General features: G+C 37.2%; 3 protein-coding genes across 17 annotated transcripts; 2 read left to right on the top strand and 1 right to left on the bottom strand.

The window, feature by feature from the left end:
- The first annotated feature begins 16468 nt into the window (after positions 1-16468).
- RanBPM (Ran-binding protein M) lies at positions 16469-52245 on the top strand. Of its 5 annotated transcripts, none has more exons than XM_067776216.1 (13): positions 16469-16665; positions 24005-25716; positions 35826-35996; positions 36068-36258; positions 36329-36516; positions 39186-39298; positions 39356-39507; positions 39687-39913; positions 39984-40096; positions 42135-42197; positions 42258-42394; positions 50054-50165; positions 51605-52245. In XM_067776216.1, the coding sequence occupies exons 2-13, from the start codon at positions 24039-24041 to the stop codon at positions 51739-51741; spliced, it is 3282 nt and encodes a 1093-aa protein (XP_067632317.1). In that variant the 5' UTR covers positions 16469-16665; positions 24005-24038; the 3' UTR covers positions 51742-52245. The 5 variants fall into 5 exon arrangements, with proteins under 5 accessions (XP_067632317.1, XP_067632319.1, XP_067632318.1 ...); XM_067776218.1 differs by having other exon boundaries at positions 39738-39913; XM_067776217.1 differs by lacking the exon at positions 16469-16665 and adding an exon at positions 21529-21636.
- Positions 52246-64667: 12422 nt separating this feature from the next.
- On the top strand, positions 64668-315736 carry Galphao (G protein alpha o subunit). Of its 10 annotated transcripts, none has more exons than XM_067776224.1 (8): positions 64668-64843; positions 87654-88198; positions 193039-193223; positions 203650-203810; positions 309868-309996; positions 310075-310204; positions 310309-310462; positions 311473-315736. In XM_067776224.1, exons 2-8 carry the CDS (start codon positions 88081-88083, stop codon positions 311658-311660), a joined length of 1065 nt encoding a protein of 354 aa, XP_067632325.1. In that variant the 5' UTR covers positions 64668-64843; positions 87654-88080; the 3' UTR covers positions 311661-315736. The 10 variants fall into 10 exon arrangements, with proteins under 10 accessions (XP_067632325.1, XP_067632329.1, XP_067632332.1 ...); XM_067776228.1 differs by having other exon boundaries at positions 87745-88198; XM_067776231.1 differs by having other exon boundaries at positions 87822-88198.
- Cyp49a1 (Cytochrome P450 49a1) lies at positions 205384-284579 on the bottom strand. 2 transcript variants are annotated; one of them, XM_067776221.1, is made up of 15 exons: positions 284483-284579; positions 284020-284149; positions 264432-264677; positions 263817-263908; positions 263578-263743; positions 247700-247780; positions 247427-247543; positions 242350-242426; positions 242032-242227; positions 241727-241901; positions 238825-238994; positions 238681-238759; positions 234547-234649; positions 234162-234289; positions 205384-205868 (listed from the first exon to the last, which is right to left on the bottom strand). In XM_067776221.1, exons 3-15 carry the CDS (start codon positions 264629-264631, stop codon positions 205755-205757), a joined length of 1698 nt encoding a protein of 565 aa, XP_067632322.1. In that variant the 5' UTR covers positions 264632-264677; positions 284020-284149; positions 284483-284579; the 3' UTR covers positions 205384-205754. The 2 variants fall into 2 exon arrangements, with proteins under 2 accessions (XP_067632322.1, XP_067632323.1); XM_067776222.1 differs by having other exon boundaries at positions 284020-284116; positions 284483-284548.
- Positions 315737-502013: the final 186277 nt, after the last annotated feature.

Here is a 502013-nt window from a genome sequence, read left to right on the forward strand (position 1 = left end):
CAAAAGAAGTTGACGAAGACGACCTTCTTGAAGAAGAAGAGGAACTTCTTGATTATGAAGAGGAAGAGGCATATCCTCTTAGTGTCATACCAGCGTTAGGCAATTTTTCCCCACTCACATTAGAAGATGAGGAAGAAGTTATTCCAGGGGAAATTCAAGTTCAGAGGTACTACACAGGATATACCATTTGTAATACTTTATTTAACAAACTGAATTGCGATAATTGTTCCAAAGCTACGGTAAAACCATATTGCGACTTGAACTCCGATTCGGAAGCCCTTATTCGGTCAAAAAATTATAAAGGGAATGAGAGATTATTGTTAGTGAACCCAAGCGATGATGTATTCGAAGTATGTCATCGCCAAATGTTCTGGTATAAACAAATATTTAGCCAGAGATCTCATTACCCTGGTTTAAAAGAAAATATAATTGACATTTTGACCACTTTGACCGAACATGAGTTTCCAAATTGGTTTTCGGAAGCTGGGCCTTGTTTGGAACACCGTAAGCAACTATTAGATTCATTAGTTGTTGTTTTATTATTTAAAAATGCGAGATGGATGGCTAGAGATGACTTGATTACCACTCGAGAGCGCCATAAAAGCAATAAATTAAAACGACTAAATGCTCAACCTAGGAAAATTTAGCTCATCCATAGCCAAGCGTAATTGACAGTAGTAGTTGCTAGGGACAATCGGATAGTAAGTAAAATGTATATTTAAATGTTTAATGGAAATACTGATACATTTTTTTTCTTTTCTTTTCAGATTATTTTCTTAACACGTATATTTCGTAGATGTAGATTTAAATAAATTTCGTAAATTTAGATGTAAATATATTTCGTAGATGTAGATTTAAATAAATTTCGTAGATGTAGATTTAATAATTTTTATTTATTTCATTTGTGATAATAAAATCAATTTTAAAAACATTTATTAATATTATGAATTATTTTCTTTTTTCAGCTAACACGAGCCTAGACGAGTTGGTGTCAGGTGAAAATGATGTATTATTCATTGATGCATCGTGTGAGAGTTCGCTTTTAAGTGTTAGGCGAACTCGCAAATCGTGTTTACCTTTAACAAATCTAAACATTTGACACACGAGCCTAGGTTTTCAAAATCGATTATATTACTCGTTTTTGTAAACCAGGTGAAAAAATCAGAGAATATGCACTTTTGCTTCTCTGAGAAATGATTTAATCTTAATTGATTATATCCTGAGAGAATTCGCCATTAAGAGTCTGGCGAATTCGTAAATCGTGTCTATTTATACCAATTCTCATTCAAGTGATTAAATGTTTTTAATTAATTTTTCCTTTTTTCTTTTCAGATTTTTAATAATTTTTGTTTTCTCTTCAGCTGTTTTATCACTTATTCTTGTTTTCCTTTCAGTTTTTTAAATAATTATTATTAAATCCCCTTTTCTAATTGTTTTGTATCTTATTTTCTCTTTTCGTGTTTCAGGCTTCTTTAAATTATTTGTGTTAAGCATATGTAAATAAAATAAAAATATAAATAAAAATATAAATGTATGAAAAAATTTAGTTTTGTTAATTATATTTATTAAGTTTGAATTTTTTTCTGTAATTTGAAATAATATTTCAAGTATACAGTTTTATATCCCTTTTAATTCTACCCTACCAAAGTGCAAATGTCAAGTTCATAGAAAATTCCGCCGATTTTTGGCAATTTTTTCCCTTTTTGACTATTTTGCGTTTAAAATCTTTGATTACCTCTTATTTTCAGCTTATTAATTCTCTGTTCGGACCTTATCAACTGACCAGGCATAATTTCAAATACATTGCGCTTGCAAGTGCGAACGACTTCAAAATTTCGCTTTTGTTATTTTGTTTGTAGGTCAGGTGAAGGCGGTGAAGAAAAAGAAGATATTTCTCCTCATTAGAAACTTCGAAATATCAGAAAAGAAATGGAAATATGAAGTTTTGTGTGGTATAGTCTCATGCGTAAAAGGAATGGCATGTGTGCTTACGAAAGCCAAAATACTATTTTCATACATTTCACACACGCGCCAATTTTTATGAGTGCCTGGTAATATAAAAATGTTTCTTGTCCAATATTCTTCTTTCTTTATTACTCTTCTTACACTTTGAAGACAAGCAAGATTTTTGGATTTTTACAATGTCTTTGAAAGAATAAATTTCTATAAGTTTGCTTTTGGGCAAGGTGCAGTAGGCGGGAATGGAAGTTTTTCTCTTAGGGTGTAGTAGTTTTGGCCTATATGTACGAGGCCACACAGAAACTTTGAATGTGTTAGTAAGCGGAATCAAGTCGAAATAAAAATGTTGTCTGACTTCGATTTTTTGTTCTTCCTCTTATGTTTGTGATTTTGTGGATGGGACGGAGGAGGGAATGTAAGATTTCCTCACCAAAATCTAATGTTGTGTTAGTTTTGGCCTATATGTACGCGGCTGGACGAAATGTTTGAATGTGTTGGTAATAAGAATCGACACAAAATCAAAATGTAAGATTTTGTGTCTGGTTTGAGTTTTGTGCTTGTTGATGAAGCGAAGGCGGGTATGAAAGTTAGGAAAAATGCTTGCATATTTTAGCGACATTTGCTATTTTATATGTTCGCCTATTACCATGCCAGCTTTCTATAGTCTTGAATGCCCTTTTTAGCTTTGAGAACAATTTCTAACAATTGAAAGTAATTCAACAATTGTTTGAATTTGGTTAGCTTTTGATTTTGTCAAATGGTTTTAGCACATTATTATATCATGCAAAAAATTTTGCTTTGATATTGCATTGTAAGAAAACGCGCTTATCGGCAAAATTTTGCTATTTTGGCGCAATATCAGAATTTTTCTAATTTCAGCAAAAAAAAAAAAATAAAGACAACTGGAGCGGGATTCGAACCCACGAAAGCGCATAACAATGTAGTTGCCTACACAGCAGTGCCACAATAGCCTGTGACGTTTGATGGCCTAACAGGCTGTTATAAGAATGAGTTTCAAAGTAGTGAGTGCTGAGTGGTGAGTGAATGCGTGGGACATATATATAATTAACGGTAATTTCTAACTTGGAAACATATTTACATGTTGCACAAAGGAGATAGCTCTATTATCCTCTATGATTCGTATAGTACTTTTTACTTCGCAGCATTCATTAGAGATGCCAAATGCATGAGTTTCAATCAAGTGATGGTGAGTGAATGCGTGGAAGATATATGTATATAACTAACGTTAATTTCTGGATTGGCAACATGTTTATAGGTTGTACAAAGGAGATAGCCCTAGTACTTTTTACTTAGCAGCATTCATTAGAGATGCCAAATGCAATTTATATTATCCAGTAACCCTACACATTTTTATGATGGCCTGGTGAATCGGGCTCTTTTTCAAATTTTCTGCCTTCTTATACTTTATTGATTTTTGATTGATTTTTGCACCACCAAAGCAGAAAAAATACAAAAATAAATAAAATCATGGAGTCGACGCGGTAGTCGAACTCAGAGTTTATAAAAGTTGTGCGCTCAGCATAAGGCACTTAACCACATACCATATGATTTCAATAATATGCTGAAGGGGCGTTAGGGAGGAAGAGGGAAAAATCAAATTGATTGCCGATGAGGAAGATGGCAAGACAATATGGAAATGAGTAAATTCGATATTTATAAAATTGTATCAGACTGTATGTAAAGGAGTAAGAGGGTAACATGAATTGTCTGTAGGTGAGGAAGATGACACCATGGAAATTCGATATTCGAAAGTTAGTTGAAGGTGGGGAATTTGTGGTAATATTATTCGAGCAGATATGTTGTTCCCTTTTTCTGATGGCCTGGTAAAATCGGCTGTTTTGGGAAAAATGGGCACCTTTCCTCCCACATTCATGTAAGGTAATGAATGAATGGATGGGACCAATATATAAATAATAAAACAACGAGCGGCATTGAACCACAAGTTGAAAAAAGACCTGCGCCAAACACCCTATTAAATAATTGGCTCCCAAGACCTTACTCAATTTACAATGAATCATCATAATTTATTTACAAAAAATCAGAGAATTCAAATTTCCAATATATTTGCTCTGATCAGAGATTTTTTGGTAACAGACGAACAGAGAAAATCGTTAAGAGAATTTTCTGTTACGTCTTGCACCCTGTTAAGTTAACATGAATTTGGGGAATAGTGGTGAAGTGCAAGACGTGTCACATGCAAATGGATCGTAAGCAGTGGATGCCAAAATAACGCCTTCTCGTTGTGTTTAAATTCTCTGGTAAAAGCATTAAAAGCCCCGTATAACGGTCGCAGGCAAACGTTCAAAAAATACTTGCTGTTTTATTTTGGTAAAAGCAGAGAATTTAAACACAACGAGAAGGCGTTATTTTGGCATCCACTGCTTACGATCCATTTGCATGTGACACGTCTTGCACTTCACCACTATTCCCCAAATTCATGTTAACTTAACAGGGTGCAAGACGTAACAGAAAATTCTCTTAACGATTTTCTCTGTTCGTCTGTTACCAAAAAATCTCTGATCAGAGCAAATATATTGGAAATTTGAATTCTCTGATTTTTTGTAAATAAATTATGATGATTCATTGTAAATTGAGTAAGGTCTTGGGAGCCAATTATTTAATAGGGTGTTTGGCGCAGGTCTTTTTTCAACTTGTGGTTCAATGCCGCTCGTTGTTTTATTATTTATATATTGGTCCCATCCATTCATTCATTACCTTACATGAATGTGGGAGGAAAGGTGCCCATTTTTCCCAAAACAGCCGATTTTACCAGGCCATCAGAAAAAGGGAACAACATATCTGCTCGAATAATATTACCACAAATTCCCCACCTTCAACTAACTTTCGAATATCGAATTTCCATGGTGTCATCTTCCTCACCTACAGACAATTCATGTTACCCTCTTACTCCTTTACATACAGTCTGATACAATTTTATAAATATCGAATTTACTCATTTCCATATTGTCTTGCCATCTTCCTCATCGGCAATCAATTTGATTTTTCCCTCTTCCTCCCTAACGCCCCTTCAGCATATTATTGAAATCATATGGTATGTGGTTAAGTGCCTTATGCTGAGCGCACAACTTTTATAAACTCTGAGTTCGACTACCGCGTCGACTCCATGATTTTATTTATTTTTGTATTTTTTCTGCTTTGGTGGTGCAAAAATCAATCAAAAATCAATAAAGTATAAGAAGGCAGAAAATTTGAAAAAGAGCCCGATTCACCAGGCCATCATAAAAATGTGTAGGGTTACTGGATAATATAAATTGCATTTGGCATCTCTAATGAATGCTGCTAAGTAAAAAGTACTAGGGCTATCTCCTTTGTACAACCTATAAACATGTTGCCAATCCAGAAATTAACGTTAGTTATATACATATATCTTCCACGCATTCACTCACCATCACTTGATTGAAACTCATGCATTTGGCATCTCTAATGAATGCTGCGAAGTAAAAAGTACTATACGAATCATAGAGGATAATAGAGCTATCTCCTTTGTGCAACATGTAAATATGTTTCCAAGTTAGAAATTACCGTTAATTATATATATGTCCCACGCATTCACTCACCACTCAGCACTCACTACTTTGAAACTCATTCTTATAACAGCCTGTTAGGCCATCAAACGTCACAGGCTATTGTGGCACTGCTGTGTAGGCAACTACATTGTTATGCGCTTTCGTGGGTTCGAATCCCGCTCCAGTTGTCTTTATTTTTTTTTTTTTGCTGAAATTAGAAAAATTCTGATATTGCGCCAAAATAGCAAAATTTTGCCGATAAGCGCGTTTTCTTACAATGCAATATCAAAGCAAAATTTTTTGCATGATATAATAATGTGCTAAAACCATTTGACAAAATCAAAAGCTAACCAAATTCAAACAATTGTTGAATTACTTTCAATTGTTAGAAATTGTTCTCAAAGCTAAAAAGGGCATTCAAGACTATAGAAAGCTGGCATGGTAATAGGCGAACATATAAAATAGCAAATGTCGCTAAAATATGCAAGCATTTTTCCTAACTTTCATACCCGCCTTCGCTTCATCAACAAGCACAAAACTCAAACCAGACACAAAATCTTACATTTTGATTTTGTGTCGATTCTTATTACCAACACATTCAAACATTTCGTCCAGCCGCGTACATATAGGCCAAAACTAACACAACATTAGATTTTGGTGAGGAAATCTTACATTCCCTCCTCCGTCCCATCCACAAAATCACAAACATAAGAGGAAGAACAAAAAATCGAAGTCAGACAACATTTTTATTTCGACTTGATTCCGCTTACTAACACATTCAAAGTTTCTGTGTGGCCTCGTACATATAGGCCAAAACTACTACACCCTAAGAGAAAAACTTCCATTCCCGCCTACTGCACCTTGCCCAAAAGCAAACTTATAGAAATTTATTCTTTCAAAGACATTGTAAAAATCCAAAAATCTTGCTTGTCTTCAAAGTGTAAGAAGAGTAATAAAGAAAGAAGAATATTGGACAAGAAACATTTTTATATTACCAGGCACTCATAAAAATTGGCGCGTGTGTGAAATGTATGAAAATAGTATTTTGGCTTTCGTAAGCACACATGCCATTCCTTTTACGCATGAGACTATACCACACAAAACTTCATATTTCCATTTCTTTTCTGATATTTCGAAGTTTCTAATGAGGAGAAATATCTTCTTTTTCTTCACCGCCTTCACCTGACCTACAAACAAAATAACAAAAGCGAAATTTTGAAGTCGTTCGCACTTGCAAGCGCAATGTATTTGAAATTATGCCTGGTCAGTTGATAAGGTCCGAACAGAGAATTAATAAGCTGAAAATAAGAGGTAATCAAAGATTTTAAACGCAAAATAGTCAAAAAGGGAAAAAATTGCCAAAAATCGGCGGAATTTTCTATGAACTTGACATTTGCACTTTGGTAGGGTAGAATTAAAAGGGATATAAAACTGTATACTTGAAATATTATTTCAAATTACAGAAAAAAATTCAAACTTAATAAATATAATTAACAAAACTAAATTTTTTCATACATTTATATTTTTATTTATATTTTTATTTTATTTACATATGCTTAACACAAATAATTTAAAGAAGCCTGAAACACGAAAAGAGAAAATAAGATACAAAACAATTAGAAAAGGGGATTTAATAATAATTATTTAAAAAACTGAAAGGAAAACAAGAATAAGTGATAAAACAGCTGAAGAGAAAACAAAAATTATTAAAAATCTGAAAAGAAAAAAGGAAAAATTAATTAAAAACATTTAATCACTTGAATGAGAATTGGTATAAATAGACACGATTTACGAATTCGCCAGACTCTTAATGGCGAATTCTCTCAGGATATAATCAATTAAGATTAAATCATTTCTCAGAGAAGCAAAAGTGCATATTCTCTGATTTTTTCACCTGGTTTACAAAAACGAGTAATATAATCGATTTTGAAAACCTAGGCTCGTGTGTCAAATGTTTAGATTTGTTAAAGGTAAACACGATTTGCGAGTTCGCCTAACACTTAAAAGCGAACTCTCACACGATGCATCAATGAATAATACATCATTTTCACCTGACACCAACTCGTCTAGGCTCGTGTTAGCTGAAAAAAGAAAATAATTCATAATATTAATAAATGTTTTTAAAATTGATTTTATTATCACAAATGAAATAAATAAAAATTATTAAATCTACATCTACGAAATTTATTTAAATCTACATCTACGAAATATATTTACATCTAAATTTACGAAATTTATTTAAATCTACATCTACGAAATATACGTGTTAAGAAAATAATCTGAAAAGAAAAGAAAAAAAATGTATCAGTATTTCCATTAAACATTTAAATATACATTTTACTTACTATCCGATTGTCCCTAGCAACTACTACTGTCAATTACGCTTGGCTATGGATGAGCTAAATTTTCCTAGGTTGAGCATTTAGTCGTTTTAATTTATTGCTTTTATGGCGCTCTCGAGTGGTAATCAAGTCATCTCTAGCCATCCATCTCGCATTTTTAAATAATAAAACAACAACTAATGAATCTAATAGTTGCTTACGGTGTTCCAAACAAGGCCCAGCTTCCGAAAACCAATTTGGAAACTCATGTTCGGTCAAAGTGGTCAAAATGTCAATTATATTTTCTTTTAAACCAGGGTAATGAGATCTCTGGCTAAATATTTGTTTATACCAGAACATTTGGCGATGACATACTTCGAATACATCATCGCTTGGGTTCACTAACAATAATCTCTCATTCCCTTTATAATTTTTTGACCGAATAAGGGCTTCCGAATCGGAGTTCAAGTCGCAATATGGTTTTACCGTAGCTTTGGAACAATTATCGCAATTCAGTTTGTTAAATAAAGTATTACAAATGGTATATCCTGTGTAGTACCTCTGAACTTGAATTTCCCCTGGAATAACTTCTTCCTCATCTTCTAATGTGAGTGGGGAAAAATTGCCTAACGCTGGTATGACACTAAGAGGATATGCCTCTTCCTCTTCATAATCAAGAAGTTCCTCTTCTTCTTCAAGAAGGTCGTCTTCGTCAACTTCTTTTGATTCATCAGCTTGATCCGTTGGATCAGCGACCTCGGTCAAAACAACTTGTTCATTTACCTGGAATAGTTCATCACCAGCGTCTTCTTGAAGTGTATTCCATTCTAAATCCAAGTCTTCATCGTCTTCACAGTTATTACCTTTGTTTTTGTTATCAAATCTATATCTTAAAATGCGCATTGTAACCAAACGAGCAACTATATATTGGATATCATGCGCAGATGGATGGGTATTGATGCCTTGACTAGCTCGAATTTTATAAAAAATGTTTTCAAGCGCATCTTGATTCAATTTACCCAATAATATATATTCGACCTTCGGGTAATCTTCAAAAATATCGCTAGATAAACTTATCATAGCTTTAATGGTTAAAATTAATCCCTCGAAGCATGTCACTTTATCATTGGGATTTACAATTGCCTCAAGATATTCGACGTGATCCATCAATCTTTTAACTTTCAAATTATTTTTCCTATTCATAGGCCATTTAATCGGGTTATTACTTGAAATTTTTTTGCAATTAAGCTCATCGAAAATGTCGTTCATTCGTTTTACGAAAATCTGAGTTGGAATGGCATGATTTAAAACGAAAGAATCATCCGAAAAAAGGCCCTTCTTCCATGCCATGTCAATGCCAGCTGCCACGGAATTGCTAAGGACTTGTGTCGCCCGAGACACACTCATCTTTTCAAAACAATTCGGATCTATATGGGTAGAAGTTAGTTTTGGGCATATTTTAAAATTTGGATTTTTTTTGTCTACCTCATATAACTTCCGAATGACAGCGAAGCTGGCTAATCCGTTTCCAGTAACGAGATTGTACTTATGTAAATTATTTCGTACAGATTTTATCAGATGATAATAGTCATACATGAAATAAATTTTTTTTCCTTTTACAAAAATAAACGGATGATCCTTTGTGACATTCAGACCTTGGTACATTGAAACATTCGTCTTTGCCTGGTCACAAATTACTGCTTTAAGAGATAGACCTACATCCTCAACCGCTTGAATATTTTCAAATAAAATTTCACGCAATTCTTCTGCCTTTAGACCATTTTTGACAGTGTAATATGATAAAACATATTTCCAATGAGAAGTTATGCCTTTGACCATGAAGAAGCAGCACTTGTCTGCAACTTGCTGCTTTCTTCTATTATTGCCAAGGTCAACAAAGCCATCAATTAGATCTCTATCTTTTGTTCTGTTGTATACGAGATCCTTTTTGATCGAAATTTCGTCAAAAAGTATTTCACAAACTTTTTCATCTGCAGACATCCCGCGTACAACAGTCTTCAAATTGGAAATAATGTTACTATCAATGCCTGGTACTACATATTTTATTGGTCGCCACGACAGAAGAGTTTTTTTGTGAGGCAATGCAAAATTTAAGTCATCGCGGAGGAAGTTGTAGGCCTTTGTGGACATATAATTAATATTTTGTGCCAAGGTCTTACTTTCTGCATTTGGATATGAAAACGTAGTGTCGAATATCATTCTTGCGAATGTAATAGCGTCAGCACTAGCGTTTTCTGAAGGTATAATAGCCGTTTCAAGTACTTTTTTCAAATCCTGAACTTCTTTTTCTAACTCTAAAATGCGTTTGTAACGTTGTACGTCTTTTTTCAGATACATCTGAAAAACTTTCGCCATAAGTTCAGGATGTTGAAAAATGTCTATGTCATCTCCTACCAACTCAGACGAATGCCCGTGCCCGCGCTTGGCCCAGAGGTCAGAAAATTTTTCGAACTCCTGAAGGGTAATGTGCCTTCAGGCATTTCATTTGGATTTTCGCAATTCTCCGAAATGCCTGAACAGCTACTAAAATCATTTGCTTCCAAATGATATTTGGGAAAAGCACCCTTCAGGACTCTATTCTTTGCAAGATATTTGCTGTCAAAGTGACGTTCGCAAATGCTCAACGTTTTTCTGTTTTTAAAAGGGACATTTAAGCAACATGCCGTCGCCCACGAATTGAAAGCAGCCTCGTCGCTAGGGAACGAATAAAGGACACAGCTTTCGTCCTTTGCGCAGGACCCTATGCAGCATTTTCTGGCACGTTTTCGTGGCTCCGCAATTGGAGTTGAAGAAACGGGCGCAGAAAAAGTGGTTGCATAGCACATCGGCTCCTCATCGCCGACCTCGGCAATCGGGGCAGCAACCGTAGCATCTATATAGAAAATGCCATAATTTAGTTGCTTTTCCCAATTAAAAATTGTATAAAAAAATCAATAAATTTAACAAAAAAAAAAAAAAAATGCCGCTCAAAATATTTGATAAAAAAAACTTTAGAAAATAGAATAATAAAAAATAATTTTATAAAAAACCAATAAATTTAACAAAATAATGCCGCTAGAAAATAGAATAATAAAAAATAATTTTATAAAAAACCAATAAATTTAACAAATAATGCCGCTCAAAATCTTTGATAAAAAAAAAACTATAGAAAATAAAAATTAAAAACAGAAAAACATGTTAGTAAAATAAATGAAAATAAAAGTATAATAAAACATAAAACAACATAAGCAAATAAACCAAAGATTTAATAAAAGGAATTAGAAAAAAATTATAATAAAATAAATTTAAAAAAACTTGAATATAAAAGGATACAATATAATAAAACAAAATAGCAGACATAAAATAAACCAAAAAAGAATAATAATTAAATTTATTTCAAAAATATATTTATTTATATAAAAATATTTTTAAAAAGTAAGTTTACAGAAATAGATATTAAGCTTATAAAACGCTGATTTCGTTAGAAGCTGAAAAATGTAAGCTTACATACAATTTTAAAAGAAAGCAATACATTTAATTTTTTTTTGTAAAACTAAATCATTAACAAACATTCGGTCTCAACGCTTACAAAAGAAAATTTAAATTTATTTACTATTGAAAGCATTTATACTTCGCCTATTTTGTAAACTTACTTAAAGGTATTTCCAATAACATTTACAGAATTTTCTGTTGGGTATAGAAAATACACACATCACACGCACATACATATTTTTTTAACTCCTTTACACCACTTTCACACAATTAAACCATTATTTTTACTTACCAATGTATGGCACAGCATCCTCCCTCAGGCGGTTGCCTTTATGATGAAGGTCCCGGTCTGTAAAGTGTGCCCGGCACACATAATAATTCCATTTAGGAATATGGGCGTCAAGGGCAATGCCCAAAGCCGCCCTCCACTTCTTGTCTTGAGAAGGCTTTACCGGCCAACGGAAGACCGGCAAAACCTTCTCGGTGTTCAAACACCCACGAGCAACACATTTTCGAACGCGCGACATCGCAATTTATTTTTTTAATTATATTCAAACCCGCGTAACTTTAATCGCGTCAACCGCACTTTCAAGAAAACTTTTTGGAATGAGCAAAATAACATCGGCTTTTGCTTATCGAAAATTCATAATTCGATATGTTAATGGGATTTTTCAGCAATAAAAAAAAAAGAAAACAAGCTGTATTGAGGTTCGAACCTGAAACACCTATAACCTTAAACTAGTGCCTAACAGGTGCGCCAAACGTACTATAAGTTTCACATTGTCTTATCTGTTACTTAGACCGTATATACTTATTTGCAACGTCATAAGGCTATTTTCAATCCTCCATTTACCATTGAAATTAAGCTTATTTTACCTTTTTCAAGATTTCTAAATTATATTAATTAAATTCAAATTCATATTAAATTATAAAACAAGCAAATATATTGCTAAAAGTAATAAAATTTAAATTTAATTAATCCTACTAAATACCTATATTCCTACAAAGAAATCATATTAAGAGAAAATCCAGAGAATTTAACACTAGCTGAAACTGTTGACAGAGAATTTTCTTCTGTTAACTGGTTAACATTGAAATTGGATTGTGTGTGGTGAAGTGCAAGACGTGTTCACATGCAAAAAAGTTGGAATCTAGCAAAAACGCCTTCTCATTGTGTTTAAATTCTCTGCTTTTACAACGCCAACTTCAAATTGTCAAAATCTGTATATGGGTGTTAGTGCGAATGGTATGGAATGGAAACATAAAACTTAGGAGTTTTTGTATGTGTAAGAAAATGTTGCCAATGTGTTGGTTTAATTTTGAGTTTGCCATCTCCTTTTGACAATCCCATCGACCATGCAATGAAATAAAAAAAAATCAGCTGATGAGATGAGCCAACCATATAATTGAGCCATGATGCTGTCGTATAGAATTACCTTAAGTCCGCGCAAACCCCCTTTCCATTGAATTTGTTTGCCTGAGAACAACAAAATTTCAACAATCAAGTTTGGTTTACGAAGGGGAAAAAAAAAATAGTGTTTTCTTGTAATCTGGATACAGAGCTTAGACTTTGTTTACATATAAAGATCATCTTCTTTTTTGTAATTAACTCCTAATCCTTAGTTAAGTAACTAGAATCCCTTATAAATTTTTTCTTTCGATAATCGGTAATTAAGAACAAATTTCGGAGATGCCGACTGTCTTTTATAGAAAAGTAGAGGGCTTTCCCCCTGCTCGCTACGCTCGCCAACGCCCTCCCCATCTTCCGATAGCTTCGCTATCTCCAGTGGGGCCCCCACATTATATTCTTTATCGATGTTATTCTTTTGGATTTCATAAAGATTTCTGTATTGTTCAGCATACGGATTTTTATTTAGAATTGGTTGAAGTATTTGAAAAACATCATCTCTTTTTACTCTTTTGGCTCTTTCAAACATAAAGGAAGCAAAGGCGAATAAATTGTTGTACACTCTAATATTTTCTCGGAAAGGTTTATATATTTCATTGCTTTCGTACAACAATTTCTTTAGTATTTCGGGGTACTCGTCGTTATTTGGTAGTACAATTTTACCCTGGTGACATCATGAATGTTTGGAACGCGACATTTCATTTTTGAACGTGAGAGCGTGACAATGTTCGCATTCTGTTTCTAAATCTCCCATATCCAAATATTCAATCTTTGACTCCGCATCATATAACCCTAACATCAATTTGCTTTTCTTTGCTTTTGCCTTACGGTAATTTTCTCGTGCTGATTTACGCTTTCCGGCTTTCCTCTCCTCATATTTTTCTGCACGGTTATTCAAAATTTTTGATTTGTTTTTCTCAACAAACCGTTTCTTAGTATTGCGACGTTGAAAACGTTTTCTCTCCGCCAACTCAACTTCGGTTAAATTTAACTTCTTTCTACCCATTGTAAAATACTTTATTTTATATATAGTAAAATTTTACCCTGGTGACAACATAAATGTCTGGAACGCGACATTTCATTTTTGAAAATGTAATATTTCACATCGAAATGTAATATTCTCACTTTGTCTTTCTCAACAAACATTTTCTTAGCATTGCGACGTTGTATACGTTTTCTCTCCGCCAACTCAGCTTCGACTAAATTTAACTTCTTTCTATAAATTAAAAAAAAAAACAGTAAATACTACAGAAAGATCATACCACTGAAATAAAACATTCCCGGAAGAAAAAAACTTTTTTTATATAATAGAAGGAAATACCACCTAGAGTGTAATTCGAAGCGCTAAATTAAAGAGAAACGTGAAAATTCTGGAGATAATAATCTAGTTCCTAGGCATGGAATATATGTGAACGCGTAGATTATCTATTGAAGATTTATTGAAGATGACTACATATCGCTCATTTACTTCAATAGTGTCATAACTCAAAAAACACGACTTTTGAGTTAATAACATATAAACGTACCCAATATCATGATCTATGTTGTATAAAAAAATCTTTGTGATCAGTTAAAAATTTACCACGTGCTCTAAAAATGAAAATGTGCCTTTATATGCGCAAAATATGGCAGTTAAAATCTTTTTATTATTTTTATCATTATTATTTTATTTATTACGGCCAAAAAAGCCTAATTCATTGTATAGTACAATTTACAAAATTCATAATTGTTTCTTAAGACTATTTCATTAAAAAGAAATGAGTAAATTTATTGTTTAACTAGTATTAAATATTAAAATTTTTACAATATAGAAATAGTTTTTCTTTAAACTTAACAACGTTTTCACAGTCTTTTATCTCTGCTGGTAGTTCATTATACATTTTATAGCCTACGTATTCTAAGGTCTTTTTTGCGAACTCGGTTCTTACTTTGGGCAGTCTTAAATTTCTGCTACTCCTAGTTCCATAGTTATGGATCTCATAATTATACTGTATCCTATCACTCAGATAATTTGGTAACATTCCCTGTGTTATGTAATGTATAAACTTCAAAGAGTAATAACAGATTAATTGCTTAATACTAAGCCAATTTAACATAGGAAGCATAATACTTTTTGATGTTCTATAAGAGCATTTTAGTATCAAAGGCATTGCTTTGTTTTGCTGTATTTGGAGCTTATTAATTAACGTATCATTTGTTACTAGTAGTATTGATGGGCAGTAAATAAAATGTGGTTCTACAATTGATCTATATACTAATATTTTATGATGTTGGATAATATGCTTACATGTTCGATACATAAATCCTATTTTTTATGCAATTTTCTTCTCTAAATGATTCATGTGTTCTGTGAAACTTAGTTTCTCATCAATTATTACACCTAGGTACTTCATTTGACCTACTCTTTCAATTGCATTGGTTTTTATTTTCAGACTAGACTGGATTAAGTTATTATGGTTCTTGTTAATGGCTCTCCTGAAAAATTGTGTTTTTTGAGTTTAACACTATTGAAGCAGGGATGCACCTTAACGTTAAGCTAATCGTTTATAAAAAAATTTCCACCGTTTCCGTTGAAACACTTCGAAATATTATCGATAAAGAAATTATCAAGATAAATTGTATCTCGTTTTTAACCGAAACGAAAAGCTTTCGTTAACGTTAAAAACGTTAACAAAAACGTGATACTTTATGTTTGAATTGTGCTGGCAATGCTATAGCCATGGTGAAGCCGTAAGGTGGTAACAACGAGCGCACATACACACACAAACTCCATATAATTTGTTTGTGTAATTCGTTGGTGGTAATGTCAAAAACACTCTGAGAAATGTTCGTACTGTCAAAATTCATGAGAAAAGTTGCAATCAGCTTGGCTATTGCTTTCACCTTTAATGACTCCGCCATCAATCAGCTTTGCCAGCATAGTTTGAAATTAATAATGAACATAAACGATTTGATTCCGTTTTGATATGGCAGAAAACGAAACGAAATCATTTCGTTAATTTGACGTTTTTAACGTTAATAAACGAAACGAAATGACTTTGTTTCGTTTATTAACGGTAATTATCGTAACGAAATGATATCGGTTCGTTGGTTAAGCATGCCTGTATTGAAGTAAATCAGTGATATGTTAATGTGGTGTTAGGTAAATCGTTTTATGTAGGTCCGGCATTATGTCCTTCAAGGCCTTTAAGCTGGAGACATTGGTGCTTTATCGGTAACCGTATCGGTAACCTTTTAACAGCTGATTCGACCAACCTTATGAGAATCAATGCAATCGATTATTGTTGCCGCTAAGGTCGTAACCGTATCGTAGCCAACCAATTGGGTTTTGGTTTACCGTCCTAACGATAAACAGCTGATTACGTTAGGGATACGGATACAGCGATACGACATACGGCACCAATGACTCCAGCTTTAAGCTGGAGACATTGGTGCTTTATCGGTAACCGTATCGGTAACCTTTTAACAGCTGATTCGACCAACCTTATGAGAATCAATGCAATCGATTATTGGTGCCGCTAAGGTCGTAACCGTATCGTAGCCAACCAATTGGGTTTTGGTTTACCGTCGTAACGATAAACAGCTGATTACGTTAGGGATACGGATACAGCGATACGACATACGGCACCAATGACTCCGGCTTTAAGCACAAGTTTAGAAAAACAAGCAAGGTGGCAAGTAAGCCATAAATCGATAGCAAACTGCAAGTCGATAAAAACCTTAATTTCACACTGGCAACACTGTACGTGTTCCTGTGGAAAGTCGACGTCGAATTTTGTGATTTCTAAAGAAAAGATATAAATAAATAGAGAAAACTCTAAAGATTTATTTAAAAAATAAAATTTTGACTTTATAGAAAACAAGTGGAAAAAATTTATCAGCTTGAGCTGTGGATAAGTGAAGAAAACTAGTGTTGCGCGTTTATTGTTGAACCAAGGTGAATGAAGTGCCTAGAAAAAATCACAAATCTTGTAGCAGTAAAAAGAGTTGAACCACGATCCCAGAAATTGGGATACAAAAGATTTAGAGCATTTTGGTGCATAGATAAAAATCTTGAAAAATTGGCCAACTCGGGAAAAATTTAACAGATGATTTAGCAAAAACTCCATTGTTCCAATAGTTTTACTTCGCATTTTTTCTCTGCTAATTTTCCTTGTATGTGTGTATGGGTGAGTGCTTGATTTGTTGTTGGACGTGAGCCATAGCGAATTTTATGAACAAAGCGCAGAATACAAGAAAAACACCACAGTGCGGATACAGTGGAAAGGAGGATAAAAAAAGTTCATTGGGGCTGCCACGCGGGTTTTTTTTTGGTACCATACTTTAGCGTATAAAAGGACGTTTTTCTAATTTCATTGACAAAAAATTGCGTAACTTGAGTATAAGCCTATTATACAAGAGGGTGTTTGCGCGTGGGACGAATGTATACGCGTGTAAAAAACGCCGGTAATTTACTAGATGACGCTGCACTGCCTAATTGTAGTCAAAATTTGATAATGGGGGTATCAAAAGACGCGTTTTGACCTCCGTATTAATAATCCGAAAGCGGAAATTAAGTTTTTTTTATTTCTGTCAAAAGATATAAGCAAAAAATCGGATCAAATTTTCATATGGTTGTTGTTTTGGAACAAGTGAAGAATACATACATTTGTCAAAAAAAAATAAAAAATCGGACTTTATAGAGTTTTTTATGCTGATTCCAACGGTATATTCACCCGTCTGCGCAGAAGAAGGCCGAAGGACGCCAACTCAGAAAGGTGATCTGTACAAAAAAGCTATAGATCGGGCCCCCTATTTCGGACCCTCTCGGGGCCATTTTACGGTTTTTTGTTGTAATAGTCTAGTTGAGGGGTCGACTGCTAATACGCTACCAAAAATATCAAGGGAGGTGTCAAACGACGCGTAAAAAAAAAAAAAGAAAAATTTTATCTCTGTCCGGAGATATTTGCATTTGAAGTTGGCGATTTCCATGTGGTTGTTGTTGTGTTTGTACCCCAAAAAAAAATTGTGCATCACCGTGGCGGTAGCCACGGTTAGACCACACACCCGGACTTGGCATGGCGTAGCCCAGGGTTATTTTTTATAATCGCGGCCGAAGGCCGCCAACGCAGAAAGGTTTTCTGCGCAAAAATACTATGGATCCGACCCCCGGTTTCGAAGGTACCCGCGGGTCTTTTTTCGGTTTTTCCGCCTTCGGATTATTAATACTGATGTCAAGACGCGTCGTTTGACACCTCTCTCGATATTTTTGGTAGCGTATTAGCAGTCGACCCCTCAACTAGACTATTACCTTTTTTGTAAATAACTTTCACCAGAAATTAATTTTTTGATTTCCGCTTTCGGATTCTTAAAACGGGGGCCGAGACGCGTCTTTTGATACCACAACCGAAAATATTGGCCCGAAATTAGGTGGTGCACCGCCATCTAGTATGTTCCCAAAACGCCTATCCCCGCTTAGATAATGCTTAGGAGATGCCTCTAGGGGCAGTGGTTAAACAACTAGCTACAGCACAGTGTGTGCCGAAAAGCGGAGACACATCCCTCTGTTGTATTTCTGTGTATAACATAGAGCTGAATCAGTTTTAATAAATAGTGGACGCGCATAAAATACATAGAATTAGTGCAGAGGGTGAAAAATAGACGTATATTTCAGTTACACCTGAGTATAATGCGTATTGAAAATTAGTAGTACTAATTTTATGCGTAGCAATTTTAGAAGTGTATTTAAAGTTTGTCGCTTAGCAGCGCATATAGTGTTTATGCGTAAACGTATTTAGATGTGAAAAAACACAGCTATTATTGACGCTAGAAAACTTAAATTTCTCAACTGGCGGATACATATATAAGTTTTTTCCATAATTTTATACGACAGTACGACACTCTTATGGCCTCCCCAGAATGGATTTATTTCGTTCAAGCACATAACTTGAGACATATGGCTTCGTTAGAATGGATTTTCTCATGTTCCTGATTTTTGATGCAGACGCGAACATCGTAGACTTAACAGTTGAAACTTACCTTCAAGCCACGTGCAGCAGTTTTGCCTGCAGCTCTGCTAGTTTTGCTGCTCCTCGATTATTTCGTAGACACATGTGCAGCACATGCCAGCTAAATAGGCAGATCGATGCAGTTGCTAATTCAAAATAAATTTTAAAATACAAAAAAAGGTAAAAGTCTAGTTGGGGAGTCTACTGCTAATACGCCACCAAAAATATTGAGAGAGGTGTCAAACGACTCGTCTTGACATCAGTATTAATAATCCGAAAGCGGATAATAAAAATTTTAAATCGTTCAAAAGACTTTAACGAAAAACCGAAAAATGACCCGCGGATCCCTCCGAAACCGGGGGTGGGATCCATAGTATCTTTGCGCAGAACACCTTTCTGCATTGGCGGCCTTTGTCCGCGCTTATAAAAAATTACCCTGGGTGGGTCCAACACCGGTTTGTAGACCAAAAGTATATCCGCGCAAAACACTTTTACCCAAATTTTTTTGTGGGTACAACAACATTACAACAACCACATGAAAATCACCAACTTCAACTGCAAATATCTCAGGATAGAGCATGCATGCTTAACCCAGGCATGCTTAACCAACGAAACGATATCATTTCGTTACGATAATCAACGTTAATAAACGAAACGAAGTCATTTCGTTTCGTTTATTAACGTTAAGATCGTCAAATTAACGAAATGATTTCGTTTCGTTTTCTGCCATATCAAAACGAAATCAAATCGTTTATGTTGATTATTAATTTCAAACTATGCTGGCAAAGCTGATTGATGGCGGAGTCATTAAAGGTGAAAGCATTATCCAAGCTGATTGCAACTTTTCTCATGAATTTTGACAGTACGAACATTTCTCAGAGTATTTTTGACATTACCACCAACGAATTACACAAACAAATTACATAGAGTTTGTGTGTGTATGTGCGCTCGTTGTTGCCACCTTACGGCTTCACCATGGCTATAGCATTGCCAGCATAATTCAAACATAAAGTATCACGTTTTCGTTAACGTTTTTAACGTTAACGAAAGCTTTTCGTTTCGGTTAAAAACGAGATACAATTTATCTTGATAATTTCTTTATCGATAATATTTCGAAGTGTTTCAACGGAAACGGTGGAAATTTTTTGATAAACGATTAGCTTAACGTTAAGGTGCATCCCTGGCTTAACCAATGAACCGATATCATTTTGTTACGATAATTAACGTTAATAAACGAAACAAAGTCATTTCGTTTAGTTTATTAACGTTAAGAACGTCAAATTAACGTTAATAATTAACGTTAATAAACGAAGCGAATTGACTTTGTTTCGTTTATTAACGTTAATTATCGTAACGAAATGATATCAGTTCGTTGGTTAAGCATGCCTGGGATAGAGATACAATTTTTCTTTTCCGACTTCGGATTATTGTTTTCGAGGTCAATACGCGTCTTTTGCCACGTCTCTCGATATTTTTGGTAGCGTATTAGCAGTCGACCCCTCAACTAGACTTTTACCCGAAAAAACTGTTTTGAATATAAATTTTAGATTTTACTTGACGTAAAAAAATTTTGTTTATTTAGAATTTTTGTTTGAGCTTGTTCGTGATTGTTTGGGTTTTTGTTACGCAAAACTGATTCTATGCAGCTAATTTGGTTTGAGCAGGTCAAGCAGAGAGCTACTTAGCAAGAGGCGACAAATGAGTTTTGCGTAGTGTAAACCAGTGTATTTAAAATCTAGCTGGGTAGCGATTCTGCACTTATGTTTTGGGCATTAATTCGTTTTGGCAATTCACATGCAAAATTACTTGAAGCCCTTTTATAAGCAATGCTGTATCAATAATATGGTAATCCTATACAACAGCATGAAGCTCTTACAGCTGAATTCAGTAAGCCGTCTCTACTCACTATTAGAGACTATTTGGGGTGAAAATCACTTTTGATACAATTTGCCATTCTGTAAGCTCTCTCGCGTCTCCAGCCTCACAAAAGCAATCACTTATTTGTGAGCTGGGTCGGGGGCAGATCAGAAACATGAAAATTTCAGAAAAAGTATGAAAATTATTTGCGAAAAAAGCTTTAAGTATATTGTTTTATTCCTCAAATTAAAATAAGCACAGAAAAAAAAAAACAGAAAATACTTAAAACATCGAACTCTATGTGGCGCTGCTGAGATTCGAACCTACACACTTTGGGATTTTCTATACAAAATTGTGAACGGCGTCTTTGCAAGCTCGGCCACAATACCACCCAACGTTATGCTTACAAAATGCAATGCTATATTATTTGTTCAAAGTATGGTTAAATTGTTTTTTTGCTGAATTTCGTTGAAATGGTGAATTGTTTTTGTGAGTTTCCTTTACTGAATACCAAATCATCTAAAGTCACAAAACTTGTCTCTAAAGGAAAATCTCAATTTTAGAGACTTAAGATGAGACTGAATTACAATATTCAGCCGTTAATACATGTCCAAAAATATAAAGAGATATCAAAAGACGCGTTTTAGATCAAAGATCGCGAATCCGAAAGAGGAGGTCAAAAATTTTGGATCTGGACGTGTATTAAGAGTGTCATGCTGTCGTATAGAATTACCAAAATGTTATGTGTCGTGCTTATAAGGTGCAGTAGTGCTTTCTCAACAGTTTTTTGGGTCACAAACAATAAAAACGGACCACCTAAGCAAACATATACAAAATCCACTGTTCTGTTAAAAAAAAAATTACTAATGTGGCAACCGTGAAGAGGAGCTTTGACTGTATGTGTGTGCTGGTGTGTTTTTATTTGATTGACAGTTCTTTTCTTTTGCTCATTTTAGAAAGGAAAACAAAGAAAATCTGTGAAACGTAAAAAGTGGAAAACTTTATAAATTAATTGGACTAATTTTAAAACTAAAAAAAAGAACCCAAAGCTATCTAAATAAAAAGTAAATATAGTTGATTGTATATTTCTGCATAATATTAGTTTGTGGAAATGTACGTATAATATTTCCATATCGATTTTATACATGTAAAATTGACATTTTTGTTGTCTTCACTCGTCATCCAGCCAGTCACAGCAGCTGGTGGTTTACCCAAAAAAGGGCAAAGATGAAGTGTGCGCATTGCTACGCAATAAGCAGCAGGAAGAGTTAGCACCTACGATCTCTACACCAGATAGACTTGCGTGCTTGCACAAACTCATTGCAATACATAAAAAGTTGTTTTCTTTGGTAGAAGATTGACTGCGCTTTGTATGCATAATAAAATGTATACATAATTTATTACACTGAGGAGTGGGTGTAATTTCCGAACAAGCATTGAATGGGCTTAGATTTATTAGATATTCAGTTTACTATTATTAAATGCGTTGTATATACGTTTTTATGCAGTTAATTGGCTTTTGATGTTGTTTTTATGTCAACCGATATAGTGCAATTGAAAAACTTGAACAACCAGGGTCATTTTCTCTATTTAGGTCAGTGTGGCCTTGACTTCCTAGTTTTACAGGTGAAAGAAATTAAAAGTGGCCCATATAAAATGCCTAAACTTGAAAAGAAAGAATCAACTTTAATTTTCCACCTCTTATTCAATAATAAGTATTTCCATGTTAGAACTCGAAAACTTTTTCTTAAACATTTACTGCCTAATTGTTACACATGTACAATTTCGAAGTTAAAGCATCCATTTAGTGCTAGCTCCATTAAAGTGCTAGCTCGACCATCTCGGGAACGATTTATGTGGCCACATTAAACCTTCAGGCCATCCCTCCCTCCCCACCGCGAAGTTCCAAGAGTTTGGGGTCGCCAGGGCCTCGTCTGTTAGTGAAACAGGATTCGCCGCGGATAGGTGAGGTTGACAATTGGGCTTGGAGAAGCTATATGTTGCGCTGGTAACCTGAAAAGGTTGCGATACACAACCCCTTGAATCTGGTATTTTAGTCGCCTCTTACGACAGGCATATCTATCGCGGGTATATTCCAACCCCCTAACCTGCTTGGGGTAAGTTAAAGCAGAACTTAGTTCCTTAAGCTGCTTGATAATAGTAGCTTAGTGAGTGCATGCTCGGTGAGTGCATTAATCGTTACAACAACAATATATATCAGAATAACTCGCCTTCAACACGACTACTGGTAGTTATTTCAGTGTAACCCAGAACGTAGGTAAAATACGATCATAAGTTCAGTTCATTGTACATCGTTTTACGACTGGTTGCATCTAATAGTTTTCATCGATATTAAGCCTTAGAAAACATGTGACACAAATCTCAAAACTGATGATTTAACACTTTTGCTTCGGAGTTTCACCTTTACCCTTCTTCTAGTTTTCTGATATTTATCCCTAAAGTTTGAGAATAATTGTGCAATTCACAAGTGTCGTATTCATAATAAGGGCCTCATTCTCTATTACGAAACGGAACGTATGTTTCACCTCAGAAACCAATCGCATTTACGCGAATTAGCAATTTCTAAGATGAGCCCTCAAGTTGTACGCCGCAACAAGTTTATCGGAGTGTAACAAATGTGCGAGCCCGACTGCAGCGAGACCGAATTTTTCGATCCCTGAACCTTCGGTCGGTCGGTGGGTTTAGCCGCTTCACAGGACAGACCTGGCATAGTGGCCTTTAAACTTTCGACGAGTGCTACTAAGACCACGGAATTGATGGGGATTGATCTTTTTTTCTTGCAGCGATAAGAAGACCCCGGTGGTTTTAGAGTTTTATCGATGTTGATGGCCTTGGCCTGATATTCATTCGGTACGTTTTGAAAAATGGTGCCATTAAGGTACTAGCTTGGCCATCTTAGGAACGATTTTAAATGACCACATTGACCCTTATAGGTCATCCATCTCACTCGTCCTTGAAGAACTTGGAGTTACCAAAGTCTCGTCTGCAAAATAAATAGTATTTACCAAAGGTACACGTGACTGTTATTTGGTTTGAAGAAGCTAGGAATTGCGGGAGGGTTGCCATATACAACCCAATGAATTTCCAGGGATTGAATATCATATACTCCTATAAGCTGTTTGTAGTTCTAAAAATTTGAAGTGGGAATACTTTTTCTTTTATCTATTATTTGTATTTACTTTTTTATGCAATTTAATTTTTATTTCTTTTAATTAATGAAAAACAAGCTTTCTTATACTTTTAAGCTCTTTTTACTATTGATGTTACGACGATGATGTTGATGATGATAATGAAATTCCAGTTACGGCATAATTTATTTAAACTCTACGAACTTTTCCTTCCTTTTAAAACACCCCCAGCACACATTTTGTTGAAATGATACTAAAATGTGTGTACCAACCATATTTTCAGTTTGAAACAAAAAATAATAATAACAAAATTAAAAATGGACACCGATAATGATAATGAACCGCAATTAAATTTGTCGTCGACGACGAACAGCAGCCAAAGCAGCAGCAACAATAGTAGTAGAAGCAATCTGCTCGCCAATTTGCCAATACTACCATTATCTGATAATAATGAAATGAACAATGAACTGCCACATCTCCCAGAGCATGCTGAAGAGCCATTGCAACTGGCATTCGAGGCCGAGGGGCACAATGGTGCAGCGGTTATGCCCCAACCACTACCACCTCCACCGCCATTGGCCTCACAACCAGCGGCAGTAGAAGTAGCATCTCAATCGTTGTCCGATAATTCAATTTTCTTGACACCACTTTTATTCAATAATAATTCCACTCCACCTCCTTCATCCTCTCAATCATCATCATCAACATCGCCGTCATCATCGTCACATAATTTAATTCAATTTTATCATAATCAACAACAACAAGATCAATTACACTCTGTACATACGCATCACTTTCAACATTCTCCCTCTCCTTCCATCCAGCAACACGCACTTCTACCACTACCGTCGCTTTCACTACCAATCGTACCAGAACAAGCACAACAGCAGCAGCACGATCACGCACACAGGCAGCAAGAGGAAACATCGTCAGCAACATCGAGCTCAGGTGTTCAAATAGAACAACAAACTTTGTTGGTGCAACAGCTAGAAGAGAACGACAATAACATTATTGCTCGTACAATTGATGCAGTGGTTTCAAATGCCATAACGGTTGGTGCATCTAATGAACTGATTGCTGATATCGCAACAACCAGTCAACAGCCACAACAACAAAATCTGCAACAACAGGAATCGTATGCAGAAGGCCGATCTCAATCTGTATTATCAGCAAATTTAAGCAATGCTCAACGCTCAGAGGGTGTAATTGGTGTACTTCCAGAAGTGGGAAGTAGCGCGACAAGCCAACGTAACCGAACACCTCCCACATCACTGCCATTATTGTTGCAGCAGGAGGACGAAGAGAATATTAACGCTGATATAGATCAAGATCCAGGTGACGAATTGAACGTAAGCGCTAGCGGCGCACAACAAGTTGAAGCACCAAAATCATCATCAGCTGCACACTCTTCTTACGCTCCTCCACACTTTACACATCATCCATTCACGCATCCACTACAACAACAACAACACCACCACCACCATCATCATTATTATCCCAATTTCGGTGCCTGTAGTAGCAGCGGCAGTACAAACAATTCACCGTTCGCATTTGATATACCAGCTTTTTCGGGCAGCGACAGCGACGTGTACGGCGGCGGCATCGCAGGGAGCAGCAATAGCGGCGTCGGTGGGATCGGTCTCAATTTTTTAAGTGATTTGAATTCTAGTAACGTCGCCAATACAACAAACAACCTTATACAATCGGTGAATATGCTTGGGAGTAGTAGCAATAGCAGTAACCCGTCTGGTAGTGGTGGACCGGGAACTACCATGCCGGGTGCCATCACTGGTGGTGGTGGCGTCGGCGGTAGCGGTATTAGCAGTCATCATCATCATCACCATCACCATTCCCATCAGCAAGTGACTGATCGTTTAAAAATGCTCTATCCTAATGTTAATGAAGCTGAAACTCCACTGCCACGCTGCTGGAGTCCACATGATAAATGTCTATCTATTGGACTATCACAGAATAATTTACGTGTACACTATAAAGGTGAGTACCCAGTCCAATTTCCTTTTTTTTCATACTTACATATGTAACACCCGAAAAGACCATGTTGACGTAGACTGCCACGACTAAAGGACCTTTATGCCAGGAATTGCCCGGTGAATCCAGTACTCAAAGAACAGTACCCAAAACTTGTGGAAGAGGAACCCATACTCCCCAGGGAAACGCGAGTCACTCTAGCTCAACTTCGATCTGGATACTGTAACAGGTTAAACTCTTACCTATCCAGAATCAACTCCGACATACAAAATATATGCCCCGCTTGCAATGTGTCCCCACATGACACCAACCATCTCTTTAATTGTAATGTGGAACCAACGCCTCTAACATCCCTCCCATTATGGTCCATCCCTATTGAAATTGCAAGTTTCTTTGGACTCCCGTTAGAGGACATTGATGACAATTTGTGATTGGTCGCACCTATAGGATGGGGCGTAGCACTGCTACAACAACACCTAATGGCTTGACGGTATAGTTCTGTCAATAATACTCTCATGGTGTAAATATTGTGCAAAAAAATTAAAATCGTTCAACGAAAGCCCCAAGCTATAATAATTAAGATCTTAATCTTCGTTTGCACGAAAAATTACCCAGAAGATGGCGTAACGCCGAAACTGCTATACCTCCCAACCCAAATTTTAAAAGGCTCAAGAAAAACTGTTCCACCATTCATCAATTATCCACTCTGTCGGAAAACGTGAAGGATGGCGAGAGGTGCGGAAGAGTAGAGGTATAGAGAGTGGTATCAGAATAGCAGGAGGGAAAGTGAAAAGGAGCCAAAGTGGGAAATAATAGAGAGGAAGAGTTAATGGGAGGGAAGTGGAAGAAGAGAGGGAGAGAGATGAGGAAGAAATTCATGAAATTCTTTCAAAGTTATGTAAGTAAATCAAATATATAAAATCTGGGCTGATCTTTCGAAAAAAACTTATTTATTCAGCGATGTCTGTGAGGTAGATAGAAAGAGAGAATCGAGATAGATATAGACTTCCATATATCAATATCGAAAAAAAATTCGATTGGCCCATGTCCGTCCGTCTGTCCGTTAACACGATAACTTGAGTAAATATTGAGATATCTTCACCAAATTTGGTACCCGAGCTTATCTGGACCCAGAATAGATTGGTATTAAAAACACAAAAACCATGATTATTTAGTAAATAATACACCTAGAATGTTGAAATTTGACGTGTGGACTGATATTGAGGCTCTTGATACAAATTTGAAAAAAAAAAAAAATTAAATGGGCGTGGCATCGCCCACTTGTGATAAAACCAATCTTACAAATATATTAATCAAAAATCGCTAAATCTATCGTAACAAAATTCGGCAAGGTTGCCTTTGAAATGCTTTGAAAAAAAATTTACGAAATTGGTTGAGGACCACGCCCACTTTTATATAAAAGATTTTTAAAAGGGTCGTGGACGAATAAAATAAGCTATATCTTTGCCAAAAAGAGTTTTATCTCAATGGTATTTCATTTTCAAAGTGGATTTATAACAATAAATAGGAAAAAAATTCAAATTGAAAAAAAATGGGCGTGGCACCGCCCCTTTTATGACTTAGCAATTTTCTATGTTTCGGGAGCCATAACTCGAAGAAAAACGGAATGTGATAAAATTGGGTACACAAATTTTCCCTATAGCAGAAAATATTTCTAGTAAAAATGGACGGCATCGGTTAAAGACCACGGCAACTTAGATACAAAACAAGTCTAAAAGGTTTAAAAGGGTCGTAGACTAGAATAATAAGCTATAACTTAGCAAAAAATAGTTTTGAATCAATGATATTTCACTTATCAAGTTTTATTGTAAGAGGAAATGGGGAGACATTTTTTTTTAAACGGGCGATGTCACGTGTTATGTAGAAAAGTAATTTATCTGAAATGAAATGTACAATTGAAGCTCACGCTGAGTATATAATGTTCTGTTACACCCGAACTTAGACACCTTTACTTGTTGTTTTGGTATTCAATAATTGAATGTACCTAAATTCAAATTTGCTTGTCACACTTATGCTGGCACAATCACAAAAAGTTAGGCCTTGTCAATGATAGCAGAGCTAACTATTTTAGTTATGAACCTATTTCAACGGCACTCGCAGAGTTTAACAAGATTTCCTCTACTCTTGATCTAGACTTCGCACTTCCTAGATCATGTTTTGGTACTAAAGTTGAATCATATTATACTTAATCTGCATATGTTGGAATATATTTCTTTGTAAACATTAATTTAGGATTGCTGTAAGATGTATGTAATCATAGACTTAATAAAGTGAATTAAATTGAATTGAAACATTTTGTGCAAGACTAAAACCGGTGCCGTTTGTCGTATCGGTGTAGTGGTATCCCTAACGTAACCCTATACGATACATTGTTATCAATTAATGGTGCCTTAACCTAAAAATCGTGAAAATTTCATAAAAATGAAGAAAACGCAAAAAATTACAAACATATTTCACAAAAAATAAGTCTCCTAGTAATAACGTATCCAAAACAATGAATAAAATCTACAAAAAGTTATTAAATTCACCAACTCAAATATTTTTAGGTTATGGATACGGCGAAAAACCAAAAACCAATTGGTTGGCTGCGATACGGTTACGTCCTTAGCGTTACGATACGGCACCAATAATCGATTATTTTGATTCCCATACCGTTGATCGAATCAGCTGTTATAAGGTTACCGATACGGTTACTGATAACGCACCAATGTATGCAGCTTAAAACTCCAGCTATTACGACTGGAAATGCTATCAGATCTAGAAGTAGCAAGTAGCATAAGTCCTAGAAAGTATCTAATATTTGCCCAGAGGAGGGAGCTGTTCTGTAGCATAGGTCTTGGTTTTTGATAGGGATTTTCAGTATAGTCGTTGAGCAAGCTTCAGGTAATACTATGGACTCATTTCGTCTATGTGAGGTCCACGCGGACCAGCCAGTTTAACCTAACCACTCCCACAGTCTTTTTCTTTATATCTAAGGTCGATTATATTAACTCAATTTTGTAGTTACTCGCTAGACTTCCCCATTCCATGAGCAAAGGTTAAAAATTATATTATTCAATAACAGGAGCAATCCATTTCTGTGGATGGTTTTTCGCTTGAAACCTGGTACATCAATCATCAACTTCATTTCACTACAGTTATTTTTGTTATTATTACCTTCGTCATCATTTTCCATTCCCATTTCTATTGCTTGTTGTCATTTTCGTCTATTTCTAGTTCGTTACTTTTATTGAAAACGGTGGTGTACCAATTTCTGCCATTTTATGATGAACTTCAAAGAAAAGGGAAAAAACTCAATAACCATAACAGTGATTGAACAGAATGGAAAATAAGTACGAAGCTGCACAATATGAAAAACCCACAACTCAATCATTCGTGCTTGGTCTCTATATGTCATTGGTCTGGAGTATTTCTGTACTTCTATTTTTTAACGCACAGTCCTTACTTTTGTTTGCCCTCCACTATTCTGTCTTGACATTAACCTACGTATGTACATATGTTGTGCGTAATTGTTGTTTGTCTTGTTATGGCAGCAACTACCTTACTATTGTTGGTGGTGTAATGATAATGGCATCAGCTGATAAAGGTTTATTTATTGCGTTGATTTGTATTTGATTGACAATTGATTATTACAAACTGAAAAGTACAAATACTGCGTTAAGTCCATTAAACCTCCACGTGGATGGTGATCTTCCATCCATATTTATTTTCTCTCGACGACAATAAATAATTTTAACGGGAAAGTCATAAGTATCGAGTACTAGTGAAGATTAATGTTAAACTTGTGCTTATACGGCTCGGTAACTATTTCTTTTAAATTACAGAAGTTATGCTTTTTCTATATGCAGTACCTGGGCGACCGAGCTTTGCTCGGCAATCTTCGAGTATGGCGCATTACATACTTTGTTTTACATGTCATCATTAATCAAACTACTTTTTTTATATGTACATATATTATATATTTTTACTTACCAATATTTGATTTCCTTAAAAATAGATTTCAAAAACATATCAAACAATAACCGCAAAATGAACTGGGATGAAAAGTTTGAAATGGGTAATTCCAGCCTATAGTATAAGGGATTGTTATGATAATTAGTGAAATCCAGATCTAAGTTATTTAGGTCGAGTACCTTCATACGCCGAATTATTAATTTCAAAAATTTTTTTAGTTATACACTATGAAAGTCACAATTTTACTACATTCCAGAAACTTGTAAATTTTACGAATGACAACTATCAGTTAGTTTAATTAAATGTCAACTTACTTCCCTAAGCGCCATCTGTTGGTAAGTAGTTAAATGGTTAGATGTCGTTTTCAAATTGAACATATGCCTCTAGTGTTCAACGGCAGCAAATTACCATGGTGAGATATATTTTTGCTATGGTGAGAAATCTTTCTAATAGTAATCTGTGAGAAATTGCAATTATTCATTTCATATTTGCCAAAAATATGCATTTAAATATATTTTGCTAGAAATTAAGAAAATTAAGTCGAATCATGTGTAAGATTTTTTACGAAGATTTTTAATTTTAATGTTCTCCTTTAAAGCTTTAATAGAATACGATTAAGTAGAGTACTATTTCGTCTAACTACCCCAACCCTAAATGGCAACCCTACTCAAAAGTGTCCCTATTGTAATGCGGAGTGAATACCTTTCGTTTGATATCCATATCGGCATACATCATGCAATGTTTTTTTATTTCAAATAGGTGGCAACCCTAAATGGCAACCCTACTCAAAAATGTCCCTATTGTAATGTGGAGTGAAATACCTTTCGTTTGATACCCATATCGGCATATCTCATGCAATTTTTTTTTTTTTTTTCGAATAGGTGGCAATCTCGTGAAACATTCTGAGTGGCAACACCTAGGTAAAAAGTCTAGGAAGGTGATACATTATCTCGTGCCAAATTTCATTTAAATCGGTTGAGCCGTTCCCGAGATCTTTCGGCTATACAAATATACAAGAATTGCTCGTTTAAAGTTATAAGATAAGATAAGATATCGCTCGTTTACTTCAATAGTGTCACAACTCAAAAAACGTGAATTTTGAGTTAATAACATATAAACGTACCCAATAACATGATCTATGTTTTATAAAAAAATCTTTGTGATCCGTTACAAATTTACGACGTACTATACTAATGAAAATATGCCTTTATATGCGCAACATATGGCAGTTAAAATCTTTGAATGACTCTCCTGGAAAATTGTGTTTTTTGAGTTATGACACTATTGAAGTAAATTAGCGATATGTATTTATGTACATACATACAAAGATGTGCTAAAAGTTAACATATGAAATTATTGATCAATGTTGTTCTATATTTATGCGAATTTATAGAGACAAAAGGATTAGAAATTAACAAGTAAGGGTGTCTAAGTTCGGGTGTAACCGAACATTAGATACTCAGCGTGAGTTTCAATGGTACAGTTTATTTGACATAAATTACTTTTATAATCATACTAAGACGTATTTTAAACACAAACTATTCCCAAGGGATCCTAAGTCCGGTTGTATTTGTTGTTTATTTTACATATTTATTTACATATCTGCCATTTAAAGAAAAATACCCAAAACATGAAGCTTTCGATATGTTTCAATATTATGAACTTTGGTAACATAGCGGTTGATTGTAACGGCATAAACAAATCGAGATAAATATAGACTTTCGTATATCAAAATGCTCAAGATGAAAAAAGGATTGATTTAGTCATGTCTCGCCATTGGCAATCATCTCCCATTTAAACTCAGCCAAATTGGATGATAACCACGCCCACTTTTTATATATATAACATTTTGGAAAACACAGAAACCCTGATTATTTAGTAAATAATACACCTAGAATGTTGAAATTTGACGTGCGGACTGATATTTTTTAAAATGGGCGTTGCACCGCCCATTGATGATAAAATCAATTTTACATATATTAATCATAAATCAAAAATCATTAAACCTATCGTAACAAAATGCGGCAGAGAGGTTGCATTTACTATAAGGAATGCTTTAGAAAAAAATTTGCGAAATCGGTTAAGGACCACGCCTACTTTTATATAAAAGATTTTCAAAAGGGTCGTGGACGAATAAAATAAGCTACATCTTTGCAAAAAATAGCATTATATCAGTGGCATTTCATTCCCCAAGTGGATTTATAACAATAAATAGGAACAGCTTCAAATTTTTAAAAATGGACGTGGCATCGCCTCTTTTATGACTAAGCAATTTTCTATGTTTCGGGAGCCATAACTCGAAAAAAAATTAACGGATCGTAATAAAATTGGGTACACAGATTTTCCCTATAGAAAGGAAATATTTCTAGCAAAAATGGACGAGATCGGTTAAAGACCACGCACACTTTTATATAAAAGATTTTTAAAAGGGTCGTAGGCGAAAATAATAAGCTGTATCTTAGCGAAAAATAGTTTTGAATCAATGATATTTCACTTATCAAGTTTTATTGTAAGAGGAAATGGCGAGATATTTTTCTTTTAATCGTGTATGTAGAAAAGTAATTTATCTGAAATTAAATATACAATTGAAGCTTACGCTGAGTATATAATGCTCGGTTACACCCGAACTTAGACACCTTTACTTGTTTTCTTTTAAGGCTTTATTTTTTCCAATTTCTTACAATAAAACTTGACAAGTGAAATATCATTGATTCAAAACTATTTTTTTTTTTGCTAAGTTATAGCTTATTATTCTAGTCTACGACCCTTTTAAACTTGTTTTGTATCTAAGTTGCCGTGGTCTTCAACCGATCCCGTCCATTTTTACTAGAAATATTTCCTGCTATAAAGAAAGTATGTATTCTTTCTTGTTATAATTCCACTTGGAAAAGAAATACTACTGATAAAAAAAGCACAGCTTATTTTATTCGTCTATGACCCTTTTAAAAATCTTTTATATAAAAGTCGGCGTGGTCCTTAATTATTCTTCGAAGCATTCCTTATAGTAAAGAGAATTTCTCGGCCGAATTTTGGTATGATAGGTTTAGCGGGGTTTGATTTATGATTAATAATATTTGTAAAATTGATTTTATCAGAAGTGGGAGGTGCCACGCCCATTTTCAAAAACCAAGATTGTAACATCAGTCCACACATCAAATTTCAACATTCTAGGTGTATTATTCACTAAATAATCGGGTTTTTTTGCTTTTCAATACGTTATATGTATAGAAATGGGCTTATTTTAAAAAGCGATGGGACATGAGTACCAAAAACCCATATACCAAATTTCAATAAGATATCTCAATACTTAAGCTATCGTAGGCGCAGACGGACGGACATGGCTAAACCAATTCTGATATATGGAAGTCTATATTTATTTCCATTCGTTTATGCCGTTACGATCAACCGTTATGTTACCAAAATTAATATAATTTTCAGGAAAAATTTAAAATTGGAAGGGAAGCACGGCCTGAATCTCCTCGGAGGTAAATCGCGTTTTGTGCACTGAAAGAAATGGTGCTAGTAAAATCAACAAATCGATTCTGTTGTTCTTGACTTAACGGAGATTCGGTGAAATTGATCGAATTGCGGTTAATTCGACCGAGTTCTTTGTCAAACGAACAAATTAGTTTAGTCATTTCAACAGAAGAGAAGTTGTCGCTCTTAAGTTAACAAAATTCTGTAAAATTGACAGATTCCTGGTCAATCTAACTGATTTTTCTGTTAACACAACTGATCTCACTGGGCATTTCAACAGCGATCAACAGTCAATACATGAGCAAATTTCAAAGAGAATTTTACGCTCACTGCGCTCTCTACTTTGTACTTATGACGATGGTGCCACTTGTTTAAAAAAATACCAAAATAAGAAAACCACCAAATCGAAAAAACACACAAAATGGGAAAACAACAAAAAACTAGTTTTTCAGTTATCAATACAAAACGAAAAACCCTTTTTTGAATTTACTGTGCTAAAAATTATGAATACCGGGACACCTATTTATCGGGTACAATTTTGCAACTTCTCTTCCAAGCGAAATGGAAAATTGCGCCCTCTTATTGCAAAAGTTTTGTTTGAACGAACAGGATTTTTCCAAAGTTAGTAACATTTTGTTCAAGTTTTTACAAATTTTCGCTCACACGAACGAATTTAATAAGATAATAAAAAATATCCTTTTTTAGTGTTGATGTTTCCGACAACATAAAAGTTTGAGTTGTTTTGAAATCGTTTCAACTTAAAGTGTTACGAAAATTAAACTTGCCGAATTACATGTAAAGTTACTCCAGTGGTGAATTACCTTCCTGCGATTTAATTCTTTACTTTTCTATAGCTTGCAGGTTCTCTATTTAAAATGTTATGTCAAACATTTATACTAAAAGTTTTGTTCGAAACAATCAAGTGTGACAACTACATGCGAGAGAAGAAATTGAGAATGAGCTGAGCTGCAACTGAAAGAATTGAGAAACAGTTTTGTGACTACTATTTTCATTTCTATTTGCAAAGCGAAGTTCAAAACTATAAATTAAATAAATTATAAAATATAAAATTTAGTGAAAGTGTATTTAATAAAACAAAATAATAAAGTGTATAAAGTTTAATGTGTGCCAGCATATTTGATGTACGCACAATTGAAGTTCGGTTAGTAAGTGCCACCGTGGTGTGATGGTAGCGTTCTCCGCCTGCCACACCGTATGCCCTGGGTTCGCACCCCGGGCAAAGCAACATCAAAATTTTAGAAATAAGGTTTTTCAATTAGAAGAAAATTTTTCTAAGTGGGGTCGCACCTCGGCAGTGTTTGGCAAGCGCTCCGGGTGTATTTCTGCCATGAAAAGCTCTCAGTGAAAACTCATCTGCCTTGCAGATGCCGTTCGGAGTCGGCATAAAACATGTAGGTCCCGTCCGGCCAATTTGTAGGGAAAATCAAGAGGAGCACGACGCAAATTGGAAGAGAAGCTCGGCCTTAGATCTCTTCGGAGGTTATCGCGCCTTACATTTATTTTTTTTTATTTTTAAGTTATTTTGGTGCCATCGTAATATAGGAAATAATCAAAAGTAGCATTCGCAAATGAAGAGAATCTCATTTTAAATTTTCTCGTAGATGTATCGCGCCAACCTTTTATTTTTATGTTAAAATAATATTGTAATATAGCATACCCTGCCATTGCTCACAAAAAAAAGTCACAGACATACTTATCTAAGCTTCTTTATCTTACCTCTTCTCTTCTCTCTTATTTCCTCTGCTCTTTTCTCTTATTTCCTCTTCTCTTCTCGTTTTTTCTAACGTTCGCTGTACTACAAAAAAGAAAGAGTCAGTTAGACTAGATTGGTATAATAACCTGTCTATCTATCTTTTCTTGCCTGAATTTATTAGGTCATGCTGTGAGGATTTCTGTAAAGTTAACGATACATGTGTAATAGTTGGTTGGAACCTTTTAGACTCGTTTAAATCAACTAAGACGCAGGTTCTTCTTTTAAGCGAAGATTCAAAGTTGTTGAATTCACTGAATTTAAAATATCAATAAGGCTCGTCTTGTACTTCAATAATGTTAGATTACCCAATTCCCTGGGGCAATGTGTTAGAGAATTAGAATGTGTACTGCCAGGTTGAGGAGACACACCACGTTTTGGAAATTATTTAAACTTTATAGGCACCATTCCAGGGCATCTTGGAGGAAACACCAAAGCGACTAGTTCTGCTTGCATCTTCGAGGCCTCAAAGCAGAACTGCACCGTTTACGAATAAATTTGAGAAAAGGAAATTTAAAAAATTACAAATATATATAAGAAAAGGTCAAATGAATTTGAGAAAAGGGTAAATGTATATCAATGCAGCTATTCTCAATATACTACCTTTGATTTATTCTCAAAACCAGTCCGAAAAGCAATACTCTGGAGTTCGATTTACCACATATGATGCATCACGTGGCAGCATGTACCCTTAACCACCTCACCTTAAACTCCTTTCCTTTGGTTCGACATATTTTCAAGCTTGAAATTTACTACATACGCCTTCCTTTAAACCTTACTGAAGGTTTTATTACGGACTGACTCAAGGACTGCTACTAAAAAATTACTTTTAAGTTTCTGATTACAACAACAAAAAGTTTAGAATTCATATATAACTCCATTTTCTTTCCAGGCATTGGCAATAAACATAACGACGCCGCCTCCGTGCGCACAGCTCACCCAATTCCACCTGCCTGTGGTCTTTACTATTTTGAAGTGAAAATTATATCAAAGGGTAAAAATGGTTATATGGGTATTGGATTGACTGCTCAACAATTTCGCATGAATCGCTTACCAGGTAAAGGCAGCGCGAACTTTTTAAGCAACAAATGCAAATAATTTTTTTTGGTTTCCCTACGAATTTCTTCTTTTCAGGTTGGGACAAACAATCGTATGGTTATCATGGTGATGATGGCAATTCATTTTCCTCTTCTGGTAATGGGCAATCGTATGGACCGACTTTCACTACAGGCGACATAATTGGTTGTTGTGTTAATTTTGTGGACAATACATGTTTTTACACGAAAAACGGCATCGATTTAGGTATAGCATTCAGAGATTTGCCGGTGAGTGTGAAAAATATTTAAATTTTTTAGCGAAATATTTGTAATTAAAATAAATAAAATAATTTTACAGAGTAAACTTTATCCAACGGTTGGCCTACAAACACCCGGTGAGGAAGTGGATGCAAATTTTGGTCAAGAACCATTCAAATTTGATCAAATCGAAGATATGATGAAACAAATGCGGGCCCAAATGAAAACAGCAATTTATGATTTTCCTATGGCAACCGATCAGGGTGATCCAACAACGCTTTTACACAAGTATGCAGCAAATTTGATCAAAAATTGGTTATTATTATATAAAAAAAATAAAATAAAAACATTTTAAGCACTTCCTTTATATAAATGGACACAAACCAGCGAAAAATGTATCCTTATATAAAGACATATTCTTGCTAAACTTTGATTTTTAAATTTTGAAATGGAAATTGCAAAAATATTTATGAAAAGTAAAAATATAAAAGAGGAGCGCACGTTACTTCGATTGGAAAGTTGTTCCCTACTTCAAAGCAAATTTGCAGCTAGCCTGTTATCAGCATGGCTTTAGAAAACTCCATAGCACCACCACCGCGCTAAATGCCATTAGCACCCAGATAAATTGTGGTTTAAATCAGAAGCCCCACCATAGAACAGTACTCGTAGCGCTAGACCTATCAAAAGCTTTTGATACGGTCAACCATGGCACGTTACTGCAAGACTTGGAAGGGTCTACCCTTCCCCCATGTCTTAAAAGGTGGACCGCAAATTATCTGGGTGGTCGACAGGCATCGGTGCAATTTAGAAACGAAACATCAAAGCCAAGAAGAATTAAACAAGGGGTGCCACAGGGTGGTGTCCTATCCCCATTTTTGTTTAATTTTTACATATCAAAACTACCTTCGCCACCGGAAGGAGTTACTATCATTTCTTACGTCGAAGACTGCACAATAATGGCCACAGGCCCGGGCCCACAGATCGATGAGCTTTGCAACAGAATAAACGGCTACCTCCCTGATCTCTTCAGTTTTTTCGCCTTGCGAAACATGGCCTTATCACCGATTAAATCCTCAAATCCCTTGCTGGCAGTACTTGGGGAAAAAACAAAGAAACGCCCATTACCACATACAAAGCAATTGGCCAGCCGTTTGCGTGATACGCGTCCCCTATATGGTCGCCAAGCCTAAAAACTACCCACTGGTAGAAGCTACAGGCCTGCCAAAATACTGCACTCAGAACCGCCACGGGCTGTCTTCTTATGTCCCCAGAACACCATCTACATAATGAGGCGAGAAAACTCCCCATCAGGGAGAGAAATGAGATGCTAACCAAACAGTTCCTGTTGAATACCCAGAAACCTGGGCATCCCAACAGACATCTGATTGATGAGCCAACACTGCCTAGGGACTTAAGGAGTCATCTTCGTAAGCATTTTGAGGAAATACCTGAGAACTCAGCCGTATGAAGCAAAAAAACACAAACACGTCCTTGGTGAACTCCAAAACAGGCGTCGGACCTTTATGCCGGGAATTGCCCGGTGAATCCAGTACTCAGGGAACAGTACCCAAAACTTGCGGAAGAGGAACGCATACTCCCCAGGGAAACGCGAGTCACTCTGGCTCAACTTCGTTCTGGATACTGTAACAGGTTAAACTCTTACATATCCAGAATCAACCCAGACATACAAAATGTATGCCCCGCTTGCAATGTGCCCCCACATGACACCAACCATCTTTTTAATTGTAATGTGGAACCAACGCCTCTAACACCCCTTTCTCCCGTTAGAGGATATTGATGACAATTTTTGATCGGTCGCAGCTATTAGGTGGGGCGAAACATTGCTACAACAATAACAACATTGGAAAGTTGGTAGGAAAGGAGATTTTATTAGTCAATCAATTGCGCTCCACCTTTATAGTTTTACTTCTCATAAATATTTTTACAATTTCTATGTAAAAATTTAAAAATCAAAGTTTAGCAAGAATATGTCTTTATATAAGGAGACATTTTTCGCTGATTTTTGTCCATTTATATAAAGGAAGTGCATACAATTTTTTTATTTTATTTTTTTTCTCCTTTTCTTACATTTTCTCGGTGTCCTAACCTATCTGCGTTTTACGCTTGTTCCTCAATAAGAACTTACATAAAAATCAATCAGAAAATTCCCTCCGTTCCGTTTGATTTTTCTAAATATCTGGGTCCGTGCGCCTCCTAGCGAAACTTTTTGTATTGTGTCATCGACCTTTGAATTAAGCTCTAAATTTTTAGCCTCTAGCTCAGCGAGAAGTTACTTAAAATCCGGTTTCAAATTTGCAAATTGTTATCTAATTTTTTCGATCCATGCGGCACCTAACGGAATTTTTTTATCCTTTTGTTCTTTTGTCACGGTGTCTTAACCTGTAGTGGTTTCATGTTTGTAGCTCAATGTGAGGTTACTTTAAAATCGATCTAAAACACCAAATTTCCAAATTCTTATCTAAATATTTCGATCCGTGCGCCACCTAACGGATTTTTTTCTTAAATTTTCTCGGCGTCTTATCCTATCTGTGAAATTTTACAGTTATAGCTCAATAAGAACTTACATAAAAATCAATCCCAAATTCCCTCCGTTTCGTACGATTTTTCTAAATATCTCATCCCGTGCGCCCCCTAGCGAATCTTTTTGTATCATGTCATCGGCTGTCATCGACCTCTGAATTAAGTTTGAAATTTCAAGTCTAGCTCATTGAGAAGTTACTTAAAAGCTGGTTTGAAAATATTCAAATTCTTATCTAATTATTTCGATCCCTGCGCCTCCTAACGGATTTGTTTTCTTCCTTTTTTTGCATTGTCACGGTGTTCCAATCTATGTGTAAAGTTTCACGTTTGTAGCTCAATGAGAAGTTACTTAAAAATCGATTGCAAGATTTGTATAAAAAGCGGAAGTAAAAATGTTTTTTGTTTTGTTATTTAAGAATGGTATCATCATATCTACTACACAACGGCTATAGTCAAACTGCTGAAGCTTTCGCCAGAAGTACTGGGCAAACGTTTCAAGAAGATATGTCATCGATACGCAATCGTCAGAGTATGTCAATGCATTAAAATCTCAAAAGGAATGAATAAACTTTTTCTATATTTGTAGAAATTTTAAAACTGGTTCTATCTGGGAAAATGGGCCATGCAATTGAGCTAACGTTACGCTCGTATCCGGGTCTATTGGAAAATAACTCAAATCTTTGGTTCATGTTAAAATGTAGACAATTCGTAGAAATGGTGAATGGATCTGATATTGAGGTAAAATGGCAAAATAATGAAAACTGCATAACAAATAATAACCGATTTGTGATAAATAAATATATATCTGCTTTTTAATGTGCATGTAATAATTTGTTGTTTCTTTTTTTTTGTGTCTTTATTTTTTATGTTTTTTGGCCGTCTTGGTTTTTTTTTTAATGATATTTTATTTAATTCAGTATTGCCCTACTAATTATAAATTAACAAATTCGATCACAAAACAAACGCAGACAACGCCACCGAATCAAACATCGGTTATACAGTCAACTAAATCGTATCAAAATGGCAAGAGCACAACAGCAAACAATAATGCACAGACTATGGTGACAACAGCAACAACAACAACAAACTCAACTGTGATAAATGCCGATAATCATGCGCATCAACAGGATATGAAAAACGCATCGTAAGATTGGAAATATTATCAATTGCATATTCACATTATCATATTAACTTTAAATGTTTTCCTTAAACAGTGTTACGGATGAGAACTGCTCTGGTGATGCGATTTCAATAAGTAATAAAAATAATACTAATATCGATTATATGAACGACGTGGAAATGGAAATGAATGTACACACAACAAATGGTAACACGTTTATTAATTTAAGTGTTTTACGATCTAAGTCCGTTCTAAGGTGGTGTTTGTTACATTTAAGGCTGAATTCTTAAACTGCTACTGTTCGATGCAGTAGATCGCTGAATTAGAACACTAAAACTGATAGAAGCACTGCACAAACACATGGAGCAGGTTAAACTCTTACCTATCCAGAATCAACCCCGACATACAAAACATATGTCCTGCTTGTAACGCGTCCCCACATGACACCAACCATCTCTTTAATTGTAATTTAGAACCAACGCCTCTAAAACCCCTCTAATTATGGTCCACTCCTGTTGAAACAGCAAGTTTCCTTGTACTCCCGTTAGAGGATATTGATGACAATTTGTGATCGGTCGCACCTATTGGATGGGGCGAAGCACTGCTACAACAACAACAACAGACTGATGTAGTTTTAGCCAGTGGAAAAACATAATTCGTGAATATTACACACGATATGAGTCCATCTTTATAAAGATTCCATATTACCTTCCTATCCATCTCTCTCAGCTCTCTGATTTGACAAACCCGGTATTCTCAATGAGTGCTATGCACTGATCTTCCATGTCGAACTTTTATGATGACACCGACGAAACGGCTCTGGTGTGGTGCTAGCATCTTTCAGTCTTGTTTAGACAACTGCTGTCGATCCATCTATGTGCCGTAGAACATCTTGTCTGTTGTTTTTCCCGTTTCAGATTGCGAAGGTCAATGTACTCCAGATCCTGGGTGTTGACTTTTGGTACTGTCTGACTTTCTGGGACTGTGATGTCGTATATTTCATCCCATTTTCTTGTTTCTGGAATTTTCTAATCCGCCTGCTATCTCCTTGCCTGTGTCGTTTCTTCGGCGTTTCTTCACTCATATCTTAGCTCTTCAGCAGATTCGGGCACGGTCTTGCGTTAGTAGATGGGCCCAGAAATGTATACGGGCTGGTTGTCGTATACTATGCTGAGTTGCTTAGGTCTAGAGTAGATGTCTGGCGCTCATTTGACGGCTAGCTAAGGCAATGCTGAGAAGTAAGAAAAATAGGTTAGAGTGCTGGCTTCCTAGGCTAAATCTTTTTCTTGTAGCAATAAAGAAAATGTTGCTGTTGTTGTAGCAGTGCTTCTCCCCATCCAACAGGTGCGACCGATCACAAATTGTCATCAAAATCCTCTAACGGGAGTCCAAGGGAACTTGCTGTTTCAACAGGGGTGGACCATAATGAGAGGGGTGTTAGAGGCGTTGGTTCCACATTAGAATTAAAGAGATGGTTGGTGTCATGTGGGGACACATTGGAAGCAGGACATACATTTTGTATGTAACCCCATTTAATTTATTGCGTCCCTCCACAAATTGTCATCCTCCCAGCAGCTCCTTTCAGCGGGAATGCTCCATATTCTCTTGCTCCGGAAAGGTATCGAACCCAATCCGGGTCCGTCTGCTGCCCCCGGTCCAGACAAATGGTTTTGCTGCGTCTGCCGGAAAATAATCTTTTTAGGGCGGTCTTACTCTTGTCAGCGTGTCTCGTGCAAGGAATGGTTGCATCGGACAGGTTGTTATGGGCTAGATCCCAAAACCCGACGTCCTCCTAACTTTTATAAACCCCAATAAAGACGCTCACCGAAGGTTTTTGAGGAATTTTATCAATGCTTATTGTCCTTTCCCGATTCTTGGTCTGTTACATTCCGGAAAATAGCACCACTAAGGTGCTAGCGCTATCATCTCGGGAAGGATTTGATATGACCACGTTGAACCTTCTAGGTCAGGGTAGGTGAGGTTGATAATCGGGTTTGAGCAGCTATGAATTGTACTGGCAATAAGAAATATACGAATGAAGATGAAATCTATTACAGGCACTCTTCTTAGCTCACAATCTTGTCCTACCAAAACGGCATAAGGTTTACGAAACCAAAGGGTCTTCGAATTAATGCTGCTAGTTTCAGTCCCATATAGCTTAGAGAACAAGACTATTTTTTATTTTAACAATACAATAACAATTTAATCACTATTACTAACTTACAAAATTATATCTAATCTAAAGGCAATACATGTAAAAACGGCACCTCAAACTTCAATAGTTCAATGGATGCTGATGAGGAAATGGGTTTGTATATTTGTATTTAGGTACAAATTTGTAATTAAAATCCTTTGTAAATTTTTATAGATATTGATGTTCCCTCCACACAAAAATATAGTCACGGCATCGAAAGAATATTGGAGTTCGGCAAAGAGCTCTCTCAAATGGGTCAGCAATTGGAAAAGGAAAATAAAATGAATGATGAAGATAGACAAATGTTGGAAGTAAGTATAACATATTCATTATCTTGGTTTGAAAAATATATACCAAAAGGGCTCGTAAAATCTATCAAGAGCTCTGCCTTTTTTACGTCTATAGTACCTGGGCGGCCGAGCTTTGCTCGGCAACGTTTCATTATTCTGGCAACGTTTCTCAAGTATCTTCATGCGCCGAATTATTAATTTCAAACATTTTTTTATTTATTTTTTTTTCTTTATTGATGGCGTATTTATAAAATAATACAGAGGTTTTCTCGAAAATATGCATTTTGTGTGAGAAGAAAGCTTAACGTTGTAAGTCATAGTTGCTTACTACGCTGTCAACTGCGTTAGTTACATATATCAAATTCACATTTAGAATAATTTAAAAATAAGTATACATGGTTTTACAATTTTTTTAATTTACGTATAAAAGTAAAGTTTGATTTCACGTAAGTATTTTTTGAGTACTTACTTATTAAAGTGATAATTGTGATAAATTTTACTGTTAATGTTTTATTATATGGCTTACAGATCAAAATTATAATTGTGTAGTAGGAGAATTTTAACTTGCCTCTTGAAGTCGATCATATTAACACATATCTTAACATTATCGGGCAGTTTATTAAACAATCTTACACCATAACTACGTATAGAATTTGTGCTTCTTTGCGTGCGGAAATAGCAACTCCTTATATTCAATGTGTTTCTGAATTGATATGTTGGATTCTCTGTGACGTTTAAGTCAAGATTATGTTTTATTAGATTATTTTTGATTTTGAAAACAAGTATCAAGGTTTGCAAGATGCTATGCTTTTTGATATCTAGCCTATCTTCATATAAACTAATTGTAGGAGTAATTTTTGGCAGGAATAGAATATTTTTAATTATTTTATTTTGTAATATTTGTAGCTCGCTTATTTTGTTATCTGCACACCGGCTGCAAATTGGGTTTAAATATGCTATTTGAGACATGAAATATGCATCGTAAAGTAGCCAGAGTTGCTTTCTGGGTATATTATTTCTATTTCGATATATGTCGAAGTTTAATGGTATCAACTTAAGTTTAAGTTTACTTGTATGTTCGTTCCAATTTAAGTTTGAGTCGAATCATACTCCTAGATATTTAAACTTATCAACCCTTTTAATGGAAGTGTTTTCAAAGTCGAAACTAGGAAAATCACTAATGGTTGAAATCGGTTTATAGTTATTAAAAATAATGAAATTAGTTTTTGCTAAATTAATTTTTAGCAAATTATAATGAGACCACTTTTTTATCTTATCCAAGTCCATCTTAATTATATACTTTACTTATTTATACACTTAACATTCCAAAAATTTGTAAATTTCACGAATGACAACTATCAGTTAGTCTAATTAAATGTCAGCGCCATCTGTTGGTAAGTAGTTAAATGGTTAGATGTCGTTTTCAAATTGAACATATGCCTATAGTGTTCAACGGTAGCAAATTACCATGGTAAGAAATCTTTCTAATAGTAATCTGTGAGCAATTGCAATTATTCATTTCATATTTGCCAAATATATGCATTTAAATATACTTTGCTAGAATTTGCCTCGGTGCCTTGATATTGCATTTCAATTGTATTAACGTGTGTGAAATTAGGAAAATTAAGTCGAATCAAGTGTAAGATTTTTTTACGAAGATTTTCAATATAATGTAGAATGTTTTTGGCCGTTAATATAAAATATTTTAAAATTTTATTGAGCTCAAGGCCGGTTTTAAATAAAACAAATAAATATGTTTTTGTTTTAATTTATTTTCACTCAATATTTCGAATTCAGTCTGAATTCATCATCAGGAGCTAGAAATACACAAAACGAAAAAAGCCCTTTTTTATACACAAAAAAAAATATTTTAAAACAAAACATCACTACTTACTTCTTCAACTGTGATTAGAAGACTAAAGCCGGAGTCATTGTTGCCGTATGTCGTATCGCTGTATCCGTATCCCTAACGTAATCAGCTGTTTATCGTTACGACGGTAAACCAAAACCCAATTGGTTGGCTACGATACGGTTACGACCTTAGCGGCACCAATAATCGATTGCATTGATTCTCATAAGGTTGGTCGAATCAGCCGTTATAAGGTTACCGATAGGTTACCGATAAAGCACCACCCTTCAAAAAACGCAAGTACTCCATAAATAATGTAAGGAATACTCCTTTGGGAGTATAGGAGTATTCCAAAACTAATCTGTATTCATACAAAAAATGTGCTCCAATTAACATTGCGATGTCCTGGGAGAGGAGTAGGTGATCCCACTCTCGCTTTGTTTGTGAGTATTCCATAGAGTACATACGTGAGAGTACTTTCCAAAGTACTTTCACTGTAGTACTCCATGGAGCACCCACAGAGGATCATATGCCAAAGTACTAAAGAGAAATGGTGGCGGAAAGAATTATCGAAGTGAATTTAATTTAAAACAAGTAAGGAAGGCTAAGTTCGGGTGTAGCCGAACATTACATACTCAGTTGAGAGCTATGGAGACAAAATAAGGGAAAATCACCATGTAGGAAAATGAACCTAGGGTAACCCTGGAATGTGTTGTTTGTACGATATGGGTATCAAATGAAAGGTGTTAATGAATATTTTAAAAGGGCGTGGGCCTTAGTTCTATAGGTGGACGCCTTTTCAAGATATCGCCATAAAGGTGGACCAGGGGTGACTCTATAATTTGTTTGTACGATATGGGTATCAAATGAAAGGTGTTAATGAATATTTTAAAAGGGCGTGGGCCTTAGTTCTATAGGTGGACGCCTTTTCAAGATATCGCCATAAAGGTGGACCAGGGGTGACTCTATAATTTGTTTGTACGATATGGGTATCAAAAGAAAGGTGTTAATGAGTATTTTAAAAGGGAGTGGGCCTTAGTTCTATGGGTGGACGCCTTTTCGAAATATCGATATAAAGGTGGACAGGGGTGACTCTAGAATTTGTTTGTACGATATGGGTATCAAATAAAAGGTGTTAATGAGTATTTTAAAAGGGAGAGGGCCTTAGTTCTATGGGTGGACGCCTTTTCGAAATATCGATATAAAGGTGGACCAGGGGTGACTTTAGAATTTGTTTATGATATGGGTATCAAATGAAAGGTGTTAATGAGTATTTTAAAATGGAGTGGACCTTAGTTTTTTGGGTGGACGCCTTTTCGAAATATCGATATAAAGATGAACCAGGGGTGACTCTAGAATTTGTTTGTACGATATGGGTATAAAATGAAAGGTGTTAATGAGTATTTTAAAAGGGAGTGGGCCTTAGTTCTATAGGTGGACGCCTTTTCGAGATATCGCCATAGAGGTGGACCAGGAATGACTCTAAAATGCGTTTATACAATATGGGTATCAAACGAAAGGTGTTAATGAGTATTTTAAAAGGGAGTGGGACTTAGTTTTATAGGTGGACGCCTTTTCGAGATATCGCCATAAAGGTGGACCAGGGATGACTCTAGAATGCGTTTATACAATATGGGTATCAAACGAAAGGTGTTAATGAGTATTTTAAAAGGGAGTGGGCCTTAGTTTTATGGGTGGACGCCTTTTCGAAATATCGATATAAAGGTGGACCAGGGGTGACTCTAGAATTTGTTTGTACGATATGGGTATCAAATGAAAGGTGTTAATGAGTATTTTAAAAGGGAGTGGGCCTTAGTTCTATAGGTGGACGCCTTTTCGATATATCGCCATAAAGGTGGGCCAGGGGTGACTTTAGAATTTGTTTACAATATGGGTATCAAATGAAAGGTGTTAATGAGTATTTCAAAATGGAGTGCGCCTTAGTTTTTTGGTTGGACGCCTTTTCGAAATATCGATATAAAGGTGGACCAGGGGTGACTCTAGAATTTGTTTGTACGATATGGGTATCAAATGAAAGGTGTTAATGAGTATTTTAAAAGGGATGCTTTGTATCGCCCCGTGTTTTAAATACATCATAAACTAAATGCATAAAGGTGTACCGATGCTTTGCATCGTCCGGTGTTTTAAATACACCATAAACTAAATGAACATAAAATACAGTCCATTAAACTAATAATTTATAAAATAATAATTTTAAAAAATGGTTGGTCGCAGTGGGCTTTGAACCCGCAACACCAAACATTTGAGTCGGGTACGTCATTCACTGTGCCACGACTCATACGCCTACAAGCACATCAAATTACTCCCTTATAACTCACATTAAACTGCTCGCCCTCAACTGCCCCACGCTTAGCTACCCTGTATCTCTACAATGTGATGTTAAAGCTGTTTTGTTTTCCGAAAAATTATTCCTTAATTTTATATTTGATTTGTGAGCGGATATCCTTGTCTTAAGTTTAGATTTTGTAGTCCCTACATATACTTTCTGGCATAAGTTAGACCCGTCGCCATTACAAGGAATCTTGTATACCACATCGGACTTGTCATACTTGGATATTTTATCCTTAACATTGCTGAAAATGCACCGGAGCGTATTGTCATACGTAAAGGCTAGTCGTACGTTTTCCTTATCATATAAGTTCGAATATTTTATCCTTATAGCCCAGCGACATATGTTGCAGATTTGTATATTTTATCCTGCGGTGTTTCTCTCACATGTTCACCACTGGGTCGAGAATAGTGGTTATAAATCAGTTTTTTTATTAATTTGATGGGGAAGTTGTTGTCCTCTAACGTCTTTAATGTATCCGTATAGCTCTATGGTATCCGTTAGAAGGCCCAGCATTACTTCCATGTCTTCCGTTCTGACTATGGCGAATAAGTCGTCGACGTATTTTGTGAGCAATCATGGTTTGTTGACCGAATCCTCCTCGAATCTGGTAAGCAGCTCCTCCATCAGGATATCTGCTATAACGGGCGAAGCTGGCGAACCCATGGGCATCCCTGAACGTTGCTCATATATCTTTTCATTGTATTTGAAATACCTGTTCTCTTTTATGCAGAACTTCACCACTGTCAGAAAAAGCTCTTTGGCCATGGACGTGTACTCTTTTATTTTAATCCATTTTGACTCTATTATCTCGAGGGCTAAATCTACAGGGATACTGGGGAACAACGAGACGACATCGAATGACTCTAAACTCTCATCATCGTTAACATATGTGTTTTTGATTTTGTTCTTAAATTCTATTGCGTCTTTAACGTTGTAATTAGATGAGGTGGTAAGATTTTGAAGAATTTGAACGATAAATATACATAGATTATATGACGGAGAGTTGATGGACGAACAGATGGGCCTAAGAGGAATACCTTCTTTATGGATTTTGGGTAGACCATAAATACGTGGGTGGTTGGCTGTTTTACAATTAAGGCGAAACTTTTCTTTCAAATCGATAACTTTGTTACTGTACATTTTTTCCACTATTTCATTGTTTTTCTCCTGTATCCTATTGGTAGGGTCCCGCTTTAACACTTTGTACGTGGAAATATCGTTCACTATACTCTGTAATTTCTTGTCATACTCTAACTTGTCCATCAACACGGTAACGTTGCCTTTATCGGCATTGAGGACTAGGATTTCTTTGTGTTCCTTTAAAAAATGTTTGGTGGAAAGCAGGTTGTTTTGTATAAAGTTGTCCCGAGTCGAAGTTTTTACCTTTTTTAGGTGATCTTTTATAAGCGTCGTTAAATTGTTCCTTTCAACCTCTTGTTTCTCTTTATCCTTAATTGTTTGAATATAATTTTCTCCATCAGCTATAGTTTTGAAAAGTGGGAATTTATTAATATCTGTGCGAAGTGCGTACTTAGGGCCTAGGGAAAGAAGCCATTGAATATTGGTGGGTACTTTTATATTTGTTGTGTTGCATATCCATTTTGGTACCACCCTAATGTTCAGGAGTTGTATTTGTTTATGACTTTCGTATTTATTCACTTGTGTGTTTTTGATGGTCGTTTTAAGTTTGTTTGTCAAGAGTTCTTCGCTATTGAAGAGGGCAGTGGAGTCGTCTGAGTTCAGTTGATGTTGTATGTATGTCTTTAGTTTATTTACCTCGGTTCCTTTTTGCCGAAGAGATACATGTTGGATGGTGATCAGGAGATTCAAAAGCTTCATCTTAGTTTCTTCCATATATGTATTTACCATGTTCACAACTTTTGTTGGCAGTTTCATGTTATAGGTGTTGTTGTTGATGATGTACAAAATGTTTTTAGTTACATTATTGATGAAATTAGGCGTTACTTCATTTCTTCTACATCTCTCCAGAAACTTAATCGATTCTGAAATTCTCGTAATCTGATGCGTAGTTGCTTGGTATTGTTTTATGTGCTTTTTGGTTTTGATGTTATAACCCTTTTTGATATTTTTGTAGACGTTTAAAGTGTCTAAGACTTCTCGGTGTGCCCTCCGTTTTAACATAATGTAGAATGTTTTTGGCCGGTAATATAAAATATTTTAAAGTTTTATTGAGCTCAAGGCCGGTTTTAAATAAAACAAATAAATATGTTTTTGTTTTAATTTATTTTCACTCAATATTTCGAATTCAGTCTGAATTCATCATCAGGAGCTAGAAATACACAAAACGAAAAAACCCTTTTTTATACACAAACAAAAAATTTTTAAAACAAAACATCACTACTTCTTCAACTGTGATTAGAAGACTAAATCGTTTAACACTAATTATATGTAACAAAGGTGTTGAACATAATAAAACAGAAAATATAAACAAACTATTAGAAGAGAATTAGAAGATATTTAACTTTAATGTTCTCCTTTAAAGCTTTAATAGAATATGAGAAAGTAGACTACTATTTCGTCTAACTACCCCAACCCTATATGGCAACCCTACTAAAAAATGTCCCTATTGTAATGCGGAGTGAAATACCTTTTGCTTGATACCCATATCGGCATATCTCAAGCAATTTTTTTAATTTCAAATAGGTGGCAACCCTACTTAAAAATGTCCCTATTGTAATGCGGAGTGAAATATCTTTCGTTTGATACCCATATCGGCATATCTCATGCAATTTTTTTTAATTTCGAATAGGTGGCTACCCTGAATGGCAACCCTGCGCCAAAATATTCCGGGGGGCGGGGTGAAATACCTTTCGTTTGATACCCATATCGGCATATCTCATGCAATTTTTTTTTTAATTTCGAATAGGTGGCAACCTTGTGAAACATTCTGAGTGGCAACAACTAAGTAGAAAGTCTTAGAAGGTGATACATTATCTCTGTGCCAAATTTCATTTAAATCGGTTGAGCCGTTCCCGAGATCGTTCGGCCATACAAATATACAGGAATTGCTCGTTTAAAGTTATATAAGATTCTTGAAAGGTTGGGGACTTAATAGTTCCAATAAGTAATCTGTAACATAGTACAAGTAATCAGTACTCCGTGGACTCGCGAATTCATACGCCTCCGGCCCGGAAGTTATACTTATCGACACGTAAGGTTGGCAGTGAAGGAGGGAAGACCTTCACTGAATTAGAAAAATCAGGCGGTGTAAGAGTAAATCTCCATTTAGTTATCACTACACAATGGCCACAATAGTCTAGCCGATTATGCGCCAATCAATGATAATGAATATCTGTAGTACTACGACTTACTGCAGTCGATGGAGAGTCGCCATCAATTAACTGTTTAGGTCTAAGCTATATATATATTAAATTATCTATATATTTGTATTTTATTTAAGAAGACACAAATCAGTAGGCCGATATAACAACAAAAATTGTATTTTATTTATTTTCAGGATGCATTTAGTTTAATTGCTTATTCAAATCCCTGGTCCAGTCCTTTGGGTTGGCAACTATGCCCCTCGAAAAGAGAAAACGTTTGCACATCACTCAATTCCGCCATTTTAGGTAAGTTCATTGATTCACAAATTTATATGGAAACTGTATATTTCATTAGGCCAAGGCAGTGGATGAATCTAATTTTTTTCCAAAACCCAGGCATGTTTCTTTACTTAATTTAATTTATCTTGCATATACCCACAATTGTAAGCCGGCTTGTGAAATATTCTAAGCTATAACTTCGAAAGCAAAATCCCAACGCACCAGTTCAATACATGCAAGTTATGCAATATTCTCTGTAAAATCCGAAATGCTGCTGTTGTTGTTATAGCTATAAAGATTCTCCCCGGAGGTTTTGTAGAGGAGAGTGGTATCGATGTTGATGGTCCTTTGCCGAATATAGATCTCGTACGTTCCGGTAACAAGCGCTAACAAGCTAATTAGCCTGACTATATCGGGAACGATTTAATATGACCACATTGAACCTTCTAGGCCATCACGCCCTCCACCCCCTAATTCCATGAAGAACTTGGGGTTGCCGGAGCCTCGATTGCTAAATATATTCAGATTTGTAACAGGATTCGCCTCGTATAGGTGAGATTGACAATTGGGTTGAGGCGGCTGTGCGCTTTTCAACCCCTCGAATCCCCCGAAAAGCCATCTCAGTTAGCGCTACTTAAGTTGACATAGATACAAGTTCTATCTAGTTGAATATACGAAGATGATCCAATATAAAACCTAGCATCGGTCGCTGAAGTGTAGATTGGTATGAGATTGCTTCGGCAACCAGTGGTAATCAGCCTGTCGAAACCTCAACGTAGCGATAAAGATACTCGCCGAAGGCCTTGGGGAGTGTTATCGATGTTGATTGTCCTTTGCCGGATGCAGATCCGGTACGTTGCGGTACCAAACCCGACCATCTCGGGAACAATTGTTATGACCACATGTGACCTTCTAGGCCATGCCGCTCTCCCACCCCCTAGATCCATGAGGAGCTCGGGGTCGCCAGAGCCTCGGCTGTTAATGAAAGAGGATTCGCCACGGATAGGTGAGGTTGGCAATTGGGTTTGTGGAAGCTATATATTGCGCTGGCAACATGAAAGGGTTGCGCTACACAACCCCTTGAATATATTTGGTATTTTTGTCCCCTCTTATGACAGGCGTACTTACGCGGGTATATTCTAACCCACTACCTCTGCAATCTTCGGCATCAATGTAGCAATACAAGGCGACCATGCGTACGTGTCCACCACACAAACTAACGAAATGTATCTCAGCCCCAACAATATTCGCTCTCTCAACTTCATTTTATACCACCACCCCTTGTTTTTAATGCCACTGTTGGCCTTAATGGTCTTTGGACGTGGGGCATACAGTGATTGTTCTTTAAAGTTTTATGAGCCCTTTCGCCATTTAGAAGCTGCTGCGCTATACCGTATCGGCATGGCACTGCAGCATTAATACAATCACAATATTACGAACTAATACCTCTTACCTTTCATTTGCAGAATCAATGAATTATCCGCGTCGTCCACCACTTGATGTATGCGTAGCGCATGCTTCCGAATTACTTAAAGTGATGGCTCATTCGTCACTTGGTGCTTGTGCGTTCGTTAATATCGAAGATATCTTTCCACAAAATTGACACAGTCTACGCTTTAAGATGTTTGAAATGTCTAGCTATAGTCGTGGCCGTTATCGTTAACGCGTCCAGCAGCAAGAGCTTCATCATCAACATCATTGTAATCATCGTCGTTGTGAGATTCAAATGGTTCCACGCCTCGATCTGATCATCGCCCAAATGCGCTTCGATTATACTCCCTTATGCACTTGATTTAGATTCATTTTTATGATTATCGTAATTAAAAAGAACAACCACAATAACAAAAACAAATTATTCAATTATATATATTCAACTCTATATTGTTTCTCTGCTGTTATTTGAAACGCAATCAACGATCATTATTAATTATAAAATTTCAAAAAAAAAAAAAAATAGAAAAAGTAAACCGCGATATTGTATATAAAGGTGGTTTATCCATAGCAGTAATAGTAGTTACATTAGGGTTATTTGTTTTCATGTGTCAAGAATATCTCAATTCAAATGGTCGCTAAAGAAAAAATGTATTGAGCATTAACATTTATTGTAGACCGCTTCGGAATTATTTTTTTCCCTAAACAGGTTCAGATGTACCTTTTGGTGTAAAAAGAAAAGGGTGTAAAGTCCGTTTCACTAAAATATAATTTGAACTTTGTATTATTTTTGTATCAAAATGATATTCGTTTTTGTGCCTCTATTCGAGCTGTAAGGGCAATTAGGCAAAAAACAAAGTTCTTTCTTCTTTCTCCTACGTGTTTCGGTTTTCATTCAGCATCTTCTTCAGGGAGCAGCGGTTTTTTGTTTCTAGAGTTGGGATAATCAACTGTCGTCGATTTGAAAAACATTATTGTTAACATACAGCTAGCCTGCTTGTTGTTGGGTTTACACGGTTCCGCCCCATTCAATAGGTACCACCACACACAAATTGTCATCAAAGTCCTCCAACGAGCGTCTAAGGAAACTAGCAGTTTCAACAGGGTATTGAAAAAAGTATTTCAAAACTGTCATTCCCATTTTTTTAACCTGTACCGAGAAAAATAGTATAATTGAAACTTACTAATTTCAAAACATTGTACGGTGCTGCTGTTGAATTTCGCAACAATAAGATTCCAAAACGTTTTTTGAAAGTTGTCAGATTTTGAGATGAATTTTACAAAAACAGAGTTAAATTAGGTTTTCAAAAATCAAGATTATTAAACAAAAAAGCGACCCTTTTAGCGTCGAATTTTTTTAAAAACTTTGTGATGGCTAAATTAATTTTCCCAAAAAAAGGTTATGAAATAGTTTTGAAAAATGTAATTTTTCCCTTTTTAACCTATTTTTAATTTTCAATAGAACAAATACTATCAAAACCTTAAAATCTGTTACTTCGAAAGATTTTCAAAAAAGGGTATTAGAAAACGTTCTGGAAAACTAATTTCTCAATTTTTGAGATTTATTATTGTTAAACAGAAACTATCTTTACGTTAAAATCTCTTATTTTAAGGATTTCGAGATGCTAGAAGTAATGTATTCAAATGTTTTATCTCTATTATTGGGTTGTTGCAATTTTAAAGATAAAAAACACTTTTTTTAACTGAAAATCCCTTTTTCTAGAAGTTTTTGAGATGGAGAAGATGAGTTCGAAATTAGGGGTACTCTTTCCGTCTAGAAACCATAGGAAACGTGGAATTTCGAATAACGTCCTATTTCGGAATTTTTTTCAAAAACGCCCTAGATCTCAAGATTTTGTTTCATAAAAGCTTTATTTTGATGTTAGCTGTTTTTTCGTTTTCTGACTTTTGAAGAAAAAGAACACAACTTTTACACGAAGTTCCCTGTAGATTTCGAAAGATTTTTGCGATACTCAAGTTAAATTTTGTGCAAATATGGAGGTTAAACAAAGTTTAAATTTTTTTTTTAAGATTTCGATTAATGAAAATAGTAATTTTTTTACCTTAAAGTCGATATTTTTTTTAAATGTCGTTTCTCTTTTACTGTTTTTAATTTTAATAAGGACAAACACTGATTTAACGTTAAAATTTAAGTTTTTTAAGAGGTTTTGAGATTTTGAAGTTCAGTATTTTAAAGATGCGAATTGAAAAACGTTTTTGAAAAATGTAATTTCACCTTTTTTTGGCTGCTTTTAGTTTTAAAGAAAAAACATTTGAATAGCCTTTTTTAAAAAAAGGTTTTTAAAAACTTATTTTTCAATTAAGAAAAAATTTATCATAACAATTAATAGTGATAAAAAAATTATTGTTAGGCCTTGAGGGCGACGCCTATAAATTTCGAAACTATTTAACATTTTTTTGAAAACTGAACTACCTTTTTTTATTTAAAAAAGAAGATTTGAAAATCAATTTTCAAAAGTATTTGAAATTTTCGAATTTTTAAAAGTGTGCAAAAATTCAACAAAATACCTATCAAAGCTATTTAAACAATTTTCTATAACTCTTTTGAATATGCGCACATTACTACAATTTCTATCGAAACGAGCAAAGTTCATGTGACCCTCCCTAATAACAATATTGTGAACTCATATTTACACCGAAACGAAATTTTTGAATTTGCTTCTAAGAAAAAAATTAAAAATTTTTTAAATGGTCTTAAGAGCATATAGATTTGTACTAGAAACTAAAGATAATACTGGTTTATCTGAGGGTATTGAAATTTTAGTGTGATATTCTGGTACTCTATACTTTTTCTTGCACAAACATACATGCCTACATACATTACACATGAACAGATACATAATTGCCTTCAATATTTAGCCAAAATCGTATTTTAATTTTTTCTTTTTATGCTCGGTTTACAATATTCAATAATCATCGATTAAGTTAAAAATAATAATAAACGCATGCAAAAAAAAAAAAAATACAAACAAACGAAAACAAAATTTTAATTAAAGAAAAAATTTAAGCAACGTTTAGCGTTGCTTTCTAACATTTAAGCGATATACATAGAAGAGATTTAATTGCAGTTCTTACCCCTCAATTCGTAACTCTACAATGTTAGCTATAATTATCGATTAGTATTTAATTTAAGTGAATTGCGTTTTGTTTTTGGATATTATGCTTCCAATCCTTAATTAAGCAAGTTTTATTCTTACAAAATAAAAAAAAAACACTAAAAAAATTACAATTAATAATAATTCTCTTGAGACGGATGCTGAAGGATTAATCTTATCTTAATAAAAATTAATTAATAAATATATACAAATATATTGTTGTTTTTGTTTTTTTTTTCTTAGAACTCCAGCGTATAAAAACCAAGTAAGTATTTAAAAAGTAAAGTGCTCTCTTGAAGAACAAAAATCAAGCTCACTAAGGGTAGGGGGAGAGATTTATATATCTGTGCGGATATATGGCTCGGAACTACAAACGATATCAAAAGAAGATGGGATGGTCCTGGGCGCATTTGGCAGAAAAGTTTTCCGAGGTAGGTAGGTTGAACTGGCCGGTCCATGAGGACCTCACATAGACTGATTGAGTCCGTAGTGTTACCAGAAGTTTTTTTAACGACCAAACTGAAAAACCCTATCAAAAACCGGGACCTATGTTATAAAATAACTCCGTCCTCTTGGCAAATACTAGAAGCTTCCTAGGACTTAAGCCACTTGCTGCTTCTAGATCTGACAGCTGTATCACTCCTAATAGCTGGAGTCTTAGCCTGGCAAGTGCAGGGCACGAGCACAGAACGTGCTCGATCGTTTCCTCCTCCAACCCGAACTTCCTACATCTGCTATCACTGACCAAGCCTAGTTTAAAGGCATGTGACGCCAGAAGGCAGTGTCCAGTCAGAATACCCGTCATGAGTCTACAGTCCTCTCTTTTTAATGATAGGAGCAACTGTGTTAGTCTAAGGTTGTAAGACCTACACATAATCTTCGACATTTTACAGCCCCGCGCTTGAACCCACGCCTTTCCCGCTTGGTCGATCATGTGCACCTCTCGCCTTCGCTTAATCTCGCCCAATCTAATTGGGACATCTACGGAGCAAGCTTCAAGGGATGCGCCCTTTTTAGCTAGTTCGTCCGCTTTTTCATTCCCATCTATTCCCATATGCCCTAGGACCCAATATAGATGTATGCTTCTTCCTGTCCCGATTCTCTCCAGAGACTGCTTACACTCTAACACGCATTTAGATGCTGTGCTATTTGAGATTATTGCCTTAATTGCTGCTTGACTGTCAATATAAAAGTTAACACGGTTGCAGCCTAAGCTATTCTCTTCCAGGGTTTCTACTGCTTATTTCCGGATCAGCGCAGTATACCGCAGACCCTACTCCTTCCACTACTTTGGAACCATCGGTGTACACATGTATCACCTCGTCCACCATTTGCGCACCCTTGCGCCAACCGTCCACCTCTATTGTGGCCTTGAGATCTCCCTCGAAGCGCAGATAGGGAATCATGTAGTCTGTTCGTCTTGTGATTGATGACGCTATACTACTATGGCCATATGGTCGGCGCTCAAGCTGCCCCGAAGCACCGAGCCTGGTTGCGGTCGTTAACGCTTTGTTCTTTGCTACCAGGTCTACAGGTGGGATGTGCAAAATGGCATACAGTGCAGCCGTTGGGGTTGTTTTCAGGGCTCCCGTAATGCTAAGCATCGATAGTCTGCATACCCCCTCTAATTTTTTGAGGTACGTTGTTTTTTGTGTGGCTTTCCACCAAACAAGAACTCCATAGTATAGAATAGGGCTTACAATCGCTGTAAAAACCCAATGAGAAAGAGAGGGCGATAGGCCCCACGTATACCCCAGCATTCTTTTACATGCGTAGAGTGCCGTTGAGGCCTTCTTGACCCTCTCCTCCACGTTGAGCTTCCATGACAGCTTACTGTCTAGGATGATTCCTAAATATTTTGTGCAAGGTTTCTCCTGTAAGGTCACCCCTCCTAACTTAGGCCTGGTCCAATTTGGGACCTTGTACCTCTTTGTAAGCAAGACCATATCCGTCTTCTCCGCATTGACTTTCAACCCGACATTAGATGCCCAGGTATGAATATCGCGAAGCGCCCGATCCATCAAAGAACTAATCGTTGGAAGGCACTTTCCACTTATGACAATTGCAACGTCATCTGCGTAAGCCGTAAGTTTTACGGGTCCCTCATCGAATTGCCTCAGCAGTTGGTTGATGACCAGCGTCCAGCCCCGGCAATGTCCAAGAAGACTCCTAGAGCATACTCCTTATATTCCAGGGATTTCTCTATGCTTATTACCACCCTATGCAATGCGGTGTCTACCGACTTGCCTTTGGTGTACGCATGCTGTGTTGTGGAGAGCAGCTTTTCATCCACGTTGGACTTTCTGTACACATCTATCAGCCTCTCAAAGGTTTTGAGCAGAAATGATGTTAAGCTAATGGGTCTATAGTCTTTGGAATACATGTGACCGATCTTCCCCGCCTTTGGTAGAAAAGCTACACGAGCAGTTCTCCAAGAGTGCGGTACATGATTCAGTCGTATGCACCCATCGAATATTATTTTAAGCCATTCCACGACCGCCCTGTTGTTGTTGTTGTTGTTGTTGTTGTAGCGATAAGGTTGCTCCCCGAAGGCTTTGGGGAGTGTTATCGATGTGATGGTCCTTTGCCGGATAAAGATCCGGTACGCTCCGGTACCCCAGCACCATTAAGGTGCTAGCCCGACCATCTCGGGAACGATTTATGTGGCCACATTGAACCTTCAGGCCATTCCCCCCTCCCCACCCCCAAGTTCCATGAGGAGCTTGTGGTCGCCAGAGCCTCGTCTGTTAGTGAAACAGGATTCGCCGCGGATAGGTGAGGTTGACAATTTGGTTCGGAGAAGCTATATATTGCGCTGGCAACCTGAAGGGTTGCGTTACACAACCCCTTGAATCTGGTATTTTAGTCGCCTCTTACGACAGGCATATCTACCGCGGGTATATTCTGATCCCCTAACCCGATGGGGCACCACGACCGCCCTACTTGAGACTTGTAGCATGGCCGGGAATATACCATCTGGGCCCGGCGATTTAAACTTAGAAAACGTCTTCACTGCCCACTCGATCTTGGTATCGGTCACCAAGCCCGGCACTACAAGCTCCGTGATCGAAGTGTGAGTGATGTCTGTTGGCTCCTCTAAACCGTCTCCCGATGGGAAATGTGTATCGAGAAGCACCTCAAGGGATTCCTCACTATTAAGGGACCATTCCCCGTTCTCTTTCTTTATTAGTCCCTGGACTATGTTTCCCTTTGCTAGGACTTTTTTCAACCGTGCTGTTTCGCTGGAGCACTCTATTTCCGTACAGAAACTTTTCCATGAGTTTCTCTTCGCCCTGGTAATTTCACGCTTGTAGATCCTCAGTAGATCCCTGTACTCGTCTCGACACGCTTCGCTTTCCGCGGTCTTTGCGAGCTTAAACATTTCTTTTACCTGTCTTCTTAGACGACTTAGCTCATTGCTCCACCATGGTGGCTTTGCTTTTCCTCTGAATCTTCTTAGAGGGCAAGCTTTGTTATACGCAGTCATAAGCGTCCTTGTTAGGAATTCATTCGACTCCTCCAGTTCCTCTACATTAGCAACCTCTTTGGGTTGTCCCAGTTTTGTTTCTACATGTTTCTGGAATTTAGTCCAGTTCGTTGACCTAGGGTTTCTAAAGGTTCCTCTCTTCTCTACCCTCTTTAGGGGGATGTTGAAGCTGATATACGAATGGTCGGAGAAGGATGGTCTATCAAGAACTATCCAATCATACCTTGATATATCACGCTCGGAGCTCAATGTAATATCCAGAACATTGCTGGATGTTGGACCAATGTATGTAGGGACATTTCCCCTGTTGGCTATCTGCAAATTGGTTTGCAGGATGTAACAAAACAGAGATTCGCCTCTCTCGTTCGTTTCTGCTCTTCCCCACGCATTGTGGTGCGCATTTGCATCTGCGCCTATGACCAACCGCCCTTTGCGCCCTTCCTCCTGTACTAGCCTTTTGCACTCCATCGGTGGGACCTCCGCAGCATGGGCCATGTAGCAGGACGCCAGGATAAATGTCTGCTTATTCTTTTGCTCAACGGCCACCGCTACGAGATCCTCAGTGGTGTAATTAGGCAGCATATATGAATGCAGCTGTTTCCTTACCATTACTACCACCCGTCCTTCCGTTTGCGCGTAGTAAACGCCAAACCCGCGCCAACCCCTCCCGATGAGAGCCACGGCTCCTGGATCAGCGCCACGTCAAACGAACCCTCCTCAAGGGTTAGGAGGAGTTCGCTCGACGCCACTTTACTGTGTTGGAGGTTTATCTGTAGGACTCGCAGCACCATTGGGCTGTTTGTCCCCCTCCAGCACCTTCGTCTTGACGTCGTCGTCCTCCCCTTGCCCTTTTGGTTTAGAGTATTCGAGGCCCCCTTCAGCCTCTCGTGACTGTTGTGCAGGGTGCTCCTGTGTGCGAGTCACAGCACCATTTAGCGATTGGTCCTCTTCTAGCACGTTCGTGGTGACGTCGGGGACCTCTACCTGTCTTTTTCCCTAAGGCTTTTGAGGTCCTTTTCGACTTCGCCCACCTCCAGCGTGTTAGGGTTTTTATCCTCGGGACTTCTTTTCCTGAGTCGCATGTAAATTTTGCCAGTGCCAAAGGACATTTTACCAAGCTGCGTGTACAAAATATCCTCCGCCTACTTGTTTATTTGGAAGATGTAGAACTGACCATCCTCGGTAGGCCGAGATACAGTAAGTACCTTGATATCCTGTGTCAGTATGTTCGGATTCTGATTCTGCAGAAGTCGCAGTGTATGCTCCGACTTCATCACGCATGGTATCCATACCTTAACTTTTGGTACCGTGGGGATTTGCGCTTTATCCACCACCTCAAACCGCGCGTTCGTGCCTTGCCTTTGGAGATTTGGAACCACTTCCTCCAGCCAATGCAAGCTCGCAATGTTGTCGCACGCTATCATCTTCACACCGTTATACCATCCCCCCGAATCAAAGGTTGGAAAGGGCTTACTTGGTTGTTCCCGCATCGTCTTAAGTATTAAGCTAATAAGCTCCCTTTCCACAGATCTCCACCTTTCAGTAGTCATTTGTTCGAAAGGACTGCTACAATCAACCAGCGCCACAGTCAGTGACTGCTTTGCCACATCACTCATCTTCTCGGGAAAAGCAGGAGTCTTAGTGTTATCTCCCTTTGGCACCTCCGAGAAAGCCGGAGTCTTAGCGTTAACTCCCTTTATCGCCTCCGAGAAAGCCGGAGTCTTAGCGTTATCTCCCTTTGGCTTATCTCCTACTTCCTTAATTGGAACTTCCCTCTGACTAGCAGCTTTCGAGGTAGTTGCTACTTCGCTATTGGAGCCCATCTGTCTTACAGCTTTGGGCCTACTTGTCTTGTCTATGCGACTGCCATGCCTCGCGGCTCTAGGACTGGGTCCTTTCTGCCTCTTGAAAGCAGGCTTGTCGCCTTCCGCCGAACGTTGCCTCTTCATTCTGCCATTTGACGCTTCTTCCTCCTCGTACCGGTTGCAGAACCGAGGGTTTCTCGCAGCAAAATTTTTGAACCATGATGCCAACTTCAGCTTAGAAAATATTCCTATCAACACCCGAATTCGGCAGCATAGGAAGGAGGACATCTTCACTGAGCTACCTTAAAAGGTGGAGGACTCTGATGCCGCTTCATGTGGCAATGATTCGTCCCATGTAATAGGCGCGATCACTCACAAATTATCATCAATATCTTCTTACGAAAGTCCAAGGAAATTGACGTTTTCAGTAGGGCTGGACCAAAGAAACAGGCATAGTGTTGATTCCACATTACAATAGAAAGAAAAAAAGGTTTTTTTAAGGATTTACTCAACATACGTTGAGGGTGGTTGGCTTCGACCATGGTACAACATGGTAATTGCATCATAGCATGGCGCAACGATACAAGGTGGCAGCATGGAACAGCTGATTATAAACTTTTTTTATTGGATTTGCAACATCAACTTCCGGTGCCGTACGATTTTGACATTTGTCCATCGAATTTACAAAAACAAAGTACATCGAATTTTTATTTATGTTTGTAGGTATGTCACCATGCTGCCACCTTGTATCATTCCGCTATGTATCATAGCTTCGACTAAACCGATAATGCCAGATCAAAATGTATATGAATTAATATTGGTTATTAAATTGGCACCACGCCAGTTTTTAAATCTCAATTCGAGAATTTTCTTTTATCTAATTATGTGTTGTATCAATATATAGCTCGTCGCCACGTTTTTCACTATTCCGTTATGTATATAACCAAAAAATAGTATGGTTTTTAATTGGCACCACGCCAGTTCTTAAATCTCAATATTCCTCCGTTATTCACAGTCGCTCCGTTATTCAATGATATTTAAACTGTTATTTCTCATAAAAAGTTGATTTTTTTGGTTGTTTATATGGCATCACGCCAGTTCTCTGCTGTTTTAAACAAAAGCTCCGTTATTCACAGTAGCTCCGTTCAACACACTCAAACTGCGTTATTTCTCATAAAAAAGTTAAATTCTGGTTTTTTTTTATTCTTGGCACCACGCCAGGCACAAAATCAAAGCAATTAGGTTTTTTCTTGGCACCACACCAGCCACAAAGTCCACAATAATTCAGTTTTTATTAATCAGTAATATATATTCCAAAAAAACATGTCACTTCATTTTAGGAGGACAGAAGCTATCCTCAAGACAGGCGCAAGGACGCTCTGCCCATCCCAACCTCACACGTTCACGATTAACGAAGGAATGTAAAAAAAAAGTTTGGTCTCATGTGGGGACACGTTACATGTAGGTCATATATTACGTATGTGAGAGTTGGTTCTAGATAAGTAAGATTTTAACCTATGCCATTCACCCCTATTATGGTTGTCAATGTCAACCATCACTTCGTATCGTCGTCGACATCACGAAGTTGTGCCGACGGAAGTCTGATTTCATGTACTGCGAGTTTCGAATATTGGCTATGGCAGAGGACTTTGCCGACTCTTTGTGGATGATGCTAAGGGCTTTTTATGCTCTTCTGGTTCAAACGGTCAGTAAGTTGTGTATTAGAATGTCCAGGATTATGGAAATTTAACAGAAACTATTTGTTGTGCGTTTCAGTTCTTTCCTTTATGCGTGTACTTATTACTCATGCTCCTAATTTGATCGATATGAATGAGGAACGAGCGTGCCTTGGACCTTTGTCGGATATTGATCCGGCGCGTTCCGAAATTTAGCACCATTAAGATATTATCCCGGCCATTTATGGAACGATTTGATATGGCTACGTCGCACCTTCTAGGTCTGTAGGTTCGAGTCACCACGACAGGCCTACTAAAGGCGGAAGTTTTCCAATGCCCCTTAAACCCTCATCATTACCGATTATGCTCCTACAAACCATGGGGTAGTGTCGCTATCGTTGCAAGAAGGAAAAGAAGGGTGATTTGCTACCAGACAGCCTAAATTGACTATGCCATTGAATTTAATGAGTGGATAATACTTTTTCATCGTTCGTATCGTGTCTATTCCAACGTATTATGACAGTTCTTAATACCGTGACCGGCTAATTACGGAACATGTGTCTCGAAATGTTTTTTTTTTAGAATAGGAACCTGGTTCGTTGCGGTACTTACATGCGACTGTCTATGGTATGATCCTAAGTTTTTAACCGTAAATGCCTTCGCCATATAGGAAAATTACCAGTAATGACACAAGAATATACCCACTTGACAAATGGTACCATATTTAAATGTAGCTTAACTGTTAAAACGGGTTTGGCCGTCCAGACCATGGAGAACATGACACCTCAGAGAAAACTGTTTGCTCATCTGCACTGAGTCTCGCTATATAATTGTGTTTGCGAAGTGCTGCTAGATAGAATCTTCAATCCCATCGCCCTCTCCCCTCCTATTTTTCCCCTTCATTGGGATATTTTTCCTGTACCCTGAAGAGATACAACCAAAATAGAATCCCAAAGGCTGCGCTGGCTGGGTTATGTTATGCGAATGGACGAAAATGCTCTGGTCAAGAAAGTATTTCTATCGACACCCGTATTTGGAAACGAAGGATGAGAAAGGCCTTCACTGAGTCGGGAGAGGCTGACGGAACAATACTTGATCTCCGGTAAGACGAACGGGGTGAGGTGGTTATCGTGGGGATGCGATGTAGACATGATGATATTTCCAATTCCACAGGACATGACGCAGTCATTCAACTATTTTGAGGAGATTCTTCAACCCTAAGTTCCCTAAGCCTTAATTCTAAAAAGAAGCATGACCTCGCGAATGTTTGTTAAAGCTATATACCAAGCCCCAACGTGCAGAATGCCATGCAATGCTGCTCTAGTAATGATTCCGTTATTGCTTCTTTTAATGAATTTCAAGGGATCTCAAATCGTTCTCTACTTGATCCTTCCCATGTTTAATTTCGAAATTGTCCGAGGGGTTTTTCCCAACTCTGTATGATCGGCGGTTTTAATATCTTAAAGAACTATTTTTTTAGTGGTGGATTTGGGCTATACTTTTATATAGATTTCATTTTGCCAATAGCCAACAGCTCTTCCACCTCACACCCTTCTTCCTGTACTTTTTTTCAGAAAAGGCGTTTCGTTCATGGTATCGTGGATTAAAGACAGCGTCATTTCTTTCGTAGAAATAACGAGCTGTGACCAATGATCTTGTCCCGAAAACCCGTTCCCGAATCCCGGGATTCCCGAGCAATTTTGTCATCCCATAATCCCGGGATTACATTTATAAAAATTCCGGTATTTCGAGATTTCATATTGCAAATTTAAGTAACTTTAATTAGTGAATGGTGTTCCGTTTTTTTGTTTGTAAATGTCAACGGCCACCGTGGTGTGATGGTAGCGTGCTCCGCTTACACCACCGTATGCCCTGGGTTCACACCCCTGGCAAAGCAACATCAAAATTTTAGAAATAAGGTTTTTCAATTAGAAGAAAATTTTTCTAAGCGGGGTCGCCCTCGGCAGTGTTTGGAAAGCGCTCCGGGTGTATTTCTGCCATGAAAAGCTCTCAGTGAAAACTCGTTCGAAGTCGGCATAAAACATGTAGATCCCGTCAGGCCAATTTGTAGGGAAAAACAAGAGGAGCACGACGCAAATTGAAAGAGAAGCCTTAGATCTCTTCGGAGGTTATCGCGCCATACATTTATTTTTATTTTTATTTAAATATCAATTTCAATTCACGGGAAGTCCTCTTTTCCTGGTAAAATACAACTTCTGTAGACGTTACACCAATTTGGAAATTGAGTATAATTACAACAACCTCTAAGATATTACTTCAGATGATGAAGGATATTTTCTTTAGAATAAGAAAGTATTTGTAATTGGCTGAATTTTCTTATGTAATAGTTTCATATGGAACTAATTTTTTATTTCATAACAAAATTTGTTTTGAATTCGTTTTAAAACATAGGACTGAAATAAACTATTTTTGGTAAACTACTCATATTTGTATAAATTACATAATTATTTCTGAACCAAAATACAAAGGTAACCATCTCTGAACAATACCGAAAAATCCCGGGATCCTGGAATTTTTAATATCAAATGCCAGAATCCCGGGTATGGAAAAGATCTTCAGGATTCGATGCCTTACTTCCAATTAGGCCGAGGTTTTCAGTGCGAGTTAAAACTCCAGTTAAATTTGACTAGAGTTTAACCCTGTCACTTCGGCCGCTTAAGCTGAGATGAGCAGCAAAATTGTATGTTATCGAACAAAGTGGCAAGGTTAAACTCTAGTCAACTTTAACTAGGGTTTAAACTTATACTTGTACTGAAAAAGAGGCCTAAGGAATAAATCAACAACATAACCGTTTTCAGTGTAGCAAACAAATTTTAGTATGGCAGCTCGAATTGCACCCAAATCTGGCAGCGCCCAATTGCTTTTACAGCAAAAATCGAATATCGATTTCGAAATGAACGAGCACCAACTGTCAAATGTAATGTCAGGGAGAAAAAGAGAGCGCCCAATAATAAGGAAATAATAAAAAAGTGAGAAAAAATACGCTATACGAGAGAGTGCGCGCCCAACCACACAAAGGAGCAATTTGCAGCAGCAGAATTGAAAAAGTTCGGGCGGGTTAGACAAAAATATCGTGTGCTCAAATAAATTTGTGAATAACTCCAGCGAATCGAATTTAACCAATTGAAATTTATCAGTAGAAATTGGTAAAACGTGCAAGTGTATAACGGTAATAGAAGCAAATGTTATTATTGCAGTAAAATGTGTGAAAAAAATAAAAGAAGAGTGAACGGCGTTGTGTAGCTACCAGCCGCAAAATCGTGCACCCACCAACCATACATACCACACACACAATTACATATACGCTAGGCGCAACATTCTGGGTGAGGTGGAAACGCCAGATGTGTATTCAGTGAAAATCGCATACGCGTTTTCCAATATAACAACACGAAAAAATAAATAAAATTGCATCTCTCGTTTAATGTTAAACAAATTGCAAAATTGTGAAAAAAGAAAATTAAACAACTTATTTGAAAAGAAGCAAAGTGTTAGTGATGTACATATCAAATGTAGATATGTTTGTATGCATAGCAAATTGTACCGCAGTAGCACCAACACGTTTGGGATACATAGCTGCTGAATTTGAACATATATGGGGCGGTACCGGGCGACGGTAGAATTACTACAACGGCTGGTAGCAGTGCGGTTACAATCGCAAACTTTATTCTTTAATGCGCAACGACGGGCGGGGCCGTGCCAATGCAAAAAAAAAAAAAAAATTTATAAAAAACGGCACCCTTTTGTACTAGAGTGGTGTAAAATAGGATTAGCGAATAAACTGAAATATGAAGAAGGAAACATACATGCAAACATATTTTCCTAAAAATATGCAAATTAAATTTTTGCTTTTGCTAGTTTTCGTTTTTTATTAAAATTACTACTTCACAATTGTGTGTGCGCTTAAGCAGAGCAAGTGATTTGCTATGCAAAATAGATGGCGTGTGGGTGGCAGCGGGTGCAAATGAGTTCTTAACACATCCATATAAGTATATACATAAACACAGGGGTGGATCTACAACAGTTACTACTGGGGGAAATACTCATAATCCATAAAGGGCGGGGTAGTATCAGTATATTTGTTTATCTATATTGACGAAGTGTGAAATATTGGCCTTTTTTATAAGAACGAAACAGTTGTTTTTGCTTTTTTGAAATTCTGATATATGTACATATGTACGTATTTATTTGCATGGGCAAATATACAAAGTTTTAGTAAACGGCTTAGAATTTTAAGGAAAAGCAATTGCTTAGTATTTATAGATATGACCCATTGTGTGCAATGTGTACAAAAAAAAAAAAAAAAAAAAAAATACAGAAAATGAAATTAAAAAACAAGTCAAGGTGTCGAAGTTCGGGTGTAACTGAACATTATATAATCAGCGTGAGCTTAAATTGTAAATTTCATTTCAGATAAATTACTTTTCAACATTACACGTGGCACCGCCCGTTTTTGTTAAGTTATAGCTTATTATTCTAGTCTACGACCCTTTTACACTTGTTTTGTATCTAAGTTGCCATGGTCTTTAACCGATCCCGTCCATTTTTACTAGAAATATTTTCTGCTATAAGGAAAATATGTGTACACAATTTCATTACGATCCGTTCATTTTTCTTCCCGTTATGGCTCCCGAAACATAGAAAATTGCTTAGTCATAAAAGGGGCGGTGCCACACCCATTTTCAAAAATTTTAGTCTTCCAATTTAATGTTATAATTCAATTTAGAAAGTAAATTTCTATTGATACAAAGCTCTTTTTCGCTAAGATATAGCTTACTAGCAGACCAGGCAGACGTGGTTCTGCCCTAAATTTGGTCTATCTGCATCCATCTTAATAAGCTCTTTCCGTCTAACTCTGCCTCCCCCCTCTTATATTTTTCTTAATCTTTTATTCACTCCTCCCTCCGTCTTTTTTGATTAATCTATCTCTATTTCGTCTCACTCTATCTCTTTCTCAGTCTCCTTCTCCTACCCTCTTTTCCCTTCTCTCAAGTTCTTCTCATTCTCCTTCATCTCTTATTGCCAGTCCCAGAGGGTGGTCCTAATCCCAGTCCCAGCCGTCTCTGGGCTAGTTCCCGGAAAAAAGGATCGTAAATACTAATACAGGCAAATCGAATAGGACGTACATAGGTACATATGTATATAGGTATGTGGGTATTTTTAATTCATGTCTTTATTTCGGCTTCGCATGCTTATTTATCAGTTTTGCCAGGTTGATGATACTAAATCGAATATTACAATGGAAATTACTTTAAAGCTCTCAGTAATAGCTTTCATTTGATATCCATAATACACACACATTGTACAGGTATCCGGGTCGACGTTTTGGCCTATATCTCAAGACACTTGTAACTCAGCGATATAAAAATTACTCTGCACTAAAGCACACATCAACAGCTTCAATTTGATACCCATAATGTAAAAACACATCCTAGTATTACCCTGATCCACATTTTGGCCTTTATCTCAAGACCCTAGTCACCCAGGGATATGAAAATTACCCTGTACTAAAGCACACATCAACAGCTTTCACTTGCTATCCATGTTACACACACCTTCTAGTGGTATCCGGATCCACGTTTTGGCCTATATCTCGAGACCCTAGTCACACAGCGATATAAAAATTACTCTGCACTAAAGCACACATCAACAGCTTCAATTTGATACCCATAATGTAAAAACACATCCTAGTATTACCCTGATCCACATTTTGGCCTTTATCTCGAGACCCTAGTCACCCAGGGATATGAAAATTACCCTGTACTAAAGCACTCATCAACAGCTTTCATTTGATATCCATTTTGTATAAACACATTTTAGGGGTGCCCAGGTCCACGTTTTGGCCTATATCTCGAGACTCTAGTCACCAATAGTTATGAAAACTACACTGAACTAAAGCACTCATCAACAGCTTTCATTTGATATCCATATTATATAAACACATTCTCGGGGTGCCCGGGTCCACGTTTTGGCCTATATCTCCAGACCCTAGTCACCAATAGGTATGACAACTACCCTGTAGTAAAGCACTCAGCAACAGCTTTCATTTGATATCCATATTGTATAAACACATTCTAGGGGTGCCCGGGTCCACGTTTTGGCCTATATCTCGAGACCCGAGTCACCCAGGGATACGAAAAATACTCAGTAACAAAGTACTCATAAACAGATTCCATTTGATACCCATATTGTACAAACACATCCCAGGATTACCCAGGTCCACGTTTTGATCTCAAGATCCTAGCCAGAACGGGATAAAAAGTATCGTATGTCCGTTCCCTGGTTATAACCTATCTCTCCACCAATTTTCAGCCAAATTGGTTCATCCGTTCTTGAGTTATGCGTAGTGTAACTAACACGACTTTCTTTTATATAGTATTTTTCTAAAAAAAATCATAACTCAAGAATGGCTAAACCGATTTGGGATTTACAAATCAACTAACCATCATCTCTCCTTCCTGTATCTTTCCTAAAAATTTCATGGCAATCTTTCTATCCGTTCTCGAGTTATGGAGTGACAATCAAAATGTACACTTTTTATATATATAGATTATTTTCGTCTACGACCCTTTCAAAAAATTTTTATATAAAAGTGGGCGTGGTCTTTAACCGATCTCGTCCATTTTTTTTTTTTTTTTGAAATATTTCCAGCTATAGGGAAAATTTGTGTACCCAATTTTATTACGATCCGTTAATTTTTCTTGGAGTTATGGCTGCCGAAACATAGAAAATTTGCTTAGTCATAAAAGGGGCAGTGCCACGCCCATATTTTAAAATTTGAAGTTTTTCCTATTTATTGTCATAAATCCACTTGAGAAATGAAATACCATTGATATAAAGCTCTTTTTTGCAAAGGTATGGCTTATTTTATTCGTCCACGACCCTTTTAAAAATCTTTTATATAAAAGTGGGCGTGGTCTTTAACCGATCTCGTCCATTTTTTCTAAAGCATGCCTCATAGTAAATGCAACCTCTCTGCCGCATTTTGTTGCGATAGGTTTAACGATTTTTGATTTATGATTAATAATATTTGTAAAATTGATTTTATCACAAGTGGGCGATCCCACGCCCATTTAAAAAAATTTGTATCAGAGTCTCAATAACAGTCCGCACGTCAAATTTCAACATTCTAGGTGTATTATTTACTAAACAATCAGTTTTTTTGTGTGGTGATCATCCGGTTTCGCTCATTTTCAATATTCTGGGTCCAAATAAGCTCGTGTACCAAATTTGGTGAAGATATCTCAATATTTACTCAATTTATCGAACATACGGGCGGACATGGCTCAATCAAATTTTTTTCGAGACTGATGATTTTGATATATGGAAGTCTATATCTATCTCGATTCCTTTATACCTGTACAACCAACCGTTATCCAATCAAAGTTAATATACTCTGTGTGCAAAGCATGTTGAATATAAAAATATTGGTATTAAAGTAAAGATTTAAATTATTTTCAGAAATTAAAGAAAAAGCTAATAATTAAAACAAACGATCGTTGGGCTTTAATAGTGGACTAGACTTGTTTTATTCACACTGAAAAAAAGTATTACCGTAATCTTATATATTATTTCTAATTGCTGTTTTTATGTACGTGTCCCTTTTTTGCTCTTATTTGGAATCCAAATCTATAAATAAAGTTTTGGTTGTAAAGATGGAAATTCGGGCTATTAGCGAGCTTTGGGCATTAATAGTCGTAGTGTTTTTGTTTAGCAATATTTTATTAATAGAATTTGTTAAAAATAAACGATTCTGAGCACACAGAGAAATTTGTACTATGGCATTATTGTGAATATTTGATTAGAACTAACACTGCATTACCGGCAGTTGCTAGCATTCGCCAGATGGCAGCGTAAGCGTATGTAAATTTATAGATGTTTCATTGACTTAGCAGTTTTTGTGTGTTGTAAGAAATTATTGTCAATGTGTTGGTTTCATTTTGAGCTTGTTATATCCTTTTGACAATCCCTACTCCAGTGAAATGAATAAAATTAATCAGCTGATGAAATGAGCCAACCATATAGTTGAGCCATGAATTAGAATAGACGAAAGAAAAACAACTGCCAAATAAAAAAAATTGTTTAAATTAGAATAGACGAAAGAATTTTTTTGTTTGGCAGTTGCTTAAACAATTGTTTCATTTAAGAAAAAATATATCATAAACTAATTATTGTTAGGCCTTGAGCTCGACTCGAACCCGCGATCTTTAAGAAGTTAGTTTTAATATGATTTACAATATGCGGCCTCTGGTGATGTAGGAACGTATATACTAGAGGACTAATTTTGCTTTCGCACTAAAAAAAAACAACTAGTCAAGAAGACTTCAATTTTAAAATATTCACCAAAATTAGAATGGTAGCATAAATATATATCTAAAGAACTGCCGACTACAATGTATTCTACCGGAGATTTAGTTCAAAAACTTAGCCCTTATATTAAAAACGACTGGCAAAAAGCATTTTTTTTAAATATTACCCAAATCACCATAATAACATATATCTCGGAGGGATACTGACTACCTACCCATCAACAAGACGTAGATTTAATTAAGAAACTTTCCAAGAATGCCAAGCGAAACGTCGGGTTGTCTAAACAGCGTATGCTTCTTTTATTTGCACTGATAACGATCTTTTCAACTTTAAAATAGAACGACCAAACAGGTTTTTCTATATTAATATAAATTTACTGACAAATATAGCTAAACAATTATTACATCTAAAAAAAAAAAAAAACGATGGATACGCGAGGCGAAAAAAAAAACCAAATTGCATCACGAAGGCATAACGTATGCCCCTATTACCGTTTACAACTCAACTCTGGTTGGGCTGAAATTTCGCAATTTGGTATTACAGATTACAACTCAACCTGTCAAAAAAAATGTCGGTTGAATTGTCTAGTCTAACAACTTTTTGTGGCATTACCGTTTACAACCTTGTGTTAGTGTAGTTGTCAAAGACGTCAAAATCTTACAACTGATTACTAGCAGTTGTCTCATGCAATTTTGCAGTTGTTTTGAAAAAATGTAACATTTTACAAGACGGTTCACCACCTAATTTTTAACAAAAATTTTCAAAGTTGGTATCAAAAGCCACGTTTCGACCTCCGATTTAAGAATCCGAAAACAAAAATTAAAAATTTAATTTCTGTCATCATTTCGGTTCAAATTTTCATGTCGTTGTTGTATTTTGCCGGATTTTTTGTACACATTAATGCAGAAAGGCATTCGACCCACCCAAAGTTATTTTTACAAATCGCGGCCAAAGGCCGCCAACGCAAAAGATGTTTTGTGCAAATAAAACTGTGGATCGGACCTCATATTTCGGACCCTCTCGGGCCATTTTGTGAGTTTTTGTAAATATTTTTCGACAGAAATAAAATTTTTAATTTCCGCTTTCGAATCCTAAAAGCAGAGATCGAAACGCGTCTTATGATACGACCTTTGAGAAGAGTAAGAGAAGTGAACCATGCAGGGGATTATAAAACGTTATCAAAAAAAAAAAAAGTTTAAAACTGCTAGTTAAACCTTTTTTAATCAAACAATAATCAATTTTGTACACATTTATAGAAAAAACAAAGTCTAAAGAAGGATTACATTGAATAACTTTTTGACTTTATGGAGCGACATTCCGAAATTGGACGAGGCTGGCCGCAGTTCGGATGCAACCAAAATAAGTGAAATTATGCGAACGTCAGTCCCATTGATACCAATCAGTACTGGGAATCCTGTTTTAGAGTAAAATAAAATTTTTGCTGTTTGGGTTTTAAGCCACTACGCACAAATATGCTCCTCAATAATATCTAAAGCCAGTCCACACCAAAATCATTTTGACAGCATTTTTGATAGCTGCCGTCAGCAAGGAATCGGAGTGTAGCGCATACTTTTAGAATGTACCCCTTCCCTCGAAAGCGTTTGCGGAAATGGTCCTTAATTTTGTTTAGTAATGACCAAAACGATTCCTTTAAAATCTGCAAAATAACTTCATTTGAAGCTCATCATTTGTCACTTAAACATTTTCTTACTTGGTGCTTGGTAGTTCTAAGGGATTGGAATGATCATGCGAATGTTTTCCGTATTCGCGACATGTCAATCACCAAGATTTTCGCCATTATAAAATAGATTTCATATCATATAATATCTTGTAATAACAAAACCACTTTTCCAAATGCTTAAATTTCCGCCACAAATTGATCAGCTGTTCATTTATCTGTCAAATCATTACTTTCTGAAGTTGGCAACTCAATTCAACTTCAACTGAAATAAGTTGTAATTCGTAATACCAAACAGGAGTTAAGCTGGAGTCATTGGTGCCGTATGTCGTATCGCTGTATCCGTATCCCTAACGTAATCAGCTGTTTATCGTTACGACGGTAAACCAAAACCCAATTGGTTGGCTACGATACGGTTACGACCTTAGCGGCACCAATAATCGATTGCATTGATTCTCATAAGGTTGGTCGAATCAGCTGTAAAAAGGTTACCGATACGGTTACCGATAAAGCACCAATGTCTCCAGCTTTAAGTTGTCTGAAAGTTGAGTTGTTTTAATTACAACCCAACTAAGTTGAGTTGTATACCGGAATAGGGGCAGTAATGTCGTTTGGGTCTCATTTTGGTTTTTTGCCCACGGTGGATTAAAAACGGAATGTTTTAAATAAAATGGGAACTATTTGAGATCTACTTTTATTGACGTAATGTTCAAAATTTTAATCGCTCATATCCTTGGTACAAATAGATGCATGAGATTTATTCTTCAGAAACCTAGAGATGCACGAACGGCTGACATGTTGAAGACTTTAGACTGGTTAAGTGTGAAACAAAAGATTTTTTTCCACTCCATGAAATTCATATTTAATATCAAACATGGAAATGTACCTGAGTATTTAAATAAAAATATAGCATTAGTTGAGCAGACTCACAACATAAATGCGAGGAGCAAACGTAATTTCAAATTGCCGTTTTTTTAGAACTGCAATTGATCAACAGAACATTTTCTACAAGGGTCTGAAAAGCTACAATGATCTGCCTATGGATATAAAAAGTTGTAACCAAATAACAGTATTTAAAACAAAATTATATGAATATTGTAAAACCTTAGCTATAAGATAAAAAACTGTAATATTTTCAAATTTACGAATTAGGCTTCTGGCCGTAATAAATAAATAATCTAATCTAATCTAATAGCGAAGGAAGCAAGTCGTTTCTGTAAAAAATAATAAAAATAAAGTTAAAATGGCAAATGAAGTACTTGATGATATTAGATTGGATGTTCAAAATATTAGGGCAATTCCCTCAGTCAGGTAAGCGTAGTAAACGAAGAACATATTCCACGTTTTTTAGGCCAAATATACAACACTCAGGGAACGTACCAGTTACGCGAGGACTATCCATCCGTTTTGCAATGGGTCCGAAGTGGTGAATCGAATAAATTATATATGTGAACTTGGTGCAACGCGTACTCACTAGATCCTTAATATGCTATCCGAATAGAAAGATCGTAACTTAAAAGTTTTGTTAAAAAGGACGTATTTAAGACATTCTGTTAATAGGGACGTATCTGAGCGAAATCGTTAATAAAGTCGTATCTCTGGAGACCAGTTAAAAAAGCTATAATTGAAATTTAAAAAAATTTGACAGAAGAGATATGAACTAAATTTAGTTTAATTTCTTTTCACAATCCGTTATCTACTTAACTAATCTAAACTATACTATAGAATAAACATACATATTATATCTAATTGCTGTTTTATGTACGGGTCCCTTTTTCGCTCTTATTTGGAATCCAAATCTATAAATAAAGTTTTGGTTGTAAAGATGGGGATTCGTGCTATTAGCGAGCTTTGGGCAATTTTGGTCGTAGTGCTTTTGTTTAGCTATATTTTATTAAAATAATTTGTTAAAAATAAACGATTGTGAGCACACAAAGAAATCTACTTGTACTATGGCACTATTGTGAATATTTGCACTGCATTACCGGCAGTTGCTTCCATTCGCCAGATGGCAGTGCAAGCAAGTTTATAGATGTTTGATTGATAGAACAGCTGATTTCTGTTGATATTTGATAAGAGACTTTTATATTGGTTGCGCGAGATGCGCACGGGTCTGGCTCGTTTATCTATATCCTGGTTTACCAATTGACTATGTCTTTTGCGAATTGTGAAAAAGCAATAAATTAAGTTATGGGTTTGAGTATTAAGTAAATGCAGAAACCATAGAAAATTTTTCACAAATGTATTTTGTTGTTGCATGTTGAAAACTTTTGACGGTAAAATGGAAAACTTTTGCATATTTTATGAATTCTAGACAGAGAGAATACCTCTGTTGAGACATTATTATAACGAGTATTTACTAAGAAAAGAGAGCGGAACAGGCTATACAGAAAATGGAGGATACTAGATAGGCAAAGCATGGTCGATGTCACGTTTGAAGGCACCTCTTTTACTAGGATAGCGAATGTACTGTGCCAAAAAGTTAAATCAACCGCTTCCATATGAATATTTACGCGGTAACTTGAAGAGATTGAGCTTCCATGGAAAGCTGAAAAATTATTGTCAGATTTACTCTTCGACTCTAAACGACTATTTTAGAGGCTTGAGTATAAGCCAGAACGGAGCAGTATCCCACAGCTTAGAAAGAACGCACTTTCAATATGATGTTAAGTTAACATTACAAACACATAGTATTGCTGGAAATTTAATTTATCACCAGTAATTAGAAATCATGTCCTTTAAATTCATGCTGAGATTTGCTAAACAGACCGGTCAATTCATACAGATTTAAACATAAAAGGATCAAACAGCTGAAAACGATGCAGAAGCATGCCCGCTTTGGGAGTATTTTACAGACAACATCTTCGAAAGATTTGTGGATTTCTATGCTGCATTCAACAACACGATCCAGAGAATAAGCACACTGCGTTTATTCTGGTTGGGTCATATTATACAAAAATGCTTCGTCCCATAATATTTTCTCAGCTGTGCCCGCCTATTTATTTATTTATTTATTAGTCTACAAATTTGACAATTAATCAGACTAAATATAGTTACGGATTACAAATCAATTACAGAAGCATACAAATTGAACAAATTTATATTATAAAATTTGTATATATATTATTAAATCAGTTGTCGGGATGGACTGTGATGCCGAGCAACGGGAATTGATTATTAATGCTGTCGGAATGGACGGATTTCGAGCAGCTGATGTATATTTGACACACAACAAATAGGACTGCGATGTGTGGGAGGTTGGAAAGGGCGTGATTCCAAGCCACCCGCCCAAAGTTACTGGAGCTGGTGATAAGACGTGATTTCTAGCAGCTGATGTATATTTGACACACAAGAAGTAGGGCTGCGATATATGGGAGGTTGGAACGGACGTGATTCCCAGCCACCCGCCCAAAGTTACTGGAGCTGGTGATAAGAGTGGATGGTTGGAAAGTACGTGATTCCAAGGCACCCACCCAAATCATTGCGTATTTATGGTAGTCAGCAGATATTTTTTTATTACGTGGAGTGAGTCACACGTATTAATGTTTTTGCAGTGCTAATTGAAGTCAGTACACAGACAACGAAGAGGTTCGTGCATTTCAAAATTCGATCTGCATATGCTTATATGAAGCGGTTGAAAATGTCTAGATGGTCTATAGAGAGCATTAAATAAAATTTCACCAAGCAGAAAAGGGCTATTTACCATTCCTTTAATAAGTTTTACTACAATAACATGAAAACATAGGGAGGATTCCAAAGAAAACTTGGGTGTGTTCGAGCTAAAGTTGTTGTAGCAGCGTTACTTTTTATGACAATCTATTGAGCATTACATGCAAATCAAACGCAACATAAAAAATTTTCACAGCGCTATTGCAGCATATTGTCAGCTTGAGTATCAGCCACATTCCATCAATCAATTAGAATTTTAGCAATACTGCTGTTATTATGTGGTGACTGGAACACATCCTTTTCTTATCGCAGCAGAAAAGAAAAAATCTTCAACACAATCGTTCGTGACTGGCAAAGTATGATTGGTAGATCTGCGACAGCTTTTATTTGAAAGAAGCATCTTGGAAAAACTTTTATTAACAAATTGGCAACCTGAAAGTTCTAAAAAGTATCCCCAACTGCTGTCGCACTTATATTGCCAGACGGTGATTCAATGGCATGCATAATTCGTGCTATCTCTACCCATCGATCGATCTGCACGTTTATTTTGAGATAAGATAGTAAAATTTGGTCGCATATTTTATAAGCTTACTCATTGGTACATTTCGCAATAAACTCGAAGTCGCACCGATTGCAAGCATATCTGTAAGCATATTTACATATGTATTTCATAAATGTTTTAATAATAATAAATGTTCGCTGAATTCGTCTCATGCCACACAATCATCCTTGAGATGGACGTAGTGTACCGTGGCTCACGGTACTAGTTTCAAAACATCGAGCACAGATGGTATTGTGAAGGCTTTTGGAGAAAACGTTTTTTCACAAAGCTATCAATTTAATTCGGAAATTAAAAAAAAACATCTTATTTTGGTATGTGAAGTTAGAAAACTTTAAACTAATGCTGAGACTAAAACCTATGTAAACCTTACATAGTGGAAGACCTTGTCACCCACTGATCCTGCTGTTAAAGTTATAAAAAGGTCTGGATCCACTGGTTAAGGACTTTTAAATTTAATATTAAGAAGGATAATTTCAGTAAAAAAAACAATTGCAATAACCAACTCGACTGAAAAGCAGAAACAGTCGATAAGCTTGTCGCCTCCATTTAAATGGAATTTTATGTTGATAGTGACATTCTTGCAGTCATTGTAAGCATGTGTGGGTAGGTAGCAAATATCGAAATAACAATAATAAATAAATTTTTTGCAAAAATGGTGATGCCATGAGTTTGATGTTGTAATACACATAGATATGCAGCTCGTGAAAGTAGAGAGTTTGTAATTTCCTCTAATTTCTACAAGAAAGTAGCCCAGTGCTAAAATCCTTTAAAATCGTCTGTGATTGCAATATATATATTTTAGGTACGACTCATAATATCATTCATATATATTCTTTCCAATTGCTGTTTTTATGTACGGATCCCTTTTTCGCTCTTATTTGGAATCCAAATCTATAAATAAAGTTTTGGTTGTAAAGATGTAGATACGGGCTATTAGCGAGCTTTGGGCAATTGTGGTTGTTGTTGTAGCGATAAGGTTGCTCCCCGAAGGCTTTGGGAGTGTTATCGATGTGATGGTCCTTTGCCGGATACAGATCCCGTACGCTCCGGTAACACTACACCATTAAGGTGCTAGCCCGACCATCTCGGGAACGATTTATATGGCCACAGTAAACCTTCAGGCCATCCCTCCCTCACCATCCCAAGTGCCATGAGGAGCTTGGGGTCGCCAGAGCCTCGTCTGTTAGTGAAACAGGATTCGCCGCGGATAGGTGAGGTTGACAATTGGGTTTGGAGAAGCTGTATATTGCGCTGGCAACCTGAAGGGTTGCGCTACACAGCCCCGTGAATCTGGTATTTTAGTCGCCTCTTACGACAGGCATACCTACCGCGGCTATATTCTGACCCTTAACCCGCTGGGGGAGGCAATTGTGGTCGTAGTGCTTTTTGTTTAGCTATATTTTATTAAAATAATTTGTTAAAAATAAACGATTGTGAGCACACAAAGAAAGCTATTGTACTATGGCACTATTGTGAATATTTGCACTGCATTACTGGTAGTTGCTATCATACGCTAGATGGCAGCGCAAGCTGTAAGTTTTAATTGATTGATGGAACAGCTGATATTTGATAAGAGACTTTTATATTGGTTGCGCAAGATGTTAGAAAAAGCTTTCTTCAACTGAATTCCGAAGGAAAACTCACTCCAGAAATAACAGGGGATAGCAGAAATGTTGAGGGTAGAAGTACTTCAAACAATATCCGCAATCCGTCGTTCCTTAAAAGCTTCCTGAGTTAAGGACACATGGGTTTTTTCTTCTGCGTCTAAGAATGATATGTACTACTGCTTCCCTCAAAAGACCTCAAAGCCGATATGCAACGAGTGATCATATGTTTAATTCTATGTCTATGTTTGTGAAAATAGCTCGGGTACACTCCTAAAAATACCGATAACTTGTTTCATGGTTTCAAGATATATTAAGAGAGTGCAACAAGAGTGTCTGTCGCCTTCATTCCCGACGTTGGGCGCCTACAAAACATGCTAAATATTTCTCTTGCAATGAAGAAAACCTTTAATACATCGTTTGTCTTCGCCTACATAATGGTAAGGAAGAAACTCGACGCGGATAAGTACTGCTATAATAAATTATGAAAGGTATACAATTTCTGCCCTCGTCATGATATCAAAATCTTGTTTGGCGTCTTTAACGCCAGGTTGCGGAAGGTCGTTGGTCCTAAAATAATAATAGCTTGGCGTGATATACCACCGAGGAGATTAAAGCTGAGCTTCTCTTCCAATTTGCCTCGAGCTACTTTCTAAATTTTTTTCCTATAAATTGGTGGGACAGGTTCTTATTGGAAGTGTGAAGCTAAGAGAAGTGAGTGTGAGGAGTTCAAGATATGGATGATAGGAAAATTACTGCAAAATTCAGCTAGTAATAGAAGGTTACAGGCAGGGCAATTTTCTGTAGGCACCAAATTGGCTACCTGATATCACACTTAAGTTATGAAGGAAATAGTTCGACCCAGTTCTAAACACTTAGGGAGAAGATGTTCTCAGCACTCTTCACCGGGTTAAAGGGCTTAGAATATTCTTGCGGTATGGATGCCGCTTGTAAGAGGTAAATAAAATCCACAAACTTAGAATGCTTGATGTAGTCATAGCACATGGTTCCCGAGATGGTCGTGCCTATTATATTATGTTCAAACAGAAAAATAAATTGAGGAAATTTCGATTTGAATTGAGTGCTGTTCATACAACTCGATTTAGCTTACACATTAGTAATTTGATAGCTGGTTGGCTCATCTCTACAGCAAGAACATACCTTTGTTCAGACTGTCAAAATGAACACGCACATTATTAGGCGAATGAAATGGAATGAAAACATAAAACTTTGAAATTTTTGTGTGTTGTAAGAAAATGTGTTCAATGTTTTGGTTTCATTTTGAGTTTGCCATCTTCTTTTGACAATCCCTACTACAGTGAAAAGAAAGACATAAAATGAGATGAGCCAACCACATAGTTCAGCCATGCGTAACTGACGTTAAAATATACTCAATAAACACACTTTACAATGTTGCATTTGCAGTTTGAAACAATTTATTACGCAATTTTTTTTAAATTGGCAATTTATTATTACAATTTATTATATGACAAATTGCGTAATAAATTGCCCAAATAGTATAAATTGCCAATTTTGTGTGTGTTTGAACATAGTATTACCTTAAGCGTGGGGCGTATCGGATCAATATCCGGTAAAGAACAATCACATCGATAACATTCGCTACAAGAATTATATGGCGGCCACCGTGGTGTGATGGTAGCGTGCTCCGCCTACCACACCTTTTGCCCTGGGTTCACACCCCGGGCAAAGCAACATCAAAATTTTAGAAATAAGGTTTTTCAATTTGAAGAAAATTTTTCTAAGCGGGGTCGCCCCTCGGCATTGTTTGGCAAGCGCTCCGGGTGTATTTCTGCCATGAAAAGCTCTCAGTGAAAACTCATCTGCCTTGCAGATGCCGTTCACAGTCGGCACAAAACATGTAGGTCCCGTCCGGCTAATCAAGAGGATAATCAAGAGGAGCACGACGCGAATTGGAAGAGAAGCTCGGCCTTAGATCTCTTCGGAGGTTATCGCCATTACATTTATTTTTATTTAAACCCAGTACCCCAACCACGCACAATACAGCCTGCCATCTATGGAGGCTCAGAAATAATAAAGGCGGTCTACACGCCACTTTTTTTGTATATGGATGTGTTCGAATAGATAAAGGTCTGCATGAACTCGTAGGCAAAACGTTCTCGCATGACCGCATACCTTCTGACTGGGACTTAAGCGTTTTACTATACCGACTGCCGCGTAAACTATTTTGTTCATCGCTCAAACCATGTCTTTGGATTTCAGTTGCCTAGTGCGACGAATATATTTGCCCGCATTTTAAGCCCCTTAATCTGCTGGAGTTAACGACATAACGAAATACATGCTGTGGTCAAAGAAAATTCGGCTCAATTGCGCTTTAGCTTCCAAGTCCTGGTTGAGAGAAATTAGTTCGAAATTGTGCAGGAACTCGATGAGAAAAATTTTACTACTCTTTTAGGGATCTTCATTGGAGGACTGCAATATAGGTACATACTGAGCAGGTTCCTACCATGGTTTTATCGATTTTTGTACATACATATTTACGTTTCTCCCAAATGCCAGACAAACGATTTGTTATTAACTAAAAACATCAGACAATACGGTATCGGAAATGCTAGGAATGTCGAGACTACTATCGTTGACTATTATTATTGTTTGGCATTTTAAATTGCTTTGTTTGTAATTGCAATCGATTTTAGGCTTTGAATTGTATCGCAGGTGCATTGAGCTTACAACCCAACCAAATCACACACACAAACTTTCAAATCAAGCAATCTGTCTCAGAGAGGGCGGTAGGCGTGCTCGTTGCCACAACCGCACCCAAAAACCCGAGTAACAGTCTATTAATTAATCATTCTCGTGCGCATATTCAATAACAATGCGGAGTAACAGATGAAAGTGTCGTCATTTTTAATTACCTCTCAATGTGCGATCGCAAGCGCAAAGTAAATACCGGTAGAACAAAAAGAACACGCTGCGAAGTGACTCATTTCGGTTTTAACTGTTTATGCGCTCTGAATACAATACTTCAATAAGTCGATCAACAAGCCGGTGTGTCGCGATCAAAGGCTTTCCGCGCTTCAAACGCTTGAATACGTTCTTTAGTACGATTTGTGTAGAATAAATTTAACTAAAATTGAAAGTGTGTAATAAATATGTATATTTATTGTGAAACTGTGTGAGATTGTGAGAAAATGCGTAAATATTAATTTAATGTATGAACATTAGACTGGTCTAAAAAAAGAATGGTGTGTGGGACCTTCGGTGTGGTAGGCGGAGCCTGCTACCACCCATGGTAAAACCATATACATGTGACGGCCGGAAATAAGCTGATTGGTACTTTTTTAATATGAATTTGACACTTAAATTTCCGGAGCAGTATACTTTTGAAATTAATCCATCGAATTATAAAAATAAAGTACATGGAATATTTATTTATATTTGTGTGTATGTAGCCGTGTTGCCACCTTTTATGGTTCCACCATTCCACGGCACAATAAACTGCTGTTGAGTTTTCTTGTTCTTGTTGTAGTGATAAAGACAGTCCGAAGGTTTTGTGAAGTGTTATCGATGTTGACCACATTGAACCTTCTAGGCAAGGCGAATTCATTACCAGGTGTTATCCCAACAGCTGATTGCTTCTTCTTGATTATTTGCCATACAACGCCATGTACTACAACATTTCAGTTAATCGGAATCAATGAACATTTTATTTTGACTTGACATTCCTCTGCACGGCGAATTGGTTGAATTCGCTTTGCCACCACCTGGTATGGATTCGCCTTGCTTCTGGCTATTCATATTTGTACGAGGATTCGTCTCGCGTAGGTGAGGTTGTTAATTAGGTTGCGGAAGCTGTGCATTGCGCTTATCAACCCCTTAAATCCACAATGACTTTTGCTTTGCTACCTGGTAGAAAATTTTTATTTTGAAATTCGCCTCAACTTGATATAAAATTTTGGATATCTATTGGATAAATAAGTTGGACACAAGGCCTATATATTAGACTCGATCGATTTATTAAACGATATCGAGACATCGATTTTTCGATAGGAATTGGGCTGAGGAAAAAAAGTTCCACTACGCATACCCAAAAAAATTATTTTGGAGCCTGAGAAATTTCATTTTTTTGACCTTTTTACGACTTTTATTTTTAAGGTTTTTTTCATGATTGTAAAATTTTCATGTATACCCTGTCCGACCCAAAAATGTCCGCTAAAAACATATAATAATTTTCTTTTCAAAAAACTGTTATCGGCAACGTTTTTAGCGGACATTTTTGGGTCGGACAGGGTATACATGAAATTTTTACAATAAAATTAAAAATTTGTTAAGTAGGTCATGAAAAAAACCTTTAAAAAAAGTCAAAAAAATTAAATTTCGCAGGCTAGAAAATTATTTTTTTGGGTATGCGTGGTGGAACTTTTTTTCCTCAGCCCAAATCCTATCGAAAAATCGATGGCACGATATCGGTTAACTTTCGTGCATACAAATCGACCCACCCTACTATATATATTTTTTAAAATGTATCAAAGGTTGGAGAATTACTAGAGAATGATGTTGAATTTAAAAATTTCTCGGAGGTTGTAGAAATATCTATGTTTGCTGGGTAGACAATACACCTTACTCTGAGCGTTGGATATAAAGGCGGATTAACATAAACACTTTGTTAGCTTCAAAGCGAAGAAGGCGTTTTATTGTTATCTTATGGAGTTGTCAATCACTGATTAGGACTAATTTGAAAGCATGTGTCGCGAGAAGGCAGTGTATAATCAGAATACCCCCTCTTTTCAATGTATAAAGTTACTTTGTTAGTCCAAGGTTGTAAGAACTGCACATGATCTTCGACACTTCAGCCACGCACTTCGTTCCATGTCTTTCCTTCTCGCCGAATCTGATTGCTTGCACTCTAATAGATTTTTAGATGCTGCGCTATGAGAGATAATTGCCTTCATTTTTGATTGGCTGTCAATGAGAAAACGATGAAACACGTTTTGTGCTAGTGCCCTACGCTCGCCAGGCTAAGAATTCAGCCATAAGAAGTAGCACACCTATCAGATCCAACAACAAGTTGCATAATGGCTTAAGCGGATACAATCCGTCACCGTCGCGACGCACGTAATTTTTCACTGACAGCACACGTACATGGCGTAAAGTGGCACACATAACGACTGATCTAAATAATTTTATTTAACAATTGTAAATTTCATTATCAAAATAATAATAGTTGGCCAACTAAAATCATCCCATAACTTTAAACACCAATTTTACACAGACGCGTACTATTAATGGCAAAAATTAAAGTGCTACCTATGTGAGCTGAAGTATGTCAAAAGTAGAAAATTGGCAAAGTATAAAGAATGCGGCGACTGATACGTTGCCTATCTGGCGTTTACCATTAAAATTAGCACAACCAACTCTGCTGTCAGTTTACTCCTTGTACGCCAAGTAAGTGAAGTGCTGTATCTTTTTAAGCCACAAGTCCCACAAAGCTTCTGGTATTTGTCAAGAGGTTCGAGTTATTTTATAGCATAGGTCGTAGTTTCTAATTGGGGTTTTCAGCTTCATCGTTGAGCAAACTGCTCGTAACACTACGAACTCACTCAGTCTATGTAAGATCCTTACGAACCGGCCAGTTCAAATTAACCGAACATATGGAAATATTAAAACAAAGCTGAGCATTTATGTAAATCCGCTTTAAGCTTTGCTTCTTTTTTTCCATCGGAATTCACATTTTGAGCCTGCTCGAAGGAAAGAAACAATTTTTTCACCAGTCTAATGTACATATTTTAAATTACCATATAAAGAGAACTTTGAACATTTTGCATTCATTCTGATGGATTTGTGACAATTGGTTCTCTATGGATATCAGCGCCATTAAAACAAAACACATGCTGCCCACTCTGTATTTGTTTTTGTTTTTTTATGTTTCGTTTGCATTACTTTTATACTCAGCGTGCTTTGCACACAGAGTATATTAACTTTGATTGGTTAACGGTTGGTTGTACAGGTATAAAGGAATCGAGATAGATATAGACTTCCATATATCAAAATCATAAGGGTCGAAAAAAAATTTGATTGAGCCATGTCCGTCCGTCTGTCCGTCAGTCCGTTAACACGATAACTTGAGTAAGTACTGAGGTATTTTCACCAAATTTGGTACACGAGCTTATCTGGACCCAGAAGAGATTGGTATTAGGTTAGGTTAGCTGGTAGCTGCCCTGATAATGATAGCTCACTTGGACAACATGAAGGTCCGTTGTGATATCACATACACCAAAAATAACTGTGACTTAGATCTAGCTACTTAGAGAATCGTTGGGTAGCAACGATAAAGCTCCTAATGATACCGATCTCAACTTTGGATAAATCCTCGGGAGATCCAAGTGAGTCGCGACCGAAGTACTTTCAACTAGTTCTGGCAAAAGCTGGGCAATCAAGCATAAAGTGATTTGGGTGATTTGGTGATTCCACCTCATCATCCTCCATACAGCTGCAGCAGGATGGAGTTTCTAGTATATTGAGACGTACCGCATGGATACCCATGCCCTGTCAATACCCCAATGACCATTGATAGGTTAGCCTTAGTGAACCCAATTATTTCAGCAGACCTCCTGCCATCCACTTTCGGCCAGAAAGATCTTGCTATTCTGCAAGACGTGGTGTCCGCCCAACGTTTGCTGAGCTGACTCGAGGCCCAGCTATGGAGGAGCAATCCACAGGTAGCCAGCGGAATCCCGAAATCCCTACAACCATCTTCATCCGGTTCAGATGTACCGATGCGATCCGCAGTTACCCGGGATATCAGTATGGCCCGGAACCCAGATAATCTTAATTGTAAAATAATTCGATGCAATCGCAAGCGAGGTCAGGCACTCCCAGACCACCCTCGATTGCACTGTAGTTGAGCTCAAGGCCTTGATAACCGCTTGGCTATCAGAGTAGACGTTAAATTCCCTAACCGTAGTAGCACTGGCTAGCATTTCATCCACCGCAACCTTAATCGCAGCAACTTCCGCTTGGAATACACTGCAGTGATCAGTCAACTTAAACATGCGGCTTACATTTAGCTCTTGACAAAAGACCCCGCACCAACCTTTCCGTCCAGCTTCGACCCATCCGTGAACAAGTTAACCGGTCCCATGCCCCAGAAAATTCCTCTTCCCCACTCCTCTCTCGGTGGAATGACTGGGGTGAAGGTTGTATAGCAGGTGTAGCAGTTATCGGCATACAATAGTCCGTTCTGTCCGGGATAAAGTCTAAACTGGTAAGAAGGCTAGAGTGTGCGAAGTCAGAAAGCCCATAGCCCATATCACGAAGCCTGACCAACGATCTTGACGCGGCCAAGGTATTGAAAATGAGCGAAATCGGATGATAACCACGCCCAATTTTTATATATATAACATTTTTGAAAACACAAAAAACGTGATTATTTAGTAAATAATACACTTACACTGAAAGAAATGGTGCTAGTAAAATCAACAAATCGGTTCTGTTGTTCTTGACTTAACGGAGATTCGGTGAAATTGATCGAATTATGGTTAATTCGACCGAGTTCTTTGTCAAACGAACAAATTAATTTGATCATTTCAACAGAAGAGAAATTGTCGCTTTTAAGTTAACAAAATTCTGTAAAATTGACAGATTCCTGGTCAGTCTAACTGATTTTTCTGTTAACACAATTGATCTTACAGGTCATTTCAACGACGATCAACTGTCAATACATGAGCAAATTTCAAAGAGAACTTTACGCTCACTGCGCTCTCTTCTTTGTACTTATGACGATGGTGCCATTTGTTAAAAAAAAACACCAAAATAAGAAAACAAGTTGATGTTTCCGACAACATAAAAGTTTGAGTTGTTTTGGAATCGTTTCAACTTAAAGTGTTACGAAAATTAAACTTGCCGAATTACATGTAAAGTTACTCCAGTGGTGAATTACCTTCCTGCGATTTGATTCTTTACTTTTCTATAACTTACAAGCTCTCTTTTTAAAATGTTACGTCAAACATTTATACTACAAGTTTTGTTCGAAACAATCAAGTGTGACAACTACATGCGAGAGAAGAAATCGAGAATGAGTTGAGCTGCAACTGAAAGAATTGAGAATCAGTTTTGTGACTACTATTTTCATTTCTATTTGCAAAGCGAAGTTCAAAACTATAAATTAAATAAATTATAAAATATAAAATTTGGTTAAAGTGCGTTTAATAAAACAAAATAATAAAGTGTATAATGTTTAATGTGTGCCAACATATTTGATGTAGCCCAATTGACGTTCGGTTAGTAAGTGCCACCGTGATGTGATGGTAGTGTGCTCCGCCTGCCACACCGTATGCCCTGGGTTCGCACCCCGTGAAAAGCAACAGCAAGCGCTCCGATTGTACTTCTGCCATGAAAAGCCCTCATCTGCCTTGCAGATGCCGTTCGGAGTCGGCATAAAACATGTAGGTCCCTTCCGGCCAATTTGTAAGGAAAATCAAGAGGAGCACGACGCAAATTGGAAGAGAAGCTGGGCTTAAAAGCTCTTCGGAGGTTATTGCGCCTTACATTTATTTACAACTTTTTTGTTCATTTGACTACTAAAACGGTCAATTACACAGGCCGACAAAATGAGACCGATTGTTTTGACCATAAACCAGACCATACTTTCCTAAAGGTTTTCGATGCGCTGGATTCAAATCTGGACGCAGAATTACTCTATCACGTCAGGATTTTGAGATATCCTAACCTTAATATGCAAAAAACACCGCTTTTGCCTATTTTTGAGGTTATATATAAACGACAGATTTTTTTTTTTAAAAGCACACATAGCATCTTAAAGAAGAACACTTTCTCTTACGAATGGCGTTGAGTTTGCTCAAATTATCGTAAGACTTATCGTAAGAGGTATGTGTTCTACTGCATCATACCTACGTTAATTCAGTGGTTATTCAGCTATAGGAAAATTAGCAAATTTATAAACTTTAAATTGCTCTATCTTAGCGAAAAAAAAAAGATATTAGAGCAAACTCAACGCCATTCGTAAGAGAAAGACTTCTTCTTTAAGATGCTATGTGTGCTTTAAAAAAAATCTGTCGTTTATATATAACCGCAAAAATAGGCAAAGACGGTGTTTTTTGCACAATTTAGGTTAGGATATCTCAAAATCCAGATTTGAATTCAGCGCATTGAAAACCTTTAGGAAAGTATGGTCTGGTTTATGGTCAAATTTCTTGTCGGCCTGTGTTATGATTCAACGATTTGTGCGCAGTTGATTCAACATCTCGTTGCGATGGATAAAAATTGACAGAAATTTCGGTTGAATTGACCCGTATTTCGGTTGATTTTACCAGTCTTTTTCTTTTCTGTAGAATTTTGAAATTTGATGTGTGGACTGATATTGAGACTCTTGATAAAAATTTTTTTAAATGGGCGTGGGATCGCCCACTTGTGATAAAATCAATTTTACAAATATTATTAATCATAAATCAAAAATCGTTAAAGCTATCGCAACAAAATGCGGCAGAGAGGTTGCATTTACTATAAAGCATGCTTTAGAAAAAATGGACGAGATCGGTTAAAGACCACGCCCACTTTTATATAAAAGATTTTTAAAAGGGTCGTGGACGAATAACATAAGCTATATCTTTGCAAACAAGAGCTTTATATCAGGGGTATTTCATTTCCCAAGTGGATTTATAACAATATATAGGAAAAACTTCAAATTTTAAAAAATGGGTGTGTCACCGCCCCTTTTATGACTAAGCAATTTTCTATGTTTCGGGAGACATTACTCGAAGAAAAATTAATGGATCGTAATAAAATTGGGTACACACATTTTCCCTATAGCAGAAAATATTTCTAGTAAAAATGGACGGAATCGGTTAAAGACCACGGCAACTTAGATATAAAACAAGTTTAAAAGGATCGTAGACTAGAATAATAAGCTATAACTTAGAAAAAAATAATTTTGAATCAATGATATTTCACTTATCAAGTTTTATTGTAAGAGGAAATGGGGAGGCATTTTTTAAACGGGCGGTGCCACGTGTTATGTAGAAAAGTAATTTATCTGAAATGAAATGTGCAATTGATGCTCACGCTGAGTATATAATGTTCGGTTACACCCGAACTTAGACACCTTTACTTGTTTTATATTAAATTTTATATATGTAATCATTGTTTACTCATTTTCGCAAAGTGAATTAATGAACTGTCCATGAAACGACCCAACGAGATTTGAATGTATGTATTAATGCACATGTATATGTATGTCTGTATGTGGAGTGAAGTAAAAATAAAATAAGGAAGAAGAAGAAGCACATGTATGTATAAAATAAGTAAGAAAATTAAACAATAACATCGTAAGGAAAAACACGCTAATTCAAATTCAAAATAAAAAATTTATTGAAAAGAAAGCACAACTGAAGCATAATTCTTAAAAGCGCAACGACAACAACAATTTAAGAAATATCAACTTCGAAAGTTGCATCAAATTAACAACAAACAACATTCTTACAACTTGTGTTCAAAAGCGACAAAACCTGTGTTTCACCCCCCCGCTGTAGCGATTGCATTGCAGTAAAACGTTTTAATTGAGCTAAACACTTGAAAACAAACACGAAACAATGGGCTGCACCACATCAGCTGAAGAGCGTGCTGCCATACAACGTTCAAAGCAAATCGAAAAGAATTTGAAGGAGGACGGCATACAGGCAGCGAAAGATATCAAACTATTACTGCTGGGTAAGTTTGTGATTTATTATTGTTTTATATAGCGCAAACATTATACCTTCCATGCCACGAATCTCACAATTGTAAGTCCTTAAAGGAAAATAGATAGCCCCACCAATAAATATACCGAAATGATCAGGATGAAGAGCTGAGCTGATTTAGCCATGTCCGTCTCTCCGTGTGTCTGTTTGTATGCAAACTAGTCCCTCAGTTTTCGAGATATCTTGATAAACTTTGGTGAGCGCTTATATTTATGTGTCCGATTAGACATTTGTCGGAACCGGCCGGATCGAACCACAATAGCATATACATATATCCTCTGCAGTCGGAATTTAGATCAAAGCATGTATACTCAACTGCAATGGTTAAAATCATGGACGCCTTGAGAATTTGCTTTGACAAGTGTGAATTATCTCTCTTATGTTTGCTCGATTTTTCAAAAGCATTTGACTCAGTTGACCATCCTCTGCTTTGCTCCAAGCTCAAATCTTATTTCGGGTTTGGTGAATCAGCTTTAATGTATTTAAAGGACTATTTATCCGGTCGTTTTCAAAAGGTAAAAATCGGATCAGTAGCCTCGCAACTCAAACCCCTGAAGTGTGGTGTTCCCCAGGGCTCTATTTTGGGTCCCTTGATATTTAGTATATTTGTTAATGACATTTATACTCAGCTGAGCAGAGCTCACAGAGTATATTAACTTTGTTCGCATAACGGTAATCCGTAACGGCATAAACTAATCGAGATATATAGAATAGACTTCTATATATCAAAATGATCTGGGTGAAAAAAGAAATTCATTTAGCCATGTCCGTCCGTCCGTCCATCCGTCCGTCTGTCCGTCCGTCTGTAAACACGATAACTTGAGTAAATTTTGAGGTATCTTGATGAAATTTGGTATGTAGGTTCCTGGGCGCTCATCTCAGATCGCTATTTAAAATGAACGAAATCGGACTACAACCACGCCCACTTTTTCGAAATCGAAAATTTCGAAAAACCAAAAAAAGTGCGATAATTCATTACCAAAGACGAATAAAGCTATGAAACTTGGTAGGTGCGTTGACCTTATGACGCAAAATAGAAAATTAGAAAAATTTTGGACAATGGGCGTGGCACCGCCCACTTTTAAAAGAAGGTAATTTAAAAGTTTTGCAAGCTGTAATTTGGCAGTAGTTGAAGATATCATGATGCAATTTGGTAGGCACGTTACTCCTATTACTATATGTGTGCTAAATAAAAATTAGCGAAATAGGATGGCGAACACGCCCACTTTAAAAAAAAAAATTTTTTTTTAAGTCAAATTTTAACAAAACATTCGACTCCAGTAATGATATGGTGCAACAAAAAACAAAGATAAAAGAAACTTTCAAAATGGGCGTAACTCCGCCCTTTTTCATTTAATTCGTCTAGAATACTTTTAATGCCATAAGTCGAACAAAAATTTACCAATCCTTGTGAAATTTGGTAGGGACATAGATTCTATGACGATAACTGTTTTCTGTGAAAATGAGCGAAATCAGTTGAAGCCACGCCCAGTTTTTATACAAAGTCGACCGTCTGTCCTTCCGCTCGACCGTTAACACGATAACTTGCGCAAAAAACGATATATCTTAACTTAACTCAGTTCACGTACTTATCTAAAGTCACTTTATCTTGGTATAAAATATGGCCGAAATCCGACTATGACCACGCCCACTTTTCCGATATCGAAAATTCCGAAAAATGAAAAAAATGCCATAATTCTGTACCAAATATGAAAAAAGAGATGAAACATGGTAATTGGATTGGTTTATTGACGCAAAATATAACTTTAGAAAAAACTTTGTAAAATGGGTGTGACACCTACCATATTAAATAGAAGAAAATGAAAAAGTTCTGCAGGGCGAAATCAAAAGCCCTTGGAATCTTGGCAGGAATACTGTTCCTGGTATGACATATATAAATAAATTAGCGGTACCCGACAGAAGATGTTCTGGGTCACCCTGGTCCACATTTTGGTCGATATCTCGAAAACGCCTTCACATATACATCTAAGGGCTACTCCCTTTTAAAACCCTCATTAATACTTTTAATTTGATACCCATATCGTACAAACACATTCTAGAGTCACCCTTGGTCCACCCACGATAACTCCAAAAAGGCGTCCACCTATAGAACTAAGGCCCACTACGTTTTAAATAATCATTAACACCTTTCATTTGATACACATGTCATACAAACACATTCCAGCGTTACCCTAGGTTCATTTTGCTAAATGGTGATTTTCCCTTATTTTGTCTCCAAAGCTCTCAGCTGAGTATGTAATGTTCGGTTACACCCGAACTTAGCAGCCTTCCTTACTTGTTTTGACTTGCAAATACGCTACCATGCATGCGTATGCTGACGATATTCAGCTGTATCTTCCAGGTCCCCTTGTTAATGTTAGTGTGGTTGTTGAAAATCTAAACAAAGATATAGACTCCATTTCTCGCTGCGCCACTGAGAATTATCTTAGCGTAAATGCACCAAAATCCTATGTCCTGCCCATACATAGCCGGAAAGTGATGGTTAAAGACATTCCAGCTGTTACTCTGAAAAATTATGCACTAAAGCTGGGCAGCAAAGTTACCAACTTGGGATTCGTAATCAACTCTTCTCTTAGCTGCATAGATCATATCACCTCGACCATGCGCAAAGTTTATGCCACTCTGAGGAACCTGAGACTATCTGCACATTTCACCCCGCTTACTATTAGGCGTAATCTTGCGCTACAGTTGATTTAACCTATTATTACATATTCTGAGTTAGTATATAGTAGACTTGGTTCTAGTTGTTCTCATAAAATAGACGTTCTATTTAACCACGTTTCCCGATATGTTTATGAATTGCGTAAATTTTACCATATTTCTGCGTGGATAACCTCTCTTCTGGGATGTGAGATTTCCAGAAACTGTATTTTCTTATATCGGCTTATTCACTGCAAAACACCTCGGTATCTATATGATAAACTCACATTCCCTAGATCGGAGCGCCCCTTGCAGTTAATACTTCCCACATTTAAATTAAAAAAAGTCGGAAAGGCTGTTTTTCATTAATGCCGTTCGTCTTTGGAATTCAATTCCTTATTCTGTAAAAAGCCAGTTTAACAAAGGCAACTTCAGAAAACTGATCTACAGTCACTTCTCCGCTTGTCAATGAATCATTATATTTTTAAGAGTGACTTAATTTCAATCTGTAATGTTTGTCCTACATATTTTAATCTTAACATAATTATAATTATTTTATTTTATGAAATTTTATTTTTAATTATTTATTTTATCGGCCCTAGCAAGGCAAGATTAGTGGGGTTGCTGATTTGCATTACTTTTAAGATATGATGTATCTGATATCTCTATTTTATTGTTTCCCCAAGCATTTATATTTGTGATAATTTTGCTGTTGTACTATAAAATACGTAAGTCTTATTGTACTAATGTTTAATTACTAAATAAATACCAATACAAATACAAATATCCCCCAGAAAAGAGAATTTTTGTCATATCTTCCTCATTGTATCAGACTGAAGCTTCAAACTTCACCGAATGCTTACGTATATTGCACATATTGTTGTCTGAAAAAAAGAATGAGATCGGTCATATATATAGCATATATCCCCACAACCGATTGTTCAGATATGAAGCTAATTGCGAAAAGCTAATTGCGAAAAGCTGCCCCATTTTAACAGCTAGAGGCTTCAAATTTCACCAAATGTTTACGTATACACTGAAAGAAAAATACTGGTAAAATCAACCGAAATACGGGTCAATTCAACCGAAATTTCTGTCAATTTTATCCATCGCAACAAGATGTTGAATCAACTGCGCACAAATCGTTGATTCGTAATTGGCCGTTTTAGTAGTCAAATGAACAAAAAAAGTTGCTGCGACAGCTTTGTACGAAAGCATCTATGTTGCGGCATTTGCAAGGCAGATAAGTTTTCACTGATATCTTTTCATGTCAGAAATACACTCGGAGTGCTTGCCGAACAGTGCCGAGGGGCGACCCCGCTTAGGAAAATTTTCTTCTAATTGAAAAACTTTATTTCAAAAATGTTTATGTTTTGCTTTTGCTTTGCCCGAGGTGTTAACCCAGGGTCTTCGGTGTGGTAGGCGAAGCACGCTATCATCACACTACGGCGGCCGTCATATACATACGTAAATATGTGCATACATATAGTACACAGCATACATAAGTACAAAGTAGAGAGCGAAGTGAGCGTAAAATTCTCTTTGAAATTTGCTCATGTGTTGACTGTTGATCGCTGTTGAAATGACCAGTAAGATCAGTTGTGTTAACAAAAAAAGCAGTTAGATTGCTTAGGAATCTGTAAATTTTACAGAATTTTTGGTTTGCTAAAATGAGCATTTGTGGCCATAAATTGAAACAGGGTATATTTGTTGTTCCCGACGCGTTGCGACGTTTACCTTACGTCTTCTTCTTTGAGGATCTATTTAATGTTAAATATATAAAATTAAATACATTAAACATTATACATTAGATTATCTAACAATAAACATGAAACTGACACATCATTTATCACTTATTTTGCTACTTACATTTATATTAACATTAATAATTATTTGATTCAAGTACTAATACAATTTGTTTCACAACATTATTCACACATTAAATGACATTTGTTTATTTTTTTAACATTCTGTTGCATCTCTGTACAACAGCTGAGTAGACGCTGCTTATATTGTCAAAATCTTTTTTGAAGTTCATCGCGTTTTGTAATTGTTGTTGAATGCGTATACTTTCCAGCGTCAGCCTCGTTTTCTCTCTCCGTTCAATATCTAAAATTTTAACATTTGAGAAATCCGCTACGTGATTGCTCTTTGTTAGATGTTGTGCTAGCCCGGTCGACGTTTCTTTGTTTTCTGCATCTTTCTTATGTTCATTAATTCTTATACCTAGTTGCCGTTTTGTTGTACCGATGTAACATTTGTTACATTTTTCATTTTCGTTACCATTGCAACTTATTTCGTAAACAACATCGGTTTGTTGTTCTTTCTTAATTGGGTCTTTTGTTCTAGTGAAAATTTTTTTGAGCGTGTTGTTAGGTTTATGCGCGTAATTAATGTTTTTGTTATTTATTGTTTTATGTAATATTTCATTATCTGTAGGGCCCGGGATGTAAGTAAGTATTATCTTGTTGTGTGTTATTATCTTTTTGGTGAACTCTGTTTACAGTATTTTGGATTAGTATATCCGTAAGAGAACTTGGATAGCTTTTGTTATATAGAATTTCCTTTATCTTTTTAATGTTATCCGTCCAGAAATCTTTATTGCTAAGTAATATTACTTTTCTTATAAAATTCGTTGTTGTGTTGATTTTTTGTTTCCATGGATGGTTTGAGTGGTAATTTATTAATCGTCCCGAGGCAACGGATTTTGTGTACCAATTCATTAGTAGATTTTTATTTTTACTACTTACTTCTACATCTAAGAAGACTAATTTATTGTCTTTTTCCATTTCAATCGTGGATTTTATACTAGTGAGTTGAGAATATAATGTGTTTAATATTTCTTTCGCGTCTGTAGATTTAATTATTGCGAATACATCATCTACATACTTGTTGATGTATTTGATGTATATGTCCTTTTTCTTTAATTCAGCTATGCTGTCGTCAAGGATTTTGTCTAGTACTATATCTGCTATAGTCGGAGATAGTGGATTTCCCATTGGCATCCCGTAGGTTTGTTGATACAATTTTGAATTGTACATGAAATAATTGTTTTCTCGCAGGCAAAATTCTAGTATGGTTTGGAATTGTTTCTTTGAAATATTTGTATGTCTTTCCAACTGCGTCCATTTTTTCATTATCGTCTGTATTGCTATGTGTGTGGGAATGTTTGTAAAAAGTGAAATTACGTCAAATGATATAAGTATTTCGTCATCATCAATATTAATATTTTTCAATCTTTCTTTTAATTGGAACGCATTTTCATAATCATCAGATATTATGTTTTTCAGTATGGCACCGTTATGTTTAGCTAACCTATAGCAAGGTACTTTCGTAGATGATGATATTGGCCTCAGTGGCATGTTCTCCTTGTGGATTTTCGGTAGACCGTATAATCTGGGCGCGACAGCCGCAGTGCATGATAATTGAAATTTTTCTCTTGCATTAATTTTATTTTGTTTGTATAGCTCGTTAACGATGGTATTGTTGCGTTGGATCTTTCCTAATTATTTTGTAGACTTTCCTGTCGCTTAGTAAGTCTGCCATTTTTTCCTCGTACTCGGTTTTATTTATTAATACCGTTTTGTTACCTTTATCCGCCCGTGTTAATATTATTTTGTCCTTGTGTTGACGTAAAAACTTCTTTGTGTCTTCGAAAGTTCTCATAATTAGCTTATCTTTGGGGTTCTGGTTGATTCGTCTTTGGTAGCTAGTGATTTTTTTTTACAGAATTTTGTTAACTTAAGAGCGACAACTTCTCTTCTGTTGAAATGACTAAACTAATTTGTTCGCTTGACAAAGAACTCTGTCGAATTAACCATAATTCGATCAATTTCACCGAATCTCCGTTAAGTCAAGAACAACAGAACCGATTTGTTGATTTTACTAGCACTATTTCTTTCAGTGTAGAGCATTCATTGTTGCCTGAAAAAATTTTATAGATCGGTGGTATACATATATGTATAGTACATATCCCATACAACCGATTGTTCATATAAGAAACTCTTCGTGATTTTTGCCCCTTTTAACAGCTAGAACCTTCGAATTTCACCATATGCTTTCGTATATTGCACATATTGTTGTCTGAAAAAATCATAGAGATCGGTGGTATATATAGTATATACCCCATATAAAATGTCATTTCTGTCCCCTTTTTAACGGCTAGAAGCTTCAAATTTTATCAAATACTTACGTTTACGTCATATATTGTTGAGATAAGTCATTCATGGTCATAGCTATTTCATGCAGACCACAAAAAACGTGAAGCCTAGCATCCTCACACAAGTACCTACCTATTTTTTATTTTTTATTTATCTTAAAAATTGCTTAGGTATGTACATCAGTTATAAGGAATCTCCGAATTCAGTATTCTCCTTAATCGAACTCATTATCATGCTACATGCAACAACTTTCCGTCATACCTTGGCAATAGTGATGGAACTTCGAGAAAAAATATCGATACCGGTACTCATATAGAATTCTCTGATCAATGAATAACTCAGTAAAAGGTATCGAGTATACACGATCCAAGTGAGTACTACGGAATTTTTAGAAAAGTGAAGAAACTTGTTTTTAAAATGAGATCGTAAGTTTTGAGTTTAATAGAAAACAAGTAAGGAAATTTAAGTTTGGACGAAACCCAGCATTATATACCCATTTGTGTGCTCTTACATATATTTTAAGGATACATTTAAAGAGAAACGTGAGGAACATTAAATGATTTAAAAGATTTTTGATCGACTTATGACGTTTAAAAAAATTATAATTTTTTTCAGTTAGAAAATTTTTTCTAAACGGGGTCGTAAGCATTTCTGCCATAAAATGATTCCCAGTGAAAATTCAGGTGCCTTGCAGATGCCGTTTGAAATTGCCATAAAATATGCAGCATGACGCAAATTGCAAGAGAAGCTAGGTTAAATCTCTTCGGAGGTAAATTGCGTCAAGTATTTTTTTTATGGCACTAAACGTTTTGTGGAGAGATTAACTAAAAAGAACTTTAAATAGAACTTATGTACTTTGCACTGCCATATCTCTACTGGTTGTTGTTGTTGTAACAGTGTTTCGCTCCATCCAATAGGTGCGACCACTCACAAATTGTCATAAATATCCTCTAACGGGAGTTCAAGGAAACCTGCAGTTTCAACAGCGGTGGAACACAAAGTAAGTGGTGTTAGAGACGTTGGTTCCAAATTGCAAGTGAAAAGATGGTTGGTGTCATATGGGGACACGTCGCAAGCAGGAATACATTATGTACGTCGGGGCTGATTCTGGATAGGTAAGGGTTTTACCTATTACAGTATCCAGATCGAAGTTGAGCTAGAGTTACATGTATCTCTCTTGGAAGATTGCTTTCCTCTTCTGCGAGTTCAGGGTACTTAACTTTAAGAACAGGGTTCGCCGAGCAACTCCTGGCATAAAGGTCCGCCGCCTTTTTTAATGCTTGCGGAGATGACTTCTTAAGACGCTGGGAGGCGGGGTCCCTTTATTTAGATTCAGCAGAAACTGTTTGTGCATCATTTCATTCCTCTGTCTAAAGGTGAGTACTCTTGCCTCACTATGTAGGTGGTGGGGACATAAGAAGACAGCCGGTATCGGTTCTGAGAGCAGTGTTTTGATAGGCCTGTATTTTCTTTCAGTGAGTAACCTTTAGGCTCGGCGACCATATCGGGGACACAACGCATGCAAGCGGCCGGCCTATTGCTTTGTAAGTGGTAATGAGCGTCTCTTTATCTTTACCCCAAGTGCTGCCGGAAAGAGATTTGAGGATTTTGTTACGGCTTTGGATTCAAGGTACAATTGCGGATGCACGCTCGCCAACATTTAAATCCTAATCGAATGGCATACCCAGTATTTTTGGTAGTCGGTGACGTAATGCCTTCGACGTGGATGTCCAATATGATCGTCATTTGTTTTGTGTATGTTTGTAAATAAGGCCGCCTATGATTTAATAATAAAAATAAATGTAAGGCGCGATAATCTTCTAAGCGATTTTAGGCCAAGCTTCCCTTCCAATTTACGTCGTGCTTTTTTTGAATTTCTCTTACAAATTGGCTGAACGAGACCTACATGTTTTATGCCGACTTCGAATGGCATCTGCAAGGCAGATGAGTTTTCACCGAAAGCTTTTCATGGCAGCAATAAACTCGGAGTGCTTGCCAAACACTGCCGAGGGGCGACCCCGCGTAGAAAACTCATGACGCTGTCATAGCACCCTGCTTGGCAGTCTTAGGTAGTCTACCTCTTCATTATCTCCATGTCCCTGATGTCCACGAACCCATCCTAACGAAACTTTTGCCATATCATTTAGGATTCCAATGCAATCATATCATAGAAGTAGCTGCGCAAGACTGCAAGGTACGCAAGGCTGCCTGGCTGTCTAAATGAGGATACACCTCTCCGTAGACATTCTCTACCGCAAACTTCTGTTGCATTGGTGTCGATTTCTTGTAATGCGGCCGATAGATACCAGCTCCGGTTTTCCGCCATCAAATTTTGATTCATCCATGAACCAGACCTCTGTGCCAGGATCAGTATATGGGTATCCTGTTATCATTCCCTGTTGCCATTGCATCACATAGTTGCAATAGGGATTTGCTAGCGCATATGACAGGCTTTCCACTTAACATGAACCATTGATCCCTCGTTCTCCTCATTGGTATGGTTATATGAATTTCAAGTTCATGTCGAGGTGTTTTTAAGTGCGATGTTATAATCACAAAACGTTTTCTATGAGAGCAATTACACAGTCTCCTGACACAGTCTCCCGGTAAATGGTAAAATAATAAATTAACGCCCTAAAATTGGTAAGACAAACTCGACCTACTTTCAGCTTTCGTCGAAAAGTACGATTAACGCATCAATATAGTTCAATAAATATGTTCCAATATCCATAAAATGCTATCGCATTGTATATAAAGTTTTACAAAAAGATGCGAATTGTTTTCTAGTTGTTAGTGTTTTTCGAGTTTCTATTGTTTCGTTGTTCATTACGTCGTGTTTATGTTTAAAAGGATCATGTAATTGCTATAGAAGCATGCCATGTAAACTTGTTAATGTTGTTGTTTGAACTTTGCCATTGTCATTTGCATTTTTGTTGTTACTTTAACTGTTGTTGTTTTTACGGCTTAGTAGTTTTCCACTATTAAAACGTTTTTTATCCTCGGGACTCGACTCATCAGCTGTGAATGTCATTTCAGAAGCACACGAAAGTGTATGTAGGTATGTATGTAGTGATTTGGTATATGCACTAAAGTAAAACAACAAGGTAGACAAGAAAAATACTACTTTACATTCAGAGCTTTAGTACCTGAATCTGAAAAGTTAGTAAAATATTGTGACGAATATTAGCATCACTAAGCTGATACTACCATCACTAAGCAGATACTAAGCAGCCATTCGTATGTACGTAAACAAATCAATCATCATTTATATACATACATACAAGGCAACGAAGAGATACTCACAAACACATCATCAGCCGAAGCTGGTTCTCACACATGCACACGTACTATATATGTTGCTCAATTACCAAGCAGGAGATACAGCAGAAGGCGGAACGTCTATAAAAGCAGCGCAAGCTGAGAAGTCAGTAAGCAGTTTGAGTTAAGCACGCTATTAGTTGCGAAATGAAGTATAATTGTAGTACTCCCGAAGTAGGCAAATAAAGCCCATATCGCAATACTGAATATTGGAGTGATTTATTCAACAGTTCGGCGATTCGAACGTTAGCAGAAGGTTTGAAATAAGCTGAATTTCCCGAAATTCGTTACAATTAAATTCTTTACAATATCAAATTTGTAACATCTACCGATTCAAAGTTTTGCAGAAGAAAGCCGACGAAATTAGCAGTATTCATAGTTGTAAGACGCACGTCGACGGCCGTCCAACAACGCGCCAGTTGCTCCTTATCTGCCAACCGGCGCCCATTGGTCACACCAAGGGAGCTTAAATCGTTTTCCACCTGGTCCTTCCAACGGAGTGGGGCCGCCCTCTACCTCTGCTTCCATAGGCGGGTTCCCATAGAAACACTTTCTTGGCCGGAGCGTCATCTTTCATTCGCATAACATGGCCTAGCCAGCGTAGCCGCTGCGTTTTAATTCGCTGGACTATGTTGATGTCTGCGTATAGCTCGTACAGCTCATCGTTGAATATTCTTCGGTACTGCTGGTTAAGTGTCTTATAATATTCCACATGTAGGCATGTCTGTCGTAAAAAACTACTAAATTCCACAATCCCTAGAGTTCGAGGGATACAAATCAAATCGTTCCCGAAGCGGTCGGGCTGGCACCAGAAGGCGCTAAGTAGTACCGGAGCGTAACTTATTATATTTTGGTAAAGGCTGCCAGAATCCCCACCTTCGGAGAGTGTTTTTCTGTGACAAAAACAACTGTGCGAGTATCAAGAATCAGAACAATATCGATAATTTTCTTCTGGTATCATCATCTTGCCGAGTCCTGGTAGACTATGCCCAACGGCATTGAAATCAACTTACCAATATTAGATGTTGTGTATTAAAGTAGGCCGTCCGACCATATTATGCTTAGACTTGATGCATGCCTCGGTGTTTGTACAGATTGACGGATAGTACATAGATTCCCATCAAAAAATCTCATTTTAAGCCATCCTATTCGTCTCAGGCGGGGAGTATTGGTACCGATGTCTGCCGGGATATTAAGAATAATTGTTTTCTTAGCATGAAATTTCGTTATCCGCCACATTGCTTAGTAGATTTGTTGGAAATTATTTCGATCAGTTGGCATATACAGCCTCACACTCCTTCTTCTCAGTAAACTTCTCTCTTTCCTTTTCGCTTCATTATAACGTTCACTTTTATTTGCAGCTTGACTGTGTGGGCAGCGTAATTCTTTTCGGGGGAGGCGCGACATGACTTTCGTTTCATGTTTTCCAGACTCGATGGAACCTTATTATGTCCTCAAAGTATGTTTTAGTGTACAAGAAGTTTGCTCACACTCACTGCTCGGTTACATCGTTGGCTCGTAGACTGGTCTGCGAGAGCAGGTGTCAAAGTATCGTTAAGAAACCTTAAGCATTGTGTGCCGTGAGCAGCATCTCGACGGCAAACTTTCTTTGCCTTAGTACGCGCCCTATATTCGTCCCGCAGATGCATGTGCCACAAGGAAGATAATGTTTCGAGTCGTTATTTGGTCATCGTAGAATGGCCACAGCCAGAACCCTAGAACTATTCCTGTCCGAAATCCTCTTTAAATTAAAAAATGCTAGTTAAATGACTGGTTGACTTCTGTATTTGTATTCCATACTATGTATGCAGTTGTGAGCTAGTATACGCCTAGTTCGTCTGATTATGGTGTAAATGGTAACGTATGTAATATTGGAATGCAAGTTCACACTATACCCTAAACTTTTGCTACAACAGCTTACTATCTACCAACACAATTTCATGCTATTGAACTTTGGATGGCAACAGTGTTGGCAAAATCATTGTCTGGCGCTCGATTGAATTTTCCAAAGTCGTTGCGGCAAAGCGCATACATACATTCACAGTCACATATTCTCAAAAAGGGATATTTCTGTCACTTGTCTGATTGCTATGCAATACAGTCCTGTCTACTCATGCTAGACTTTAGTTAAAACCTTACCTTCATACAATGCAATATTCTTCAACTTCCTTTTTAGCTACAAGAAGTCGTTGCTCACAGCAAACCATCATTCCTTGTTGTGTCTTACTGTATATGCGCTTTCGTTACGGTTGCGACCCAGTTGGAATAGTTTAGCTATCAAGTTTTGATGAGGTATTTTTTCAGAATATAATTTAACTAAGCTTCAACGAACGAAAAATACTCAATTACTAACTCGCTTATCGTTATCGTTGCTAATTTGTTGAGAGATTGAAATGAGTTCGATGTAGCATCAATCGCTATTATGTGTCCTAAATGTGCATGTGTGAGTCTCCGAACGAAGTGAACCACCAACTGAGCTTCATGAAGCCTACTCTTCTTATTCTACCCTATAAAATGTCATCTGATACGAGTGTCCTTTGATGAACTCTATGCCGATTTTTCGCTGGACATGCTGGTTAGCAAAAGTAAAGACTTCAACAACAACAATCACAACTCTTGAGAGTGAACCTGTGACTTAGCACAAAATGTCACTTGACTCTGGTGACTTAGAGCTCTAGCACACCACTTGGTAGCAATGCCAACATCCTGTAGCTTCTAGAATTTGACAAAATAATTCGTTTAGGAAAGGTCCGAAAAGCATCGAAATTTGCCGCTCTTGGCTAGGTGTTTTTTTTTGTGCTTCGTTAAGTTCACGTGGAGTTGCCGAACCATTCTCCTGATTTACACTCCACTAATCGAAATGTGACTTAGCTAGTATTTTGCCGCTAATTAGCCGCCAATTAGGTGCGAAAAGGAAAATTGTTTTGACTAATTTTTTCTTGATGCTTTATGAAAATAAACCCATTTAAGAGTAAACTGATCGAAATGCGATTCAGTGGGCCAACTGTTACGTTAAAAAGCTCAACTTTCTGGATTATATTTTCATTACTCGATTTATTTCCTATAGGTCCGTTTAACATATGTCCAATCTCATTTTTGCAGTTGGATTTTTATCTTATAGTCTCATAAGACGTTGACTAGCAAAGCTGCACCTGATTGCTCGTCAAGTGCACAGTATCAGGTCTTTATTTTCTTGTAAGCCATTAACATGGCTGTCGTTATGACTTTCAAATCTTTAAGGATCATTTGATTATTCAAAGATTTGCCTATTCAAACATTTATTATTCATACAAACACTTGCGCCGTTTAAATGTGCATAGTCCCTCGTGTTAGGCATTAATATGCAAATCACTGTAAAAAAGGTTAAATTCACAATTGCCAGAAGCGACGTCTTAATGTAGAGTATTGAGCAACAGCAACAAAATAACAACAGCAACAATCAGTGTAAAGAACAACAACCTCTTAACGGGGTTCATGCGCGAGCTCGTGTTGGCGCTGTAGTTATCCTTTCGAGTGGGTGGCACTGGTTGCTTCTCTATACAAGGTGTATATACATATATGCATATTTGAGTACGTATTAGTCTGCCTCATCTTTTCTTCTTATATCTAACCTGTAATGATTTTTATTCGCTCCAATGCTGCCATTGAATGATTTTGGCTGCATCTCAAACAGATTTGCGCTGCCTGCAGTCTCTGTTTGTTGTTGGTGACAGTGAAATAAAAAAACAACAGCAATAAGAATCAGTACTGTGCGGCTCCGAGTATTTGAAGGACTGGGTCTTCTGAGTCCGTTTGCAAGTATTTATCTCAAAGAGCATTTGTTAGGCGGAAGTCCTTTGGACTTTTGGTAGCTGCTTAAATGATGGTAGTTTTGCAAAAGCACTTAGAAAAGAGCGGCAAATTTTGTCTTTTAGCAACTTATTAGAGTCTAATTAGCGGCAAAATACGAAGTTAATAAGTTTTTGATTCACCGACGGTGCTGCGCTAACTTCATGTTCATGTCTACCCTGTTAACGCTGTCTCGAATTACTTTAGGTTGGAGTTACATATTTAGCAGCTTAAAAGAAACCGTAGTTTAGCCGATTTCTTCGCTTGAGCATTTGTCGCACCGGGCTCCAGCGTGAGCATTTTAAGAACTTGTGTTCAGCATAGCAGTAGTGCACTTTTGACCTTCGAAATGTTTCGTTTTATATAAGTATTTTTGAAGCATTCGTCACCAAGTATCATTTGGGGAATGGAGTACATTTGTAGATTAATAAATAAAATAAATAGATATGTTTTGTATAAGACGATGGGGGTTGTTCCGGTTATAACCCATATGGTTGATAATTGAAAGCAACTCTTAAAACTACGGTTCGTTTAACAGATATTGTGAATTTACAACTGTTCTTCATCTTAAGGGTGTTAATAGAGTAAATATGATACTATTTATGATAGCTTTCCTTTTGGCCAAATATTCAACACTGCCCTCTCAGGTTTTGCATATCTTTTAAAATCAAAAGCTGGTAGCATGGGATTTGGAAACTTTGCGCTACGACGGTCAGGGTAAGCGCACGCCCGAAAATCTTCGACGAGTAGAAGAGGAAGATGAGGAGGGTTTTCCTTTCATTTCAGCTCTTTTTATCAATTTACACTAGACCCCCAGCGGGTTAAATACTCCCGCTGTAGGTATGCCTGTTGTAGGAGACCACTAAAATCAATGATCGGGCTAGTATCTTAGTCGTCCTCACTTCCGGCAAAGGACCATCATCAACAATTATTCTCCCCAAAATTTCCGGAGAGTGCTTTAACGCTTCGTTCAAACGAAAAGTCCGCATATGTAGTTAATTATTGGTTTGCCGTTCCAATAAGTGGTTACAGTTTCTAACTGGCTACCAACCAAAGCATATAAGCCGAAGAAAAACTCCTCCTGAACGGTATCTCTATTAACCGGTCTATTGATCGTTAAGTCTCCTGCTCTGTTAAGAATGTCATCAATGCATAGTTTTGGAGCTCTAATGATCTATTGATCGCAGAAGCCAAATAATACAATGCAGTTTTCATAGTGCTGGTCTTACTAAAGGAGTGAAAGAAGCTCTGGGTATGTCGTCCGGTAAATAGAAGAAACTCAATTGAGCAGAATAGATAAGATAGAAAAGACTGGCATCGAACAAATAGTACAAGTTCTACGAAAATCCATAGAAACTGAGACCAACCTTGTAAGTATGCTTGCTCATCAGTAAGTCAACTCATATTTTAAAAAATTGCTGAATGCATATGGTTACGGTCTTTTGACTGAAATGGCCATAAGGTCAAACGGAAATTTCCTAAATTGCCTTAAAGTTAAATTTTAAAAGGACAGCTGGTTTTATAACGGATCTTATGACTATTTGAAGTGCTCGTAAGGCCAATTGATCCAATCGACCTTTGAAGAGGTCATAGGGTAAATTGACCTTATGGCCATTGACCTAATAACACCCCACCGCCATGTGCAGATGGACAACAAAACTTCGAATTCCTTATAGTCCGATTCATAGGCATAGTCGGTGCAGGTTCCATCTGATTCTTGCACGTAGGGGGAGATTTCCTCAGAAGAAAAACGCTGCTTTATATTTCTTTTGCAGTCGATTTCGGTTTCATAGTTGAATCGCTTCCATGTCTCTGAGCATCACTATTCGACTTATGACAAGTAAAGATGACATACGATAAGCACGTTGTTGTTTTTATCACATGTACAAACACATAACTTGTTCTTGCCATTACTAAAATGTTGGCCCCGTAGCATCTTAGGCGCACTTCACACCGTATGTATCATATGAAAGCAATTATCGATTAATTGTGACAGCTTTAGCTTTACTATAAATAACGAGTAAGGAAGGCTAAGTTCGGGTGTAACCGAACATTACATACTCAGTTGTGAGCTATGGAGACAAAATAAGGGAAAATCACCTCGTAGTAAAATGAACATAGGGTAACCCTGGAATGTGTTTGTATGACATGTGTATCAAAGGTATTAAAGAGTATTTTAAGAGGGAGTGGGCCATAGTTCTATAGATGGACGCCATTTAGGGATATCGCCATAACGGTGGACCAGGGCTGACTCTAGAATTTGTTTGTACGACATGGGTATCAAATGAAAGTGTTAATGAGTATTTTAAAAGGGAGTGGGCCTAATTTCTATAGGAGGACTCCTTTTCGAGATATCGCCATAAAGGTGGACCAGGGGTGACTCTAGAATTTGTTTGTACAATATGGGTATCAAATGAAAGGTGTTAATGAGTATTTTAAAAGGGAGTGGGTCTTAGTTCTATAGGTGGACGCCTTTTCGAGATATCGCCATAAAGGTGGACCAGGGGTGACTCTAGAATTTGTTTGTACAATATGGGTATCAAACGAAAGGTGTTAATGAGTATTTTAAAAGGGAGTGGGTCTTAGTTCTATAGGTGGACGCCTTTTCGAGATATCGCCATAAAGGTGGACCAGGGGTGACTCTAGAATTTGTTTGTACAATATGGGTATCAAATGAAAGGTGTTAATGAGTATTTTAAAAGGGAGTGGGTCTTAGTTCTATAGGTGGACGCCTTTTCGAGATATCGCCATAAAGGTGGACCAGGGTGACTCTAGAATTTGTTTGTACAATATGGGTATCAAACGAAAGGTGTTAATGAGTATTTTAAAAGGGAGTGGGCCTTAGTTCTATGGGTGGACGCCTTTTCGAGATATCGCCATAAAGGTGGACCAGGGGTGACTCTAGAATTTGTTTGTACGATATGGGTATCAAATGAAAGGTGTTAAATAGTATTTTAAAAGGGAGTGGGCCTTAGTTCTATGGGTGGACGCCTTTTCGAGATATCGCCATAAAGGTGGACCAGGGGTGACTCTAGAATTCGTTTGTACGATATGGGTATCAAATGAAAGGTGTTAATGAGTATTTTAAAAGGGAGTGGGCCTTAGTTCTATGGGCGGACGCCTTTTCGAGATATCGCCATAAAGGTGGACCAGGTGTGACTCTAGAATTTGTTTGTACAATATGGGTATCAAATGAAAGGTGTTAATGAGTATTTTAAAAGGGAGTGGGCCTTAGTTCTATGGGTGGACGCCTTTTCGAGATATCGCCATAAAGGTGGACCAGGGGTGACTCTAGAATTTGTTTGTACGATATGGGTATCAAACGAAAGGTGATAATGAGTATTTTAAAAGGGAGTGGGCCTTAGTTCTATAGGTGGACGCCTTTTCGAGATATCGCCATAAAGGTGGACCAGGGCTGACTCTAGAATTCGTTTGTACGATATGGGTATCAAACGAAAGGTGATGAGTATTTTAAAAGGGAGTGGACCTTAGTTCTATAGGTGGACGCCTTTTCGAGATATCGCCATAAAGGTGGACCAGGAGTGACTCTATAATGTGTTTGTACGATATGGGTATAAAATTAAAGGTATTAATGAGGGTTTTAAAAGGGAGTGGTTGTAGTTGTATATGTGAAGGCGTTTTCGAAATATCGACCAAAATGTGGACCAGGGTGACCCAGAACATCATCTGTCGGGTACCGCTAATTTATTTATATATGTAATAACACGAACAGTTATCCTTCCAAGATTCCAAGGGCTTTTGATTTCGCCCTGCAAAACTTTTTCATTTTCTTCTACTTAATATGGTAGGTGTCACACCCATTTTCCAAAGTTTTTTTCTAAAGTTATATTTTGCGTCAATAGACCAATCCAATTACCATGTTTCATCCCTTTTTTCGTATTTGGTATATTATTATGGCATTTTTTTCATTTTTCGTAATTTTCGATATCGAAAAAGTGGGCGTGGTCATAGTCGGATTTCGGCCATTTTTTACACCAATATAAAGTGAGTTCAGATAAGTATGTGAACTGAGTTTAGTAAAGATATATCGATTTTTGCTCAAGTTATCGTGTTAGCGGCCGAGCGGAAGGACATACGGTCGACTGTGTATAAAAACTGGGCGTGGCTTCAACCGATTTCGCCCTTTTTCACAGAAAACAATTTTCGTCCTAGAATCTAAGCCTCTGCCAAATTTCGCAAGGATTGGTAATGTTTTGTTCGACATATGGCATTAAAAGTATCCTAGACAATTTAAATGAAAAAGGGCGGAGCCACGCCCATTTTGAAATTTTCTTTTATCTTTGTATTTTGTTGCACCATATCATTACTGGAGTTGAATGTTGACATAATTTACTTATATACTGTAAAGATATTAATTTTTCTTTTAAAATTTGACTTTAAAAAGTGGGCGTGGTCGTTCTCCGATTTTGCTAATTTTTATTAAGCATACATATAGTAATAAGAGTAACGTTCCTGCCAAATTTCATCATGATATCTTCAACGACTGCCAAATTACAGCTTGCAGAACTTCTACTACTTTAGTAGTTTTATATTCTGCGTCATAAGTTCAACGCACCTACCAAGTTTCATCGCTTTATCCGTATTTGGTAATGAATTATCGCACTTTTTCGATTTTTCGAAATTTTCGATATAATTTTCGGACCGACGGACGGACATGGCTCAATCGAATTTTTTTTCGATACTGATGATTTTGATATACGGAAGTCTATATCTATCTCGATTCCTTTATACCTGTACAACCAACCGTTATCCAATCAAAGTTAATATACTCTGTGAGCTCTGCTCAACTGAGTATAAAAATACTTTCATCATATGATGCACATACATACATACATGTATGTATACAATATATATTTTTTGTGTGGATTTGCTTACAGCAGACGGTTGAAGACGCGTATGATAATGAAAAAAATAAAACCTATTCTTTCTTCAATTAATCAATAAATTAAGTTATATTGCGCCATTGATGGGTAATTCGCTCAGCATGGAACATGGAAAAGCTTTATATTATTGAGAAGCTTTTCATGGCAGAAATATGTACACTACGTGTGTGTTTTCCAAATCACTGACGAGTAGCGGGACTTGAACCGGAATCTATGGTGTGGTAGGCGCAGCACACTACCACAACACCACGGCGGCCGCCAACCTTAGGTTGGGGTACCTAATAGTGTCTAGGCCTTGGATGCCCACTCAATGGCACTTTAAGGGCCACAACAGCATCTCTTTAGCTCCTAACAACAAACACATGGATTTGGGTTGAATAACACCTTAAACTGGCGCAAAGTGCTTTGAGCTGTAGACCTCGCATACATTGAGTATGTCGGAGTTGATTCTGATTAAGTTAGAGTTTAACCTATTACAATATACAGATCGAAGTTAAGCTAGAGAGACGCGCCTCTCCCTGGGGAGTTCGCTTTTCTCAACTGCGAGGTTAGGGTAGGTATTTGACGGCTTTTTGTTGATGTCACCGAGGGCTGTTTTGGGCTTCCTTTCAGGTTTCTGGGTTTTCAGTTTATTCATTTCTCTCCTTGATGGAGAGTATTCTCGCCTCACTGTGCTAATGCTATACTGGAAACATAAGAAGACATCCAGTGGCACTTCTGAGCGCCGTGTTTCTCTTCGGCTCGGCTATGAGTGTTTCTTGAGGATTTGAAGATTTTGTTACGGCGCCGAACGTTTGATACAATTCCGGTTGTATGCTCGCCAAAATGTAAGGGCTGATCGAACGTTAAACCCAGTGTGTTTTGGGTGCAGGACAGTCGGGAGCGTAATGCCATCGACGTGGACGTACAATATTGCCGACATTTGCCACGTCCACGTTGTAAGTAAGGATTTGGTCGGTGACGGTGCCAAATTTTGCGAGGTGAAGAAACTGGAAAGACTAGGGAGATAGTCGAATATTTAGGATAGCTCATCAATGGATATGCCAGGACATGTTGCCGTCATCGTGCAGTCATCGGCGTAAGACACAATGGTAAGTCCTTCTGGTGGGGAAGCGAGCTTCGATATATGAGACTTAAACAAAACTGGGAATCGGACACCACCCTGTGGCACACCCTGTTGAAATCTTATGGGTTTTGATGTTACGATTCTAGACTGCACCCATGCCTGCCGACTACGCAGATAATTTGCAATCCACATTTTGAGACTTAGAGGAAGCGTAGACCCTTTCAAGTCTTGCAGTAGCGTACGATGAATATTTAGTCATTGTGCCTAGTCGGGTTTGGAAGGACCTTACTGTTGACCATAGCTTACCTTCATCGGCAGAAAGGTCATTGTTCTTTAGATGTTCCTTTAATTTCGTCCGCCTGTATTTGTTTACTGAACACTGGGGGTCGTCCCTTGATGGACAACAACCGGAGTTGGGAGGGCAGCGAAAATATTATCTGCGTATGCTTTAAATTAGTCCCACTTTCCTCTTTTTTTAAGCTGAACGTGCGTTTCTCAGATATTATGAATGCAGCTGATCGCTCAAGCGAGAGGAGTATGAATAGGTGGTCGGATGCCAATGTTACCATCGGCTGCCAGTTGACTCAGTTTACAAGCCCTGATATCACGGCAATATCCAATAGGGCAGCAGGTCACAGGTGGGATGTAGATGTGAATGATTTCTAAATACGCATCGCCTGACGGACTGTCCCTGGGTCCGATGTCGGGAACGGATAGATTATACAGCACAGGTCAAAATTCGTGGTCTTGGAACAGCTCCACAATCTCTTGGCACAATCTCCAATTTTAATTCAGAAAGTTGCAAAACATTTTCCGAAAAATAATAAAGTTAAGTTCAGAATTTCCAACTTATATTCAGAAAACTGCAATTCCTATTCAGGAAGTTATAATATATATTATTTCTATTTGCTGTTTTTATGTACGGGTCCCTTTTTCGCTCCTATTTGGAATCCAAATCTATAAATAAAGTTTTGGTTGTAAAGATGGAAATTTGGTCTATTAGCGAGCTTTGGGCAATTTCGGTCGTAGTGCTTTTGTTTAGCTACATTTTATTAAAATAATTTGTTAAAAATAAACGATTGTGAGCACACAAAAAAATCTATTTGTACTATGGCACTATTGTGAATATTTTACACTGCATTACCGGCAGTTGCTATTATACGCTAGATGGCGGCGCTAGCTGTAATTTTTAATTGATTGATAGAACAGCTGATTTGTGTTGATATTTGATAAGATACTTTTATATTGGGTGCGCAAGATGTCCGGCTCGTAATTATACCTTTCATGAACATGAAATGGTATATTAACTTTGGTCCGATGTTTGTAACGTTGAGAAATATAGAAGATAGACTCACTATTAAGTATACCGAATTGATCAGGGCGACGAACTGAGTTAATATAGCCATGTCTGTCTGTCCGTCCGTCTGTCTGTTTGAACGCAAACTAGTCCCTCAAATTTTGAGATATCTCAATGAAATTTGGCACAAGGATGTATTTTTGTATTATATTAGACATTTGTCGGATCCGGTAGGATCGGACCACTATAACATATATCTCCCATACAACCGATCGTTCAGATAAGACGATTTTGGTAATTCCTGCCGCAATTTAGAAAGTATAAACGTGAAACTCGGTGATATAAATTCTAATATATCATAGAAGATATCCTGGAAAAATCACTTTGATCGGAGCTATATATAGTATATATCCCATACAACCGATCGTTCAGATAGAAAGATTTTTGACCATTTCTCCCTTAATTTCCAATATAAAAACGTTACACTTGGTGATATTTGTTCTAATATATCATAGAAGATTTCATGAAAAAATAGTTTCGATCAGAGCTATATATAATATATGTATATCCCATACAACGGATCATTCAGATAAGGGGTTTTTTGCCATTTTTTATTTTATATTTATCTTAAAAATCGTTTAGGTATGTACATCTGTTCACTATATATTTCTTATCTTGAAATGAAAGGTATGAAGTCACATAGCTGAAGACAGTCCCGTCCTTACTTGTTCAAATTCAGAAAGTTACAATTCATGTTTAGAATTTCTAAACTAAATTCAGATAGTTGTAACTCAAATTCAGAAAATTGAAATTCAAGCTTAGAATTTCTAGGTTAGGCTTACATTTTATATTAAGGAATTGCAACTGAAATACAAAAAACTATTGCCCCTATTGCCGTTTAAAACTCTTAGTTGGGTTGTAATTAAAACAACTCAACTTTAAGACAACTCACCTCCTGTTTGGTATTACGAATTACAACTTATTTCAGTTGAAGTTGAATTGGTGTTGCCAACCTCAGAAAGTAATGATTTAACAGAAAATGAACAGCTGATCAGTTTGTGTCGGAAATTTAAACATTTGCAAAAGTGATTTTGTTATTACAAGATATTATATGATATGAAATCTATTTTATAATGGCGAAAATGTTGGTGATTGACATGTCGCGAATACGGAAAACATTCGCGTGATCATTCCAATCCTTTGGAACTACCAAGCACCAAGTAAGAAAATGTTTAGGTGACAAATGATGACCTTTTAATGAAGTTATTTTTGCAGATTTGAAAGGAAGCATTTTGCTCATTACTAAACAAAATTAAGGACCATTTCCGCATACGCGTTCGTATTTTAAAATTATGCGCCACACTCCGATTCCCTGCTGACGGCAGCTATCAAATATGCTGTGGAAATGATTTTGGTGTTTTACTGGTTTTAGATATTATTGAGGAGCATATTTGTGCGAAGTGGATTTAAACCCAAACAGCAAAAATTGTATTTTACTCTAAAACAGAATTCCCAGGAGTAGTTATTAGTATCAATGGCACTCACGTTCGCATAATTTCACCTCTTTTGGCTGCATCCGAACTGCGGCCAGCCCCGTCCAACTTCGGAATGTCGCTCCATAAAGTCAAAAAGTTATTCAATGTAATCCTTCGTTTAAAAGAAGTTTTTTTCTATAATTTTTTTGTTTTTTTTTTTTTGGTAACGTTTTATGAGCCCATGCATCATCTAACTCTTATCAAAGGTGCTATCAAAAGACGCGTTTCGATCTCCGTTTGTAGGATTCGAAAGCGGAAATTAAAAATTTTATTTCTGTCGAAAAATATTTACAAAAATCCACAAAATGGCCCAGAGAGGGTCCGAAATATGAGGCCCGATGCACAGTTTTTTTGCACAGAAGATCTTTTTGCGTTGGCGGCCTTTGGCCGCGATTTGTAAAAATAACTTTGGGTGGGTCCAATGCCTTTCTGCATTAGTGTGTACAAAGCAAAATACAACAACCACATGCAAATTTGAACCGAAATGATATGACAGAAATTAAATTTTTAATTTTTGTTTTCGGATTCCTAAATCGGAGGTCGAAACGTGTCTTTTGATACCAACTTTAAAAATTTTTGTTAAAAATTAGGTGGTGAACCGTCTTGTAAAACGTTACATTTTGTCAAAACAACTGCAAAATTGTATGAGACAACTGCTAGTAATCAGTTATAAGATTTTGACGTCTTTGACAAATACACCAACACAAGGTTGTAAACGGTAATGCCACAAAAAGTTGTTAGACTAGACAATTCAACCGACATTTTTTTTTACAGGTTGAGTTATAATCCGTAATACCAAATTGCGAAATTTCAACCCAACCAGAGTTGAGTTGTAAACGGTAATAGGGGCATATAATTCAAGCTAAGGATTTCCACTTTAAATTCAGATAATTCAATTTATATTCAGAAAATTATAACCCAAGTACGGAATTTCTAATTTAATTTGGTCCAATATAATTTTTCCATAGAATTTTATATAGAATCCGAATCTCCTAGGCACCATCCTGTTTTATGTAATTTATACATATATGTATGTATGTATGTCACTAACGCACTTGGCAGCAAGTATCCAAAAGCAAATCCTTATGAAGTATCAAACTAAATCATGTGTGGCATTGCCAACACAAAATAATCCTTTCAATAATTAGAAAAGTTTATTTTCTATTTTCTCTTCCTCTACTGTCAAACACTCTCTCACAAATGCTCTTTATATATTTTTATTTACCATTTATATATTCCAATCTAGTTCACCATCGTCACCTTACGTATGCATGTAGGAAGGTTTATTGGAAAATTATTTAATTTAGGTTTGCTTTTTTTTTTGCACAAAACAGCTCTTACGCTTGTACATATATACGTATGTACATACCTAATCATCTAGTTTAATACGTCTGTTTGTCATGCGAGCGAAAAATCGGTTAACTGTGTGTTTGCAGGTGTATGAGTGAGATTAGTCGAATTACCGGAAATACATTTGATATGGACATAGATTGATGTGGATTTTATTAGCATAGTTTTTGGCGCAGTGCACGATTGTTATTGCTATTCACTGACATAATTGAATGAATTTTACGCAAATATTCCACACTAAACCCAACATACTAAACCATGAAATTCAACTTCTAAACAAAAGGAAATCTGCCATAAAAAGGAAATCGGGCTCTGTGCCAGGTAAAAGAACTTGCAGAATAACTGACCTAAGGAAGGTTGGAAATTTCTGTTTAGTGACGGATCCAAACAAAATGTAGGCGTCTCATTTTCTGTGACGGACAGCGACTTACTACCACAGTATGCAACAATATTTGATGCTGAACTACAGGCATTGCTTTTGGCACTACAACTAGCCAAAGAAACAAACAAAAACAAGTAAGCAAGGCTAAGTTCAGAGGTTACCGAACATTTCATACTCAGCTGCCAAATCACAGCTAGCAAAACTTTTAAATTACCTTCTTTTAAAAGTAGGTGCCACGCCCATTGTTCAAATTTTCTATTCTGCGTCATAAGGTCAACCCACCTACCAAGTTTCATCGTTTTATCCGTCTTTGGTAATGAATTATCGCACTTTTTCGGTTTTTAGAAATTTTCGATATCGAAAAAGTGGGCGTGGTTATAGTCCGATTTCGTTCATTTTAAATAGCGATCTGAGATGAGTGCCCATGAATTTACATACCAAATTTCATACCTAAAAATTTACTCAAGTTATCGTCTTTACGGACAGACGGACGGACATGGCTAATTTTCGAGCAGATCATTTTGATATATAGAAGTCTATATCTATCTCGATTAGTGAGCTCTGCTCAGCTGAGTATAAAAATATATGATATGCACGGATAGTAAATCAGTATTTACAGCTACGAAAAAGTTCCAATTAAGGAAAGGCCCGCTTAATTCAATCCAAGAGCTACTTATGAGTATGCCACCGAAAATAAAATTGTTGTGGATCCCATCTCACGCAGGTATCCCGTGAAATGAACAAGCGGACGAAGTTGCGAAATCGGTGTTTCAAGGCTGTCTTCATTTCCACATGCCATTTAGTGTAAAATCAATAAAAAACTACTTTTCTAAGACTAGGCCATAAACTTATAACTTATGAACACCTTCTTCAATCAACATCTCAGCCCATATGCATTTATTGTAACAACAACAACCTAACTATTCAACATATTCTAGTAGATTACCCAGCTCTGCACGGCCATCGCATTTAATCGTTTCAAGGACAAAATCCACTCCAACTTTTCGTCCCGAATCCTTCAGAAACAAATGTAAATTATTGAAAGCTGACACTTTTTTTGGGCGATAGATGTTGTTATAGCTGCAGGATTTAAACACATTCACCTAACACGGCCATTACTTTTAAGTTGTTATAGAGATTATCGAAACTGAATTTTCCAACAACAAAACGTAGCACAGTGGTTCCATAGGCCAAAAATAAAAAAATCAAAGTAAAAAGTTTGGCACCAAATGTGTCGATAGTATCTTATTAGAACAGAATTTTAAAAGGTATATTTCGTTTTTTTGTATTCGAACTGTAATCTTTAAGAATAGTGCAACGAATTTACTTGCAAATCCTCTTATTTGCCCTTCTGCTAAGTTCGAAACACTAAACTTTTGAATAATAACTCCAATATATAATAATGCAAAATGGCCTTTATTAAAGTACTTCACAATAACACTCAAACTGTGCAACGAATAGCTGGCTTAATAACCACACTGATTGATAGCTCAATGAAACTCTACTATTCAAAATAATACTGCTCTTGCTCGCTAGATAGCGTCTTAATCGAAATCTCAAATCAAACTGAATTCCAGTGCCTCTACAATTGCCGCCTTTTATACTCTTTGATTATTGATGTGAATTCGCGTCACTGCTTAGCATCGGCTTAGAGATAGCAGCACCCCTTAGTTTTGCTAATATTCGTAACAATAGCTTCAAAATTGAGGTTGGTTTCTGCAGTGTGATCAAGTTAAAAATACAGTGCAAGTTTAAGCTATTTAAAAATATGTACATAAAATGTCATTGTATTGAAATAAATAATAATGAATATTGAAGTCAAAGGTATTTACTTCATTTTGAAATAATTTTAGTGTCTTTAGCTTGTTGTGTTTTTTTTTGTTATTTAAAATTTCACCAGTGCCTTTATTAGTGTTTATTTGCACAAATATCTCAATTACAGCTAAAGTTTTAGTTGGGTTCCTCACTGGTCCTCACGTAGGGACCTATATCTTATTATTAGTCATATTTTTAAGATTCTAAAGTGTTAATATCAGCTGCCACTTTCTGCCACTAACTATGTTTTGCGACAGTTTTCTGACAGCGTCACCCTGATAAATTTTTGTCGTATATATATATATATGTGCTCACATGTAACATATGACATTCTTTTATCCAGTCGACGATATGTGTGTGTTTGTGGTTTTGTTATTGTTATTATGCAAGATCTTTTAATAACTTCTATTTCTTTATTTAATCCTATTTAACATTGTATTTGCGATTGACACAGCTTACCACAAATTGGCAGGACGGGACCTGCGTGTTTTACGCCGACTCCGAGCGGAATCTTCACCACAGATGAGTTTTCACTGAGAAGCTTCTCATGGCAGAAATTTACTCCTAGTTTTTGCCAAATCACTGCTTAGAAAAAAATGCTTCTAATTGATTTAAAACAACTTTTCAAATTGCTTTACCTGGGGCGAGAACCCATTATCTTCGGTGTGGTAGGCGGAGCACGCTACCACCAGACCACGGCGGCCACTGGTAGCGTTATTATCTCATAGCAACCGATTTTTATAGACACTTGCTGTACTTTTTTTCTGCTTAATATGAACACTGCCTCTGTTTTTTTTTGCTCCGAAACCTGTAATCTGTGTTGAATGAGCCAAGTTTGGTTATGCTGGTGTTAGATTTGCTGCTTATTTCGCTCAGGTGCTACGCGGTGGCTACCAATGCTATATCATCCGCGCATTTACTCCACTCGGCATTCTGATCCATAATATTCCACAATGTTTTACAGCAGTAGACCGAGAAGGGAACCCTGTGAAATTCGCCTTTGCCTTGTGTATTCAATCCCGTGTTGTCTGATCTGTTTTGTTTCCCAGCTACTTATGGTTTCCCTGGTGTGCGCCTTTATAAGTCTAAAGACCCTAGAATGCTGTTTTGGCAACCTGGCTGGCTAGGTAGTCTGCTTGTTCATTAGTTTCATGAGCCTGTTGCCTCGGATAAGCCTTGTTTTGCCCCAGATCATTTAGGACTCACTTAGGACTCCAATTCATTCACTAGCTTAGAAGTAGTTGTGTAAAACTGCAAGACACGCAAGGCTTCCTGGTTGTCTGACATATTGAGCACATTCCTCGAGGAACAGCATATCTGTAGACATTCTCTACATGAATTTTGCCTGAAAAATCGTGGACTTTTTGAAGTTCGACCCATAGATAGCGACTCCCGTTTTTGCGTCATCAAATTTTGATCCATCCGACAACCAAACCTCTGAGTCAGGTTCAGAAAATGGATTCCCTGCTTCCCAAAGAGCTCTGTCCATGAAGGAGACCTCAAAATTCCGTGAGATTCTCAGCGTATAGGCCATTGCAACGCGAGTTGGAAGCGATTTCCATGAATTTTCTTATTAGTTTCATATGCCTTGTCATGTTTCCGATCTTTAGCTCAGAAATATTTTGAAGTTTTAGTGCAGGGAGGTGCATCCCCAGGGGAGGTTCTTATTGCACCCGTTATGCCAATACAAACTAGTCGATGCGCGTGTCTTACTAACTTGTTTAATTGACGGTGAACCTATAAAACTATTTTGGTCTTCCGATAAATCACTCTTGAGTCACCTCTTCGTTGAGTTACCTACGCGTCGTGTAATGGAACACAATTACATTTTCACCTGGTCGTTCCAACGGAGGTGTTAGATTTCTGTCAGCCGTCGGTATGTAAAAATGTCGGGGAGGAGTTCGATAAGGCCGCTGATTAATCCGTTGGCCAAGTATTGGTTGGAACAGGTTTTTACCTCGTCACTTCGTATGCCTTAACCTCGTTGGGTTTTATTTAATTATCTGGGTATACTGTCTTCGAATTTCTACCTCCGGTGCTATCAGGTTTTGTACATTTGGAGCTGCGGTTTAGCCTAGATATTACCTTTGGAAGTTTGGATATTTACAGAGTTCGCAAGGCGATTCTATTTCGCCATGACTTTTCTAAGATCTAACTGCAACATTTAGCCTCTATGCCACAGTTACTGCGACAAAAACTTTAATTGAATAATTTAACAAGCCAAAGATCAACTAAATAAAAACAATGTCTGACCGATCAAAAAAAGTTAATTTATAAATGAATGATTGTATGTAGATACGAACATACTTGAACATTCTAAATAGCCACATACATGTGCGTTTACAGACAGGTGCAAGCGGGGAAGTTGTTCTACCATATTCTGGACAAATATTGATGTGGCGCCGATTAAAACAGTCACACTGCCTAGCTTCATAGGGGAACATATGGACATCTGCTTTAGATGGTCGTGGGGCGCTGGCTCCACTGGTTTAAGCCCATACAGATAAGGAGTGAAATTGACAGATTCCATTGATATAGGATTGCTTTAACCCGGACAAATAAACACTTCCTCAAATAAACTATGGCAGAAATATCAAGCAACAAAATATATTGTAACGAATTTTGGGAAATTCCGCTTTTTTAAACCTTCTGCTAACGTTCGAATCGCTAAACTGTTGAATAAATCACTCCAATATTCAGTATTGCCAACTGATCTTTATTTATATTACTTTGGGAGTAGTAATTCACAATTATAATCCACAACCAATAGCGTGCTTAAATCAAAACTGACTCGTTATTGCTCAGCATGCGCTGCTTTTAGACTCTCGTTTTCCTCGTTCACCCATTTCTCCTAAGGTCTAGTAATTTCGCGAACAGTTGTAGCTCATGCGTGGTTAGTTCCAGCTATGTACATGTTTATCTGTAGTCCACGCCTCTCCCATAGCCATATGAGTGTGTATGTGTGAGTAACTACTTCAGCTGATGACTACATATTTGTACGTGTGAGATATCTCTTCGGCGCCTGGCTGCTTTATTGTTGTTGTGCATTTATTTAGTAGCAGCTTAGTGATGCTAATATTCGTCACAATATTTAAAAAAATAACAACTGGGCAATCCGAACAAATTTTTTTACATCCTTGATATTAGGCCGATTATGGCTACTGGGAGGAAATTTCTTGATCATAAAGAAAGCAAGTAAAGATGGCTAAGTTCGGGTGTAACCGAACATTTCATACTCAGCTGAAAGCTTTGGAGACAAAATAAGAGAAAATCACCATGTAGGAATATGAAACTAGGGTAACCCTGGAATGTGTTTGTATGACATGGGTATCAAATGGAAGGTATTAAGGTGTATTTGAAAAGGGAGTGGGTCATAGTTCTATAGCCTTTTCAAGATGTCGCCATAAAGGTGGACCAGGGGTGACTCTAGAATGTGTTTTACGATATGGGTATCAAATTAAAGGTATTAAAGAGTATTTTAAAAGGGAGTAGGCCATAGTTCAATAGGTGGACGCCATTTCGGGAAATCGCCATAAAGGTGGACCAGGGGTGACTCTAGAATGCGTTTGTACGATATGGGTATGAAATCAACAGTGTTAATGAGTATTTTAAAAGGGAGTGGGCCTTAGTTCTACAGGTGGACGTCTTTTCGAGATATCGCCATAATGGTGGACCAGGGGTGACTCTAGAATGTGTTTGTACGATGTGGGTATGAAACGAATGGTGTTAATGAGTATTTTAAAAGGGAGTGGGCCTTAGTTCTATAGGTGGACGCCTTTTCAAGATATCGCCATAATGGTGGACCAGGGGTGACTCTAGAATTTGTTTGTACGATATGATCAAATGAAAGGCGTTAATGAGTATTTTAAAAGGGAGTGGGCCTTAGTTCTACAGGTGGACGTCTTTTCGAGATATCGCTATAATGGTGGACCAGGGGTGACTCTAGAATGTGTTTTACGATATGGGTATCAAATTAAAGGTATTAAAGAGTATTTTAAAAGAGAGTAGGCCATAGTTCAATAGGTGGACGCCATTTCGGGAAATCGCCATAAAGGTGGACCAGGGGTGACTCTAGAATGTGTTTGTACGATATGGGTATAAAATGAATGATGTTAATGAGTATTTTAAAAGGGAGTGGGCGTTAGTTCTAAAGGTGGACGTCTTTTCGAGATATCGCCAAAATGGTGGACCAGGGGTGACTCTAGAATGTGTTTGTACGATGTGGGTATGAAACGAATGATGTTAATGAGTACTTTAAAAGGGAGTGGGCCTTAGTTCTATAGGTGAACGTCTTTTCGAGATATCGCCATAATGGTGGACCAGGGGTGACTCTAGAATTTGTTTGTACGATATGGGTATGAAATGAACAGTGTTAATGAGTATTTTAAAAGGGAGTGGGCCTTAGTTCTACAGGTGGACGTCTTTTCAAGATATCGCCATAATGGTGGACCAGGGGTGACTCTAGAATTTGTTTGTACGATATGATCAAATGAAAGGCGTTAATGAGTATTTTAAAAGGGAGTGGGCCTTAGTTCTACAGGTGGACGCCATTTCGGAATATCGCCATAAAGGTGGACCAGGGGTGACTCTAGAATGTGTTTGTACGATATGGGTATCAAATGAAAGGTGTTAATGAGTATTTTAAAAGGGAGTGGGTCTTAGTTCTTTAGGTGGACGCCATTTCGAGATATCGCCATAATGGTGGACCAGGGGTGACTCTAGAATTTGTTTGTACGATATGGGTATCAAATGAAAGGTGGTAATGAGTATTTTAAAAGGGAGTGGGCCTTATTTCTATAGGTGGACGCCTTTTCGAGATATCGCCATAAAGGTGGACCAGGGGTGACTCTAGAATTTGTTTGTACGATATGGGTATCAAATGAAAGGTGTTAATGAGTATTTTAAAAGGGAGTGGGCATTAGTTCTAGAGATGGACGCCTTTTCGAGATATCGCCATAAAGGTGAACCAGGGGTGACTCTAGAATGTGTTTGTACGATATGGGTCTGAAACGAATGGTATTAATGAGTATTTCAAAAGGGAGTGGGCCTTAGTTCTATAGGTGGGTGCCTTTTCGAGATATCTATTTTACAAAGTTGTTTCTAAAGTTATATCTTGCGTCAATAAACCAATACAATTACCATGTTTCATCCCTTTTTTCGTTATTTTCGATATCGAAAAAGTGGGTGTGGTCATAGTCGATTTTCGGCCATTTTTTATGCCAAGATAAAGTGAACTCAGATAAGTACGTGAACTAAGTTTAGTAAAGATATGTCGATTTTTGCTCAAGTTATCGTGTTAATGGCCGAGCGGAAGGACAGACGGTCGACTGTGTATAAAAACTTGGCGTGGCTTCAACTGATTTCGCCCATTTTCACAGAAAACAGTTATCGTCATAGAATCTCTGCCACTACCAAATTTTGCAAGGATTGGTAAATTATTGTTCGACTTCTGGCATTAAAAGCATTCTAGACACATTAAATGAAAAAGGGCGGAGCCACGCCCATTTTGAAATTTTCTTTTATTTTTGTATTTTGTCGCACCATATCATTACTGGAGTTGAATGTTGACATAATTTACTTATATAATGTAAAGATATTAAATTTTTTGTTAAAATTTGACTTAAAATTTTTTTTTAAGTGGGCGTGTTCTTCATCCGATTTTGCTAATTTTTATTTAGCACATACATAGTAATAGTAGTAACATTCCTGCCAAAGTTCTTCATGATATCTTCACCGACTGCCAAATTACAGCTTGCAAAACTTTTAAATTAGTCCTTTTAAAAGTAGGCGGTGCCACGCCCATTGTCCAAAATTTTACAAATTTTCTATTCTGCTTCATAAGATCAACCCACCTACCAAGTTTCATCGCTTTATCCGTCTTTGGTAATGAATTACCACATTTATTCGTTTTTTCGAAATTCTCGATATCGAAAAAGTGGGCGTGGTTATACTCCGATATCGTTCATTTTAAATAGCGATCTGAGATGAGTGCCCAGGAACCAAATTTCATCAAGATACCTCAAAATTTACTCAAGTTATCGTGTTAACGGACTGACGGACGGACGGACATGGCTCAATCAAATTTTTTTCGATACTGATGATTTTGATATATGGAAGTCTATATCTATCTCGATTCCTTTATACCTGTACAACGAACCGTTATCCAATCCAAAGTAATATACTCTGTGTGCAAAGCACGCTGAGCATAAAAATTATTTGTTAATAAGCAATATTCAAGAAAAAAATTTCAAAATGGAGCAGAGATCGAGATATTTAGATAGATTTTTAAGTATTTTCTCTCTGAGCTAGACACTATGGACAGATTCAGCCTATGCTAGGTCTTTATTAATTCGCTAGTTCATTCTCGTCGAGCTAGAAACCTGAAACCAAGCACTTAGTTCAGGACATCGAGATCATGCCTAAATCGCTAGGTGGCGCTCTGGTCAGATAATTGGAAAATTCATTCAAGATTAGGAATCCTGTCATTGGTTTTTAAGTAACTTCACCGTAAGTTAAGGAATTGAAACTACGAACATAGCTTAGAGCACGATCGATTTTCAAGTAATTTTTCATTGATCTAGAAATTTGAAACCTGACCTTACCTTATAGTTCAGGACAAGCAGAAATTTCAACGGAAAGAGAAAAATGTTCGCTATGTGGCACACGGAGTAAGATAGTTAGAAAATTCATAAGGGATTTGAAATCCTCCGATCGGTTTTTAAGAAACTTCTCAATGAGCTAGAGACTTAAAATTTGAAACGTCGTTCAGAGTTAAATAGTAGGTAAACGTGACAAAAAGTTTTGCTTTTCTAGAGACTTCCCATTGAGTTACAAACTTAACACCTCATAGGTAGTTGGAAAACCGATGACGATGCATTAAATAAGGGTACAAATTACGATAGGTGGCACACGAGGAGAGATATGTGACCCGGTCTATGAAAAGGTGGATTATGACTCAAAAAAGAAATTGCGAGAAACAGCTGTTAAAGATAAACAATGCATTTCTTCAGTTTCTTAGTAATTTTTCTTTTGCATTATGAACAATCATTCCCAAAAGGCAAAGCACAAACCAGTTTCTGACCGATATTTTGGCTCCATTGCCATCGAAAAAAATGCTATCACAAAAATCTGAGGATGCTTCACCAGCCACCAAAGTGGCATCGAAGGAACCAAAGGCTTCATCGTCTTTCATTTGTGCTCTTCTTTCTCTACATTTTTAGTACACTTCTAAGCAAGTTAGGACTTTCTAGTTTTCACCACGTAAAAGAGCGTCTCAAAAACTATCGAAACCAGAAAACAAGTGGAAAAATTTTGTTTGAGTCACAAAGCCACCTTTCCATAGACCGGGTCACATACTTAGAATTTTCGTACTAAACATGCATCCTCACACATAACTCAGTCGACCAAGGCAATACGGTTGACGGATATAAACTCAAGACTGTGAAGGACTTTGTCTTTGTGGAAACTAGCATTAAAAGCGAAAATATTGTCAGCTTAGAAATAAAATGGAAGATAAGTCTTGCAAACAAGTGCTACTTTGAACTGAGTAGACAGTTGAAAAGTTAAGGCCTCTCTCAACGATCAAATATTTACCATCTACAAGTCGCTCATCACAACTGCTTTGATGTATGGCGGTGTCGAGAGACGATAACATGGCTCTTGGAAAGATTTATAGTCCTATCCGTGATGCCGACGGCGAGTAGCGAAGGAGGTATAATGATGAGCTGTATGAACTTTACGCAGATATGAAGATAGTGCAGCTAATAAAAGCCCAAAGGCTGGCTAGGTGATGTTATGCTAATGAATGAAAGCGCTCCGACCAAGAAAATACTTCAGTCGACACCGCACTTTGGAATCAGTGGAAGACAATGACCTCCACTGAGTTGGGAGACGCCTGTGGAGGAAGACTTGACCTCTCTTTATGTTCTCAAATAGCGTCAGGTATCGCGAAACAGGGATAGCTTCGCCTACAACACCGAAGATCCCGGATTGACGCCCCAGGCAGATCAACATCAAAAATTTAGATACACGTTTTTTTTCAATTAAAATATGTTTTTTAAGCGAAGTCGCTCTTCGGCAGTGACTTGGCAAAAACATCGGTTTTATTTCTGACATGAAAAGCTTCGCAGTGAAAAGTCATCTGCCTTGCAAATGCCGTTCGTAGTCGGCGTAAAACAGGTAGCTTCCATCCCGTCAATGCGTAGGAAAATTTAAAAGAAACACGGCGCCAATTTTAAGAAAAGCTCAGCCTAAAATCTCTTCAGAGGCTATCGCGCCTTCCATTTGTTTATTTTTATACTCAGTTGAGCAGAGCTCACAGAGTATATTAAGTTTGATTGGATAACGGTTGGTTGTACAGGTATAAAGGAATCGAGATAGATATAGACTTCCATATATCGAAATCATCAGGATCGAAAAAAAATTTGATTGACCCATGTCCGTCCGTCCGTCCGTTAACACGATAACTTGAGTAAATTTTGAGGTATCTTGATGAAATTTGGTATGTAGGTTCCTGAGTACTCATCTCAGATCGCTATTTAAAATGAACGATATCGGACTATAACCACGCCCACTTTTTCGATATCGAAAATTTCGAAAAACCGAAAAAGTTCGATAATTCATTACCAAAGACAGATAAAGCGATGAAACTTGGTAGGTGGGTTGAACTTATGACGCAGAATAGAAAATTAGTAAAATTTTGGCCAATAGGCGTGGCATCGCCCACTTTTAGAAGAAGGTAATTTAGAAGTTTTGCAAGCTGTAATTTGGCAGTCGTTGAAGATATCATGATGAAATTTGGCAGGAACGTTACCCTTATTACTATATGTCTTCTTAATAAAAATTAGCAAAATCGGAGAAGGACCACGCCCACTTTTAAAAAAAAATTTTTTTAAAGTAAAATTTTAACAGAAAATGTAATATCTTTACAGTATATAAGTAAATTATGTCACCATTCAACTCCAGTAATGATATGGTGCAACAAAATACAAAAATAAAAGAAAATTTCAAAATGGGCGTAGCTCCGCCCTTTTTCATTTAATTTGTCTAGGATACTTTTAATGCCATAAGTCGAACAAAAATTTACCAATCCTTTTGAAATTTGGTAGGGGCATAGATTTGATGACGCTAACTGTTTTCTGTGAAAATGTGCGAAATCGGTTGAAGCCACGCCCAGTTTTTATACACAGTCGTCCGTCTGTCCTTCCGCTCGGCCGTTAACACGATAGCTTGAGCAAAAATCGACATATCTTTACTGATCGTACTTACCTGAACTCACTTTATCTTGGTATAAAAAAATGAACGAAATCCGACTATGACCACGCCCACTTTCTCGATATCGAAAATTACGAAAAATGAAAAAAATGCCATAATTCTATACCAAATACGAAAAAGGGATGAAACATGGTAATTGGATTGGTTTATTGACGCGAAATATAACTTTAGAAAAAACTTTGTAAAATGGTTGTGACACCTACCATATTAAGTAAAAGGAAATGAAAAAGTTCTGCAGTGCGAAATAAAAAACCCTTGAAATCTTGGCAGGTATTACATATATAAATAAATTAGCGGTATCCAACAGATGATGTTCTGGGTCACCCTGGTCCACATTTTGGTAGATATCTGGAAAACGCCTTCACATATACAACTACCACCACTCCCTTTTAAAACTCTCATTAATACCTTTAATTTGATACCAATATCCTATAAACACATTCTAGAGTCACTCCTGGTCCACCTTTATGGCGATATCTCGAAAAGGCGTCCACAACTAGAACTAAGCCCCACGCCCGTTTAAAATACTCATTAACACCTTTCATTTGATACCCATATCTTACAAACATATTCTAGAGTCACCCCTGGTCCACCTTTATGGCGATATCTCGAAAAGGCGTCCACAAATAGAACTAAGCCCCACGCCCTTTTAAAATACTCATTAACACCTTTCATTTGATACCCATATCTTACAAACATATTCTAGAGTCACCCCTGGTCCACCTTTATGGCGATATCTCGAAAAGGCGACCACCTATACAACTACCACCACTCCCTTTTAAAACCCTCATTAATACCTTTAATTTTATACCCATATCGTACAAACACATTCTAGAGTCACCCCTGGTCCACCTTTATGGCGATATTTCGCAACGGCTTCCACCTATAGAACTAAGGCCCACTCCCTTTTAAAATACTCATTAACACCTTTCGTTTGATACCCATATTGTACAAACGCATTCTAGAGTCGCCCCTGGTCGACCTTTATGGCGATATCTCGAAAAGGCGTCCACCTATAGAACTAAGCCCCATGCCCTTTTAAAATACTCATTAACACCTTTCATTTGATACCCATATCGTACAAACATATTCTAGAGTCACCCCTGGTCCACCTTTATGGCGATATCTCGAAAATGCGTCCACAAATAGAACTAAGCCCCACGCCCTTTTAAAATACTCATTAACACCTTTCATTTGATACCCATATCTTACAAACATATTCTAGAGTCACCCCTGGTCCACCTTTCTGGCGATATCTCGAAAAGGCGACCACCTATACAACTACCACCACTCCCTTTTAAAACCCTCATTAATACCTTTAATTTGATACGCATATCGTACAAACAAATTCTAGGGTCACCCCTGGTCCACCTTTCTGGCGATATATCTGAAAAGGCGACCACCTACACAACTACCACCACTCCCTTTTAAAACCCTCATTAATACCTTTAATTTTATACCCATATCGTACAAACACATTCTAGAGTCACCCCTGTCCACCTTTATGGCGATATCTCGAAACGGCGTCCACCTATGGAACTAAGGATTACTCCATTTAAAAATACTCATTAACACCTTTCATTTGATACCCATATCATACAAAAAAATTTTAGAGTAAACCCTGATCCACCTTTATGGCAATATCCCTAAATGGCGTCCACCTATAGAACTATGGCCCACTCCCTCATAAAAGACTCGTTAGTGCCTTTCATTTGATAGACTTGTCATACAAACACATTCCAAGGTTTCCCTCGGTTCATATTCCTACATGGTTATTTTCCCTTATGTTGTCACCATAGCTCTCAACTGAGTATGTAATGTTCGGTTACACCCGAACTTAACCTTCCTTACTTGTTTATTGATGGGTCTATCTGTTCGTCTTCTTCTGGTAATTAAAAACATCATATCAAAGTTAATATACCCTTTTATGTTCGTGAAAGGTATAAAAATGAAATTAATTTAAAAAGTCAAGTAGATACTAGGCCTCGGTTATGCCATCAATTGTACGCACAACTCGCAAATGCATAAATAAATTTCCAACCCTTTACACTTGACCCTCGAACAAATTCTCCAGCCGCATCCATACATACATACTGAATACATGCATACAATAAATAACACTCCCTCGTGTATGTGAACTCTTGCCGAAGTCTGCTAAACGTTGGTGGCACTGAGATGTCAATTCTGTATATGATTCACGGTTACCACTTTGGGTCCATTTGGACCAAATTTGGTCCGCTCCAACACCGTTTGGTCCGCTGGTCCTTTTTTTTTCAATTTTGGTCCTTTTTGGGCGAGCCGTCATGATTTCGGTACTTTGATTTGAATTTTTTTAATTTTTTTATAACAATACTCAACACTGATAAAAAATTTGTATTGCACGATCAGTAAAATGCGGCTGAACACAGGCAAGTCAGGTAGCAGAAAGCTTAGGTAAGGAGACGTTGAACAGAACAGTGTCGGATCTTAGGGCAAACAAATTTTCGTGGATTCTATATATCAGACAATAAAGAATATTTTTCTAATGCACGGTGTGCCAATAAGTAATATGATAGGGCTCGCCACTTATGGAGCCAATACGATGGCCGGGGAATTGAATGGACTTAAAACCAAATTAAAGAGTGATACTCTGTCACTCACTACATTTATGTTCAAGCTATCCGTGCCAGTCAATACCGGCAGAAATTGAGAGTTTGTATAGGAATATATACACATTTTTTTCACACAGCCCAAAGCGAATTAGTGAGTTTTAAGAATTTCAGGACTATTGTGTTAAGCCACACAAAATACTTGGTATTAGTTTTACTCGTTGGCTCGCTCTGGAGAGTGTGATAGTTCGGATAAATGAATAATGGGAGGCACTGCGTCTTTGTTTTTTACCTTCGTGTCTCGAGGTAAGTGGCGTTAGAGCAATATAATTAGCAAATTTAATGTCAGATCCCGAAATAATAGGGTATATGCTGTTTCTCGCCTATATTCTTAAAATTATAAATACCTTAAATAAAGAGTTCCAATCAGAAAAGATTCGTCTGCCATTCCTATACCATCAAATTGAAGCACACTTCAAGCTTATCTTCAACAACTTCATGCATAATATTACATAAAAAATATTGCATGCTTAAAAAATTTTGATTTAAGTGATAAAACTTACTACCTTGAATTGAAAAATATTTTTGTTGGAAGTAATGCTGAAGTATTTCTTGAAAGCGATAACTTTACAGATGTATAACGACTTGCGGTAAAAAAATATTTTAGATTTTTATATTGAACTCTTAAAGCAAATGCAAAAACGCTTTGATTTTTCTAGATGTGTGTACAAGTTTTATGTACAGTTACTCCCGACAAGGTATTAGCAGAAACCGAAACTTCTATAATACCGTTAATAAATAACTTTTCGTACTTGATAAAGTGCGATCAAGATACCATTGTTACACAATGGAAGCTTTTAAGACTGTTAAATTGCGATTTTAAGCCTGATATAGACGTTTTAGCTTTTTGAGAAAAAGTAAGCTTTTATAGAAATGGTATGAACGAAAAGTGTTTTGGAGAATTGCTTGGTTTTGAATATGATTTGCTAAGTCTGCCACATAGTTCAGCGGCCTTAGAGCGAAAATTTTTTGAATTGTCTCTTATTAAAACCAAATTACGCAATAAATTGGAGTTTATTTCAATCTCTTTTCAATCAATTTTCTCCACATTTTCTCCATAATAAACTTTGTACCCAAAACACAGGTCCTCATTACGTTTGGTGGGTGAAAGACATAGGCTGCTCCTAGAAAAGTTATACAATGAACGATATAAAACTGTTTTTATTATACGTTTTTTTTCGATGTAGCCCAGAATATAGTATAAACATACTAGCATACCCGGCAGACGTTGTTCTGCCCTTAATTTGGGCTATCTGCATTCATTTTATTAAGCTTTTTCCGTCTAACCCTGCCCTCGCCCCTCCACACGTTTTCCTAATCTTTGGATTCACTCCTCCCTCCGTATTTTTCGCTTCATCTATCTCCATCTTCGTCTCATTCTATCTCTTTCTCAGTCTCTTTCTCCTTCTCTGTTGTCTCTTCTCTCAAGTTTTTCTCATTCTTCTTCATATCTTATTGCCAGCCCCAGAGGGTGGTATGTATTTTGTTCAAGTCCCATTCCGAGTCTCAGTCCCAGTCCCACTCCGAGTCTCAGTCTCAGTCTCAGTCCCAGTCCTAATCCCAGTCCCAGTCCGTCTCTGGTCTACTTCCCGGAAAAAAGCATCGTAAATACTAATATAGGCAAATTTATATACCAAATTCCAGGCAAATCGAATAGGACGTACATATGTATATAGGTATGCGGGTATTATTAATTCATGTCTTTATTTCCGCTTCGCATGCATATTTATCAGTTTTGCCAGGTTGATGCGACTAAATACAATATCACAATGAAAATTACTTTAAAGCTCTCAGCAACAGCTTTCATTTGATATCCATAATACGCACTTGTACTTTTTAAGTTGTTGATTATTACATTGTTTGTATACCAATAAATGAAAACAAATTTTGGTCCTTTTTTTGAAATTTGGTCCTTTTTTTCGACGAATTTTGGTCCCAAATGAAAACAGGCTGTGGCAACCGTGATATGATTACATTACTGTTTTTGTTCTCTTATTGTTGTTTTTATTGTTGTCAGTCATCATCACCATCGACAGCTTTGGCCGTCGACTGACTTTTGTTTTTCGCTAAATCAATTTAGTAAGAAATTAAAAAAAAAAGAAAATGAAAAACTCGAAGCGCTCGTTATAAAATTAGTTTGCAGGAATGAAGATGACATTTGAAATAAGTCAATTGAATGCAGTAGCAAAATTTGCAAATTCAATTCAATTCAAACTTCAAAGTTTGAAAAGATGTACAGATAAAATTTTGTTTGTCATAGTTTAACGGTATTTATTTATAAGAGTCGTGCAGTACTTACTAGTGTGGAATCGGAAAATGCTTTATGGAGTCTATTTTTAGTATTACACCTAAGTACACCTGAGTACCAATTGATAGCTAACGATAATGGGGTATCATTGTAGACCGAGAAAAGGTGAAAAAAACCGAAAACAGACTAGTTAAGGAAATGGTATGGAATTCATGCAGATAGAAATCGAAATAAGATACTTATATGTTAATACAATTGAGATCATTTACCGAAACGGCGCAAAACATTCTGTTTTGACACGATGGCACAGAAGGAGACAAAGTTCCTTAAGACGTATGTTTAGCGGCTGTACGACTCGTAACGCATGTCCGGAGCTAATCAGGATAACATGTTGAGTCTGGCAGAGTTTCTAGAGCGCTGTGCCACATTAGGTAAGGCGAAGTTAAGACGGGACAGCTTTTATAGCAGCATTTTCATGAGCTCCGACGTTTCCTCCTTTTACATATGCAAGAAGCTGAAGCGGATGGCTCCTTTCGGTAGAAGTTGTATCATGTAGTCCATTAGTAACTGATTGTGGACAGACATTGTAAAACGCTTCCTTTTTATCGCAATACTTTTTCCTTTATCTGTGGTGATAACGTAATATATCCATGGGATAGGTTTTTGAGAAAGCTCTTGCGAAAACTAAACCTTTCCCAGTTTAAGTTCAGAAATTTACAATTCAAGTTCAGAAAATTACAATTCATGATCAGAATTTCCAATTCAAGTTCAGAAAATTCCAATTTAAATTCAGAAAAATACAATTCAAATTCATAAATTTAATTTCAAGTTCAGAATATTACAATTCAAGTTCATAAAATTACAATTCAAGTTCAGAAAATTATAAGTAGGGTCTATTTTTCAAAAGTTATTCCAATTCATACTACGTAATGCTTCGTTGTCGAGAACAGAAAATGGCGGTCGTCGAAGTGGACGAGAATATTGGCAACGCCCTACTCAAAAAAGGTAAAATTCCTATCGGATGGATACAGTGCCGAATCAGACAGCGAGCAGAAGTACAACGCTGCTTTAGGTGTCTCGGCTACGGACACCGGAAGGCAGAATGCAAGGGTCCAGACAGGAGTAACGCCTGCTGGAAGTGTGGGCAAAACGGCCACAAAGCTTCGGCCTGTACCGCAGCTCCAAAATGTTACCTGTGTAATACACAGAAGCTCGATCATGTCCCTGGATCTGGAGAATGCAGCATCTTCAGAGCGGCACTCGCTGTTGCAAAGGCCAAAGTCTCAATCCAATAGTGATTAGTTTTATCTAAGGCAACCTAAACCGGAGCAGACTTGCTGATGAGCTACTACAACAGTTGGTCTTAGATCATAAAGCTAACAGCGTTATCATCAGCGAACCCTATAGAGCCCGAAATGATTGGCATATAGACAACACCGGCACCGCCGCAATCTGGATGACAGATGCAAACGCCAATATTGTGAACCGTGTTGCCGGACAAGGCTACGTCCGCCTAACTACGAATAATACCACAATAGTAAGCTGCTACTTGTCCCCGAATGATCCCATTCAAACGTTCAGGGACAAGCTTGAACTTATTGAAGACGACCTGAGGGACTTAACTAGTAACCTGGTTGTGGCGGGAGACTTTAACGCAAGAGCCGTCGAATGGGGAATGCCGCAGACTAACACCCGTGGAAGGTTAGTCCTTGAGATGGCAGCCAGGCTCGGTGTGAACGTGCTTAACACTGGTACGACCCCTAAATACCGACGGCCAGGCTTTGGATACTCGATCCCCGATGTAACACTAGTGTCAGAAAGCCTGCTGCTGACCGCTGCTGGATGGAGAGTCATAGAGGATCTGACTGGCAGCGATCACAACTATATCACTTTCCACCTAAACGATCCCGGTCAGAGGCAGATTCCGAACGGGCCACGCAGAACAAAAGCATGGGACGCATCCAAGGTCGACTCTGCCACGTTCTCCGCATCAGTACTGGGGTATGCACGACGGATAATCAACAACTCCAGTCCGACGGAAGAGACGGTTGAAAAGACAATGAGCTGTATTCGCCACGCTTGCAACCTCTCTATGCCACGGAGGGGAGTGTGGAGGGGTAAAAGGCAGGTATACTGGTGGAATAGCGAAATCGCGGAGCTGCGGAAAATATGCCACAGGATGCGAAGGCTAGCAACTCGCGCGCGCGGCAGGCCTGAGGCTCTAGAAAAGTCGGAAGCGTACAAAGGAGCGAAGAAAGCTCTTAGTGCTGCCATTAAGCAAAGCAAGCTTAAGTGCTGGAAAGCGCTTTGCGAGGAAGTGGATCGAGACCCATGGAGGCAGGGATATAAGATAGTAATGAAGAAGTTCCGTCCGCCAAACCAGCTGATGGACGAGAACCAAATAAGGAACATTGTGGATGGCCTGTTTCCCACCCAACTGCCTAGGGAGGGCGGGTACGTTACCCGTGAAGATCGCAACGTGGAACCATTCCAAGAAGAAGAGCTTAAAACTGCCGTGCGAACTATGAAACCTAAGAAAGCATCTGGGCCCGACGGAATACCCGCGGAGGCAATTAGACTCGCTGCAAACGGCTGCCCAGAACTTATGTTGCACATGTACAACAAATGTCTCGAAGAAAGAACTTTCCCCACCATATGGAAGACAGCACGACTGGTTCTCATTCCAAAAGGGAAAGGAGATCCCAACTCTCCATCATCCTACAGTCCCCTATGTATGTTGGACACAGCAGGGAAATTGATGGAGAGTCTCCTGAAGCAACGCCTCACCAGAGCGTTACAGGACGCCGGAGGACTGTCGCCCAGACAGCATGGTTTTCGGAGGGGGCACTCCACAATCGATGCCATAGCAGAAGTTATAGACGCAGTCAAGAAAGCCGAGACAGCGTGCCACAGAGCAAGACCTATAGTGTTGCTGGCCACGCTGGACGTCAAAAACGCTTTTAACTCAGCTAGGTGGGAGGAGATGCTTGAGGCACTAGAAAGCACTTTCAAAGTACCGCAATATTTATTAGAAATTTTAAGGGACTACCTAAGAGAGAGGTATCTAATATATGAAAGTACTCACGGTCAAAAAAAGGTAAAAATAACAGGTGGAGCAGCCCAGGGTTCGGTACTAGGTCCCGATCTCTGGAATATAACTTACGACAGTCTTCTTCGATTAGACATGCCAGAAAGCACCTTCCTCGTTGCCTTTGCAGACGACGTGGCAGCTGTGATAACAGCACCAAGCTACGAGCTGGCACAGCTAAAATTAAACCAGGTCATGCGTAATGTAAATAGGTGGATGGCTGAGCACGGTCTCCAGTTAGCAACAGCCAAAACGGAGATCGTCATCCTCACAAAGAGACGTATTCCCACTACCAGGAACATGATGGTTGGGGACCAGCCAATAGAAACACTCGCTTCAACGAAATATTTGGGAGTGAGATTAGACAGCAAACTCAACTTCTCGGATCACATACGAGGGGCCTGCGAATGAGCTGCGCGCATAATAGCGCAGTTGAGTAGATTAATGGCAAACACAGGTGGCCCAAAGCCATGCACAAGGAAGTTGCTTGCATCAGCCTCGGATTCTATACTCTTATATGGTGCAGAAATCTGGGCGAACGCAATGAAATACCGGAAGAACCGAGTCGCCCTCACCTCGGTCCAACGCAGAGTGGCGCTGCGAATATCTTCGGCTTACCGCACGGCATCAGCTGAAGCTGTCCTGGTCGTTGCGGGAACCATACCGATATATCTTCTCGTTGAGGAAAGAAAAACAATATATGACAACGGATCGCAAGCAAGTAGAGCTGCTGTTGCCATGCAGGCGCGAGAAGAATCGATCCGACGTTGGCAAGATCAGTGGAGCAACAGCATCGTAGGAAAGTGGACTAGGGAACTAATCCCTGAACTGAATCCATGGTTGAAGCGACCGCACGGAGAGGTAGACTTTTACCTGACCCAGTTTCTAACGGGACATGGTTACTTCCGCAAATACCTACACAGAATGGGTAAGGTTGATAGCCCGAGCTGCCTGTACTGTGGGGAAATAGACGATGTACGCCACACCTTCTTCGAATGTAGGCACTTCTCCCATCAGCGAAGGAGGGTAGAAGATGTACTTGGCGACCTATCCCCGGGCAGTGTCATTAATAACATGACCTGTCGAAGAGACAGATGGGATACGGTCAGCACATATGTGAGGCATATACTTACCAGTAAACGAGAAGACGGATGCCTAGCCCATTAGCGTGAGAGTAGCCACAGAGCTCACGTAGCGCGCACCCGTACCCGAAGTAATGCTAAACGCGGTCCCAGATACGGGGAATAGCGCGGGCCGTGGGAGGTTAGGTTTTAGTGGGTAGGCCTTCATGGAAGAAGGGAGTCCTACACTCGGAGAGTCTCGCAGTGAGGCTTAAATATCCCGGTCAGTGCATAAAGCATTTCCTCCTTCCACGAAACACAAAACAAAAAAAAAAAAAAAATGCTTCGTTGTTGATGCTTCGTTGACAATGGTGGCTTGGATATACTGTACCCCATGTTTTCTCCAAGGCGTGTACATCCCGAGCTAAGAAATCAAACGGATAATAACTCTTTGCAACAAGTGCATGAGAACGCTCCGGCCATGAAAGAACTTGGAAAGTAAGTAAGTGGACCTCTACAGAAATGCGAGAGGCAGGTGGATGAAGACTTGATCTGTGCACACAGTACTTATACGTTACTTGCGGGATTGTGGACGCCCCGTTGATTTCGTCATGACCACGGTCATACTTAATGCAGATAAATGCTTTTGACCTTTAGACCCTCTTATAAGAGGGGGAGAGAGAAGAGAGGAAAGGGTTTTTTCTTAGCTATCCCCTTCATGTGAGCAAAATTGATTTAAATGAGTAAAGAAGTCCAATGTTCCCTAACAGATGGTAGGCCTTCATATCCTTGTATCAAATTATTAGCGCTAACATTTACCATCTTACATACTTTAATTTCAATTGCATTAAAGAAAAATTACTGACAAACTTTCTGAACTTGAATTGTAATTTTCTGAACTTGAATTGTAATTTTCTGAACTTGAAATATAGTTTTCTGAACTTGAAATATAGTTTTCTGAACTTGAATTGTAATTTTCTGAACTTAAATTTGAATTTCTGAACTTGGATTGTGACTTTCCGAATTTGAATTGTAAATTTCTGAACTTCAATTGTAAATTTCTGAACTTGAATTGTAATTTTATTTATTTATTTATTTATTTATTTAATTCATTCAGTCTAAAAGTACATGCTTTCTTACAGACTAGTTTAAAATAGAAAACAATTCAAGCTTAAACTTATATAAGCTGTTATTAAAATTAAGAACATTACTGAATCGATTTGCTAGATGTATAGTCCTAGTTATAGGTTCATTCATAGCATAATTCGTTTTATGAGTTATTTCGATAAATAATCTATTATGCCAAATTAGATAAATCGAAGCAATTTATGCTCAAATTTATTACATTATAGGCAAGCATGAGTAAGATACAAGTTCTTCTGTCGTGCAAAGCCTGAAGACCAATCAATTTGCGCCTGCTGGTATACGATGGGAGGCCGTCTGGCCAATGAAGCATCCGTAAAGCAATTTTCGTAAAAACTTTTTGAACTCTTTCAATTTTATAGGAGTTAGACTCATAAAAAGGATTCCATATTATTGAACAATATTCAAGGCGACTTCTGACCAAGGAGATATAAAGTGCTTTCAACGTCATAGGGTCCTTAAAGTCACTGGTGTTTCGTCTAATGACTTTGCAACAATGAAGTCAATATGACTGGAAAAAGAGGGTTTGGAGTCAAAAATGACACCCATATCTTTAATCTCTTGACGACGATTAAGAGATTTAGCATTTAGTTAAAATATGTCGCAGTTGTATTTTTGGAATAAGACACAACACAGCATTTGTTTGTATTTAAAAATAAATTATTGTCTGCCCACCAACCGGCAAAAGACTCCAGATCAGATTGCAAGTTAGTGCAGTCAGAGCTATTACGGATCGTCAGAAATAGTTTGACATCGTCCGCAAACATCAAATATTTTGCGAATTTGAATTGCTGGGACAAATCATTTATGAAAATTAAGAATAATAGAGGGCCACAATGGGTACCCTGCGGAATACCGGCATAAAACATGTAGGTCCTGTCCGGCCAGTTTGTAGGGAAAATCAAGAGGAGCACGACACAAATTGGAAGAGAAGCTCGGCCTTAGATCTCTTCGGAGGTTATTTTTTATTTTTTTTATGACTTGTCGGCTCCAATTGCCACATAGAGCTTTCTGTTCGATAGAAAACTCGTGAAGATTTCCAACAAGTTTCCGTTGATTCCATACTTGGCACGCAAGTTATGAATAGTATGATCAACCTTGTCGATTGCTTTCGAGAAGTCAGTGTATATGACGTCAAGTTGCTCAGAGTTCTCTAAAGCACCCACAATTTGATTCGTAACTAAAGCTAAATTTGTGGAAGTAGACCTACCTGGGAAAAATCCATGCTGACACTGCACTATAGCCTTGCCTACGTAATCGAATAATTTACGTTGAAGTACGTGGTCGAATATTTTTGCTAGAGTACTCTGTTTAACAATCGGTCTGTAGTTGCAAATGTCATTGCGGTTACCAGACTTAAATATGAGATTTATGGAGCATAATTTCCGCGAGTCCAAAAAAATTCCGCTGTTCAAGCAATTTTGAAAGAGATGAGCTAAGGTTTCTGCAATGGGGTTCAAATTCAAATTCAAATTTATTAGTTGAACAAAGTGGTTGTGACAGTAAGACGGAGTCTTTTATAGCACATCGTCCGTTTTATAAATACAATATAATTACCATAAAACTAAATTCGAGTTTAAGATTAACAATAAAACGATTTTCTTATAGTTTGCGCATATTTTGAAAAATATCGGAGAAAACCCCTCAGTATCGGATTTTGCACTACTTGTCATTTTAGAGATTGACAGAAGTACATAATCTGCGGTAACAACGAAATTAGAAATTTGGCATTGGTACCCAGAGTGAAATATAGGATAAGGTGAAGAGGTAAACTTTGAATAAACTTTTTGGAATGGTTTAGCAAATAAGTTGCAGGCATCCTGTGTATTACTGGACTCTTCGCCGTCATACTGCATGGTCGTTGGAAAGCCATTGGTTTTTCTTTTGGAGTTAATAACCGACCAGAAACTGGACGGCTTTGACTTTAGTTTTACTTCGAGTTTAAGCATATATTGCTTAAAAAGACACTTATTAAGGCAATCGAATTGCTTTTTAAGTCTTATATAGCTAAGACAATCAATTTCTTTACAGCTCTTCCTATGTTTTTTAAAAGCTTTATTTTTTCTATTTTTAAGATTATTTAGTTTTAGATTAAACCAGGGTGGCCTGTTCAATAAGACCTTACTTTTTAGAGGTACGAAACTCGAAAGGGCTAGTAAAAGCCTTCTCCTAAAAATTTCATAGAGGGCCTCCGGGTTTCCGGAGAAGTTAAGAAAGGTTCAATCAGTAGCTAAGAAGAACTCGTTTATCGCCACACGATCGGCCTTGAAATAATTATATTCCAATGTAGATTCGGCGGGTTTTTTATAAAAATCATAAAAATCAAAATTTATAGCCAAAGCACTATGGTGAAAACTATTTTCCAAATTGGAAATGGACACTCAAGGCATGATATTTTAAATCAGCGGATCCAAAAACTAGATCTAAGAACCTACCATTCTTATTTGGTTGAGAGTTATATTGTTTCAGACCGTATGAAAATAAGGTGCTAACAACTAGCATATCGATGTCGGATTTTATATTTGAAGGTAAAGTATTACAATTATTAGACCAAGATATATTACTTAAATTGAAATCGCCTAAATATATAATTTCATCAGACGGATTAGCATTATAGAATATAGGACAATAGAAAAATTATTTTTTTATTACTAGTAAACGTAACGCATATACAAATTTGTTCCACGTCACCGTTATTATAATCAATATTAATTTGTCTACTACATAGATCAGATCTAACCGCAATTAGGACACCACCACCCCTTTCAAGCCCGGTGGCGTTAGAGCAACGATCATTACGATATACATAATAATATTTATCGAAAAACTCATTAGATGACAAATTTTCAGTCAACCACGTCTCCGTCATATTCATGTGAAATGACATTACTATATAATTGCGATGACTTCGTACGCATTCTACTTACATTTTGATAATAAAGCGTATATTTAGATTTTGACTCAACAGGTCTAAGAATACCCACGTTAAATTCAATGGTCACGATTTCCGAAGAATCGGTTTTTGGGCACACCAGCAGGCCAAAGCTCAGGTTTGAGCATACTGTTGAACCAGGATTCGGGAACACCTAGTTTAAAGGTGATTCGTTTTAGTGATTCCACGGCAGTGCCATTCCTAATAAGCCTGAGGCATGAAAGCAACTCTTTCTGTATCCCAGAATGTTTGGAAACATATTCAATTATATCATTTTCCGTAACTGATGGCGAAAAAGAAGCAATGTACAGCCACTTAGTTTTGGTGGCAACACAAAGTTCAGAGTTTGCATTTGAGCCAACAATGCGAACATGTTTATCGTAAGATTTATTTTTTGCAGCAGCTGAATTTAAATTGGAAATTCAGAACTTGAATTGTAATTTGCTAAACTTAAACTGAAAAAGGTGTAGAGTGGGTATTTAATTAAATGTCATTGTTAAAAAATATCTCCATTAGGATTTCGTAGGCTTTTCAGATTAGTGAACTCATCGGTCAATGTATGTCACCAGCCACTTGAGGTCGCAGGATTTGATAACACATTCCAACTTATTAGAGTTCATTATAAGCCGCAGTGGTACGAAACTGTGAGAGAGATAACTTGGACGTGTATGCTGAAAATAACTAACCAGAGATATCAGTTTTTCGTGTAGTATCTGTTAGTTGTTTCTGGACGCACCTTCGAAGATGAACTAGATCTTCTGACATTTCGTCGAAAGGGAACGCAACATAGGCTTTACATAGATGTAAAAGTTTCTTTTTATACTGTCTCTTAAGAACTTTTAAAATTTAAATAAGATCTTCTTGACTGTCTTTAGAAGCTTTAGAAATACCTGTAAGTTTTTCTTCCAGCTATTTTTTATCGGCAACACTCCCCAAGAACTGGCGAGGGCGCGTCTGTCGCTAGCCGGTGCAGCAGCTGTATGTTTTTTTTTCGCTACGCTATATGTGGCCAACTCATCTATGCTATCATAGTCGATGACATGTATGACATGTATTAACACGGATAATAGATTAGTTGAGTTCGCTGTCCGTTCGTCAAAATATGTCTGTGCTTTTCTGTTGTAAACTGAGTTCAAAATGGAAGATTTGCTCTGTTAACCCCTGCGGCGGATTATGGGGTTAGAATATAGCCGCGGTAGGTATGCCTGTCGTAAGAGGCGACTAAAATACCAAATAGATTCAAGGGGTTGTGTAGCGCAACCCTTTCAGGTTGCCAGCGCAATATATAGCTTCTCCAAACCCAATTGTCAACCTCACCTATCCGTGGCCAATCCAGTTTCATTAACAGCCGAGGCTCTGGCGACCCTGAACTCCTCATAGTTCTAGGGGGTGGGAGGGCGGTATGGCCAAAAATTATGTGGTCATAACAAATCATTCCCGAGATAGTCGTGCTTGGTACCGGAACGTACCGGATCTCCATCCGGCAAAGGACCATCAACATTCGATAACACTCCCCAAGGCCTTCGGGGAGTGTCCTTATCGCTACAACAACAACAACAGTACTTGGTAAAACTGCCTTTTTATTTTCGTACTTTGCCTCACCATATTACAACTGGTAACATTACGCACCATAAACATAACTGTGTTTTGTTTTACATGTATATACATATGCACTTAAACTTAATATGGGCTGCTAAGTGCACTTATGAAGTTGTTGCGAATAAAATTAGTACTAAGAAGTGTGTGTCTCCACTATTCTCCACTTTCAATTTTGGTATGCCTTATACACTATGACAGAAAAGGTTTGTGTCTCCGCTGTATCTCCGTACACTACTACTATGTGTAATTGTCAATGAGCTTTGTTTTTAGATGAAAATGTAGATATATATATATGCATGTAAAAAAACACGGCTTATATTTTTTTAAATAAGTTACTTTATTTTAAAAAAAGTGGGCGCGGTCGTCAACCGGTATGCCGGATGCCAAGAACAAAAATTTTAAGTTGCAAAATGATTTCAACATCTTTTGGTTTACTGCTTTCGAAAGTTTTACATTTTCTATTACTAAATGTGGCCAGTGCTCAGGCTATGTTCTGGTAACACTACGCACTCATTCAGTCTATGTGGGAGCCCTATGGACCGGCCAGTTCAACCTAACCTAACCTCAGCCTATTTTGCTTTTAACTTTAACTAAACCTTTACGATTAAGTCAAAACGTTAATCTACCCAGAGTGTCATCACTTTATCAGTATTTTATAATGCATTGTTACAGTTTTTCCATAATTAGAAATTTTCGATACTAATTTACGCTGGGTGGAGATAAGATAGAGAGTTACCCCCTGCGGGTTAGGGGGCTTAGAATATATCCGCGGTAGGTATGCCTGTCGTAAGAGGCGACTAAAATACCAAATTAATTCAAGGGGTTGCCGACGCTAAATGTAGCTTCTCCAACCCAATTGTCAACCTCACCTACCCGTGGCGAATCATGTTTCTTTAACAGCCGAGGCTTTGACGACCCCGAACTTCTGATGGATATAGCGGGTGAGAGGGCGAGATGGCCTAGAAGGTTTCATTTGGTCATACCAAATCGTTCCCGAGATGTTCGGGCTAGTACCTTTATGTGCTTGTTACCGGAACATACCGGATCTGTATTCGGCATCAACATCGATAGCACTTCCCAAGGCCTTCGGGGAGTATCCTTATGGCTATAACAACAACAAAATAAGCTAGAGTACGCAATTTCGTTGAGATATCTTAATATTTACTTAAGTTGCTCATTATGATTAGACGTACGGACATGACCCAATCACAGCCTTTTTCGATGCTGATAATTTTGATATCAGGAAGTCTTAATCTATCTCCTTTCTGTGATTACCTACAACCGTTATCTAATCAAAGTTATTATACTCTTGTGTACAAGTAAACGCTGTGTATAAAAATTGTCTAGACCCCGACCTAAATATAATTTATATAGGCCAATATACCTAGAGTTACTAATAATTAGAAAGTCATTATTATCGTGAGTAGGGTCTCTACACTATCTTGCAAAAACATTGAAAAATTTAAATTTATTTTAAGAAGATTATGGGTAGTGGGTAGTAAGGATCTTTTATTTGAAGCAATGTAAAAACAATTTCTACATTCCTTTAGAAGCCGTCTAAAACTCATTAAATTTTACGATTATGTGTAAGATGTACAGACATTTAGCATTGCAGGGGTTGATAAGCGCAATACAAAGCTTTGAAGCTTCCACAACCTAATTGTCAGCCTCACATACGCGAGGGAAATCCTGTTACAAATATGAGTGTATCATACACATATTTAGCAGGCGAGGCTCTGGCGACCGCAAGATCCTCATGGAACTAGGGCGTGGGGAGGGTGGAATGGCCTAGAAGGTTTAATGTGGTCATATTAATCGTTCCCGAGATGGTCCGGCTAGTCCTTAATGATGATTTCTTACCGGAACATACCGGATCTATATCCGGCAAAGGACCACCAACATCGATAACACTCCACAAAGCTTTCGGGGAGTGTCTTTATCGTTAAAACAACAACAACAACATGAACACACATTTAAATTCATTACAAACTAAGGCCTCATTAACACTTAAAACAAGTTCTTGATTATGTCATCCCACTTAAGTTCATGCAGTGTTGTTACTCAAAACTCTGGTTATGTGGCAGTATACGATAGAAGATATTAGCAGCTTGGAAACAGATGAAACTAATTTAAATATAAAGCTAATATAATAAGAAATTTCTATATAAATGTCATTTTAAAAAGCTGTATAAATATGTTGTATTTGTTATCATTAAGGACATTGCAATTTTAATTAGGCACTTCTAACCAAAAATTTACTCAAGGTTAAATGGGTTGAGTGAAAAAAAATAATAAAAATTTTCCATTTTGTAAATTGCATTAATTCAAATGTAGAAGTGTTTTTACTTCCTTTATATTAGGTCGGTTGAATGTTTGTCCGCTTTTCATACAAATCTTGTAATCGATTTTTAAGTAACTTCTCATTGAGCTACAAACGTTAAACTGTACACATACGTTAGAACACCGTGGCAATGCAACAAAAAGAAAAAAGTCCAAATTTTCAAACCAGCTTTTAAGTATATAAATTCCGTTAGGTGGCGCACGGATCGAAATATTTAGATAAGAATTCGGGAATTTGGTGTTTTGAGATCGATTTTAAAGTAACTTCTCATTGAGCTACAAACATGAAACCTCAGAGGCAGGTTAAAACACCGTAACAAAAGAACAAAAGGAGAAACAAATTCCGTTAGGTGGCGCAAGGATCGAAAAATTAGATAATAATTTGGAAATTTGAAACCGGGTTTTAAGTAACTTCTCGATGAGCTCAAGTAAAAAAAAAAAACAAAAAATGTAAGGCGCGATAACCTCCGAAGAGATCTAAGGCCGAGCTTCTCTTCCAATTTGCGTCGTGCTCCTATTTTTTTCCTACAAATTGGCGGGATGGGACCTACTTGTTTTAAGCCGACTCCGAACGGCATCTGCAAGGCAGATGAGTTTTCACTGAGAGCTTTTCATGGCAGAAATACACTCGCAGTGCTTGCCAAACACTGCCGAGGGGCGACCCCGCTTAGAAAAATTTTCTTCTAATTGAAAAAAACTGTTTCAAAAGTTTTTGACGTTGCTTTTTCCGGGGCGTGAACCCAGGATCTTCGGTGTGATAGGCGGAGAACGCTACCATCACACCACGGCGGCCGCCAATCGGCCTCGATGAGCTAGAGGCTAAAAATTTAGAGCTTAATTCAGAGGTCGATGACGGCCGACAACACAATACAAAAAGTTTCGCTAGGGGGCGCACGGACTGATATATTTAGAAAAATCAAACGGAACGGAGGGAATTTTGGGATTGATTTTTGTGTAAGTTGCCATTGAGCTACAATCGTAAAACTTAACAGATAGTTTAAGACACCGAGAAAATGTAAGAAAAGGAGAAAAATATAAATAAAATAAAAAACATTTTAAGAACTTCCTTTATATAAATGGACAAAAATCAGCGAAAAATTTCTCCTTATATAAAGACATATTCTTGCTAAACTTTGATTTTTAAATTTTGACATAGAAATTGCAAATATATTTATGAGAAGTAAAAACATAAAGGTTGAGCGCACATTATTTGGATTCGAAAGTTGGCAGGAAAGGAGTGACCTTATCAATGTATAGTCAACTAATTGCGCTAAACCTTTATATTTTTAATTCTTATTAATATTTTAAAAATTTCTATGTCAAAATTTAAAAATCAAAGTTCAGCCAGAATATGTCTTTATATAAGGAGACATTTTTCGCAAATTTTTGTCCATTTATATAAAGGAAGTGCTTACAATTTTTTTATTTTATTTTTTATTGTTCAAATTCCTGGAATCTAGAAGTACACGTAAATGTTTGTTTTTCATTCTCACGACCCAATTATGTATAAATAGCGGGCACAAAATTTTAACTTCTTCATTTTATACTTAAAGAGCGGTAGAAATAGTCTTAAACTAAAAAATGAATTCACACAATCATTTCACGCTAGTGTTTGTCGTAGTTAGCTGTCTTTTATTGACTTATACTAATTCGGAATTTCGTATTATAAATGGTGTTGATCGGGATATAGCGCTCAGTCCACATTTGGTATCAGTAAATTATTCCGGTGCCGCTTATTGTGTTGGCACATTACTCACTATGCAGAGGGTGGTAACAACTGCGCATTGCGTGATCGATCATAATGTAAACCTCTTCACTATTATAGCTGGTGTCACCGATATTCGTTATTTAGGCGTAACTGGACAAAGTCGTGTTGTGGAGAAGATATTTCATCCAAGTGACTTTAATTTCCAAACAGGAACTATGGATATAGCTGTAATTAAAGTGAGTCAACTCTTTAACCCGAGTCATACAGTAAAAACAATTGCATTTTGCGATACTATCTTAACCCGGGGCACACAAATGCGAGTTAGTGGATGGGGTTGGACAACAGAGTATGGAAATCCTTCGCCTACACTCAAAAGTACTGTCTTACGTGTAACATCATACGACCAATGTTATGCACGTTATTATTGGTTAGGGAGAATTTTAACACACACAATGATTTGTGCTGCACGTCAGGGAACTGATACATGCCATGGAGATTCTGGGGCACCGGGCGTTGTGCGTGGAAGACTTTGTGCGGTGGCATCATACAATGCGGAATGTAACAACCCCAATTATCCGTGTATATTTACAATTATAAATAATCCAGATGTTCTACACTTTTTAAACTTAGGGATGACAACAGATTAATTGAAGGGTGTTATTTGAAATCAACTGCTGAGTGGGAAGTCACCCAAACTCGACTAAACGCCGCATTTCGGAACTTTTTCATAAACGCCCCACCTCACGTCAAAACAATTTATGCTAAGATAGTGTATTTTCGAAACGGCAGCTGAGATATGGTGATATTTCAATCAGCAGTCGAAATGGCGATATTTGTTTTTGTGTTATCTACAAATAAATGTTTATAATTGCGTTTTAATAAAATTTTTGGTTGTTTACAATTAATGTGTGACGCATGGAAATGCCTTAGGTTGTGAGATCAAACTTTAATCATAGGTTTATAGCGGGTCGTGGTATATCGGCGAACTGGGTTTACCAAAAATGTTGCAATGTTTAAAAGCATAGTTGACAACTAAGGCCTGGTGTTTCAGTACAAGTTCAACTCAGTTCGTTAGTTAGGTTAGGTTAAGTTAGGTGGTAGCTGCCCTGATAAGGATAGCTCACTTGGACAACACGAAGGTCCGTTGTGATGCCACATACACCAAAAATAACGGTGACTTAGATCTAGCTACTTAGAGAATCGTTGGGTAGCAACGATAAGGCTCCGAATGATACCGATCTCAACTTTGGATAAATCCTCGGGAGATCCAAGTGAGTCGCGACCGAAATACTTTCGCCTAGTTCTGGCAAAAGCTGGGCAATCAAGCATAAAGTGATTTGGTGATTCCACCTCATCATCCTCCATACAGCTGCAGCAGGATGGAGTTTCCAGTATATTGAGACGTACCGCATGTATACGCATGGGACAGTGCCCTGTCAAAACCCCAATGACCATTGATAGGTGAGCCTTAGTGAACCCAATTATTTCAGCAGACCTCCTGCCATCCACTTTCGGCCAGAAAGATCTTGCTTCCCTGCAAGACGTGGTGTCCGCCCAACGTTTGCTGAGTTGACTCGAGGCCCAGCTATGGAGGAGCAATCCACAGGTGGCCAGCGGAATCACGAAATCTCTACAGCCATCTTCATCCGGTTCAGTTATACCGATGCGGGCTAAGAGATCCGCTTGACAGTTACCCGGGATATCACTATGGCCCGGGACCCAGATAATCCTTTCCGTAAAATAATTCGATGCAATCGCAATCGAGGTCAGGCACTCCCAAACCACCCTCGATCGCACTGTAGTTGAGCTCAACGCCTTGATAGACGCTTGGCTATCAGAGTAGATGTAAAATTCCCTAACCGTATTAGCACTGGATAGCATTTCATCCACCGCATCCTTAATTGCAGCAACTTCCGCTTGGTATACACTGCAGTGATCAGCCAAGTTAAACTTGCGGCTTACATTTAGCTCTTGGCAAAAGCCAGTTTGGAGCCGTCACTATAAATCTGCAGCCTATCGGCCAGGTCCGGCGGCTCCTTGGACCAATATTTGAAAAAAGTTAATTAACAACTTGTGGTTCTTTAATTGGACTCAAATGTAAAATTCCATACTACAGTATTTGCACGAAAATAAAAGTAAAATCAACCAGGTGTTCATTTCTCACAATAAACAGCTGTTGGTTTTGGTGGTACCACCTTGGAGATGTTTTTTCAGCTCTACCTCAACGCGATATCCAGTGTAGGATATCAACTGGAGAAACGTGTTGATTATTCATTTGAGAACTGTACATTTCTCAAAATCTCCCGAAGGTTGGATAATAATTTGAAAATATTAATGACGTTGGAGATCAACCCGAAAACTCTCAATATTACACAGTTTCTCAAAGGTTGGTAGTGATTGGAGAATGAAGTTGGATATCAGCTAGAGAACTATGTATATGGTTTAAAAATAATTAAATAATGATGTTGGATATCTCCTCTGGAACAAGATATATATTTCGTTGGAGACATTTTTTTTCAGGTTTGTTGTGTAAACAAAATCCAGCTGTTGTCGTATCTATAAATTATCTAGATTATAAAAAACCAATGTTGCCGACCAAAAAGCCAACCCCAAAAGCGGCCTCAAACTGGCACTGAGAAACTGCTCAGTAGTTTAACTGGAATTTAAATTTGACTAGAGGTTAAGCAAGCTTAGTTTAAGCTTAGCTTAACCATCTACTGAAACACCGGGCCCAAGAAAACGATTTTGTATAGCTGCAAGCCAAGATACAAACTCTAACTCATGTTGTGCGTTTTAATTCGCTGGAATATGTTCATCAGTGTTGCCATTCTAGCTTTTTTCAAATTAGATTTAGCTTTTTGTCCGTTTAGCTTGAAAAATTGTCTAGCTTTAAGCTTTTTTTTTTGGTTTTAGCTTTTTTTCAGAAATTTGTATCTCTTTTTACCTTTTTTGTAAAATCTAGATTCACAGTTTGGTGTAGATTAATTTTAACAACATCGAATGCATTTTAGCTGAATGTTAAATATTTGACGGGCTTAAGAATAGATAACGCTAGCGTTATGGTAAGCAGAAATCGAAATCGTAGTAATTTATTAAAGCAACATCAGCCTAATAACGTTTTTGTTCCGGGTGTTTGCCATTCGATTCGATTGGGTGTTTCATCTGCTTCTGGAACTTTGATCGAGCGAAATTGAATTTTTGATTTTAGAAACATATAACTACAGATTCTATAATTGAATTTTGGGGACAGGTTCGAGCGCATAAAAACACATTTGATAAAAATCCATTTGCTAGTCTTTCCAGGTTTGTTTTCGAATTTTTAGTTTTGCCAGCAGTGAAGCGAGTTTTAAGTACTACGAATAACAGAATACGAAGCAGCGAAATAAAATTAATTTAAAATTCAATATTGTAACGAATTTTGGGAAATTCCTTCTACTAACATTCGAATCACTAAACTGTTGAATAAATAACTCCACTATTCAATAATGCAAAATGGCCTTTATTAAAGTACTTCACAATAACACTTCTACTTCTCGACAGATAGCGTGCTTAAATCAAACTGAATCCATGCCTCAGCTGGCGCTGCTTTTATACTATTCGGTTTCCTAGTTTGCATATTTCTAGGCGTTTCTAGAATTTACTATTTGTTTACCAGCTATAAACTCACCAGCTATAACTCAGATGCACGTTATAGCTTCTCCTATGCGCGTGTATATGTGAGTGATACTTCCACAGATGATTGCCTACCTTTGGGAGTATCTCAGATATATGCATGTGTTTGTGCTCTCCGCTGCTTGTATGGACATATGTATAGACATAATGATTGACTTGTTGATGTGTGTGTCACTGCTTAGTATTGATTTAGAGATGATAGTATCCCTTAGCGTTGCTTATATTCGTCACAATATTGTATGCAAGGTACAGACTAAATAAGAAAAGAAGTGCTGCCATGACTTTGTTATAACAAACGATCCCGTTCAAGTAATGAAGAATTCAAATATTTGTCTTCATTCATCAGATGATGAAGAACACTGTAATAATGGCGGCCGACGACTTGTGCCACACCGAAGGTCCTGAGTTCAAATTCCGCGAAAAGTAACATAAAAAATTTAGAAACAAGTTTTTTCAGTTCGAAACAAGTTTTTCTAATCGCGGTCCCCCTCGGAAGTAATTTGTCAAAAACTGCGAGTGTATTTCTTCCATGAAAAGCTTCTCAGTAAAAATTCATTTGCCTTGCAGATGCCGTTCGGAGTAGGCATAAAATATGTAAGTACCATTCCGCCAATTTGTAGTAAAATTAAAAAGAGTACGACGCAGATCGGAAGAGAAGATCAGCCTTAATCTTCTCGGAGGTAAATCGTGCAAAGTATTTATTCTTATTTTTTTATTTATATACTAGCAGACCCGGCAGACGTTTTTCTGCCCTAAATTTAGTCTATCTGCATACATTTTAATAAGCTTTTTCCGTCTAACTCTGTCCTGCCCCCTCTTCACTTTTTTTTAATCCTTTTATTCGCTCCTCCCTCCGCCTTTTTCGCTTAATCTATCTCTATCTTCGTCTCACTCTATCTCTTTCTCAGTCTACTTCTCCTTCCCTCTTTTCTCTTCTCTGAAGTTTTTCTCATTCTTCTTAATCACTTATTGCCAGTCCCATAGGGTGGTACATATGTATTTGGTTCCAGTCCCATTCCGATTTCATGCATTTGGTTCCAGTCCCAGTCCCATTCCGATTTAAATTTTTAAAGATCATGCGGGTAATATTTCTAGAACCTAGTGAAGATAATTTTTGGATAATTTCAAGGCTTTTTTGTGGTAATGTTGGGATTAATTCGGGACTATTTTCAGATCATTTTGTGATTATTTTGGATTTTTTGGGGATTTTTGAGGTATTTTCTGGTGAATTTAGGAGGGCGTTTGCGAACATTTCGCGATTATTTTGGGATTATGTAGGGACTCCTTTGATATCGTTATGAGATCATTCCGGAGCAATTTCGAGATAGTTTCGGGATTAAGTCAACAAATGTTTCGGGACCATTTCTATTGATATTTTGCAATATTTAGCAGGCTTCGGAAAAATCCATTTATCAATACGAAAAGTTATAAATGGGGCTTTTATTAATATCGACGTGTTATCGACATGGTAAAGATAAGCACTCTTATCAAGAAGTTATCGGTGTATCTTTGGTAACTATTAACCGAATAAATATCACCCTATCTCACCTGCCTTTTCAGAAATTTTTTTGAAAAACTGCCTATTTCGAAATTTGATAAAAGAACACCCTACTTCAGAACTTTATTCTAAACCACTCTATCAGTATATGTTTTAAAAACGTCCTATCTGAGACGTCCTAACTTTGAAACAAATCCTGAGGTAGGACGTTTTCGAACTGAAATCCGATATAGGGTGGTATTTCACTCAGCCATCGAAATGCGCTTTATGTTTGCGTATACTATGGAATTAGAGGGCACTCTTTTTTGAAAAAAACGGCTAGGTTGACGGTGGCGTTTCTAGATAAATATTTGAAATGTAATGGGCAAATTGTCTGCAATTCAATTCAAAGTAATCAGATGACATTTCCGAATTTGAGTCGAAGTTCCGTGAAAAACCTAGTATGGCCACACTACTAACTACAAACGCCATATTTACTAGCGATGTCACGGAGCCTCGATTCTGAAATGTCGGAGTTCTTAATTAATTTAGACTTCTGATTATTATTTCGGCTCCGGATCTTTGTAATAGGAGTAATATCTGAAATCGAAATAGTCTGTTTAGTATCAGAAAAGGCGGCCTCCGTGTTATGACGATAGTGTGTCCACATACTACACCGAAGGTCTTGGGCTCGAGTCCCGGGTCAACAATTTTGAAAACAAGGGTTTTCAATTAGAAAATAGTTTTCATAAGCGGGGTCGACGCTCGGCAGTGGTTATGCCAAGGATTTATGTCATGAAAAGCTTCTCAGTGAAAATCTGCAGTTCGGAGTCGGCATACAATCAGTTTGTGGGAACAGTTAAAAGGGACGGGAAGGAATCAAAACGGCATATCGAAAAAGGGTGCACGTTTGTCGAATAAAATGATACCCCAATGGCGTATTGACGGGTTTGTATGGTTATATTTTTTGTTTAGGGTACAAAAACTAGCATTTAAGTTTTTAATCGAATAACTACATAACCAGAGTCGTGTATAACCCAAACTGTATTATTTAATACGACAATGTTGCACCCTATCCGACTACCGTTAAATTAAATTGAAACAAGTAAGGAAGGTTAAGTTCGGGTGTAACCGAACATTACATACTCAGTTGAGAGCTATGGTGACAACATAAGGGAAAATAACCATGTAGGAATATGAACCGAGGGAAACCCTGGAATGTGTTTGTATGACATGTGTATCAAATGAAAGGCATTAAAGAGTATTTTATGAGGGAGTGGGCCATAGTTCTATAGGTGGACGCCATTTAGGGATATAGCTATAAAGGTGGATCAGGGTTGACTCTAGAATGCCTTTGTAGGATATGGGTATCAAATGCAAGGTGTTAATGAATATTTTAAAAGGGAGTAATCCTTAGTTCCATAGGTGGACGCCGTTTCGAGATATCGCCACAAAGGTGGACCAGGGGTGACCCTAGAATTTGTTTGTACAATATGGGCATCAAACGAATGGTGTTAATGAGTATTTTAAAAGGGAGTGGGCCTTAGTTCTATAGGTGGATGCCGTTTCGAAATATCGCCATAAAGGTGGACCAGGGGTGACTCTAGAGTGAGTTTGTACGATATGGGTATCAAATTAAAGGTATTAATGAGAGTTTTAAAAGGGAGTGGTGGTAGTTGTATATGTGAAGGCGTTTTCCAGATATCGACCAAAATGTGGACCAGGGTGACCCAGAACATCATCTGTTGGATACCGCTAATTTATTCATATATGTAATACCTGCCAAGATTTTAAGGGTTTTTTATTTCGCCCTGCAGAACTTTTTCATTTTCTTCTACTTAATATGGTAGGTGTCACAACCATTTTATAAAGTTTTTTCGAAAGTTATATTTCGCGTCAATAAAACAATCCAATTACCTTACCATGTTTCATCCCTTTTTTCGTATTTGGTATAGAATTATGGCATTTTTTCATTTTTCGTAATTTTCTATATCGAAAAAGTGGTCGTGGTCATAGTCGGATTTCGTTCATACCAAGATAAAGTGAGTTCAAGTAAGCACGTGAACTAAGTTCATTACAGATATGTCGATTTTTGCTCAAGTTATCGTGTTAACGGCCATGCGGAAGGACAGACGGACGACTGTGTATAAAAACTGGGCGTGGCATCAACCGATTTCGCCCATTTTCACAGAAAACAGTTAACGTCATAAAATCTATGCCCCTACCAAATTTCAAAAGGATTGGTTAATTTTTGTTCGACTTATGGCGTTAAAAGTATCCTAAACAAATTAAATGAAAAAGGGCGGAGCCACGCCCATTTTGAAATTTTCTTTTATTTTTGTATTTTGTTGCACCATATCATTACTGGAGTTGAATGTTGACATAATTTACTTATATATTGTAAAGATATTAAATTTTTTGTTAAAATATTACTTTAAAAAAATTTTTTTTTAAAAGTGGGCGTGGTCCTTCTCCGATTTTGCTAATTTTTATTAAGCGTACATATAGTAATAGGAGTAACGTTCCTGCCAAATTTCATCATGATATCTTCAACGACTGCCAAATTACAGCTTGCAAAAATTTTAAATTACCTTCTTTTAAAAGTGGGCGGTGCCACGCCCGTTGTCCAAAATTTTACTAATTTTCTATTCTGCGTCATAAGTTCAACTCATCTACCAAGTTTCGTCGCTTTATCTGTCTTTTGTAATGAATTATCGCACTTTCGGTTTTTCGAAATTTTCAATATCGAAAAAGTGGGCGTGGTTATAGTCCGATATCGTTCATTTTAAATAGCGATCTGAGATGAGTGCTCAGGAACCTACATACCAAATTTCATCAAGATACCTCAAAATTTACTCAAGTTATCGTGTTAACGGACGGACGGACGGACGGACATGGCTCAATCAAATTTTTTTTCGATCCTGATTATTTTGATATATGGAAGTCTATATCTATCTCGATTCCTTTATATATGTACAACCAACCGTTATCCAATCAAACTTAATATACTCTGTGAGCTCTGCTCAACTGAGTATAAAAATCCGGTACCGGTTACGCTAAACTCACTTTCATTACATGTCTAATATATAAACACAAATCTTGCTCCGAAAATCCAGCATCGACAATTCCAATTAGGAGTGTTTATCGCACATGCGCTTTGAAGTAGAGAGGAGCGCTTTCGCTCAATAGCCAACTCTTAGCATCGGCTGCAATTCGTAGTGTAAATTTTTCAACAATAAACACCCTTCAACCTTTTAGGGATGCCAATGATAAATAATGAAATATTATTGTCTTTGTATTTTGTGTGAACCAGAGGAGAGTGAAATTTCTTAAAAGGCTTGCCCATGGGTATATCTTCTAGGTGGGATTTCGAATGAGTGCAAACGCCGTACTTCTTACTTTTTTCTCAATTATCTGGTTGGCCTGAAACGCTGTTTTGATACCGCAGTTCGCGAAGTAAATGTGCCGCTGTTTTCAAAAGTCCACTGCCCAGTGAAAAATGAGCCACCAATCTGGATATATCGTCCTTCGATTTATCTTAATAAAGATGAGGATCGTACTTCTGTACGTGAAAACCACATACTACTAGAAATTTTGCAGGACTGCAATTGTTTATATTTATCATTTGAATTCGCCATAAGCTTTATACTAGAAATTCTTGATGCTTTCAACTCTTTGATTTCGCCTTTAGGCCTGAGCTGAAAGAAACGAACCGTAAACAAGATCCAGGCTTGCAAGAACCTTTTCCGCTCATTGTCGCATTCTTCGATTTAAAGCGGCCAACCTATTTATGTAAATCCGCCTTTCCCGCTCCTGCGATATAACATGCTTAACCACACAAAGATCTTCCATCGCAATTTTTTGTAGGGTTCGAGTTTCAAACTTGATGTTATTGTTGCTGGTCCGAGAGCACGAAGTTTAGGTTGGTCATCTGAGTAGAAGAATCCGCATAAATATGTACATTTCCAGAGTGTTTGCAAAGTTATCCGCTTTAAGTCTACTACAGGTAGTTTGGGATCAATCCATGAAAGCTGAAATGTCGAATTCCGAGGGCGAGCTTATTCTTTTGATATTTTTAAATCAAAGCGGCACTGTAGGCACTTCGGGCGAGAACAATGTTTTCACATCTCTCCTAGCAATGCTTATATATTGGGTATGAGCTAACCCAACAGAGAGACAATGAAGATGTTTGCCTCTCTGTGGCCTATTTGATATCTGATCAATTATTCCAGGCTGGTCTGTAAACTAATGGAATGGCATGGGATGCTGGTAGACTGGGAAACCTATGTTGATTAGACCAAGCTCACTAAAGAGCATCATGCTTGCTCGGTCAAGAAGAAATTCTTTCCGTCCTCCCTGCCTTGTCCAAGAGACAAAGGAGTCCGTAGAGTACCACCGCCACCCTCATGGAGTTTCGGTGTACTTTACATGATCAGACACAGGCAAATTAGGGAATAAATAAAAGAGTTCTCAAGCATCTTAAATCTAAATCTTTCTGATAGGACGTAACACATAGGAGCTCTTCTAGAATGCTAAATACAGAGTTAATAGCGAAACGGGCCTATGAGAGTAAGTATGCCTGCAAAAGTATAAGAAGTGAAATGTGGCTTTCATGGCGAGAATTGACGGAATGCATGTATAAGGACATATTTAAACTCTTTGATACAAATTAAAGAATCCTGTTTGCTACGCGGAGCGATTGGAAAGATGAGGAGCTTACCCAGAGATGTGAAATATCCCAGTCACTTATATATCTATGCGTTTCCCGGACTCATCGGGCGTATTTAGCTCCGAATTCATAGCTATCCAGTACGCATATAAAGCAGAACTGGATACAAATATTACCGATAGTAGGATGAACTTTCTCTGTGATTGCTAATCGACTCTTCTCGGGCTCTATGGTCAGTAATGATAACATCAAGTCTGATTAGACAGTGCAGAAAGTGAGCTGTGACCTGACGAGTCGGAATAGGCGTCAGGAGGATGGGTTGTCCTTGCGCACTTGGCACTATTCAAGCGTCGTATCTCCAAGTATTGGTTCAGCAATAATTTAAAAAATAAAAAAAATAAATGTAAGGCGCGATAACCTGCGAAGAGATCTAAGGCCGAGCTTCTCTTCCAATTTGCGTCGTGCTCCTCTTGATTTGGCCTACAAATCGGCCGGACGGGACCTACATGTTTTAAGCCGACTCCGAACGGCATCTGCAAGGCAGATGAGTTTTCACTGAGAGCTTTTCATGGCAGAAATACACCCGGAGGGCTTGCCAAACACGGCCGAGGGGCGACCCCGCTTAGAAAAATTTTCTTCTAATTGAAAAACCTTATTTCTAAAAATTTGATGTTGCTTTGCCCGGGGTGCGAACCCAGGGCATACGGTGTGGTAGGCGGAGCACGCTACCATCACACCACGGTGGCCGAGTCCAAATAAATAATTCGTTATGCAGTCATGCTTGAATAGAGGAGAGACATTTATATTAGTTGTCATTTCGCACTGGATTATTGGAGTTCAAGCGGCACTGATGCGATTGGAGCTCAATACATCTTTTCGCAACTGCAGTCTAGCCAGAGTGAAGAGAACGGTGAAGCACTTATTAAGGGACTGAACAGCGCAATTATGCGAAATATAATGAACTTGATTGCGAAACCCTTTGTCGAGAGCCACCCAGAGCATAGTGAGACCGAACTCCCACTGAGGTTTTCAAACATCTTTCAATCATATGAAGGATATGTCAATTAATTAATTATTAAAAATTAATTCACAATCTTTGGTATCGAAACGTTGCATTGACGATAATAGGAAAGAGCTCACAACACGAATCCACTAACCAGCTTTCGAATACAAAACTTTTTGACTCATCGGATGCTAAAAAATTTATCCTACCGATACTCTCCAATTGAAGGGTCTTCAAGTCACCCTGTAGTTATCAGTAATCTTAAATTTTTAGATTCTAGCTTCTAGTTTCCACCCAGTCATGAACAGGTTTCGTTGGTGGGACACAGTCAACTATTGGCACAGTACGGCATGAGTTGAGATGATAATCGATATCACACAACTCATTTACGGAAATCTAAGCCTATACTACCAGGATAAAGAAGTGATGCAGCAGCTTCTTAGCAAAATATGGGCGGACGAGTGCATGACCGGCGATTGGAATCTAAGTGTTCTTTGCCCAGTCCACAAGAAGAGGGATACTGCAAAATGCACCAACTATCGTGGAATCAGCCTTCTCAATATCGCATATAAGGTCCTTTCAAGTGTATTGTGCGAAAGATTGAAGCCCACCGTGAACCGGCTGATTGGACCTTATCAGTGCGGCTTCAGACCTGGTAAATCTACCATCGGCCAGATTTTCACAATGCGCCAAATCTTGGAAAAAACCCGTGAAAAAAGAATCGACACACATGACCTCTTCGTCGACTTTAAAGCCGCCTTCGACAGCACGAAAAGGAGCTGCCTATATGCCGCTATGTCTGAATTTGGTTTCCCCGCAAAACTTATACGGCTGTGCAAAATAACGTTGAGCAACACCATCAGCTCAGTCAGAATTGGGAAGGACCTCTCCGAGCCGTTCGAAACTAAACGAGGTTTCAGACAGGGTGACCCCCTATCGTCCGATTTCTTTAATTTGATGCTGGAGAAAATTATACTAGCTGCAGAACTTAACCGCACTGGAACAATATACTATAAAAGCGTGCAATTACTGGCATATGCTGATGACATTGATATCATCGGCCTAAACACCCGCGCTGTTAGTTCTGCTTACTCCAAACTGGAAAAAGAAGCGGTAAAGATGGGTTTGATGGTGAATGAGGACAAAACGAAGTACCTGCTGTCACCGGTCAAAGAGTCAGCGCATACGCGCCTTGGCAATCACGCTACTGTTGGCAGCCATAATTTCGAAATAGTAAAAGACTTCGTTTATTTGGGAACCAGCATCAACACTAGCAACAACATCAGCACTGAAATGCAGCGAAGAATCAATTTTGCCAATAAATTCTACTTTGGACTAAGTAGGCAATTGAAAAGTAAAGTCCTCTCTCGGCGAACGAAAATCATACTCTACAAGTCACTTGTCGTACCCGTACTGCTATATGGGGCAGAAGCATGGACCATGACAACAGCAGATGAAGCGGCTTTGGGAGTGTTCGAGAGAAAAGTTCTTCGAAAGATTTATGGACCTCTACGCGTTGGCGATGGCGAGTACCGAAGAAGATTTAATGATGAGCTGTACGAGCTATACGCAGACATCAGCATAGTCCAGCTAATTAAAACGCAGCGACTGCGCTAGCTAGGCCATGTTATGCGAATGAAAGATGAGGCTCCGGCCAAAAAACCCGCCTATGGAAGCAGAGGTAGAGGGCGGCCCCCTCTCCGTTGGAAGGACCAGGTGGAAAACGATTTAAACTCCCTTGGTGTGACCAATTGGCGCCGGTTGGCGGAGTGAAGGAGCGACTGGCGCGCCCTGTTGGACGGCCATAACCGTTTAGATGGTTAAGCGCCAATTAAGTAAAGTAAGAGTGCTCTTAGTAAGTACAGGGTGGCGGCAAATTCGTTTAGCCCCATTACCTCCTAGTGGTCCCCAACGAACCACTTGCTTTCCTGATGAACCCAAGAAGAAGCGAGACGTCCACCTTGCCAACCTCTGCGAGGCTGTCGAAGAAGCGTGAGCCCAGAAATCTGACCCTCTTCTTTGAAGCGCCGGACATCGGCAGAGAAAGTGGTAGATCGACTCGTCTTCCTCCTCATCCTGACAGCTTCTGCAGCGGGAGGTTGTTGGTATTCGCCACCGTCGGAGCATTGGTGCGATAGCACAATGACCTGTGATGACACCCGTAAGTACCCTCACTGCAGATTTGTTCAGTTTGGGAGGGATGCTGGTGCCTTTCCTATCCTAGCATGGCCATAAGGAATTTGAAACTTCGAAGTCAACCCTATTAGTCCATAGCAAGTAGAAGTACATACTCTACTAATGATTAAAACAAAAAATAAATTAAAGAAAAAAGCCAAGAACTACCACTTGCGCTTTCAACTGTAGCGCTATTTTGTTGCTCTTTCTCAACGTCATACGATGGATGTTGCCTCTGCAAGTTATTCAAACGATGTGTTTTTATTTGTGTGTAGTAGTGATTTTCCATTGAGTAATCTGAAAATGTGAAAATCTGAATTATGTATTGTGTATATTTGTTTATAACAAATTCGCAGCTCATCGTTTTGTTAACCTGAAATGTCTTCGGTGCTTTCGTATTTTCCTGCCTGAGTAACTACAAATCGTGCATGCGCTCTTGTATCGGTATTTGTGTTGTTGTATCGCGTATACGCACTGTTTAACCAAACAGTCAGGCTGTCAATTTATCCGTCCTCCTGTCTGCCTGCCTGCCTGCTTGCTGGCCTTCATCATAGAGTATTTTGGAATTTTACTGCTCGTTTTTGTTGTCTCACTTGATTGTGAAGTGTTGTCTGAGCGTTCGTTGAATAGGGCGGCACCGCACAAGTGCTAGTACTGTTAAACGTTGCGACGTCACTGTCATTGTTGCCACGGCTGTTGTTTTATGAAGAATTTTTATCACATTTGGTACCTTTTTTTTCGTTTGGGGTTTCGTGTAAGATGTTTTGAAATATGTTTTTTTTTTTTAAATCTGCTAACTCAAAAGTAATTATATGGTTAACAATTTGAGCCTAAATCTTGAACCATTCATCGGTTTCAGACTTTCTGAAAACTTGTTGAAATAAATTGGAAACCACTCACAGAGAAAATTTGTCTAAGCGGGGTCGCTCCTCGGCAGTGTTTGGCAAGCGCTCCGGGTGTATTTCTGCCATGAAAAGCTCGCAGTGAAAACTCATCTGCCTTGCAGATGCCGTTCGGAGTCGGCATAAAACATGTAGGTCCCGTCCGGCCAATGTGTAGGGAAAATCAAGAGGAGCACGACGCAAATTGGAAGAGAAACTCGGCCTTACATCTCTTCGGAGGTTATCGCGCCTTATATTTATTTATTTATTCTTTTTTTTTTAATTTTACTCGGTTAGAAACTTAAATGAGCAATAAGTCTAAAATTTAAACATTCTTTTTAAACAAAACCAAAAAAATTTCCAAAAATGTGTATTGTAGACTTTTCTGGACTTAAAACAAAACCCTAAAGTTTGAACTTGTTTGCTGAAAATTTAAAAAAAAAAATTTCATTTGTGAAGAGTGCTGCATGCGGGAGGTAGACCATGGACCGACCTTCTCTCTAAAATCAGTTTTATTGTGAGATTTGCTTAAAATTTGGCACAGGGGTACCTCTTTCACTATTTTAATATTTGAGAAATTTTTCACTCCGGGAAGTGGACCAGGGGCTGACCTGTTCTAAAAATCGTATTTTTGGTGTGATTTTCTTAAATATCGGCATTGACTGGCTTTTTATTTGAGAAACTTTTTCCGGAAAGTGGACCAAGGACTGACCTATTCCCAAAAAATTTAATTTACAGTGCAATTTGCTTGAAACTCGGTACAGAGGTTTATCCAGCTTAATATTTGAGAAACTTTTTAATCCAGGAAGTGGGCCAGGAGCCGACCTAATCTAAAAAAAACGTGTTTGTAATGCGATTTGCTTGGAATTTGGCCTTGACCGGCTTTTTGTGAAATAAAGTATAGGGATTATACTACGACAAGCTTAATATACGGGACCTTTTCTCTCCGGCTAGTGGACAAGGATGGTGTGATTTGTTTGAAATTCATTATTAGGACAGCATTTCGAGTAGGCTAATCTTATAAATAAAAGCATATGCAAAATCTGTTGGTAACTTTTTAGCTCAAATTGGGATGAACCACTTTTAAAAATCATAGCTGCGTTTGTTTCGTAAATGGTTTGTAGATGGTTTGTAAGTGGGTTTTTGTTCCATAAGTGGACCAGGGTGTTGCGAAAATGTGTATACAATATGGGTATCAAATGGGTTGTGTTAATAGGGGTTTCAAAAAAGAGTAGTGGATTGCATCTAAATTATTTCATTAGCTTTCCAAATCCATTTTTTAAGCGTCATTTCGCAATAAATTTTAATTTCCGGCCTATTTTCACAACGATTAGGGGAACAGTTTGGGACTAATTTCGTGATGTGTTTGCTTTTTTTCTAAAAGTTGACAACAACTATATTTTTAAGCTGGGTTCAAACATGATGGATGAAAGCTTCCAAAGAACTTGTTTTCAAAACAGAAGATGTTTTTTTTTTGAAAATCATTTTTATACTTGATTTTACTTGCCTGGGACTTGCACCTGCGATATTCTGATAAGATCAAATTAAATCAGGACGAACTTTTCATTAAGTACCTAACGCCTAAGGAGTTCAAATGCGCGCTTTAACTGTGAATTGGTTTCGTTTTAATTTGGTAACTTCAATGAATTTTTTTTAATAATTTGTGAAAACGTGACATCAGGACGAATATGGTGACAGCTGTTTCGATTATACCTTGTAAATTTCTTAAAAGCCGTTGCTCCCGGGAGCCCTTGTTGTTGTGCAAATTTTCCCAACTGCCTTCGTTGCATAGATTTATTCTTTGAAATACATTTTATTTGGATTTGCTACTCTCTTTGGTACCAGCAGCATTATGTTATATATGGCAACCATGGTTATACCACTGCGTCGCGTCGTGGCTGCTGCTTTCGTTTAACGAAACATACAAATTTTCATTACTCGTTCTCGGTCAATCGCTCGCTGTCAATTAACGATAAAGCGTGTGTGTTGATATGGAAAATTATCTGTAACAAAGCCAATAAAGTGAAAATTTTGCTTGTAAATTTTGAAAAAAAAAAAAAAAGAAATAATAAGGAAGGAAAAAGGTGTGCGGTTTGTTTAAATTTTAAATTTCGCTTACTTTCTGTAATACATATAAGAAAAATCGAAAAATCACAAAGCGTAATGTGAATGTGAACGCGAGTGTGTGGGTAGAACTTTTGTACTGCCGTGTCCTTTGGTGTTAAGCCTTTACGATTAATCTTAACTTTGTGCGTGATGCTGAAAGGAAAATTTAATATAAACAAAGTGAATGAAAAAAAAAACGAACAAAACAATTGCCTAAATTCACAGTGAAAATATGCGAAAGAAAACAATATACAGCTTACAACAATTTTTTCCATACAAATTTCTCTACACGCATTATATATTCTTTTTACGAGTGATTCATTATTTGTAGAAATTATACAGTACCAGCCACTCAATGCTGGAGCTACTGCTGCTGCAGCACAAAAGTGCTGCTGTGCACTTCATTAGTGATGGAGCGCCACTCAAAACCAAACGCCCAACTCGCGTCAGCCTCTTGATTCTCTTGGAAATATAAAGCATACTCATTTTACTCATAGCTTTAGTACTTCGTCACTCATACCTCCATTCATGCCTTCGTGTACTTCGAAATTCCTGGTTTTTACTCGCTCTCTCTCCCTCTTTTCCACACTGAGTATATTCCTTACATTCCTTGAACTTTAGCCCTCACTTATCAGTCAGTCATCTCACCACACCGTCCTTATTCAGGCGCAGCGTAACATATGTTTATGTAGAAGTATGTTCTCCATATGTGAGGACTATTGACTTGTTCAAGCGGAGAGTATTTTCAATGGGAGTATTTTCATAAGGAGCGGAAATTTCATATCATTTCTAGTATTTGCCAAAAAGCTGAGTTGTTTTCTAACATACGTCCTAGTTTGATAGGGTTTTAAAGTTTTGTCGTTAAACAAACTTCTGGTAACACTATGAACTCATTCCGTCTATGTGAGGTTAACACGGCCCGGCCAGTTAAACCTTACCTTGCCTAGGTTATACAATAACTCTATTCTCTTCGCATATACTAAATATTGTCACGAGATCTTATAAGGCCAAATTTATAAGTATTTGAAGCAAAAGGGAGCTACCCTGCTAGTACGCCAATCATAAGCCCCAAGATTTTACTCTGTATAAATAGGAGCAACTTTGTTAGTCTAATATGGTAAAGATCTTCAAGATTTTGCCCCAAACGGATAGAGACGTCTGCTGCACCTTCCCTTGCCAACCTATTGTCGGAAAACTAGTATATATGTACGCCCCGGCTTGAGCGAATTATCTCTAAAGCTTGCCATAGCCGACCGACCGTTTTAAAAGCAAATTTCCTTAACATTCTGTGCGGTAATGCACGTGGGGTGTTGCCTGATCAGATCGCCCTTCATGTGTATATACACAAGTGCAGTTTCGTAATATTGCATTCATAGATAGAGATAGGGATAGTGATAGAGCTAGCGATATGAATAATGATAAGGATAGGGATAAGGGTAAGAATGGAAATAGGGATAGGGATAAGGAAACTAATAGGGGTATGGATATGGACAGGGGTAAGGAGAGGAATACGAACTGAGTTTCTAGTGAACTACTATTGATATCCTCAATGGTCACTTGCATATAGCTCCGACGTCATTCTTATGTCTCTGCGGCATTAGTTGTTTTTTGATACTGTGGACGGACTGAAAGCCTCCGTACTATATCTATACCACTACCTTCTTATATTCGACCTCCTTTGACCTGAGTAATATGGTTGGTTCCTTATATGCACATATGATCATGTACTGTATGGAATACCTCTGATTCTGTCCCTTCAGGTGGCCTCTATTCGTCAGTGCCATTGTGATTATAGTCGCCGCTATGAAACTAAATACGTCAGAGAGTCCTTAGTATCAAATTCAGTCTTGTTGTAGACGCAATAAAGGCACTCCGCAAATATTTTGTGTTAATCGGATGAGCTGCGGAGCTCGGGCCTTTAAGTATGGGTCCCACTATCACAGGAACGATTTAGCAAGACCAGATCAACACCGTTCATATATTTAAGTGACTCGCAGCTATCTGCATTCCGTCTGTGGCTTTCAACATTCCAGACGTCAGTTTTGAGCATTTACAATAACAAAAATCGTGGCATAGTATTCGTTTCTGTGAATGCTGTTCGCCAACACATTGTTCGGTCGAATATGCACCGTTACCACAGTGTACTCTCGACTGCACGGCGACTTGTCGAACAAGTGAGTGCTCTGGATATAAAAAGCAACCCTGTGTTTGTAACTGTGCCTGGAGCAACTTTCATATTTAAAGTGGCACCATAGCGGAACGATACAAGGTGGCAGCATGGTGACATACCTACAAACATAAATAAAAATCCCATGTACTTTGTTTTTGTAAATTCGATGGACAAATATCAAAATCTACTGCGCCGGAAGTTGATATATCAAATCAAATAAAAAAAGTTTATAATCAGCTGTTCCATGCTGCCACCTTTTATCGTTCCGCCATGAGTGGCACTATTTAAAATCGGCTGCAGTTTGTGGCAGTTCTACTGAATTTTTCGATTTTGCCACATTGAGAAAGCTGCTGGTTTGCAAGCTGAAGCCATTGTTCAAATTTAAAAAGCAAAGCCGAAGAAACTTAAAAGAATGGGTAAACTTTTTTTTTTGATAAAAAATCATCCATTAACTGGTAACTGCTGTTCAACACTTTATCGCGCTCTCTTAATATTCCAGAACTTCAAAGTTCGTGCTCGTTTTTTTGCTCTCAATTTTCGCAATGGGCTGGCTCATTCACTTTCCAACACACTCTCATACACACACACATACGCACATTCACCTGCAAATTATGTTCCCGTATACTCCAACGCTATCATGTTTCTCTCCGTCAATCGCGGATTCATCTTTTTCGATTTCGAACTTTTCGAGTAAAAACTTCCTGTCTGCTTTCGTTGAAAAAATATGAATTTCTGCATATTCGAGCGGCTTCGTGCTGTCCGCTCGTCACAAAAATTTTGGTCCAGCATATAGAGCCACATATTGAAAATATATTTATTTGTCAATATGCAGCACTGGAAACGATAACAATGTAAAGATAATATGCTATCAGCAAATTGATTATAAATAAAAAAAATAATATAAAATATGAAACAAATAAACTGAATTTGAACTAAAAATTATTTGTGCTCATGAAAAAAATTTGTGTGAGCGCAAATCAAATTTATCTCATTCAAATGTGCTTATCATTGTCGCCTACTCCCACATCTACCAACAACAAATACGAGTAAAATGCAAACATATTGAGTAAAGAAGAAGAAGAAGAAACATAAAACGATACACAGAAAAGTGAAAACGTTAATATTTTAAGCAAATTAAAAGTGTAGTGTGCTTTCAGGCACTTCCTGACACAAACACACACTCAATCAAACATAATCTTTTCAAAGCTAAATAACTGTGCAATTAATTTTGCATTTGTATTTTGAAAAAAATTTCCTGTTATATTGTGTATTCGGCCGTTCACGGCCGATATAAACGACCTTCAAAACGTTTTGCGTTGAAGCAATACGCACCATGGGCTGCGCACAGTCTGCCGAGGAGAGGGCTGCAGCCGCCAGAAGTCGCCTTATTGAAAGGAATCTCAAAGAGGATGGGATACAGGCTGCGAAGGATATAAAATTGTTACTGCTTGGTAAGTTCTATAAATGACATACACACATATGTACGCACATATGTATGTATAAAATAAAAGGAAATTTTAGAGGAAACCCATTTGTAGATAATGGATTATATTTTAAAACGCATTAGCGTATCAAAACAAGCTTTGGGAGTAAACAAATTTGCTAGGATATCATTAAGATTGAGAGCGCATAGATGAGACTATAGGAATATGTGTGTGCATGATTTTTTGATGTGTAAACATCTTTACTCGCGGTATGGGAGAATCCAGAAGAGTATGTCAGGATAGGTTGAACTGGCCGGTAAAATAAGGACAATATACCCCAATAATATACCAGAACTTACATATGTTATAGCATAAATCCGTCTTCTTTACCACTCCTAGAACTTTTTTAGGACATAGCTTAATGGCTGCCCGAGATCTGGTAGTACCTGTAGCCTTGTACCTTGCGAGCGCAGAGCACGAGTACAGGACGTGCTCAACTGTTTCTTCCTGCAGCTCGCACTTCCTATATGTGCTTTTACTCCCCCGTGCGGGTAAGAAGTTTTCCTGAGTGGTCCTAACTCGAAATGGGGCAATATCGACACGTGTATCACTTGCGCGACCCTATCACGGTTGATAAAACTTTGTCGTAGGGAGCAGGAAAAGACATTTGTCTCCTGTTTGTAACGTATCGCTTGATACTTGTTTAGAGGTCTCATGTCCCGTTCTAGGAATCGGCCCCCTTGTGGGAGATTCACGGTACTCTGTGGTTGCATTTCGCATGGCTGGTTTTTACTTTTTCCCTTTGGGGAAGTTGACAATGAAGCATACTTAACGAAGCTATGCAAGCTTCTCCGCTGCAGTTGAAAATAAAGAACTCACTTCGGATTAACGTGGTCTTCTTCGTTGGAAAGTTGGTAGTAAAGTTTTCCCTTAGTTCGCAGCATCTTTACCTATTCGAACCTAAGCATACATTTTTCAAAGATTCTTCTGCGGGAGGTCAAGGAAGAGGTTGAGATGTGCATCCCTAAATTGTGCTGTGTGAATTTTATTGAAACTTTGCTGGGAAATGGAGATAGACAGATGCCTATCGTTTGTGGATAACAATTGATAAGCGTGATTTTGTGCTCACTCTTCTTTTGAAATGTTTTGAGACTGCTTTAGGCTATGCTAACCGGTGGCATCGGGTCTAGAGTAATTGCAAGGGGATAATTCTACAGTGAAAAGACATTTCATATCAATGTGACCGAAAAGTTGCAATCACATCGCTTAGTTGTGATGCAGGTCATCCTGTTGCTAAGAAACGGTTGTTCGCATCGCTTAATACTTTATTAAAAATTGTGGAATTAAATCATGTATCTGGCAGTGTCCCATGCGTCGAAACTGATGCAACGATTTAATTATGCTTGGAATAGAATGGAACTCAAGGTGTAACCGGTTGCCATTATCCGCAAAATGGTAAGAAACTTATATAGACTCTTACCACGATAAGTTCTTGTGATTGTTCACCCGTTTACAAGCTAATGTGGTACCAGTGATTCGGCTACGAAGTGTTTGGGCAGGGAACATGGGGCCGATAGTTGGGTCACTGTTCATGCCATTAGGTCCGTTGTGTTTTGACACCGTGAGGTTGAGCGTAAAGAGGCAGTTACTATAAAAGCAAATATATATATAAACTACTGTTACTGACGAGGTCTAACTTATGTTCTGGATACATAGGAACAACATCATCTCCAGAAAATAATATACACAGTGAGGCGAGAATACTCCCCATTAAGGAGAGAAATGAAGAGAATGCTGAACAGTTTTTTTTTTAACCGAGAAACCTGAACATTCCAACAGACATCTAATTGAAAAGGCCACGCTTCCCACGAACTTAAGAAGTCGACTTCGTAAGTACTATGATGAAAGAAGTCAGCCATATGAAGAAAAGACACACAAAAAGGCCCTCAGAGACCTCCACAAAAAGTCGTCAAATTGCCATGCCAATAATTGCCCGGTGATCCCGTGGCTAAACTCGAAGTTCAGGAAAGCTACCTCTCAGGTAGACGCTCTTAACTCTAATAGGTTAAAGTGTTACTTATCCAGAATCAAAGCCGACAGGCGCAATGTTAGTCCAGCTTGTAACGTGTCCCCACATGACAGCAGCCATCTTTTCAATTGCAATGTGGCACCAAAATTCCATACCTACCACACCGCAGATACTGGGTTGAAAACCTGGTAAAAGCAGCATCATGGTGTTTAAGACACAAGTTTTTATAGCAAGGGTCGCCGCAGTATTTGCCAGACCACTCCTAGTGTAATTTCTGGCATGAAAAGCTTCTCAGCAAAACTTCACCTGCCTTGGAAATGTCGTTCGAGCGCGGCATAAAACATGTAGGACCCGTCTGTCAATTTGTGCCTAAATCTCCTCGGAGGTATAACGCGTATAAGTAATATGATAACTTCGTCTAGAACCTACCTTATTTGCTGATTCTATATTTGATAGCTGTGTCGCTTTTAAGAGCTATAGTCTTAATGTGGTGAGTGAAGGACCCGAACACAGAAAGTGCATAATCGTTTCCTCCTACAACCCACTCTTCCGACATCTGATTTGTATGGCTGCTGTACCAAGCTCGAGGGTTGAGCTCCCTTTAGTTAGCTTATCGGCTTTTCATTACCCTTTATTTCTACATGACCGTGGACCCAAATTAAATGTTACTTTCTCCCTATTCTAATCTTGTCTAACGAATATTAGTGTACATTAGCCAAATCAGAACAGAAAAGTCAAAGAATTAGAAGAACTAGTAAAATAGAGGAGAAAACTGAAAAGGACGATATAGGAGAAAAGGTTGCCACCGCACCTTAATTATGCCGAGAATATGTTTTAGCGGCCACCGTGGTGTGATGGTAGCGTGCTCCGCCTACCACACCGTATGCCCTGAATTCACACCCCAGGCAAAGCAACATCAAAATTTTAGAAATAAGGTTCTTCAATTAGAAGAAAATTTTTCTAAGCGGGGTCGCCCCTCCGCAGTGTTTGGCAAGCGCTCCGGGTGTATTTCTGCCATGAAAAGCTCTCAGTGAAAACTCATCTGCCTTGCAGATGCCGTTCGGAGTCGGCATAAAGCATGTAGGTCGCGTCCACCCAATTTGTAGGGAAAATCAAGAGGAGCGCGACGCAAATTGGAAGATAAGCTCGGCCTTAGATCTCTTCGGAGGTTATCGCGCCTTACATTTATTTTTTTTTATATGTTTTAATATTCATCCGGCTAGTCAAGCGGTGAGCTCTGTCAGGTTAAGGCTGCCAGAGATAGTATGTGCACGCTCACGGTTGCATTCAAATTAGTTGGGAAGCAAGGCAAATTGAATTTCCTAGATCTAGCAGCCACTTACGAAATAAACATGGCTGCCAGTAGGCACCTTGGCATACTGTTTGACACTTGTGTTCTACTTGTGCATGGGTAGACCAGACTCAATTAAGATGCAAACGTTGAGCTGACACCAGTTTTAGCCATTTGTCGAGTTTTTTTGGCAGCTCTTACGCAATGAAATTTTATGCGGTGCTCTTTAATATTTTGACCTGGAAGGTTCGACGTGATCATACTAAATATTTCCCGCAATAGTAGTGCTAATACTTAAAGGTGATAGGTCCGAAGGATGACGGATCCATATCCTGCATATGGTTTGCAACATATGTAGATAACACTTTTTAAAGTCTTCAGAGAGGCATTCCGCCTTTATCGCTAAACCAACAACAACAGCGATCTGGGACAGCGGCCACCTAACTGAACCTAAGATAAATCAGCGATGATGGAAAGGATAACCATCCATGCATTACTTCTCCTTCTCTCTCTGGCTACTCCCTAACTCGCATGCTCGTCATTTTTTCGGTAATCATATAACAAAAACAACCTAACATTCGAGCCAAATCGTGCGTTTAATGGTGATATATGGCCATAAAAAAGAAAGATTCGAACATCGAAAATTGTATCGTTAATAGTTTGGAAAGAAAATTTAATTGAATGAAATATAAACAAAAGAGCTATGAATTCAAGCGTAGATGTAAAGCAACACAAAACAAGAGAGTCCGACAAGGTGTAAAACACAAAAACAACTTTGTGAACTTTAACCAGAAAAATGAATAATCTAATACATAAGAACAAAGGAAAACGAAATCAAAAGTACAGGTAAAGCAAGGTGATGGTAGGCGCTACGATCTCCGAGCAGATTAAGTGGGGTAAACGCGTTACTGCAGCCTGCAGCGTTGTGTGATGACGCATAGAGATTAAATACATCTTAATATGTATGTATATTAGGGTGGGGCGATTTGTATGGACGAAAGTTAACCGATATCGCGCCATCGATTTTTCGATAGGATTTGGGCTCATGAAAAAAAGCTACACTACGCATACCCAAAAAAATAATTTTCGAGCCTGCGAAATTTAATTTTTTTTTTACTTTTTCTCGACTTTGATTTTTAAGTTTTTTTCATGACCTACTAAAAAAAATTTTCATATGTATACCCTTTTATATATTTTTTTTTTAAAACTGTTATCGCCAACGTTTTTAGCGAATTACATTAGGCCGGGTCGATTTGTGGGGAGGCAAAAAAATCGCCCATTGTTCTGTGAAAATCATATTCTAGGGATCAAAATAAGAAACTTTGCCGAAGGAACCATACCTCTAAAACGAATTCTGGTGTCCCCCAATTTGGGTCGAACTTTTGGGTAGTGGCAAATTTTGAAAAATCCCACTTTGACCCATTTAGAGTGCTTCAATCGAGTCCAAATGTATGACCGACCCCCACTAACTTTTGAGGCCCGACCCACCGATGCCAGTGGCACACCCCTTGGAACCCCCCTGGGGGTTCACCATACAAACATTTCAAAAAATCGCCGGTTTTGCACTTTACATGAAAAAATCAGCGAAATGCCTATGTTTTTTCTTTTTGGAGTTTATTTTTCTCTTTAGAAATTTATTTAGTCAGAACATATATAAATGAAAAAATGAATTTAACTTAGTAATAGAAAAGAAAATAAAAAAAATTATTAGAAATTAGCGTTTTTACAACCTTTTAAAACCAAGGCATCACTGTGATGCATTTGCATGTCGTAAACATAGTTGTGTGGGTTTTTTATTCAACCGTTTTAAAAAATGAAGGTATCACTGGGACACAATTGCAGATCGTAAAATTGCTTGTGTTGTTTTTTTTAAGCCACCACAAGACACAGCAGGTAGAATTGAAATTACCATTTCATTCTTATTACCTCGTCTCGTAGACCATATATAACGCAACAGTTTTTGTGAATGCATTATGTCGTTGTGAAGAACTCAAAGTGTGAAGTGCTAATTTCAGATAAAATATTTCAAAAAAATTATAAGTGAAGTGACCATTCCAAATCAAAAAGTTTACAATGAATCCACTATCCTCTACACCGCAAGATGAAGCAACTACATCAACAACTATCGAAAACCCAATGAGTCATATACACAAGCATGATGTTACTGTTTTTGGTGTGTCTACTGATTTAACTGATCTTAATTTACCAACCCATCTGGATTTGTTGAGATATTATTTTTACTTAAGCGAACGTGCTAAAACAGAACAAAAAAAGTTTTCCCATAAATCATTCACTATTCAAGTACAAGATAAGTTGATTGGAATTTGGGAAAAACTTGGTATGGAAATAATGCTGAAAAAAAGTGTATTTAATAAATTGAATAAATTTCTTGACAAGTATCAAGAGCAAATCAAGAGAAGAAACAACACCCAACAATTTACAGAGTATGTAAAATCTCTGGAAACAATTTTTTACACTGGAACATGTAAATACGATTTGAAGGCAGCTCCATGTGCATGTGGCTGGGTTTCCGAACGCCTCAAAGAGTTCATGCACGATCAATATAATCAGAGAAGACTAACAATTGATGCATTTATGATGGAAACTGAAGAGCAAGGAGCAACGTCTATATCATCAATGCCAACATACCAAGATCCCGATGATTCAACATACGCACCGCCACCGGTTCAAGAAGATATGGATAGAAGCACAAGTTCACAATACACAGAGAGATACGATTGATTTAACTTTGCCTTGGTATGTGACAGATTTGGTGTGCCTGACAGAGTAGCATCAGCATTGGGAACCGCTCTTGTGCAAGATTTTAAAATTAAAGATAAGCATGGGAAACTCATGGATAAATCGAAAGTTCGCAGAGAAAAAGAGAAATGCAGACAAAAAGTGCTTCGCAAACGGTTAGATGATACCAATTTGTTAGCGTTTTCATTCGATGGCAGAAAAGATGATACTTTAACGATAGATAAAATTGATGAGAAGTATCATACTAGGATGGTAAAAGAACCTCATGTTGTTATTTTGAGAGAACCCAATTCTGAATTGATTGGTTACGTAAGACTGGAACATGAAACCGCTGAATACAAAACAACCAAATTAATTGGAATATGCACTGACGGTGAGCCAACAAACACTGGCCCACACGGTGGAATTATACGACGATTCGAATTGCTGTTAAAAAGACCATTGCATTGGTTCGTTTGCCTTCTACACTTCAACGAACTTCCGTTTCGGCATTTGTTTGAAGCTTTGGATAAATCAACCAGCACTGGACCAAGATCGGCAACCGGATAACTGAGCCGTCAAATCGAAACTTGTGAGACTCATCCGGTAAGTTATTGCTATCACTCATTTATTATAATTGTCAACCATTTTTAATTATTTTATTATTATATATTTTCAGATGGTGGACGGCTTCCAGAAAATTGAGTTGCAAAATATGCCCCCTTCTCCAGAAAAAATTGAATTTTCCACCGATTCGAAGTACTTATACGACATGGCCCATGCAATTTCTAGCGGCGTGGTTCCGGTGGATCTGGCTAACATCAAACCAGGGAAAATTGTATATTCTCGGTGGCTCACCAAGGCCGCTAGATTATTGCGATTATATGTGACAACGGAAAATCCAGATGCAAATTTAAGAATTCTGGTTGAATTTATAATTAAATGTTATGTGCCAATGTACTTCAATATCAAGTATTACAGCTCTGTCGTGTACGGCAGTGCATTATTTTTCAAGTTCATTGGTTGGTCACGATTTCTAGAACCTCGTTTGCGCAAAATTGTCAATCAAGTAATTAAAGATAATTCATATTATGCGCATTCGGAAAATATCTTGTTATCAATGTTGTTTGATGATAGCAAAGAAAAGCGCGACTGTGCGATCAAGAAAATTCTACGCTATCGAACCGATGTTGACTAGCCAATGGAACTTAGAGTTTATAAAAAACCAGATATAAACTTTAATTGCACAAGTTATACGGAAATGATCAATTTGAATGATATAAATATCGTATTTGAACCACCATTCACGCGAAGCATTCCGTACGATACATTGAAAGAATATTTAAATCAAGATGATCCACCGTTTAATGATCCAAAAATTCCATCACACATACAAGAAACGGAACGACATGTTCAATTGCTAGCTGGCGTTTCCAAACGGGATATACCGGAAAATGTAGAGGCTGTTATGGCGACGACATTAGAGAGCCGTGCGAAATTGCCCAGACTTGAAAGTTAAAAAGACTTCAAACAATAATTTTTTTTAGTTTCTTTTCTATAACTCACTTAAATTAATTTTTTCATTTACATATGTTCTGACTAAATAAATTTCTTAAGAGAAAAAATAGATATTATTATAAATAAATAATAAATATTATTATAAATAAATAAATAAAAATAAAGAAAAAACATAGCCATTTAGCTGATTTTTTCATGTTAAGTGCAAAACCGACGATTTTTGAAATGTTTGTATCGTGAACCCCCAGGGGGGTTCCAGGGGGTGTGCCACTGGCATCGGTGGGTCGGGCCTCCAAAGTTAGTGGGGGTCGGTCATACATTTGGACTCTATTGGAGCACTCTAAATGGGTCAAAGTGGGATTTTTCAAAATTTGCCCCTATCCAAAAGTTCGACCCAAATTGGGGGACACCAGAATCCGTTTTAGGGGTTCCTTCGGCAAAGTTTCTTATTTTCATCCCTAGAATACGATTTTCACAGAGCAATGAGCGATTTTTAAATCGACCCGCCCTAGTACACATGAAAATTTTACAATCAAATGAAATTTTTTTTAGTAGGTCATGAAAAGAACCTTAGAAATCAAAGTCGAGAAAAAGTCAAAAAAATGAAATTTCGTAGCCTCGAAAATTATTTTTTTGGTATGCGTAGTGGAACTTTTTTTCCTGAGCCCAAATCCTATCGCAACATCGATGGCGCCATATCGGTTAACTTTCGTCCATACAAATCGCCCCACCCTAATATACATACATATTAAGATGTACTTATGGCGCGATATCAACACAGTCTAATGTATATATTTCCTCTGTACGTTTATTTGTGACTGAACTCCATACAGCAAAAAATACGATTAGTCTAGGATGAATCCGAGATAAGTCGCAAAGAATATGCGAATATAGCCAGTTTTCATCTATGTATATACGTTGGAGTGATCCCTTTTGTTTGAGCATGTCATATGGTGCAACAAGTGTTCCTGTTTATACCCCTACTGGTACTGTTGGATAGATCATTTTACTGCTTTCCTTTATACCCTTATGAGTACTGTTCGATACGTCTTCTTTGTACCCCTACTGGTAATGTCGGAGATACATACATATCCTCTTTGTTCGCCTATGGGCATAGTCGGACAAGTCTTTATTCTATCCATCTGGGAATTCTTACCGATTTCATCATTTTAAATACTACGATGTTGGAACACATGGCCCTTTTTAGGATGAGTATAGGGCTCCGCATTTTTAATAGATAATTCGTTTCAATACCATAAAGTTTTTTTTATTTAACACATTTCCTGTTTTATTGTTTCTTAAAACTGGCTACATAAATTTCAAAATAACTATTCCCAACTGAATTCAAAAGGGGCTAGAGGGGGTTCAATTATGCCCCAATGTACACAAAAGAGATCAACCGCAGACCACTCTCTTTAGGGATTAATCACACGATATTTTGCAGGGCTCTAAACCGACAGTACCGATTTTGATGAAATATTATGGGGACTCATTTAACCTTATAAATGCCTTATAAAGTGTGTAAACGTATAAATTTATCGAGTGCGTAAACGAACTGTCAAATTTTGTAGGAAAAATCATTTACACAATTTGTATAAATTTACGCGCACATTTCATGGTGTCAACGCGATAAATAGGAATGCAACCTTGCAAACATAACAGCCGTCATTTTCATCAGAAATCTCAAACATCAGCAAGTCATTTACATGAATATCTTAGTAAAGACATTTTAGTTTTGATTTTTTCACTTAATCAAGCCATTTTTTTAATTTGTATAACAATCGAAAACTTTTTTTTGGCAATAATACAGCTGATCGACAATTAAATTAATCAATAATATTACTAGGTGTGTTCATATAACAGCGTGTGTACATGGATATAATTTTACACCTTATAAATTTATATGCTTTAATGAGTCCCCCTATTGTGTGTGTGTTCAGGAGGATTCGAGGGCGCTTTAGATTTACAATTTGGTCCGTTTTCTTTCTTATTTTTACGGAGAGTGTACCACGGGCTGAGCTGTTCGAAAAAAAAGAAGTAGGGAAGTCTAAGTTCGGGTGAAACCGAACATTACATACCCAGCTGTACACTTGAAATGCTGTTATTGTTTGTTTTGTGTGCTTAATAGTGTTACAAGGCTGCGCAATAATACATATACATATGGTTCTATTTGAAAAAATTTTTCTTCGAGTTATGGCTCCCGAAACATAGAAAATTACTTAGTCATAAAAGGGGCGGTGCCACGCCCTTTTTTTAAATTTTAAGTTTTTCATATTTATTGTTATAAATCCACTTGGGAAAGGAAATACCATTGATATAAAGCTCTTTTTTGCAAAGATATAGCTTATTTTATGCGTCCACGATCCTTTTAAAAATCTTTTATACAAAATTGGGCGTTGCCTTAACCGATTTCGTTAATTCAAATCATTCCTTATAGTAAAGGCAACCTGCCGAATTTTGTTACGAGAGGTTTAAAGATTTTTGATTTATGATTAATTATATTTGTAAAATTGATTTTATCACAAGTGGGCGGTGGCACGCCCATTTTAAAAAAATTGCAAATTTTTACCAAGAGTCTCAATATCAGTACACACGTCAAATTTCAACATTCTAGGTGTATTATTTGCTAAATAATCAGGTTTTTGTGTTTTCCAAAATGTTATTTATATAAAAAGTGGGCGTGGTTATCATCCGATTTCGCTCATTTTCAATACCAAACTATTCTGGGTCCAGATAAGCTCGTGTACCAAATTTGGACAGACGGACGGACGGACGGACATGGCTCAATCAATTTTTTTTCGATACTGATGATTTTGATATATATCTATATCTATCTCAATTCCTTTATAGCTGTACAACCAACCGTTATCCAATTAAAGTTTAATATCCTGTGTACAAGTAGAAATGGGTATAATAATTTATGGTGCGATGTTCTTGAAATTTTGAACAGTAGTACCCCCTTGACTGGATTACTATTTGATACACGTTTCTTTCCGGAAAGAGGACCAGGGGCCTGCTTATTACAAAAAATCTAATTTATGATGCGAATTTCTAGAGATAAGGTACAGGACTGAGTACCTAGTGAACCAGTAGTCGAACTATTCGAAAAAATTATATTCACGGATTGATTTGTTTGAAATTTAGTACAGGGTTTTTTTTTCGAATAGTTTAATCTTATATGTAAAAGAGAATACAAAATTTGTTGGTAACGTCATAACTCAAGATCACACGAACCAATTTTGAAAATCATAGCCCCGTTACTTTCGCAAAGATTCGTAGATGGCTTGTAAGTGAGTTTTAGTTCCATATGTGGCTCCATTTCTCAGATATAGACCAAAATATGGACCAGAGTGGGTATCAAATAGAATATGCTAATGAGAGTTTTAACAAGGATTGATGGCAGGGAGGGTATATAAAAATGCATAGGCCGAAAAAGAGAATATGGATTTTAAAAGATAGGAGCGGGAACTGTAGACTATGAGAAAGAGAAGGATGAGAGGAGGAAAAATATAGAGAGCGCGAGGAGTAAGAAAGAAAGTGGGAGTAACAAATAGATATATAAATGGAGAAAGTGTGAGGGGAAGATAAGAATTAGAGAAACCTTGAGAACGGAAGCAGATAAAGAAAAATAAACGGAGGTTGATGGCGAAGAATTAAGTGGGAGTAGGATAGAGAAAAAGAAGAAAGTGAAAGGGGAGAGATACCAAGGAGAGATTGTGATCGAACATTTAGCCAACCTTTTTTTTTTGCACAAGCTACAATAAAGACAAACGCCTCTATTTACTGGGAGAGTATATATGTATGTACATAGCTGGGAGGTATATTATAAGGCAAGAGAACATCTAAATTATCTATCTAAATCTTATACGTAAAAATGAATACAATTTTAAAAATTATACTTGCTTTGGGTTCATGTAGTTTCGCAGTGGTTTATAAAAACAAAGGTATTGGAATCGGCCATGGTGTGTTGGTAGCGTGCTCCGCCTATCACAACGAAGATCCTGGGTTCACGCCTCGGGCAAAGCAACATTGAAAATTTAGGAAAAAGTGTTTTCAATTAGAAAACGGTTTTTCTGAGCGGGGTGGCCCCTCGGCAGTGATTTGGCAAATATTTCGAGTGTATTTCTGATATGAAAAGCTTCTCAGTGAAAATGCATCTGCCTTGCAGTTGCCGTTTGGAGATGGCATAAAACATGTAGGTCCCGTCTCGCAAATTGGAAAGAAGATCGGCCTCAAATCTCTTCCGAGTTTATTGCGCCTTACATTTATTTATTTATTTATTGAAATAGGCCGGTCAGGTGAAACAAGTATGTCATAGATTCATATATGGAGAAATTGGGGTGAGAGAGGTAGAAGGAATGGGAGTCGAAGTAGAACTGGGAGTGGGAGTTGGAGTAGAACTGGGAGTGTGGGAGTAGGACTGGGAGTGGGACAGGGATTAGTAGCTGAGCTGGGAGTGGGAGTGGGAATGGGCGTGAGAGTGTATGTTGGCGTAGAAGTGGGAGGAGAGGCGGAAAGCGACTGGAAGTGGGAGTTGGAATTCCTAGCGAATTGGCTCGTAAGTTGGAGGAAGAAATATGGAATAAGAAGAAAAATGAAAGATAAAGTAGAAGAGAATGAAATAGACAGTGAAGAGGGGAAGCGAAGCCCACATCTGAAATGTACGCAAACCAATTTTCGGGCAGAACATAGTTTGCTGGGTACTCTAGTACATACATACGAGTATGAATGGTAGGTGCTTATGTTCCCAAAAAGTACCCACTTTTGTCGAGTTTTCTTCTCTGTTTATCTTTCAACGTCAAGAACAATGAACGCAGCAAGTCAAGCTAAATTTAGATAGCGTATAAATATATGGGAATCGATATGTACGTGCACTGGGATGTATACGAGTGAGTGTGTGCGTTCTGTTTTATTGTACATAAATGAATTGCTTTTCCAGCGCAAAATTTAAAAGTGCCAGTAGTCAGCTCATCAAAATCCGTTAGCTAGACATAACATCTCCGCGACGTAGAAAAAATTAGATAAAACAGAAAAATTAAAATTAAAACAAGTAAGGAAGGCTAAGTTCGGGTGTAACCAAACATTACATACTCAGTTGAGAGCTGTGGAGACAAAGTAAGGGAAAATCACCATGTAGGAAAATGAACCTAGGGTAACCCTGGAATGTGTTTGTATGACATGGGTATCAAATGGAAGGTATTAAGGTGTATTTGAAAAGGGAGTGGGTCATAGTTCTATAGCCTTTTCAAGATGTCGCCATAAAGGTGGACCAGGGGTGACTCTAGAATGTGTTTTACGATATGGGTATCAAATTAAAGGTATTAAAGAGTATTTTAAGAGGAAGTGGGCAATAGTTCTATAGATGGACGCCATTTAGGGATATCGCCATAAAGGTGGACCAGGCCTGACTCTAGAATTTGTTTGTACGATATGGGTATCAAATGAAATGTGTTAATGAGTATTTTTAGAGGGCGTGGGCCTTAGTTCTATATGTGGACGCCTTTTCGAGATATCACCATAAAGATAGACCAGGGGTGACTCTAGAATTTGTTTGTACGATATGAGTATCAAATGAAAGGTGTTAATGAGTATTTTAAGAGGGCGTGGGCCTTAGTTCTATATGTGGACGCCTTTTCGAGATATCGTCATAAAGGTGGACCAGGGGTGACTCTAGAATTTGTTTGTACTATATGGGTATCAAATGAAAGGTGTTAATGAGTATTTTAAAAGGGAGTGGGCCTAAGTTCTATAGGTGGACGCCTTTTCGAGATATCGCCATAAAGATATACCAGGGGTGACTCTAGAATTTGTTTGTACGATATGAGTATCAAATGAAATGTGTTAATGAGTATTTTAAGAGGGCGCGGGCTTAGTTCTATATGTGGATGCCTTTTCGAGATATCGCCATAAAGATGGACCAGGGGTGACTCTAGAATTTGTTTGTACGATATGAGTATCAAATGAAAGGTGTTAATGAGTATTTTAAGAGGGCGTGGCCCTTAGTTCTATATGTGGACGCCTTTTCGGAATATCGTTATAAAAGTGGACCAGGGTTGACTCTAGAATGCGTTTGTACAATATGGGTATCCAACGAAAGGTGTTAATGAGTATTTTAAGACGGCGTGGGCCTTAGTTCTATATGTGGACGCCTTTTCGAGATATCGCCATAAAGGTGGACCAGGGGTGACTCTAGAATTTGTTTGTACTATATGGGTATCAAATGAAAGGTGTTAATGAGTATTTTAAAAGGGAGTGGGCCTTAGTTCTATAGGTGGACGCCTTTTCGGAATATCGTTATAAAAGTGGACCAGGGTTGACTCTAGAATGCGTTTGTACAATATGGGTATCAAACGAAAGGTGTTAATAAGTATTTTAAAAGGGAGTGGGCCTTAGTTCTATGGGTGGACGCCTTTTCGGGATATCGCCATAAACGTGGACCAGGGGTGACTCTAGAATGCGTTTGTACAATATGGGTATCAAATGAAAGGTGTTAATGAGTATTTTAAAAGGGCGTGGGCCTTAGTTCTATAGGTGGACGCCTTTTCGAGATATCGCCATAAAGGTGGACCAGGGGTGACTCTAGAATTTGTTTGTACTATATGGGTATCAAATGAAAGGTGTTAATGAGTATTTTAAAAGGGCGTGGGCCTTAGTTCTATAGGTGGACGCCTTTTCGAGATATCGCCATAAAGGTGGACCAGGGGTGACTAGAATTTGTTTGTACTATATGGGTATCAAATGAAAGGTGTTAATGAGTATTTTAAAAGGGCGTGGGCCTTAGTTCTATAGGTGGACGCCTTTTCGAGATATCGCCATAAAGGTGGACCAGGGGTGACTCTAGAATTTGTTTGTACTATATGGGTATCAAATGAAAGGTGTTAATGAGTATTTTAAAAGGGCGTGGTCCTTAGTTCTATAGGTGGACGCCTTTTCGAGATATCGCCATAAAGGTGGACCAGGGGTGACTCTAGAATTTGTTTGTACGATATGGGTACCAATGAAAGGTGTTAATGAGTATTTTAAAAGGGTTTTTAAAGGGAATGACCCCTAGTTGTATATGTGAAGGCGTTTTCGAGATATCGATCAAAATGTGGACCAGGGTGATCCAGAACATCATCTGTCGGGTACCGCTAATTTATTTATATATGTAATACCACGAACAGTATTCCTTCCAAGATTCCAAGGGCTTTTGATTTCGCCCTGCAAAACTTTTTCATTTTCTTCTACTTAATATGGTAAGTGTCACACCCATTTTACCAAGTTTTTTTCTAAAGTTATATTTTGCGTCCATAGACCAATACAATTACCATGTTTCATCCCTTTTTTCGTATTTGGTATATAATTATGGCATTTTTTTCGTTTTTCGTAATTTTCGATATCGGAAAAGTGGGCGTGGTCATAGTCGGATTTCGGCCATTTTTTACACCAATACAAAGTGAGTTCAGATAAGTACGTGAACTGAGTTTAGTAAAGATCGATTTTTGTTCAAGTTATCGTGTTAACGGCTGAGCGGAAGGACAGACGATCGACTGTGTATAAAAACTGGGCGTGGCTTCAACCGATTCCGCCCTTTTTCACAGAAAACAGTTACCGTCCTAGAATCTAAGCCTCTACCAAATTTCACAAGGATTGGTAAATTTTTGTTCGACTTATGGCATTAAAAGTATCCTAGACAAATTAAATGAAAAAGGGCGGAATCACGCCCATTTTGAAATTTTCTTTTATTTTTGTATTTTGTTGCACCATATCATTACTGGAGTTGAACGTTGACATAATTTACTTATATACTGTAAAGATATTAACTTTTCTTTTAAAATTTGAATTAAAAAAAAAAATTTTTTAAAAAGTGGGCGTGGTCGTTCTCCGATTTTGCAAATTTTTATTAAGCAGACATATAGTAATAAGAGTAACGTTCCTGCCAAATTTCATCATGATATCTTCAACGACTGCCAAATTACAGCTTGCAAAACTTCTAAATTACCTTCTTTTAAAAGTGGGCGGTGCCACGCCCATTGTCCAAAATTTTACTAATTTTCTATTCTGCGTCATAAGTTCAACTCACCTACCAAGTTTCATCGCTTAACCCGTATTTGGTAATGAATTATCGAACTTTTTCGATTTTTCGAAATTTTCGATATCGAAAAAGTGGGCGTGGTTATTGTCCGATATCGTTCATTTTAAATAGCGATCTGAGATGAGTGCCCAGGAACCAAATTTCATCAAGATACCTCAAAAATTTACTCAAGTTATCGTGTTAACGGACAGACGGACGGACGGACATGGCTCAATCGAATTTTTTTTCGATACTGATGATTTTGATATATGGAAGTCTATATCTATCTCGATTCCTTTATACCTGTACAACCAACCGTTATCCAATCAAAGTTAATATACTCTGGGAGCTCTGCTCAACTGAGTATAATAAGTTCAGCGTGCGTGGGTATATTTGGATAAGGAACAAACGTTCAATTTATTGCTGGTAAATATAAACAAAACGTTTACTTAATTTACGTTCCAAACGTCCGTGGATATGAAAAATTGTATGTTGAAAATTTTTAATCGAATTGTTTGGGAAATTATGTATACATATGTACATATATTTATTTGCATGCCTAAATGAAAAGTCGAATTTGAAATTTGGAAAACATGTCCAATACGTACAAATAAAGCTTGGAGCTGACCATTACGGAGCTGAAAAGGTTAGCGCGCTGGAGAGGCCTCTTCATCATGGCTCGGCTAGGCCTATAGGTAATCCGCGCCTGCTGTTTGTATTTGTTTTTTTGAATGTGTAAATGTATGTATATATATATGAAAGAGTGCAATATAAATTGTCAAACTCAGTAATATGGTTGAAAGCGAAGGATTGTTTGACCTGGATTATGAAATATAATTTTAGAGATTTCCTCTTCCTATTGCCATTAAGAAATAGAATAAGCGAAAGCTGTATTACAGCAATCTAGCTCGCCCTTTCCAGAGGTTGAGGTAGAAACAGGCGTTGTTGTTGTTGTATCGATAAAGACATTCCCCGAAGATTTTAGGGTTTGTTATCGATGTTCATGATCCTTTGCCGGATATAGGTCCGGTACATTCCAGTACCAATCACAATTAAAGTACAAGTCCGACCATCTCGGGAATGACTTGATATGACCACATTGAACCCTCTAGTTCACCACGCCCCCACGCCCCCACGATCTAGTCCCATGAGGAATTTGGGAACGCCATAGCATCTGTTGCTTTACAATCAGGATTCGCCACGGGTAGGTGCGGTTGACAATTGATGACGTGCAATAGTGTCAATGGAACTAACGTAAATTTTCATTAATGCGCTTTTGAAAGAGAATTAATGTCAATGAGACTAATTCCAAATCCGAAAGATAACTAATGACAATTGACTTAAGTACGCTTTGGGACTATTTAACGTCGCCCACTCAAAAAGGAGCTAGGAATAATTTAAATTTTTTTTATTGGCTCGAAGGTTGGGCTAGCTTAAACTTACATACATACAACTTAACTTTTACACGAAGCGCGAAAGGTTTTTAAAAAATAAACCGTCTTGCTTGGTGGTTCAAATCAAATATAATCTAATCCTTATTGATCTTCTCTTATTTATAACTTATTTACTTACCACTAAATACAATTGCTTTGTGCTTAAGTTCTAAACAATGTGAAGTTTAAATGTTTACTTAAAACCAATTTCATCATTCGATGAAATAGGTTTAGCCTTGAAATGGCTTGCCCTTGAAAAATCAATAAAAATAGCCAACTGAATATTTGAGATATTATTTACTTTAGCTTTTTCTGTTTAGATTAAAAATGCAGAGCTTAGGATATTTGAGATATTATCCACTTTAGCTCTTCCTGTTTAGAATTAAAATATGTGGTTACTAATTGCCAGTGTAGCAAAGACATATTTGAATCATATGCCTAAGTTCAATGAAGCTATATTTGTGTACTTAGCGGGTAAGTGCTAGGGGTGGATGGTGGCGTTAACTTACATACATATGTACATACATATTTAAAAAAAACAAGTGTAATAAAATTTATTTTTTTATTTTTTTTTTTATTTGATTGGGCTAGCTTAAGAGACCTTAACAATTAAGTTACTCGCGTAATTGATTGACTAACTGGACTGCGCTACTTTTATACTCTCAGTGCGCCTCGTTCACCTATTTCTTCCAAAGTCTAGACCCTTCGCGAACAGCCGTCTCGAATGGTTTCTTATTTATTTCTCGTTTCTGTATCTCATATTGGCTGTGGCTGCATACATGTATATCAAGAGATCATATGCGATTTTTATTGCTGTGTGAAATATTCTCTTTGTTCTTAGCTGCTGTTTACATGTGTGTGAAATATTCTCTGCTTGCTTTTACGGATTTAAATGCATTTTTTGACTCCATTTATTGGAATTTAATTTTTGAGCAATTAGACTTATCAAATATGTATATGAAGCTCAATAGCGTAGTAGAAAAAAGCCTTAACTTATACGTCCCAGCCCACAGAAAAAAGAGATATTTCAATCTCCTATGGTACACAAAAGAACTTTTGAGGTTGAAAAACCAACGAAACAAAGCGCATACAAGATTTAAGAAAACTGGCCTCTGACTACGAAACAAAATTTGCTGAGTGCAGAAAGAAATTTGAATGCCTATCGAAGTTTCTACATGATAAATATATTAATCGCTTGAGACTAACATAAAAGCCAACCCTAAATCTTTCTGGGTTTTTGTTAACTCAAAAAGAAAATATAACGGTTTGCCGAAATCACTGGAGTTTGGAGGCAAAGTTGCTTCCTCAACTCAGGAAGAATGAGCTCTTTGCTGACTTCTTCGGGTCGGTATTTAACAGGTTCCGAACAGTTAGTACGTCACATTCTGCCACAATCTGCCATAGTGGAGTGTGTAAATATTGGTCAGTTCACGGTTACAGAGGAAGGGCTCCTGGAGTCCCTCATGAACCTTGATCTATCTAAGGGAGCTGGATACGATCTTCTGCCACCCTTTTTCTTAAGGAACTGTGCGGTTTCACTTTATACGCCTCTTACAAAAATCTTTAACAAGTCCCTTCAATGTGGTAATTTCCTTGACGAATGGAAAGTGGCATTCGTATCGCCAATTTATAAGTCTGGTCCTCGAAACAAGGTAGACAACTATCGAACCATTGCTAAGCTATCCATCATCCCAAAGCTGCTGGAGAAAATTGTAAATGACCAGCTACTTGCAGCTTTTAAAAACTATATTGTCCCTCAACAGCATGGTTTTTATCCAGAGAGATCTACCAGCACAAATCTCGCCATATTTGTGAATTTTGTGGCTAATGCGATTGAGGACGGCGAACAAGTGGACACTCTGTACACTGACTTCGTAAAAGCTTTCGACATTCTCAATCATATTTTATTACTTAATAAACTTGAGAAACTCGGAATCCACTCCAACGTTTTAAGTTGGCTTGAATCGTATCTTGAATCGGATGTCCAGAGAGTGCTTAGATTATGGAGGGAACACTTCTCTGCTCTCCTAAATGGAGGCAGCAATTCACCGCGCAGAGATGAAGAACCCGATCCCGCAATCGATGATGATGGAATATATGTCCCCCCGCCCGATTATGACGAAGTTAGGATAGCAATAACCAGATTGAAAAACAACAAGGCCGTGGGCGCTGATGGATTGCCTGCGGAGCTATTCAAGTTCGGCGGCGAGGAGTTGGTAAGGCGCATGCAGCAGCTTCTTAGCAAAATATGGGCGGACGAAAGCATGCCCGACGGTTGGAATCTAAGTGTTCTTTGCCCAGTCCACAAGTACACCCCCACAATATGCACCAACTATCGTGGAATCAGCCTTCTTAATATCGCATATAAGGTCCTTTCAAGTGTATTGTGGGAAAGATTGAAGCCCACCGTGAACCGGCTGATTGGACCTTATCAGTGCGGCTTCAGACCTGGTAAATCTACCATCGACCAGATTTTCACAATGCGCCAAATCTTGGAAAAAATCCGTGAAAAGAGAATCGACACACATCACCTCTTCCTCGACTTTAAAGCCGCCTTCGACAGCACGAAAAGGAGCTGCCTATATGCCGCTATGTCTGAATTTGGTTTCCCCGCAAAACTTATACGGCTGTGCAAAATGACGTTGAGCAACACCATCAGCTCAGTCAGAATTGGGAAGGACCTCTCCGAGCCGTTCGAAACTAAACGAGGTTTCAGACAGGGTGACCCCCTATCGTGCGATTTCTTTAATTTGATGCTGGAGAAAATTATACTAGCTGCAGAACTTAACCGCACTGGAACAATATACTATAAAAGCGTGCAATTACTGGCATATGCTGATGACATTGATATCATCGGCCTAAACACCCGCGCTGTTAGTTCTGCTTACTCCAAGCTGGAAAAAGAAGTGGTAAAGATGGGTTTGATGGTGAATGAGGACAAAACGAAGTACCTGCTGTCATCGAGCAAAGAGTCAGCGCATTTGCGCCTTGGCAACCACGCTACTGTTGGCAGCCATAATTTCGAAATAGTAAAAGACTTCGTTTATTTGGGAACCAGCATCAACACTAGCAACAACATCAGCACTGAAATCCAGCGAAGAATCAATCTTGCCAATACATGCTACTTTGGACTAGGTAGGCAATTGAAAAGTAAAGTCCTCTCTCGGCGAACGAAAATCATACTCTACAAGTCACTTATCGTACCCGTCCTGCTATATGGGGCAGAAGCATGGACCATGACAACAGCAGATGAAGCGGCTTTGGGAGTGTTCGAGAGAAAAGTTCTTCGAAAGATTTATGGACCTCTACGCGTTGGCGATGGCGAGTACCGAAGAAGATTTAATGATGAGCTGTACGAGCTATACGCAGACATCAACATAGTCCAGCGAATTAAAACGCAGCGGCTGCGCTGGCTAGGCCATGTTATGCGAATGAAAGATGATGCTCCGGCCAAGAAAGTGTTTCTATCGGAACCCGCCTATGGAAGCAGAGGTAGAGGGCGGCCCCCACTCCGTTGGAAGGACCAGGTGGAAAACGATTTAAACTCCCTTGGTGTGACCAATTGGCGCCGGTTGGCGGAGCGAAGGAGCGACTGGCGCGCCTTGTTGGACGGCCATAACCGTTTAGACGGTTAAGCGCCAATTAAGTAAGTAAGTAAGTCAGAATCGTATCTCCAAAACAGGAAATTAATAGTATAGATTCGCAGCGATCTCTCCAAGCCTATAATGGTTAAATCAGGGGTCCCACAAGGTATTCATCTGGGCCCTTTACTTTTTTCTTTATTTATAAATGACATCAGTCAATGTTTTAAATTTTGTAGTTGCTTGATGTACGCCGATGATCTAAAACTTTATTACAGAATTAAACACATTAGCGACTGCATAGAGCTACAGAAAGACTTCATGGAATTGATAAAATGGTGTAATAGTAACGGTCTTTTCTTGAACTTCTCCAAGTGTAATATTATCACGTTCACTCGGAGAAACGCATGCATAATGAACAGCTATTACTTTAAAGATAACGACTCATTCAATCGTACAACTAGTGTCAAGGATTTAGGAGTATACTTAGACTCGAAGCTTAGGTTCGACTTTCATAGGGAGTACAAAACCAGTGCTGCTAATTCTAAACTCGGCTTTCTCAAACGTAATTCCAAAGACTTTTTTGATCCGCTAACGTTGAAAAGTCTTTACATTAGCCTTGTAAGATCCATTTTGGAATATGCCTGCATCATATGGGGCTCAGACTTCGCCACACATTCCAGCCGATTGGAAAGTGTTCAAAGGAGATGCACTAGTTTCGCCCTTAGACGAATGTTCACTTTTTAATTGATGCCATCTTATGAACTAAGATGTAGAATTTTAAATATTCAGTGCCTTAATAGTCGAAGGAAAATGTGTGGTATTCTCTTTATCAAAGACATTTACGACAACAAAATCGATTCTCCGGAACTACTTTTTCTTCTCCCTTTCTATGCACCTGAAAGGTGTCTTAAGGGACGTTCAAACGCGTAGAACGAATTTTACAAATAATAACCCTATTCACAGAATGATTTCCTTATGTAACTCTGTTTGCAATCATGCCTATTTTAGCTCATGTAAAGAACATTTTGAAGCTGATCTTGTCGATTACCTTCTTTTCAATTAATATGTTCCGGTATTCCTATTAATATATAAATGTTTGTACATACATATGAGGCATTCCATATGAAAATATAGGTCGACCTCCCCGATTTTCTTCAAATTCGGAAGACATGTAGTATTTGACGTCTAGAATAGTGTGTGAAAATATTTTTTTTAAATTTTGAATATTTTGGAATTTATTGACAGTTGAAAATTTTTGAAAGCTTTTCTTTGAGTTAAAATATCTTTTAAACTATTAATTTTATAAAAAATCTTTTACTACAAAAAATCTTTAAAATTATTGAAGTTTATAAAAAAAGTTTTATGTTCTCAAAATTTTGAAAAATAATATGATTGAAAAATAAAAAAAAATTTTTTTGCAGTGTAAAGTAATGAAGGATAGCACCAATTCTCTTTAAAAAAATCTGAAAGAAACTTGAATATGTTCTTCACCTACCCTTCAAATTTAAAAGAATGGTTTTTTTTTTGTCTTCGAGAAAAAAAATTAGAAAATTTTATGTTGAATAAATCTATGATTTTAACGCACAGTAAGTTTGTCACGGTCAACCGTGGTGTGATGGTAGCGTGCTTCGCCTATCACACCGTATGCCCTGGGTTCAACTCCCGGGCAAAGCAACATCAAAATTTTAGAAATAAGATTTTTGAATTAGAAGAAAATTTTTCTAAGCGGGGTCGCCCCTCGGCAGTGTCTGGCAAGCGCTCCGATTGTATTTCTGCCATGAAAAGCTCTCAGTGAAAACTCATCTGCCTTGCAGATGCCGTTCGGAGTCGGCATAAAACATGTAGGTCCCGTCCGGCCAATTTGTAGGGAAAAATCAAGAGGAGCACGACGCAAATTGGAAGAGAAGCTCGGCCTTAGATCTCTTCGGAGGTTATCGCGCCTTACATTTATTTATTTTTAAGTTTGTCATACAAAAATTTTTACACTATATAACACTTCGAAATGGCATAAATATTATGAAAATGTAGTTTTATATTTTAAATTAGGCCATTTTTTTTATTACTTTAAAAATTTTACAATCGCTCTCATTACAAGTCGATACAACTTTACATTTAATTTCGTTGCTTGAAAAGGGTATAAAGCTGTGGAATGACCGTGTGCCATTGATTCGAACAGCTGTAGCGAAACGATCCTTTAGGAAATCTTTTTCTTTTTGGTAATCACCTTTGGAACAGAAACCAAATTGCATTGTTTTAAATTCATTTTTGACAGTATTAAAAAATTCAATTGGGGTAGTAATTGGTGTGGAGTCGGGACGGCGTAAACTTTCTCGTCGAACAAATCTTTTAACAGTACCACCGATTCCATCACACGCGTTTTTACCATGCGATGTGGCAAAAAAGTGCCATTCCGCTTTTATATTAAAATCCTGAAAGTGATACATTAAATTAATAAAATTGTATTTATTTTTATATTGCGAAACTGCGCCATCTGAAAAGTAGTAAATTTTTTTAACATTGTCGTTATTATATTTTGATACAAGCCAATTAATCATTTTCTTTTGAAATAAATAAACAGCAGTGGTATCATGGATATTACACTCTGAGATGAGTACAAAGCTCTCAAATGTGAAGCTCTTATTCTTATCCTTTTCTGCGCGATAAACAACAAAGGGGTGAACTGTAACCTTATTGCTATTCCAGTGGTAATCCTGAATGGCGTTCTGTACCAGAAAAGTGAAATTTTCAGAGAAGTCACCAACTACTATAAATTCGCCTTCCTTTAATTGAAGTTTCAGTGCTTTGAAGAACTTGTTTTGGCTCTTGGCTATAAAATTGTGTGTTAAAAGTACTGATGCATCGGCTTTCAGCATTTCAATAAACGTATGAGTGAGTATCTTTCTTCACTGTTTCTCTAGGAGAACGGTCTGTATTGGTCCATTGTAAAAATTCCAAACTTTTTATATTATTTACTTCAAATGCTTTTCCAAGTTCAATACTTATTCCTTCAAAACCTGGACAAGAATTACACTTTCTAAGTTGACAATTATGTTCGAATTTCTCACAAGTCATCTCACGTAAGACATCTTCGTATGTTTGAATAGAAATTTGGTTGGAGATATCTTTTAAAGCATCCATCATTAATTTGAAATTTTTAACGAATTTTACAAACACATACTGTGTGAGTTCCAGCAGCATCGGCCAAAATACATTCCCTAGGACGTAGTTCGGAAAATTTACTGAATTCAACTTTTAAATCAGGATACATATTTTTAAATTCGACATAAGCTTCTTTCAGATTGCACAAGACCAAACGTTTCTGAATTTTTGACTTTTTTCCATCCGTTTGTCTTACAGATACGCAATCGTTCTGCCTAGGCATAAGTCGACCAATATCATCTGACCTATAAAAATTTTGGACTACGGATTATCATTTTCGGAAATCTTCCTTCCTTATGTTTTTTGAGTTGGGTGGGAACCAAATCCAAACATATTTTAGGTTTTTTTCGCATGAGAAGCTAACTCATAAGTTGTATAAAATTCTTTTTGGAGTTTGTATGCTGTCCAACTTGGTGGAGAAATTGTCAACCAAAAAATCTTTTCTGAATAATTCGAAATGGTTTGAAACTTTTTCTTTACAGATAAAAGTATTTCCAAGCCGTCATCTCCTCCTGTATACACTTCACTGTCTTCATCAGAACTTATATTTGGTGATGGATTTACTTCGGAACCTGTTTTTACATTGGACAATTTAGTTTCATTCAATGGACTTTTAATAATACTATTGCTAACCTCTTTAGATGGTACAGCATCTTTTAGAATTTTAATCCTGCAGCAAACGCAGACATATTCCCCCAAATTGGGTAGTTTTTTAATAGTTCTGGCGGGGATTTACCTACATTTTTTTAACCCAGTTGTGATTAGGCAAATCAAATGGATTATAACAAAATTTTTTATTAGGCATTTTTGGGAATCAGAATATGTATATATGTACGATAGTTTGAAAGAAATACAGCGAACAGCTTTGGAGAAGAACCTTTTCTTGTATGAATCAAATAGCAAATGACTATGAAATGCAAACAATTTTCATAAGGTAATAAATAAAAGAAGCTCACAAAATCAATGACTACTGCGATAGAATAAAAAAAAAATAACTGTAGTGCATGTTCCCGTTATTAATAAGTGGAATTCATTACAGATGGCGTTATTAAACAGCTGATTTGTTCATTTTTTTATTTACATTAGTTATAAAATGTGATGTTTGTCAAACTGCGGAGAATTTTAAACGCGTGTGTATGCATGTGTGTTGTAATTTTGATAGAATTACCCCGACTTCGCATTATACATATATTAATTAACGGACTTATTCATAGAAAATAAAATAGGTTTGACCAATCTTTTTTATTTTCTATGAATAAGAAGGTAAATATATATGTAGAAAACATCTGTTAACAATATGGATGCCATTTCGAAGTATTATATAGTGTAAAAATTTTTGTATCACAAACTTACTGTGCGTAAAAATCATAGATTTATTCAACATAAAATTAAAAAATTTTTTTTTCTGGATACCAAAAAAAAACCAATCTTTTAAATTTGGAGGGTAGGTTAAGAACATATTCAAGTTTCTTTCAGATTTTTTTAAAGAGAATCGGTGCTATCCTTCATTACTTTACACTGAAAAAAAATGTTATTTTATTTTTCAATCATATTATTTTTCAAAATCTTGAGAACATAAAATTTTTTTATAATCTTCAATAATTTTAAAGACTTTTTGTAGTAAAAGATTTTTTCTAAAATTAATAGTTTAAAAGATATTTTAACTCAAAGAAAAGCTTTCAAAAATTTTCAACTGTCAATAAATTCCAAAATATTCAAAATTTAAAAAAAATATTTTCACACACTATTCTAGGCGTCAAATAATACATGTCTTCCGAATTTGAAGAAAATCGGAGAGGTCGACCTATCTTTTCATATGGAATGCCTCATATGTAAGCCTTAGCGAATTATTTATAAAAATGTTTGTTATTATGTCATTGTAATTTTAAATTGTTACCATATATTTTTCTATTTCATTAATTTTTATCTAAGTTGTTACATATCTGTGAGGACTATGTCCTGTAGATAAATAAATAAATTAATATGTTGGCGGCCACCGTGGTGTGATGGTAGCGTGCTCCGCCTATCACACCGTATGCCCTGGGTTCAACTCCCGGGCAAAGCAACATCAAAATTTTAGAAATAAGATTTTTCAATTAGAAGAAAATTTTTCTAAGCGGGGTCGTCCCTCGGCAGTGTCTGGCAAGCGCTCCGATTGTATTTCTGCCATGAAAAGCTCTCAGTGAAAACTCATCTGCCTTGCAGATGCCGTTCGTAGTCGGCATAAAACATGTAGGTCCCGTCCGGCCAATTTGTAGGGAAAAATCAAGAGGAGCACGACGCAAATTGGAAGAGAAGCTCGGCCTTAGATCTCTTCGGAGGCTATCGCGCCTTACATTTATTTTTTTTTAATATGATAGCGTGGCGGTTTTCGAAATGGTATCAATTTTTCCCTAATAAACGGTATAAGGCTCATGAAATCTTAACAGTCTATTAAAATTAGGTGCTCTGAGGCCCTATTCATCAACTATGAGTTTTGAAATGTACATTTTTCTTTCATACAAATTATATGAAGAAAAAGTGTACATTTTAAAACTCACAGTTACTGAATAGGGCCCCTGAGTAGGAGTAAAGTGATCCCATTTCACGACCCTGTTTTTCGGAAAAACTGCTTTACATCCCACAATCTGAACTACCAACGTCTTTAATTGCCAACGTCATAATCAAAATCTTCATGCCTTATTATTTCAACAATGAACATATGTATGAAAGTATCATCATTTTTTTCTCAAATACCCCCGTTGCGCCACATACCCCTATAAATATAAATGTAAAAGCGTGCTTATTCATGCATAATCATTATAGACATCAACGTTACTAATTACTAGCATCTTCAAGATTTGAATTTGTTCTTGTCATTAGCACAACCCACACACTGGCGATGGTGCAGAGAATGCCACAAGCCATGAGTCTTTAATAATACATGTCAACAATTAATCCATTGTTTAGATAGTTTTTTCTTTCGCATGCTTTCGATTAGTTTTACAACACTTTTAGTATTTGTTATGTTTACAAATACACCCACTCAATTAAGAACTTGAAAAACACAAAAACATGTAAATAACTACGTACGAGGGTAGTACAAAATGTACTACCATTATACCTTGTGAGTGGTCGCACCCACTGAATGTAGCAAAGCACTGTCAACACAAAAGCAACAAACAAATGTACTTAATTTTATTTAAAAATGTGGAAAGTAAAAAAAAAAAGATGTTATTATACAACAACCTGAAATGAAATTGAGACCTATTTGAAAAAAATTACAGCCCTAGAGCTAGCATTTCTTATAGTTAGGAAAGTGGTAATTAAACACACTTCAAAGTACTGATAATAGATAATCGGATACCAGTACTAAGCATTGGAACCGTTTGAGCTCTAACCAAAGCAACGCTGCCCAAGAACGGTCCGCATTAAGAACTAGTTGACAACGAGTTCCGATGGAAATGCACTGGCACCGCCGGGTTAAGTGGAGATTGGTTGGTCACAGAGCGAGAACCAGCACTCTCGTCAATTGGTATAGCACAACATTAGTTCTGGACTAGTGAAATTTTCTGCAGGGTAACCATAACATACACCGTACCATATTCTTAGCCGCTTGATAACCGTGAATACCGTAATACGACACCATAACAACCATCGATTATTATTTATCGAACAGATATCGGGTTGTTATAAAAAAGTATCGATTTTTATCGAAAATCTATTGATTTGTTATCGAAAATTAATCGATTTACTATCTATTTTTTTTACAAAAACATGTATTCTTTATAAATAGCTTATCGATATGTTATCTACGAGTTATCAATTTGGTATGAAAAGGCTATCAATTTATTATGAAAAATTTATCGATTTCTTATCAAACTGGTATCGATTTGCTAATGGCCTGTTATCGATTTGTAACCTACTAACCTACTAATCGGCTGGTTTTGAAACGGGTACCAAAAAATCTGCAACCCTTCCATAACTAGCCGATAACTCGACGATAACAACTGGTTATCGAAAACAAGCTAATTATAAAGCAACAACTTATCGATATCGGTAAATACAGAGAAAAGCCTACTAGTCTCTTCTCAGAAGGCCTCAGAAGGGTTATTTGCTTCTTGCGAAGTTGCCTTAGGTGTGGTCTAACTTCAACCCCTCGCTCTAGTTAATTTAAAATCATTAGTTTTTTAGACGTATACAGGAATGTTTACACATCAACCTTTTTTTCATTTCACTACTTCACATAACAAAAGTTTGCTCCACCGTTCAGAGTCAGATTAGGAGGCCTACGAGGAAAAAACTCTTTTTCCAATTCAAAAAACTTGTTTCTAACCTTTTGATGTTGCTTTGTTCGGCACTTGAACCCAAGATATTCGGTGCGGTAGGTGGAGCATGCCACCATCACACCACTGCGGTCGCCATGTTCTTATGAATCTAGAAGAGCATGCTAAATACTTTATAGGAATACAACCTGAAAGCGAATAGAAGTGGAGATGTGGAGTCGAAGTTTGTCTAAAAGATATCCTAGCTGTACTAATCGCATTCACTATCTATTGTCCCTTGCTTAAGAGCCGGTTTTGCTGTTTCGTATTCTTAATCGGGATTAAGAATCTGTCTAGAAGCATTAATCAGCTATATACACATCGATTTATTTTTAGCTAAACCCAATTTTTGAGAATGTTACAACCCGCCCTGATTTTTAATATGAAAAATACGAGAAGCCCTTCACTCTTCTTCGATCTTAAAAGACGCGAAATATATCTCATTGTTAAGAGTTTTAAGAGTAGGTGCGACAAGCTTCTGATGCCAAGCTTCAAATGCAAGTACTGACTTTTTTATTGAGGAGGCATCGTTCTTAAGTTTAATTTTGTGACCATTGCCTCCAATATTCCATCCGTTGGAAGGTGGCTCAGATTCACAGTTCTTAAGGAATACAATCACCTTCAATGCAATCCATGCATTCCCATTCCTGGATTGTAGCCTTTATTTTGAAATGATGAATACATTTTTTTTGTTATTATTTCGGACTAATTATTCCTTTTTGCATTCCGCAAGTGAACAAAAAATAATTGCGAAATGTATTCCTCCGAGTATTGCAGTCCAATGAATGCAATCCATGGAATAAAAAAAGAAGAATAAAAAAGGATTAATGACTTAAATTTTTTATTAATTATTCCCGACAAGCAAAAAAGTATTGCAATCCTCTGGGACTGCAATCAAAGGAATAATTATTCGAAATGGAATGCATTCCTTAACAACTCTGCTCAGATTTAATATATGTATGTATGTCTGTGTGTCTTTACAAACTTTTTTATGATAAGGTAATGTTTTTTTATTATTGTACTAATGGCAAAAGATTTTTCGAGATTTTTGTATTTATATTAGTACCACATTATCAAAAAAATCTAGCTCATTCAAAATTTGTAAGTGTAATTCATTCATGATTGCTGAGTAAATTCATCACGAGGAAATGCTTTTGGCCTTTTTCGCTCAACTCTTTTAATTTATTTTACAACTTTCTTTATTTTTGTATATTTTAGGACTACCCTCGTATGAATAAGATATATCCATTAAATTTTATTGATTGTAATGTCTTCGTGGTTTTATTTCTTACACTTTTCCAGCAGAGGTGCTCTAACTCTGTGCCCATCTGGCTCCTGTATTTTAAGAACACGCCTTCATACATTTTAAATGCGATATTAATCAACTACACTAACTCAAGTGCTGTTTATACTTGATGGTATTTAAGTGGGACTTGGCATTTTGTGTGGTGGCTGAACTTTATAATCAATGTCCAATTAGTGTCTTTTGAGCATCATTAAAAAGGTTGATGAGATGAATATGAGTGATGGTATGTTAATTTTTCTTTAAGAAAGTACGAGCCGGACCCGTGCGCATTTTGCGCAACCAATATAAAAGTCTCTTATCAACATAAATCAGCTGCTCTATCAATCAGTTAAAATGTACAGCTTGCGCTGCCATCTGGAGCAACTACCGGTAATGCAGTGCAAATATTCACAATAGTGCCATAGTACAAATAAATTTCTTTGTGTGCTCACAATCGTTTATTTTTAATAAATTATTTTAATAAAATATAGCTAAACAAAAGCAATACGAGCAAAATTGCCCAAAGCTCGCTAATAGCCCGAATCTCCATCTTTACAACCAAAACTTTATTTATAGATTTGAATTTCAAATATGAGCGAAAAAAGGACCTGTACATAAAAACAGCAATTAGAAGTAATAGCCGTGTTTTTTTTACACGCGTATACGTTTCGTTTTTGCGTGAAAAAAAACGCCTATCCTCGCTTAGATAATGCTTAGGAGACCCATCTAGCGGCTGTGGTTAAACAACTAGCTACAGCAACAGGGTGTACCGAAAAGCGGAGACACAACGCTCTGATGGCCATAGGGCATAACATATAGCTGAATCAGTTGCGATGAATTGTGGACACACATAGAATACAAACCCTGCAAAAGTCGTTGGACCATGTGGTCCACTGGAGTACTTACCATTCTACTCCACTGTAATGCAGCGATGGACCAACTCATGTTCTACACGAACATGTTGTAAGCCGATCATTGCTCGTTTTTAACGATTGTAATCACTACACGATGTTTATTGGCTGTGTGTACTCCATGGATTACTCTGATGTAATGCGGAGCTGGAGTATATGGTCCGGTCCTAGAACATCGCAATGTTAATTGGACCATATTTTTTGTATGAATTGTGGTTAATTTTGGAGCACTCGCTTGGTCCATAGCGAGTACTCCAACCATGCATGCATGGTGTACTCGCGATTTTTGCAGGGAAGAATTAGTGTAGAGGGTGAACCAAAGACACATATTTCAGTTACATCTGAGTATAATGCGCATTGAAATTTAGTAGGACAAAATTTATGCGCAGCAATTTCAGAGGTGTATTTAAATTTTGTCGCTTAGCAGTCCATATAAAGTTTAAGCGTAAACGGATATACGCGTGTTAAAAAACACGGCTAATATATATGATTCTTAAGCTGACTTCAGATTAAGTAAAACCTCCTTCAAGAAAAACCCGTTCTTATTTTTATTTTTTCCTTTTTCATTTCAGGTGCTGGCGAATCGGGTAAAAGCACAATAGTTAAACAAATGAAAATTATCCACGAAAGCGGGTTTACCCCAGAGGATTTTAAACAATATCGGCCGGTTGTCTACAGCAACACAATACAATCATTAGTTGCAATACTTAGAGCAATGCCAAACCTTAGTATTCAGTATAGCAATAATGAGCGAGAGGTAAGCGTGAAAATTATTTACTGATAATATATAAAGCATTCACTAGGACAAGTACTTGAAGTATATATGTAGTTATAAAAGCCAAATCAGTGAGCTTGGGTGGTATTGTGCTTAATGTGCACATTAAGGTGGGGTTTAACAAATGTTCGATATGCGGATGAAAAATCGAAATGGAGACGAGAAAATTTAATAAACTCAACAGATGTCATCAGCCCAGGATACTTATTTGTATGGGTCCTCAATCGATACTTCGCTACACGAAATAGTTAACATGGTGGATACAATTCTAGAGTGCCTACAGTTTTATTTAGACCAGGGACCTGTCAACCTTACGGTATACGCAGATGATTTTGCAGTTGTCATAAGTGGAAAGTGCCTTTTAGCAATTAGGTATTTGATAGATAAGGCGTTTCGGGATAATATACATGTCCGTGAATCTAACCGCCAACGCTTAGAAGACGAATATGGTCTTGTTTACTAAGAGGTATAAGGTCTCAATTCAGAGGGTTTACCCTGGAGGAGAACCTTGTACAAAATATGTAGGAATAAATCTAGATAGTTAGCTTTCGTGGAAAATCCAAGTGGTGGAGAAAGTGAAAAAGGCCTCGATGGCATTTTATGCGTGTAAAAGAATGCTGGGGTGTACGTGGTGTCTATGGTCCTGTCCCTCTCTCATTAGGTATTTACAGCGATTGTAAAGCGTACTCTATACTATGAACTCTTTGCTTGGTGGACAGCCACACAAAAAATAACCTACCTCAAAAAATTAGAGGAGTAAAGCAGGCTATCAATGCTTATCATTACGTCAGCTCTGTAAACAACTCCGGCGGCTGCACTGTGTGCCATTCTGCACATTCACCTGTAGACCTGGTGGAAACAACATAGCGTTAACAACTACAAGCAGGCTCTATGACTCAAGGCAGCATGAGCGCAGAACATACGGTCATAGTATGGCGTTAGCAAATACTGGATGAATAGACTAATTAATTTCGTAACTGCGTTAGGGCCACAATAGAGGTGGATAGTTGGCGTAAGGGTGCCCAAATGGCAGATGAGGTGAACCACATAACACCGATGGCTCCAAAATAGTAGTAGGATCTGTGGCGTAGTGTGCTGAACTGGGAAACAAACAGATCCTACAGGCTGTCAGTAGTATTTATCAGGCCATAAAAATACTTGCAGAGAGTAGCTTAAACTGCAGCCGCGTCTAATTTTATTTTGACAGCCAAGCAGAAATTTAGGCAATAATCCCGCGTAGCACAACATTTAAATGGCTGTTAAGAGTGTAAGCAATCCCTGGAAATAATCGAGATAGCCCGAAGCATACGTCTATATTGGGTCCTATGACATATAGGTATAAATGGGATTTAAAGCGCTGATGAGCTACTTAAAAATGGGCGCATCCCGCGAAGCTTGCATCGTAGACGTCCCAATAGGATTTGGCGACATTAAGAGAAAGCGAGGGTTGCTGTGATCGACCAAACAGGTTGGGGGGGTGGAATCAAGCGCGGGGCTGCAAATTGTCATGTGCAGGTCTTACAACCTAAAAAGTTACTCTTATCATTTAAAAGTGATGACTCTAAGCTCATGACGAGTATTCTAAGTGGACATCGCACTATGGCGTCACATACTTGCAAATTAGGCCTAGGGAGTGATGGCAGATGTAAGAATTGCGGGTGAGAGGAGGAAACGGTCAAGCAATTTTTGTGCTAGTGCCCTGCGCTAGCCGGGTTAGGATTCCACCTGTCAGGAGTGGCACAGCTATAAGATCTCGAAGCAGCAAGTGGCATAGTTCCCAGAAAGCATCTAGTATATGCCAAGAGGACGGAGTTACTTTATTACATAAGGCCTAGTTTTGATATGTCTTTTCAGTTTGGTTTGAGCAAACTTCTGGTAACACTATGGACTCATTCAGCCAATGTGAGGTCCTCAGGATCCGGCCAGTTCAACCTAACCTAATTTTGCCTAAGTTATTTAGCTAAATTTTGAAATGTGGATGAGAACTTTAATAATGGGAGGCGAGCTAGGAGCTATTGAGACTACAGACCAATTCTGAAGTGGTCTCCATAAAGCGTTATTCTGTCAACTCAACAGACATTAACTCAACTTGAACTTTCATCTGAGCAAAACGTGAACATTAGTACAAGACTTAGGTAAAGTGAGCTTACCTCGCTCTATATCGAATGGCATAGTCATCTTCTCAAGCAGTCAGGCAACTCGTGAGGAACTTGAGAAGTTGGGCATTCACACACCGAAGGATTTGAAACATAAATTTCACACCGCAGCCACAATATTCCTTGGCGGAAGAGATGATGAGCCACCGTCTGTGGAGTTACCGACTTTGCTGACCTACAATGAAATTCCGTTGCTTGCGAGCCTCTCAAAAGTCAGAGACCTACGTAACTTCCATTCACCATTTTCCGATATTTTTCTCTGTTAACACATCTTGACCAGCCTTCGCCATTGCTCATAAATCTAAATAGCAGTAGCGCTCGTTACTGTACAGCAACTTTCTGGGGTTTGACAAAACTGTGTAGAAAATATTTCACAAGTTTCCCAATGAGCTCGCGAGTTCCTTTAACTGATTTAAATGGCACTAAACCTTTTGGGCATTCAACATATCGCATCCGACGCTTCCTTACAGCTCATGTCGTTAAATATTCTTCGGTACGCGCCGCGATGCGCCGTCACCAACATGAACAAATTTTCTCTCAATACTCCCAAAACCGCTTCTTCCGATGTTGTCAGAGTCCATGCTTCTGCAGCAAATGGAAGGACGGATACGATAAAAGATATCCAGAGCTTGATTTTCGTTTGCCGTGAGAGGACTTTACTTCTTCCTACTTATTTCAATTCCCCGCTTGATTTCTAGATTGACATTGGTGTTAGTGTTATGGCTGGTTCCCAGATAAACGAAATCTTTCGTAATGCGTACAAGCGTGTCCAAATCTGATATCGCTTCAGTCTCAACTGATTTACAACTTTCATGAAGTTTTCTATAGACTGACTGTGGCTGAATGTTGCATTGGTTAAACGCACCCTTAAACCCGCCCTTGATAGCGTTTTTTCTTCGTTTTTATACTCAGCTGAGTAGAGCTCACAAAGTATATTAACTTTGTTCGCATAACGGTAATCCGTAACGGCATAAACTAATCGAGATAGATATATACTTCTATATATCAAAATTATCTGGGTGAAAAAAGAAATTCATTTAGCCATGTCCGTCCGTCCGTCTGTCCGTCTGTCCGTCCGTCTGTAAACACGATATCTTGAGTAAATTTTGAGGTATCTTGATGAAATTTGATAGGTAGGTTCCTGGGTGCTCATCTCAGATCGCTATTTAAAATGAACGAAATCGGACTGCAACCACGCCCACTCTTTCGATATCGAAAATTTCGAAAAACCGAAAAAGTGCGATAGTTCATTACCAAAGACGGATAAAGCGATGAAAGTTTGTATTTTTGGACAATGGGCGTGGCACCACCCACTTTTAAAAGAAGGTAATTTAAAAGTTTTGCAAGCTGTAATTTCGCAGTCGTTGAAGATATCATGACGAAATTTGGCAGGCAAGTTACTCCTATTACTGTATGTGTGCTAAATAAAAATTAGCAAAATCGGATAACGAACACGCCCACTTTAAAAAAAAAAATTTTTTAATGTCAAATTTTAACAAAAAATTTAAAATCTTTACAGTGTATAAGTAAATTATGCCAACACTCAACTCCAGTAATGATATGATGCAACAAAATACAAAAATAAAAGAAAATTTCAAAGTGGGCGTGGCTCCGCCCTTTTTCATTTAATTCGTCTAGAATACTTTTAAGGACATAAGTCGAACGAAAATTTACGAATCCTTGTGAAATTTGGTAGGTTCATAGATTCTATGACGATAACTGTTTTATGTGAAAATGGGCAAAATCGGTTGAAGCCACACCCAGTTTTTATACACAGTCGACCGTCTGTCCTTCCGCTGGGCCGTTAACACGATAACTTAAACAAAAATCGATATATCTTAACTAAACTTTATCTTGGTATAAAATATGACCGAAATCCGACTATGCCCATGCCCACGCCCACTCTTCCGAAATTGAAAATTACGAAAAATGAAAAAATGCCATAATTCTATACTAAATGTGAAAAAAGTAATGAAACATTGTAATTGGATTGGTTTATTGACGCAAAATATAACTTTAGAAAAAACTTTGTAAAATGGGTGTGACACCTACCATATTAAGTAGAATACCCATATCGTACAACAAACATCCTAGAGTCACCCCTGGTCCATCTTTATGGCGATATCCTGAATTTGCGTCCACCTATAGAACTAAGGCCCACTCCCTTTTAAAATACTCTTTAATACCTTTCATTTGAAACCTATGTCATACAAACACATTCCAGGGTTACCCTAGGTTCATTTTGCTAAATGGTGATTTTCTCTTATTTTGTTTCCAAAACTCTCAGCTGAGTATGTAATGTTCGGTTACACCCGAACTTAGCATTCCTTACTTGTTTTTGCTATATTTTAGTCTCCGATGTATGGTAACGCTTGCATATTTTTGTTGTAGCGATAACGACACTCCCCCGAAGCTTTTGGGGATCGTTATCGATGTTGGTGGTCCTTCGTCGGTTATAGATCCGGTACGTTTTGGTAACAAGCACCATTAAGGTGCAAGCCGACCATCTCGTGAACGATTTAATATGACCACATTGAACCTACTATGCCATCCCGCCCCCACCCACTAGTTCCATGAAGGGGTTGCGCTACAAAACCTCTTGAATCCTTTCGATATTTTAGTCGCCTCTTACGACAAGCATACTGCAAGTGAGCTGTCATCTGTAGTAATTTGGTACGGTCGGTAGTAGTTCGCTTAGTGCTTGAAGATATTTCCCGATTACAGTTAAAGCTACTTCATCGATGTAGGCGATAACTTGATAGCCAGACCTTTCCACTCTTAGCAGGAAGATGTTGACCGATAGCTGCCGCAGCAAAGGGGATCACTGGTGCGTTCTGTAGTACTATGGATGAATCTCCCAAATTTTATTGCATGTTATTCCCTTTCTAGAAGGGACTGAATTGGGCGTTTTGAAAAGATGTCCCCTTGAAAAAATAGCTACATAGGGGTTAAGCTGGACCAACCACTTTAAAAGTTAAAAAAAAGCCCTTAAAAGTGTTTCGAAAAAAATTCTTCCGGAAACCATTGAACACATTTGTAAATAGCACATGATTCCGCACATATCCAATTTCAATTTTGTCGTCTGCTGTCGTCTGTCGAATTCCACTACAGCGGTCACGCTTTTGTGCGGTTTTGATAGGCGATGCTATTGTAAGAATTCTCTGTCGGTGGTCTCCAAATCATCCATTACGATATCCAAATTGGTTGGTAAGGATTCCTGCGGACGATGCACCGAAAGTGGTTCTCGCTCTCTCCTGGCAGAATGCTAAGGAAAATGTATCTGGAATTCTGCTGAGACTTGATATAAAAGTATTGAGAAGTCTTGCCAGTTGTATAAATATCTCCTGGTTGAGGCGATCTACGATCTACAAAAAAAAAATTACGCACCTTCTTTGGGCCCTTTGCAATCACATTTATTAAGTGTGTCTTTGCTTATGTATATTTCAATATGTTAAAGAGCTTTAGCGTCTAAGTGTAAATGTGGTTTAAGATTCTTTTGTGTATTGTGGGTTGCGGATTGCGGATTATGCGACACACCTTGACTAACGTTAAACGCCAGTACATAGCAACTGCTGATATAAACCCATTCAAGCACAAAGGTAAACCCCACTAATATGCGCAAAGTTTAACAATGTACAAACATACACATGCATACCTTTTGTGCCCTAGCAACATTGAATGTAAGACATGCACGTATATTAGGGTGGGTCAATTTATTAAATAATAAAATTATATAAAATTTCCGCTAAAAACGTTGGCGATAACAGTTTTTTTTTGTTTTTTAGGGAACATTTTTGGGTCGGACAGGATATACATGAAAATTTTTTAGTAGGTCATGAAAAAACCTTAAAAATCAACGTCAAAAATAAAGTCAAAAAAATTAAATTTCACAGGCTCGAAAATTATTTTTTTGGGTATGAGTAGTGGAATTTTTTTTCCTGAGCCCAAATCCTATCGAAAAATCGATGGCGCGATATCGGTTAACTTTCTTCTATGCAAATCGACCCACCCTAACGTATATAGTATGTATATGTAGGTAGTATATGTAAGTATGCGTACATTCGCAAGTTTGAGTTCGCTTTGTGAAACTATAGTGAAAACTTACGTGGACGTATGAATACATGTACCTACAAATGTATATTGGGATAACCTCCTTAACAATATTTCTTGAAGTGTGAGTCGCCCTAATTAGATAGATCGATAGATTGTTGTAAGATTATGCCGTGCGATCTGTAGGTCTATTGTGCGCTTATTCTCTTCAGAGTATCTAAATCTAAGTTATCTGACAATGTCCAGAATGGTGCTCGACTTAGATAGTGTATGTGCCTACTTTCCAGCTGCAACGATCCAAGCAGCCTTAGTCTTCTTCTCTAGACCGCATCGCATTCAAAAAGAAAGTTGCTCATCCCATTAGCCCTATTTGCAAAAAGTTGAAATTTCATATTCCACTTAAAATGCAGAAACAATGTTAGAAGACGTCAAAAGAACATACATGTAGGAAGTTATTACTTTTTCGGTACAACTTTCTCCCGATCACATATACCCCATATAACTATTAGATTGCCTAAAGTTTAAGTTTTTTCGACCAGCTCCCACCTTGGTTTAACTGCAGCTCTGACCACTGTAGCAGCTGAGATATGTCTATGCCTCTGTGACTACTATTCGAGCTGTGCACCCGCCCTTTTCATTCAGGCAATGTGGGATACGAACTTCTACAAATTTGCTGATTACTTACAATGAGGTTCGTATCCCTAGATTGTTAAATATTAACATTCGCATACCATTCATTGCTATGATTGCTCACACAATTACGCACTGCTTTTGTAGACTAGCAGCACAAAAGTGTTCCCTCGTGTCTATTACCTCTTTGTCTGCTCACTATTTCCATCTTCGTCTCCTCCCAATCTTCGTAGTAGCTATAGTTATCTAAACGCCCCATCTGAGCCTACAGTTTAATATATTAGCAGCTCCACTCTTTCTTCCTGCGACGGGAGTTAGACAGAACTAGTGACGACATTCGTGATTGTTTAGTGATTATTTTTAAGCGATTCATGTATCGAGTACGGTTGATACTCACCTATCCAACCAGATATGTGTCCTTATGGTATTCCCTTCAAAAACAACTAACTGTATTCATATGGGTGTTTCCATGCAGCCGTATGCGACGTTCATACGCTTTTGGAGTAATATAAATCTCACATAAATCGAGTTTTCGGGAAAACAAAAATGCAGTTACGTTGCAATTAAAAAGAAGTATGTTTGAAAAAAAAAATGGGTGGCCTGAAAGCTTTGGTGTTTAAAATATCCGCTCAAAATGAGGTGATAACGTACGCGACAAAAACGGAAGTGCTTATATGGCGCACATACATATATGCGAAAGTCTGCGAATCAAGCCAATTCTTATTTTCTTTGAAAATTCGTAACCTAAGCTAAATAATGCACCTTTACAATTCTTTCATATTTAAAGAGAAATTATCTCTGGATATTTTTATTAAAAAAAAAAAAAAAACTAAATAAAGTACGCGACATAACTTACGCGACAATTTTTCTCGTATATAAGTAATAATATGTATTTTGTTTGAAATTTACACTTTAATTAGGAGGCAATATAAAAATGTATTCTTATTAAAAAAACTATATGATAATGAAAATAAAATCTAATTCATAAGATATTTGTTGATTTAAATACATTATATATTTACATAAACTCTAATATTTTCTCGTAAAGAGTATGCCGTTCGAGCAGCATTTATATGTTGACTGTCGACGAATGAAAAAAAAAGTTTCTTTTTTATTTGTGGAACAGGTTGAATATTTTTCCATTTTTCATTCATGCAAGTAGAAACATCTTCAATTTCTTCCGCGCATACATACAATAAATGAATGCCCTCGATATATTTACAAGCGCATTTATAAAATGAAAAAAAATTATTATTATATTATTGGCTTTTACTATTTGCCACACCTTTCTCTTTATAACAGCACCTATTCCATCCACTGCGCCTTTCCCATGCGAGGTGGCAAAGAAATTCCATTCAAAATATTTGCAGCTAAATTTACTTACAAAATAAGGAATACTTGTTAAAATAAACTTGCACTGCACTGCGCACTGCTCCCATCAGAGAATAAAAATACGCTGGTAATGCCTTTTTTTGACTTAGTATTTGAACCACAATTTTTGTAATGAAACAACAAACATCAAACTTATTATGGCTCAACTTGTCGCTAATAATAGAAAACGACTTTGTTTCTTCAAAAAGCCATGCAATGCATGTGAAAATGGTAACCTGATGATAGGAAAAGTGAGCATCTTGAATCTCATTCTGATTAATTAACCTGTAGTTTTCTGCGAAATCTATTTGCAAAATCAATTCAGAAGCCGTAATGTTTTTCTTTTTTTCATTGAAATATCGTTGTTGACATTGTTTAATAAAGCTATGCACCTTAAAAACCGGCAGTTGAGCTTCTATTTCATGAATCAGATCAGCCAATGCAGCAGTGGTGTAGTTTAACGTTAAATGGTTATCAACTTTCCTCCAATGTTTCCACTTCACATTTTCATGCATGTTGGTACGAAAACACACAGGAACTAAATCTTGCTCTACATCTCGCACGCAGTTTTCGCACTCATTGGTCATACAATTTTCATCCAACACATTACAGCAAGAGGATTTCAAAAATGTTTCAAACGTTTTTGGGAATGATGGTATGACTTTTGCACATGCTTCCAATAAAAAAGCAAAGTTTGCGTGGTACTTACACATGTTGTGTGGAGTTTTATCTATCAATTTTACATAGCTGGGTCGGTACTGATAAAAAAGTGATTTATCCACATATCCCGAAGTAACCTCACGGTCAAGAGCAGGAAGCGCTTGGCGACGATTTTCCCATTATAAATTACCGTATCTTTACGGCCTGGAGCTTGCACACTAACTCCCTCTCGCAAGTAAAAATCTTGAATTAAGTTAAAACTTTCAACCGAACCCATGTGTGTTTCCTGTTCATTATTGGCCTGTGGTACATACTTCATGTAAAGAGCTTCAAGTACTTCCACTTTCTTATTTATGTCCATTGGCAACATCTTTTCTACCTTTCGTACTGCTTTCCCCAAAGTTTGTTTGCAACTATATGATGAACCAGCACCCACGTTGCTGACATTTTCATTTTTTTCTCTCAATTTTCGCTGCCGAATTCGATCTTTTGCCCTTTTTTCTTGGAGTAATTTTGCATCTTCTTTTGCTGCATCTGCCTTTCCTTTCCGATAGGCCCGTTGCCTTTCAGCTTCTTTTTTCTGGTACTCTTTTAGCTTTGCTTCGTCTTTTTTTAACTCTTCGCGCCACCGTTTCATGGTTTTTCAACTATGTATTCTGGATAATATATATAAAAAAATTGCTTTTAACGTCGATTTTAAAGTATTTAAATAAAATATTCATACTTACAATAACGTATGCGACAAACTTTAAAGGGTAATACAATTTTTATTACTTCGATTGAAAAGAAAATTTCAGCGAATATATTTAACCAGAAGATTTCTTGATTTGGAGTTGTAATCTCTATTACCTGCGACTGTCAGTACACAAATGACATAGACAAAGAATGTTTTTGCATAACGTACGCGACGTAAGTATACTATCAAAAGTAAATAAAAAAAATACCGTTATTCGAGTTCAAACTTCTCTTTTTCTCATTTTTTTAGGTAGTTGTTATTGTTAATTTAATTTTAAAATGTATTTGCACTACTTCAAATCTCTTAGTTTAGTTAATAGGGAAGAGAAAATAGTTGATTCAATTTGCGAAAACTGAGTTAAAGAGACCCCCAGTTTTGCTCTTGCGTTTATGAGTTTTAAAATAGCAACAAGCTGCAAATGCTTCCATATAATAAAAATTCAAGCAATTTTCCATTAATAATTCATCCTAAAACCAATTTTCTAAGAATTTAATTTTTTCAGTCGTGGTTGACCTTCTCATGGAAGCACCCATATGTGACCTTAATCATAGATCGTCTTAATTTTTTTTGTTTCTTTAATTTAAAATGTCGGTTGAAATTCGTCGGGACCTACAATTTCCTGCTTTATGAGAGATTGGACAGAAACCAACTATTTTATAAGCCCACACCCTTTCTCTTTTTTAATAAGAATGATCAATGACTACTTACTAGTTACTATGACGCATTTAGGACGCACCCTTATAAACTTACTTACAAACTACTAAACTCAACTTTTATGTTTGTGCCTTTCCTTTATTACTTTCAGAACGATGCAAAAATGGTATTTGATGTTTGTCAACGCATGCACGATACGGAACCATTCTCAGAGGAGCTTTTGGCAGCCATGAAACGATTATGGCAAGATGCTGGTGTTCAAGAGTGCTTCTCACGTAGCAACGAATATCAATTGAATGATTCCGCTAAATAGTAAGTACATGCTTTACTTATATTTTTATGACCCTTTTGTGTATGTATTTAATACATTGGAAGAAATACATATTTTATTTAGTAATATTTATTAGATTAACGGTGAAATGAGACACATTTTTTTAAATTTTGTCTCACTCATAAAAGCATCGGCATGTCTGAGTCCAAAACGTAATCCCCTCTCTCAAAACGCAATCCTTAAATAAAATTCATCGTTCGGGAGAACTGTCAGGTGCAAAAGAGATACTTCATATTTTCCTCATATTCCTCGATTTTCCTCAGGAGATAGCCCAGCGGTGGTCGTACGGTGCTGTCCGCCATGTCTAAGTCCATTTCGTAACCTTTCCTGCCTACCTCATCTGCAAATTCATTCCCTTCTATATTTCTATGCCCTCTCGAACCCAGAAAATGGAGTAGAGTGAGGCACGACACCTCCGCACTATATCCGACTTTATGACGTTGGATTTAAGTAAAAACCGCCGTCTAAGGATGTCTGCAACTATTACCATGCTAACACATTTCGTAGATAACTCAGAACAGCTTTATCATGTTGTTGTTGTTGTAGCGTTAAAGACAGTCCCCGAGAGAGTGTGGTCGATGTTGATGGTCCTTTGCCGGATATAGATCCGGTACGTTCCGGTAACAATCACCATTAAGGTTCTAGCCCGACCATCTCGGAAACGATTTAATATGACCACATTGAACCTTTTAGGACATCTTATTTGTTTGTTTTTGGTACAGTTACCTTTGTTGTGGTTCCACTTCAACTGCTGGGCGAGATCTTATATTCATACAAAAAAGAGCTTAATATCAATGGTGTTTTACATTCTAAATGCAAATATTAAAATTAGAACATATTAAAATTTTTGAAAATGGGCGTGGCACTTCCCTTTTTATACCTTTCTTGATGGAATTGTCTGAAAGAATGCATGATATCGGTCGTATATATAGCATATATCCCCCACAACCTATTGTTCAGATAACAAGCTTTTCGTAAAAACTGCCTCTTTTTAACAGCTAGAGGCTTCAAATTTCAGCAAATACTTACGTTTACGTTATATATTGTTAAGATAAGTGATTCATTCAAATATTGCACATACGTGATTCCATCAAAGGTATGAAGTCTTCGGCACAGCCAGACAGTCCCGTCCTTAATTGTTTTGAAAAGTAATTTTCTATGTTTTGGGAGCCATAAAATTGGGAATACATACTTTCCTTATAGCAGGAAATATTTCTAGTAAACTTCTATATAAAAGATGTTTAAAAGGATCATAGGCTGCGAAAAATAGTTTTGTATCAATGCTGTTTCACTTACCAAGTTTTGTTGTAAGAGGGAATTGGTTGACATTTTTTTTAATGGACTGTGCCACGCCCCTATTCTGTTCAAGCATTACACAACATTTGTAGAGCCTCAAAAAAAAAATAAATCCCTCGTAACAAATTTCGAAAAAGTAATTTATCTGAAATGAACTGTACAAATGAAACTCAAGCTGATTATATAATGTTCGGTTACACCCGAACTTAGACACCCTTACTTGTGCTTATTTAAGACGATCAAAATCATGATTTAAAATTTATTAATACATTTACAAAATATTAGCATAATTTGTCTATATTTACATTGAACAAACATTAGAAAAAAGCACGTATAAAAATTTATTTTGGCGAGACTAAATTACAAAATTAAACAACAACAACAAGCATAGACTTACAACAAATATGTACCTACTGTTTATGCAGTTAATAAAGATTTGCGTTTGGGGTACTCGAATATTTGTAATGCTTTTTCTTGCTTTTGATGTACAAAATTTTTTCACGCAAAATGAAATGAGCAAATATTCATGTTGGATTGGTTTGTTGACCAGGGCCCTCCATGGTCACACTGCTGTCTGTCTGTCAGCTCAAACATTAAACTCATTTGTTCGTTCACACATTCACTATGCACTACTCAACCCTTAGTGTCAATTTAAAATTAAGTGGTGATTCTGGTATGTAGGTTGAATTTACTTTATACATTAATTCACCGGAATTATATTCCACTTTGTATTTTCGAAATATCTGCAATGAAATGAAATGACACATTGACCGTCACGAGTGCACAACAACAATTGTATATATATTAAAAAGTGCATATGGGGTATTCCATCCCATTTCGATCAATTTTGAACCCGACCCCTTTAGAATTGGCTGAAAGTTTTTCTTCTTTTTCTAGCTTACGAAAGACGTTTTTCAGAAGTTTTTCAAATTTTTTCATCCAACTCAAAAAAAGTTATGAATTTAAAAAAAAACACCGTTTTTGTTTTCAAAATGCTATAACTTTTTCAAAAATTGACCGTCTGGGATATTTTTTTTTTTTTAAATTTGTTTTTAAATGTACTTTTCGGAAAAAATTCAAACAAATTTTTAAAGTTTGTTTTTGTAATTTTTCAGTTTTTCGAAATTTTTCGAATTTCGCCCTTTTTTTTCTCATAAAAAACTTCAATCAATTCGGCAATCATCCCCACTAATCCCGGAGTGGGCCGAGAATTTTTTTTTTTTGTTTTTTATTTAATTGAAAAAAACTTTAAATTTTTTTTGTATTTAAAAAAAAAAAAATGATCCCAAACGGTAAATTTTTGAAAAAGTCATAGCATTTTGAAAAAAAACACCGTTTTCCAACTCAAAATAAGTTTTAAATATTGTTGAACATTGAAACTCTGTACTTTGAATCTTTGAACATCGTGAACCCTGTTTTAAATGTCATTCATAATATGTAAAATGAAACTATTTTCTTACTTCTTAATAAACCACTGAATTGAACGGTATTATAAATTTGCGCAGTTTTCATTAGGTTATGGGCCCAGAAGTTTCCATATAAAAAATTGTGTAATATAAAATGGCATCATCATCACTTTATGCTATTGAAAAACTGGATGTGTCCAGCTATGAAACATGGATTGTACAGATGAGAAGTGTGCTAATCCATGGTGGTTTGTGGAAAGTGGTAAATGAAGCGAAACCTACAAATGCAGACGAATTGGCATTATGGACAGTAAATGACGAAAAAGCTTTGGCAACGATTCTACTCAGTGTGAAGTCAAATCAACTTATTTATATCAAGAACTGCAAGTCATCAGCAGAAGCATGGCAGAAATTAAAGGAGGTGCATAAGCCTCAGGGTCCAGTACAAAAAGGGTCCTATTAAGGTGGCAGACACACTATAGCAAACAACAATATTATATATTAAATAATTTATACCTCATTTATTGGCAATTTAATACCGCAAAAAAAAATTTAAAGCTGCGTCCGGTTCCGAGAAACGGGAGTGTCTGCTAGCTTAAGACTCAAGCCAGCAGACACTTCGTGAAAACACGACCTACGACTTCCGAACGACTTGGATAATTGATATTACATTTATTGGCAATTTAGTACCGCAAAAAAAATTTAAAGCTGCGTCCGGTTCCGAGAAACGGGAGTGTCTGCTAGCTTAAGACTCAAGCCAGCAGACACTTCGTGAAAACACGACTACGACTTCTGAACGACTTGGATAATTGATATTACATTTATTGGCAATTTAGTACCGCAAAAAAAAATTTAAAGCTGCGTCCGGTTCCGAGAAACGGGAGTGTCTGCTAGCTTAAGACTCAAGCCAGCAGACACTTCGTGAAAACACGACCTACGACTTCCGAACGACTTGGATAATTGATATTACATTTATTGGCAATTTAGTACCGCAAAAAAAAATTTAAAGCTGCGTCCAGTTCCGAGAAACGGGAGTGTCTGCTAGCTTAAGACTCAAGCCAGCAGACACTTCGTGAAAACACGACCTACGACTTCCGAACGACTTGGATAATTGATATTACATTTATTGGCAATTTAGTACCGCAAAAAAAATTTAAATCTGCGTCCGGTTCCGAGAAACGGGAGTGTCTGCTAGCTTAAGACTCAAGCCAGCAGACACTTTGTGAAAACACGACCTACGACTTCCGAACGACTTGGATAATTGATATTACATTTATTGGCAATTTAGTACCGCAAAAAAAATTTAAAGCTGCGTCCGGTTCCGCGAAACGGGAGTGTCTGCTAGCTTAAGACTCAAGCCAGCAGACACTTCGTGAAAACACGACCTACGACTGCCGAACGACTTGGATAATTGATATTACATTTATTGGCAATTTAGTACTGCAAAAAAAATTTAAAGCTGCGTCCGGTTCCGCGAAACGGGAGTGTCTGCTAGCTTAAGACTCAAGCCAGCAGACACTTCGTGAAAACACGACCTACGACTTCCGAACGACTTGGATAATTGATATTACATTTATTGGCAATTTAGTACCGCAAAAAAAAAATTTAAAGCTGCGTCCGGTTCCGAGAAACGGGAGTGTCTGCTAGCTTAAGACTCAAGCCAGCAGACACTTCGTGAAAACACGACCTACGACTTCCGAACGACTTGGATAATTGATATTACATTTATTGGCAATTTAGTACCGTAAAAAAAATTTAAAGCTGCGTCCGGTTCCGAGAAACGGGAGTGTCTGCTAGCTTAAGACTCAAGCCAGCAGACACTTCGTGAAAACACGACCTACGACTTCCGAACGACTTGGATAATTGATATTACATTTATTGGCAATTTAGTACCGCAAACAAAAATTTAAAGCTGCGTCCGGTTCCGAGAAACGGGAGTGTCTGCTAGCTTAAGACTCAAGCCAGCAGACACTTCTTGACAACACGACGTACAGCTCCCTAACGACTACAATAATTTATACCTTATTGATTGCCTAAATGTTTCGTTGTCCTGAAAAATTTTTCACTATACCAAAAGGAAAAATTTAATTTTATATTTTGCCGACCCTAATAAATATAAATTATAACTTTCGAAAATCAGTGAGTTGCATGTTACTGATTACTGAAAACTTAGCAACACTTAACTTGACTTAGAAGTCTGTTGAATTTTGATTTTCTATGTAAGTTCTAAGTGACGTTTACATTTTGAGATGCCATTTATTTGTTTCCATTTCATTTTGACATACAGATTAACACTTATTGATTATGATGCCAGAGTGTATGCGCTAAGTGGAGTATAATCGGTGCTAAATTGCCAAGTTTACGCCAAGTCAAGTCTATGCTAAGTATCAGTAATGGGCCCTTAAGTCTGAAGCCAGCAGACGCTTCGCGAAAACACGTATGAACATACATGCATACATACATATGTACACATGTACACATGTACAATATACATGTTACCGCGCATACAATGATTTAAGTAATGCGTAAATTTAGTTGCATCAATATGTTGATTGTTTTTGTGTTGGTGATGGTCGCAACTATAACGGTTTATGAAATACATGTCGGTCTTCTTTCTTTCGAAAATCAGAGAAAAGTTTGTGCATATTTCGTATTTGTATTTTCCCGCTTGCGCGCAGGATTTCTGATAACGGGTACATATGTATGTATATATGTGCTTTAGGGTGTGCCGAGAAAAACAACTTTTCAATTTCCATCCTCTCAAATATTTCTATTTTATTAAAAAAAAAAACCCTCACCAAAGATGGGTCCTATAACTCCACTCTACAGGGTACGATATTTTTATTTTATTTTCCCATTTCGTTAACATGGTAACAACTATTTTTTGTCCAAACTTGAATTTACTCAACTTTTTACGAAAATCTTTTATGTGGCGTTTTGCCTAGTTTTGAGGTCTTGTACAGGTTACAAAAAGTTTTTATGATTTTTTTCTAATCATATCATTTGAAAACACTCTTAATGTATTGCGACCTTAATTACGAATTTATGTTATTATTATATTGTTTTAGTTATGGCTATGTGAATTTATGCTTTATCATTTCAATACACTTTTTAAGTGTGAAATAACTGTTTACACAATTTCGTCAAAGAACACAACTTCAAATGGCCACGACTTTTGGACAAAAATCGTAATTAAGATCTCAATATATTAAAGAGTGTTTATAAATGATATGATTAGAGAAAAAAATCATACAAATTGTTTGAAGCCTGTACAAGACCTTAAAACCCGGCGGGAAATCCGTTTTTCGGGTACCACTTAGGGTGGAGTAATAGGACCAAACTTTGGTGAGGGTTTTATTTTTACATCAAATTGAAACATTTCAGAGGATAGAATTTGGACAAAATTTTTTTTCGAACCACCCTAATATGAACTTTTTCATATGTACCCATTAGCGCAGAAATCCTGCGCGCATACCATTTGAAACATATCGAAATACAAACTTTTCTCTGATTTTCGAAAAATAGTAGAGCGAGATGTATTTTAGAAACCGTTATAGTAGCAAACATATCAGTTTGTGCTAACACATACACAATCAACATATTCATGCAACTAAATTTACTCATTACTCAAATCATTTGTAGTAAGTATGCTCGCTACCTTGAATGTATGTTCCAGCGTTGCCACTCGCGCAATTTTTTTTGTTCCTAAAGTGTATCATTCCTGAAAAAATGTATCAATTCGTTTTAATAGATTGATACATAGTTTTTGAGTCATTTCGTCTGAATTTTATATAATGTGTGAAACAAAATTCTGAAATTAATAATATTTAAAACAAAACATCACCGCACTATTTTGGCTAAACGGATCACACAACTGAATTTTATAAAATTTTACCAACGCTCAGTTTTAAATAAATGTCGCTGTTATAAAGGTTTTTCTATTTAACATATCGAAACGCGTTTATTTAAACGGAATTATTGTTTATACGTTTTTTAACAAACACTACTTATTTTAAACAAAACTAATACCAACAAAATAATTATGTAGAAGAAATACGGTTTATCTATATATATAATATAGATATAAAGGAAAAAATAAATATCATTCTAAAATTTGATTTACTCTAAAACTGCATATTCAAACATTTTTTAGAAATCTTACTGATAATTTGTAGTTCCCATGACAGGGACAGAGCTTCAATCTTCCAAAATAAAATGTATACATTTTAAATTTTTTGTATATTTGTATCCACTCATTAACCCTTTCACTACCGTACTATAAGCAGAGTTCTTAGAAAAATATTGCTTATATTTTTGGATAGATATGAAATCCTATAAACCAAAAAAAATTTCAAAAAAAATCTAATGCCCTTCTGAAGGATGTTATGTCCTGGGATTATATGTCCCATTGGTATATAAACGAAACATAAATTGGGACTAAATATCCCATTGGTAGTATTTTTTCAAAACCATCAAACAAGAGTATCCTCTTAAATTTAATTTATTTCTTCTTTTGGTACATTTTTAGACATATTTTTTATTTATTTTACTTATGGAAATTACCAAAACATTCAATACAAAGTGGTTCTTTACACATTGAGCATACATACTGCGTGCGTTTTTCTTTATTCATAGAGCTGCACAATACACAGCGTCTCCGCTGGTTTTCTTTCATCGGCAAATGATCTCCAATATTTAACATCTTTTTAGCTCTTTTTGATCTCGGGCCTTTTGTGGTAGAGATTTTTTTTGCCTTGGTCTTTGCTCTGCCTTGCGAAATAAGTTGAAAAATACTTTGCGCCACCATTTCGTCGATTTTCTATTAACATCATAAGTTTTAACTTTTTGATCGGATATACCAACTCCCCCCATGTTCTGATTATAGAAGACCAAGGCTTCCGGACAGTCAATAGAAATCCTAGAACCATCTTTTTGAGTTCGCAAAACTGTAGACGATGTAGGGCTGTGACAATTGCTCATAATAATTACTTCGCGGGAGTCGTGCCATTTTGCTACCATTATACCTTGATCACTTATCCGAAAAACAGAGTCTCCTCTCTTCAGCGGTTCGTTCAAGACAGGTAAATTCTTTCTATTTTGAACACAAGTTCCGACACAAGCAAAAGGTAAAGTTTTCATCAAATTAAATGGGCTAAAAAAGCGATCAAATATCAAAACCGTATTGGGATTACGCACAGTCTCACACAATTTAGTAACGAACCTCTCTCCTAAAGTTCCTGATGGGGCTGGGCTGCTGTCTTTTCCAGCATATATATTGAAGTCATACGTATATCCGGTTCTGGAGTCACATCTTTGCCATATTTTGATGCCACGTTTAATCGGCTTCAATGGTAAATACTGCTTTAGGGAGGATCTGCCTTTAAACTTAGCCATTGATTCGTCAATGCTCTGACGTGAGCTATCCGTGCGTGATTTTATAAATGCATGTTTCAAACAATTGACAACTTCCTCTATGTAATAAAGTTTGGATGCCGAATCTGGTTTCTTAGGAAAATTAAAATACATTTTTGAGATAAGAGTTTGGTAGCGATTTCGCGACATTGCTGTTTTTATAAAATTGTTGCCCATGGATTCATTTTGAGACCAGTAATCAGAAATCTCAGGCAATTTATTATAGCCCATTACAAGTGAAATTCCAAGCAATATTTTGATTTCGTCTGCATCAGTCGGTGCCGTACTACGTTTTTTGTTTGTATTCAATATGTCTAATCTCTCATTTGTGCATTGCGCAATAAATATAAATAAGGATTCTGGAAATACATACTTAAATATTTCAAGCTCAGTGGATCTTCTTGAAATTGGAGCCAATATGACGGGATCAAGCTCTTCACTAATAGAAAATCGAGGACGAAATAAATCCGAAGGGTCTCCCCATACTACAAGGTTACTTGACGTGTTATTAGCCACATCCTGTGCGTCGTTTTCACATTCCACATCTGAACTTTTGTCTGAATCTTGCCTGGAATTTCTCGAAAGACCATCAGTTTCTTCATCGAAATCTGGCACATATTCCGATCCGGACGCACTGAAATCGCTTACATCTGAATCGCTGTTGTTTAGCATCGCGGTCACTTCGTCTTCCGTCAACTTCCCACCTTGGATCTTTCGATTCATTCTACAAACCATTAAACGCAAAAATTTTTTCCACATTTTCATAACATAAATTAAGCCCAATGGGATAATATATCCCATTTTTATTGTTTGGACACTACTGTTGGGATATATTATCCCACAAGCACAAAAATACAGATTTCACCATATATTGTATGCCCATTGTTTCTTACTTACCTGAATGTTATTTATAACGTTATTATAAGTATTTTAAACAACTTTAACTTATGGTATTCAGTTGTTTTCCCCACAAAATATATGAATTTTATAAAATCACGTGCACTCTTCACGAAACAAGTTGCATACTAATGGCTACTAAACACAGCGCCCATAATAAACATACCCAAATTAGCTGACGACAGAAAGAGAACACTTTGAAGTACCAATGGGACGAATTCTTCCTTAAATTAAGTGAATATTGGATTTTTGTCGATTTTTTGAATTTGCTCTGGGATGTATTATCCCCATGGTAGTGAAAGGGTTAAAAATGTATTCAAATGTATGCAATTGTATCCAAATGGCAACCCTGGCATGCACATTTTTTCATATGTACGCACTAGGGTAGATCTCCTGCGATCTCATGCTATTAGAAAATATTGTTTAGGACAACGAAAAATTTAGCCTGTCAAAATTGCAGGTTTTAATTTTAATGTTAAGAGGTGCATCATGCGAATCTAGTTTTCTCTTACAAATTACATGGGGAATTTTTATTCGATGTGTACCTACGCTTTAATGACGTTTACTTAATGATCCGGTCTTATAGCGTTTTCTTTTCTGGCAAAAGTGTTATGATTTTTGTACGCGGCGCAAGAGTTGTAAATATATTTTGTTCTATTCTAAAAAGCAGGTAACGCCTTCACGGGGTATTTCGTTCTTTTGTGTAATTGTTGCAGGCTCACAACGCAAAAGCGTTACACTTTTACCCTGCAAAAAATGGCGGTGTGGCAGAACAACTCTGCTAAACCACCTGATCGTGTCAATTTATTTTCATAACTTCACAAATTTTTAGCGACGAAAATTTAAATGAAGGAAATAATTCTGTGTGCGTTTTTGAAAATCGGCTAATACACGGGGTAGCCATTTATGTTCTTTGCATGCACTATAAATGTTGCAAATTTTCTGGGGTAGGAGTAACTCTATTAAGGCTTTACCATTTACTTAGGAAAACTTTTATTTCAGAAAAGAAAACTCTATTATTCTCCTGGCAAAAGTGCGTAAGTTAGTCTTAACATTTTTTTTTTAAATCAACACGGCTTCTCAGCTGCTTGAAACTCACACTTTTTTATACGAATGGGTATTGCTCATCATTAAAGACCCAGCGCAGGTACACTTCAAATAAAAAATCAAAACCTTCCCATATAATTTTGTATGGAGAAACTAAAATCGCGATGAGGCACTTCTTAACATAAAAATTAAAAGCTGCAATTTTTAAGGACAATCTTTTTCGTTGTTCTCAACAACATTTTTACTATACCAAAAGAAAAAATTTTACTTTTTATATCTGGCCCATCCTAAAGAACATAAATTATGAAATACATCTTGCTCTTCTTTACTCTTCATATACATCTACATTTGTGGTTAAAAAAACGCTTAGATAATGTTTAGGAGGTCTATCTAGCGGCAATTATTGAAGACTCGCAGCAGTGGTAAATAACTTGCTACCAAACGGGTTGTTCTGAATAGCGGAGGCACGCACCTCTGTTGGTCATAGAGTATAACCTATAGCTGAATCGGTTACAATTAATAGTGGACACACACCCTTTTTCGGTCATAGAAGTGGAGAATGACGCAGAGATAAAACGGAGAGACACATTTCAGTTGCCAATGAGTATAATGCATACCGCAATTTAGCAGGACTAATTTTAAGCGCAAAAATTTCATAATAGATAAAATTACACCTTAAGCAGTCCATATAATGTTTGAGTGCATATGTATGTATAAAAACACAGCTATAATGTGAAAATCATACCATTTAGAATTTCACTGCTATTTTCGTGTTCACAACTGTACATACATACATGTTAGCGCGCATAGATGCTAGACTACTGTTGCCAATTTGGTCCGTTGGTTCCTTTTTTAAATTTTGGTCCTTTTTAGAAAGTAGCCACGATTTTGGTACTTTCCTTTCCTTTTCACTGAGGGAAAAATTCAAAATACTGCTCACAAAATTTGCCACACACTCGTTAACTCACATATAATTTTCAATTTACTTCAATGTAATTCTTAATATAAAAATTGCTCAGTCAACAAAATGTAACAGAACAATGACATTTCACCAACGAGATAATTTAGGCGAGGCATTAAAAAGAGATGTGTTGGATCCTTGGGCAAGCACATTGTCATTAAATTTGGTGAAAGACATAGGCTTATCCTAGAAATGTGGAAATGTTATACCTAAATAATTAACGTAGTATTTGTATACTTTTAATATTTCTTTCCTATTTATTAATTTAAACTCAGCTGATGGTATCTATTTTTTGTAGGAAACCAAGGAAAAATCTTAAATTTTTTATATTTCACAACGAAACGACACTCTAGTAAATTGACGAATTGTTTGTATAACAATAAACTAAAAGAAAAATTTGACCCTTTTTTGAGATTTGGTCCTTTTTCGATGAATTTTGGTCCCAAATGAAAACATGATGTGGCAACCGTGCTTACTACAAATGATTTAAGTAATGCGTAAATTTAGTTGCATAAATATGTTGATTGTATATACCTATGTTAACAAAAAAGGAAACGTTTGCTACTATAACGGTTTATAAAATGCATCTCGCTCTTCTTTCTTTCGAAAATCAGAGAAAAGTTTGTATTTCGATAAGCTTCAAATGGCATGCGCGCAGGACTCCTGCGCTAACGGGTACACGTGGGGTATGCATATTTTTGTATGTAATTATCATTTAGTAAAATTTTTTGATGGTTTCAACTTCTTTGTTACCGAATTCGATGTTTTATTGTTTCGCGATTTGTTAACTAAAGAGGTTGCTCTGAGGAATTTCTTCAGTTGCAAATAAGAAATAGATTCAAAAAGTTGTGCGTCCTAAATAAATGTGATAAAATATTCAGCCCAATTCTAAACGAAAATTCCGTGCGAGTTTTTTTCCCTTCTCCCATTCCTCGTATTCTAAATAAAAATTCCTTGAGAGTTTTTTCACTTCTCCCTTTCCTCCTATTCTGACCAATGTTCGAAAAAGAGGAAACCGGTTATGGGAGAAAAGTAGGTATTATGAATGTGAGGGAGAGGGAGATTTCTTTGCCATTTCATAGGAGTTTTTTCACTAGTTAAATTGAAGGGAATGCATCAAAATAGTTAAAGGAAATTGGTTCTTTTAAGAAAGAACACTTATTTGTACAAATTTGCGCTAAAATATGTATTTACATTCTACCACAATATTCTCACTGTTAATACAACAACAACAGCAACAATATTCTTTATTTTAAGTCGAAAAGTATATCATAAGCAACGGAAGAGCTCTTTGTATATTTGATGCATCCATCCAGAAATTGCGCAAGGATTTTTAAAGAATGCTTAATTAGATTTTGGCATATGGCGAAAGGCGAACTCAACTCGACGTGGCCGCCAGAAAATTGCTTTGCAGAATGAAAGCAGGTAACTCCGGCGGATTTGTGTTAACCCACCGTCTTCTTCTTATGCTCCTCTGTTGATGTCGCTGTGGCACCAATTCATTACTCATTTCAGTGAATACCACATGAAATGCAATAATGTGCATTGTTTATTCCTTATTTCTTAATTTCAAACAAATTCGCAACAATAATTAAGCTTTTCAATTTTTTAAACAAAATAAGAAATGCGCAACGAAATTTCAATTGACAAAACAGCTGACTTCGAAAATTCGAAATTCCTATTCCCCAATTTTTCTTCTCCCTAGGAGAAAAGAATTGGAGGAATTTTTCCGCGGGAATAAAAAAATCCGCGAGAACAAAATTCCGCGAGAATATTTAGAATTGGTCTGATTATTTATTAATAGAGTGAATTTTGTGTTATTTTTATACGAATTTAGTCGACATTTCTTTAAATCGCGAGCGTGAAAAAGTGTATCAAGAAGTAAGTATTTTTTTAATTCATATCGCAACATTTAATTAGAGCACAATGCACTAAACTCTTGTTTTCATCAACATTTTAAGTTGGGTGGTAGTGGTAATAATTTCTAATTTTACAAAAATTTATTGAAAACTATGAAAAAGATTATTATCTTCCTTCCGCTTACACACATGTTCCTTGCTTGATGTATAACTAGGAATTTTTCACACGCTGCATGTTGTCGTAGGCAGGAACAATGCAAATGCATTTACTTTAAATTCAATCATTACCTTACCATTTAATAATGTACATAACTGTCGCATTGACATTTCAATATTAGAGCATGAACTCATAATACAAACAGACATGTGTGTACCCACATAATTAATAGCTGTGTTTTTTTTTAGTTCTATATATGTATGTACGTTTACGCGAAATTGCTGCGCATAAAATTTGTCCTATTAAATTTCAATACGCATTATACTCAGATGTAACTGAAATATGTGTTTTTGTTTCACCCTCTAGACTAATTCTATGTAACCCTCTAGACTAATTCTAACAAACGCATGTATGTATACCTACATATGCAGCTACACTGAAACAATAGCCGTGTTTTTTTATACTCGCGTATACGTTTCGTTTGCGCGTGAAAAAACGCCTATCTTTTCTTAGATAATGCTTAGGAGACCCATCTAGCGGCAGTGGTTAAATAACTAACATAACATCACAGGGTGTACCGAAAAGCGGAGACACAACCCTCTGATGGCCATAGGGTATATATAGCTGAATCGGTTGCGATGAATTGTGGACACACATAGAATACATAGAATTAGTGTAGAGGGTGAAACAAAGACACATATTTCAGTTACATTTGAGTATAATGCGTATTGCAATTTAGTAGGACAAAATTTATGCGCAGCAATTTCAGAGGTGTATTTATAGTTTGTCTCTTAGCAGTCAATATAAAGTTTAAGCGTAAACGGATATACGCGTGTTAAAAAACACGGCTATTATCAAATACACCAGTATGCCCGTCTCGCACAAACACTAAAACAAAGCCTGTAAAAAAAGCGGCAGCTAACAGAAAATTCAAATTTCTAGGGTTGCTGGAAAAAAGAGTATTTACGTAAAAGCGTTTTGTTGGTCTCACAGACCAACGCGCGGGTATAGGAAGGTTAAAAGATACCAGATTTCCTGGAATCTTTTCACAATTTAAGTCAATACCTAAATACATATGTATGTATATCAAGACTTCCTTCAAAAAAAGTTTATTTCAAAGATCTGCATGTGTTCAGATTCCATGGTTAAGCAAACTTGCCCACATTCAAAATTCTATATATTTGGTTCCACTCGTCGTTTTTGTTTTATTTTGAAGGTAACGACATTTACTTTATAACTGCGTTAAAGAATATATATATAAAATCGAAATAGTAAATAAATAATAAAATTATTATTTTATAAAATCGAAATAGTACATAAAAGTTATACTTTTTAAACAAATATTACATACTTTATTCCCCTTTTTATTTTATTTTGTTAGTTCAAAAAATATTAACTAATTTCTCACGTTACTACGACCAACTTGCCTACATTTACTTACAGCAAGCAATAGGTGGCATTAATTTTATACAGCTAACGCGTGCCTACATATATATGTATATACATATGTACGTATGTATGCATGGTCAACTTAACAACAACAACATACACACACACACACATATATATATATATATATATATATGCAATCATTATTGTAGTACAAAGGACAATAGGATACAAATAAAAAAATAATTTCTACTCCTTTAGTTATTTTATAAATTTTATTTTCATCCACAACGCACATTTCAAAACCTTCGTAAGAAAATATATGTGTACACTAGGGTGGGTCGATTTGTATGGACGAAAGTTAACCGATATCGGGCCATCGATTTTTCGATAGTATTTGGGCTCAGGAAAAAAAGTTCCACTACGCATACCCAAAGAAATAATTTTCGAGCCCGTGAAATGTCATTTTTTTGACTTTTTTCGATTTTGATTTTTAAGGTTTTTTTTCATGACCTACTAAAAAAATTTTCATATGTATACCCTGTCCTACCCAAAAATATCCGCTAAACGTTGTCGATAACAGTTTTTGAAAAAAAAGAATATTTTTTTTAGCGAACATTTTTTGGTCGGACAGGGTATACATGAAAATTTTACAATCAGATGAAGATTTTTTAGTAGGTCATGAAAAAAAACTTAAAAATCAAAGTCGAAAAAAAGTAAAAAAAAATTATAATTTTCACAGGCTCGAAAATTATTTTTTTTGGGCATGTGTAGTGGAACTTTGTTTTCCTGAGCCCAAATCCTATCGAAAAACGATATCTCGCTATCGGTTAATAAATCGACCCAGTATAGTGTACACGTTTAGATACCTCATGTAATAATATAAAAAATTTCCTTTTCGAAAATAGAATTTAATAATTTCTATTAATAAATTATAATTTATATTAATTATTTTTGTAAAATTAATATTTTACAAGTTATTATTAAATTTTGTTATTTTATTGTGTTTTTGGTATGGTTGTATATTTGATACTTTGTTCCGCCCTTTGAACTCATTGAGCTGGGTTAGAAATATTTAAATATCGATGTTCCAAACAAGAACTATTGCTTTCAAAATTTTTGCATAGAATTTTTTTGTCAAAAATTTTTAAGGTGTTACTTTTGTTTGGCACGTTGTCCTTTTCAAACTCTCAATATCTCTCGGTATGCTTGGCCATGAATTAGGTAAGTGGCAATAATATAAAATAACCTAGTTTCCCCATGCAATTTTAACAGGCTAAATTTTTCGTTGTCCTAAACAATATTTTCTAATATATGAGATCGCAGGAGATCTACCCTAGTGCGTACATATGAAAACAGATATGTACAATGTGCATGCCAGGGTTGACATTTGGATACAATTGTATACATTTGAATACATTTTTAATGAGTGGATACAAATATACAAAAAATCTAAAATGTATACATTTTATTTTGGAAGATTGAAGTTCTGTCCCTGTCATGGGAACTACAAATTATCAGTAAGATTTCTAAAAAATGTTTGAATATGCAGTTTTAGAGTAAATCAAATTTTAGAATGATATTTATTTTTTCCTTTATATCTATATTATATATATAGATAAACCGTATTTCTTCTACATAATTATTTTGTTGGTATTAGTTTTGTTTAAAATAAGTAGTGTTTGTTAAAAAACGTATAAACAATAATTCCGTTTAAATAAACGCGTTTCGATATGTTAAATAGAAAAAACTTTATAACAGCGACATTTATTTAAAACTGAGCGTTGGTAAAATTTTATAAAATTCAGTTGTGTGATCCGTTTAGCCAAAATAGTGCGGTGATGTTTTGTTTTAAATATTATTAATTTCAGAATTTTTTTTCACACATGATATAAAATTCAGACGAAATGACTCAAAAACTATGTATCAATCTATTAAAACGAATTGATACATTTTTTCAGGAATGATACACTTTAGGAACAAAAAAAATTGCGCGAGTGGCAACGCTGGAACATACATTCAAGGTAGCGAGCATACTTACTACAAATGATTTGAGTAATGAGTAAATTTAGTTGCATGAATATGTTGATTGTGTATGTGTTAGCACAAACTGATATGTTTGCTACTGTAACGGTTTCTAAAATACATCTCGCTCTACTATTTTTCGAAAATCAGAGAAAAGTTTGTATTTCGATATGTTTCAAATGGCATGCGCGCAGGATTTCTGCGCTAATGGGTACATATGAAAAAGTTCATATTAGGGTGGTTCGAAAAAAAATTTTGTCCAAATTCTATCCTCTGAAATGTTTCAATTTGATGTAAAAATAAAACCCTCACCAAAGTTTGGTCCTATTACTCCACCCTAAGTGGTACCCGAAAAACGGATTTCCCGCCGGGTTTTAAGGTCTTGTACAGGCTTCAAACAATTTGTATGATTTTTTTCTCTAATCATATCATTTATAAACACTCTTTAATATATTGAGATCTTATTTACGATTTTTGTCCAAAAGTCGTGGCCATTTGAAGTTGTGTTCTTTGACGAAATTGTGTAAACAGTTATTTCACACTTAAAAAGTGTATTGAAATGATAAAGCATAAATTCACATAGCCATAACTAAAACAATATAATAATAACATAAATTCGTAATTAAGGTCGCAATACATTAAGAGTGTTTTCAAATGATATGATTAGAAAAAAATCATAAAAACTTTTTGTAACCTGTACAAGACCTCAAAACTAGGCAAAACGGCACATAAAAGATTTTCGTAAAAAGTTGAGTAAATTCAAGTTTGGACAAAAAATAGTTGTTACCATGTTAACGAAATGGGAAAATAAAATAAAAATATCGTACCCTGTAGAGTGGAGTTATAGGACCCATCTTTGGTGAGGGTTTTTTTTTTTAATAAAATAGAAATATTTGAGAGGATGGAAATTGAAAAGTTGTTTTTCTCGGCACACCCTAAAGCACATATATACATACATATGTACCCGTTATCAGAAATCCTGCGCGCAAGCGGGAAAATACAAATACGAAATATGCACAAACTTTTCTCTGATTTTCGAAAGAAAGAAGACCGACATGTATTTCATAAACCGTTATAGTTGCGACCATCACCAACACAAAAACAATCAACATATTGATGCAACTAAATTTACGCATTACTTAAATCATTGTATGCGCGGTAACATGTATATTGTACATGTGTACATGTGTACATATGTATGTATGCATGTATGTTCATACGTGTTTTCGCGAAGCGTGGCTTCAGACTTAAGGGCCCATTACTGATACTTAGCATAGACTTGACTTGGCATAAACTTGGCAATTTAGCACCGATTATACTCCACTTAGCGCATACACTCTGGCATCATAATCAATAAGTGTCAATCTGTATGTCAAAATGAAATGGAAACAAATAAATGGCATCTCAAAATGTAAACGTCACTTAGAACTTACATAGAAAATCAAAATTCAACAGACTTCTAAGTCAAGTTAAGTGTTGCTAAGTTTTCAGTAATCAGTAACATGCAACTCACTGATTTTCGAAAGTTATAATTTATATTTATTAGGGTCGGCAAAATATAAAATTTAATTTTTCCTTTTGGTATAGTGAAAATATTTTTCAGGACAACGAAACATTTAGGCAATCAATAAGGTATAAATTATTGTAGTCGTTAGGGAGCTGTACGTCGTGTTGTCAAGAAGTGTCTGCTGGCTTGAGTCTTAAGCTAGCAGACACTCCCGTTTCTCGGAACCGGACGCAGCTTTAATTTTTTTTTGCGGTATTAAATTGCCAATAAATGTAATATAAATTATGCAAGTCGTTCGGAAGTCGTAGGTCGTGTTTTCACGAAGTGTCTGCTGGCTTGAGTCTTAAGCTAGCAGACACTCCCGTTTCTCGGAACCGGACGCAGCTTTAAATTTTTTTTTGCGGTACTAAATTGCCAAAAAATGTAATATAAATTATGCAAGTCGTTCGGAAGTCGTAGGTCGTGTTTTCACGAAGTGTCTGCTGGCTTGAGCCTTAAGCTAGCAGACACTCCCGTTTCTCGGAACCGGACGCAGCTTTAAATTTTTTTTTGCGGTACTAAATTGCCAATAAATGTAATATCAATTATCCAAGTCGTTCGGAAGTGGTAGATCGTGTTTTCACGAAGTGTCTGCTGGCTTGAGTCTTAAGCTAGCAGACACTCCCGTTTCTCGGAACCGGACGCAGCTTTAAATTTTTTTTTGCGGTACTAAATTGCCAATAAATGTAATATCAATTATCCAAGTCGTTCGGAAGTCGTAGGTCGTGTTTTCACGAAATGTCTGCTGGCTTGAGTCTTAAGCTAGCAGACACTCCCGTTTCGCGGAACCGGACGCAGTTTTAAATTTTTTTTGCGGTACTAAATTGCCAATAAATGTAATATCAATTATCCAAGTCGTTCGGAAGTCGTAGGTCGTGTTTTCACGAAGTGTCTGCTGGCTTGAGTCTTAAGCTAGCAGACACTCCCGTTTCTGGGAACCGGACGCAGCTTTAAATTTTTTTTTGCGGTACTAAATTGCCAATAAATGTAATATCAATTATCCAAGTCGTTCGGAAGTGGTAGGTCGTCTTTTCACGAAGTGTCTGCTGGCTTGAGTCTTAAGCTACCAGACACTCCCGTTTGTCGGAACCGGACGCAGCTTTAAATTTTTTTTTGCGGTACTAAATTGCCAATAAATGTAATATCAATTATCCAAGTCGTTCGGAAGTCGTAGGTCGTGTTTTCACGAAGTGTCTGCTGGCTTGAGTCTTAAGCTAGCAAACACTCCCGTTTCTCAGAACCGGACGCAGCTTTAAATTTTTTTTTGCGGTACTAAATTGCCAATAAATGTAATATCAATTATCCAAGTCGTTCGGAAGTCGTAGGTCGTGTTTTCACGAAGTGTCTGCTGGCTTGAGTCTTAAGCTAGCAGACACTCCCGTTTCTCGGAACCGGACGCAGCTTTAAATTTTTTTTACGGTACTAAATTGCCAATAAATGTAATATCAATTATCCAAGTCGTTCGGAAGTCGTAGGTCGTGTTTTCCCGAAGTGTCTGCTGGCTTGAGTCTTAAGCTAGCAGACACTCCCGTTTCTCGGAACCGGACGCAGCTTTAAATTTTTTTTTGCGGTACTAAATTGCCAATAAATGTAATATCAATTATCCAAGTCGTTCGGAAGTCGTAGGTCGTGTTTTCACGAAATGTCTGCTGGCTTGAGTCTTAAGCTAGCAGACACTCCCGTTTCTCGGAACCGGACGCAGCTTTAAATTTTTTTTTGCGGTACTAAATTGCCAATAAATGTAATATCAATTATCCAAGTCGTTCGGAAGTCGTAGGTCGTGTTTTCACGAAATGTCTGCTGGCTTGAGTCTTAAGCTAGCAGACACTCCCGTTTCGCGGAACCGGACGCAGTTTTAAATTTTTTTTTGCGGTACTAAATTGCCAATAAATGTAATATCAATTATCCAAGTCGTTCGGAAGTCGTAGGTCGTGTTTTCACGAAGTGTCTGCTGGCTTGAGTCTTAAGCTAGCAGACACTCCCGTTTCTCGGAACCGGACGCAGCTTTAAATTTTTTTTTGCGGTACTAAATTGCCAATAAATGTAATATCAATTATCCAAGTCGTTCGGAAGTCCTAGGTCGTGTTTTCACGAAGTGTCTGCTGGCTTGAGTCTTAAGCTAGCAGACACTCCCGTTTCTCGGAACCGGACGCAGCTTTAAATTTTTTTTGCGGTACTAAATTGCCAATAAATGCAATATCGATTATCCAAGTCGTTCGGAAGTCGTAGGTCGTGTTTTCACGAAGTGTCTACTGGCTTGAGTCTTAAGCTAGCAGACACTCCCGTTTCTCGGAACCGGACGCAGCTTTAAATTTTTTTTTGCGGTACTAAATTGCCAATAAATGTAATATCAATTATCCAAATCGTTCGGAAGTCCTAGGTCGTGTTTTCACGAAGTGTCTGCTGGCTTGAGTCTTAAGCTAGCAGACACTCCCGTTTCTCGGAACCGGACGCAGCTTTAAATTTTTTTTTGCGGTACTAAATTGCCAATAAATGTAATATCAATTATCCAAGTCGTTCGGAAGTCGTAGGTCGTGTTTTCACGAAGTGTCTGCTGGCTTGAGTCTTAAGCTAGCAGACACTCCCGTTTCTCGGAACCGGACGCAGCTTTAAATTTTTTTTTGCGGTACTAAATTGCCAATAAATGTAATATCAATTATCCAAGTCGTTCGGAAGTCGTAGGTCGTGTTTTCACGAAGTGTCTGCTGGCTTGAGTCTTAAGCTAGCAGACACTCCCGTTTCTCGGAACCGGACGCAGCTTTAAATTTTTTTTGCGGTACTAAATTGCCAATAAATGCAATATCGATTATCCAAGTCGTTCGGAAGTCGTAGGTCGTGTTTTCACGAAGTGTCTGCTGGCTTGAGTCTTAAGCTAGCAGACACTCCCGTTTCTCGGAACCGGACGCAGCTTTAAATTTTTTTTGCGGTACTAAATTGCCAATAAATGCAATATCGATTATCCAAGTCGTTCGGAAGTCGTAGGTCGTGTTTTCACGAAGTGTCTGCTGGCTTGAGTCTTAAGCTAGCAGACACTCCCGTTTCTCGGAACCGGACGCAGCTTTAAATTTTTTTTTGCGGTACTAAATTGCCAATAAATGTAATATCAATTATCCAAGTCGTTCGGAAGTCGTAGGTCGTGTTTTCACGAAGTGTCTGCTGGCTTGAGTCTTAAGCTAGCAGACACTCCCGTTTCTCGGAACCGGACGCAGCTTTAAATTTTTTTTTGCGGTACTAAATTGCCAATAAATGTAATATCAATTATCCAAATCGTTCGGAAGTCCTAGGTCGTGTTTTCACGAAGTGTCTGCTGGCTTGAGTCTTAAGCTAGCAGACACTCCCGTTTCTCGGAACCGGACGCAGCTTTAAATTTTTTTTTGCGGTACTAAATTGCCAATAAATGTAATATCAATTATCCAAGTCGTTCGGAAGTCGTAGGTCGTGTTTTCACGAAGTGTCTGCTGGCTTGAGTCTTAAGCTAGCAGACACTCCCGTTTCTCGGAACCGGACGCAGCTTTAAATTTTTTTTTGCGGTACTAAATTGCCAATAAATGTAATATCAATTATCCAAGTCGTTCGGAAGTCGTAGGTCGTGTTTTCACGAAGTGTCTGCTGGCTTGAGTCTTAAGCTAGCAGACACTCCCGTTTCTCGGAACCGGACGCAGCTTTAAATTTTTTTTGCGGTACTAAATTGCCAATAAATGCAATATCGATTATCCAAGTCGTTCGGAAGTCGTAGGTCGTGTTTTCACGAAGTGTCTGCTGGCTTGAGTCTTAAGCTAGCAGACACTCCCGTTTCTCGGAACCGGACGCAGCTTTAAATTTTTTTTTGCGGTACTAAATTGCCAATAAATGTAATATCAATTATCCAAGTCGCTCGGAAGTCGTAGGTAGTGTTTTCACGAAGTGTCTGCTGGCTTGAGTCTTAAGCTAGCAGACACTCCCGTTTCTCGGAACCGGACGCAGCTTTAAATTTTTTTTTGCGGTACTAAATTGCCAATAAATGTAATATCAATTATCCAAGTCGTTCGGAAGTCGTAGGTCGTGTTTTCACGAAGTGTCTGCTGGCTTGAGCCTTAAGATAGCAGACACTCCCGTTTCTCGGAACCGGACGCAGCTTTAAATTTTTTTTTGCGGTATTAAATTGCCAATAAATGAGGTATAAATTATTTAATATATAATATTGTTGTTTGCTATAGTGTGTCTGCCACCTTAATAGGACCTACAAAAAGTTTCATTGTACAAGCAGCTGTTAAGCAAGCAAATGGGCGAGGAGGAGAATGTACAAATATTTCTGAATTCTTTTACTGAAGTGGCTGATAAGTTGGCGGAGACTGGTATTTCAATACAAGATGAATTGTTAAGTATAATTCTGTTATCCAGCTTACCTAAATCGTACGAGAATTTTGTAATAGCGATGGAGACGCGCGATGATCTACCAAATTTTAATGCATTAAAGTTAAAGTTTTTAGAAGAGGGAGAACGGCGTAAAAGGCAGGTCATAGCATCGGAAATTGGTGGACAGCAAGCATTCGTAGCTCGTGAAAATGTCAATAAGAGAACGCAGCAGAAGTTTAATGGTAAATGTTTTGTATGCGGTAAGAAAGGTCATTATGCAAGTAAGTGCAACAACAAAGAAAAGAAAAATGTTAGCGAAGCTGCTATGAATGTTATTGCAATGACAAAAACGCCCAGAACATTCGACGAAACATGTTGGTATATAGACAGCGGGGCAACATCTCACATGTGTAACAACAAGGCAATGTTCGTGAATTATGAAGAGGTAAGAGAGAATATTTGGCTAGCATCAAACACATCAATAGTAGCATTTGGAAAAGGTGATGTATTGTTGAAAACAAAACAACGAAATGTTCGGTTGCACAATGTATTGTACTCGCCGAATTTGAAGGCGAATTTCATTTCTATAAGCAAAGCAGTAGAGCGCGGTATGACAGTCAAGTTTAAAGACGAGTATGCATATATAAACGACAAGTATGGTGAAGTTGTATTGAGAGCGATCAAACAGCACAACCTGTATGTAGTAGAATTGAATCGAGAAGGCTTGTTTACTATGATTAGTAATGAAGTTTGGCACAACAGGTATGGCCATGTTAATTATCAAAGCCTACGTGATTTAAATAAAAATGATATGGTGCGAGGCATGAATTTACATCAGAAAGAAGATAAAATATGTTGTAATACTTGTATGATAAGTAAAATACATACGTTACCATTCCCTAAGCAATCTGAGAGAAAATCAGAAATGTTATTAGAACTAATGCGGCAGTTACCCACCGACGTGTGCCGTACGTAAGGACGTTTGTCGTACGAAGCACGTTTGACCGAACTCTCAAGCCCGTAGGAATCAATGTGTGCGTCTGTGTACATGTACATAACATATTTGTGTGTGTATTGTTTACAGATAAGCACTGTCGCCATTGACCATTTTGCATGTATGCTTATGGAAACATCAACTTTTTCCAATTTAATTTTTGATATTGTAAAAGGCCGGAATACATATTAAATAAGTATAAATAGATTAAATATTTATAATCAGCACTTTTACATAATTATTTCGAATTATTTCCACAATTTTTCAAACTTTAATTAGGCGTTTTTGCATAAAATTGCAAACGGTCAAAAATTAGCGCACAAAAGTTTACTAGGCAACTCTGTCTAGTGAGAGAGCGATCAGCTGACACGTTCTTACGGAAAAAATCAAAATTGTTTTGATTTCTACGTTCCGGGCTACGTACGTACGGGCGTTGCACGCCGGTGAGTTTTCGTTTACATTGCACACTCATAAGATAGGTCGTGTCAGCTGACACGTTTTTTCTACGTACGTTCGTGGGTAACTGCCGCATAATACATTCAGATGTATGTGGCCCGATAAATATACAATCAGTAGGGGGTTCGCGTTATTTTTTGACACTAATTGATGATAAATCAAGGTTTATTAGTATTTATTTTCTAAAAACGAAGAACGAAGTTTTAGATAAATTTAAAACATACAAGGCGTATGTAGAACGTGAAACAAACTGCAAAATAAAAGCATTAAGAAGCGACAATGGCAAAGAATATGTCAATAGTGAGTTCGATTCGTTTTTGAAAAAACATGGTATACGTCACGAATTAACTATGCCTTATACACCACAACAGAATGGTGTAGCAGAAAGGGCGAATCGCACACTTGTGGAAATGGCACGATGTATGCTTTTACATGCTAAGGTTCAGAAAAATTTATGGGCTGAAGCTATATCAACGGCAGCTTATTTGAGAAATAGGTGTCCAACAAAATGTCTTGTTAACAAAACCCCGTATGAAATGTGGTTTAATAAAAAACCAATAGTCGCACACTTAAAAACGTTTGGCGCTAAAGCAGTAGGGCTAGATAAAACACAGCACGGCAAATTCGAAGCTAAGGGAAAACAATTTATAATGGTTGGATACTCACTTGAAAGCAAAGCATATCGTTTGTACGACAAAGAATGTAATCAGATTATTATAAAAAGAGATGTTGTTTTCAATGAGGCAAATGTTGATGACAACTTTGCGTCTAGTGACAGCATAACAAATGTAGATACAGTAGATTTACAATTCATTGTCGAGGAGGAGAGTAATAGAAATATTGTTTTGCCAACAGCTGACACAGAGGAAATTCATAGCGATAGTTCAGTGTATGATAGTGCGGATGAGCCGAGTTCAAGTTCAAGCTATTCTGAGGAAAATAGCAACCAGGAGGAGACTAGTGAGAACGTTAATAAAATTGGTAGGGGTAGACCCAGGTTGGTGCGAACAGGATTGCGTGGACGTCCTAAAAAGCAGTACCATGTTATCAATAATGTAACAAGTGTGAGCATTCCACTTACTGTCACTGAAGCGCTATCGAGTGAGAGTCACGAATACTGGAAGAAAGCAATGCAAGATGAATTCGATGCATTGATGAAAAATGAAACTTGGATTTATGTAGATTTACCACCGGGTAAAAAGGCTATTAAAAATAAATGGGTTTTTACATTGAAACGTAATAGCAGTGGTGAAATTGAGCGATACAAGGCAAGGCTTGTAGCTAAAGGATGTGAGCAGCGTTTTGGTATAGATTACAGTGAAACGTTTTCTCCTGTTGTTCGCTACGCTACCATTCGCATGTTATTGGCAATAGCTGTAGAAAACAAAATGCATTTACATCAGTTAGACGTTAGTACTGCATACTTAAATGGCGATTTGATAGACGAAATATACATGCAGCAACCTGAATATTTTATTTGCAAGAAAGAACCCAAAAAAGTTCTTAAGTTGAAGAAATCACTTTATGGGTTGAAACAATCTGGCAGGCAATGGAATGTTAAGTTAGATGAAGTACTTAAGCAAATTGGGTTTGACGCTTGTGAGAATGAGCCATGTTTATATAAAATGAAGTTCGAGAACGAGTTTGTTCTTATCGCAGTATATGTAGATGACATGATCATAGCATGCAAATGTAAATCGAAATTGCTAACAATTAAAGCACTGATATCTAAAAAATTCGAAGTAGTAGATAAAGGTGAACTCCAACATTTTCTTGGAATAAAAATCCATCGAAAAGACGAGGTGGGTCATATTACTTTGAGTCACGAACAATATATTAAAGATTTGTTAAATGAGTATGGCATGAATGAATGTAAACCAACGGCTGTTCCATTAGAAGCTGGATATCAAGTTGCATGTAACGAAAACTGTAACAAAGCAGATATTAAGCAATATCAATCGTTGATAGGGGCTCTTATGCATTTGGGCATAACAACCCGACCAGATATTTTACACTCTGTTTCAAAATTATCGCAGAGAAACAATGATCCACATGTTGAGCATATGACTGCTGCGAAACATATTTTAAGGTATTTGAAAGCTACCATTGACTTAAAACTTACGTACAAGGCGGGTAGTAAACATGTTGAAGGTTTTGTCGATGCTGATTGGGGAAGTGATTCCCATGACCGAAAATCATATACGGGATTCGTATTCTTTTACGGAAACAGCGCTATATCTTGGGAGTCCAAGAAGCAAGCCACCATAGCGTTAAGCAGCACAGAAGCTGAATATATGGCAGCATCAAATGCCGCCAAAGAAGCAGTTTACTTACAACGTTTACTAACAGAGATAGGTTTCTGGAATGGTGATCCGATCACTCTAAACATCGATAATCAAGGTGCACAAAAGCTGGCAAGTAATACTGTGTACCATAATAGAACCAAGCACATCGACGTTCGATATCACCATATACGCGAACTGGTAAATGCTAAAAAGATCGTTTTATCGTATTGTCCAACGGATCAGATGACAGCTGATGTATTCACGAAAAGCCTTCCGAAAGTCAAACATATGAAATTTACAAATGATATGAATATTTTGTAATTATTTTTTAATGTAAAACAGCATTCACGTTGAGAAGGAGTGTTGAACATTGAAACTCTGTACTTTGAATCTTTGAACATCGTGAACCCTGTTTTAAATGTCATTCATAATATGTAAAATGAAACTATTTTCTTACTTCTTAATAAACCACTGAATTGAACGGTATTATAAATTTGCGCAGTTTTCATTAAATATTTTGAAAAAAAAACGGTGTTTTTCGAAATGCTATAACTTTTTCAAAAATTGACCGTAAAAATTGACAAAAAAAAATTTAAAGTTTTTTTTTTCAATTAAATAAAAAAAAAAAAATTCTCGGCCCACTCCGGGATTAGTGGGGATGATTGCAGAATTGATTGAAGTTTTTTATGAGAAAAAAAGGGCGAAATTCGAAAAACTGAAAAATTACAAAAAAAAAAACTAAATTTTTTTTTGAATTTTTTCCGAAAAGTACATTTAAAAACAAATTTAAAAAAAAAAAGATCCCAAACGGTCAATTTTTGAAAAAGTTATAGCATTTTGAAAACAAAAACGGTGTTTTTTTAAAAATTCATATCTTTTTTTGAGTTGGATGAAAAAATTTGAAAAACTTCTGAAAAACGTCTTTCGTAAGCTAGAAAAAGAAGAAAAACTTTCAGCCAATTCTAAAGGGGTCGGGTTCAAAATTGGTCGAAATGGGATGGAATACCCCATATACTATGTGTGTACATTAGGGTGGGTCGATTTGTATGGACGAAAGTTAACCGATATCGCGCCATCGAAATTTCGATAGGATTTGGGTTCAGGAAATAAAAGTTCCACTACGCATACCTAAAAAAATAATTTTCGAGCCCGCGAAATTTAATTTTTTTGACTTTTTTTCGACTCTGATTTTTAAGGTTTTTTTCATGACCTATTACAAAATTTTTAATTTGATTGTAAAATTTTCATATCTACCCTCCGACCCAAAAATGTTCGCTAAAAACGTTGGCTACAACAGTTTTCTGAAAAAAAAAAAAATAAAATATTTTAAAATATATATATGAATTTTCTTTTAGTAGGTCCTGAAAAAACTTAAAAATTAAAGTCGAAAAAAAATCAAAAAAATTAAATTTCGCAGGCTCGAAAATTATTTTTTTGAGTATGCGTAGCAGAACTTTTTTTCCTGAGCCCAAATCCTATCGAAAAATCGATGGGGCGATATCTTTTAACTTTCATCCATACGAATCGACCCACCCTAATGTATGTGTACGTGCGCGTAAAATTTGGCAAAATTTGCAATTAATTTCAATCGATTATTTTCCCGTGCATTAAAAAAAAACAGCTTAAAAGCCTAAAGCTGAATTTTGCCCTGAATGACATAAAAGGTCGGTAGCTGCAATTGGCCGTCACAATTTATAGGAAAGGTTGATAAAACTTTCGCGGTAATTATTTACGATATGGTAATATTCTTATTGGTTTGCTGTAATCAAAATTGGTATTTTTAGTTAAATAACGTGATAGCATGACGCCTGAAATATTTTTGGGCTGGATGAGGCAGATTTTAAAATCATTTTCTACTCTAACAGTCAGCCGAGTACCTACTTCAACCACTTTACTTAACTTAAGCATCTTTCCTCTGTTGCTACTAACATATCAAAGTTTCTCTTTTTTAAGACGTATTTGTTCTTTACTAAAAAAACAGAAAGCAGCCATTCAAGCAGAGTTAAACCAACCAATATTCCTCCCTTCGTTAGTAGACGAGTGATGTTAAGCATACTACCTAAAAGAGCTAGCTGAAGGAGGCGTACCAAAAGGAAAAGCGCTATCAATATTTATCCCGAGAATCTGCAAAGAGTATCCTTATGTCTATCACTAAAACAACGAAACTACCAGTAGAGTGTGTTCTCCTTCCCTCCTGCATCACGTATCTGCAGGTAGCTAGTTATTTGCAGTATCAAAGCCCGAAATTCTAAATCTGGATAGATTTGTGCACGTTACAAAAACCAACCCGGTGCGGTTGTCGTGACACTCAAGTTGTAAAGCTTCGATACGCTCAATCAAGCAAGGCTCCTCAAACAACTAAAAGAAACTTCGCTTTCCACAAGCCTAGAGATATGAATAAATTATCTAATTTGTCGATATCTCTGGAATTCAGAGACGAAAGATTTAAATCGTTAAAGATTGAAAATGGGTCTCCAAAGTGTTGTGTTCTGTAACCACAACTGTTGCATTTCCGAAGGAGTTCTCATAGTTTCTTACGCACTGACTGTTGGATAGCGGCAGCCAGCTCGTTTCAGCTGTTTTACTTCGCGTGGTTTGATATTATCACCGACTTGATCCACCCCATATTGTTTTCGATTTAGGCCGTGCAGTTGGGTATATCATTAAATATTCAATGCGATGACAGTACTCTTCCGATTGTCAGCCTTTCTAAAATGTTGAATGTAACATTTGATTTATTTGCGGTTACGATCAGACTCGAGGAGTCCAGAAGTTAAATTTTCAGATATATTCGCATATCCAGCATTTTCATCGTATGACTTATCTTAGTACAGCAAGCACTTGGACCTTGGACTGTCATTCCCCAAAACTGAATCAAGTAAAGTAGTAAGTGGCAGCTGATTGATTCGTAATTCGGACTTATAATTTCCGTATATATTTTATAAGGAAATGAGATGCCTCGACTGGTAGCATAAGTTATAATATAAATGCTGCAAGACGACTACGTAGATAAAAAGGTGGCTTCCGCACCGGGTCTCAGAACTTGTATATTTAAAAAGTAGTGCCAAGTCCCCAATATTACCTTGAGCTCTACTTGACGATAAGCTCTGTTTTGAGCTGGGCGAATTTACATAAGTAAACGGTCATAGTTTCGTGCCTTGACCGATACGAACTTTTTAGGCGAAGTTGGACGCATTATTACACAAGAAAGAAAAAAGTTATTTTTAATACGGCGCTGCCAGTCCGGAGATATTTTCTGTAAAACCTAGAAACAACAGCATCGTAAAAGAGTAGTCTTGAGATACTAAGCTAATCAGTCCCTCTGTTTTCCTTTCGAACTTGTTTTGTAAATTCAGTGTCGTATTTGTCTGAACTTCAAGAGGAGTACCCCAAGCAGTAACAGTCCGTCAGTGCTCCCAAAAATCTTTGGGAATTCTTCTGCCAATACAATAATCGCAATATGCTTTATCATCCACTGCTTTAAACGTCCTTTCACTAAGTAAACTTCTCGATTTATTATTTTTTGCCAAAAGACGTCGTTGATTCGCGTCAAATTTCTGGGAATGACTTCAAAACGATTGATAAGGAGTCACTTAACCACTGTTGTGACAAACTTTAATCTTGCAAATGGCATTTTTGAGTGCAACATGGCCTGAGAGCGTGGTGAAGCTAGACCATGTGACTATCTCCGCTGTGACAACGTTTACGCTACGATGCCAAAAGACTTCTAATTTAAATCTTTCCAAAGACTATTTCACGTGCAGACACCCCCAAACCCTTCATGGTCCATACATCAATAATGAAAAACCCTATTTCTTTTCAACGCCATTCCATCTGGCGCCAGAGTTTTCCACTAACGAAGTGGAAAACTACTTCGCACGTCCCTACTGTGAGTGCGATATATTAATACGAAGAGGTAAGAGATACTGTAAAAATTGCGACCAGTCGGCATTCAGCGCAGGCGAACGGCTTTGAATGGACGAAATTTCTTCATTTCGAGAGAAAAAATACCAACGCAATTCAAAATTTGAATTTCAAAGCATACTGCGATTGTTTTTGTGTTATTCTACAGAAATCGATTTGGTTGTTGTTGAGAGCCATACGGAGCCATTGCGCTATAATCAGTGCTAAATAAAAACATCTCACCAATTTCACTGAGCTCTTGTACCTCCCAACTTTAGTTTGAATGCATAAACTAGAACGTCCAAAAAACAGCACACATACGCACAAAAATCATACATACATGTAACCATCAACCTTCACTCACCTTTGCCAACAGCATATTCAATTCGATTTCGGCAAAACGTCGACCCACACACATGCGACGCCCATAGCCAAATGGCAAACTCACAAAAGGATGGATTTTTCGTCCAGCATATGGACATTGTTGCGCACCTACGGAATGTAATTAAAATGTATGCGTGTAAGTACATATGTATGTATGTCATGAATAAATTACACCAAAGGTATTACTGCATCTCTGCACGCACACCCAACCACCTCACATGCAGTAGCTTTTTGTTTATTTTCAACGCGAAATTCGGAACTTTTTCATTCGTAATTTTTTTGTTTGCTTTCCCCTCTTTTTTTCTTGTGCCAATTTCAAGCATGATATGAAATAAAACTGTAACTAAAATTGTGTGGCAACTCACTTGTTTCGCTCTGCTTCAACCAACGTTCAGGCAGAAAACATTTCGGTTCCGGAAAATATGTGGGATCATTGGAAACAACCAGATGTGGGAATATGACATGTGTCTGTAAAATTTACAAAAAAAGAAATAAAATTATTAAAGTGTTAATTTATTAATGTGTTTATAGGCATTTGTCACACCATCAATACTACAACGTTGGTATATGGTATAATCGAGAGTGAAACAACTAATAGAAGACATTAGAATGGACCAGACCCAATTTTTATACTCAGCATGCTTTGCATACAGTGTATATTAACTTTGATTGGATAACGGTTCGTTGTACAGATATGAAGGAATCGAGATAGATATAGACTTCCATATATCAAAATCATCAGAATCAAAAAACAATTTGATTGAGCCATGTCCGTCCGTCCGTCTGTCCGTAAACACGATAACTTGAGTAAATGTTGAGGTATCTTAATGAAATTTGGTATGCAAGTTCCTGGGCACTATCTCAGATCGCTATTAAAAATGAACGATATCGGACTATAACCACGCTCACTTTTTCGACATCGAAAATTTCGAAAAACTGAAAAAATGCGATAATTCATTACGAAAGACGGATAAAGCGATGAAACTTGGTAGGTGGGTTGACCTTATGATGCAGAATAGAAAATTAGTAAAATTTTGGACAATGGGCGTGGCACCGCCCACTTTTAAAAGAAGGTAATTTAAAAGGTTTGCAAGCTGTAATTTGACAATCGTTGAAGATATCATGATGAAATTTGGCAGGAATGTTACTCCTATTGCTATATGTGTACTAAATAAAAATTAGCAAAATCGGATGACGAACACGCCCATTTAAAAAAAAAAAAATTAAAAGTCAAATTTTAACAAGAAATTTAATATCTTTACAGTATATACATAAGTAAATTATGTCAACTTTCAACTGCAGTAATGATATGGTGCAACAATATACAAAAAAAAGAAAATTTCAAAATGGGCGTCGCTCCGCCCAATCCTTGTGAAATTTGGTAAGGGAATAGCTTCTATGCCGGTAACTGTTTTCTGTGAAAATGGGCGAAATCGGTTGAAGCCACGCCCAGTTTTTATACACAGTCGACCGTCTGTCCTTCCGCTCGGCTGTTAACACCATAACTTGAGCAAAACTACTAAACTTAGTTCACGTACTTATCTGAGCTCACTTTGTATTGGTATAAAAAATGGCCGGAATCCGACTATGACCACGCCCACTTTTTCGATATCGAAAATTATGAAAAATGAAAAATTGCCATAATTCTATACCAAATACGAAAAAAGGGATGAAACATGGTAATTGGATTGGTTTTTTGACGCAAAATATAACTTTAGAAAAAACTTTGTAAAATGGGTGTGACACCTACCCTATTAAGTAGAAGAAAATGAAAAAGTTCTGTAGGGCGAAATCAAAAGCCCTTGAAATTTTGGCAGGAATACTGTTCGTGGTATTACATATATAAATAAATTAGCGGTACCCGACAGATGATGTCCTGGACCAAACTGATCCACATTTTGGTCGATATCTCGAAAACACCTTCACATATACAACTAAGGGCCACTCCTTAATGGTAATTTCCGATCAGTTTGATTAATTTGTAAGTATTTTTTCAGCTTACTGATCTATTAGGGTCAAGTGCAAATAAAATACGATTTATTCCACCATTTAGCCCAACGTTTCGATAAATATCCTTATCTTCTTCAGGGGCGGCCTATATTTGTTTATAACAGAGTGCAAAAAACAAAAACAACATTAGAAATAAAATTACACGATTTAAAATACGTGGTTACAAACAAAATATTGCACAATTATAAATTAAAGTTTTACATGAAATATTACACCACAAACAATTATTTATATTAACTCCCATTGGTATTTAAATACGATTTTATTATTATTTTACTAAAACATTATAATGCTACCATCACTGTATGGTAAACTTGTCAAACTAAAAACTAATTATCTGTATCATAGGCACTCCTTTTTAAAACCCTCATTAACACCTTTCGTTTGATACCCATATCGTACAAACACATTATAGAATCACCCCTGGTCCACCTCTATGGCGATATCTCGAAAAGGCGTCCACCTATAGAACTATGACTCACTCCCTTCTAAAATACTGTTTAATACCTTCCATTTGATACGCATGTCATACAAATACATTCCAGAGTTACCCTAGGTTAATTTTCCTACAGCTGAGTATGTAATGTTCGGTTTCACCCGAACTTAGACTTCCTTACTTGGACAGGGTATACATGAAAATTTTTTTAGCAGGTCATGAAAAAAACCTTAAAAATCAAAAGTCGAAAAAAAGTATAAAACATTAAATTTCGCAGGCTCGAAAATTATTTTTTTGGGTATGCGTAGTGGAACTTTTTTCCTGAGCCCAAATCCTATCGAAAAATCGATGGTGCGATATCGGTTAATAAATCGTAGGGAAATGCAAAAGAAAGTCAATTAATGGAGCGGAAAGGAAAGAAAAGGAAAGGAAAGAGGAAAAGGAGGGAAGAGGAAACAAAATATTATAAGTCAGAACGAATCCGGAACCGAAACGGTGTGTTATCAATTTGTGCCAGTGCGCGTTATCCATTTCATCATATACGAGTTATCCGATTACGGCACAGAGTGTGTGATTGGCGAGGGAAAGATGGTTTTATAAACTTACTATCGATAACAAATGCTATCAATGAGTTAACCGACGAGTTAGCGGTTTGTTATCGAAACGTTGATTAATTATCGAAAAATTAACGACTTATCGAAAAGTTATTTATTATCGAAAAGCTATCGATTTTTAATCAAAAAGTTATAGATGGTTTAAAAAGTTATCCATTATTTATCGATATGCTATCAAAAAAGAATCGATTTGCTATCAAACACTTATCGATTTATTATTTGCGTGTTATGAACGAGTCGTCGGCTCGCTATGAAACAAATACAGATGAAACTTTAATATAAAATCTACAACCCTACCATAACACGCCGTTAAGAAACCAAGAAGAAAGCAATGACCTGGCGATAGGAAGCAGATAACAAACCGATAACATGAAGATAGTAATTCGCTATCGGTAACAAGCTAATAATAGAACAAGCTGTCGGTATCGAAAATCACTTTTTAGAAGGGATAATCTTCCCTATCCCTTTACCATTTTTCTTCTCCCCCTCTCGTTTCTTTTGACTTTCCATGTTCCCCTGCCATTTTCCTTTTCGGTTTTCAATTTCATTTTCCTCTTCTTTTCCCTTTCCATTCTTTTTCTTATCACTTTGTCAGTCCATTTCTATCCCCATTCTTTTCACCCTCCCTTTAACTTTATCTCACATTCATCTTTTTCCTCTCTTTATCTTTTATCCTTGCAATATTTCCATCGTTTCCCTCCCCTTCTAAACTTCTTTTTCCTTGCTCACTTCTGACCAACCCACAGCGTTGTGGCGAAGACCTGAAGAAATTTTCATACTGAAATCAGCAAAATTACTACTGTGCAGGGTAAAGCCCCTGCAGACCAATTACTCTAAACTTGTTTGTTAGGTGAACAGCTCAAATCAAAGCTCTATGCACCCAGCCAGCATGTTCACAATTCGGAAAGGTCGATATGCACAGCCTGGTACCAGTTGACTACAGAAATTCAGAGTCCCTGCGAATACGCTAGCAAACTGGTTGTTGTTGTTGTATCAGTGACTAGGTCAGTTCTATGTGATGACGTTATGCAAATGAGGATCACAAGAGGAAGTCCGCTGATAGAGGAATTTAAAATTTTCTTGGCTACAGTGTTCCTTACCATAGAAACGATACCAAAAAGTCTTAGGGCTGATTTAAGCCAATCTAAAACCGTGAAGGGAAATTACGAGTACAATCAATTGAAGACAATTAAGAACCTATCCAGCTTTTTCAAACGGCCTGAAGATACTGCAGAATACGTTCTGGAGTGCGGAGCTGGTCGTGAAGACAGGGGATCCTCGGCATACTGAGATTGCAGTCGCTTTTTTGAAGGTTAGCTTAGATGAGCTGCTGCCAGGAGAGGGAAACACAATAGGTCTATAGGTCGTAGTGCATCACCTTGCTCTATAAACCTCTTTCCAAAAATTTTATCCATCGTGAATCCGGGGCATATACTTACCCCTTTGGGAATGTGGTAACCCGCGATTACAGCATCACTTTGCAAGCTTCTACCATTCGCAATAACAACCGGATACATTCTGTAATCACAAATAAAACCTTAAGTACCAGTACCTTTACGATTTTATAAATATGTATCGCTTACCTTAATGTCTCCTTAATGCAAGCCCTCAAATAAGGAATACGCTCCAAAGCATTTTGATCGACTTCAGCTTCTGTCGTTGGGAAGACATTTTGCAATTCTTCGAAGAGCTTTTGCTGTTTTTCGGGATTTCTCGCCAATTGATATATTGTCGAGGAGATAGCAACTGACGTCTATGAGAAGAAAAGAAAAATATTTAAATGAGTTATGTCAAAACGAGGTCATGGGGAATAATTGCATATTTATGTATATCGAAAACAAAAAACAAATTTCACTCGTGTTACTTTTTTACAATTCTTAACTACTTTATGAGTCTAAGCAAATAAGGTTATTTGAGTAACATCAATCCCGAAGATCGGATCGTGAGCTGAGTTTGGAACCCGCCACGGAAAACTCACTTCACAAAAATACAAAAACTAGGAGCCTTGTCTGCGTTTTGTATCTCGAGCTGTATTCAAGATTTCTTGTGTCACGCTGAAGTCCTCAATAGAAATGAAATTTAAATAAAATAAATACCTAGCGTGATTTACCCCCAAGGAGAAAAAGGCCGAGCTTCTTTTCCACTTTGCGTCATGCTCCATTTAAATTTTTCCTACAAATTGGCGGGATGTCACTTGCATGTTTTATGTCGACTCCGAACGGAAGCTACAAGGCGGATGAATTCTAAATGAGAAACATCCTCGGAATGTTTGTCAAACCATTGCCGAGGGGCAACTCCGCTTAGAAATTATTTTTTCTAATTGAAACACTTTTTTCTACATTTTTTAATGTTGAACCCAGGACCTTCCGTGTGGTATGCAGACCACCACACCGCCGTGACCTCCAATTTATTTAAAAGGGGGCCCGAAATGATCTAACATTTATTTATGCTGCCTTGTGTTATATTAACCTATAATATACCCTTTTTGGGTAAGTTAGTCAGAGAGATAGCCAGAGGGAGGAGAACGCGATCGAGAAAGAGAGAAGGATATAAAGATTACGAAGAAAAATGAGAAGAACAAAGAGAGCGAAATGTTGCAGACCAGGTGAAAATTTTTATTTTGGTCTGATGTCTATAGTCCCGATTTTGGATGCATCCAAATGCATGGTAAAACGACCCTTGCTCTGCCTCTCATTACTATAGTAAACACCAAAACTTCCCAACAAACACCAGTAAGAAGTTGTAAAGCTACTTGGGCTCGCTTGTCTCTTTGTGAAGGCTTTGTTAAACCTTTCTCCCTCGGAAAAAGTACCAAAGCTTTCTGTTTTGCATCTTATTATGCCATGATGTATCGGTCGCATCTCAGCCATCGTTTGGCAGCCACTTAAAGTTTTTTTCGGCCATGCAAATCTTTCCTAGCAAGAAATTCATCCGTACGGAAAAGTTAAAAATGTCACCTAAAGGATTCGAGCCCACGTTTAGCTAATAGACGAAGGCGCCTCGTCCTGTTTTTGACAGCAGAAGAAGGAGGAGATCACAACTGAGCTGTGAGTGAGAGGTGAGCGAAGACGAGGAGTCAATTATCTTGAAGCGGGGAGACGGGCGTGACTTCCTAGGCGCTAATTAGTGATGATCATATGACTAAAATTGTCTCTGTCTGTGTCTCTAGGACTCTTTATGGTTGATCTATCTACTTATTTAGTCGGAAGCATCCATCACAATTAGATTAGGCCTTCACCCTGTCCCACAGTTTCACGCAATCTGTACCGCATTTCTTCTTGCTTGGCAGATCTGTTTCCGGGATTCTTTTTAGGTGATATTTTTATTGATTCGACCTCGATTTCGAACTACCTAATGTGGCGTCCTTTATCTGAAATTCAATAGAAAGAGATTTAGTGATTCAAATACCTTCAAAATGAGATTGTTTATATATTGGTTTCTATGTTTGGGTAATACAGGCTACAGCTCACGTCTGAGTTGCTCGTGTAGCTAGACCTCGCACACATTCAGCCCGATTCTAAACGAAAATTCCGTGCGAGTTTTTTCCCTTCTCCCATTCCTCGTATTCTAAATAAAAATTCCTTGTGGGTTTTTTCACTTCTCCCTTTCCTCCTATTCTGAACAATGTTCGAAAAAGCGGAAACCGGTTATGGGAGAAAAGTAGGTATTATGAATGTGAGGGAGAGGGAGATTTCTCTGCAATTTCATAGCAGTTTTTTCACTAGTTAAATTAAAGGGAATGCATCAAAATAGTTAAAGGAAATTCGTTCTTTTAAAAAAGAACACTTATTTGTACAAATTTGTGCTAAAATATGTATTTACATTCTACCACAATATTCTCACTGTTAATACAACAACAAAAACCACAATATTCTTTATTTTAAGTCGAAAAGTATATCATAAGCAATGGAAGAGCTCTTCGTATATTTGATGCATCCATCCAGAAATTGCGCAAGGATTTTTTAAGAAGGCTTAAATAGGTTTTGGCATATGGCGAAAGGCGAACTCAACTCGACTTGGCCGCCAGAAAATTGCTTTGCAGAATGAATACATGCAACTCCGGCGGATTTGTGTTATCACGCCGTCTTCTTCTTTTTATGCTCTTCTGTTGATGTTGCTGTGGCACCAATTCATTACTTATTCCAGTACATACCACATGAAATGCAATAATGTGCATTGTTTATACCTTATTTCTTAATTTCAAACAAATTCGCAACAATAATTAAACGTTTCAATGTTTTAAACAAAATAAGAAATGCGCAACGAAATTTCAAGTGACAAAACAGCTGACTTCGAAAATTCGAAATTCCTATTCCCCAATTATTCTTCTCCCTAGGAGAAAAGAATTGGAGGAATTTTTCCTCGGGAATACAAAATCCGCGAGAATATTTAGAATTGGTCTGATTATATAAGCAGCGTATAATAAGCAACGCAATTTTATTCACCTCCCCCAAAGCTCACATATTTTCCATTCTTATCACTCACCGTATCCACGCCCACCAAAAATAAATCCAACGCTAAAACTGCTGCCAATTTACGATTTCCCGTTTTACGTACAATACGTCCCACTATCGAATCGGCTGTAGCATTGTGTGTAGTAGTCGTTAGAGCTTCAGCATCTGCGCGATCCATTGCGCGGCTTATGTTTCGCATGCAAATTCTAAATACATATGTATGAAAGTAAAAAAAACAAAATAAAATTTCTAACAAAACATATTTTTCAAAGTTATCTTCTAATCCATCATCGTCATCATTAGCATACATACTTATCGCTTACTGTGCAAACTTACTCTGTAAACTGATCCAAAGCTTTGACAAAACTGCGATATGCTTTCGTTGGATAGAAACGCCACAACGGCATACGAAGCTCCAATTGCGGCACAGCCCAAAAGAAAGTATTTATGGCGTTTATAATTTGTTGTGATTCTTCACTGCCATCAACTGATAGACATCCGAGACGAGTATCTAATGCCACGCGTCCTACGGCTAAAGGATAATATTTGTATTATACTGCAATTCACACACACACACACACACACTCGCGCTTAGTGTCCCTTTCCAACGACATACATATATTACTTTAATTATTATCATTTATTTATACTCACATTCCAATGCCCAATTGTGTAGTTCGTGTAGAAAATTTTCTGGAAGCTCATCTTTTTCATTTCGCATTTCATGTATTCTGTTATTTATATGTAAGTAAATACAAAAACAACATATGAGGTATATTACTATTAACTAATATACAAAATAATACACAGTAGTGATGTATACTTTATTATAGTATTCAAATACACCGCTCCAAAGGGTCCTATTCCAATCGTATTCAGGTGAGATCAGTTCCGGCTCTGATTATCATCATTATTAATAGGCGCTTAACCGCCCAAGCGATTTTGTCCGTTTCGTTACAAGTCACGCCCGCTATCCCTGTTCTGCAATGAATGCCACGAATTGGAAGCATCAATGGAGGTCAAGTCTTCCTCCACCTGCCTCTCTCAACTCAGTGGTGGTCTCGCCCCTTGCTTTGCTTCCAAACTGCGGTGTCGACTGAAATACTTTCACGGCCGGAGCATTTTCGTCCATTCTCATAAGATGACCTATCCAGCGAATAAATAAATGTAAGGCGCAATAACCTCCGAAGAGATTTAGGACGAGCTTCTCTTCAAATTAACGTCGTGCTCCTTTTAGTTTTCCTACAAATTGGCGGGGAGGGACCTACTTGTTTTATGCCGACTCCTAACGGCACTTGTGAAGGTTTTCATGGCAGAAATCCTTCGGATGCTTGCCAAAAACTGACGAGGGGCGAACCGCTTAGAAAAAATGTCTTCTAATTGAAAAAACTTGTTTCTAAAATTTTGATGCTACTTTGCCCGGGACATGAACCCACGATCTTCGGTGTAGTAGGCGGAGCACGCTACCATCACACCACGGCGGCCACTAGCCAGCGAAGCCTTTTGGGTTTTGTTCGTTGCACTATCGTCATGTCTGCGTAAAGCTCATATATATATGTAGCTCATCCTTATAACTCCTTCCATACTCGCCGTCGACATCAGGGATAGATCCTTACGTCTTCCGGAGGAGAACTTTTCTCTCGAACATTCCAAGGGTTATCTCATCTTCTCTCGACACCGTCCCTGATTCCGAGCCAATGATCTACATTTTGGTGAGCATGCAGCCGCAATTGTACCGAAAATCCAGACTCGTAATAAAATCCTCAAATCTCTTGCTGGCAGTACTTGGGGAAAAGACAAAGAAACGTTCATTACCACTTACAAAGCAATTAGCCAGCCGGTTGCATGATACGCGTCCCTTATGGTCGCAAGTCCTAAAAACTACTCACTGGAAGAAGATACATGCCTGCCAAAATACTGCTCTCATAACCGCCACGGGCTGTCTTCTTATGTCACCAGAACATCATCTACATAATGAGGCGAGAATACTCTCCATCAACCTGGGCATCCCATCCGACATCTGATGAGCCAACACTGCCCAGGGGCTTAAGGAGTCATCTCCGTAAGCATTATAAGGAAATACGGCACCAGAGAACTCAGTCATATGAAGGCAAAAAACACAAGCAGGTCCTCAGTGAACTCCAGAAACAGGGGCGAACCTTTATGCCAGGAATTTCCCGGTGAATCCAGTACTCAAAGAACAATACCCAAAACTTGCGGAAGAGGAACGCACACTCTCCAGGGAAACGCGAGTCACTCTAGCTCAACTTCGATCTGTATACTGTAACAGGTTAAACTCTTACCTATCCAGAATCAACCCCGACATACCAAATGTATGCCCTGCTTGCAATGTGTCCCCACATCACACCAACCATCTCTTTAATTGTAATGTGGAGCCAACGCCCCTAAGACCCCTCTCATTATGGTCCAACCCTGTTGAAACAGCAAGTTTCCTTGGACTCCCGTTAGAGGATATTGATGACAATTAGTGATCGGTCGCACCCATTGGATGGTGCGAAGCACTGCTACAACAACAACATTCCGAGCCATACATCAGGACAGGTCTGATGAGCGACTTGTGGAGCGTTATTTTTGTACGTCGCTTTACTTTCAAATTGCCTGCTCAGTCAGCACTTCTTAGCAAGAGTTATTTTCTGTTTCATTTCTAAGCTGGCATTGTTTTTGTTGTTAATGCTAGCTTCCAAATATACGGAATCGTTCACAGCCTTTTGTTTATATCCGTCAACAGTGGCGTAGCTGCCAAGGCGCGAATGTGCCGATTCTTTCTTGGAAAGAAAGTACTTCGTCTATTCCTCATTTACCGTAAGATCCACTTATTTTGTCTCTTTGCTTAATCTAGAGAAGGCAGAACTCACAATGTGTATGACGGTCCGGACTGATCACCGTGGTATTCAAAAAGAATTCCCGATGTAATAAACGAGCGTTTCTCTTCGAGTCTTATGAGACGTGAACATAGTGTTTCTGAGGGTTGAAGGAAGCATCTATGACTACTCCTTACTGGCTCTCTCAGGTGTTCTACACACTTTTTCCATTTCGGTTCGCTAACCATTTGCTGAGCGCTTGCTTAGTAGGTTGCGCTCCTTAACTCGTGCAGTTGTTTCAGTAACAAAGAGAGCTCAAATCAAAAGGCGCCTTTCAGCTTTAAACTACAATGAATACGACACGATAGTGACTATCGTCCTCAAAAACTGTGCTTTGATAGCGTAGAACGGTTAGGGAGAGTTCGAAATCTGCTATGTTGGAATAAGTGTGCTTCATCCTTTTCTTACATGAACGCCTTGATCACGTTGCTTTGATGATTCCATAAGATAACAATGAAACGCCTTGTAGCTTTGAAGCAACCAAAGAGTTTATGTAAATCTGTTTAAAGTATTTAGTGTGCAACTTAGATGTTCTCTCGACGTAGATTACAAGTTCGTCATTATTGTTCCTGCAGAAAATTTCCCTAACTTCTTTCTGTCCTGCGCAAATTTTAAAGTATAATTTCCCCGACAACAACCTATCAGTTCTCTCGTCTCATTTTTTAACCCTAAAGAAATTATCTCCCCTTACAGCGCATGATAACATTCCAACACCACCCCATTTTGTCGGCTCCTTCCCTTAGGAAGCACTGTGACTTTGCTCATTGTACATTATTTTTGTACTGTTATTCGAAGTCCAAAATTTACACAGTGAAGAACATTTTAGATTGTTTTTGCATGAGCAGCTTATCCATTCGTGTGAGTTGGAGTGGGAGTGGCTGTGAGAGTTCGATTAAGAGCGGGGGTGGCAGTGAAGGTTTCAGTGAGAATGCGAGTTTAACTGGGAATGGAATCCAGAGTTGGGATTGGGAGTGGTAGTCAGATTGCGAGTGGCAGTGGCAGTGGAAGTGAAAGTAGGAATTGTAGTGGGAGTGAGAGTAGGGGAGGGAGACGGAGGGAGATAAATGGGAAAAGGGGTGGACAAGAATAACAAGAAACAAGTAAGGAAGGCTAAGTTCGGGTGTAACCGAACATTACATACTCAGCCGAGAGCTTTGGAGACAAAATAAGGGAAAATCGTCATGTAGGAAAATGAACCTAGGGTGACTCTAGAATGTGTTTGTGCGATTTGGGTATCAACTGAAATGTGTTAATAAGTATTTTAAAAGGGAGTGGCCCCTAGTCGTATATGTGAAGACGTTTTCGAGATATCGATCAAAATGTGGACCACGGTGACCCAGAACATCAACTCTCGGGTACCGCTAATTTATTTATATATGCAATATTACGAACAGTATTCCTGCCATGATCCCAAGGGCTTTTGATTTCGCCCTGCAGAACATTTTCATTTCCTTCTACTTAATATACCTATCATACCCACTTTACAAAGTTTTTTCTAAAGCTATATTTTCCAATCACCATGCTTCATCTCTTTTTTCATATTTGGTACAGAATTATGGCATTTTTTCATTTTTCGAAATTTTCGATATCGAAAAAGCGGGCGTGGTCATAGTCGGATTTTGCCCATTTTTAATACCAAGATAAAGTGAGTTCAGAAAAGTACGTGAACTAAGTTTAGAAAGATATATCGATTTTTGTTCAAGTTACGGTCAACTGTGTATAAAAACTGGGCGTGGCTTCAACCGATTTCGGCAATTTTCAAAGAAAACAGTTATCATCATAGAAGCAATGCCCTTACCAAATTTCACATGGATTGGTAAATTTTTGTTCGACTTATGGCATTAAAAGTATTCTAGACAAGTTAAATGAAAAAAGGCGGAGCGCCGCTCATTTTGAAATTTTCTTTTATTTTTGGTATTTTGTTGCACCATATCATTACTGGAGTTGAATTTTGACACAATTTACTTATATACTGTAAAGATATTAAATTTTTTGTTAAAATTTGACTTTTAAAATTTTTTTGTTTAAAAAGTGGGCGTGTTCGTCATCCGATTTCTGGCACACATATAGTAATAGTGGTAACGTTCCTGCTAAATTTCATCATGATATCTTTAACGACTGCCAAATTACAGCTTGCAAAACTTTTAAATTACCCTCTTTTAAAAGTGGGCGGTGCCACGCCCATTGCCCAAAATTTTACTAATTTTCTATTCTGCGTCATAAGGTCAACCCACCCACCAAGTTTCATCGCTCTATCAGTCTTTGGTAATGAATTATCACACTTTTTCGGTTTGTCGAAATTTTCGATATCGAAAAAGTGGGCGCGGTTATAGTCCGATATCATTCATTCTAAATAGCGATCTGAGATGAGTGCCCAGGAACCCACATACCAAATTTTATCAAAATAACTCAAAATTTACTCAAGTTATCGTGTTCACGGACAGACAGACGGACGGACGGACGGACATGGCTAAATGGATTTCTTTTTTCGCCCAGATCATTTTGATATATAGGAGTCTATATCTATCTCGATTAGTATATGCTGTTACGGGGTGCCGTTATGCGAACAAAATTAATATACTCTGTGAGCTCTGCTCAGCTGAGTATAAAAAGGAGGATAAAGTAGACGAGAATGGTATAGATAGAATAGATGGGAAGCGAAGCTCAAAGTGGAGTATATGGGCAAACCACTTTTCCAGCAGGACAAAGTCTGCCCGGTACACTAGTTAGTAAATAAATTCTCAATATAATGAACGATGATACATGACTTAATAAACTGTCTTTAGTACCTACGTACTACGAAAACAAATATCAATTTATACATGTTTTTCGGTGTTAAAAATTTGTACCTTTGCATAAATTCGCCAGCAATTTCATTCAACGATGGTATATATTGTTTCGCTGTCTGTGGTTGTAATAATATTTGTTGTACCTCTTGACGGAACAGTGCCCAGTTTTTGCCATGTCTACACAAAAATAACAAATGTATTACATTATATTGTAATTACTCTTCATTACAACGTAACAAATGACTTTAAGAAATATTTATCTGCATACGCCCGAATGTGTTTACAGTTATATAAAATGTTGGGATCTTTATTTATTTACTTTCGTATACTTACACACCAATGAGCCCGGCGATGTCACCAAAGAAATCATGTCGCAATTTTCCTTTGTAATGCTTGAGTGACGGCATTGAAGGTCTGTAATAATAAGAAGAAAAAGTCTAATTAATTTTAAGTTTTTGCAATGATTACTTCCGGAATGTACGTGCTTACTTATAGAAGATAAAATATTTGCGTAAAAATGCCTTAGACGGTACCTAGGAAGTTTTTGCGTACTATACCACTCCGACTATATCAAGAGATAGTATTTACTTCAAGGTGTGGAGGCTCTGCGCATTTACAATCCCGATAGAACTAAGTACATTACAGTAATAAGCAAGAAGGGTTGTGTTATCATGTAACCTGATGACAGTTATGTCTTATACCATGTGAAGTGACCTGTCATCAACTCCCACATGTCTACAGACCCCTTTGCTCAATGAGAACAAATGTCCAGCCAAACCTTCTGAGATTGAGGGCATTATGAGTTTGCTGCCCCTGAATATTCACAAAATTTCTGCACGTGTATGCAATGACCGAACCAGTTTTGAAGTGGTTAGAGGCCTAGCCAACGCCCTTAGTGCAGTTTGTCAATTAAATCAGCAAACGAGTATACTCCACTCCCTCTATCTATTCTCCAATACATCGTCCGTGGCCTTAAGGATTGCGAAAAAGTCATCCTAAAACAAGTAAAGGTGTCTAGGTTCGGGTGTAACTGAACATTATATACTCAGCGTGAACTTTAATTGCACATTTCGTTTCAGATAAATTACTTTTCTACATAACACGTGGCACCGCCCGTTAAAAAAAATGTCTCCCCATTTCCTCTTATAATAAAACTTGATAAGTGAAATATCATTGATTCAAAACTATTTTTCGTTAAGATATAGTTTATTATTCTAGTCTACGACCCTTTTAAACTTGTTTTATATCTAAGTTGCCGTGGTCTTTAACCGATCCCGTCCATTTTTACTAGAAATATTTTATGCTATAAGGAAAGAAAATATGTGTACACAATTTCATTACGATATGTTAATTTTTGTTCGAGTTATAGCTCCCGAAATATAGAAAATTGCATAGTCATAAAAGGGGCGGTGCCACACCCATTTTCAAAAACTATAGCGTTTTCCAATTTAATGTTATAATTCAATTTAGAAAGTAAAATTTTATTGATACAAAGCTCTTTTTCGCTAAGATATAGCTTATTATTTTCGTCTACGACCCTTTTAAAAATCTTTTATATAAAAGTGGGCGTGGTCTTTAACCGATCTCGTCCATTTTTTCTAGAAATATTTCCTTGTTATAGGGAAAATTTGTGTGCCCAATTTTATTACGATCCGTTAATTTTTCTTCGAGTTGTGGTTATCGAAACATAGACAATTGTTTAGTCGTAAATGGGGCGGTGCCACGCCCATTTTTTTAAATTTATTGTTACAAATCCACTTGGGGAAAAGAAATACCATTGATGTAAAGCTCTTTTTGCAAAGATGTAGCTTATTTTATTCGTCCACGACCCTTTTAAAAATCTTTTATATAAAAGTGGGCGTGGTCTTTAACCGATCTCGTCCATTTTTTCTAGAAATATTTCCTTGTTATAGGGAAAATTTGTGTGCCCAATTTTATTACGATCCGTTAATTTTTCTTCGAGTTGTGGTTATCGAAACATAGACAATTGTTTAGTCATAAAAGGGACGGTGCCACGCCCTTTTTTTTAAATTTGAAGTTTTTCCTATTTATTGTTATAAATCCACTTTGGGGAAATGAAATACCGTTGATGTAAAGCTCTTTTTGCAAAGACATAGCTCATTTTATTCGTCCACGATCCTTTTAAAAATCCTTTATATAAAAGTGGGCGTGGTCCTTAACAGATTTCGTCAATTCAAAGCATCCCTTATAGTAAAGGCAACCTGCCGAATTTTGTTACGAGAGGTTTAACGATTTTTGATTTATGATTAATAATCTTTGTAAAATTGATTTTATCACAAGTGGGCGGTGCCACGCCCATTTAAAAAAAAATTTCACATTTTTTATCAAGAGTCTCAATAACAGTCCACATTGTCAAATTTGAACATTCTAGATGTATTTATTACTAAATAATCAAGTTTTTTGTGTTTTCCAAAATGTTATATATGTAAAAAGTGGGCGTGGTTATCATTCGATTTCGCTTAATTTTCAATACCAATCTATTCTGGGTCCAGATAAGCTCGTGTACCAAATTTGGTGAAGATATCTCAATATTTACTCAAGTTATCGTGTTAACGGACAGACGGTCGGACGAACATGGCTCAATAAAATTTTTTTTCGATTCCGATGATTTTGATATATGGAAGTCTATATCTATCTCGATTCCTTTATACAACCAACCCTTATCCAATCAAAGTTAATATACTCTTTATGCAAAGCACGCTGAATATGAAAAGTAGCGTTCTCCTCAAAAGAAAAGTGAAAATGGTCACCATTGCCTTCAATAAACACCCAAGCGCCAGACCCGGAGCCAGTTTTTGAGCAGTCACTTAATAAAACTTTTCCACCAAACCTAAAACTCCGTCTTTGCCAACACTTTCGGGCAAAATGTCCCTTGATGGAAATACAACTTTTAACTTTACTTTTGGATTATTGATAAAGAGGTAAATCCGCGTCTCCCATATCTCTCTCGATATTTTTGGATGTGTTTTAACGGTCGATCAAAAGTAGCAAACACGGAGTTTGGGTTTGGTGGAAACATAATATAAGATTGTCCTCCCCATGTATAAATACCGAAAGGGACGGTAGCTTCACCGTATCCAGACGTTGTAGAGAAAGCTGTCGTTTAGCTCAAATTTGGTCAACTTCCAACTCAAAAGCATGTCTGATAATTAACGGCTTGCAGAACTTTTTTTAAATTTACTTTCATTAAATGTGGGTAGTGCCATGCCCATTTTACAAAATTTTACGAACATTTAGTTTACGTCATGAAGTCAATCCACTTATCAAGTTTTTTCGCTTCATCAATATATGATAATGAGTTATTGAAAGTCGATATCGGAAAAGTGGGCGTGGTTATCGGCCGATTTCGCCCTAATTTAATGCCAATATATTATGGAATCAATTAAGAACATCTTTTGCTCAAGTAATCATGTTAACGATCGGGCATAATACTGAGTATAAAATGTGGGCGTGTCCTCCAAACCAATTTCGTCATCAAACAGTTATTGTCATAAAAACAACGCTCTTACAAATTTTTTTTAGATTGGCCAACTCTTGATACTATATATACAGACTTTGTTCTGCCCAAACTCTGGCTTTGAATTTTTACTGACTCTCACTCCTACTCGCACCCTCATTACGGTTGCTACGATCACTCACAACCGTTATCAACCCAATTCTCACTACCCTCCCACTACCGTTCACAAATCCATTTCCACTCCACTTCCGCTCCAAAACCTCAAACCAATCTTCAATTTCGTACGAAACCTTAGTGATCTAGCATAAGTACTTCGAGAGATATGCAGTATGAAAAATACTATTTGTATGGGAGGTGCCACGATCTGTATATAAAACACTCTTTATTAACAGCACTACTATGATAGTAGATCTTCACAATTTATAGTATTTTCGCACTTCGATTATAGCATATTAAAATCAAACTGATTACCCATCACTTGAACTGCGCCGCTTTTATACTCTCAGTTGCCTCGTTCGCCTATTTCTTCCGGGGTCAAGACTTTTCGCCAACAGCCTTCTCGATTTACTTCTCTCATCTGCTGCATATCATATTCGCTCTTATCTTCTATATGGGGTATTCCATCCCATTTCGACCAATTTTGAACCCGACCCCTTTAGAATTGGCTGAAAGTTTTTCTTCTTTTTCTAGCTTATGAAAGACGTTTTTCAGAAGTTTTTCAAATTTTTTCATCCAACTCAAAAAAAGTTATGAATTTTTAAAAAAACACCGTTTTTGTTTTCAAAATGCTATAACTTTTGAAAAATTGACCGTTTGGGATCTTTTTTTTTTTTAAAAAATTTGTTTTTAAATGTACTTTTCGGAAAAAGACAAACAATTTTTTAAAGTTTTTTTTGTAATGTTACAGTTTTTCGAGATTTTTCGAATTTCGCCTTTTTTTTCTCATAAAAAACTTCAATCAATTCTGCAATCATCCCCACTAATCCCGGAGTGGGCCGAGAAAAAAAGGTGTTTTTTTCAAAATGATATAACTTTTTCAAAAATTGACCGTTTGGGATCATTTTTTTTTTTTTAATATGTTTTTAAATGTACTTTTCGGAAAAAATAAAAAAAAAATTTAAAATTTCAATTAAATAAAAAAAAAAAATTCTCGGCCCACTCCGGGATTAGTGGGGATGATTGCAGAATTGATTGAAGTTTTTTATGAGAAAAAAAAGGGCGAAATTCGAAAAATCTCGAAGAACTGAAAAATTACAAAAAAAGAACTTAAAAAATTTTTTTGTATTTTTTCCGAAAAGTACATTTAAAAACAAACATTAAAAAAAAAAGATCCCAAACGGTCAATTTTTGAAAAAGTTATAGCATTTTGAAAACAAAAACGGTGTTTTTTTAAAAATTCATATTTTTTTTTTGAGTTGGATGAAAAAATTTGAAAAACTTCTGAAAAACGTCTTTCGTAAGCTAGAAAAAGAAGAAAAACTTTCAGCCAATTCTAAAAGGGTCGGGTTCAAAATTGGTCGAAATGGGATGAAATACCCCATATATAGGTGTGAGCAATATAATCTGCTCTCTTTCTTACTCTCTATATGTGTGAGTAATGTTGTCTACGCTCTTAGCTGCCGTGTTAATGTGTGCGTAGCTATCTCTTCTGCTTGCATTGCTGTTGTGCAGCATTTATTTACTATCGGTACAGTGACGTGTCGAAACTGCTAATATCCGGCACGATATATATGTATATATATATCTATCTGGATTCCTTTATACCAGGCATCAGCGTTTCATACATCTTAAGATGGTGAGCAGCTCACACAGATAGCCTGCGCTCTTTGTTTAGTGAATAGTTCAGTCTGCAATGAGCAGTTGGCGTGTCAACATCGAGTGTTGGTATCGCTAGTTGCGCAGCGAAAAATGTATGCACGTATTTACGTAAATACAAATTATTAATATGAATTAATTTAACTAATTTAATATGAAAAAATGCAACTCTCCTCAAAAAGTTTTAATTTTTTTGTTGCATTCAACTTATTTAAGTTTTTATGCGAACCTTCAAAATGTCGTTTGATGTTATTTACATACGTCGCTGGAAATGTTTTGTAGCATAACCATCGAATTTGCCCAAAGGCGTTGTTCAACATAAAATATTCGCTTGCCATTGTGCGCATCAATAATTTATTATTTATTGCGTGCTTAGCCGTTGCAGTTTTACAAGCGAATGGTCAGTGAATCAATTGGTTCGTACGATCAAAGCGCTCTCACTAATACAACCACACAACATTTTTGCCGACACTTGCTTTATACCATTGCAACCAACTGTTATCCAACACAATTACAACTGGGTATAAAAAAATTGCGCTCGGAGAACTTCAAACAAAACAGAAAATTAAAGAAATCTACAATGTACGTATGTATGCAATAAAAAACTTTCAAATGAAGTCACAAGTGTGAACTCGCGCCCAATTCACTGCGGTCTAATCATTAAAATCAACACTAAAAAGTTTGCCGACATTCAAAATTTTTCCTAATAAAAGAAGTGTTAAATATTTATGTACGCACTTTTGTAATTGTCGCTCGTAAACAGCTGATTTATTTCGTCATCAAACTTGCGCTTGAAAAAGTTTGAGCGGTGATTGCTTAAAGCGGAATAAGGAATTGTATTGATAGTCGCGATGGCATAATTTAAATTGCCATAAAAAAGAAGAAGAAAAAATGTTATTAAATCAACAAAATAGTTAGCCAACTTCATAATGAAGTGTTAGGCCGGCAACACAACCAACCAAAACGAGGTCACTGTCAGCCTCAACATAATATTTGACAAACTGCGGAAAATTTTTTTTTTTTAATGAAAGAATGCTTAATTTGTAAATCGCGTTTTTGTGCTTATTTTATACTCAGCTGAGCAGAGCTTACAAAGTATATTAATTTTGTTCGCATAACGGTACCCTGTAACGACATAAAGTAATCGCGATAGATATAGACTTCTATATATCAAAATGATCTGGGCGAAAAAAGAAATTCATTTAGCCATGTCCGTCCGTAAATACGATAACTTAAGTAAATTTTGAGGTATCTTGATGAAATTTGGTATGTACGTTCCTGGGCACTCATCTCAGATCGCTATTTAAAATGAACGAAATCGGACTATAACCACGCCGACTTTTTCGATATCGAAAATTTCGAAAAACCGAAAAACTGCGATAATTCATTACCAAGGACGGATAAAGCGATGAAACTTGGTAGATGGGTTGACCCTATGACGCAGCATAGAAAATTAGTATAATTTTGGACAATGGGCGTGGCACCGCCCACTTTTAAAATAAGGTAATTTAAAAGTTTTGCAAGCTGTAATTTGGCAGTCGTTTAAGACATCATAATGAAATTTGGCATGAACGTTACTCATATTACTATATGTGTTCTAAATAAGAATTAGCAAAATGGGATGACGAACACGCCCACTCTTTAAAAAAAATGTTTACGTCAAATTTTAACAAAAATTTAATATCTTTACAGTATATTAGTAAATTATGTCAACATTCAACTCCAGTAATGATATGGTGCAACAAAATACAAATATGAAAGAAAATTCCAAAATGGGCGTGGCTACACAGTCGACCGTCTGTCCTTCCGCTCGGCCGTTAACACGATAACTTGAGCAAAAATCGATATATCTTTACTAAACTTAGTTCATGTACTTATCTGAACTCACTTTATCTTGGTATAAAAATGGCAGAAATCCGACTATGACCACGCCCACTTTTTCTATATCGAAAATTACGAAAAATTAAAAAAATGCCATAATTCTATACCAAATACGAAAAAAGGGATGAAACATGGTGATTGGATTGGTTTTTTGATTCAAAATAACTTTAGAAAAAACTTTGTAAAATGGGTGTGACACCTACCATATTAATTAGAAGAAAATGAAAAAGTTCTGCAGGGCGAAATCAAAAGCCCTTGGTATCATGGCACGAATACTGTTCATGGTATAAATAAATTAGCGGTACCCGACAGATGATGTTCTGGGTCACCCTGGTCCACATTTTGGTCGATATCTCGAAAAGGCGTCCACCTGTAGAACTATGGTCCGCTCCCTTTTAAAGTACTATTTATTACCTTGCATTTGATACTAATGTCATACAAACACATTCCAGGGTTACCCTAGGTTCATTTTTCTACATGGTGATTTTCTCTTATTTTGTCTCCAAAGCTCTCAGCTGAGTATGTAATGTTCGGTTACACCCGAACTTAGCGCTCCTTACTTGTTTGTTTACTTTTTAGTTGTTTAAATGATCATGCAAAAAGCAAAATCATTTAAGGTCTATAAATAAGCATTATTTTTGCCTCTCTCAAACGCCTTCGCCTAATCCAAGTGCCAATGCTCCCTCGGCTTATGAAATTCCAAAGCCATGAATGTGGATTGCGCGCATGCGTGCAACCTATTTAGGCTATTATAAGCGACTGATCTGCCTTATGTTATTTCATAAAAGCGCGAACCGCTCCTCAATCTCTGAAGATTCATGTTTCTGAAAAATATATCTTAGCGTTGATACTTTTGCACCATCTATTAGAGTAAAAAGTAAATTACGCACAACCAGCGTGATGCATCGCTTGCTAATATATATTTGAATACACTAAATAATAAAAATTTGAAATTCACACAGTGGGATTTTGCGAGAAAAAAGCCGAAAATTACTTTAGCACATATGGGAGAGGCAGTCATGTTTACACGTTTTCCCCAACAATGTATTTTTTGAGTTCATAGACGTTTAGATGTGGTTGTCCGTTTTGTTTGTATGTTTGGCGTGAACGTAATTATTAACCCTTTTTTTGTTATTTTTTTTCCTTTTTTGAAACACACTTTTATTTTAGTAACCTTTTATTGTGGCAATTTTCTTGCTTCTCCTTCACTCACTGCATCACGCATGGCCGATTTCCTCTTTTCATACACGCAATACACAGTTTGTCCCATTTCCATTTCCTTGCATGAATCGCTTGCTGAATGCGGCAATGGAAACTTAAACTTTAAATGGCTGTGCCGTTAACTGACGCCAATTGGTCACACCAAGTGTACTTAAACCGTTTTCCACCTGGTTCTTCAAGCGGAGTGGGGCGCACCCTCTTCATTTACTTTTATAGGCGGTTTCCGACAAAAATACTTTCTAAGCCGGAGCATCACCTTTCACTTGCATAACATGGCCCAGCCAGCTTAGGCGCTGCGTTTTAATTCGCTGGACTATGTTGATGGCGTAAAGCTCGTACCGAAGAAGATGGTACTTGCCGTCCACAACGCGTTAGAAACTTTTCTCTCGAACACACTTCTAGAGCCGTTTCATCAGATGCTGTCATGGTCCATGTTTCTCCACCATATGGCAAGACAGGTACGATAAATGCCTTGTCGAGTATGATTTTCGTTTGCCGAGAGAAGGCTTTACTTCTCAATTGCCTACATAGCCCAAAGTAGCATTTATTGGCAAGAGTGATTCTTCGCTGGATTGCAGAGTAGATGTTGTTGTTTGTGTTAATGCTGCTTCCAAAATAAACGAAGTCTTACTATTTCGAGAGTATAGCTGTTGCCAGTGGCGAAGTTGCCAAGGCGCAAATGCGCTGAATCTTTGCTTGATGACAGCAGGTACTTCGTTTTGTCCTCATTCGCCATCAAATTCATCGTTTCCGCTGCTTTTCCAGTTTGGAGTAAGCAGAAGTTATGGCGCGGGTGCTCAAACCGATGATATCAATGTGATTGGCATATGGCAGTAATTGCACGCTTTTACGCCGTCTAAAACACCATTTAGTTTTGAACGGTTCGGAGAGGTCCTTCTCAATTCTGGCTGAGCTGGTGGTGTTGCCCATCGTCATTTTGCACAGCCGTATAAGTTTTGCGGGGAAACCAGATTCAGAAAAGACGGCATATAGGCAGCTCATTTTCGTGCTGTCTGAGATGACTCTAAAAGACGAAGAGATGATGTGTGTCAATTCAATGTGGTCGATGATAGATTTACCGTGTCTGAAGCCGCACTGATAATGTCCAATCAGCCAATTCACGACTTCAATCTTTCGCACAGTATGCTTAAAATTAACTGAATACGATCCTGAAGTGTTCTAAAGATAATCCTGAAATTATTTTCAAGACAATCCCGAAACTATCTCGAGCATAACTATCCCGAAAGTATTTCCCAAAAAAAAAAAGGCCGAAGTTTACCCCTAAAGCATACCATGAAGTGATTCAGAAATTATCTTCTCATATTCGTGAAAACAATATCGAAATAGTTCCGATTTGATCTTGAAAGCTATCACATTTGATCCCGAAATTATTAGTTGATTTTTAGCTTTGATCTAGCTTTACGGCCAAAAAATTAGAAGATTCAGCTCACAGCAGAGCTCACAGAGTATATAAATTTTGTTGGCATAACGGTATTCCGTAACGGTATAAACTAATCGAGATAGATATAGACTTCTATATATCAAAATAATCTGGGCGCAAAAAGAAATTAATTTAGCCATGTCCGTCCATCCGTCCGTACACACGATAACTTGAATAAATTTTGAGGTATCTTAATGAAATTTGGTATGTATGTAAGTTCCTGAGCACTCATCTCAGATTGGTATTTAAAATGAACGATATCGGACTATAACCACGTCCACCTTTTCGATATCGAAAATTTCGAAAAACCGAAAAAGTACGATAATTCATTAGACGGATAAAGCGATGAAACTTGATAGGTGGGTTGACTTTATGTCGCAGAATAGAAAATTAGTAAAATTTTAGACAATGTTTTAAAAGTCCAATTTAAAAAAAAAAATTTAATATCTTTACAGTATATGAGTAAATTATGCCAACATTCAACTTCAGTAATGATATCGTGCAACAAAATACAAAAATAAAAGACAATTTTAAAATGGGCGTGGCTCCGCCCTTTTTCATTTAATTTGTCTAGAATACTTTTAATGCCATAAGTCGAACAAAAATTTACCAATTCTTGTGAAACTTGGTAAGGGCATAGCTTCTATTGCGATAACAGTTTTCTGTGAAAATCGGCGAAATCGGTTGAAGCCACGCCCAGTTTTTATACACAGTCGTCCGTCTGCCCTTCCGCTCGGCCGTTAACACGATAACTTGAGCAAAAATCGATATATCTTTACTAAACTCAGTTCACGTACTTATCTGAACTCACTTTGTATTGGTATAAAAAATGGCCGAAATCCGACAATGACCACGCCTGCTTTTTCGATATAGAAAATTTCGAAAAATGAAAAAAATGCCATAATTCTGTACCAAATACGAAAAAAGGGATGAAACATGGTAATTGGATTGGTTTATTGACGCGAAATATAACTTTGGAAAAAACTTTGTAAAATGAGTGTGACACATACCATATTAAGTAGAAGAAAATGAAAAAGTTCTGCAGGGCGAAATAAAAAACCCTTGAAATCTTTGCAGGTATTACATATATAAATAAATTAGCGGTATCCAACAGATGATGAATTGATACCCATTTTATACAAACACATTCCAGGGTTACCCTAGGTTCATTTTCCTACATGGTGATTTTCCCTTATTTGACAAAGGATGAAGGAAAATCGTTCGAAAAAACGTCACCCTTGGTCTACAATTTGGTCGATATTTCCCAAACGTATGTGATATGGAATTAAAAAACACTTATAAACTATCTACGAAACCAACGCAGCTAAGCTCTCAATTGAGTATGTAATGTTCGGTTACACCTGAACTTAGCCTTCCTTACTTGTTCCTCCTACGCTTTTCGACGCTCTCATGTCTTCCTCAGGGATTATTATTCTATTGAATAAATTGTATTTAATTTTTCTGGAATTTCCATAAATACCAGTATCCCAAGAAGAGACGAAAGAACGCAAAGAGAGATATACATAGTATTTATTAGTCCTTTAAATTGGGGATCTTTCTTACTTTTAAGCTTCAATGTGATTTAGGTGAATATGAATGAGACACTCAATATTTACTATAAAGGAGCAAACTGAAATGAAAACAACTAAGGACGGGCCTGTCTCCGACTGTGCCGAAAACTTCATACCTTTCATGAATGAGGCTGAACAATAATCTTATCCCGTTCGTAATCTCCAAATAATCGGATGTATAAGATAAGAAATATATAGTGAACAGATGTACATACCTAAACGATTTTTAAGATAAATATAAAATAAAAATGGCAAAAACCCCCTTATCTGAACAATCGGTTGTATGGGATATATATTAAATATAGCTCCGATCGAAATGATTTTTACAGGAAATCTTCTATGATATATTAGAATAAATATCAACAAGTTTCATGTTTTTATATTGAAAACTAAGGGAGAAATGGCCAAAAATCTTTCTATCTGAACGATCGGTTGTATGGGATATATACTATATATAGATCCGATCAAAGTGATTTTTTCAGAAAATCTTCTATGATATATTAAAATATATATCACCGAGTTTCACGTTTATATTTTCTAAATTAAGGGAGAAATGGCCAAAAATCTTTCTATCTGAACGATGGGTTATATGGGATATAACTATATATAGCTCCGATCAAAGTGATTTTTTAAGGATATCTTCTATGATATATTAGAATATATATCACCGAGTTTCACGGTTATACTCTCTAAATTGCGGCGGGAATGACCAAAATCGTCTTATCTGAACGATCGGTTGTATGGGAGATATATGTTATAGTGGTCCGATCCTGCCGGATCCGACAAATATCTAATATAATACAAAAATACATCCTTGTGCCAAATTGAGATATCTCAAAATTTGAGGGACTAGTTTGCGTTCAAACAGACAGACGGACGGACAGACGGACATGGTTATATCAACTCAGTTCGTCGCCCTGATCAATTCGGTATACTTAATGGTGAGTCTATCTTCTATATTTCTCAACGTTACAAACATCGGACCAAAGTTAATATACCATTTCATGTTCATGAAAGGTATAAAAATGAAATATCAGTTCGGCAGCCACGAATCTCAAAGACTTGAAAAATGAAAATGTATCTCTTCTTCTCATTATTAAATACCTTTGATCCTTTAGGTTTTTTCAAATTTTTCACCTCTTAAGTACAAAATATTTCATATTACAAATTTTCTTCTTTTCATATACCCTCAGAAATGTTGTTTATTTAATAAGTACTACTAAATAGGCTCTTAGGGAATAAATAAGGACATGGATACACATAATTCTTATATATTTATACTAGCCTTTACCCTTGTAATTGAGTAAAAAAAAGAACTAAATGAGCTGATAACCTGATAGGATCCCAAATGAACTCGAAATTATCCAGAAAAAGCTACGAAATGACCCCCACGCTATCGCGGACGGATCCCGAAAACCATCTAGAAATGATGCCGGAAGGGTCCCCAAATGATCGCGAAATAATCCCAAAATGATTCCGGAATAGTCCCGAAAATGTCCCAAAATAACCCCGACGGGATCCCGGACGGATCCCGAAAACTATACAGAAATGATCCCGGAAGGGTCCCAAAATTATCCCGAAATAGTCCCGAAAAAGTCCCGAAATTACCCCGGCGGGATCCCGGACCGATCCCGAAAACCATCCAGAAATGATCCCGGAAGGGTCTCCATATGACCCTTACGGGATTACAAATAAGGTGAAGCTAATTATAAAACCGTGTTAATAAGGCAGCAGGCACGTTGGAGCGAATGAAGAGTTACATAGAAACATACAGGTAAAGCTAATAAAAGCGTGCTAATAAAAGCAATTGGTGGAGGGCGGATATCAGGAGGAGAAGGAGAGGATCACTGATCGTTTTCCAAAATTGTCTAGATCTCGATCTGTATGTGCCAGATACCAAAAACTACTGATTTAGGAGAAAATTTATATTAAGTTATAACAATTTATAGATTTTACACCAGAGGGTGAGATAAAGGGGGGACGGAGGGTGTCACTGCTCACTTTGCAAGCGCTCGACTTATTTGACCCCTTGAGTCTGTGATATTGGTGAAGGCCAGTATACGTAAAGTTATAATGTGTAAAAATTACTAAAAAGTAATTGCTCGAAGGGGTCGTGGGACCCCCACCCCTCTTTCCATGTTCGAAAAAAATTTCGCTAGTAGACTACTGTCTGTGTCCCAAATTTCATCAAAATCCGTGTAGCCATGCCGGCGTGTTTCAGTCGCAAAGACGACAAAATATAATAAATAAATTATAACTGTTCCTAGGGGGCGGGGACCACGCCCCTTTTGAAAATATATAGCTATAAGATCCTTCTAGGCTATTGGCTATATGTGTGCAAAATTTCATCCAAATCGGTCCATCCGTTCTTGCGTGATTGAGTCACAAAGGCAAACGTCTGGACAAACATCCAAACATCCAAACATCTAAACATCCAAACATCCAAACTTTGCCTTTTATAATATATATTAGATATTAGATAAGTATATCTATTTCTAGTTTACTTGAGATTGTAGTTCGATGAGCCCAATGCAATTTACGGCAATGAGTTTTTAATTAAATACTTAATTTATGCACAAACAAAACAACAAAGAAGAAGCAACAGGACGAAGATAGCATTAAATTGCAACGGTGAGACTCATGTTGGACGTGTCAATACAGCAATGATCAGAAAATTAGACAATTTATTTATCGGCATATACATTAATGCTAAAATATGCTAAAAAAAAACCTGACATGATGTAAGGATATTTTGGAAATTATCCCCAACGGTACCTCCCAATCGCACCTAAAGAAATTCTATTATAGTCCCGATATAGTCCCTGACACAATTACGAAATGATTTAGAAATCATTCCGAAGCAGTCCCAACATTTTCCGAAAGCAATCCCGCAATTTTACACAGATAATCTCGATTTGATTCGAAAATAGTCCCGAAACGTATCACAATTGATTCCAAAATAAATACCCAAATATACCGGAGATACATAGTTTTGCAACAACTTTGAAAACAGTCCAATATATATTTAAAAAAAAAAACAACAAAAAGAATTGTGAAATGATCCCGGACATAGTTCTTAAAATAAGGCAATCCCCAAGGTTTTTTTAATTACAAACAAAATTTTCTAAGCAGGGTCGGCCCTCTGCAGTGATTTGGCAACACTCCGAATGCATTTGTGCCATGAAAAGCTTCGCAGTGAAAACTCATCTGGCTTGCAGATGGCGTTCGGATTTGGCGTAAAACATATAGGTCCTCTCCCGCAAATTTGTAGAAAAAATTAAAAGGCGCACGACGCAAATTGGAAGAGGAGCTAGGTCTAAATCTCTTCCGAGGTATATCGCGCCTTGTTTTTATTTACTATGTTTGTACTATTATTTCGAAACTAATCCCAAATACGTCGAATACAGTCATGAAGGGATCCTAAAGTGGTCCCAAATCTGCGCGATCTGGCTCACTTTTCCAGACTTGTGTAGACCTCGATCTTCATAGTATATGTGAAGTGAATTATTTAAAAATTTTAGACCTCATTTTGTAAGCCATTTGATCGAATTATTTGAAGCTTATATAAGGTCAGAATATTTCCGTTATGTTAGCTAAATACATGCATGTGTATATTTAACTGTCTTATGTGTTGACAGCGATTCATAAATACAAAAGCCTCTCTGAAAATGCATTTAACAATATAAAGTATACATTAGGTTAGGCTAAGAGAGCGTGCGTGGTTATTTTCTTCTCTGACGAACTTAAGTCGAACTAAATGATCCACCTCCCCAATCTCTGCCAGATTGTTGGAAAACAGTGTGCTCCGAAATCTGAGTTTTCTTGTTTGCATTCACATAAATAATGAATCGACTTCTCTTCCTCGTCATCCAGACAGCTTCTGCAGAGGGAGCTTGTTGGTATACGCCTCCGTCGGAGCATTGGCTTATCTTGGCAAACTTGTTTAGCTTGCGAGAGAAGCTAGTTTATTTTCTATCCAAACATGTTCATAAGAGCCTTGATGCCTCGCAATCATTCCTTTTTGCTCCGAGTCCGTTGTCCTAATCGCATATTCCTCGATTTCCCTCAAGAGATAACCAAGCGTACGGCGCTGTCCGCCTCGCTTAGGTCCAGTTCGGAACCTTCCCTGGCCACATCTTCTATAAATTCATTCCTTCGATAATCGCTGTGTCCCGGGACCCAACAAAACGAGACCATTAACTGCTTTATGGACGCGAGTGAGGTCCGACACCTAAGCACGATATCCGAATTTATGATGCCGTCTAAGGATGTCTGCAACCATTACCATGCAAACAATTTTATCATCATCATCATCACTAATTGACACTGAACCGACCAGGTGATCTGCACTGTAGTGTAGCAAGGCACGCCATTCATGACTCGCTCAGTACTACAAATGACGCTAATTGAGAGAACCATAGAAAATCAAGTATTCATTCACCTGTCTCTCCCATCTCAGTGGAGCTCTACCTCTTCCTCTGCTACTAAAATCGGCGGCCAAGAGATGCGCTTTCCTAGCTGGAGCGTCTTTCTTCATTCGCATGTTATGAGCTGACCAACGAAAGCTTTAGGATTTTCTTTGTTGTTTAAGCGTTCCATGGAAAGTTGCTAAGATAGCGTTTATAGAAGGAGCCTTCTTGTATGGCAAGAAGTTGCCGGTACCTCTACTCATAAATTCACCTTTTCCTTTGCCTCTCCTTTCACTACTAATTCCACCTTTAGACGTAGAAGGTCTAATTGATTATCTACATAGCTATATAGATGATGTAGCAAAAACAATAACTAAACTAAGCGACTATTTTACCTGTGTGGCATGATTTCTTCTTTTTTGAAAATATTTCTAATCTCATCACCATCGAATATAAACAACAAGTCTGGATGTCCTATGAGGCCGCCAACTTTCACAATTTTGCCATAATTGATATGGAGCTCCTTCATAACTTTATCCAAGTCCTGTATGCGATATTGACCTAAGACCAAGAAAAAAGAAATATTAAATTCTTGTCTATGAGATATGTTTCTTTGTGCGCTCAATCCACATACCGACTAATGGTGCAAAACGCCATGAATTGCCCAATACAGGCATGCCCCAAGGACCTGGTACAGCTGAATAAGGACGTGCATGTGTGGGTATACTGAAAAGAAGAAATATATTATTAATGCAAAATAAAACTAAAATTTCTAGTTGCTCTGGTTCTTGTGTCTGCCAAATTTTTGTATGCACATTAGGGTGGGTCGATTTGTATGGACGAAAGTTAACCGATATCGCGCAATCGATTTTTCGATAGGATTTGGGCTTAGGAAAAAAGTTCCACTACGGATACCCAAAAAAATAATTTTGGAGCCTGCGAAAAAGAAACTTATCGCCAACGTTTTTAGCGGACATTTTTGGGTCGGACAGGGTATACATGAAAATTTTACAATCAAATGAAAAAATTTTTAGTAGGTCATGAAAAAAACCTTAAAAATTAAAGTCGAAAAAAAGTTAAAAAATTAAATTTTGCAGGCTCGAAAATTAGTTTTTTTGGGTATGCGTAGTGGAACTTTTTTCCTGAGCCCAAATCCTATCGCAAAATCGATGGCGCGATATCGGTTAATTAATCGACCCACCCTAATGTACATATGTTCTTGGCTATAGTTACATTGTGTAGTACATACCTGTTGGCTATCTCTTCGTGCACGTGTACCTCTGCCGCGTCTACTGCTGTCCCTGCTGCCTTTGATGTTCGCTTACTCGTCCTTGGTGACTCATGTGTTATCGCCTCTGGCGAGGTTAGTTCGCTTGGTACGGCTGTCACAGCAGCCGAGAAAGATGTTCGCTTTAAAAGCTCTGTTGTAGTTCTTCGTAAATGTGACATGTCACCTTCTAAAGCGTAATTGTGTTTTTTGGTTTCTTATTTTGTACTAAAAGTTGGAAATCAAAGTAAAAGAACGTTTTCAACTAATTTGCATTAGAAGCAACAAAAAATAAAAGAAATATGATGAGTTCCCAAGAAAATAAAATAAAAATGGGTATTAAAGACAAAGCAAGAATGTCGACCAACACCAGTAATCAGCTCTAAAAGGTTGGAGAAGTAGCTTGATATTGATGTCATTGGCCTTAATAAACCCGTTATAAGTTATAGTTTCTCTGACCTGGATAAGTAGCCACAAAACTGGGTCTGGTGGTGATCGAGAAGAAGACGTAGTACTTGCTGAATTCGAAACTGTGAAGGCCTTCACTATTTATGGCAACGAGTCTAGAAATCCAACAAAGAATCATCACTTTTGTCAGCTAGTGCCAATTTGGGCTGAGTGGGCAAACGAAAAGTACAGACTTCTCATCGCATTTTACCAATCATTATGTGTGGCTCTGAATCATGGACTGTGTTTAGAGAAGATGAAATGGCTTCTTGGAGTATTCGAGAAAAATGTGCTCCGGAAAATTCAACGTCCATCTCCTTATGTCAACAACTTGTACCGAAGGAGATCCTTTGATGAGATGTATTAGCTTTACGTGCTCATGAGCTAAGTCATGTGATGCGAAAAAATTTCAGGCCTAAAAAGTATTTCTATCGGCTGAAAATGGCAGAAGTCCACTGAGTTGTTAAAAGCAATCAAGAATGACTGTATCTCAGTTGATGCTCCCAATCGAGCCCTTTGAGGCATAAAAATAATTAAGAAAACATACTAAATTTGATCTTAGTCCTTAGTTTTCGCCATATCTTTTCTAACAGCCGTCCAAAGCCAGTTTGAGACCATAAGCTAAGAAACCGACTATCACTAAAGCACCTTACAGCCTTTCTACTAGTGTCAAATAGTCCGTCGAGTGACAGTATTCTTCATGGTAACTTGACGAAGTTAGCACTTTTTTGTATGAAAAAATTAACTTTCCTTAAAGTTTTTTTTTTCAACCAGCAAATAAAACGTGACTTGCATTCATTAGGATCTCCAAGAAGATCGGTTGCAAAGACAAAACTAAACCCCATTTTTGTACTTCTCGCTGCTTATGAAATTTCAGTTTAATTTTCCTTTCTGAGACTTGGCGACTAATACGCAACCAAATACTCATGTCGCGACTGCGACTAAGGCTAAGCGAAAGGGTTTGCGTTAAACATTCAACACTTTATTGTAGCTGTGTGATTGGTTTATTCTGAAAGAATTCATTAATTATGTACAAATGTATTTCATAAAAAGGACTATAATTATCTTACCGCAGTTTTGCACCCTTTCTTTGGCGATCAAAGTTCAATAATAAAATGGATGTTTCGAGCTTTGACAAATGTCAACGTGAATAGAGAGAACGAATAAATAGCGATGAAAGAATGAGTGCAAAACATTGGCTTATAACTCAAGGTTGTACCAAAGGGTACTTAGATTAAATAAAACAAAACTTTAAGTGACATTTTCCAACACCCCCACCCCCGTGGAGCGATCAGCTTCACTACTTTCCACATCCAAAACCGCCAGTTTAGATACCGCGCGCTGCAAAGGTCCGCCTATTGTTCGCACGTCAGCACGCCGGGCCACACCATCCTTACCAGTGTACAAACGGTCAACAATTCCGCGTCGCCACTGATTTCTTGGCATGTTTGGGTCACAAATATATACTGCATCCCCTTCCCTAAGGGGAGCCGTTCGTTGGCACCATTTGACTCTTCGCGTTAAAGTTGGCAGATACTCCAGTATCCATCGTTTCCAGAAAGCGTCCCTTAGACTGCGTGCAACTCGCCACTGCTTGCGTAGGCTATGTACATTAATATCAGGAGCATTGAGCGCTGGAGTGTTAGGAGCATTTCCTTGGCCAATCAGGAAATGGTTAGGTGTGATTGGCTCTTCTTCGTTGGCGGAGACGGGAAAGTGCGTCAAAGGGCGCGAATTTATTATACTCTCTGCTTCTATCAATAGGCTTTGTAAAACGTGTTCCCTTGGTGCTACTTCTTTCAACGTATGTCGAAGGACCCTTTTTACGCTTTGCACCATCCTTTCCCAGGCTCCACCTTCGGATGGATTGGCGGGGCAGTTGAAGAACCACTCAACACCTTTAGTTGACAATTCGTTTTGAACGCGCTCCGTGTCGAACACTTCAGAGAAACGTTTAGCCTCTTCGTTAGCTCCTATAAAGTTTTTACCATTGTCGGATCGAAGACGCGCTGGAACCCCTCTCCTGTTCATGAAGTTGCGCACTGCAATTATGCATGAGTCCGTCGACAAATCATGGGCTATTTCTAAGTGGATCGCTCGGACGGTGAGACACGTAAATAGAGCAACCCAACGTTTTTCAGTTCGCCGTCCGATCGTGACACAAATTGGTCCGAAATAATCGAGCCCTGTATATGTGAAGGGCCTTACATGAGGCTGGAGACGGCCTTCTGGTAGGAGGCCCATTTTTGGCGTTCGAGGTTGCACTCTGTTTATAGAACATATTTTGCATTCGTATACTATACTCCGTAGTAACTGCCTTATTCTGGGAATCCAATATTTCTGACGAATATTGGCTATAGTTGTCTCATGGTTTTGGTGTTTCATCTGGCAGTGATGATAACGGATGACAAGTCGCGTAAAAATATGTCCATTCGGTAGTATAATCGGCCTTCTGGTATTATACGGCAAGTAGCTAGCTGCATCTATACGTCCTTGCACCCTTAACAGTCCGTCCTCGTCAATGTATGGCGAAAGCTGTCTTATTGGACTGTCGCTGAGTAAATCTTGACCATTTTCGATGCGATTGCGTTCTAAAGGGAAGGCTTCCTTTTGGACAAATAGACATAAAATGCGTTCGGCGGCTTCAATCTCTGATGCAGTGAGTCCATATTCTTTATACTGCAGCTCTCGTTTACGGCAACAGTTAATGAAGCGAAGCATCCACGCCACAGTTCTCTTTAGCCTAATGAGGCTTGAAAATCGACTATAGTTAATCAAGGTGTTATTGCTAGCAACCAAAACAAATTTGGATCGAAGTTCTTCATCTACGTCAACAGCGTTTCTGGTATCAGTATCTTCAGTAGGCCAGGTGTCTTCGGAACGTCGCAAGAAATTCGGTCCGTGTAGCCAACGAGATTTATGTGAAAGATCAATGCTTCCGTTACTTCTCGTCGCATCGTCAGCAACATTATCCTGGGTTGGCACCCATCGCCATTCGTGAACTTCACTCCCACTCAGAATCTCCGCGACGCGGTGTGCCACGTATGGTTTGTAGCGTCGGTGTTCACTCCCGATCCATTTCAAAACGGTTCTGGAGTCGCTCCATAGGAAACATCGCTGGGGGTTAATTTGGTGATTATCCAATACTAACTTACGCAGGCGTACACCAAGCATGGCGGCTTGCAACTCTAATCGTGGAATGGTTACAGGTTTTAGCGGAGCACATTTCGTTTTCCCGGCAATTAATGACACTTCGATACCACCGTTCGACTGCATTGTCCTCCAGTAAGCAACTGCAGCAAATGCCTCCTCGCTTGCATCAACAAACACGTGGAGCTCCAAGTTTTGAGGCTTACCCCGATCGAAGTAGAATCGCGGCACACGAAATTCCGCTACCTTGTGAAACTGTCGCCTCCATTTGTCCCACGATACGTTCACGTCATTGGGAATGGGCTCGTCCCAACGAACTTCACGACGCCAAACTTCTCGCATGAGGGCTTTGGCGGCAACGGTGTAATGGCTTTAGAATCCAAGCGGATCAAAGGTTGACATAATAATGCTGAGGAGTTCCCTTTTCGTAGGGCATCTTTCACCTTTAATTACTGCCTGGTCAATACGATGAAATTTCAAACTAAACTTAAAGTTATCGCTTCCTGGCTCCCATAATAGTCCAAGAACTTTCTCTGTACTCTCATCTGCTGCGATTTGTTTCGGGTTCGTAGTGCCATCTAATTCTCTAACCACTTCCTCAGAATTGGAAACGAACCGGCGTAATTCGAACCCGCCATCGCTGTGAATGCTCCTTACCATCTTTGTTACGTCTACCGCTTCTTGGATCGTCTCAAAACTGTCAACGAAATCGTCCACGTAATGGTGCTCAACAATAGCCTCAACAGTGCGAGGATTACTTTCATAATGCTCTCTGGCATTCTGTCTCATGACATATTGTGCCGAGCAAGGCGAGCATACGGCACCGAAAATCATAACTCGCATTTCATATTCCTTGGGCTGCGTATTACTCCTCCCATTACGCCAAAGAAAACGTTGTGCACACCTGTCAGATGGTTGAATAACCACTTGGTGAAACATTTCTTTTATGTCTCCACAGACAGCAAGTGCACGTGTTCGAAAATTAAATAAAATGGAAGGAAGAGACGTGTACAGCTGTGGCCCTTTTAATAAATTAGAGTTTAAAGACGACCCTTCAAATTGGGAGGCAGCGTCAAAAACAAGACGTAATTTTTGCGGTTTATTCGGGTTCACGACGCCAAAGTGTGGTAAGTACCACTTCCTAGGTGAAACGACACAATCTTCCTCCTGATTAATTTCTCGCGCATAGCCCTTTTCTAGATACCCTGCGATGACATCTTTGTACGCGGTTGCAAACGCTGAATCACGTTGCATTTTTCTTTCTATGCCCTCTAACCTGTGCAAAGCGGAAATGTAATTAATGGGTAGTTGTATGTTGTTGGCTTTCCATAACAGACCCGTTTGATAACGGCCTTCCACTCGCTTAGTTGTACTTTCAAGTAGCTGTTTGGCTCTGACGTCATCGTTGCTTTCAATAGGCGTCGAAGTTCGGACACCAAGATTCTCGATGTTGAAATAGTCGGACACTAGACGATGTATATCTTCCTCCTCGTTTCGGGCGCGTACAAATAAGCAGGATTGAGTTGTAAGGGATGATCGGCTGCTTGGTCCGAAAACTACCCATCCCAGTTCAGTATTGCAAGCGTACGGACCTTTATCACTGATCCTTTTAATGTCAGTCGGCAAGCCTAGGTGCGCATGATCGATTCCAATTAGCAGTTGGGGTACAGCATCGCAATATGGATGCAGGGGGAGGCACGAAGCAAATTGGTTGGCACCCTTTAAGTCATCGCGGCATAGGCTCTGCATCGGTAAATCAAGATTGGCTACTGCATACACGTTGCGCAGAAGATGACGTTAATTTTTACCAGCTCCGCTTATTTCAATATTAAATACCTCTACAGGCTCTTGCACTGCTCTTCCCCCGAACCATTGTATATCTAGGCAATGTTGCCGACCGCGTATTCCTAACTGTTTGGCAAGTTTGCTATCAAGCATCGTAATTGAGGAACCCTCGTCAAGTAAAGCATATGTGTCGATGCGTTTGTTTTCACCATATAAAGTGACAGGCAGAACACGAAATAGCAGTTTCGGCTTAGAAGCGTCAGTGGTCGCGCAGCTCAATACGCTTCCTCGTAACTCTCCTCCTTCCTCCCTTAAGACACTGGAGTTCGGAGCTTTCACGATGGCTTCGTGCAGTAGGCTATGGTGTCTGCGTTGGCAACCTTCTGCAGAGCAAAATTTGTTACGGCGACAGTTACGTGTATTATGGCCCACGTTTAGGCAGGAAAAACAGACGCGATATTTCTTCACTATATCCCACCTATCAGAGACCATGGCATTAAGGAAACGACGACAATCTTGGAGTTTATGTTGCCCTTGGCAAAGGGGGCACTTAAGGGGACTCATAGCCGAGGGGTTTGGGGACGGTTTTTCGGATGTGTGTAGCACCACACGTCGCTTACCCTCTTTATTGTCAACACCTTGTATGGTACATATTAAATTAGCAAGTTCACTTACCCAGTCGCTAAAGTGTAGGATCGTAGGATATGGCAGTATCGACGCGGCGGTCCTTGCCCATTCCAGCCGCTTGCTCATTGGGAGCTTTGATAACAACTCCTCCAATAGCGTAGGATTTGCCAAGTGTTGTTGGCCATTCACTGATTGCAGAAACGTTGCTAAATTTTTCACTTTGGTAGCAAATGGCACTAACTTCGACAAGGCATTCTCCGCAATATTTGGCAAATCCCTCGCTTGCCGTAGCTGGCTTTGAATCAGGGATGCACCTTAACGTTAAGCTAATCGTTTATCAAAAAATTTCCACCGTTTCCGTTGAAACACTTCGAAATATTATCGATAAAGAAATTATCAAAATAAATTGTATCTCGTTTTTAACCTAAACGAAAAGCTTTCGTTAACGTTAAAACCGTTAACAAAAACGTGATACTTTATGTTTGAATTGTGCTGGCAATGCTACAGCCATGGTGAAGCCGTAAGGTGGCAACAACGAGCGCACATACACACACAAACTCTATGTAATTTGTTTGTGTAATTCGTTGGTGGTAATGTCAAAAATACTCTGAGAAATGTTTGTACTGTCAAAATTCATGAGAAAAGTTGCAATCAGCTTGGCTAATGCTTTCACCTTTAATGACTCCGCCATCAATCAGCTTTGCCAGCATAGTTTGAAATTAATAATCAACATAAACGATTTGATTTCGTTTTGATATGGCAGAAAACGAAACGAAATCATTTCGTTAATTTGACGATCTTAACGTTAATAAACGAAACGAAATGACTTCGTTTCGTTTATTAACGTTGATTATCGTAACGAAATGATGTCGTTTCGTTGGTTAAGCATGCCTGCTTTGAATTAATTGTTCAGGGCGACCGAAACGAAAGCGTAGCTGCTCGATAGCAGCGGCAACGTTATCAGGGTGAATTAAAAGTGATTTAATTACCTCACGAGCTTCTCCTTTAACAGCTTTCTGCAACCGCTGGTTGTTTTCTAAATTGGTGTAGTTATACACCGATGTGGACTGGACATAATTTGCATAAAAAATTGGCCAGTCTTCTGGCTCGCCACTAAAATCGGGCAAATCTTGTAATTTTCGCAGAAATCTTGTGGAATTGGTCAAAGTAGAGAGGTTGTTCAAGTCATTCAGTGGCATAGACGTTTGCATATACTGATTAATATTATTAAATAGCGTGGGTGTATATATCGAGGACGATGTACATGGCATGCTAAAGTGACTCTGTGTAGAGTGCAATTGACTTGTAGTTAAATATGTTGGCGCAGCGGCAGCAGACATAGTGTACGTCGGCAGCGATGAAATTATGCCAGCGTTCTCGGCTGGCAGAGTAGCAGCGCCGCTCGCGATTGGCGACGTAGCGGAGTGCACATAACTGTTTGCAGTAAATGGTCCGATATTATTTGAGGTTGCAGCAGCTGACAAATGCTGCACATGGGACGTAGTTTGCAAATTTGTGAGGTTAAGTTCTGCAGCACCGGCTGATGGTGCGAAATTCGTAGCAACGGCAGGCACTGTAGTTGGGGCGACTGTAAAGGGTACAGTATTTGCCATATCTACTGTATTTCGCAGCGCTTTTTCCAGCCTTTGGCAAATACGACTTTGTTCATTAAACCTTACCTTAGATTCCTGTAATTGTTTTTGAAGAGTGGCGATTTGCTTTTGCATTTCCAAAGTTGAGGTGACTGCTAAACTGGCTGTGGTTGCGACGTTTGAACTGGCAGTGGCGGTGGCGGTGACGGCGGTCGTATCATCGTTCGCTTTGGTGGTGGGCGGTGCAGGCGGCATTTCTTCTGATACCACCTCTACTTTGTGGAGCCGAGGACTGCGTCGTTTCTCAAGATTTTCTTCTGGTTCTTTCATAAGTGAATTCTCACTTCACGGCCGTGGAAGTAATCATTAAATGAAAACTGCGAATAAAAATGTCGCGACTGCGACTAAGGCTAAGCGAAAGGGTTTGCGTTAAACATTCAACACTTTATTGTAGCTGTGTGATTGGTTTATTCTGAAAGAATTCATTAATTATGTACAAATGTATTTCATAAAAAAGACTATAATTATCTTACCGCAGTTTTGCACCCTTTCTTTGGCGATCAAAGTTCAATAATAAAATGGATGTTTCGAGCTTTGACAAATGTCAACGTGAATAGAGAGAACGAATAAATAGCGATGAAAGAATGAGTGCAAAACATTGGCTTATAACTCAAGGTTGTACCAAAGGGTACTTAGATTAAATAAAACAAAACTTTAAGTGACATTTTCCAACAACTCATTTTATCGCATTTCAATTTATGAAGGCTAAAGCACTGCTAACGTCACGTCTATTTAGCGATGCACCCAAAACAGGCATATATAAAAAGAGACAACACTTTTCTTTTCGCAACTAATTAGCGACTAATACACAACAAATAATCTACAAAGTCGCATTTCAATCATTGAAATATATGCCAATTTTCACGAGCGTGCTACGCTAACGTAACGTGACCTTAGCGAAGCACCCAAAAAAATAGCATTTAGAAAAGGGCGACAGTTATGTATTTTCTTTTGATCACTAATTAGCTAATAATTTGCGACAAAATACCGACCTATTAATTTTTTTATCCACTGGAAGTGCTTCGCTAACTTCACGTGCATAGATTTACAGAACTTAGATCACAAAATTCCTTCAATGTCTTCGAAAGTCCTGAAATAAGACCAAATACCGACGTATTCGAAAAATATTGGGGGTAGTGTAACGGGGAGTGGTAGTTGTAGTGGGAGCGGAATTCATATATATAAAGATAAATTTTTCTTATTTATTCGATACATTTTTGAAACAGCATCGATAACTTTTCGATAACACTCCGATAAGATTTTAATAACATACCCATAATTTTTCGATGAAAAATGTTAATATAATCTTCATAACAAACGGATAACTTGTCGACTAAAAATCGAGTTAATTTAATTTAATTTACTTTTAATTTATTTATTCGAACACGCGATTTTATCTTATTTTACTATTAAAACCCAGAAAAGAAAAACCTGTCATGATGTAAGGATATTTTGGAAATTATCAAAAACGGTACCTCCCAATCGCACCTAAAGAAATTCTATTATAGTCCCGATATAGTCCCTGACACAATTACGAAATGATTTAGAAATCATTCCGAAGCAGTCCCAACATTTTCCGAAAGCAATCCCGCAATTTTACACAGATAATCTCGATTTGATTCGAAAATAGTCCCGAAACGTATCCCAATTGATTCCAAAATCAATACCCAAATATACCGGAGATACATAGTTTTGCAACAACTTTGAAAACAGTCCAATATATATCTAAAAAAAACAAGAAAAGGAATTGTGAAATGATCCCGGACATAGTTCTTAAAATAATCCTTAAATGGTCCGGAAATGAACCCGAAATAGTCGCTGATAGCTCACATATGATCCCGATGCAATACCCAAGGTTTTTTTAATTACAAACAAAAGCGGGGTCGGCCCTCTGCAGTGATTTGGCAACACTCCGAATGCATTTGTGCCATGAAAAGCTTCGCAGTGAAAACTCATCTGGCTTGCAGATGGCGTAAAACATATAGGTCCTCTCCCGCAAATGTGTAGAAAAAATTAAAAGGTTCACGACGCAAATTGGAAGAGGAGCTCGGTCTAAATCTCTTCCGAGGTATATCGCGCCTTGTTTTTATTTATTATGTTTGTACTATTATTTCGAAACTAATCCCAAATACGTCGAATACAGTCATGAAAGGATCCTAAAGTGGTCCCAAATCTGCGCGATCTGGCTCACTTTTCCAGACTTGTGTAGACCTCGATCTTCATAGTATATGTGAAGTGAATTATTTAAAAATTTTAGACCTCATTTTGTAAGCCATTTGATCGAATTATTTGAAGCTTATATAAGGTCAGAATATTTCCGTTATGTTAGCTAAATGCATGCATGTGTATATTTAACTGTCATGAATGTGTCTATGTCTATTCCTTAAGGTATGTAGACGCTTATGTCTGATTTGTCTTATGTGTTGACAGCGATTCATAAATACAAAAGCCTCTCTGAAAATGCATTTAACAATATAAAGTATACATTAGGCTAGCCTAAGAGAGCGTGCGTGATTATTTTCTTCTCTGACGAACTTAAGTCGAACTAAATGATCCACCTTCCCAATCTCTGCCAGATTGTTGAAAAACCGTGTGCTCCGAAATCTGAGTTTTCTTAATACCTAAGCACGTGCTTTGTAAACAGTTTGTGTATCAGTAACAAGACGCAGTTACTTATATCTCTGAGTTTTTATTTCCAACAAAACAGGGGTGACTTTCTGTAATTCGATATCGATCAAGAACGAGTATAAAATAATAGTTTTTGCTTTCCGTAACACAAATTGTCAACGCGTCGTATCGAACGTTCGATACCAAATTAGGTGTCGAATTAATTGCCTTTTTGAAAGTTATAATTTTATGTTTTGGTGATTATTTAGGGAATGATGTTTTCTTCAAAGATTAAGAAACAAACGCTATTTATGAAAGAAAATATTTTGGTAACGAAAGAGATCATACCAAGATACGGGAACTAAAATGGCATCATCGAGCGTCCGATATCGACTTGAAGTATCGAATCAACGTGTGTCGACTATCGAATTACGGAAAGCAACCACAGTAGTGTATACATTTTTTCGTGCACTTGCATGTATAAAAATTGTGTATACGCTCAGAGGCTTTCATTTATATGTAGGCGATTGGATGTGATGATGCCTTGAGTTGCTGTGTAATTGCCATCTTTTAAACTGTACTAAGTACCTTTTTCCCGCATTACGCTACATTATAGTGACTACACTTCGGCTTACAATTTCCAGCTCTTCATTTCTGCATTTACATTCTACATTTATCCTCCATATAGCGTACAGCTTACAAAAAGTATGCTTATGCTTACGGTTGGTGTGCTGTTTCACTAAAAAAAAACCATACTTAAGATTACTCGATTTTCGGTTCTTTTAGATATGCTCTTGGCTTATATTTTGTGTTCTACGCATCGCTATCAGGCAATGTAATGTGCTAATTGCTTTTGCCATTTCTATTGATGTTCTTATTACAGAATTTAATGTTGATACAAAAAATAATATGTTCATATTTTATGTGCAGTAACAATTAAGTGTATATTTATTACTGCAAACTTGTATACTTCAATCCCGATCATAATATACGAGCATACATACATTAGGGCTCATAAAATATGCAATTCATGTCATGGCAGTCTGTATAAAGATTGAGAACTACACAAATAGTCAATTTGGTGTATGAGCTGTGTAAATTAAATCGATAATAAGATTTGACATTCAAAAACGCCCGAATCCCGCATGCGGACTGCTGGTTAGTTTTCACCATTTTATGTCATCATCTACATAATTGTGCATCAACAAAAGCATAGGATTGGCTGAATGTGTTTGCAAAAGTTCAACCAGAAGTGCCCCTCTCCCAATCCCGGGAGAAAAGGCTTTGAAGAGGTTTACTAGGTATAATTCAAACAGCTGTCGCCTTGAACGTCGTGATGTAGCGTGGTTTCATTTTTTCCCAAATTATTAAAAAAAAATGTTACAATAAAATTTTGATTTGTTTAGTTTTTGTTCAGGGATGGTTTAGAGACAATTTTTGGGAAAATTAGACGAAGCCATCCCCCTATTACGAAAATTTTAAATTCGCTATATCTCCGCAATTATTTAAATATGGTTTCGAAAATTTATTAGAGAGATTCCATATATGAGTGGGGTGCAGTGGGAGTGAGAGTTGGATTGGTGGTGAAAGTTTGGTTGGAAGTGGGAGTTGGAATGGGAATGGGAGTGAGAGTTCGAGTGGGAGGGAGATAAATGAAACAGGGACGGACAAAATTAAGAGGAATAAAAAAATTTTAAGTTAAATGGTTTTATTGAAAACAATTCTTACATTAAGTAATAATAACACTAAAGGCTAGAAAATAATTAAGTAGGTCCTAGGTACTAGTAATCACACGCCTCATTAATCTAAGACATTGATGAGGCAAATAAATAAAAGCGTTTGACGCATCAAATTTCTATTGATAGTCATAAGTAAGACCAACTGAGCCTTAATAAGGTTATGCTACGCCTTTTTTATTTATTTGTCTGATCAACGCCCTAGATTGATGAGGAGTGTGATGACTAGTACCTAGGACCTACCTAATTATTTTCTAGCTTTTAATGTTATTATTACCTCATATAAGTATTGTTTTCAATAAAACCGTTTAACTAAAAAATTTTTTTAAATTATTTTATTTATAAAAAAGAAACATTTTTTTGGGGCTGCTGACAAATGTTCGCTTAATGAAGCAAAAGGCCCTGTATGAAAAGGGAAACTTAATTATTTCATTAAATAGTATTGTGATTCGACTAAGTTTCTGTGTGAAAACGGTATAACAATAATTATTTTATTATTGTTATGATAATTTTCTTCTTAAATGAAAATTTTTTTTTAAATAAGAATGGAAGAGAGAAAAAATTTAGACAACTGCCAAAGTTGTATAGATCCATTTCGGGAACTGCTAAATTCCTTCATTTAAGAAAATATTTTTTTAAAATAATTATTAAGCTCGATTCGAACCCGCGAATGGTTTAGAGTGAGAAGAAAAAAGCGAGGCTCACTTCTTCAATGTAGGCAAACCAATTTCCGGACAGGACAAAGTCTGGGGGGTACATTAGTTTATATTTATGTAACTTATCAATAGCGCAAATTCAAAAATTTCAGTAAATAATATTAGTGAATTTAAAATTAAGTGATTAATCGTTTTTTTTTTTTTTTTGGTTTAATAGTTATTAATCATTACGTACTGATATTTAAACACCAAAACCCCAAAATAAACAATTCATCATATTAATCCAGCAGTTTTTAAAATATTTTTTTTTAACAATTTTTAAATGAAATAAAAACAAATAAGGAAGTCTAAGTTCAGGTGAAACCGAACATTACATACCCAGCTGTACACTTGAAATGCTGTTGTTGTTTGTTTTGTGTGCTTAATAGTGTTACAAGGCTGCGCAATAATACATATACATATGGTTCTATTCTGAACTAATTTTTCTTCGAGTTATGGCTCCCGAAACATAGAAAATTGCTTAGTTATAAAAGGGCCGGTCTCACGCCCACTTTTTAAAATTTGAAGTTTTTCCAAATTATTGTTATATATCCACTTGGGAAATAAAAAATACCATTGATATAAAGCTCTTAGTTTGCAAAGATGTAGCTTATTTTATTCGTCCACGATCCTTTTAAAATATTTTATATAAAAGTGGGCGTGGTCCTTAACCGATGACGTTAGTTTTTCTTCAAAGCATTCCTTACAGTAAAGGCAACCTCTCTGCCGAGTTTTGTTAGGATAGGTTTAACGATTTTTGATTTATGATTAATAATATTTGATGTTATCACAAGTGGGCGGTGCCACGCCCATTTTAAAAATTTTTATCAAGAGTCTCAATATCAGTCAACATTCTAAATGTATTATTTACTAAATAATCAGGTTTTTTGTGTTTTCCAAAATGTTATATATATAAAGTGGGCGCGGTTATCATCCGATTTCGCTCATTTTCAATACCAATCTATTCTGGGTCCAGATAAGCTCGTGTACCAAATTTGGTGAAGATATCTCAATATTTACTCAAGTTATCGTGTTAACAGACGGACGGACGGACGGACATGGCTCAATCAAATTTTTTTTTTCGATACTGATGATTTTAATATATGGAAGTCTATATCTATCTCGATTCCTTTATACCTGTACAACCAACCGTTATCCAATCAAAGTGCAAAGCACGCTGAGTATAAAAATAAAAATTTTCCATTGTATAAATTGCTTTAATTCAAATGTAGAAGAAGTGTTTTTATTGTTCAAAATCCTGGAATCTAGAAGTACACGTAATTGTTTGTTTTTCATTCACACAACCCAATTAGGTATAAATAGCGTCCACAAAATTTATCTTGGTATACTTTATACTTAAATAACGGTGGAAATAGTCGTAAACTAGAATGCATTCACGCATGGATTTCGCGCTCTTGGTTGTTATACTCAGCTGCCTTTTGGCTCAAACGAATTCCGAATATCGCATAATAGGTGGCACTAATTGGATGATAGAGAGCAGCCCATATGTGGTATCTATACATTATAACGGCGAAAATCATTGCGTGGGTTCATTGGCCACTATGCAGAAGGCGATTACAGCTGCAAATTGCGTGGCATATTTAGATGTGGACTGCTTCACTGTTATAGCTGGTGTAAGTGATTTAAGTTGTGGGCACCAAAATGAACAAAGTCACGGTGTGGAGCGTGTATTTTATCCACGTAATTATAATTCCAATACAAATCATATGGATATTGCTGTGATGAAAGTGCGTGGATTCTTTAAAGAGGGTCCAACAGTAGGAACAATACCGTATTTGGGTTGTTCATTTCGAAGCCCCGTACCAATGCTAGTTACTGGATGGGGTTGGACAACTGCAAAAAATGGGGCGCATTCGGATATACTCCAATCTACCTTCTTGTTTTCATTATCATTTCCTGTGTGTATGGGTCGTTATCGGGCAGCAGGGCGAATTCTTACACCATCAATGATTTGTGCTGCTCATCCTACAGCTGATGTGTGCGTTCAAGATAATGGAGCACCGGGCGTTGCGAATGGACAACTTTGTGCGGTGGTATCATTTAATCAGGGTTGTGCGGTTCCCCAATATCCGAGTGTTTTTACAGTCTTAAATAATCAAGATGTTCAAGCCTTTTTATTTGAAGCGATATATGAAAAATCATTCCTACTCACCTATTTTTCTTCGTAAACGCTCCATCTGACGTCAAAACATATAGAATTTATGCTAAGATAGCTTTTTAGAAACTGTAGCTGAGAGACATATGGTGATATTTCAATCAGCAGTCGAAATTACGATATTTCTTGTTGTGTTATCTACATATAAATAAATGTTTATAATTGCAATTTAAAAAAATATTTTTCATAGTTTTTTGCTGTTATGTCTGCCTACTGAATTGTAAGATCGCGGATTCGAATCGAGCTCAAGGCCTAACAATAATTGTCTTATTATTGTTATGATACATGTTTTCGTAAATGAAGAAAAAAGTTTAAATTATAATAGAAGAAATAAAAACTTTAGAGAACTGCCAAAGCTCGTTGACATAAATGGTATGTTTGACGATCTGGAACAATATCATAAAGTTGTGGAAGAGTATCTGGGAGGCTTGTAAAACGAAAATTTAAAAAAAATAATAATTTGATATGTTTTGTTTATATGTATTTAAGGAAATCTACGTATGAGTAGCTCCTTTCGGAGGGTGGGATAAATGCTTAAAATGATCACAATTTTGTAGCGTAGTTTCACCGAAGGAGATGTTCTGGGCTAACTCTAATACTCGTCATCTGCATGATTTCTTTAAATCATTTGTGACTCATGCTGGTCACACACAAAGCTGACTTACGGTTCATTATCAACGGTATCAATCGGTATCAATTATCTACTAATAGCCATGACTCTCGTGGCACAGTTTTAACGATTAGCATCAGTGCTGGCTTATTGTTGATCGCGCCAGAGGGAGCCTTAAGTTTTTTCAGCTGTTTCTAAGAGCTACATTTCCCGACGTGCGAACAGTAGCAATCCCGACCACAGGGGTAGAAGGGGTTGTGTAGCGCAATATATAGCTTCTCCAACCCAATTGGTAACCTCAACTTCGAGCAGCGAATCCCGTTTTACTAACAGAAGAGGCTCTGACGACTCCAAGCTCCTTATGGAACTTGGTGGTGGGGTAGGGAGAGATGGCCTGAAGGTTTAATGTCGCCATACAAATCGTTCCCGATATGGTAGGGCTAGTACTTTAAAAGTGCTGTGTTACCGGAGCGCACCGGATCCGTATCCGGCAAAGGACCATCACATCGATAACACTCCCGAAAGCCTTCGGGGAGTAACCTTATCGCTACAACAACAACAACCAAAAGTCCCTACCATGCATCCTGGCCCTTATAACATATGCCAGCACGGAAGCTATAGGACTACGACTTCGAACTCACACTTTCGTCGACGTCACTTTCCCAGAAGCTCTATTTGTAGCTCCGAAAACTTTCTGACGGATGGTTTTGTCGCGCTAGGCTGCCGAGCTACATAAAATATACACTTCGAAATGTTAGGGAGTAACTAGTTCTAGTGTAACGTGTAGATGATATTTAAACACGGTTGGTAGGCTATATCCAATGTGATTAACTCCAAGGGAGTAGTTGGGAATAGAGTCACCAACTTTAGGAAATCTCAAACCGGGAGACCTGGGTGTTGAATGATGAAGTGTGAAAATCAAAATTAGCATATAACAAGTAAGGAAGGTTAAGTTCGGGTGTAACTGAACATTATATACTCAGTTGAGAGCTATGGTGGCAACATAAGGAAAAATAACCATGTAGGAAAATGAACCGAGGGTAACCCTGGAATGTGTTTGTATGACATGTGTATCAAATGAAAGGTATTAAAGAGTATTTTAAGAAGGAGTGGGCCATAGTTCTATAGGTGGACGCCATTTAGGGATATCGCCATAAAGTTGGATCAGGGTTGACTCTAGAATTTGTTTGTACGATATGGGTATCAAATGAAAGGTGTTAATGAGTATTTTAAAAGGGTGTGATCCTTATTTCCACAGGTGGATGCCTTTTCGAGATAGCGCCATAAAGGTGGACCAGGGGTGACTCTAGAATGTGTTTGTACGATATGGGTATCAAATTAAAGGTATTAATGAAGGTTTTAAAAGGGAGTGGTGGTAGTTGTATAGGTGGTCGCCTTTTCGAGATATCGCCATAAAGGTGGACCAGGGGTGACTCTAGAATGCGTTTGTACAATATGGGTATCAAACGAAAGGTGTTAATGAGTATTTTAAAAGGGCGTGGGGCTTAATTCTATAGGTGGACGCCTTTTCGAGATATCGCCATAAAGGTGGACCAGGGGTGACTCTAGAATATGTTTGTACGATATGGGTATCAAATGAAAGGTGTTAATGAGTATTTTGAAAGGGCGTGGGGCTTAGTTCTATAGGTGGACGCCTTTTCGAGATATCGCCATAAAGGTGGATTAGGGGTGACTCTAGAATGTGTTTGTACGATATAGGTATCAAATTAAAGGTATTAATGAGGCTTTTAAAAGGGAGTGGTGGTAGTTGTTGTATATGTGAAGGCGTTTTCCAGATATCGACCAAAATGTGGACCAGGGTGACCCAGAACATCATCTGTTGGATACCGCTAATTTATTTATATATATAATACCACGAACAGTATTCCTGCCAAGATTTCAAGGGTTTTTTATTTCGCCCTGCAGAACTTTTTCATTTCATTCGACTTAATATGGTAGGTGTCACACCCATTTTACAAAGTTTTTTTCTGAAGTTATATTTTGCGTCAATAAACTAATCCAAATACCATGTTTCATCCCTTTTTTTGTATTTGGTTTAGAATTATGGAATTTTTTGTGGGCGTGGTCATGGTCCGATTTCGGCCATTTTTTATACCAATATAATGCGAGTTCAGATAAGTACGTGAACTGAGATTAGTAAAGATATACCAATTTTTGCTCAAGTTATTGTGTTAACGGCCGAGCGGAAGGACAGACGGTCGAATGTGTATACAAACTGTGCGTGGCTTCAACCGATTTCGCCCTTTTTCACAGAAATAAGTTATCGTCCCAGAATCTAAGCCGCTATCAAAGTTCACAAGGATTGGTAAATTTTTGTTCGACTTATGGCATTAAAAGTATCCTAGACAAATTAAATGAAAAAGGGCGGAGCCACGCGCATTTTGAAATTTTCTTTTATTTTTACATTTTGTTTCACCATGTCATTATTTGAGTTGAATGTTGACATAATTTACTTATATACTGTAAAGATATTAAATTTTTTGTTAAAATTTGACTTTAAAAAATTTTTTTTCTAAAAGTGGGCGTGGTCGTTCTCCGATTTTGCTAATTTTTATTAGGCATACATATAGTAATAGGAGTAACGTTCCTGCCAAATTTCATCATGATATCTTCAACGACTGCCAAATTACAGCTTGTAAAACTTTTAAATTACCTTCTTTTAAAAGTGGGCGGTACCACGCCCATTGTCCAAAATTTTACTAATTTTCTATTCTGCGTCATAAGTTCAACCCACCTACCAAGTTTCATCGCTTTATCTGTCTTTGGTAATGAATTATTGCACTTTTTCGGTTTTTCGAAATTTTCGATATCGAAAAAGTGGGCGTGGTTATAGTCCGATATCGATTGTGTACCCGATTTGTGTACCCAATTTTATTACGATCCGTTAAGTTTTCTTCGAGTTATGGCTCCCGAAACATAGAAAATTGCTTAGTCATAAAAGGGGCCGTGCCACGCTCATTTCTTTAAATTTGAAGTTTTTCCTATTTATTGTTATAAATCCACTTGTGAAATGAATACCATTGATATAAAGCTCTTTTTTGCAAAGATATAGCTTGTTTTATTCGTCCACGACCCTTTTAAATTCTTTTATATAAAAGTGGGCGTGGTCCTTAACCGATTTCCTTAATTTTTCTTCAAAGCATTCCTCCAAGCCAAACTCTCTGCCGAATTTAATTACGATAGGTTTAACGATTTTTGATTTATGATTAATAATATTTGTAAAATTTATTTTAACACAAGTGGGCGGTGCCACGCCCATTTAAATTTTATTTTTTTTTTTTCAAATGTTTATCAAGAGTCTCAATAACAGTCCACACGTCAAATTTTAACAATCTAGGTTTATTATTTACTAAATAATCAAGTTTTTTGTGTGTTCCAAAATGATATATATATAAAAAGTGGGCGTGGTTATCATCCGATTTCGCTAATTTTCAATACTAGGCTATTCTGGGCCCAGATAAGAAGATATCTCAATATTTACTGAAGTTATCGTGTTAACGTACAGACGGACGGACGGACGGACGGACATGGCTGAATCAAATTTTTTTCGATCCTGATTATTTTGATATATGGAAGTCTATATCTATCTCGATTCCTTTATACCTGTAATACCCTGTGTAAAAGTACAGCTGGGTATAATTAATTGATTAATCTTATATCCTGCCAGTTCAAACTAACCTAACAAGTTCGCTATTGAGTAAACAATTTTTTTTTGTTATACAGTTTCAATGTTAAATATTTCAGTCATCCTTGAAAATACTTAATTTTTCTCTTGGCTATTTTAACTTTAGAGCCAAATATAGTTTGAAAAATGAATTATCCCTAAATGGTCACTTAGCCAATTCCACACAAGTTTGCATACTTTTGGATAAATTTCAAGGCACTCGACATTCTTATTTTGTTTTAGTCTTAAACTTTGCGCAACTTAAGTTTATTTGGCAAAGATTATATACCACATATGCAAGCTCATATGTACATCTGCTTGTACGAAATATAATCGTCATGTTGTAGGACACTTACATAAATCTTAAGACAGTTGCAACAATTGCCGCTCGAATACTTACCTTTTTTGGCCGTGACACGAAGAGTAATTCAAAAATTTACTTTTAGTTACTCCTTTCCCGCCTCGTCTCTCTTCAATTTTATTGTATGCACAAGCAACTAGTGTAATTTTCAAGTATATATACTAGATATCTAATGAATTATAAAAGAACTTAACTCACACTAGTATCAAGAAAGAATAACAACAATAACACAAAAACTGTTGCAACTGTTTTTCACACTTGAATGAACCGACGATGACGAAGGCATTCAATTGGAAAAAATGCATATTTGTAGTTTCTATTGTAAAGTTGGCTCTATTTCTAATTTGGCACTGTGCAATAAAACAAACAACAACAACACAACAAGTACAATAAATTCTTTAATAGTTTTTGGTTAATCACACTTTGAATGATTGCATTCATAAAACGAAATTTGTTTTTTTTTTTTTCGTTTTTCATTTCACAATGTATCAAGTCAAATTACTTCTTAAAAATGCAAAAACGAACACTGTACACGCCACAGTTAGTTGCACGTTTCGAAAACTTTTTATTGTAGCTCAGCTAACTCAATTCAAAAACACTTTATACATGAAACTCGCGCTCCAAACTAAACTTTGCCACAGGTTTACGTGCCATCTTATATGATACTTCGAAAAACTTAAATGCAGAGCAAACCAAAATACTCACTTGCAATAGCCAATCTTAGATAGTCATCTTTGCTCGCAATTTAGTAGCTTAACCAAGCTAAGCTCAGCTTGCTAAAGGTGTTCCAGTTATGGTTGTCTCTATGTTTTAGTTGTTGTTATTGTTGTAAGAGTTACTAATACGCGATTTGTAAACGATGAACAGCGCAAATTCAGAAATGTGTTGGTTGTTGTGTTCATGCGTTTTTGCGAAGATGAGCCATTCATGCGAGTGTCTTCGTTTTGTTAGAGACCCTGCTTCGTATAAAAATATCACACATTTTCCGTTTCCTCTTCACAACTACATACATACTAAACCTACACATATTTTCTTACTTTAAAGCTTATAGCGTTATATAAGACCACGTAGACATGATTCACATACAAGTATTTAATGCATTCTGACTTAATAAAAATAAGTTTTTCACCTTGTAATAAATAACGCACTACTCTCTTCCATCTAGAGCTAAAACGTAAAATATAAAAAAATGTTAACACTTCCTTTATATAAATGGACAAAAATCAGAAACAACTGTGTCCTTATACAAAGACATATTCTTGCTGAATTTTGATTTTAAAATTTTGACATAGAAATTGTAAAAATATTTATGATAAATAAAAATGTAAAAGTGGAGCGCATATTTCTTGGATTGGAAAGTTGGCAGGAAATGAGTCAACTTACGGTTACGCAAATCTCTTCAGATGGTATTGAAGAGTGTACAGCAAGCAGAACTCCACCTCCAACCCTGTTCAGGCGGTCATTTCGATATATTTGGTAGTCATTACAGAGGATCTCTGAGTTAAAAACATGAGGTTTCAGCCAGGTTTCGGTTAAAGCAATTATATCGTAGCTTGAGTTAAATGATTTTAAAAACAGTTCTGTTAACTTGGTGTTTAAGCCTCTAACATTTTGGTAAAGTATATCTAAAGCAGATTTTTCGTTCAGTTTTTTGACTCAGTGTTATTAACAGGGATCTTTGCTAAGTTTGGTACACTCTTTTCCGCCTATATTCAAATTCCCGCACAAGTGCCCCAGAGGGCCAAAAATCGTTACTCAAGATAGTGTCAAAATGGTCAATAGGTACATCTAATCTAAAGGAAGATACGTTTCTTTCATAACTAAAATTAAATTTCCGAATTGTTACGTCATGGGTTTTCCTTTTTGAGAAGATATACGATATCAGATCCTCCTCAGTAGTATCCCTCTCGAATCTTGACACGAATATCGATTTTTTAGGAGGGACTACAACCAACTTCCTAGTTCCAGGCTCAGTCGCCTGAGAACAGTTTGCAGGTTTAATATTTTTTCTAGCTGCTAGTTTTGTTGGAGGTGCCTTTGATGTTGAAGGCTCTACTGTAAGAGGACTTGGAGATGCTAAGTTTATTAATTCTATCGTGCTAGGTGTAGGAACGATTGGGTTCTGGATGTTTTGAACGGGGTCTAGGGTCAGTACGCCAGCCGAGACATCAGTTCGTTTTCGTTTGCTGTCACGACTGTCGCTGTTAGCATTAGCAGCTGAATCGGTAATACATTTGAAAGTTTTAAATAAGTTTTCATAATACTTGAATTTATCCCCTAATGTAGAAAGTTCCTTACCGATTTCGGAGAATGCGTTTCGGGTATGTTTGAAAAGCTTAAAAAGATCCACGGAAGTGCATTTCAAGCACGACCAACGCACACCCTTGTTCTCGTTGATCGCATCACACACCCTTGCTGTCAAACTAGCGCACTTCATATGAGCAAGCTCATCACAAAGCCAGTACGACACGAAACGCTCGGTATCACCTTTCAATTGGCATTTAACAAAATTGCAAGACATTATAAGTTAAAGTAAAATTGATTAAACAGACGGAGGCAGTGAAAATAGTTTGGAGATCACAGTAAGAAAATCACTGTTTGAGCAGTTTGAAGATCACTGTATGAGCAGTTTAAGATCGCTATTAACTGACGCTTAACAACACACAATGCAAACAGCTGTGGCAGTGAAAAGAAAATGAAGTAAATGTGCACGAGCAAATAACAATTGAAAACTGAAAATAAATAAATGCCAATCAAATGCAACAACAAATATGCAAAGTGACTCGGGAAATATGTATGTATGTATGGATATACACACTTTATCAATTATTTTTAAGATACAATTTATTTTAGTAAAGAAAAGCAGAACTTTAAATTGCTGAATGCAGTACACAACGTGTTTACACGTGTTTTTAGCACAATAATTATTTAAACAAACAAATTTATTGATTTAAGACAAAATAAGGCACAGTAGAAATCAAAACACAAATTTACCAATCCTTTTGGAATTTGGTAGGGGCATAGATTTTATGACGTTAACTGCTTTCTGTGAAAATGGGCGAAATCGGTTGAAGCCACGCCCAGTTTTTATACACGGTCATCCGTCTGTCCTTCCGCATGGCCGTTAACACGATAACTACAGCAAAAATCGACATATCTTTACAGAACTTAGTTCACGTACTTATCTGAACGCACTTTATCTTGGTGTAAAAAATGAACGAGATCCGACTATGACCACGCCCACTTTTTCGATATCGAAAATTCCGAAAAAAGAAAAAAATGCCATAATTCTATACCAAATACGAAAAAAGGGATGAAACATGGTAATTGGATTGGTTTATTGACGCGAAATATAACTTTGGAAAAAACTTTGTAAAATGGTTGTGAAAATGAAAATGTTCTGCAGGGCGAAATAAAAAACCCTTGAAATCTTTGCAGGTATTACATATATAAATAAATTAGCGGTATCCAACAGATGATGTTCTGGGTCACCCTGGTCCACATTTTGGTCGATATCTGGAAAACGCCTTCACATATACAACTACCATCACTCCCTATTAAAACCCTCATTAATACCTTTAATTCGATACCCATATCGTACAAACACATCCTAGAGTCACCCCTGGTCCACCTTTATGGCGATATTTCGAAACGGCGTCCACCTATAGAACTAAGGCCCACTCCCTTTTAAAATACTCATTAACACCTTTCGTTTGATACCCATATTGTACAAGCGCATTCTAGAGTCACCCCTGGTCCACCTTTATGGCGATATTTCGAAACGGCGTCCACCTATAGAACTAAGGCCCAATCCCTTTTAAAATACTCATTAACACCTTTCGTTTGATACCTATATTGTACAAACGCATTCTAGAGTCACCCCTGGTCCACCTTTATGGCGATATCTCGAAAAAGTGACCACCTATACAACTACCACCACTCCCTTTTAAAGCCCTCATTAATACCTTTAATTTGATACCCATATCGTACAAACACATCCTAGAGTCACCCCTGGTCCACCTTTATGGCGATATTTCGAAACGGCGTCCACCTATAGAACTAAGGCCCACTCCCTTTTAAAATACTCATTAACACCTTTCGTTTGATACCCATATTGTACAAGCGCATTCTAGAGTCACCCCTGGTCCACCTTTATGGCGATATTTCGAAACGGCGTCCACCTATAGAACTAAGGCCCAATCCCTTTTAAAATACTCATTAACACCTTTCGTTTGATACCTATATTGTACAAACGCATTCTAGAGTCACCCCTGGTCCACCTTTATGGCGATATCTCGAAAAAGTGACCACCTATACAACTACCACCACTCCCTTTTAAAGCCCTCATTAATACCTTTAATTTGATACCCATATCGTACAAACACATCCTAGAGTCACCCCTGGTCCACCTTTATGGCGATATTTCGAAACGGCGTCCACCTATAGAACTAAGGCCCACTCCCTTTTAAAATACTCATTAACACCTTTCGTTTGATACCCATATTGTACAAGCGCATTCTAGAGTCACCCCTGGTCCACCTTTATGGCGATATTTCGAAACGGCGTCCACCTATAGAACTAAGGCCCAATCCCTTTTAAAATACTCATTAACACCTTTCGTTTGATACCTATATTGTACAAACGCATTCTAGAGTCACCCCTGGTCCACCTTTATGGCGATATCTCGAAAAAGTGACCACCTATACAACTACCACCACTCCCTTTTAAAGCCCTCATTAATACCTTTAATTTGATACCCATATCGTACAAACACATCCTAGAGTCACCCCTGGTCCACCTTTATGGCGATATTTCGAAACGGCGTCCACCTATAGAACTAAGGCCCACTCCCTTTTAAAATACTCATTAACACCTTTCGTTTGATACCCATATTGTACAAGCGCATTCTAGAGTCACCCCTGGTCCACCTTTATGGCGATATTTCGAAACGGCGTCCACCTATAGAACTAAGGCCCAATCCCTTTTAAAATACTCATTAACACCTTTCGCTTGATACCTATATTGTACAAACGCATTCTAGAGTCACCCCTGGTCCACCTTTATGGCGATATCTCGAAAAAGTGACCACCTATACAACTACCACCACTCCCTTTTAAAGCCCTCATTAATACCTTTAATTTGATACCCATATCGTACAAACACATCCTAGAGTCACCCCTGGTCCACCTTTATGGCGATATTTCGAAACGGCGTCCACCTATAGAACTAAGGCCCACTCCCTTTTAAAATACTCATTAACACCTTTCGTTTGATACCCATATTGTACAAGCGCATTCTAGAGTCACCCCTGGTCCACCTTTATGGCGATATCTCGAAAAAGTGACCACCTATACAACTACCACCACTCCCTTTTAAAGCCCTCATTAATACCTTTAATTTGATACCCATATTGTACAAACGCATTCTAGATTCACCCCTGGTCGACCTCTATGGCGATATCTCGAAAAAGCGACCACCTATACAACTACCACCACTCCCTATTAAAACCCTCATTAATACCTTTAATTCGATACCCATATCGTACAAACACATCCTAGAGTCACCCCTGATCCACCTTTATGGCGATATTTCGAAACGGCGTCCACCTATAGAACTAAGGGCCACTCCCTTTTAAAATACTTATTAACACCTTTCGTTTGATACCCATATTGTACAAACGCATTCTAGAGTCAGCCCTGGTCGACCTTTATGGCGATATTTCGAAAAAGCGACCACCTATACAACTACCACTACTCCCTTTTAAAACCCTCATTAATACCTTTAATTTGATACCCATATTGTACAAACGCATTCTAGAGTCACCCCTGGTCCACCTTTTTGGCGATATCTCGAAAAAGCGACCACCTATACAACTACCACCACTCCCTTTTAAAACCCTCATTAATACCTTTAATTTGATACCCATATCGTACAAACACATCCTAGAGTAACCCCTGGTCCACCTTTATGGCGATATTTCGAAACGGCGTCCACCTATAGAACTAAGGCCCACTCCCTTTTAAAATACTCATTAACACCTTTCGTTTGATACCCATATTGTACCAACGCATTCTAGAGTCACCCCTGGTCCACCTTTATGGCGATATCTCGAAAAAGCGACCACCTATACAACTACCACTACTCCCTTTTAAAACCCTCATTAATACCTTTCATTTTATACCCATATCGTACAAACACATCCTTGAGTCACCCCTGGTCCACCTTTATTGCGATATTTCGAAACGACGTCCACCTATAGAACTCAGCCCGGCGCCCTTTTAAAATACTCATTAACACCTTTCATTTGATACCCATATCGTACAAACAAAGTCTAGAGTCACCCCTGGTCCACCTTTATGGCGATATCTCGAAAAGGCGTCCACCTATAGAACTAAGGCCCACTCCCTTTTAAAATACCTATTAACACCTTTCATTTAACACCCATATCGTACAAACAAAGTCTAGAGTCACCCCTGGTCCACCTTTATTGCGATACCTCTAAAAAGCGACCACCTATACAACTACCACCACTCCCTTTTAAAACCCTCATTAATACCTTTAATTTGATACCCATATCGTACAAACACATCATAGAGTCATCCCTGGTCCACCTTTATGCCGATATTACGAAACGGCGTCCACCTATAGAACTAAGGCCCACTCTCTTTCAAAATACTCATTAACACCTTTCGTTTGATACCCATATTGTACAAACAAATTCTAGGGTCACCTGGTCCACCTTTATGGCGATATCTCGAAACGGCGTCCACCTATGGAACTAAGGATCACTCCCTTTTAAAATACTCATTAGCAACTTTTTTTTTGATACCCATATTGTACAAACAAATTCTAGGGTCATCCCTGGTCCATCTTTATGGCGATATCTCGAAACGGCGTCCACCTATGGAACTAAGGATCACTCCCTTTTAAAATACTCATTAGCACCGTTTTTTTTTTGATACCCATATTGTACAAACAAATTCTAGGGTCACCCCTGGTCCACCTTTATGGCGATATCTCGAAAAGGCGACCACCTATACAGCTACCACCACTCCCTTTTAAAATACTCATTAGCACCTTTTTTTTGATACCCATATTGTACAAACAAATTCTAGAGTCAACCCTGATTCACCTTTATGGCGATATCCCTAAATAGCGTCCACCTATAGAACTATGGCCCACTCCCTCATAAAATACTCTTTAATTTCTTTCATTTTATACACATGTCATACAAACACATTCCACGGTTTCCCTCGGTTCATTTTCCTACATGGTTATTTTCCCTTATGTTGTCACCATAGCTCTCAACTGAGTATGTAATGTTCGGTTACACCCGAACTTAACCTTCCTTACTTGTTGAACATAAGATAGCCTGACCAATATAAAGTAATTGGGAATACCATTATTCCTGGCCGTTTCAGTTAATTACACTATGCGACAAAATCAACTTTTTTTCCGTGCACCACCTACCACGACCACATTTTACTTTTTAATTTGCTGAACGTGTTAACAAAAAAAAAATAAAATTTCGAAATGTAGAATTTCGAACTTCGAAAGCCGATTTCTATTTTTTGGAGCCTAACTTCGAAAAACGGAGATAGTACTTTGTCTACATAAGCATCTATCTCTACAAAAAAGTGGGTTTGTTCCAATACCCAGCCGGCTGTTGCACAGTGTTATAGTTCACGAGCACCATAGCGTATGAGTAACTTCTTGTCGTGCTATACAATTTTGCCTACTTTCCATTGACGAAGCTTTTCTCGAGTGTTCAGTGCTCTCTCTTCCTCTCAGCCTTCCTATCATTGTCCCCTTCACTTTTTCTTCACCTATCCTCTGTCTCATTACCCCACTCCATCCCTTTCTTTCTGCGTCTCCCTTCCAATATGGATATCTACTCGATTGTATTCAGAAGTATATCAAATTTATATTATATTAAGTGTGGAGTACCCTTTATTAATTTTATTGGGTGAAAACATTTTGTTGAAAGCAATTTTGTTTATTCTTTTACTTATTTTATATATTATTAATCTGGGAAGAATTTAAACAACGTGGCATCATCGCTTTGGTGCAAGCAAACATACAAAAGTGTGTATTGTCCAAAAAAAATAAGGAGCTATGTAAAGAAGGCAATTGAGAAAGTTTGCACAACAACAAAGGCATGGTTCTGGCTGAAGGCGTTTGTAACATCTCAACCATTGAATGTCACGCTGTGTCAAGTTTTCCCAAATTCATACACATATCGTTAGCTTAATTCACAAAGGACCTAACCAACAAATTTAAAGTTCTACAAGAGAAGCAAAAAAAATTTATTTTCACATTGACTACAAGCATATATGTCATTGGCAAAGTGGTGTAACTTCGTAGTTATTGGTTCTGGCATTTAAATATAACGTACCAAAATTTGTGAAAAAGGCAGTTTCGAAAAATCTGTTTGTTAGGGCCTTAATTAAACTAACGATATATAAAAAAAAAATTGGTTTGCGTCAGTCTCGCTAAATTTCAAAAACGAGTTGACTGATTCCGATAGTTTTTTTGTTTTGTTTTGTTCGTTATGGTTCACGGATGGTATAGGAAAAATATTTTTTTAAGAAAAACATTAACTCACTTAATTTTCGCAATTATTTGAAGCAGGAGTATGAATGTTAGTGGGAGCTGGAATGGAAGTGGGAGTGGGTGTTGAAGGGAAAAGGGTTTTGTGAATGGGAGGGAGATAAGTGGAATAAGGTATGGAGAAAAATTAAAGATAAAGTAGAAGAGAATAACATAGGGAGTGAAGACTGGCAGCGAGGATCCTTTTTAAATATAGATCAACCACTTCCCTGTTATAAAATAAAAATAAAATAACAAATTTCTTCAGTTAGATAACTCACGTCATTGTATTGCACATCACGGCTGTTATTAACAATTTTCTGTATAAGAGCAATCAACTCTTATCCAAATATTATAATTTGAGATCCACTGACTACAATTAGAAAACTAACTTGTTATTACAAACTTATTTACTAATTATATTATTGTTTTCACTTGATTATATTATTTCTAATCATTTCCCCATACCCTTTTTTATATTTGCATAATGGCAACAGCTGCATACTTTCGTAACTTCATCATTTAGCTTTCAATTTTATCGTTTGTCAATATTTAATGAACGCTGTTTGTACATACATTCACATTAAAGGAGTACTAACGGATTCCAAACCATTAAAATGTGGTTACTAAGCAATGCCGCGCTCTAATAAATATTACATATATGTAATTTTTGGCCTAAATTAAAACCCTGAGTGCTCACCTCAACCACTATACAAAATAAATGTTACCTATAATTATGCATTGAACTATTTTTGCTGCACGCGAGCAGTTTAAACAAGTAAGAACAGGACTGTCTTCGGCTGTGGCGAAGACTTCATACCTTTCATGAATGGGGCTGACCAATAACCTTATCCCATTTGTAATATCCAAATAATTGGGTGTATAACATATGAAATATATTGTAACGAATTTAGGGAAAACTCCGCTTATTTTACACCTTCTGCAAACGTTCGAATACCTAAGCTCTTGAATAAATAACTCCAATATTCAATAATGCAAAATGGTCTTTATTAGACTGCTTTGAGAGTACTTCACAATAACTCTTACTTCACAACTAATTGCGTGTTTAAATCAAACTGCTAGTCATGCCTCAGCTTGCGCTGCTTTTATACTCTCAGCTTCCTCGTTCACCTATTTCTCCTAAGGTCTAGTAATTTCGTGAACTTCATGCTTGGTTACCAAGCATATTTGTAGTTTGTAGCCATATGTATCTGTATATGTGAGTACTACTTCAGCTGATGGTGAGTATCTCTGTTGCCTTGTATGTACATACGCATGTAAATGATGATTGATTTGTTTACGTACATACGAGTGGCTGCTTAGTATCGGCTTAGGGATGCTAGTATCGCTTAGTGATGTTAATATTCGTCACAATATAGTGAACAGATGTACACACCTAAGCGATTTTTAATAATAAACTATATAATAATAATAAATATAAAATAAACAAGTAATGAAGGCTAAGTTCGGGTGTAACCGAACATTAAATACTCAGCTGAGAGCTTTGGAGACCAAATTTTCTTTTTCATGGATACATACAAATGGTAATACTCAAAAGTGGAGCAACTTGCCTTTGGTATCTTTCTTCAGCTATCAATTCGTTTTGTTTGAATTTTTTTTTACATCACCCCTGAAATATTTTCGAAGCGCTCTTAATTATCTATTTTTGCACAAGTTATCGTATTAACGGCCGAGCGGGAGGACAGACGGTCGACTGTATATAAAAACAGGGCGTGGCTTCAACCGATTTCGCACATTTTCACAGAAAACAGTTATCGTCATAGAAGATATACCCTTACCAAGTCTCACAAGGATTTGTAAATTTTTTTTCGACTTATGTCATTAAAAGTATTCTAGACAAATTAAATGTTTTTTGTTGCACCATATCATTACTGGAGTTGAATGTTGACATAATTTACTTATACACTGTAAAAATTATCAATTGTTTGTTAAAATTTGACTTTTACTATTTTTTTTTTTTAAGTGGGCGTGTTCGTCATCCAATTTTGCTAATTTTCTATTTAGAATACATAGTAATAGGAGTAACGTTCCTGCCAAATTTCATCATGATATCTTCAACGACTGCCAAATTACAGCTTGCAAAGTTTTAAATAAACTTATTTTAAAAGTTGGCGGTGCCACGCCCATTGTCCAAAATTTTACTAATTTTCTATTCTGCGTCCACTCACCAAGTTTCATCGCTTTATCCGTCTTTGGTAACGAAAATTTCGATATCGAAAAAGTGGACGTGGTTATAGTCCGATTTCGTTAATTTTAAATAGCGATCTGAGATGAGTGCCCAGGAACTTACATACCAAATTTCATTAATATACCTAAAAATTTACTCAAGTTATCGTGTTCACGGACAGATGGACGGACGGACTTGGCTAAATGAATTTCTTTTTTCGCCCAGATCAGTTTGATATATAGAAGTATATATCTAGCTCGATTAGTTTATGGCGTTACAGGGTACCGTTATGCGAACAAAATTAATACACTCTGTTAGCTGTATAAAAATAGGTAGGTCCTTTGTGTGAGGATGCAAAGTTTCACGTTTTTTGTGGTCTGCATGCAATAGTTATGACCATGAATCACTTATCTCAACAATATATGACGTAAACGTGAGTATTTGATGACATTTGAAGCTTCTAGTCGTTAAAAAGGAGACAGAAATTACAGTTTATATGGGGTATATACTATATATACCACCGGTCTCTATACAAATTTTTCAGACAACAACGTAAGCATGCGGTGAAATTTGAAGTATCTAGCTGTTAAAATGGGGCAGGAATTGCGGAAAGTTTCTTATCTGAAGAATCGGTTTTGGGGGATATATGCTATATATACGACCGATCTCATCCATTTTTTCAGACAACAATATGTGCAATAAACGAAATCATATGGTTAAGCTTGAAGATTCAATATGATAAATTGAGGAAGATATGACAAAAATCCTCTTCTCTGAAAAATCGGTTATATGTGGGGTATTTGCTATAGTGGTCCGATCCGGCCGGTCCTGACAAACGTCTAACCGCACACCTAAATATACTCGTTCACCAAATTTTATCACGATATCTCAAAAATTGAGGGACTACTTTATACAAACTAGTTACTAGTTACAAACAGACAGATGGACAGAAGGACAGACACACATGGCTAGACATACATTGCTAAATTAACTCAGCTCTTCATCTTGATCATTTCGTTATACTTATTGATGGGTCTATCTATTTTCCTTTAAGGACTTTTGAGATTCGTGACGAAGTTAATATACCATTGCATTTTCATGAAAGGTATAAAAACAATAACAAATATGCCACAAAATTAGCCAATAAATGTGCAATAAAGTGCGTTTAGTATGTATTCAGTTTGGATATATCTATAGACATTTGTGTTTGTATGTATATGCACAGGTCTGCTATCAGCATCTTTGTTGGTATTTGGTCTAGGTTGAGTGCAACAGATGATTGTTAAAAGAAATGGCAAATCTAATAACTATTCCATCACGAAACATTTGTTAAAAATAATATGCATAGGCCTATACACAACACTAAGGGCTAACTCACGTTGATGCATGTACTACTTTCGTATTGTGGTTATTGTGGCAAATCACCTGTCCGCTGCTTACCGGTGAATTTTAAATCTTAATTGCCACCGCTGTAAAGAGGCAAATCAATTATTCATTTAAATAGTTACAAGTATTAGACCATGTCGAGAAAAAAAAAACAATTGCCAAAGTATTTCGTAAATAATTGTGCCATAAAAAATGTTTTTTGATGTGTAAACATCTTTTTCAACGCTGTGAGGGAATCCTGAATGTAAGCGTAGTCTTTGTAAGTGGTATGTTATATGTGGGACATAAGTAGAATGTAAGTGCAGACGTTGCTGTTGTTATTATAGTGATAAGAAAACTCCCTGAATGCCTTGGGGAGTGTTATCCATAAAGGTACTAGCCCGACCATCTCGGGAACGATTCGGTATGACCACATGAAACCTTCTAAGCCATCCCGCCCCCCAACCCCCTAGGTCCAGGAGTTTGGGGTCGCCAGAGCTTCGGCTGTTAGTGAAACAGGATTCGCCACGAGTAGGTGAGGTTGGCAATTGGGTTGGGGAAGCTATATATTGCGGTAGCAACCCCTCGAGAGGGTTGCGCTTCACAACCCCTTGAATCAATTCGTTATTTTTGTCGCCTCTTACGACAGGCATACCTTCCGCGGGCATATTCTAAGTCCCCTAACCCGCTGGGGTTAAATGCAGGCGTAGTGTATGCTACTGGTATGATATATGAAGTAATCGAGAATGAGAGCGTAAGTGTAGTCACTACACTGTAACGTAATGTGGGAACAAGGTACGTGGTAGTGTTGATATGAGCGAAATCACAGCAACTCAAGGCGTTCAATTATAGCCTCTGAGCGTATGCACAATTTTTATGCATTCAAATGCACGAAGTGATGTAGATTCTGCTGTTTTTTTTTTTTTTTTTGGAAATAAAGATCCAGAGATATAATAGGAAGCAAGAGCAAATGCGTGGTTTTTATTACTGATACACGAGGTGTTTAAAAAAACAAAGCACGTGTTTGGGTATTCAAGTTTAAGTTTTAATTTTTTAATTTTAGGCTGGTTGTGACATCTTTATTCACTATTTGTTTAGATTTATATGTATAAAATAAAAAGGTGTAAACAAAGGAAAAGATTACTGAAATAAAATAAAGTTAAATTTAATAAAATTTTAAAGTAAAATTAAAAGTAGAATAATATAAAAAAAATAAAATAAAATTTTAATAAATTAAAACAAGATAATAAAATACAATAAAGTAAAATAAAATTTAAAAGAAAAAAAAATTAAGAAAAAAAAATTTAATCAAGTAAAATTTAATAAAATAAAATAAAAGATAAAATATACTTTATAAAATAAAATTTATTAAAATAAAACAAAATATAGTGGAATAAAACTAAAAATTTAAATATGATAAAATAAAGTAAATTAAAATTTAATTTAAAAAAAAAAAATAAATTAAAATAGCAAATAAAAAAAATAAAAAAATTCAATAAAGTAAAAGAAATGAGATGGAACGTTTTTGGAACAAAGTTTGAGAGAAAGCATTTTTCAACAAAGTTCTGATTGTGACTGTTAAAAATTGCACGCGACGAGTAGCCTCTGAATTTTTTTTCTTTATTATACTCAGCTGAGCAGAGCTCACAGAGTATATTAATTTTGTTCGCATAACGGTAATCGTTAACGGCATAAATTAATCGAAATAGATATAGACTTCTATATATCAAAATTATCTGGGCGAAAAAAGAAATTCATTTAGCCATGTCCGTTCGTCCGTCTCTCCGTTAACACGATAACTTGAGTAAATTTTGAGGAAATTTGGTATGTAGGTTCCTGGGCACTCATCTCAGATCGCTATTTAAAATGAATGAAATCGGACTACAACCACGGCCACTTTTTCGATATCGAAAATTTCGAATAACTGAAAAAGTGCGATAATTCATTACCAAAGACGGATTAAGCGATGAAACTTGGTAGGTGCGTTGAACTTATGAGGCAAAATAGAAAATTAGTAAAATTTTGGATAATGGGCGTGGCGCCGTACACTTTTGAAAGAAGGTAATTTAAAAGGTTTGCAAGCTATAATTTGGCAGTCGTTGAAGATATCATAATGAAATTTGGCAGGAACGTTACTCCTATTACTATATGTGTGCTAAATAAAAATCAGCGAAATCGGATGACGAACACGCCCAATTTTTGAAACAAAAAATTTCATATTTTTACAGTATACAAGTAAATTATGTCAACATTTCACTACAGTAATTATATGGTGCAACAAAATACAAAACTAAAAGAAAATTTCAAAATGGGCGTGGCTCCGCCCTTTTTCATTTATTTTGTCTAGAATACTTTTAATGCCATAAGTCGAACAAAAATTTACCAATCCTTTTGAAATTTGGTAGGGGCATAGATTCTATGACGATAATTGTTTTCTGTGAAAATGGGCGAAATCGGTTGAAGCCACGCCCTGTTTTTATACACAGTCGACCGTCTGTCCTTCCGCTCGGCCGTTAACACGATAAAAAACTTAGTTCACGTACTTATCTGAACTCACTTTATCTTGGTATAAAAAATTGCCGAAATCCGAAATCGATATCGAAAATTACGAAAAATTAAAAAAAAAAATCCCATAATTCTATACCAAATATGAAAAAAGGGATGAAACATGGTAATTGGATTGGTTTATAGACGCAAAAAAAAACTTTAGAAAAAACTTTGTAAAATGCGTGTGACACATACCATATTAAGTAGAAGAAAATGAAAAAGTTCTGCAGGGCGAAATCAAAAGCCCTTGAAATCTTGGCAGGAATACTGTTCGTGGTATTACATATATAAATAAATTAGCGGTACCCGACAGATGATGTTCTGGGTCACCCTGGTCCACATTTTGGTCGATATCTCAAACACGCATATGTGAAGGCGTTCACTCCCTTTTAAAACCCTAATACCTAATACCTTTAATTTGATACCCATATCGTACAAACACATTATAGAGTCACCCCTGGTCCACCTTTATGGCGATTTCTCGAAAAGGAGTACACCTATAGAACTATGGCCCACTCCCTTTTTAAATATTCTTTAATACCTTCCATTTGATACCCATGTCATACAAACACATTACAGGGTTACCCTAGGTTAATTTTCCTACATGGTGATTTTCCCTTATTTTGTCTCCAAAGCTCTCAGCTGAGTATGTAATGTTCGGTTACACCCGAACTTAGCCTTCCTTACTTATTTTTTTTTTTTTTAATATCGCCGAATCGCTCATATAATACTTTGAATTTTAAAACGCTACAAAGTAAAAGAGTGTGATATAAATGTTTTCTTGGTTTTGTTGTCTAGCTAGTGCATGTTGCTCGCCATCTGTTTCTTGTATCGTTTTTCCATAATTATTGCTCCGAACTTTTTCTGTTATTTCACCGCCGAACACATAAATGGCAGCAAAATTTATTTACAGAGTTGGTCTGCTAACATATATATATATGTATGTAGGCACATGTGTTTACCTAATAATCGTTAATTTTAGAAAAAGAGGCGTAAGTACCAAGAACTCGTGAAGCTCGATGTGTAAACATAAAGGTGTACGTTTAGGAGACTATATGCTTAAGTTAACTAAAGTCTATGATTTGACATTAAACCACAACAGAGGTAACTTTACCGATCACAATTAGCGTCGGACTTTTTGAGAAGAGTTTCGTCGCCTTCTTATCGGTATCAACCGATTCCTTATTGGCTTCTTATCGGCTAGTTATCGAAGGATTACACATGTGTTATAGATTTTATATTGAAGTTATTTAGGTATCTGTTTCATAACAAACCTATGAGTTATAGTTAACAAATCGATAACATGCCGATAACAAATTGGTAGCATTCCGAAAGCAATAACAATTCGACAAAATGTTTATAAAAAAATCGAAAAACGATGGTAACAAATTGGCAACACTCCTATCACAAATCTTATAAGTTTTCGATTAAATCCAAAACTTTTCTATAACAAAAAAAATAATCGGAGGGTTAAAATTAACTTATTTTATTTTACGAGGCAGACCCGTGCGCATCTTGTGCAACCAATATAAAAGTCTTTTATCAAATATCAACAAAAATCAGCTGTTCTATCAATCAATTAAAACTTACAGCTTGCGCTGCCATCTGGCGTATGATAGCAACTCCCAGTAATGCAGTGCAAATATTCACAAAGTGCCATAGTACAAATAGATTTTTTTGTGTGCTCACAATCGTTTATTTTTAACAAATTATTTTAATAAAATATAGCTAAACAAAAGCTCTACGATCAAAATTGCCCAAACCAAAACTTTATTTATAGATTTGGATTCCAAATAAGAGCTAAAAAGGGACCCGTACATAAAAACAGCAATTAGAAATAATATATGTGACCCGGCCTATGAAAAGGTGGCTTATGACTCAAAAAAGAAATTGCGAGAAACAGCTGTTAAAGATAATGCATTTCTTCACTTTCTTAGTAGTTTTATTTTTTTTTTTGAGTCATAAGCCACCTTTTCATGGGCCGGGTCGCATATATGATTTGAATTTGTGTTGTTTAAGTTTATTTTTTTTTATACCCAGATGTAATTGTACACAGGGTATTATAACTTTGATTGTATAACGGTTGGTTGTACAGATCTAAAGGAATCAAGATACTTCCATATATCAAAATCATCAGTATCGAAAAAAATTTGATTAAACCATATCCCGTCTGTCTGTCCGTCCGTTAAGACGATAACTTAAGCAAATATTGAGATATCTTCACCAAATTCGGTATACGGGCTTATCTGGACCCAGAATAGATTGGTATTGAAAATGAGCGAAATTGGACGATAACCACGCCGATGGAAAATTTAGAAAAATCGAAATGAGATAAGACGAATACCGCTAAACTAATGAAATTTGGTAGGTGGATTAGTTTTATGACGCAAAATGTAAATTCTAAAAATTTTGGGAATATGGGCGTGGTACCACTCAGATTTAGAAGAAGAAAATTTGGAAGTTTAACCAGCCGTTAAACATATTACATTGAAATTTGGCAGAGACACTATCCTTCCCAAATTATATAGACTGAGTGAAGATAATCAAAATCGGTTAAAGACCACACCCACCTTTCCTAAAGGTCTAACCTTAAAAAAGTTTGCAATAACTCTATGGCATTTAACTACATTTGACTTATATTCTATCTCAGTAGTAGAGCTTACGATTCCTTTTCTAACACAAGCGAGATTTTCGAGACCCGAGAAATCGAGAACTCAACTTCTCGCGAGATTCTCGTGTCTCGAAGTACTCGTAAATCTCGAAAGCTTCTCGACATAAACTTACTCGCTGTGTGGACAGTATTTATACACTTGGTTTTTTTTCTTGTGACTTTATGTTGATTATATTGCTTTCCAATGACACTTCACTCAAAACATATTTATACATATAATTTTGTTCCCAACAATTTTTATTTTTTTTAACGAGACATCGAGAACACGGCTTCTCGCGAGATTCTCGAATCTATTGGCAGTATTCTATACTTTTCGGTGTTTTTTACTTGTGGTCTTGTGGACGTTTTCGCTTGTGCTCCAGAAGAAATCGTAAGCTCTATATAAAACAGCCAATGAATCGATTAAATTGAATGTCGAGAAGCTCGCGAGCCTAATGAGTAACTCGAGATTCGAGAATCTCGCGGGAAGGCGAGACTCGCGAGCAATCTCTTGTTGGACAAGTTCGAGAATCGTAAGCTCTACTCAGTAGTGGTTGGTTGAGCTAAGAACAAAACTTGAACACATTTTTTTTGTTGCTCTTTCCATTTTTTTCATAGCTACAGCTGTTTGCTCTGAAAATTACCGAAATCGCCTGAGACCTTAGACTATCTTACTTGTTTTTATTTCATTTTATCTTTTTTTTTTATAAGATTTTATTTAATTTAATTTATTTATTTATTTATTGTTTTTTCTTTTTTTGCATTTTATTATTTCATATAAACTTAACCGAATAATGTAGAAAGATGTTTCAATCAACGAAAACCTTAAAAAATAAAAAAAATTCTACTTAAACCTGAACTTTACTTAAACCATGTGCTTTGTTTTTGTAAACACTATATGTATCAGTAATGAAAAACACCAACTTTCTATTGTTTGCCATTACTTATATATCTGGCTCCCTATTTCCAACAAAATAGCAGTGTATGCATCACTTCGTGCACTTGCATGCATAAAAACTTTGTTTATGCCCAGAGACTTTAAGTTATATGTAGGTGACGTTTTGCCTTGAGTTGCTGTGTGATTTCGCTCATATAAGGTCCACCATGTATGTACGTCGTTCCCACATTACGCTACAGTAAAGTGACAACATTTACGCTAACATAGCGTGAGCAAGGAAAATTGTGTAAACCAATTTCAAAAACATTTTCTGGAAAATTAAAAAATTCGACAAGTTTTTTTTTCTTTATGTAAACTTTTAAATTGTTTGCTTCGAATTTTTAGAAACCTTTTTCGGCTTAAATTTTTTTCTAAAATCAACGAGATTTAAAAAAAGAACACAATAAGATACATTTTGCTAATAATTTTTGCTGCTATATTTGTATTCAAAGGTGTACACATTCACACAAGCATGTGTGTAAATTTTATAACTTTTGGTAGCGATAAATAAACATGAAATTACCTTTACAAGTGATAAATGGAACTGAAAGGATCGCAAAAAAAGTATGAGGGAGCGACAGCTCTTAAGTCAAATTAAACACACTTTTTGGTTTCTTCGTGCAATGACTTTTGAATGCCAAATTACAGGTATTAAGATGTATTAAGTAATTAAGAGGGTTTAATTGTGGTAAGAAATATAATGAAGTTTTACTGCATTGTCTAATAAAATTTTTAAGCATTCATAGTATTAAAATCGTTTGAAGCATAGATACAAATATCAAAAAGAATAACACCTCATGTTTCTATGCTGATAGCAGCCGATATAACTGTGTGGGTTGTCAAAAAAGGGGGTCTCCAAAATAAAGATAAATCAATTTTTTTTCGAAGCCTTATTTGATTAACATCCAGAAAGGTACCTTGTGATATTTATTAAAGTACCCGGCACATTTTGTTCCACCCGAATATAGGTTTGCCTACATTTCTACAGAGAGCCCCTCTTCACTCTCTAACTCACTCCTACTTCCACTCCCAGTTCCACTCCCACTTGTGGTATTTACTAGAGTACCCGGCAAACTTTGTTCTGCCCGAAAATTGTTTTGCCTTCATTTCTACAGAGAGCCCCTCTTCACTCTCTAACTCACTCCTATTTCTACTCCCGCTACCACTCCCAGTTCCACTCCCACTTGTGGTATTTACTAGAGTACGCGGCAAACTTTGTTCTGCCAGAAAATAGTTTTGCCTACATTTCTACAGAGAGCCCCTCTTCACTATCTAACTGACTTCTACTTCCACTCCCAATTCCACCCCACCCCCTCCACCTCTCTGACCTCAACCTGCTTTACCTAACCAGCCGCTTTCAACATTTTAATTTTTATATATCATTACCAAACTATATGACACGAAGGTTAATTGGATTCAAGGTATTGATAAGCGAAATTCACAGCTTCCGCAATCCTGTTACAAATATGATGGTATCATACACATACATATTTAGCAGGCGACGTTCTGGCGACCCCAAGTTCTTCATAGAATTAGGGTGTGGACGGGGGGATGGCCTAGAAAGTTCAATGTGTTCATATTAAATCGTTTCCGAGATGTCGGGCTAGTATCTTAATGATGCTTGTTACCAGAATGAAACGGATTGTATATCCGGCAGACGAAAATTTACATCGATAGCACTCCCCAAAAGCTACGGGGAATTTCTTTTACATCAACAACTGCAACAACAACAACAAAGGTAAACGTTTTTAAATCGCAGTCATCTTTACGTGTAAAAAATAGATAAATAATTGAGATTATCTCCTGCCTGATAATAATCCTCTCCGTGATTTATCTATTTTCTCAGTAAACAGAGGCATTTCTTTTCATTTCCTTTCTCCCTCCACTCCATGTTTGATCCCTGTCTTTCCTCCGTATCTTCCATCATTCAATTTCAAGATTTTCTCTCTTCTACTCCCATTAAATTCTTCAACCCGCCTCTATTTTTCTTCGTCTCCTTTTCTTCTCTAGGCTCCTCTCCTTCTTATTTTATATTCGTTAATTTTAGAAGAAAAAAAATTTATTCATTATGTAACAACCGTTACCGGCAAGTTATTGTTGTATTATAAAATTATTAATTATAGCGAATTATTATCTTTCAGTTTTCGATTTGATATCAGCTTGCTACCGATTCGTTATCAGCTCGTCATCGTCTTCTTATCGGCTTGTTATCGATTGGTTACATATCTGTCATCGATTTTATATTGAAGTTTTATAGGTGTATGTTTCATAACAAACCGATTAGTCATCGATAACGAATTGGCAACACTCCCATAAGAAATCGAAAACATTACGATAACAAATCGATACATTTTTTTAAACCACTTCTATAGCTTTTCGATAACAAAAAATAATTAGGGTTCATTTTTTCTTTCTTTAGTTGGGTTAGGCGTCTCCAAGAAGTGTTTCAACCAGGGATGCACCTTAACGTTAAGCTAATCGTTTATCAAAAAATTTCCACCGTTTCCGTTGAAACACTTCGAAATATTATCGATAAAGAAATTATCAAAATAAATTGTATCTCGTTTTTAACTGAAACGAAAAGCTTTCGTTAACGTTAAAAACGTTAACAAAAACGTGATACTTTATGTTTGAATTGTGCTGGCAATGCTATAGCAATGGTGAAGCCGTAAGGTGGCAACAACGAGCGTACATACACACACAAACTCTATGTAATTTGTTTGTGTAATTCGTTGGTGGTAATGTCAAAAATACTTTGAGAAATGTTCGTACTGTCAAAATTCATGAGAAAAGTTGCAATCAGCTTGGCTAATGCTTTCACCTTTAATGACTCCGCCATCAATCAGCTTTGCCAGCATAGTTTGAAATTAATAATCAACATAAACGATTTGATTTCGTTTTGATATGGCAGAAAACGAAACGAAATCATTTCGTTAATTTGACGATCTTAACGTTAATAAACGAAACGAAATGACTTCGTTTCGTTTATTAGCGTTGATTATCGTAACGAAATGATATCGTTTCGTTGGTTAAGCATGCCTGGTTTCAACAAACGGTTAGATATACAGCCAATGGCTCTAATGTGACTCCAAAAGGTAGTTTAGTTTATCCAAAAGACTTCCCACAACTCAAAAGACCTTCAATACGACGCGGAGAAACCTCAAAAATCTATTAATTTCGGTTCCAAAACGTGCTTTTTTATATGGAAATGGAGTAATTTTTCTTCATTTTGGTTACAAAGTTCAGAATCAAACCAAAAGCTTCAATAAATTTGACTTTAATACGTATGTTTATAGGATTCATCAAGAAAAGTAAAATTAATGCAATTCAGGGTCATCACGAAATCATTTACGTGACCGCTTTAGTAGTCATGGCTTCGTAAGAAACTCCGTTGTGAGAGAAATGTTCTTAAATATTTTATCTTATTGCTCCCAATGAATCATTAGCCGTGTTTTTTACATGTATATTGGGCTGGGTCGATTTGTATGGACGAGAGTTAACCGATATCGCGCGATCGATTTTTCGATAGGATTTGGGCTCAAGAAAAAAATTTCCTGCGAAACTTCATTTTTTTGACTTTAAGTTTTTTTTCGTGACCTACTAAAAAAACTTTCATTTGTACACCCTGTCCGACCCAAAAATGTCCGCTAAAAACGTTGGCGATAATAGTTTTTAGCGGACATTTTCGGACAGGGTATACATACAAATTTACAATCAAATGAAAATTTTTTTAGTAGGTCATGAAAAAAACCTTAAAAATCAAAGTCGAAAAAAAGTAAAAAAAAATGAAATTTCGCAGGCTCGAAAATAATTTTTTTGGGTTTTTTTTCTGAGCCCAAATCTTATCAAAAAATCGATGGCGCGATATCGGTTAATAAATCGACCCAGTCTAATGTATATACATCTACATTTGCGGGTAAAAAAAAAAACTTTTATCATCACTTAAATAATGTTTAGGAGACCCATCTCGCGGCAGTGGTTAAATAACTAGCTACAGAACGGGTTGTACCGAATAGCGGAGACACGCACCTCTATTGGCTTTAGTGTATAACCCAAATCTGAATCGGTTGCGGTGAATAGTGGACACACACCATTTGTAGAGGTGAAACATAGACACATATTTCAGTTGCATCTGAGTATAAGGCGTATTGAAATTTAGGAGTACTAATTTTCTGCGCAACAATTTCAGAAGTGTAGATAAAGTTGAACGCTTAGCAGGTCATATAAAGTTTAAGCGCATATGTATATAGATGTAAAAGAAAACACAGCTATTGTTTTCCGTTTTAGTTAGGTAGTCACTTTTTTGAACTGAACATCTTCGAACAGTCCGATGTCAAGATCTTAACAGTAGAATTACGACGTAGCACAGATCACACTATATTGAGATTCAATGTTCATTTGTTTTCAAACTCTTAACGTAGTTATATTTAAAATGCTCTACTGTGTATACCATTTCCTCTTCTATTCGATTTGCTGTTATTTAATTGTCTTTAAATTGCATAAATGCATGGCTCTATATTGACGCGATATGAATGTATATATTCATTAAAACATATGCACTTATAATTTACTTGTGATACATATATACATAAATGTACATTTTTTTACATCACTATGTTTAGTAATAGTTGTGCCAGGGCCATATTGAAAAACTCTGCAAAGTGTTCATATACCAGTAAATCTCGTGTTGCTCCAATTGTCATGATAGTGCAAATTGATGTAGTTACAAAAAGGTTTTTTATCACTCGCTTACCCACAGTTGCATCGCCACACAATACTTAGGTGCATTTCAATGCGACATACATTTGTTTTATTCGTTGATTTTTATATCAATCTGTGCGTAGTATACAATATTGTAACATTCTGCTAACGTTCGAATCGCTAAACTGTGGAATAAATAACTCCAATATTCAATAATGCAAATAATGGTCTTTATTAGACTACTTTGAGAGTAGTACAACTATACTTCACAATTATAATTCACTTTGCAACTGAAAGCGTGTTTAAATCAAACTGTTTACTGATTACTCAGCTTGCGCTGCTTTTATACTCTCCGTTGATTCGTTCGCATATTTCTCCGAAGGTCTATACGTTTCGTCCTTTAGAACTTTTGTATCTTCTGCTTGGTTACCACAAATATACATGTATATTTGTAGTTTATGTTTATCTTTTAGCCATATGCAGGTGCATGTGTGAGTAACTACTTCCGCTGATGATTACATTTGTTTGTGAGTATCTCTTCGTTGCCTTGTATGTATGTGTGTAAATGATGATTGATGTGTTCATATATACACGAGTGGCTGCTTCATGTTTTTGTTGTTGCGTGATTACTTACTAACAGCTTAGTGATGCTAATATTCGTCACAATATGTTAGGTTAAGTTGAAGTGGCTGCAGCGGAGGTACACATACGTTGGTATCAGTACGCCCGTTGGGATACCACAAAAAGACACCATTACCCCTCATCATCGTCCCGTTTTGAAGATCTGAGCTCCCCACAGCGCTGTTTTGTGTTATTCTTACAGCATCGATGATAGGGCACTCCTAACCTTTCTGCATACCCACCAATAATGCAGTGTCCAGTGAGTGCTCCTACAAGTGTGGCAATTTTTCCGTACTTGATGCGTAAACGTGATGGGGTCTTTTAAGATCACATTCCCACATCCTCAGTTTAGCTGGCACATGCCAATGTGTATACCCTAGCGTTTTTTTGTCAGGAAGAATCTGTTTGCCATGCCTAGCAAGTTCGTCTGCAATACAACTGCCTAAATGTAGTGTGCTGTGTACAACTCAGTGCTGTTGGGCCATATCCTGAAGAGATCGGCGACAGTTTAGTGTTAGCTAAGAATTGAATGAGTACGAGCAAGGAAATAAATTTTTGCTTGGCTGTCGCTTAAAATAAGGAAGCGTTCCTAGTACTATTGATGGCCTGCAATCGGAACGGTGCTTCACTGTCGACGACAGCATTTTCAAGTACAACGACGGCTCTAAGTTAAACGATATTGTTGGAGGAGGTCATTCAAAAAACCGAGTCAACTCTCAACGCTCTTTCAGACTATCTGATCATTGAGGTGTCTTCCTGGCAGAAGTATCAGCTGTCATGGAAACCACAGTTTGGATAGGAAAAACACACTATCGGCAGGGAAATCTACTATACAATAATCATCCTTCCTTAACTTTTAAAGGCTAAGAGCGAATTTGCCCACCCCAGCGGGTTAGGAGGCTTTGAATACACCCGCGGTGGGTATGCTTGTCGTAAGAGGCGACTAAAATACCAAATTGATTCAAGGGGTTGTCTAGCGCATTATATAGCTTCTCCAACCCAATTGTCAACCTCACCCACCCGTGGCGAATCCTGTTCTGTGAAGCCTTTGCCGCTTTATATTTTTACACCATTCGCCTGTTGTTGTTGTAGCGATAAGGACACTCCCCGAAGGCCTTGGTGAGTGTTATCGATGTTGATGGTACTTTGCCGGATGCAGATCCGGTACGTTCCGGTAACAAGCACCATTAAGGTACCATCCCGACCATCTCGGGAACGATTTGGTATGACCACATGAAGATACATGGGGAACTTGCGGTCGCCAGAGTCTCGGCTGTTAAAGAAACAAGATTCGCCACGGGTAGGTGAGGTTGACAATTGGGTTGGAGAAGCTATATATTGCGCTGATAACCCCTTCAAAGGGTTGCGCTACACACACCCTTGAATCAATTTGGTATTTTAGTCGTCTCTTACGACAGGCATAACTGCCGCGGGTATATTCTAAGCCCCCTAATCCGCTGGGGTGCCTCTTTCTGCTCAATGACCCCACTTCTCAACGCTAGGTTTACTTTGGTAAATGTTTGGTCTTGGGACCGTATACCGTCAATACCGAGTTTTCGTATTACGAGCCTCCCAGATACTCATCCGAAACTTCATGATATTGTGCCATATCGTCAGTCATTTGTTGTTTTGGTAGCCTTAAATAAACTCCCCGAAGGTTTTATTCACTTTTATCGATGTTGATCGTTTGCCGAATATAGATCCCATATGTTCCGGTAACAAGCACCATTAAGGCACTAGGCCGACCATCTCGGGAAAGATTTAATATGTCCACATTGAACCTTCCAGGTCATGTCTCCCTCTACCCCTTAGTTCCATGAAGTGACCCCACGGCCAGAGCTTCAGCTGCTAAATAAACCGGATTCACCAGTGGTAGGTGAGGTCGACGACGGGGTTGCAGAAGCTATAAATTGCGCTGGCAACCTGTTGAAAGGGTTGCGCTACAAAACTCCTTAAATCATTTGGGTGTTTTAGTCGCCTCTTACGGCAGGCATACCTGCTGCGAACTCATTTTAAGCCCCCTAACCTGCTGCAGGATCGTCAGTCATCTCATTGACGTTAGCGGTCTGTTTCTATGTTCTTTAGTTGTGAACAATCTGATACTCTGAAGATCCAATCATTCAGTTACGTTGACTTACTATCCATTACTGAGATGTTTCATTTTGAGGCATATTTTTGCAAAAACAGCCCAAAGTGCGATGTTTGTTTATTTACATTAAGCTGTTTGAAAACGTAACCAAATACAGACAGTTTTTTTAAATATATTTTTCAAACTCTTTTCACTTTCAGTTTCCTCGACGATTTGGACCGGTTAGGCGCCAAGGATTACCAACCAACCGAACAGGACATTTTACGCACTCGCGTCAAGACGACAGGCATTGTTGAAGTGCATTTTTCCTTCAAAAATCTCAATTTCAAGTAAGTATTGCTAACATTGACTGCACTGCGCTCTTTTAAATTTTAATCAATATTTAATTTGCAATTTTATTTTCGTAGACTATTTGATGTTGGCGGACAACGATCAGAGAGAAAGAAATGGATACATTGCTTCGAAGATGTTACTGCGATTATTTTCTGCGTTGCTATGTCTGAGTATGATCAAGTATTGCATGAAGATGAAACTACGGTAAGTTTGCTATACAAATATGAGTATTTATTTTTGTTTTATGATTTTATAATTACTGACTTATGCTTATAATCTCTTTTCATGCTTGTTTGGGCTGAATTTAGAACCGAATGCAAGAGTCCTTGAAGCTATTCGATTCAATTTGCAATAATAAATGGTTTACAGACACCTCCATTATTTTGTTTTTAAATAAAAAGGATTTGTTTGAGGAGAAGATTCGTAAGAGTCCTTTGACAATCTGCTTCCCAGAGTATACAGGTAAGTGGAAATTATTGTCATTAGGCCACAATGCTTTGCGCCTAGAGATGGGAAAGGCGTAAATACCCAAGTGGAAAATGCTCGGTAAATTGGTTTTATATGGTAAATACCCAAATATTTACCCAAAAGAAGGGTAAAAATAATCTTTAGGAAAATATGGGAAACAAACACACAAATTCAATCCAAAATGTACCCGATTTGTAATATATTGGTGGGTTGTTATCCAATGCGCTATCGATTGATAATACATACCGTTGCTTAAATTTTAAGTCAAAGAAGAGTCAGAAAAAATATCTAAACTTGAGCATTTACAGTCGTTATGAGCTCATTTGGGGAGGCCGAAACCAATGTATTTCCCTTCTTGCAATGGTCCTCCTATATGAGCCTATTAACATATATCATTTCAGCCTGAATAAGAGTCGGATATGAGTCTTAAAATGCTTTTTAAACAGCTCATATTATACTCTACTGAAACTCCTTTCGCGTCATAATAAACTCTATGATTATATGACACCTATTGGGCCTATTTATGAGGCATCGTCAGAACTTATGGGAGGCATATATAGTTCGACATACCAGGACATAGCGCGGCAGCTTTGCGGTCACATTAAGAATATCGAGAAGCGTCCATGAGCGGAAAAACGTCGATGCTTGTACAAATAAAAATAAATAAAAAAAGTTTTAGTTAAACCGTTTTATTGAAAACAATACTTACATGAAGTAATAATAATACTAAAAGTTAGAAAATAATTAGGTAGGTCCTAGGTACTATTCATCACACTCCTCATCAACAACTAAATAAAAGCGTTGGGCACGTCAAACCTTCGGGGAGTATCTTTATCGTTAATACAACAGCAACAAGAGTCGCCTATGCTTGTGTTGTTGCGGAAGCTTAAGGCCCTATTCAACATACATTATAGCACTTAAAACCAGCATAAAATATCTTTAAAAATTATAGAAAACGCTAACCAAAAATGCCAATTTAAACAATAATTTCCGTCTTATTTTAGGTGGTCAAGAATACAGTGAAGCTGCTGCGTATATTCAGGCACAATTCGAAGCGAAAAACAAATCAACCTCAAAAGAAATCTACTGCCACATGACGTGCGCCACAGATACGAACAATATACAGTTTGTTTTTGATGCGGTAACGGATGTTATAATAGCCAATAATCTACGTGGTTGCGGTCTGTATTAAATCTAAAAAAAAAATTTTAATTTATAAAAACCAACAACAACAACAAAGTCCAATGCGTGCAGCAGTCAAATAAACAAACTAAAATGTGAATCATTGTGGGGCTCCATCACCAATGAATGGACCCAATTACTTAAACAACGTACAAAAACAAGTCGCAACAAATAATTATGAACTAAAAACAGAAAGAAAAAAAAACAACTTGTACAACAATAACAGCTGCAAATTAATTTTGTAAAAGAAAAAATAGTTTTATTGCAAAAAAATATTATTTTATGAAAAACAATACACCGAGGGTGTGTTTCTACAAAGCAACTTTTGTTGCTACGTTTTTATATAAACAAAATTGAGTAAAAGTTGCTCGTGTGAATCTTAATATGCGACTATAGAGCAAAAATTACCGAGCAACAAAAGTTTCCGCGTATAATCACAGCCTAAACATATAGAAAAAAATGTACTTTGTTCGAACTTAATTCGCACGACAATTGTTAAAAACTGTCGACCACGCAATATGCTTTTGCTGTCTTATTTAGATTGATTGTAAAAAAATTTGGTTTTGTTATAGTTTTTTGTTGTAGTAATAATAGTTTTAGTTATTAGTTTTTATAAGTTTACGAAGAAATCGCAAAAAAGCATAAATACATACAGCTGCAGGCGTTAAAATGGAAGCAGAGCATATTTGATTAGTTGTAAATGTTTTTTAACTTTTTATTTATTATTTTTTTTTTTTTCTTTTTTCAATATCTGTTGGTCTTGAGCTCATCAAACTTCAAAATACAGAAATAAAATATTTAAAAAAGTTAGAATAAATAAAAAAAGGTGTTCACACATATTTCAAAACCGAAAAATTTCAAATACCAACATGCAATAAAAATCGTTAAATTTACATTTTATTATGCGAACTAAAATAAGAAATTTGTAAAATTCAAAATGAAAGCAATAAGGCGATTCATTATTAATTGCATATGAGGTGACAAAGTAATGCATTTGCATGAAAATTCACCAGATTATGAGCAACCTTAGTAAATCACCATAGCAAATACAATACCATAGCAACCAACAAATGGAATCAACCCTACAAGACACAATTTAAATGAAGACCACTGAGTTGAAGAAAATGTTTAAAGGTAACTCGTGAATCACGAATTAACTGAAACAAAATTGTGCGCAATGCTACAAAATGGAGGAAGCATATTTATATATCAATTACATATATTTATATTAGGGCGGGTCAAATTATATGGGGGAAAAAACTTCAGTTTCTGAATCTATAGGTCATGCTAAGTAATATTGTCCATGGGACCATAGGTCTAAAATGAATTTCGAGCCTCCCTAATTTTGTTAGAAAAAAAATTTTTTTTTAGAAATTTTTATTATTATTTTTGTTAGAAAATATTTTGGGCTATTTAAAAATTGAATTTGCAATATGGAAAAGTAAAATATTCGTTGATTTTTGCAACAAATTCGTCGATTTTCCCCAAAAAGAAGCGATAAAATGCGAAAAATAGTAGGAAAGCGCTCTATAGCGACGAATATTTTACTTTTCCATATTGCAAATTAAATTTTTAAATAGCCCCAAATACTTTCTAACAAAATTAGGGAGGCTCGGAATTAATTTCAGACCTATGGTCCCATAGTGTGATTGCAGAGAATATGAGATGTTCGAAATGATGCTCTGCGGATTGCATTCCAAAAGCAATATATGCTTAGTATTACATTCTGCAGAATTGCATATGCAATGAAAATTTACTATGTAACTATGCAAGACCATTTGCACCTGATCGTGAACTGTCCCAATAAAATTTTTTACGACTTCACCGCACGTGGTATCCGACCCTTGACCTTTGGTATCCTGAGGATCAGTCTCTATCCCCCAGCTTCAAGCTTGCGCCTTCTTGTTTTTGAAGGTCTGAAACAATTTCATGCAGCCAATCCAAAGTCACTTAATTGGTGCATGTCATCAGTTTAACCCTATTGTACCATCCAGCTACTTCTAATGCTGGTAGCGCTTTATATGGATTATTATGCATCATTTTGCTTATGATACTAATCAGCAATCCTCCTACGGATATCCACCCTTCGGTAGGCATCTGCCTATTGGAGTTGCCGCAATCTACTAGTGCCACAGTCCGGTATTGCAACTGTGTTCATTTTCTTCTCGGTAAAAACCAGAGTCTCAGCGCCACCTTTAGTACCATCGAGTAAGCTGGATTCTGATTTTTATCATTCTTTAGCTTTTTAACCTTCCCGTCTTAACTTTTTAAGTCACTATTATTTGTTGTTGTTGTAGCAATGCTCGCCCCACCTAATAGCCGCGACCGATCACAAATTGTCATCAATATCCTCTAACGGGAGTCCAAGGAAACTTGCCGTTTCAACAGGGGTGGACCATAAGGAAAGGGGTGTTAGAGGCGTTGGTTCCACATTACAATTGAAGAGATGGTTGGTGTCATGTGGGGACACATTGCAAGCTGGGCATACATTTTGTATGTCGGGGTTGATTCTGTATAGGTAAGATTTTAACCTGTTACAGTATCCAGAACGAAGTTGAGCAAGAGTGACACGCGTTTCCCTGGGGAGTATGCGTTCCTCTTCCGCAAGTTTTAAATAATTTTCGTTAAGTACTGGATTCACCGGGCAATTCCCGGCATAAAGGTCCGACGCCTGTTTATGGAGTTCACCAAGGACCTGCGTGTGTTTTTTCACTTCATACGGCTGGGTTCTCAGGTGCCGTATTTCCTCAAAATGCTTACGGAGACAACTCATTAAGCCTAGGCGGTGCTGGTTCATCAGTCAGATGTCTGTTGGGATGCCCAGGTTTCTGGGTATTCAACAGGAACTGTTTGGTCAGCATCTCATTTCTCTCCCTGATGGGGAGTATTCTCGCCTCGTTATGCAGATGGTGTTCTGGGGACATAAGAAGACAGCGCGTGGCGATTCTGAGAGCAGTATTTTGGCAGGCCTGTAGTTTCTTCCAGTGGGTGGTTTTTAGGCTTGGCGACCATATAGGTGACGCGTAGCACGTAATCGGCTGGCTAATTGCTTTGTATGTGGTCAAGAGCGTTTCTTTATCTTTTCCCCAGGTACTGCCAGCAAGGGATTTGAGGATTTTATTACGGCTCTGAATTCTTGTTCAAATTGTGTTAAAATCTTAGAGCGTCATAAGAATTTGCTTTATAATAAATTTTTGATTCATGTTCATGTTTCAAATTTAAGAGATACGAAATTGAAATATTTTAATTTGCTTCATATGAAATAAAAAAATCTTATTATAAAAATTGTTTGAAATTTTTTTGTTTTTGATATTTTTATAATTAAATTAAGTATTCCACGCCTTTTTTTGTTGTATCATGTGTTTTGAGAAAAGAAAAAGTTGAAAACTTGCTAAAATGCCCTGTTCTCATATTTTTGCCTGTATGTGTAAATTTATCAGTTCCTTAAAAAAACATAAATTTATTGTTTATCTATTAATGACATTGGTGATGAGCATTGAATAGCAGTTTGAAATGTTTGTTAAGGCAGAGCGACGGCTTTGAATTGGACCCACTAGCACAAGAGGTAGAAGAAAAGGCAGAGGAGCGAAATGTACATTTTAGTCAAACAAAATAAAATAAATTCCATTGAAACAAAGGAACACGCTCACATACAAACAAACACAAATGAAAATGAACACACAAAAACTTTATTACTTATTAAGCTTATTAAAATGATAATGAAAATTAAAAAAGGATAGAAAGAAAGAAAATATTAAAAAAAAAAAATAAGTTTATAAAAAAATGCCGCAAAAAAAATTTTGTTTAAAAAATCAGACAAAAGTTTGCTAAAATAAAAAGGAAACAAAAAAATTAAGGTCATATTAAATATAGAAAATAAAATAAAATACAAATAAATAATAAAAACAGTTATAATGTAAAATTCCTTTCCGAATCACTGTAAAAAAGCCGAATGCTTAGTGTGTAATTAAAAAAAAAAAAGAAACACAAAACCATTAGACAGGAAGTACATAAAACAAAAACAAACAACATAAAAATGATATGAAGGTTAAATCAAAAATAAAAGCTCGATTTTGAAAAACAAACTAACACAGACTTACACGCATGCATTAATACAAATTAAGAATATTATAAAATAAACAATAAAATGACGGTTACTATAATACATACTTCACGACATACCTATGTATATTTGTATGTATGTTCATATGCAAAATAGGGTGGGCGATTTCCTTTTTGATCACATCGTATTGTAATGAGCGTTTTAGTAACGTTATTGGGTTAGTAAAGTCGTATCAAAAAGGATTAGAAAACAGATGTCTTTTACATTGGCGCTGGGATTCGTGTGTTGTTAAAAGGGTCTTCTTATTTCTTAATTCGTTCATTTTGAGATAGAGATGTGAAACTGTCGATAACCTTAAATTTAATTTATACTATCAATATCGAAAGATGGTTTTCGGCTTTCTCGCAAAAATGTCGACAGTTGAGTAAAAATAATGATAATCTTTAGAAAAACAAAAAACTTATCAAAGAACAAGAAGATATTTTTAACAATTAGAGCGAAATAACTTCCTCTAGAGTTAATGAAAATGATGAAACATAAATTGTGCAAAATCAGAGATGGCAATTAGCAGTTAACCAGAAAAGGCACCGAAAAAATCTGTAAATAATTGTTATTCCTGAAAATTGAAGCATGACCCACACCATCGGGTTGGGTCGATTTGTATGGAAGAAAGTTAAACGATATCGCGCCATCGATTTTTCGGTAGGGTTTGGGATCAGGAAAAAAAGTTCCATTACGCATACCCAAAAAAATTTTCGAGCGAAATTTTATGTATTTTTTTTTTACTTTTTTCCACTTTGATTTTTAAGGTTTTTTGCATGACCTACTAAAAAATGTTCATATGTATACCCCGTCCGACCCAAAAATGTCGCTAAAAACGTTGGCGATAACAGTATATAAATATTTTTTTTTTTTTTTTTCAAAAAACTGTTATCGACAACGTTTTTAGCGGACATTTTTGGGTCGGACAGGATATACATGAAAATTTTACAATCAAATAAAAATTTGTTTAGTAGGTCATGAAAAAAACCTTAAAAATCAAAGTCGAAAAGAAATAAAAAAAAATTAAATTTCGCAGGCTCGAAAATTTTTTTGGGTATACGTAATGGAACTTTTTTTCCTGAGCCCAAACCCTATCGAAAATTCGATGGCGCGATATCGGTTAATAAATCGACCAATTTTTGCGATCATCAGGGACTATTTCTACAACCTGTTTTAGATAATTTCTGAACTGTTCGGAAATATTTTTATGATCATTTTGAGACTTTTTGTAGTAATGCTGGAATCTTTGCGGGATTATGTATATTGAGATAATTTCGGGATTATTTTGGATTTTTTCGGAATTATTTGTGTAGTATTTCGAGATGATTTTGCGAATGCGTTTGGAAACATTTCGAGACTATTTTGAGATCGTTATGGGATCAGTCCGGAGTAATTTTGAAATAATATCAGAATTATATTAGCAACTATATCGAAATGTGATAGATTTTTTATTCAACAAATATCAATTTACTAACGTAAAGGTATCGATTTGTTATCAGAAAAATACCGATTTGTTATCGAAAAGCTACCGATTCACTATCGGAAAAATATCGCATCGATGTTTTTCAATAACTCGGATATTTTTTCGATAAAAAATCGATGTTTTCGATATGCATAACAAATTAAAAATCTTCGGTGGCAAACCGATATTTTTTCTATTAAAAATCGATAACTTTTCCATTACATAGCTATATTTTACGATAGCAAATCGATATTGGCGGCCACCGTAGTGTGATGGTAGCGTGCTCCGCCTATCACACCGTATGCCCTGGGTTCAACTCCCGGGCAAAGCAACATCAAAACTTTAGAAATAAGATTTTTCAATTAGAAGAAATTTTTCTAAGCGGGGTCGCCCCTCGGCAGTGCCTGGCAAGCGCTCCGATTGTATTTCTGCCATGAAAAGCTCTCAGTGAAAACTCATCTGCCTTGCAGATGCCGTTCGGAGTCGGCATAAAACATGTAGGTCCCGTCCGGCCAATTTGTAGGGAAAAATCAAGAGGAGCACGACGCAAATTGGAAGAGAAGCTCGGCCTTAGATCTCTTCGGAGGTTATCGCGCCTTACATTTATATTTAAATCGATATTTTTTCGATAAAAAATCGATATTAAGCCGATAAGTCATCCAAAACGCTTGCTATCGATAACAAATTTATAAAAAAGCAAATCGCTAACACGTCTATACCTCGCCGATAACAAACCGATATATCATCCAAAATAATTTATATGTTTTCTGCAAAACGGTCTTTCTCTGTGATAAATCGAAATCGACAGTACCGGAATTTAGCAGATATTTAAAGAGTATTCATTTAATAACTGTTTCAATTGAAAATATCTATTTCGGGGACTATTATTTGCGATCTCTGAGCCGATGATCAATATTTTCAATTTTCGCTATAAACCCCATCAAACTTCTTATAAAATTAACGAAAATAAATAAAGAAAACAAAATAACTGAAAAAAGTTGTTAGTAAAACTATTTTTTTGCACAAAGGTGTACATATATATTTTTTATAACCTGCAAATTCCAGCGCCAAAATAAGTCGAAATTTTTTATTTCGCTCCACCCTAATACGATTTCATACTACCTTAAATGAAAAAAAAAATGTGTTTATATATTTATTTTTTGCAAGTGAGAACGCTTATAATGAGTACGCACACAATATATAACATATTTGTATACATACATACATATTTACATGCATAGCTTTAATTTAGCACAAACCAAAATACACAAATACAAATTCATAATTTACTTCATAGCGCATTATTTGGAAAAAAAAAATCAAAGTAATAATTTAATTAGAGGAAGTATGCAATTTTTTGTAAATATGTTTATAAATTTATCGTTTTTAAAAATTAATCGAACTTATTTTATTTGAATATTTTTTTTTAATTTTTTTTTTTTTTTTTATGGTAGAGTGATTATAAGCCTTGCGCTTCAAAAAAGAAATTAGTTAAACTTTCAAAACAATTTTTTTTCAAGGCGGTATTTTTTGCTGCTAATTAGCAGCTTGATTATTAATTCAAATTAAAGTTATTTTCCGGTTTTTTTTGTAAGTTTTATTGTTTTTACAGAAATTTTTTTTGCAGAAATTTTTATTGGAAGTGTCATAGCTTCAAATATTTTTATTTATATATTTTTATATATCTCGAACAATGCCGATAGAACTGGTCGATGCTAACATAAGTCGACATTTAAAAAATTCGCAGAGAAAGACTCGTTCAATTGCATGTTTCGTTGCATCGAGAATAATAAAATATTTGAAGAAATATAAAGCTGCAAAGCATAGAAAATCCCGAATTCTTGCCAATTTTCTTTTGCATCGAGTTACAGAACAATCTGAGTTTAAATTACACACCGATTTTTTGTTGTTTTTTTTTTTTTTTGACCTGTACTCGGCTAGGTTCTCGATTTGAAATTAAAATATTTTTTTTTTCGTTGGTTTTTTTGTTTTGTGTGAAAACTAAATTCTAATTTTCAATTTCAAATCGAACTTTTGAATCACCATTCTTTAGCAGCGAGTTACATAAAAGGCCTCCGAAAAAATTTCGACGGCTGAGTGGAATATCACTCTAATCTCGGCTGCCAGTTCGAAAACGGCATATCCGAGATTATTTTTCAAATAAACCCTGTTTCAGTATTTGATTCAAGAACGCTATATCTCACAATTCGGTTGAAGAACGCTGCAAGTAATGTCAAAATTTATTAAATTTAAGCTCAGATCGGAGCGCTTTTAAAACCAATTCTGAGATAGGACAAGTTCTGAAATAGAGCAATATTCAATCGTTTTCTTTATTAAAACAAATGTTAAAATGAAAGGATTTTTTTATGAACAAAAAACCAATGTTAAATAAAAAAAAAATAATAATATAAAAATACTTAACATAAAAGTAAAATGCTTGAATCATTGTGAATCAAACTAAGTGTGATATCTTCTGCATAGACGTCAAAATTCCAAAGTGGTTGGATCACCTGATTTGTAATTGACTATCGCTGTCTCATTCTGTATCTCTTTCTATTACCCGCTGCAGATAGGCGGCCCTATGTGCCGCCATATTGAACACCCTGTCAAAACGCTAAAAATTAGCCATATTGAACAGCCTGTCAGGCAGTTGACAGATAAGATATCACACTTAGTTTGATTCACAATGGCTTGGATTAGAAAAAATTCTATAATTAAAATGGCTCGCAAAAGAATTTAAAAAAAAATATGAAAATTAAAAAAAGAAAAATGTTTGAGTGAAAAAATTTTCTTAATACAATATATTTATTTTATTTCAAAATTTTTTTTTATTCAAACACTTTTCTTTTTTGTTTAGTATTTTAATATTATTGTTTTTTTATTTTATCATTAAAACAGTTTTTTTTTTAATTAGAAGAAAAAAATTTATTTTCAGTTTATTTATTGATACTTTAGTTGAAATTTGTAATTAAGATTTTTGTATTTGTTTTCTTATTTTAATTTGTATGAATATTTCTAAAACGCGCAACAAATCCAAACACACACAAACGCACATTTACACTTACACTACTTACGAACAATTACAAAAAACGCATAAGACAGAATGTGAATGAGAGATTTATACTAAAAATAAATTTAACCATTAAATTAAATTATAATAAATGATGAATAATATTTATGTATTTAGTAAAAGTGGCATTTAACACAATGTGTGTTTATACTATTATTATTATTATTAAAATTACTATTATGTATGTATATTTATATGATTATTAATTATAATGTATGTATGTATTATTATAAATGTATATGTATTTTTGTATGGGTCAAGTGCTCGAAATTATTGAATTTATTTAAATTTTACTTTTGACTTTAGTTGGAGGAGCTTAAAATATTTACTAAATAAGTTCATATACACAGAGATATGAGTTCACTATTTTAAAAGTGTTATGAGTGCACTAAACAAATTTTATTTGTTTTATTATATTTTTGTAAACTTTTCAGCTATTTTTCTTTTTCAAAAATGTGTACTCATATCACATATGTATACATACAAAGTTTTTACTTCAAATTTGTACTTTTTCGCACCATGTTCAGAATTCTCAAAATCAAATTTAGAGTTTGTCGAAAACAAAAATGAAAATAATATATTTTTTATTTCGGAAAGTATTAAAATGTGTTTGAAAAATTCTGAATGTTATTCTCATGTGCGAATTTCGAATTTGTGAAATAAGCCTATCTTCAGTGCAATTTTTCCCCCAAAAATATCAAAATTACTCTGAAAAAGGTGTGTCTGTAAACGGGAATTTCACAGGCGTTACGGAAAAAATCGTTTCAATATATTGTAACGAATTTAGGGAAATTCGGTTTATTCCAAACCTTCTGCCAACGTTCTAAGCGCTAAATTATTGAATAAATAACTCCAATGTTCAATAATGCAAAATGGTCTTTATTAGACTGCTTTGAGAGTACTTCACAATAACACTTATACTTCACAACCAATAGCGTGCTTAAATCGAAACTGATAAGCCATGCCTCAGCTTGCGCTGCTTTTATACACTCAGTTTCCTCGTTCACCCATTTCTCCTAAGGTGTAGTAATTTCGCGAAGCTCATCCATGGTTACCAATCATATACATACATGTATATTTGTAGTTTGTAGCCATATGCATGTGTATATGTGAGTACTACTTCGGCTGGTGATTACATGTGTTTGTGAGTATCTCTCCGTTGCCTTGTAGGTACATATGTGTGTAAATAATGATTGATTTGTTTACGTACATACGAGTGGCTGCTTAGTATCAGCTTAGTGATGCTAATATTCATCACAATATATATAGACTTTCCACGCTGTCGCTAAATCCACGGGTGAACAGGACATGTCAATGTTATAAAAAGGACTTTAATTTTGATGTGCAAAGGTCATATTTTGAAGTGAAAAACCCCTTAAAATATGTAATTTTTCAAGTTTATTAAATATTTGCATTTTTAAGGCATTTTTTTTTTTTTCAAATCACTGTCTATATAAATAATTTAGTGCCGTTACATTTTCGAGAAAAAATATTTTGTTTAAAAAAATATATATATACATATATAAATAAAATAAAAACTAATAATTTGTGTATGTATGAAAGCATACATCACTAAGACATCACACAAATGTCATTGTTTTTCATATTTTTGCCATTTATTGTTTTCAAATGAAAGAACAGTAATAAGAAATGGATTTTTTTTAAGAGTGAGTAAAAGAGACATTTAAGGCTGGGTGCGAGTTGGCCTAAATTCTAGGTACCTAAACTAATATTACACTGGAACTTTCCAGCACTGCAATAATTTAGGAAAAAGCTGTCAAAACTGTGCGGGTTAATTTGAAAACCTAAATTGTTTATTTCTGCTAAGAAAATAATAACAATACGGAAAATTTGGTATTTTTGATGCGTTTTCACGCTTAAAAAGAACAGAGGTCAATTAGGGTCCGCGGTAAGTACCTATCCCAAGATAGCAGTTCAAGAAAATGCAGTGGCTCCGTTTTATAAGGCTTTTTTCGGACATAGTGGAGCACATGCACAATGACCTTTTCCATAATCTCGAATTCAATACTGTGATGCTGGTACGCCTCCAATAACTTCTTTAGGCCAATTAGTGCACTTGGCTGCCAAATATGTTCCGATTGCGGTCCATATTTGAAAAGGATCCAATTCTTGTGTCGCCAACATCAGCTTGAACAAAATGGAGCTCATCATCACGTACAATAGATCGGACCTTAATCGCAGTAGGGATCATCGCTCTATGATCTATGATTTACTTAAATTGAATGGACAAGAGCCATTTATTTGCACATACAATATTGAAAAATCAATATTTTTGTTTTTGAAATTTGACATTTGAATTTAGTTTGAAAAGTATACTCATAAAAATTCAAAATTTTTATTTTGCCCTGCCTTACCGACAGTTGCCAGTGATTTAGGTTTTTTCTCTATTCAGGTAGAAATTTAGGTCAAATCGCACACAGCCTAAGTATAAACTTAAAAGTAAAAACGAATTACAAAAAAAAAAAAGTTTAGTAAAAATGGGTCACGCTATTTAACTCAAATCAGGTTTAAATGATTTGTTCAATTTTTACTGCACTTTTTTCTTGTACTTTGTTTTTACTATGTACATTTTTATAAATTTTTCTTTTATTCACTCTTAAAATAAATACATTTTTGATTATCAGCCTATAGAATAATAGATGGTTTACATACTATTTTTTTGCTACACTCAAAAAAATATTTTCAACATAAATAAAGCGGACAAGGAAAAAGTTTCTATTCCATTTTCCTTATTTTATATTTTATGCCCTGCCCGTTTGCTTTTTGTTTTTTTTTTTTTTGACTGTGTACAATCTCCATTTTTCGAATATGTTAAGAATATTTTTTTTTTACGAATTATAGCTAATATTTTAAATTTCATCTTTAAGCACTGTTTACAATAAGTATTAAGTTGTGATTGCTCGCTTTTGTTGAACAATTTTTTATGTATTTATGAAAGATAAACTGTTTCGTCAAAACTAGGCAAATATGTATGATTATTCGCTAGAGTATTTTTTTAGCATAACAAGAAAATTTGTACTAAATGGAATTACATTTTTTTTAAATATGAAAATTTTTGTCATTGTTATAAAACTTGTGCGCCGAAAAAATGTCTATAGCACAAAGTCTTACGCATTTTTTTGTAATAAAAAAATTGTTTTTTTATTGTAGTATTTTGCATCAAAACCTATTGTTGAAAATACAAATTGCCTAAAATGTTTTTTTTTTTATATCTTGTATAAATTAAGAGAAAAAAAAACATATCGACTGCTGAGTGGAATGAATATCGTCCTACCTCGGCAACCATTTCGAACACGCCTTATTTCAGAACCTTTTATGGGTTTTCAGAAATCTCCAAATTTTTTTCAAATTCAATATATGTGACCCGGTCTATGAAAAGGTGGCTTATGACTAAAAAAAAATTTTTCCACTTTTTTTCTGGTTTCGATAGTTTTTGAGACGCTTTTTCACGTGGTGAAAACTAGAAAGTCCTAACTTGCTTAGAAGTGTACTAAAAATGTAGAGAAAGAAGAGCACAAATGAAAGACGATGAAGCCTTTGTTTCCTTCGATGCCACTTTGGTGGCTGGTGAAGCATCCTCAGGTTTTTTGATAGACTTTTTTTCGATGGCAATGGAGCCAAAATATCGGTCAGAAACTGGTTTGGGCTTTGCCTTTTGGGCATAACTGTTCATAATGCAAAAGAAAAATTACTAAGAAACTGAAGAAATGCATTGTTTATCTTTAACAGCTGTTTCTCGCAATTTCTTTTTTGAGTCATAAGCCACCTTTTCACAAATTTAGAAATAGGGCGTTTTCGAAACGGCAGCCGTGCTAGAGCGATATTCCACTAAGCAGTCAATATAAACCTTTCATTTGTTAAAATTTTGTCAGCTTTTATAACAGTTTTAAGAAAAAGCTCAATTTTATTGCAAAAAAAGTGAGAACTAATTTTACAAATGCGCGAATAAAAGTCAGAAAGCACAAAATGTATTTTTGAAAAATTTCATTTACACGGTTAAAAATTTGAGCCAATTTTAAACCATTCATCGGGTTAAGCAAACTTTTATTATTTTAAACTTAGCCCGAACATTAAATACATATGAGCTTATCAAGAACATATTTTAGCTTTTCTGAAGCACTTCAATAGGCCTGTTCCGAAATTCACAAACGATTTGTTATTTTTTCATTATAGTAAACGTCTCTCTTGTTCAAGGCTACGCGATTTGTAATCGAAATATTTCTTAATTACATTTACTCTTTTCCACCATACACTTTGGCTTTTAAAAAATATATTTGCCAGTTCAAAAGCTGTAGTAATATTTTTAATGTTGCACATCTTTTGATTTGCTCTTCCCTTCCCATATATCCCAACAAATTATGCAAAATACATAAATATATATATTTATAGATTCGAAGCTACCATAGTTAAGTTATTATTTAATTAATAAAAAATGTACACTGTACGCACAGATTTACTTATTCTTACGTATATTCACATACTCGTAAGTTGCAACTGTACCAAAAATCAGTTTTAATAAAATCTAAATAAATATGTATTTAATATTAATTATCATTTAAACGCATTATTCAATCAATTAAAAGAATTATTCAAAAAAAGTGCGATATTTCGAGTAGAAGAAATCATTATCATCTAACGCTAGGTTCATGAAATATACTTTTTCGACGCAAGTAGTCCAAGCTTGGAGGCTTAACCGTCAAAAAGGCTGTAACGTTAGTTGTCTCAAATAATTTCTATCTTTTATGTGATATTACCTCGTAGCGACTTCACACGCCCTGAAGATGTAGCGTCGTTTTGCATATCAACATATAACTGCAGTAAAAGTTCCAACAAGATATCCCCGAAACATATCAACTCGCGCTTTTCTTCAAAAACCCCCTTGCACACACTCAACTCCAATGATAAACCGCCAAGTGAATAACTGTTTGTTAAATTTTTTTTTTAAATATAACTCACGTTGGGCGCCTTTTTATCTCGTTGGCCTGTTCAGCCCTTTATAAAGTTGTACTACACTGGCACTGAGTGTATACATATCAAGGCCATTCGATGACATTACTAGTTCTAACTGGAGATTCAACCAATGTCTTTAACGATCTCTCTTTGTTCGGTGATGCCGTCAGGTTTGCAATTTTACTGCAGTGGGAATTCAGCAAAAAGGGATTGCATTAGGGTTGCGAGAGTTTTATTTCGGGGTCCCGGGACAAACCTCAAATTGAACCAAATTCCCGGGATTTTTAAAAATTTTCCGGAACATTTGAAAAAAAAGAAACACCTATAGGTATACTTGTATGGGTTGCTCATTTCGATGAAATAATTTTTAGATAGAATTAAACTTTTTAAACTCATTTATTTATAACATATATTTTTATGAAACAGGCTAACAATTAATATGTTTACTGTGTTAAATGCGAATTTAATATTCTATGGATTCATTTTGCGAACGTTATTTTAAAACACAACACCTCCCCATGCAGAATGAATCACCCTTATCGAGAGTTTTGTTTTCACCCGAAAATATTCTCAGTTTTTGTTCACCCTATCGCAGAGGATGGCGAAAAAATGTTTCGTGTTCGAAAAAGATTTCACCTTATCGGCAACTCTTTGTTCGGGCGAAATGAACAGCAGGGAAGCCCAAATTTGTTCACTTATATTTTACAGGCGAACGAGAGGAAAAGAAAATGCTAAGTAATTTTTTGTTTTGAAATTTGATACTCTTATGATTATATGTACTTTTATTATTAGAAATACATCAATAAATAATGCACAATCGGAAGCTGAGTGGAAAAAAGTGAAATTCCTGTATTCCTAAGTATGTAAATTCTATTTTTTATGACAACGTATCAGTCGGCCAAGTTAGCCATTGGGGACAAAGCGACGGTTCCAAAATATTGAACACCTCACTGGAACAAGATTGACTAATACCCATTTCGTCCTTTCCAACGTCTTTTCCCTATGCGAAAAGCGAATACATGTACTCAACTTTACAATTGGTGGAACTCCAAATTTTTGCTTCAATGGTGGCAAGGAGTTGGTAAGAATATCTAGCCAATATTAGAATGCCGGCTTGTTTAGCCTGTAATATTGGCGAAAGCTAATTGAATAAAAATTAACTTGTTATTCAAAAGTGCTGACAATAGTAATTTTTAGCTTACAGTGAATCAATTAGCTCCAAAGGGTTAGAACTGTCCCTTTTATTGTTCCGAATCGCTTTCACATTTATATTCTCCTCGCGCTCAATCAATACCAACCTAATTGCAATACTAAACATTATTTTATAAATTTTTTATTTTTATTTTTTTGTTGTGTTTTAAGGAAATATATAATTTGTTACAAAATTTACGGAATTATAAGTAAATTATTTGTTCACTGCTAATTCACAATAGAGCATCAGCTGTTTCGAAGTGAACTTTTGTTCGCCCGAAATTGCCGATAGGCGGAAAAAGTTCACCCGAACAAAAGAAGTGAAGGCGAACACTTTTCCGCGTGACCTTCGCGATAAGGGTGAATATTTAGGTGTGCGAAATGTTAAAAATTTACAATATTAAGCATTGTGGATAAAACAAGTATGATATCTTATCCGTCAACTGCCTGACAGGATGTTCAATATGGCTAATTTTTAGCATTTTGGCAGCGTTTTGACAGGATGTGCAATATGGCGGCGCATAGCGCCGGCTATCTTCAGCAGGTGATAGAAAGAGATACAGAATGAAACAGCTATAGTCAATTAAAAATCAGGTGATCCATTCTATTTGTAATTTTGACGTCTATGCAGAAGTTATCAAACCTGTTTTATCCACAATGATATTAAGAACCACAGTAGGGATGAATTTTTCTTCTTTACAGAGTTGCATGCAATATGCTAATGACCTGAATACAATCGAAGCCGCAAATATGGCCATGTTTCGTAGCAGATTATAATTTATTAATTTTGATATTGTGAAAATGCCGGGACATAACATTTCCCGGCGGGACACTTTAAAATTTGTAAAAAATAGGGGATATCCCGGCCAATATTTTTGAATAGAATAGTGAAAATATCATTATCATAGAGATTCATTGGAAAATAATAAGAGAAGATTTTGGATACATTTTTTTATTTCTAAAGCTACAGATAAAGATATTTTTACACTTTCCATGATAACGTTGCCAATCATGGCTTGATGGTACGGTCTGATAATTTCTTGTTCCGCGCTTTTAATCAGACCGGGATGAGCGTAATTTTTTGTTTATTGAGAGGAGACTTTAGTTCTCAATCAGGACCTGAATTTTGACACAATCCCATATATATTTGATTCTATATGCCAATATAAAACGATTTTTTCAGTGATCGATCGTCTAAACTATAATTTTATATCGGGCTGAAGAAAAACACACGTTGAGTGTTCATTCAATATTTACAGGTACTTTTTTTTTATTTTACTCTAGTTTTCTCTCGAGCATTGTGAAATCATACAAGTGAAAAATCTTTCTATTCCTCCATTGCCATACCTACCTGTAAAATAATAGCTGACAGGGAGAATGGCTGTCACAAATGGCCAGAGCATGGAATAAATTTTGTTTTTTGCTAGCCCCTAAATTGAAATGTCATGAATGGACCATTTGTGTTTCAAATCAGCTTTTCTTTTAATTGTGTATATAAAAAATCAGAGTACATACTGATTTTAGTTTCTAAAATCTAGTTATTAGATAAAATATAAGCAGGCAGTTAAGCAAACACTTTAAAGTTTGTAGATAATGCAATACACATGTCGTTTACAAAAATGATTGAAAAAAAATATTGGCAAATGATTTAAGTAATCGAAAAGCGATTGAACAGGTGATCGAGGCTGTTTACTATTGTGAACGTTTTTTTTTTTTGTCCATCATTCGGGCGAGTACGCATCTACACATCAAATGCTCGTAATCTTTGCAACCCTACGGTACAATATATGGTCAATCAAAAAAAATGCTTTGCTACTAATTGTAAAGCCTGATGTAAGGATAGACTAACAACCCAATCAGATCTGCCTTTCCTAGCATAGCGCAATTGATAACGCTCAAATCCATGCCTTTTCGTGTTCCTATAGCTGTTAATAGCAATGCGTTTAATGGATATGGATTTTGTTCATTAATGCTAAACAGCTCGAGAGTCAACCCATGATTGCACGGTGGTTTATAGTTTCAGGATAGATAACAGATATTGTACTTCTGCAGCTCTTGCAACTTGTCTTCCGCCAATTCGGTTTCCGGTTTCGAAGGGCTCTTAAATGATCCTGAAGGGGGTCAAAATGATACCAAAATAGGCTCGAAATGCCGTCTAACGTTTTCTTAACTGTTTTATGTTTTCCAGATAACGAAAAAACTATAGTATTATCCCCCAAATCCAAGGGCAACTTATAGTTCAACTCTTAAGAAATATTTAGAATTAGACTGCTAGTCAGATCTGACGGTATTTAACGATTTTACGTAGTAAAAAATTTCCATTTTCAGATCTGACGGCATTTAGTGATTTTACACAGCAAACAACTCTTATTTTGAACTAATTAATTTGGAGGGTGGAGCCGTGTGTAGAAGTCCACGAAAGTGGGGAAAGCTTCTGACCGCCATTCACCTGCGAATGGCCAGAGCAATTATTTTGCATGCGGTTCAAGCAGCTCACTACTGCCGTTCGCTTGCGGCCAAGTATCCTCTGGTTAGCCGTTAAACATCCGTTTAGCGGTGAGCTAATGTGAGAAGGCGACAACCTGGCTAGGCCACTCTGACATAATCGGTTTAAGGGCTAGCCGGGGGAGATCTCATCGGCAGCGTCTGTACACCTCTAGGTGCGGCTGCAAGCGGGCGTCTGTCTTGGAGCAAGCGGCTCGCTATATAAACGTGCCAAGTAATACTTTGACCCCCGCTGAGCGGGTTGTGCGCTGGGCTTGGGACCCGTCACGTAAAACCATACTCCAATGAAATATAACAACAAGCCTCGGATAAATACACTCTCTATTGATGACGACCATGGCAAACGTTTGAAGGACAATGAATTGAGGGCATGCACCTGGAACATCCGCTCCCTGAATGGGATTGGTGCAGATGACCGGCTAGTTGATGTCATCGTCAAAGCAAAATCTGACATCACCGCCATCCAAGAAATACGTTGGACGAAGCAAGGAAGAAAGAACATCAAAAATTGTGACATCTATTGGAGTGGCCATACGAATAAGCGCAGTTTCGGCGTCGGATTCGTGGTGGGAGAGAGACTTTGTCGCCAAGTTCTGGCGTCCACACCTCTGGACGAACGTCTCGCCGTTATCCGAATAAAAGCAAAATTTTTTTAATAAATCATTCATCTGCGCCCATGCGCCGACAGAGGAAAAAGACGATGAGGTGAAAGACATTTTTTATGAACAATTAGAACGCACATACGAGCGCTGCCCCCGTCACGATATAAAGGTCGTGCTTGGTGACTTTAACGCCAGGGTGGGCAAAGAAGGTGTTTTTGGCCCTACAGTCTGAAAGTTCAGCCTACACAATGAAACTTCTCCTAACGGACTGAGGCTGATTGACTTTACCGGTGCTCGAAACATGGTCATATCCAGCACGAGGTTCATGCATAAAAAGATACATCAAGCTACATGGCTGTCTCCTGATCGAAATACTCGCAATCAGATCGATCACGTTGTGATAGACGGACGGCATGCCTTCAATGTTTTAGATGTGCGCACGATCCGAGGACCTAACATCGACTCGGACCATTATCTCGTTGCAGCCAAAATACGCACCCGCCTCAACGCGGCTAAAACCAAGGAACAAAAAACACACAGAAAGCTAGACGTCGAAAGGCTTCAATCACAACAGACTGCCAATGATTTCGCAACTCGACTCTCACACCTGCTCTCTGAGAGCATAACTCATCCTGAAGGAATACAGGAGCATTGGGAGTATATTTCCAAAGCACTTCGTACTGCCGCCGAGGAAAAAATTGGTTACCGGCGACCACGAAAAAACAACTGGTACGATGAAGAATGCCGCGTTGCAACCGAAAGAGAGGACGCTGCCTACAGGGCTACGTTAAAAGCGAGCGCGACAAGAGGAGTGTGTGAACGCTATCGTGAGTTGAAAAAGGAAGCGAGACGCCTTTTCAGGAAGAAAGTAGCAGAAGCGAAAAGGCGTGAGTGCGAGGAGCTTGAGCTGCTAGCCACCAGGAATAACGCGCGAAAATTTTACCAAAAAATACGGCGACAGACGGAAGGTTTTAAGACCGGGGCAAACTCCTGTAGGAACGAAAACGGCGACCTTGTAACTGATGTCCAGAGAGTGCTTAGATTATGGAGGGAGCACTTCTCTGTTCTCCTAAATGGAGGCAGCAATTCACCGCGCAGAGATGAAGAACCCGATCCCGCATGATGATGGAATATATGCCCCCCGCCCGATTATGACGAAGTTAGAATAGCAATAACCAGATTGAAAAATTACAAGACCGTTGGAGCTGATGGATTGCCTGCGGAGCTATTCAAGTATGGCGGCGAGGAGTTGGTAAGGCGCATGCAGCAGCTTCTTAGCAAAATATGAGCGGACGAGTGCATGCCCGGCGATTGGAATCTAAGTGTTCTTTGCCCAGTCCACAAGAAGGGGGATACTGCAAAATGCACCAACTATCGTGGAATCAGCCTTCTTAATATCGCATATAAGGTCCTTTCAAGTGTATTGTGCGAAAGATTGAAGCCCACCGTGAACCGGCTGATTGGACATTATCTGTGCGGCTTCAGACCTGGTAAATCTACCATCGACCAGATTTTCACAATGCGCCAAATCTTGGAAAAACCCCGTGAAAAAAATAATCGACACACATCACCTCTTCGTCGACTTTAAAGCCGCCTTCGACAGCACGAAAAGGAGCTGTCTATATGCCGCTATGTCTGAATTTGGTTTCTCCGCAAAACTTAACGGCTGTGCAAAATGTCGTTGAGCAACACCATCAGCTCAGTCAGAATTGGGAAGGACTTCTCCGAGCCGTTCGAAACTAAACGAGGTTTCAGACAGGGTGACCCCCTATCGTGCGATTTTTTTAATTTGATGCTGGAGAAAATTATACTAGCTGCAGAACTTAACCGCACTGGAACAATATACTATAAAAGCGTGCAATTACTGGCATATGCTGATGACATTGATATCATCGGCCAAACACCCGTGCTGTTAGTTCTGCTTACTTCATATGCGCCCTGGCAACCACGCTACTGTTGGCAGCCATAATTTCGAAATAGTAAACGACTTCGTTTATTTGGGAACCAGCATCAACACTAGCAACAACATCAGCACTGAAATCCAGCGAAGAATCAATCTTGCCAATAAATGCTACTTTGGACTAGGTATGCAATTGAAAAGTAAAGTCCTCTCTCGGCGAACGAAAATCATACTCTACAAGTCACTTATCGTACCCGTCCTGCTATATGGGGCAGAAGCATGGACCATAACAACAGCAGATGAAGCGGCTTTGGGAGTGTTCGAGAGAAAAGTTCTTCGAACGATTTATGGACCTCTACGCGTTGGCGATGGCGAGTACCGAAGAAGATTTAATGATGAGCTGTACGAGCTATACGCAGACATCAACATAGTCCAGCGAATTAAAACGCAGCGGCTGCGCTGGCTAGGCCATGTTATGCGAATGAATGATAATGCTCCGGCCAAGAAAGTGTTTCTATCGGAACCCGCCTATGGAAGCAGAGGTAGAGGGCGCCCCCCACTCCGTTGGAAGGACCAGGTGGAAAACGATTTAAACTCCCTTGGTGTGACCAATTGGTGCCGGGTGGCGGAGCGAAGGAGCGACTGGCGCGCCTTGTTGGACGGCCATAACCATTTAGACGGTTAAGCGCCAATTAAGTAAGTGTGTAAGTGTTATTGCTCCATTCCGGGCTCAAATTAGCTAGTGTATCGAATTTCAAAAATTTGTATATAACGAAGTCTATATCTTTCTCGATTCCTTCATGTCATCATCTACAACCGTTATTCAACTAATCTAATAGTTAAAAAGCTACTCTTATCGTGGTTAGGATCCCACATTCTCTTCTTTTATTTGACGCAACGTAAACTCTTTTTTAAATTCCTATAGAAGCCATATAAAATACAATAATTTTACGAACATAAGAAAGATGGAAAGAAGCTTAAATCCAGTACAAATTAAGGTCTCATTAACACTTTGAACAAGATCTTGATTATGTCATCCCACATAAGTTCGAGCAGTGTTGTTATTCAAAATTTATTGCACTACTCTTAACTGTGGTTATGTGCCAGATACGATAGAACATATTAGCATTTTAAAAAGCTGTATAAATATTTTTTATTTGTCATCATTAAGGGCATTGAAATTTTAATTACGCACTTCTAACCAAAAATTTACTGAAGATTAAAAGGGGTGAGTAAAAAAAAAATAAAAATTTTCCATTTTATAAATTGCTTTAATTCAAATATAGAAGTGTTTTTATTGTACAAATTCCTGGAATCTAGAAGTACACGTATATGTGTTTGTTTTTCATTCACACGACCCAATTACATATGTATAAATAGCGTCCACAAAATTGATCTTGGTGTCGTTTATACTTAGCAAGTAAGGACGGGACTGTACCTTTCATTAATGGCGCTGAACAATAATCTTATCCGATTCGTAATTTCCAAATAATCTGTTGTATAAGATAAGAAATATATAGTGAAAAGATGTACATACCTAAGCGATTTTTAAGATAATTATAAAACAAAAAATTAGGTAGGTAGTTTGTGTGAGGATGCAAAGTTTCACGTTTTTTGTGGTCTGCATGAAAAAACTATGACCATGAATGTTTTATTTCAACAATATATGACGTAGGCGTAAGTATTTGATGAAATTTGAAGCTTCTAGCCGTTAAAAAGGGGGCAGAAATGACAGTTTATATGGGGTATATACTATATATACCACCGATCTCTATGATTTTTTCAGACAACAATATATGCTATATACGTAAGCATTTCGTGAAACTTGAAGCTTCTAACTGTTAAAATGGTGTAGTATTTGCGAAAATTTTCTAATCTGAACAGACCGTTGTAGGGGACATATGGTATATATACGGCCGACGGTTTTTATCCCCATTTTTAAAATCAAACCATTTTTAATAGCCCCACAAACATTCTCGGAGTAATCCTACCTTAGCCCTCACTATATAGCAGGCACCTTTTCGCTGTTGTGAGAGCTTAGCCGAACGCCATAGCGCCCGAATTTCATAGGAGGCCGCAGAATGTCCGTGACCAAGACCTAATCCAGGATGTTATGCGAACCGTACCTATTGGATGATTTGCGACCAGGGGGTATTTTCGGCTGTATTGGAACGGAGACTTCCCGATAATAAGCCGCCTCGGGAAATAATGACGGCCTTACCACAGCAAGGGGCGCTGTTGTGGCGGACGGTTTTTTCCCCATTTCAAAATTACACCGTTAAGCCCGCCCGGGCAGGTGGTCGTACCGTACGTTTGCCACACCATGTTTGCGTTTGGGACCAAAATTCGTCGAAAAAAAAAAGACCAAGTCTCAAAGAAATGGACCAAATTTTCGTATTATTAATTCGCTTACAAACAATTCGGCAATTCACAAATGTGACGAATTCGCTGTAAAATCTCAAATTTCAGGTGATGGTAAAGTACAATGTCACACACACTTTCATTTTAACAAAAAGCTTTATATAAAGATTTGTTTTAACGAAAAATTTTAGAGGAAAACCCGTGCCGCTAGCCATACACTCAGAGAAAAATCGTTCTAAAACGAACGAAACAAGTTCAAAATTAAGAACATCCGTTGACAAAAGTCTGTTAAGTACGTTTTATCTTAAACTCTTGACCGATGGGCTTGTTTTAAGAACAGTTTTTCCAAGCACACCGTTCGTATTTTATGACCAGTTTGGTATTGATGCGTGAACCTTCTGTGCTCATTTCAAGCACTACTTTGGTTTGATTTAAGATTTTTCGTTCTCACCCTTCGAGAACGTTTCGGTCTCAAATCAAGAACGATTTGTGCTTGATCCATTGGTGGGAGGAAGGTAATTTTTTAATTATTACCCATTTATTTATTTATTTTTTATTAATAACATAAAAATTATTATTAAAAGCCAAAACGTTTGAAGAAACGCATAATATGAATTTTTTCATGTATTTCTCTTATTGAGAAATTTTTCTTATTTGATGATGCAGTCTGAATATATATTTAAAACATTTCACAACAAGTTTGAGAACTACCTGTGCATATGTGAATGGAACTGAACGAAAAATAAGAGTTGAAAAAATAGAATATAAAAAAATTGTTTTAAAAAACTTCAGAGTTTGACGGTGATCGAACTCGCGCCACACGATTGCAACCGCAACATCGTAGCCACTGGGCCACTACAACTGCTTTATAACTTGTGCCAAATGTTGCATTTAACATTGTAGTACACACGAATTACAACGTTTCTTTTTTCTTGAACTTAATTTAAGAACATTGTTCCTAATTTAGGACCAGTCGCTCTCTTTTCAAGAAAATGGTTCTCAGTTCAAGAACAATGTTGTTGTTTTGAGAACAGGTCGTTCGTTTTTCAAGAACAGAAAAGTAAGAACATGAAAAGCTTGAATTGAGTACGGTGGTGCTGGATTTTAGAACGGCGTTTTTCTCTGAATGTAGGTGGGCTTACCTTATGACGCAGAATAGAAAATTAGTAAAATTCTGGACAATGGGCGTGGCACCGCCCACTTTTAAAAGAAGGTAATTTAAAAGTTTTGCAAGCTGTAATTTGGCAGTCGTCGAAGATATCATGATGAAATTTGGCAGGAACATTACTCCTATTACTATATGTATGCTAAATATAATAAATGAGCAAAAGCGGATGACGAACACGACCACTTTAAAAAAAAAAAATTTTTTTTAAGTCAAATTTTAACAAAAAATTGAAAATCTTTACAGTATATAAGTAAATTATGTCAACATTCAACTCCAGTAATTATGTATATGGTGTAACAAAATTCAAAAATAAAAGAAAATTTTAAATGGGCGTGTCTCCGCCCTTTTTCATTTAATTTGTCTATAATACTATTAATAACATAAGTCGAACAAAAATTTACCAATCCTTGTGAAATTTGGTAGGGGCGTAGATACTTATGACGATAACTGTTTTCTGTGAAAATGGGCGAAATCGGTTGAAGCCACGCCCAGTTTTTATACACTGTCGACCGTCTAACCTTCCGCTCGGCCGTTAACACGATAACTTGAGCAAAAACCGATATATCTTTACTTAACTTAGTCCACGTACTTATCTGAACTCACTTTATATTGGTATAAAAAATGGCCGAAATCCGACTATGACTATGCCGACTTTTCGATATCGAAATTACGAAAAATGAAAACAATGCCATATTCTATACCAAATATGAAAAAAGGGATGAAACATGGTAATTGGATTGGTTTATTGACGCAAAATATAACTTTAGAAAAAACTTTGTAAAATGATTGTGACACCTACTATATTAAGTAGGAGAAAATGAAAAAGTTCTGCAGGGCGAAATCAAAAGCCCTTGAAATCTTGGCAGGACTACTGCTCGTGGTATTACAACTATAAATAAATTAGCGGTACCCGACAGATGATGTTCTGGGTCACCCTGGCCCACATTTTGGTCGATATATCGAAAACACCTTCACATATACAACTAAAGGCCACTCTCTTATAAAACCCTCATTAATACCTTTAATTTGATACCCATATCGTACAAACACATTCTAGAGTCACCCCTGGTCCACTTTTTTGGCTATGTCCCGAAATGGCGTCTAACTATAGAAATATGGCCCACTCCCTTTTAAAATACTCTTTAATACCTTCCATTTGATACCCATGTCATACAAACACATTCCAGGGTTACCTTAGGTTCATTTTCCTACTTGGTGATTTTCCCTTATTTTGTCTCCAAAGCTCTCAGCTGAGTATGTAATGTTCGGTTACACCCGAACCTAGCCTTCCTTACTTGTTTTAATAAATTCTTTACTCTTCCATTTACCAGTGCACGCTTAAATTTTCCTATCTATGGCCTAGACTCAGTAAATGAGCATTTTCAAATGTACATTTTTTTTTTCATATAATTAGTGTCAGAGCAAAATGTACATTACAATACTCGCATTTATTGCATCTAGCCACAGTCCTCAGATCAACAATTGAAAAGTCTTGAAACTTTCAACTGTGTAGTATTGGAAGTTTGATCACATTTGCCTAGGTACGAGAAATTATTTAACAATGTTATTATTAAAGTTTCGGGGGTTCTGCCCACCAAAGGGATTAATTTTGCACTAAGCGTTTATATACACTCAAAATAAAATCTGTGTAAATATAACGAAAACTTCCGTACATATAACGAAATTATTCGTTGTTTTGAGCCACGAAAGATTTCGTAAATTCTACAAAACCATTTTCGTACATACTACGAAAATGTGACATGATTAGAAATTAGTACATTTTACGAATATATGTGTACAATTTACTTACGAATTTCGTAAAACATGCGGTTCTACACTGTAAGAAAAAATAAATGCAGCTTTGGTTCAATAGATAATTCATATGATAATAACTCAGGTTTTATTTAAGTAACTTTGACGTGGTCCTACTTGGCAGATCTCCAGCTTACTTAATGTTCTTTTCTTTCCCCACTACAAATAAAACACAAGTTATTAGAAGCATGGAAGGAAAGCAATAAAGAAAAACATAGCCATCTTCATCACAGCATATAAAAGCTCTTACTCATGTTTTTAGTAAACGGATTGCTTTACAATCACCAAATATAGTTTTTGTTCAGAAGAAACAGTTCCAAGGTAGGGCTTTTTATGATAATGGTGAAGATATGCTTATATATCACATATATATGTATGTTCATACATACTTTTTTATTTCATTGAGTAGAGCATCTATTCCTGGTTTGGACTTCTCTTTAGTAGGTAATTGATAAAATTTACTATTTATGAAATCCCACATTTCAGCGCATGGTTCAGGGTAGGCGATATTAAAACATTATATGTTTTAAAACAAATATCCAAAGCCTTAGCAAAATCAAAAAATTTATATGAAATGTTGTCGAAGTCAACCATAAATGGGTATGTTTCAGCTAGGGTTTCAATTAAAGATATAAACGGAGCAACAGATGATTCTGCCTTAACTTTTCCGTCATACATTTGTTTATATTCGGCTTCAGTTGAGCAAACAGCCATAAAACTGTCTCGTGACTCTTTGAGGGAATACATCCCTTTCTTGTCATTTCTTTTGTTGTTGGAAACTTTTTTGCTGATTCGAGAGCGCGGTAGTAGTGACTGCAGGAGACCGATAGCGTCGGCACTGATGCAATCTAAACGAAAAAAAATCATTAAAAAGTAATGTTAATAAATAGGGCTTAAAATTTATTTACTTCGTTATATATATTGATACAGGCAGAGTATTTAATATCTTTGATAGAGTAAATTCGTATTAATTGACAATACGTAAAAATGAGACAAGGCCTGTTAAATAGCAAAAAAAAGTTTTACGCCAATTTTTCTTTCTTTCTTATATAAAAATTTACATGTATTGAAATTTTAGAATAATTTTCTTGTTGTTAAAAAGGCCTACTGTTTCTTACCAAACGAAAACTACCAGGAAGTTTATATTGCGGCCAAGCATCAAAAATATTTTTCGGATCATCCTGGGGTCTTGTATATTATTCATACGGGTTGCTGCGCAAATGGGCCAATGTTCGATTTTTTCATTAAAAGTCTTTAAATAAAGGTCATGCTTTAACGCTCTAATATGTTCATCCTCATAATCCGCTGCTGCAAACACTTTCTGTTTTTTATTTAATAATTTGGGAAAAATTTGAACAACGTGACATCAGGAGGGACAAGGCGACAGCTGTTTCGATTATACCTTGTAAATCTCTTCAAAGCCTTTTCTCCCGTTAGTGGGAGTCGAACCTGCACTCCTACGATAGTTGAAATGGTTATAAACGCATTCATCTACGTCATGCCCTAGTTTTTGTAGTGTTTCCCAATTGCCTTCTTCGCATATATTATCTTCCACACATTACATAATTCGTATGTAGTTGTGTTGAAGTTATGCCTGTTTGTAAGGCGGTTTTCAGAGAAACTTGGTATTTGTTGTTGTTTTTGTTCTATTTATAGAACTACAACGAATTAACCAAATGTTGTCTACTTATATGAGTTAACCGGGGATTGCCCGTATCGCTTTAAATGTATGAAAACATTTATTTCAAGCAATTTTTAATTTTATAATTTATTTAATAATTTGGGAAAAATTTAAACAACGTGACATCAGGAGGGACAAGGCGACAGCTGTTTCGATTATCTCTTATCTCTTCAAAGCCTTTTCTCCCGGGAGTGTTTTTGTTTTTTGGAGCAACTTTCTGATATCGTCTCCGTATTAAAATTATTTTTCCAGTTCCGAAATTTGGTATATAGTTTTCCCATTGGAGCTGCGTTTTTAATAGTAAGACTAATTAATTTCAGACACACTCTCCGCTCCGCACTCTTGTCAAAGTTGTGCTCCTCTTTCATATGACGTACAAAGCAATTTAAAAAGCTAAAAAAATTATTACAATTTCCCCCATAAGTACACTTATACGAATCTCTTTGACTCATGTTGTGTACAAGGCGAAAATGATTGGACATAACTATGGAGCGAGTCCATATTAATACTGCAAATAAAGAAATTCATTCCAAGAATGCACACAAAACTAGCAATTGCGAAATTTTAAACAAGGGCGCAAACGTTTAGGAAATCACACCTATAATATAAAGCGATCACTACGGTGTAAAAAATATAGATATATATACATATAAAACCAAACAATTATTATTAAATTTCCCCACTTTACTTACAAACTTTTGTTTAAAAATCAAATTTCAAGCACTTAAATTTTGTTTCAACTTGTTGCTTTCGCATAGCATTTCACAATAACACGTGAAGATAAAAATATGCAAAATGGCGGCAATTTAGTATATTTTACGAAAATTTTCGTACATTGTACGAATGGTAAAAAGGACTTTGTCAATTAGTACCATGTACAAAAGTATTTTGTACATTATACAAAATGAATCGAACAAAGATTTTTATCATAGTTTACTAAATTGTTTCATAAATAGTAAACACGAATTCGTATATTATACTAAAACAAGTAAGAACGGGACTGTCTTCTGCTGTGCCGAAGACTTCATACCTTTCATGAATGGGGCTGAAAAATAATCTTATCCCGTTCGTAATCTCCGAATAATCGGATGTATAAGATAAGAAATATATAGTGAATAGATCTACATACCTTAACGATTTTTAAGATAAATATAAAATAAAAAACAGGTAGGTACTTTGTGTGAGGATGCAAAGTTTCAGGTTTTTTGTGGTGTGCGTGTAAAAACTATGACTACGAATCACGTATTTCAACAATTTATGACGTAAACGTTACTATTTGATGAAATTTGATGAATTTTGAAGCTTCTAGCCGTAAAAAAGGGGTCAAAATGACAGTTTATATGAAGTATATAATATATATACCACCGATCTCTATGATTTTTTCAGACAACAATATATGCTATATACGTAAGCATTTTGTGAAATTTGAAGCTTCTAACTGTTAAAACGGGGCAGAAATTGCGCAAAGTTTCTTATCTGAACAATCGGTTGTATGAGATATATACTATATATACCACCGATCTCAATGATTTTTTCAGACATCAATATATGCTATACACGTAAGCAGTTGGTGAAATTTGAAGCTTCTAGCTGTTAAAATGGGGCCGAAATCGTAAAAAAAAAATATATATATACTATATATATATACTATATATACCATCATATATATATTATATATATCACCGATCTCTATGATTTTTTGGCACAACAATACATACTATATACGTAAGCAATCGGTGAAATTTGGAGCTTATAACTGTTAAAATGGGGAAGAAATTGCGCAAAGTTTCTTATCTGAACAATCGGTTGTATGGGATATATACTATATATACCACCGGTATCTATGATTTTCTCAGACAACAATATATGCTATATATACACGTAAGCATTTGGTGAAATTTGAACATATCTAAACGATTTTTAAGATAAATATAAAATAAAAAATAGGTAGGTAATCTGTGTGAGGATGCAAAGCTTCACGTTTTTTGTGGTCTGCATGTAAAAACTATGACTACGAATCACGTATTTCAAAAATATATGACGTAAACGTAACTATTTGATGAAATTTGATGAATTTTGAAGCTTCTAGCCGTAAAAAAGGGGTCAAAATGACAGTTTATATGAAGTATATAATATATATACTACAGATCTCTATGATTTTTTCAGACAACAATATTTGCTATATACGTAAGCATTTTGTGAAAATTGAAGCTTCGTGCTGTTAAAATGGTGGAGAATTTGCGAAAATTTTCTTATCTGAACAATCGGTTGTATGGGATATATACTATATATACCACCGGTATCTATGATTTTCTCAGACAACAATATATGCTATACACGTAAGGATTTGTTGAAATTTGAACATATCTAAACGATTTTTAAGATAAATATAAAACAAGTAAGGAAGGCTAAGTTCGGGTGTAACTGAACATTACATACTCAGTTGAGAGCTATGGAGACAAAATAAGGAAAATGAACCTGGGGTAACCCTGGAATGTGGTTGTATGACATGTGTATCAAATGAAAGGTATTAAAGAGTATTTTAAGAGAGAGTAGGCCATAGTTTTATGGATGGACGCCATTTAGGGATATCGCCATAAAGGTGGACCAGGGCTGACTCTAGAATTTGTTTGTACGATATGGGTATCAAACGAAAGGTGTTACTGAGCATTTTAAGAGGGAGTGGGCCTTAGGTCTATCGGTGGACGCCTTTTCGAGATGTCCCCATTAAGGTGGACCAGGGGTGACTCTAGAATGTGTTTGTACGATATGGGTATCAAATGAAAGGTGGTAATGAGTAATTTAAAAGGGAATGGGCTTTAGTTCTATAGGTGAACGCCTTTTCGAGAAATCGCCATAAAGGTGGACCAGGGGTGACTCTAGAATATGTTTGTACGATATGGGTATCAAATGAAAGCTGTTAATGAGTATTTTGAAAAGGAGTGATCCTTAGTTCCATAGGTGGACGCCGTTTCGAGATATCGCCATAAAGGTGGGCCAGGGGTGACTCTAGAATGTTTGTACGATATGGGTATCAAACGAAAAGTGTTACTGAGCATTTTAAGAGGGAGTGGGCATTAGGTCTATAGGTGGACGCCTTTTCGAGATATCGCCATTAGGGTGGGCCAGGGATGACTCTAGAATGTTTGTACGATATGGGTGTCAAACGAAAGGTGTTACTGAGCATTTTAAGAGGGAGTGGGCATTAGGTCTATAGGTGGACGCCTTTTCGAGATATCGCCATTAGGGTGGGACAGGGGTGACTCTAGAATGTTTGTACGATATGGGTATCAAACGAAAGGTGTTACTGAGCATTTTAAGAGGGAGTGGGCATTAGGTCTATAGGTGGACGCCTTTTCGAGATATCGCCATTAGGGTGGGCCAGGGGTGACTCTAGAATGTTTGTACGATATGGGTATCAAACGAAAGGTGTTACTGAGCATTTTAAGAGGGAGTGGGCATTAGGTCTATAGGTGGACGCCTTTTGGAGATATCGCCATTAGGGTGGGCCAGGTGTGACTCTAGAATGTTTGTACGATATGGGTATCAAACGAAAGGTGTTACTGAGCATTTTAAGAGGGAGTGGGAATTAGGTCTATAGGTGGACGCCTTTTGGAGATATCGCCATTAGGGTGAGCCAGGGGTGACTCTAGAATGTTTGTACGATATGGGTATCAAACGAAAAGTGTTACTGAGCATTTTAAGAGGGAGTGGGCATTAGGTCTATAGGTGGACGCCTTTTGGAGATATCGCCATTAGGGTGAGCCAGGGGTGACTCTAGAATGTGTTTGTACGATATGGGTATCAAATGAAAGGTGGTAATGAGTATTTTAAAAGGGAGTAATCCTTAGTTCTATAGGTGGACGCCTTTTCGAGATATCGCCATAAAGGTGGACCAAGGGTGACTCTAGAATGTTTGCACGATATGGGTATCAAACGAAAGGTGTTACTGAGCATTTTAAGAGGGAGTGGGCATTAGGTCTATAGGTGTACGCCTTTTCGAGATATCGCCATTAGGGTGGGCCAGGTGTGACTCTAGAATGTTTGTACGATATGGGTATCAAACGAAAGGTGTTACTGAGCATTTTAAGAGGGAGTGGGAATTAGGTCTATAGGTGGACGCCTTTTCGAGATATCGCCATTAGGGTGGGCCAGGGGTGACTCTAGAATGTTTGTACGATATGGGTATCAAACGAAAGGTGTTACTGAGCATTTTAAGAGGGAGTGGACATTAGGTCTATAGGTGGACGCCTTTTCGAGATATCGCCATTAGGGTGGGCCAGGGATGACTCTAGAATGTTTGTACGATATGGGTGTCAAACGAAAGGTGTTACTGAGCATTTTAAGAGGGAGTGGGCATTAGGTCTATAGGTGGACGCCTTTTCGAGATATCGCCATTAGGGTGGGACAGGGGTGACTCTAGTATGTGTTTTCTACGATATGGATATCAAATTAAAGGTATTAATGAGGGTTTTAAAAGCGAGTGGCCCTTAGATGTATATGTGAAGGCGTTCTCGCGATGTCGGCCAAAATGTGGACCAGGTGATCCAGAAAATCATCTGTCGGGTACTGCTAATTTATTTATATATGAAATACCACTAAAAGTATTCCTGCCAAGATTCCAAGGGCTGTTGATTTCGCCTTGTAGAACTTTTTCATTTTCTTCTACTTAAATAGGTGTCACACCCATTTTACAAAGTTTCTTACAAAGTTATATTTTGCGTAAATAAACCAATCCAGTTACCATGTTTCATCCGTTTCTTCGTATTTGGTATAGAATTATGGCATTTTTTTCATTTTTCGTAATTTTCGATATCGATAAAGTGGGCGTGGTTATGGTCGGATTTCGGCCATTTTTTATACCAAGATAAAGTGAGTTCAGATAAGTACGTGGGCTAAGTTTAGTAAAGATATATCGGATTTTGCTCAAGTTATTGTGTTAACGGCCGAGCGGAAGGACAGACCGTGGACTGTGTATAAAAACTGGGCGTGGCTTCCACCGATTTCGCCCATTTTCACAGAGAACAGTTACCGTCATAGAATCTATGCTCCTACCAAATTTGAGAAGGATTGGTGAATGTTTGTTCGACTTATGGCAATAAAAGTATTCTAGACAAACTAAATGAAAATGGGCGGAGCCCCGCCCATTTTGAAACTTTCTTTTATTTTTGTATTTTGTTGCATCATATCATTACTGGAGTTGAATTTTGACTTAATTTACTTATATACAGTAAAGATATTAAATTTTTTGTTAAAATTTGAATTAAAAAAATTTTTTTTTTAAAAAGTGGGCGTGTTCTTCATCCAATTTTGCTAATTTTTATTTAGCACATATATAGTAATAGTAGTAACGTTCCTTCCAAATTTCATCATGATATCTTCACCGACTGCCAAATTACAGCTTGTAAAACTTTTAAATTACCTTCTTGTAAAAGTGGGCGGTGCCACGCCCATTGTCCAAAATCTTACTAATTTTCTATTGCGCGTCATAACTTCAACCCATCTACCAAGTTTCGTCGCTTTATCTGTCTTTTGTAATGAATTATCGCACTTTTTGGGTTTTTCGAAATTTTCGATATCGAAAAAGTGGGCGTGGTTATAGTCCGATATCGTTCATTTTAAATAGCGATCTGAGATGAGTGCTCAGGAACCTACATACAAAATTTCATCAAGATACCTCAAAATTTACTCAAGTTATCGTGTTAACGGACGGACGGAAGGACGGACGGACGGACGGACATGGCTCAATCACATTTTTTTTCGATCCTGATTATTTTGATATATGGAAGTCTATATCTATCTCGATTCCTTTATATATGTACAACCAACCGTTATCCAATCAAACTTAATATACTCTGTGAGCTCTGCTCAACTGAGTATAATAAAAAATAGGTAGGTAATCTGTGTGAGGATGCAAAGCTTCACGTTTTTTGTGGCCTGCATGTAAAAACTATGACTACGAATCACGTATTTCAAAAATATATGACGTAAACGTAACTATTTGATGAAATTTGATGAATTTTGAAGCTTCTAGCCGTAAAAAAGGGGTCAAAATGACAGTTTATATGAAGTATATAATATATATACCACCGATCTCTATGATTTTTTCAGACAACAATATATGCTATATACGGAAGCATTTTGTGAAATTTGAAGCTTCTAGCTGTTAAAATGGGGAAGAAATTGCGCAAAGTTTCTTATCTGAACAATCGGTTGTATGGGATATATACTATATATACCACCGGTATCTATGATTTTCTCAGACAACAATATATGCTATATACGTAAGCATATGGTGAAATTTGAAGCTTCTAGCTGTTAAAAAGGGGCAGAAATTGCGCAAAGTTTCTTAACTGAACAATCGGTTGTATGAGATATATACTATATATACCACCGATCTCAATGATTTTTTCAGACATCAATATATGCTATACACGTAAGCAGTTGGTGAAATTTGAAGCTTCTAGCTGTTAAAATGGGGCCGAAATCGGAAAAAAATATATATATACTATATATATATACTATATATACCATCATATATATATTATATACATCACCGATCTCTATGATTTTTTGACACAACAATACATACTATATACGTAAGCAAACGGTGAAATTTGAAGCTTATAACTGTTAAAATTGGGTAGAAATTGCGAAAAGTTTCTTATCTGAACAATCGGTTGTATGAGATATATACTATATATACAACCGATCTCTATGATTTTTTCAGACATCAATATATGCTATACACGTAAGCAGTTGGTGAAATTTGAAGCTTCTAGCTGTTAAAATGGGGCCGAAATCGTAAAAAAAAAATATATATATACTATATATATATACTATATATACCATCATATATATATTATATATATCACCGATCTCTATGATTTTTTGGCACAACAATACATACTATATACGTAAGCAAACGGTGAAATTTGAAGCTTATAACTGTTAAAATTGGGTAGAAATTGCGAAAAGTTTCTTATCTGAACAATCGGTTGTATGAGATATATACTATATATACAACCGATCTCTATGATTTTTTCAGACATCAATATATGCTATACACGTAAGCAGTTGGTGAAATTTGAAGCTTCTAGCTGTTAAAATGGGGCCGAAATCGTAAAAAAAAAATATATATATACTATATATATATACTATATATACCATCATATATATATTATATACATCACCGATCTCTATGATTTTTTGACACAACAATACATACTATATACGTAAGCAAACGGTGAAATTTGAAGCTTATAACTGTTAAAATTGGGTAGAAATTGCGAAAAGTTTCTTATCTGAACAATCGGTTGTATGAGATATATACTATATATACAACCGATCTCTATGATTTTTTCAGACATCAATATATGCTATACACGTAAGCAGTTGGTGAAATTTGAAGCTTCTAGCTGTTAAAATGGGGCCGAAATCGTAAAAAAAAAATATATATATACTATATATATATACTATATATACCATCATATATATATTATATATATCACCGATCTCTATGATTTTTTGACACAACAATACATACTATATACGTAAGCAATCGGTGAAATTTGGAGCTTATAACTGTTAAAATGGGGAAGAAATTGCGCAAAGTTTCTTATCTGAACAATCGGTTGTATGGGATATATACTATATATACCACCGGTATCTATGATTTTCTCAGACAACAATATATGCTATATATACACGTAAGCATTTGGTGAAATTTGAACATATCTAAACGATTTTTAAGATAAATATAAAATAAAAAATAGGTAGGTAATCTGTGTGAGGATGCAAAGCTTCACGTTTTTTGTGGTCTGCATGTAAAAACTATGACTACGAATCACGTATTTCAAAAATATATGACGTAAACGTAACTATTTGATGAAATTTGATGAATTTTGAAGCTTCTAGCCGTAAAAAAGGGGTCAAAATGACAGTTTATATGAAGTATATAATATATATACTACAGATCTCTATGATTTTTTCAGACAACAATATTTGCTATATACGTAAGCATTTTGTGAAAATTGAAGCTTCGTGCTGTTAAAATGGTGGAGAATTTGCGAAAATTTTCTTATCTGAACAATCGGTTGTATGGGATATATACTATATATACCACCGGTATCTATGATTTTCTCAGACAACAATATATGCTATACACGTAAGCATTTGTTGAAATTTGAACATATCTAAACGATTTTTAAGATAAATATAAAACAAGTAAGGAAGGCTAAGTTCGGGTGTAACCGAACATTACATACTCAGTTGAGAGCTATGGAGACAAAATAAGGAAAATGAACCTGGGGTAACCCTGGAATGTGGTTGTATGACATGTGTATCAAATGAAAGGTATTAAAGAGTATTTTAAGAGAGAGTAGGCCATAGTTTTATGGATGGACGCCATTTAGGGATATCGCCATAAAGGTGGACCAGGGCTGACTCTAGAATTTGTTTGTACGATATGGGTATCAAACGAAAGGTGTTACTGAGCATTTTAAGAGGGAGTGGGCCTTAGGTCTATCGGTGGACGCCTTTTCGAGATGTCCCCATTAAGGTGGACCAGGGGTGACTCTAGAATGTGTTTGTACGATATGGGTATCAAATGAAAGGTGGTAATGAGTAATTTAAAAGGGAATGGGCTTTAGTTCTATAGGTGAACGCCTTTTCGAGAAATCGCCATAAAGGTGGACCAGGGGTGACTCTAGAATATGTTTGTACGATATGGGTATCAAATGAAAGCTGTTAATGAGTATTTTGAAAAGGAGTGATCCTTAGTTCCATAGGTGGACGCCGTTTCGAGATATCGCCATAAAGGTGGGCCAGGGGTGACTCTAGAATGTTTGTACGATATGGGTATCAAACGAAAAGTGTTACTGAGCATTTTAAGAGGGAGTGGGCATTAGGTCTATAGGTGGACGCCTTTTCGAGATATCGCCATTAGGGTGGGCCAGGGATGACTCTAGAATGTTTGTACGATATGGGTGTCAAACGAAAGGTGTTACTGAGCATTTTAAGAGGGAGTGGGCATTAGGTCTATAGGTGGACGCCTTTTCGAGATATCGCCATTAGGGTGGGACAGGGGTGACTCTAGAATGTTTGTACGATATGGGTATCAAACGAAAGGTGTTACTGAGCATTTTAAGAGGGAGTGGGCATTAGGTCTATAGGTGGACGCCTTTTCGAGATATCGCCATTAGGGTGGGCCAGGGGTGACTCTAGAATGTTTGTACGATATGGGTATCAAACGAAAGGTGTTACTGAGCATTTTAAGAGGGAGTGGGCATTAGGTCTATAGGTGGACGCCTTTTGGAGATATCGCCATTAGGGTGGGCCAGGTGTGACTCTAGAATGTTTGTACGATATGGGTATCAAACGAAAGGTGTTACTGAGCATTTTAAGAGGGAGTGGGAATTAGGTCTATAGGTGGACGCCTTTTGGAGATATCGCCATTAGGGTGAGCCAGGGGTGACTCTAGAATGTTTGTACGATATGGGTATCAAACGAAAAGTGTTACTGAGCATTTTAAGAGGGAGTGGGCATTAGGTCTATAGGTGGACGCCTTTTGGAGATATCGCCATTAGGGTGAGCCAGGGGTGACTCTAGAATGTGTTTGTACGATATGGGTATCAAATGAAAGGTGGTAATGAGTATTTTAAAAGGGAGTAATCCTTAGTTCTATAGGTGGACGCCTTTTCGAGATATCGCCATAAAGGTGGACCAAGGGTGACTCTAGAATGTTTGCACGATATGGGTATCAAACGAAAGGTGTTACTGAGCATTTTAAGAGGGAGTGGGCATTAGGTCTATAGGTGTACGCCTTTTCGAGATATCGCCATTAGGGTGGGCCAGGTGTGACTCTAGAATGTTTGTACGATATGGGTATCAAACGAAAGGTGTTACTGAGCATTTTAAGAGGGAGTGGGAATTAGGTCTATAGGTGGACGCCTTTTCGAGATATCGCCATTAGGGTGGGCCAGGGGTGACTCTAGAATGTTTGTACGATATGGGTATCAAACGAAAGGTGTTACTGAGCATTTTAAGAGGGAGTGGACATTAGGTCTATAGGTGGACGCCTTTTCGAGATATCGCCATTAGGGTGGGCCAGGGATGACTCTAGAATGTTTGTACGATATGGGTGTCAAACGAAAGGTGTTACTGAGCATTTTAAGAGGGAGTGGGCATTAGGTCTATAGGTGGACGCCTTTTCGAGATATCGCCATTAGGGTGGGACAGGGGTGACTCTAGTATGTGTTTTCTACGATATGGATATCAAATTAAAGGTATTAATGAGGGTTTTAAAAGCGAGTGGCCCTTAGATGTATATGTGAAGGCGTTCTCGCGATGTCGGCCAAAATGTGGACCAGGTGATCCAGAAAATCATCTGTCGGGTACTGCTAATTTATTTATATATGAAATACCACTAAAAGTATTCCTGCCAAGATTCCAAGGGCTGTTGATTTCGCCTTGTAGAACTTTTTCATTTTCTTCTACTTAAATAGGTGTCACACCCATTTTACAAAGTTTCTTACAAAGTTATATTTTGCGTAAATAAACCAATCCAGTTACCATGTTTCATCCGTTTTTTCGTATTTGGTATAGAATTATGGCATTTTTTTCATTTTTCGTAATTTTCGATATCGATAAAGTGGGCGTGGTTATGGTCGGATTTCGGCCATTTTTTATACCAAGATAAAGTGAGCTCAGATAAGTACGTGGGCTAAGTTTAGTAAAGATATATCGGATTTTGCTCAAGTTATTGTGTTAACGGCCGAGCGGAAGGACAGACCGTGGACTGTGTATAAAAACTGGGCGTGGCTTCCACCGATTTCGCCCATTTTCACAGAGAACAGTTACCGTCATAGAATCTATGCTCCTACCAAATTTGAGAAGGATTGGTGAATGTTTGTTCGACTTATGGCAATAAAAGTATTCTAGACAAACTAAATGAAAATGGGCGGAGCCCCGCCCATTTTGAAACTTTCTTTTATTTTTGTATTTTGTTGCATCATATCATTACTGGAGTTGAATTTTGACTTAATTTACTTATATACAGTAAAGATATTAAATTTTTTGTTAAAATTTGAATTAAAAAAATTTTTTTTTTAAAAAGTGGGCGTGTTCTTCATCCAATTTTGCTAATTTTTATTTAGCACATATATAGTAATAGTAGTAACGTTCCTTCCAAATTTCATCATGATATCTTCACCGACTGCCAAATTACAGCTTGTAAAACTTTTAAATTACCTTCTTGTAAAAGTGGGCGGTGCCACGCCCATTGTCCAAAATCTTACTAATTTTCTATTGCGCGTCATAACTTCAACCCATCTACCAAGTTTCGTCGCTTTATCTGTCTTTTGTAATGAATTATCGCACTTTTTGGGTTTTTCGAAATTTTCGATATCGAAAAAGTGGGCGTGGTTATAGTCCGATATCGTTCATTTTAAATAGCGATCTGAGATGAGTGCTCAGGAACCTACATACAAAATTTCATCAAGATACCTCAAAATTTACTCAAGTTATCGTGTTAACGGACGGACGGAAGGACGGACGGACGGACGGACATGGCTCAATCACATTTTTTTTCGATCCTGATTATTTTGATATATGGAAGTCTATATCTATCTCGATTCCTTTATATATGTACAACCAACCGTTATCCAATCAAACTTAATATACTCTGTGAGCTCTGCTCAACTGAGTATAATAAAAAATAGGTAGGTAATCTGTGTGAGGATGCAAAGCTTCACGTTTTTTGTGGCCTGCATGTAAAAACTATGACTACGAATCACGTATTTCAAAAATATATGACGTAAACGTAACTATTTGATGAAATTTGATGAATTTTGAAGCTTCTAGCCGTAAAAAAGGGGTCAAAATGACAGTTTATATGAAGTATATAATATATATACCACCGATCTCTATGATTTTTTCAGACAACAATATATGCTATATACGTAAGCATATGGTGAAATTTGAAGCTTCTAGCTGTTAAAAAGGGGCAGAAATTGCGCAAAGTTTCTTAACTGAACAATCGGTTGTATGAGATATATACTATATATACCACCGATCTCAATGATTTTTTCAGACATCAATATATGCTATACACGTAAGCAGTTGGTGAAATTTGAAGCTTCTAGCTGTTAAAATGGGGCCGAAATCGGAAAAAAATATATATATACTATATATATATACTATATATACCATCATATATATATTATATACATCACCGATCTCTATGATTTTTTGACACAACAATACATACTATATACGTAAGCAAACGGTGAAATTTGAAGCTTATAACTGTTAAAATTGGGTAGAAATTGCGAAAAGTTTCTTATCTGAACAATCGGTTGTATGAGATATATACTATATATACAACCGATCTCTATGATTTTTTCAGAAAACAATACATGCTATATACGTAAGCAATCAGTGAAATTTGAAGCTTATAGCTGTTAAAATGGGGTAGAAATTGCGAAAAGTTTCTTATCTGAACAATCGGTTGTATGAGTTATATACTATATATACAACCGATCTCTATGATTTTTTCATACAACAATATATGCTATATACGTAAATATTCGGTGAAATTTGAAGCTTCTAGCTGTTAAAATGGGGCTAAAATTTGCGAAAATATATATATATATATATATACTATATATACCACCATATATATGCTATATATACCACCGATCTTTATGATTTTTTCAGACAATATATGCTATATACGTAAGCATTCGTTGAAATTTGAAGCCTCTAGCTCTTAAAATAGGGCAGTAATTACGAAAAGTTCCTTATCTGAACAATCGGTTGTGGGGGATATATACTATATATACGACCGATCTCATAAATTTTTTCAGGCAACAATATGTGCAATATACGAAAGTATATGGTGAAGTTTGAAGCTTTAATCTGTTAAATTGGGTAAGATATTACAAAAATCCTCTTTTTCTGAAAAATCGGTTGTATGGAGGATATATGCTATAGTGGTCCGATCCGGTCGGTTCCGACAAATGTCTAATCGGACACCCAAATACACCCGCTCACCAAATTTTATCAAGATATCTCAAAAATTGAGGGACTAGTTTGCATACAAACAGACAGACGGACAGACGGACATGGCTAAATCAACTCAGCTCTTCAACCTGATTATTTCGGTATATTTAATGGTGGGTCTATCTATTTTCCTTTAAGGACTTACAATTTTCGGTTTCGTGACGAAATTAATATACCATTTCATTTTCATGAAAGGTATAAAAATAGGTAGGTAATCTGTGTGAGGATGCAAAGCTTCACGTTTTTTTTTGGTCTACATGTAAAAACTATGACTACGGATCACGTATTTCAAAAATATATGACGTAAACGTAACTATTTGATGAAATTTGATGAATTTTGAAGCTTCTAACCGTAAAAAAGGGGTCAAAATGACAGTTTATATGAAGTATATAATATATATACCACCGATCTCTATGATTTTTTCAGACAACAATATATGCTATATACGTAAGCATTTTGTGAAATTTGAAGCTTCTAACTGTTAAAACGGGGCAGAAATTGCGCAAAGTTTCTTATCTGAACAATCGGTTGTATGAGATATATACTATGTATACCACCGATCTCAATGATTTTTTCAGACATCAATATATGCTATACACGTAAGCAGTTGGTGAAATTTGAAGCTTCTAGCTGTTAAAATGGGGCCGAAATCGTAAAAAAAATATATATATACTATATATATATACTATATATATATACTATATATACCATCATATATATATTATATATATCACCGATCTCTATGATTTTTTGACACAACAATACATACTATATACGTAAGCAATCGGTGAAATTTGAAGCTTATAACTGTTAAAATGGGGTAGAAATTGCGAAAAGTTTCTTATCTGAACAATCGGTTGTATGAGATATATACTATATATACAACCGATCTCTATGATTTTTTCAGACAATATATGCTATATACGTAAGCAATCAGTGAAATTTGAAGCTTATAGCTGTTAAAATGGGGTAAAAATTGCGAAGTTTGTTATCTGAACAATCGGTTGCATGAGATATATACTATATATACAACCGATCTCTATGATTTTTTCAGACAACAATATATGCTATATACGTAAGCAATCGGTGAAATTTGAAGCTTATAGCTGTTAAAATGGGGTAGAAATTGCGAAAAGTTTCTTATCTGAACAATCGGTTGTATGAGATATATACTATATATACAACCGATCTCTATGATTTTTGCAGACAACAATATATGCTATATACGTAAATATTCGGTGAAATTTCAAGCTTCTAGCTGTTAAAATGGGGCTAAAATTTGCAAAAATATATATATATATACTATATATTGTAACGAATTTGCTGCAAATCCTCTTATTTGCAATCCTCTGCTAAGTTCGAATCACTAAACTGTTGAATAAATAACTCCAATATTGAATGATGGAAAAATGGCCTTTATTAAGTACTTCACAATAACACTTATATTTTGCTACTCGCTGGCTTTATAACCAAACTGATTGATAACTCAACTCAAACTGAATTCCAGCGCCTCTACATCTGTTGCATTTTATACCCTTTGGTTTCCTCGTTCGCATTTTTCCAGAATGTACTAGCATTGTCCATGAGCTCTCAAACTTCTCAGCTATAACTAAAATTGCACAATGTTATAAATCTTTTAGGCGCTTCCAGAATTTTCTAGTCCAGTAGCTCTCAAACTTCTCAGATATATGCATGTGTTTGCGCATTGACTCTCCGCTGCTCGTATTCGTACATGGTACATATGTGTAGACGCAATTATTTATTCGTTTATGTAGATACATAAAGATTGAATTATTGATGTGAATGTTTGGCGTATAAGTAAATGCATCTGTGTGTGACATCTCTCTGGGCTGTCTTATATATGTGTATACTTGATTTGATTATTAACGTAAATACTGCTTGGCATGGCCTTAGCATCGCCTTAGTGATGCTAATATCCGTGACACTGCCCTCCACCTAAGTCTGATCGTCCCGATCAGACAAATCTCTCGATCTAAACGTTGCTAATCTCTCCAAATGAACCACTTTCATTTTGGTTCGTGGTTTGGTAGTGGTTTATATGCGGTACACTACATCGTTAATCCGTTTAACAACTTTGTATGGGCCTTCCCAATTACACTGCAATTTTGGGGACAAACCGTTTTTACGTTGTGGGTTGTATAACAGCACCAAATCTCCTTCCTGAAAATCTTCTGAATTAATGGCTTTATCATATCTGGCTTTCATCTTGTCACTCATAATCTTTGTTCGTTGCCTTATCAGATCATGTATTTCTCTTAGCTCTTCTTCCAAATCACTAGTGGATTTCCTGACATTTCTCTCCGCATTGGCATCTATCCCAAACTTCAAATCAGCTGGCAGTCTAAGGTCATTGCCAAAAATTACTTTTGCAGGGGTTTGGCCCGTTGTCTCATGCACTGCTGATCGGTAAGCCATCAAGAATAATGGTATGCGGGTATCCCATTCTTTATGGTACTTGTCTACTACTTTCCTTAAGTGCTCCTCCAATGTTCTATTGAATCGTTCTACCATACCATCGGATTGAGGATGTAATGCAATGAGGATGTATCGGCCTCGCATCTCCAGTGTCAATTTGATGTTTCACAACATTGGTGCGGCCTGGTTTGGGACCATCCTTGTCAAATATGTTCGCGTATTTTATGAGCAGTTGTTTTGCCTTACTCTGATAGGCTTCCTCTAGCCCATGCGTCAATGCCGTGATATCATTTGAAAGATCAGTATTACTAGATGAAACGTGTTCCTGGAGCTGTTCACAGTTAATAACTACTTCGGCCTCTTGGCATCTTCCCAAAATAGCTCCTTTGGTCAAATTGAATGGTGACTTGAACTCATTGAGTACTTTTACCGGAATGCGTCCATCTTGTTTTGTCATAGCCAGGGTTTTTCCTACAAGTATGTTCAGTGCTGATTTATATGCTGCTTCGACAACCCACAATTTGTTTGTCCCACTATCTCCATCAACCTTTGCCCAGATGACTGCTTCTGATTTTGGTGGTATTTGCTGACTCTCTTCCACCAGCACTCGTTTACTGCTGTAGCCTCTCTCGTAGCCGAAATTAAGTGGCACATCCATGTTCTTATATCGCATCGTCTTGCTTTGCATATCGATTTTGATGCCTTGGTTGATTAAGAAGTCCACTCCAATTATGATTTCATCAACAATACCTGCCACTATAAAATTGTGTAGTACCGTGACGTTCCCAATTGCTACTTCACATTCTACTTCTCCAATTACCTGGGTGTCTTCTCCAGTGGCTGTACGCAATATAGCTCCATGCAATGGTCTTATCTTCTTGTTGACTAAATCCGTTCGAATGATGGAATGAGATGCACCCGTATCTACAGTCAGTAAACGTTCCTTTCCATCCACATGTCCTCCGACAGTAAGATTGCTCGACCTTCTTCCAATTTGTGAGATAGAGATTATGGGGCATTCAATTGAGCTGTCGCCCTTTGCTGCTAACTCGCTTTAGTTTAACGATTGAGTGGATTTGGAGATTTGCTCGTCTCCTTCAGCTCTGCGTTTACGGCCACCCACATTGTTGGAACTATTGGAATTGCTACTGCGATGACGTGCAATGTGACCTGGGTTACCGCACTTGAAACATTTCATAACTCCGGCATTTTTCTGTTGTGATCCCTTCAGAGCTTCCAAAATTGTATCTACCCACTCTGGCCTTTCTACTTCCACACGATGAGCTTTGTATGGTACATATGTGTAGACGCAATTATTTATTCGTTTATGTAGATACATAAAGATTGAATTATTGATGTGAATGTTTGTAGTTTACAGTCTCTCGCGCGCACATAGGCATATAAGTAAATGCATCTGTGTGTGACATCTCTCTGGGCTGCCTTATATATGTGTATACTTGATTTGATTATTAACGTAAATACTGCTTGGCATGGCCTTAGCATCGCCTTAGTGATGGGATAATTTAGTGATGCTAATATCCGTGACAGTATTATGAACGAAATTTCGTACATTATACGAAAATTAAGACGACAAAATTTTTTCGTAGCTCTTTTACGAAATTTTTATTTCAGTGTAAGATCTTCGTTGAGCTTTTTTAAAGTTATCGCTTTCAAAAAATTGTCTGCCTTAAAAAAAAAAAATAAATGTAAGGCGCGATAACCTCCGAAGAGATTTTAGGCCGAGATTCTCTTCCAATTTGCGTCGTGCTCCTTTAAGTTATTTCTAGAAATTTGCCGGACGGGACCTACTTGTTTTATGCCGACTCCGAACGGCATCTGCAAGGAAGATGAGTTTTCACTGAGAAGCTTTTCATGGCAGAAATACACTCGGAGTGCTTGCCAAACACTGCAGAGCGGGGACCCAATAATAAAATTTTTCTTTTAATTGAAAAACTTGTTGCTAAAATGTTGATGTTACTTTGCCCGTGTCGTAAACCCAGGATCTTCGGTGTGGTATGCGCAGCACTATACCATCACACCACGGCGGCCAATAAAAACATTCCTTGCGTTAAGATACTTAGTATTCTAAATTATGTACACTGAACTTTTTTGAGTGGTAAGCGCTCTTAATATAAAACACATTTGACTTAGTTTTCAATTCAAGAATGGCCTCATCAGTGACAAACTCCGTAAAATTTCTTTGAGGTGCACGTAGATTTGCAACAACTTTTTTTAAGCTCAAATAGTGACAAAAATCTATCACGACCTTCTCTCTGCCAACCTGGGCCCGAGCCTTGTTGTTGTTTTTCATTTGAGTGTGGTTTGACGTGGCGGATTCCAAGCCCAGCGCACAACCCGCTCAGCGGGGGTGAGAATATTACTTGTACGTTTATATAGCGAGCCGCTTGATCCAAGACAGACGCCCTCTTGCAGCCGCACATCGTGGTGGACAGACGCTGCTGATGAAAGATCCGCTGGCTAGCCCTTAAACCGATTATGTCAGAGTGGCCTAAACAGGTTGTCGCCTTTTCACATTAGCTACCCAGAGGATACTTGGCCGCAAGCGACTGGAGGTAGTGAGCTGCTTGAACCGCATGCAAAAGAATCGCTCTGGCCATTCCCAGATGAATAGCGATCAGAAGTTTTCCCCACTTTCGTGGACTTCTACACACGGCTCCACCCTCCTAGTTTTAGCACTTTAATAGTATTTTTAAATGCAGTGTGTCAGTGGTCCAATTTTTTGAAAACTTTCGATATCGTATGAGGAAGCTCTGTTATTGCTCGTTTTCGCCCAATTTGAGTACCAATCCATTACGGGCTCAAATAAGCTAGTGTATCGAATTTCAAAAATTGTGATATAAGGAAGTCTATATCTTTCTCGATTCCTTCATGTCATTATCTACAACCGTTATTCAACTAATCTAATAGCTAAAAAGCTACTTTTATCGTGGTTGGGACCCCACATTCTCTTGTTTCATTTGAGGCGACACAAACTCATTTTTTAATTCCTATAGAAGCCGTATAAAACACAATAATTTACCAGTGGCGTAGCGTGCCTTTGCGGGGCACCATATAAAAACTTATTTGGGGGCCCTCAGGAAGGGTACAGATTTCCCAAAAGAAAAATCTTAAAATTACAAGGAATTTTTATTCCTCATATATAATAGGCGTGTCTCCGTACACTGAATTTAATAAAATACTGTCTTAAATGTGAAAATATCATTCATAATTTGTCCAAAATCATTTATTGTTATTAAAATCGAGTGTAAAATAGCAAAGTTAGTTATATCCTTACAAAGTTTACTTTTATTGATTTTTTATCCCTTTCTGGAAAAACGGACTGTGACGTCACGATCACATATCCTCATACAAAATAATTGAAAAGTGCACAAGATTTATGTGGGTTTATATGATAGTGACGTCATCACTCTAATAATAGCAGTCTCTTTCTAACAGTGATTTAAAACGTCCATATCTTCGTTATCTTTAAAGATATTAAAAAAAAAAAAATTCTGTCTCATTTTAGTTATGCAAAATAGCTTTAAATTTTGGTAAAAAAAAAGTAGTCATCTAGCCTATTATACCTATGTATCACTATTTAATAAAAACATAAGAAACAATTCAAATTAAATGTTCACTCTCCTTGCCTTTTTTCAGCAAACTGATTTATTAAATCATCTATATTTGATGATGACTTAAGTTTTTCTAAAGTTTCTTCCTCTATAGACAATAGTGACAGGTCCGAGAGGCGTTCCTGTCCCATTGAAGTCCTTAAGCAATTTTTTATAAGTTTTAATTTAGAAAAACTTCTTTCAGCAGTTGCTGTTGTAGCCGGAAGGGTCATAAATAAAAAGCATGCTGTTATTACCTCCGGAAAACTGGATGAAAGACTATTGAATTCTATGAGTAATAATTGAATTGGTTACTTAATTGAGTGAATTTTTTGGATTGCTGATTTTAAGCATGTTCTAATAGTCTTTAATTGGTCAGGTTAACTCAGATGTCATTACCGTATTTAGCAGACAGTTTTCCGGTAGCGTTTAATAACTCTTCGTTTGAGGAAGACAGGAGTTTCTGCGGTTGTAATATTTCGAACATAATACTCTTCAGATTGCGAAAGCTCTGAAATCTTTGTTTAGTTTGTGAAATTAATATATCTAAACAGCAATAGTAAACATTGACTTTGAAATAAGATTCTGGGTCTGAAATTCTCACATCTTGTGACAACTCGTCAAAAAACGGCTTCGTTATTATTCTTCTTTTTTTTCTTTTCTTCTCGTAGACACAATCCTCTGTTGTATTTCTGTGTATAACATATAGCTGCAGTTGTGATAAATAGTGGACGTACATAGAATACATAAAATTAGTGCAGAGGGTGAAACATAGACACATATTTCAGTTACATCTGAGTATAATGCGTATTGAAATTTAGTAGTACTTATTTTATATGTAGCAATTTTAGAGGTGTATTTAAAGTTTGTCGCTTAGCAGTCCATATAAAGTTTAAGCGTAAAAGTATATATGTAGATGAAAAAAAAAACACAGCTATTGCTCTCCGTGGTTCGTATGCAGATTAGACGTATTATTTTACGAGGGCATCCCCCTTGGAGTATATGACTGAAACGGGAAAATCCCGCAGCCAACGATAATAGCCGATGTAGTGTAGGGTGTTGCCAACTTTTGAACGGGAAAAAACAATTTGTTTTCAATCTTACTTTTCTTAAGAAGTAAAATAATTTGGGAAGTTTTTATTAATTTTTGCTTACGCACGTTGGGGCCCTCGTGGTATAGGGGCCCGTTTAATGGATACGGCTGATACGGCGGTAGCTACGCTCCTGAATTTTACGAACATAAGACAGATGGAAAGATGCTTAAATCCACTACAAATTAGGGTCTCGTTAACATTTTGAATAAGATCTTGATTATGTCATCCCACTTAAGTTCAAGCAGTGTTGTTATTCAAAATTTATTGCACTACTCCCAACTGTGGTTATGTGCCAGATACGATAGAACATATTAGCATTTTAAAAAGCTGTATAAATATTTTTTATTTGTCATCATTAAGGGCATTGAAATTTTAATTACGCACTTCTAACCAAAAATTTAGTCAAAATTTAATGGGTTGAGTGAAAAAAATAAAAAATTTCCACGAATTTCTTTAATTCAAATGTAGAAGTGTATTTATTGTTCAAATTCCTGGAATCTAGAAGTACGTATATGTTTGTTTTTCATTCACACGACCCAATTATGTACAAATAGCGTCCACAAAATTGATCTTGGTGTCGTTTATACTTAACAAGTAAGGACGGCACTATACCTTTCATGAATGTGGCTGAACCATAATCTTGTCCCATTCGTAATATCCAAATAATCTGCTGTATAAGAAATATAAAGTGAACAGATGTACATACCTAAGCGATGTTCAAGATAAATATAAAATAAACAAGTAAGGAAGGCTAAGTTCGGGTGTAACCGAACATTACATACTCACCTAGGGTAACCCTATAATGTGTTTGTACGATATGGGTATCATATGAAAGGTGGTAATGAGTATTTTAAAAGGGTGTGATCCTTAGTTCTATAGGTGGACACTTTTTCGAGATATCGCCATAAAGGTGGACCAGGGGTGACTCTAGAATGTGTTTGTACGAAATGGGTATCAAATGAAAGGTTAAATTACCTTCTTTTAAAAGTAGGCGGTGCCACGCCCATTGTCCAAAATTTTACTAATTTTCAATTCTGCGTCATAAGGTCAACCCACCTACCAAGTTTCATCGCTTTATCCGTCTCTGGTAATGAATTATCGCACTTTTTCTGTTTTTCGAAATTTTCGATGGGCGTGGTTACATTCCTATGTCGTTTATTTTAAATAGCGATCTGGGATGAGTGCTCAGGAACCTACATACAATCACAGATATCTCAAAATTTACTGAAGTTATCGTGTTAACGGACAGACGGACGGACGGACGGGCGGACATGGCAAAATGAATTTCTTTTTTCGCCCAGATCATTTTGATATATAGAAGTCTATATCTATGTATCTCGATTAGTTTATGCCGTTACGGATTACCGTTATGCGAACAAAATTAATATACTCTGTGAGCTCTGCTCAGCTGAGTATATAAATAGGTAGGTACTTTGTGTGAGGATGCAAAGGTTCATGTTTTTTGTGGTCTGCATAAAAAAAACTATGACCATGAATCGTTTATTTCAACAGTATATGACGTAGGCGTAAGTATTTGATGAAATTTGAAGCTTTTAGCCGTTAAAAAGGGGGCAGAAATGACAGTTTATATGGGGTATATACTGTAAATACCACCGATCTCTATGCTTTTTCAGACAACAATATATGCTATATACGTAAGCATTTGATGAAACTTGAAGCTTCGTGCTGTTAAAATGGTGGAGAATTTGCGAAAATTTTCTAATCTGAACAGACGGTTGTAGGGGACATATGGTATATATACGACCGACGGCGGACGGTTTTTATCCCCATTTTTAAAATTAGTCCACCGAGCCCGCCTTGTCGGATAGGACCAAGATGAATTTAAAAACTTTAAAACGAAGTAAGGATGAAGAGAAAAGGGCGATGGCGTCGCAAGCTGGTGTGGATGATATCGCTACTAAATGTCTGCGGCACTCCGCCCATGTTCCTTTTACCTTTTACTAAATTTTCACGACTTAATCATAAAGTTAATGTACTCGCCAAGTTTCACCACTTTAACAGTATTTTTAAATGCAATATGTAAGTGTTCCAATTTTTTGGAAAATTTCGATATCGAATAAGGAAGCTCTGTTATTGCTCGATTTCGACCAATCTGAATACCAATCCATTCCGGGCTCAAATTAGCTGGTGTATCGTATTTCAAAAATTTGTATATAAGGAAGTCTATATCTTGTCGATTATTCAACTAATCTAATAGTTAAAAAGCTACTTTTATCGTGATTGGGACCCCATATTCTCTTGTTTTATCTGATGCGACGTAAACTCATTTTTCAAATTCCTATAGAAGCCGTCTAAAACACATCAATTTTACGAATATAAGAAAGATGGAAATATGCTTAAATTCACTACAAATTAAGGTCTCATTAACACTTTGAATAAGATCTTGATTATGTCATCCCACTTAAGTTCAAGCAGTGTTGTTATTCAAAATTTATTGCACTACTCCCAACTGTGGTTATGTGCCATATACGATAGAACATATTAGCATTTTAAACAGCTGCATATGTTGTATTTGTCATCATTAAGGGCACTGAAATTTTAATTACGCACTTCTAACCAAAAATTTACTCAATGTTAAATGGGTTGAGTGAAAAAAAATTCCATTTAATAAATTGCTTTAATTCAAATGTAGAAGAAGTGTTTTTATTGTTCAAATTTCTGGAATCTAGAAGTACACGTATATGTTTGTTTTTCATTCACACGACCCAATTATGTATAAATAGCGTCCACAAAATTTATCTTGGTGTACTTTATACTTAAATAGCGGTGGAAATAGTCGTAAACTAGAATGCATTCACGCATGGATTTCGCGCTCTTGGTTGTTATACTCAGCTGCCTTTTGGCTCAAACGAATTCGGAATATCGCATAATAGATGGCATTGATTGGATGATAGAGAGCAGCCCATATGTGGTATCTATACATTATAACGGCCAAAATCATTGTGTGGGTTCATTGGTCACTATGCAGAAGGTGATTACAGCTGCAAATTGCGTGGCATATTTAGATGTGGACTGCTTCACTGTTATAGCTGGTGTAAGTGATTTACGTTGTAGGCTCCAAAATGGACAAAGTCGCGGTGTGGAGCGTGTATTTTATCCACGTAATTATAATTCCAATACAAATGATATGGATATTGCTGTGATAAAAGTGCGTGGATTCTTTAAAGAGGGTCCAACAGTAGAAACAATACCGTATATGGGTTGTTCATTTCGAAGCTCCGTACCAATGCTAGTTACTGGATGGGGTTGGACAACTGCAAAAAATGGGGTGCATTCGTTTATACTCCAATCTACCTTCTTGTTTTCATTATCATTTCATGCGTGTATGGGTCGTTATAAGACGGCAGGAAGAATTCTTACACCATCAATGATTTGTGCTGCTCATCCTACAGCTGATGTGTGCGTTGGAGATGCTGGGGCACCGGGCGTTGCGTATGGACAACTTTGTGCGGTGGTATCATTTAATCGGGGTTGTGCGGACCCCCAATATCCGAGTGTTTTTACAATCTTAGATAATTTAGAGGTTCAAGCCTTTTTATATGAAGCTATATATGAAAAATCATCCCACCTCACCTATTTTTCTTCATAAACGCTGCATCTGACGTCAAAACATTTAGAATTTATGCTAAGATAGCTTTTTAGAAACTGTAGCTGAGATACACATGGTGATATTTCAATCAGCAGTCGAAATGACGATATTTCTTTTTGTGTTATCTACATATATGTAAATAAATGTTTATAATTGCGATTAAAAAACATATTTTTCATTGTTTTTTGCTGTTATGTCTGCCTACTGACTACTGAGATCGCGGGTTCATAGTACAGGTTTACAAATATGATATGTATGAGAAGGAAACAATTCATTTCTCTTTCTAACACACTGCAGTTTGACATTTCGGTCAGTGTCAAACTAGCGTGGAACCCAGTGGAACCGGTGTGGAACATCCGTTTGACATTGAACGAAGTGTCAAAATTACCGGGGTTGCTGTCGTGGAAAGCGACGCAGGGAAAAAAAAAAAGAAGGGTAATATCAGATATGGGTTGCTGTGATGGTAAATTTTTTTGAACGAATTTAGTATGAAAATGTAGTGCACCTACATATATGGGTCCTATAGAAAATTATACAAGTCTTGAATTGGGGTATATGAGGACGCGTAGTTATTCCAGCATTAAGAATACAAACACGGGTGCTAAGTTTTTCTACCCATTCATAAGTTCTCCGCGAAAAACAGTTTGAAACCGAGGTCGACTGCAATAAACCGTCCTAAAATGTGGAAAGAGAAATGAAAAGACGCGTTTTGTCCTGTTATCAATAGTCCAAAGAGAAAAAGTATTCGAATTATTCGAAGCGAGGCGAAAGCGCGTCTATTAATACCTCCCCCAACGGTTTTGGTCGTGTTTTAGCAATGTTGTTGTTGTTGTTGTAGCGATAAGGTTGCTCCCCGAAGGCTTTGGGGAGCGTTACAGGTGTGATGGTCCTTTACCGGATACAGATCTGGTACGCTCCGGTAACACAGCATCATTTAGGTGCTAGCCCGACCATCTCGGGAACGATTTGTATGGCGACATTAAACCTTCAGGCCATCCCTCCTTACCCCACCACCAAGTTCCAAGAGGAGATTGGGGTCGCCAGAGCCTCGTCTGTTAGTGAAATAGGATTCGCCGCGGATAGGTGAGGTTGACAATTGGGTTTGGAGAAGTTGTATATTGCGCTGGCAACCTGAAGGGTTAGGGTAGAGGGGGGAGGCTGCGACAGGTTAAGAGAAAATGATTTTTTTAGAGAAACTAGAATGAGAAATAGATAACTCCTTTCATAATTACTGATGCCATGTATGTTTATGACACTTCGGATTTGTGGTTAATATTCCACATGCTTTTTTTTTCTAAGTTATAATCAAATAACCAAAAACAAAAAATATGACGAAACCTCCCTTTTTCGGGGAGGCTTCGTCAGTCATCTGGGTGGCTTCGACATTGGGTGGAGGTTTCGACATTTATCAAATATAGCACTTTAATCAGCAAAATAAAAAAAGGATGTTGGAAAAAACTCTAAATACGATTTTTAATTCATATTTGATGTTATTTATTTCAATGAAGTTCCTGGTGGATGTTCAGTTGTGGGCAATATACTTATTATATCCTGCTTTGAAACCAAGTGTCTGTCTTCTACAATCGGTTTATAGAAATATTGGGTTTTATTTTGATGTCTGAGGAATTTCGCGACGCACGTCGAATTTTCAACTTCCACGACTACACCAGTGTAAAAGAAATTTGTTTTGTCAGTGAACATAATAACAAAAACAAAAACGAATCGTCTAGCCAAGTCATACGTAAATCCATGATGAAGATTTGAACATTTCTTGAAGTAAACCTTTAAGTCTTTTTCCTGGTCAGCTGCATTGGAAGAAAACTTCGACTGAAAATCTTTAACAGTTCCCATATTTGTTTGCTCTTTTGAAATTCGAGATATTAGTGTTGTCCGCTTCAAGTTATATTTCCGAGCAGCGCTTGATGGGGTTTCTTTTTTTTGTTTTATCTCCTCGATGGCTTTTTTCATTTTGTCTTCGTTGATGATCTTTTCAGGGAACTTTCTTTTGTAGATATTTGGCATCTTGATGGCTGTAAAATATTACTTGCTAAGTAAAAACTTTGTCGAAGCCTCCCAAAACATATTGTCGAACCCTCCCCCGTGCACTTATTTCAGATTTTTCGCTCCAAAATATACATCTTAGTGTTATTGAAAAAATCTTTAAAAGCAATAAATCTTAATTTTATTGCAATATTAATGGGCAGAAAACTCATGGTTTATATTCTATATTGTACACTTTACACGCGAATACTTACCAGCAATTTTTACATCAACACTTTTCAAAAATAAAAAATCTCGTCTGCATACTATCGCCGTTGAACAAGCACTGAATAGCTTTCATGACAGCGTCACACTCAATTTGGTTACTGTTTATTGGTGGAATAAGAACAATGGCAGTAATAACGGCGGCCAAATTTGAAAAAGTCGAAGCCTCCCTCATGTCGAAGCCTCCCCCTTCTACCCTACGCTACACAGCCTTTTGAATCTGGTATTTAAGTCGCCTCTTACGACAGGCATACCTACCGCGGGTATATTCTGACCCCCTAACACGCTGGGGGTGTGTTATTAACAAATTGTGATACTTTGTTACCGGGGACGATTGCTAAAACACTTAAACACTAAGTAAGTAAGTGTTTTAGCAATCGTTCCCGGTAATAAAGTATCACAATTTGTTAATTAAAATTGTCCAAAACATATGGATTTTAAAGAGATATATAATTAAGTGCTCGTTTGAAAGTAAATAAAAATATTTCTTTGTAATTTTACAATAAAGTTTTCGTTAGCAGCTACTTTAATTTTCTTTGACCTAAGAAGTACAACACTGCCAAATAGCATCCACAAAAAAAAAACGAACAAGAACAAGCATTTTATCAGGTGAGCATCATATATGTATTATATATATGGTGAGCGCGGCTGTGTCAGGGATGATAAATGGATTTTTTCATTTTGTACCAAACGAGGGAAAAAATGTACCAAATCATCCAAAAATGTGCCAAAAGTCTTCGGATGTGAATTTGAAGCAAACTGGCGCTATATTCTGCTTCTTTATCCATAAACTGTTTTTAGTCAAGAAACCTTCTAACACACTTAGACACCTAAACTATTCTATAAAGATTGGAAAACATTTGCGCATTTAATTTATTTTTAACTGATTTTAATTCTTCCCAGAACTGCATATATTTAAATTCTTGAATTTTTTAAGGCTCCCATGCTCTGCTAAAGCTCTAAATTCAGAATTAATTTTCTCTATTTTATCAAATGCAGATTTCGGAAACAAGCCCATAACTAAAGGCACAATAACAATATTCGTTTCACCGCTTAAAATACTTTCTCCTGAAAGCTTTTTAGCCCACAACAAAGTTTTATCATTCAAATTTACTTTCTTTAATAAGCCACCGTGGTGTGATGGTAGCGTGCTCCGCCTACCACACCGTATGCCCTGGGTTCACACCCCGGGCAAAGCAACATCAAAATTTTAGAAATAAGGTTTTTCAATTAGGAGACAATTTTTCTAAGCGGGGTCGCCCCTCGGCAGTGCCTTGCAGATGCCGTTCGGAGTCGGCATAAAACATGTAGGTCCCGTCTGGCCAATTTGTAGGGAAAATCAGCAAGACGGAAATTGGAAGAGAAGCTCGGCCTTAGATCTCTTCGGAGGTTATCGCGCCTTACATTTATTATTTTTTTTTTTATTTATTTAATAAAGTACTACAAAATGTTATATAAATTGTTTAGCACAGCTCTTAAATATGTGTACGTCATCTTTTTCGAAAAGGTTGTTTGATAGAATAATATCCACATTAACACCGCAGGAAACTTCATCTGGAATTAAATGATTTTCTTCTGAATCAATATTTAACATGTAAATAGGACTGGAGTCTAAATAAGATTTTTTTATAAAATTTTCAATTTGGTAATAAGTAAAAGTATGCGAGTATCTTCAGACTGCATTTCTATATTCAAATTATTTATTTCTATATTCAAATTATTTATTTTATTTAAAATATAACAAAGAAATGTAAAATATACTTTATAAATATGACTTTGAAAGATTTCAGATATAACATTAATATTTTGATTACTGCTTTTATTTTCAAATACTTAAAGATTAAAATAATACCTGAGGGCATCCCATTGCTCAAGAATTCTATCTATGACTGCTTGTCTAGAAAGCCACCTTGTGGGGGCGTACTTTAGTATAACATGCATTTCTGTACCGACATGTTCTTGAAAACTCTTAAAGTCTGCCCTCCTAAGGGGGCTGTTAAAAATGATAGTTTAAGTCTTTTAAAGATTTATCAATTTTGTTGGGAAATACATCACAAGCGGCCATTGAAGCTAAATTTAAAATGTGACAAACACATCCATTAAAATGCAGATTTGGAACAACTTGCTTCAGTCTTGCTTGTTCTCCGCTTTTTGCTACCATCATAGCCGAGCAATTGTCGGTAGTGAAACCAATCAGTTTTTCAAGCGGTATTGAAATGTCTTTCAAAGATTTAATAATGGCATTAAAAATGCCCTCCGTGCTACTATCGGTCAAAGGTATCAAATCTAAAAATCTATCAATGCACTTTTTATCAAAAATTCGAATCGAAACTGCCAAATTTTTTGATATACATATTGGGTTGGGTCGATTTGTATGGACGAAAGTTAACCGATATCGCGCCATTGATTTTTAGATAGGATTTGGGCTCAGGAAAAAAGTTCCACTACGCATACCCAAAAAAATAATTTTCGAGCCTGCGATTTTTGGACCAAAATTCTTCTAATTTTCAAAAAACTGCATTTACCAATTTTGCATTTGCCAATTTACATGAAAAAAAATACATAAAAAATGATTTGGAGCGTTGAAAATGAAAAAAAGTTCATAAAAAATCGATGAAATTTCGCAGGCTAGAAAATTATTTTTTTGGGTATGCGTAGTGGAACTTATTTTCCTGAATCCAAATCCTATCGAAAAATCGATGGCGCGATATCGGTTAATAAATCGACCCAGTCTAATACATATATTAGTCGTTTCATCTATTATTAAGAGTAAAAATTCTTCTGACAAAATGCAATCATGGATTTATAATTTTCTGGCCCTGTTATTTGAGTTATTAATTTCTGTGCTTTAATTCTATTGACGCAAAATTTGTTCACAATTTTAGAATCAGTTATGCTATTTTTCATAAGCATATCTAAATGATCTATAATTGCAAATGGAAAATTGTGCTCGACAACAAAACAACTTAACTATATATTTTCTTCGAAAAATTTTAAATTTTTTTGTACATACAGAGCTGTATTGCAAATGACTTGAAGTGTAGTGCTGTATTTCACAAAAAAGTACTAAATATGTCAATGTAGTACCAACGTACTTTCGGGAAGCGAAATGTACCAAAAAAAGTACAAATGTATCATGATTATCATCACTGGGCTGTGTATGTGCGTGCTGCTACATATCCTACTTGTACACCTTTACAATGCGCGGGTTCGAATCGAGCTCAAGGCCTAACAATAATTGTCTTATTATTGTTATGATACATGTTTTCTTAAATGAAAAAAATGTTTAAATTATAATAGAAGAAAGAAAAAATTAGACGACTGCCAAAACTCGTTGACATAAATGGTATGTTTGACGATCTGGAACAATATCATAAAGTTGTTGAAGAGTATCTGGGAGGCTTGTAATACGAGAATTTAAAAAAATAATTATTTGAAATGTTTTGTTTATATGTATTTAAGGAAATCGACGTTTCGGCCATTTCGGGGAAATCTAGGGTTTTTGCATCAAAATCTCGCGACTCGTTCATACAATTTTATGAGTAGCTCCTTTCGGAGGGAGGGATAAATACTTAAAATGATCATAATTTTGTAGCGTAGTTTCACCGAAGGAGATGTTCTGGGCTAACTCTAATACTCGTCGTCTGCATGATTTCTTTAAATCATTTGTGGCTCCATGCTGGTCACACACAAAGGCGACTTACGGTTGCTATCAATTATCTACTAATAGTCATGACTCTCGTGGCACAGTTTTAACGATAAGCATCAATGCCGGCTTATTTTTGATCGCTCCAGAGGGCGCCTTCAGTTTTTTCAGCTGTTTCTAAGAGCTGCAATTCCCGATGTGCGAACAGTAGCAATTCCGACCACCAGTCCCTACCACGCATCCTGGCACTTATAACATATTACAGCACGAAAGCTATAGGACTACGAATTCGAACTCATACTTTCGTCGACGTCAGTTTTCCAGAAGCTCTATGTGTAGCTCCGAAAACTTTCTGACGGATGGTACATAAAATAAACACTTCGAAACGTTAGGGAGAAACTAGTTCTAGACTAGTTCGACTATTCCCTACGTTAGGGTAGTAGAACAGCCGGCCATTTGTTCGACTGTCTTGGGAAAGCTTTTGCTTCACCACTTTGTGTGTTCTTGCGATAGACAAAGCCTAACCTGGTTAAAATGTGTGTAACGTGTAGATGATATTTAAACACGGTTGATACGCTATATCCAATGTGATTCACTCCAAGGGAGTAGTTTGGAATGGGGTCGCCAACTTTAGGAAATGTCAAACCGGGAGACCTGTGTGTTGAATGATGAAGAGTGAAAATCAAAATTAGCATATCAAAACCTATTTTATAGTTAAGCAAATAAAGTGATTTTTCAGCGCCATCTGTGTCACCTCTGGTGTGTGTCTTGGACTCCCGACAACAGCGACACGTGTGCGTTTTTCTGCCGTGTGTTTTTTAACTGCTTTTACGAGGCTGCCACCTGCGTTTTTTTTATAAAGGATAAAATTAACTCTCAAAATTCCTAAAATGTCGTCTGGTGCTGGGAAGCGTCGTGGTGAGGCCATGAGCAATGATACTGATCCTAAAACCCCGCGTATGAGCGACTCATCTTCTAAAATAATCCGTACTATTGAACAACGTTTAGCCAAAAACAAGAGTTGGTAGCAAAACAAATCCTGGAGTCCGAAACCAGGATAAGGGAGTTGGTTGCGAAACAGATTTCTGAGTCTGAAACGGAAATCATGGAGGTTTTCCGGAGTAAGTTCGAGGAAAAGTTTGACATTTTTCAACGTGCCTTATGTCAATTCAGTGAAAGGGCCACACGCCTGGAGACTGTAACGGAGAGAATCGGGGTTCTTGAGGCCGAAATCGCATATTTAAAAGCGTGTTTATCCGTCCAAGAAAATCGTGCAGCTGCACGTGTATTCATAGTACACGGCATTCCGTGTGTAAATTCTGAAAACCTTCATAATATCCACAATCACTTCTGTTTTGCTCTAGATATTCAACCGCCCCACTCAATGGCATATTTAGAGCCCGTAATGTTCCCGGTAGCCAAGTTGACCCCGCTGTTATCATTAAGTTTCAATCATCTAAGGATAGGAACTTGCTGCTAAAAGCCGTGGCGATTACAGGCGCCAAAACAACAAGGATGGGCTACGTCTGACGCATGTGGGAATTAACTCCGATGCGCGCATCTATATTAACGAGTCACTGACTAGGCTTAATCATGAGATTTTCAAATATGCGCTTAGCCTTAAAAAACGGAACAAAATCGTTTCCGTGTTCACGAGAAGGGGCCTCGTTTACATTAAAAGCAGCAAAACCGACGATCCTTGTCCTATACACTCTTTGGACTTACTGAAAGAACTTTAATGCACTAACCCACATATAAATTTAGTATATAACTTTTCTTTACAGACCAATTCTAAATATTCTCGCGGAATTTTATTATTCCCGCGGAAAAATTCCTCCAATTCTTTTCTCCTAGGGAGAAGAAAAATTGGGGAATAGGAATTTCGAAGTCAGCTGTTTTGTCAATTGAAATGTCGTTGCGCATTTCTTATTTTGTTTAAAAAATTGAAAAGTTTAATTATTGTTGCGAATTTGTTTGAAATTAAGAAATAAGGTATAAACAATGCACATTATTGCATTTCATGTGGTATTCACTGAAATGAGTAATGAATTGATGCCACAGCAACATAAACAGAGGAGCATAAGAAGAAGACGGCGGGATAACACAAATCCGCCGGAGTTGCCTGCTTTCATTCTGCAAAGCAATTTTCTGGCGGCCACGTCGAGTTGAGTTCGCCTTTCGCCATATGCCAAAATCTAATTAAGCCTTCTTAAAAATTCCTTGCGCAATTTCTGGATGGCTGCATCAAATATACAAAGAGCTCTTCCGTTGCTTATGATGTACTTTTCGACTTAAAGAATATTGTGGTTGTTGTTGTATTAAGAGTGAGATATTGTGGTAGAATGTACATATTTTAGCACAAATTTGTGCAAATAAGTGTTCTTTCTTAAAAGAACCAATTTCCTTTAACTATTTTGATGCATTTCCTTTAATTTAACTAGTGAAAAAACTCCTATGAAATGGCAAAGAAATTTCCCTCTCCCTCACATTCATAATACCTACTTTTCATAACTGGTTTCCGCTTTTTCGAACATTGTTCAGAATAGGAGGAAAGGGAGAAGTGAAAAAACTCACAAGGAATTTTTATTTAGAATACGAGGAATTGGAGAAGGGAAAAAACTCGCACAGAATTTTCGTTTAGAATTGGGCTGTTAGTGCCCCTATTACGGTATTCAACTCAACTTATTTGGGTTGTAATTAAAACAACTCAACTTTTAGACAACTCAACTCCTCTTTGGTATTACGAATTACAACTTATTTCAGTTGAAGTTGAATTGGTGTTGCCAACCTAGGAAAGTGATGATTTGGCAGATAAATGAACAGCTGATCAAATTGCGGCGGATATTTAAGCATTTGCAAAAGTGATTTTGTTATTACAAGATATTATATGATATGAAATCTATTTTATAATGGCGAAAATGTTGGTGATTGACATGTTGCAAATACGGAAAACATTCGCGTGAACATTACAATCCCTTGGAACTACGAAGCACCAAGTAAGAAAATGTTTAAGTGACAAACGATGAGCTTCAAATGTAGTTATTTTGCAGATTTGAAAGGAATTACTAAACAAAATTAAGGACCAGTTCCGCAAACGCTTTCGAGGGAAGGCTGTACCCATATTTTGAAATTATGCGCCACATTCAGATTCCCTGCTGATGGCAGCTATCAAAAATGCTGTCTGTTATGTATGAAACGAGATGGCAGCGCCACGACAATAAATTATTTATATATACATCTGGCAACTGTGTTGCCAGAACATTCTTTATCTTCTTGTTTATTACTTTTTTTTCTTTCAATTGATATACTTTTACGCATTAACTTTAAAATGTAACAATTAACTTATTTCATTAATTAAATAAACACTCATATATAAAAGTGGTGTCAGAAGTGTATTTAAAAATGAGCCTTACACCGGAGGATTTAAAAACAGTGTTGGATGCGCTAGCAGGAGCAATTCGAGGAGCTGTGGAGGAGACTGCACACAGCCACGTTTAGTATTACGGAATACAAATCGGAAGACAAATCCTCAGTACAGGATTATTTCACACGAGTAGATTGTGCATTTCAGTTGAGCAAGGTTCCAGAAGCGGAACAGCACAAGTTCGTACGTGTACACATGGGGACAGAGCTTAATACAGCGCTAAAAATTCTTGTTAGCCCAAAAACACCAGACTCGCTCAACTACAGCGAAATAAAAAAATATCTTGATTCTGTAGGATCGGCTGTAGGAAGAAGTATGCAGAAAGTATCAAGTTCCGGCAAAACAAACAAGAAAAGGGAGAGCCGATTTGCAAGTTCGCACTTCGGTTAAGAGAAGCTGCTGTACACTGTGAGTATGGAGAATTCTTAGATAGAATGCTACTAGAGCAATTGTTATATGGCGTAGAATCACGAGTTATTTGTAATGAAGTTATTGCAAAGAAACCAAAAAATTTTGCTGAAGCATACGAAATTGCGCATACAATCGAATTAACACAAAACGCAACAACAGACCTAAAGTGCACAGAAGTGATACAAACAAGCGAGGCAACGTATAAACTGGGATACGCACCAGTTAAAACAAAAAGAAATACAAATTCGAAAAACCCGAGTGGCGAAGAACCGATGCAGAGGGCAAAAGAGAAAGGGTCCGATTGTTACGGATGTGGGGGGCAGCACCTGAGAAAAGATTGCAAATTTAACAATTCCAAATGCTTTGCATGTGGAAGAGTGGGCCACATCGCCAAACTGTGTAAGACCAAATTAGATCAGATTTCAGAGGATGAATGTGAATCAGTTCAAAAACTAAACAGTGTTAATGCATGCAATACAGTAGATAGAAAAATGGTTCCTATATATATAGATGGGAAACAAATTCAGATGAAATTAGATACGGGTGCACCATGTGCAGTAATGAATTGCAAAACGTTGCGTTCGATTAAACCAAATTTTAGCTTGTTAAAGACAGATCGACGATTTACAAGCTATACGGGCCACAAGGTGAACTGCATTGGACGGGTCGTAGTAACTGCGACAATGGGGAAAACTTCACGACGACTTAATTTGTATGACGTTCAAGGAGATTGTGATACACTTTGCGGCCGAGAATGGATATCGCAATTCGCACGAGAAATAAACTTCACTGAACTGTTTTCATCGTCTAACTGAATCAATACTATAAATTCAACAGCACCAAAACAATCAATAAACCAAAAAAGAATGGGTTATTCGCATTACCGGTAATTATAAGCCCACTGTCAATCCAAAAATGATCATCGACGAACACCCGATTCCAAAAGCAGAAGATTTGTTTAATAAAATGAAAAACGCTACAATATTTTGTCACTTAGATATAACAGATGCATATACGCATTTAACAATTGACGATGAGTTTGCGCATGTATTGACATTAAATACAGTGACGCATGGGTTAATACGACCTACTGGCGCGGTATTTGGAGCAGCAAATATTCCAGCTATCTGGCAAAGAAAAATGGAGACTGTGTTACAGGGAGTCCCAAATGTTTTAAATTTTTTTGATGATATCTTGGTGTTTGCTGAAAACTTCGAGTTTTGGAAACGGCACTAAATCGCACTAAATCACATGGTTTGCATTTGAACAAGTCAAAGTGTGTCTTTGTGACACCATCGGTGGAGTTCCTTGGCAACCGCATCGACGAACAGGGCATACATAAATCCGAAAAACACATTGAAGCGGTACTAAACGCTCACAAGCCAACGACTTTCGAAGAGTTACAGCTGTTTTTAGGAAAAATCACGTATTATAGCGCATTTATTCTAGATTTGGCCACAAGTGCACGGCCATTGCGGGATATGCTGAAAGAGAGAAATTTTACTGGACTAAGGAAGCAAACGCAGCGTTTGCCCTATTGAAAGAGACATTGGTTTCACCTCAAATGTTGATGCCATACGACCCAACACTACCTGTACTACTGGCAGCAGACGCGAGTCCAACAGGACTAGGAGCCGTGCCTTCACACCGTTTAGAGAACGGGGCCGAACGACCAATTGCATACGCAAGTCGAACATTGAATGCTACAGAACAACGCTATCCACAGATTGACAAAGAGGCATTGGCAATTGTGTGGGCGGTTCAGAAATTTTTCAAATATTTATACGCGCGTCATTGGACACTAATCACCGATCATAAGGCATTATCACAAATATTACAACCTGACAAATCGCTTCCAGTATTATGCATAAGTAGAATGGCGAGCTACGCAGACTTTTTAAGCAGATTTGATTTCGAGGTAGTGTACAAGAGCTCAAAGGCGAACGCGAATGCCGACTATCTCTCATGCGCCCACTTTCAGCCACCGAAATCATTACAAATTAAGCAGTTGAAATAGACAGCCATGACGAATCTAGACGAATATGATGAGTTCGACCACTTCGTGATTCGCCAAATCAACCAATTACCACTAAGTTCAGAACACATAGCAAGAGAGTCCAGAAAAGATGAACGAATGGGTAAAATAATTAAACTACTGGAAAGTGGCCAGTGCTTGAAAAGGGCAGGGTACAAATCCCCAGAAGTCAATTATAAGTTGTCCTCCGGATGTTTGACGTTCGAACATCGTGTTGTTATTCCACCAAAATATCGAAACAAACTGCTTGACAATTTACACACGGGTCATTTAGGAATTGTTAAGATGAAAGTGATTGCTCGCTTATTCATATACTGGCCGGGTATAGACAATGATATTGAGAATTTTGCGAACCAATGTGATACATGTGCAAGACAAGCAAACAAACCGGCAAAACGTGAGGATCATCATTGGGAATACCCCAAGGGACCATGGGAACGTATTCATATCGACTGTGCGGGACCTTTCGAGGGAGCGATGTTGCTGGTAATCTCGGACGCATACAGTAAGTGGTTAGAAGTGAGAGTTACTAAATCTATAACAGCAACGGCGACAATTGCGTTGTTGGACGAAGTGTTTGCGGCTTACGGCGTGCCGCTAACTGTCGTTTCTGATAATGGAACAAATTTCACTTCTGCACAACTTCACAACTTTCTGACAGCAGTTGGTGTTAAATATCACAAATATTCAGCGCCGTATCACCCAGCAACTAACGGGCAATCAGAGCGTAGCGTACAAACAGTCAAGATAGCATTGAAAGCGACGGGTACTACGAGTAGTTCATTAAAGACAAATTTTAATGAATTTTTGAGGCAATACAAAAACGTACCGCATGCAACCACAGGGTCATCACCAGCACTACTATTTATGGGGCGACAGTTGCGCACAAGGTTGAATCTGATTCGACCAGAGGAAATTTCAAAGAAGGTAGAAGAGAAGCAATACGTAAAGTCCAAGAAAACTATTAGAGAGTTTGAACCAAATCAAAATGTTTACTTTTTGTCTGGAAATGCACGAATTTGTAAGTGGCTCAGGGGAACCATAAACGCAGGCCTAGGTGATCTGCACTATGAAATACTTTTCATTGGGAAAGGTGTAAAACGGCATGTGGACCAAAAACGCAAAGCCCCGGTTGGACCTGATAAAACAGCTCGGGAAGTTGATTATTACAAGGCGAGGCTGTCAACCGAAGACAACACTAATGAAACCGAGGCATCAGCTGAAGTAGATAGCAGTGAAGCTATCGGAAGATTTTGAAGGCTTTGCTTCGGCCAATAGTACAATAGTGCAAAATCCTACATCGACACCGCATACAACACCCGAAACAAGTAGGATACCTCAAATTCCACGGAGATCAACCAGACAGAGAGGGCACCTGTCGGATACTCAACTTAGCCCTTGCAGAGGAGGGAAAAATGTTATGTATGAAACGAGATGGCAGCGCCACGACAATAAATTATTTTTCAATTGATATACTTTTACGCATTAACTTTAAAATGTAACAATTAACTTATTTCATTAATTAAATAAACACTCATATATAAAACTGTGGAAATGATTTTGGTGTTGGACTGGTTTTAGATATTATTGAGGAGCATATTTGTGCGAAGGGGATTAAACCCCAAACAGCAAAAATTGTATTCTACTCTAAAACAGGATTCCCAGGAGTAGTGATTAATACCAATGGGACTCACGGCCGCATAATTTCACCTATATTGGCTGCATCCGAACTGCGGCCAGCCTCGTGCAACTTCGGAATGTCACTCCATAAAGTCAAAAAGTTATTCAATGTAATCCTTCGTTTAAACGTTGTTTTTTTTCTATAAATGTGTACAAAATTGTTGATTATTGTTTGATTAAAAAAGGTTTAATTACCGGCTTAAATTTTTTTGTTTTTTTTTTTTGTAACGTTTTATGAGCCCATGGTGCACTCTTATCAGAGGTGGTATCAAAAGACGCGTTTCGATCTCTGTTTTTAGGATTCGAAAGCGGAAATTAAAATGTTTATTTCTGTCGAAAAATATTTACAAAAACCCACAAAATGGCCCGAGGGTTCGAAATATGAGGCCCGATCCACAGTTTTTTTGCACAGAATATCTTTCTGCGTCGGCGGCCTTTAGCCGCGATATGTAAAAATAACCCTGGGTTGGTCCAACGCCCTTCTGCATTAGTGTGTACAAAAAATCTGGCAAAATGCAACAACCACATGAAAATTTGAACAGAAATGATATGACAGAGATACAATTTTTAATTTTTGTTTTCAGATTCTTAAATCGGAGGTCGAAACGTGTCTTTTGATACCAACTTTGAAAATTTTTGTTGAAAATTAGGTGATGAACCGTCTTCTAAAACGTAACATTTTTTCAAAACTACTGCAAAATTGTATGAAACAACTGCTAGTGATCAGTTGTAAGATTTTGACGTCTTTGACAACTACACCAACACAAGGTTATAAACGGTAATGCCACAAAATGTTGTTAGACTAGACAACTCAACCGACATTTTTTTGACAGGTTGAGTTGTAATCTGTAATACCAAATTGCGAAATTTCAACCCAACCAGAGTTGAGTTGTAAACTGTAATAGGGGCATTAGTGAATTCGGTGATGCAAAATCCGTCTTAAGCTGGTATTGAAAGCTCCTGTTTTATCAAATAACTTTTGAACGGTTAGAAAGTGTTAAATTTGGCAATTGGATTTTTATAACTGGCAGTTATACGCATCTCTTGATACCCCTTTCGACCGTATCGGACCAATTTTCGAAATGAACAATAAATGGCCTATACAGTCTTAAAATAGTAGAAAATATATTAACGCGCCGATTGTGAGGTCAAACTTTATTCTCAGCTTTAAATATCTATCTTTAATGAATCGAACATGAGATAAAAAGAAAATTGCGTAATAAGTACTTTATGACCCTGGCAAATTCTGTACAAAACAGCTGATGCAATCAACCATATGGAAATCAATGTATTCTGTTATTGACGCCATAGCATAACGCCTTAGTGATAACCATACCGTAGTTAAAGGGCCAATTAAGGAGTATTTGCTGCTTTAAAATTTGTTTATGAAGAAAAAACTTTGAAAAGCTGGAGCAGTATCGTTCCATACGATCACTGTAGCAGCAATTTTTATGTAGCCAACTCTACGCAAGCGACTCGGGATTTTTACAGATCCACGGCTGTCATTTCAGGTAACCCCATTTAACATGAATCGAAAGTGATTTTGATAGAAACGATCAATAAAATTATGGCAAAACGTGGAATTGGTAACAAATTGTTAATCTAATAAGTTATCGTGTTGTGGTGACTAGTTCACCGTGTTATTTGTTCGATTTACCATTTTTGAGTTATTGTTATTCAAAAAATGATTTTCGATTCAATGTAGAACAAGATAGGGACCCCGATGTAATTCAAAGAATTCATACAAGTTTCAGAAAAAGATATAGGAAAAAATCCAATGCCGGACAATTAGGAGAGAGATGGCGCTGCGGGTCTTACAGATAATACTCCAACACAGTAATCTGGCATCGAGCGAGCTCCTCCTGAGGGTTCGTTTAATGTGGTGCTGATACAGGAGCCATGGCTCTGATCTGAAGGAAAGGTTTTTCGAGAATTCAGCGTTTATTACGCAAAGACGGAAGGTAGGGTTAGAGCTATAGTCATGGTAAGAAAACACCTATACTCGAGTATGCTATCTAGCTTCAGCACCGACGACCCAGCGGTGGTCGCAATAGAGGGGAAGGACCATTCCTTATTCTGGCATCCTGCTACATGTCCCCTAACGTGGACGCCACAACAGAGGAGTTCAAAACGCTGGTGGGTCAAGAAGCGTGTAGAGGACGGCTTTTTTATTTATATAATTATTTAAAGTCGACAACAAACGTAAAATGGTCGACTACAGGATATAAAAGATATGCATATATATATATATACAACTCAAAGGTTGAAATTAAAATGCATCGAAATTTCAACAATGTTATATTAGAAACATAGAAATATTTTATTTAACATTACAACTACTTTTCTACGGAACAGCAATCATGACATGTCCAATTCAGTCCAATTTTGTTGGATATTAAGTCAACAACCCGACCACCTATGTGAGAAAAACTGGCACAGCTAACATGAGCCGTGTTATCACAGAGCCAACAAAAAACATAAGTATCACCACGGGAATTTCTTATACTCAGTTGAGCAGAGCTCACAGAGTATATTAAGTTTGATCCGATATCGTCCATTTTAAATAGCGATCTGAGATGGGTGCTCAGGAACCTACATGCCAAATTTCATCAAGATACCTCAAAATTTACTCATGTTATCGTGTTAACGGACGGACGGACGGACGGACATGGCTCAATCAAATTTTTTTTCGATCCTTATGATTTTGTTATATGGAAGTCTATATCTATCTCGATTCCTTTATACCTGTACAACCAACCGTTATCCAATCAAACTTAATATACTCTGTGAGCTCTGCTCAACTGAGTATAAAAAATTCCCGTGGTGATACTTATGTTTTTTGTTGGCTCTGTGATAACACGGCTCATGTTAGCTGTGCCAGTTTTTCTCACATAGGTGGTCGGGTTGTTGACTTAATATCCAACAAAATTGGACTGAATTGGACATGTCATGATTGCCGTTCCGTAGAAAAGTAGTTGTAATGTTAAACAATATATTTCTATGTTTCTAATATAACATTGTTGAAATTTCGATGCATTTTAATTTCAACCTTTGAGTTGTATATATACATATATGTATACCGTTTGTATCATGTAGTCGACCATTTTACGTTTGTTGTCGACTTTAAATAATTAAATAAATAAATAAGCCGTCCTCTACACGCTTCTTGACCCACCAGCGTTTTGAACTCCTCTGTTGTGGCGTCCACGTTATGGGCCATGTAGCAGGATGCCAAAATAAGGAATGGTCCTTCCCCTCTATTGCGACCACCGCTAGGTCTTCGGTGCTGAAGCTAGATAGCATACACGAGTATAGGTGTTTCCTTACCACGACTATAGCTCTAACCCTACCTTCCATCTTTGCGTAATAAACGCTGAATTCTCGGACAACCTTTCCTTCAGATCAGAGCCATGGCTCCTGTATCAGCACTACATGAAACGAACCCTCAGGAGGAGCTCGCTCGATACCAGTTTACTGTGTTGGAGTATTATCTGTAAGACCCGCAGCGCCATCTCTCTCTTAATTGTCCGGCATTGAATTTTTTCCCCTGTTTTCAGAGACTGGAGGTATCGTTATCTCCCTTTAGCTTATTACCATTTGTATTTTTGTTTCTCAAGCCATTATTCGCTTCCTCTTCCTGTATTACAGCTTTTGAGGTACATGGCTTCCCAGTACTTATATTTCCCTCTTCGATCCGCTTGGCAGATTTTGAGATTTAGTTCCTGCCATTCCGGTTAGTTCACCTACTGGTTCTGGGACTGGGGCATTTGCCCTCTCCCTTCTATCTCTGAAAAGCAGGTTTATTTTTCCTCTCAGGGCTTCTTCCTCTTCGATGCGGTTGCAAAATTGAGGGTTGCTCGCAGCAAAGTTTTCTTCAGAGAACTGTCTTCGATATTCTTCTTACGGGCCCAAGCCAAGCGATCGCTATCACCATTGGTTGGGCCTACCACTGAACCCAAGCGCTGCATAATTCTTTGAGATTATCTTGGTCTTACGAACACCGATATTACTTCCCGAGAAGATTCCGTTCAAAACCTGGTTTCAAATCATTCAATATGCAAGGCCCGCATAATATCCTGGATTAGGAGGTTGTCAGTTCTTGGTCACCGACATCCCGCCGCCCTCCTATGAAGCGAAACGGCTTATATGCCCCATCCCCATAGTCGGGCGCCATGGAGTTCGGCTAAGCCCACACCTACGAAAAGGTGCCTTTTAACCAAGACGTTCACTGCCTATATCTTTTTCTGAAACTTGTCCCTATCTTGTTCTACATTGAATCGAAAATCATTTTTTGAATAACAATAACTCAAAAATGGTAAATCGAACAAATAACACGGTGAACTAGTCACCACAACACGATGACTTATTAGATTAACAATTTGTTACCAATTCCACGTTTTGCCATAATTTTATTGATCGTTTCTATCAAAATCACTTTCGATTCATGTTAAATGGGGTTACCTGATGTTAAAAAATGTACCTATATACTTTGCACTTTCGTACTTGGGTTACAATACTATAATTACATCTTAGTAAGCAATGTTTTTCCTGAATGACTTTTGTACAAAATTAATAAGATTTTTTCAGTCAATAAAAATTCATTCACTGCGTTTAAACAAATCGTTTTTCATCAGGTTATGGGCCCAGACCCGCAAACTGAATTGTGCTAGTTTTTCTATATGTACGGTTGCAAATAAAATCGCGAATTTTTATAATGGCTTCGTCACTTTATTCGATCGACAAATTGGATGACTCGAATTATGACTCCTGGTGCGTTCAAATGCGCAGCGTTTTGGTACATGGCGGTTTTTGGAGAGTGGTCAATGGACAGACCAAATTAGAAGATTCAATGACGGCTGATGAGAAAACGGCGTGGGAGTTGCTGGACGAGAAAGCATTGGCAACAATTGTTTTAAGCGTGAAATCTAATCAGTTGCTACATTTAAAGGAAGCGAAGACATCGGCACAGGCGTGGGAACAGCTTCAGAATGTGTATAAACCTAGAGGGCCAGTACAAAAGGTGGCATTATATAAGAAGTTGCTGAACCTACGTATGCGGGAAGGCGAAGGTATGTCAAGTTATTTGAATTCTTTTGCGGAGGTTACAGGGAAATTGTCCGAAACTGGTATTGACTTACAAGAAGAGCTTCAAACGATCATTTTGCTAGCTAGTCTACCAAGGGAGTTCGAAAATTTTGTAATTGCCATCGAAACGCGCGATGAACTTCCTAAGTATAACGTGCTTAAGGTTAAACTTTTGGAAGAAGCGGAAAGAAGAGGTCAACATACTGATATTCAAGCTGAAAATAGTCAGCAGGCGTTTGGTGCTAGCAATGCAGCAAAGAAACATCAGAAATCGGCGAAAGAAAAGTCCCAATTTACTGGTAAATGCTTTAAGTGTGGCAAAAAAGGCCACTATGCGAGTAAATGTGAGAAAGGTAAGAAAGGGGAACAATCCTCATTTTCTATGGTTGGTGTTGCAGAAACAAAAGCTCTTGATAAGACATCCTGGTATCTTGATAGTGGTGCTACATCTCATATGTGCAATAACAAAACCTTATTTTCTAAGTTAACAGATCATAAGGAGAAAATAATGCTAGCAGGGGATACGTATATAGAGTCTCAGGGCAAAGGCGAAGTGAAATTGTTTTACAAGCAAAGAGAGATAGTTTTGAAAAATGTTCTTTATTCACCAAAGCTCAAGGCGAATTTCATATCGGTGAGTAAGGCGGTTCAGCATGGTTTGATAGCAATTTTTTCGTCCGATCATGCAGTTCTGAAGAATGCAGCAAATGCGGTTATACTCAAAGCTATGAGACAAGAAAATTTGTTTGTGATCTCAAGTGAAACAGAGCGTTTGTTCACCATTACGGGTGAGCGAGAAATATGGCATAACAGATATGGTCATTTAAACTATCAAAGTTTAAGTCAGTTAGTTCAGCATGATATGGTTCGTGGAATGCCATCAATTAAAAGCAGCGAAAAAGTTCATTGCGACACATGCATGGTAAGCAAAATACATATTTTGCCATTCTCAAGTTCTGAGAGTCGTGCTACAGAGTTGTTGGAGCTGATTCATAGCGACGTATGCGGCCCTATCAATGTAAGCTCACTAGGTGGCTCCAGATATTTCCTTACTTTTATCGATGATAATTCAAGGCAGATATTTGTATATTTTTTGAAGGCTAAGTCAGAAGTTTTTGACAAGTTCAAGGTTTTCAAGAAACAGGTGGAACGACAAACTGGACGTAACATTAAGGTGTTACGCAGTGATAATGGCCGCGAATATGTGAATGGAGAGTTTACAGATTATTTGCAGCAACACGGTATTTGTCGGGAGTTGTCGGTTCCATATACACCGCAACAAAATGGTGTCGCCGAACGTGCAAATCGCACATTGGTTGAAATGGCGCGTTCAATGCTGGTTCATGCTGGCCTCAGCTCGAAGTTGTGGGCGGAAGCAGTTGCGACTGCAGCATATATTAGAAACAGGTGTCCATCAAAAGCTATTGGTAACAAAACCCCGTATGAAATTTGGAACGGAAGAAAACCTTATGTTGGTCATTTGCGCATATTTGGCTCAAAGGCTGTTGCTTTGAACAAAGTCCGTAAGGGAAAATTTGATACTAAAGGTGAGAATTTGTTAATGGTGGGTTATTCCATGGTATCTAAAGCGTATCGACTGTATAATGCTAAAACGCAGAAGGTAATTGAGAGTCGAGATGTTCTATTTAATGAGAATATGCAAAAAGAGGCAGCTAATGACAGTTTCCAATTTTATATTGAGACCGCCGAATTTCAAAGTCCGAATCAAAAAGAAGAGAGCCAAGGTGAAGGTATTTCTGATGGTGTTGAAAGTGATTGTGAAAATGTCCAAGAAGAAAATTTTGACACAGCGGAAGAAGACGAAGAAAGTGACGAAGGTAGTGGTACTCCAAAAATTGGTCCAGGTAGACCAAGACTTATTCGTGGTAATAGAGGTCGTCCTAAGAAACAGTATAATATTCTGAGTAGTGCAGTAAATGAAGATATTCCACAGACCTATGCAGAGGCTATTTCGAGCACAAAATGTGAAGAATGGAAGCAAGCAATGCAAGTTGAATTAACGGCACTTGAAAAAAATGGAACATGGACACAAGTTGAATTGCCACCAGGTGAGTCAGTAATTGGTTCTAAATGGGTTTACACCATTAAGCGAGATAAGGACGGGAATATTGTAAGATATAAGGCGCGATTGGTAGCCAAAGGATGTTCTCAAAAATGGGGTGTAAATTATAATGAAACATTTGCGCCTGTATGTAGATTTGAAACAATTCGATTGATTTTTGCTCTCGCTGTAGAGCTAAAATTATATATGCATCAAATTGACGTGACCACGGCGTATCTTAATAGCGACTTACGAGATACTGTTTTTATCAAACAACCGGAAGGTTTTGTTTGCGGCGATAATCCTCGTAATGTGTTGAAACTGAATAAGGCCATATACGGTTTGAAACAGTCAGGAAGGGAGTGGAATGCGAAACTGGACACCACTCTGCGTGAGATCGGCTTTATTCCTTGCAACAATGAGCCGTGTTTATATCGACAACACGGAAATCAAAATTTGAATCTAATTTTGGTTTATGTAGATGACATTATCATCGCAAGTCAAACGAAAAAAGACTTATTACATATTAAAAAAAATATTACCGAGAGATTCAAAAGCGTAGATGGTGGTCCTCTAAATTCGTTTTTGGGAATGGACATTCAACGTGAAGGTGAGCGTGGTAATATAATGGTAAGCCAGACGTATTATATAAAAGAACTGTTAAAAGAGCATGGTATTGAGAGCTGTAGACCTGCAGCGACACCGCTTGACGCTGGATATCAAGTTGTGTGTAATAACGATACATGTAAGAAGGTAGATTTAAAGACTTATCAATCTTCGGTGGGTGCGTTGATGTGGCTAGGACTTACAACAAGACCTGATATTTTGCATTCAGTTGCGAAACTTGCACAGCGTTGTACAAATCCACATATTGAGGATATGGCAGGAGTGAAACATGTTTTGAGATATTTGGCCACAAATCGCGCCTTATATCTTACAATATTCCCGTCCTTATCTCGCTTAATGGTGTAAACCCATTTAGAACCAATTACTGACTCACCTGGTGGCAATTCAACTTGTGTCCATGTTCCATTTTTTTCAAGTGCCGTTAATTCAACTTGCATTGCTTGCTTCCATTCTTCACATTTTGTGCTCGAAATAGCCTCTGCATAGGTCTGTGGAATATCTTCATTTACTGCACTACTCAGAATATTATACTGTTTCTTAGGACGACCTCTATTACCACGAATAAGTCTTGGTCTACCTGGACCAATTTTTGGAGTACCACTACCTTCGTCACTTTCTTCGTCTTCTTCCGCTGTGTCAAAATTTTCTTCTTGGACATTTTCACAATCACTTTCAACACCATCAGAAATACCTTCACCTTGGCTCTCTTCTTTTTGATTCGGACTTTGAAATTCGGCGGTCTCAATATAAAATTGGAAACTGTCATTAGCTAATCATAGAAATGGGATGTGGCGAAGAAAGTACACCAACAACAATTTTGAATGATAATCTTAGCGCTCAGCAACTAGCAAAGAATCCAGTACATCACGCACGTAGCAAGCACATAGATATCAGATATCATTTCATTAGAGAAATCATAAAGAAAGGCGATGTTTGTTTGAACTATCTTTCGACTGATTCTATGTTAGCAGATATTTTCACAAAAAATATGTCAAAAGGAAAACATTTACAATTTGTACAATCATTGAATTTAAAATAATTATTGTATTGAGGAAGGGTGTTAAAAAATGTACCTATATACTTTGCACTTTCGTACTTGAGTTACAATACTATAATTACATCTTAGTAAGCAATGTTTTTCCTGAATGACTTTTGTACAAAATTAATAAGATTTTTTCAGTCAATAAAAATTCATTCACTGCGTTTAAACAAATCGTTTTTCATCACCTGAAATGACAGCCGTGGTTCTGTAAAAATCACGAGTCGCTTGCGTAGAGTTGGCTACATAAAAATTGCTGCTACGGTGATCGTATGGAACGATACTGCTCCAGCTTTTCAAAGTTTTTTCTTCATAAACAAATTTTAAAGCAGCAAATACTCCAAACATCTTTTGCTATTTGCCTCTATTTCAAGCGATTTATTTAGTTTTGAAAGAATTTTTTATTTATTGGTGATCTGCTAGGCTAGGCTCAGCTATGTACTTAAACCAAAAATAAATTGCTTAAGGGCCAAATAATCTTTCTTAACCCTAACGCCATAGTCGTAACCATATCCATACCCATAACCATCTCCAATGTGATCGATTAATGGTGCATTAACCTAAAAATCGTGAAAATTTCATAAAAATAAAGAAAACGCTAAAAATTACAAACATATTCCACAAAAAATAAGTCTCTTAGTCATATCGTCTCCAAAACAATGAATAAAATCTACAAAAAGTTATTAAATTCACCAACTCAACTATTTTTAGTTTATGGATATGGCGAGAAACCAAAAACCAATTGGTTGGCTATGATATGGTTATGGCTTTAGCGTTATCGTATGGCACCTTTAATCGATTACATTTATTTGCATAAGGTTGGTTCGAGCAGCTGTTTTATCTGGTTATGGATAAGTCACTATTAATTGGCCCTTTAACTACGGTATGGTTATCACTAAGGCGTTATGCTATGGCGTCAATAACAGAATACCTTGATTTCCATAAGGTTGATTGCATCAGCTGTTTTGTACAGAGTTTGCCAAGGCCATAAAATACTTATTACGCAATTTTCTTTTTATCTCATGTTCGATTCATTAAAGATAGATATTTAAAGCTAAGAATAAAGTTTGACCTCACAATCGGCGCGTTAATATATTTTCTACTATTTTAAGACTGTATAGGCCATTGATTGTTCATTTCGAAAATTGGTCCGATATGGTCGAAAGGGGTATCAAGAGATGCGTATCACTGCCAGTTATAAAAATCCAATTGCGAAATTTAACACTTTCTAACCGTTCAAAAGTTATTTGATAAAACAGGAGCTTTCAATACCAGCTTAAGACGGATTTTGCATCACCGAATTCACTAATGCCCCTATTACAGTTTACAACTCAACTCTGGTTGGGTTGAAATTTCGCAATTTGGTATTACAGATTACAACTCAACCTGTCAAAAAAATGTCGGTTGAGTTGTCTAGTCTAACAACTTTTTGTGGCATTACCGTTTACAACCTTGTGTTGGTGTATTTGTCAAAGACGTCAAAATCTTACAACTGATCACTAGCAGTTGTCTCATTGAATTTTGCAGTTGTTTTGAAAAAATGTTACGTTTTAGAAGACGGTTCACCACATAATTTTCAACAAAAATTTTCAAAGTTGGTATCAAAAGACACGTTGCGACCTCCGATTTAAGAATCTGAAAACAAAAATAAAAAATTTAATTTCTGTCATATCATTTTTTTTTTCATGTGGTTGTTGCATTTGGCAAGATTTTTTTTACACACTAATGCAGAAGGGCGTTGGACCAACCCAGGGTTATTTTTACAAATCGCGGCCAAAGGCCGCCAACGCAGAAAGATCTTCTGTGCAAAAAAACTGTGGATCGGGCCTCATATTTCGAACCCTCGGGCCATTTTGTGGGTTTTTGTAAATATTTTTCGACAGAAATAAACATTTTAATTTCCGCTTTCGAATCCTAAAAACAGAGATCGAAACGCGTCTTTTGATACCACCTTTGATAAGAGTTAGATGGTGCACGGGCTCATAAAACGTTACCAAAAAAAAAAACAAAAATTTAAAGCCGGTAGTTAAACCCTTTTTAATCAAACAATAATCAACAATTTTGTACACATTTATAGAAAAATAAAAACAAATTTAAAATAAGGATTACATTGAATAAGTTTTTGACTTTATGGAGTGACATTCCGAAGTTGCACGAGGCTGGCCGCAGTTCGGATGCAGCCAGTATAGGTGAAATTATGCGGACGTGAGTCCCATTGATACTAATCACTACTCCTGGGAATCCTGTTTTAGAGTAAAATACAATTTTTGCTGTTTGGGTTTTAATCCTCTTCGCACTAATATGCTCCTCAATAATATTTAAAACCAGTCCAACACCAAAATCATTTCCACAGCATTTTTGATAGCTGCCATCAGCAGGGAATCTGAATGTGGCGCATAATTTCTTCTTCCGCGAAAGCGTTTGCGGAAATGGTCCTTAATTTTGTTTAGTAATTCCTTTCAAATCTGCAAAATAACTTCATTTGAAGCTCATCGTTTGTCACTTAAACATTTTCTTACTTGGTGCTTCGTAGTTCCAAGGGATTGGAATGTTCACGCGAATGTTTTCCGTATTCGCGACATGTCAATCACCAACATTTTCGCCATTATAAAATAGATTTCATATCATATAATATCTTGTAATAACAAAATCACTTTTGCAAATGCTTAAATATCCGCCACAGGTTGGCAACACCAATTCAACTTCAACTGAAATAAGTTGTAATTCGTAATACCAAACAGGAGTTGAGTTGTCTGAAAGTTGAGTTGTTTTAATTACAACCCAACTAAGTTGAGTTGGGGCATAAGTTATTAAAACAAAACACTAAAAGAAAAGTTATATAGTAAATTTATATGTAGGCTCACTTCGCATAATTTTTACAAAAAATTAATAAAGAACAATGAATTAAAATAAAATTGTACTCTAAAAAAGCAAGTTACCCGAAAAAGTGCCGATTTTTTCAAAAATGCTATATCCCGATTGGCTGAAAGAATAAGCGAAATCAGGGATGCGAAATCCTTTAGTAGGCTCCAGTTAAAATACTCCTCATCAATTTCATATCAAAACTTATAAAAAAGGCACATTTTGAACCCGACCCCCTCAGATTTTGATGAAATTTTGCACAGAGGTACACTTTACTTATACAAATACAACCTCATGTTTAGAAATTGCATTTTTGAAAAATTGTGGGCGTGGCAAGGTGTCGAATTTGTGAAAAATACGTGAAAAATGACTGTAATAGGTACTTTTGAGCTGTGATAATTCCGATTTCGAAGATCTTGGTACCATTGGAAAGGTATTCAGATCGGCTTTCGGAAACATACACTGTAAAAATTTTTTTTCGGGAACGATTTGTATGGCAACATTAAACCTTCAGGCCATCCCTCCCTACCCCACCACCAAGTTCCATAAGGAGCTTGGGGTCGTCAGAGCCTTTTCTGTTAGTAAAACGGGATTCGCCGCTCGAAGTTGAGGTTACCAATTGGTTTGGAGAAGCTATATATTGCGCTACACAACCCCTTCAATCCCTGTGGTCGGGATTGCTACTGTTCGCACGTTGGGAAATGTAGCACTTAGAAACAGCTGAAAAAACTTAAGGCGCCCTCTGACGCGATCAACAATAAGCCAGCACTGATGCTAATCGTTAAAACTGTGCCACGAGAGTCATGGCTATTAGTAGATAATTGATAGCAACCGTAAGTCAGCTTTGTGTGTGACCAGCATGAGTCACAAATGGTTTAAAGAAATCATACAGATGACGAGTATTAGAGTTAGCCCAGAACATCTCCTTCGGTGAAACTACGCTACAAAATTGTGATCATTTTAAGCATTTATCCCACCCTCCGAAAGGAGCTACTCATACGTAGATTTCCTTAAATACATATAAACAAAACATATCAAATTATTATTTTTTTTAAATTTTCGTTTTACAAGCCTCCCAGATACTCTTCCACAACTTTATGATATTGTTCCAGATCGTCAAACATACCATTTATGTCAACGAGCTTTGGCAGTTCTCTAAAGTTTTTCTTTCTTCTATTATAATTTAAACATTTTTTTTTTCATTTAAGAAAACATGTATCATAACAATAATAAGACAATTATTGTTAGGCCTTGAGCTCGATTCGAATCCGCGATCTTACAATTCAGTAGGCAGACATAACAGCAAAAAACTATGAAAAATATGTTTTTTAATCGCAATTATAAACATTTATTTACATATATGTAGATAACACAAAAAGAAATATCGTCATTTCGACTGCTGATTGAAATATCACCATGTGTATCTCAGCTACAGTTTCTAAAAAGCTATCTTAGCATAAATTCTATATGTTTTGACGTCAGCTGCAGCGTTTATGAAGAAAAATAGGTGAGGTGGGATGATTTTTCATATATCGCTTCAAATAAAAAGGCTTGAACATCTTGATTATTTAAGACTGTAAAAACACTCGGATATTGGGGGACCGCACAACCCTGATTAAATGATACCACCGCACAAAGTTGTCCATTCGCAACGCCCGGTGCTCCATTATCTTGAACGCACACATCAGCTGTAGGATGAGCAGCACAAATCATTGAACGTGTAAGAATTCTTCCTGCCGCCCGATAACGACCCATACACACAGGAAATGGTAATGAAAACAAGAAGATAGATTGGAGTATATCCGAATGCACCCCATTTTTTGGAGTTGTCCAACCCCATCCAGTAACTAGCATTGATACGGAGGTTCGAAATGAACAACCCAAATACGGTATTGTTCCTACTGTTGGACCCTCTATAAAGAATCCACGCAATTTCATCACAGCAATATCCATATGATTTGTATTGGAATTATAATTACGTGGATAAAATACACGCTCCACACCGTGACTTTGTTCATTTTGGTGCCCACAACTTAAATCACTTACACCAGCTATAACAGTGAAGCAGTCCACATCTAAATATGCCACGCAATTTGCAGCTGTAATCGCCTTCTGCATAGTGGCCAATGAACCCACGCAATGATTTTCGCCGTTATAATGTATAGATACCACATATGGGCTGCTCTCTATCATCCAATTAGTGCCACCTATTATGCGATATTCGGAATTCGTTTGAGCCAAAAGGCAGCTGAGTATAACAACCAAGAGCGCGAAATCCATGCGTGAATGCATTCTAGTTTACGACTATTTCCACCGTTATTTAAGTATAAAGTATACCAAGATAAATTTTGTGGACGCTATTTATACCTAATTGGGTTGTGTGAATGAAAAACAAACAATTACGTGTACTTCTAGATTCCAGGATTTTGAACAATAAAACACTTGAACACATTTGAATTAAAGCAATTTATACAATGGAAAATTTTTATTTTTATACTCAGCGTGCTTTGCACTTTGATTGGATAACGGTTGGTTGTACAGGTATAAAGTAATCGAGATAGATATAGACTTCCATATATTAAAATCATCAGTATCGAAAAAAAATTTGATTGAGCCATGTCCGTCCGTCCGTCCGTCTGTTAACACGATAACTTGAGTAAATATTGAGATATCTTCACCAAATTGGGTACACGAGCTTATCTGGACCCAGAATAGATTGGTATTGAAAATGAGCGAAATCGGATCATAACCGCGCCCACTTTATATATATATAACATTTTGGAAAACACAAAAAACCTGATTATTTAGTAAATAATACACCTAGAATGTTGACTGATATTGATACTCTTGATAAAAATTTGAAACAAATTTTTAAAATGGGCGTGGCACCGCCCACTTGTGATAAAATCAAATATTATTAATCATAAATCAAAAATCGTTAAACCTATCCTAACAAAACTCGCCAGAGAGGTTGCCTTTACTGTAAGGAATGCTTTGAAGAAAAACTAACGTCATCGGTTAAGGACCACGCCCACTTTTATATAAAATATTTTAAAAGGATCGTGGACGAATAAAATAAGCTACATCTTTGCAAAATAAGAGCTTTATATCAATGGTATTTTTTATTTCCCAAGTGGATATATAACAATAATTTGGAAAAACTTCAAATTTTAAAAAGTGGGCGTGAGACCGCCCCTTTTATAACTAAGCAATTTTCTATGTTTCGGGAGCCATAACTCGAAGAAAAATTAGTTCAGAATAGAATCATATGTATATGTATTACTGCGCAGCCCTATAACACTATTAAGCACACAAAACAAACAACAACAGCATTTCAAGTGTACATCTGGGTATGTAATGTTCGGTTTCACCCGAACTTAGACTTCCTTACTTGTTTTTAATTAAATTTTTCATATATCAGAATTGGGAAAAGAAAAACAAAATGATATACGATTTTCTGAAAATTTCAAAGGTTTTTTGTTTTTGTATATAACGCTGCTTACAATATACAAAAAAAAAACATTTTGTACTTGGTTTTCCGGAAGAATATTGACAGCCATGTGAGAAATGTATTCATTAATCCAAGGCGAATTCAGTACCACGTGTTCTTAACCCAATAGCTGATTGCTTCTTCTTGATTATTTTCCATACAGCGCTCTGTATTTTAATATGTCAGTTAATGGAAATCAATTAAAACTTTTTTCTGACTTGACATTCTTCTGCACGGCGAATTGGTTAAATTCGCTTTGCCCCACCAGGTATGGATTCGCCTTGCATCAATCATATACATTTTTATAGGTAAATAAATAAAAAGTTGCTAAGATTTCCAATATATTACTTAGTGTAACTAACATAGATTTGTCATCAATGCTTTGACTTTACCTAACGTTTTTAAATAAGAGCGTATACTTGCGCAATTCATTTGGAATTTATTATTTCACTCTTATTTTCATTTAAGAATTGGTGTCGTCGACATCTGAGCTAGTCGGCCTAGTGGACAACAACTTACGCAAATGGGCTACAAATAATTAACTGTAATTGAAGTAAACTATCTGTAATTTAACCCTCAACTTACCAGCCAAACTTACATCATATTTTATCTTTAAATATTTTACATACATACACACATATATATTTACATATTTATTTGAATAGCCCCACAAACATTATCGGAGCAATTCTACCTTAGGCCTCACTATATAGCAGGCACCTTTTCGATGGTGTAATCCAGGGTGTTATGTGGACCGTACCTATTGGATGATTTACGGCCGGAGGGTATTTTCGGCTGTATTTGAATGGAGACTTCCCGATAATAGGCCACCTCGGGAAGTAATGACGGCCATACCACAGCAAGGGGCGCTGTTGTGGCAGACGGTTTTTATACCCGTTTTTTAAATTAGACCACCGAGCCCGCCTTGTCGGGCCAAGTTGAATTCAAAAACTTTAAAACAAAGTAAGGATGAAAAGGAAAGGGCGATGGCGTCGCAAGCTGGGGAGGAGAAAATCGCTACTAAATGTTTGCGGTACTCCCCCCATGTTCCTTTTACCTTTTACAAAATTTTCACGATTTAGTCATAAAGTTAATCTAGTTGCCAAGTTTGACCACTTTAAGAGTATTTTTAAATGCAATGTGTCAGTGGTGCAATTTTTTTAAATTTTTTATTGCTCGATTTCGCCCAATTTGATAACAATCCATTGCGGGCTCGTGTATCGAATTTCAAAAATTTTGATATAAGGAATCTATATAAAACACAATAATTTTACGAACATAAGAACGACGAAAACATGATTTAGTCTACTACAAATTAAGGTCTCATTAACACTTATAACAAGATCTTGATTACATAATCCCACTTAAGTTCAAGCAGTGTTGTTATTCAAAATTTATTGCACTACTCCCAACCGTGGTTATGTGGCAGAGTACGATAGAACATATTAGCAGTTTGGAAACAGATGAAGCTAATTGAAATATAAAGCTAATATAATAAGAAATTTCTATATAAACATCATTTTAAAAAGCTGTATAAATATTTTGTATTTGTCATCATTAAGGGCATTAAACTTTTAAGTAGGCACTTCTAACCAAAAATTTACTCAAGGTTAAATGTGTTGAGTAAAAAAAAAAAAAATTTTCCGTTCTGCAAATTGCTTTAATTCAAATGAAGTGTTTTTATTGTTCAAATTCCTGGAATCTAGAAGCACACGTATATGTTTGTTTTTCATTCACACGACCCAATTATGTATAAATAGCGTCGACAAAATTGATCTTGGTATACTTTATACTTAACAAGTAAGGACGGGACTGTACCTTTCATGAATGGGGCTGAACAATAATCTTATCCCATTCGTAATATATAAATAATCTGCTGTATAACATAAAAAATATATAGTGAACAGATGTACATACCTAAGCGATTTTTAAGATAAATAAAAAATAGGTAGGTACTTTGTGTGAGGATGAAAAGTTTCACGTTTTTGTGGTCTGCATGTAAAAACTATGACCATGAATCGTTTATTTCAACAATATATGACGTAGGCGTAAGTATATGATAGTGGTGGGATTATTTTCGAATTATATTCGAATAAACGAATAAATTTATTCGTTTCAAATAATACAAATAATATTTATTCGAACTTTTTATTCGTTTATTCGCTTCCATTTATTCGAATTATTTTCTTTATTATTCGAATAGTGCGTACTAGTTCGAATAGTAAAATGAAAACAAAATCTGTTTATCTTACACATGTAGGTATACATACATACATTTATGTGTGTATAAATGCATATGTGCATATATTTTTGTTTCTTTGGGGTTGCTTTGTGAATATTCATTTATTTAGTTATACTTACGTAACCAAAGTTGTGCTTTAGGTTTAAGCTAGAAATATCGGGGTCGTTATCCACTGTACTCAGGGCCGAATTAACCCTCCACGTGGCCCTAGGCAACCATCAATTTGGGGGCCCTTTTTTCACGTCCGTTACCTTCTTTTTTCGATTAAAAATACAAACTTATATCTTTCATAAAAATTGTATTATCACAATATAATAATATCAATAACATTACTATCTACATTTTAAACATGTCTTTTTCTACATTTGGTTTCGATTTGATTTAACCACGCTTTTGTGACGCGATATTGAAGTATAATTGTACTAGTCCCAAAGTAGACTAAATAAAGGCCATATTACAATACTGAATATTGGAGTTATTTATTCGACAGTTCAGCGATACGAACGTTAGCAGAAGGTGCAAAATATCAGGAAATCCCCAACTTCGTTACAATAGAATCATTTATTTGTCATCCATCTTAATCAATCACCCATTCCTCATTTTAGTTGAAATTTCCGCTTGAAGGCTTCTACACCCTCTGTTCCAAAAATAACAGAAATTTTTCAAAATAAAAACAACGAATGTACATTTTGATATAATTCTTTTTTATTATAAACTAGCAGACCAGGCAGACGTTGTACTGCCCTAAATTTGGCCTATCTGCATACATTTTAACAAGCTTTTTCCGTCTAACTCTGCCCTACACTTTTTCCTAATCTTTTTATTCACTCCTCCCTCCGTCTTTTTCGCTTCATCTCCATCTTCGTATCATTCTATCTCTTTCTCAGTCTCCTCCTCTCTTTTCTCTTCTCTCAAGTTTTTCTCCTTCTTCTTCATCTCTTATTGCCAGTCTCAGAGGGTGGTATGTATTTTGTTCCACTCCCACTCCGAGTAGCAGTCTCAGTCCCAGTCCTAGTCCTAATCCCAGTCCCAGTCCGTCTCTGGTATACTTCCCGGAAAAAAGCATCGTAATTATTAATATAGGCAAATTTATATACGAAATTTCAGGCAAATCGAATAAGACGTATGTAAATAGGTATGTGGGTATTATTAATTCTTGCCTTTATTTCGGCTTCGCATTCATATTTATCAGTTTTGCCAGATTGATGTGACTAAATCGAATATCACAATGAACTTTAGAGCTCTCAGCAACAGCTTTCATTTGATATCCAAAATACACACACATTCTAGAGGTATCCGGGTCCATGTTTTGGCCTATATCTCGAGACCCTAGTCACTCAGAGGTGTAAAACTTACTCTGTATTATAGCGCACAACAACAGCATCAATTTGATACCCATAATGTAAAAACACATTCTAGGTGTATCCGGGTCCACGTTTTATGCTATATCTCGAGACCCTAGCCTCCCAGTTGTATGAAAATTGTCCTGGACTATAGCACTCATCAACAGTTTTCATTTGATATCCATATTGTATAAACACATTCTAGGGGTACCCGGGTCCACGTTTTATGCTATATTTCGAGACCCTAGCCTCCCAGTTGTATGAAAATTGTCCTGTACTATAGTACTCATCAACAGCTTTCATTTGATATCCATATTGTATAAACACATTCTAGGGTTCCCGGGTCCACGTTTTGGGCTATATCTCGAGACCCTAGCCTCCCAGTTGTATGAAAATTGTCCTGTACTATAGCACTCATCAACAGCTTTCATTTGATATCCATATTGTATAAACACATTCTAGGGGTACCCGGGTCCACGTTTTGATCTCAAGACCCTTTTCTCGTAGCGAAAGAAAAGGTAGACGTTGGCCGATTCTCAGACCTACCCAATATGCTCACAAAATTTGATGAGAATCGGTTCAGCCGTTTCGGAGGAGTTAAGCCTCTAACACCCTGACAGAAGAATTTTATATACCTATTGAATTTTTTCTAAAAAAAATCATAACTCAAGAATGGCTAAACCGGTTTCGGATTTCAAAATCAACTAACCATCATCTCTCCTTCCTGTATCTTTCCTAAAAATTTCATGGCAATCTTTCTATCCGTTCTCGAGTTATGGAGTGACAATCAAAATGTACACTTGTTTTTATATATATAGATATACTCTCCTTTCACTTCGATACACTTCTTTGCACGCTCATACAATTTGTCAAATGAGTCGGATATGACCTTTTTATGAACCTTGTCTAGTTCGCCGGTCGTCGCCCTTTGAATGCGATCAATTGAGTTTTATTTATTTGAGTAAAATTTATTTTCAGTTCTGATTATATTTTTCTTTCACTCTCTAGAATTTTATGTTTGTAAGAAAATTTTAGAAGCCTTTTCATTTTTCGGGGGTCCACTAAAATCCAAGGTCCCAGGCAACTGCCTATTCTGCCTACTTGTTAGTCCGGCCCTGACTGCACTGATCATAGAACTTGGTTTATTAGTAAACAAGTGTGTAAATGTTCATACATAAATGTACATGTATTTTAATAAGATTAATATGGTACGGATTTTTCTTTTTCATATACGTACATATGTACATATGTACGTTGTATGGAAAAATTTTGTTTTGATATCTTTTGGTTTGTATAAACATCTAATTGGTCACCATTAAAAAAAAAATATTATTATAAATATACATGTCATTGTCAACATTTTTTGCGAAGTCTGATGAATCAAAAGTTATTTAAGGTCAATGTTAACTTAATGAAAACTTTGGAAAAATTTTCCGAAAATAGAGTTTGAAGCAATCCATTTTAAACGTAACATAATTCTAGTGGAACTAGTGACTATTTTCAAAAACGAATTCCTGTCTGATTTTGCCGCTCCTTAAAATTTTGATTGTCCTTGAACGTGTTAAACGCTGTAATATAAATACCCAAATGTGCATATAAGCATATTCTAACATATGTACATGTTGTATTCTTGCAGATTCCTTTGAAATTAGATTCATACACAAGTGCATGTGGGTATATCTATATATATGTACATAGGTATGTAAATTTAAGAAACTTCGCAAGGGGTGATATGAAATAAAAATCCTACCAACTTTTACTGTTAGTGTGGGTATTATGTTTATTATACTCAGCGTGCTTTGCACACAGAGTATATTAACTTTGATTGGATAACGGTTGGTTGTACAGGTATAAATGAATCGAAATAGATATAGACTTCCATATATCAAAATCATCAGTACCGAAAAAAAATTTGATTGAGCCATGTCCGTCCGTCCGCCCGTCCGTCTGTCCGTTAACACGATAACTTGAGTAAATTTTGAGGTATCTTGATGCAGTTTGGTATGTAGGTTCCTGGGCACTCATCTCAGATCGCTATTTAAAATGAACGATATCGGACTATAACCACGCCAACTTTTTCGATATCGAAAATTTCGAAAAACCCAATAAATGTGATAATTCATTGCCAAAGACCGATAAAGCGATAAAACTTGGTAGGTGGATTGACCTTATGACGCAGAATAGAAAATTTGTAAAATTTTGGAAAATGGGTGTGGCTGCGCCCACTTTAAAAGGAAGGTATATTAAAAGTTTTGCAAGCTTTAATTTGGCAGTCGTTGAAGATATTATGATGAAATTTGGCAGGCACGTTACTACTAATACTCTATATGCGCTAAATAAAAATTAGCAAAATCGGATAAAGAAGACGCCCATTTTTAAAAAAAAAATTTTTTAAGTCAAATTTTAACAAAAACTTGAATATTTTTACTGTATATAAGTAAATTATGTCAGCATTCAACTTCAGTAATGATATGGTGCAACAAAATACAAAAATAAACGAAATTTCAAAATGGGAGTGGCTCCGCCCTTTTTCATTTAATTTGTCTAGGATACTTTTAATGCCATAAGTCGAATAAAAATTTACCAATCCTTCTGAAATTTGGTAGGGGCATAGATTCTATGACGGTAACTGTTTTCTGTGAAAATGGGCGAAATCGGTTGAAGCCACGCCCAGTTTTTATACACAGTCGACCCTCTGTCCTTCCGCTCGGCCGTTAACACGATAACTTGAGTAAAAACCTATATATCTTTACTAAACTTAGTCCACGTACTTATCTGAACTCACTTTATATTGGTATAAAAAATGGCCGAAATCCGACTATGACCACGCCCCCTTTTTCGATATCGAAAATTACGAAAAAATGAAAAAATGCCATAATTCTATACCAAATATGAAAAAAGAGATGAACCATGATAATTGGATTGGTTTATTGGCGCAAAATATAACATTAGAAAAAAACTTTGTAAAATGTGTGTGACACCTACCATATTAAGTAGAAGAAAATGAAAAAGTTCTGCAGGGCGAAAGCGAAAGCCCTTGGAATCTGGGCAGGAATACTGTTCGTGGTATTACATATATAAATAAATTAGCGGTACCGACAGATGGTATTCTGGGTCACCCTGGTCCACATTTTGGTCGATATCTCGAAAACGCCTTCACATACACAACTAAGGGTCACTCCCTTTTAAAACCCTCATTAATACCTTTAATTTGATACCCATATCGTACAAATATATTCTAGAGTCACCCCTGGTTCACCTTTATGGCGATATCTCGAAAAGGCGTCCACCGATAGAACTAAAGTCCACTCCCTTTTAAAATACTCATTAACACCTTTCATTTGATTCCCATATCGTACAAACAAATTCTAGAGTCACCCCTGGTCCAGCTTTATAGCGATATCTCGAAAAAGCGTCCACCTATAGAACTATGGCCCCTTATAAAATACTCTTCAAAACCTTCCATTTGAAACCCATGCCATACAAACACATTCCAGGGTTACCCTAAGTTCATTTCCCCACATGGTGATTTTCCCTTATTTTGTCTCCAAATCTCTCAGCTGAGTATGTAATGTTCGGTTACACCCGACCTAGCTTGTTTTAAATAAAATGTGTCAGGGTTCCAATTTTTTGGAAACTTTCGATATAGCCCAATGTGATACCAATCCATTCCGGGCTCAAATTATCGATTAGTGTATCGAATTTCAAAAATTTTGATATAAGGAAATCTATATCTTTCTCGATTCCTTCATGTCATTATCTACAACCGTTATTCAACTAATCTTATAGTTAAAAAGCTACTCTTATCGGGTTTGGGACCCCACATTCTGTTGTTTTATTTGAGGCGACGTAAACTCATTTTCCAAATTCCTATAGAAGCCGTCTAAAACACATCAATTTTACAAACATAAGAAAGATGGAAAGATGCTTAAATCCACTACTACTTAATTAAGGTCTCATTAACACTTTGAACAAGAACTTGATTATGTCATCCCACTTAAGTTCGAGCAGTGTTGTTACTCAAAATTTAGTGCACTACTCCCATCTGTGGTTATGTGGCAGTATACGATAGAACATATTAGCAGTTTGGAAAAAGATGAAGCTAATCTATCTATCTATATATATAAAATTCAAATTATGTATGTATGTATGTAGGTATAAATCGACTTGCGTCCTAAACGGATCGACCGATCACAACCAAATGTGCACAACCAACTAGAAACCTTCCGGAGATGGCCATAGGATAAAAATAATATCGATATATAAAAGGGGCATGGCACCTCCCATGCAAAATGAATATTTGGTACTACATAACTCTGAAGGTATTCACGCTAGAACATTGAAATTCAGTAAGGAGTTATATGAGATCAATCCCTAACACCCCCAAAAAAATGTGGGGTGGGGGAGAAGGGGGCGTGGCACCTCCCATATAAATAGAATTCATCATACTGCATATCTCTGGTTGTAGTAATGGTAGGATAATGAAATTTGGTAAGGAGCTATATGAGGTTAAATCCTAACACATCCAGTAAAATGTGGAATTCGGGAAAAGGGGCGTGACACCTTCCCTACAAATGGGATTTTTCAGAAGTATAGCTGCCGTACAAACTTAGATTATTATAACAGCTAAAGTTTGACTACAGAGTTGTTTGGCTGTTATTCCTTGTGGATGTTTATTAATCTTCGGCCGTTAAAATTTTTTGTTAACTTCTGTCTATTCACATGTTCTATCTATATATATATATATAAAGTTAAAATTATGAATGTTTGTATGTAGGTATAAATCGGATTTTGCCCTAAACGAATCGGCCGATCACAACTAAATTTGAATCACCCACTAGAAACCTTCCAAAGATGGTCATAGGCTAAACATAACTTCAATATAAAGAAAGGGAGTGGCACCTACCATACAAATGGAATGCCTGATACAGCATAACTCTGAAAGTATTCCAACAACATTGAAATCCAGTAAAGAGTTAAATTCGATCAATCCCTAACACCACTAATAAAATAAGGGGTGAACAAGAAGGGGTGTGGCACCTCCCATACAAATGGAGTAATGAAAATTGGTAAGGAGCTATATGACGTTAAGTCCTAACAGCACCAGTATTATATGGAATTGAAAAAAAACAAGACAAATGGGATTTCAGAACTATGGCTGCCTTAAAAAATCAGGTTATTTCAACACGTACAGTTTGATTGCAGAGTTGGGTTTGGCTGTTATTCCTTTAGTATTCTTTTATGTTATCTTTAGGGTTGGTATTTTTGGAGACGCCTGGAGGAACCGGAAAAAAACATTTCTGTTTAATTTTTTATTAATTGATGTAAGAGCAAAAAGAGAAAACACTATGGCAGTTGCTTTCTCAGATACCGCGGATACCCTTTGTGTAGTGGATGTACAACTCCGCATTTAAATGACCACTGTCTGCAAATATCTGATATACCGATGTGCAACATAAGCAAACGATCAGGCCAAATTGAGGGTGTGCGATGTGTGCACCATGACTCATAAACAGTCGCTGCAAGTTTTAGACCGAACCCTTAAGAGTTTAAGGTGTAATGATCATACCAAACGTGGTGCGTTCCTGTTACTTGCTGGAACAGCCGCAGCTGAAGTAAATGCGTGCTTCTTCGTCTATAGACGGCTTTACGTACAAAAATTTACTCTCTTTAGAAATATGAGAGGGCATTTTGGCTGAAACACTTCAGCAGCAGCTTTTGCTAACCAACTTCTTGAAATTAATTATGGCAAAATTCCTGTTTCTTCACTAACAGATTTGATTTCTTTTCCTGCAAGTTTTTGAGAAATTATGACATCACCTGAGGCCAAATATTGAATCAATCTTTACAAACTATAAATTGCTTTGAGAAAATGCATTTCAGGCACATTAAACTGAGGATATTAATATCTCTAGAACCAAGACAACTTATCACTCTATTAACACAGTCGTGGAAGAGTCACAAGCTGATTGTCCGATTGAGTTTATTAGCTCTTTTGAGCCATCAAAAATTTCCCCTCATCGATTGATCCTTAAAAAAGAGCCGATAATATCATAATATTTATGCTTCGTTATTTCAATTCTCCACGCTTATGTAGTGGGACAAGGCTTTTCATCACAAAGCTTTTACGGATGTCATTGAAACAATTCATTTTATCGGAAAATTTCGAAAACAATAAAGTTTAAAACCAAGGATTCCAGTGATATCGATAGATTTGTCTTTTCAATTTTAAATGCCTCAAATTTCCTATTCCTATCAATGAAGCTCAACGACAATCATTAGATGCGAATCAAGGGATTGATGAGCGCAATACAAACCTTTATAGCTTCAGAGCTTCTGCAACTCAATTGTCAACCTCACCTACGCGGGGCGAATCCTGTTACAAATATGAATATATCATACAACAACAGTCATTAGCTGTAGCAGGAGTCAATCTTACCAACTCATGTTTTACCCATGGCCAGTTACGAGTAGCCTGCATATTTTTATAGAAACGAGGGGTAAAACCCACGGGCATAAGCTAGCTGAAATATAAAGCTAATATAATAAAAAAATTCTATATAAACATCATTTTAAAAAGCCGTATGAATATTTTGTATTTGTCATCATTGAGGGCATTGAAATTTTAATTACGCACTTCTAACCAAAAATGTACTAAATGTTAAATGTGTTGAGTGAAAAACAAGTAAAGGTGTCTAAGTTCGGATGCAACCGAACATTATATACTCATTCGATTGTATATTTCATTTCAGATAAATTACTTACTGATATAAGGAAAATATGTGTACCCAATTTTGTTACGATATGTAAATTTTTCTTCGAGTTATGGCTCGCGAAACATTGAAAATTGCGGTGCCACGCCCGTGTTTTTAAATTTGAAGTTTTTCCTATTTATTGTTTTAAATCCACTTGGGAAATGAAATACCATTGTTATAAAGCTCTTTTTTAAAAAGATATAACTTATTTTTTCAGACCCTATTAAAAATCTGCTATATAAAAGTGGGCGTGGTCCTTAACCGATTTCGTAAATTTTTCTTCAGAGCATTCCTTATAGTAAAGACAACCTCTCTGCCAATTTTGTTCCGACAGGTTTAACGATTTTTGATTTCTCATTAATAATATTTATAAAATTGATTTTATCACAAGTGGGCGGTGCCACGCCCATTTAAACATTTTTTTTTTTTCAAATCTTTATCAAGAGTCTCATTATCAGTCCAGACGTCAAATTTCAACATTCTAGATGTATTATTTACTAAATAATCAGGTTTTTTGTTTTCCAAAATGTTATATATATATAAAGTGGGCGTGTTTATCATCCGATTTCGCTCATTTTCAATACCAATCTATTCCAGATAAGCTCGTGTACCAAATTTGATGAAGATATATCAATATTTACTCAAGTTATCGTGTTAACGGACAGACGGACGGACGGACGGACGGACATGGCTCAATCAAATTTTTTTCGATACTGATGATTTTGATATATGGAAGACTATATCTATCTCGATTACTTTATACCTGTACAACCAACCGTTATCCAATCAAAGCGCAAAGCACGCTGAGTATAAAAATAAAAATTTTTCATTGTATAAATTGCTTTAATTCAAATGTAGAAGAAGTGTTTTTAATGTTCAAATTCCTGGAATCTAGAAGTACACGTAATTGTTTGTTTTTCATTCACACAACCCAATTATGTATAAATAGCGTCCACAAAATTTATCTTGGTATACTTTATACTTAAATAACGGTGGAAATAGTCGTAATCTAGAATGCATTCACGCATGGATTTCGCGCTCTTGGTTGTTATACTCAGCTGCCTTTTGGCTCAAACGAATTCCGAATATCGCATAATAGGTGGCACTAATTGGAATATAGAGAGCAGCCCACATGTGGTATCTATACATTATAACGGCCAAAATCATTGCGTGGGTTCATTGGTCACTATGCAGAAGGTGATTACAGCTGCAAATTGCGTGGCATATTTAGATGTGGACCGCTTCACTGTTATAGCTGGTGTAAATAATTTACGTTGTAGGCTCCAAAATGAACAAAGTCACGGTGTGGAGCGTGTATTTTATCCACGTAATTATAATTCCAATACAAATCATATGGATATTGCTGTGATGAAAGTGCGTGGATTCTTTAAAGAGGGTCCAACAGTAGGAACAATATCGTATTTGGGTTGTTCATTTCGAAGCTCCGTACCAATGCTAGTTACTGGATGGGGTTGGACAACTTCAAAAAATGGGGTGTATTCGGATATACTCCAATCTACCTTCTTGTTTTCATTACCATTTCCTGTGTGTATGCGTCGTTATCAGGCGGCAGGAAGAATTCTTACACCATCAATGATTTGTGCTGCTAATCCTACAGCTGATGTGTGCGTTCAAGATAATGGAGCACCGGGCGTTGCGAATGGAAAACTTTGTGCGGTGGTATCATTTAATCGGGGTTGTGCTGACCCCCAATATCCGAGTGTTTTTACAGTGTTAGATAATGTAGATGTTCAAGCCTTTTTATTTGATGCGATATATGAAAAATCATCCCACCTCACCTATTTTTCTTCATAAACGCTGCAGCTGACGTCAAAACATATAGAATTTATGCTAAGATAGCTTTTTAGAAACTGTAGCTGAGATACACATGGTGATATTTCAATCAGCAGTCGAAATTACGATATTTCTTGTTGTGTTATCTATATATAAATAAATGTTTATAATTGCAATTTAAAAAAATATTTTTCATAGTTTTTTGCTGTTATGTATGCCTACTGAATTGTAAGATCGCGGATTCGAATCGAGCTTAAGGCCTAACAATAATTGTCTTATTATTGTTATGATACATGTTTTTTTAAATGAAAAAAAAAGTTTAAATTATAATAGAAGAAATAAAAAATTTAGAGAACTGCCAAAGCTCGTTGACATAAATGGTATGTTTGACGATCTGGAACAATATCATAAAGTTGTGGAAGAGTATCTGGGAGGCTTGTAAAACGAAAATTTAAAAAAAATAATAATTTGATATGTTTTCTTTATATGTATTTAAGGAAATCGACGTATGAGTAGCTCCTTTCGGAGGGTGGGATAAATACTTAAAATGATCACAATTTTGTAACGTAGTTTCACCGAAGGAGATGTTCTGGGCTAACTCTAATACTCGTCATCTGCATGATTTCTTTAAATCATTTGTGACTCATGCTGGTCACACACAAAGCTGACTTACGGTTGCTATCAATTATCTACTAATAGCCATGACTCTCGTGGCACAGTTTTAACGATTAGCATCAGTGCTGGCTTATTGTTGATCGCGCCAGAGGGCGCCTTAAGTTTTTTCAGCTGTTTCTAAGAGCTACATTTCCCGACGTGCGAACAGTAGCAATCCCGACCACAGGGATAGAAGGGGTTGTGTATCGCAATATATAGCTTCTCCAACCCAATTGGTAACCTCAACTTCGAGCAGCGAATCCCGTTTTACTAACAGAAGAGGCTCTGACGACCCCAAGCTCCTTATGGAACTTGGTGGTGGGGTAGGGAGAGATGGCCTGAAGGTTTAATGTCGCCATACAAATCGTTCCCGATATGGTAGGGCTAGTACCTTAAAAGTGCTGTGTTATCGGAGCGTACCGGATCCGTATCCGGCAAAGGACCATCACATCGATAACACTCCCGAAAGCCTTCGGGGAGTAACCTTATCGCTACAACAACAACAACCAAAAGTCCCTACCATGCATCCTGGCCCTTATAACATATGCCAGCACGGAAGCTATAGGACTACGACTTCGAACTCACACTTTCGTCGACGTCACTTTCCCAGAAGCTCTATGTGTAGCTCCGAAAACTTTCTAACGGATGGTTTTGTCGCGCTAGGCTGCCGAGCTACATAAAATATACACTTCGAAATGTTAGGGAGTAACTAGTTCTAGATTAGTTCGACTATTCCCTACGTTAGGGCAATAGAGCAGTCGGTCATTTGTTCAACTGACTTGGGAAAGCTTTTGCTTCACCAATTTGAGTGTTCTTGTAATAGACAAAGCCTAACCTTGTTAAAATGTGTGTAACGTGTAGATGATATTTAAACACGGTTGGTAGGCTATATCCAATGTGATTCACTCCAAGGGAGTAGTTGGGAATAGGGTCACCAACTTTAGGAAATCTCAAACCGGGAGACCTGGGTGTTGAATGATGAAGTGTGAAAATCAAAATTAGCATATAACAAGTAAGGAAGGTTAAGTTCGGGTGTAACCGAACATTATATACTCAGTTGAGAGCTATGGTGGCAACATAAGGAAAAATAACCATGTAGGAAAATGAACCGAGGGTAACCCTGGAATGTGTTTGTATGACATGTGTATCAAATGAAAGGTATTAAAGAGTATTTTAAGAAGGAGTGGGCCATAGTTCTATAGGTGGACGCCATTTAGGGATATCGCCATAAAGTTGGATCAGGGTTGACTCTAGAATTTGTTTGTACGATATGGGTATCAAATGAAAGGTGTTAATGAGTATTTTAAAAGGGAGTGATCCTTATTTCCATAGGTGGACGCCGTTTCGAGATATCGCCATAAAGGTGGACCAGGGGTGACCCTAGAATTTGTTTGTACGATATGGGTACGAAAGGGGTTAATGAACATTTTAAAAGGGAGTGGGCCTTAGTTCTATAGGTGGACGCCTTTTCCAGATATCGCCATAAAGGTGGAACAGGGGTGAGTCTAGGATGCGTTTGTACAATATGGGTACAAATGAAAGGTGTTAATGAGTATTTTAAAAGGGCGTGGGGTTTAGTTCTACAGGTGGATGCCTTTTCGAGATAGCGCCATAAAGGTGGACCAGGGGTGACTCTAGAGTGTGTTTGTACGATATGGGTATCAAATTAAAGGTATTAATGAAGGCTTTAAAAGGGAGTGGTGGTAGTTGTATAGGTGGTCGCCTTTTCGAGATATCGCCAGGGGTGACTCTAGAATGCGTTTGTACAATATGGGTATCAAACGAAAGGTGTTAATGAGTATTTTAAGAAGGAGTGGGCCATAGTTCTATAGGTGGACGCCATTTAGGGATATCGCCATAAAGTTGGATCAGGGTTGACTCTAGAGTGTGTTTGTACGAAATAGGTATCAAATTAAAGGTATTAATGAGGCTTTTAAAAGGGAGTGGTGGTAGTTGTATATGTGAAGGCGTTTTCCAGATATCGACCAAAATGTGGACCAGGGTGACCCAGAACATCATCTGTTGGATACCGCTAATTTATTTATATATATAATACCACGAACAGTATTCCTGCCAAGATTTCAAGGGTTTCTTATTTCGCCCTGCAGAACTTATTCATTTCATTCGACTTAATATGGTAGGTGTCACACCCATTTTACAAAGTTTTTTTCTAAAGTTATATTTTGCGTCAATAAACTAATCCAAATACCATGTTTCATTCCTTTTTTTGTATTTGGTTTAGAATTATGGCATTTTTCGTTTTTCGTAATTTTCGATATCGAAAAAGTGGGCGTGGTCATGGTCCGATTTCGGCCATTTTTTATACCAATATAAAGTGAGTTCAGATAAGTACGTGAACTGAGATTAGTAAAGATATATCGATTTTTGCTCAAGTTATCGTGTTAACGGCCGAGCGGAAGGACAGACGGTCGAATGTGTATAAAAACTGGGCGTGGCTTCAACCAATTTCGCCCTTTTTCACAGAAATAAGTTATCGTCCCAGAATCTAAGCCCTATCAAATTTCGCAAGGATTGGTAAATTTTTGTTCGACTTATGGCATTAAAAGTATCCTAGACAAATTAAATGAAAAAGGGCGGAGCCACGCGCATTTTGAAATTTTCTTTTATTATTACATTTTGTTTCACCATGTCATTACTGGAGTTGAATATTGACATAATTTACTTATATCCTGTAAAGATATTAAATTTTTTGTTAAAATTTGACTTTAAAAAAAAAATTTTTTTAAAGTGGGCGTGGTCGTTCTCCGATTTTGCTAGTTTTTATTAGGCATACATATAGTAATAGGAGTAACGTTCCTGCCAAATTTCATCATGATATATTCAACGACTGCCAAATTACAGCTTGTAAAACTTTTAAATTACCTTCTTTTAAAAGTGGGCGGTACCACGCCCATTGTTCAAAATTTTACTAACTTTCTATTTTGCGTCATAAGTTCAACCAACCTACCAAGTTTCATCGCTTTATCTGTCTTTGGTAATGAATTATTGCACTTTTTCGGTTTTTCGAAATTTTCGATATCGAAAAAGTGGGCGTGGTTATAGTCCGATATCGTTTATTTTAAATAGCGATCTGAGATGGGTGCTCAGGAACCTACGTACCAAATTTCATCACGATACCTCAAAATTTACTCAAGTTATCGTGTTAACGGACAGACCTGTACAACCAACCGTTATCCAATCAAAGTTAATATACTCTGTGAGGTCTGCTCAACTGAGTATAAAAAGCTATTTTATAGTTAAGCAAATAAAGTGATTTTTCAAACCCTTCTCATACGTGCATATATCTTCAACTTAAGTATCAGCTGAGAATAATTGGAAAGGAGATGAATTTCATATCAAAACCGATATGCATTTCACCCGACCCCCCTCAGATTTTGATGAAATTTTGCATAGGGGTACACTTTACCTATACAAACACAACTTCATTTTTAGAAATTGCATTTTTAAAAATTGTGGGCGTGGCAAGGTGTCAAAGTTGTGAAAAATGACTGTAATAGGTACTTTTGAGCTGTGATAACTCCGATTTCGAAGATCTTGGTACCATTGGAAAGGTATTCAGATCGGCTTTCGAAAACATACACTGTAAAAAAATTTTATTAGACTGAAAAATCAAGATCTTGGAAATCGGTTGAGCCATTCCGTAGTTATCACAGCTCAAAACTACCATAATATCAAAAATAAAGAGATGTATTTACTTAAAATTTAAAAAAAAATTTAAAAAATACGCCATTTTAGTTTTTGGATATGTTATATATATTAAATAGACCTTTCTAAAACTTTTTTCGGGTAACTGGCTTTTTAGAGTACAATTTTATTTTAATTCATTGTTCTTTATTCATTTTTAGTAAAAATTATGCGAAGTGAGCCTACATATAAATTTACTATATAACTTTTCTTTTAGTGTTTTGTTTTAATAACTTATGCCCCTATTACGGTATACAACTCAACTTGGTTGGGTTGTAATTAAAACAACTCAACTTCAGACAACTCAACTCCTGTTTGGTATTACGAATTACAACTTATTTCAGTTGAAGTTGAATTGGTGTTGCCAACCTCGGATATTTAAGCATTTGCAAAAGTGATTTTGTTATTACAAGATATTATATGATATGAAATCTATTTTATAATGGCGAAAATGTTGGTGATTGACATGTCGCGAATACGGAAAACATTCGCGTGAACATTCCAATCCCTTGGAACTACGAAGCACCAAGTTAGAAAATGTTTAAGTGACAAACGATGAGCTTCAAATGAAGTTATTTTGCAGATTTGAAAGGAATTACTAAACAAAATTAAGGACCATTTCCGCAAACGCTTTCGAGGGAACGCTGTACCCAATTATGTGCCACATTCAGATTCCGTGCTGATGGCAGCTATCAAAAATGCTGTGGAAATGATTTTGGTGTTGGACTGGTTTTAGATATTATTGAGGAGCATATTTGTGCGAAGAGGATTCAAACCCAAACAGCAAAAATTGTATTTTACTCTAAAACAGGATTCCCAGGAGTAGGGATTAGTATCAATGGGACTCACATCCGCATAATTTCACCTATATTGGCTGCATCCGAACTGCGGCCAGCCTCGTGCAACTTCGGAATGTCACTCCATAAAGTCAAAAATTATTCAATGTAATCCTTATTTTAAACGTTGTTTTTGTTTTTCTATAAATGTGTACAAAATTGTTTGTTATTGTTTGAATAAAAAGGGTTTAACTACCGGCTTTAAATTTTTTGTTTTTTTTGTAACGTTTTGTGAGCCCGTGCACCATCTAACTCTTATCAAAGGTGGTATCAAAAGAGGCGTTTCGATCTGTTTTTAGGATTCGAAAGCGGAAATTAAAATGTTTATTTCTGTCGAAAAATATTTACAAAAACCCACAAAATGGCCCGAGGGTTCGAAATATGAGGCCCGATCCACAGTTTTTTTGCACAGAAGATCTTTCTGCGTTGGCGGCCTTTGGCCGCGATTTGTAAAAATAACCCTGGGTTGGTCCAACGCCCTTCTGCATTAGTGTGTACAAAAAATCTGGCAAAATGCAACAACCACATGAAAATTTGAACAGAAATGATATGACAGAAATACAGTTTTTTATTTTTGTCTTCTAAAACGTAACATTTTTTCAAAACAACTGCAAAATTGTATGAGACAACTGCTAGTGATCAGTTGTAAGATTTTGACGTCTCTGACAACTACACCAACACAAGGTTGTAAACGATAATGCCACAAAAAGTTGTTAGACTAGACAACTCAACCGACATTTTTTTGACAGGTTGTAATCTGTAATACCAAATTGCGAAATTTCAACCCAACCAGAGTTGAGTTGTAAACGGTAAAAGGGGCATTAGTGAATTCGGTGATGCAAAATCCGTCTTAAGCTGGTATTGAAAGCTCCTGTTTTATCAAATAACTTTTGAACGGTTAGAAAGTGTTAAATTTCGCAATTGGATTTTTATAACTGGCAGTGATACGCATCTCTTGATACCCCTTTCGACCTATCGGACTAATTTTCGAAATGAACAATAAATGGCCTATACAGTCTTAAAATAGTAGAAAATATATTAACGCGCCGATTGTGAGGTCAAACTTTATTCTTAGCTTTAAATATCTCTCTTTAAAGCCGGAGTCATTGGTGCCGTTTGTCGTATCGCTGTATCCGTATCCTTAACGTAATCAGCTGTTTATCGTTACGACGGTAAACCAAAACCCATTTAGTTGGCTACGATACGGTTACGACCTTAGCGGCACCAATAATCGATTGCATTGATTCTCATAAGGTTGGTCGAATCAGCTGTTAAAAGGTTACCGATACGGTTACCGATAAAGCACCAATGTCTCCAGCTTAATGAATCAAACATGAGATAAAAAGAAAATTGCGTAATAAGTACTTTATGGCCCTGCAAACTCTGTACAAAACAGCTGATGCAATCAACCTTATGGAAATCAATGTATTCTGTTATTGACGCCATAGCATAACGCCTTAGTGATAACCATACCGTAGTTAAAGGGCCAATTAATGGTGACTTATCCATAACCAGATAAAACAGCTGCTCGAACCAACCTTATGGAAATCAATGTAATCGATTAGTGGTGCCATACGATAACGCTAAAGCCATAACCATATCATAGCCAACCAATTGGTTTTTGGTTTCTCGCCATATCCATAAACTAAAAATATTGGTGAATTTAATAACTTTTTGTAGATTTTATTCATTGTTTTGGAGACGATATGACTAAGGGACTTATTTTTTGTGGAATATGTTTGTAATTTTTAGCGTTTTCTTTATTTTTATGAAATTTTCACGATTTTTAGGTTAATGCACCACTAATCGACCACATTGGATATGGTTATGGATATGGATATGGTTACGACTATGGCGTTAGGGTTAAGAAAGATTATTTGGCCCTTAAGCAATTTGTTTTTGGTTTAAGTACATAGCTGAGCCTAGCCTAGCAGATCACCAATAAATAAAAAAATCTTTCAAAATTAAATAAATCGCTTGAAATAGAGGCAAATAGCAAAAGATGTTTGGAGTATTTGCTGCTTTAAAATTTGTTTATGAAGAAAAAACTTTGAAAAGCTGGAGCAGTATCGTTCCATACGATCACTGTAGCAGCAATTTTTATGTACCCAACTCTACGCAAGCGACTCGGGATTTTTACAGATCCACGGCTGTCATTTCAGGTAACCCCATTTAACATGAATCGAAAGTGATTTTGATAGAAACAATCAATAAAATTATGGCAAAACGTGGAATTGGTAACAAATTGTTAATCTAATAAGTTATCGTGTTGTGGTGACTAGTTCACCGTGTTATTTGTTCGATTTACCATTTTTGAGTTATTGTTATTCAAAAAATGATTTTCGATTCAATGTAGAACAAGATAGGGACAAGTTTCAGAAAAAGATATAGGCAGTGAACGTCTTGGTTAAAAGGCACCTTTTCGTAGGTGTGGGCTTAGCCGAACTCCATGGCGCCCGACTATGGGGATGGGGCATATAAGCCGTTTCGCTTCATAGGAGGGCGGCGGGATGTCGGTGACCAAGAACTGACAACCTCCTAATCCAGGATATTATGCGGGCCTTGCATATTGAATGATTTGAAACCAGGTTTTGAACGGAATCTTCTCGGGAAGTAATATCGGTGTTCGTAAGACCAAGATAATCTCAAAGAATTATGCAGCACTTGGGTTCAGTGGTTGGCCCAACCAATGGTGATAGCGATCGCTTGGCTTGGGCCCGTAAGACAGTGGAAGAATATCGAAGACAGTTCTCTGAAGAAAACTTTGCTGCGAGCAACCCTCAATTTTGCAACCGCATCGAAGAGGAAGAAGCCCCGAGAGGAAAAACAAACCTGCTTTTAAGGGATAGAAGGGAGAGGGCAAATGCCCCAGTCCCAGAACCAGTACGTGAACTAACCGGAATGGCAGGAACTAAATCTCAAAATCTGCCAAGCGGATCGAAGAGGGAAATATAAGTACTGGGAAGCCATGTACCTCAAAAGCTGTAATACAGGAAGAGGGAGCGAATAATGGCTTGAGAAACAAAAATACAAATGGTAATAAGCTAAAGGGAGATAACGATACCTCCAGTCTCTGAAAACAGTGGAAAAAATGCAATGCCGGACAATTAGGAGAGAAATGGCGCTGCGGGTCTTAGAGATAATACTCCAACACAGTAAACTGGCATCGAGCGAGCTCCTCCTGTGGGTTCGTTTCATGTGGTGCTGATACAGGAGCCATGGCTCTGATCTGAAGGAAAGGTTGTCCGAGAATTCAGCGTTTATTACGCAAAGACGGAAGGTAGGGTTATAGCTATAGTCATGGTAAGGAAACACCTATACTCGTGTATGCTATCTAGCTTCAGCACCGAAGACCTAGCGGTGGTCGCAATAGAGGGGAAGGACCATTCCTTATTCTGGCATCCTGCTACATGTCTCCTAACGTGGACGCCACAACAGAGGAGTTCAAAAGGCTGGTGGGTCAAGAAGCGTGTAGAGGACGGTTTATTTATTTATTTATTTATTTAAAGTCGACAACAAACGTAAAATGGTCGGCTACATGATATAAAAGGTATACATATATGTATATATACAACTCAAAGGTTGAAATTAGAATGCATCAAAATTTCAACAATGTTATATTAGAAACATAGAAATATTTTGTTTAACATTACAACTACTTTTCTACGGAACGGCAATAATGACATGTCCAATTCAGTCCAATTTTGTTGGATATTATGTCAACAACCCGACCACCTATGTGAGAGAAACTGGCACAGCTAACATGAGCCGTGTTATCACAGAGCCAACAACAAACATAAGTATCACCACGGGAATTTTTTATACTCAGTTGAGCAGAGCTCACAGTGTATATTAAGTTTGATTGGATAACGGTTGGTTGTACAGGTATAAAGGAATCGAGATATATATAGACTTCCATATATCAAATCATCAGGATCGAAAAAAAATTTGATTGAGCCATGTCCGTCCGTCCGTTAACATGTTAACTTGAGTAAATATTGAGGTATCTTGATGAAATTTGGCATATAGGTTCCTGAGCACTCGTCTCAGATTGCTATTTAAAATGAACGATATCGGACTATAACCACGCCCACTTTTTCGATATCGAAAATGTCGAAAAACCGAAAAAGTGAATTAATTCGTTACCAAAGACAGATAAAGCGATGAAATTTGGTAAGTGAGTTGAACTTATGACGCAGAATAGAAAATTAGTAAAATTTTGGACAATGGGCGTGGCACCGCCCACTTTTAAAAGAAGGTAATTTAAAATTTTGCAAGCTGTAATTTGGCAGTCGTTGAAGATATCATGATGAAATTTGGCAGGGACGTTACTCCTATTACTATATGTACGCCTAATAAAAATTAGCAAAAGCGGAAAAGGCCCACGCACACTTTTAAAAAAAAATTTTTTAAAGTAAAATTTTAACAAAAAATGTTATATCTTTACAGTATATAAGTAAATTATGTCAACATTCAACTCCAGTAATAATATGGTGCAACAAAATACAAAAATAAAAGAAAATTTCAAAATGGGCGTGGCTCCGCCCTTTTTCATTTAATTTGTCTAGGATACTTTTAATGCCATAAGTCGAACAAAAATTTACCAATCCTTTTGAAATTTGGTAGGGGCATAGATTTTATAACGCTAACTGTTTTCTGTGAAAATGGGCGAAATCGGTTGAAGCCACGCCCAGTTTTTATACACAGTCGTCCGTCTGTCCTTCCGCATGGCCGTTAACACGATAACTAGAGCAAAAATTGACATATCTTTACTGAACTTAGTTCACGTACTTATCTGAACGCACTTTATCTTGGTATAAAAAATTAACGAAATCCGACTATGACCACGCCCACTTTTTCGATATCGAAAATTACGAAAAATGAAAAAAATGCCATAATTCTATACCAAATACGAAAAAGGGGATGAAACATGGTAATTGGATTGGTTATTGACGCGAAATATAACTTTAGAAAAACCTTTGTTAAATGGTTGTGACACCTACCATATTAAGTAGAAGAAAATGAAAAAGTTCTGCAGGGCGAAAATAAAAACCCTTGAAATCTTGGCAGGTATTACATATATAAATAAATTAGCGGTATCCAACAGATGACGTTCTGGGTCACCCTGGTCCACATTTTGGAAAACGCCTTCACATATACAACTACCACCACTCCCTTTTAAAACTCTCATTAATACCTTTAATTTGATACCAATATCGTACAAACACATTCTAGAGTCACACCTGGTCCACCTTTATGGCGATATCTCGAAAAGGCGTCCACCTATAGAACTAAGCCCCACGCCCTTTTAAAATACTCATTAACACCTTTCATTTGATACCCATATCGTACCAACAAAGTCTAGAGTCACCCCTGGTCCACATTTATGGCGATATCTCGAAAAGGCGACCACCTATACAACTACCACCACTCCCTTTTAAAACCCTCCTTAATACCTTTAATTTGATACCCATATCGTACAAAGACATTCTAGAGTCACCCCTGGTCCACCTTTATGGCGATATTTCGAAACGGCGTCCACCTATAGAACTAAGGCCCACTCCCTTTTAAAATACTCATTAACACCTTTCATTTGATACCCATATTGTACAAACGCATTCTAGAGTCACCCCTGGTCCACCTTTATGGCGATATCTCGAAAAGGCGACCACCTATACAACTACCACCACTCCCTTTTAAAACCCTCATTAATACCTTTAACTTGATACCCATATCGTACAAACAAATTCTTGGGTCACTTCTTGTCAACCTTAATGCGATATCTCGAAACGGCGTCCACCTATGGAACTAAGGATCACTCCCTTTTAAAATACTCATTAGCACCTTTTTTTTGATACCCATATTGTACAAACAAATTCTAGGGTCACCCCTGGTCCACCTTTATGGAGATATCTCGAAACGGCATACACCTATAGAACTAAGGATTACTCCCTTTTAAAATACTCATTAACACCTTTCATTTGGTACCCATATCGTACAAAGAAATTCTAGAGTCAACCCTGATCCACCTTTATGGCGATATCCCTAAATGGCGTCCACCTATAGAACTATGGCCCACTCCCTCATAAAATACTCATTAACACCTTTCATTTGATACCCATATCGTACAAACACATTCGAGGGTTTCCCTCGGTTCATTTTCCTACATGGTGACTTTCCCTTATTTTGTCTCCATAGCTCTCAACTGAGTATGTAATGTTCGGTTACACCCGAACTTAGCCTTCCTTACTTGTTTTGTAAATAAATTAACTCTTCGTCCACACGATAACTTGCAATATTGGAATCTCCAAATGGTTTGTGTTCATTCCGGCAGCTACAGTAAAATTTGAACTTGAATTACCACCAGCTATAGGAAAACAGCTGAACTTTGGTACAGAAACAAAGGCGTCAGGAAGAGAGGCCCCAACGGCAGAAACATAGTTTGCAAAATTACACTGGTTTACAGCCAAAATGCACCCGAGACGCCATTATGAAATTTCTATGTAAAATCACCCCCCCCCCCCCCCTGATTCCGAAAATGAAGGTATTTATGAATAACCGCTTTTTTCAAAAAAAAAAAAAAAAAAAATTGGGTCCACTTAATAATATATATCCCAAGAACGAATTGCGCAATTCCAAACCTGTTTGAAGCCTTTAAAAAGTAAGCTTACGATCCATTTGCATGTGACACGTCTTGCACTTCACCACTATTCCCCAAATTCATGTTAACTTAACAGGGTGCAAGACGTAACAGAAAATTCTCTTAACGATTTTCTCTGTTCGTCTGTTACCAAAAAATTCTCTGATCAGAGCAAGTATATTGCAAATTTAATTCTCTGATTTTTTGTAAATAAATTATGATGGTTGGAAGGTTGAAGTCTTCGGCACAGCCGAAGAGAGTCCTGTCCTTACTTGTTTTTTTTTATATTCAAAGTGTGAATTTGAATATGTGCCTATGATTCAGGGCAAAACAAAAACAAAAGTGCTACAAGTGTATAGGGGTTGAGCAGCTCCGATGTAAAGAAATATTTTGACAAGAATAAAATACATTATTCAGTCAACAAATATAGTCAAAAAAGATTCAGAAAGCTGAATTAAAAATTTTTATAAATTTTTGATCTCCTAAAGTAAACACATTTGATTCAAATATGATTCCAAAATGTGGTTGAAAAAATATATTCAGTGTTTGATCATCTAAAGTATTCATATTTGATTATTTCTTTTGTTCAATTGTATGATAACTCATTATTTTGTCAGAAAGAGTAATCAAATTATATTGATATCCCACTCAGCATTTAGGTGATTTAATTTTGAATTTCCCTACATATCAATACAATTTGATTACTCTTTCTGACTAAATAATGAGTTATCATACAATTGAACAAAAGATATAATCAAATATGAATACTTTTGATGATGAACAACTAAAAAGCATTTTTCGATCACTTTTTGGAATCATTTTTGAAGTCCTTTAATGACTAAATTTTAATATTTCATAAAAACCAACAAAAAGAATAATCAAATATGCTTACCTATGATGATCAAAAACTGAATATAGTTTTTCAATCACATTTTGGTATCATATTTGAATCAAATGTGTTTACTTTAGGTGATCAAAAATTTATAATCATTTTTCATTCAGCTTTCTAAATCTTTTATGAATATATTTGTTGACTGAGTAATGAATTTTATACTTGTTGAAATTTTACTTTTCATTAAAAATTTTATTTTTTTCACATACAAATATTTTTTCAATCATGAAGCTAAGAAAAAATATATAGAAATTTTATTATTTATGCAAAATATTTTCTTCAAGACAAAAGTAATGTAATGCTGCTCGTGAACGAAGATTTCCCCAACCATTTCTCCCCTTCAGATTCGCAGAAAATACATAATAATTGGACAATACATGTGTAGGTTGTGAGCTATTTGAACCCCAGGTAAGTGAAACTATCTTGACATACCTGGATACGGCTTCAACATTCCGTATCGTATCCGTATTTTAAGATGCAGACGATAATGCTGATGTGGGATGTTGTAGTCGCAGGTGTATATCGGTCAAGTTTGTTTTCGAGTGACCTGTGGTTCGAATAGCTCACTTTCGCATGCTTTCTTCCCCGGATGAAATAAGATTATTATGTAGTATCCTATTTTGAATGAGATATAAAGAATAAATGCATTATGGCATTCAAAAATGATTCAAAAATCTCAACCAAAACGATTGAAATATATTCACGAATATGATCAGAAAATGACTGTGAAAATCATTTAAATATTACTCTAAAACAATTAAAGCTCAATTTTACAATGATATCAAATATGAACAAAAAGCTTTTCGAAATATGAATCATAAATGATTATTCAAGAATAATCACATTTATGGTACATTTTTCTCCCGAGGATACGTTAATTTTCGAACAGAAAATGCATTTAAATTTGAACGTTTTTAATCATCTTGGGGTATGATGTTTCAATATTTTTTGATCGAAATTTTCAAAAAATGCTGGCTGGGATGTAGGGAAATTGAAAATTTAATCACCTAAATGGTGAGTGGGTATAAACAAACCTACATTGGTATATATGTACACACATATATTCCTAAACTAAAGATCAACCTACACCCCCATTTCCCACCCACTTCATTGATACCAATATATCCATGCATAAGCTAACAAATGTTTGTACATTCACATGTTCAAATAAAAGACAAACTGTTTCAATCAACCACTTCCTACAAAAACTTTTCTTACGCACAAGCATATGTACATATCTATGTTCATATGTAAGCTAAGAAATATTTTTATATTCGCATGTTGACAAACAAAACAAAATTCACTTCAACCATCCAACAATACGCACAAGCACACATACATATGTACATGTGTATGCTTATCTTTTGTATGTAAATCGCAAAATCCTGAAAACTAGCTTCCTCTTGATTTTTCATTCATAAATGCTTCTGCTTAAGTTGTCCGAATTGGTGATAGAATTCGGCAACATGGCATTTTGCAATTCGGCAACATGGCATTTGATAAAATCGTCAAAAGACAAATTTTTGCGATTTTATAAATTCCAACTTCGATGCATATTGGGGGTATTCATTATGACGAGCATAACTACTTTCATAACCCCGCACTTTTCCTATGAAATAATACTAAACTATTTATAAGCCTGTATGAAAGTACTAATATGGTAGTAAAAAATGCAAATAAACATGCACAGATATTGCCTAGTAAATGTCCACTAACATATTAGCAATATAATCTAAAAATTTCCATCCATTGTTCATATAAATTATTGCAAATAATTTTCTCATATCCTGAATTGCCGAGTTGTCACAGCTTATGGACATTTTTATTTGCTATTTGAAACCCCCTATCATATTCTGCCGAAAAATTGTTCGCACAGTCAGGCTGCCAAATTTGCAGCAACTGTGTTGCAGTTGCTACATAAGAGTGGTGTTTTACCCGTTTCTGGTCCGAATTCGCACTGTGACGGCATACAGTATATGCTGACTTGTTTATCACATGTCAGTACAAAGTAAGAATTTTACATTATTTTCATAGATAAAAATTAATATATGGGAGCGGCGAAATAAATTAAAGTAATTTTGCAAAGAAATATAACATTATTTCGCAAAACAGCAATAAATTCGTTTATTTAAATTTTATAATAAATTCCCCTTTTAGCTGTGAGTTATTAAAGGTATAAACGGCAACACTTTTAACCACCGACGACACATAATTTGGCTCGTGCCTATTGTATTTCGTCGGCTAATTGCTACGAGCATTGATATTTACATATACATGGCCGTATACGCGGATTGCCATAATTGATTTGGTCGCTTCATAACGCGGAAAGCGACAAGTTGTTTTATTAAAAACTTAAGCCACTGCCACAGCATCAAAGCGACCAAGCTTTTTATACATGTCTGCCTTTAATTGGAGTATTATTGAATATGTATATATGTATGTACATTTGTACTTTTTTGCTTTGGTTTGTATTTTCATACATATATATTCAATGATACAATCCTCAACATCTGATCAACAGGCACATGTCTTTTGTGTATTGTTGGCCTTATTTACATATTTAAGGGTTGATTTGGCTTATCAAACCTGCCTTTGAAAATATTCAAGTACATAGGTACTTACATCATTGTACTGAATAACACATATAAAATGCTTTAGGAAATTTCTTTATAGGTACCTCCCCTCCCACCCATAGTCCAAATAATAACTAAATATTTTTTTATTTATTCAATTGTTATCAAATATTTTATTTATTTAAATTTTTCAATTTCTTAATAATTCATACTTCATGGTTAATATGCATACATTTTATGCAAATTAACGTTTTATAAATATGCAATGGATTTCGTGTGCACAGAAATTCCAAGTGTGCAAATGCCGTCGGCAAAACACTATTTGCATGCATATTTCAATTTGCATACATTTTCCTAACATTTTAATTTATTAACAAAAAGGGATTGGATAGTTCATAAATGTATGATTAATTTACATACATTTCATGAAAGGGCATATTTTGGGTATATGAATAGGTTTTTGTTTGTAAAGAAATAAGCAAAATTTCTGCAATTTGCATCAACATAAAACAAGCAAATATATTGCTACAAGTAATAAAATTTAAATTTAATTAATCCTACTAAATACCTATATTCCCACAAAGAAATCATATTAAGAGAAAATCCAGAGAATTTATACACCAGCTGAAACTGTTGACAGAGAATTTTCTGCTGTTAACTGGTTAACATTAAAATTGGATTGTGTGTGGTGAAGTGCAAGACGTGTTCACATGCAAAAAAGTTGGAATCTAGCAAAAACGCCTTCTCATTGTGTTTAAATTCTCTGGAAATGTATTCATTAATCCAAGGCGAATTCAGTACCACGTGTTCTTAACCCAATAGCTGATTGCTTCTTCTTGATTATTTTCCATACAGCGCTCTGTATTTTAATATGTCAGTTAATGGAAATCAATTAAAACTTTTTTCTGACTTGACATTCTTCTGCACGGCGAATTGGTTAAATTCGCTTTGCCCCCACCAGGTATGGATTCGCCTTGCATCAATCATATAAATTTTAATAGGTAAATATAAAAAAAAGTTGCTAAGATTTCCAATATATTACTTAGTGTAACTAACATAGATTTGTCATCAATGCTTTGAACTTACCTAACGTTTTTAAATAGAGGCGTATACTTGCGAAATTTATTTGGAATTTATTATTTCACTCTTATTTTCATTTAAGAACTGGTGTCGTCGACATCTGAGCTTGTCGGCCTAGTGGCTAACAACTTACGTAAATGGGCTACAAATAATTAACTGTAATTGAAGTAAACTATCTGTAATTTAACCCTCAACTTGCCAGCCAAACTTACATCATCTGTTATCTTTAAATATTTTATATACTTATGTAAAATACCTAAATCCATATTTATTTGACAAACATTATCGGAGCAACCCTACCTTAGGCCTCACTATATAGCAGGCACCTTGTCGTTGGTGTGAGGGCTTAGCCGAACTTCAAAGCGCCCAACTTTGGGGCTGAGCGGTTAAGCGCCTGCACTTACGCTGTTTCGCTTCATAGGAGGCCGCGGGATGTACGTGACCAAGAACTGCCAACCTCCTAATCCAGGGTGTTATGTGGACCGTGCCTATTGGATGATTTGCGGCCGGAGGGTATTTTCGGCTGTTTTTGAATGGAGACTTCCCGATAATAGGCCGCCTCGGGAAGTAATGACGGCCATACCACAGCAAGGGGCGCTGTTGTGGCAGACTGTTTTTATCCCCGTTTTTTAAATCAGACCACCGAGACCACCTTGTCGGGCCAAGTTGAATTCAAAAACTTTAAAACAAAGTCAGGATGAAAAGGAACGGGCGATGGCGTCGCAAGGTGGGGAGGAGAAAATCGCTACTAAATGATTGCGGTACTCCGCCCATGTTCCTTTTACCTTTTACAAAATTTTCACGATTTAGTCATAAAGTTAATCTAGTTGCCAAGTTTGACCACTTTAACAGTATTTTTAAATGCAATGTGTCAGTGGTGCAATTTTTTTTAATTTTTTATTGCTCGATTTCGCCCAATTTGATAACAATCCATTCCGGGCTCGTGTATCGAATTTCAAAAATTTTGATATAAGGAATCTATCTAAAACACAATAATTTTACGAACATAAGAACGACGAAAAGATGATTTAGTCTACTACAAATTAAGGTCTCATTAACACTTATAACAAGGTCTTGATTACATAATCCCACTTAAGTTCAAGCAGTGTTGTTGTTCAAAATTTATTGCACTACCCCCAACTGTGGTTATGTGGCAGAGTACGATAGAACATATTAGCAGTTTGGAAACAGATGAAGCTAATTGAAATATAAAGCTAATATAATAAGAAATTTCTATATAAACGTCATTTTAAAAAGCTGTATAAATATTTTGTATTTGCCATTATTGAGGGCATTAAACTTTTAAGTAGGCACTTCTAACCAAAAATTGACTCAAGGTTAAACGGGTTGAGTAAAAAAATAAAAAATTTCCGTTCTGCAAATTGCTTTAATTCAAATGAAGTGTTTTTATTGTTCAAATTCCTGGAATCTAGAAGTACACGTATATGTTTGTTTTTCATTCACACGACCCAATTATGTATAAATAGCGTCGAAAAAATTGATCTTGGTATACTTTATACTTAACAAGTAAGGACGGGACTGTACCTTTCATGAATAGGGCTGAACAATAATCTTATCCCATTCGTAATATATAAATAATCTGCTGTATAACATAAAAAATATATAGTGAACAGATGTACATACCTAAGCGATTTTTAAAATAATTATAAAATAAAAAAATAGGTAGGTACTTTGTGTGAGGATGCAAAGTTCCACGTTTTTTGTGGTCTGCATGTAAAAACTATGACCATGAATCGTTTATTTCAACAATATATGACGTAGGCGTAAGTGGTTATTGTGATTATTTTCGAATTATATTCGAATAAACGAATAAATTTATTCGTTTCAAATAATTCAAATAATATTTATTCGAACTTTTTATTCGTTTATTCGCTTCCATTTATTCGAATTATTTTCCTTATTATTAGAATAGTGCGTACTATTCGAATAGTCGTACTATTCGAGTAGTTCGAATAGTAAAATGAAAACAAAATCTGTTTATCTTACACATGTATGTATACATACATATATTTATGTGTGTATAAATGCATATGTGCATATATTTTTGTTTGTTTTGGGTTGCTTTGTGAATATTCATTTATTTAGTTATACTTACGTAACCAAAGTTGTGCTTTAGGTTTAAGCTAGAAATATCGGGGTCGTTATCCACTGTACTCAGGGCCGAATTAACCCTCCACGTGGCCCTAGGCAACCATCAATTTGGGGGCCCTTTTTTCACGTCCGTTCCCTTCTTTTTTCGATTAAAAATAAAAACTTATATCGTTCATAAAAATTTTATTATCACAATGTAATAATATCAATAAAATTACTATCTACATTTAAACATGTATTTTTCTACATTTGGTTTCGGCAAATTCATCAATTATATCATCAATATCGATTTGATTTAACCACGCTTTTGTGAAGTACGCGATATTGAAGTATAATTGTACTAGTCCCAAAGTAGACTAAATAAAGACCATATTACAATACTGAATATTGGAGTTATTTATTCGACAGTTCAGCGATACGAACGTTAGCAGAAGGTGCAAAATATCAGGAAATCCCCAAATTCGTTACAATAGATTCATTTATTTGTCATCCATCATTAATCATTCACTCATTCCTCATTCTAGTTGAAATTACACTTCTACACCCTCTGTTCCAAAATTAACAGAAATTTTTCAAAATAAAAACAACGAATGTACATTTTGATATAATTCTTTTTTATTATCAACTAGCTTTACCAGGCGTACGTTGTAACGCCCGAGATAGAATGAATGTTGCGTTATTTTTTATGTTTTGTTTTCTGATAATTTAATTCATTGTTCTGTAAATTGAATTGAATTGTGTACGCATATTTGGTGAAATTTTCGTTTAAAACATTTTATTATTGTATCTTATTGTAATGCAAGTGGGTACATAATATTTTTGGTTTTTTCGTTCGGTGCAAAGATAAGCAAATTTTTTGGTTTTCCAACTCTAGAGCAAGCAACATATAGCTGGTCATGGGAAAAGCACGGACTCTCTAAATTTAAGCATGCAATAGTAAGCCATTGTCCTTGTGCTTGCAAAAGCAAGGCGTACAGGAAACTGTAAGCGCTTAAAATTGAATGGCAAATCTGTAGGAATGATTGGGATCCGTGGTTTGATCACATCTTCACCTTTGCTTTTACCGCTGATGGTTGTTGCTTCGATTAAATTCGGTATTAATTTCTAAACGCAAAGTCCATTTGCACAATTTTGGTGGGTTTAAATTCCGAAGAAGAATGATTAGTGAGCCAAGTTTCAAAGTTGATATATGTGCAGGCATTCCAGGTGGTTCTAAAGAGTTTAGAAATTCAATTGGATAATTCACAACTTTATCTTCATCTGTAACTGTGTCGATCGATTTATATATATTTCGTCACTTCACCAGGAAATTGGTTTTGAATGAAAGCTAACAAATTTTTTTAACGGCGGCAGATTACTAAACGTCCAAAAGGTATAACAGCCAAACTCAACAATGCAGTCAAACTTTAGGTGTTAAAATAACTTAAGTTTGTGATTTTGGCGACCTCTTAATTAATTACTTATTTTGTTTAAAGCTGGCTTCAGGTCAAATTGAGTAAAACACAATATGCTTAAGTTTTACTACCAATATATTTCGGTTACTCTTCCGGTAACCGTCTTTAGGGCGTAAATTGCTGGAGCTGTGTACTGTGTACGTCAGACAGAGCAGACGTGTAAATAAATGCAATTTACGCCCTGAAGACGGTTACCGGAAGAGTAACCGAAATATATTGGTAGTAAAACTTAAGCAAATTGTGTTTTACTCAATTTGACCTGAAGCCAGCTTTAAACAAAATAAGTAACTTAAGTTTGTACGGCAACCATAGTTCTGAAAAATCCCATTTGTAGGGAAGGTGCCACGCCCCTTTTTCACCATTCCGCATTTTACTGGAGGTGTTAGGACTTAACGTCATATAGCTCCTTACCACTTTTCATTATCCCACGATTACTACATCAAGAGATATGCAGTATAATATATTCCATTTGTATTGAAGGTGCCACGCCCCGTTTTCCCAATCCCACATTTTCTTGGTGGTGTTAGGGATTGACCTCATATAACTCCTTACTGAATTTCAATGTTCTGGCATGTATACCTCCAAAGTTATGCAGTACCAAAGATACCATTTGTATGGGAGGTGCCACGCCCCTTTTATATGTCGAAATTATTTTTAGCCTAAAACCTTCCCGTTGATCGAAGGAACCTATTACCAAAATTTGGTGATGATTGAAGTATGGGAAATACGTTTCCATAGCGAACATACACACATACACAGAATTTGATTTTTATATTCTTATGGCTAAACCGATTTGGGATTTCAAAATCAACTAACCATCATCTCTCCTTCCTGTATCTTTCCTAAAAATTTCATGGCAAGCTTTCTATCCGTTCTCGAGTTATGGAGTGACAATCAAAATGTACACTTCTTTTTATATATATAAATATACTCTCCTTTCACTTCGATACACTTCTTTGCACGCTCGTACAATTTGTCAAATGAGTCGGAAATGACGATTTTAGAAGCTTTTTCATTTTTCGGGGGTCCACTAAAATCCGGGGCCCTAGGCAACTGCCTATTTTGCCTACTTGTTAGTCCGGCCCTGACTGCACTGATCATAGAACTTGGTTTATTAGTAAACAAGTGTGTAAATGTTCATATATAAATGTACATGTATTTTAATAAGATTAATATCCCAGCAAAAATGCTTGGAGTAATTGTAAAAAAGAGCACTCATTTGTTGCTCCATTAGGACCAAGAAAAAATTTTTGTGTGTTCGTTACTGTTCGATACTTTTCGTGTCATTTGTTTGTGCCGCCAAACTGCTGATTACGCTCGCGGTGTCGTTATGTGTTCGGTTTTTGGTGAAGCAAAACGGTACGCTTACATCTTATTGTTTAAAACTAAAAAGTATTCAAACTCAAAAGAAACTAATATAAAATTAACGAAAATTAAAAAAAGGTAAGTTAAATAATGTATACTTTATATTCAAAGCGTCATTTTAAGCGCCTTGTAAAGAAATAAATTAATAGGAATAATGAAGGTGACGCTTTGACAAGTGAACCGCTTGACGAGCCGCCATTTGCAAATTCTGCCTTCGCTGCAGATGAAAATTGTGATATAGCTGCTCCAGATGCAAATCCTGAAATGCCTCAAGTTGTTACGGTCTGCTGTGATGGTCTACGGTTACGGTCCACTTGGGAGCGTTTTCGTGCGAACACACCTAGTGACTGGGGATGGGGCGAAAGTTGCGATACCAAAGTATCGAAAAACAAGAAAGAAAGACCGGCGATCACTAGCGAAAATTGCCATGAGTTTCCGGCCGCAAGTAAAACGAAGAAGAGGTGAAAAATTTAGAAAAAGAAAAGCAAAAAGATAGCACGTTTTTCCGGCCGGGAAAAAGCAAGAGTTGGCTTTTCTTTTGCGCAGTTAATCGGAAAATTTTATAAACCAAAGAGGCAAAGGCGTCAAGCACAGCTCCTGCTACATTAACACTATTGTTTACATCAACTGCATATCCCCGACTATATTCAACTCATCGCAAAACACCCTCGCCGTGCTGTGCACATATTCAAGAGAGTATTGTGAAGAACCACAAGACCGCAACGAGGAATTGCAGGCCGATTCCTTCACCCAACTACCAAAATAACAAACGGGAAAATGCCCAGAAACTAGGAAAGAGTCGATAGCGCAAAGTACCGACCAGTTTATTCCGACAAACCTCGTTTTTACTCGTCTATTTTGGGTGGTAATAAACCTTACAACGATTGTGTTGTGTGGACACAAGCTCAACGTAAAGAATATCCAGTTGAAGTAGTAGGTCGGCGTTTCACAGTCACACCTAGTGAGGAAAGTTCTAGTGATTCCGATTCGGATTCGGACGGCACTAAACAAATTGTTGATGAGAAACCCTTGGTATCCGAAGATAAATTCTTTTCTCTACGTTTACGACGTACACCACCACCTTTGGATAAGCGTCCAACACCACCTCCGCCTCCAGGGCCAGCAGTACACTGTAGCGTAATACAACGAACGCCAAAGTTAGCACCAAGTCATCCAGATCGTAAAGGTCAACACGAAGTTTTATTGCCACCAGGTTCACTTGATCACCTCAGACCAGAGCGCAGCAACCACCAACAGTACCAACACAGCGCGCCTAAGACCGCGCGCCATAACCAACAACAGCGACAACTTCACCAGCAACAACAACATCACCAGTAACCACGCCGGCAGAGGCCCACGGTACGTACTCTGGCGGCCATGTAAGTACCAGCAAGGTATAACTTTAGATATAATTACCCTACAAAAAATTCTGGTCACGAAACTTACCCACGCCCAAGCAAATGTGACTAGGAATATAACCTATGACTGTATAATAGCTAGTCAAATGACGTGGAATGACGAGAGCGTTTTTGCAGGGTAGTTAAAGAAACTTCTAAGCAGTACCTAGAGAGTTTTATACAGCCCGGTTAAACCATTTAACAAGGGTCGATTTTTTTTCGTCAAATTGTATTATTGAATACTCGAAATTGTTAGCTATACAACAAGGAGCATACATTTCCTTTTTTTTTATTTTAATGATATTTTTTCTTGTTTTAAAATGATTGAAGTCAGCTCTATAAATTTTATTCATAATAAGCAGTCTTCATCACGTGAAACGTTTTAGCGATCCATTTTTGGAGCTCAACCATAAATTGTTAGAAAAAAAAAATTTGCGACCGCAGCCATTGGTCGATTATGCACGAATTGGCTAAAAGATTTAAACTTTCCTTCTTATATCATACAAATACAATATATATATATACATGTATACATATGAATCAATATTGCTAGCAATATCGTTCGAACAACCAGAAGAAAATAATATACGTGCATATAATACGTAGTACTATCACAATTTGATCTTTATTGCTTTTATAACAAATTTTCTTAGCACATATTACATATTATTCTCATCGTACTATGCGCATTATACCAAATTGATATTTAGTTACACTCAAAAGTAAGTTCTACTACGACCACATATTAATTTTGTAAGAGAGCCCCAAATATCGAAATTTGTATCCAAACTTTATAGTCTTAAAATATGTTTTGTGAATGTGAATGAAAAAGAAAAAAAATTCAACCAAATTCTTACTTTTTAGGTAGTATATTTACAATACATAAGTACATTTAATTACATATTTTTCTCACACATTGCGTTTAAAACGATTATCAAAAAAAAGGGGAGACATAAATAATTGTATAATTTAAAATATTACGAGCAAAAGTGAGAGAAAAGAAAAGAACCCCCAACAGAACAAGCTTAGTCAGACTTAAGTATTCATATTAGATTTCGTTTCGATTTCGGCCCAATAAAATGTGATCTGTTGGATCCTTTTTTTTTCTTTCACTTATGCACTACATACACTTACCTACATTTTCATAGTGTAATTAGCTATTCGTAGTTCAACAATGCTGTAGCCCTGGTTAAGAAACCTGCACTATCGCATTTTTTTTTTGTTGCATACTTACGTTAATATGAATTGTGAATAAATTGTGTAATTTATAATGGGAATGCTGACGTCGCCCTTTATTTAGAAGGCATAGGGTAAACCAGGTAAGGGGCCACCGAAATTTTAGGTGCGTCGGTGGCCATGGATTTTGAGGGTGGGCAAAGCACCGGGCGTCGCAACACCACCCGCGGCGCCCCCTATATATATTCGGCCCTCTTTGTTTATCTTTCTTCTTTTTCATTACTTTTCAGCAATTTTTTTTATTTCGATTTTCAGCGTTAGTAACCGCCCATGTCCGGTTCGGTAATTTTTTTTTTTGCGGTTTTTTTTTTTTGAATTTAAATTTTTGAATGTTAATGGTCTGTCCGTGGCATCCGGTACGACCGGATGTCGTTTTAATTTGAATTATAAGCGTTTTGAGTCGGTCTCTGCGCCTCTGTCGGTTTTTTTGAACTTGACAGCTGAGTTTTTTGATAGGCATGATAGGAACTTTTCTCTGTTTATGGCGCAGGAACAGTAAGGTTGGCAAGGACCCGCCCCAGCCGACAATGACTAGCCACTGTGCACCACCACATCATGCCGACCGCCTTCCTTACTGCTTCCATCGTAGATGCGTATCCATAACAAAGTAGAAAATGAAAGTATTTCCAAAAACCTGGCGGTATGGGTTGTAAAAAACCAAATCCCCCAAAAAGCGTGTAGTGAACTTCTTAGCATATTAAATAATGGAGGTCTAAATGTTCCTTTATGCAAGCAAACCCTATTGGGAACTCATTGCAATAATGAACTTTTAATCTTTGATATGCAGCCAGGGGAATACTTTCAGTTTGGAATTCGTAAAGCTTTGCAGTGACTTGATGTTAATTTGTTTTCAAGTGAAAATATAAAAATTGATATATTTGTGGATGGGATTCCAATCGCTAAAAGTTCTTCAAAGACATTGTGGCCAATTTTGGGTGGACTACCCGGACGAGAAAGCCCATTTTTAATAGGTAGTTACATTGGCCCTTCAAACCCAAAGACGTGCGACATTTTTTGAGTGAATTCACCAAAGAATATTGTAACATTAAGAACCATGGTGTGTTAATCGGTGAAAAGTTGTGCAGCCTTGAAATAAGGCATTTTATATGCGACACTCCTGTTCGAGCTTTTCTTACTGGAACGGTTGGCCACACCTCCGCTGTAGGGTGTTCGAAATGTGAACAGATACCCTTCTATAAAAATAAGCGCTTAAATTATAGTACTAATATAGCAACAACAAGAGGTGATGAAGACTTTAGAATGGGAAAAAATTTATCGTTTCACCAAACCTTGTTTCAAAATGAAATACATCCTTTGGAAACGTTGGGAATTCGAATGATTTCCCAGTTTCCACTGGATGTTATGCATTTACTTGATCTTGGAGTCACAAAAAAAATGTTGTTGCTTATACTTAAAGGAAAGCATAACAAGTCAAGGCTGAGTGCCTCACAAAAGTTGCAGCTCAATAGGCGTATGATCTGTGTTTCGAAAAATACCCCAAAAGAATTTTCGCGAAAAGCTAGACTTTTTGATGAAATTCATAGATGGAAGGCAACAGAATTTCGTCAAATAATTCTTTATACAGGCATTGTAGTATTTAAAGGGATATTAGATATAGATATATATGAACTCTTTCTCTTACTTCACACTGCATATCGTTTAGTTTCTTGCCCGACAAAGAGTCAAGCAAACTTGGAATGCGTTCAGCATTTAATTGAGGCTTTTGTTTCCGAGTTTGCAAAGGTTTTTGGAACCCACAGAGTTAGCTACAATGTTCATAACTTATTGCATTTAAAAGATTGTGTTCAAAACTATGGTATTGTCGACAACTACTCAGCTGATAAGTTTGAGAACTTTCTGCAAACATTAAAAAGGGACTGTAAAAAAGCTTCTAAAATTAGGCAGCAAATAAATAACAGAATACTGGAAAGAGTTTTGCACAAGCCACCTAAAGATCCCGATTTCGTTTTTGTAGGAAAACCCGGCAAAGATAATGTATATTCTAAGTACAAATTCGATCAATTCATACTATCCGTGAAGTCGCTTGACAATTATTGTTTTAATAGAAATATGGTTCCCATAAAAATAACTGGCTTTTTAGTTAATGAAGGTTCTGACTGCGTAAGAGGAAACATTTTTACAGATCCAGTTAGTTTTTTCGATTATCCTCTTGACTCATTGAACACATTAGACAGTTTGGAACATATAATAAAACTAGATAATATATATTGCAAATGCTTTTGTCTGCCTGAGGAAGGTCCTTTCATCTTCATACCAATTTTACATAATTGTCATGTATGAAGTGGTGTAACGCGCGTGGCCCTATTATTATTAATTATTTTAATAATTCATTAATTTGTTTATTATAGATGAGCAAGTTGACATTTACTGCAGCAAAAATGGATTGCTCCAAATTATACAGACCATATGTGGGTGCGCTTAAATTGTTTGATACTGAAACAGTTGGTGAGTTAAAAAAATTACATATTTTTGAATACACCGCTTTTCCTATATATAACCCGCTCCCCATACACTCAGAATGTACATGTTTTAAATATTTATATTCCCTTTAATTTCAAAATTTTTCTTATGCATTCGTATATCATACATTTCTGTAATTAACTCCTTTTAAATTTTTAGCTCAAAGTGATGTAACTATAATTTTAAAAAGAATGGAGGGCAAAATTGATTCAATCTCGGCTGATGTCAAAAAACTTAAAGAAATTGCTTGCCAACATACTGTATCATTAGATTCAGTTTTAAGAACTATGAATGCGAAGCGAAGAGACCTAAAACTTTTTCCTATAAATTCCTTGTCGCAGCTGCAGGAGTTCGAAGAAAACTGTGAAAATTATACTCATGTGGAAATAGTAAGCATCTCACCCCTGGTGGTAACAGAAATAGATAAAATTTTAATAACCTATTTATTTGCTTAGGTATCTTACATTAAACAAAAATTCTGAGGAATCGAGTTATACAAATTGTTGCAGGCAATTTTTGCAGATACACTCCTAGCTAAAATTAATTGGGGTGGAAAAAAAGGGAAGGAAGCAATACAAAACTTCAAACTATTCAACTATTTTATTTACGGTATGTGATTTAAATTCCTTAGGAATTAGAATTTAACTTTTTACATTTAAGATTCAACAACTTTTTATATTCATATATGTATGTATGTATTTTTTATTCTTTTAGCAGTTTAAAAAAATTGTTTTAAAATCTTATTTTTACAGAAGCCCTGAAGGAGAACCACTCGTCATATCCCGAATTCGAGAAAAAAAAATAAAAAAAGCATTCCATAAAGCAAAGGCCGCCTCATATCGTAGAAAATACAATGAAAAATTGAAAGTTTAATCTCTTAAACAATGAAATTACTTTTTTTACTGTTATATGTTAATATTAGACTTGGTCAAACAAATTATTATTATTATTACTTGTACCTACATATTTACTGTTGTTGAAAATAGTTCGATTTTGCAGTGTCAAATGGACTTTGTGAAGTATCTGATACTTTTGTTTTCTTTAGTACCTGAAGTACGAACAAACAATGTTTTATTTAATGGTAATTTCCGATCAGTTTTATTAATTTATATGTAGTTTTTCAGCTTTACTGATCTATTAGGGTCAAGTGCAAATAAAGTGTTATTTATTCCACCATTTAGCCCAACGTTTCGATAATTATCCTTATCTTCTTCAGGGGCGGTCTATATTTGTTTATAACAAAATACAAAAGACAAAAGCAACATTAGAAATAAAATTACACGATCTAAATTACATAGTTTCAAACAAAGTTTTGCACAATTATAAATTTGAATTTTACATGAAATATTACTTCACAAACAATTATTTATATTCACTCACATTGGTATTTAAAAAACGATTTTATTATTACTTTACAAAAAAATTAATTAAACGCTACCATCACTATATGGTAAACTTGTCAAACTAAAACTAATTATCTGTGTCATAGGCATAATAAGTAAGTCGGGGCTATGTCTTGTGTATCTTCTTTCTTGTTCATTGCCTTTTCTCTGTTTTGCATTATTCTTAGGCTCTCGAGTGTGTACCTTGTTCTTTCTCTCGTCTCTTTGTCTATTATTTTTGTTGTTGTGAAATCTACTGTGTGTGTGTTGTTTACCGCGTGTTGTGATAACGCCGTGCTGTGTTTTTCTTTGTTGATATCGGCTTGGTGCTCTGCAAGTCGTGTGTTTAGCGCCCTCTTCGTAGTGCCAATATATATTTTGTTGCAGTGTTCAGTTTCATTTCCTTTGCACTCTATTTGGTATACCACGTTACTTTGTTGTTGTATGTCGATCAGGGTTTTTGTTTTTATACTCAGTTGAGCAGAGCTCACAGAGTATATTAAGTTTGATTGGATAACGGTTGGTTGTACATATATAAAGGAATCGAGATAGATATAGACTTCCATATATCAAAATAATCAGGATCGAAAAAAAATTTGATTGAGCCATGTCCGTCCGTCCGTCCGTCCGTCCGTCCGTCCGTCCGTCCGTCCGTCCGTCCGTCCGTCCGTTAACACGATAACTTGAGTAAATTTTGAGGTATCTTGATGAAATTTGGTATGTAGGTTCCTGAGCACTCATCTCAGATCGCTATTTAAAATGAACGATATCGGACTATAACCACGCCCACTTTTTCGATATCGAAAATTTCGAAAAACCGAAAAAGTGCGATAACTCATTACAAAAGACAGATAAAGCGACGAAACTTGGTAGATGGGTTGAACTTATGACGCAGAATAGAAAATTAGTAAGATTTTGGACAATGGGCGTGGCACCGCCCACTTTTACAAGAAGGTAATTTAAAAGTTTTGCAAGCTGTAATTTGGCAGTCGTTGAAGATATCATGATGAAGTTTGGCAGGAACGTTACTACTATTACTCTATATGTGCTAAGTAAAAATTAGCAAAATTGGATGAAGAACACGCCCACTTTTTAAAAAAAAATTTTTTTAAATTCAAATTTTAACAAAAAATTTAATATATTTACTGTATATAAGTAAATTAAGTCAAAATTCAACTCCAGTAATGATATGATGCAACAAAATACAAAAATAAAAGAAAATTTCAAAATGGGCGTGGCTCCGCCCATTTTCATTTAGTTTGTCTAGAATACTTTTATTGCCATAAGTCGAACAAAAATTTACCAATCCTTCTCAAATTTGGTAGGAGCATAGATTCTATGACGGTAACTGTTCTCTGTGAAAATGGGCGAAATCGGTGGAAGCCACGCCCAGTTTTTATACACAGTCCACCGTCTGTCCTTCCGCTCGGCCATTAACACAATAACTTGAGCAAAATCCGATATATCTTTACTAAACTTAGCCCACGTACTTACCTGAGCTCACTTTTTCTTGGTATAAAAAATGGGCGAAATCTGACCATAACCACGCCCACTTTATCGATATCGAAAATTACGAAAAATGAAAAAAATGCCATAATTCTATACCAAACACGAAAAAAGGGATGAAACATGGTAACTGGATTGGTTTATTGACGCAAAATATAACTTTGGAAAAACCTTTGTAAAATGGGTGTGACACCTACCATATTAAGTAGAAGAAAATGAAAAAGTTCTACAAGGCGAAATCAACAGCCCTTGGAATCTTGGCAGGAATACTGTTAGTGGTATTGCATATATAAATAAATTAGCAGTACCCGACAGATTATTTTCTGGATCACCTGGTCCACATTTTGGTCGATATCGCGAGAACGCCTTCACATATACATCTAAGGGCCACTCGCTTTTAAAACCCTCATTAATACCTTTAATTTGATATCCATATCGTACAAAAACATACCAGAGTCACCCCTGTCCCACCCTAATGGCGATATCTCGAAAAGGCGTCCACCTATAGACCTAATGCCCCCTCCCTCTTAAAATGCTCAGTAACACCTTTCGTTTGATACCCATATCGTACAAACATTCTAGAGTCACCCCTGGCCCACCCTAATGGCGATACCTCGAAAAGGCGTCCACCTATAGACCTAGTGTCCACTCCCTCTTAAAATGCTCAGTAACACCTTTCGTTTGATACCCATATCGTACAAACATTCTAGAGTCACCCCTGGCCCACCCTAATGGCGATATCTCGAAAAGGCGTCCACCTATAGACCTAATGCCCACTCCCTCTTAAAATGCTCAGTAACAGCTTTCGTTTGATACCCATATCGTACAAACATTCTAGAGTCACACCTGGCCCACCCTAATGGCGATATTTCGAAAAGGCGTCCACCTATAGAACTAAGGATTACTCCCTTTTAAAATACTCATTACCACCTTTCATTTGATACCCATATCGTACAAACACATTCTAGAGTCACCCTGGCCCACCCTAATGGCGATATCTCGAAAAGGCGTCCACCTATAGACCTAATGCCCACTCCCTCTTACAATGCTCAGTAACACCTTTCGTTTGATACCCATACCGTACAAACATTCTAGAGTCACCATTGGTCCAGCTTTATGGCGATATCTCGAAAAGGCGTCCACCTATAGAACTAAGGATTACTCCCTTTTAAAATACTCATTACCACCTTTCATTTGATACCCATATCGTACAAACACATTCTAGAGTCACCCTGGCCCACCCTAATGGCGATATCTCGAAAAGGCGTCCACCTATAGACCTAATGCCCACTCCCTCTTAAAATGCTCAGTAACACCTTTCGTTTGATACCCATATCGTACAAACATTCTAGAGTTACCCTTGGTCCACCTTTATGGCGATATCTCGAAAAGGCGTCCACCTATAGAACTAAGGATTACTCCCTTTTAAAATACTCCTTACCACCTTTCATTTGATACCCATATCGTACAAACACATTCTAGAGTCACCCCTGGCCCACCCTAATGGCGATATCTCGAAAAGGCGTCCACCTATAGACCTAATGCCCACTCCCTCTTAAAATGCTCAGTAACACCTTTCGTTTGATACCCATATCGTACAAACATTCTAGAGTCACCCCTGGCCCACCCTAATGGCGATATCTCGAAAGGGCGTCCACCTATAGACCTAATGCCCACTCCCTCTTAAAATGCTCAGTAACACCTTTCGTTTGATGCACATATCGTACAAACACATTCTAGAGTCACCCCTGGCCCACCCTAATGACGATATCTCGAAAAGGCGTCCACCTATAGACCTCATGCCCACTCCCTCTTAAAATGCTCAGTAACACCTTTCGTTTGATACCCATACCGTACAAACATTCTAGAGTCACCCCTGGCCCACCCTAATGGCGATATCTCGAAAAGGCGTCCACCTATAGACCTAATGCCCACTCCCTCTTAAAATGCTCAGTAACACCTTTCATTTGATTCCCATATCGTACAAACACATTCTACAGACACCCCTGGTCCACCTTTATGGCGATATCTCGAAACGGCGTCCACCTATGGAACTAAGGATCACTCCTTTTCAAAATACTCATTAACAGCTTTCATTTGATACCCATATCGTACAAACACATTATAGAATCACCCCTGGTCCACCTTAATGGGGACATCTCGAAAAGGCGTCCACCGATAGACCTAAGGCCCACTCCCTCTTAAAATGCTCAGTAACACCTTTCATTTGATACCCATATCGTACAAACAAATTCTAGAGTCAGCCCTGGTCTACCTTTATGGCGATATCCCTAAATGGCGTTCATCCATAGAACTATGGCCTACTCTCTCTTAAAATACTCTTTAATACCTTTCATTTGATACACATGTTATATAACCACATTCCAGGGTTACCCCAGATTGATTTTCCTTATTTTGTCTCCATAGCTCTCAACTGAGTATGTTATGTTCGGTTACACCCGAACTTAGCCTTCCTTACTTGTTGTAAAGAATGTTGATAGAGTGTGGTTAGATTTGTAAGCCAGTGTTACTTTTGGGTTTTTTGTTATGTGTTGTGCTAGATTTTCTGAGAGCCTGGGAATATAGGTCGTACTAAAATATTGTTTTGGCTCATTCGGCGACTCTTTCGTTGTGGTTTGTGTGGGAATATTTATTAATTCTTGTTGTTTACGGTCAATTAGATTACATATTAATTTATTGGGATAATTGTTACTTCTTAGCGTCATTTTGATTTTTTCTATATTAGCGTTATGAAAACATTGATTGCTGATGGTCAGTACTTTATGTATAAAATTTTTGGCGGTATTTAATTTATACTTAAAGGGTTGTGATGAAAGGAAATTTATTAGGCGACCAGACGATGTATCACAATGTCCGCTATGGTGGGGGAAAGTGGGTTACCCATCGGCATTCCAAATGTTTGTTGGTAAATATTGTTATTGTACATGAAATAGTTTTCTTTTAAGCAGAACTCTAATATGGTTAAGAATTTGTTTTTCGGTATGTTTGTGTGTTGTTGGACTTTTTCCCATTTTTTCATGACTATCTTTATTGCTAAAGCCGTCGGTATGTTGGTGAAGAGTGAGACGACATCGAACGATACTAACACATCATCATTGCATACATTTACATCAGCTAATCTATTTTTCAAGTCAAATGAATTTTTAATGTTGTAGTCTTCTGATATTAGTGGCGTCAAGATTTTTCCTAAATATATGGACAATTCATAACGTGGAACATTTATAGAAGACGAAATTGGACGTAAGGGGCATTCGGGTTTGTGGATTTTGGGTAAACCATAAAGTCTCGGTGCGGTTGCTGCCGAGCTTGCGAGCTGTTGTTTTTCTCTGTAGGTTATGTGCTTTCCTTTGTATAATTCGTTCACAATGCTATTGTTTTTCTTTTGCAGTTTTGTTGTGGGATCGACTCTGACGACTTTGTATGTGTTCTTGTCGCCTAGTAGTTGGTTCATTTTTTCCATATAGTCTGTCTTGTATAGCGCAACAGTTCTATTTCCTTTATCCGCATCCGTAATAACTATGTTGTCTCTGTGTAAATGTAAAAATGTTCTAGTTTTGTTGTATGTCTCTATGATAAATTTTTCGGCTGAGTTTTGTTTTATATTACTTTTGAACTGTAAGATTCTGTGGCTAACTTGGCTTCTCGCGACTTCTTTATCTTTTTCGTTATCTATAGTTTGAATTACTTGTTCTATTTCTGCAATTGTATGTATGGGTGAAAAATTAGTATTTGTTGTAGGTAGTGTAAATTTTCGTCCCAGGGATAGCCGCCACATCACATCTTCGGGAAATTCGATGTTGGTTTTGTTCACAAACCAATTGCTGTTTATGTTGATTCCTAATGATGTTTTAATTGGGGCGTTCCATGGTTGGAAGAGCTTTTGAATCTCTGATTTTGTTTATACTTGGTCAATTTGTTTTGCAAAATTTCAATTATTTTGCAACAACAAAAATTATTTTTTAACAAATTAGTAAAAAAATTTTTTTAATTTTAAACGTAAACGTCAAAGCTTTCCCTGCAATTTTTATATAAAACCTTTTTTTCTGCGATTAATAGATAGGTAGGTAGGTTGAACTGGCCGGTCCATGAGGACCTCACATAGACCGATTGAGTCCGTAGTGTTACCAGAAGTTTGTTTTAACGACCAAACTGAAAAACCCTATCAAAAACCAGGACCTATGTTATAAAATAACTCCGTCCTCTTGGCAAATACTAGAAGCTTCCTAGGACTTAAGCCACTTGCTGCTTCTAGATCTGACAGCTGTATCACTCCTAATAGCTGGAGTCTTAGCCTGGCAAGTGCAGGGCAAGAGCACAGAACGTGCTCGAACGTTTCCTCCTCCAACCCGCACTTCCTACATATGCTATCACTGACCAAGCCCAGTTTAAAGGCATGTGACGTCAGAAGGTAGTGTCCAGTCAGAATACCCGTCATGAGTCTACAGTCCCCTCTTTTTAATGATAGGAGCAACTGTGTTAGTCTAAGGTTGTAAGACCTACACATAATCTTCGACACTTTACAGCCCGCGCTTGAACCCACGCCTTTCCCGCTTGGTCGATCATGTGCAGCTCTCGACTTCGCTTAATCTCGCCCAATCTAATTGGGACATCTACGGAGCAAGCTTCAAGGGATGCGCCCTTTTTAGCTAGTTCGTCCGCTTTTTCATTCCCATCTATTCCCATATGCCCTGGGACCCAATATAGATGTATGCTTCTCCCTGTCCCGATTCTCTCCAGAGACTGCTTACACTCTAACACGCATTTAGATGCTGTGATATGCGAGATTATTGCCTTAATTGCTGCTTGACTGTCAATATAAAAGTTAACACGATTGCAGCTTAAGCTATTCTCTTCCAGGGTTTCTACTGCTTTGGTTACGGCTAATATTTCCGCTTGGAAAACGCTACAGTAATCCGGCAGCCTGTAGGATCTGCTTATTTCCGGATCAGCGCAGTATACCGCAGACCCTACTCTTCCACTACTTTGGAACCATCGGTGTACACATGTATCGCCTCGTCCGCCATTTGCGCACCCTTGCGCCAACCGTCCACCTCTATTGTGGCCTTAAGATCTCCCTCGAAGCGCTGATAGGGAATCATGTAGTCTGTTCGTCTTGTGATTGATGACGCTATACTACTATGGCCATATGGTCGGCGCTCAAGCTGCCCCGAAGCACCGAGCCTGGTTGCGGTTGTTAACGCTTTGTTCTTTGCTACCAGGTCTAATTTTTGAGGTATGTTGTTTTTTGTGTGGCTTTCCATCAAACAAGAACTCCATAGTATAGAATAGGGCTTACAATCGCTGTAAAAACCCAATGAGAAAGAGAGGGCGATAGACCCCACGTACACCCCAGCATTCTTTTACATGCATAGAGTGCCGTTGAGGCCTTCTTGACCCTCTCCTCCACGTTGAGCTTCCATGACAGCTTACTGTCTAGGATGATTCCTAAATATTTTGTGCAAGGTTTCTCCTGTAAGGTCACCCCTCCTAACTTAGGCCTGGTCCAATTTGGGACCTTGTACCTCTTTGTAAACAAGACCATATCCGTCTTCTCCGCACTGACTTTCAACCCGACATTAGATGCCCAAGTATGAATATCGCGAAGCGCGCGATCCATCAAAGAACTAATCGTTGGAAGGCACTTTCCACTTATGATAATTGCAACGTCATCTGCGTAAGCCGTAATTGCCTGAGCAGTTGGTTGATGACCAGCGTCCACAGCAGAGGTGATAGCACCCCTCCCTGCGGCGTGCCCCTGTCCACTGATTTCGTGGCCTCGTACAATCCCCATTGTGATGTAATCTTTCTGCAATTTAACATGCAGCCGATCCATCTGATTAAGGCAGGATGTACTTTAATGTAATTAAGACCATCCATAATCGCCCATTTTGCAACATTATTGAAAGCCCCGGCAATGTCCAAGAAGACTCCTAGAGCATACTCCTTATATTCCAGGGATTTCTCTATGCTTATTACCACCCTATGCAATGCGGTGTCTACCGACTTGCCTTTGGTGTACGCATGCTGTGTTGTGCAGAGCAGCTTTTCATCCACGTTGGACTTTATGTACACATCTATCAGCCTCTCAAAGGTTTTGAGCAGAAATGATGTTTAGCTAATGGGTCCATAGTCTTTGGGATACACGTGACCGATGTTGTTGTTGTTGTAGCAATGCTCGCCCCACCTAATAGCCGCGACCGATCACAGATTGTCATCAATATCCTCTAACGGGAGTCCAAGGAAACTTGCCGTTTCAACAGGGGTGGACCATAAGGAAAGGGGTGTTAGAGGCGTTGGTTCCACATTACAATTGAAGAGATGGTTGGTGTCATGTGGGGACACATTGCAAGCGGGGCATACATTTTGTATGTCGGGGTTGATTCTGGATAGGTAAGAGTTTAACCTGTTACAGTATCCAGAACGAAGTTGAGCAAGAGTGACACGCGTTTCCCTGGGGAGTATGCGTTCCTCTTCCGAAAGTTTTGGATAATTTTCGTTAAGTAATGGATTCACCGGGAAATTCCCGGCATAAAGATCCGACGCCTGTTTATGGAGTTCACCAAGGACCTGCTTGTGTTTTTTCACTTCATACGGCTGGGTTCTCAGGTGCCGTATTTCCTCAAAATGCTTACGGAGATGACTCCTTAAGCCCCTATGCGGTGCTGGTTCATCAATCAGATGTCTGTTGGGATGCCCAGGTTTCTGGGTATTCAACAGGAACTGTTTGGTCAGCATCTCATTTCTCTCCCTGATGGGGAGTATTCTCGCCTCATTATGCAGATGGTGTTCTGGGGACATAAGACCGATCTTCCCCGCCTTTGGTAGAAAAGCTACACAAGCAGTTCTCCAAGAGTGCGGTACATGATTCAGTCGTATGCACCCATCGAATCTTATTTTAAGCCATTCCACGACCGCCCTTCTTGAGACTTGTAGCATGGCCGGGAATATACCATCTGGGCCCGGCGATTTAAACTTAGAAAACGTCGTCACGATCGAAGTGTGAGTGATGTCTGCTGGCTCCTCTAAACCGTCTCCCGATGGGAAATGTGTATTGAGAAGCACCTCAAGGGATTCCTCACTATTACGTGACCATTCCCCGTTCTCTTTCTTTATTAGTCCCTGGACTATGTTTCCCTTTGCTAGGAGTTTTTTCAACCGTGCTGTTTCGCTAAAGCACTCTATGTCCGTACAGAAACTTTTCCATGAGTTTCTCTTCGCCCTAGTAATTTCACGCTTGTAGATCTTCAGTAGATCCCTGTTCTCGTCGCGACACGCTTCGCTTTCCGCGGTCTTTGCGAGCTTAAACATTTCTTTTACCTGTCCCAGTTTTGTTTCTACATGTTCCTGGAATTTAGTCCAGTTCGTTGACCTAGGGTTTCTAAAGGTTCCTCCCTTCTCTACCCTCTTTAGGGGAATGTTGAAGCTGATATACGCATGGTCGGAGAAGGATGGTCTATCAAGAACCATCCAATCATACCTAGATATATCACGCTCGGAGCTCAATGTAATATCCAGAACATTGCTGGATGTTGGATCAATGTATGTAGGGACATTTCCCCTGTTGGCTATCTGCAAATTGGTTTGCAGGATGTAACAAAACAGAGATTCGCCTCTCTCGTTCGTATCTGCTCTTCCCCACGCATTGTGTTGCGCATTTGCATCTGCGCCTATGACCAACCGCCCTTTGCGCCCTTCCTCCTGTACTAGCCTTTTGCACTCCATCGGTGGGACCTCCGCAGCATGGGCCATGTAGCAGGACGCCAGGATAAATGCCTGCTTATTCTTTTGCTCAACGGCCACCGCTACGAGATCCTCAGTGGTGTAATTAGGCAGCATATATGAATGCAGCTGTTTCCTTACCATTACTACAGCTCGCACCCGTCCTTCCGTTTGCGCGTAGTAAACGCCAAACCCGCGCGCGCTAAGTCCCGAAACCTTTCCTCCCGATGAGAGCCACGGCTCCTGGATCAGCGCCACGTCAAACGAACCCTCCTCAAGGGTTAGGAGGAGTTCGCTCGACGCCACTTTACTGTGTTGGAGGTTTATCTGTAGGACTCGCAGCACCATTGGGCTGTTTGTCCCCCTCCAGCACTTTCGTCTTGACGTCGTCGTCCTCCCCTTGCCCTTTTGGTTTAGAGTATTCGAGGTCTCCTTCAGCCTCTCGTGACTGTTGTGCAGGGTGGTCCTCTGTGCGAGTCACAGCACTATTTAGCGGCTGGTCTTCTTCTAGCACGTTCGCGGTGACGTCGGGGACCTCCACCTGTCTTTTTTGCCTTAGGCTTTTGAGGTCCTTTTCGACTTCGCCCACCTCTAGCGTGTTAGGGTTTTTATCCTCGGGACTTCTTTTCCTGAGTCGCATGTAAATTTTGCCAGTGCCAAAGAACATTTTACCAAGCTGCGTGTACAAAATATCCTCCGCCTGCTTGTTTATTTGGAAGATGTAGAACTGACCATCCTCGGTAGGCCGAGATACAGTAAGTACCTTCCAATCCTGTGTCGGTATGTTCGGACTCTGATTCTGCAGAAGTCGCAGTGTATCCTCCGACTTCATCACGCATCGTATCCATACCTTAACTTTTTGTACCGTGGGGATTTGCGCTTTATCCACCACCTCAAACCGCGCGTTCGTGCCTTGCCTTTGGAGGTTTGGAACCACTTCCTCCAGCCACCGCAAGCTCGCGATGTTGTCGCACGCTATCATCTTCACACCATTATACCATCCCCCCGAATCAAAGGTTGGAAGGGGCTTACTTGGTTGTTCCCGCATCATCTTAAGCATTAAGCTAATAAGCTCCCTTTCCACAGATCTCCACCTTTCAGTAGTCATTTGTCCGAAAGGACTGCTACGATCAACCAGCGCCACAGTCAGTGACTGCTTTGCCACATCACTCATCTTCTCGGGAAAAGCAGGAGTCTTAGTGTTATCTCCCTTTGGCACCTCCGAGAAAGCCGGAGTCTTAGCGTTAACTCCCTTTAGCGCCTCCGAGAAAGCCGGAGTCTTAGCGTTATCTCCCTTTGGCTTGGATTAATTAGATAACGAGTTAAAAAAATTTTGAGAAAAAAGTTACTAAAAAATTAAATTAACAATATCTTGCAAAATAATTGAAATTTTGCAAAACTTTGGGTGTACTTTAAAAGCATTTTAACCACAACAAAATGACCAAGTATAAACAAAATCTGAGATTCAAAAGTTCTTCCAGACACGCAACGCCCCATTGTTTTATACTTTTTCGTGAATATGTAAGCTTATGAAATTTTATGTTTTTTTAATCATAAAATGAATTAAAAAACCATTTTTGGACTTCTCTGTGAAAAAACGTAGGAATCTTTATTAAGTATACACCAAGGAGTACTGTTTCCAATACTCCATGGAGTAATTCATTCAATAATCCGAAGAGTGCTCCCTTCGATGCTCCAGGGAGTACTCCGTTCAATACGCCGAGGAGCGCTCCACAAAATGCTCCATGGAGTACTTCATTCCATAATCCTAGGAGTGCACCCTTCAATGTTCCAAGGATTACTCCGTTCAACACTCCGAGGAGCGCTCCCCACAATGCTCCAGGGAGTACTTCATTCCATAATCCTAGGAGTGCTCCCTTCAATGCTCCAAGGAGTACTCCGTTCAACACTCCGAGGAGCGCTCCCCACAATGCTCCATGGAGTACTTCATTCAATGCTCCGAGGAGTGCTCTCTTCCATTCTCCATGGAGTACTCTATTAAGAATTTTTAGGAGTGCTCCTCTCCAATGACATGCAATGTTAAAATATCCATGAGCATCGGAGAAATGGGGAGTATAGAATGGGGAGTAATTCTGTTATTCAAAATTTTGCTCCTCAATTACTCCTTGGATTACTTCTTTTTTTGCTGGGATGGTACGGATTTTTGTTTTTCATATACATACATATGTATGTACATATGTACGTTGTATGGAAAAATTTTGTTTTGATATCTTTTGGTTTGTATAAACATCTAATTGGTCACCATTAAAAAAAATATTATTTTAAATATACATGTCATTGTCAACATTTTTTGCGAAGTCTGATGAATCAAAAGTTATTTAAGGTCAATGTTAACTTAATGAAAACTTTGGAAAAAAATTTCCTAAAATAAAGTTTGAAGCAGTCCATTTTAAACGTAACAAAATTCTAGTAGAACTAGTGACTTTTTCAAAAACGAATTCCTCTCTGCTTTTGCCGCTCCTTAAAATTTTGATTGTCATTGAACGCGTTAAACGCTGTAATATAAATACCCAAATGTGCATATAAGCATATTCTAACATATGTACATGTTGTATTCTTGCAGATTCCTTTGAAATTAGATTCATACACAAGTGCATGTGGGTATCTCTATACATATGTACATAGGTATGTAAATTTAAGAAACTTCGCAAGGGGTGATATGAAATAAAAATCCTACCTACTTTTACTGTTAGTGTGGGTATTATGTTTATTATACTCAGCGTGCTTTGCACACAGAGTATATTAACTTTGATTGGATAACGGTTGGTTGTACAGGTATAAAGGAATCGAAATAGATATAGACTTCCATATATCAAAATCATTAGCATCGGAAAAAATTTTATTGAGCCATGCCGTCCGTCCGCCCGTCCGCATGTCCGTTAACATGATAACTTGAGTAAATTTTGAGGTATCTTGATGAAGGTTGGTTTGCAGGTTCCAGGGCACTCATCTCATATCGCTATTTAAAATGAACGATATCGAACTATAACCACGCCCACTTTTTCGATATCGAAAATTTCGAAAAACCGAAAAAGTGCGATAATTCATTACCAAAGACGGATAAAGCGATGAAACTCTGTAGCTGCGTTGACCTTATGACGCAAAATAGAAAATTAGTAAAACTTTGGACAACGGGAGTGGCACCGCCCACTTTTAAAAGAAGGTAATTTAAAAGTTTTGCAAGCTGTAATTTGGCAGTCGTTGAAGATATCGTGATGAAATTTGGCAGGCACATTACTCCTATTACTATATGTGTGCTAAATAAAAATTAGCAAAATCGGATGACGAACACGCCCACTTAAAAAAAAAATTTTTTTAAGTCAAATTTTAGCAAAAAATTTAATATCTTTACAGTATATAAGTAAATTATATCAACATTCAACTCCAGTAATGATATGCTGCAACAAAATACAAAAATAAAAGAAAATTTCAAAATGGGCGTGGCTCCGCCCTTTTTCATTTAGTTTGTCTAGAATACTTTTAATGCCATAAGTCGAACAAAATTTGGTAGGGGCATAGATTCTATTACGGTAACAGTTTTCTGTGAAAATGGGCGAAATCGGTTGAAGCCACGCCCAGTTTTTATACACGATCGACCGTCTGTCCTTCCGCTCGGCCGTTAACACGATATCTTGAGCAAAAACTGATATATCTTTACTAAACTTAGTCCACGTACTTATCTGAACTCACTTTATATTGGTATAAAAAATGGCCGAAATCCGACTATGACACGCCCCCTTTTTCGATATCGAAAATTACGAAAAAATGAAAAAATGCCCTTATTCTATACCAAATATGAAAAAAGAGATGAACCATGATAATTGGATTGGTTTATTGACGCAAAATATAACTTTAGAAAAAACTTTGTAAAATGGGTGGACACCTACCATATTAAATAGAAGAAAATGAAAAAGTTCTGCAGAGCGAAATCAAAAGCCCTTGGAATCTGGGCAGGAATACTCGAAAACGCCTTCACATACATAACTAAGGGCCACTCCCTTTTAAAACCCTAATTAATACCTTTAATTTGATACCCATATCGTACAAATATATTCTAGAGTCACCCCTGGTCCACCTTTATGGCGATATCTCGAAAAGGCGTCCACCGATAGAACTAAGGTCTACTCCCTTTTAAAATACTCATTAGCACCTTTCATTGGATTCCCATATCGTACAAACAAATTCTAGAGTTACCCCTGGTCCACCTTTATTGCGATATCTCGAAAAGGCGACCATCTATAGAACTAAGGATCACTCCCTTTTAAAATACTCATTACCACCTTTCATTTGATATCCATACCGTACAAACAAATTCTAGAGTCACCCCTGGTCCACCTTTATTGCGATATCTCGAAAAGGCGATCATCTAAAGAACTAAGGTCCACTCCCTTTTAAAATACTCATTAACACCTTTCATTTGATATCCATATCGTACAAGCACATTCTAGAGTCACCCCTGGCCCACCTTTATGGCGATATCTCGAAAAGGCGACCAACTATAGAACTAAGGTCCACTCCCTTTTAAAATACTCATTAACACCTTTTATTTGATTCTCATGTCATACAAACACATCCTACATGGTGATTTTCCCTTATTTTGTCTCCAAAGCTCTCAGCTGAGTATGTAGTGTTCGGTTACATCCGAACTTAGCCTTCCTTACTTGTTATACCTTTCATGAAAATGAAATGGTATATTAATTTCGTCACGAAACCGAAAATTGAAAGTCTTAAAGGAAGATAGATAGACCCACCATTAAGTATACCGAAATAATCAGGTTGAAGAGCTGAGTTGATTTAGCCATGTCCGTCTGTCCGTCTGTCTGTTTGTATGCAAACTAGTCCCTCAATTTTTGAGATATCTTAATAAAATTTGGTGAGCGGGTGTATTTGGGTGTCCGATTAGACATTTGTCGGAACCGACCGGATCGGACCACTATAGCATATATCCTCCATACAACCGATTTTTCAGAAAAAGAGGATTTTTGTAATATCTTACCCAATTTAACAGATTGAAGCTTCAAACTTCACCATATACTTTCGTATATTCCACATATTGTTGCCTGAAAAATTGATGAGATCGGTCGTATATATAGTATATATCCCCCACAACCGATTGTTCAGATAAGGAACTTTTCGTAATTACTGCCCTATTTTAAGAGCTAGAGGATTCAAATTTCAGCGACTGCTTACGTATATAGCATATATTGTTGTCTGAAAAAATCATAAAGATCGGTGGTATATATAGTATATATATGGTGGTATATATAGTATATATATATAGTATATATATATATTTTCGCAAATTTTAGCCCCATTTTAACAGCTAGAAGCTTCAAATTTCACCGAATACTTACGTATATAGCATATATTGTTGTCTGAAAAAATCATAGAGATCGGTTGTATATATAGTATATATCTCATACAACCGATTGTTCAGATAAGAAACTTTTCGCAATTTCTACCCCATTTTAACAGCTATAAGCTTCAAATTTCACCGATTGCTTACGTATATAGCATATATTGTTGTCTGAAAAAATCATAGAGATCGGTTGTATATATAGTATATATCTCATACAACCGATTGTTCAGATAAGAAGCTTTTCGCAATTTCTACCCCATTTTAACAGCTATAAGCTTCAAATTTCACCGATTGCTTACGTATATAGCATATATTGTTGTCTGAAAAAATCATAGAGACGGTTGTATATAGAGTATATATCTCATACAACCGATTGTTCAGATAAGAAACTTTTCGCAATTTCTACCCCATTTTAACAGCTATAAGCTTCAAATTTCACCGATTGCTTACGTATATAGTATGTATTGTTGTGTAAAAAAATCATAGAGATCGGTGATATATATAATATATATATGATGGTATATATAGTATATATATATATAGTATATATATATTTTTTTTGCGATTTCGGCCCCATTTTAACAGGAAGAAGCTTCAAATTTCACCAAATGCTTACGTGTATAGCATATATTGATGTCTGAAAAAATCATTGAGATCGGTGGTATACATAGTATATATCTCATACAACCGATTGTTCAGATAAGAAACTTTGCGCAATTTCTGCCCCGTTTTAACAGCTAGAAGCTTCAAATTTCACAAAATGCTTACGTATATAGCATATATTGTTGTCTGAAAAAATCGTAGAGATCGGTGGTATATATATTATATACTTCATATAAACTGTCACTTTTGCCCCTTTTTTACGGCTAGAAGCTTCAAAATTCATCGAATTTCATCAAATAGTTACGTTTACGTCATATATTTTTAAAATACGTGATTCGTAGTCATAGTTTTTATATGCAGACCACAAAAAACGTGAAGCTTTGCATCCTCACACAGATTACCTACCTATTTTTTATTTTATATTTATCTTAAAAATCGTTTAGATATGTTCAAATTTCACCAAATGCTTACGTGTATAGCATATATTGTTGTCTGAGAAAATCATAGATACCGGTGGTATATATAGTATATATCCCATACAACCGATTGTTCAGATAAGAAGCTTTGCGCAATTTCTTCCCCATTTTAACAGCTAGAAGCTTCAAATTTCACCAAATGCTTACGTATATAGCATATATTGTTGTCTGAAAAAATCATAGAGATCGGTGGTATATATATTATATACCCGATATAAACTCTAATTTTTGCCCCCTTTTTACGGCTAGAAGCCTCAAAATTCATCAAATTTCATCAAATAGTTACGTTTACGTCATATATTTTTAAAATACGTGATTCGTAGTCATAGTTTTTACATGCAGACCACAAAAAACGTGAAGCTTTGCATCCTCACACAGATTACCTACCTATTTTTTATTTTATATTTATCTTAAAAATCGTTTAGATATGTTCAAATTTCACCAAATGCTTACGTGTATAGCATATATTGTTGTCTGAGAAAATCATAGATACCGGTGGTATATATAGTATATATCCCATACAACCGATTGTTCAGATAAGAAGCTTTGCGCAATTTCTTCCCCATTTTAACAGCTAGAAGCTTCAAATTTCACCAAATGCTTACGTATATAGCATATATTGTTGTCTGAAAAAATCATAGAGATCGGTGGTATATATATTATATACCCGATATAAACTCTAATTTTTGCCCCCTTTTTACGGCTAGAAGCTTCAAAATTCATCAAATTTCATCAAATAGTTACGTTTACGTCATATATTTTTAAAATACGTGATTCGTAGTCATAGTTTTTACATGCAGACCACAAAAAACGTGAAGCTTTGCATCCTCACACAGATTACCTACCTATTTTTATACTCAGTTGAGCAGAGCTCACAGAGTATATTAAGTTTGATTGGATAACGGTTGGTTGTACATATATAAAGGAATCGAGATAGATATAGACTTCCATATATCAAAATAATCAGGATCGAAAAAAAATTTGATTGAGCCATGTCCGTCCGTCCGTCCGTCCGTCCGTCCGTCCGTCCGTCCGTCCGTCCGTCCGTTAACACGATAACTTGAGTAAATTTTGAGGTATCTTGATGAAATTTGGTATGTAGGTTCCTGAGCACTCATCTCAGATCGCTATTTAAAATGAACGATATCGGACTATAACCACGCCCACTTTTTCGATATCGAAAATTTCGAAAAACCGAAAAAGTGCGATAACTCATTACAAAAGACAGATAAAGCGACGAAACTTGGTAGATGGGTTGAACTTATGACGCAGAATAGAAAATTAGTAAGATTTTGGACAATGGGCGTGGCACCGCCCACTTTTACAAGAAGGTAATTTAAAAGTTTTGCAAGCTGTAATTTGGCAGTCGTTGAAGATATCATGATGAAGTTTGGCAGGAACGTTACTACTATTACTCTATATGTGCTAAGTAAAAATTAGCAAAATTGGATGAAGAACACGCCCACTTTTTAAAAAAAAATTTTTTAAAATTCAAATTTTAACAAAAAATTTAATATATTTACTGTATATAAGTAAATTAAGTCAAAATTCAACTCCAGTAATGATATGATGCAACAAAATACAAAAATAAAAGAAAATTTCAAAATGGGCGTGGCTCCGCCCATTTTCATTTAGTTTGTCTAGAATACTTTTATTGCCATAAGTCGAACAAAAATTTACCAATCCTTCTCAAATTTGGTAGGAGCATAGATTCTATGACGGTAACTGTTCTCTGTGAAAATGGGCGAAATCGGTGGAAGCCACGCCCAGTTTTTATACACAGTCCACCGTCTGTCCTTCCGCTCGGCCATTAACACAATAACTTGAGCAAAATCCGATATATCTTTACTAAACTTAGCCCACGTACTTACCTGAGCTCACTTTTTCTTGGTATAAAAAATGGGCGAAATCTGACCATAACCACGCCCACTTTATCGATATCGAAAATTACGAAAAATGAAAAAAATGCCATAATTCTATACCAAACACGAAAAAAGGGATGAAACATGGTAACTGGATTGGTTTATTGACGCAAAATATAACTTTGGAAAAACCTTTGTAAAATGGGTGTGACACCTACCATATTAAGTAGAAGAAAATGAAAAAGTTCTACAAGGCGAAATCAACAGCCCTTGGAATCTTGGCAGGAATACTGTTAGTGGTATTGCATATATAAATAAATTAGCAGTACCCGACAGATTATTTTCTGGATCACCTGGTCCACATTTTGGTCGATATCGCGAGAACGCCTTCACATATACATCTAAGGGCCACTCGCTTTTAAAACCCTCATTAATACCTTTAATTTGATATCCATATCGTACAAAAACATACCAGAGTCACCCCTGTCCCACCCTAATGGCGATATCTCGAAAAGGCGTCCACCTATAGACCTAATGCCCCCTCCCTCTTAAAATGCTCAGTAACACCTTTCGTTTGATACCCATATCGTACAAACATTCTAGAGTCACCCCTGGCCCACCCTAATGGCGATACCTCGAAAAGGCGTCCACCTATAGACCTAGTGTCCACTCCCTCTTAAAATGCTCAGTAACACCTTTCGTTTGATACCCATATCGTACAAACATTCTAGAGTCACCCCTGGCCCACCCTAATGGCGATATCTCGAAAAGGCGTCCACCTATAGACCTAATGCCCACTCCCTCTTAAAATGCTCAGTAACAGCTTTCGTTTGATACCCATATCGTACAAACATTCTAGAGTCACACCTGGCCCACCCTAATGGCGATATTTCGAAAAGGCGTCCACCTATAGAACTAAGGATTACTCCCTTTTAAAATACTCATTACCACCTTTCATTTGATACCCATATCGTACAAACACATTCTAGAGTCACCCTGGCCCACCCTAATGGCGATATCTCGAAAAGGCGTCCACCTATAGACCTAATGCCCACTCCCTCTTACAATGCTCAGTAACACCTTTCGTTTGATACCCATACCGTACAAACATTCTAGAGTCACCATTGGTCCAGCTTTATGGCGATATCTCGAAAAGGCGTCCACCTATAGAACTAAGGATTACTCCCTTTTAAAATACTCATTACCACCTTTCATTTGATACCCATATCGTACAAACACATTCTAGAGTCACCCTGGCCCACCCTAATGGCGATATCTCGAAAAGGCGTCCACCTATAGACCTAATGCCCACTCCCTCTTAAAATGCTCAGTAACACCTTTCGTTTGATACCCATATCGTACAAACATTCTAGAGTTACCCTTGGTCCACCTTTATGGCGATATCTCGAAAAGGCGTCCACCTATAGAACTAAGGATTACTCCCTTTTAAAATACTCCTTACCACCTTTCATTTGATACCCATATCGTACAAACACATTCTAGAGTCACCCCTGGCCCACCCTAATGGCGATATCTCGAAAAGGCGTCCACCTATAGACCTAATGCCCACTCCCTCTTAAAATGCTCAGTAACACCTTTCGTTTGATACCCATATCGTACAAACATTCTAGAGTCACCCCTGGCCCACCCTAATGGCGATATCTCGAAAGGGCGTCCACCTATAGACCTAATGCCCACTCCCTCTTAAAATGCTCAGTAACACCTTTCGTTTGATGCACATATCGTACAAACACATTCTAGAGTCACCCCTGGCCCACCCTAATGACGATATCTCGAAAAGGCGTCCACCTATAGACCTCATGCCCACTCCCTCTTAAAATGCTCAGTAACACCTTTCGTTTGATACCCATACCGTACAAACATTCTAGAGTCACCCCTGGCCCACCCTAATGGCGATATCTCGAAAAGGCGGCCACCTATAGACCTAATGCCCACTCCCTCTTAAAATGCTCAGTAACACCTTTCATTTGATTCCCATATCGTACAAACACATTCTACAGACACCCCTGGTCCACCTTTATGGCGATATCTCGAAACGGCGTCCACCTATGGAACTAAGGATCACTCCTTTTCAAAATACTCATTAACAGCTTTCATTTGATACCCATATCGTACAAACACATTATAGAATCACCCCTGGTCCACCTTAATGGGGACATCTCGAAAAGGCGTCCACCGATAGACCTAAGGCCCACTCCCTCTTAAAATGCTCAGTAACACCTTTCATTTGATACCCATATCGTACAAACAAATTCTAGAGTCAGCCCTGGTCTACCTTTATGGCGATATCCCTAAATGGCGTTCATCCATAGAACTATGGCCTACTCTCTCTTAAAATACTCTTTAATACCTTTCATTTGATACACATGTTATATAACCACATTCCAGGGTTACCCCAGATTGATTTTCCTTATTTTGTCTCCATAGCTCTCAACTGAGTATGTTATGTTCGGTTACACCCGAACTTAGCCTTCCTTACTTGTTTATTTTATATTTATCTTAAAAATCGTTTAGATATGTTCAAATTTCACCAAATGCTTACGTGTATAGCATATATTGTTGTCTGAGAAAATCATAGATACCGGTGGTATATATAGTATATATCCCATACAACCGATTGTTCAGATAAGAAGCTTTGCGCAATTTCTTCCCCATTTTAACAGCTAGAAGCTTCAAATTTCACCAAATGCTTACGTATATAGCATATATTGTTGTCTGAAAAAATCATAGAGATCGGTGGTATATATATTATATACCCGATATAAACTCTAATTTTTGCCCCCTTTTTACGGCTAGAAGCTTCAAAATTCGTCAAATTTCATCAAATAGTTACGTTTACGTCATATATTTTTAAAATACGTGATTCGTAGTCATAGTTTTTACATGCAGACCACAAAAAACGTGAAGCTTTGCATCCTCACACAGATTACCTACCTATTTTTTATTTTATATTTATCTTAAAAATCGTTTAGATATGTTCAAATTTCACCAAATGCTTACGTGTATAGCATATATTGTTGTCTGAGAAAATCATAGATACCGGTGGTATATATAGTATATATCCCATACAACCGATTGTTCAGATAAGAAGCTTTGCGCAATTTCTTCCCCATTTTAACAGCTAGAAGCTTCAAATTTCACCAAATGCTTACGTATATAGCATATATTGTTGTCTGAAAAAATCATAGAGATCGGTGGTATATATATTATATACCCGATATAAACTCTAATTTTTGCCCCCTTTTTACGGCTAGAAGCTTCAAAATTCATCAAATTTCATCAAATAGTTACGTTTACGTCATATATTTTTAAAATACGTGATTCGTAGTCATAGTTTTTACATGCAGACCACAAAAAACGTGAAGCTTTGCATCCTCACACAGATTACCTACCTATTTTTTATTTTATATTTATCTTAAAAATCGTTTAGATATGTTCAAATTTCACCAAATGCTTACGTGTATAGCATATATTGTTGTCTGAGAAAATCATAGATACCGGTGGTATATATAGTATATATCCCATACAACCGATTGTTCAGATAAGAAGCTTTGCGCAATTTCTTCCCCATTTTAACAGCTAGAAGCTTCAAATTTCACCAAATGCTTACGTATATAGCATATATTGTTGTCTGAAAAAATCATAGAGATCGGTGGTATATATATTATATACCCGATATAAACTCTAATTTTTGCCCCCTTTTTACGGCTAGAAGCTTCAAAATTCGTCAAATTTCATCAAATAGTTACGTTTACGTCATATATTTTTAAAATACGTGATTCGTAGTCATAGTTTTTACATGCAGACCACAAAAAAACGTGAAGCTTTGCATCCTCACACAGATTACCTACCTATTTTTATACTCAGTTGAGCAGAGCTCACAGAGTATATTAAGTTTGATTGGATAACGGTTGGTTGTACATATATAAAGGAATCGAGATAGATATAGACTTCCATATATCAAAATAATCAGGATCGAAAAAAAATTTGATTGAGCCATGTCCGTCCGTCCGTCCGTCCGTCCGTCCGTCCGTCCGTCCGTCCGTCCGTCCGTCCGTCCGTTAACACGATAACTTGAGTAAATTTTGAGGTATCTTGATGAAATTTGGTATGTAGGTTCCTGAGCACTCATCTCAGATCGCTATTTAAAATGAACGATATCGGACTATAACCACGCCCACTTTTTCGATATCGAAAATTTCGAAAAACCGAAAAAGTGCGATAACTCATTACAAAAGACAGATAAAGCGACGAAACTTGGTAGATGGGTTGAACTTATGACGCAGAATAGAAAATTAGTAAGATTTTGGACAATGGGCGTGGCACCGCCCACTTTTACAAGAAGGTAATTTAAAAGTTTTGCAAGCTGTAATTTGGCAGTCGTTGAAGATATCATGATGAAGTTTGGCAGGAACGTTACTACTATTACTCTATATGTGCTAAGTAAAAATTAGCAAAATTGGATGAAGAACACGCCCACTTTTTAAAAAAAAAATTTTTTAAAATTCAAATTTTAACAAAAAATTTAATATATTTACTGTATATAAGTAAATTAAGTCAAAATTCAACTCCAGTAATGATATGATGCAACAAAATACAAAAATAAAAGAAAATTTCAAAATGGGCGTGGCTCCGCCATTTTCATTTAGTTTGTCTAGAATACTTTTATTGCCATAAGTCGAACAAAAATTTACCAATCCTTCTCAAATTTGGTAGGAGCATAGATTCTATGACGGTAACTGTTCTCTGTGAAAATGGGCGAAATCGGTGGAAGCCACGCCCAGTTTTTTATACACAGTCCACCGTCTGTCCTTCCGCTCGGCCATTAACACAATAACTTGAGCAAAATCCGATATATCTTTACTAAACTTAGCCCACGTACTTACCTGAGCTCACTTTTTCTTGGTATAAAAAATGGGCGAAATCTGACCATAACCACGCCCACTTTATCGATATCGAAAAATTACGAAAAATGAAAAAAATGCCATAATTCTATACCAAACACGAAAAAAGGGATGAAACATGGTAACTGGATTGGTTTATTGACGCAAAATATAACTTTGGAAAAACCTTTGTAAAATGGGTGTGACACCTACCATATTAAGTAGAAGAAAATGAAAAAGTTCTACAAGGCGAAAATCAACAGCCCTTGGAATCTTGGCAGGAATACTGTTAGTGGTATTGCATATATTAAATAAATTAGCAGTACCCGACAGATTATTTTCTGGATCACCTGGTCCACATTTTGGTCGATATCGCGAGAACGCCTTCACATATACATCTAAGGGCCACTCGCTTTTAAAACCCTCATTAATACCTTTAATTTGATATCCATATCGTACAAAAACATACCAGAGTCACCCCTGTCCCACCCTAATGGCGATATCTCGAAAAGGCGTCCCACCTATAGACCTAATGCCCCCTCCCTCTTAAAATGCTCAGTAACACCTTTCGTTTGATACCCATATCGTACAAACATTCTAGAGTCACCCCTGGCCCACCCTAATGGCGATACCTCGAAAAGGCGTCCACCTATAGACCTAGTGTCCACTCCCTCTTAAAATGCTCAGTAACACCTTTCGTTTGATACCCATATCGTACAAACATTCTAGAGTCACCCCTGGCCCACCCTAATGGCGATATCTCGAAAAGGCGTCCACCTATAGACCTAATGCCCACTCCCTCTTAAAATGCTCAGTAACAGCTTTCGTTTGATACCCATATCGTACAAACATTCTAGAGTCACACCTGGCCCACCCTAATGGCGATATTTCGAAAAGGCGTCCACCTATAGAACTAAGGATTACTCCCTTTTAAAATACTCATTACCACCTTTCATTTGATACCCATATCGTACAAACACATTCTAGAGTCACCCTGGCCCACCCTAATGGCGATATCTCGAAAAGGCGTCCACCTATAGACCTAATGCCCACTCCCTCTTACAATGCTCAGTAACACCTTTCGTTTGATACCCATACCGTACAAACATTCTAGAGTCACCATTGGTCCAGCTTTATGGCGATATCTCGAAAAGGCGTCCACCTATAGAACTAAGGATTACTCCCTTTTAAAATACTCATTACCACCTTTCATTTGATACCCATATCGTACAAACACATTCTAGAGTCACCCTGGCCCACCCTAATGGCGATATCTCGAAAAGGCGTCCACCTATAGACCTAATGCCCACTCCCTCTTAAAATGCTCAGTAACACCTTTCGTTTGATACCCATATCGTACAAACATTCTAGAGTTACCCTTGGTCCACCTTTATGGCGATATCTCGAAAAGGCGTCCACCTATAGAACTAAGGATTACTCCCTTTTAAAATACTCCTTACCACCTTTCATTTGATACCCATATCGTACAAACACATTCTAGAGTCACCCCTGGCCCACCCTAATGGCGATATCTCGAAAAGGCGTCCACCTATAGACCTAATGCCCACTCCCTCTTAAAATGCTCAGTAACACCTTTCGTTTGATACCCATATCGTACAAACATTCTAGAGTCACCCCTGGCCCACCCTAATGGCGATATCTCGAAAGGGCGTCCACCTATAGACCTAATGCCCACTCCCTCTTAAAATGCTCAGTAACACCTTTTGATGCACATATCGTACAAACACATTCTAGAGTCACCCCTGGCCCACCCTAATGACGATATCTCGAAAAGGCGTCCACCTATAGACCTCATGCCCACTCCCTCTTAAAATGCTCAGTAACACCTTTCGTTTGATACCCATACCGTACAAACATTCTAGAGTCACCCCTGGCCCACCCTAATGGCGATATCTCGAAAAGGCGTCCACCTATAGACCTAATGCCCACTCCCTCTTAAAATGCTCAGTAACACCTTTCATTTGATTCCCATATCGTACAAACACATTCTACAGACACCCCTGGTCCACCTTTATGGCGATATCTCGAAACGGCGTCCACCTATGGAACTAAGGATCACTCCTTTTCAAAATACTCATTAACAGCTTTCATTTGATACCCATATCGTACAAACACATTATAGAATCACCCCTGGTCCACCTTAATGGGGACATCTCGAAAAGGCGTCCACCGATAGACCTAAGGCCCACTCCCTCTTAAAATGCTCAGTAACACCTTTCATTTGATACCCATATCGTACAAACAAATTCTAGAGTCAGCCCTGGTCTACCTTTATGGCGATATCCCTAAATGGCGTTCATCCATAGAACTATGGCCTACTCTCTCTTAAAATACTCTTTAATACCTTTCATTTGATACACATGTTATATAACCACATTCCAGGGTTACCCCAGATTGATTTTCCTTATTTTGTCTCCATAGCTCTCAACTGAGTATGTTATGTTCGGTTACACCCGAACTTAGCCTTCCTTACTTGTTTATTTTATATTTATCTTAAAAATCGTTTAGATATGTTCAAATTTCACCAAATGCTTACGTGTATAGCATATATTGTTGTCTGAGAAAATCATAGATACCGGTGGTATATATAGTATCTATCCCATACAACCGATTGTTCAGATAAGAAGCATTGCGCAATTTCTTCCCCATTTTAACAGCTAGTAGCTTCAAATTTCACCAAATGCTTACGTATATAGCATATATTGTTGTCTGAAAAAATCATTGAGATCGGTGGTATATATATTATATACCCGATATAAACTCTAATTTTTGCCCCCTTTTTACGGCTAGAAGCTTCAAAATTCGTCAAATTTCATCAAATAGTTACGTTTACGTCATATATTTTTAAAATACGTGATTCGTAGTCATAGTTTTTACACAAAGTACCTACCTGTTTTTTATTTTATATTTATCTTAAAAATCGTTAAGGTATGTAGATCTGTTCACTATATATTTTTTATCTTATACATCCGATTATTCGGAGATTACGAACGGGATAAGATTATTGTTCAGCCCCATTCATGAAAGGTATGAAGTCTTTGGCACAGCCGAAGACAGTCCCGTTCTTACTTGTTTTTTATTTAATTTTTTTGATGCTTGGGCTAGCTGACTATTCTGGCTTGCGGCGCGAAATTCTTTTCTTTTAAATCTTTTGGTTTTTCCAATAATTTTATGCGTACATACATATACTTGTGTATTTGACCTACTACTGACGGACCACAGTCCAACAACAAAAAGAAGGTGGTATTCACATTTTATACTTTCCATTGCAATGTTTTTAAATTACCAATAAATTACGCGCTGCAAGATATAAAAGGATAATGCTGGCTAATATTTATTGTTAACGAAAGACAAAGGACATAAACAAATTCGATTTAAAACCCATCAACTAAGAACGGAAGGAAAAGTTTGCCTTAATATGTTTATCTATATATATGCAAATGTACGTCTTAGAGTTGCCTACGCGTATGTATGTGTGGTCGTAGGACTGTGGTCAGTCAGTAGCAGGTAGAATAAACGAGTATATGTGTTTTAGAGTGAGTCAAATTTTTTTCCATCAGGAGTATAGCAAAAACGTAATCTACAGATGATTCTAAGAAAAATTGCTGATGACAATATAGCTCTAAGTCCGATTTCGAGTCCCCCACTTTTCCAAAATAGATATTTTGCCATATGAATGTAGGGTTTGGCAAAAATCTTCATAGCTTCGATAGAATTATAGGAAAAATATCATATTGGGCTTACTTTAAAGGAATTTTACATGCATTTCAGAATCTGTATTAATATCTATAGTGTTTTTGAATTTGAGTAGAGATATCAGGCTTAAATTATGAGATATTAGCCAAAAATGAACTTTTTACTACTATATTATCATTTTTAACAAATTTCTTATGGATAATTTATTTCTTTCCAGCTTTGTGTATTTAAATTTAAAATGGATGAACCAAGTCCTTCTACACCATCTGAATCCACTTTATCACATATACTTGAACAAGATATTATTGCATTTGGTTTGTGAAGTGAATTAAATAATCTGAATTTACCGTCTAGTCGTGAAATTTTAAGATTTTATTTTTTTTAAGTGATCATGCTAAAATTCAGAGTAAAATGTTTTCGCATAAAAATTTAACTCCTCATGTAATTGATAGATTGGTTGAAATTTGGAACAAATTGAATATTCAACTAATTGTTAGACGTAGTATTCTAAGAAAACTAAATGTTTTAATTGAAAAATATCACGAAAGTATTAAACACAGAAAAAAAGTTCAGGAATTTACAGCATTTTTTTTCTTTCGATGGCAGAAAAAATTATTCATTAATGATTGATACCCATATCGTACAAACACATTCTAGAGTCACCCCTGGTCCCGCTTTATAGCTATATCTCGAAAAAGCGTCCACCTATAGAACTATGGCCCCTTTTAAAATACTCTTTAATACCTTCCATTTGAAACCCATGTCATACAAACACATTCCAGGGTTACCCTAAGTTCATTTTCCTACATGGTGAATTTCCCTTATTTTGTCTCCAAATCTCTCAGCTGAGTATGTAATGTTCGGTTACACCCGACCTAACTTGTTTTAAATAAAATGTGTCAGGGTTCCAATTTTTTGGAAACTTTCGATATCGCCCAATGTGATACCAATCCATCCCGGGCTCAAATTAGCTAGTGTATCGAATTTCAAAAATTTTGATATAAGGAAATTTATATCTTTCTCGATTCCTTCATGTCATTATCTACAATCGTTATTCAACTAATCTTATAGTTAAAAAGCTACTCTTATCGTGTTTGGGACCCCACATTCTGTTGTTTTATTTGAGGCGACGTAAACTCATTTTCCAAATTCCTATAGAAGCCGTCTAAAACACATCAATTTTACGAACATAAGAAAGATGGAAAGATGCTTAAATCCACTACTACTTAATTAAGGTCTCATTATCACTTTGAACAAGAACTTGATTATGTCATCCCACTTAAGTTCAAGCAGTGTTGTTACTCAAAATTTAGTGCACTACTCCCAACTGTGGTTATGTGGCAGTATACGATAGAACATATTAGCAGTTTGGAAAAAGATGAAGCTAATCTATCTATCTATATATATAAAATTCAAATTATGTATGTATGTATGTAGGTATAAATCGACTTGCGTCCTAAACGGATCGACCGATCACAACCAAATGTGCACAACCAACTAGAAACCTTCCGGAGATGGCCATAGGTTAAAAATAATATCGATATATAAAAGGGGCATGGCACCTCCCATGCAAAATGAATATTTGGTACTACATAACTCTGAAGGTATTCACGCTAGAACATTGAAATTCAGTAAGGAGTTATATGAGATCAATCCCTAACACCCCCAAAAAAATGTGGGGTGGGGGAGAAGGGGGCGTGGCACCTCCCATATAAATAGAATTCATCATACTGCATATCTCTGGTTGTAGTAATGGTAGGATAATGAAATTTGGTAAGGAGCTATATGAGGTTAAATCCTAACACATCCAGTAAAATGTGGAATTCGGGAAAAGGGGCGTGACACCTTCCCTACAAATGGGATTTTTCAGAAGTATAGCTGCCGTACAAACTTAGATTATTATAACAGCTAAAGTTTGACTACAGAGTTGTTTGGCTGTTATTCCTTGTGGATGTTTATTAATCTTCGGCCGTTAAAATTTTTTGTTAACTTCTGTCTATTCACATGTTCTATCTATATATATATATATAAAGTTAAAATTATGAATGTTTGTATGTAGGTATAAATCGGATTTTGCCCTAAACGAATCGGCCGATCACAACTAAATTTGAATCACCCACTAGAAACCTTATAAAGAAAGTGAGTGGCACCTACCATACAAATGGAATGTCTGATACAGCATAACTCTGAAAGTATTCCAACAACATTGAAATCCAGTAAAGAGTTAAATTCGATCAATCCCTAACACCACTAATAAAATAAGGGGTGAACAAGAAGGGGTGTGGCACCTCCCATACAAATGGAGTAATGAAAATTGGTAAGGAGCTATATGACGTTAAGTCCTAACAGCACCAGTATTATATGGAATTGAAAAAAAACAAGACAAATGGGATTTCAGAACTATGGCTGCCTTAAAAAATCAGGTTATTTCAACACGTACAGTTTGATTGCAGAGTTGGGTTTGGCTGTTATTCCTTTAGTATTCTTTTATGTTATCTTTAGGGTTGGTATTTTTGGAGACGCCTGGAGGAACCGGAAAAAAACATTTCTGTTTAATTTTTTATTAATTGATGTAAGAGCAAAAAGAGAAAACACTATGGCAGTTGCTTTCTCAGATACCGCGGATACCCTTTGTGTAGTGGATGTACATACAACTCCGCATTTAAATGACCACTGTCTGCAAATATCTGATATACCGATGTGCAACATAAGCAAACGGTCAGGCCAAATTGAGGGTGTGCGATGTGTGCACCATGACTCATAAACAGTCGCTGCAAGTTTTAGACCGAACCCTTAAGAGTTTAAGGTGTAATGATCATACCAAACGTGGTGCGTTCCTGTTACTTGCTGGAACAGCCGCAGCTGAAGTAAATGCGTGCTTCTTCGTCTATAGACGGCTTTACGTACAAAAATTTACTCTCTTTGGAAATATGAGAGGGCATTTTGGCTGAAACACTTCAGCAGCAGCTTTTGCTAACCAACTTCTTGAAATTAATTATGGCAAAATTCCTATTTCTTCACTAACAGATTTGATTTCTTTTCCTGCAAGTTTTTGAGAAATTATGACATCACCTGAAGCCAAATATTGAGTCAATCTTTACAAACTATAAATTGCTTTGAGAAAAGGCATTTCAGGCACATTAAACTGAGGATGTTAATATCTCTAGAACCAAGACAAATTATCACTCTATTAACACAGTCGTGGAAGAGTCCCAAGCTGATTGTCCTATTGAGTTTATTAGCTCCTTTGAGCCATCAAAAATTTCCCCTCATCGATTGATCCTTAAAAAAGAGCACATAATATCATAATATTTATGCTTCGTTATTTCAATTCTCCACGCTTATGTAGTGGGACAAGGCCTTCCATCACAAAGCTTTTACGGATGTCATTGAAGCAATTCATTTTATCGGAAAATTTCGAAAACAATAAAGTTTAAAACCAAGGATTCCAGTGATACCGATAGATTTGTCTTTTCAATTTTAAATGCCTCAAATTTCCTATTCCTATCAATGAAGCTCAACGACAATCATTAGATGCGAATCAAGGGATTGATGAGCGCAATACAAACCTTTATAGCTTCAGAGCTTCTGCAACTCAATTGTCAACCTCACCTACGCGGGGCGAATCCTGTTACAAATATGAATATATCATACAACAACAGTCATTAGCTGTAGCAGGAGTCAATCTTACCAACTCATGTTTTACCCATGGCCAGTTACGAGTAGCCTGCATATTTTTATAGAAACGAGGGGTAAAACCCACGGGCATAAGCTAGCTGAAATATAAAGCTAATATAATAAAAAAATTCTATATAAACATCATTTTAAAAAGCCGTATGAATATTTTGTATTTGTCATCATTGAGGGCATTGAAATTTTAATTACGCACTTCTAACCAAAAATGTACTCAATGTTAAATGTGTTGAGTGAAAAACAAGTAAAGGTGTCTAAGTTCGGATGCAACCGAACATTATATACTCATTCGATTGTACATTTCATTTCAGATAAATTACTTACTGATATAAGGAAAATATGTGTACCCAATTTTGTTACGATATGTAAATTTTTCTTCGAGTTATGGCTCGCGAAACATTGAAAATTGCGGTGCCACGCCCGTGTTTTTAAATTTGAAGTTTTTCCTATTTATTGTTTTAAATCCACTTGGGAAATGAAATACCATTGTTATAAAGCTCTTTTTTAAAAAGATATAACTGATTTTTTTCAGACACTATTAAAAATCTTTTATATAAAAGTGGGCGTGGTCCTTAACCGATTTCGTTAATTTTTCTTCAGAGCATTCCTTATAGTAAAGACAACCTCTCTGCCGAATTTTGTTCCGACAGGTTTAACGATTTTTGATTTCTCATTAATAATATTTATAAAATTGATTTTACCACAAGTGGGCGGTGCCACGCCCATTTAAAAAATCTTTTTTTTTCAAATTTTTATCAAGAGTCTCATTATCAGTCCACATGTCAAATTTCAGCATTCTAGGTGTGTTATTTACTAAATAATCAGGTTTTTTGTGTTTTCCAAAATGTTATATATATATAAAGTGGGCGCGGTTATCATCCGATTTCACTCATTTTCAATACCAATCTATTCTGGGTCCAGATAAGCTCGTGTACCCAATTTGGTGAAGATATCTCAATATTTACTCAAGTTATCGTGTTAACAGACGGACGGATATGGCTCAATCAAATTTTTTTTTCGATACTGATGATTTTAATATATGGAAGTCTATATCTATCTCGATTCCTTTATACCTGTACAACCAACCGTTATCCAATCAAAGTGCAAAGCACGCTGAGTATAAAAATAAAAATTTTCCATTGTATAAATTGCTTTAATTCAAATGTAGAAGAAGTGTTTTTATTGTTCAAAATCCTGGAATCTAGAAGTACACGTAATTGTTTGTTTTTCATTCACACGACCCAATTATGTATAAATAGCGTCCACAAAATTTATCTTGGTATACTTTATACTTAAATAACGGTGGAAATAGTCGTAAACTAGAATGCATTCACGCATGGATTTCGCGCTCTTGGTTGTTATACTCAGCTGCCTTTTGGCTCAAACGAATTCCGATTATCGCATAATAGGTGGCACTAATTGGAAGATAGAGAGCAGCCCATATGTGGTATCTATACATTATAACGGCCAAAATCATTGCGTGGGTTCATTGGTCACTATGCAGAAGGTGATTACAGCTGCAAATTGCGTGGCATATTTAGATGTGGACTGCTTCACTGTTATAGCTGGTGTAAGTGATTTACGTTGTGGGCTCCAAAATGAACAAAGTCACGGTGTGGAGCGTGTATTTTATCCACGTAATTATAATTCCAATACAAACCATATGGATATTGCTGTGATGAAATTGCGTGGATTCTTTATAGAGGGTCCAACAATAGGAACAATACCGTATTTGGGTTGTTCATTTCGAAGCCCCGTACCAATGCTAGTTACTGGATGGGGTTGGACAACTGCAAAAAATGGGGCGCATTCGGATATACTCCAATCTACCTTCTTGTTTTCATTATCATTTCCTGTGTGTATGGGTCGTTATCGGGCGGCAGGACGAATTCTTACACCATCAATGATTTGTGCTGCTCATCCTACAGCTGATGTGTGCGTTCAAGATAATGGAGCACCGGGCGTTGCGAGTGGACAACTTTGTGCGGTGGTATCATTTAATCGGGGTTGTGCAGACCCCCAATATCCGAGTGTTTTTACAGTCTTAGATAATGTAGATGTTCAAGCCTTTTTATTTGAAGCGATATATGAAAAATCATTCCTACTCACCTATTTTTCTTCGTAAACGCTCCATCTGACGTCAAAACATATAGAATTTATGCTAAGATAGCTTTTTAGAAACTGTAGCTGAGATACACATGGTGATATTTCAATCAGCAGTCGAAATTACGATATTTCTTGTTGTGTTATCTACATATAAATAAATGTTTATAATTGCGATTTTAAAAAAATATTTTTCATTGTTTTTTGCTGTTATGTCTGCCTACTGAATTGTAAGATCGCGGATTCGAATCGAGCTCAAGGCCTAACAATAATTGTCTTATTATTTTTATGATACGTGTTTTCCTAAATGAAAAAAAAAAATGTTTAAATTATAATAGAAGAAAGAAAAAATTTAGAGAACTGCCAAAGCTCGTTGACATAAATGGTATGTTTGACGATCTGGAACAATATCATGAAGTTGTGGAAGAGTATCTGGGAGGCTTGTAAAACGAAAATTTAAAAAAATAATAATTTGATATGTTTTCTTTATATGTATTTAAGGAAATCGACGTTTCGGCCATTTCGGGGAAATCCGGGGTTTTTGCATCAAAATCTCGCAACTCGTTCATACAATTTTATAAATAGCTCCTTTCGGAGGGAGGGATAAATACTTAAAATGATCACAATTTTGCAGCGTAGTTTAACCGAAGGAGATGTTCTGGGCTAACTCTAATACTCGTCATCTGCATGATTTCTTTAAATCATTTGTGACTCATGATGGTCACACACAAAGCTGCCTTACGGTTGCTATCAATTATCTACTAATAGCCATGACTATCGTGGCACAGTTTTAACGATTAGCATCAGTGCTGGCTTATTGTTGATCGCGCCAGAGGGCGCCTTAAGTTTTTTCAACTGTTTCTAAGAGCTACATTTCCCGACGTGCGAACAGTAGCAATCCCGACCACAGGGATTGAAGGGGTTGTGTAGCGCAATATATAGCTTCTCCAACCCAATTGGTAACCTCAACTTCGAGCGGCGAATCCCGTTTTACTAACAGACGAGGCTCTGACGACCCCAAGCTCCTTATGGAACTTGGTGGTGGGGTAGGGAGGGATGGCCTGAAGGTTTAATGTCGCCATACAAATCGTTCCCGATATGGTAGGGCTAGTACCTTAATGGCGCTGTGTTACCGGAGCGTACCGGATCCGTATCCGGCAAAGGACCATCACATCGATAACACTCCCCAAAACCTTCGGGGAGTAACCATATCGCTACAACAACAACAACCAAAAGTCCCTACCACGCATCCGGGCCCTTATAACATATGCCAGCACGGAAGCTATAGGACTACGACTTCGAACTCACACTTTCGTCGACGTCACTTTCCCAGAAGCTCTATGTGTAGCTCCGAAAACTTTCTGACGGATGGTTTTGCCGCGCTAGGATGCCGAGCTACATAAAACAAACACTTCGAAATGTTAGAGAGTAACTAGCTTTAGATTAGTTCGACTATTCCCTACGTTAGGGCAATAGAACAGTCGGTCATTTGTTCAACTGACTTGGAAAAGCTTTTGCTTCACCAATTTGAGTGTTCTTGTAATAGACAAAGCCTAATTTCATATCAAAACCGATATGCATTTCACCCGACTCCCCTCAGATTTTGATGAAATTTTGCATAGAGGTACACTTTACCTCAACAAACACAACTTCATTTTTAGAAATTGCATTTTTGAAAAATTGTGGGCGTGGCAAGGTGTCAAAGTTGGGAAAAATGCGTGAAAAATGACTGTAATAGGTACTTTTGACCTGTGATAACTCCGATTTCGAAGATCTTGGTTCCATCGGAAAGGTATTCGAATCGGCTTTCGAAAATATATACTGTAATACCTATTACAGTCATTTTTCACGCATTTTTCACAACTTCGACACCTTGCCACGCCCACAATTTTTCAAAAATGCAATTTCTAAACATGAGGTTGTATTTGTATAAGTGTACCTCTATGCAAAATTTCATCAAAATCTGAGGGGGTCGGGTTCAAAATGTGCCTTTTTTATAAGTTTTGATATGAAATTCGTCAGGAGTATTTTAACTGAAGCCTACTAAAGAATTTTGCATCCCTAATTTCGCTTATTCTGTCAGCCAATCGGGATACAGAATTTTTTAAAATATCGGCACTTTTTTCGGGTAACTTGCTTTTTTAACAACTTGACTACAATTTTATTTTAATTCATTGTTCTTTATTAATTTGTTTGTAAAAATTATGCGAAGTGGGCCTACATATAAATTTACTATATAACTTTTCTTTTAGTGTTTTGTTTTAATAACTTAGTGAATTCGGTGATGCAAAATCCGTCTTAAGCTGGTATTGAAAGCTCCTGTTTTATCAAGTAACTTTTGAACGGTTGAAAGTTAGAAAGTGTTAAATTTCGCAATTGGATTTTTATAACTGGCAGTGATACGCACCTCTTGATACCCCTTTCGGTCGTATCGGACCAATTTTCGAAATGAACAATAAATGGCCTATACAGTCTTTAAATAGTAGAAAATAAATTAATGCGCCGATTGTGAGGTCAAACTTTATTCTTAGCTTTAAATATCTCTCTTTAATGAATCGAACATGAGATAAAAAGAAAATTGCGTAATAAGTACTTTATGGCCCTGGCAAACTCTGTACAAAACAGCTGATGCAATCAACCTTATGGAAATCAATGTATTCTGTTATTGACGCCATAGCATAACGCCTTAGTGATAACCATACCGTAGTTAAAGGGCCAATTAATGGTGACTTATCCATAACCAGATAAAACAGCTGCTCGAACCAACCTTATGGAGATCAATGTAATCGATTAATGGTGCCATACAATAACGCTAAAGCCATAACCATATCATAGCCAACCAATTGGTTTTTGGTTTCTCGCCATATCCATAAACTAAAAATATTTGAGTTGGTGAATTTAATAACTTTTTGTAGATTTTATTCATTGTTTTGGATACGTTATGACTAAGAGACTTATTTTTTGTGGAATATGTTTGTAATTCTTAGCGTTTTCTTCATTTTTATGAAATTTTCACGATTTTTAGGTTAATGCACCATTAATCGATCACATTGGAGATGGTTATGGATATGGATATGGTTACGACTATGGCGTTAGGGTTAAGAAAGATTATTTGGCCCTTAACAATTTGTTTTTGGTTTAAGTACATATCTGAGCCTAGCCTAGCAGTTCACCAATAAATAATAAATTTCTTTCAAAACTAAATAAATCGCTTGAAATAGAGGCAAAAATCAAAAGATGTTTGGAATATTTGCTGCTTTTAAAATTAGTTTATGAAGAAAAAACTTTGAAAAGCTGGAGCAGTATCGTTCCATTCGATCACTGTAGCAATTTTTAAGTACTCAGCTCTGTGTGAGCGACTCGAGATTTTTACAGATCCAGGGCTGTCATTTCTGGTAACCCCATTTGACATGAATTGAAAGTGATTTTGATTCAAACGATCAATAAAATTATAGGAAACTATGGAATTGGTAACAAATTGTTAATCTAATCGTGTTGTGGTGACTAGTTCACCGTGTTATTTGTTCGATTTACCATTTTTGAGTTATTGTTATTCAAAAAATGATTTTCGATTCAATGTAGAACAAGATAGGGACCCCGATGTAATTCAAAGACTTCATACAAGTTTCAGAAAAGGATATAGGCAGTGAACGTCTTCGTTACAAGGCACCTTTTCGTAAGTGTGAGGGCTTAGCCGAACTCCATGGCGCCCGACTATGTTGCATATACGCAGTTTCACTTCATAGGAGGGGGCAGGATGTCGGTGACCTGCCAACCTCCTAATACAGGGTGTTGTGCGGACCGTGCCTATTGGATGATTTGAAGCCAGTGAATATTTTCGGCTGTATTTGAACGGAGTCTTCTCGGGAAGTATTGTCGGCCTTACCGGAGCAAGGGGCGCTGCTGTGGTTTTTACGTCACCAATGTTGATTTCGCTGGACTCCCCAATTCATCCTACACCTCCACCGGTATCTTTAGCTCCAACAATAACAGTTACCGATACTGGGGTTGTTGCCAGGCATGCTTAACGAACGAAACGATATCATTTCGTTACGATAATCAACGCTAATAAACGAAACGAAGTCACTTCGTTTCGTTTATTAACGTTAAGAACGTCAAATTAACGTTAATTTGACGATCTTAACGTTAATAAACGAAACGAAGTGACTTCGTTCCGTTTATTAGCGTTGATTATCGTAACGAAATGATATCGTTTCGTTCGTTAAGCATGCCTGGTTGTTGCTAGCAATACAAGTGTACCTGAAAAAAATAGTACGGGCTCGATAACCAACGCTATAACGGCCGCACCTTCCCAGCTCTCTGGTGCGCTATCCGCTACTCCTTTGCAGGTGACTGCCGTGCCACCTCGTAGGGCTGTATTTGTGTCCCGATTACACGCCTCGCTTACCGAAAATGACATTACTCATTACGTTTGCTCTAAACTTGGTGTTGCACCCACTAGTAACATCAATGTGTATAAATTTAACTTTAAATATGAGAGAGACATATCCTCATTTAAAATATCCCTTTCAGATGAATATTTCGATAAGGTACTTGATTCCTCTTTTTGGCCCAAGCATACTGTGGTTCACTTGTCCACGAGAAAGGCGAGGGCCGAACCTGTTTTATTACAGCCAAAAACGGTATGACGAACACAGTAATAACAACACAAAGGTAATTGCTGATCTGTCCCGTCTTCTCATTAATTACCAAAATGTTCGTCGTTTACGATCAAAACTTGTTCCATTCTTCCTTAATTCTTTCAACTTTTCTGCACAAGTTGTAGCTTTTACGGAGACCTGGCTAAAGCCTGATAATTACAATTCTGAAGTTTTTTCAAATAAATATGCTGTTTATCGGCGTGATCGCATCTCTAGAGCGGGAGGTGTCCTTATTGCTGTTGAATCTAACCTATCGTCTGAGTTGATTTCGCTGGACAATATCTCTCATATCGAATTCATAGCAGTTAGGCTTTCATTTGGTAGCTTTAGCGTAATTGTTTGCTGTTCGTATATACCACCTCGTTCGGATATAGATGTTTATGCTAGTCATAGCTCGGCCATCTGTGATTTGCATTCGCAGTTGGGAGATAACGATCGACTTGTTGTTGTTGGTGACTTTAACTTGCCAACAGTTAGTTCGGTTAATATAAGTGATTCAAACTTTTTAACTCCCACTGCTCAACATGAGTTTCTCAATTGCTTGTTAGACTCATCTCTTTTACAGATTAACAATGTTCCAAATAGTGGAAATAAAATGCTGGATTTAGTACCCTACCCCGTAGGATTCAAGTACAGTCTCGTCCCCGATCTAGATGCTTCTACAAAGCGAATTTCATTATGCTCAATGATCTGTTGGCTTCCCATGATTGGTCGGATCTCTATGCTTGCACTGATGTCGATTCGGCTATTTCTATATTTTACAGTGCGCTTGATGGCTTCTTTGATACCTGCATTCCTACTCGCTATACCCTATGTTCGAATAAGCCCCCTTGGTTTTCAAGGCAACTTATCAGACTTAATAACATTAAATCTAGGCTTTATAAGAGGTTCAAGAAATCTGGAGCATCTGCAGACCTCTCTAAATATCTAATAGCTCGTTCTAAATTTCACCGTCTTAATCAGCTTTGTTATAAAAATTACTTGAGTTGTTGTAAAGCCCTATTTTTTAGAAATCCAAAAAAGTTTTACAGTTTCGTAAATTCAAAGCGGAAAACTTCTCGGTATCCTTCCTCATTAACCTTTGGAGGTAAAAAAGCTTGCACTGATGACGACGTTGCTGAACTATTTTCTGAGTTCTTTAAGTCCACGTATTCATCCAGTGGTTTTCATTCCGGTCAATATCCCTATCACTTAGATAGCTCAAATTACATTAGGAATCCTGCTATTGATGGTAATATTGTTCTTCAGAGTCTTCAATCTTTAAAGCCCACCTTTTCTCCGGGACCGGACGGTGTTCCTAGTTGCGTGCTTAGGTACTGCGCTGAAAACATGTATGAGCCTATTTTAAAATTATTTGAGCTATCTCTGGGATCTGCGTCATTCCCGGCACTTTGGAAACAGTCTTTTATTATATCCCTGCATAAAAAAGGTCATTCCTAAAGTCTTTGAACAGATTGTCACCAGTCAACTGCAATATCAGTGTTCTAGTCTTTTATCTGCATGCCAACACGGTTTTATTCGTCAAAGGTCAACCACTACAAATTTGCTTGTATTCACCTCTATAGTTATGGAAGGATTTTTAGCGAACAAGCAAACGGATGTCATCTACACGGACTTCAGCAAAGCATTTGATACCGTCAACCATGAGTTGCTTATTCATAAGCTTGATTTACTGGGCTTTCCGTTTCACCTATTAATGTGGCTGAAAAGCTATCTTTCTAACCGGACCCAAAAAGTCCTGTTCAAGTGCAATCTGTCGGAATCGTTCGGAGTTTCCTCCGGCGTACCCCAGGGAAGTCATCTAGGCCCTTTGCTCTTTGCCCTGTTCATTAATGACTTGCCACAGACAATATTATATTCCCATACTATAATGTATGCGGATGATGTAAAACTTTGCTACACTTACTGTCCTACCGATTTGAGTTCCTTGGATCTTCTTCAGGCCGACTTGGACTCGTTCCAATGTTGGTGCACAACAAATTTACTAGCTTTAAATTGCTCTAAATGTAAGCATATGACATTTCACCGAGTGAAGCCAGCATTGAAATCTTATGTAATAGATGGTACGCCTTTGGAACGTATATCTATTGCAAATGATCTAGGTGTCCTTTTTGATCCGAAATTGAATTTTAACATGCATATTTCATCTATAGCCAACAAAGCGTTGGGTTTACTTGGATTTGTTAAAAGATGGGCTAAAGAGTTCGATGATCCGTACCTCACTAAGGTTCTTTACACATCGCTGGTTCGTCCAATACTCGAGTATTACTCATGCGTTTGGTTCCCTGTTTCTCAAAAGCATATAAAGCGTCTTGAGTCAGTTCAAAAGCAATTTTTGATATTTGCATTGCGCGGCCTTAATTGGGACTCAAGTCTCCACCTTCCTCCATACAGAAGTATACTTCTTCTTATTAACTTACCCACTCTGGAAAATCGGAGAATATTACTGGGGGTATTGTTCATCCATAAGCTCATTATTGGAGAAATTGATTCCGCGGACCTCCTCAGCCGCTTGTTTTTTGCGCTTCCCCCTAGAGTATCCAGACACTACGTTCCTTTCTATTTACCCCTTTGTCGACGAAACTTTGCTAAAAATAATCCTCTTCTTATCTGGTGCGCGCACTTCAATGACTTGTATAGCTGCATCAGTCTTGAAAGTACTTTTGCCACTATACGTAATGCAATACTTGCCTATCTAATTTAAGAGATACAAGCTAATTTAATTTGCCGGCATTTTATTCCTTCGATAAAAAACAGGAACTATCTCGCTTAAGGATGGAGGAACATTTATCAACATGTATCATTAAGAAGGAACAAGACAGTACTGTGTTGATTGGAATCTGGTGCATTCCAACAACGTAAAAAACATGCTTTTTCATGAGTCACTGACCGGAATCGTATGCATTCCGGCAGTATAATCTTATGGGTCAGGCATCGAGCTGATTGGAATCCGCTGCATTCCAACAACACAGGTCATGTTACTTTTTTATGCCTTGTGATGGCGTATCCTCATTACACTACTCTTAGCACTGCCGGATTCCCATGACATGCTGATTGGAATCTTGTTGCATTCCAACAGCGAGATTGGAATCCACTGCATTCCGAAATCATGCTGAGCGGAATCTGATGCATTCCGCCAGTATAAGATTTCGGCATAAGATCTTATTTCTCCTCATATTTCTTATTATTATTATATTTTGAAATTAAATAGTAATGTTCATTAATATTTCTTTGTTTGTAATATAACATTGTTGAAATCTCGATATATCTTAAATTTTATCTTTTGAGTTGTATATTTATATATCTTTTATATTATGCAGTCGACCATAGTTTGTCGTCGACTTGAAATAATAAATAAATAAATAAAATAAATATCCATTTTTAACATTAGCCCCTGAGCCCGCCCTGTCGGGCAGGTGTTCGTACAATCAAGATGATCTCAAAGAATTATGCAACGCTTGGGTCCAGTGGATGCCCAACCAACGATGAAAGCGATCACTTGGCTTAGGCGCGTGAGACAGTGGAAGAATATCGAAGGCAGTTCTCTGAAGAAAACTTTGCTGCGAGCTACCCTCAACCTGCAACCGCATCGAAGAGGAAGACGCCCCGGGAGGAAAAACAAACCTGCTTTTAACATATAGAAGGGAGAATGTAAATGCCCAAGTCCCAGAACCATTAGGTGAACTAGCCGGAATGGCAGGAACTAAATCTCAAAATCTGCCAAGCGGATCGAAGAGGGAAATATAAGTACTGGGAAGCCATGTACCTCAAAAGCTGGAAGAGGAAACTAATAATGGCTTGAGAAACAAAAATACAAATGGTAATAAGCTAAAGGCAGATAACGATACCTCCAGTCTCTGAAAACAGTGGAAAAAATGCAATGCCGGACAATTAGGAGAGAGACAAACAGCTCAATGGCGCTGCGGGTCTTACAGATAATACTCCAACACAGTAAACTGGCATCAAGCGAGCTCCTCCTGAGGTTTCGTTTCATGTGGTGCTGATACAGAAGCCATGGCTATGATCTGAAGGAAAGGTTGTCCGAGAATTCAGCGTTTATTATGCAAAGACGGAAGGTAGGGTTATAGCTATAGTCATGGTAAGGAAACACCTATACTCGTGTATGCTATCTAGCTTCAGCACCGAAGACCTAGCGGTGGTCGCAATAGAGGGGAAGGACCGTTCCTTATTCTGGCATCCTGCTACATGGTCCATAACCTGGTCGCCACAACAGAGGAGTCAAACGGCTGGTGGATCAATAAGCGTGCAGGGGACGGCTTATTTATTTATTTATAGTCGACAACAAACGTAAAATGGTCAACTACATGATATAAAAGATATACATATATGCATATTAGAGTGGCCTTAAAAATTTGTTTTCCGTAAAAAGACTGTACCGCCCCCACAATTCATTCCTTTGTATGTAAGTAATAAATATCACAACTCGTGGGCAGATCACACCAGCTTAAGGCGTGGCACATTCCTATTAAAAATGCCCAAACCCTATTTTTTTTTTTAATTTTCGAGAATAATTCCCGGCAAAATTTTATAAAAAGTTGTAGATATGCTGTTTTACTTATAGTGTGTTTTTAACAAGAAAATTGAAAAAAAAACAATTTTCGGAAATGGGCGTGGGATTTTCTATTTTTCAGTCAAGCATTTTCCAACGTTTCGGAAGACCAATTAACGTATCAAGTCAAAATCCGTTACACATATTTTTTCCACATGGTTAAGGACCACGCCTATTTTATAAACATTTTTTTTTAATAAAGAATCATAGACCAATGTAAAAGATATTATCTTTGCGAAGAAAATATTTATATCAATCGTATTTTACTTTCAAAATACCATAATAACAAGAAATTTAAGAAACTAAAATATTTAAAATAGTTGTTTCACCACTCCTTCTTCAACCATTCATTATACTGCATTTCGATTGCCATTACTGGAAGAAGAATTGAAATATTGTGAACAAAGTCTATATCCTTGTTTTTTATAAATATGAATATTTCTAATAAAATCGTCCAAAATCATTTAATATATATCCCCCTTTTGACAACTGTACGACAGCACTTAACTGCTTAAACTGGCTCGGCGAACTGGCGCCAATTGGTCACACCAAGAGAGTTTAAATATTTGTTTCCACCTGTTCCTCTGCTTTTAAAGACGGGTTCCGATAGAAACACTCTTGGCTGGAGCGTCGTCTTTCATTCGCATAACATGACCTGCCCAGCATAGCATTATAATTCGCTGGATTATGTTAAAGTCTGCGTAAAGCTCGTACAGCCCTAATTCAATATTCTTCGGTACTTGCCAACGCGTAGCGGTCCGTAAATCTTTCGAAGAACTTTTCTCTCGAACACTCCCAGAGTCGCTTCATCTGATTCTGTCATGTTCCATGCTTCGGCACCATATAGCAGGATGGGTACGATAAGTGACTTGTAGAGTATGATTTTCGTTTACCGAGAGAGGACTTTACATTTCAATTGCCTACCTAGTCCAATGTAATATTTATTGTTAAGAGTGATTCTTCGCTGGATTTCAGAACTGACGTTGATGCTTGTGTTAATTCTAGTTCCCAAATAAACGAAATTTCGAAATCATGGCTGAATCTTTGCTGGATGATAGCAGGTACTTCGTTTTGTCCTTATTTTCCATCAGCCCAACAACTTGTAAATTTCTTACCTCTAGTTTGGCAACGATGCCCTTAATAAACATCCTTTTTCAAAAATAGATGTCGCAGCTTGGCGTTTAGCCGCATGTTTTAAATGAAACACAACGCTGATATCTGCCAACTTATTTGATCATATTAATTTCATGGTGGGGAGGGTATACTGCACACTCCGAAATCTAAAACAGTCGTCAATATTTACGCCAGTTGCCATACGTAAAAAACTTCCAGCTCAACTATTGTTGCCGATAATAACCTACTCAGAGTTGGTATACAATAAATTATATTCCTGTTCCGCTCATAAAATTGATGTTGCGTTGAACCACATAACGCGATATGTGTATGGCCTATGTAAGTTTGACCTTATTTCTGCTTGTAGAACTAAGCTTCTTGGTTGTGAAATCCATGCTTATTTCAAAGCGGGAAGTTGTATTTTTCTCGTTCAGCTGATTGCCACAAAAACGCCCTCTTATCTATATGAAAAGCTTGTTTTTCCTAGGTCTAGTCGTTTGAATGATTTAATCGTGCCGAATTTCAACTTTGTGGCTTCAACAAGACTCTTTTTTGTAAATACTATACGCACTTGAAATTCCATACCGGCTGCCACAAAGGAACTATAGACAAATTATTTATCAATATTTTTCAACATAATTTGCTTAAATTGGCCACCTATAAAACTATTAATTACTTACTAATCTAAGATTGTATTATCTTTTATTAATTTACTTTTCTGTATCTGTTTTATGTATAATGATTTCTATGAATAGTATAATATTACACATTATACACTCCTAACTGGATGTTTAGTTTTGTATAATTTTTAAATTTAAATTAAATTGATTTTGTTAACATACATATAATTGAGTAAGAGTTATGTGATAAAAGTTGTACTAAAAAGACTGCAGTCAGGTCTTATTGTACTAATATTTCCTAAATATATAATAATAATAATAATATCACGACCTCTGCTTCTCCAGTGTCCCAATGATCCAAAGCATTCCCGTGAGAATTGAGAGGGATACGGAGCTAGAAAACTCACTGGATAATGGCTAATATGTGTGAAGTGAGCACGAATCATTATTTCACTAGCTGACAACCACTGCCTTAGACCATGGAGGGGTGGTGTTTATTTAATTAATTTGGGTGTCTTTCGGAACAAGGGGGGCGGTACAGCCTATTCTTAAACATTAAATTTTTTTCATACAAAATATGTCCAGTCTGATGTATATATACAACTCAAAGGTTGAAATTAAAATACATCGAAATTTCAACAATCTTATATTAGAAACATAGAAATATATTGTTTAACATTACAACTACTTTTCTACGGAACGGCAAACTACATGTCCAATTCAGTCCAATTTTGTTGGATATTAGGTCAACAACCCGACCACCTATGTGAGAGAAAATGGCACAGCTAACATGAGCCGTGTTATCATAGAGCCAACAACAAACGTAAGTATCACCACGAGAAATTTTCTTTAAATTATTTTTATAACTAGCATATGTCATGGGTGTTGTTGCATTTTGTTCCATTTCATATAAACGGTTTTTTAGCGCCAGTATTTCAATTTTTTTTTTTTTAAATTAACTCTTCGTCCACACGATAACTGGCAATATTGGAATCTCCAAATGCCTTTGTGTTCATGGTGGCAGCTACAGTGAAATCTGAACTTGAATTACCACCAGCTATAGGCAAAGAGCTGGACTTTGGTACAGAAACAGAGGCGTCAGGAATAGGGACCCCAACGGCAGAAACATCGTTTGCAAAATTATCAACGGCAGATGAACCAACTGTAAAAGCATCAATGGTAAAAGCACAAACGGCAGACGCACCAATGACAGCAGAACCAACGGCAGAGACGCCAACGGCAGTGGCACCGACAGCAGAGGTACCAGCGGTAGATACACCAACAGGAGAGACATCAATGGTAGATAGACCATCATAATTACCATAAGACACATCTTCGAAAACGTTCTCAACAAGCACGGTAGCCTTATCGGTATGTTTGCATATTGGCTCACCTGTAGCACCAATTATATCCGCCGAGTTGCGAAGGCGTGGCAGTCGGCGGGAATTCAATACCTGTATCACTTAAAAGTTGCGCAACATTTTTTCTTGTAGACGACATTCAGCTTGGATTCCTCACACACTTGATGTTATAAAATTATATTTTCGTTGTATTAAAGGATTTATTGTAATAAATAATTACAGCGACTTCAATGTACAACACTCATATATTTATACCCAGCTGTGCTTGTAGACAAGGTATTATAATTTTGATTGGATAACGGTTGGTTGTACAGGTATAAAGGAATCGAGATAGATATAGACTTCCATATATCAAAATCATCAGTATTGAAAAAAATTTGATTGAGCCATGTCCGTCCGTCTGTCCGTTAACACGATAACTTGAGTGAATATTGAGATATCTTCACCAAATTTGGTACACGAGCTTATCTGGACCCAGAATAGATTGGTATTGAAAATGAGCGAAATCGAATGATAGCCACGCCTACTTTTTATATTGTAACGAATTTACTGCAATTCCGCTTCTTTGTAACCTTCTACTAACGTTCGTATCGCTAAACTGTTGAATAAATAACTGTAATATTCAATAATACAAAATGGTCTTTATTAGACTACTTGAAAATAAATCTTATACTTCGCAACTGATAGCTTGCTTAAATCAAACTAATTTTCGTGCCTCAACTGTTGCTGCTTTTATACTGTTTGATTTCCTCGTTGACATATTTCTAGGCGCCTCTATTTCTAGAATTTACTAGTTAGTTATCAGCTATAAAATTACCAGCTATAACTACGTTTATAGCTTATCATAAGCGCGTGTATATGTGAGTCATACTTGCACAAATTATTGTCTACTTTTGGGAATATCTCAGATATATGCATCTGTTTGTGCGTTGCTCTCCTCTGCTTGTATGGACATATGTATAGACATAATGATTGATTTATTGATGTGCATAGAAGTCACTGCTTAGTATTGGCTTAGTGATGATAGTATCCCTTAGTGTTGCTAATATTCGTCACACTGCCCGCCACCTAAGTCTGATCGTCCCGATCAGACAAATCTCTAGATCTAAACGCTGCCAGCATCTCCAAATGAACCACTCTTCTATTTCGTGGTTTCCCAATTGTTTGTATGCGGTAGATGACATCACTGATCCTCTTCACAACTCTGCACGGGCCTTCCCAACTGCACCAAAATTCGGATGGAACACCTTTCCGCCAATGAGGGTTGTATAACAGTAACAAATCTCCCTCCAAGAAACCTTCCGAATTATTGTTCTCATCGTACCTGCGTTTCATCTTACTACTCATTATCCTGGATCGTTCCCTCGCACTCTGTTGTTTGGCCAATGAACTACTTTGTAGGGCTTGCTCTTGACGGATTGGCTTCACATAAGCAGTATCGTTCCGACGTTTCCCAAAACTAGTGCGCCCTGGCTTGAAACCAGCCTTGCATTCTTTCTGGGAAATTCTTTCGTTCGTTATAGTGCGTCCATTAGGGTTTTTCAATGCCAGTGTTTCTCTCGCAGGTACCTTCGGTTTTGATTTGTTTGGCCCATTCGTTCCATCAACGATATACTTTCCTTGACTTTTGTGGTCTCTGTCGAATCTCCTCCACCAGCACTCGCTTACTGCTGAACCCTTACTTCAAACTGAAGTTAAGTGGAACATCCTTGTTCTTATAGCGCATAATCTTTCTCCGCATATCGATTCTGATGGCATGGTAAACTAAGAAGCCCACTCCCAATATGACTTCATCAACGGTTTCCGCCATAACGAATTTGTGTAGAACCATGACCTTCCCAATTAAGACTTCACAGATCACTTCTCCCAGGACTGTGTTATACTCGTCAGTGACCGTACGCAACCTTGCTGCAGGTAATGGCTTTAATCTCCTGTTGACCAAATCAGAACGAATCAAGGAATGAGATGCGCCCGTATCTACAGTAAGTACACGTCCTTTGCCATCCACATTCCCTCTGACGGTAAGACTGGTTGATTTCCTTCCAATTCGCGACACAGATATCACAGGACATTCAATAGCTGGTGATAGGTCTCGATCCCTCCAGCTTTGTTATTAAGACCACTCATGCTGTTGCAACCACTAGAATCAAGATCGCAATGACGTGCAATGTGGCCGGGTTTCACGCATTTGATAACTCTTTCACTCCGCTTTTGCAATCCTTTCAGCGCCTCCAATATTGTGTTCACCCAATCTGGCCTTTCTACTTCAACGCGGCGTGCTTTGAACGCTGGCTTACATAGAAGCGATGCTGTTTCCTGAATCAGAGCATGTGATACCGTTTCTGCGAATGTAGGTTTTGGGTTTGCGTATGTCGCTCGCTTCGTTTCGACATCCCGTATTCTATTAATAATGGATTTTTACCCTTTCGGTATATTCCACGGGTGCGACCGCATTCGCTAAATGTGCCAGCCTTTCAACATCCGACGCAAACTCTTGCAATGCTTCACCAGGCCTCTGAAAGCGGTTCAGTAACTCCATTTGGTATATCTGTCTCTTATGCTCGGTTCCGTATCGTCTCTCTAGAGCGCCGATCAATGCTTCATAACAGTTCCGTTCGCCTTCGGGAATCGTCTGTAGGATTTCGGCTGCTGGTCCCTTCAATGCTACGAATAGAGCTGCAACTTTATCTTCAGCATTCCAGTTGTTCACTGCTGCGGTCTTCTCAAACTGTAGCTTAAAGACCTGGAAAGGAACAGAGCCGTCAAAAGATGGAGTTTTTACCTTCGGATTGCTCGTTGACACTGCTGGGCGATTTAGTTGCAACTGCTCGATACGTCCTCTCAAAGCATCCACCTCGGCCTCGATTTTTTCTTCAAACTGTAAAATTTTTGTATCCTGGGCCTCCAGCTTCGATGATACCCTTATCTCCTGTGCCTCCAGCTGCGAGGATATGCGGGCCCCTGTGCTTTCAACTGCTCAGCCAACTGAGATGTCATATATGTCTTCTGTTCTTCCAGTTGAGATGCCATATATGTCTTCTGTTCTTCCAGTTGAGATGACATTTGTCTTTGCTGGGCTTCAATCTTGGATGTTATACGTGTCTCCTGTGATTCCAGTTGGGATGCTATACTTGTCTTTTATTCTGCCAGTTGAGATGTTATATTTGTCTTTTGCTCTTCCAGTTGAGATGACATTCCGGTTGATATTTGTTTCAAAACTGCTAGAATCGCGTTAGTGTCAACACTTGCCAATGGATTCGGAGTCTCTATCTTCTCCTCCATTTTAGTCGCTGGCTCTTCCACATCAGGATAAAAGATTTATTCGTCCACATCAATTCCTTCCAACTCCATTACCTCTCGTAGCCGTGCTTGGAGTTCGATCTTATTGCCGGTTGTATTCAATCCACCGCTCTCCAACTCCTTCTTCAGCTGCTGGATCCTCAATTCACTCAACTTTGCCATGTCCAAGTTGTATGCGCAATCTTCGGAATTTATTCAACAATTCCTCTTCTGACACCAATTGTAACGAATTTACTTTAATTCCCCTTATTTGCAATCTTCTGCTAACGTTCGTATCTCTAAACTGTTGAATAAATAACTCCAATATTGAATAATGGAAAAATGGCCTTTATTAAAGTACTTCACAATAACACGTATGCTTTGCAACTAGATGGCTTAATAACCAAACTGATTGAAAGCTCAAATGAAACTAAACTATTGCCCGACAGATAGCGTGCTTAACTGAAAACTGCCCATAGCGCCTCTACTGCTAATGCTTTTATGCTCTGTGGGAGGATGGAGCCGTGTGTAGAAGTCCACGAAAGTGGGGAAAGCTTCTGACCGCCATTCACCTAGGAATGGCCAGAGCGATTCTTTTGCATGCGGTTCAAGCAGCTCACTACTGCCGGTCGCTTGCGGCCAAGTATCCTCTGGGTAGCCGCTAAACATCCGTTTAGCGGTGAGCTAATGTGAGAAGGCGACAACCTGGCTAGGCCACTCTGACATAATCGGTCTAAGGGCTAGCCGGGGAGATCTCATCGGCAGCGTCTGTACACCTCTAGGTGCGGCTGCAAGCTGGCGTCTGTCTTGGAGCAAGCGGCTCGCTATATAAACGTGTCAAGTAATATTTTTACCCCCGCTGAGCGGGTTGTGTGATGGGCTTGGGACCCGCCACGTAAAACCATACTCCAATGAAATATAACAACAAACCTCGGATAAATACACTCTCTATTGATGACGACCATGGCAAACGTTTGACGGACAATGAATTGAGGACATGCACCTGGAACGTCCGCTCCCTGAATGGGATTGGTGCAGATGCCCGGCTAGTTGATGTCCTCACCGCCATCCAAGAAATGCGTTGGACGAAGCAAGGAAAAAGAAGATTAAAAATTGTGACATCTGTTGGAGTGGCCATACGTTTCGGCGTCGGATTCGTGGTGGGAGAGAGGCTTTGTCGCCAAGTTCTGGCGTTCACACCTGTGGACGAACGTCTCACCGCTATCCGAATAAAAGCAAAATTGTTTAATACGATGAGGTGAAAGACACTTTTTATGAACAATTAGAACGCTCATACGAGCGCTGCCCCCGTCACGATATAAAAGTCGTGCTTGGTGACTTTAACGCCAGGATGGGCAAATAAGGTGTTTTTGGCCCTACAGTCGGAAAGTTCAGCCTACACAATGAAACTTCTCTTAACGGACTGAGGCTGATTGACTTTGCCGGTGCTCGAAACATGGTAATATCCAGCACGAGGTTCATGCATAAAAAGATACATCAAGCTACATGGCTGTCTCCTGATCGAAATACTCGCAATCAGATCGATCACGTTGTGATGGACGGACGGCATGCCTCCAGTGTTTTAGATGTGCGCACGATCCGAGGACCTAACATCGACTCGGACCATTATCTCGTTGCAGCCATAATACGCACCCGCCTCAACGCGGCTAAAACCAAGGAAAAAAAACACAAGGAAAGCTAGACATCGAAAAGCTTCAATCACAACAGACTGCCAATGATTTCGCAACTCGACTCTCACACCTGCTCTCTGAGAGCACAACTCCTCCTGAAGGAATACAGGAGCAGTGGGAGCATATTTCCAAAGCACTTCGTACTGCCGCCGAGGAAAAAATTGGTGAGCGGCGACCACGAAAAAACAACTGGTACGATGAAGAATTCCGCGTTGCAACTGAAAGAAAAGACGCTGCCTACAGGGCTACGTTAAAAGCGAGCGCGACAAGAGGAGTGTGTGAACGCTATCGTGAGTTGAAAAATGAAGCGAGACACCTTTTCAGGAAGAAAATAGCAGAAGCAGAAAGGCGTGAGTGCGAGGAGCCTGAGCTGCTAGCCACCAGGAATAACGACCGAAAATTTTACCAAAAAATACGGCGACAGACGGAAGGTTTTAAGACCGGGGCAAACTTCTGTAGGAACGAAAACGGCGACCTTGTAACTGATGTCCACAGAGTGCTTAGATTATGGAGGGAACACTTCTCTGTTCTCCTAAATGGAGGCAGCAATTCACCGCGCAGAGATGAAGAATATATGGAATATGGAATGGGGGGAATATATGTCCCCCCGCCCGATTATGACGAAGTTAGAATAGCAATAACCAGATTGAAAAACAACAAGGCCGTGTGCGCTGATGGATTGCCTGCGGAGCTATTCAAGTACGGCGGCGAGGAGTTGGTAAGGTGCATGCATCAGCTTCTTAGCAAATTATGGGCGGAAGTGTTCTTTGCCCAGTCCACACGAACTACAAAATGCACCAACTATCGTGGAATCAGCCTTCTTAATATCGCATATAAGGTCCTTTCAAGTGTATTGTGCGAAAGATTGAAGCCCACCGTGAACCGGCTGATTGGACCTTATCAGTGCGGGGTCAGACCTGGTAATTCTAAGATTTTCACAATGCGCCAAATCTTGGAAAAAACCCGTGAAAAGATAATCGACACACATCACCTCTTCGTCGATTTTAAAGCCGCCTTCGACGGCACGAAAAGGAGCTGCCTATATGCCGCTATGGTTTCCCCGCAAAACTTATACGGCTGTGCAAAATGACGTTGAGCAACACCATCAGCTCAGTCAGAATTGGGAAGGACCTCTCCGAGCCGTTCGAAACTAAACGAGGTTTCAGACAGGGTGACCCCCTATCGTGCGATTTCTTTAATTTGATGCTGGAGAAAATTATACGAGCTGCAGAACTTAACCGCACTGGAACAATATACTATAAAAGCGTGCAATTACTGGCATATGCTGATGACATTGATATCATCGGCCTAAACACCCGCGCTGTTAGTTCTGCTTACTCCAAACTGGAAAAAGAAGCGGTAAAGATGGGTTTGATGGTGAATGAGGACAAAACGAATTACCTGCTCTCATCCAGCAAAGAGTCAGCGCATACGCGCCTTGGCAACCACGCTACTGTTGGCAGCCATAATTTCGAAATAGTAAAAGACTTCGTTTATTTGGGAACCAGCATCAACACTAGCAACAACATCAGCACTGAAATCCAGCGAAGAATCAATCTTGCCAATAAATGCTACTTTGGACTAGGTAAGCAATTGAAAAGTAAAGTCCTCTCTCGGCGAACGAAAATCATACTCTACAAGTCACTTATCGTACCCGTCCTGCTATATGGGGCAGAAGCATGGACCATGACAACAGCAGATGAAGCGGCTTTGGGAGTGTTCGAGAGAAGAGTTCTTCGAAAGATTTATGGACCTCTACGCGTTGGCGATGGCGAGTACCGAAGAAGATTTAATGATGAGCTGTACGAGCTATACGCAGACATCAACATAGTCCAGCGAATTAAAACGCAGCGGCTGCGCTGGCTAGGCCATGTTATGCGAATGAAAGATGATGATCCGGCCAAGAAAGTGTTTCTATCGGAACCCGCCTATGGAAGCAGAGGTAGAGGGCGGCCCCCACTCCGTTGGAAGGACCAGGTGGAAAATGATTTAAACTCCCTTGGTGTGACCAATTGGCGCTGGTTGGCGGAGCGAAGGAGCGACTGGTGAGCCTTGTTGGACGGCCATAACCGTTTAGACGGTTAAGCGCCACTTAAGTAAGTAAGATTTCCTCGTGGCATCTTCTAGGCGCTTCCAGAATTTACTTAGTTATGTAGGCACACAATTGTTTGTGTGATATCAAAAATTAAGTTTATTGATTAAGGTTTTGTAATTTACATGAATATAGATATAAATTTAATAAAATAAAATAAATGTATTGAAGACGTTCGTTGTCCAAGTATTTACTTTCTTCTTCTTCTTTCGTTTATGTATCCATCTGTTTGACAGTTGGGGTAGCGTTGCCAGTTGGTGTGGTATTGGTAAAGTTGCCGTCGCTCACAGTCGGCTTTCCTGACCATTCGTAGCGCCCTCGCTCGAAATGCTGGTTTCGTTGTCACTGATGTCATCAAGATCATCAGGGTGGTAACTGACACCATGGTCGTATTTGATCAGATGCAAAGACGGATGTATAGTGGCGTTGTGTTCTTTCAGCATGAGTGAGATCTTCTATCACGTAGCGGTCATTTGGTATTACCTTGCTAACAATGAAAGGACCTTTGTATCGAGGTTATAGCTTACGTGATGTACCCGTGCTCATCGGTTCATTCGTGGTAAGCACTAGATCACCTTCGTTATACGTCTTCGGCCTGGAGTGCTGCGAGTCGTACAGAGCTTTTGCGTGTGCTCGAATGTCGTCGATGCGATTAGCTACATCTCCTTGTAGCTGCTGTAATTCGGTATCGGTCATCATGTCATTGGAATCATCTTGGAGCGCTTGGATGAGCTGGTTGCGCAGGATATCTCGTTGAGTATACCCATAGAGTAACTGGAATGGAGCACAACCGGTAGTCTTGTTGGGCATGGTGTTGATGCACCATTGGATCCGGCGTAGATCGTCGTCCCATCGTTTTTCATTTTCGGTTGTCGGTAATAGCATGGATAGTATAATGCGATTCATTCGTTCGGCGTGACCATTTGCACGTAGAGTACGCACGGCGTTGAGAACATGTTTGACGTTGTTGTCGTTGCAAAACTTCTGGAACGTTTTTGAAGTTAAAGCCGTTCCGCGATCGGAGATGATGCGTTCAGGCATTCCTAAGTAGCTCGTTACTTCTAATAACACCTGGATTACGTGATTTGTTGCTGTGCTCTTTACTGTGCGTATTATGGTAAATTTCGTGAATGAGTCGACAATGGTCAATATGTGCTCGTTGCGTTTGGAACTTTTCGGAAACGGACCTAAATGGTCGACGTGAATTGTATTAAATGGTATCGGATTAACGTTGTCGTAATGGCACTGGCCTTCTCGTCGTCCACCTGGTGTTTTGTTCAGAGGATTTGATGTAGCTCTTCACGTAATTACGCATACGAGGAAACCAAAACATAGTGAGAATGCGCTTTATCGTTTTATCGACGCCCATGTGACCTGCTTTGTCGTGGCATTCATGTAACACCACATGTCGTATTTGCTTCGGGACTACCCATAGAAGTTTGTCGTTGTACTTCCTGTATAGACGTCCTAACTCGATGACATAATCCGAGTGTTCTGGATTTGTACCATTCCTCATCTCGTCGACGATGTTCTTGAGTTTATCATCTTGCAATTGGATGCTGAATAACCAATCCGGCTTGTCGATGATTGCTTTAGCAATTCTGAGATCAGCGGTTTCCATCTCGTGGGCGCATTCATATGGCATACGGCTAAGTGCATCCACATGTTCCATACGGGAACCTGGTCGATGAATGATCTCAACGTCGAATTCGTGGATTCTCAACCACCATCGGGCTATACGTGGTATCAGTTCTCGTTTTTCCATTGTAGTCCGCAGAGCGTTACAATCAGTAATGACTCGAATCTTCTTTCCATATACGTAATACTTGAATCTTTCCAATGATTCCACGACCGCCAAAGCTTCCAGCTCATAACTGTGGAAACGCTTCTCGTTATCTGTAGTGGATCGGCTAAAGTATGCAATCGGCTGGAGTTGCCCATTCTCGGCTTGCATTAGGACGCTTGCAAGGCCAATGGAACTGGCGTCCGTATGTAGTTCGTGATCGGCATCGATGCGGTAGCTCACCATTGTTGGTTTTGAGGTGAGCATATGTTTCAATTTGTTAAATGCTGATTCTTGTTGTTCTCCCCATGCGAATTTTGTATTCTTGCGTAGTAACTGACGTAACGGTTCAGATATGATGGAATATCCGGCGACAAACTTGCGAAAATAGCCGCTAAGACCTAAAAATTTGCGTACTTCGGTGACGTTTCGTGGTGGCGGAAATTGGCTATTGCATTTGTCTTAACTGCTCCTGGACTGATGCCTGTAGGATGTAGTTGATATCCTAAGAATGTGATGGTTTGTTTGAACAATTCACACTTATTGACGTTTAGTGTGAGTCCACATGATCGTAACACTTGAAGTGTTCAGGAAGTTTATCGTGCATTTCTTCGAAAGAGTTGCTGCCAATCAGAATGTCGTCCATGTAGTGAAGCATGTCGCCTTTCTTCACTCGTTTTTGTATTTCGGCCATGAGTCGATTAAAAACTGCTGGTGCGTTCTTAAGCCCAAACGGCATACGTTTGAACTCGTACAATCCGTCGGTGGTAATAAATGCGGTGAATTATTGACTATCGGGTGCCATTGCGATTTGGTAGTAGCCACTATTCAGATCGAGCGACGAAAAATAACGAAAGCGTTTGGCTTCTTGCAGCCTTTCTTCGATATTTGGGACCGGAAAGTTCTCCTTTTTCGTTAACTTGTTGATGCGTCGGTAATCGATACATAATCAATCACTTCCATTTTTCTTTTTCACGAGTACGACTGGGCTAGCATACTCGGATGTGGATTTCGTGATGATGTCATGTTCTAATAGCTCGTCGATCATACTATTGACGATGCCTCTTTTCGGCTCTGGAATGCGATATGGAGGTTGGGATACAATCTGACCGTTCTCCAGTTCGATGCTCGCTTGGACCACATCGGTTCTGCCGATGCCGCTTAACCCGTTAGAGAAAACATCTTCATAACTCGTCAAAAGATTTTGCATTTTAACTTGCTCAGGTAAAAAAAAATAAATGTAAGGCGCGATAACCTCCGAAGAGATCTAAGGCCGAGCTTCTCTTCCAATTTGCGTCGTGCTCCTCTTGATTTTTCCCTACAAATTGGCCGGACGGGACCTACATGTTTTATGCCGACTCCGAACGGCATCTGCAAGGCAGATGAGTTTTCACTGAGATCTTTTCATGGCAGAAATACAATCGGAGCGCTTGCCAGACACTGCCGAGGGGCGACCCCGCTTAGAAAAATTTTCTTCTAATTGAAAAATCTTATTTCTAAAATTTTGATCTTGCTTTGCCCGGGAGTTGAACCCAGGGCATACGGTGTGATAGGCGGAGCACGCTACCATCACACCACGGTGGTTGGAACTCTGAAATTAGACAAAAGTTTGACAATTTTACATTCGGATATTACCAAATCTGCTGTAGCTCGTTTATTCCCGAAAATAGTTCGACCATCCTCAATCTTCATTGTAACGTTGGCGTTGACAATGACGCCTTGTCCTAAAAGTATTTCTTCCTGCAGTAGCTCGTCGTCAGCGATGTAAACTTCAGCTCTTATGACAGCTGTATCGATGATTATGTCTATGACCATAGACTCGTGGAGCATTCATGTTCCTCCACAAATACATTTTACTTGCATGCAACACTTTTTACGTTTTGCATTTATACGATTTGCCACTGAGTTACGTATGATACTGCACTGGCTACCAGTATCGATAAAAGCGATATACGGAAGCGTTTGTATGTAAATTATTTTGTGGAAACATCCATCGAGATTATTTGCCCCAAGTCGTCTTGTAGCTGCCGTCGTTTTATCGCAATTTCCTCCATTTGGATGTACTTTGTTGCACGTTGTACAGCGATGACGTTTCTGTGGTAGTGGACATTTGTTTGAGAAATGCCCCGGTTCGTTGCAGTTGTAGCATTTCAGCTGCGGTTTCGTCTCGTTTCTTTTCTCTACAGCGTACAATTTTGTTTTTGCTTCATCTCGTTTGATTACTTGATTTGCATGCGGCTCACTAGCCTCGCCACGATTAATGAAATAATCCTCGATTGTATCGCGCATGTGCTTCATCGTTGCAAACTGCATTGCTGCTATACTGTGCTGGAGCTCACGGTGTTTCAAACCCGACCTAGCGTATCTGATGACTGCTGCTTCACTAAGCTTGTACCGAATACCTAGTGCTGATATACGGAAACAATATTCCTTCACGGTTTCTTTTAGTCGTCGTGTCGCATTAGCCATGGCAAAGTGAATTTCCGCCTCGTCTTTCACTGAGCCAAACTCGCATTGCAAAGCGTTGGCAAAAACGTTCCAAGCTGTGTGCATTGTGGGTGATGCATCCAACCACATACGTGCGGCACCTTTTAATCGGGTGTATACAGCCAATAACAAAATTCTTTCATCCCATCGATAGGCCTCTACAACTTTATTGACCCTATTTATAAATTGCTCTACGGTTATGCTTGCGTTGTTTGTCGGATCAAATTCCGGCAAGGTATGCGAAATTTCTTTGACCGATGCTTGCCTCATATTTCCGTTTGAAAAATTTGTATTTCCTTGATTTCGTAGTGTTGCGCCACCATTAGCTGGCACTGCGCTGTCATCGTCTTCTAGAACAATCTCGTCGTTTCTATTACGTTCGTTTGCATTTTCGTCGCCTGCTATCGTGCTGTCTTTTTCTGCACGCTGCTCTGCTACCTTTGACGTGTTGTCACTAGCGTTGGCGTTCTGCGTTTGCAAAAACTGCGCCATCATTTCACGAAGTTGCTTCATTTCTTGCTGTAGCTGGGATATCGTTAACATTTGAGATGATTCTTCCTGAACATTCCCGTCCTGTATGTCCACTTCATCGGATTCCTCGTGTGCACCGAGACGCTGTATTAATTGATATCTTGTACCCGTCGTTGCCAAATCTCGTTCGCGTAGCAATTTCTTCAATTGCTCTACTTTAAGTTCGTTTATTTTCACCATTTTTATGTATAAACCAATGATTTTTCGTTTTTACGTTGCAAATTCCTTTTCGTTCGTTTTCACGTTGCTGAGCGATGCTTGCTAGCCGTTGTATCGTTGCCTACTTGCTTGTAGTCGTTTTCGTTGTCGCTGCTGCTGAGCGATTTCGTTTTAAGTCCACTGCTTTACGTTATTAAGTGGTACTTATTCGTCGTTCCGTCACTGCTGCGTCGCAGTTACTATGCGCAGTCGCTGCACATTTCGTATTTCGTTGCAAGAAAAGAAAGGTGACTTGCCGTTTTGCATGTACTCACATGCGCTGCCACAAAATCATACGCTTTTGATTTTGTTATTCGAAGCAAGTGGATTCTGATCCCACTCTGAAACTGTAGGCACACAATTGTTTGTGTGATATCAAAAATTAAGTTTATTGATTAAGGTTTTGTAATTTACATGAATATAGATATAAATTTAATAAAATAAAATAAATGTATTGCAGGCGTGGTGTATGACACGTTCGTTGTCCAAGTATTTACTTTCTTCTTCTTCTTTCGTTTATGTATCCATCTGTTTGACAGTTGGGGTAGCGTTGCCAGTTGGTGTGGTATTGGCAAAGTTGCCGCCGCTCACAGTTAGTTATAAATTTCTTAGCCACAACTACAGATGTATAAATTGTATAGCTTCTCTCATACCCCATGCGCTTGTATGTGTGAGCGACACTTCCACAATCACAATTGCATACCTTTAAGAGCATTTCAGATAAGATATTTGCATGTGCTTGTGCGTTGCACTCAGCTGAGTGTACCTACATATGTGTAGACATAATGATTGATTCGTCTATGTAGATACAAGTGACTGTCTGCTTTATTGTTGTTTTGACATCATTTACTTAGCATCAGACTAGGGATGTGAGTATCACTTAGTGTCACTCATATTCGTCACACTGCCCTCCACCTAAGTCCGATCGTCCCGATCAGACAAATCTCTCGATCTAAACGCTGCCAGCCTTTCCAAATGAACCACTTTCATTTTGGTTCGTGGTTTGCCAATGGTTTGTATGCGGTACACTACATCGTTGATCCGTTTTACAACTTTGTATGGGCCTTCCCAATTACACTGCAATTTCGGGGACAAACCTTTTTTTCGTTGTGGGTTGTATAACAGCACCAAATCTCCTTCCTGAAACCCTTGCGAATTAATTGATTTATCGTACCTCGCTTTCATCTTGTCACTCATAATTTTTGATCGTTGCCTTACAAGATCGTGTATCTCTCTCAGCTCTTCTTCCAAGACACCAGTGGATTTCTTGACATTTCTCTCTGCATCGGCATCTATCCCATACTTCAAATCAGCTGGCGGTCGAAGGTAATAGCCAAAAATTACCTTTGCGGGAGTTTGGCCCGTTGTTTCATGTACTGCCGATGTGTATCCCAGTCCTTATCGTACTTGTCTACTACTTTCCTTAATTGCTCCTCCAATGTTCTATTGAATCGTTCCACCATACCATCGGACTGAGGATGCAATGCAGCTGTCCGTGTTTTTCGAATTCTCAATGATTGACACATTTCCCGGAACACAGCTGATTCGAAATTCCTGCCTTGGTCAGAATGTAACTCCATTGGTACACCATACCTTGCAACCCAATTGTTTATAAACACTTCTGCTACTGTTCCCGCTTCTTGATTTGGGATTTGGTATACTTCTGGCCATTTGCTGAAGTAATCCATAACCACCAGTACATATTTGTTTCCGCAGTTGCTAGTAGGAAATGGACCAGCAACATCCATGGCGATCCTTTCAAATAGCGCACCTGAGTTATATTGCTTCATCTGGCCATGGCTTCGGGGTTTGGGCCCTTTCGCAAACCTCGCAGTTCGCAATCCACTCAGTGACCGACTGACGGCAACCAACCCCATAGAATCTCTGTTTAATCTTCCCGAGCGTCTTCGTGATTCCAAGATGACCTCCGCTTGGACCATTATGCAGCTCGCTGAGCACGTCAGGAATCCTCTAGGAACAACTATCAGTTTCTCCATGGATTGACCATCCTCACTCTCTCATACTCGATGCAAGCAACCGGATATCAATTCTAAACTGTCCCACTGTGCCCAATATGACTTCGCAATGGGACTCTCTGCTGACGTCTCCTCTCTATTTGGTTTTTCGTTTCGTTCGAGCCCTTGCATAACATGTGACAGATCTGTATCTTCTAGCTGACACTTCCTTAGTTGCTCCTTGTCCCATTCATCCGCACACGTTATAGTCATTAGCCGGACATCTATAATGTCTTTTTTAGCCTCGGCCTTTGAACAGTGCTTGCATTCCATACTACATGGTTTTCATGACATTGCATCGGCATTCCCATGGGTACTACCTTTCCGATGCTCAATGGAAAGTCATAGCTGTGTAGCCGCTCGATCCGCCGTGCCAATTGTCCTTCTGGATTACGGAACTGCAGAAGCCATTTCAACGCTGCGTGATCTGTCCTGACGCGGAATCGCTGGCCGTAGAGATATTTGTGAAAATGTTTAATGCACTCTACCAATGCCAACAGCTATCACCGTGTAACGCAATAGTTCCTCTCTGGTTTTCCAATCGAACGGCTGTAATATGAAACTACCTTCTCCTGTCCATCGACCAGTTGTGATAAAACGCCTCCTATAGCACATCCACTCGCATCTGTATCTAGCATAAAGGTTGCTTCTGGAATCGGATATGCCAACATTGGGGCAGTGCACAAAAGCTCTTTCAATGTTTGGAAAGCCACTTCTTGCTCCTTCTTCCATTCAAAAGCTTTATTTTCTCTTGTAAGCTCATGGAGGTTATGGGCTACGTTGGAAAAGTTTGGTACAAATCGCCGGTAATATGTGCACAGCCCAAGGAAACTTCTTAATTCATGCAAGTTCTGTGGTCTTGGCCATCTTTGCTGCCTCTATCTTTTAATTGCTGTACGGATACCTTCTGTCGTTACTTTGTGACCCAAATAATTTATTTCCTTTTTAAACAGCGCACACTTTTTGGGACTTAGAGTCAGGCCAGCGCCAGCTATTCTCTGGAAAACTTCCTCCAAGTTTTTAAGATGTTCATCGAAGTTCTTTCCCAATACGATGATGTCGTCCAAAAGTAGCTGGTGCATTACAAAGTCCAAAAGGCATTACCGTAAATTGCCAAAGACCATCTCCGACGCTGAAGGCTGTTTTTGCTTTGTCTTCCTCCTTCACCTCCACTTGCCAGTAGCCAATTTTCAAGTCCAGTGTGGAAAACCATTTCGTACCAGAGAGCTAGTCCAGAGTGTCGTCAATTCTTGGCAATGGGTGGCTATCCCTTTCGTGTCGTCGCTCAACTTGCGGTAGTCCACGCAAAACCTCATTTTCCATCCTTCTTCTTCACAAGTACCACAGGTGAGCTCCATGGACTAGCTGATGGTTCGATGACGCCGCTGTCGCTCATTTCTTGTACAATTTGACTCACAACTTCTCGCTTTGCCAGTGGAACACTACGAGGAGCTTGAGGTATCAGCCTCGCGTCTCCAGTGTCAATTTGATGTTTTACAACATTGTTGTGGCCTGGCTTGGAACCATCCTGGTCAAATATGTTTGCGTACTTTAGGAGCAGTTGCTTTGCCTTACTTTGATAATCTTCCTCTAGCCCCTCCGTCCATGCCGTGATGTCATTTGAACGATCAGTATTACTAGATGAAACGTGTTCCTGGAGCTGTTCACAGTTAATAACTACTTCAGCCTCTTGGCATCTTCCCACAATAGCTCCTTTGGTCAGTTTGAGTGGTGACTTGAACTCATTGAGTACTCTTACCGGAATGCGTCCATCTTGTTTTGTCATAGCCAGGGTTTTTCCTACAAGTATGTTCGGTGCTGATTTGTTTGCTGCTTCGACAACCCACAATTTTTTTGTCCCACAATCTCCATCAACCTTTTCCCAGATTACTGCTTCGGATTTTGGTGGTATTTGCTGACTCTCTTCCACCAGCACTCCTTTACTGCTGTAGCCTCTCTCGTAGCCGAAATTAAGTGGCACATCCATGTTCTTATATCGCATCGTCTTGCTTTGCATATCGATCTTGATACCTTGGCCGATTAAGAAGTCCACTCCAATTATGATTTCATCAACAATCTCTGCCACTATAAAATTGTGTAGTACCGTGACGTTCCCAATTGCTACTTCACATGCTACTTCTCCAATTACTTGGGTGTCCTCTCCCGTGGCTCTACGTAATCTTGCTCCAAGCAATGGTCTTATCTTCTTGTTGACTAAATCTGATCGAATGATGGAATGGGATGCACCCGTATCTACAGTCAGTAAACGTTCCTTTCCATCCACATGTCCTCCGACAGTAAGATTGCTTGATATTCTTCCAATTTACGAGATAGAGATTATGGGGCATTCAATTGAGGGAGCCAGCTGTCGCCCCTTGCGGCTGACTCGCTTTAGTTTAACGATTGAGTGGATTTTGAGATTTGCTCCTCTCCTTCAGCTCTGCGTTTACGGCCACCCACATTGCTGGAACTGTTAGGATTGGTACTGCAATAACGTGCAATGTGCCCTGGCTTTCCACATTTAAAGCATTTGATGGCACCATCGTTTTTCTGCTGCGTTCCTTTTAATGCTTCCAAAATTGTGTCTACCCAGTCTGGCCTTTCCACTTCCACGCGATGAGCTTTGTATGTGGGCTTACTCAAAAGTGACGGTGTTTCCTGAGTCAGCGCATGGGATACCGTTTCTGCGAATGTGGATTTTGGGTTTGCATATGTCGCTCGCTTCGTTTCTACGTCCCGTATGCCATTAATAAAACTCTGGATTATTACCCTCTCGGTGTACTCCATGGGTGCGTCCGCATTTGCCAAATGAGCTAACCTTTCAACATCCGAAGCAAACTCTTGCAAAGTCTCATTAGCTTTTTGGTAACGGTTTTGCAATTCTATTTGATACATCTGTTTCCTGTGTTCGCTTCCGTACCTTCGTTCTACAGCAGCCATCAATGCGTCATAACTGTTCCATTCGCACTCTGGAATAGTATGTAAGATTTCCGCGGCAGGCCCTTTCAGTGCCACGAACAGAGCTGCAACTTTATCTTCAGCATTCCAGTTGTTCCCTGCTGCGGTCTTCTCAAACTGTAGCCTAAAGACCTCGAGCTGTACAATTTTTGTATTCTGTGTTTCTAACTGCGAAGACATTTGTGCCACCTGCAATGATAAGCGCTCCTCTTGTGCTTCCATCTTGGATGTAATCTGTGTCGACATTTCTGAAATACGCGTTTCTTGAGCTTCAATCTTCGATGTTATTTCTGACGTTTCTGCAATACGTGTCTTCTGTTCTTCCATCTTGGATGTTATACGGTTCTCCTGGGATTCTAGTTGAGATGCCATACTTATCTTTTGTTCTTCCAGTTGAGATGCCAGTTGAGATGATATATCTGTCTTTTGTGATTCCAGTTGAGAAGCCACTGTCGATGTTTGAGCAGATATTGTAGCCAATATCATGTTCAAGTCTGTGCTCGTAACTGTCTGCGTAACTGTCTCTTCCATTTTTGTTGTTTCCTCGCCATCAAGATGAAGGTCATACTCTTCCACGTCAATTCCTTCTAATTCCATTGCCTCTCGTAGTCGTGCCTGAAGTTCGAGTTTAATGCCGGTTGTATTCAATCCACGGCTCTCCAACTCCTTCTTCAGTTGATGGATCTTCAATTCACGGAACTTTTCTATGTCCTTGTTGTCCTCTGGAATTTATTCAACAATTCCTCTTCTGACACCAATTGTAACGAATTTACTTCAATTCCCCTTATTTGCAATCTTCTGCTAACGTTCGTATCGCTAAACTGTTGAATAAATAACTCCAATATTGAATAATGGAAAAATGGCCTTTATTAAAGTATTTCACAATATCACTTATACTTTGCAACTAGCTGGCTTAATAACCAAACTGATTGATAGCTCAAATAAACTAAACTATTGCCCGACAGATAGCGTGCTTAACTGAAAACTGCCCATGGCGCCTCTACCGCTGATGCTTTTATACTCTGTGATTTCCTCGTGGCATCTTCTAGGCGCTTCCAGAATTTTCTTAGTTAGTTATAAATTTCTCAGCTACAACTACAGATGTATAATTTTTATAGCTTCTCTCATACCCCATGCGCTTGTATGTGTGAGCGACACTTCCACAATCACAATTGCATACCTTTAGGAGCATTTCAGATAGGATATCTGCATGTGCTTGTGCGTTGCTCTCAGCTGCGTGTACCTACATATGCGTAGACATAATGATTGATTCGTTTATGTAGATACAAGTGACTGTCTGATTTATTGTTGTTGTGACTTCATTTACTTAGCATCAGACTAGGGATGTGAGTGTCACTTAGTGTCACTCATATTCGTCACAATACTACTAAGCACACAAAACAAACAACAACAGCTTTTCAATTGTACAGCTGGTTATGTAATGTTCAGTTTCACCCGAACTTAGACTTCTGTAAAGTTGAATTATTGCATCTGATGTATCAGATATTTTATCTGCCATAAGGGTGAGTCTACTTAAACTTTCAGTACTTACAGATAAAATTTCTTGTGACTGTTTCGGAAGACGCTGCATCCATAGAGATTTTAGCAACTCATCAGATACTTTACCAGCAGTGAGGTCCATCATTTCACGTAACATTGCAGAAGGTTTCCTGTCACCCAGTTCCATGCACGCAGAATTTTCTTTAATAGCTTTTCCTCCGAATCCATGAATCGCTCCTGCAACCGAGATTTCAATGCTTCGTACATGTTGTTTTCAGGTGGGTTTAGAATAAGATAGCTGACTTCACCAAGAACACTCGCTTCGATGGATCCTACAATGGTGTGAAATTTTGTTGCATCTGATGGTATTCCAGCCGTAATAAACTGGCTCTCCACTTGCTTGAACCATAGAGCTGGATCTGTTCTCCAAAATGGCGGAACTATAACGGACACACGTGCAACCTCTAATGTTGGAGTCGGCTCACCTAAAAGATTCTTTTGATATACGGGTGTTTGCGGCGATGCTGATGGCGGCTGTTGCAGATCAGAAATCAACGAATCTCCTGCCCCATTTTGGCTTCTATTCCTCTATTCGGTGTATGAAAGATGTTTCCTGTCTAGGGTCACCAATTGTAAAGTTGAATTATTACACAATTTTACTTTTTATTTAAAAACAGGTTCTTTATTATTTAATTGATGTTCCGTTCTCCATAACTCCATAATTTTCTGCTCACCACTGAAAAGATTTTCTTCTATTTTTTTTTTTAAATGGAATAATTGTTAAAGTAGAAAATTAACAGGTAGGTATGCCACACTTCCTTACTTGTTTTTAATTAAATTTTTCACATATCAAAATTGGAAAAAGAAAAACAAAATGATATACGATTTGCTGAAAATTACAAAGGTTTTTCTTTTATATAACGCTGCTTAAAATATCCAAAAAAAAAAACATTTTGTACTTGATTTTCCGGAAGAATCTTGACAGCCATGTAAGAAATGTATTCATTAATCCAAGGCGAATTCAGTACCAGGTGTCCTTACCCCAACTGCTGATTGCTTCTTCTTGATTATTTTCCATACAGCGCCTTGTACCTATTTTAATATGTCAGTTAATCGAAATCAATTAAAACTTTCTTTTGAAATGACATTCTTCTGCACGGCGAATTGGTTAAATTCGCTTTGCCCCCACCTGGTATGGATTCGCCTTGCATCAATCATATAAATATTAAAAGGTAAATAAATAAAAATTTGCTAAGATTTCCAATATATTACTTAGTGTAACTAACATAGATTTGTCATCAATGCTTTGACCTTATCTGACGTTTTTAAATAGAGGCGTATACTTGCGGAATTTATTTGGAATTTATTATTTCACTCTTATTTTCATTTAAGAATTGGTGTCGTCGACATCTGAGCTTGTCGGCCTAGTGGCTAACAACTTGCGTAAATAGGATACATAATAATTAACTGCAATTAAATTAAACTGTGTTTAATTTAACTTAAACTGTGTTTAATTTAACCCTCAACTTACCGGCCAAACTTACATCATCTTTTATCTTTAAATATTTTATATACTTATGTAAAATACCTACATATTTACATATTTATTTGAATAGCCCCACAAACATTATCGGAGCAATCCTACCTTAGGCCTCACTATATAGCAGGCACCTCTTCGTTGGTGTGAGGGCTTAGCCGAACTCCATAGCGCCCGACTTTGGGGCTGAGCGGTTAAGCCCCTGCACTTACGCCGTTTCGCTTCATAGGATGCCGCGGGATGTCAGTGACTAAGAACTGGTGTGTTCAGTGCTTAAAAATGTCATTGTCTGTCATATAGCATTGTCATTTTATTCGCTTGACATTTCATCCTTCATACTAATCGAGCAGTTACTTCTGTGTGAAAGCAAAAAATTTACGATTTCATTAGATGGTGAAATGAGATCATTAAGTTTCTGTGTTAAAACAGTATAATCTAGGCTAATATATGCACTTACAGTAAAAAGGTTTCATTTATAGTTTCAAAGCTACTTTTATCGTGGTTGGGACCTACATTCTCTTGCAACCTCAAAGGGTTCCCAGGAGCAAGTTTCTTTTATTTGAGGCGACGTAAACTCATTTTCCAAATTCTTATGGCAGCCAAAACACATTAATTTTACTAACATAAGAAAGATGCTTTAATCCATTACAAATTAAGGTCTCATTAACACTTTGAACAAGGTCTTGATTATGTCATCCCACTTAAGTTCGAGCAGTGTTGTTACTCAAAATTTATTGCAATGCTCCCAACTATGGTTATGTGGCAGCATACGATAGAGCATATTAGCAGTTTGGAAACAGATGAAGCTAATTGAAATATAAAGCTAATATAATAAGAAATTTCTACATACATACATATATAAATGTCATTTCAAAAAGCTGTATAAATATTGTGTCATCATTGAGGGCATTGAAATTTTAATTACGCACTTCTAACCAAAAATTTAGTCAAGGTTAAATGGGTTGAGTGAAAAAATATAAAATTTCCGTTCTACGAATTTCTTTAAATCAAATGTAGAAGTGTTTTTATTTTTCAAATTCCTGGAATCTAGAAGTACACGTATATGCTTGTTTTTTATTCACACGACTCAATTATGTATAAATAGAGTCCACAAAATTGATCTTGGTGTCGTTTATACTTAACAAGTAAGGACGGGCCTGTACCTTTCATGAATGGGGCTGAACAATAATCTTGTCCCATTCGTAATTTCCAAATAATCTGCTGTATAAGATAAGAAATATATAGTGAACAGATGTACATACCTAAGCGATTTTTAAGATAATTATAAAATAAAAAAATAGGTAGGTACTTTGTGTGAGGAAGCAAAGTTTCACGTTTTTTGTGGTCCGCATGAAAGAACTATGACCATGACTGTTTTATTTCAATAATATATGACGTTTTTATGTTTTCCAAAATGTTATATTTGTAAAAAGTGGGCGTGGTTTCGCTCATTTTCAATAACAATCTATTCTGGGTCCAGATAAGCTCGTGTACCAAATTTGGTAAAGATACCTCAATACTTACTCAAGTTATCGTGTTAACGGACTGACGGACAGACAGACGGACATGGCTCAATCAAATTTTTTTTCGATACTGATGATTTTAGTATATGGAAGTCTATATCTATCTCGATTCCTTTATGCCTATACAACCAACCGTTATCCAATCAAAGTTAATATACTCTGTGTGCAAAGCACATGTAGAAGTGTTTTTTTATTTTTTTATTTTTACCTTTATATTAAATCCCTTTCATGTTTGTCTCTCATTTCCATACGAATTTTTGACCCACGGAAAAGTCTTTTTCGGTAACTTCCCGCTGAGCTATACACTTGATACTTAGAACATAGTTCAGTTCTGAGAGAGATTACAATGCAAGTGGAAAAAATCCGCTAGGTGGCGCACGGATCGAGATATACAGAAAATTAATTTTAAAATGGAAATTTTGCGATCGACTTTTAACTAACTTCTCGCTGATCCGCAGAATTGAAACTTAGCACATAGTTTTCGAGTCGATGGCACTACAATTCGTGGAAAACAAAACGCCGCCAGGTGGCAGACGAATCGAGATAAACGAAAATCCCAGAAAAAACGCAGGGAATCTTGCAATCGATTTTTGAGTAACTTCCCGGTGAGCTGGAGATATGAAACTTGAGCCGTAAGTGAGAACCCGGTGACAATGCAATATTTTATCAAAAAAATTCTGCTAGGTGGCGCATGGATTGAGATATTAGGAAAATTTATTTTAAATTGGGAATCTTTCAATCCATTTTTAACTAACTTCCCGGTTACCTAGAGACTTGTAACTTAGCATATAGTTCGAGACCCGGTTACAATACAAATTATAGAAAACAAAGTTTCGCTAGGTGGCTTGCTAGTTCAGATAACTACGAACCCCTGAAAAACGAGGAGAATCTTGCGATCGATTTTTGAGTAACTTGCCGATGAGCTAGAGACTTAAAACTTGGGCCGTGGGCCAGAACCCGGTGACAATGCAACACTTGATCAAAAAACTGCCGCTAGGTGGCGCATAGATCGAGATATTAGGAAAATTAATTTTAATTTGGGAATCTTTCAATTCATTTTTAACTAACTTCCCGGTCACCTAGAAACTTGTAACCTAGCACACAGTTGGAGACCCGGTGACAATACAATTTACAGAAAACAAAATTCCGCTAGGTGGCGCGCTAAATGAGATAACTACAAATCCTTGAAAAACGAGGAGAATCTTGCAATCTATTTTTGGGTAACTTCCCGGTGAGCTTGTGATATGAAACATGAGCCGTAAGTCAGAACCCGGTGACAATGCAATACTTTATCAAAAAAATTCCGCTAGGTGGCGCAGGGATCGAGAAATTAGGAAAATTAATTTTAATTTGGGAATCTTTCAATCGACTTTTAACTAACTTGAATCCTGAAATATAGTTTAAAACTCGGTGACAGTGCAATGTTTGATCAAAAAATTTGAGCTACGTAACGCACAATATAATATAAAACATATTTGACTTAGTTTTCAATTCAAGAATGGCCTCATCAGTGACAAACTCCGTAAAATTTCTTTGAGATGCACGTAGATTTGCAACAACTTTTTTTAAGCTCAAATAGTGACAAAAATCTATCACGACCTTCTCTCTGCCAACCTGGACCCGAGCCTTGTTATTGTTTTTCATTTGAGTGTGGTTTGACGTGGCGGATTCCAAGCCCAGCGCACAACCCGCTCAGCGGGGGTGAGAATATTACTTGTACGTTTATATAGCGAGCCGCTTGATCCAAGACAGACGCCCTCTTGCAGCCGCACATCGTGGTGGACAGACGCTGCTGATGAAAGATCCGCTGGCTAGCCCTTAAACCGATTATGTCAGAGTGGCCTAAACAGGTTGTCGCCTTTTCACATTAGCTACCCAGAGGATACTTGGCCGCAAGCGACTGGAGGTAGTGAGCTGCTTGAACCGCATGCAAAAGAATCGCTCTGGCCATTTCCAGATGAATAGCGATCAGAAGTTTTCCCCACTTTCGTGGACTTCTACACACGGCTCCACCCTCCTAGTTTTACCACTTTAACAGTATTTTTAAATGCAGTGTGTCAGTGGTCCAATTTTTTGAAAACTTTCGATATCGTATGAGGAAGCTCTGTTATTGCTCGTTTTCGCCCAATTTGAGTACCAATCCATTACGGGCTCAAATAAGCTAGTGTATCGAATTTCAAAAATTGTGATATAAAGAAGTCTATATCTTTCTCGATTCCTTCATGTCATTATCTACAACCGTTATTCAACTAATCTAATAGCTAAAAAGCTACTTTTATCGTGGTTGGGACCCCACATTCTCTTGTTTCATTTGAGGCGACACAAACTCATTTTTTAATTCCTATAGAAGCCGTATAAAACACAATAATTTACCAGTGGCGTAGCGTGCCTTTGCGGGGCACCATATAAAAACTTATTTGGGGGCCCTCAGGAAGGGTACAGATTTCCCAAAAGAAAAATCTTAAAATTACAATGAATATTTATTCCTCATACATAATAGGCGTGTCTCCGTACACTGAATTTAATAAAATACTGACTTAAATGTGAAAATATCTTTCATAATTTGTCCAAAATCATTTATTGTTATTAAATTCGAGTGTAAAATAGCAAAGTTAGTTATATCCTTACAAAGTTTACTTTTATTGATTTTTTATCCCTTTCTGGAAAAACGGACTGTGACGTCACGATCACATATCCTCATACAAAATAATTGAAAAGTGCACAAGATTTATGTGGGTTTATATGATAGTAACGCCATCACTCTAATAATAACAGTATCTTTCTAACAGTGATTTAAAACGTCCATACCTTCGTTATCTTTAAATATATTTAAAAAAAATACTGTCTCATTTTAGTTATGCAAAATAGCTTTAAATTTTGGTAAAAAAAAAAAGTAGTCATCTAGCCTATTATACCTATGTATCACTATTTAATAAAAACATAAGAAACAATTCAAATTAAATGTTCACTCTCCTTGCCTTTTTTCAGCAAACTGATTTATTAAATCATCTATATTTGATGATGACTTAAGTTTTTCTAAAGTTTCTTCCTCTATAGACAATAGTGACAGGTCCGAGAGGCGTTCCTGTCCCATTGAAGTACTTAAGCAATTTTTTATAAGTTTTAATTTAGAAAAACTTCTTTCAGCAGTTGCTGTTGTAGCCGGAAGGGTCATAAATAAAAAGCATGCTGTTATTACCTCCGGAGAACTGGATGAAAGACTATTGAATTCTATGAGTAATTATTGAATTAGTTCCTTAATTGAGTGAATTTTTTGGATTGCTGATTTTAAGCATGTTCTAATAGTCTTTAATTGGTCAGGTTAACTCAGATGTCATTACTGTATTTAGCAGACAGTTTTCCGGAAGCGTTTAATAACTCTTCGTTTGAGGAACACAGGAGTTTCTGCGGTTGTTATATTTCGAAAATATTACTCAGGCTGCGAAAGCTCTGAAATCTTTGTTTAGTTTGTGAAATTAATGTATCTAAACAGCAATAGTAAACATTGACTCTGAAATAAGATTCTGGGTCTGAAATTCTCACATCTTGTGACAACTCGTCAAAAAACGGCTTCGTTATTTTTCTTCTTTTATTTCCAGTCTATTCAAAAGATTACTTAAAGTATTTTTGTAAGTCATTATTTTCATGCTGTAGAACTTTAGAAACAAGGTTAATGATTTCAAATAGTAAAGAAAAAATGTGACAAGCACTAAGAAATCATAACTCTCTAAAATGTTTATTATATTTTTACATTCTTCACGTTCATCTCCTTTATTCGAAATTAAATATAGTTGGTACAAAGTTTTCATGATTAGTAAATATATAATAACTAGCTTTGCCAGGCGCACGTTGTAACGTCCGAGATCGAATGGATGTTGCGTTATTTTTTCTGTTTTGTTTGTTGATAATTTAATTTATTGTTCTGTAAATTGAATTGAATTTTGTACGCATATTTGGTGAAATTTTCTGTTAAAACATTTTATTCTTGTATCTAATTGTATCTTATTTTATATTATTGTATTGCTTTTACCGCTGATGATTGTTGCTTTGATTACATTCCGAAGAAGCATGACTGGTGAGCCAATTTTCAAAGTTGATATATGCGCAGGCATTCCTTTTGGTTCTAAGGAGTATAGAAATTCATTTGGATAATTCAAAATTTTATCTTCATCTGTAACTGTGTCGATCGATTTATATTTCGTCACTTCACCAGGAAATTGATTTTGAAAGCGATCATTGATTTTGTTAACATGATCATTTTTGGGAGCTAAGATAGTTCTTTCGCATAGCCAAAAAACAAAAATATTTAAATTTAAAATTCTTAATTCTGAAATATGAAAAACTTTCGTCTTGATCGAAGGAACCTCGAGCCAAAATTTGGTGATGATCGAAGTATAGCAAACACGTTTTCATAGGGAACACACACACAGAATTTGATTTTTATAGAAGAATAGCGGCAGATTACTAAACGTCCAAAAGGCATAAAGCTAAACTCAACAATGCAGTCAAACTTTAGGTGTTAAAATAACTTAAGTTTGTACGGCAGCCATAGTTTTTCCCCATTCCACATTTTACTGGAGGTTTTAGGAATTAACGTCACATAGCTCCTTACCATTTTTAATTATCCTACCATTACGACATCCAGATATATGCAGTATAATACATTCCATTTGTACGGGAGGTTCCACGCCCCCTTTTTTCCAATTCCATATTTTCTTGGTGGTGTTAAGGATTGACCTCAAATAACTCCTTACTGAATTCCAATGTTCTGGCATGTATACCTTCAAAGGTATGCAGTATCAAAGATTTCAATTGTATGGGAGGTGCCACGCCCCTTTTATATATCGAAATTATTTTTAGCCTAAAACCTTCCCGTTGATCGAAGGAACCCATAACCAAAATTTGGTGATGATTGATGTGTGGGAAATACGTTTCCATAGCGAACACACACACACAGAATTTGATTTTTATATATATATGGCTAAACCGTGTTCTCCGTGGTTCGTATGCAGATTAGACGTATAAATATTTTGTATATGTCATCATTAAGGGCATTGAAATTTTATTTGGGCACTTCTTACCAAAAATTTACTCAAGGTGAAATGGGTTAAGTCAAAAAAAATTTTTTTCCATTTTATAAATTGCTTTAATTCAAATGTGTTCAAGTGTTTTATTGTTCAAATTCCTGGAATCGAGAAGTACACGTACATACATATATGTTTGTTTTTCATTCACACGACCCAATTATGTA

Source organism: Eurosta solidaginis, chromosome 3 (genome assembly GCF_040869045.1).
Source record: "Eurosta solidaginis isolate ZX-2024a chromosome 3, ASM4086904v1, whole genome shotgun sequence".
Lineage (NCBI taxonomy): Eukaryota > Metazoa > Arthropoda > Insecta > Diptera > Tephritidae > Eurosta > Eurosta solidaginis.

What these genes read in the sequence shown, in the direction of transcription:
- Cyp49a1 (XM_067776221.1), bottom strand. Translation starts at nt 264,631, where the DNA reads ATGTCACATTTACGAAGAACTACAACAGAGCTTTTAAAGCGAACATCT. An exon ending in GTTGAAGCAGAGCGAAACAA is followed by an intron (nt 234,290 to 234,546) that starts GTGAGTTGCCAC and finishes TACATTCCGTAG; the next exon opens with GTGCGCAACAATGTCCATAT. An exon ending in TGAATATGCTGTTGGCAAAG is followed by an intron (nt 205,869 to 234,161) that starts GTGAGTGAAGGT and finishes ATTTCATTGCAG; the next exon opens with ATATTTCGAAAATACAAAGT.
- Galphao (XM_067776224.1), top strand. Translation starts at nt 88,081, where the DNA reads ATGGGCTGCACCACATCAGCTGAAGAGCGTGCTGCCATACAACGTTCA. An exon ending in ATAGCAATAATGAGCGAGAG is followed by an intron (nt 193,224 to 203,649) that starts GTAAGCGTGAAA and finishes TATTACTTTCAG; the next exon opens with AACGATGCAAAAATGGTATT. An exon ending in CTGCTTCCCAGAGTATACAG is followed by an intron (nt 310,463 to 311,472) that starts GTAAGTGGAAAT and finishes GTCTTATTTTAG; the next exon opens with GTGGTCAAGAATACAGTGAA.
- RanBPM (XM_067776216.1), top strand. Translation starts at nt 24,039, where the DNA reads ATGGACACCGATAATGATAATGAACCGCAATTAAATTTGTCGTCGACG. An exon ending in GAATCGCTTACCAGGTAAAG is followed by an intron (nt 35,997 to 36,067) that starts GCAGCGCGAACT and finishes TCTTCTTTTCAG; the next exon opens with GTTGGGACAAACAATCGTAT. An exon ending in TGAATGGATCTGATATTGAG is followed by an intron (nt 39,508 to 39,686) that starts GTAAAATGGCAA and finishes TATTTAATTCAG; the next exon opens with TATTGCCCTACTAATTATAA.